The sequence below is a fragment of the Aotus nancymaae genome, unplaced genomic scaffold (assembly GCF_030222135.1).
Source record: "Aotus nancymaae isolate 86718 unplaced genomic scaffold, 86718_ANA_hifiasm-v0.15.2.pri h1tg000040l, whole genome shotgun sequence".
NCBI classification, from domain to species: domain Eukaryota; kingdom Metazoa; phylum Chordata; class Mammalia; order Primates; family Aotidae; genus Aotus; species Aotus nancymaae.
The window spans coordinates 118632027-119155858 of record NW_026988454.1 but is presented as its reverse complement, the minus strand read 5'-3'; the positions used below and the strand labels follow the sequence as shown (position 1 = coordinate 119155858).

At 48.7% G+C, this 523832-nt stretch overlaps 22 protein-coding genes and 3 pseudogenes across 49 annotated transcripts in view; 16 read left to right on the top strand and 9 right to left on the bottom strand.

The window, feature by feature from the left end:
• The first annotated feature begins 8589 nt into the window (after nucleotides 1–8589).
• On the top strand, nucleotides 8590–15629 carry RPL7L1 (ribosomal protein L7 like 1). Its single transcript, XM_021676088.2, has 7 exons — nucleotides 8590–8905; nucleotides 9807–9912; nucleotides 11758–11921; nucleotides 13213–13350; nucleotides 14021–14130; nucleotides 14287–14501; nucleotides 14876–15629. The coding sequence occupies exons 1-6, from the start codon at nucleotides 8865–8867 to the stop codon at nucleotides 14493–14495; spliced, it is 768 nt and encodes a 255-aa protein (XP_021531763.2). The 5' UTR covers nucleotides 8590–8864; the 3' UTR covers nucleotides 14496–14501; nucleotides 14876–15629.
• A 2259-nt stretch (nucleotides 15630–17888) lies between these two features.
• On the bottom strand, nucleotides 17889–18498 carry CUNH6orf226 (chromosome unknown C6orf226 homolog). Its single transcript, XM_012434969.2, has one exon. The coding sequence runs from the start codon at nucleotides 18469–18471 to the stop codon at nucleotides 18169–18171; it is 303 nt and encodes a 100-aa protein (XP_012290392.1). The 5' UTR covers nucleotides 18472–18498; the 3' UTR covers nucleotides 17889–18168.
• A 3254-nt stretch (nucleotides 18499–21752) lies between these two features.
• Nucleotides 21753–22385, top strand: LOC105705192 (ferritin heavy chain-like; annotated as a pseudogene).
• Nucleotides 22386–22444: 59 nt separating this feature from the next.
• Nucleotides 22445–23745, top strand: LOC105705195 (malate dehydrogenase, cytoplasmic-like; annotated as a pseudogene).
• Nucleotides 23746–38174: 14429 nt separating this feature from the next.
• PTCRA (pre T cell antigen receptor alpha) lies at nucleotides 38175–43585 on the top strand. Of its 5 annotated transcripts, XM_021676085.2 has the most exons (5): nucleotides 38175–38232; nucleotides 40072–40113; nucleotides 40675–40878; nucleotides 42062–42106; nucleotides 43248–43585. In XM_021676085.2, the coding sequence occupies exons 1-5, from the start codon at nucleotides 38175–38177 to the stop codon at nucleotides 43583–43585; spliced, it is 687 nt and encodes a 228-aa protein (XP_021531760.1). The 5 variants fall into 5 exon arrangements, with proteins under 5 accessions (XP_021531760.1, XP_012304097.2, XP_021531762.1 ...); XM_012448674.2 differs by lacking the exon at nucleotides 40072–40113 and having other exon boundaries at nucleotides 40558–40878; XM_021676087.2 differs by lacking the exons at nucleotides 40072–40113; nucleotides 40675–40878.
• A 2770-nt stretch (nucleotides 43586–46355) lies between these two features.
• CNPY3 (canopy FGF signaling regulator 3) lies at nucleotides 46356–64911 on the top strand. 2 transcript variants are annotated; one of them, XM_021676083.2, is made up of 6 exons: nucleotides 46704–46929; nucleotides 53347–53470; nucleotides 54654–54750; nucleotides 57421–57543; nucleotides 57788–57905; nucleotides 58266–64911. In XM_021676083.2, exons 1-6 carry the CDS (start codon nucleotides 46794–46796, stop codon nucleotides 58487–58489), a joined length of 822 nt encoding a protein of 273 aa, XP_021531758.1. In that variant the 5' UTR covers nucleotides 46704–46793; the 3' UTR covers nucleotides 58490–64911. The 2 variants fall into 2 exon arrangements, with proteins under 2 accessions (XP_021531759.1, XP_021531758.1); XM_021676084.2 differs by lacking the exon at nucleotides 53347–53470 and having other exon boundaries at nucleotides 46356–46929.
• Nucleotides 64912–69626: 4715 nt separating this feature from the next.
• Nucleotides 69627–72428, top strand: GNMT (glycine N-methyltransferase). Its single transcript, XM_012448677.3, has 6 exons — nucleotides 69627–69864; nucleotides 70768–70895; nucleotides 71318–71434; nucleotides 71641–71783; nucleotides 71880–72001; nucleotides 72086–72428. The coding sequence occupies exons 1-6, from the start codon at nucleotides 69659–69661 to the stop codon at nucleotides 72255–72257; spliced, it is 888 nt and encodes a 295-aa protein (XP_012304100.1). The 5' UTR covers nucleotides 69627–69658; the 3' UTR covers nucleotides 72258–72428.
• On the bottom strand, nucleotides 71080–88365 carry PEX6 (peroxisomal biogenesis factor 6). The gene is made up of 17 exons (XM_012448676.2): nucleotides 87484–88365; nucleotides 83860–84023; nucleotides 83372–83455; nucleotides 78059–78161; nucleotides 77837–77970; nucleotides 77048–77159; nucleotides 76471–76679; nucleotides 75552–75747; nucleotides 75284–75360; nucleotides 75000–75132; nucleotides 74717–74922; nucleotides 74519–74580; nucleotides 74164–74272; nucleotides 73789–73905; nucleotides 73619–73696; nucleotides 73340–73479; nucleotides 71080–72987 (listed from the first exon to the last, which is right to left on the bottom strand). The coding sequence occupies exons 1-17, from the start codon at nucleotides 88363–88365 to the stop codon at nucleotides 72851–72853; spliced, it is 2943 nt and encodes a 980-aa protein (XP_012304099.1). The 3' UTR covers nucleotides 71080–72850.
• Nucleotides 88366–98364: 9999 nt separating this feature from the next.
• On the top strand, nucleotides 98365–123135 carry PPP2R5D (protein phosphatase 2 regulatory subunit B'delta). The gene is made up of 16 exons (XM_012448678.2): nucleotides 98365–98499; nucleotides 103428–103505; nucleotides 117329–117539; nucleotides 117764–117963; nucleotides 118047–118157; nucleotides 118265–118357; nucleotides 118769–118899; nucleotides 119034–119093; nucleotides 119200–119308; nucleotides 119526–119579; nucleotides 119895–120065; nucleotides 120163–120290; nucleotides 121275–121376; nucleotides 121473–121545; nucleotides 121691–121807; nucleotides 121959–123135. Exons 1-16 carry the CDS (start codon nucleotides 98473–98475, stop codon nucleotides 122094–122096), a joined length of 1803 nt encoding a protein of 600 aa, XP_012304101.1. The 5' UTR covers nucleotides 98365–98472; the 3' UTR covers nucleotides 122097–123135.
• On the bottom strand, nucleotides 123020–124784 carry MEA1 (male-enhanced antigen 1). Of its 2 annotated transcripts, none has more exons than XM_012448679.3 (4): nucleotides 124689–124784; nucleotides 123904–124181; nucleotides 123715–123817; nucleotides 123020–123414 (listed from the first exon to the last, which is right to left on the bottom strand). In XM_012448679.3, exons 2-4 carry the CDS (start codon nucleotides 124168–124170, stop codon nucleotides 123263–123265), a joined length of 522 nt encoding a protein of 173 aa, XP_012304102.1. In that variant the 5' UTR covers nucleotides 124171–124181; nucleotides 124689–124784; the 3' UTR covers nucleotides 123020–123262. The 2 variants fall into 2 exon arrangements, with proteins under 2 accessions (XP_012304102.1, XP_012304103.1); XM_012448680.3 differs by lacking the exon at nucleotides 124689–124784 and adding an exon at nucleotides 124577–124656.
• Nucleotides 124785–125034: 250 nt separating this feature from the next.
• KLHDC3 (kelch domain containing 3) lies at nucleotides 125035–131394 on the top strand. Of its 2 annotated transcripts, none has more exons than XM_012448690.2 (11): nucleotides 125035–125135; nucleotides 127271–127483; nucleotides 127660–127836; nucleotides 127995–128110; nucleotides 128285–128356; nucleotides 128483–128696; nucleotides 128773–128859; nucleotides 129004–129112; nucleotides 129231–129304; nucleotides 129427–129505; nucleotides 130764–131394. In XM_012448690.2, the coding sequence occupies exons 2-11, from the start codon at nucleotides 127330–127332 to the stop codon at nucleotides 130828–130830; spliced, it is 1149 nt and encodes a 382-aa protein (XP_012304113.1). In that variant the 5' UTR covers nucleotides 125035–125135; nucleotides 127271–127329; the 3' UTR covers nucleotides 130831–131394. The 2 variants fall into 2 exon arrangements, with proteins under 2 accessions (XP_012304113.1, XP_064217106.1); XM_064361036.1 differs by lacking the exon at nucleotides 125035–125135 and adding an exon at nucleotides 125390–125477.
• A 335-nt stretch (nucleotides 131395–131729) lies between these two features.
• On the top strand, nucleotides 131730–140841 carry RRP36 (ribosomal RNA processing 36). 2 transcript variants are annotated; one of them, XM_012448695.2, is made up of 7 exons: nucleotides 131730–131879; nucleotides 134196–134343; nucleotides 134476–134542; nucleotides 134921–135025; nucleotides 135826–135900; nucleotides 135997–136114; nucleotides 137023–140841. In XM_012448695.2, the coding sequence occupies exons 1-7, from the start codon at nucleotides 131762–131764 to the stop codon at nucleotides 137160–137162; spliced, it is 771 nt and encodes a 256-aa protein (XP_012304118.1). In that variant the 5' UTR covers nucleotides 131730–131761; the 3' UTR covers nucleotides 137163–140841. The 2 variants fall into 2 exon arrangements, with proteins under 2 accessions (XP_012304118.1, XP_064217107.1); XM_064361037.1 differs by lacking the exon at nucleotides 131730–131879 and adding an exon at nucleotides 133445–133561.
• A 2013-nt stretch (nucleotides 140842–142854) lies between these two features.
• On the bottom strand, nucleotides 142855–157660 carry CUL7 (cullin 7). 2 transcript variants are annotated; one of them, XM_012448683.3, is made up of 26 exons: nucleotides 157431–157660; nucleotides 155965–156642; nucleotides 155491–155642; nucleotides 154848–155348; nucleotides 153898–154036; nucleotides 153601–153797; nucleotides 153042–153297; nucleotides 152273–152510; nucleotides 152089–152194; nucleotides 150834–151061; nucleotides 150465–150555; nucleotides 150186–150357; nucleotides 149935–150040; nucleotides 149521–149616; nucleotides 149158–149333; nucleotides 148684–148817; nucleotides 148166–148348; nucleotides 147792–147898; nucleotides 147520–147702; nucleotides 145659–145819; nucleotides 145274–145490; nucleotides 144900–145170; nucleotides 144069–144214; nucleotides 143805–143931; nucleotides 143505–143710; nucleotides 142855–143249 (listed from the first exon to the last, which is right to left on the bottom strand). In XM_012448683.3, the coding sequence occupies exons 2-26, from the start codon at nucleotides 156632–156634 to the stop codon at nucleotides 142926–142928; spliced, it is 5187 nt and encodes a 1728-aa protein (XP_012304106.2). In that variant the 5' UTR covers nucleotides 156635–156642; nucleotides 157431–157660; the 3' UTR covers nucleotides 142855–142925. The 2 variants fall into 2 exon arrangements, with proteins under 2 accessions (XP_012304106.2, XP_012304107.2); XM_012448684.2 differs by having other exon boundaries at nucleotides 156058–156642.
• A 346-nt stretch (nucleotides 157661–158006) lies between these two features.
• MRPL2 (mitochondrial ribosomal protein L2) lies at nucleotides 158007–163655 on the bottom strand. 3 transcript variants are annotated; one of them, XM_012448692.3, is made up of 7 exons: nucleotides 163464–163655; nucleotides 161855–162023; nucleotides 160398–160536; nucleotides 160173–160288; nucleotides 159989–160099; nucleotides 159638–159711; nucleotides 158007–158258 (listed from the first exon to the last, which is right to left on the bottom strand). In XM_012448692.3, the coding sequence occupies exons 2-7, from the start codon at nucleotides 162021–162023 to the stop codon at nucleotides 158046–158048; spliced, it is 822 nt and encodes a 273-aa protein (XP_012304115.1). In that variant the 5' UTR covers nucleotides 163464–163655; the 3' UTR covers nucleotides 158007–158045. The 3 variants fall into 3 exon arrangements, with proteins under 3 accessions (XP_012304115.1, XP_012304117.1, XP_012304114.1); XM_012448694.3 differs by having other exon boundaries at nucleotides 163521–163655; XM_012448691.2 differs by lacking the exon at nucleotides 163464–163655 and adding an exon at nucleotides 163084–163444.
• KLC4 (kinesin light chain 4) lies at nucleotides 163399–178459 on the top strand. 2 transcript variants are annotated; one of them, XM_012448686.3, is made up of 16 exons: nucleotides 163399–163497; nucleotides 165128–165406; nucleotides 166732–166962; nucleotides 169121–169202; nucleotides 169812–170031; nucleotides 170558–170645; nucleotides 173674–173775; nucleotides 174018–174191; nucleotides 174593–174692; nucleotides 174883–174935; nucleotides 175171–175241; nucleotides 175465–175573; nucleotides 176125–176265; nucleotides 176524–176639; nucleotides 177286–177349; nucleotides 177987–178459. In XM_012448686.3, the coding sequence occupies exons 2-16, from the start codon at nucleotides 165152–165154 to the stop codon at nucleotides 178035–178037; spliced, it is 1857 nt and encodes a 618-aa protein (XP_012304109.2). In that variant the 5' UTR covers nucleotides 163399–163497; nucleotides 165128–165151; the 3' UTR covers nucleotides 178038–178459. The 2 variants fall into 2 exon arrangements, with proteins under 2 accessions (XP_012304109.2, XP_012304110.2); XM_012448687.3 differs by lacking the exon at nucleotides 163399–163497 and adding an exon at nucleotides 163859–164416.
• A 173-nt stretch (nucleotides 178460–178632) lies between these two features.
• PTK7 (protein tyrosine kinase 7 (inactive)) lies at nucleotides 178633–258048 on the top strand. Its single transcript, XM_064360379.1, has 23 exons — nucleotides 178633–178667; nucleotides 179304–179376; nucleotides 179548–179761; nucleotides 179824–180474; nucleotides 231819–232106; nucleotides 232568–232670; nucleotides 233067–233257; nucleotides 233348–233498; nucleotides 234803–234951; nucleotides 235207–235473; nucleotides 237523–237656; nucleotides 237810–237945; nucleotides 238080–238199; nucleotides 240202–240351; nucleotides 240464–240614; nucleotides 240707–240834; nucleotides 242252–242455; nucleotides 243282–243437; nucleotides 244336–244568; nucleotides 245741–245821; nucleotides 254838–254989; nucleotides 256431–256609; nucleotides 257040–258048. Exons 1-23 carry the CDS (start codon nucleotides 178633–178635, stop codon nucleotides 257198–257200), a joined length of 4107 nt encoding a protein of 1368 aa, XP_064216449.1. The 3' UTR covers nucleotides 257201–258048.
• A 9697-nt stretch (nucleotides 258049–267745) lies between these two features.
• SRF (serum response factor) lies at nucleotides 267746–277350 on the top strand. 2 transcript variants are annotated; one of them, XM_012448696.2, is made up of 7 exons: nucleotides 267746–268649; nucleotides 270349–270615; nucleotides 272191–272452; nucleotides 273030–273149; nucleotides 274141–274332; nucleotides 274656–274732; nucleotides 274944–277350. In XM_012448696.2, the coding sequence occupies exons 1-7, from the start codon at nucleotides 268134–268136 to the stop codon at nucleotides 275037–275039; spliced, it is 1530 nt and encodes a 509-aa protein (XP_012304119.2). In that variant the 5' UTR covers nucleotides 267746–268133; the 3' UTR covers nucleotides 275040–277350. The 2 variants fall into 2 exon arrangements, with proteins under 2 accessions (XP_012304119.2, XP_064217105.1); XM_064361035.1 differs by lacking the exon at nucleotides 267746–268649 and adding an exon at nucleotides 268867–269065.
• Nucleotides 277351–278028: 678 nt separating this feature from the next.
• On the top strand, nucleotides 278029–320644 carry CUL9 (cullin 9). 11 transcript variants are annotated; one of them, XM_064361034.1, is made up of 41 exons: nucleotides 278029–278090; nucleotides 280040–280643; nucleotides 281188–281342; nucleotides 281657–282157; nucleotides 282672–282807; nucleotides 282958–283151; nucleotides 283423–283828; nucleotides 284230–284422; nucleotides 288819–289026; nucleotides 291705–291901; nucleotides 292265–292482; nucleotides 294534–294780; nucleotides 294865–294970; nucleotides 295523–295750; nucleotides 296068–296158; nucleotides 296298–296469; nucleotides 298228–298333; nucleotides 298622–298717; nucleotides 298986–299161; nucleotides 299431–299564; nucleotides 300020–300199; nucleotides 300406–300515; nucleotides 300591–300773; nucleotides 300921–301081; nucleotides 301662–301890; nucleotides 301973–302162; nucleotides 309548–309693; nucleotides 309833–309962; nucleotides 310118–310317; nucleotides 311527–311774; nucleotides 312665–313010; nucleotides 316562–316702; nucleotides 316832–316996; nucleotides 317243–317406; nucleotides 317755–317853; nucleotides 318376–318445; nucleotides 318607–318717; nucleotides 318850–318967; nucleotides 319333–319466; nucleotides 320160–320233; nucleotides 320315–320644. In XM_064361034.1, exons 2-41 carry the CDS (start codon nucleotides 280049–280051, stop codon nucleotides 320508–320510), a joined length of 7554 nt encoding a protein of 2517 aa, XP_064217104.1. In that variant the 5' UTR covers nucleotides 278029–278090; nucleotides 280040–280048; the 3' UTR covers nucleotides 320511–320644. The 11 variants fall into 11 exon arrangements, with proteins under 11 accessions (XP_064217104.1, XP_064217096.1, XP_064217100.1 ...); XM_064361026.1 differs by having other exon boundaries at nucleotides 300406–301081; XM_064361030.1 differs by having other exon boundaries at nucleotides 300406–301081; nucleotides 318876–318967; nucleotides 320315–320448.
• DNPH1 (2'-deoxynucleoside 5'-phosphate N-hydrolase 1) lies at nucleotides 316127–325511 on the bottom strand. 2 transcript variants are annotated; one of them, XR_010336724.1, is made up of 5 exons: nucleotides 325291–325511; nucleotides 322402–322470; nucleotides 322108–322218; nucleotides 321732–321952; nucleotides 316127–316453 (listed from the first exon to the last, which is right to left on the bottom strand). XR_010336724.1 is itself a non-coding variant. In XM_012448697.3 (4 exons), exons 1-4 carry the CDS (start codon nucleotides 325484–325486, stop codon nucleotides 321804–321806), a joined length of 525 nt encoding a protein of 174 aa, XP_012304120.1. In that variant the 5' UTR covers nucleotides 325487–325511; the 3' UTR covers nucleotides 321714–321803. The 2 variants fall into 2 exon arrangements, 1 of the variants encoding a protein (XP_012304120.1); XM_012448697.3 differs by lacking the exon at nucleotides 316127–316453 and having other exon boundaries at nucleotides 321714–321952.
• A 15819-nt stretch (nucleotides 325512–341330) lies between these two features.
• Nucleotides 341331–380491, top strand: TTBK1 (tau tubulin kinase 1). Its single transcript, XM_012448698.3, has 14 exons — nucleotides 341331–341480; nucleotides 347385–347532; nucleotides 347946–348019; nucleotides 348222–348362; nucleotides 349208–349312; nucleotides 349698–349763; nucleotides 350197–350289; nucleotides 350376–350501; nucleotides 352626–352780; nucleotides 354199–354430; nucleotides 354695–354870; nucleotides 357968–358529; nucleotides 377846–379437; nucleotides 380101–380491. The coding sequence occupies exons 1-14, from the start codon at nucleotides 341373–341375 to the stop codon at nucleotides 380489–380491; spliced, it is 3969 nt and encodes a 1322-aa protein (XP_012304121.2). The 5' UTR covers nucleotides 341331–341372.
• Nucleotides 380492–397810: 17319 nt separating this feature from the next.
• SLC22A7 (solute carrier family 22 member 7) lies at nucleotides 397811–405003 on the top strand. Of its 2 annotated transcripts, none has more exons than XM_012448700.2 (10): nucleotides 397811–398299; nucleotides 398931–399034; nucleotides 399167–399321; nucleotides 399434–399602; nucleotides 400648–400771; nucleotides 401088–401197; nucleotides 401718–401932; nucleotides 402159–402267; nucleotides 403499–403705; nucleotides 404139–405003. In XM_012448700.2, the coding sequence occupies exons 1-10, from the start codon at nucleotides 397910–397912 to the stop codon at nucleotides 404191–404193; spliced, it is 1638 nt and encodes a 545-aa protein (XP_012304123.2). In that variant the 5' UTR covers nucleotides 397811–397909; the 3' UTR covers nucleotides 404194–405003. The 2 variants fall into 2 exon arrangements, with proteins under 2 accessions (XP_012304123.2, XP_021531733.2); XM_021676058.2 differs by having other exon boundaries at nucleotides 397828–398299; nucleotides 399167–399330.
• On the bottom strand, nucleotides 404937–408547 carry CRIP3 (cysteine rich protein 3). Of its 2 annotated transcripts, XM_064361023.1 has the most exons (8): nucleotides 408194–408547; nucleotides 407757–407851; nucleotides 407265–407322; nucleotides 407026–407157; nucleotides 405891–405962; nucleotides 405664–405758; nucleotides 405512–405569; nucleotides 404937–405337 (listed from the first exon to the last, which is right to left on the bottom strand). In XM_064361023.1, exons 1-8 carry the CDS (start codon nucleotides 408234–408236, stop codon nucleotides 405276–405278), a joined length of 615 nt encoding a protein of 204 aa, XP_064217093.1. In that variant the 5' UTR covers nucleotides 408237–408547; the 3' UTR covers nucleotides 404937–405275. The 2 variants fall into 2 exon arrangements, with proteins under 2 accessions (XP_064217093.1, XP_064217092.1); XM_064361022.1 differs by having other exon boundaries at nucleotides 404943–405569.
• Nucleotides 408548–436545: 27998 nt separating this feature from the next.
• ZNF318 (zinc finger protein 318) lies at nucleotides 436546–469099 on the bottom strand. Its single transcript, XM_012448699.3, has 10 exons — nucleotides 468409–469099; nucleotides 464266–464414; nucleotides 457309–457948; nucleotides 454827–456308; nucleotides 452564–452663; nucleotides 448762–449063; nucleotides 443152–443355; nucleotides 442587–442686; nucleotides 441250–441368; nucleotides 436546–440962 (listed from the first exon to the last, which is right to left on the bottom strand). The coding sequence occupies exons 1-10, from the start codon at nucleotides 468808–468810 to the stop codon at nucleotides 437648–437650; spliced, it is 6813 nt and encodes a 2270-aa protein (XP_012304122.2). The 5' UTR covers nucleotides 468811–469099; the 3' UTR covers nucleotides 436546–437647.
• On the top strand, nucleotides 461640–462357 carry LOC105714658 (small ribosomal subunit protein uS5-like; annotated as a pseudogene).
• A 51360-nt stretch (nucleotides 469100–520459) lies between the features above and the next one.
• Nucleotides 520460–523832, bottom strand: part of LOC105714713 (nucleolar and coiled-body phosphoprotein 1-like) — a 3404-nt gene continuing 31 nt past the window's right edge. The window contains exons 1-2 of one of the 2 annotated variants that reach the window (XM_064360428.1): nucleotides 521669–523832; nucleotides 520460–520871 (exon numbers count right to left, since the gene is read on the bottom strand). The exon at nucleotides 521669–523832 is cut by the window's right edge and continues 31 nt beyond it. In XM_064360428.1, the coding sequence (XP_064216498.1) occupies nucleotides 521785–523832 (2048 nt within the window). In that variant the 3' untranslated portion in view covers nucleotides 520460–520871; nucleotides 521669–521784. The remainder of the gene's footprint in view (nucleotides 520872–521668) is intronic. The other variant, XM_064360429.1, reaches the window with a different exon arrangement.

The window sequence follows — 523832 nt, the reverse complement described above, 5'->3', positions numbered from 1 at the left end:
CTATAACCTTATGTATGTATAAAATCAGCCCCATGAGGCCCTTCTGAATTCCTGCCCTCACAATTTTCCACCCAAATTGTTAGGGAAGTTTCTGTATTTCTGGGGACAAATTGTTCTTTAGGGCTTAGAATTTACACTTGTACTCTCTTATGGTTTAATTAGATTCTCCCCTGTGTCCTAAGAGCAGTAGGGAATCAAGATTCAGCAATAATCAGTACATAAATAGAAAGTCATTCTCTAAAAAGAAAAAAAAAAAAAGAAAGCAATAAAGAAAGTCATTACTGGCCGGGCGTGGTGGCTCACGCCTGTAATCCCAGCACTTTGGGAGGCTGAGGCAGGCTGATCACTTGAGTTTGGGAGTTCATGACCAGCCTGGCCAACATGGAGAAACCCCGTCTCTACTAACAATACAAAATTAGCCAGGCATAGTGGCTCATGCCTGTAATCCCAGCTACTCAGGAAGCTGAGGCAGGAGAATTGCTTGAACCGGGAAGGCAGAGGTTGCAGTGAGCTGAGATCGCACCATTGCACTCCAGCCTGGGCAACAAGAGCAAAACTCCATCTTAAAAAAAAAAAAAAAAAAAAAGTCATTCTCAAATAACTAACAGAATGGCATTAAGGGATCTATCCACTGATGTCATATACAGTGTTGCCCTGATGTCAAGCTTCTCTTCTTGCTAAGGATAAATGTGTGTCCAGAATGACATTTTTGTCCCTCTTCAGGTCATTTACAATGGGAGTGACCCAGGAATGAACAATTAAAAGGAAGGATCATCTGGCTGCTAAGTTAGGATCTGCGTCTGTTCCCTGGGGTCATGCCTAGAGGAAAAACAGGCATCTTCTCTTAGGACGGTTAAGCCCTCAGCCCTGTGTATGGGAGAACATTCCAGGAAAGGGGCCCTAGCACTCCCTGACACAGAAAGTGGCAGGTGAATTACTGGGGGAAAGGTAAGGGAAAAGAAAGAAACCTTTACAATGTGGGGGCTCTGGAACAGCACTGCTCAGGCAGGGCTCTAGCTATGCTGTTCTCAAAGGGCTAGGCCCTGGCGTCCAGGGTCATGGATTATTAACCAACAATATTACTTGAGCAGTTGACTGTGTGGCAGGCACTATGCTAGACATTGGGATATACAGATAATTCAGACATGCTTTTTGCTTTCGAGGGGCTCAGAGTATACAGGCAGAACAAGCACACAAATATACATTACATTCAGGAACTGACTAGAGTTCAGGAGAGAAGAAAATGGGATGCTACAATTTTTCTGGGCTGGGCATGTGGCTCATGCCTGTAATCCCAATGCTTTGGGAGTCTGAGGCAGGAGGACTGCTTGAAGCCAGGAGTTCGAGACCAGCCTGGGCAACACAGTGAGACCTATCTCTACAAAAAAAATTTAAAATTAGCCAGGCAGGCCGGGCACGTTGGCTCACGCCCAGCACTTTGGGAGGTCAAGGCAAGCAGATCACCTGAGGTCAGGAGTTCGAGACCAGCCTGACCAAGATGGTGAAACCCTATCTCTACTAAAAATGCAAAATTAGCTGGGTGTGGTGGCGGGCACCTGTAATCCCAGCTACTTGGGAGACTGAGGCAGGAGAATTGCTTAAACCTGGGAGGTGGAGGTTTCAATGAGCCAAGATTGTGCCATTGCACTCCAGCCTGGGCAACAAGAGTGAAATTCTGCCGGTGCAGTGGCCCATGCCTATAATCCCAGCACTTTGGGAGGCCGAGGCTGGTGGATCACAAGGTCAGAAGTTCGAGGCCAGCCTGACCAACATGGTGAAACCCTGTCTACTAAAAATACAAAACTTTAGGCAGGTGTGGTGGTGGGCACCTATAATCTCAGATACTCAGGAGGCTGAGGCAGGAGAATTGCTTGAACCCAGGAGGCGGAGTTTGCAGTGAGCCAAGATTGAGCCACTGCACTCTAGCTTGGGTGATCGAGTGAGACTGTGTCTCAAAAAAAAAAAAAGAAAAGAAAAAAATGTGTAATTGCATCTCAAAAAAAATATTAGCCAGGCATGGTGGCACACACCTATAGGCCCACCTACTCAGGAGGCTGAGGCCAGAGGATTGCTTGAGCCCAGTTCAAGGCTGCAGTGAGCCATGATCATGCTACTGCACTCCAGCCTGGGTGACAGAACAAGACCCTGTCTCAAAAAATAAAATTCATCTGAACTGCCACTATAAATTGCACAGAGAGCTATAATTTACATTTCCATGCCCTGGTTCTTAGTAGTTTCCTGAGTTACACTTGAGAAAAAAAATATTATTCATGTCCTGGTTCTTAGCAGTTTCCTGAGTTATACTTGAGAAAAAAATATAGTTTCTTAAGTAACAAATATAAAAGACTTTTGTAATTAAATTGTTAATTATGTGGAGAAATCTGGTTCAGTATGCTCACAAATGGCAGGAGCACATATGTAGTATAAAGTGGATTCTGTAATATGACCTGCCTGCCTACACTGCCGCAGGTAAAAGACCTTTACAAGAAACTCAGGCCAGGCGCGGTGGCTCATGCCTATTATCCCAGAACTTTGGGATGCCGAGGCAGGAGGATTACTGAAGGTCAGGAGTCTGAGATCAGCCTGACCAATATGGTGAAACCTCATCTGTACTAAAAATACAAAAATTAGCTGAGCACGGTGCACCTGTAGTCCCAGCTACTCAGGATGCTAAGACAGGAGAATCGCTTGAACCCGGGAGGCAGAGGTTGCAATGAGCCGAGACCCGCACCACTGCACTCCAGCCTGGGTGATAAGAGTGAGACTCCATCTCAAAAAAAAAAAAAAAAAAGAAACCCTAATCTGTATTACTCTTGGGTATGTGCTGGAGTCTGTCCTTTGAAACCAATTGCAAAGGCAAGAAGTTCCTTGGGAAAAATTACTTCTATGAAGGTCAAGGAAAGCAGTTCAACTGGGTGGGCAAAAAATGCCTTTGGCAGCAGAATGTGGAAATGGGTTTTCATACTCCATCTATCATATAATCACGTATCTTTATACAACTTAACTCTCAGTCATGGTGTCTTTGCCCATAAACTAGGAAGACTGGTCTTGGCCCCTACTTCTTAGGGTATAAAGTGTGTTACTAAGGCCAGGCAAGGTGGCTCACGCCTGTAATCCTAGCACTTTGGGAGGCCAACGTGGGTGGATGACCTGAGGTCAGGAGTTCAAGACCAGCCTGGTCAACATGGTGAAACCCCATCTCTGCTAAAAAAAAATAATAATAATACAAAAATTATCGGGGCGTGGTGGCAGGTGCCTATAATCCCAGCTACTCAGGAGGCTGAGGCTGGAGAACTGCTAGAACCTGGGAGGTGGAGATTGCAGTGAGCCGAGATCGTCTACTACACTCCAGCCTGAGTGACAGAGCGAGACTCTGTCTTAATTAATTAATTAATTAATTAAAAGTGTGTTACTGAAGACCTATAGAAAGTAAAAAGAGCAGGTCAGACACAGTGGCTCATGCCTGTAATCCAAGCTGAGGCGGGCAGATCACCTGAGGTCAGGAGTTCAAGACCAGCCTGGCCAACATGGCAAAACCTCATCTCTACTAAAAATACAAAAAATTATCTGGGCGTGGTGGCACAAGCCTGTAGTCCCAGCTACTCAGGCTGAGGCAGAAGAATCACTTGAAACCGGGAGGTGGAGGTCACAGGGAGCCGAGATCATGCCACTGCACTCCAACCTGGCTGACAGAGTGAGACTCCATCTCAAAAAAAAAAAAAAAAAGTAAAAAGAACCATGTTCCATTATCCTTGAAATAATTCAGAAGTTTGGGTTGTTCTGGTTTGCTTTTAGTCTTACCTGCTACATACTTTCACCTTCCTACCCCAGCTTTCCTGTCTATCCTCAAGTCTCAAAAGCCCCTCACCTGTTTTCTCCCCTTCCTTCCCACTTTTGCTACCGTATGCTTGTTTTTCATCAGGATCAAAAGCTGTTGTCCACGTTGTCTTCCTCAACTCCAGGTTCATCCGCTGCTCTCATACTAATTTCTTTCCCACCTGCTTCCTGATAACCCCTTGTCACTCTCCAAGAACACAAGCAAAGCTTGAAGCAAAATGAAGCTAGCTGACTGCAAGAAGTGTCTTAATCCAAGAAAGAGGATGGAGAAGACGGGAAATTGCAGATAGAGTTCCCTTTAGGGTGTGTTGGGTTCGGCAGCTTTGCTTTAAGTAAAAGAGTAGGATTTCAAATAGTCCAGAAGTACAGAGAACACTGAAATTATTCAGGGACGTGTTAGGAAAGGGATTCTGGAGCCAATTCAGAGAACCACAAGAATCCAATTACTTACAGAGCTTTCTTTTTCTGTTTGAGACAAGGTGTGGCTCTGTCACCCAGGCTGGAGTGCAGTGGTACAATCTCTGTTCACTGTAACCTCCGCCTCCCAGGCTCAACCTGTCCTCCCATCTCAGCCTCCCAAGTAGCATGACTACAGGCACACACCACCATGCCCATCTTAATTTATATATATATATATATATATATATATATATATATATATTTTTTTTTTTTTTTTTTTTTTGAGATGGAGTCTCGCTGTCACCCAGGCTGGAGTGCAGTGGCATGATCTCAGCTCACTACAACCTCCACCTCCCAGGTTCAAGCAATTCTCCTGCCTCAGCCTCCAGAGTAGCTAGGATTATGGGCACCTGCCACCACACCCAGATAATTTTTGTATTTTTTTCTAGCAGAGATGGGGTTTCACCATGTTGACTAGGCTGGTCTTGAACGCCTGACCTCAAGTGATCCACCCACCTCAGCCTCCCAAAGTGTTGGCATTACAGGTGTGAGCCACCACACCCAGCCATCTGTCTGTCTATCTATCTATCTATCTGTTGAGACAGGGTCTCACTCCCGTTGCCCAGGCTGGAGTGCAGTGGCAGACCTCAGCTCACTACAGCCTTGACCCTCCAGGCTAAAGCGATCCTCTCACCTCAGCCGCTCAAGTAGCTGTAACTACAGGTGTGCACCATCACGCCTGGTTAATTTTTTATATTTTCAGTAGAAATGGGGTTTCACCACGTTGCCCAGGCTGGTCTCAAATTCCTGGTATCGAGTGATCCACCCGCCTCGGCCTCCAAAAGTACTGTGATTACAGGTGTGAGCCACGGCACCCAGCCTAATATTTATATTTTTTGTAGAGATGGGGTTTCACCATGTTGCCCAGGCTGGTCTCAAACTCATGAGCTCAAGCGATCCACCCACCTGGGCCTCTCCCAAAGTACTGGGATTACAGATGTGAGCCACCAACCTGACTCAGAGCTTTTTTTTAAACTAATACATATGTGGTAAACAAAGGGCATATCACAAAATGGAAGTTTCCTCCCATTCCAGACCCTACTACTATTTCCCAAAAGACCCCCATCAGCACTTTTTCATATATGCTTCCAAAATTGTTACATACAAATATACCCATAACCAGTCGGGCGTGCTGGCTCACACCTGTAATCCCAGCACTTTGGGAGGCCAAGGCAGGTGGATCACCTGAGGTCAGGAGTTCAAAGCAACCTGGCCAACATGGTGAAACTTCGTCTCTACTAAAAATACAAAAATTAGCCGGACATGGTGGTGGGCACCTGTAATCCTAGCTACTCTGGAGGTTGGAGCAGGAGAATTGCTTGAACCTAGAATGTAGCAGTTGCAATGAGCTGAGATCACAACACTGCACTCCAGCCTGGGCATCAGAGTAAGACTCTGTCTCAAAAAAAAAAAAAAAAGTCTTATCTCAAATCTTGTACTTCATTCCATCATCACTCTGCTCAAAATTCAAAATCACAGAGAAATTTAGCATCTCATACCCACTCCCAGTGGGGTATGAAAAAAGCTGAAAAGATCTTCCCAAGACTCCTACAATTTAAGTATTAGAGGGCAAGCATTGGGATTTGATATCCTCCCCCCAGCCGCCCAACTGTACATGATGAAGAGACAAGTTCACAAGAGGACTGGGAATTTTTTTTTTTTTTTTTTTTGAGACAGGGTCTCACTTTGTTCCCCAGGTTGGAGTGCAGTGACATGATCTCAGCTCACTGCAGCCTCTGCCTCCCAGACTCAAGCGATTCTCGTGCCTCAGACTTCCAAGTAGCTAGGGTTACAGGCATGCGCCAATTACCTGGCTAATTTTTGTATTTTAGTAGAGACAGGGTTTCACCATGTTGGCCGGGCTGGTCTTAAGCTTCTGACCTCAGGTGTTCCGCCTATCTCGGCCTCATAGTGCTGGGATTACGGGCATGAGCCACCATGCCCAGCCTCGATAACCTCACTTTGAAAAAAAGATCTAGGGCACATGCTGAATGCTCAGTAAACACATATTCAGTTAGTGAATAATTGTTTAATTGAAGAGGAGGGCTCCTTTCTTTTTCCCTGGCTCAGTCTGGTGGAGTAATGGCTTTGCCATTGAGAATAAGTACTCTCCTAGCACCATCTGCTGGCAGTGGAAAACCATTTCCTGAATCCTGGCCTCAATCCCATTCAGCCTTGAAATACTGGTGCTTTGTTTTGTTTTGTTTGTTTGTTTTAAAGAGACGGGGTCTCGCTATGTTGCCCAGGCAGGAGTGCAGTGGCTATTCACAGGTGCGATCCCACTACTGATCAGCACGGGAGTTTTGACCTGCTCTTGCTTTGTCACCCAGGCTGGAGTGCAGTGGTGCAATCTCAGCTCACTGCAACCTTCGCCTTCCAGGTTCAAGTGATTCTCCTGCCTCAGCCTCCCAAATAGCTGGGACTATAGGCATGTACCACCACACCTGGCTAATTTTTGTATTTTTAGTAGAAATGGGGTTTTGTTTTGCCATGTTGCCAAGGCTGGTCTTGAAATCCTGAGTTCAAGTGATCCACCCGCCTCAGCCTCCCAAAGTGCTGGAATTACAGGTGTGAGCCATCAGCACCCAGCTGGAGTATTGTTAACCCTAAAATTCCTCCTCCTCTTAATATTATTGGTACCACAGAATCTACCTTTTATCCCTAGACAGGAGAAATCACAGAACATTAACTTTCTGCTTTTTGGTTTACTATTTAGTGGATGTCTTACACTTTAGTGACCCTTGTGTTTTGCCTCTTCATGAAGACACATGGTGAGGTGCTCAAAGAGAATGAGCCTTCCTCTTTCAGTGCATGACCCTGAAGACTGTGTTGTCCTGACATTTATTCATCAGATAGTGACCTCTGCCCATGGCACTCTTTCTGGTTAGACTAGTTACATGGCAATACGATGCCTTCAGCTGCCACCAATATCAGTATTAATAGTGCCAAAATCGAGAAATTGGTGCTAGAGCCTTTGGATCAGTGATGAGTAAGCAGGCATGGTTCCTGCCCTCTGAGTATCACCTGGAAGAAATATTAAAAATATAATAATGTGCTGAGGGAATTCAGACTCTTTAGAGTCCTACTAGCCAGTCCATAGACCAGTAGCACCAGCATCACTCCGAAGCCTGTTAAAAATGCAGAATATCAACTCCCCACCCAGCCTCCTGAATAAAAATCTGTATCTTAGTACAATCTTCAGATGACTCTTATTCATGCTTGAGAAGCGCTGCTCTGGAGGTTTCCAGAGATGACAGGACTTGTGCTGTTTTTCAGAATTTTTAATTTATGAAGAAACTTTTAAATTTTTAATTTTTTTGAGACAATCTTTGTCGTCCAGGCTGGAGTGCACTGGAGCAAACTCGGCTCATGCAGCCTCCCCCTCCCGGCTCTCCCGGGTTCCTTCGACTCTCCTACCTCAGCCTCCCTAGTAGTTGGTACTTCAGGCGCGAGCCACCACGCCCAGCTAATTTTTAGTAGAGACGGGGTTTCACCATGTTGGTCAGACTGGTCTCCAACTCCTGACCTCAAGTGATCCACCGCCTTGGCCTCCCAGAGTGTTGGGATTACAGGTGTAAGCACCATACCCGACCTACTGTTTTTCAGGCTTTTATATAGACCGGGAGGGAAGAACGCATATTCTAGGCGATGAGAGCTGTATAAGGGATTTATTTATTTATTTATGAGACAGAGTCTTGCTCTGTCGCTCAGGCAGGTGTGCAGTGGCGCAATCTCGGCTCACTGCAACCTCCACCCGAGACAGGGTTTCTCCATGTTGGTCAGGCTGGTCTCGAACTCCTGACCTCAGGTGATCCGCCCGCCTCGGCCTCCCCAAGTGTTGAAATTACAGGCGTGAGCCACCGCGCCTGGCCTGTATAACGGTTTTAGATGGCAAGGAAGCATGTTGTAGTTCTCGGTCCAGCAGTAATAGTAACAGACACTGTGCTAAACGCTTTATATAGAGAATCTCCAGTAATCCTCGTAACGCCATTAGGTAGATCTATCATTACTGTATACCCACTTTATGGGTAATGAACCCGCAGTATAGAGGGGTTAAATAACGTGTTTAAGGACCCATCAACGGAACCAAGCATACGGAATCGCAGCTACCTTCTTTACCACTCTTAAGTCCTCAACAAACACTTCCACCTACATGTGAGAGCCAAAGCCATAGCCTCCAAGTCTTTCCACAGAGCGATAACGCTTCGCGGAGTTTGCCAGTCCTCCTCCCCAGAGACGCGCAGCAGAGTCACGCCGGAAGTGCGGCGCCGTCGCTAGAGCGGAAGCCGAAAGTACATTGCGGGAAGCACTTTATTGTCCACTGCCAAGCCGTCAGTATGATGAAATTAACTTACAAGAAAAGGGCTGAGTTTTGAAAATGACACAGGCTCTAAAAAGCTTGGAAGCCCTGCAAGTTTTGGCAGGAATTGTGGTCAGCAGGACTTCAGCGGTTCACTGCTCCTAAGTGGAAGCTGGCTGTTTGGGTCCTCCAGCCTGAGCTAGAACAGACGTCTCTATGGTCAAGTAAACAGCGTGAGTGCTGTTTTCCCCACGTGGTGGGGTTGCGCATGATCAGTAGCTGTTACGCTGGAAAGATGGCGGAGCAAGAGTGAGTGTTTGGGGCTTTGAATTCTTGCGAGTTGGGTCTTGAGTATCTGGTGCCATCCACGGTGTTTATGCTTCGGTGGCGGATTCTTGTGGGCTCTAGGAGTAGAAAAAGCCACAGTTTACAAAGGTTTGGGATGAGGAGCCGTAGCTTTGGGGTGGAGAAGAGAGGGGACCGCGGTCAATTTCGGGTTATCTAGAGAGGCGAGGATTGACTTCAGGCAGCGGGCTGGAGTGCCACAGTGGAATTCACCCAGTCTAACAGATATCTCACCTATCTGACCCTGCAGATAGATCTCCGCTCTCCCCAACCCCATGGGGTTACTAGACTCATCGCTGCTAGTGCCTATAAAGAGCTGTGGCAGTGAACACCCTGTTAACTTACAGGAACCCAGGGGCCAAAGTCTTCATTACTTTCTGAGGCTTTGGGGATGAGTGAATATTAGGAGTACATTTTGAGGGCTGGAGTCAGAAACCACAGGTTTCAGGGGAATCTTCAGACACTTGAAAAGAGTAATGTTCCATGAAGCCCAGTATATTGAATTGGTTTGGGAATCCATTGAATGTTCGTTTTCTTTTTTGTTGTTTTTGCTTTGAGATGGGGTCTTGCTCTGTCGCCTGGGGTGGAGTGCAGTGGCGCGATCTCGGCTCACTGGAACCTCCGCTTCCCGTGTTCAAGCGATTCTACTGTTCAGCCTCCAGAGTAGCTGGGATTACAGGGGTGCGCCACCACGCCCGGCTAATTTTTGTATTTTCAGTAGAGACAAGGTTTCACCATGTTGGTCAGGCTAGTTTTGAACTCCTGACCTCAGGTGATCAGTGCTGGGGTTACAGACTTGAGCCACCGCGCCCGGCCGAATGTTCCTTTTCTAAATGTTATCTCTGATCCCAATTTTCTGCATCAGGCAAAGAAAAATCCCTTTGGTTCCAGAAAATCTCCTGAAAAAGAGGAAGGCTTATCAAGCCCTCAAAGCCACTCAGGCAAAGCAGGCACTTTTGGCAAAGAAGGAGGTAATGGTGGGGAACCAAGAGGAAGTAATTAGAATTTGTATTTGGTGAGTTTTATCCTGCATGTGTTGGACTGTATTTGGTATTGACAAGTTCCCGGCAACAGTTTGACAAACTAGGTATAGTCATCCCACAGTATCCTTAAGGGGTTGGTTCCAGGACCCCCACAGATGCCTAAATCTGACACTGCTGAAGTCCCTTATATAAAATGGTTGTAGTATTTGCATACAATCTATACTCCTGCCCGTGTGGTTTAAATCATCTCTGGATTAATAGCTTGCTTTTTTGTTTTCTGAGGCAAAAGTCTCACTCTAGCCCAGGCTCAAGTGCAGTAGCAGAATCTCACTGCAACCTCTGCCTCCTGGGCTCAAGCAGTTCCCCTGCCTCAGCCAACTGAGTAGCTAGGATTATAGGCATGCGCCTCCACACCCAACTAATTTTTTTGTTTAATTTTATTTTATTTTTGAGATACAGTTTCACTCAGTCACCCAGGCTGGGGTGCGGTGATGCCATCTTGGCTCACCGAAACTTCCGCCTCCTGGGTTCCAGCGATTCTCCTGCCTCAGCTTCCCAAAAAGCTGGGATTACCAGGATGCACCACTGTGCTGGGCTAAGTTTTGTATTTTTAGTAGAGGCGGGGTTTCACCATGTTGGCCAGGCTGGTCTCCAACTACTGGACTCAAATGATCTGCCCACCTCAGCCTCTCAAAGTGCTTCAATTACAGGCATGAGCCACCCCTCCCGGCCACCAGCTAATTTTTGTATTTTCAGTAGTCATGTTTTAGCATGTTAGCCACACTGGTCTCAAACTCCTGGCCTCAAGTGATCCACCCACTGGCCTCCCAAAGTGCTGGGATTACAGGCCTCAGCCACCCCGCCTGGCCTCATTTTTTTCCCCCTGATTTTTTGTTTTTTTGTTTTGAGACGGATTTTCCTCTTTGGCCCAGGCTAGAGTTATGTGGCATCTCAGCTCACTGCACTTCCCAGGTTCAAGCAATTCCCCTGCCTCAGCATCTCCAGTGGCTGGGATTTTAGGTGTCCGCCACCACTTCAGGCTGGTCTCTTAATTCTGACCTCAGGTGATCTGCCCACCTCAGCCTCCCAAAGCTAGGATTACAGGCGTGAACCACCGCACCTGGCTTTTTTTTTTTTTTTTTTTTTTTTATCTTAGGAGTGAGGTCTTTGGCCGGGAGGCTGAGGCAGAAGAATTGCTTGAACCTAGGAAGCAGAGGTTGCAGTGAGCTGAGGAAGTACCACTGCACTCCAGCCTGGGCAGCAGAATGAGACTCTATCTTGAAAAAAAAGGAGTGAGGACATCTTCTGTTGCCCAGGCTAAAGTGCAGTGGCAGGATCATAGCTTATTGCAGCCCTGAATTCCTGAGTTCAAGAGATCCTCCCGCCTCAGCCTCCTGAGTAGCTGGGACTACAGGGTGAGCCACTGCATATGGGCTCCTCTGAAATATTTTACATCTGGGATTGGTAGAATTGCAGATGCAGGGCGCCAAGTGTATATGGTTCATGTCTTTATTTAGCAAATATTTAACACCTGCGGGCAAAATGCTGGAGTTGAGTTTGTTAAGGAAACTTGTTAGTAAACATTGATTAATAGCATGTAAATTAATTTTTTGTTAATTATTTTTCTCAATAATTCCGAAGTTTTCTCTACTCCACCTTTACTTTGGTTTCTAATTTTTCCTTTATATGAAAACAGAGGATGTTGCTTTGCTCCCCATTGTAGAACACGGGGGGAAAGCTCTATCAGTTGTCACTCATGAATTACTGTTCTAAAAGTAAAAATGTATGGAGGCACAAAATTATGATGGTGATGATGGTCTGTCTTTTCTGTAGCAGAGGAAAGGAAAAGGGCCCAGGTTTAAGCGATTGGAATCATTCCTACATGATTCCTGGCGGCAGATGCGTGACAAGGTGCGTGTCAGACGACTAGAAGTGAAGCCTCACGCCTTGGAATTGCCAGATAAACATTCTTTGGCCTTTGTCGTACGCATTGAAAGGTAAGGAACTGGTGTCTTCCTAATGGCATAAGTCTGGGGCAAACTGTTGGTTAAGCTTTAGACCCATTTCTAGGGAGATAAGATACTAGGCCCCAAGCCACTCAGGCAAGTTGTGCTAGGATGTCAGGGTTAAGCACAATTTAGTCTGCAGTATTTGGAAGACCTCCTTAGACAGATAGGCTTGGAAATAAGTGATGTGAGGGTCAAGTGCTCACTAGGGAGATGGGTTGAGGACACCCTCTCTAAAGCAGGAACTTCAGGCTGAGACCTGAAAGGTGTGAAAGGCGTTTACCAGTGTTGGGAGACTTTGTAGGCATACATGCTAAAGTCCTAAGGTGGGGAAATCATTCTAGAAACTTAAACAAGGCCAAGTGGATGAAGCATATTCTTTGAAGGGGAGATATTTTTCCTCATTTAGTGGAACTTTCCTGACCCCATCCCCACCCCTTTGTACAACTCTACTTCTTGCTATTTCCCCTACCCAATCACTCTGTGGCTTTTGCATATTTATGAGCTCTGTCCTTTGTGGCCCTCTGCCACTGCGCATATTTTTCCTAGACTATTGTATTAACCTTCCTCCTGGATTTCCTTGTCTCTAGTGTCACTCTCTGATCTGTCCCATACACCGCCCTTGGTGATTGTCAGAAGGAAATCTGGTGGTGGTGCTTCTGCTTAAAATCTTCAATAGTGGCTAGGCGCGGTGGCTTATGCCTGTAATCCCAGCACTTTGGGAGGCCAAGGCGGGCAGAGCACAAGGTCAAGAGATCAAGACCATTCTGGCCAACATGGCGAAACCCCGTCTCTACTAAAAATACAAAAATTAGCTGGGCACGGTGGTGCACGCCTGTAGTTTCAGCTGCTCAGGAGGCTAAGGCAGGAGAATTGCTTGAACCCAGGAGGCAGAGGTTGCAGTGAGCCAAGATGGCGCCATTGCACTCCAGCCTAGGTGGCAGAGTGAGACTCTGTCTCAAAGAAAAATCTTCAGTAGCTTTTACTGCCCATACAAGCACATCCAGCTTCCTTAGCTGGACATGCGTAGACCTACACACCACCACTCCCCCGACCCCTGAAACACACACAAATTCAGGGACTTTCTCTGTGTTTCCACAGCACTCCAGGCATTGCTCCACATCATGAAAGGATATGTTTTCATAACCACCTCCCACTAAACTGAGCTCTTTAAGGCATGGTCTTACTCCAGATACCCAGTGTAGTGACCTCGCATGTTGTGCTTGCCGGACTGACATAAACTGGAGGGAGTCTGTCTGACTTCTCTTGCTATTCATTTCAGGATTGATGGTGTGAGTTTACTGGTGCAGAGAACCATTGCAAGACTTCGCCTGAAGAAAATTTTTAGTGGTGTCTTTGTAAAAGTCACTCCCCAGAACCTAAAAATGCTGCGCATAGTGGAACCTTATGTGACCTGGGGGTGAGTAAGATTTCCCGTGTGAATTCACATTATATTTCTATTTGAGTGTGTTAGGGTGCACTGGGTCTTGCTTTCCAGGGTTCATGTTGCTGTAGAAGGAACGTTTTGCTGTGACCTCAGTCACCCTGAAATCAGCAGGTAGCTGTAAGAACCATAGCACACAGGGTAGGGAGGGGTCTTAACAGTGCCGTAGTAGGGCTGGTTCAGTTGTAGGCGGAGGCTGGATCAAGCAGAGATTGGTTCTTGGAAGTCTTAAAGCAGAGCTAAGGGCAGTGCTTGTGTAAGAGTAGTATTGCTCAAACATTGAAACTCAACAAAAGCTTGGATTTCATTTCTAGCTCTTGCGCCAGCTTGAGTAGAGGGTTGCTTACGGCCAGAGTCCTAGACCCTAAGCTAGGACATGGTTTCTGTTTTGTTTTTGTTGGCGATGTTTTCCCTGGTGAACATTTACATCCATAAATTTAAATTTCTAATTATGTAAGTGGGGTCACTTCACTTCTTAATCAGGAATATTTCCAAGCATCCCAGCTGGCATGTGCTTGCAGAACACTTGCGGGTAGGGAGATGGGGGTGGGTGGGAAAACCTCTCCAACCTTCTCAGCCAGACTGCAGGACTGGTATGTAGTGTGCCAGATGCTGGTGAAAACTGTGCTTTATTTTACCCACATAGATTTCCAAATCTGAAGTCTGTCCGGGAACTCATTTTGAAACGTGGACAAGCCAGGGTCAAGAATAAGACCATCCCTCTGACAGACAACACTGTGATTGAGGAGCACCTGGGTGAGTGCTGCAGCTTAGGGGTCAGTTGGAGAAAGATTTTTTCGATGTGAGATTCAGGTTGTATTCTTTTTGGGGTCCCAAGAGCCTGCCAGAGTGCCCAGCTTAGTATATGCTGGATACATGTTGAATAAAGGAATCTGTGCCTTTGTTTCTTAGGGAAGTTTGGTGTCATTTGCTTGGAAGACCTCATTCATGAAATTGCCTTCCCGGGGAAGCATTTCCAGGAGATCTCATGGTTCTTGCACCCTTTCCACCTCTCAGTGGCCCGTCATGCTACCAAAAATAGAGTGGGCTTCCTCAAGGAGATGGGCACACCTGGCTATCGGGGTGAACGCATCAATCAGCTCATCCGCCAGCTGAACTAGAACCAGGTGAGGCAGGGCTGAGAACTGCTCTTGGACTGACTGTGGGTGGGCCATGCCTTGCCACTTTAAAAGTTCTTTTTGCATTTACTAGTCATAAGAGTAACCTTGAGATTGGGAGGAAAGAGGAGGCAGGTACAAGTAGTTGGAGACCTGGGAGTAATGAATGCCTGATTAGGACATGGGCTATGCATAGCCTAGTAGTTACAGGCTTAAAAATGTCAAGTAACTAAAAAGTGTATTGCTGTAGTCATTTAGATGGAAATGAGGAAAGTATTAATAACTGATTGCAAAAAGGACTTGAAGTTGTGAATCATCTATTTTGCTGAAGAAATCTTAACTCTTTTTGAAATTACATTTTATTCCTGTTGTTATTACTCTAGGTGCCAAACTGCAATAAATTTTTATCAACAAAGTGGAAGCATGTGTTTTTGGGTTTGGAGAATTTGTATCAAGTATCTTCAGAGAAGATTATTTCCTGCTTTATCTTTCAAAACTGGAAAGGAGGGGTCAAAGAAAAGACAGTAGCTGGCCAGGCGCGGTGGCTCATGCCTGTAATCCCAGTACTTTGGGAGGCTGAAGAAGGCAGATCACCTAAGGTCGGGAGTTCAAGACCAGCCTGACCAACATGGCGAAACCCTGACTCTACTGAAAATACAAAAATTAGTGGGGCATGGTGGCCCATACCTGTAATCCCAGCTACTCGGGAGGCTGAGGCAGGAGAATCGCTTGAACCTGGGAGGCAGAGGTTGCGGTGAGCCGAGATCACACCATTGCACTCTAGCCTAGGCAACGAGTGAAATTGTCTCAAAAGAAAAAAACAGTAGCTTATGTTCATGGCAAGCACCTCTCATCACAATCCAGTTCCAAGGAAAAATTCCAGCGTTTTCTACATTGGCTGCTGCCTCGTCTGAAATCAGCACATTCCATGGAGGAAGGAGTCCTGCTTATCCTAGGGTTTAATGTTGGTAATTGAGTAACTCTAGCATTTGTACAAGGCTCCGTAAGACTCCTACAGCAGTGGACAAGCCCAGGGACATAATTGAATCTGGTGATTCCTGGGGCCTTGTGAGAAAGACTTGAAATACACATAGGAGGAAAGGTACAAAAATAAATGTTTACTTGTCTCTGCTCTGAGTCTATGTTCCAACTTTTCAGTGATGGCTTTGAGAGCTCTCAGAATTGACTGGCTCTAAGTGTGTCTGGTGGATTTTGTATCCTAATCTGACACTGGCTTAATACTTTTTCCTAAAAGCTCAGGGTTTGAGAATGAGGACCCGTTTGCCAGGAAAACATGTATACACTCAAAATTTTGCTTGCCATTCTAGGATGTTTAGAACCTTCTCAGATACCTGTCCACCTTATGGGTTTTTATTTGTTTTTTTGTTTTTGTCTTTGTTTTGAGATAGAATCTCTTGCCTACACTGGAGTGCAGTGGTGTGATCTCATTTCACTGCAGCCTCCACCTACTGGGTTCAATTGATTCTCCTGCCTCAGCTGCTCAAGCAGCTGGTAAGCATGCTCCACCATGCCCAGCTAATTTTTATATTTTTAGTAGAGACAGGGTTTCACCATGTTGGCCAGGCTAGTCTCAAACTCCTGACCTCAAGTGATCCACCCACCTGGGCCTCCCCAAATTGCTGGGATTACAGGCATAAGCACCCATGCCTGGCCCTTATGTACCCTATATGAGGAAGTCCTGCTTTTAATCAGGATTGGTTATGCAGGCCCTGATCTTGCTACTCTGGTTCCATGTCCTGTGGAAGACAAAAGCTTACCAAGATAGCTTTTTCCTTTCATGATGGCAGATAGTGTTGCCCCCTGTACCATCTACAACTTGGAAATGCCCACCATTTTTTCCCCTAGGCTTCAGGATAGAATTACCTGGTTCTCTAATGATCAGCACTCTTCCTTAAAACCCAGGTCAGGAAGGAGTGAACAATGTTGTTTGCCTTGGATGAAATTAGCACTGTTTGGCTCTGTAGGCCCCAGACAGGCAGGCAGCTTCATTTTTTCCTTGCATATTCTAGTCTCCAAAAACATTGCCCTTTGTCCTGTTGGTAATGACATAGCAGATAGTAGACCAGCAACTGGGCATCTGGGAGTTTTCATCCTGAAAACAGTAGGTCTGATACTGCTGTTTTTCATCAGTGTCCACCCCAAGTGGTTCTTCCTGCTGCTCACTTAGTTGCCCCCCACTTGCCATCTGAGCAATTGGTAAGGATGTTCCAGGCCTAGGTTAAACTTGGAAACACCTGACCATTCTATTCCCTGGTCCTATCAGATCAATTTGGCTGCAGTTTTGGCTCCTGGGACCCTCAAGCATAGCTGGGACTTCAAGTTAGAGGTGTAACTGCCTTAAAATGTGCCAGCTTATGAGGTAATTAGATTGGTTCTCTCCAGAGGTAACCTGCCAAGAAGAGATGCTATAGATGTTACTCTTAAACTGTAAAACATTGTGAAATCAGATTACTTTAAAATGATGTATTACAAAGTTATGGGAAAAAAAAATTGAGACTATGGAAGCCCAAGGCTTATATCTCAGCTCTTACAGTAAATATGGGTACAGTGTTTCCACTCTGAAAAATGGGAGCTAATGTCCTCCAATCTGTGTGCCTGATATGGTGGTTAAAAGGTTTAAGCAAAACAATAGTTTGTAATTTATTGTGTCAGAGCAAACTGCTGGTAAATAAATAAAAGGGAGGGCCGGGCGTGGTGGCTCACGCCTGTAACCCCAGCACTTTGGGAGGCCGAGGTGGGCGGATCACAGGTCAGGAGTTCGAGACCAGCCTGACCAACATGGTGAAACCCCATCTCTACTAAAAATACAAAACTTAGCTGGGCATGGTGGCATGTGCCTGTAATCCCAGCTGCTTGAGAGACTGAAGCAGGAGAATCGCTTGAACCCAGAAGGCAAGGTTGCAGTAAGCTGGGATTGCACCACTGCACTCCAGCCTGGCGACAGACTCCATCTCAAAAAAAATGGAGTTAGTTGACTAAAAATAAGTTGTTGTTTTTTTTAAATAAAAAGCACAATAAGTTTGTAACTTACAATTGTATACAAATAAGTTATAAAATTTGTGCACTTGTATATATGTACCATGACATAACTAATTGTTTGAACAAGTTTTGAGACAATCCTTATTTTTGAGAAAAGCTAGACCTGTTACATAATCTGTGGGTTAGGGTATGCTCATGTCAGCACGCAACAGGTACACTCTAGCTTTAGTAGAGAAAGTAAGCTCTAGTGTTGAGAAAGTAAGTGGACTGAGCCAGGCGGCGTAATTAACATAAAAGGACTAATTTCAGGGTAGCTGTGGTACCCTTTCCAAAGTTCTAGTTTTCTAGCCCCTTGCCTGATCCAGCTGATTCCAAGAGCCAAGATTTTAGTCTTGATTGGCTTATTTAAATGCTTTGGGCTTTATTTAATGTATCTTCAAAGTCATTCTGGGCCCAAGTTACATCATCAAACCTTTTATTACATATAAGGGCTGAAACAGAATTTTTCTTAACTGCGTATCATGTCCCAGAAATGCAAATACAAAACCCCGATGGTGGTTGCAGGAACAAGTCCAGCTGAGACAGGTCAGGGCGAAAACAAAAGATGAGTAACTGACTGGCATTCAGGGTACTGGAGCCGCGCCCTCCAGATCTCCACTGGAAAGGACCTCGAACCTCAGGACCCCACTGTATGCCATGAAGAAGGTGCAGTCGTTGCATCTGCCAAGCCAGGCTCCGCCCGGGCAGGGACCGTTCCTATCTTGAGGGTCGGAGGAGGGGACTCAGCCAAAGCCGCGGCCTCCCAGGGCTTGGGCCTCCGCGGGAGCCGGGACGCTGTGGGTTCGCCGTGTATCGCCGCGATGTGGCGTCTCTCTAGGCCCGGGATCTCCTGGCCCTTCTGAACCAGCTGCAGGAGCTGCACCAGGGTAACCGAGGCAGAGGCCGGGGCCGAGCGGCGGGGGCTGCGGGGACGCTCCATGTCGGGTCAGGAAGCCTGACGGACATGCAGCTAGCACTTCCGGACGGAACGGGTGCAACTACCACGGGGCGGAGCGGGGGGAGGAAGGGGAGGCCGTAGACCGTACCAAGCCGGCCCAGAACTGGGGGAGCACTTGAGAGCTCTGACCCAGCTTCCTTCAGAAACGCTTTAGACGCGTGCACGATTTAGCTAAATCCAGAGTGCCCAACGTAGAATGTGCTTTAGAAGAAAAAAGGAACAGACGCATCAAAACCTGAAGGCTAGCACAGGACGGAACGTGCCTGCAGACGCACCGCTGCAGGCAAAAAGACCCATACATGCATAGGCACCGCGCACATGCCCACTTTTGTGCACACCCACAGGCGCACCTACAGGGATTCAGGTACAACGCATAGCGGGGGATAATCCCCATTCTAGGCTCCGCAGCACCGGACAAAGCATAACTGTAGAGTTGTTCCGAGGGGCCTCAGGAGTGACACCGCCATCAAGCTACGCCATTATTTTTTTTAATTATCAAAAAAATAATAATTATTATTATTTTGAGACGAAGTCTCACTCTGTCGCCCAGGCCAGAGTGCAGTGGCACGATCTCAGCGCACTGCAGCCTCATCCCAGCTCACTGCAACCTCCGCCTCCTGGATTCAAGTGATCCTCCTGCCTCAGCTTCCCTAGTAGCTGGGATTACAGGTGTACGCCACCAAGCCCAGCTAATTTTTGTATTTTCAGTAGAGACGGAGTTTCACCATGTTGGCCAGGCTGGTATCGAACTCCTGACCTCAAGTGATCCCCCCCAGCCTCAACTTCCCAAAGTGCAAGGATTACAGGTGTGAGCCACCGCACCCAGTCAGAGCCACATCACTCTCTTCACAATTCCTGCCATTCTTCAATTCCTGGTGCTCCCAGAGAAGATATAAAGTGAAGGCAGGTCAGATGTGCTACAGCTGCTCTGACTGCTTGGGAAGTCAGGTTTTTTTTTTTTTTTTTTTTTTTGAGACGGAGTTTCGCTCTTGATACCCAGGCTGGAGTGCAATGGCGCGATCTCGGCTCACCGCAACCTCCGCCTCCTGGGTTCAGGCAATTCTCCTGCCTCAGCCTCCTGAGTAGCTGGGATTACAGGCACGCGCCACCGTGCCCAGCTAATTTTTTGTATTAGTAGAGACGGGGTTTCACCATGTTGACCAGGATGGTCTCGATCTCTTGACCTCGTGATCCACCCGCCTCGGCCTCCCAAAGTGCTGGGATTACAGGCTTGAGCCACCGCGCCCGGCCGTGGTTTTTAAATTATCAAAAGTGGCCAAGGAGCGCGGTGGCTCATGCCTGTAATCCCAGCACTTTGGGAGGCCAAGGTGGGTGGATCAAGAGCTCAGGAGTTCAAGACCAGCCTGACTAATGTGGTGAAACCCTGTCTCTACTAAAAATACAAAAATTAGCCAGTCGTGGTGGTGCGCACTTGTAATCCCAGCTACTCAGGAGGCTGAGGCAGGAGAATCTCTTGAACCCAGGAAGTAGAGGTTGCAGTGAGCCAAGATCACACCACTACACTCCAGCCTGGGCAAGACTCCGACTCAAAAAAAAAAATTATCAAAAGCTAGACTGGCCGGGCGCGGTGGCTCAAGCCTGTAATCCCAGCACTTTGGGAGGCCGAGGCGGGTGGATCACGAGGTCAAGAGATCGAGACCATCCTGGTCAACATGGTGAAACCCCGTCTCTACTAATACAAAAAATTAGCTGGGCATGGTGGTGCGTGCCTGTAATCCCAGCTACTCAGGAGGCTGAGGCAGGAGAATAGCCTGAACCCAGGAGGCAGAGGTTGCGGTGAGCCGAGATCGCGCCATTGCACTCCAGCCTGGGTAACGAGCGAAACTCCGTCTCAAAAATAAAAAAAGCTAGACTGATCTGGTGAACATCAACTTAATCAAAGAATCAAAGCTTAATGGCCAGGTGTGGTGGCTCACACTTAATATCCCAATACTTTGGGAAGCAGAGGTGGGCAGATCACCTGAGGCCTGGTGACAGAGCGAGACTCCGTTTTTAAAAAAAAAAAAGTACAAAAAATTAGCTGGGCATAGTGGTACCTGCCTGTAATCCCTACTACGTGGGAGGCTAAGATAGGAGAATCACTTGAATCCAGGAAGCAGGGAGGTTGCAGTGAACTGAGATCATACCACTGCACTCCAGCCTGGACAACAAAGTGAGACTCAGTCTTAAAAAAAAGTAATAGGACAAACTGGCCTTATGTGCCTCCTGATGTGACTGGCATTGAGAAGGACACAACATTATCTTCTGCAGTAGTCCTGCCCAAAGAATGTTCGCTCACACCTAATCTTGAGGAAATAGAGACCAAAGTGAGAGACATTCTGCAAAATGGTCTGGACACTTCACAGATGTCATTATCATAAAAGATAAAGAAAAAGCTAAGAATGATCTCAGATTAAAGGAGACATAAAAAATAAATACAGAGCCAGGCACAGTGGCTCACCCCTGTAATCCCAGCACTTTGGGAGGCCGGCAGGCGGATCACCTGAGGTTAGGAGTTCGAGACCAGCCTGACCAATATGATGAAACCCCTGTCTCTACTAAAAAATATAAAAATTAGCTGGGCGTGGTGGCACATGCCTGTAATCCCAGCTACTCGGGAGGGTGAGGCAGGAGAATCGCTTGAACCTGGGAGGCAGAGATTGCAGTGAGCCAAGATTGCGCCATTGCACTCCAGCCTGGGCAACATGAGCGAAACTCCGTCTCAAAACAAAAAAAAAAAAAAAAAAAAAAAAAAAGAAGGCCGGGCGCGGTGGCTCAAGCCTGTAATCCCAGCACTTTGGGAGGCCGAGGCGGGTGGATCACGAGGTCGAGAGATCGAGACCATCCTGGTCAACATTGTGAAACCCCGTCTCTATTAAAACAAAAAAATTGGCTGGGCACGGTGGCGCGTGCCTGTAATCCCAGCTACTCAGGAGGCTGAGGCAGGAGAATTGCCTGAACCCAGGAGGCGGAGGTAGCGGTGAGCCGAGATCGCGCCATTGCACTCCAGCCTGGGTAACAAGAGCGAGACTCCGTCTCAAAAAAAAAAAAAAAAAAAAAAAAAAAAAAAAAAAAGAGATGTTCTTCGCCGAGAGTCGCCGCGGTTTCCTGCTTCAATTGTGCTTGGACAGAACCCGGCGCTTGTCCCCCACCCTGGCCGGCCGCCCACAGCCAGCCCTCCATCACCTCCACACCGCGCCCTCGGACCGCCCCAAGGCCCCCGCCGCCCCCGCCGCCCCCGCCGCCTCTCCTTAGCCGCCGCCATGACTACCGTGTGCCCCTCGCAGGTGCGCCAGAACTACCACCAGGACTCAGAGGCTGCCATCAACCGCCAGATCAACCTGGAGCTCTACGCCTCCTGTTTACCTGTCCATGTCTTACTACTTTGACCGCGATGATGTGGCTTTGAAGAACTTTGCCAAGTACTTTCTTCACCAATCTCATGAGGAGAGGGAACATGCGGAGAAACTGATGAAGCTGCAGAACCAACGAGGTGGCCGCATCTTCCTTCAGGATATCAAGAAACCAGACCATGATGACTGGGAGAGCGGGCTGAATGCGATGGAGTGTGCGTCACATTTGGAAAAAATTGTGAATCAGTCACTACTGGAACTACACAAACTGGCCACTGACAGAAATGACCCCCAGTGTGTGACTTCATCGAGACACATTACCTGAATGAGCAGGTGAAATCCATCAAATAATTGGGTGACCACGTGACCAACTTGTGCAAGATGGGAGCACCCGTCTGGCTTGGCAGAATATCTCTTTGACAAGCACACCCTGGGAGACAGTGATAATGAAAGCTAAGCCTTAGGCTAATTTCTCCATAGCCACTGGGTCACCAAGGCAGTGCATGCATGTTGGGGTTTCCTTTACCTTTTCTATAAGTTGTACCAAAACATCCACTTAAGTTTTTTGTACCATTCCTTTAAATAAAGAAATTTGGGGAGTAAGTTCTGCAGTAGAGGTGATCTGACACTCTGAGGCTCATTTTGCAGGCGTTGAAATTGTCCTCGCAGTTTTCAGTCATGTCTGAACCAATCAGAGTCCTTGTAACTGGAGCAGCTGGTCAGATTGCATATTCACTGCTGTACAGTATTGGAAATGGATCTGTCTTTGGTAAAGACCAGCCTATAATTCTTGTGCTGTTGGATATCACCCCCATGATGGGTGTCCTGGACAGTGTCCTGATGGAACTTCAAGACTGTGCCCTTCCCCTCCTGAAAGATGTCATCACAACAGATAAAGAAGAGGTTGCCTTCAAAGACCTGGATGTGGCCATTCTCGTAGGCTCCATGCCAAGAAGGGAGGGCATGGAGAGAAAAGATTTACTGAAAGCAAACGTGAAAATCTTCAAATCCCAGGGTGCGGCCTTGGATAAATACGCAAAGAAGTCAGTTAAGGTTATTGTTGTGGGTAATCCAGCCAATACCAACTCCTGACTGCCTCCAAGTCAGCTCCATCCATCCCCAAGGAGAACTTCAGTTGCTTGACCCATTTGGATCACAACCGAGCTAAAGCTCAAATTGTTCTTAAACTTGGTGTGACTGCTAATGATGTAAAGAATGTCATTATCTGGGGAATCCATTCCTCAACTCAGTATCCAGATGTCAACCATGCCAAGGTGAAATTGCAAGGAAAGGAAGTTACTGTTTATGAAGCTCTGAAAGATGACAACTGGCTCAAGGGAGAATTTGTCACAACTGTGCAGCAGCGTGGCGCTGCTGTCATCAAGGCTGGAAAACTATCCAGTGCAATGTCTGCTGCAAAAACCATCTGTGACCACGTCAGGGACATCTGGTTTGGAACCCCAGAGGGAGAGTTTGTGTCCACGGGTGTTATCTCTGATGGCAGCTCCTATGGTGTTCCTGATGATCTGCTCTACTCATTCCCTGTTGTAATCAAGAATAAGACCTGGAAGTTCGTTGAAGTTCTCCCTATTAATGATTTCTTACATGGGAAGATGGATCTTACTGCAAAGGAACTGACAGAAGAAAAAGAAACTGCTTTTGAATTTCTTTCCTCTGCCTGACCAGACAATAATGTTACTAAATGCCTCAAAGCCGAAGAATCTAAATGTCGTCTTTGACTCAAGTACGAAATGATAATAATGCTATACTTAAATTACTTGTGAAAAACAACACATTTTAAAAATTATGTGCTTCTTGGTACAGGTTTTTGAATGACAATTTATCATCATGCTGTTAGTGTGTATTCTAAATAAATATATATTCGAATTAAAAAAAAAAAAAAGAAATTTGGTGCTCCCCAAAAAAAAATCTGTTTTCACGCTACTAAGAAAAAACAATCAATCAATCAATCAATCAATCAATACAGGCCAGACACAATGGTTCACATCCTTAATCCCAGCACTTTGGGAGGCTGAGGTGGGTGGATTGCTTGAACTCAGGATTTCAAGACCAGCCTGGGCAATATAGTGAAACCCTGTCTCTACGAAAAATACAAAAAAAAAAAAAAAATAGCTGAGCATGGTGGTGTACATCTGTAGTTCCAGTTATTCATCAGGAGGCAGTGGTTGAAGAACTGCATGAGCCAGGCCATGGTGGCTCATGCCTGTAATCCCAGCACTTTGGGAGTCTTAAGCAAGTGGGTCACCTGAGGTCAGGAGTTCAAGACCAACCTGACCAACATGGCGAAACCCTGTCTCTGCTAATATCACAAAACTTAGCCAGGCATGATGGTGAGTACCTGTAATCCTAGCTACTCAGGATGCTAAGACATGAGAATAGTTTGAACCTGGGAGGCAGAGGTTGCAGTGAGCTGAGATCGAATCACTGCACTCCAGCCTGGGCGACAGAGCAAGACTCCATCTCAAAAAAAGAATAGGCCAGGTGCGGTGGCTCACGCCTGTAATCCCAGCACTTTGGGAGGCTGAGGTGGGTGGATCACGAGGTCAGGAAATCAAGACCATCCTGGCCAACATGGTGAAAGCCCATCTCTAAAAAAAATGCACTTTCCTGAGTTCTGTGAGTTGTTGTAGTGACTTATTTAATCTGAGGTGGATCATGAAAAACCTCCATATTTGTAGCCAGTCAGAAGTGTGGGTGACCTGAGGATCCCCCTGACCTTGCATCTGACCTCTGAAATGAACGCAGTCTTGTTGGGGATTGTGCTTTTTGACTTGCGGGGTCTGCACTAACTCTGAATGGTGAGTGCCAGAATCGAACCGCAGTATGCCGATTGGTATTTAGCAGAATACTACATAAAGGAAGAAATCATTTTGTCTGTGGCCAAGGTCAGTTCCCTGGGCAGACTCATACAGTCCTTGCCCTAAGGATTTTCTCCTAACTCACCAGGTTCACCTTCTTTCTCAGCTGTCCTTGGCCTTGGTTGTACTCCCAGGATCCTTGCTTGGAGGCTCTGGTTTCCTGCTATACCATTGACTCCTTTCCTACTAGCCAAGTGCAAGACGAAAGCATATCTATGACGTCAAAACAACCTTGGGTGTTCTCCCAGCCACAGTGAAAGTCAAACGTGCTCAGAATTAGGAAGAATGATGTGCATGTGGTTGCGAAGTCGGGGATCATCTCAGTGTCATTTTTTTCTTTAGACAGAGTCTTGCTCTGTCACCCAGGCTGGAGTCCAGTGGTGTGATCTTGGCTCATTGCAACCTCCACCTCCCAGGTTCAAGCAGTTCTCCTACCTCAGCCTCCTGAGTAGCTGGGATTACAGGTGTCCGCCACCACGCCCCGCTAATTTTTATATTTTTAGTAGAGACAGGGTTTCACCATGTTGGCCAGGCTGGTCTCAAACTCCTGGCCTCAAGTGATCCGCCCACCTCAGCCTCCCATAGTTCTGGAATTACAGGCATGAGCTACTGCACCCAGCCCTCAGTGTCATTCTTATTCTTCACTCAATTCTCTCATTTTGTCCACAGCACAACCCTATAAAATGATCAAGACAAGTTAGGAATTAGGTATTGACAAGAAGTCCCTCAAACATCGAGTCCAAACCCCCTTAGATAGTTAACCAAGTCCATGAAAGGAAGTAACAGCTGGGTTTGGACCCTAGGCCTCCTGACTCCTAACCCAATGCTCTTTCACTAAACCAGGGTGCCTCCCCTTGATAGGGCCCAGAGTCCCCTGCCCTGTGGGCAGCCATCTAAGCCCGTGCACTGCCATAGAGGTGCATGCAGAAGGCAGGGAGAGAAAATAAGGAAAACTGAATAAACAGACAGAAGCAATGGTATTTCCCATCCAGGTACATCTAGAGCCTCTCCTTGAGTCAGCCAGGACCCCGGAGACCAAGAGGTTATTTCAACAGAGGGTAGCAAGGCCAGGTATCAACCTCTAAGTCTGGAGATCAGTTCCAAACATCCCTAAGCTCATTTATAATTCATCAGACATCTTTCCTTCATTATTTAGATTTAATACATACATATATATTTATATATAATATATAAATAAATATAGCATATATATACCTTGGCCATGCGAGATGGCTCATGCCTATAATCCCAGAACTTTGGGAGGTCAAGGCAGGCAGACCACTTGAGACCAGGAGTTTGAGACCAGCCTGGCCAACATGGCAAAAACCCCATCTCTACCAAAAATACAAAAAATTAGCTGGTGCACACCTGGGCAATGGGAGTGAGACCCTGTCTCAATAGATAGATAGATAGATAGATGGCAACAGGAGTGAGACCCTGTCTCTAATAGATATAGATATAGATATAGATATAGATATATAAATAGACTCTGTCTCAATAGATATAGATAGATAGATAGATAGATAGATAGATAGATAGATAGATGATAGATAGACAGACAGGCAGGCAGACAGACAGACAGCAGACATGGCCAGGTGTGGTGGCTCATGCCTGTAATCCCAGAACTTTGGGAGGCTGAGGTAGGCGGATCACCTGAGGTCAGGAGTTCCAGACCAGCCTGGCCAACATGGTGAAACCCTGTCTCTACTAAAAATACAAAATTAGCCAGGTGTGGTGGTGGGTTCCTGTAATCCCAGCTACTCAGGAGGCTGAGGCGGGAGAATCACTTAAACCCAGGAGGCAGAGGTTACAGTGAGCCAAGATCGAGCCATTGCACTCCAGCCTGGACAAAAAGAGTGAAACTCCACCTTAAAAAAAAAAATTAGTCAAGCATGGTGGCACACGACTGTATTCCCAGCTACTCAGGAGGCTGAGGCAGGAGAATCGCTTGAACCCAGAAGGTGGAGGTTGCAGAGATCACACCACTGCACTCCAGCCTGGGAGAGCGAGACTCCGTCTCAAAAAAAAAAAAAAGACATCCAGAGAGATAGATGATGATAGATGATTGATTAATAGATGATAGATGATAGATAGATAATATACATATATGTCAGCAGGAAATGCCCTTCCCTCTCTCTCAATTATTGAAACTCAATTCATCCTTCAAAGACCTCAATGAGCTCGCTGATTGCACAGTTACTATCAGAATTAATTGGTCCTTTTCGCATGTACCCATAATCGCTTACTGGTCTTAGTATGCACATGTAGTCTCTTAGATTAGATTGAGTCTTACTCGTCTAATACCTACATGTGCCTAGACCAACTCATGTAGAGACCTAGTGGTACTCAGAAATGTTAACTAAGTGACTGACTGACTGAATCCATTCTTACAAACTCAAGGAGTAAAGATTGAATTCAACTCAATGCAAGCGCTGATTGAAAGCATTTGGCCATACATAAGCCAGGCACAGTAGCACATGCCTATAGTCCCCACTATTTGGGAGACTGAGATGGGAAGATCCCTTGAGCCCAGAAGTTCAAGGCTGCAGTGAACTATGATTACACTGCTCCACTCTAGTCTGGGAGACAGAGAGAGACCCTGTCTCTAAAAAAAAAAAAAAGTTATCAAATGCTGGCACACTGATTCCTGTCTGCAAGGGGCTTATGACCTATCCAGGGAAGAAGTTGCTGCAGTAAGTTATTATAGTAGTTATTATATACATGGGTCATATAGTCTATTACATAAATAATCCAGTGCAGTACCTGCTGCAGTAATAGTATTAGGTGCCAAGAAAAATGAGAAGGCCGCACTTATCCCAGGTTTTTGTTTTTTTTTTTGAGACAGAGTTTCCCTCTTGTCACCCAGGCTGGAGTGCAGTGGCATGATCTCAGGTCACTGCAACCTCCACCTCCCGGGTTCAAGCAATTCTCCTACCTCAGCCTCACAAGTAGCTGGGATTACAGGCATGCACCACCATGCCTGGATAATTTTGTATTTCTAGTAGAGATGGAGTTTCGCCATGTTGGCCAGAGTGGTCCTGAACTCCTGACTTTGTGATCTGCCCGCCTCGGCTTCCCAAAGTGCTCGGATTACAGGTGTGAGCTACTGCGCCTGGCCCTATCCCGGTTTTAATGTATTTGATCTTCTCAGCTCATGTAAGAGCTGCTCTTATTGCCACCTTCTGAGCCTGCAGACTGGACCAAGCCAGGCTGAGTCCAGGTCCTAATCCACCTTGGCATTTACAAGCTGTGAGACTCTGCAAGTTATTTCACTTCTCTCTGTGTCAGATTTCCTGTCTATAAAATGAGAGTGATGATAGTGTCTACCTCACGGGATTGTCCTGAGGACACAACAGATTCAGTGGGATCATGGCAGCTATGAAGATTCTCATCAAGTGGGTGGCCATGCTGGGTCTCCTGAATTGCCCCTCCAGGTCCTCTGTCACCCTTCCCCATCCAGCTTCCTGGACAATGACATCTACAGACCCCTTCAATAGTCTTCCTGGCCCATTGGCTTTTAGATTTGGCCAACGGGGGTGGAGGGAGAACAGAGGGAAGAAAAAGAAGGATGTCAGAGTATTTCTTCCTCAGTTTCCCTCCTTGAGGTGCAGGGTCACCACTGGCAGCAGGGTCCCTCCACTCAACTCCCTGGCTTTGGGGCCTTGACACTACTCCATCCCCTCACTCCCTCAGGCTTGTTATTAATCCCAGTACTGCACTGTCTCTTGGGATTTCCCTTCAACTCTGTAAATGGACTCTTTATTAAATTCTCCTCAAATTACCCAGCATCAGTGTGTCATCTGTTTCCTACCCATGCTCACCAGTATAGCAGCTGGTGCCAGGAGCAGTCCCAAGCAGGATATTGGGATTGGATTGATCATGCATTCAAGAGTACATGGGGAAGCCTCTTTGCAAAAGGGGAAATGCACCCAGGTAATCTCCAACATGTGGAGGCATCACCATTGCCCAGATGAGCTCTGGGGGCAGTGAGGAATGAGGCGTGGGAAACAGTTCGGAGACGGGAGCTGAAGGGGCTGTGGTCTCTCATCGCTATGGCATGGACTCATTTGGGTTTTCCTGGTGGCCACAGGGAACATGGGCAGGGGGAAAGAGAACTGAAAGTTATCAATGCCTGGACGAAATCAGAATCCCTTGTTGCAAAAAAAACAAAACAAACAAGCAAAAAAAGCTAGGCGTGGTGGCTCATGCCTGTAATCCCAACACTTTAGGAGGCCAAGGCAGGCTGATCACCTGAGGTCAGGAGTTTGAGACCAGTCTGGCCAACATGGTGAAACCCCATTTCTACTACAAGTGCAAAAATTAGCCGGGTATGATGGTGGTTGCCTGTAATCCCAGCTACTCTGGAGGCTGAGGCGGGAGAATTGCTTGAACCCAGGGAAGTGGAGGTTGTAGTGAGCCAAGATCATGCCACTCTACTCCAGCCTGGGAAACAGAGCAAGACTCCATCTCAAAAAAAAGTTAGCCGGGCCTGGTGGTGCACGCCTGAAATCCCAGCTACTCGGAAGGCTGAGGCAGGAGAATTGCTTGAACGAGGGAGGTAGAGGTTGAAGTGAGCCCAGATCACGTCACTGCACTCCAGCCTGGGAGACAGAGTGAGACTGCTAAGGTAAGCATTGCTGGGGAAGGACTGGGAGCCTGAGATGGGATAGATGTGAACAAGACTGAGAACTTTGAACCCCCAAATTTCCTTGAAATTCTCATGTCTGTGGAGTTAAGGCACTCTAATACTCCCTCCTCCCAAGATATCAGCCTCAGAACCCTCCCTGCCCCCAACCCTCTTGGCCCCAGGCCCTTTCTGAGCTGGATCTCAGCACAGCCCATGGAGAAGCACAAGGCCATGCTGAGAGAACACAGGGCTGAGTTACAGGCCTGGCCAGCTTGTCTTGGCAGGAGCTGCAGTAGTGGGTGTGGGAGTGGGTGCTGAGGGGACTAGACCAAGGTGGGGGATGGAAGTCTTGGTTTAGCCAAGCTCACTGCAGTAGATGCTTATCCAGGATTTGGGATTTACTGTGTTGGCCTGGGCACCTGGCAGGAGCATTAATAGTCTGCTAGACTGGCTAATTAAAGTCTGGATTAAGTAGTAGCCTACAGTTAATAAGCATGAAATGCCAGAACTTCCCTGGCATAGTTTAGAGGAAGGAATCAGAAGTCTCAGGGAGATGGAAATGCTGGACTTTATGATATGCAACCTTTTTTTTTTTTTTTTTTGAGATGGAGTCTCGCTCTGTGGCCAGGCTGTAGTGCAGTGGCGCAATCTCGATGTGCAACCTTCTTAGCCACTGCTAGCCGCATATTTTAGGAAGGTCTGAAAAACACTCCCTTTACGAAAGCATTAAGACATGTGCTGGTAGGCTGGATGTGGTGGCTCACACCTGTAATCCCAGCACTTTGGGAGGCCAAGGTGGGTGGATCACGAGGTCAGGAGTTCAAGACCAGTCTTGCCAACATGGTGAAACCCCATATCTACTAAAAATACAAAAAATTAGCTGGGCACGGTGGTGCATGCCTGCAATCCCAGCTACTCAGGAGGCTGAGGCAGGAGAATTGCCTGAACCCAGGAGGTGGAGGTTGCGGTGAGCCGAGATCGCGCCATTGCACTCCAGCCTGGGTAACAAGAGCGAAACTCCATCTCAAATAAAAAAAAAAAAAATTTGCCAGTTATGGTGGCATGCACCTGTTATCCCAGCTCCTCAGGAGGCTGAGGCAGGAGAATTGCTTGAACCCAGGAGGCTGAGGTTGCAGTGAGCCGAGATCACACTACTACACTCCAGCCTGGGTGACAGAGAAAGCCTCCATCTCAAAAAAAAAAAAAAAAAAAAGCCTATATCAGTGTGAAGTAAAAAATTAGATAGATAAAATTTTATAAAAAAGAAATGTGGCCGGGCGTGGTGGCTCACGCCTGTAATCCCAGCACGTTGGGAGGCTGAGGCAGGCGGATCACCTGAGGTCAGGAGTTCGAGACCAGCCTGGCCAACATGGTGAAACCCTGTCTCTATTAAAAAAATAAAATAATAAAATAAAATAAATTCAAAAAAGAAATGCATTGGTGAGGGCCACCAGCATCCTTGACTTGCTTTGATGACTGTCCTCTCTTGACTAGAGAGCTAGTGGGGTGTGCTGGATGGATCAGTGGAAGTGGATTCCCTGATCTCAGTGAGAATAATGGTATCCTGATGGTACAAAGGCCAAACGGTGATGCTTAACAGTTAAAGGCATGGTGGGTATAATAGCCCACAATAAGGCAAAGGGACAAAATGATCACCAGGTGGACAAGATGACAGTCCTGTGGATGAAGGTCAGCTGCTTTCCCAGCTCCCCGCAGGGTTTGTGCAATGCTATAAAGTAGCCATGGTGGCAAGGATGGAAGCTACACTCGGGCTCAGTAACAGTCTTCTCTGCTCTGAGGCTGATCTGACTGTGGTCAGTGCTGAGTGTCCACCCTCCTCACGGTCCAGGGCTGAGTCCTTGCTTGGGCACCATTCTCACCTCATTGTAGATTGGCTTGATTGGGTCCTCCCATAACAGAGGGGCTGTATTTTACCTTCATGAGGATAGGCACATTTTCACATAGGAATTTGCTTTCTCTACTTAGTACTTCTCAGCACCACCACTCATGGGCTTACTGAATGCCATATCCATCAGCATGGCATTGAACATAATATAGCCTCCAACCAGGGCAATACATGTTATGGCCAAGGAAATGTACAAATGAGCTCACACTTGTTGGGAACCAGCCCAACCCTGTGCGTGGGTGCCCGTGTCCCGGCAGTAACCAGGGAGTGAGAAAAGAAAGACAAAGACACAAGAATAGAATTTTAAAGCATGGGTCCAGGGGTCCAATGCACTCTCTCGGGCTCCAAGTGCTTTTATTAGGTAAATTATCTTGTTAATCTTGCAGGCTGTGGGGAGGGGGGTTGAGGAGGAAGATAGCTGGAGGAAGATCTGCAGCATTCAATAGCATACATGGCTCTCCTAAGAAATGCTAAGGACACTGAGATTTTACCAACCATTGTCTATCCAGGTGTTTTGGTGAGAGAGGTGCAGCGGATAAGGCAACATAAGGTCTGACTACACACATGCATCAAGGGGCTTTTATCTCCCAAGCATTGTGGACACAGAGCAATCGGAATTGCTCCATATTCTGAGAACACAGGCAGAGCCTGTGGTGTTCTGGTGTCTCTGCTCTGCAATGCTTTCCGGCCTTACTAGCAACCACCTGCCAAGACCCTCCTGAGTCTTATGAGCAGATGTTGCATTTCCTTCCCAGAGTCTTTTGCATAATCTCCCTTTATGAGATCCTTACACAAACTCTATGTTGGAAAGAGTCCTGGGACCAAAGCAGTTTTTCTTTTCTGCTTTGCAGCCACACCGCAGTGTTCTGTGGTTGTAGGGCGCTCTCATTGGTCTTTCCCATAGGCCTCCTGTTACCGCTTGATCTCTGCTTTTATTTTACTGCACCATAGTTTGGATATGATCCGTGGCACAAATCTGTGTACAAAAGGCAAAGCAAGCTTGTAATCATTTAACTATAAGTAACACAGGTCTGCCCCTGGCCATCTCATCCCACAAACACTAAAGGAATTCACTGGGTTACCATGTGCCCCGTGGACCAGAAGCAGCTGGCTGCATAGAGTGGTGGATTGGCCTCTTTTAGAGCATAGCTGGGACACTATTTCTGGCAGGGTAGGGTGCTACCCTACAGGATGCAGCGTATTTTTTAAATCAAAACCAGAATCATATATACCACCAAGAGGGAGGGGTGGCAGAGGTCTCCTCACTATTACATCTAAAGTCTATAACCACTGGAAGTATTTTTTTGTAAAGAGAAGTCTTGCTATGTTGCCCAGGCTGGTCTCGAACACCTGAGCTCAACCAATCCTCCACTTCCCACCTTAATCTCCCAAAGTCCAAAGTGCTGGGATTAAAAGCCACTGCATCCAGCCTCAAGTATAAATTTTTTTTTTTTTGAGATGGAGTCTTGCACTGTCACCCAGGCTGGAGTGCAGTGGCACCATCTGGGCTCACTGCAACCTCCACCTCCCAGGCTAAAGCGATTCTCCTGCCTCAGCCTCCGGAGTAACTGGGATTACAGGCGCCCACCACCACGCCCGAGTAATTTTTGTATTTTTAGTAGAGTCCAGGTTTTACCATGTTGGCCAGGCTGGCCAGACTGGTCTCAAACTCCTGACTTCAGGTGATCTGCCCACCTGAGCCTCCCAAAGTGCTAGGATTACAGGCGTGAGTCACCATGCCCAGGCTACTTTTTCTTAATTTTATTTTTCACCTTCTTTGTGGCTCATCCCAGCTTACCAAGGGCCTCAGTTTTCCACCTGTATGTAAGAAAAAACGGAGGGTAGGTATCACTTAGAGTGAGCACGCAGATGGGCGCTATACACCAGGCACACAGATGGGCGCTGCTGTTTCATTTCTCTGTCCCAGCAGCCTTGTGAAGGAGCTTTGGAAGAGATGCCCTGGAAACACATCTCTGTGCTGATGGATGGTGGGCTCCAGCCCGCTCCACCATTGGCCTGCTAGGGTATCTTCTGCGTTGCAACTTAGTTTTTCTCAGCCGTAAATTGGGAGTGGTAACACCTGGTGGGGTGGTTGTGAAGATTAAATTAGATATCTAGGAACAAGTCATGTCCAGCAAATGGTAGGTTTGCCCAAGGCGAGGAGTTCAAAGGCCAACGCGTCAGCCCTGGGCAAGGCGTCTTCAGGGCCAGCAAACTATGGGGTCCGAGGGAGACTCCTGGGCATCCTAGAAAGAGAAGACCGATGTGAGGAGCAGGCAAGGAACGCTTTCAGGCTGCGATAGCCAGGGACGCCTGAGTCCCGCGGGAGCTGGAGCGGATAGGGGAACGGTCAGCTACCGCAGAGGGAGGCGGCTGGCGCGGGGGTGGGGAGCGTCTTTCTCTTTCCGGTTCCCGGGAATATCCTGAAATCTGAAAGAGGCGGCAGAGCTCTTTCCCCATCTGTAAAGTGGTAACGGAGCCCAACCCGGCTCCTCTCTGGGTTGGAGGGTGGGAGAGTCGTTAGGGACACCTGCCCCGCTCCCTCCCCCTCCCGAGGGAAACCCACCGCGTCGGCGCGCACCTGGGCGCGGGCTGTGCCTGGGAACGCGCGGGGCCCGCGGCCTCCAGGCAGCCCTGGGAAAGCAAGGGCGGGGAACGCAGCCCTGGCCGCAGAGCTTTCCCTCAGGACGGTCAGGAGAGCGCCATCCACATCATTATTAAAGGAGCCATCCAGACAGAAATCGGGTGAGGCTAGCACCAGAAGTTTCCAGGCCGGGCGCGGTGGCTCACGCTTGTAATCCCAGCACTTTGGGAGGCCGAGGCGGGCGAATCACCTGAGGTCGGGAGTTCGAGACCAGCCTGACCAACAATGGAGAAACCCCCGTCTCTACTAAAAATACGAAATTAGCCGGGCGTGGTGGCACATGCCTGTAATTCCAGCTACTCGGGAGGCTGAGGCAGGAGAATCGCTTGAACCCGGGAGGCGGAGCTTGTGGTAAGCTGAGATCACACCATTGCACTCCAGTCTGGGCAACAAGTGAAACTCCATCTAAAAAAAAAAAAGGAATTTTCAGGGAGCCAGGAAGAAGGAAAATTGCCTACATAAAAGACATTAACATGCAATAAGGAACATTTTGTAAATAATGGGATCAGGAGGGATTATTCAATAAATACTGTAATCTAGGGTAATTACAGTAAAAAAATATATAATTTAGATGCACATCTTCTACCATGCACCAAAATTAATTCCTGGTAGAGTTAAGGTGAAGGGTTGGAGTTAAACTACACATGCACAAAAAGATCCATGTTCATAATGGATATCATATGAACTTCTGGTCTCAAGCAATCCTTCCACCTCAGCCTCCCAAAGTTCTGGGATTACAGGTGTCATCAAGTAAGCTCTTTAAATCATATTTTGTGCTTCAGCCTCTTCCTTTGAGGTTGATAGCACTTCACTTTAGCTATCATGAAGTCATGTTCATCATAGCTAAAATGTGGAAGCGGCCCAACTGTCCATCCACAGATTAATGTGCTATATACATACATACAATGGGATATTACTCGGCTATAAAAAGGAAGAAAATTCTGACACATGGTTCAACATAAATGAAACTTGAGGACATGTGCTAAGTGAAATAAACCATTCACAAAAGACAAATACTGTATAATTCTACTTGAATGAGGTACTCAAATTCCTTTACAGAAAGTAGAACGGTGGTTGCCAGGGTACAGAGTTTCATTTTTGCAAGATGAATTCTAGAGATAGATGATCGTGATGGTTGCACAGCAATATGTATTTCCACTGAAATCTATACTTACCAATGGTAGTATACCAGGCATGGTGGCTCACACCTGTAATCCCAGCACTTTGGGAGGCCTTGGTGGGCGGATCACCTGAGGTCAGGAGTTCAAGACCAGCCTGGCCAACATGGTGAAACCCCGTCTCTACTAAAAATAAAAAATTAGCCAGGTGTGGTGGTGTGCACCTATAGTCCCAGCTACTGGGGAGGCTGAGGCAGGAGAACTGCTTGAACCCAGGAGGTGGAGGTTGCAGTGAGCCAAGATTGCACCACTGCACTCCAGCCTGGATGACAGAGCGAGACTCGGTGTCAAAAAAAAAAAAAGAAAAAGGTTAGGATGGCCAGGTGTGGGGGTATGCCCCTGTAGTGCCAACTACTCTATAGTCTGAGGCCATGAGTTTGAAGCTACAATGCACTATAATTACATCTGTGAATAGACATTGCACTCCAGTCTAGGCAAAATAGCAGGATCCTGTCTCTTGGTTTTTTTGTTTGTTTGTTTGTTTTGTTTTGTTTTGTTTTTTAGCAGAAGTCTTGCTCTGTCACCCTGGCTGGAGTGCAATGGCACCATCTCAGCTCACTGTAACCTCCGCCTCCCAGGTTCAAAGGATTCTCCTGCCTCAGCCTCCTAAATAGCTGGGACTACAGGTGCCCGCCACCATGGCTGGCTAACTTTTGTATTTGTATTGTACTTTTGTATTTTGTATGTGTATCACATTGGCCAGGCTGGTCTTGAAACCTGACTTCAGGTGATCCACCTGCCTTAGCCTCCCAAAGTGCTGGGATTACAGGCCTAAGATCCTGTCTCAAAATAAATAAATAAATAAATAATGGTTAAGATGGTAAATTTTATCTTAAGAGTATCATCACAATTAGAACTTCTTTAAAAGTTGAACAACATTGACATCTGCACCAGGATGAGAAAAAAATACTTATTTTGTGTTCATGTTTTTTTGTGTGTTCGTATTCTGATGTCAAAAAAAGAAATAAGAAAAAAATAATAATTTTTAAAAAGTTAAAAAACAAACCACAAACAAAATTACAGAGGCCTTTAGCCAATAATTTTAAGGAAATAAATGTAAATTTAGGGGGCTGGGTGAGGTGGTTCAAGCCTGTAATCCCAGCACTTTGAGGAGTCAAGGCAGGCAGATCATTTGAGCTTAGGAGTTCGAGAACAGCCTGGGCAATATAGTAAAATCCTGTCTCTACCAAAAATACAAAAAATAGCCAGGTGGTGGTGCACGCCTGTGGTCTTAGCTACTGAAGACGTTACTTTTGGGGGTGAGGCAGGAGGATCACTTGAGCCAGGGAGGTGGAGGTTGCAGTGAGCCATTATTGTACCACCACACTCTAGTCTGGGTGACAGAGCAAGACCCTGTCTCAAAAAAAAAAAAAAGTAAATTTGGAAAAGCCTTTATGAACAAAGATATTCATTGCCCCAAACTGGAAACCCAATGTCTAACAATAAAAGAACGGCTGCTGTAACAGAATGTCTTAGAAAAAACAAACAAGGAGGCCGGGCACGGTGCCGCACACCTGTAGTGCCAGAACTTTGGAGGGTGGATTGCTTGAGCTTGAGAGTCGGAGATCAACCTGGCAATATGGCCAAACCAGTCTCTGCAAAAAAATACAAAAATTTAGCTGGGTGTGGTGGCACACCTGCGGTCCCAGCTACTTGGGAAGGTGAGGCAGGAGGATCGATTGAGACCAGGAGGCAGAGGTTGCATTGAGTTGAGATCATGCCACTGCACTCCAGCCTGGGTGATAAAGCCAGACTGTCTCCAAAAAAATCCAAAAGGCTGAGGTGGGAGAATTGCTTGAGCCCAGGACTTCAAGACTGTTATGAGCTATGATTGCATCACAGCACTCCAGCCTGGTGACAGAGCAAGAGTCTGTCTCTTAAAAAAAAAAAAAAAAAAAAAGGCCGGGCGCGGTGGCTCAAGCCTGTAATCCCAGCACTTTGGGAGGCCGAGGCGGGTGGATCACGAGGTCAAGAGATCGAGACCATCCTGGTCAACATTGTGAAACCCCGTCTCTACTAATACAAAAAAAAAAAATTAGCTGGGCATGGTGGCGCGTGCCTGTAATCCCAGCTACTCAGGAAGCTGAGGCAGGAGAATTGCCTGAACCCAGGAGGCGGAGGTTGCGGTGAGCCGAGATCGCGCCATTGCACTCCAGCCTGGGTAACGAGAGCGAAACTCCGTCTCAAAAAAAAAAAAAAAAAAAAAAAAAAAGTTAAAATGGTATAATAAATGCCAGGCATGGTTACTCACACCAATAATCCCAGCATTTGGGGAGGCCAGAGCAGGAGGATCACTTGAGCCCAGGAGTACAAAACCAGCATAGGCAACAAAGCAAGACTCCAGCTCTACAAAAATAAAAATAAAGATAAATTAGCTGGGTGTGGTGGTGCATGCCTGTAGTCTTAGCTACTCAGGAGGCTGATGAAGGAGGATCACTTGAGTCCAGGAGCTCAAGACTACAGTGAACTATGATTGTACTGCTGCATTCTTGCATCCTGGACGACAAAGAACGAGCCCCATCTCTAAAAAAAAAACAAAATAAAAATTTAAGTAAAATTAAAAGGAGGGTTTAACAATATGGCAAGGAGTTTACTGTGCATCTTTTTGCCTATAATAGAGCCAGCCATCTAAAAACAGTTCAGGCCCAGGCTCTGCTACCTGTCAGCTGTGTGGCCCTGGGTGGGTCCCTCACGCTCTGTGAGCCTCATTTGCCTCACCTGTGAAGTGAACTCACAGTGGTTGAGTGGACCAAGCGAAGGGCTGCACATCAAGCCCCTGTCAAGCCACCTGATGCTGTGTGTGCTATGGATGGTAGCTGCCCTCAAGGAGGGCTTTGCAGACTGAGGTGCTCTTCAGGGGGAGTGCGGGTGTCTAGCTCCTGGTGTGGAGGAGGCACCCTGTGCTCCCTGGCCCATGAGACAGGATTGGGTTTGGGGGCCAGGGCAGGAGGAGGGGCCCGTCACCGGGGGAAACGGCTCGTGGTGGAGCAGCTGAGATGCAGCTGGGCCTGTGGCCTGGAAGGCAGTCTTGTGGGTGCCTCCTCCCCCAGCCCACAACTCAGGTCTGCAGCTGGGTCCTGCCTCCTTCTGAGTGGGCCATGGCTGGCACATGGCTGCTACTTCTCCTGGCCCTTCGGTGTCCAGCCCTACCCACAGGTGAGCCCCCTCTTTGTATTCCTCTCTGGTCCTCCTTAGTCTGCCCAAGCCCATCCCCTCACTCTGGACCTCTCTGGCTATTGATGGGTTGCAGGGAGGCAGGACAAGAGCCATTTAGGGATCCCTGGGGAGGGTCTCACCCACTATACTCTTCCCACTGTACTCTTCTTCCCAGCCACCTTGCTTTGGGGACCCCACATCCTCCTGCCCTGGAGCCCACAGTGTTGGTAGGGAGGCTGCCCCTCTTGGAGGTAGAGAGGAATGAGAACAAACTGGATGAGCATCCACAGCAGGTGGGGTTAGGGGAGCCAGGGTGTGTGATGTGATATGCAATGATGGGACATGGGTGACACTGGGAGGTCCTGTCCTGTCCTTCTTGCCCTCTGGGCACCTGCCCTAGTCCAATAGGACTCAGGGTGTCTCAAGTTCACTCCCAGCTCCCCCTTATCAAGGGGCTCAGGATAGGTCCCAAGGCCTCTTCCCAGGGTATTTACCCCCAGCCCTCCCATGATCAAGGCTGGAGTCAAAGGAATCATGCTTTGAGGGGAGAATTTCAGCTTCATCTAGAAGCACATGCATGTGTGCATGTGTGTGGTGGGTGAAGGTCCTTGACTTTTGAGTCAGGGTGGGGTCTCCTTGATCTAAAGCTGGCCTCCAAGTATCTCACAGGCACTCCATCATTAGAGAGAAAACACACTTATGTGGACCCAGATGAGGAAAAAAAAAAAAAAAAAAAACAACTTTCCCATGGCAGGAGGCCTGAGCTCCAGGAAGGAAGTAGCCAGGGTAAGCAGGAACAATCCTGGGAGGCTTCATGGAAGAAGTGGAAGCTGAACTCAACTTGGGTCATGGCTCTATCTATATAACTGAAAAGACTCTGGAGGTTGAGTCCTGGAGCTCACTCCCAGACTTCTCTACTACCTTTGCAATGCCTTATTAATATTAATATTGATAATTGCACTAATACTTATCTGCAAGGGCATTTTACACTTATGGCCTTTACTCTTCACAACAATTTTGCTAGGCTGGTGTTATTAACCCCATTATATTATTATTATTGTTGTTTATTAAGTTTTTTGGAGTCTCACTCTGTCTCCCAGGCTGGAGTGCAGTGGCGCCATCTGGTTTACTGCAGCCTCCACCTCCCAGGTTCAAGCGATTCTCCTGCCTCAGCCTCCCCAGTAGCTGGGACTACCTATGGGTGCGCACCATCACGCCTAACTGATTTTTGTATTTTTAGTAGAGATGGGGTTCCACCATGTTGGCCAGGCTGGCCTTGTACTCCTGACCTCGTGATCAGTCTACCTCGGCCTCCCAAAGTGCTAAGATTACAGGCGTGAGCCACCGTGCCCAGACAAAAAAGTGTTTAAAAAAAAAAAAAATAGCGAGCCAGGTATGGTGGCTCACTCCTGTAATCCCAGCACTTTGGGAGGCCACAGAGGGTGGATCACAAAGTTAGGAGTTCAAGACCAGCCTGGTCAACATGGTGAAACCCAGTCTCTACCAAAAATACAAAAATTAGCTGGGCATGGTGGCTCATGCCTATAAACCCAGCTACTCAGGAGGCTGAGACAGAAGAATTGCTTGAACCCAGGAGGTGGAGGTTGAGGTGAGCCAAGATCATGCCACTGCACTCCAGCCTGGGTGACAGAGCGAGACTCCGTCTCAACAAAAAAAAAGAAACCTACAGAAAAAAGTTGAGAATTAAAGGACAAATACCGATGCACACTCCACCTAGATTAACAAACATTTAACATTTTGCCATATTTAAATCAGACTTTTCAGAAAAGAAACAAAAAGTTGCAGATCTATTTGAAACCCCCTCTAATCTCATTCCACGTCCTGTTTCCTTCCCTTCCTCCCCAGAGGCTGCCACACAGGGTACAAGTATTTGTTTACACATCTACTGGCTTTCCCATGGAACTGAGTTCCTTGAGAGCAGGGACAATGACTTACCCAATGTTGTATCTCTAGTTCCTGGCACGGATATCATAGACAAGTGGATGGAAGGAGAGGTGGGTGGATGGATAGACAGATACATAGATGAAAGACAGAAAGAATAGATGGAGGATAGTTGGCTGACAGAAGAAGGGATGAATAAATAGGTGAGTGAATGAAAGGATAGGCAGATGGAGGGAAGAAGTGTGGCTAGATGGGAAAATGCAAAGAGGGAAGGATGGATGAGTGTCTAGAAGGACAGGTAGATGGATGGTGGAAGGATGGATGGATGGAAAGATAGAAATGTAGAACCCTAGCCTACAATGCAATGCTGGCCTGGGAGGCCACAAGCTGCTCTAGCACCCACAGGTGCATGCTCTCTTGCAGGTGTGGGCGGCACACCCTTTCCCTCTCTGGCCCCACCAATCACGCTACTGGTGGATGGGAAGCAGAAGATGGTGGTGGTCTGCCTGGTCCTTGATGTTGCACCCCCTGGCCTTGACAGCCCCATCTGGTTCTCAGCCGGCAATGGCAGTGCCCTGGATGCCTTCACCTATGGCCCTTCCCCAGCAATGGATGGCACCTGGACCAGCTTGGCCCACCTCTCCCTGCCCTCTGAGGAGCTGGCATCCTGGGAGCCTTTGGTCTGCCACACCGGGCCTGGGACTGAGGGCCACAGCAGGAGTACACAGCCCCTGCAGCTGTCAGGTAGGGATGGAGCCTGGGTCCTTGTGGATGCTCCCTGTCCCCTTCCACACACCAGGATATGGTTGGAGAGAGGGCAGGCTCCAGACCACAAAGGCATGAAAGGTGTGAAGTGTAGAGCCTCCAGGTCAGGTGAGGCCTGGGCTCAGGGGAGAGTGGTCTCAGAGCCATGAATTCTGGGATTTGCAACTGCAATACCTGTATGAAATCCAGGCTCTGCAGCATGGCTTCCAAAGATAAAAATGCCTCCTTCCACCTAAGATTCATTATACACACATAGATATATCACCCTGTGTACATGACACCTATAAAGACCAAACTAATTAAATAACAAATCACTACCACTTATTGAGTTTATTCTGTGCCAGGCAGTGCTCTACACACTTCACATTTATGAGACAGGTCATATCATTCCCTCAATTTTACAGGCACGGCGAGGTTAACTAACGTGTCCAAAGCCAGCTATTTTTTTTCCCCTCCATTGTATTTTGAAATAGTAAGCCTTTTTTTTTTTTCTTTTTGAGATGGAATCTCACTCTGTCACCCAGGCTGGAGTGCAACGGTGCGATCTTGGCTCATCACTGCAATCTCTGCCTCCCAAGCGATTCTCCTGCCTCAGCCTCCGGAGTAGCTGGGATTATAGGCACCCACCACGATGCCCGGCTTATTTTTTTGTGTTTTTTAGTAGAGACAGGATTTCACTATGTTTGGCCAGGATTATCTCAAACTCCTGACCTCATGATCCACCCGCTTGGCTTCCCAAAGTGCTGGGATTACAGGCATGAGCCACTGTGCCCGGCCGTAGTCAGCTATTATTATCACTGACCAGATGACTTACTTCCTCTCTGGGGATTATCTCAGTTTTGTTATCTTCCAAATGAGAATGTTTGTTGACTAAGTGCCCCAACTTCCAAAGAATGCCATGAAGATGGTCAGTTCCTTATCTTAGAGTGCCAGGCACCCCAGCCTCACCAGGGCCTAGAACAGGGGACAGTGCAGTGAGTGATGTTTGGGCCCTCAGAGGACTTGCAGCGAACGGGCTCAAGTTCGCTGCTGGCTCACTTGTCCATTCACCTCCAATGCCTTGACAGCCACCCTGTGCCAGGGCCTGGGCATACCACTGGGGATGCCCTCCAGAGTGCATGGCCCATCCCCAAAGACTCACTCCCTTGTCCTTGGCCAACAGGAGAGGCTTCCACAGCCAGGACCTGCCCCCGGGAGCCTCTCAGGGGTGAGTACTTGGGGCAAGGGGTGGGGAATAAGAGGCTGGGACCAGGACTTTGAGCCTGGGGGTTGGGGGGATTCAGCTCTGGCCTAACGGGTCCCACACTGGGAGTCAGTGGGTATCCCATGTAGAGGCTGTCATACTAAGTTGGGGCACTGGCTGGCTGGGCCTCAGTCTACGAGAGGATAAGATAGGGGTAAATTGGCCGGGCGTGGTGGCTCACGCCAGTAATCCCAGCACTTTGGGAGGCTGAGGTGGGTGGATCACTTGAGGTCAGGAGTTCTAGACCAGCCTGGTCAACATGGTGAAACCCCATCTTTAAAAAAACAAAAAAAGAAAAGAAAAAAAATAGATAGGGGTAAATCATCTGACCCCAGCCTAATTCCTGGACATTGGTTGAGAAGCACAGGTGACAGATAACAGAGGGGTCTTTGGAATTCTCCTTGGGCAGCCCCAGCAGGGGATCTCAGCTGTGTAAATGGGAGGCTGTCTCGGGTGATGGAAAGAGCACTGGACGGACAGTCATGAAGTTGGGCTGTGGTCCAACTCTGCTGCATGACCAAATAGAGAAATTTGAGGCAGGGCACGGTGGCTCACACCTGTAATCCCAGCACCCAAGGCAGGCGGACCACGAGGTCAAGAGATCGAGACCAGCTGGGCCAACATGGGGAAACCCCATCTCTACTAAAAATAGAAAAATTAGCTGGGCGTGGTGGCGCGCCTGTAGTCCCAGCTACTCGGGAGGCTGAGGTATAGGAAAATCACTTGAACCCGAAAGGCACAGGTTGTAGTGAGCTGAGATCGCGCCACTGCACTCCAGCTGGGTGACAGAGGAGTGAGACTCCATCTCAAAAAAAAAAAAAAAAGAAAGAATTTGAGCTAGTTACTCTCTGCATCAGATGCTAATTCCTGCCTGGCCCCCACTCCCACCTCTATGATTGTTGGGGAATAAAATAAAATGAAGGCTGGGAAGGTATTTATTATTACCAGTAAGAACGGAGGTTAGACATCGGGAAGGACTTGCCCTGGAGGAGGGCGTGAAGAGGACAGGCAAGGGCAGGGGACAAGGCCCTCTCCTCCGTGGACGTTCTCTCCTGGGGTGGGGGCGGCGGGATCCTCCAAACTCCTGAGCAGCTCTTCCTCGCAGGGATGCCTGGCCGAGCACTGCGGCTGGGGGCCCTGCGGCTGCTGCTCTTCAAGCTGCTGCTGTTTGACCTGCTCCTGACCTGTAGCCACCTACGCCACCCCATGGGCCCGCCACCTTCTCCCACAGCTGCCACCCGCCTGCGAGCCCCTGGCTTCCACCGACTCCACCTGGCCACGAAGACAGGGAGACGAGAAGCCACCAGCTCACCCAGGCCCTTACCTTGGGACCGCCGCTGGGGTGACACCCCTCCGGGCTGGGAACCCGGGAGCCCAGTCTGGGAGGAGGGGTCTTACCCCACCAGTTACCCCACCTGCCCAGCACGGGCCTGGTGCTCATGATCTGCCCTCAGGACTCCTTCCTCGGGTCTTGGAGCATTTTTTGCATGTGACCAGCCTCCTCCTCTGTAGGCTGGAGCTAGGGGCAGGGGTCTGCCACCCCTTCAAACTGTGTGAAGCTGTGTCGCTCCCATTGGACGGGGGGCCCCTCAAGAGTGGTGATCCACCCAGTTACAGGGGCTTTTGGGGTGTGGATGATTGAGAACATTAAAGAAGAACTTAAATGACACAGCAGATGAAAAATGTTTGAATTCATGTCTATCCTGGAGGAGGGAATTTGGCAGGGTTAGAGGTAGGAGAAATCCAGGAAAGCTCTCCAGGAAGAGGGCTTCCTGAGACAGAACTTGGGAACTGCAAAGTGGGGCTGGCAGTTGGGAAGGCAGCTGTCCCCTCAACTATCTCCACCCTCCACAGCCAGGCACTGGGCAAGGCCCCCTCTTCTCTTTACCCTGGCCCAACCTCTGTGAGAGGTCAGGGCAGAGAGCCCAGGAACCCAGGAAGGTGGGTGCTGGGCCCGATGTGAACTCTTGTACAGACTCGACAGAGGTGAATAGGGCCAGGGTTTCCGGGGAACAGGATCGTTTTTGATGCCAAGAGTATGAGATGGTAATTCCAAACTTACAGACTAATAAATTCAGAGTTATTATTCATTTGACAAATATTCTTTGAGCATCAACCCTGGGCCAGGTACTAAAGAGGTCTGGCTTTTTTGGTTTGGTTGTTTCCTAAAGAAGATTCTTGCATTGACAAGAGTGTGAGGCTTCCACAGTTGAGTATAACTTGTGTGTCCCCTGCTTGCCCAGCGCTGGCAGGAATTCCAGCCTTTCCCAACGGTTCTCTGATAGTAGTCACCCCAAGAGACTCTGGTGCTCTCATGCAAATCCACCTGTCCCTTGGGCCCCATAGGGTAGTCTGCAGGATCAACCTTAGTCTTCCTTCTCCCAGGGTGGGGATGGAGAACTATGTCACAGCACCCCCCAACACATGGTTTCAAGGACACCCTCAGTTTCCCTGAGCCTTTGTGCTCTCTCAGCTACTGTTCCATTAAAACCCTCACTGCCAGGCCTGGCGCAGTGGCTCATGCCTGTAATCTCAGCACTTTGGGAGGCTGAGGTGGGTAGATCATGAGGTCAGGAGATCGAGACCATCCTGGCTAACATGGTGAAACTTCATCTCTACTAAAAATAATACATAAAATTAGCCAGGTGTTGTGGCACGTGCCTGTAGTCCCAGCTACTCAGGAGGCTGACGCAGGAGAATCGCTTGAACTCAGCAGGCAGAGGTTGCAGTGAGCTGAGATCACACCACTGCACTCTAGCCTGGGTGACAGAGGAAGACTCCGTCTTAAAAAAGAAAAAAAAATACAAAAAATTAGCCGGGTGTGGTGGCAGGCACCTGCAGTCCCAGCTACTCCTTGAACTTGGGAGGCGGAGGTTGCAGTGAGCAGAGATTTCGCCACTGCATTCCAGCCTGGGCAACACATTGAGATTCCATCTCAAAAAAAAAACAAAACCACACACACACACACACACACACACACACACCCCAAAACAAAAAACCCCTCACTGCCTCCTCCACTACTCATCTCTCACCAGTCTGTAAGGAGATTCTCCCACTTGTTTTGGGAATTCTCGGGTGGTGGTGGCTGGGGGTTGGAGCGTCCCCACAGCTTCTAGGGATGAGTCTGTCTACCGCCCCTACAGGGCATGATCCTTCCCTGACACACAGACTGAGGGAGGGGCCAATGAGGGGCCCAACTATAGCCTCAGACTTTCTCTAGCCACTATCCCTACCCAGCTGTCAGCCCAGATGCTGAGCCCAGGCCTCTCAACCTCCACTATCAGGCTAGCTTAATCTTATTTCCCAGGAGGGCTTCTGAGCCAACGTGAATTAAGGGCCATGGCCAAGCTCTAAGCCTACCCAAGACTTTTTTTTTTTTTTTTTTTAAGACAGGGTCTCACTCTGTTGCCCAGGCTGCAGTGCAGTGGTGTGATCTTGACTCACTGCAATCTTTGCCTCCTGAGTTCCAGCAATTCTCCCACCTCAACCTCTGGAGTACCTGAGACTACAGGCAGGAGCCACCATGCCTGGCTCATTTTTGTACTTTTTGGTAGAGACACGGTTTTACCATGTTGGCCAGGCTGGTCTTGAACTTCCGACCTCAAGTGATCCTCCCGCCTCGACCTCCGAAAGTTCTGGGATTACAGGCGTGAGCCATTAAGTGTTCCTCTTAATGACACAGCAGATGGGAGTTTTACTGAGTACCTCCTTGTTCCAGGCACCTTGCTGTTGACGGGGAGGTGGAAGGGAGATATAATCCTTCATTGGCCAAATTCCTGCCTTCTGGGAGCTCAGAATCAAGAAATAAATAATAGGGCAGTAAAAGGGGTTGGGATTACACACAAAAAGAACATTAATGCCTGAACTTTTTACAATCTGCTCGATAAGCTTTAATTCCATTAACCTATTTGAGCTTCCCAACAAAAGGCCAAGCTCGCACAGCAGATAGGAGGATCACTTTGTCATACAAATAGAAACAGGCTCAGAGAGGAAGTCATTTGTTCTAGTTCTCACTAGGACAAATCTATTGGGTACTAAGAAAGTTTGAAGACTGGGGACAGTTTGAGTCGCCCTGCTCGCACCCTAAGTGCCTACAACACTGCCTGCCTATAGCAACCACAACAATAATAACAACATTTAAAAACAGGTGTTCAGTAAGGACTTGCGGCCTTAGAACCCCGGGAGGGAAGTGACGTTCGAGGGGGCGGAGAAAGCCGCGAAGGCGGCCTTCCCCACATCTTCCAGCACCTGAGCGCGCGAACGCATCTCACTCAGGCCCAGACGCGGGCTTCTTCTCCCCGGGTCTTGGTCCTGCATCCTCTCCCAGAGCCTCCGTTAGGGGGTGGGAAAGGACGTTGCCATAGGTCGCTGAGGCCACCATCTGCTCTCTTACTGGCCAAGGCCGAAAAAAGGTAGTCCTCCCATTCGCTAGAGGGCAAACCCCAGCAAGCCTATTGGCTGTGCCGTCCGCGGGCCTTGGTCCGCTTTGAGGCTGGCTGCGGCTGCGAGAGGAGGGAGGGCGGGAGGCTCGCTGTTGTCGTGGTTACGCGGAGGCACGTGTGCAGTCCCGGAAGCGGCGCGAGGAAGCAGCTCCGCGCGCGCCGCGGGAGGAGGCGCCGAGCGGTCCACCCCGGTTGGGTCCTGCTGGGCCATGGAGCCATTACCTGGGCCCGCGTCCCGTTGTCTTTTGCTTCTCTCCTTGCTGCTGCTGCTGGCCCTGGAGCTGGGCCCAAGACAGGCAGAAGCTGAGGAGAACGACTGGGTTCGCCTGCCCAGCAAATGCGAAGGTAAGGGGGCGGGGCCCGCGGGGCGTATCCTGCCGGAGGGGCGGGCTCCAGGGGCGGAGCTTGCGGAACAGCGTCGGGGGCTGCTAGGTTCTGAGCCCTGCCGGGTCTCTTCGTTCCTTGAACCTGCTGTCCGCTGGGCGCCGGGACGCCAGGATGCTGCAGCGGCCGAGAGATCCGGTCCTAGTACTCCGATCCTTGGAGTTCACACATTGGTAGAAACAAGCAATGATAATTCAGAGTAGTAGATGCCATGATAGGGGAGGTACAGGACTTCTTTTTGGGGGCCGGGCGAGGAGCATCTGGTCTAGCCCGCAGTGGGGGAGGGGGTGGGCGAAGGCTGTGTGCAGAGGGGAGTCGGAGAGGGCTTCATACAGGAAACACGAAGAGGAATTAGGAGTTAGCCGAGTGAAGAGAAGTGGAAAGAGAGGGGCCCATTCAGCGGAAACTACAGAGGCAGAGGCCTGCCGGCTGACTTTCCCCTTTGTGCCCTCACTGCAACCCAATCTGTGTAGTTGTCTGTTGCACTCACTAACAGCTCCTCGAAGGCAGGGACTTTGTCTTAGATACGTATTCACAAAGTATCCGGTAGGCACTCAAATGTTTTGGGAATACACATGATTAAGTGGGGGACTGTAAGTGTGTGTGAGGAGGAGGAGGATCTGGGCCTAAGGGGCCCTTTGGGGGAATAATAGAGCCTGTGGGGAACTTGGCTAATGAAGATTGTAGGACCATGGAGAGATAGGCATTGAGGAACTACATAGAGGGAGCTGCCAGGGAGCCAGGACTGTAAAGGACCTATTTCTTTTTCCTCCCCTCCGTTTCTCAGTTTTCTCCTCAGACCTTACAGTCATGCCTGCCTTCCCAGCCCTGTAACCCCAGGACCCCCAGAAAGTTGGCTGTGAATCTCTCATCTGAATTGAAAGCCTACATCAGGCCAGATGTTCCCTAAACACTGGGAAGTGGGGTTGGGGTAAGTTTGAGACACATAATCCTTCCATTAGAGAGATTAAAAGGAGATGCTTCAGAGATAAGCCTACTTCACTGGTAGAGCCCCCAGTATGAGTTCAAGCCTGTGCCTTCCCCTTACTTTTTTTTTTTTTTTTTTTTGAGACAGAGTTTCACTCTTGTTGTCCAGGCTGGAGTGCAGTGGCGGGATCTTGGCTCACCGCAACCTCCACCTCCCAGGCTCAAGCGATTCTCCCGCCTCAGCCTCCTCAGTAGCTGGGATTACAGACATGCGCCGCCATGCCCGACTAATTTTGTATTTTTGGTAGAGACGGGGTTTCTCCATGTTGGTCAGGCTGGTCTTGAACTCTCGATCTCAGGCAGTCCACCCGCCTTGGCCTCCTGAGGTGCTGGGATTACAAGCGTGAGCCGCCGCGCCTGGCCTTTTTTTTTTTTGAGCGGAGTCTCCCTCTGTAGCCCAGGCTGGAGTGCAGTGGCATGATCTCGGCTCACTACAACTTCCGCCTCCCAAGTTCAAATGATTCTCCTGTCTCAGCCTCCCGAGTAGCTGGGATTACAGGCGCCTGCCACCATGCCCAGCTAATTTTTGTATTTTTGTTAGAGATAGGGTTCCACCATATTGGCCAGACTGGTCTTGAACTCCTGACCTCAAGCAATCCACCCACCTTGGCCTCCCAAAGTGCTGCGCTTCTGCTCCTGGCTGCCCTTTCATTCTTCCTCTAGTCTTAACTGATAGCCCTTCTCTTTTCTTTTCTTTTCTTTTTTTTTGGAGATTTTGCTCTTGTCGCCCAGGCTGGAGTGCAGTGGTATGATCTCAGCTCACTGTAATTTAATTTCCGCCTCCTGGGTTCAAGCAGTTCTCCTGCCTCAGCCTCCTGAGTAGCTGGGATTACAAGCATGAGCCACCATGCCTGGCTAACTTTTGTATTTTTCATAGAAACCGCGTTTCTCCATGTTGGTCAGGCTGGTCTCAAACTCCCGACCTCAGGTGATCCACCTGCCTCGGCCTCTTAGGGTGCTGGGATTACAGGCATGAACCACCTCGCCCAGGCTTTTGTTTTGTTTTGTTTTGTTTTGAGATAGAGTCTTGCTCTGCCACCCAGTCTGGAGTGCAGTGGCGTGACCTTCGCTCACTGCAACCTCTGTCTCCTGGGTTCAAGGATTCTCCTGCCTCAGCCTCCTGAGTAGCTGGGACTACAGGTGTACGCCACCACACTCGGCTAATTTTTATATTTTTAGTAGAGACGGGGTATAGGGAACCAGCTCTACATCACCTGTGGGTACCCTGAGTTCGGTGGGACAAAAGAATGAGAAAAAGACAGATTAAGAGAAAGTGGGACCAGGGGGCCATCACTTTATTACTTTGGAGGAGACAATGAAGGTCCCAGCTCTGATCATCCACACTGTTTATTGGTTACAATCACTTTGATCTATAGGGTAAGGGTAGAGTGAATCAGTGAGCCAGAAGTCATAAGGATTGATAACAGTGGCAGTTTGGGAGTTTTACAAAATGAGAATATGTGGTTATCTTTAGTTTATTATCTATATACAGCTGGTGGAACACGGACCTTACAAGGAGCCTACAAGTCTGGCTACGTCATAGTGCTATGAAGGGGTTTTATGTCCTTGAGCACAATATTTATAGTAACAGAGCCTAAGTCACCCTGCACCAGAACATGAGGCATGGAGAGACCTTCCTCCTCAGAGCCCTCCTGCGGCCTTCCGCAGTTTTTTGTTCCTTGTTTATGTGTTACTCATAACCAATTTATGTAAGCACTCTGTAAGTCTTTTCTCCTTTGCTGCTTTTCCCAACAACCGGGTTTCACCATGTTGGCCAGGCTAGTGTCGAACTCTTGACCTTGGGTGATCTGCCCACTTTGGCCTCCCAGACTTCTGGGATTATAGGCATGAGCTACTGCGCCTGGCCCAGCTAACTGATAGCTTTTCAGGGTTTCACTTCCTCTCCTCTTTGATTTCTTTTCTTTTCTTTTCTTTTTTTTTTTTTTGAGACATAGTCTCACTCTGGCTCCCAGGCTGGAGCGCAATGGTGCAATCTTGACTCACTGCAACCTCTGCCTCTTGGGTTCAAGTGATTCTCCTGCCTCAGCCTCCCGAGTAGCTGGGATTACAGGCACCCGCCATCTTGCCTCACTAATTTTTACATTTTTGTAGAGATGGGATTTCACCATATTGTCCAGGCTGGTCTTGAACTCCTGACCTCAAGTGATCCTCCTGCCTCGGCCTCCCAAAGTGCTGGGATTACAGGTGTGAGCCACCACGCCTGACCTGTTTTCTGTCTTATTCCAATATCAAAGAGCCCATACTGTCTCTCATTATTCTCATAGCCTAAGAAGCTCACATTTATTCTCCTTAGGCAACATTCACAGACTGATGGAAACATGGAAATGGCCCAGAAATTAGAGCTCATTCTAGCCTAACCTCATTTGGTAACTGATGAAGATTAATTGAAAAGGGATTTGTAGTCACAGGATGGCTTGGCAAACTCCATCCATTAGGCTCATCTTAATATTGTATTTGTTTGTTTTTATTATTATTACACCTTTGTTACTAAATGCTGACTGTGTCTAGCCCACCAAGCCTGCCTCCTCGCTCAGTAGCCTGAGTGAAATAGGCCTCGGCACAGAGGAAGGAGGATCTGCCCAGAAAAAAAGAGTGGATGGATGTCGGTGAGGGTCTGGGGTCTGTGCCATGAGTCTCCTCCGAGTCTGGTTGTGGGTGGGATCCCCAGAGGAGGTGTTGAAGAGGTAATGTTTGGAAGAGCTGGAAAGCAAGGCTGTGGTTGATGGGCATAAGAGAGCAAGGATGTTCCAAACCTTACCTTTCCCCACTCCTGGGGAGGGTATGGGAGGAGGGGCCGTGGTGCCAGAAAAATGATATGCTCGCACAGAAGAGTACAGGACAGAAGAGGGGAGGGAGCCCAGAGGGTCCTGGATGGAGACCGGGAGCGGGGGTGGTGAGACATCCCCAATTTTTTGCAGACTTGAAGATCACCAGCTTATTACTTGGAATGTTTATGACTTCCAAATTCTCCAAGCCATTGATTAATTTCACCAAGCAGTCCTTCAGGGGATGTGTTTATTTTTGTGGTGAATTGGTGTTCTACCAGATTGTGCTGTCAGTGTTAAAGCCGCCGATGGGATTTAGCCTGCAGACTGTTACTCCATTCAGAGGCATCAGAAGACGGGCTCTATTAGCAAGAGTTATCAAGCATCCAACATATATCAAGTCCCAGGCTAAGAAAATACAGAAAAAAATCTATACATAATGCACATTTTGGGGACCCTTGTGGTCTATGTGGAGACACATGAAATGACTGAAAGTCCCTGGGAGAGCATGGATCCTGCAGAGGCCCAGAGTGAAATCTAGAGCAAGTGGGATTAGTACAGAATGGCTTCCTGGGGGAGAGGCTTATAATTCGAGGTGGGCAGAATGGGCAGAGAAGCCCTGAGAAGGCATTAAGTATTTTCCTAGGGCCTCAGGCACTTCACACCCTTGGTGGTAGCTCTGTAGCACTCCTTACACAGTGGTAGTTATTTCTCTACACCTTTATCTGCTCCATTAGACTGAGTATCTGGAAGGGAGGCGACCTTGTTTTCATCTCTGTATCCCGACACACACAGGAGTTGCCTAATACCTATTTGAGGAAGGGTAAGAGGAAATGAGGAAATAAATGTACAGAGACAGTAGGAATAAGGTCTCTCTGGAGGGCATGGAGCAAATTAACTTGGTAGAAATAGAGAGCTGGTGTTGGAATACACATGAAATCAAGTCATATAACAACCATAAAAGACGTTTTGGGGACAATTAAGGAAATTTGCATATGGGCTACTGGGTGACGTTGGAATTATTAATTTCCCAAGTATCAAATTGTTCTGTGGTTATGTAGGAGAAGGTCCTTGTTCTCAGGAGGTACATGATGACATATTCAGGGGCAAAAGGTCATATTTGCCACTTACTTTCAAGAGAGTTAGCAAAAATAATGTATATATTGTTGAGATATATTATTATATATTGGAGAGAGAATTTGGGAAATTATTAACTGTTGAATACAAGTGGAAGGTATTCATTATATTTCAGCTTTTCTGTATGTATGCAATTTTAGAAAGTAAAATGACAGGCCCTGGCATGGTGGCTCATGCCTGTAATCCCAGCACTTTGGGAGGCTGAGGTGGGTGGATCGCTTGGGGTCAGGAGTTCAAGACCAGCCTGCCCACAAGATGAAACCCTGTCTCTATTTTTTAAAAATACAGACACACACACACACACACACACACACAAAAAAAATTAGCTGGATGTGCTGGCGTGCACCTGTAATACTGGCTACTTGGGAGACTGAGGCAGGAGAATCGCTTGAACCTGAAAGGCAGAGATTGCCGTAAGCTGAGATTGTGCCACTGCACTCCAGCCTGGGTAACAGAGCGAGACCCAGTCTCAAAAATAAAGAAATAAGTAAATAAATAAAATGATGGGACTGAGGGTAACGGCAGGAGTGCACGGCATGAGAAATAAAGCCAGTAGGATTAGTGCCAGAAATAGACATGAGGCAGTGGATCTTGGAGTCTTGTTTTCACATAGTGAACTCCATTTGGTGGTCTGGTACTGTTCTGTATTGAAGAGGTCTATGGAAACTTACCCCCAAAGTCCAAGGAAGCTGAGAGGCTGAAGAAAGAAGTTGATAAATCCAGTTTCTTAGAAAGAGATATTTAATAGGGACTTTACAAAGAGAAGCGGTGTCTGTGTCTCAGGCAGCAGTGAGACAAGATGGTGGAGCTCTGCCCATTACCTCCCAGATCCAGGGCTTATATACCATAGCGAAACGGATACGGGCCAGACGCGGTGACTCACCCCTGTAATCCCAGCACTTTGGGAGGCTGAGGTGGGTGGATCACCTGAGGTCAGGAGTTTGAGACCAGCCTGACCAACATGGAGAAACGCCGTCTCTACTAAAAATACAAAATTATCTGGGCGTAGTGGCACATGCCTGTAATCCCAGCTACTTAGGAGGCTGAGGCAGGAGAATCGCTTGAACCCGGGAGGTGGAGGTTGCAGTGAGCCGAGATGGCAACATTGCACTCCAGCCTGGGCAACAAGAGCAAAACTCCGTCTCAAAAAGAAAAAAAGGGATACGAAGGGCAGTTGCTTAAGAGCAAGATTTACAGTCAGTGCATGCTCTTACACAAGGAACAATAGATGAAATAGAAATCCTAGAGGCATTCCTGGAACTAGAGTTAATTAGAAGTTAACATTGCACATTTGCATCCAAGACAGAGTTGCCTTAGCCTCCACAGGTCCTAACTCCCTTCCCCACCTTGAGTATTGATTTGATCCTCCAGTCTAGGTAAGGATGCCCACCTGGATCTCTTTTGCTGGGAGCTGGCCTCCTGTTAGACTCATGTGCACTCAGTGGGCTGTGCTACCTCCCTCCCCCAGTGTGTAAATATGTTGCTGTGGAGCTGAAGTCAGCCTTTGAGGAAACCGGCAAGACCAAGGAGGTGATTGGCACAGGCTATGGCATCCTGGATCGGAAGGCCTCTGGAGTCAAATACACCAAGTCGTAAGTGAATGGGGACTCACTGGCCTGGCCTGTGTTGCTCCTGGAGGCTTCAGGGGCTAGGTGTTTCCTTCTCCCAGCTAGGTAAACCCATGACAAGGGCATCAGTTGTAGCCAAGACCTGAGTTTGTCCACTGGTTCTGTCCCCAACTCATTGTGTGACTTGCATAAATCCCTTAACTTTATGCTTCAGCAGATTTCTTATCTCTAAAACCAAGACTGTTAGATTATATCATTGATTCTCAGATGCTTGGATTTTACAGACCAGTGTAATTTTTATTTTATTTTATTTTATTTTTGAGATAGAATTTTGCTCTTATTGCCCAGGCTGGAGTGCAATGGTGCAATCTCGGCTCACTGCAACCTCCGCCTCCCAGGCAGGTTCAAGCAATTCTCCTGCCTCAGCCTCCCAAGTAGCTGGGATTACAGGCATGTGCCCCCAAGCTCAGCTAATTTTTTGTATATTTTTAGTAGATATGGAGTTTCACCATGTTGGTCAGGCTGGTCTCAAACTCTTGACCTCAGGTGATCTATCTGCCTGGACCTCCCTAAGTGCTGGGATTACAGATGTGAGCCACTGTGCCCAGCCGAAATGTAATTTTTTAAAACATTGGTAACATAGGATTACCAACTTTGTATTTTGCCAGTTATAAATATATATATATACACACACACACACACACATATATATATATATATATATATATTTTTTTTTTTTTAAGACGGGGTTTCACCATGTTGGTCAGGCTGGTCTTGAACTCCCGACCTTAGATGATCCGCCCACCTTGGCCTCCAAAGTGCTTGAATTAAAGGCATGAGCCGCCACACCTGGCCTATAAATATATTTTTTAAAAACTCAACTCTGTCAGCTGTGATCATCCTTTCAAAGTGAATGATATTTTACCATCAAAATTTAATATATTTTGCTTTATCAAAAAATCTAAATACTGAATCATTTAGCTTTATAAAAAATTCCTTCCCTTAGAGCTGTTAAAACTTTGTCTCTCTGGTCTGTATTCCAGCATTTCAGATCCCCCAGACCAGATGACCTATCTTCCTTCCAGCTCTGACTCACTTCCTGTTGGTGAGCTGTGCAGGTGTTGGGGCACAGGGCTGGAGGGACAGACCACTAACCCACTGGGGCTAGGAGGGGGACTCAGTTCCTCTCATGCCGCTGTCTTGGCAGGGACTTGCGGTTAATCGAAGTCACTGAGACCATTTGCAAGAGGCTCCTGGATTATAGCCTGCACAAGGAGAGGACCGGCAGCAACCGATTTGCCAAGGTTGGATTTGTGATTGTTCTTCACCTGCTCTGGGGCCAGGCCTGCATGTATCTTAGTGTGTCTGCTGGTGTGAGTGTGATTTGAAGATCACCCCCTGGGAGCTTCCCTCCTTGCCTCTTCCCATTCTTTGATTGCCATTTACACTCCTTCCCTCCTGAGTGGCCTGACTTTTCAGTGGCAGTAGGCACATGCATGAGGGTCTGCGCCTGTCCACCAGGGTCCTGCTTTAATCTCAGACACAGGCAGAAATGCTCCACAGTTGCTGCCCCCATGGGGACCTACAGACACTAGAACAGGGAGAACTCAGTAAGATCCAGGATGTGCAGAAAGGTGGGGGCTTAGGGGAGACATCAGAGGACACCTGGGGTGAGTGACTGCTTAGTCCCTTCTCTGGGCCCACACAGCACCTCCCACAGGGTGCCCATGTGACATCTCATGTACTCAGTATGTGCGTGAGTGCTTCTCTCCCTGGAGAATGAGCTCTTACTTACAAGGCCCAGAGTTCTTCCTCTCTACATCTTCAGTGCCTGGCACACGGTAAAATAGTTGCCACCCACATTTTTCTACCTAAGTTTCCTTCTAGCAAAGGATACCAGTCATAAATCCCTGGGATACCTAAGGGCATGGTCTCAAGCAGCAGACATTTGTACGAATTTTGCACTTTACTCAGTAATAAATCTGCGTTTGCTTTAATAAATGTTTAAGGGCCGGGCGCGGTGGCTCAAGCCTGTAATCCCAGCACTTTGGGAGGCCGAGGCGGGTGGATCACGAGGTCAAGAGATCGAGACCATCCTGGTCAACATTGTGAAACCCCGTCTCTACTAATACAAAAAAAATTAGCTGGGCACGGTGGCGCGTGCCTGTAATCCCAGCTACTCAGGAGGCTGAGGCAGGAGAATTGCCTGAACCCAGGAGGCGGAGGTTGCGGTGAGCCGAGATCGCGCCATTGCACTCCAGCCTGGGTAACGAGAGCGAAACTCCGTCTCAAAAAAAAAAAAAAAGAATTATTTTTCATAGCAAAAAAACATTAGAAACAATCTAACTCCACCAGTAGGGGATTAAATACGTTGATCTAGTTGTTTGGTGGACTAGTATGCAGCTGGAAACAGAATGGGGAGGCTCTTTAGGAACTGAATTAAACTGATCTTCAAGGTTTTTGTTTGTTTGTTTGTTTTGGAGACAGACAGAGTCTCACTCTGTTGCCCAGGCTGGAGTGCAGTGGTGAGATCTCAGCTCACTGCAACCTCCATTTCCCACATTCAAGCGATTCTCCCACCTCAGCCTCCCGAGTAACTGGGATTACAGGTGCCCACCACCCGGCTAATTTTTGTATTTTTAGTAGAGACAGGATTTTGCCATGTTGGCCAGGCTGGTCTGTAACTCCTGACCTCAGGTGATCTGCCCACCTGGGCCTCTCGAAGTGCTGGGATTACAGGTGTGAGCCACCGCACCCAGCCCTTCAAGGTATAAGTAAAAAGGGCAAGTGCAGAAGAGTGTGTCTGCTACACCACTGCTTGTTTAAAAAGGGGCTGGGGGAGGATATATTTGGATGTTGGTATTTATGTGAGTTATCTCTGGGAAAATATAGGAGATGGATAGTGTGTTGTCTCTGGGGATAAGACCTAGGTAGCTAGTAGAGATTGCTTTTACAGAATAAAGGGCCTGCCTGCCTCGGCTTTCCACTGAGGAAAGACATAAGCTGGGAAGAATGTGGACCAGCAGGTCTGGATATATGGAAGTGAGCATGTCCAGCCATAGTGAGGGGAAAGAGCTAAGACAAACCTATTTCCTGGAAAAGAAGCATAAAGCCAAAGGGCCTGAGGGGAGCCGCAGGTCTTTTTGAAAGGATGAGGTGTGCAGAGGCAGGTCAGGTGGTATATGTGCGGGGGTTGTGGGAAGCAGGCCTCAAAGAGGGGAGAGGAGGCTGGGCGCGGTAGCTCACACCTGTAATCCCAGCACTTTGGGAGGCCAAGGTGGGTGAATCACCTGAGGTCAGGAGTTTGAGACCAGTCTGGCCAACACGGTGAACCCCCATCTCTACTAAAAATACAAAAATTAGCGGGGCATGGTTGTGCGTGCCTGTAATCCCAGCTACTAGGGGGGCTGAGGCAGGAGGATCGCTTGAACCTGGGAGGTGGAGGTTGCAATGAGCTGAAATCATGCCACTGCACTCCAGCCTGGGCAACAGAGCGAGATTCCATCTCGAAAAAAACAAAACAAAAGAGGGGAGAGGAAGGTCAGGTCAAGGATGAGGCTGGGCACAGTGGCTCACACCTGTAATCCCAGCACTTTGGGAGGCCAAGGCAAGTGGTACCCTTGAGGCCAGGAGTTCGAGACCATCCTGACCAACATGACAAACCCATTTCTATGAAAAATATAAAAATTAGCCAGGTGTGGTGGTGTGCGCTTGTAGTCCCAGGTACTCAGGAGGCTGAGGAAGCAGAATCGCTTGATCCAGGGAGGCAGAGGTTGCAGTGAGCTGAGACACTCCAGCCTGGGCAACAGAGCAAGACTCCCTCTCAAAAAAAAAAAAAGGACGAAAAGGATGAGGGTCCTTAGAGGGCACTGGGCATTGGCTTTTTAGAGCTGGGTCCTCAGACACTACTGGGAGAGGAGGGTAGGAGGGAGAAAAAGGTAGCTCCGCCTCCCATGTCTGGTCGCTTCTTCCAGGGCATGTCAGAGACCTTTGAGACATTACACAACCTGGTACACAAAGGGGTCAAGGTGGTGATGGACATCCCCTATGAGCTGTGGAACGAGACTTCTGCTGAGGTGGCTGACCTCAAGAAGCAGGTACAGGCCCTTCAGCCCTTGGAAGGGTTGTTGTGCCCAGTGAGGGGCCGGTGGGGATTGGGTCTGCTCTGAGGAAGCCCACCCAGGCCTGGGTGGCTGTGATCAGGTCGTTTCACCTCTCTGGCTTCAGTTTCCTTAGGTGAACCGCCACCACAGCCTACCTGGCCGTAGGTTGTGAGGCTTAGCTGAGCTGCTGTAGGAGCGAGGGTGGGGCTTTGCCAATATGAGGTATTGTGATTAACAGTGCGACGTGCTGGTGGAAGAATTTGAGGAGGTGATCGAGGACTGGTACAGGAACCACCAGGAGAAGGACCTGACTGAATTCCTCTGCGCCAACCACGTGCTGAAGGGAAAGGACACCAGTGAGTTTGGGGAAGGCAGGGCAGATTGGCCCTGGATGATTTATTGTTTGCTCTCCCTCGGGGGAGGTGGGTAAGAGGAGAAACAGAGGGCACCAGAGGGCATTGTAGGATCTCTGCCTTTGGAGGGCTTGCTTGGCAAGACATGGTGGAGTAAGAGTCACTGAAACCAGGTGCAGAATGACTAGCAGACAAGCCAGATGCCCCCAGAGGGGCCTGGTGGCCACAGTGAGGAGGAGGCAAGGAGGCTGACGTCAGGCACGGTGCCAGTTGCTACTTCCGTGGCTCCCTGTTCAGTGCTCCTTGCCCAGCACCCCAGTCCTGAGGCACTTGCTTTGAGGGTCTCTCTCCTCCACACCCTAGGTTGCCTGGCAGAGCAGTGGTCCGGCAAGAAGGGAGACACAGCTGCCCTGGGAGGGAAGAAGTCCAAGAAGAAGAGCAGCAGGGCCAAGGCAGCAGGTGGCAGGAGTAGCAGCAGCGAACAAAGGAAGGAGCTGGGTGGCCTTGAGGGAGACCCTAGCCCCGAGGAGGATGAGGGCATCCAGAAGGCAACTCCTCTCACACACAGCCCCCCTGATGAGCTCTGAGCCCACCCAGCGTCTTCTGTCCTGAGACCCCTGATTTTGAAGCTGAGGAGTTGGGGGCACGGCTTTGGCAGGCCAGGATGGCCCCTCAGGCTTCAGGCCCTCCTTGCCTTGGCTGTGCCCTTTTCTACCACAGAAAGACACAAGCCCCAGGAAGAACTCAGAGCTGCCATGGGCAGCCCACACCAGCCTTTCCCTCCCCAGGCATTTTTCTCCTGACATTGGCTTCAGGCAGGCCTTGTGGTTTCAGGACTGCGAGGACTCCAGTGTGAACTCAGGAGGGGCAGGTGTCTGAGCCGGGCACCAGGACTGGAGCCCCTCTGGAGTTCAAGAGGAGGGCACGCTCACTTCCTCTCAACCCTGCCCCACAGGGAACTGAGACTGCAGCCCCCCATAGCTCCTCTCTGCTCACCTCTCTGCTGAGGAGGGGGAGGCTAAACCCACCCACTGTCGGGAACGCAAGTGTGGGGAGGGCCCAGGGTTGTCTTGGGGTGAGGAGAGGCATGGGCCTAGGGTAAGGCCCAGTGCAGTGCACTGACCTTCCGCTGCTCACTTGTGTCCTGGGCACCTGGCTGCCTGCCTTCCCTCCCTCTCTCCCTCTCTCCTGCCACTCCCCTCCCCAACAAGGCCTCCCATTTGTTGTATAAAGTGTGTTTACCCAGCCAGCTCCTGCCCTTGCTCCTACTTCCACCTGGCCCTGCCCGTGGGTCTTGAACCTTGTTCTCTGATGACCACACTGATCACTCTGCTGTTCCTAGCTGTCCTGCCTGGAGTGCAGATGGGAGGACACCCAGCTCCCAACACTGCCTGGTCACACCATGTTCCTCAGGGCCAGGGGAGGAGCAGGGAGGCCGGCCTCTAGGGAGAAGGGATGGGAAGCTCAGGCACCTCCCAGTTTGTCCTGAAGGGAGGGATCAGGGCAGTTGGTACAGTAGTGATGACAGTTGTATGTATTCACAGTGCTTTAACTTTTACCATTACCACACACTTGTGAGGTGTGCTGTTAGCCTCACTGCATAGAGGAGAAAACAGGCTAGAGTCAAGTGACCTTGGAGTCAAGGTCCTGGTGAGGAGTGGTATTGCTGGGAGCACACCTGGTGTTCAGATCCAAGTCCATGGTACTTCCACTTTCCACAGCTGCCAGGCTCTTCCCCAAACTCCTGGCACTGACAGTGTGATTCGAATTGAACTGGTTTGGTTTCTTGGCCTTAACCCGTCACCACCACCAGGATTCTTAAAAGACAAATAGGAAGCAGATAGGTCTTCTTGGAAGGAAAGAATGGCAGGAAGTCCAACCAGAGCTGTGCTCAAACCAGATCCCCTGTGAGCACCCACAATGCAACTCCACCTCACACTTCCCGGCTGGTCCCAGTAGGTAGAAGGGATACATTGCTGAAGCCTCCCTGCATCAAGTGAGCTGCTCTGGGGGCTGAACTCCTGGGAGGGAGTGGCCCCCTCATAGCCTGGTCCCAGCCTCCCTCCCCCAGGTTAGGGCAGCCAAAGCCATAGAGAATGGAACATAGTGGGATCTGTCTCTCCTTTGGCTGTTGAGAATGCCCCCAGATCCTGAGAAGATGCTACTGTCTTGGTCCAGCCGCCATCTTGGCGTCTCCAGGACTGATGTTTCCTCTGTTAAAGGGGCTGGTGAGCAGTGAGATTCTACTCTAGATGCAGGTCTTCTCCTGGACTTTGTTCTGAGCATAGAAGATGACTGGGGGTGGGCGGGGGGGCGCTGGCATCCAGGGCACAGATCTGTTTGCAGCCCCCTGAACTGTCTAGGATTTGGTGGCCAGTCTCTGATTCCCTGACTCCATCACTAACAGCACTTCAGGGCCTGGCTCACCTCTGTCCCCAGAGCTTCGATGATTGTTTTTTGGTTTGGTTTGTTTTCTTTTTTGAGACAGTCTCTGTCGCCCAGGCTGGAGTGCAGTGGCATAATCTTGACTTACTGCAGCCTCTGCCTCCTGGGTTCAAGTGATTCTCTGCTTCAACCTCCCGAGTAACCAGGATTACAGTTGCCCACCACCACACCTAGCTAATTTTTGTATTTTCAGTAGAAATGAGGTTTCACCATGTTGGCCAGGCTGATCTCCAATTCCTGACCTCAAGTGATCCACCTGCCTTGGCCTCCAAAGTGCTGGGATTACAGGTGTGAGCCACCACTGGGCCCAACCTACCCCCCTACCCTTTATTATTATTATTATTTTTTGAGATGGAGTTGCTCTATCGCCCAGGCTGGAGTGCAATGGCACACTCTCAGCTCACTGCAACCTCTGCCTCCTAGGTTCAAGCAATTCTCCTGCCTCAGCCTCCCAAGTAGCTGGGATTACAGGTGTGCACCACCACACCCGGCTAATTTTTGTATTTTTAAGTAGAGACCAGATTTCACCCAGTCAGGCTAGTCTCAAACCCCTGACCTTGTGATCTGCCTGCCTCAGCCTCCCAAAGTGCTGGGATTACAGGCATAAGCCACCCGGTTTACCCTTTATTTTTTGGAAGAGGATCTCCCTTTGTCACCCAGGCTGGAGTGCAGTGATGTGATCGTGACTCACTATAGTGTCAACCTTATAGGCTCAGTTAGTCCTGAATAATTGGGACCAAGGCGTGCACCACTGTGCCTGGCTAATTTTTAAAATTTATTTTTTGTATACCAGGCGTGGTGGCTCACACCTGTAATCCCAGCACTTTAGGAGACCAAGGCTGGAGGATCGCTTGAACCCAGGTGTTCAAGACTAGCCTAGACAACATAGCGAGACCCTGTGTCTAAAAAAATGAAAAAATAAAAATAAACGCTTTACTTTTTTGTGACAGAGTCTCATTCCATCACCCAGGCTAAAGTGCAGTGGCACGATCTTGGCTCACTGTAATCTCTGCCTCCTGGGCTCAAGCAATTCTCCTGCCTCAGCTACCCAAGTAGCTGGGATTACAGGCACACACAACCATGCCTGGCTAATTTTTTTTTTGAGACAGAGTCTTGCTTTGCTGCCCAGGCTAAAGTGCAGTGGTACGATCTTGGCTCACTGCAACCTCTGCCTCCTGGGTTCCAGCTATTCTCCTGCCTCAGCCTCCTGAGTAACTGGGACTACAGGCACATGCCACCACACCGGCTTATTTTTTGTATTTTTAGTAGAGACAGGGTTTCATCGTGTTAGGCCTGGCTAATTTTTGTATTTTTAGTAAAGATGGGGTTTCACCATGATGGCCAGGCTGGTCTGAAACTCCTGATCTCAGGTGATCCACTTACCTTGTCCTCCCAAAGTGCCAGGATTACAGGTATGAGCTACCACACCCAGCCAGTTATTTTTTATTTTTATTTTTGGGGTCTGGGGTGGTTCCAGCCTCTTACTTGGGAGGCTGAGGCAGGAGAATCGTTTGAACCTGGGAGACGGAGTTTGCAGTGAGCCAAGATCACACCACTGGGCACTCCAGCCTGGGCGAAAGAGCGAGACTCCCTCTCAAAAAAAAAAAGACCTGACCCCTTACTGGGGTGTTGGCCCTTTAGCCCAATCCCAAGCCCAGACCTGAGGGTGTGCAGCACTGTCACTGCTTTGCTCTTTGACCTGTGGTTACAGTCTCAGTCCCCTCCCTCCCTCCCAAGGCCAGGCTTGTAGCCAACACACTAACTCTTCATCCAGCATACCCCAGCAGCGGCTTATTCTGCCTTTCTGGCTTTCTGGGTGTTTTCTTTCCCTTTTTTTGGTTTCTGTTTTTGAGACATGGTCTCCCTCTGTCACTCAGTGCTAGGCTGGAGTGCCATGGCACGATTATGACTCAGTGCAACTTCAACCTCCCAGATTCAAGTGATCCTCCCACCTCAGCCTCCTGACTAGCTGGGACTACAGGTGCAGAGGCACATGCTGCCATGCGCAGCTAATCTTTTCATTTTGTTTTGTTTTTGCTTTTTGGTTTTTTTTGAGATGGAGTCTCGCTCTGTCACTACAGTCTGGACAACAGAGTGAGACTCTGTCTTGGTCTCAAAAAAAATAAGATCTGTGTTATCCACTTTATGTTATAGGTAAGACTTCTGGTCAGTAGTAGGTTAGTAGTTGGTTTTTTGGGGAGTCAAAAGGTATACATGGGAGCTGGGCACAGTGGCCCAAGCCTGTAATCTCAGCATTTTGAAAGGCCGTGGTCATCCGATCACCTGTGAGACCAGCCTGGACAACATGGCAAAACCCCATCTCAATAAAAAATAGAAATATTAGGCACAGTGGTGCCTTCCTGTGTTTTCAGCTACTCAGGAGGCTGAGGTGGGAGGATCACTTGAGCACAGGACGCAAAGGTTGCAGTAAGCCGAGATCATGCCATTGTACCCTAGGTTGGGTGACAGCAAGACCCTGTCTCAAAAAAAAAAAAAGTTGCACATGGATTTTCAACTGTATGAGGAGTCAGAAACCCTAACCCTCAACCTGTTCAAGAGTTACCTGTACTCACCAACCCAGTCTTGGTGTTTCAGATGTGATAGCGTGTGCTACGTCACATGTTTCAATAAGCAATGCTTAGCCTGTTATCAGGGCCAGAAGTAGTGTATCATTTTTATGTTGAATAATAAAAGCTCAGTGAGGCCAGGCATGGTGGCTCATGCCTGTAATCCCAGCACTTTGGGAGGCCAAGGTGGGTGGATCATGAGGTCAGGAGATCAAGACCATCCTGGTCAACATGGTGAAACTCTGTCTCTACTAAAAATAAAAAAGTTAGCTGGGCATGGTGGCACGCACCTGTAGTCCTAGCTACTCAGGAGGCTGAGGCAGGAGAATTGCTTGAACCTGGGAGGCAGAGATTGCAGTGAGCTGAGATCATGCCACTGCACTCCAGCCTGGGTGACTAAGCAAGTCTCCGTCTCAAAAAAAAAATTAGCTGGGCATGGTGGCACTCACCTGTAGTCCCAGCTACTCAGGAGGCTGAGGTAGGAGAATTGCTTGAACCCAGGAGGCGGAGGTTGCAGTGAGCTGAGATTGTGCCACTGTACTCTAGTCTGGCGACAGAGCGAGACTCGTCTCTAAATAAATAAATAAGTGAACAGATCTGTGTGTGCTGAAGAGATCTTTACTGGAGGTTAGCACTCCTTAAAACCACTTTTTTTTTTTTTTTTGAGACAGAGTCTCTGTTGCCCAGGCTGGAGTGCAGTGGCATGATCTTGGCTCACTATAACCTCTGCCTCCCAGGTTCCAGCGATTCTCCTGCCTCAGCTTTCTGAGTAGCTGGGACTACAGGCACATGCCACCATGCCCTGCTAATTTTTGTATTTTTTAGTGGAGACAAGGTTTCACCATATTGGCCAGGTCTCGAACTCCTGACCTCATGATCCACCCACCTCCCAAAGTGCAGGGATTGCAGGTGTGAGCCACTGCGCCTGGCCAAAACCGCTTTTAACAGCCAGGTATAGTAGCTCATGCCTATAATCCCAGCAGTTTGGGAGACCAAGGCAGGATCGTTTGAGCCCAGGAGTTTGAGACCAGCCTAGGCAGCATAGTGAGACCTTGTCTCTACTAAAAACAAAAAAAATTAGCCAAGTGTGATCCCAGCCTCTCAGGTGGGAGGATCACTTGATCCCAGGAGGTGAAGGCTACAGTGAGCATCTGTGATCACACCACTGCACTTCAGCCTGGGGAACAGACTGAGACCTTGTCTCAAAAAGCAAAACAAACGAAACCCTGCTTTAAATAAAGTGTGAAATGGTAAAAAGAACCTCTCTCTTTTTTTTTTAAGTTTTCTAATTGTATAAATGTATAAGGCACAAGTATCATTTTATTACATGCATAGATTGTGTAGTGAATTCAGGGCTTTTTGGGAGAACCTCTTACACATCAGTGGAGTATTCACTGATACACTACACTTAATAGTAATGTAGGCTGGTCGTGGTGGCTCACACCTGTAATCCAAGCACTTTGGAGGCCAAGGTGGGCGGATCACCTGAGGTCGGGAGTTCAAGAACGGCCTGACCGACATGGTGAAACCCTGTCTTTAAAAAAATAAAATTAAATTAAATAGTAATGTAGCCACCATTATTAGTGTTAGAACCCGCTGATATAGAGACCTATTTTACACTTAACTAACAGGATTTTCTTAAAAATCCAAAAAAGGACCCACTGTGATAACTCTGCTAGCAGATCCAAATGGGTGGGTGGATCTACTAGCACCCCTAAAGTGTTTCAGTGTTCAGTCTGGGGTAGATCCAGTTGGCAGAGAAGAGTTTTATGCAGTGGCTTGGACTAGAGTTTGGGATTTGGCACTCATCATCGGAAAAATGGATTTCTACCTGTTCTGAATCAAAAACAAGCCATGTGCAGTACCCACCTGTAGTCCTAGCTACTTGGGAGGTGACTTGAGAGTATCACTTGAGCCCAGGAGTTCCAATCCAGCCTTGGCAACATTGTGAGACTCATCTCTAAAAAGCAAATAAAAATAAAAAGTACCAAAACAACCAGGATGTTTCCCATTTGCAGTTACTGTATCTACGTAATTTACAATTGCAGGATTTTAATGTGTCCTCAAATAGGAATTGCCTTGGAGTTTGTCCAGTTACAGCCACATTCCCAAGGTGAAGTCTTTTTGCAAACAGGTCACACATTTGGGAATGAAGAATTTAGTCTTTTCAGCTAATTCCAAATAATGTGTCTCACATTTAAAATATCACCTGTTCTAGCTGGGCATGGTGGCTCATGCCTGTAATCCCAGGTGGGCAGATCATGAAGTCAGGAGTTCAAAACCAGCCTGGTCAACATGGTAAAACCCCGTCTCTACTAAAAATACAAAAATTAGCCAGGTGGTGCAACCTGTAGTTCCAGCTACTTTGGAGGCTGAGGCAGGAAGAATCTCTTGAACCCGGGAGGCAGAGGTTGCAGTGAGCCGAGATCACGCCACTTCATTCCAGCCTGTGTGACAGAGTGAGACTCTGTCTCAAAAAAAAAAAAAAAAAAAAAAAAATCACCTGTTATTATTTTCTTTTTCTTTTTTTTTTTTGAGACAGAGTTTTGCTCTGTCGCCCAGACTGGAGTACAGTGATGTGATCACTGCTAACTGCAACCTCCACCTCCCAGGTTCAAGGAACTCTCCTGCCTCAGCCTCTGGAGCAGCTGGAGTTACAAGCGTGTGCCACCACACCTGGCTCATTTTTTCTTTACTTTCGTTCCTTTTTTGAGACGGAGTCTTGTTCTGTTGCCCAGGCTGGAGAACACTGGCGCGATCTCAGCTCATTGCAACCTCTGCCTCCTGGGTTCAAGTGATTATCCTGCCTCAGCCTCCTGAGTAGCTGGGATTACAGGCACCTGCCCCAGCTCCCGGCTAATTTTTGTATTTTTAGTAGAGATGGGGTTTCACCATATTGGCAATACTGGTCTTGAACTCCTAACTTTGTGATCCACCCGCCTCAGCCTCCCAAAGTGCTGGGATTACAGGCCTGAGTTGCCACACCCGCCTAATTTTTCTATTTTTAGTAGAGACAAGATTTCACCGTGTTGGCCAGGCTGGACCTATTCTTATTTTCAGTGAAGTCAAACAGTAATTGATTTATATTCTGTGATCTTTTCCATTGCCCAGGACCTCAGATTTGGGTCATCTAAAATTTATGGAGAGATGGCTGGGCAAGGTGGTCATGCCTGTAATCCCAGCACTTTGGGAAACCGAGGCAGGTGGATTGCTTGAGCCCAGGAGTTTGAGACTAGCCTGGGCAACAAAGCGAGACTCTGTCTCTACAAAAATAAAATAAAATTTACAGAGATGAATTAAGTAAAATGAAAGGCAGTTTTCATATATTGCAATGGGCAGGACAAGGACAATTTAGAGATGAAGGATTGAAATTATTTGGTACACTTTGGCAATAATTAAAAGAAGATAGAATAGCTCTAAGTATATATAATATTCTACCTAATGAAATATCTATGAATAATATGAAAAGAAGATTTGAAAGAGGCCAGGTGAAGTGGTTTGTGACTGTAATCCCAGCACTTTGTGAGGCCGAGGCAAGAGGATCACTTGAGCCCAGGGGACAAGCCTGGGCAACAGTGAGATCCCCGTCTCTAAAAAAAAAAAAATCGCTAGGAATGGTGGCACAGGCCTATAATAGCAGGTACTTGGGAGGCTGAGGTGGGAAGATTGCTTGAGCCTGCAAGTTTGTGGCTGCAGTGAGCTATGATCACACCACTGTGTTCCAGCCTAGGCAACAAAACAAGACCCTATTTCAAAAAAATAAAATGCAAAAAAAGAGTGACCCTGGGCTGGGTGTGGTGGCTCACGCCTGTAATCCTAGCACTTTGGGAGGCTGAGGTGGGCAGATCACAAGGTCAGGGGTTCTAGACCAGCCTGACCAATATGGTGAAACCCTGTCTCTACTAAAAATACAAAAAAAAAAAAAAAAAAAAATTAGCTGGGTGTAGTGACGGGCACTTGTAGTCCCAGTTACTCGAGAGGCTGAGGCAGAAGAATTGCTTGAACCTGAGAGGCAGAGGTTGCAGTGAGCCGAGATTGTGCCACTGCACTCCAGCCTGGGCAAAAGAGAAAGACTCCATCTCAAAAAAAAAAAAAAGAGAGAGAGACCCTGCTACCTCCTTCAGCATTCCTTTCCCAGACAAAGCAAGTGGAAAAGAAAGTAATAATAAGGGAAAAAATAATCAATTGTCGTAAGCCACTTAACATTTCAAATATTGTATATATACTGCCAACCTATTTGTAGATAGTGACAAAGAAATTATTCCCCTATCATTTTGGTTATTATTCCAATTTAATATCACTCTTCATTCTCCAGACTTTTTTTTTTTTTTTTTTTTGTGATAGAGTCTCCCTCAGTTGTCCAGGCTGGAGTGCAGTGGCACAATCTCGGCTCACTGCAACTTCCACCTTCCGGGTTTCAAGCTATTCTCCTGTCTCAGCCTTCAGAGTACCTGGGATTACAGATGTGCACCACCACACCCAGCTAGTTTTTGTATTTTTAGTAGAGGTAGGTTCCACCATGTTGGTCAGGCTGGTCTTAAACTCCTGACCTCAGGTGATCTGCCCGCCTCTGCCTCCCAAACTACTGGGATTACAGGCATAAGCCACCGTTCCTGGCCCATTCTCCAGGCATGTGCCACCACGCCCAGCTAATTTTTTTTTTTTTTTTTTTTTTTTTTTTAGATGGAGTCTCGCTTCGTTGCCCAGGCTGGAGTGCAGTGGTGTGATCTGGGCTCACTGCAACCTCCACCTTCCCAGTTCAAGCAATTCTCTTGTCTCAGCCTCCCAAGTAGCTGGAACTACAGGTGCCTGCCACCAAGTCTGGCTAATTTTTGTGTTTTTAGTAGAGACAGACTTTCACCTTGTTGGTCAGGCTGATCTCTAACTCCTGACCTCAAGTGATCCACCTGCCTCGGCCTCTCAAGTGCTGGGATTACAGGCATGAGCCACCGTGCCCAGCCTAACTTTTTGTATTTTTAGTAGAGACAGGGTTTCTCCATGTTTATCAGGCTGGTCTCGAACTCCTGACCTCAGGTGATCTGCCTGCTTCAGCTTCCCAAAGTGGTGGGATTATAGGCGTGAGCCACAGCTACCGGCCCCCATTCTCTAGATTTTTAAAATGGATTTTCAGAACTCTGGTATGACAAAGTTTCAGAACTCCAGCCTGGGCAACAGAGCAAGACTCTGTCCCAAAAACAAACAAAAAAAACCCTGCAGTTGCTTCCGTGTTTAGGTGCTGCCCACCAAGGGTCCAAAGTTGGAAAGGAAAAGAGAGAGACAGAGAGAGATAGAGAGAGAGAGAGGAGAGAGAGAGAGAGAGTGCCACTGTAATTGAGCAGAAAGGAAAGGGAGAAAAATAAATCCCAAACTTTGGGCTTATCTCTTTCTCCTGGCTGGCTCACAAAAAATGTTATTGGTGGAGGGTGTCCAGGTTCTTGGCATCTTGAACAATTGGACAAAACGCACAAACAAAGCAAGGAAGGAATGACGGGTTTTATTGAAAATGAAAGTACACTCCACAGTGTGGGAGTGAGCCTGAGCATAGGGGCTCAAGGGCCCTGTTACAGAGTTTTTGTGAGTTTAAATACCCTTTACTTGGGGTAAGCCCTATGTAAATGAAGAGGATGAAGTAAAGTTACAGTTACAAAGTTATTAATGGCATATGCTCTATGGAGAGGATATTTCCTATTATAGCTGAAGTGTGAATTGGCTTTGTGTTCCCTGCCATCAGACCCTATTTTCCTGCCTCAAATGGAAAGCAGAGGGTCTTTAAAAGGGTTCTCAGTGATCCAGAAATTGGAAGCAAGGCCCAGCTTACACCTTAGAGGCTCAGGGAAAAGCCTGATGCTTACCTACAGGACAGAGGCACATCGGCCTCCAGGTGGGCGGGGAGCCTTCTTCCAGCCCCAGCTCTGCCTCTGGGCTTGGATGGACAGACCAACATTACCTCCAGAGACTCCCCATGTCTTCGCTGCCCCAGCTGCCTAGACCCCCTTCAGCTGCACATTCTTTTCTTTCTTTTTTTTTTTGAGACAGTCTCTCTCCGTCGCTCAGGCTGGAGTGCAGTAGTATGATCTCGGCTCACTGTAACCTCCGCCTCCCGGGTTCAAGCAATTCTTTCCTTCAGCCTCCAGAGTAGCTGGGATTATAGGCGCCCGCCACCACGCCTGGCTAATTTTTTGTATTTTTAGTAGAGACGGGGTTTCACCATCTTGGCCAGGCTGGTCTTGAACTCCTGACCTCGTGATCCACGCCTGGACCTCCCAAAGTGCTGAGATTACAGGCATGAGCCCTGCCCGGCCTGCACGTTCTTTCTTTAGATGTGCTGGTATCTTCCTTCCTGGAAACGGCCCAGTCCTGCCCGCCTGGCGCTCTGCTCTGTGGATCTGAGGTTTTACTCCCTCTCTAACTGGGGTCGGGGTGGAGTGCAATCTCATTGCTCTGTCCTCTCCTGGCCCCTCTTGTCTTCTCCTGGAGGCCCAGGTTAAGTAGCCAGAGGGCTCCGAGGGTCCTCTCCCGCTGTGGGATTGCAGAATACTGGGTCCGCAGGCTGGGGAAAAGGACCCAGCCCGGGATTACGAGGCAGCTCACTCCTCGGAGCTGGACAGCTTCAGGCGCCCTGCCCAAAGCCCAGCAGGGGCGTGTCCGAGAGCTCACCTGCCATTGGTCAGGTGGGGCCGTCGGCCGCGGAACGCCCGCCCTATAAGTTTGGAGCGGGTGGCTGCAGAGCCAGGCGGGCGCAGGATGGTGGACAGCGTGTATCGGACCCGCTCCCTGGGGGTGGCAGCCGAAGGGCTCCCGGACCAGTACGCGGATGGGGAGGCGGCGCGCGTGTGGCAGATGTACATCGGAGACACCCGCAGCCGCACCGCCGAGTACAAGGCATGGCTGCTCGGGCTGCTGCGCCAGCACGGCTGCCAGCGGGTGCTCGACGTGGCCTGTGGCACCGGGTGAGCCGAGGTGGGGGCCGGGGGCGTTGTGTAAGATCGGGGTCCAGCTCAGCCTGTACACGGGGCCGCAGGGCCACAGGGCCGGGCACGTCCGGGCGGCCTTTGCCGGCCTGGAGCGGTGGGACGCCAGGGCCAGGAACTGGTGCCTGCCCGGCAGAACAAGCACAGCGAGTGCCTGGGGAGGCCCGGGGTCGGGGCAGGGGTGCGCAGGGAGAGGCCAAGGAGAAGGGAGACTGTGAGTGAGGGTGTGGGCAGAAAAGTGAGGGTCCCTGGGGCTTTGGAGCCAGAGCCACAGACATTCCAGATATTCTGCCCGTGATGGCCTTGAGCAGTGTTAGCAGTTAACATTGCTCAGCATTTGCACCTGCCTTGCCTGGGACCAGGAGCTTTTGATACATCAGTTTTTCAAACACTCACAAAGCCCCATGAGGTTAAACAGTCATATTCTCCCATTTACTACTGAGGAAATAAGGCCTCAGCAAAGCAAAAGTCCAGCATACATCATCCAGTGAAGAGGAGATAACAGGCCCAGGTTAATTAAGGTCTGTCCTGTGCTCTAACCCACCATGTTCAACTGCCTCCTGTGCACACATATTTAACTTCGAGGAGCCTCAATTTGTCCATTTCTCAAATGGGAATAACACCATTTACCTCTCAGGATTGCCATGAGAATTACTGCACATTTGCAGAGTGCCTGGCTCTCAAGAGGTGCTTTTTTTAAAAAAAGTTGCCCTGTGGTGACAGGAAACAGATTGTGAGGTCAGTGGAGAGCGCCTGGGGAGAGGAGGCAGAGGAATGGACTCTGAAATGTGGAGACAAAAGTGTCTGGCCCAGGGTCTCCTCCTGGCCCTTCCAGGCTCCCCTGACTGCCTCCCTCTGCTGCTCTTTGCTGGCCCTGCCCAGGGTGGACTCCATTATGCTGGTGGAAGAGGGCTTCAGCGTGACGAGTGTGGATGCCAGTGACAAGATGCTGAAGTATGCGCTTAAGGAGCGCTGGAACCGGCGGCATGAGTCTGCCTTCGACAAGTGGGGTATGCACGTCTAGCCAGGCCCTCTCAGCTCAGCCACCAGGAACACCGTTCATTCTGCCTGGGGCTCCTTTAGGTGGGGGTGGGGGTGGAGCGTTGTGTTTTCCTCTGGGAGACAGCAAAATTACTGTCATTTCTCTGAAAAGCAAGGCTTAAGCTCCAGAATAAGATACAGGGTATGAAGAGCTGGTTTTAACTGTGTTTATGGCGTCTTGTCTCTCCCTTCAAAGAAAAACCCATAAGCACGGAGCCCTCCTTCCCAACCAGGGTTCCTCCTCCCTTGACCCCTCCTCTCTCCTCCCCTTAACTGAACAGGGAGTTTGTGTGTCTTGAGAAGAAACCCAGGCAGGACTGCACTTGGTGGAGGTGGCTGCCACCAGTACCATTGTGCCTCCCTGATTCCTCTTTCCCTTCCTGGCCTCCAGTCATCGAAGAAGCCAACTGGATGACTCTGGATAAAGATGTGCCCCAGCCGGCAGGGGGTGGCTTTGATGCTGTCATCTGTCTTGGAAACAGTTTCGCTCATTTGCCAGACTGCAAAGGTGAGAGAGGGTGTGGCTTTGGGCATGGTCCTTGCCTTGAGCTGTATCCCCTTTCACAGACCTCTGGGCACCTGCTCTCCTGCCAAAGCAGACTCTGCCTCTCTCTGCCTTGGCTCTGGCACCCCTGGGGAGGGGAGAGATGGGAGGGAGACTGGTGCTGGGGGCCCTGAGCAGATGAAAGCTTTCTGCCCCTGCCTGGAGCTCAGGGGACCAGAGTGAGCACCGGCTGGCGCTGAAAAACATTGCAAGCATGGTGCGGGCAGGGGGCCTGCTGGTCATTGATCATCGCAACTATGACCACATCCTCAGCACAGGCTGTGCACCCCCAGGAAAGAACATCTACTATAAGGTGGGGCCCTCTGGGGGCGGGGGGCAGGGGGAGTGAGGGTCCAGTGGCCCCAAGGTGGGTTACAGAGGCTAATGCAGCCTGCCCTACCACCTATAGAGTGACTTGACCAAGGACATCACAACGTCAGTGCTGACAGTGAACAACAAGGCCCACATGGTGACCCTGGACTACACAGTGCAGGTGCCAGGGGCTGGCCAGGATGGCTCTCCTGGCTTGAGGTACCACTTGGCTCAATGCGGGTGAGGTGGTAGTCAGGGGAGCTGAGGCCACCAGTCCTCATGGTTGCTGGGGCTCTGTTACAGTAAGTTCCGGCTCTCCTACTACCCGCATTGTCTGGCATCCTTCACGGAGTTGGTCCAAGCAGCTTTCGGGGGCAAGTGCCAGCACAGCGTCCTGGGCGACTTCAAGCCTTACAAGCCAGGCCAAGCCTACGTTCCCTGCTACTTCATCCATGTGCTCAAGAGGACAGACTGAGTGTGGCCTCAGCTCCCACAAGCCTCCACCCAGGCACTGCTAGGCTCTGTCTGGAAGATGGGGAACAGCAGCCACACACCAGGCCCAGCCTCTAGAGCAGACTACAGATGGGGTGCAGGCATGTGGGTTCCGCAGACGGAAGGGTAAACAATATATTCTGTGCCTTTTTCAGTTCCGGCATGCCTTGTGTTTATGTCAGAAGGATGAGGCTCCCATGATGCCCACTCCTGCCCTCCCCCAGCGCTTACTCCTCTCTCAGCCCTGCTCTTCCCCACGACAACCTTTCATGCCACACCAGTAGGGGGCGGCACACACTTTATTTTCAGCCACAGCATGAGCCCTCTCAGGGCCTAATCCCCAGAACCCAAGGCCCTGGCCCTCCTCCTGGAAGGAGAGGCAAGTAGGCAGGACATGTCTCTTGAGCTCTTGCTGCTGTCCCAATGCCACTTTGCACCCTGCAATCTCCTGGAGGGAGGTGGCCTCCAGGTGGGTTGGCAGAAGCCTGAGAAGGAGTCCTTCCCTCCTAGATCTCTCTGTGGGCTATTGAGGTACCTGCAGCCATGCTGGGTGGGGTCCCAGACCCTGGGGGGCTCCTAGCAGGCAGCAAACTTGCGCTGGATGCGCTTGTAGCGGAGCAGCTCCTGCTCACTGACCGAGGGTTGCAGCCGGGCAGCAGCCTGCAGCAAGTCCTCCATGGTGAGCATCAGTGCTGAGTTCCCTGGCTCCAGCCCTAGAGGCGACAAGTGGGGAGGTGAGGCCAGAGTCCCCATCCAGGCTGGGGAACAGAGGCTATGGTCTATGCCTAGGCAGGGGAGAGCCCTGGGAAGGTGCCTTCCTACTCAGGGTCTCTTAGATGTCAGTGATCCTCCCTCTGAAATCCAGAAGTAGATTTGTCTCCCACTAGCTTTTTTTTCTTAAATTTTTTTTTTTAGAGATGGGGTCTCTTTGTGTTGCCCAGGCTGGCCTCAAACTCCTGGGCTCAAGCAATCCTCCCACTTCAACCTCTCAAGTAGCTGGGACTCAGGTGCACCCAGCTCCCCACTAGCTTTTTAGTTGACCTCTCAGGCCGGCAAGTGGCTTACCTTCCTCCAGGTCATGAACCCTGCGTTTGAGGGCAGCTGTCATGGCATCAGAGCAGAGAGAGTAGAGGTCTGCACCCGTCAGCTGGGGAGGGCAGCAATCCAGCACGTTCACCAGGCTTACAGATGGCTCTAGTTTGAATCTGTTATGGGATACAGGAAGAAACAGTTGGCATCACCTCCCTCGAAAGCTGGTGCTTACCAGGTCATCCTGCATGTTGCATACATCCCCTAAGCATCCCAAAAGGCACAAGCCCTTTGCAGTCCCCTATCAGGGCATACTTGCGTGTGATGGCGCTCAGAACGTGTAGCTGGGAGGCTCGGTCCTCATTTGCCCCCACAAACACCAGCTTGTCAAATCTTTAGGGAGATAGGCAGATATAAGCGTCAGGGACCCCAGCCACGAGGGGTGAAGGAGGCACAGAATGAGGTGAGCGGCACAAGGGGCCCACCTGCCAGGCCGCAGAAGGGCAGGGTCCAGGAGATCTGGTCTGTTGGTGGCTCCAATTACAAACACATCCTGAGTGCTGTGCAGCCCATCCAGCTCGGCAAGGAGCTGAGACACCACCCTGGAGAGAAGGGAGCAAGAGTCCTTGGTGTCCCCTCAGACTCTGCCCCTGCCTGTGGTACCTTTCCTTACAGGAAGTCTCAACAGGGCCGTCTGCTCAGCTGTGCCCAGTGTGCCCCTCCAGGTAGGCCTCCATTCTCCTCAGTGGCCCCTGCCCAATTTCATGGCCCCTTTCAGCTTCCATTATATTATCTCAGAACTGAAATGGCAGGAACTTCTATCTGGACCCCCCAGCCTCCATTCCCACTCAGACCCCCACCTGTCCATCACTCCTCCAGAATCTCCACTTCGCCCCCGGCTTGGGGCCAAAGAGTCCAGTTCATCAAAGAAGATAATGCATGGAGCTGCAGCCCTGGCCCTGGCAAACACTGGAAAGAGAGGGGCCCACAGGAGGAGGAAGCTGGTGGGGAGTTGAAGTTAGGCAAGAGCAGGGAGGGAGGCTGGGATCTGACAATACAGCACTGGCACTCCAGGTACTAGACCCAGGTGGGCAGGAACCTGACTTGTGGAAAGGAGGATTAGGAATGACCATGAGTAGCCTGGGAGTGGGGGTGGTTTGGAGGCCATCGGGGTTTGGGAAGGATGAGAAGCCCTGCCCCTCCCTGCTTACTCACCTTCCCGCACATTCTCCTCACTTTGGCCCACATACATGTTAATGAGCTCTGGCCCCTTCACGCTGAGTGAGAGGATGTGAGAAGGATGTCAGATGCACATACACACAATCGACCTCTTGGGCAGCCCCTCCTGCCCCTGCTCCCCAGCCTGTTGCTGCCCCTGATCCACCCGCCATCCCTTCCAGGCCCCCTGGCCACCTGAGAAAGGTAAGGCTGCACTCAGTGGCTACTGCCTTGGCCAGGAGGGTCTTGCCAGTGCCAGGGGGCCCGTGGAGCAGAAGGCCTGAGCGTCTCAGGCCCAGGCTCAGTAGCTCAGGGTGCTCCAGGGGGAGCTGAATGGTCTCCAGGATCTCCTTCTTCACATCCTGCAGCCCACCCACATCATGCCAGGACACTGAGGGGATCTAGGAGATGGAAAGTACGAGGTTGGGATATGCTGGTGGAGGGGCTCCTGTCCCACCTCCAAGAATTGAGTCTCTACCTTGGGGGCTCCGACAGCCTGGGAGTGCGCTGTCTGCAGTTGCTCCAGTGCCTGCCCAAAGTCCTCAGCCAGGAGGGGAAAGCCGGCAGCACACAGCTCCCCCTCATCCTCCTCAGTCAAGCCACCTGCCAAACTGCAAAGAGGAACACAGGGAGGCCTCTGGAGGATCTCGCATGAGGCCTCCTCCCCATCAGCATCCATTCCCTTCTCCCTTCCTCACCACCCACCCATCTACATCCATTTCCTCTTTCCTCCTTTCCTCTCCTGTACCCAACTCCTCTTACCCTGAATTCTTGATCCTGGTGCAGGCTGCCCGGCTGCTGTGGGTCAGAAGGGCAAAGAGATCCCCTACCACAAAGCCCTAGGGACCACAGGAGAGGACATATGAGCAGGGCACAGTAGGCAGGACCCTTCAGGGGACTGTCCCCTAGCCAGAGCAGAGGCCCCTGTTGATGCCTTAGGGTTTTCTACTCTCACAGGGCAACAGGACTTAGTTCTTGTGACAAAAGCCAGGGACCTCCTAGAGGGCCAGTACTCTGCCTTGATACTCACTGCACACCGCCGTGCCAGCTGTGCCAAGTTCACCTCCTGACCCAGGGGAAGGTGGGCAGTGAGGGCCCGCAGTATGTTGAGCCGCTGCCCCTCTGACAGCGCAGGTACCTCCAGCTCATAAGGAAATGCTGTCTGCACATCAGCAGGCAGGTCCTGGGCCCGGCTTGTGGTGGCCACGACCAACAGGGGAGGGCAGCTGCAGGCAGAGGAATGGGCGCTGAGGGTGAGAACATGGCTGGCAGCTCCTGTGTACTGCCTTGTCCCAAGGTAGGCCCAGAAGGGCAGGGAGGTGAGATGGATGCTGGGATGGGATAGGGAGACAAGCATCTATCCCAGTTCCTAGATGGGGGAACTGTGCTTCCCCCTCACATTGAGGGCAGAGGCTGTGCTTTATCTTTAACCGAGTGTTCCCCAAGAAATGCTAGACCACAGACTCCTCCCTCTAGATCCCCCTAAGATGCTGAGCTCAGGGCTGTTTAGAGGGCAGCCAAATGGGCAGGAGATGACTGAGAAGCCACTGAGGGGTGAGAGATGGGAGGACTGAAAGGCTGAAAAGTAGGAAGGCTGGGCCTCCCACCCACTTTTTTTTTTTTTTTTAAGACGGAGTCTTGCTCTTATTCCCCAGGCTGGAGTGCAGTGGCACAATCTTGCTCACTACAACCTCCGCCTCCTGGGTTCAAGTGATTCTCCTGCCTCAGCCCCCTGAGTACCTAGGATTACAGGCACCCGCCACCATGCCCAGCTAATTTTTGCATTTTTAGTAGAGACGGTGTTTCACCATGTTGGCCAGGCTGGTCTAGAACTCCTGACCTCAAGTGATCCACCCACCTTGGCCTCCCAATGTGCTGGGATCACAAGCAGGAGCCACTGCACCTGGCTGGCCTCCCCGCCTTTGATAGACCCAGCTCTGTATAAATACCTGTTGTGGGGGTCCTCATCGAGGAGGAGGTGACGCAGCACAGCCACCACACGGGCATCCTCACCCAGCCCATCGCGGTCCCGGCCCAGAAGGTCCAAGCCTGTGAGTAACAGGACCGCAGGCCGGCAGCGGCGGGCCCGGGAGAAGACAGCCTGCAGTTTCGTTTCCACAGCCCCACTACTGTCTGCGCAGAGGCTGGAGCAGGGCACCTGGGGAGGGGGTCCCAATGGGTCTGCGAGTAAGAGGCAAGCATGACAAGGGCAGGAGAATGGCGGGGTGGGGGAGGAGTCAGAGGGCCATCTTTTTCTCTGGAGGACAGGGATGGGGAAGGTACCCTGGCCAAGTCCTATCTCTTTTTTACCCTACCCCATTCCCTGGACTGTCCACCAATATCTTGAAACCCTCTCCTTAAAAGTACCTCTCCGTGGCTGAGCATCATGGGAATATGCCTGACCCACTGGGCTGAAGTGTTAGGGCCTGTGAGTAGACAGAGGAGGGAGGCAAGAGGAAGCAGCAGAGACAGAATGTGAGCTGAGGAGGGGAAATAGTTGGGGTTCTACTCTCCAGAGACCCTTACCTTCAGTAAGTGGAGCCCAAGGTGACTACAGGCAGCGGCAACTACTGTGGTCTTCCCACAGCCCGGGGGCCCCCGTAGAAGGACACTGCTAGTTCCTGTCAGCAGGGTACCCCTGCAACCAGAGAACAGACATTCGTCTCCTCCATCTTGCCCAAACTTTAGAGTCCCCAGTAACAGAGGCCCTTGAATCTAGAAAGCAGACACACTTTTTCTCTCCTTGAGCCTCCCCGACCCCAGGCCAGGGCTGTCCCCATGTAGTAGTGAAGCTGTGTCTTTCACACCATTATGGTGTTCTGGCCGGGGCATGCAGCATATCCAACAGCCAAAGACGAATTCCCTTTGGCATCACTGTGCCATCAATAAAACCTCAACTGTTATGTCTGGTCTGAATGGTACTGAGAGGCATTGCAATGGTAGGGGGTCGGGGGAATGTGTGTCCACACTTGGGCCATTGGTATGGGGAGTTGTGTCCTTCAGGGCCAGGGCAGTAAAGTCCTGGATGGCCAGTGAGCTCCCTAAGGGGAAGGGCAGTCTCAGAAACAGCTGCCCCTGCTGGAGATTCTTCCTCCAGAGCCAGCCCTGGAGGCGGAGGTTATCCCAGGAAAGGAGCCTGGGAATTGGCTTACAGAAAGGAGTGTGCTGGTGGCCTGGACTGGACATACTGGTTTGAGGAAGGTCCTCCCAATTCCTCTCTGGCCAGTTCATTAGAAACTACCCATCTGGCTGCTGCTCCTCCAGGGATGTTCTAAGCAGGCTTTTCTCATACCCTGGGGTGGTGACTTCACTCACCCTGGCTGGAGGTGAGGCTTCAGGACAGCACAGAGTTCAGACACCAAGGTTTCCAGGCCTGGAGGAGACAAACTGCTCCAGAGAGCAGATTCCTCTGAAGGGAGCCATGGAACAGGGCTCAGGGTAGAACCCACCTGTGAAATGGAGGAAAAAGCTTTTGTTTGTAAAAATCATGTCTACCCCCTGCACTGGTCTATATCCATCCATCCCGCGGGGCCTCACCATGTACAAGGAGGTATGGGTGGTGTCGGCCAAGTAGGCGCTGGCTGGTCCATCTGGAGCTTCCCCAACTGTTTTCTTCACTTTAAAAAACATTTCCCACCACCTGCAGGAAAAAGACCCAATGAACCCCAGATAGAGTCCAAACACCATCCCCCTCCTCAAGTAAAAGGTTTCTCAATCACAGAGGACAAACAAGAGCACCGTAAGTATGTGTCCCGAGTCATGGTGGGGAAAAGGAATGCAGATGGGCTTTCTCATCTCCCTAACAGACCGCGCACAACTTGAGGGCAAGAACTATGCCTATCCTGCATCCCCCATGACAGCCATGAGAGCTCTGAGGGGGTATGTTTCTCCAGGAATGTGGCCTATGCACCCACACCAACAGCGGAAGCCGCTGCTGCACTAATCAATGGATCATCTGATTATTTCCACTGGCTTCAGTCTTCCCTCAAATACACAGCCACCAAGACCCCAAAAACCTCAGGGGGAAGGATCCTTTGGCTTTTATTTAATAATCCACAAAATCTCATTGCAGGCAGATTCCTTACTACCACCATCTGATGAATAATGGTTGTGTATTCTGGCTGCACATAGAATTATCTGTGAAACTTTAAAAAATAAACATTTCTCGGCCAGGCACCGTGGCTCATGCCTGTAATCCCAGCACTTTGGGAGGCCGAGGTGGGCGGATCACGAGGTCAAGAGATCGAGACCATCCTGGCCAACACAGTGAAACCCCGTCTCTACTAAAAAGTACAAAAAATTAGCTGGGCATGGTGGTGCGTGCCTGTAGTCCCAGCTACTCAGGAGGCTGAGGCAGGAGAATTGCTTGAAACTGGAAAACGGAAGTTGCAGTGAGCCGGGATCGTGCCACTGCACTCCAGCCTAGCGACAGAGTGAGACTCCGTCTCAAAATAAGTAAGTAAATAAATAAATAAATAAAAAACATTTCTCACACATTATATGATTCCATTCAGTAGATCAGTAGTTGCCAGAGGCTGGGGGAGGGAAGCTATATGGAATGACCGTTAATAGGTACAGTTTCTTTTTGAGGTGTTGAAAATGTTCTGGAATTAAACAGTGATGTTGGTTGTACAACCTTATGAATAAAAAAAACGAATTGTACACTTTAACAGTATGATTTCAGGCCAGTCGCAGTGGCTCACACCTGTAATCCCAGTACTTTGGGAGGCCAAGGCAGGTGGGTCATGAGGTCTGGAGTTTGAGACCAGCCTGGCCAACATGGTAAAACCCTGTCTCTACTAAAAAAACAAAAATTATCTGGGCATGGTGGCGGGTGCCTGTAATCCAAGCTTCTTGGGAGACTGAGGCAGAATACTGCTTGAACCTGGGAGGCAAAGCTTGCAGTGAGCTGAGATCATGCCACTGCACTCCAGCCTGGGCGACAGAGCAAGATTCTGTCTCAAAAAAAAAACAACAAAGTATTATGGTATGTGAATTTTATCTGTTGTTAAAATTAACCTATCTCCTTCCTTTGTGAAGGAAAAAAAGCAGAGGCTCCAGCCTCATCCTGATTCTGCTCCAATAAATCTGGTGTGGGGCTTAGGCACCTGTATTTTTTGAAAGCTTCCCCAGCAATTCTGATGCATAACCAGGGCTGCACAGTCGTTGGCTAGTGTCATAGTGAGTTAGGGTTATTCCGCCTACTAACAGGGAAGAGAATGGGTAGCAGGAACAGCTACTAACCCAATTTTCCAGATAAAGAAATGATGAACTACTTCCCTCTTTAATCCTCAGGCAGCAAGGCAATGACAGAGTGAGACTGTAACCTAGGCCTCCTTAAAGTCCAATCAGCCTGCAATTTCCTCTGCTCACACTGCCCCACGGTCTCAAAGCTGCTCTCTCTGGCAGCAAAGGGGTGTGAGAGTGCAGCAACTTGGAGGGGAAGGCATGCCAGGTTAGTATTATGAAACTCTTCTAAGTACTACAGTAAACCTAGAACATCAGGAAGTCTGAATCTGACTATAATTAATTATAAATAGGTGACAGTGGGCCTCTAACCTAGGATCTCGATCAAGCTGAACAGCTGAGTCATGGTGTGTACTACTCACCATGGAAGTCCTGCATAGGAATGAGATAAGGGACAACACTGTGGGGTAGGGAGAGACCACCTTCTTCAGTGGAGGGTGGTTGGACCACCTCAGTGAATAGAAGGGCCAGAGCTCTGGAACCTATGTGGACACTGCTAAGAAACACTGGGCTGTGCTGCAGCCAGCTAGATAGGTGACAGTAGAGCTGGCTCCCATGCAGCCTGGTTTGGGGAAGTGGAGCACCAGGGACAGGATGAAGAGGCTACATCACCAACAGTGGAATTCCTTTCCAGGGCTCACAGGAACCTTGGCAGGGCTTCCCTTCTCAAGCCCAGTGCAGCTTAAAACGCTCACTTCTAGCTGTCCTTGGACCCATTGGCCCACTCACCAACCCTGCTTTCCTTGGGGGGATAAGAACTATGTGCTCAGCACCCAGGAGGAAAGCAGGTGTCTATACGGTTGGGGGACAACAGAAGTTCAGGAACAGAACTGGCTTGCCAGCCTGTCTCATGAGATTCTAGTACCTATTTTCCTTTCAAAGTACAAAGAGTGGGCATTCTGTAGTTTTCCTACAGAAAGCTAGCTCAAAGGCATTTGCTAAATTTAAGACAGGAGATGGAGGTGGGAAGTGACTGCTAAGTGCCAGCCTGGCATTTTCCACCACTCATTGTGGACTTAATCTGGAAAACCTCAAAGAGGTTTAGGCTCAAAGTGGAGCCTAAATGAGGTTACACAGGGCACCACCTTTCTCCTTCCTTTGTGAAGGAAAAATAGCACAGGCTCCAGCCTCACCCTGATTCTGCTCCAGTAGATCTGGGGTGGGGGTTAGGCACCCTGAGATTGGGGGCACTGAGCACTGGCCAGAACCAAGCACTGGATATTGACCAGGGATTAATCAGGCACTCCAGACAAGGACTCTTTCTCCTGGCAAAGGATCCAGGCTGGGTATGCCACAGACCTTGGAAATGAAGGCTCTCATGCAAGGGTTAGTGCATCTATCAGCTGTGCTCTCTTTCTAGTAAATTGCTACAGGAAATGAGTCCAGAATAGAGGGACTGCTGGGATATAGGGCTATACGTTTTCCTCCCTACACATAAGGCCAAAGCAGTGTCTCAATTCTTTGCCTTACCATTTTTTTTTTTTTTTTTTTGAGATGGAGTCTTGCTCTGTCACCCAGGCTGGAGTACAGAGGCACAATCTTGGCTCACCTCAACCTCCGCCTCCCAGGTTCAAGCAATTCTCATGCCTCAGCCTCCCGAGGAGCTGGGATTATAGGTGTGCACCACCATGCCCAGGTAATTTTTTGTATTTTTAGTAGAGATGGTTTTCAACATGTTGGTTAGGCTGGTCTTGAACTCCTGACCTGGTGACCTGCACACCTCGGCCTCCCAAAGTGCTGAGATTGTAGCCGTGAGCTGCTGCACTCAGCCTGCCTCACCATTTTACATGGAACCTCTGTGGTCAGAGTCAACAGGAGGAGAAAAGCTGGATTCCTTATTTTGGGTTCTTGGCTTAGTTATGCTCTATTTCTTATTCTCTGTTAATAAGAAAGAGTAGCCCTCTCAAAAACAACATAAATCCCTCTTTCCCGTTTTCAGAGATAGGTTTGAGAAGTAGCTTGTGCACACTCCACAGAGAAATCAGAGCCTGCATATCCTTACATTGAGATATGGTATGGCCCAAGTCTTGGTCCAAACAACTCTGAGGTTGAGAATGGAAAGGAAAGAATCTCGCCTTGGTCTAGGCCATTAAACTCTTCTTCTTCTTCTTCATTTAAATTGGTACCTATTTATTTATTTATTTTTTGAGACAGAATCTTGCTGTGTCACCCAGCACTGTAGTGCAGTGACGTGATCTGGGCTCATTGCAATCTCTGCCTTCCGGTTTAAGTGATTCTCCCACCTCAGCCTCCTGAGTTGCTGAGATTACAGGCACCCACCACCACACCCAGCTAATTTTTGTATTTTTAGTAGAGACAGCGTTTCACCATGTTGGGCAGGCTGGTCTCAATTTCCTGACCTCATGATCTGCCCACCTTAGCCTCTCAAAGTGCTGGGATTACAAGCGTAAGCCACCGTGCCTGGCCCTGTTTGCTTGTTTTTTTGAGACAGTGTCTAGCTACGTTGCCCAGCCTTCCAAGTAGCTGGGATTACAAGTATGCACCACCATGCCTGACTGGTTCTTAACCTTTCTTCAGTCATACACTTGTTTGGGAACTGAAGGAGAGATGAATTTTCTCTCCAAAAAAAACGTACACAGTTTTGGGGTGGTGGCGCACACCTGTAATCCCAGCTGGAGACCGAGGCAGGCAGATCACTTTGGCTCGAGTTTGAGACTAGCCTGGGCAACATGGTGAAACCTGTCTCTATTAAAAAATTTTTTAAAAAAAGCTGGGCATGGTGACGTGAACCTGTAGTCCCAGCTACTGGGGCAGGGGCAGTGCTGAGGTGGGAAGATCACTTAAGCCTGAGAGGTAGAGGCTGCAGTGAGGTGTGATTGCACCACTAAACTCCAGCCTGGGTGACAGAGCAAAATCCTGTCTCCCTGTCTGTATGTCTGTCTCTCTCTCTCTCTCTCTCTCTCTCTCTCTCTCTCTCTCTCTCTCTCTCTCACACACACACACACACACACACACACACACACACAGAAAAAAAAGACAGAGGCCGGGTGTGGTGGCTTACGCCTGTAATCCCAGCACTTTGGGAGGCCGAGGCAGGTGCATCACAAGATCAGGAGTTCAAGACCAGCCTGACCAACACGGTGAAACCCCATCTCTACTAAAAATACAAAACTTAGCCAGGCATGGTGGCGCATGCCTGTAATCCCAGCTACTCAGGAGGCTGAGGCAGGAGAATCGCCTGAACCTGGGAGCCAGAGGTTGCAGTGAGCCGAGATCACACCACTGCACTACAGCCTAGGTGACAAAGTGAGACTCCATCTCAAAAAAAAAAAAGAAAAGAAAAGAAGTAAAAAGAGAAAGAACAGAAGGAAGGAAGGAAGAAGGGAGGGAGAGAGGGAAGGAGGAAGAGAAGGAAGGAGAGAGAGAGAAAGAATAGGGAGGGGAAGAGAGAGAGAAAGGGAGGGGGAGAAAGAAAGAAAAGAAAGAGAAAGAAAGAAAAAAGAGAAAGAAAAAAAGAAAGAAAAGTACATGACAACAAAATCCTCTTAGGCACAAATTACACACAATTTGGAGGGAGGGGATTGCAGAACTCATGCACCCAGGTTACAAATCCCAGCTATAGGATAGAAGGCAGCTGCATACCTGGGCAGTTTCTCTGGACTTCCTTCCAGGATCTCTACTTGCCCAGTTGTTGGCACACACAGAACATCCCCTTCCTGGACTACCCTGCAACACAGCAGTGGCCCTGGTCAGCTCACAATGGGAGTAATGAGCATGTGTTCATTATCACATGCCCACCCCCAACATGTAGACTACTTTTTGAGTCTACTGCCCACCCAGAGATCCCACACAGTTTTCCAAGGAACAAGTCAGACTTAGGATGAGCTAAGGGAAATGGTAGACTAGAAAAGGGTATCAGAGACAGGTGAGTGGCAGAGCCCAAATTAACCTCATGGTTCAGACTTCTCTTCCGTGGTCTTCCCTGATATACCAAGAGGCACCTACCACAATCTGTCTAAAATGTGGCTTCTTTTAACCAGGGCCTCTGGGGTACCTGGTTCTAAGGCATGGGATAGGAGGAATGTGATGAGGGTGAGATGCTATCCTCCTTAAAAGATTAGGTCGCTAACCTGGGTATCTGAAAGTGCTGGTAAAGAACACCGTCATAATTTCCATTAGTGCCGTAGTGGGGAGAAGACACAATTTCGATGTGTAACTCTCTGGCAAACGGAGGCCCAGGCAGCAATGAGCAGCTTCTTTTGTCTTCAGGTGCGATGGAGCCTTCCAAGTACCTCTATTAGAGAAATAATCACCACTTTATAACCTTCTCCTAAGGGAGCAGGCTCTATCCTGCCTCTTAGCAGCTAACATACCTATTTCCATCCTCTGTCTTTCCAATAACCACAAGACTTGTGAAAGGCGGGGCCTGAGGTAGCAGACTTGAAAACCTCTCCCTCTAATGGCACCAGGAAGAGAATGTCACCTCCTATCCTGACTCTGGCTCCAAAAAATTTCCCAGTAAAGAAAACCTTTCTGTGACACCTTTAACTTGGCCCAGAGCCAGTGAAATGGTAAAGATACGTATTCCCACAAGTTCTATGAGTGACACCAGGCACCCACTGGGATTAATATTAAGTGGACATTTGGGGAAACCCTGAATTCGGGCTGCGGAAAAAGCTGAAAGGGTTGGTTCAGTGGTTGGATGGTTCAATGAGCTCCACTCTTGCGTACTCCAGTAGTTTTCCTCCATTCAAGAGGAAACCTATATCCACTCCCATTCACATATATCTTATATCTCTACCTGACATCCCATAGTATTAACTGGCTACTCTAGGATTATTATCTCTACAATGGTAGAAATAGTCTATATCTACATGTGCTATTGAGCACTCGAAACGTGGCTAAAAAGATACAAACAAAACGAAAGAAATGTGGCTAAAGCAACTGAAAAAGTGGATTTGTTTTAATTTTTGTTGTTTTTTTGAGACAGAATCTTCCTCCGTCACCAGGCTGGAGTGCAGTGGTGCAATCTTGGTCACTGCAACCTCCGCCTCCCAGGGTCAAGCGATTCTCCTGCCTCAGCATCCCAAGTAGCTGGGATTACAGGCGCTCACGAACACGCCCAGCTAATTTTTGTATTTTTAGTAGAGATGGGGTTTCACCATCTTGACCAGGATGGTCTCCATCTCTTGACCTTGTGATCTGCCTGCCTCGGCCTCCCAAAGTGCTGGGATTACAGGCGTAAGCCACCACGTCCAGCCTTTTTTTTTTTGAGACTGTCTTGCTCTGTTGTCCATGCTGGAGTAGAGTGCAACAGCACAGTCTTGGCTCACGGCAACTTCTGCTCCTGGGTTCAAATGAGTGTCCTCATGCCTCAGCCTCCTGAGTAGCTGGGGCTACAGGTGTGTGCAACACCATGCCGGGCCAATTTTTGTATTTTTTAAAAAAATAGAAATGGAGTTTCACCATGTTGGCCAGGCTTACTTTATTTAGTTTTAATTAATTTAAATTTAAAAAGCCACAAAGTGGCTGGTGGCTTCCATATCGGACAGTATCATCTAAACCATATATCTACTGTATTTGTACACCTAAACACAACTTTTTCTTTTTCTTTTGAGACAGAGTCTCACTCTGTCACCTAAGCTGGAGTGCAGTGGTGCGATCTGGGTTCACTGCAACCACTGCCTCCCAGGTTCAAGCAATTTTCCTCCTTCAGCCTCCCTAGTAGTTGGGATTACAGCGTTGCGTCACCATGCCAGGCTAATTTCTGGCCGCCTTCTTCTTTCTTTCTTTTTTTTTTTTTTTTGAGATGGAGTTTCCCTCTTGTTACCCAGGCTGGAATGCAATGGCACGATCTCGGCTCACCGCAACCTCTGCCTCCTGGGTTCAGGCAATTCTCCTGCCTCAGCCTCCTGAGTAGCTGGGATTACAGGCACGTGCCACCATGCTCAGCTAATTTTTTTGTATTTTTAATCAGGATGGTCTCGATCTCTTGACCTCGTGATCCACCAGCCTCGGCCTCCCAAAGTGCTGGGATTACAGGCGTGAGCAACCGCGCTCGGCCTTTCTTTTTTTTTTTTTTAACACATGAAAGTTTATTTTTTGTCACTTTTTTTTTTTTTTTCTTTAAAAAGACGGGGTTTCACCATGTTGGTCAGGCTGGTCTTGAACTCCCGACCTCAGGTGATCCACCCACCTTGGCCTCCAAAGTGCTTGGATTACAAGTGTGAGCCACCACGCCCAGCCTATTTTTTGTCACTCTTATGTCTGTTGTGGTGAACTGGTGCCTCTTTACTCAGTAACCCATGAAAATGGAAAAACTATTATCTGTTCTACAACTTTCTTCTTGAAGTAAAGGCAGAAACCAAAAACTTCCCTTGGATGTATTTAATAAAATATTAAAATTAAACACCAGGCACCAAAGATAATAGAGACTCCTTTCCTTCAAGGCATTTACAATATATAATTGGGGATTAGATAGATTATGTCATAACAAGACAGAATAGAATAAATGCTATAAAAAAGATAGAAAACGCTATAGGAGGAAGTGCTAAATTTGTGGCTACCAGATCATGAAAGGCTTTGTGACAAAGATGTCATCTTTAGATGGCTCTTGAGGGAAAGGAAGATAGGATTTTAACAGATGAGGCTAAAATAGGAAACAATTTGAAGTCAAAGATAAGCATAAGCAAAAGCACAGCAATATCATCCTCCATATTATAAAGCACAATATTGAATATATTGTAGCAATTCAGTAAACTAATTCGATTGAGTAGCTTAATGTACACATCTGGAACTTCACTTTTTTTTCTTTTTGAGACAGTCTCGCTCTGCCATCCAGGCTGGAGTGCAACGGTATGGTCTGGGCTCACTGCAACCTCTGCCTCCAGGGTTCAAGTGATTCTCCTGCCTCAGCCTCCCAAGTAGCTAGAATTATAGGCATGCACCACCACAACTGAACCTCACCTCAATGGATGAAAGTCTTTCCTATGCCTGACTACATTATGGAGGCTTATGTTTTGATCATAGGAAATGGATAAATAGGCTGAGCGCAGTGGCTCACGCCTGTAGTCCCAGCACTTTGAGAGGCCGAGGCAGGTGGATCACCTGAGGTCAGGAGTTCGAAACCAGCCTGACCGATATGGTGAAACCTCGTCTCTACTATAATTACAAAAATTAGGTGGGCATGGTGGTGTGGGCCTGCAGTCCTAGCTACTCAGGAGGCTGAGACAGGAGAATCACTTGAATCACTTAAACCCAAGAGGCGGAGGTTGCAGTGAGCCGAGATCCACTGCACTCCAGCCTGGGCGACAGAGCAAGACTCCATCTTAAAAAAAAAAAAAAAAAAAGAGGCTGGGTGTGGTGGCTCATGCCTGTAATCCCAGCACTTTGGGAGGCTGAGGCGGGTGGATCACTTGAGGTCAGGAGTTCGAGATCAGCCTGGCCAACATGGTGAAACCCTGTCTCAATACAAAATAAAAATAAAAAAATAAAAATAAAGAAAAGAAAATGAATACGGTTAAGAAACATTATGTTCAGGGGGTTTCCTTTTTTGGCTTTGGGGCCCCCCTCCCTCTGTCTCTGTATTGGGGAGCTTAAAAAATAAAAATAAATAAATAAACATTATGCTCAAAGTCCAAGACAATATGGAGCACGAGTCCTAAATGCTAAGGCTCTAGTCTTCCAATTTACCTAAGACAGAGAAGTAGGTATAAGGAAGAGGAAGCACTCCTGACCTCAGTCCTTTATCCTACCTGAATTCTGAGCTCTCCCACTTCCAGGGGGTCACAGCCAAGATTAAAAGCCAAAGTGGCAGGGACGAGCGCCAGTCCGTCAGCGAGGGGCTCTCCCAGCTGGCCAGAGCTGGGTCCCAGTCTATCAGAGAGGTCCCATCGAGGGTCTAGGACCTGCACCCTGGCCAAGTGCGGCTGTGAAGTGTTCGATGACTCTCCAGCCCGGGCCACCCACACCCATTCGCCCTGGAAGAGGCCAAGGCCACGGAGACACCTCCGGCTCACCCCCAGTGAATCTCCAGTCCCTCCCAGAACTCCCTGGAGTCGCCGGACTGTGCCAGAAACCGCAAAGGAGGACACTACGGGCGGGGGTAGGGGCTGATTGGTGTCCCCAGACTCTGGGCACAGTCTGGCCCGCCCGCGGAGCTCAGTCACAGCCAGCCGAGTTCCTGGGCCTAGCAGCCCTTGCAACGCGGGCCGCGTCTCCAGCACCCGAGGTCCGGGCACTGGCAGAGTCTCTCCGCGCCTCACCAGCAGCGGCCCGACTCGCGGTCCGAGCCCAGGCCCCAGCGAGGTGCCAAGCAGTGCCCAGCCTAGCGCCGGGGGCCGCCGCACAGGCCGCGCCCTAACCCAGGTCCCAGAGCCCAGTGCCAGGAGCCGCAACAGCGCACGGCTAACCAGTAGCTGCGGGGGCCCGGGCCCCTGCTCTTCGGTGCCGGCGCCCGGCCCCTCCAGGGCTGCCACCAGCAGCGCCGGCCCTACCGGGCTCTCCCCTGCAGGCCGCAGGGCCAACACCAGTCCCAGCCCCGCCGCCGGCCATGGGCCCCCGGGCGGCAGCAGCACCGCCAATGGAGGTATCTCGGTCGGAAAGGGCTCCAGGACCCGCAAGACAGCCAGCGCCATGGTGACAGGAGACCAACGAAGAGGGTGAAGGAGCACGGCTTCCGGAGCCAGCGAGCCAGATGACTCGGCTGCGCGAGCGCCGCTTCCGCTTCCGTCAGGGGAGGCCGGAGGAAAAGGGGAGGGGCGTCCGGTGCCGCGAGCTTGCTCTGGGAGTGTTCGCCGCGCCTTAGATTGATCTGCCCCGTGCCTCGATGGCAGTAACCCTCATCACTGCGGTTGCTTAGCGTTTACGCATGCGCCCTTTGAACCTGTGCTTACAGGGATTTATCTTTGCCTTCTAGGGGAGTAATGTCTTCTCAGCTGTCTTGCCCCGTAGCGTGTACGTAACAGTTTATTGACTGATGGATGGTCAGCATACCGGGGATGACTGGGCCCAGTGCTGGGAGCTCTAGGTGAAATGTTTAGGAAGGAGTCCGCTCCTCTGCGGAACTCCTACAGTTTCCCCTGTGGAACTGTGAGCTTTGAGGGTTGCAGGAAAAGTTGCAGGAGGGCGTAGCAGGATTAGAAAACTGTCTCACCCTTGCTTATAGGTATATAGTGGCTGCTGAGTGAATTACTAGATGTGATTCATACAGCCTTGAAGTGCTTGGTGCCGCCATACATGTTCCAGCATATCTTGCACAAAACCCATGTTCCAGCACTTTTTGCCCTGTTCATTGTTCGGTTTGTTTTACCAAACTTGAGCTGAAGACAAAGCAGCTTCCTTTTTTCACCCCCCAAATCCTTGCAGACTGGAAACTCATTCACTTTCTATCCTAGAGAGGGGCAGGTAGCAGGGCAGGCAGAAGGAAAGGAGTTCAAGGCTTCTGTCAACATGGCACCAACAGTCGACTTCCTGCCTGTGCTGTTACTTAGATTCCATCCTTGTCTTCATCTCCACTGTTCTGTACAAGCCACATTTCCTTTTTTTTTTTTTTTTTTTTTTTTGAGGACAGGGTCCTATTCTGTCACCCAGGTTGAAGTGTAGTGGCACAATCACAGTTCACTGCAGCCTCCACATTCCAGGCTCAAGTGATCTCCTACCTCAGCCTCCCGAGTAACTGTAGCTGGGACCACAGGCACATGCCACCATGCCCAACTAATTTTTAGTTTTTGAGACGGAGTTTCTGTTTTGTTGCCCAGGCCGGAGTGCAATGGTGCCATCTCAGCTCACGGCAATCTCCGCTTCCCAGATTCAAAGATTCTCCTGCCTCAGCCTCCCAAGTAGCTGAGATTACAGACGTGTGCCACCACACCCAGCTAACTTTGTATTTTTAGTAGAAACTGGGTTTCACCATGTTGTTCAGGCTGGTCTCCAACTCCTGGGCTCAAGTGATCCACCTGCCTAAACCTCCCAAAGTGCTGGGATTACAGGCATGAGCCACTGAGCCTCGCCTAATTTTTTATTTTTTATTTTTATTTATTTATTTTTTTTTTGAGATGGAGTTTCGCTCTTGTTATCCAGGCTGGAGTGCAATGGCGCAATCTCGGCTCACCACAACCTCCGCCTCCTGGGTTCAGGCAATTCTCCTGCCTCAGCCTCCTGAGTAGCTGGGATTACAGGCACGCGCCACCATGCCCGGCTAATTTTTTGTATTTTTAGTAGAGACGGGGTTTCACCATGTTGACCAGGATGGTCTCGATCTCTTGACCTCGTGATCCACCCGCCTCGGCCTCCCGAAGTGCTGGGATTACAGGCATGAGCTATCATGTCCTTTCTTTTTTTTAATTTTTAAATTTTTTTGAGATGGACTCTTACTCTGTCGCCTAGGCTAGAGTGCAGTGGCGCAGTATCAGCTCACTGCAACCCCCAACTCCCAGGTTCAAGCAGTTCTCCTGCCTCTGCCTCCCAAGTAGATAGGACTACAGGCACACACCACCATGCCTGGCTAATTTTTGTATTTTTTAGTAGAGATGGGGTTTCATGTTAGCCAGATGGTCTCGATCTCCTGACCTTGTGATCGCCTCAGCCTCCCAAAATGTAGGGATTACAGGCGTGAGCCACTGCGCCCAGCTTCTTCTTCTTTTTTTTTTTTTTTTTTTTTCTGAGATGAAGATTCACTCTTCTTGCCCAGGCTAGAGTGCAATGGCCCTGTTGCAGCTTACCTCAACTTCCGCCTCCTGGGTTCAAACAATTCTCCAGCCTCAGCCTCCTGAGTAGCTGGGATTACAGGTGCCTGCCACCACACCTAGCTAATTTTTTGTATTTTTAGTAGAGACAGGGTTTCACTATGTAGGTCAGGCTGGTCTCGAACTCCTGACCTCAGATGATCCACCTGTCTCAGCCTCCCCAAGCGCTGTGATTACAGGCATGAGCCACCGTACCTGGCTGAGGCAGTCTTCTTTTTGTATGTTAAACATTCTTGAAAATTTGAAAGACAAACATATGAAAATTATTAGATTTACACGTTATAAGGGGCTGGGTGCAGTGGCTCATGCCTGTAATCCCAGCACTTTGGGAGGCCGAGGTGGGTGGACTGCTTGAGGCCAGGAGTTCGAGACCAGCCTGGCCAACATGGAGAAACCCCCTCGCTACTAAAAATAATAAAAAAAAATAGCCAGGCGTGGTGGCAGGCACCTGTAATTCCAGCTACTCGGGAGGCTGAAGCAGGAGAATCGCTTAAGCCCAGGACACAGAGGTTGCAGTGAGCCGAGATAGCGCCACTGCATTCCAGCCTGGGCCTGGAACGAGACTCTGTCTCAAAAAAATATTTAAAAAGGCCCGGCGGGGCTGGAAGAGCGGGAAGCCAGGAGCTGGAGCACTGCTGTCGGAGACGCAGACAGGCCCTATCTCTGGCTGCTAGACCATGCTGAGCTGAGCACGCGGCAGGCTCGCCTCAGGACTGTGGAGAACACACGCACCGCTGTCCAAGGTCGCCCATAGGGCCTGCAAGCCTTTGGCCAACCTGAACAAGAGGACAGAGGAGACGCCCCGTACCTTGGATCCAGCGCTGCTGGAGTTCCTGGTGTTCCCGCTCTCCAGGAAGCCACTCATATGAAGCATCAACAAATGAATTAATTAATGAAGAATTCGCTGGGCACGGTGACTTACGCCTGTAATCCCCACACTTTGGGAGGCTGAAGCTGGCAGATCACCTGAGATCAGGAGTTCGAGACCAGCCTGCCCAACATGGCGAAACCCCGTCTCTACTAAAAATATATATACACAAAAATTTGCTGGGTGTGGTGGTGCGTGCCTGTAATCCCAGCTACTCAGGAGGCTGAGGCAGGAGGATCGCTTGAACTCTGGAGGCGGAGTTTGCTGTGAACCGACATCATGCCACTGCACTCCAGCCTGGGCGACAGAGCGAGACTCTACCCCCCCCAAAAAAAAAATTACCACAGGCAGCTAGGATGACCCATCAATGTAAGAAACAAGAAGAAGTGGAGCAGCATTAGTTCACAATTAAAAAAATAAAAAACACAACAGCCAACTTTTCTTAATACCACATACCTTTTAAAACACAGGCGGGTAATAAGTGGAAGAGACGAATGTTTCTTTCTCTTCTACATTGACTGTTCTTATTCCACTGGTTTCTTTAGCAGGACTGTTCTACTCAGCCTCGGTGGAAGAAAACTTCCCACAAGGCTGCACTAGCACAGCAAGCCTTTGCTTTTACAGTCTTCTCTTGCCTATCACCATACCAGTGTATGTATTCTCCATCTTTGGACTTGGATGGGTATTAAACTCTTCAGGCATAATTGACGCAGCTAGAGTCAATATGCTGTATTTATTCATGATAGCTCTTAGGCATCTATCTCTGAAAGCTCAACTGGATGGAATTTAGTTTGCAGGAAAGAGACTTTGCTTTGTGCATATCAGACTTAGGACTGTGGGAGGCTTAAGTTGCAGACACTTCTTTTATTTTACTCTTGCTCTGCCCTTGTGTTTTGAAGGTTCTGACTTATAACTGCTGTATCAGAGGAAACATTTTGACAGTGTCTTGTTGGAGATGAATATCCCCAATTGTCATGTCATGACTGTTTCTTATTCCATTCATCTAAAAGTCATTGAAATTTTGTTTTGCTTGTTTGTTTAGCTTTAAAGTCTTTGGTAAAGTCACATGTTAGGGATGACTGAAATAATTCTAAAGGAGTGATGCTGGAATCGTCTCTCTAAGGGAGAGAAATGCATTTGAACAAGTGTGGTATAAAACCATATAATCAAATAGAAATTTCAGGTACTTAAAAAAGTTGAGTTTATAAAATTACCTTCATTTCTTTTTTTTTTTTTTTTTTTTTTTTTTTTTTTTTGAGACGGAGTCTCGCTCTTGTTACCCAGGCTGGAGTGCAATGGCGCGATCTCGGCTCACCGCAACCTCCGCCTCCTGGGTTCAGGCAATTCTCCTGCCTCAGCCTCCTGAGTAGCTGGGATTACAGGCACGCGCCACCGTGCCCAGCTAATTTTTTTTGTATTAATAGAGACGGGGTTTCACAATGTTGACCAGGATGGTCTCGATCTCTCGACCTCGTGATCCACCCGCCTCGGCCTCCCAAAGTGCTGGGATTACAGGCTTGAGCCACCGCGCCCGGCCTTCCTTCATTTCTTTGACATTAGTTGTTTATATTAACAATAAAGATGTTGACACTTTACCATAAAAAATAAACCAGTTTGCAGTAATATAAATAAATATATATATATATATATTTACTGTAAACTGGTTTATTTTTTATGGTAAAGTGTCAACATCTTTATCGTTAATAAAGTGATGTATATATATATATATATATATATATATATATATGCACACATCAGCTGCAGTGGTTCACACCTGTAATCCCAGCACTTTGGGAGGCTGAGGTGGGCGGATCATGAGGTCAGCAGATAGAGACCATCCTGGTTAACACGTCATTACTAAAAGTATAAAATTTAGCTGGGCATGGTGGCGTATGCCTATAGTCCCAGCTACTCAGGAGGCTGAGGCAGGAGAATCGCTTGAAGCCAGGAGGCAGAGGTTGCAGTGAGCCGAGATCGTGCTACTGCACTCCAGCCTGGTGACAGAGTGAGACTCATCTCAAAAGAAGAAAAAAAAAAAGGCCAGGCATGGTGGCTCACTCCTGTAATCCCAGCAGTTTGAGAGGCCAAGGTGGGTGGATCACCTGAGGTCAGGAGTTAGAGAACAGCCTGGCCAATATGGCAAAACCCTGTCTCTACTAAAAATATAAATAAATTAACCAGGCTTGGTGGCAGGCACCTGTAATCCCAGCTACTCAGGAGACTGAGGCAGGAGAATTGCTTGAACCCAGGAGGCGGAGGTTGCAGTGAGCTGAGATCATGCCATTGCACTCCAGTCTGGGCAACAGAGTGAGACTCTGTTTGAAAAAAATATATAAAAATAAATAAAATGAAATAGCATGCAAGAATGTCCTAACCAGGAACCATGACTTGTGTCATGACTTGTGGGAGACTGAGGCAGAAGGATAACTTGAACCCAGGAATTTGAGGCTATGATTGTGCCACTGCACTCCAAGTGGGTGACAGAGCAAGACCTTGTCTCTTAAAAGACAGAAAATTTGGCCATGTTCGGTGGGTTATGCCTGTAATCCCAGCACTTTGGGAGGCCGAGGCGAGTGGATCATCTGAAGTCAGGAGTTCGAGACCAGCCTGGCCAAGATAGTGAAACCTCGTCTCTACTAAAAATACAAAAATTACTGGGCTCATTGGTGGGCACCTGTAATCTCTGCTACTCGGGAGACTGAGGTAGGAGAATTGCTTGAACCCTGGAGGCAGAGGTTGAGGTTGTGGTGAGCCGAGATCGCACCATTGCACTTTAGCCTGGGCAACAGAGCAAGACTCCATCTCAAAAAAAAAAAGAAAAAAGAAAAAAATACCAAAAACTAAATAATATTCTAGGTACCTAGATTCACATGGATGAAAGTTCCCATTTGGTAGTCCTACTATATGTGGCTTGGTCCCCTAGCTCCCAGAGGAACCAAGGACTGGTGGTTGGGCCTAAAGAGGATATGCCTGCTTTACACAGCAGCAGGCAAGCTCTAGGCCTCAGGACTTTGGTGCTCCTCGAGGTCTTGGAGATGGGTAAAAATGTCTGTTATCTTGCCTAGATCAGCACTCATACAGATACAAATACCCATTCACAAATAAATGTCCTTTCTTCCAAGGCTTTTCTTCCAGCAGATAATAGCTGGCACGTAGTCCACTTTGTGTTACCCTGAAATTGTCATTAGTCACTGAAGGCCAAATACTATTTCTCTAAGATAGCCAGGACCCTATGTTTGCGATCTTCACTTCCTCACCTGTTGATGCCCACTCTTCCACTCACTAAAAACGTTCTTCTACTCTGAAAAAATTACCCATAATCTCTAATTGCAGAATCAAGGTGATGCTGTTCCATCTTTCTCTGACACTACTGACCAATCCTCCTTTATTTCCTTTGCCATCATGACACCAGTTTTCCTCCCACAACTCTGACCACTTCCAGAAATCATCCTCAATTCCTCCCTTTCCATTACCATCCCCCAACAATCCAATGAATCACCATATCCTGTTGATTCTACACATTTCCATGCTCCATCCTCTCTTCTCCATCCCCATGGCCACTGTCTTGTAACATTGCTCTCCTGGGTAAGGGACACAGGTGTTTGTTTTCGTTTTGAGATGGAGCCTCACTCTGTTGCCCAGGCTAGAGTGCAATGGCACAATGATGAATCACTGCAACCTCTACCTCCCGGGTTCAAGCAATTTTCCTGCCTCAGCCTCCCGAGTAGTTGGGATTACAGGCACCCACCATCATGCCTGGCTAATTTTTGTATTTTTGTAGAGACAAGGTTTTGCCAGGCTGGTCCTGAACTCCTGACCTCAGGTGATCCGCCCTCCTCAGCCTCCCAAAGTGCTGGGATTATAGGCATAAACCACCATGCCCACCCTGTTTTCTTTTTAAGACTAAATACTATATTTTATTTTATATAGAATTTTTAAAAATTATTTATTTTTTGTACATGAATAAGTTCTTTAGTGGTGATTTCTGAGATTTTGATGCAGCCATCACCCAAGCACTGTACACTGTACCCAATGTGTAGTTTTGTTTTTTTTTTTTGAGATGCAGTCTTGCTCTGTTGCCCAGGCTGGAGTGCAGTGGCACGATCTCAGCTCATTGCAACCTCTGCCTCCTAGGTTCAAGTGATTCTTCTGCCTCAACCTCCCAAGTAGCTGAGACTACAAGTGAGCACCACCACGCCCTGCTAAGTTTTGTATTTTTAAGTAGAGACAGAGGTGTCACCATATTGCCAGGCTGGTCTAAAACTCCTGACCTCATGATCCTCCTGCCTCGGCCTCCCAAAGTGCTGTGATTACAGGTGTGCGCCACTGCGTCTGGCCTTTTTTTTTTTTTTTTTTGAGACGGAGTTTTACTCTTGTCATCCAGGCTGGAGTCCAGTGACACGATTTCAGCTTACTGCAACCTCCGCCTCCCAGGTTCAACTGATTTTCCTGCCTCAGCCTCCCAAGTAGCTGGGATTACAGGGCTGTGCTGACACACTCAACTAATTTTGTATATACATATTTTTGAGACAGAATTTCGTTCTTGTTGCCCAGGCTGGAGTGCAATGGCGCAATTAATTTTGTATTTTATTGGCGCGCCCCTCTAGTCATACTAGTCGGGAGGCAGAGGCAGGAGAATCACTTGAACTTGGGAGGCAGAGGTTGCAGTGAGCCAAGGTCACACCACTGCATTCCAGCCTGGCCACAGGGCGAGACTCCATCTAGAAAAAAAAAATGTATTTTTAGTAAAGACCAGGTTTCTCCATGTTGGTCAGGCTGGTCTCGAACTCCTGACCTCAGGTGATCAGCCTGCCTCGGCCTCCCAAAGTGCTGGGATTTCAGGTGTGAGCCATCGTGCCTGGCCCCAATATGTGGTCTTTTTTTTTTTTTTGAGACAGAGTCTCGCTGTGTCACCCAGGCTGGAGTGGAGTGGCTTGATCTTGGCTCACCACAACCTCCGATCCCAGGTTCAAGCAATTCTCTGCCTCAGTCTGCTGAGTAGCTGAGATTAACGTGCCCACCATTATGCCCGCTAACTTTTTGCATTTTAAGTAGAGACGGAGTTTCACCATCTTGGCCAGGCTGGTCTTGAACTCCTAATCTTGTGATCCACCTGCCTCGGCCTCCCAAAGTGCTGGGATTACAGCCGTGAGCCACTGTGCCAGGCCAAATGTGTAATCTTTTATCCCTCATTCCCCTCCCATTCTTTCCCTCTGAGTCTGCAAAGTCCATTGTATCATTCTTACGCCTTTGCATCACAGGTTTGTTTTTTTTGTTGTCATTGTTGTTTTGAGACAGGGTCTTGCTCTGTTGCCCAGGCTGGACTGCAGTGGTGTGATCTAGGCTCACCGGAATCTCCACCTCCCAGGTTCAAGTGATTGTCCTGTCTCAGCCTCCCAAGTAGCTGGGATTACAGGCATGCACCACCACACCTGACTAATTTTGTTGTTGTTGTTGTTGTTGTTGTTGAGACAAAGTTTCACTCTTGTTGTCCAGGCTGGAGTGCAATGGCATGATCTTGGTTCACTCTGCCTCCCGGGTTCAAGTGATTCTCCTGCCTCAGGCTGCCGAGTAGCTGGGATTACGGGCATGTGCCACCACACCAGGCTAATTTTGTATTTTTAGAGATGGGGTTTCTCCATGCTGGTCAGGATGGTCTCGAACCCCTGACCTCAGGTGATCCGCCTGCCTCAGCCTCCCAAAGTGCTGGGACTACAGGTGTGAGGCACCACGCCCGGCCTAATTTTTGTACGTACGTACGTACGTATTATGTATGTATGTATTTATTGAGCCGGAGTCTCACTCTATTGCCCAGGCTGGAGTTCAATGGCATGAACTCAGCCCACTGCAGCCTCTGCCTCCTGGGTTTAAGCAATTCTCTTGCCTCAGCCTCCCGAGTTCCTGGGACTACAGGTGGCTGCCACCATGCCCGGCTAATTTTTGTATTTTTAGTAAAGACGGGTTTCACTGCATTAGCCAGGGTGGTCTCAATTTCCTGACCTTGTGATCTGCCGGCCTTGGCCTCCCAAAGTGCTGGGATTCCAGGCATGAGCCACCGCGCCTGGCCAATTTTTTAATTTTAAATAGGAGATGGGGTTTCGCCATGTTGGCCAGGCTGGTCTCGAACTTCCAACCTCAGGTGACCCGCCTGCCTCAGCCTCTCAAAATGCTGGGATTACAGGCACCGTGCCTGCCTGGCTTACATTCTATCTTAATCCTGTTTATACACGTCTGTGATTCACCAGACTTCGAACTCCTTGTGGGCATGAACAGAGTCTTATCCATTAGAGCATTGGCTCGGGCAGGGTGGCAAGTAAGAGATGGATTTCCTGTGACACTCAACAATGAAGTTGCTTTTCCACTGCGTTCCCAACTGCTCAAACCTAGCTGGTTCTCCAATGCCAGTACACTTGCAGTAGGAACGGGGACCCTCTTCATAAAGTTGCACCAAACCAGGGATTTTCATCTTATTCCGCCTAGGTCCTAGCCCTGCCAGGCTTTCCCTTTGCTCCTCTGCAACTCCTGTCTAGGGAGGCGGGTGTCTTGGAAGGTCCTTGGGAGCTTCTGCCACCAATTTTGCATCTGCAATTAGGGCTACTTTACCCCAGTGAAGAAAGGTGCCCTCCGTATTAGGGCTTCCTTCCTCCAATTCGAACTGGGCAGGGTAGCAGAGTGAACAAAGTGTGAGAGCCACTTTAGAAGGAAAGAGCAGGGCTCCCAGCCCCGCGAAGAATGGCCGAGGACGACGCACAGCGGACGCTGAAGTGCAGCACTCCTAGCCAAGCTTGGGTTTCCCCTTAGCCCCGCCTCCTTCGCTAAGCTCGACCCACTTTAGGGCGGGACCACCCACTTCAGCCAATTCTGATAGCCGAACCCTGGCGGTTTGTACTATTTCTTTCCAATGAGAAAAAAAAGGAAGCAGCTTGGCTCCAATGACCAATCCGAGGAGGCGGCGCCTGGTTGTCAGGCAGTTTTGTAGGAGTTCGGGCCAATTGGAGGCGTAGGCACCGCTCGACCCGGGCGCAGCGCGCAGGCGGTGGCGAAGAGACGCCGAGCGGGCCGAGTGCGGCCGAGCAAAGCCGGAGCCGGAGCGGGGCCGCAGGAGACGGGCCGGGTCCGGACGGGCCGAGATGCCCTATAAACTGAAGAAGGAGAAGGTGAGCGTGGCCCTTTTTCCCGCATCGCCGTCTTGGAGCCTGCGCGGAGCTCTGGGAGGGGCCGGAGCCAGGCCTGGGACAGCCCCAGACTGACCCTCCCGTCCGGCCCCCGCAGGACTCCTGGGGCCAGCCCTCCGCCCCCGCGGCTGGCAGCACCCCCAGCTTGTGCCGCAGCTAGGACAGCTCCCCATCGTTGCCCCGGAGAGACTCCCCCGACATACACCTCCCTCCCTTCTTCCCTGCTCTTACCCCCGGCCCAGGGTAACCTCCTTCTTCCAGATCTGCCCCATTCTCAGGTCGCTGTCCTGCTTTTTCTCTCCCCCCATCACCCCTGGCCCCGATCTCCCATCGGTTTAGGCAGCCCCTCATCTGAAACTACACCTCCTTCCAGAATTGCCCCCTCCCCCCACCCTGAGCAGCCCCTTTCCTCCTCTTCCTACCCGCCTGGGACAGCCGCCCCACAGTCCCCTACGGCCCCTTCTCTTTCCATGCCAAGCCCCTGACCTAGAACAGCGCTGCTTTCTCTCTCCTCCACCCAAATCTGGCCTAGGCCCCTCCCTCTAGTTCTTCCTTCACACACAAACTTGTAAGCAGGACTGAGCCCTTGTGTTGATGGAACCTCAGAATGTCAGTGCTGGAAGGGACCTCTGAGCGAATGCAGTGCAATCCCTAATAGTACAGATGAGGAGACTGAGGCCCAGACAGGGCAAGGGACTTGTCCAAGGTCACACAGCCTGTTAGAGGCCCAGCTGCAATATCAGGTCTCTTGACTTAAAAGGCCTCTTTTGTATCAAAGCCCTACTAACTGGCTCCCAGGTGCATCCTAGACCAGTCACCTTTCCTAATCTGAGTAGACTCTTCCCCTTATTCCTAATCCTAGGATAACCTTTGCATTTTTCCTTTTATTTTATTTTTTTGCACCAGTGCTGGATTTCTGCCTTTCCTGAGCTACACCATCTTCAAATTGGGAATTTGTCCTCCCTGTCAGATTATTATTCCTTCTTAGCCTGCAGGCCAGCTACCCCTGGACACCCATGTCTTTGGTCTTTGTCATGATGTCCTGACACAGGCCATTTCTTTTTCTCTTTCTTTTTTCTTTTTTTTTTTTTTTTTGAGACAGTTTTGCTCTTGTTGCCCAGAGTGGAGTGCAACGGCATGATCTCGGCTCACTGCAACCTCCGCCTCCCTGGTTCAAGCGATTCTCCTGCCTCAGCCTCCTGAGTAGCTAGGACTACAAGCGCGTGCCACCATGCCTGGCTAATTTTGTATTTTTAGTAGAGATGGGGTTTCTCCATGTTGGTCAGGCTGGTCTTGAACTCTCGACCTCAGGTGATCTGCCTGCCTCGGCCTCCCAAAGTGCTGGGATTACAGACAGTAGCCCCCAGCCCTGGCCCACAGGCCATTTCTTAATGTTGCCTTCTTTCACCTTTCTCTTCTACCTCAGTGCCGCCTTCCCCTGTTCCTCATCTGTGCCTTTTTCTACTACCCTCTGTTTCCTGCTCTTGCTGAGGTCTGACTCAGAGGTGTGGTTCCTTTGAGGTACAGACTCACAGAGGATGCTAGGATACCAGGTCCAGCCTCCCCCAGCTTCTCCTCTCCTGGGGCTGGCCCTTTATGGTGGGGGCTGGCTCTAGTCTGGTGTTCTGGCCTCCTACTTGATGACCCCAGAGGTATATTTCATTTGCCCTCTGACTGACTGGGTTACTGGGCTGCCATCAATGACCTTTTCAAACTTTTTCTCCCAGGGCTGTTCTGTATTTGCCAGGCAGCTCTGATTCTGGGTTGTCCCCTTAACCTTTCAGGGCCTGAGGCACTGAGTACAGGGTTGGTGATGGTGTGCTAGATGGTGAACCTCCTAGAGGTAGTGAGCTGGACAGGGTTGTGTGCCCCACGCAGGCCCTGTCCTTGGGGAGTGGGCATGCAGAGGTGGTTTGGGTGCTTAATCGTAGACAATGCACACACAAATCAGCCACATCAGGGGCTAAGGGAAATGGAATCCGGGGAAAACTGGTGAAGTCCCCACCCATTTGTAGTTTTTAGTCTGATGGACTAGATACTGTCCCATCCACAGAAAGCTTTAGCCTACTAGATTGTGAAGAAGAAGACAAATTCCCAGTTAGATTTGCTAGGACCAGGGGTGTAAGCGTTTGGTTGGGAAAGGGTGTTGGAAGGATCAGGGTGCATGGAGCCAGGCATAACTCTCACCTCCCTATAAGGTTTTTCTGCCTTTGATTTTCAACTGCATTTGGACTTCTTCAGTGGTTGGCAAGCTCTGAGGGGCGGGGGTTTGACAGTGTGACTGAGGTTTGCCTGGATGGGGGTAGGTGGAGGATCTTTATTCCTCATCTATCACCTGTCCCCTCTCTCCTGGCCATCTTTTACAGCTTTTTCCCTAAAGCCTTTCTGAGCTCTCAGTCAGGAGTGAGCTCTCCCTTCTTTTCTGGATTTGCAGAACACTTGGTAGGCCACTTATGGTCCTTTTGTGTTTGGCCTTGGATGGGAATTAATTGTGGACAAGCCTTTTCTTCCCTTGAGATAATAACTAAGCTTCGTTTTGGTTTAGCAACTCCTTTTCACACAGTAGGTGCTTAGTGGATAGGTGCTGAGCTAATCTCTTGGGGGGATTCGCATCTCTCCCCTTCCTTCTTGTTCTCCTCTGGTACTTAGCTCTTTTATTTTCTTCAGTAGGGTGTCCCTGCCCCCTCTGACTTTCTTCTTGTTCATAATAATAGTAATAGCATTGATCGGCTTCAGGGTTTTCATGTGCCTTAACACTGTGCTGAGGGAAGAGGGTACTGTGATTATCATCATCTAATAGATGAGGAAACTGAGGCTCAGAGAGGCTAGTAAACTTGCCTATGATTATATAGCTAGTAAGAGCTGGGCCCAAAACACAGGGCTGGCTGCAAACATGTTCTTTTAACCTTTGTGCCACACAGCACTTGACTGCTGAGCTGGGCTGAAGTGTATGTGCTTCACCTGTTCTGCAGAAGCCAGGGAGCAAGGCTGGTGGGCCTGATTCCTCCACGCCCACTCACACCCACACACTAAGGCAGCTGGATCTCTCTTAGGCACATTCTTTAAAAGATATGTCTGAGGCATCATGCTGAGTGCTGTAGGGTGGGTGGAGGGGTACAAAAAAGAATAAGCAGCTTATGATCCAATAGAGAGATCAGACATGTATGAAGATGGGTCAGCTTTGTCCAAGGGTTCATGTCTGGGGTATGTGCAGACACCTCAGTGTTGTATCCTACCTGTCCCCTGCCCCCCAGCCTTTTTCCCTACACCCCATGCTCTCAGCCACTGACAAGTGTCAGTGTGGTCAGCTGGGTTAGCATGCAGAAGGAGACTGCTCAGCCCAAAGAAGGAACCCCTTCCCCCTACACTGCATCAAGCTGTTCTATACCACACCTTTCTTCCTCCCCACCTCCAAGAAGCCTTCCCCTTACTCCAGCCCACACAGAGCTCTCTTCTCCCTGAAATCCTTTTGCCCCCATAGTCACAATAACTTGATTTAACACTTCTCACTGAAGGGGGCTTGGCTGCTATTGAATTGCACAATCTCAGAGCTGGAAGTGATTTCCAAGATCCTCCAGTCCTCATTAAAGGCTTGAATTTCTTTTGCAACATGCCTTACAGGAGGTCACCCAGCCCCTGCTTGAATGCTCTCAAGGGTTGGGGAGCTTTTGGCTTTACTAGGTGGCCAGTTTTAGTGCAATTGTTCCATGATAAAATTTTTCCTTGTTTGGAGCTTCAGCCTGGCTTGCAGCTTTAGCCCATTGCTTTCGTGCCTCTGGTCCAAATGGACAAGTTGCATCCAAGGCACCCTTTCATTTGTTTAAGATTCATCTTGCTTCCCCATCCCTCATGACTCCTCCCTTCCATTGTTAACTATCCCAGTTCCTGCAGCTATTGGTCTTGGGACATGCTTTTGAATCCACTCCCAGTATGGGTTGCATTTCCCTCTAAGAAACTAGGATTTGTCATGGCCCCTCCCCAGCCTGATGCTCATGACTGAACCAGATCCTCCAGGATAGCCCTGTCAGTGCCAAGCAGTCTGCACAGGTCTGTTAACAGGATGGAAGGTCACGTGAGCTGCACATGGATGATTTCTGTTGAGCTTGCAGTGAGACCTAAATCCCCAAGTCTTTTTCACATTTTCCCTATCCTGTCCCTGTGCAGTTGCTTTTTTTGGCTCGAAGAATAGGAAGAGATGTTGGGCAGGCCAGGGCTCTGAGCCAGCTGCCAGGTTCCCAAAGGAGACTTCAGACTAGTGCTCACTCTTTGTAAGAATTCAGGGCTTTACCCCAATCCCTGTCTCAGTGCTTGTCAACTGAGGTGCTCTTGGCATTTTGGGTGGGACAGTTCCTGTACCTGTTAGCATTCCTGGGCCTTACTGATTAAATGCCAAGTAGAACCCTCTTATCTGTGTGCTATTTGTGACATCCAAAAATTGCCTCCCAGTCTTTCCAGGTGACTGTGAGGAAAGAGTGGTGACTCCCTGCCCTCCAGCATGAAAGCCTCTGGCACCCCTCTGACCACTTTAGCCAGAAGCCAGTGAGCAGCTGTTCCCTGATGCTTTTTCCTTAAGCCTCCTCAGCCTGGCTCTGACCTGAGCAAAGCCCTTCACAGGCCCAACCTCTGCACCAGCCTGATGAGGTGAAAGATGAAGGAGCATTTTCATGCCGAATTAGTGTGTGTTTGGGGTGACTTCCTAACCAGATTCTAAACTCTTTGGAGGGGCTGAATCTCCCTCCCTGAATCGCCCCACCCACCCCAGCTCGGCCCAAGATAAGTTCTAACTGATTGATTCATTTGGATAGAGGATATTTGCAACAAAGATCTAAGGATTCGTCGAAGGGATTCATGGATAAGACCTCTCCCTTCCCCTGGCATCTGCTAACTCCATCTCCATCTTCTCCTTTCAGGAGCCGCCCAAGGTTGCCAAATGCACAGCCAAGCCTAGCAGCTCGGGCAAGGATGGTGGAGGCGAGAACACTGAGGAGGTAACTAATGTAGGCGTAGCCTTAGATGTGGTTCAGGTGCCAGCCACCACTCCTTGTTGGCTAGTGGGTTAGGGGATCCCAAGGAGTGAGGCTTGAAGGGAAGGCTTCCATATCCTGGGAGGGACCTGGACAGCCCATCCAGACTGTCCTCAGGCAGGATTTCCCTTTGGTTGGTAGAGACCAAATACGTTCTCTAGTTCTTTAAACTTCCCAGATTCCTATGAAAGTTGTTTCTCTGTTTACCAACTTGGAATGTTGAGAATTCCTTTTTCTTAGGGTAAAAAGCTGGGGGTTCTGGGATCCTGAGCAGAAGGGGAAAAGTCCACAAACACTTGATGGGTTAACAAGTGACTTCAGCATGGCTCTGGGTGGGGCAGGGGATTGGGAGGGGCTGGTGTCCCTGAGTTGGGCCCAGCTGGGCTCACTGCCCTTGGTCCTGATCGAGTGGGAGCATGACTGAAAGACTGTCCTGAGCAGAGGTCAGTGCAGCTTAGCAATCTCAGACTATAAAACAATAAACAGCAAGCTGAGAGAGCACCAGAAGTGGGGAGTGACATAGGGAAGTATACAGTATGTCCATGAAAGTTTGCGAGTATGCACAGTGGGATGGTCTGGATGGTGAATGATCGTGTACAGCGAGCATCCACGCATCCTACCTGGAAGCTGGTGATTGGTGCTTTCTCTGCTTTCTCCCTCCTGCTCTAAATTGTTCAGAGGGATGGAGAAGGACTGGAAACAGAGCTCTCTAGTTATGGACAGGTCTTGTGTTTTTTTGGGAGAAGAGATTGATGAGCAAATGTTTGGGGTTAACTACACATTTAGGTGTTTCTGGATACTTCTGGTGATAGTTCACATCTAAAGAGGTCCAAGCACTTTTCACACCCATGACCACTGTTTTAGGCCTCATTTAAGTAATCAGAAGCAAGAGTAGGTTTTCCCCATTTTATAGACATGGAAGTTGAGGACCACAGAAGAGGAATTATTTTTTCTTCTGTACTTATGCAATATTCTACTTTTTTCTTTTTTTTTTTTAATTTTTTTTTTCTGAACATCTCTTTCTTGATAATTTTTTTTTTTTTTTTTTTTTTTGAGACAGAGTCTTGCTCTTGTTGCCCAGGCTGGAGTGCAGTGGTGCGATCTCAGCTCACAGCAACCTCTGCCTACTGGTTCAAGCGATTCTCCTTCCTCAGCCTTCTGAGTAGCTGGGACTACAGGTGTGCACCACCAAGACTGGTTAATTTTTTGTATTTTTAGTAGAGATGGGGTTTCACCATGTTGACCAGGCTGGTCTCAAACTCCTGACCTCAGATGATCCACCCGCCTCAGCCTCCCAAAGTGCTGAGATTACAGGCGTGAGCCACTGTGCTTGGCCTTTTTGCGGTATTCTAAACGTCTCTCAAATAATCCTTAACACTTAGCTCTGTGACCATTTGTCTCCTTCTGTGTCTCTCCCCTCAGACTATGAACTCCAAGGGAAGGAGCTGTGTTATTCTGCATTGCTTCTCTTCTACCCCTGTGTACTCATGCACTTGGTTCATAGTGAATGCTTCTGGGAAGACAATCTCTGGGCTCAGTCTCCCTTCCAGGAATGCTGATGTTTGTGGGACCCACAGGGAAGGTGGTTGGAAGCTGGTAACTTGACATTTAGAGCAGCAAGAAACAGGATTTTGTTTTCTTTTTTCTTTCTTTCTTTCTTTTTTTTTTTGAGATTGAGTCTCGCTCTTTTGCCCAGGCTGGAGTCTAGTGGCGTGATCTCGGCGCAATCTCAGGTTACTGCAACCTCTGCCTCCCAGGTTCAAGCAATTCTCCTGCCTCAGCCTCCTGAGTAGCTGGGACTACAGGCATGTGTCACCATGCCCAACTAATTTTTGTATTTTTAGTAGAGACGGGTTTTACCATGTTGGCCAGGATGGTCTCCACCTCTTGATCTCGTGATCTGCCCACCTCAGCCTCCCAAAGTGCTGGGATTACAGGCATGAGCCACCGTGCCAGGCCCCAGAAACAGGATTTTCTAAGTCCTGAAAATCCTGGGAGAGAAAGGAAAATTTAGGGGGGAATTCCCACCTTTTGCCTAATTAACTCCTAATTCTTTAGTTCTTAGATGGGATGTCGTTTCCTTAAAGCAACCTTTTTTTTTTTTTTGAGACGGAGTTTCGCTCTTGTTACCCAGGCTGGAGTGCAATGGCGCGATCTCGGCTCACTGCAACCTCCGCCTCCTGGGTTCAGGCAATTCTCCTGCCTCAGCCTCCTGAGTAGCTGGGATTACAGGCACGCGCCACCATGCCCAGCTAATTTTTTGTATTTTTAGTAGAGACGGGGTTTCACCATGTTGACCAAGATGGTCTCGATCTCTTGACCTCGTGATCCACCCGCCTCGGCCTCCCAAAGTGCTGGGATTACAGGCGTGAGCCACCACGCCTGGCCAAAGCAACCTTCTTTGACCACCCACCGCACCCCCAGGACCTGGCAAGGGCTCCTGTTAGTTGCTGTTTTGGCACTCAGCGCCTGGTAGCACCTAACCACAACTGTAGTGAAATAATTCCTTGTGAATTCATTGTTTATCGGCTGCCTCTTGTGTTAGCACAGGAACTCCATGAGGCTCTCGTTCACCCCTGAAGGGCCTGACACAGCAGAAGCACCCAGTATTTGAATGCATTAGTGAGTGAATGAGTAATGAACAAATGAACCAATTTCAAATTAGAGCCGGAAAGGACCTTAGGGTCTAACTTTATCAGTTCATAGATGGAAAAATGAAGCCTGAACAGGTTAAGGAGTATGCTGAGACCAACTGTTACAATTTATCCACTGCCTTTTGAACAAATATGCCCAAGGCAGTGGGTCTATTTCAAGCAATCCAGGAAAGCAGTGTCGAATTCACCTTGGGCTGTTTGGTAAAATGCTGCTCAGGGTTCACAGATATGAGATAGCAGCAGGAATTAACCATGATTTTCTAGAAATGTACCCATGTCTGGGATGGCAGGGGTACGATGGAAAAGTTCGGGCTAGGATGTGAGGCTGTGGTCTTCAAAAGCTGTTTGGCATAGTCCTTCCTTCACCCTTTTCTTGTCTGGAATTTGGGGCTCTTCTAGCCAGTTTTGCTCTGTAAAGCTTTTGTCAGCCTTTCTAATTGATCTAAGTTACAGCAGCTAACATTTATTTTATAGAGCAGTTACTCTGTGTTAATTTTCTAGGGCAGCCATAACAAACTACTACAAATAAGCCAGGCACGCTAGCTCACACCTGTAATCCTATGCTTTGGGAAGCTGAGGTGGGAGAATTGCTTAAGGTTAGGAGTTTGACACCAGCCTGGGAAACATACATAGACCCTGTCTCTACAAAAAAACAAAAAACTAAAAAATTAGTTGGGCATGGGGGCATGTGCACCTGTACTTCCAGCCACACAGGAGGCTGAGGCAGGAGGATAGCTTGAATTCAGGAGTTCAAGGCTGCAGTAGGCCTGAGTGACAGAACGAGACCCTGTTTCAAGAAAACAAAACAAATTACTACAAATTGAGTGGCTTTAAACAATAGAAATAGGCCAGGCATGGTGGCTTATACCTGTAATCCCAGCACTTTGGGAGGCTGAGGCAGGCAGATCACCTGAGGTCAGAAGTTCGAGATCAGCTTGACCAACATGGTGAAACCCCATCTCTACTAAAAACACAAAAATTAGCCAGGCGTGGTGGCGGCATACCTGTAATCCCAGCTACTCGGGAGACTGAGGCTGGAGAATGGCTTGAACTCAGGAGACGGAGGCTGCAGTGAGTGGAGATGGCACCATTGCACTCCAGCCTGGGTGACGAGCAAACTGTCTCAAAAAAAAAAAAGAAAGAAACAGAAATATATTCTGTCTCAGTTCTGGAGGCCAAAAGTTGTAAAATTAATGTTGGCAGGGCCATGTCCTTCTGAGGTTCTAAGGAAGAGTCTGTTCCACATCTCTCTCCTAGATTCTGGTGGCTTTTTGGCAATCTTTGGCATTCCTTGTAGATGTATCACTTTAATCTCTGCCTCTGTCTTCACACAGCATTCTCCTCCATGTGTCTCTGTCTGTGTCCACATTTTCCTCTTGTAAGGACAGTAGTCATATGGACTTTGGGCTCACAGTATGATCTCATTTTAACTCGATTACATCTGCAAAGACCCTGTTTCCAAGTAAGGCCACATTCACAGATTCTAGGTGGACATGAACTTGGTGGGGGAGGGGTAAGGGACAGGACACTGTGCAACACTATGTACCAGGCACTGTGCTAAGTACTTTGCATTCATTGCTTCGTTTAACTTTCAGAATACTTCTCTGAGATCCCTTAATTATTATTATTCCCATTTTACAGATGAAACTGAGGCTTGGAAATGTTAGCCTAGTGTGGTGGCTCATGCCTGTTAATTCCTGCACTTTGGGAGGCCGAGGTGGCTGGATCACCTGAGGTCAGGAGTTTGAGACTAGCCTGTCCAATGTGGTAAAACCTTGTCTCTACTAAAAATACAAAAATAGCCAGGTGTGGTGGTGCACGCCTGTCATCCCAGCTACTCGGGAAGCTGAGGCAGGAGAATCACTTGAACCCAGGAGGTGGAGGTTGCAGTGAGATGAGATCGTGCCACTGCACTCCAGCTTGGGGGAGAGAGCAAGACTCCATCTCAAAAAATTTAAAGAAAAAGGAAATGTTAAGTAGCTTTTATTCAGCCAGTAAGGCAGAACTGGAATTCAACCCAGGTCTGTGTGACTCTGGAGTCTCTTGTGGTCTTTAATGAAGTGATACTGCTGGCCCTTAGATTCTAGAAATAAATCCTAGAATGGAGAGGAGCCTTGGGAGATCAGGTGAGACTCCCTGTTGACCTGCCTCTGCAGGTAAGGGTCTTTCCTGATCTGTCCCTGGAGAAAAAAATTTAATGTCACAGACTCCTCTATGTGCTGTGCCCTGTCCAGAGTCTGGGAGTAGGGACAGAGGGAGGAATAAATTACCCCACTTCAGCCTGTCCTCTCTGAGGCCAGAGTTGTTACTCTAAAAACCTTCTTGATCTTATCAGTCCTCTACTTAAAAACCTCTTTTGGCATCTCACTGCTTACAAGTTAAAATCCAAACTTGCTAGCATGGCACCCTCAGTCCCTCTGAGCTGGCCCCACTCTTCTAGCACCAGTCCTGGCTTTGCGTCCCACCAACCTTCCCATATTTTTCTTTCCTTTTCTTTCTTTCTTTCTTTTTTTTTTTTTTTTTTGTTTGTTTTGGACATAGGGTCTCACTGTGTTGCCCAGTGTGGAGTACAGTGGTGCAATCAAGGCTTACTGCAGCCTCAAGCTCCTGGGCTCAAGGGATCTTCTCACTTCAGCCTCCTGAGTAGCTGAGACTGCAGGCCTGAGCCACTGTGCTCAGCTAAGTTTTGTATTTTTTGTAGACATAGGTTCTTACTATGTTGCCAAGGCTGGTCTCAAACTCCTGGACTCAAGCAATCCTCCTGCCTTGGCCTCTGAAAGTGCTGGGATTACAGGTGTGAGCCACTGTACCCTGCCCAACTTCCTGTCTTCTGATATGATAACCCCTTTATGACTCAGGGTGCTCACAGATGCAGTTCCACTGACTGAACTGCTTTATTTCTCCTGTGTCTTTTTTTGCCTATTAAACTTATGATTATTCTTTAAGAGCCAAAAAAAACCCCAAATCAAAAGCCACCTCTTTAGGGATATATTCCCTAATTCTTCCAGGCAGAGTTTGCAGCTCAGCCCTCTCTGTTCTTGCATTTTCCTTGTACAGTTAGCTTCATTTGTGTTCATCCTGCCTAATGGACTGTGAGCTCTTTGAAGGCAAGGGCCATGTCTTAGTCACCTTTTAATCTTTTTTTATGGTATAGAATTTGCAATAAATTTTCAATCTTTAATGCTTAGCATGATGTTTAGTGAATAATTGATGGAAGGAAAGAATTAAGCACAGCTAGATGGAGCTCTAGATGTCACCACTGGAGAGTTCTCTGTGATTTTGGGGATTTTTATTTTACTTTTTTTTAGTAGAGACGGAGTTTCACCATGTTAGTCAGGCTGGTCTTGAACTCCTGACCTCAGGTGATCCACCCACCTCGGCCTCCCAAGGTGCTGGGATTACACGCGTGAGCCACCTTGCCCGGCCCAGATTTTTGGGATTTTAAACTAATATGATCTTCATTTATTAGGCCAGTTAATTCATTATGCAAAAGACATATCACATTTGATCTTTGCATTTTTTCTATTAATTGTATGTTTCAGCTTTCTCTTACATTAAATACTTTCTGTAGTGTTTAAATTGTATTTCTATCTCTTTATTATTGATTTATTTATTTATTTTTGAGACAGAATCTTGCTCTGTTGCCCAGGGTGGAGTGTATTGGCTCACTGCAACCTCTGCCTCCCAGGTTCAAGCGATTCGCGTGTCTCAGCCTCCTGAGTAGCTGGGATTACAGGCATCTGCCACCACACATGGCTTATTTTTGTATTTTTATTTATTTTTATTTTTATTATTATTCTTTTTTGAGATGGAGTTTCACTCTTGTCGCCCAGACTGGAGTACAATGGCGCGATCTTGGCTCACTACAACCTCTGCCTCCTGGGTTCAAGTGATTCTCCTGCCTCAGCCTCCCAAGTAGCTGAGATTACAGGTGTCTGCCACCATGCCCAGCTAACTTTTGTATTTTTAGTAGAGACAGGGTTTTACCATATTGGCCAGGCTGGTCTTGAACTCCTGGCCTCAAGTGATCTGCCCACCTCGGCCTCCCAAAGTGCTGGGATTACAGGCGTGAGCTGCTGCACTCGGCCCCTATCTCTTTATTTATATTTGAATATTTGGATTCAAATTTTTTTTTTTGAGACGGAGTCTCACTCTGTCTCCCAGGCTGGAGTGCAGTGGTGCGATCTTGGCTCACCACAACCTCCATCTACCAAGTTCAAGCGATTTTTCTGCCTCAGCTTCCTGAGTAGCTGGGATGACAGGCATGTGCCACCACGCCCGGCTAATTTTTGTATTTTTAGTAGAGACGGGGTTTCACTATGTTGGCCATGCTGCTGTCAAACTCCTGACCTCAGGTGATCCACCCGCCTCAGCCTCCCAAAGTGCTGGGATTACAGACATTAGCCACTGCACCTGGCCCGGGTTTAAATTATTAATGGTTGCTGTGTTAGGAATAGGATGGACCAGGATAGGTTCAGAGCAAGCATATTTAGTTGAAATTTCCTGAGTATGAGCGTGGTGTGGAAATTCACAGCACCACTTGATTGCTGGAGGCCTGAATCTAGGAAGGCTTCTTGGAGTATGGATCCTGTTGAGAGTTTGGAAGAGAAAGTAGTAGTACTTCAGGCAGAAGAGGTGGCCTCTATAGAGTCCCAGAAGTCAGAGCCAGGCATGGTCGCTCACACCTGTAATCCCAGCACTTTGGGAGGCTGAGGCAGGTGGATGGATTGCTTGAGGTCCAGAGTTCAAGATCAGCCTGGGCAACATGGTAAAACCCTGTCTCTATAAAAACTACAAAAAATTGGGCCAGGCACAGTGGCTCACACCTGTAATCCCAGCACTTTGGGAGGCCGAGGCAGGTGGCTCACTTGAGGTCAGGAGTTCGAGACCAGCCTAGCCAACATGGTGAAACCTATCTCTACTGAAAATACAAAAATTAGCCAGGCATGGTGGTGCACACCTGTAATCCCAGCTACCCGGGAGGCTGAGGCAGGAGAATTGCTTAAGCCTGGGAGGCGGAGGTTGCAGTGAGTTGAGATCACACCCTTGCACTCCAGCCCGGGTGACAGAGTGAGACCCTGTCTCAAAATAAAATAAAATAAAATAAAGAGTCCCAGAAGTGAACTGGGCAGGACAAAGTAGCAAGTAGAGGGCAGATTGGCCAAGTTGCCTTTGATCAGTGTCCACCCCTGCTTTGATGGCTGCAGAAGCTTCTCAGGGGACTCACTTGACTTCTACCCCCAACCCAAGTGAATGGAGAAGTTAAAGGCTGGAGCTTTTAGGAGAAATGGTTGAATGCCCATCAGTGGGTGACATATCTGCCACCTCCTTCTGACATGCATGTTTCCTAGTTAAGGGTGAATAGACAGTGGATATCTCACTGGGGCTTGGCAGCCAGGGGCTTTGCTGGCAGGAGCAGCTGTCTCTCAGATGCTTTCTTGTGTCTAGATCCTGGGAGCCAGGGCAGCTCAGTGGGGTAGCGGGCAGGGCAGACTAAGCTCACTCAGCTGTTCTCTGGCCACTCCAGCCTTTGATAACATAATACTAGTGTAGAAAAGACCTTAGCCATCAGCTCTTTGGTTGTTGTTTTTTTTTTTGGGACAGTGTCTTATTCTGTCACCAGGCTAGACTGCAGTGGCTCGATCTCAGCTCATTGCAACCTCTGTCTCCCAGGTTCAAGTGATTCTCCTACCTCAGCCTCCCAAGTAGCTGAGATTATAGCACCCCCATCACCATGCCCGGCTAATTTTTTGTACTTTTAGTAGAGACAGGGTTTTGCCATGTTGGCCAGGCTGGTCTCGAACTCCTGATCTACCTGCCTTGGCCTCCCAAAGTGCTGGGATTGCAGGCATGAGCCACCACGCCCAGCCGTTGGTGGGTTTTTGAACATTATTTTTAGGCATAAAACCCTCTGTTCTCTCTAAACCTTATCAGAAGAATGGTTGGGAAACCACTGAGCTAGTCCTGCCACCTTTTTTTTTTTTTTTTAAGGTGGAGTCTCACTCTGAAGCCCAGGCTGCAGTACAGTGATGTGGTTTTGGCTCACTGCAACCTCCGCCTCCCAGGTTCAAACAATTCTCCCATCTTCAAACAATTCTCCCATCTCAGCCTCCCGCGTAGCTAGGACTACAGGTGCGCACCACCATACCCAGCTAATTTTTTTTTGCATTTTTAGTAGAGACAGACAGGGTTTCACTATGTTGATCAGGCTGGTCTTGAACTCCTGACCTCAGTGATCCACCCGCCTTGGCCTACCAAAGTGCGCGGAATACAGGCATGAGCCACCGCGCTTGGCTACCTTCTTGTTACCTTCCTTTACCCTTTCTGAGAAGAATGCCTCTCTCTGGCTCCCTCCTCAGTTTGAGGTTTGTGGAGGTGCAGGGTGTCTGCATCTTACCTGTAAGATGTCCTCAGGTTGGAACTGAGCCCCTCACCCTAGTATCACAATGTTTCTCCCTGCTGACTCTGCTCCTAATGCCGTATAGTGCCCTGTTCTGAGGATCCCAGAGTTGGGTTAGGAGAGGAAGGAGCCTGGGCAGGAACTGAGAGCTTTGGCTCCTGGGCAGCCAACCAACCAACCAAACCTTCACTGAATTCCCGTTAGGTGCCAGTGCTGGGGCACCCAGAGGGGTACAAACCAGGGTCCTGGCTTTCAAGGGACTTGCCATCTAGTTGGGGAAATGACACATGAAGAGACTAAGAGGTGTCACTAGGGGGTGAGTAGTAACAGAGCCAATGGAACAGAGAAGTGGTATCAAAAACAGAGTGACACCCAAGGGCTGGAAAGATCTGAGAAGACTTTCTGGAAGATGGTGGGCCTTAAGCTGAGTCTTGGAAGAGGCAGTGATTTCCTGAGTCCCCCATTTTCTTTTTTTTTTTTTTTTTGAGACAGAGTTTCACTCTTGTTGCCCAGGCTGGAGTGCAATGCTGCAATTTTGGATCACCGTAACCTCCACCTCCCAGGTTCAAGCGATTCTCCTGCCTCAGCCTCCTGAGTAGCTGGGATTACAGGCATGTGCCACCATGCCCGGCTAATTTTTAGTAGAGACAGGGTTTCTCCATGTTGGCCAGGCTGGTCTTGAACTCCCGACCTCAGGTGATCCACCCGCCTCGGCTTCCCAAAGTACTGAGATTACAGGCATGAGCCACTATGCCCGGCCAGGGTCCCCCATTTTCAAACAAGGAGGATAATGGACTCAAAGGAACATTTAAGTTGTGCTAGCATAGGAAGGAGATTCCAGGCTGCATTCCAAGAACGCAGGCATGGGAAATAATAACAGATGTGGTGGTAGTAAAAGATACCTCTTATAAAATGCTTCTTTAGTGCCATGAACTGTTCATTTCTATCCTTACTACAGTGCTATAAGGTAGGTACGGTTGTCATCCCATCTTATAGATGAGGAAACTGAGGTGCAGAGGGGCTGACTTTCTGGATATTACTTAGCTAATAAGTGGCAGAGCCAGGATCGAACCCAGGCAGGCAGTCTAGCCCAAATGTGTTCTTGAGCACCGACCTCCACAGGTTTGGTTGTTCTTAAGGCAGTGAAATGGAGGTCCGAGGCAGGGGAGAGTCTGGATACACAGCAAGCACTGACCCCCAACCTGCTCTTCTGCCACTACCACTCTCCCCCACCCCAAGGTGTGACTGATAGGCCATATGGAGACCTCAAATTCCAGATGCCTTGCTGTGTCTTAACACATGGGACCCACAGGCTGGACCCAGTGCTCCTCTCCTGTTCTCTCATCCCTAGATAGGTCCACATCATTGTTTTTATAAAACATTCAGAGGATGCAATGAATTACATTTCTGTCTTCCTCCCCTCCCTCACCCCAGAGGATTTCAAGTTCTTCTATTATGATGGTAAAGAGTAAGAGTTTGGGATGGGAGCTGGAGAGGAGGAGGGGATGGCAGGTATGAGGCCAGCAGGTCACCTTTCCCTATAGTGAGTGTACCCAGCTGGACATGGCCTCTGCCTGGTCCTGTTGTAGTCTCTGGTTGGGGGCAAGGACTGTCCTGTGGCTTAGCATCTCTCCTCTCCCAACAGGGGGCTGCCTGGACAGTCCTGGAGTACCTATGGGCAGACAGCCGTGCAAATACCTATTTTCAGACTTCTGAAAATAGACTTCATGGGGCTGTAATACCTGTGTCTGGGAGTTGGCTGTCCCTTTAAAAAGGGATAGCTTTTAGGCTGAGTGTGGTGGCTCACACCTGTAATCCTAGCACTTTGGGAGGCTGAGGCAGGTGGATCACTTGAGGTCAGGAGTTCAAGACCAGCCTGGCCAATATGGAAAAATCCTGTCTCTACAAAAAATACAAAAAGTAGCTGCTGTGGTGGCGGGTGCCTGTAATCCCAGCTACTCGGGAGGCTGAGGCAGGAGAATCTCTTGAACCTGGGAGGCAGAGTTTGCAGTGAGCCAAGATTGCATCACTGCACTCCAGCCTGGGTGACAGAGTGAGACTCCATCTCAAAAATAAAGTAATAAACTAAAAATACAAAGGCATAGCTTTTAAAAATTAGCCACATTTCTCCCATTATAAAAGCAGTATCATACTATACAGTGGAAGTAAGGGGGAGAAAAACAAGCAGTATCAACTTGAAGAAAATTTAGAAATGCAGAAGTAATCTAATTCTACAGGAGATAGTCATTAACACAGTGGGGACTTGGGCTTGTTCTTGCCTTTTTCGAACCTCGTTTTTCTGTGCATGTGTTTTATGTGGATGAGCTCATTTTGCGTATCCAGTTTTGTACTGTTCTTATTTTTTTGGAGACAGAGTCTTACTCTGTTGCCCAGGCTAGAGTGCAGTGGCGCAATCTTGGCTCACTACAACCTTCACCTCCCGAGTTCAAGCAATTCTCCTGCTTCAGCCTACCAAGTAGCTGGGACTACAGGCGCCCGCTGCCACAGCTAATTTTTTATATTTTAGTAGAGATGGGGTTTTACCATGTTGCACAGGCTGGTCTCGAACTCCTGAGCTCAGGTAATCCACCCGCCTTGGCCTCCTAAAATGCTGGAATTACAGGCGTGAGCCACCACACCTGTCCTTGTACCGTCCTTATTTAACTTAGCATAGGAAGCAATTTTCCATCATTATGTAGTTTTAGGCCTTTTGTTTTATTTCAAATTTTTATCAATATGATAACACATACATTGTTCAGAAAGTCTGATAGTACTATTGAGCTTGGAATGCAATTCTAAGCTGTTTCCTCAGAGACTGAGATTTCCACATTAGATTCTTTTCCTAAGTTTTTTTTTTTTTTTTAATTTTTGAGATTTAGATATTATCTATTGACTTCTACTATGGAAAATTAATTCCTTAGCATTCTTATGCCATTCTGCAGACATTTCCCCTCCTCCTAAAATACCACGATTTTGGATAAATTACCATGACTATGAAAATATTTTTCACAACTAAACTATTACATGGTTTTCTTTTCTTTTCTTTTCTTTTTTTTTTTTTTTTGTTTAAGACAGAGTCTTGCTCTGTCACCAGGCACCAGACTGGAGTGCAATGGCGCGATCTTGGCTCATCGCAATCTCCGCCTCCCAGGTTCAAGCAATTCTCCTGCCTCAGCCTCCAGAGTAGCCAGGACTACAGGCGCTTGCCACCACGCCCAGCTAATTTTGGTATTTTTTAGTAGAGACGGGGTTTCACCATGTGGGCCAGGATGATCTTGATCTCTTGACCTCACGATCTTCCCGCCTCGGCCTCCCAGAGTGCTGGGATTACAGGCATGAGCCCCCACGCCCGGCTGGTTATTTTTTTTGAAGGAAGGGAGGGAGGGAACCTGATTTTCTGTTTTTTTGAGACAGTGTTTCACCCACTCTATCACCCAGGCTGGAGTGCAGTGGTACAATCTTGGCTGACTGCAACCTCCACCTCCTGGGTTCAAGTGCTTCTCCTGCCTCAGCCTGCTGGGTAGCTGAGATTACAGGTGCCTGCCACCATGCCCGGCTAATTTTGTATTTTTAGTAGAGAATGGGGTTTTACCTTGTTGACCAGGTTGGTCTGGAACTCCTGACCTCAAGTGATACACTCACCTCAGCCTCCCACAGTGACTGGGATTACAGGCATGAGCCACTGCACCTGGCCCGTAATTTTCATAAACATAATATTAACTCCTGGTATTCCATTTATTTATTTTCTGTTATAAATGAGGTTAAAAGTATTTGTGCACAAAGTTTTTTGTTTGTTTTTTTTCTTTTTGTCTGGCTACCTCTGCCTCTTCCAAATTTTTTTTTTTTTTTTAATTTAGGGTTTTTATTAAGCTAAATTTCTAGTAGTTAAACTACTAAGACATAGGAATGAATTTCTTTCTTTTACCTTTTAACATTTTTATTTTTAGAGACAGGGTCTTATTTCGTTGATCAGGCTGGAGTGATCATAGCTCACAGCAGACTTGAACTCCTAGGCTCAAGGGATCCTCCAACCTTGAGTAGCTGGAACTGCAGGCATGTGCTACCACACCTGGCTAATTAAAAAAATTTTTTTTGTAGAGACAGGGTCTTGCTATGTTGCTCAGGCTGGTTTCAAACTCCTGGCTTCAAGTTATTCTCCTCCCTTGGCTTCCCAAAGCATTGGGATTACAGGCGTGAGCCACTGTGCCTGGTCTTTCTTTTACCTTTTGATTTAAGATTGTCACACATTCAGTAAAGGATCTTAAGTGTACTGCTCAATAAATTTTAGGTATGTATCTGCCATACACCACCTTGCAGGTTGTCAGGATGCAGGATTACATTACTCAGAAGGTTCCTTGTGTCTCTTCTTATTCCTCATGTGTCTTCTTAGTCAATACCCACCCCCTTTCCCTGGCAACATAATCACTTTTCTGACTTCTGTCACCATCAATCCATCAATTAGCTTTGCCTGTTCATGAACTGGAATGAACGTTTTGGAGGCTTTTGATGCACAGGCAGTGGGCATCTCTTTGGGAGACGTGACTTCTTGTCTGCTCCCTGCCAGGGCTACAGCACAGTTATTTCTGTGACGCTGGCCTTAGCTCCTTGGGGGCAGGAGACAGCTGCTCACTGCCCAGGCCTGTGCAGGCATGAAAAGACTGGGGGATGGCCCAGGCCCAGGGTGGGAGTCATATCTTGGGAAGTGGATTTCAACTAATGACTTATTTGACCAGGCCCAGCCGCAGCCCCAGCCCCAGCCCCAAGCCCAGTCTCAGCCACCGTCATCCAACAAGCGTCCCAGCAATAGCACACCGCCCCCCACGCAACTCAGCAAAATCAAGTACTCAGGGGGGCCCCAGATTGTCAAGAAGGAGCGACGGCAAAGCTCCTCCCGCTTCAACCTCAGCAAGAATCGGGAGCTGCAGAAGCTTCCTGCCCTGAAAGGTACTTGTTAACCAGTCACAGGAGCTATTGTACCAGGTCTAGGGGGAGATGGTGGAATGAAAGTTTTGGGGTATTTTGGGGGGAAAGGAGTTCCAGAGAATGTGGGAAGGGGGTGCCAGGGAACAGGATGGTGGCAGGGTGGGGAAAGGGAAAGCCCTTGAAGGCAAGCAGGACATGGCAGTGAAGGACTACAGAGGAGAACCTGACTGCTGGGGCCCCCACAGATTCGCCAACCCAGGAGCGGGAGGAGCTGTTTATCCAGAAGCTACGCCAGTGCTGTGTCCTCTTTGACTTCGTGTCAGACCCACTCAGTGACCTCAAATTCAAGGAGGTGAAGCGGGCAGGACTCAACGAGATGGTGGAGTACATCACCCATAGCCGTGATGTTGTCACTGAGGCCATTTACCCTGAGGCTGTCACCATGGTGGGCACACGGAAAGGATACGGGGGACTGGCGGGGGGCTGTGGAGAAGCCCAGGTAGAACTCTAACTGGCCCTTCCTCTCAGTTTTCAGTGAACCTCTTCCGGACGCTGCCACCTTCATCGAATCCCACAGGGGCTGAGTTTGACCCAGAGGAAGATGAGCCCACCCTGGAAGCTGCCTGGCCACATCTCCAGGTACCAGGGCAAGGGGGCAGGTTGGCCCTGGCTGCAGGGAGTGGGGCACTTGGAGGCCTGGAAGTCCTTGGGAACACCCCCTCAGTGGCACACCTTTTCCCCCACAGCTCGTGTATGAGTTCTTCTTACGTTTCCTTGAATCTCCTGATTTCCAGCCAAACATAGCCAAGAAGTACATCGACCAGAAGTTTGTCCTTGCTGTGAGTTCCCTAGTTCCTGTCTTGTCCTCTCTTTCCATTCCATGCCTGCCTCACCTGTGTCCAAGTGACTCTTTCCCCTTATGCAGAATATATTGGGCTTCAGCCATGTCTGGTATGAGAAGGCTATAAAGGGTTAAAAAAAGAAACCCTACTCTAGTCTTAAAAAACTAACTGCATAATGGCAGGAAACAAAAAAACAACAGAGTACCTCTTCCGGGAAGCATCACTTTGGAAGTCTCAGTACAAATACAATAGAATCAGCAATAGAGTAGAATCACTCTGGTTTCTAAGACTTGCTGGCTCCCCCTCCAGGGGACCTCTGCACTTCCCCTGGCAGGACCTGTGTTACCCTAGCCCCCACCTTCCCTGGATGCTGCCTCACCAGCTGCTTTCCCTCCCTCATGCTCCCAGCTCCTAGACCTATTTGACAGTGAGGATCCTCGAGAGCGGGACTTCCTCAAGACCATTTTGCATCGCATCTATGGCAAGTTTTTGGGGCTCCGGGCTTATATCCGTAGGCAGATCAACCACATCTTCTACAGGTGAGGCCAGGAGCCCAGGCTTAGGAGTAAGCAAACTGCTACCGAGGCGGGGTGGGAGCGGGAAGGTGGGGGGAACTGTACAGAATGCTGGAGGGACATCAGGGGTTGTCAAGAGAGGCCTTTTCTTCCCTCAGGTTCATCTATGAGACGGAGCATCACAACGGGATTGCTGAGCTCCTGGAGATCCTGGGCAGGTAAGAGGCGGGGTAGGGGCACAGATGCCTGAAAAAGGTTGGGAGGATTGGTGCACTGAACTTGGATCTGTCCCTTTGGTCCTGATAAATGTCCCTTAATTCCTAGCATCATCAATGGCTTTGCCCTGCCCCTTAAAGAAGAGCACAAGATGTTCCTCATCCGTGTCCTGCTTCCCCTTCACAAAGTCAAGTCCCTGAGTGTCTATCACCCTCAGGTGAGCTGCCTTCCTCGTGATAATGTCCAACTCAGGCAGCAGAGAAAAGATGGGGGCAGGAAGGTATTCCAGCTGGGATGGGGAAGCATAGGGAGCAGGTGGGAGAATTCCTTCCCTCCACCTCCCCTTCCCTTCTGGGATCTTGCTTCTATCACTGACTTCTCTGAGAACTTCTAGGACCTACACCTCATCTCCCTTCTACCTCACACTTTTGCAGTTGGCATACTGCGTGGTACAATTCCTGGAGAAGGAGAGCAGTCTGACTGAGCCGGTAATTTCCCTTCCGGGACCCAAGGCCCACCTCTTAAACTGTCATCAGCATCACTTGCCTGTCTGTACCTATTGAGCAGTGCCATAAGGGGGTGCTTAGGAGGGCTGTGACCTGACAGGTAACATGATTTCCTCTCTGAAGGAGAAACCTATATATACACCTAGGAAACAGATCCAAGGCAAAGAAACAGGGGCAGTTGGCTAAGATCACCCAAGCTGTGCCCACCAGGGTTGGGGAAAGCGCGGGTGGGAAAACTTCCTAGACATCCAGGCAGGTGTAGAGAATTTTCATCCCCATGCCCTCCTTGTTTCCCAGGTAATTGTGGGACTTCTTAAGTTTTGGCCCAAGACCCACAGCCCCAAGGAGGTGATGTTCTTGAATGAGCTGGAGGAGATTCTGGACGTCATTGAACCTTCTGAGTTCAGCAAAGTGATGGAACCCCTCTTTCGCCAGCTGGCCAAGTGTGTCTCTAGTCCCCATTTCCAGGTGAGACTCCGACCTAGCATATACTAACCCCTGCCAGAAACTGAGAAGGTCTTGAGTGAAATGAGAGGTACCCACCGAGTCCGCCTCTCCCCACCAGGTGGCAGAGCGTGCTCTCTATTACTGGAACAATGAGTACATCATGAGCCTGATAAGTGACAATGCAGCCCGAGTCCTCCCTATCATGTTCCCTGCACTTTACAGGAACTCCAAGAGCCACTGGAACAAGTAAGGCGCTGGCTGGAGGCTGGGTGGTGGAGATCCAGTTAGGAAAACTTTGAGGGTACTGAAGAACTGAAGAGCCAGGGGTCTCATCTGGTCACCCAGCAAGTGGGGCTGGTGTCCCCTGCATGTTGATAGGACCTTGAGGGGCTGACTAGAGCCAAAAGATGCCTCTGTGCAAGATCTCTGTGATATCAAACAGCAGGGCAGCAACCTGTGTTACACCACTCCTTGGGGTCAGCTATTCTGCAGGTCCTGTCACAGCTTTAGAGACATAATTCTATGCTGCAAGAAGCTGATATGACCCTCTTTGAGAGTATGTGTAAATAATCCCAGGGTTTTGGGCCAGGCACAGTGGCTCATGCCTGTAATCCCAGCAGTTTGGGAGGCCGAGGCAGGTGGATCACCTGAACTCAGTAGTTCGAGACCAGCCTGGCAACGTGGGGAAACACTCCCTACTAAAAATAAAAAAATTAGCTGGTGTGGTGGCATGCGCCTATAGTCCCAGCTACTCAGAAGGCTGAGGCAGGAAAATCGCTTGAAACCAGGAGGTGGAGCGTGCAGTGAGCCAATTTTGTGCCACTGCACTCCAGCCTGGGCAACTGAGTGAGATGCCATCTTAAAAAAAAAAAAAAAAAATCCCAGGGTTTTAAAAGGACTTTTTTGCTAAAAGCAAGCACAGTGTGGTATAGATGCAGTCTGTCATGCTGCTGGGAGGCCATTAGTGTGGGTTAGAGAGTGGGAAAGGGTGGGAGGTAGGCAGGCCTTGGAGAATGGGGTGAGGGAAGCATGGACAGGTGGACCATGAAATGCCAGTCTCAAACCAGATGATTTGGCCAGAGCTATCTTCTGATCCTGCATAGAGGTTTGTGAACTGGAAGTAGTAAATGAGAAAGCCCTTAGCAGAGATACTGCGAGAGAACAAACTGGGTTCCTCGTGCTAAGGGCAGGCTCTGGTCTCCTACACCTCATCTTTCTTCCTGGTGGCAGGACAATCCATGGGCTGATCTATAATGCCCTGAAGCTATTTATGGAAATGAATCAGAAGCTGTTTGATGACTGCACACAACAATACAAGGCAGAGAAGCAGAAGTGAGTACCTCTCTCCCTGGGAGACTTTCATCTTCTACCACCAGCTCACTTTGTTTCTCTCAAGCCCAACCCCAATCCTACTTTTTTGCTCCTCAGGGGCCGGTTCCGAATGAAGGAAAGGGAAGAGATGTGGCAAAAAATCGAGGAGCTGGCCCGGCTTAATCCCCAGGTGAGGATTTCCTGCCAGTGCTGTGAACTGAGGGGCCAGCCCATCTTGAGCTGGGGGAGAGTGTGTTGGGGGAGGAATATGAGGCACACAGGCCCCCAAGTCTCTGAAGTGGCTCTCACTGCTGTCCATGTCTCCTCTCACTCAGTATCCCATGTTCCGAGCTCCTCCACCACTGCCCCCTGTGTACTCCATGGAGACAGAGACCCCTACGGCTGAGGACATCCAGCTTCTGAAGAGGACTGTGGAGACTGAGGCTGTGCAGGTGGGAGGGCAGTGTAGAGGAGTGGAGCAGAAATAATAGCTCTGGAAGGGAGAGGAGACACAGACAGCAGAGCCAAAGAATAAGGGGAGGAAACAATAGAATTCACTGGGAATTGGTCACTGTTCCTCCCCTTGTCCCTATTCACACACAGATGCTAAAAGACATCAAGAAGGAGAAAGTGCTGCTGCGGAGGAAGTCGGAGCTGCCCCAGGACGTGTACACCATCAAGGCACTGGAGGCGCACAAGCGGGCGGAAGAGTTCCTAACTGCCAGCCAGGAGGCTCTCTGACCCCCTCACCTTCCTACCACAGGGCCACAGCCCACTCAGCCCTGGGACACTGCCCCGGCCCTCCACACTCTGCTCCCTACTGGCTGACTTGGGGGAAGGCAGTGTCTCTCTAGCTACTCTAGGGAGGGGGATGTGGGCACTTGAAGCAGGGACACCCACAGAGTGGTCCCTCTTCTCCCCAAAAGGTGTTCATGCCTCCTTGTGGCTAACACAGGCTGAGCACTAAGATGCTCAGTGCTCAGACAACCTGGGGATGCCTGTCCCTTACCTGCTCCTCACCCACAGCTACCTGAGGCTGCTCTGAGAAGTATACACAGGAATACATATGCTCCTCTATTCTTCCCTTCATCCTCATTTGAACGCCAGGTGTCTCCCCTCCTCTCTCTCCACTGCAGAGGCATGTAGGGAATAGCAGGAGATTACTCTCACCAAAGTTAGGCAAGCCCCATTCACCCCTGGAGTAGCTGGAGGGAAGCCAACCCCCTGCAGCACAAATAGGCACCCCCAGCCCTAGCCATGTGCTGGCAGATAGGGTTGTATTTCCTTTTACACCATGCCTGACCAAGGGAGGTCAAAAGGAGAAAAGTATAGGCTGTGGACAATAACTGATGAATATAGGGCCCAGATGGACTAGGTGGGGCCAGGGAGGGATGAACAAACACCTTACCCCATGCCCTGTCTTTGGTGAGCAGCAGCCCTGGGATCACAGACATGGAAGGGACCACCCTGGGGCTGACTGCTTTACCAAAACTAGAAAGAAGGAAGCAGGGAGCAATGCCCCAAGCATGGCTCCTGGCAACACCTATTTATTTCCTTGTTTGTGCTACGCTGGGCAGGCCCTCTCTTGTCCCTTGTAGGTACCCTGGAGGGGCAAGGGACTGAGGAGGGCTGGACCCAGGTTCCAGGGGCGCAGGCAGTGCGGCTTTTGGCTGTGTACATAGGGTGCTTTATTCTCCACAGAGTGATACATGCTAAGGTGGGTTGGGCTTGGGCTGATGTCCCCATATGTACAGAACCGAATAAAGTGGGTCTCTGAGAAGCCTGATGTGCCTTGATGTGGAAAGAGAGATGGGGAAGATGGAAATGGACATTACAACCAGGGATGTGTTCAGTCCTGTGCTGGTTCTGGCCTGGACTGTAGGAAGATAAGGCAGCTCTCACTGTGGTCACTTCCAGGCAGGGGATGCCTGCCGGGCTTGGAGGGCTTTCTGTACCACATCTTCCCACTGGGCATCCGATATCTCCCGAGCCCAGGCAGGAACCCCTGGCGCAGGCAGGCTTACTCCAGCCATCGTCCTTTTCACCAGCTCTACATGTTCTGAAATCAGAGCCAGAGGCCAGTCAGGGACAGAAATAATGGGACCAGCTCCCCTCCCCAATCCCTGAATCAACCCAGAGCCCTTGGGCAGGTCACCAAATGCATCTTGTTTTCTAGGCCAGCCTGCCCATCCCCAAAGCTAGCAGATGAGCATTTCACTTGGACTCTGAAGTCCACAAAATCTTAGTTTACAAACGATCTTTTTAGGACTAGGGTCTTCATCTGAAACTTCCTTCTACTGACTCAAGCCAGTTCATTTCCTTAGTAATGATTCCAGAATGAAAGAATTATCTCTTTTACCTGGGTCCATGGGAATAGAGCTGTGGTTGTTCAACGCTGTAGCTCCTTCCTCATCTTCATCTTCACTTTCTAATGGTGGGTCTGGCAAATGAAGCCCCAGGGCCTGCAGAGCCAGAGAAGACCCTTTGGGTCCAGGCTTCCAGGGAGCCCAGCTTCACCTGTTGAGGAACCATCCCCCCTCCACCCTACCTGGATTCGATCCTGGATGTCAGCAACTACATCTCCATCCCCGACTGGTGCCAGTTCCACCTCCTCTTGTTCAGGATCTTGGTTCAGGGGCTGGTAGGAGTAGCTAGCTGGGCCAGACCCAGTTTCCTCCTGTTCTTCCTCAGGCTCCTCACTGCTCCAATCCCCAGTGCCTTCTGAAGGGCCCTGATGTGGCCCCAGTTCCTCAGTCTGATTGGGGAAGATACGCTCAGGGCCCATGCTGTCTCCCCCTAGAACTACTGTTGCCATCCGGGCAGGGGCTGCAAGAACAGAGAGGCGGGAGGACAGGGATTGGATGAAACCAGGCCCATCTTCATCTTCATCCTCTCATCATCATCTCCTTGTGGTCTCCTGTGTGCAAAAGACTAGCTCCTTCTCGAGGCTCCTGCATCCTTCACCCCTCTGTCCCCCTCCAGCCTCTCGTTTCTACCCCTAAGTCCGGGCTCTTATCTCGAACCAGGCCCCACAGCCTTGCTCCGCCAGTTCCTAATTAAACGCCCAACCGGAGGCCCTGCCATCTCCTAAGACACCCCTTCCAGAACACCGGCTCCCCCGCCACGCCTCCCCCGCGACTTGGGAACTCTGGGTCACCAGATTCCCCTTAAAAGGGCGTACCCGCCCCCTTCTCCCCTCTCCTAGAGGTCCCCCTCTGTACCGCCTGACAAATGCTCTTCAGGCCCCCTGGGCTCCCCTCAAATGATCCCAGCTGCGGCGTCCCCCACCAGCCCCCACCCGAATCCCGGCGCCGCTGTATCCGCGCGCCTCACCCGCTCAAAGCCCGTGGCCTTCACTTCCGGCGGGGCAGGACGCGGAGGTGCCTAGTCCTCCAGCCCCGCCTCATGCTCATGATTGATGCTAGCGAAGACGAGGAGTCCGCCCCTTGCCCCGCCTCCGTCATGCCCAGCCCAGAAAACAAAGGACTGCATTACCCAGTGGCCCCTTCGGTCTTGACACACTTGCACATGCGCAGAATCTCTCCTACGCCCCTGCCCATTCCTCTGCCCTCTCGTCTCTCAAGAAACAGGTGGACTACAAGTACCGGAAGGCCTCGGGCACTTAACTGCGACTGCACGTGCGCGCACAGCTGCCCGCCGGAAGAACCGAGCTTGGCTGTGTTTATCTCGTTGGGGACTAAGGCGGCGGTTGGCGCGCAACGGGTTCTAGGCTGCAGGCAGCACGAAGACCCGCGGCCCCGCCCCGGCCCGGCCTGGCAGGTAGCCTGGGATGGGTGGAAGGGCAAGGAAGAACTGGGGGGCTGAGGACGCCCTGTCTATAGCTGGAGTCGCGGGGGAGGGGCTGAGAGTGATGAGGTGGTGGGGGTGGGGAGGGAGCTAGGGGGATGATGGGAAAGGAGAGTGTTAATGGGGAAAGCGAGGCTAGGGGAGGATGGCGAGGAGGTGGGTAGGAGAGACCTGGTGACTGGAGGAAGCACTGAAAGAAACTGGAAGGAAGACGGCTATGAAAACAGGGAAGCTGAGCATAATGGAAGGGGAGGGGAGTCTGGAATGTCTGGAAGAAGACAGTGATAGAGTCATATGCAGGGAGGGATATCCGTGGTCAGTGCATGTTAATTTTTCTTTCCTTGGTGGAGGTGGGAAAATGGAGGGCTGTTGGGTGGAGCTTGGAGTGGTAGAAGGAAAAACGAGAAAACTGCAAAGCTCTCACGATATCGAGAAGGGCGAGAAAGGGGGAATAAAAAAATGCGAGAGACCAGGGGGTTAGATAAATTAAGGGAATAGAAAAAGCTTGAAAATGCTTGGTGGTGACGGAGGATTGGGGAGACCCAGGGATAAGAAGAGCCCCTCAGACCCTGGGGGCTTGTTCTCTACTTGAATTTGAGTTATCTTATGGAAGAGAAACAAATTTGTTTTTTCTCCACCTTTGTGGAGTTGCTTATCTCTTCTGTGCATTTTTTACTTTACTTTGACATATCTGAAGGGAAGAATAGAGGATATAAGGGAGGATGGAAGACTTCCATTCTTAAGCTCGTCGACCTCCTAACAGTCTCCACAAGCCCAAACCCAAGATATTTTGGAGAGCGGGAGTAATGAAGTGAGAGTAGCTTCCTGCCGGGGCTATTTGAGGATGGGCCCTGTGGCTATTTAAAGCTTGGGGTGTGGAATTGGGGGAGGTTGGGTGGGTGGGACTAGCAAGCCAGCCGAAAGCCATGTCTCTTTCCTGCAAGGGGCCTCCCTTATTTGAGCTGCTTTTATGCCTGAGGTTTTGCCTGGCCCTTCCCTCTGCCAGGGCTATTTAAACAGGGAGCAGATGATCCACCCAAACTCAGGAGATGCCTGCCAGCAAAAGCGTTGTCAGTTGCAAGGATTTGCCTGAAAAAACCCTCAGATGTACCTTCCACTAGGTTGGCAGGTTGTCTTTGAGACCACGACCACTCATGCTGGATCTTTCTCTTGTCCTGCACAAGGACATTTTTGCCTTCCTTCCCCTTTCCATGGCACACTTCCACCCTTTTCCACCTTTCAGGAACCCAAGTTTTGGAAGAGCGTTCTCTCTCTTTTCTACTGGAAATGACTTGTTCTCTACCACAATAGCAGGGATGGGGAAATGGCAGAAGGAGAAAACCCCTTCCTCTATCCCCATCCCCCAAGCCTAACCATACACATACCTTCCTGGCTTAAGTCCTAGAAGCATACCAGGCACAGCTGTCAAAGGAACTCCTTGTGCCTGTGGAGGGCCCTGGGTGACCCCGGTGACAACTCAGCTTGACAAGAGCTCCCTGTGAGGGGCTAACCAACTATGGTAACATAGAGGTCCCTGTCCTGGATCAATCCCGCCCTATCATGGGTAGGGGGATTGTTTCACTCTAAAAGCCTGAAAGTTTTTCTGCTTTGAGGCACTCATGCCAGCTTTCAATGGACTGTCTGAGGCTGGCTGAGCTATTAATAGCTGTGAGTATTTTGAGATCCCTTTCCCCACCTTAAAGAACACAAGAGATTCTTAGAGAGGTGGCAGTAAGCAGAGCAGAGCCAGAGACAAGAGAATATACCCAGCTTGGGAAGGGGGCATGAAATTTGTGCCAAGCCAGGGATAGAGTGGAGCCGCCACGAGTAGGGAGTGACCATGATCAGCAGATTCTGAGCTGGCAATCAGGTTGGGGCAGCCCCACCCTTCACTGTTGGAGAACACTGGGCCAGGGCTAGCTCCCTGACCTCGGCAGCTCCCTTGGGGCAGGGCTAGCCACCTGAGCTGTGACTAGTGTCCCTGTGGAGGGGTAGTGTGGGAGGGCCACCAGGGTGACACTTGGAGGCAAAGGCTGGTTCTGGGCAGAGTCACAGTGAGCCGGGCAGAAGCCCTGCCTGAGGATCCTGTGGCCCCAATTTGTGTGCAGGTAGCAGAGGCAGCAGGCCGTGCCGGGGGGGCATGTTGCTGTAATCAGTGGCCCAGGGGATGTTACGGTGGACAGTGCACCTGGAGGGCGGGCCCCGCAGGGTGAACCATGCTGCAGTGGCTGTCGGGCATCGGGTATACTCCTTCGGGGGTTACTGCTCTGGTGAAGACTATGAGACACTGCGTCAGATAGATGTGCATATTTTCAATGCAGGTAAGCCAATGCTGGAGCTGTCTCCTGGGTCCCCACATCAGGGAGGGAAATGGGCTGCTGAATGAGGTTTGGCTGTGGTCTCCGGGGCCAAGGGGATTGGGGACGAATATCTGGTTTGGGGAAAGGTGGACAATCTGGAGGGAGGTTCCCAGGGCTGAGCAGAGCTATGCCCACAGTGTCCTTGCGTTGGACAAAGCTGCCCCCGGTGAAGCCTACCATCCGTGGGAAAGCTCCTGTGGTACCCTACATGCGGTATGGACACTCAACTGTCCTCATCGACGACACGGTCTTCCTTTGGGGCGGGCGGAATGACACCGAAGGGGCCTGCAATGTACTCTATGCCTTTGACGTCAGTGAGTATGGATCTCAGAGGGGCTGTGTCCTTCCGATGTTGCCTCGGGTGCCTGAGAAAAGCTTGGGTTGGGGGGGTCTTGGGGAGTAGAGTACCCCAGAGCTCAGGAGGGACTGTCATAGAGGGTGCTTACTTGAGTCGTTTTCTCATCTCCTTCAGATACTCACAAGTGGTTCACACCCCGAGTGTCAGGGACAGTTCCTGGGGCCAGGGATGGACATTCAGCCTGTGTCCTGGGCAAGATCATGTACATTTTTGGCGGCTACGAGCAGCTGGTAGGTCTGGGAAGAAACTAAGAGGTTTAGGGTGGGACTGAGAAAGAGGAAGAGCAATTTAGGGTGATGAAATGGGAGGCTTTGGCTTGTTTGCAGGTTTTGAGGGGAGGGATGGAAGGTCAGAGAGTGACCATTGCCTCCCTCTCTTCTTCCTCCTTTTCTCTTCCTACTCAGGCGGACTGCTTTTCCAATGACATTCATAAGCTAGATACCAGCACCATGACATGGACTCTTATCTGTACAAAGGTCTGCTCTTTCTTTTTTCTCCCAGCTCCCCACCCTCCGTTGAAGAAATCATAGGAATCTCAGTCAGAGCAGATCCTCTTCTAGCCTTTTTGCTGACCCCTCCACCATCTTTCTGCCTCTGCCCAGGGCAACCCTGCACGCTGGAGGGACTTCCACTCAGCCACGATGCTGGGAAGTCACATGTATGTCTTTGGGGGCCGTGCCGACCGCTTTGGGCCATTCCATTCCAACAATGAGATTTACTGCAATCGCATTCGCGTCTTTGACACCAGAACTGAGGCTTGGCTGGACTGTCCCCCGACTCCAGTGCTGCCTGAGGGGCGCCGGAGCCACTCGGCCTGTGAGTGTTTGTTACTTCCCTGTGGAGTTCCCTTCCTGCCCTCCTCACACTCTTGACCATTCCTCTCTCCTTCCAGTTGGCTACAATGGGGAGCTGTACATCTTTGGTGGCTATAATGCAAGGTTGAACCGGCATTTCCATGACCTCTGGAAGTTTAATCCTGGTAAAGAGCACTGCCTTTAGGGGAGGAACAAGGAGCAATTGAGGTGGGAGGAAAAGAAAAGAATCCTGAGGAGGTGAGGGGATGGGGGCAGGGAAGATACCTGGACTAGACAGGTGTTGAACTTCCATATAAATTTTTCTTCAGTGTCCTTTACCTGGAAAAGGATTGAACCGAAGGGGAAGGGGCCATGTCCCCGCCGGCGCCAGTGTTGCTGTATTGTTGGTGACAAGATTGTCCTCTTTGGGGGTACCAGGTTAGGAGGAGAGAGGGAAGGGGCTCAGGGAAGTGACTAATGAGAGAGTGGGAGGTATTTGAAAAGGGGGTCTCGTGAGTAGTTTTCATCCTACTTTCATCTCTTTTGATCGCGACAGTCCGTCTCCCGAGGAAGGCCTGGGAGATGAATTTGACCTCATAGATCATTCTGACTTACACATTTTGGACTTTAGTAAGTACAGTTATTCCTGAATTGCTACTGCCATCAAGGTCCCTGTCTTTGGGTGGTGATATCCAGGACTGAACCTTTTCCTCAGCTTTGACCATCTCCTTTCTACAACTTCACCCCTAAAGGCCCTAGTCTGAAGACTCTGTGCAAACTGGCCGTGATTCAGTATAACCTGGACCAGTCCTGTTTGCCCCATGACATCAGGTACAGTGAGTGGTTGGAAGTGGGGGATTGGGTGAGGGTGAGTGAGCAGCACAGGTGTGACCTGATTAGCTTGGTCTCAGTATGGAGGAGACAAATGTTTTTGTTCTGGAGATGTAGTATACTTGTGGGAAATGAGATGAAAGGAGGTGAATTGACAGCCATCATATAAAACTGTCAGCAGAATAAATTATATGAAAAAAATCCAGCTCAGCAGCATCACTTTCTGAGACCTAAGCTTATACAGTTGTTTTTGTGAACATGCTGAGAACAACTGATTAAATCTTAGAACCTAGCTGCAAAGTAAAGACAAGTTTAGGAGCCTCTGGATCACACTGGTTCTAGTTCTGGCTGCTTCCCTTTGAATTTCATTCTTAGGTTCCAGTTAACCACCAAATGTTACTTTGTATATAATTTTTCCTGTCTGGGTTATTCTAAGACACTTCCTCTCTTTGTATCTGTATAGTTTAACTCTTGCTGGTTGGGCACGGTGGCTCACGCTTGTAATCCCAGCACTTTGGAGGTTGAGGTGGGCAAATCACTTGAGGTCAGGAGTTCGAGACCAGCCTGGCCAACATGATGAAGCCCTGTCTCTATTAAAAATAACAAAAATTAGCCAGGTGTGGTGGCAGCCACCAGTAGTCTCAGCTACTCTCAAAGTTGAGGCCAGAGAATTGCTTCAACCCGGGAGGCAGGGGTTGCAGTGAGTCGAGATTCTGCCAGTACACCACTGCACTCTGGCTTGGGTGACAGAATGAGACTCTCAAAAAAATAATATGATGGGATTGGCAGGGAAGGCCCAGGAAGGATAGGAGAGCTGAGTCAGGACCTTAAAAGGATGAGAGTTGAGAGCCAAAATGGGTATTCTGGTGGGGGTGAGGCATTCCTGGTGAGGGTAAGGTGGAGGTGCTGCCTGGTTGGCTCTAAACAGCAGGAAAGGCAGGTTGGGATGTTGACTGACATGTATACACTGATCTCAAGTGCCTGGACACTAGAATATGCATATATATATATATATATATATATATGTACATAAACAGGAAATCCATATGAGCTTGGAGGTAGAGGAGTGGGTGGTGTTGGATTTGGTAGTGGGTGGTTCTGATTGTTAAACCTAGTAGGTCTCTAAGTAAGAGGTGGCTGTGGATGGTTGAGCTTTAGGAATTTAGAGGGACTGGTGTGTTTATGGCTTGGTTCAAGCATCTCTGGGCTTGGGCTGAGGGCTCTCTCTTCTGTCTGTCTGTTATTGTTGGCCTTCCAGGTGGGAGCTGAATGCCATGACCACCAACAGCAATATCAGTCGCCCCATCGTCTCCTCCCATGGGTAGGAGGAAGTTTCTGCCACCTCCCCTCCTGAGCCTGCTGTCATCTTCACTGCCCTTGCCCCTCTGTCACCCACCTGCTCCTTTGGACCCTGGACTTGGTATACCTCTATGTGGAGTTGTTGGGCGAGAGGTGTTCTTTGTACTGTGAATTCAGTGGGGAGCTGTAGGGGGGTGGGGGCCAGGTTCCTCCCCCCTTGGGCCGAGGGCCCCTTCCCCTTGGTGCTCTGTCCCCATCCACCTCCCTTCAGCTGCTCCTGGGTCTCGGCTCTGCCCCGGGCCAGCCAGGTTCTGCTGGGAAGGGAAGGGAATGGGGAGAAGGGAGAAGCAAGCAGTGTCTGAGCCTCAGGAGCTTCCCCCTCCCACTTCGCCTATCCCCTCCTCCTGCTTGAGCCTTGAGCCTTGACTGGGAGCTGAAAGGAGTTGCAGCTTTTGGCATGAGACCTCCTTCTCCCCGACTTGGGGAGGTGGGGACCAGCAGATAATCCCACCCTTCCTTGAGCTGTCGCTGTACCCTGAAGCTCAGCCAGCTCAGATTTTATAAAAATGAATTAAAACCTCTAAAACGTGTCCGTGTGTTTTTGTGGAATATGGTGGAGAGGGCTGGAGTTTGCAGTGGGGGCAGGGTGCTGAGGACTAGCACCCTAAGGTTCTGGCTTCTCAGCCAAGGGTATTAGGAAACCAAATGCCACCAAGGCTTGGGCCAAGCTTCTCGGGCGTGGAACCCAGCGCCCTGCGACTCGAGTAGACGGTTGCGACAATCTCTCCGGAGCGGGCTACCCTTTGGGCCCGGCTCCCAAGCCGCTGGCCGCGCAGTCTGTTTTCAGCCCATTCGTCACCACGTTGGGACGGCCTCCGGGGAACGCCGGAAGAGGCGGGGCAGAAGCTGGCGGAAGCGGAAGCGGTGCCATTAGTCTTCCGAGCGCTACCTCCGCAGATGCCGGGAGCCAATCGCCGTTTCGGGCCCGGGGTCCGACGTCCCCGTGGGGCCCGGGACCACGGGGAGGATGGCGGGGGCCTGGAGCCCGGGTTCGCGGCCCGCGACCTGCTGAGGGGTGAGGGCACGGGGCAGGGCGGGTTGGGGTGGGGAGAGGGACTCCCAGGCTGGGCCCTGGGCACCGGTAAGACTGCCAAGTTCTCTGAGAGGCAGACGCTGGGGGCGCCCCCAGTGCAGTGGAAAGTGGGAGTGAAAGATGTTTCCGGGATTAGGACATTCTAAGTTTCTTCATGGCAGGATGAGAGTTTTCGGCAATAGGGAAAGCATGTGCGATAGCACGGAGGCAGGAAAAGGCATGCATGTTTGCTGAAGACTTAGTAGGTCAGAATTAAGCAAATTCTGTAGTCTTTAAAATTTAAATTAATTTTTTAAAATTTGAAACAAAGTCTCTCTCTGTTGCCCGGGCTGGAGTGTAGTGGCGCGATCTCTGTTGCCCGGGCTGGAGTGTAGTGGCGCGATCACGGCTCACTGCGGTCGAACTCTCTCGGGCCCAAGAGTTCCTCCCACCTCAGCCTCCGGAATAGCTGGGACTACAGGCGTGCGTGAGGCACGCCTGGGTTGTTTTTGTTGTTGTTGCTGTTGTTGCTGTTGTTGTTGTTGTTTTCTTTGTAGAAACAAGGTCTCACGATATTACCAGGTGCCAGGGCTGGTCTCGAATTCCTGGTCTCAAGTGATCCACCCGCCTCAGCCTCCCAAAGATTACAGGCATGAGCTACTGCACCTGGCAAATTCTGCAGACTTTTTGTTAAGGCACAGTTCTGGCTGCTGGAGATAGAGCTGTGAATAAAGTAGTCAAACACTCCAGTCCTGGCCGAGTGTGGTGACTCACACCTGTAATCCCAGCACCAGGGGAGGCTGAAGTGGGAGAATCACTTGAGCCCCGGAGTTCAAGACCGGTCTGGGCAACATAGTGAAACCTCTTCTTTACTAAAAAATCAAAAAAATTAGCCAGGTGTGGTGGCCCACGTCTGTAGTCCCAGCTACTGAGGAGGCTGAGGCATGAGGATAGTTTGAGTCCAGGAGGTCGAGGCTGCTGTGAACAGTGATTAGGCCACTGCACTCCAGCCTGGGCAACAGAGTGAGTCCTTTTTAAAAAATAAAATTTAAGGCAGACAAGTAAATTATTACATTAAAAGGCAATAAAACACTTAATTGTAGACTTTAGAGGGGTGGATTTTGTGGAATATGAATTGTATCTCGATTTTTTTAAGGTGATAGAGGACATGGAGAAAAAATAAAACTGAGGAGGAGTTGCAGTTTTTATTTTGTTTTTGAGACTCCCTCAGTCGCCCAGGCTGGAGTGCAATGGCGTGATCTCTGCTCACTGCAACCTCTGCCTCCCAGGTTAAAGCGATTCTCCTGCCTCAGCCTCCCGAGTAGCTGGGATTACAGGCAAGCACCACCATGCCCGGCTAATTTTTGTATTTTTGTAGAGACAGGGTTTGACCATGATGGCCAGTCTGGTCTTGAACTCCTGACCTCAGGTGATCCTCCCGCCTCTGCCTCCCAAAGTGCTGGGATTACAGGTGTGAGCCACTGCACTTGGCCAAGGGGTTGCAATTTTAAATAACTTAGAAAAGGCCTCTTTGGGAAGGTGATTTCAACAAAGGCTTGAAGGAGCTGAGGAGGGAGCTGTACATAGGTCTGGGGGGAGTGTACCAAGCAGAGGCAGCATCATAGGCAGAGGAACTGAGGTGGGAACATACTGCTAGGAGACCTGTTGACTGGAGTGAGAAGGAGGTGAGTAGATGAGATTAGAGACATGACAGGCCATGTCACTTGGGGGCTTTCAGGCTGTTGTAAGGTACATGGCTTTTACTGTGGGCAAGATGGAATCTATTGGGGACTTTTGCTTATGGGAGTAACCTGTCCTGAAATATATGTGGGAGTGGCAAGATCTGATTTTATTTTCGATGCCTCTCTCAGGCTGAATTGGGGCGCATAGCTTTGAGAGGAGTGAGACTGCAGGTTGGGAGACTAGGAGGCTAGAGCAGTGATTGAAGTGAGAGATGCTGAGAGTATGGACTGGGACACTGGCAATGGTAACTGAGCAAGGGAGGCAGAGAGGCCCTTGTGAAGAAACCTGTGAATGAGTAAAAGAGAGAGTGGAAAAAGAAAGGGATATGGTTTGGTCCACCTTTGACCTTACATATACACCTTCCTTAGCAAGATGAGGCCTCAGGTCGCTGAAATAGTTGGAGAGTTAGGTGTCGGTATAACCCTCTTACAGCCTGTACTGCCTAGGACTTGTAATAATGATTGGTCTGATGGGGTATTAGAAAGGATTAGCTAGCTAAGGAATGGGTATGGGAAGATGTCTTTTCTGCAGTGGGACATGATGAACTGAGTTTTATGTCCCTCCCCATTTCCACAGGCACATCTAACATGTCATTTGAGGAGCTGTTGGAATTGCAGAGCCAAGTGGGGACTAAGGCATACAAACAATTGGTAGCCGGAAACAGCCCTAAGAAGCACAGTCCTAGACCACCTATTCAAAATGCACGTGTTGCAGATAAGCACAGGTAAGCAAGGCTTGCCCTAGTAGTTGGAAGATAACTGGGACCTTGAGTAGGTGTATGTTGTCGTGGGTGGCAGGTGGGAAGCCTTTGACCAACACTGGAGTCCTCTTGACTTGGCCTTTAATTTCTCCGCAGGCCTCTGGAAATGTCAGCCAAGATCCGAGTACCATTTTTACGTCAGGTTGTTCCCATCAGTAAAAAGGTGAGAAAGAAGGCCAGGCGAGGTGGCTCACACCTGTAATCCCAGCACTTTGGGAGGCCGAGGTGGTCAGGAGTTCCAAGACCAGCTTGGCCAACATGGCGAAACCCTGTCTCTACTAAAAATACAAAAATTAGCTCGGCATGGTGGTGTGTGCTGGTAGTCCCAGCTGCTTGGAAGGCTGAGGCATGAGAATCGCTTGAACCTGGGAAGTGGAGATTGCAGTGAGCCAAGATCATGCCACAGCCCTCCAGCCTGGAAGACAGAGTGAGACTCTGTCACAAAAAAAGAAAAAACAGTGAGGACGAGACAGGAAGCACTTTTTCTCAGTGAAAGGAGACCAAACAGTTCTGTTTTATATTCTTTGTATTCTCTCCAAAGGTAGCCCGGGACCCTCGCTTTGATGATCTGTCAGGTGAATATAATCCTGAGGTGTTTGACAAAACATATCAATTCTTGAATGACATCCGAGCGAAAGAGAAAGAGGTATACAGCTTGAGACTGGTTCAAGGGGACTTTTGTGGGGTGGAAATCAGGGCACAGTTTAGAGAGTTGGGCAGGGTGAGCGGGAAGTATAGTGGTGGGCAGATTTAACTCTCTCTAATTCAGTTCATATTCAAATCCTGGCTCATCAGTTTACTAGCTGTGTGACTATTGGCATTTTACTTACTCTTTCTATGCTTTAGTTTTCTAATCATAAGAAAGAAAATAATAATTACTGTCTTAGAGGCCGGGTGCAGTGGCTCATGCCTGTAATCCAGCACTTTGGGGGACTGAGGTGGGCAGATCACTTGAGGCCAGCAATTCAACACCAGCCTGGCCAACATGGTGAAACCCTGTCTCTATTAAAAATACAAAAATTAAGGCCAGGCATGGTGGCTCGCGCTTGTAATCCAAGCACTTTGGAGGCCAAGGCGGACAGATCACCTGAGGTCGGGAGTTCAAGACCAGCCTGACCAACATGGTGAAACCCTGTCTTTTAAAAAAAGAAAAAAATTAACCAAGTGTGGTGGTGCATGCCTGTAGTCCCAGCTACTCAGGAGACTGAGATATGAGAACCGCTTGTGCCCTGGAGACAGAGGTTGCAGTGAGGCAAGACTGCGCAACTGCACTCCAACCTGGGGGCAGAGTAAGACTCTGTCTCAGAACAAACAAACAAACGAACAGTTATACTGTCTTGGTGTTATCAAGTTAATATGTGTGAACTCCTTAGGATGATGCGTTACGTAAAATTTCAGCTAACATTTGCAGAATGCTAACCGCGATACTCATTTTCCAATGTGGAGCTTGTGAAAAAACAGTTGAAGAAGCACCGTTCAGGAGAGGAGCATGAGAAACTGCAGGAACTGCTTCACCGAATGGTGAGTGGGTAATAGCTGTCTGGCTAATGAAAGCAGTGAAAGGTGGGGAGATGCTCACAGCCCCTCCTATTCACCCATCTCGTCTTCGCTCCTCAGGACCAGCAAGAAATGGCACAGCAGGAACGAAAGCAACAGCAGGAGCTGCACCTGGCCCTGAAGCAGGAACGTCGGGCTCAGGCCCAACAGGGCCATCGGCCATACTTCCTGAAGAAATGTGAGTTGGGCACAACTATTGCTAACCAGGATGGGGGTGCGGGGGCCATAGTGGCAGAGTCCTGTGTTGAGGTGTCCCTGAGCCCCTGAAGGCTGGATTTCATGGTAACGGAGGAAAGTAGAAATAATAGGGAGGAATTATTTGTGACCAGTCTTGTATCCCTCATTAGATCATGGCAGCGATTGTCACTTTTATCTCTTGGTCTACACTACCTTCTTCGCAACACACACACACACACAACACACCCACCACCACCACACACACACACATATGGCAGCGATTGTCACTTTTATGTCTTGGTCTACACTCCCTACTTTGCACCACACACACGCACACACACACACACACTCACATGATGGGCCAGGCACATAGACACACACACACACACACACACACACACACACACACACACACAGAGGGACAGGCACATAGAAGGTGTTCATAGTTGGTCGAATTGAGTAGGACTGAGATCATATAAAAAGCCACCAGTTGGGCTGAGTGCTGTGGCTCATGCCTGTAATCCCAGCACTTTAGGCCAAGGAGGGTGGATCACTGGAGGTCGGGAGTTCAAGACCAGCCTGGCTAACATGGTGAAACCCCGTCTCTACTAAAAACACAAAAATTAGTTGGTCGCAGTGGGGCGCATCGGTAACCCCAGCTACTTGGGAAGCTGAGGCAGGAGAATTGCTTGAAACCAGAAGACAGAGGTTGCAGTGAGCCAAGATCACACCACTGCACTCCAGCCTGGGTGACAGAGTAAGACTCTGTTTCAAAGAAAAAAAAAAGGCACCAGTGAGCTTTAAACAACTTATGTATCCCAGCATGTGGCTTGGATTTACTGACCTGGTTTGGGAAAGGATAGGAACTTCCTTCTTTGCTCACCGTCTTTTATTCTCCCTGTCATTTAGCTGAGCAGCGCCAGTTAGCACTAGCTGAGAAGTTCAAGGAGCTGAAACGCAGCAAGAAACTGGAGAGCTTCTTGAGTCGAAAGAGGCGACGAAATGCAGGCAAGGACAGGCGACATCTCCCTTTGCACAAAGAACAATAAGGAGCTATCCGCTGCTCTGCCACTGCCCCAGGGAGACACGGATCTGTGAGGGCAGTTTTGGCCTCGGCTCCTTTCTGTTCAAGGGCAAGGATCACAGCTGCCCTTGAATTTCACTGCCTCAGAGAAGACTAAAGGCCTCTTGGACGGCTCCTGGGGCTAGACAAGAAGAATAGTTCAGCTTTCTGCCATGCCACGTGGCCTCAGCTTGGATCTGGTTCATTGTGTCCTTGTGTTCTTTCATCCTTGCCTTAAAACAGGGATTCTGATCCTGAAGAAGAGGGACCAGTGAAGACTATGGAGGTCTGTCCATGACTCTCAGGGCTGGGACATTATGTAGGAGCCACTTCATAAACATTCTCGTTACTCATCTTTTTATTATTCTGCTTTTTGTGGGTTTTTGTTTTGTTTTCTTTTTCCCCTGACACAGAGTCTTGCTCTGTCATCCAGGCTGGAGTGCAGTAGTGCGATCTCGGCTCACTGCAACCTCCACCTCCCAGGTTTAAGTGATACTTGTGCCCCAGCCTGCTGAGTAGCTGGGATGACAGCCATCCACCACCACGCCTGGCTAATAATTTCTTTTGTATTTTTAGTAGAGATGGAGTTTTGCCACTTTGGCTAGGCTGGTCTTAAACTCCGGGCCTCAAGTGATCTGCCTGCCTTGGACTCCCAAAATGCTGGGATTACAGGCGAGAGCCACTGCTGCTCCTGGCCTTATTCTGCTTTTGTGTGGGATTTGTAGGTAGCCTAGAACTACTTTTTTTAGTGTGCCACGTATTGGGATAGGCAACAAAGTCTTTTATAGGGTAGGAGGCAGGCCCTATCTTCTGTGTAGATTTGTGGTGGGGAGTTTCCCAAGCGTGGGAAATGGGTTCAGATAACATGGTTATAAAATGTAAATGTCCACTAAAAGGCAGTCAGTATTGGCTACTCTAAGCCTTCAAACTGTTGCTTTTCCCCTTCAGCAAGGACCCAGTAGAGACATTGGAAAGCTCTGAGCATCAGCTTTTGGTTTTTGTTTTTGGCAATAGGTTTATTGAGATACAGTTCCCTATTTAAAGTATACAGTGCTTTTTTAGTGTATTTATGGAATTGTGCAACTATTGCCACCATTTTGGAACATTTTTGATACCCCCCCAAAAAAAACCTTACACCCTTTAGCAGTCATCCTCAATCTCTTCAGCCCTAGGCAACCACTCATCTACTTTCTGTCTTTATAGACATCTGCCTATTGGGGACGTTTTATGTAAGTGGAATCAGTATGGCTGGGCATGGTGGCTCACGCCTGTAATCCCAGCACCTTGGGAGGCTGAGGTGGGTGGGTCATGAAGTCAGGAGATTGCGACTATCCTGGCTAACATGGTGAAACCCCATCTCTACTGAAAATACAAAAAATTTGGCCGGGCGCGGTGGCTCAAGCCTGTAATCCCAGCACTTTGGGAGGCCGAGGCGGGTGGATCACGAGGTCAAGAGATCGAGACCATCCTGGTCAACATGGTGAAACCCCGTCTCTACTAATACAAAAAATTAGCTGGGCATGGTGGCGCGTGCCTGTAATCCCAGCTACTCAGGAGGCTGAGGCAGGAGAATTGCCTGAACCCAGGAGGCGGAGATTGCGGTGAGCCGAGATCGCGCCATTGCGCTCCAGCCTGGGTATCAAGAGCGAAACTCCGTCTCAAAAAAAAAAAAAAAAAATTAGCCGGGTATGGTGGCGCATGCCTGTAGTCCCAGCCACTTGGGAGGCTGAGGCAGGAGAATCGCTTGAACCCAGAAGGCAGAGGTGGCAGTGAGCCAAGATTGTGCCACTCACTGCTCTCTGTCTCAGAAGAAAAAATGGAATCAGTATGTGGTCTTTGCTTGGTTTTGTTTTTGGGGAGGTGGGGGCTGACTATTTAATCTTGACAAGCCAAGGTCCCAAGCCAGCTGTAGGAATAGAAGGAGTCACGGCTGTGAGGATGGCCTCACAATGGGGTTAGGGTAGTGAACTTCTGTCCCCTGAGTTATCTTAGAAATGAGGCAAACTGTCTGCCCTCTAGGATGGATGGTCCTGAGGGAAAGGTTCACATCGTTCCTGGTGCTGGTGACAGAATACTGGACTGTGCTTGAAGTCAGAGCTTTTCACTTGGATTTGGGCAAATCAAGCAGGCCTGAGTCTCAGGGTAGGGTGAGATGTGTGCTGAGGAGGGCAACACAGGAGAGTTTCAAGGCCAAAGCTGGTATGTTCTTCCTTAAGAATTGCTGTAGGCTAGGCGTGGTGGCTCACGCCTGTAATCCCAGTGCTTTGGGAGGCTGAGGCTGAGGCAGGTGGATCACCTAAGGTCAGGAGTTCCAGACCAGCCTGGCCAACATGGTGAGACCCCATCTCTACTAAAAATATAAAAATTAGCCAGGCGTGGTGGTGGGCGCTTGTAGTCCCAACTACTTAGGGCTGAGGTAGGAGAATCACTTGAACCCGGGAGATGGAGATTGCAGTGAGGCAAAGATCACACCACTGCACTCCAGCCTGGGCGAGATGGCTCATGCCTGTAATAACACCACTTTTGGAGGCTGAGTCGGGTGCATCACCTGAGGTCAGGAGTTCGAGACCAGCCTGACCAACGTGGAGAAACCCCGTCTCTACTAAAAATTACAAAATTAGCCAGCTATGGTGGTACATGTGCCTGTAACCCCAGCTACTTGGGAGGCTGAGGCAGGAGAATTGCTTGAACCTGGGAGGTGGAGGTTGTGGTGAGCCAAGATCGTCCCATTGCACTCCATCTCTTAAAAAAAAAAAAAAGGGTGGATGTGGTGGCTCATGCTTGTAATCCCAGCACTTTGGGAAGCTAAGGCGGATGGATCACCTGAGGTCAGGAGTTTGAGACCAGCCTGACCAATATGGTGAAACCCTGTCTCTACTAAAAATACAAAAATTAGCTGGGCTTGGTGGCGGGTACCTGTAATCCCAACTATTTGGGAGGCTGAGACAGGAGAATCTCTTGGGAGGCAGAGGTTGCAGTGAGTTGAGGTTGTGCCACTGCACTCCAGCCTGGGAGACAGTGAGACTCTGTAAGAAAAAAAAAAGAATTGGAGACTTTTTCCATCGCAGATGAGCAGGAAGGTACCCCATGGGAGATTGGCAAGGTGACTGAGTAGGATGCCCAGGGGTTGATGAGGGTGAGAGGGGAGACCCCCCATCGTCTCCTTCAATTTCACCTCCTCCCTCCCCCCTTCCAGATGGAAAGGAGGGTGAAAAAGGAAAAAAAATAAAATACCAAAGAGCTGGGAAAATGACTCCCTTTTTAGTTCCCAGCGTCTCTGCTATCTGTTAACCTTGAAAGAGCTGCAAATGAATGCTATCTCTGCCAGCTGGAGCCTGGCACTGGTTCATGCCCCCATGTCTCCACGGACCAGGCTCCGTCCTGGAAACACCTCTGCCAACAAACAGCTTGTTGCTTTTGTCTTGTCTCTGTAAGCCCCTTCCCCTCCTGGTCCCCACTCATGCTGCATATGAATTAGCAAATCAATGAAGCCAAAAGATTGTAAGGTTGGATGTCCAGCAAATGGGCAATGACATAGTTCTGCCTCAGTTTCCCCTTCAGCATTGTAAGCCTATAAAAGGGGAGAGAAGCTGCAGCTTGGGGAGCTTGGTGAATGAGGCTGTAGCCCCCTGCAGCTCCCTGCTGAGTAAAAAGCCGCTTCCTCAGTTTGGTGTTCGAGAGGTTTGTTCCCCACCACTCCTGCTTCAAGGGCAGTAAGTTCAAGGCATAGCCTATGGCTTAGTCCAGGGAGGAGGCCTCGAGGCAGAAGCAGCGCAGTAAGTCAGTCCTATCGTCTGTCCCTACGTGCACTGCATGCTGGGCTGGCTACTGGACCCCACAGCAGGAAGTGGTTTGAGTTTCTGCTGAAGAAGGATAAAATAAAGAGCAGGAAAGTCTAGAGAAGGGCAAAAAACTCTGGCACTTGAGAGCGAGCTCAAGAATATTGGGCCTGGGCCAATAAAAGGCTATAATCTCTGGTTCAAAGGTGGAGAGGCACCCAAGTGACAAGCTGCAGCAACCCCAATGTGTCTGGGCCCTCGGTGGCCCCCGCCTGCTGCTGCCGCCTGTCTGGACTCTGCTCCAAAGGGCAGCCATGGCTTAGCAGGCAGGCCCCTGCTTTGAGAGCCACCAGCACCACCACGGGACCAATACTGCAAAGCAAGCACGAGCCGTCTGTCTGCTGAGGCCCCTCTGTATTACGGCCTCATTCTGAGCAGCCCGATTTTCCCGCAAGCCATGACCTTTTTCCCCCCTAGACTCCAAATCCCAGGCCTGGTGGCACTCAGTTCTCTCTGGCTTCTGTGGCCTCCTTTATCACCTGACTCTTCCTCATCGCTCTTCCCCCTCCTTCCAAGGCTTTTTCTGTCACCTCTGGGCTATGAGCTTTGAGATGCCTGGGTCATCCCTCCTTCCCTCCTCCCCAGTGGCCCTGCCAAGACACAGAGCTGTACCCCTGGCACAGGGTCCCCTGGTCTGACCTGAGCTGCCCCGCTTCAGTGTGGATGGTGCCAAGGGAGCCAATCATAGTAGCAAAAGCAAACCTCCCCAACAGCAGCAGAGTAGAGGCTTACCTGTGGGGCTAGTTAGGGGTAGGAGTTTCTGCTTTTTCTAAAATAGAGACAGGGTCTCTGTTGCCTAGGCAGGAGTGCAGTAGCTATTCACAGGCACAATCCCACTACTGATCAATCAGCATGGGAGTTTTCAGCTGCTCTCTTTCTGACCTGGGCCAGTTCACCCCTTCTTAGGCAACCTGGGGATCCCCTGCTCCTGGGAGGTCACCATATTGATGCTGAACTTGGTGCAGATATCTGAACAGCAGAGCACACTACAGCCCAGAACTCCTGGTCTCAAGGGATCCTCCTGCCTCAGCCTCTCGAGTAGCTGGGACTAAAGGTGCATATCGCTGTGCCTGCAGGGGTAGGAGTTTCTCTTTCGCCTCCCTCCCTTCCTTTCCTTCCTTCCTTCCCTCCCTCCCTCCCTTCCCTTTCTTTCTTTTTCTCTTTCTCTTTTTTCTTCCACTCTCTCATTTTGAGAATCAAGGGGTAGGAGTTTGCTGACAGCGTGTGCAGCTCTGCAGGGATAGAGAAAGGGTGGAGGCAGAGGAGTGGAAGAGAGGGGCAAAATGAAGGAGCTTTGTGGAAGTAAGAAATGTTGGTCACTGACCTCACCTTCATCGTTTCAGTCTTACTTAGGGAAGGCACCAAGGAAGCACATTCACTGCTGGGAGTGGTGGCCAGAATAGGGACTCACTGGCAAAGCCTTCATTCACCACGTCAAATGCTTCCATACCTGTTACTTGTCAGAGTCCCACAGTGACTGGGCCAATTCCATAAATGAGGAAAATGAAGCCCTGCTCGATAATCTGCCCAAGTTACAAACCATCTGGTGAGTGGCCAAGGTGGGCTTGGGTCTCCAGCCTGCCAGATGAAAGTACTTCTGACCACACACGCTCTGAGACAGGGCTGAGCGCCATCATCCTGCCTGGGTCCCCTCAATCCCTCTGCTAAGTCGCACCTGACTCCCTCTGCCTTTCTCCCAGTCTACCGTCCTCACCCTAATAAGACCCTTGGCATATCATGTGACAGCCTCAGTGCCAAGGGCTTTTTCCCCACCAGCCATGAAAGCTCCCCCACCTCCCCGCTCAAATCTCGTAGCAGTTGCCAGACACATACAGGTCATGTAATCAAACTCTCACATTTTATTTCTGTAAAAGCTCCAGCACTACCTTCCCCTGATCCCAAGTCCAGGGCTACCGGAAGGTAGAGAAGCTCTGGGTGCCAGTGCCAGAGGCATACGGCACGCCCCGAGAGCGAATCTGCAGGGTATGGAAGGTGAGGGGTGGGTTGGGGCCTGAGGAGCCTGGGTTCAGGGACTCAGTGTGAGGCTCCATGACAGTCACAGGAACTGCATAGGACAGCACCTGGGGCCGGTCATCATGGCGTCTCAGCGTGCCCTTGCTCAGGAGGTGCAGGATGCAGGAGAGGACATCGGTGCTGCTGCAGGCAGACCCTTTACCAAGGCTGCTGACCAAACCCCTGGGAGGACACGGGCCCTTCTGCCAAGCCTCCAGCACCTGGTGTGGGGAAGGAAGGGAGACGTGGTAGGTTAGAGGCAGCTGACCTCTCCTCGAGCTTCCATTCACTCCAATCACAAGCAGCTAGGACAGGATGCCCCAAGGGTATCAGGTGCACCCTGACCTCACTCCTCACACTCCTACAGGTTACTTAGTGAACCAGGTGCTTCACCACATGTGGACCCACCTCGTCCTGGAGACTGCTCCCCTAACCCCAGCAAAGATCTGTCACCCACTGTGCCCACCCCCACCTACCAGACAGACAAGCTGGTCAATGTGCAGCCCCTCGTCCCCATGGGCCTTGAGGATTCGGACGATCAGGCAGTTCAGAAGGTTCCGTCTCTTCTCCAAGTTCCGGCCCTCTTCATCCTCAGCTTGCAGGTATGTCTGAGGTGGGATGAGCCGCACAATGTCCCATCTTGACCTGGCTTCCTTGCTGCCATCTCGAATCTTGAGGACCCCTGAAATAAACGCTTATCACTCACTCAGTGGAGAGCCCATGAGGAGCCCGGCCCTGCCTCAGAGCAGAGGCCCCTCTGGCCCTAAGTTGCATACCTCCTGGTATATCCTTTTGCTCGTGAAGGTCCAAAGGGCCTCTTGAAGAGGTGAGAGGCCCAATCGCCTGATTGAGCATGTCTGCGGAGAGCCCTGAGAGTGCTAGCAGTCTCTCCACAGAGATCGCCTTCAGAGAACAACAGATGGGAGACATTCAGGGCCTCCCCAAGGAGTGGAGAGGAGAGGATGGAGGAAGTCAAGGTTTTGGGAAGAGAGGCGAGGGACTAAGTGGGAGATGGGAGAGATACAACGGGGCTGGGTCACCTTCAGATCATTGAGATACAGCAGTAGCCACATCTGCACAGTGGACACTTGCAGGGTCTGGTTCCCAAACTGCAGCTCAGCCCAGCCCAGCCACGTCCACTGCAGTTGCCTCTGTGAGCCTTGCTCTAGGGCAGGGTGGCTCTGACCTGGAGACGTACCAGGAACGGGGAAGGAGACAAAGAGCAGGGGAAAGGAGGGAGTTGGTATTGGAGGGAAGGTGCACACTGGTCATGCTCTGCTGATCTCTGCAGGGCATCTGACCCCAGCATTTATGGACACTGGGGCTCCCAGACTGAGCTTCCAGATCTCTGCCTTCTCTGGGCCTGCCTCCATGGTGAGCCTCAGGTATCTGGGAGCTATCCTATGCCTAGCCTGGTACCAGGCAGGCTCTCATCAGTGTCTTTGAGGGTTGCCCCATGGGTTTTTTTTTTTTTTTTTTTTGAGACAGTCTTGCTCTGTCGCCAGGCTGGAGTGCAGTGGTGCAATCTTGGCTCACTGCAACATCTATCTCCTGGGTTCAAGTGATTCTCCTGTCTCAGCCTCCCGAGTAGCTGGGATTACAGGCATGCATTACCAGGCCCAGCTAATTTTTGTATTTTTAGTAGAGGTGGGGTTTCATCATGTTGCCCAGGCTGGTCTTGAATTCCTGATCTCAAGTGATCTGCCTTCCTCGGCCTCCCAAAGTGCTAGGATTACAGGCATGAGCCACCATGCCCAGCCAAAGACCATTTCTTTTCACATCAAGCCTCCCAACATCAGGGTCTGCCCTCAAGCCCAGGTCCTTTCCTAGCAGCCCATCCTCTCCCTAGTCCCCTCTGCTTGGCTGCTCACTCTTGTTGTAGAAGTTGGAGTATCTGTTCAAAGTGCCCCTCAGGTAGGAGGGTAGGCAGGTTCTGGGGTTCAGTGTGTGGCAGATTGAGGCGACAGGCCAGCAGTGTTGGGACAGGACAAGCACAGAAACTTCTGGCATTGCCCCTTCGTAGTATAGGTCCTCATTCTCCTCCTCTTCCTCCTCTCCCTCCGCTGCATCCACCGTTGCTGCTGCCCCAGCTCCCTCTTCCTTCTCACTCTTGTGCTCCTTGCCACTGGCCTCATGGTCCACCTGAAGGAGCACAGGGTTCCCAGATGCCATGGCCTCCTCCAGTCTGTTCCACCCCTCTCTTCCCCCTACCCTCTCATTTGCTCATCCCTTCCAAGGCACTCACCTGTATTTTCTTCTCTGTATCCTCCAGCTTTAGGAGTTCCTGATCCAGCCTCTGGAGCTGGTAGACGTGGAACTGGCACTGCAGCTCCTTAGAGGTGCTCAGGCTCTGCAACATCTGCTGGGGGAGGCGGTTGGGGAAGCAGGGACCGATCTGCTCCAGCACGGCCCCCTCCAGCCAGCTTGAGACCACTCCCAGGAGACGGTCCGCCATGTAATGCCTGCAGCACACGCAGCCCAGGCCAAGCCTCAGTGTGGGCATCAGTGTGGCCCAGCCTCCTGCTCCGAGACTCCAGCCTGCCTCTATCCCAGACTCCCAGGTCTGTGAGCTGGCTCTGCCACCGTCATCCTGTCTCCCGCCAGCTCCCGCTCCCTAGGTCCACACTCACTGGTAATAATGCTCAAAGGTGGTGGCTATCTCCAGGCCAGAGAAAATCAGGACAGCTTCCAGGCATTGCTGCAGCTGCACCAGCCTCTCCATTTCCTGGGCTCCACCGATCCGGCTGCCCTGGATCTGCTGGTCAATATGCCGGGCAAACTGCTCACTCACCTGAGCAATGGCAGAGCACAGGAAAGCCATGAACCAGCCAGCAGAGCAGGTGAGTGGGAGGAGGGAGGAGGGTCTAGAAAGTAGATAGGAATGTGGGCTGCTTCCTAAGGTGATCTGTGCTTTTATACAACTATTTTATAAAATTATTAACCATTGTACAAATTAACAATATTAACAATTACAGAAAGTGTCTTTTCACATTGTGTCTAAAAATCAAACTAATAATAATCATTCAAAATGAGAAAATAAGGCCAGGTGTGGTTCATGCCTGTAATCCCAGCACTTTGGGAGGCCGAAACAGGCAGATGGCTTGAGCCCAGGAGTTGGAGACCAGCCTGGGCAACATGGCAAAACCCTGTCTCTACTAAAACTACAAAAAAAATTAGCTGGGCATGGTGGCACATGCCTGTGGTCCCAGCTACCCAGGAGGCTGAGAGGATCACCTGAGCCCAGGAAGTTGAGGCTGCAGTGAGCTGTGACTGGAATACTACAAGCCTGAAAGAGAGTAAGACCTTGTCAAGAAAGAAGGAAAGGGCCGGGCGCGGTGGCTCACGCCTATAATCCCAGCACTTTGGGAGGCCGAGGCGGGTGGATCACGAGGTCAAGAGATCGAGACCATCCTGGTCAACATGGTGAAACCCCGTCTCTACTAAAAATACAAATATTAGCTGGGCATGGTGGCGCATGCCTGTAGTCCCAGCTACTCAGGAGGCTAAGGCAGGAGAATTGCTTGAACCCAGGAGGCGGAGGTTGCGGTGAGCCGAGATTGCACCATTGCACTCCAGCCTGGGTAACAAGAGTGAAACTCCATCTCAAAAAAAGAAAAAAAAAAAAAAAGAAAGAAGGAAAGAAAGAGAAAAAAAGAAAAGAGAGAAAGAGAGAAACAGAAAAAAAGGAGAGAGAGAGAGGGAGGGGAAAGAATGAGAGAGAGAGAGGGAGGGAGGGGAAAGAGAGAGGGAGGGAGGGAGGGGAAGAGAGAGAGAGAGGGAGGGAGGAGAGTGAGAGAGGGAGGGAGGGAGGAAGACCAAGGAAGGAAGGGAGGGAGGGTGAGAAAAAAAGGAAGGAAGGAAGGGATGGAGGGAGGGAGGGAGGGAGGGAACGAGGAGGTAAGTTACATGCACAAAGGTGGTCCTGCTGCCGTGTTCCTGATAAACTAGGACTGGAGGCTACACAGGGAGCCAGGGCTTCATGCTCCTGCTGCTCTGTACCCTGCTTTCCAGGGTGCTTCTTGCATTTTAGCTCATCATTTGTTTGTTGCTTTTTTTTCCTTTTTGAGATGGAGTCTCCCTCTGTTACCCAGGCTGGAATGCAGTGGCGCAATCTCTTCTCACTGAAACCTCCACCTCCTGGGTTCAAGCAATTCTCCTGCCTCAACCTCCCAAATAGCTGGGACTACAGGTGTGTGCTACCACGCCCAGCTAATTTTTGTATTTTTAGTAGAGATGGGGTTTCACCATGTTGGCCAGGCTCACCTCAAATTCCTGACCTCATGATCTGCCCACCTCGGCCTCTCAAAGTGCTGGGATTACAGGTGTCAGCCACTGTGCCTGGCCACTATTTTTTTTTCCATTTTTTGAATTTCTGATGACGTGGCTATATACTAACATATGTTCATCATAGAATGGGAATGGAAGAGTGGGCCATTTGGAGGAGGTGAGGAAGGGAGAGTTTGTAGGGATGAGGCAAGGGTGGAGGCTTACGTGGGCAGCTTTGAGAAAAGGGAGCTTCAGCAAGGCCCCCGCACAGCCATTCTGCAGCGCCAGCAAGAAGGCTGCCCGTGGCCCAAACAGCTCAGAGCTCGAGTTCTGCAGAATATTAAAGTGCTCACAGTAGCGTGGCACAAAGTCATCGTCCCGCCAGGATGAGGTCAGAAAATTGTTCACCTGGAAGGAAGGGGCAGGAGCATGAAGACATAACCCAACACACCACCATTACGGTGTCCCCTCTCTCCTCCAGGCCTGCTTCTGCCCACCTGCTTCTCCACCACGGCCCGCCAACAGCGAGTCAGGTTTCTCATGATGCTGCTTGGAAGGCCCCGGGTAGCCAAGGAGCTCCAGTCATGGCTTCTGTTTCTATCCTCTGTGAAGACCATGAAAGTGGCAGAGGCAAGGAGGGGGCAGCCCCTCCACTCCCAAGTCCCCATCCAAGGGGGTGCCCTGAGGCCTTTCCTGACATACTGCCACCCAAAATGATGTTCTTGGATAGAGGTGACACAAACCTGGAAGCTGAACAGGCTGAGCCCACAGGGAGGGGAAGGATGAAGATGGACAGAAGCCTGCTGTATACATGTGGGGCCCAGGAAAACGCTCCTAACTAGAGCTCCCCACCTGAATCCCCACTACTCACTAGGCCGAGGAGTGGCCGCCACAGGAGGGGATGCCTCACAGGGCTCCACATGCACCAGCAGATGCGTGAGACGGCGCACCCGCGAGAAGAAAGCTGGGCCTCGGCTCTGGGGATTGAAGACAGCTTCCTGGCACTCCAGGTACTGGTCCAGCAGCCAACCCAGGGGGCTAATGCCATCTTCATCTAGAGGGTGAGATAAACAAACCAAGGCACAGCCATGTCTGCAGGGAAGTGGGAGAAGTTGGGCTGAACAGAAGTGTGGAGATAGAGCAACTGGACAGAATGATACAAGGGAGGGGGTAGCAAGGCCCCTCCTGCACTTATGGTATCAGCTGACACTTGGGAGTCATGGGAAAGGGGGCAGCCCCTGGGCTGTGAGAAGACGGCACTGGGGTTACAAACACAGGTGCCAAAAGGGCCAGGGCATAACCCAGGTGGTTCTAGGGTAGAGTAAGAAGGAGCTGCTTAGTAGAGCCAAGCCCTGAGATGGCAGTGGGACCAGGTGTCAGCATGGTTACCGGGGGAGGTGATGTTCTGCACCAGGGGGCTGACCAGGGCCTCCCAGCAGGTCTTGCCCAGTGCTTGGGCGGCCTCGTCGTCAGGGAGGAAGCGGTCAGCAAAATTCTGCTCCTGGCGCAGAGCCCCGTTGAGTCTGGGGTTGAGAATGGAGGAGGAAGGTGTCAGAGGCTTGAGGCATATGTTACCCTAGTGTCCACCCTGCCTAAGACTGCCAGCTAACCCCCAGCACCCAAACCGAAGGCCCACCTGGTACTTCAGAACTTCCCTGTGCTAACTGGTATATCCCATTCCCAACCCACTGGAGGAATCTCTTCTCTTTATCCTTTCTTCCCCTCCCACAGCTCAGAACACTTCAGCCCCCTCCCCAAGCATATTAAACCTCCACCTCACAGCTTCCATGGACCACTGCCTGCCAGCTATTTGCAACAGCCTTACCTTTCCCACAGACAGGCATACACGCAACTCTCACACACCTAGAACTCAGGTGCAGGAGGCTCCTGCGGTCCTCTGCCATGTCCTGGCTCCAGGCCTGCGCCCGAACCATGTAGAAGAGGCGTGTGTGACGACAGAGCTGCTCCCGGAACACTGGCCAGAACGTGGGCTTGGGGCCTAGGATCTCTAACCCCCGAATGCGCGTATCAATGCCACCCTGAAACACACACAAGACTAGCTTCATTTGCCCCACACTCTCCTTGGGATGGGCTGGGGTCAGCTATGCCCTCAAGCCTCACCCCTGGAGCTGCCCGAGACCCAGGCTGGCCCTCTGACTCAAGATCTGCCCATTTATGGGGCTCAGAACCTGGTACCCAGGGCCACACCCCACCCCCTGGCCCCACCTGCTGGCAGCGCTTTATGCGGATCTGGATGATGGGCCAGAAGCGGGTCAGGTTCTCCAGGAGGATCACCCGGCTAGCAGAGGGCATCACATTCACCTGGCAGGGGGCAGAGAAGGTTGTCACCTCCACGTGTGCAGATGGGAGTGCTGAGGGCAAGCAAGTTGGCTCTAGGCCCCAGTCCTCTCACTGTGTCCCTCCCTTCCCCAGCCCTGGGATGTGTAGGGTCCTGACAAAGCTACCCTCGTGCCACCCTCATTGTTCAGGGCCTGGTGGCACAAGCACAGGGATAAAGGACACTACTTTCTGTGGGGCTCAAGACAGGTAGGAGTAGATAAAAGTAGGATGGGACCAGATCGAAGCGGGAGGGTAGATCCTGTGAGGGGAGGGCTAATGGCTAATGGCCCTGGGCCCTACCGAGTTGAGTTCCGTGTGAAGAGAGCTGGTGCTGTCACCCCCGCACACCACCACTCGGGCCGGCATGTAGCTTGAGTCCTCGCTAGCCACAAGCAGAGTCAGTTGCCTGGGAGTGGGGAGGAAGAACAGTTTGGAACTTGCAGACAGGGCCCATGGCCAAGTCCAGGGGGTTGGTGCTTCCCCCAAAACAAACACAGGGGCATCACAAGAAAGCGTAGGTGTGTGGCAAAGCATATGCGTAGTAGCGTTACCTGACGAGGACGCCCTGGCGCATGTGCAGGGTGATGTAGTGGGAGCCGGCGCTGCCGTTGGACTCCCAGTAGGTTTTGGGGTTGTGGTCCGTCAGCTTGCTGGCCCGGTGCGGGTTGGAGGACACCTCCACCTTCTCCCAGCAGTTGTCCTCCTTCACTTCCACACTGGAGCCTGGGGGCAAGTGGGAAGGGGTGGCAGTCACAGCCCAGTAGGGTATAGAGCGGAAACAGACATAGGTGTGGGGAGTGGGGCAACAGGGCAAGGCAACAGGCACTAACCCTGGCACAGGTATCTGAGGAACACATCAAAGAAAGGGATGTTGATGGGCCGGTGGGTTCGTCTGTGGTCTTCGATCTGGCCCAGCACCATCTGCAGCCAGAACATCAGAAAGAAGGGGCACAGGGAGGAGGAGGAGGACGAGAAACACATGGAAACACGGATGAAGGCGAGATCAAGCAGCCGCGGGACTTCCTCCACAGCACCAGCAGAGCAGGCCCAGATGGGGAAGAGGGGCAGGGGAACAAATGCCCCAGGGTCACTGGAGTCATCTGCTGTTCCCAGCCGTGGGAACACAGCCCTTACCCGCCACTGCTCGGGTTTTATATTCTGATGCTGCTCTGAGCCCACAAGCTCCCCTTCCTCCTGACCTGGATGCAGCCTCCCAGGATGTTGGTGATGAGTTTGCGGTAGAGGTGGGCATGCTTCTCGCACTTGAACACCATGTCCCGCAGCTCCTGAGCCAGCTCCAGCTTTCCCAGGTGCTTTTCCAGGGTCTTGGAGATGGCGTCTCTTGCTCCCAGCTGATTCAGCACCACAGCATAGTCCCTGCTCACTGAGGTCAGGTGGTGCAGGAAGAAAATCAGTTCCTGGAGCACCTATGTGGGGACATAAAGGGGGAGATGAATGAAGACAGGGCAAGGGCCGCGAGGGCATCTGCAGTAGCAGGTACCCACTGTGTACTGGGTGCTAGGGGTACCAGTGAGGAAGTAAAAAGACAGGGATGAGGAGACACAAGAGCCAGGTGGAGTTAGAGAACCAAAGACAAACCAAAATGGAAAAGGGCACAAGATGCCCTGCTACTCTAGGGTTCTAGGCCGCTGATTATGCTGGCAAAAACTGCAGAGGGCATCCCTGTGTTCTTTCATCAAGGCCCCAGTGTCCCAAAAACCAGTTGTAGGGCTGTGTTTTGAGATGTTCAGGCACAGACACCTGAATGGCTGGGAAGGGACTGATGGGGACTGGGTTTGTGTGTATACCCAATGAGTCTGCCTTAGAAACTAAATTCTAAATAACAGCCAAAAATACAGCCACACTGCAAATACCTACTGTCACCATGACCCTAGTTCTCTGAGCCCTTTTGAAGCCTTCCGTGCCCAGGACTCCTCTGTAACTCTTGCAGGGGTCTCTGGTATGTGATGGCCCCTTTCCCTCCTTCATCCCCCTTTCTCCCACAGGCCTGGCCAAAAAAAGGAGCTATCGAAGCTCTTAATGTTTTATGTATATATGTGTGTATATATATATATATTTCCATGTCCTTTTGTGTAAAAAAGAGGGTGGTAAGATCACACATTTGGGTTTGCTTATACTTGTCTAAGGGAACATGAGAAAGATACATAAATTAATACAAGTAGTTACCAGTGAGGGGTGTGTGGGGGACACTGGGAGAAAAGGGATTCAGGTGAGAGCAACAATTCTCAGTGTATACGTTAGAGCCTTTTGATTTGTGAACCATGTGAATGTATTAACTATTTTAAAAGAATAAAATTCAATTTTAAAAGCAAAACTCAAACCAAGAGCCCAAAGACTCCGTCACGCCCTCCAGAGCCCCGCCCAGCGGGTGTGCCTCGCCAGTGGCTGCTTTGTCCTCTCCCTCAGCCTCTCTCCAGAGCAGGGCGGGGGTACCTCTCGATCAGTGTTTGGGGACCGCAGGCAGGCCATGCAGGCATCCATGGCCTCGTGCCAGGGGAGCAGCAGTGCCTCGGGGAAGTCCACCAGCTGCGTCAGGATTCTGGGGGCAGAGAGATGTGCAGCCAGCCTCATAGACCCCCTTTGCCCTCAGAGACCCCACCTGTCACCACCCTCTCACCTCAGCACGGTCAGGTGCAGGGCCCTGTTAGTCTCCGGAGTGTCCAGGCTCCGCATCAGTGCCAGGAAGGGCTGGGGCTGCCGCTGCAGCTGCAGCAGGAGTGGCTTCACCTTATTCTCCTGGGTCCCCTCTGAGCTGAGGGCTTGTTCTAGATCCAGGAGGATTTTCCCAGCTGGACCATAACTCTCCACTAGATGCTCCAGGGGAGTGTTGGGACTCTGAGATGGGGGTTCTTTTGCTACAGGAAGGGGATAGTCACAGGAATTGGCCATTGTTAGTAATGTAAAGGTTCAGAAATAGATTAATAACTCTCAAACTTTTTCTCTATCCTAAAAATGTTTTAAATTTTTAATTTAAATCCCCCTAAAAGTCAGGTTTGGGGATATGATTTCTTCATGTCCTTGTAAGACAACTTCATGACAAATTTTATATTTTATATTCTTAAAATAGCAAAGTAGCTTCACCTGCAAACAGGAGAGCACTTCCCTTTATTTCAAAGCATGCAATATGTTTCTCTACAATAGAAAAAGCTAAATGTGGGGGCTTTTTTAAGGCTTCAAAATTCTCTTACAAAATTTTCTAACTTTATATCCTCCTTCATTCTTTGAGGGAACACAATGTCCACTTCTCCATTTGTTGCTTCTCTCTAAGTTGCAGATTCTAAGGTGGCATCACTTCCAGAAAGGATTGCATAAAAATCAGCACAGACATCTCTCCTCTGCTAATGCCCTGAAGGTGTGTCTGCTCAGCGGCCGTGTCCAGCACCCACCTTCTACTTTGGCTGCATCTTCTGAGTCCTTAGCCTGGGCCTGAGCTTCCAGCAGGAGGACATCTTGCTGGGCTTTTAGAAGAGATGGGTAGGCTGGCTGCCCTGCTAGGGCTTGAGGCCCATATTGCTTGTAGACATGGCAGTTGATCAGGTCCCTGAGGGCACTGTCATTGAGTCGCTGTGGCAGAGTCAGCAGCAAGTCCTGGGCCAACTCTATGGGCACAGCCAGTTCAGCTAGGATCTCGTCATCTAGAATCTGCCATTGAGGAGAAGTTCTGACTGCAGGCAGCCCTGCTGGCACAGAGGCCCCAGGGAGCTCTTGGTAGGGGTGGGGCTCCCTCTGCACACATACCCTCCATCCTGATATTCTCACAGCTGGCAGCTGGCTCCTCCCAAACAGCTCACCAGCCCTTCCCACCTCCAAAAATTCCAGACCCCTCCTCTGCAGCCCCTTCTACTCTCTGACCTCCACTTTTCATCCTGAGCCTTCCAAATGCTCTACACAGTCCAGCCCTTGCAATACAGTCATCCAAACTCAGTGTCTCCAGTCTGGCTCTACCTCCCCATCGAGGTTCTCCTGGAGGATCTGGAGAACCTCCTGATGGTCAGGTCCATCCAGCTTCTTGATGAAGAAGAGGAGTTCCCACCACTCAGCCAGCGTCAGGTATTCACGCTCCTCAGTGTCCTCATCCTCAGGCAGCACGTAAGGCACAGCATAGAGTTCTGTTATGGGCCTCCAGCGCCAGGCGGGTACGGCTGTGGAAATATGCCAAGGGGCACAGGGATGTCACTAGCAACTCAGCCGGACCACCGCTACTCTGCTCAGAGCTGACCCTTGCTTCCTCCCTGAGCTCACCTCTACCTAGGACTCCACTGGCCACCACCCCTTGGTACTCATCAGACTCAACCACGTTCTCAATGTCTTCCTCAAAGCCCAAGATCTCCAGCATATGCCAGTGCACCCAATAGGTACGGCCTGTTGACTCCCACAACACCTAGAGGATAGGGAAAAAAAGAGACAGAAGGGGAAGGGAGGACTCATTAATGACTGGCTGTAGCCCAATACTGAGGACTTACAGCCCTCAGGGTGACCACCTGGCCAGGTTTTAGAAAAACCTCCATGTAACAAAACAGTGGCATATGGAGAATATACATAAACACACACACACACACACACACACACACACACGCAAAGGATGGCTTCTCCTTTGAGGGATGGGCCTGCCTCTCCTCTCACCCTATGTTTCATGGCTTATGCCACCACACTTCCTTCTGGCCTCCACCACTCCATCTCCCTGACCCTGACGTTTGGAGGAGTCTGGCTATACTTGTTTCTTCCTGGGTGTGAGTCTTCTTGCCTTCACAACCTCCTAAACTCAGATTTTTTTTTTTTTTTTTGAGATGAAGTCTCGCACTGTTGCCTGGGCTGGAGTGCAATGGTGTGATCTCAGCTCACTGCAACCTCCACCTCCCGGGTTCAAGCGATTCTCCTGCCTCAGCCTCCTGAGTAGCTGAGATCATAGGCACCCGCCACCATGCCCAGATAATTTTTTGTATTTTTAGTAGAGACAGGGTTTCACTATGTTGGCCAGTGTGGTCTCGAACTCCTGACCTCGTGATCCACCCGTCTTGGCCTCCCAAAGTGCTGGGATTACAGGCATGAACCACTGTGCCTGGTCCACCAACCCAATCTTACTGAAAGCCTTCTCTTTGGGTGGCCTGCTGGAGCCCCCTATGGGGAAGTCCCCAGCTCTCCCCCACCCCAAATAGACTCCCAGCAGTGTCCTACCACCGTGTGCCACTCACCTGCACAGGAGGCATGCCGCTGTTGCTCTGCCGGAACTCGCCTTCGTCCCCAGCACTGATCTCCTCATAATCATCCAGCATCCGCACTCGCATCCCTGGCTGCAGTGTGTCCCGCACATACAAGGCATAGGTATTGCCACTTGCAAACTCAGAACGAGGGCGAAACCGTCTTGACCTCCTGAAGGAGGGCTGAGCCTGGGCGGCGGGGAGCCCTGGGCTCACAGCTGCCAGCTGAAGCTTGAAGATGGAACCGGGGGACCGTGCGGAGCTCCTTGGTTTGTCTGAGGCCTGGTTCCAGCGCATGGCTTGCACCAGCTCCGAGATCAGGGTGCCCATGGCCATACTGAACTGCAGCTCCAGTTGACCCCTCTCCCTGCTCAACTCCTCAGGAGCAGAGGTGTTCTGGGTTCCTGCCTCTGCAGCACTGTCGTTCAGCTGATCCAGAAGTGAGGTGACATGCAAATACCGCTTCACCAGGGAGAAGAGCACCCTTCCTGGGACCTGTGGGATACAATCTTTGGTCTACATCCACCTTGTCCCAGTTTAAGCCCCTCTCTCCATACCATCCTCTGTAGACAGGTGCAAAGACCCAGTCCCTAGATCTGGTTCACAAGCTCCCCCTACCTTACACCCCAAAGGTTACCTGTGGTAGCTGAATGCCCTCAAAAGACATGGGATGTTCAGAGAGCGTGGCCTGTGCAAACAGTGCTAGCAGAGCACAGCGGCTATCAAAATCCAGGTGTTTCTCAATGGCTTCTTGTTGGCTCAGTGACAGAAGGATCTGAGTCCGGGTCCCTGTAACCCACACCCCAATTGTTAACTTCTCCCCAACCTCACCCTTCCTAAAATCTTAGACCCTCTACTCTTTCAATCCAATCCTTTTGTCACCACACAGTGGGAAATAATTGATTTCCTTCAAAAGTTAAAATTTGCTAACTTATATACACACACACAATCTGCAATAGTCTAAATTCTTCCTTTGTATAAAAAGTAACTAATTAATATGAGGTTTGAAGATAGTGTTTCCTCTTTTGGCAGATACCCCCCCGCCCTCACCCCCATTCCCACCTCCTTTTCTTCCAACTCTAAGAGAAGGGCAACAGAATCATTTACGTACTGATCAGATCAGAGGCTCCTGCCACAGTGTCCTGTGAGTCCCTGAGCCGACCCAGCCCTTCTGCTTTCCCTTCCTCCCCACACTGCCCCTCACCAGCATCATGGGAGGACAGGGCTTGTATCATCCGGCCTGCGCTCCAGCGAATCTGATAATCGGGACTACTCAACATGTGCATAAGCAAGTCCAGGACCCTTGGGTCCTTGAACACCCCAGTGAGGGGCTCGATGCTGGCATAGGCGCTGAGCACATGGACAGTGTGAAGTAGAGGAGCAGGAGGGATGGTGCCCACACACTCCTCCAGCTGCCGAAGGGCTCTCTGAATGAGGGACTTCACATCGGTTTCCATCTCCTCCAGTACAGATTTGTCCAAGGCCCCAACCTCCCCTGCAGACTGGGAGGGCCCGATGACCTGGCCATCCTCGCCCAGCATCTTGTGGCAGTTGGCATAGATCTCATCCTTAGACATCCACAGCAGGATATGTTCAGCCTTGCAGTCCACTTGGCCAGAGCCCCCGTCCCCATCATCGCCACGCCGCAGGATGAGCCAGCGGATCTGGTACTCAGGATGCCCATCATGGCCCACTCGCTGGCGGATCAGCTCATCAGGATAGGCATGTAAGCCAGGCCCTAGGGGCACCCTGAATTCCCTGTAGCGGAGTTCCCCCACCATCCTGGCACCTGGAGCACACAAGGAAGAGAGAACAGACAAGTTAGAGTAAGGAGAGGTCAGAAAATCAGACATCCAGGAGGTAGGGAAGCAAATGGCAACAGCTGTCGGGCAGGGTGGGGTAAAGCCAGGCCCAGGAGTGGCATGCTGCATGCTGGATGGGGGCAGGCCTAAGCAGAGAACACTGGGGTTATGTTGTGAAAGAACACAAAATTTGGGGGCTAAAAGGAAGGTCCCTAAAACCCTGCGGCCTGGAGTGGGTGGGTTTGGAATAGTGGGCAGACAGTGGGGGCAGGGCAGCCTTGCAGTTACAAGTGAATCCCAAGACCTTGGGACAGACAGCAACCCCAGGGGCATGTGAAGCCCAGAGGGGTAGATTTGGCGGGGGCTGGGAAGGAGATTGCGAGTGTGTGTGGAAAAGGGTGCTGTCTCTAGGATTGGAGCACGGGAGTGTGAGTCGCAGTTAAGAGACCCGAGAAATGGTGGTGGAATGTGAGGGCAAGGCGCGATGGGCTGGAGGCACCTCTGACTGGAGCAAAGCAAGCGGGCTGGTGGGGGCGCTGTGAGACCCAGAGCAGGGTGCACAGGAGACCAGGTAGGGGAGGGGTGCGAGGCTTGGGGGACCGAGGTTGGAGACCCGAGAAGCCTGGGGCGCGCGATAAGGTGGGGAGAGGGGCTAACTCCCATAAACTAGAACCCAGAAACACGGTGGGATGCGGGGCCGAGGTCAGGCGAGCGCGAGCCTCCACGGGCAAGTGGGCAGGGGAGGAGCAAGGGGCCGCGGCGGGGCTCTGGCCACCTCAGAAGTCCACCGGGGTCCTGGCGCGAGGCCTGTCCTTCACAGAGCAAGGGACGCGGCACAGACGCTGGCGACGAATTGGGCCCCACCTGGGCCCCGCGAGGGGATCCAGACGGAGAGACGGGAGGGGGTGTGCCTCTGCGGAACAGAACGGCGCCCGCGTGGGTCGGCAGCCACTGGGGCAGGGTGGGGCCTGGTCCCTGCCAGTGACTCCGCCCGCCAAAAGCCACGGCTCATTTCCGTCAGACCCAGCGGAAAGCTAGGGGCCCCGGGAGAGCGCTGGGGCGGAGCTGCGGGTGCCACCTTGGCGACGCAGCACCTCCTTCCCTGCGCCGCCCTTTCCTCTTCCTTTTTGTCCTCCCTCCTGCCGGAAGCGCCCTCCCCGTTTCCCAAAGTCAGAACTGGGAAAGGCCTTGGACGTCATTAATTTCCATCCCCGGGCTCCATTACCTGTCAGGGAGATGGGGTGGGGGCAGACCCACAGTGTCCTGTCTTTCTCTTCCTCCCACACTTTTTGCTCCTTCTCCCCACATTCAGTCTGTACATCCCCTCCCCCGCAAAAAACAGTAACAGATAAAAACAGGAGGTGGGGCATTTTATTAGAGTACAGGAATATCAGCTTTGGGCAGCAGCAGAAGGCAGCTTCACATAACTCTTCATGGGGGGTAGTGGCCGAATCTTTCGGCCAGCCCAGCCCCCCTTGCGGTGCCATCGCCCACTGTTAGGCCTCTTGCCCAGCCAACGGTTGCGACCTGCCTTGCCAATAACCCGTTTGTTATGATCAACGTTGGATACTCGACCTACTGTTGCTATGCACGTTTCCAGCACCTGACAGAGAAAACAGATGGAGAAGAATGTACGATGTGGGGGAAAGATTTGACAATGTTTAGAGCACAACCCTTGGGGGGCATCTTAGACTCAATGAGAGAAGGGAGAGGAGAAAGAAAAAGCACAAGATGGGTGAAGCTAAGTGAAGGTCCTACAGGAGGAACAAGGTAGTTGAAAACAAAGAGCCGGGTGCACTGACTCACGCCAGTAATCCCAGCACTTTGGGAGGCCGAGGCTGGAGGATAACTTGAGCCCAGTTTGAGACCAGCCCAGGCAATATAGTGAGACCCCATCTCTACAAAAATAAAAACTATTAGCCGGGGCTAGGTGCAGTGGCTCACATCTGTAATCCCAGCACTTTGGGAGGCCTAGGCGGGCAGATCGCTTGAGCCAGGAGTTCAAGACCAGCCTGGCCAACATGGTAAAACCCTATCTCTATAAAAAATATGAAAATTAGCTGGGTGTAGTGGCATGTGCCTGCAGTCCCAGCTACTTGGGGGGCTGAGGCAGAAGGACTGCTTGAACCCAGGAGTTTGAGGCTGCAGTGAGCTATGATTGTGGCACCGCACTCAAGCAATAGAAACCCTGTCTCAAAAAAATTAATTAAGGCCGGGCATGGTGGCTCAGCCCTGTAATCCTAGCACTTTGGGAGGCTGAGGTGGGCAGATTAAGAGGTCAGGAGTTTGAGACCAGCCTGGCCAACATGACAAAACCCCGTCTCTACTGAAAATACAAAAATTGGCCAGGCGCGGTGGCTCACGCCTGTAATCCCAGCACTTTGAGAGGCCGAGGCGGGTGGATCACCTGAGGTTGGCAATTTGAGACCAGCCTGACCAACATGGAGAAACCCTGTCTCTACTAAAAATACAAAATTAGCCAGGCGTGGTGGCCCACGCCTATAATCCCAGCTACTCAGGAGGCTGAGGCAGGAGAATCACTTGAACCTGGGCGGTGGAGGTTTCGGTGAGCCGAGAACATGCCATTGCACTCCAGCCTGGGCAACAAGGGTGAAACTCCATCTCAAAATAAAATTAAATTTAAAAAATTAGCCAAATGTGGTGGTTCGTGCCTATAGTTCCAGCTACTTGGGAGGTTGAGGCAGGAGAATAGACTGAACCTGGGGGGTGGAGGTTGCAGTGAGCCGAGATTGCCCCACTGCACTCCAGCCTGGGCGACAGGGCAGGACTCTGTCTTGAAAAAAAAGAAAATTAACTATGATGCCAATCTGATAAAGCACACCTGTCATGTGGCAGAAAAGGATGGACTCAGCTCAAGGCAGTTCCTTGCATCATAAAACACCTGGGACCTAACCCAGACAGGAAAGTTACACTCTAAAAATTCCTCCTTTGCTGACCCCTCCCACCTATACCCATACACACCTGCATCTGCCTCTTAGAGGGCAGCTGGATAATGGCTGTGCCATTCACCTTCCGCAGCAGCACACCACACGTCCCTGGGGAAAGAAGCCAATTTGACATCCTCCACAAAACAAGGTGTTGAGGGTCACAGGGGACATACCCCACATGCTGCCCTTGCTTTGTTCTTCAGGATACATACTATGTACACAAAGGATACATACTATGTTTTAAGTCAAAACACATGCACATCTTCATCCTCATGTTTCTTGTTTTTTCCTTGATTTTCTCTACCAGTACCAGATGTAGAACCAGAGGTTCAGACTCTCCTTGCCTTTCCAAACTCTAGGACCCAGGTAACTCCTTTCCCCATACCTGCAGCCCGGATATACTGGGCACCCCGGCCTGGCTCACTTTCCACGTTGTTGATGAGGGTCCCCACAGGCAAAGCCCCAAGAGGATGCGCATCCCCTTCCCGAGCAGCAACTAAAAGATAGGATTTCATTAGCACTAGAACCTTTGCTGCCTCCAGCCCACACATCTGGTAGCCATCTCTCACCTGCCATTCGGCCTATGTGGTTAGAGTTCAAGATTCTATCTCCAGCCTGCATGTTTTCTGTTGCAATGATCCAGCGTTTCCGGCTGCCCCCAGCAACCAGAGCTATATCTGCTGACCTGATTAGAGTGAGGGACAGGTAAACAGACCATCTTGGAAGCCCACATCATCTGAGAAGCTATGCAGTTATTCAGACCATCCCATCATCATCCCATATCCCAAACTTGCCTACAGGGATCATAGCGGACTTGGATAACCTTCTCCTCAAAAGGTCCTGAGTTAGTCTCCTCAGGCCGGAAACGCAGAAAGTCAATCATTCGATAACGTTGCCTGTGGCCCCCGCCAATACCATGCACCCGGATTCGGCCTGTGGTTCAGAACAGACAGGGATATGATTCAGGTCAGGGTAGCTCAGTTTTCAGTACTGGGAACTGGCCCATTCTCTGCCAGAGAACAATGCTTAACACTGTGGCACAAGCAGAAAATGACAAAAATTTGCACAGCACACTAGAGTAAGGAGGGGCAATACCAACATGAAGCTTCATGAAAAAAACATTATATCTTTAGTGAAATTGTATAAAACTTCCAGATAAAAATATTTTCAAATTACCGAATTCAGTAAGTTTACCGAGAGCCATGTAAATCATACTCAGATAATTTCAACTGTTAAATTTTTTTTTGTGTACATGTGATGGGATATCACTCTTGCCCAGGCTGGATCCTGACCTCAAGTGATCTTCCTGCCTTGGCCTTCCAAAGTGCTGGGATTTTAGGCAGGAGCCACTGCACCTGGCCTGTTATAATTTTTTTTTTTTTTTTTTTTTGAGACAAGTCTTGCTCTGTTGCCTAGGCTGGAATACAATGGCACAATCTTGGCTCACTGCAACCTCTGCCTCCTGGGTTCAAGCAATTCTCCTGCCTCAGCCTCCTGAGTTGCTGGGACTACAGGTGCCCACCACCACACCTGGTTATTTTTTTTTTTAGACAGAGTCTCGCTCTGTTGCCCCGGCTGGAGTGCAGTGGCATGATCTCGGCTCACTGCAGCCTCCCCCTCCTGGGTTCAAGTGATTCTCATACCTCAGCCTCCCAAGTAGCTGGGATTACAGGCCTGCACCACCACACCTGGCTAATTTTTATATTTTTAGTAGAGACAGGTTTGGCCATTTTGGCCAGGCTGGTCCTGAATTCCTGGCCTCAAGTGATCTGCCCACTTTGGCCTCCCAGAGCGCTGGGATTACAGGTGTGACCCACTGCACCCAGCCAATTTTTGTATTTTTAGTAGAGATAGAGTTTCACTTTGTTGTCCAGCCTGGTCTTAAACTTGTGACCTCAGGTGATCTGCCCGCTTCGGCCTCCCAAAGTGCTGGGATTATTGGCATGAGCCAGCTTACCTGGCCTGTTATAAATTTTTGAAGGGTGTGAAGAAAAATGTCATGATACTTCCTGTGTATGGCCCATTTTTTCTCAATTACCCAAATTGTCTTTAGAAGCACAGACCAGTTTATTTATTGCTTTGTATTCTACTTTCTGGTTCCTGTGCACATACTACATGCAAAAGGAGCCAAATAAGTGCTTTTTAATTACGTTCCTCAGCCTTACGAGGTACAAGTGTATCAATATACAGGTCTAGGGTCTTAACATGTTTTTCCCTTTGACTGCTTAAATCCTGTTGTCCTTGTTCCCACCTGTGTGGTCTCGGCCCCCAGACTTCCTCATCTTCACTGGTGTAATGGTGTACTTGGTACGACTCTTCCAGGACACAAAGTTGGCATTAAGGGCCACAGAAGTAAGGATTGGGCGGCAGGGGAGCAACATCAAGACAGAGGGCTGTTGGAGGAGGGCACTATCCGTCATCTGGGGATAAAGAGACATCTTTCATTTGAAAGCTAGTTGAAGGCAAAGCATCAGAGAACCAAGGCAGAGTACACAGATCAATTTTAGCTTGTAGCCCATTTCCTCCAGGATGTGTCCCAAACCAGCCATCCAAAAACTTCACCCATCACAGCTCACACAGTAATGTTTTCCCCTTGGTCATCCCCTTCCAAATTTGGCTCAGAACTCTCTATCTCCAGGAATCTGTTCTTCTCTAAACAATCCCGTTCTTCAGAGCTGGTAACATCCACACATCCATGTACCACCATCAGTGCCAATTCCTTTTGCCCTCTGCATTATGTTTCTGGGACTTTTTCACATATGAAGTGGGGGGGGGGATCATTTTGCTCTTGTTCCTTGTTGTATTCCCAGTATTTCAGAGTAGGTTGGTTTGGATTTGAATTTTAAATATGCATCTGCCAAACTCTACCATAATCAGCCTGAGAGCTCCAGAGGAGCAAGACTTACAACTTCTCTTTTGTGTGACTCACCAGTCACCTACTAGGACCTCAAGATACCTTCCCCTAAGACCACTGTTCTTGGTATCTTGCTCTGCATTCTCTAACCTCAGCAGTAACTCATCCTTGCAGGTATCATATCATAATGGTTAAGAGCACAGGTTCTGAAAGCCAGACAGCTTAATTCTGATAGTTGGTGTGTGACCTTGGACTCCTTATCAATTTTCTCATCTATAAAATGGGAATAATAACTGCCTTATAGGGTGCTTGAAAGGAGCTCATTTATTTGAAACGTCTATTACCTATACCTGGCTTATCATAAGCACTCGGTTAGTTATTACTGAAACCTGTGCAACCGGTGATCTCCAAAGCACTTTCACCTTCAGTATCTCGTCTGAAGAATTTAGCCCTATAAGATAGCAACATTTGTAGAGGAGAAGGATGAGGCTGAGAGTGTGCCTTATCCAAGGTTACGGACCTGCGTGACTCCTGACCAGCCTCGCACCCCGCGTCTCGCATCCCCGCAAACCCCATCTCCGGCAGCCCGAATGGAACCAGCCTTCTTCCCGGGTAAGGTGGATTACCTGGGCGGCGGGGAACAGACTTGGGACAGGAGCGGCGACGGTCAGGGGCGCCAGGCTCAGAGAGCGCAGAGCGCGGGTCAGTGCCCACAGGGCCATCGGGTTAGCTAGGGCTCAACACGACACCCTTACTTTCAGCGAAGCTGCTCGGCGCTCCTAGATGACGTTAACTGTCCGGAGCCGTCGCTCCGCAATAACGTAAAAGGAGGCGGACAGAAAACTGGAGCCCGAGCTGGATACACACCTCCTTTCTATCTGAACGCGATAACAGCCAATCTGCGGGCAGCTCTAATGTCGCGTGACTAGGAAACGGGTCCCGCCCCTTAGACCCGTCAAAACAATTGCCTCGAGCGGCAGCCATCATGGATTTAAAGGGGCAGTACCGGCAAGAGCTGCAGCCAGACTGGTAGATTGCAGGTGAGTCTTTGAGTCTTCAGTACCTCTGGGGCTGAAGGTTAAGGTCTCTGCCATCTTTTATTCTCTCACTCCCAGAAAGATGAACAAACCCCCTTCAGCCAACCTTACAAAACTCCGGACTCAAAAACTCCGCCCTTCGCGATTCTTCCCCGCCCCTCGGCGTCCAGACAGACAGACAGACGGCCTGCTCCGCCCCCTGAGCCAGCGGCTGACTCAGTGACCTCGGGGTCGTTAGGCCTCCTGGTCCTCGCTGGAGCCGCGGACCTCAGTCGTCCCTCCGCACCTCCCCCCTCCTGCCCCCGCCCATCTCACGCTCCCAACACTGGGCCCCAGGGCAGGTCGACAGCCCTAGGCACTCCTCTTCTGCGTTCCAAAGTCCGGGAGACCCACTCTAGCGCCGCGGTTCCTTGCGACCCCGCAGCCGCTCAGCAGACCTCCCATTCTTCCCTGCATCATCGGGCATTAGGGAGGCAGCCTACGGTGATTCCTCTCAGAGCCTGTTTGTAGGTGACCGTGACAGAGAGAAAACCATGGATGTGACTGGGTTTGGAGTGACCAGGTGTTCCTCCCTCCCCTTTCCCAGACACGCCTCTTGCTGTAGGTGTCTGATTAAGTCTCTCTCACTCTCTTCGTGGGAGACTGTAGCTCCCCAGGCCTGCGGTTAGGGAGGCTGGCATGGGGAAGGAAAAGGGAATTGGGCATCTTTGAAGACCTGTAGGTAGAGGAAGGGAGGGTGTTTGTCTTGGGTGGGGCTCTGTGCCGGGTCCTCTGGGTAGCTGTGAAGTGGTGAGAGAAGGGGTGGGAACGCTGGACTTCTGGACTTTGGGCAGGGCAGATCCTTCTGACTCTGGCTGCTGAACAGAGTTTCTTCCGGGCTCCGGCCTGAGTCCCACAGCCAGGGGCTCTGGTCTGTACACAGGTAAGAAGACTTCAAAGATTATCAACAAGACCCTTCTGAGGAAGTGGGAACACAGTCTGAGTCCTGGGGGGTGGGAAGTATGGGTTGAAGGTTAGTGGGAAAAGATGCAGGGTTGACCAGGTTTGGAGATGCTGGACTTAGTTCTGCAGGTGACGTTGCCTGAAGGCCTTGAGTTTTCTGGGACCCTCTAATGTTGATCCTGCAAGGAAGGCTCCTGTTTTCTTCTTTTCCCTTTCTTCCCTGATTTAACTTTGCAGAGATTCCTTCCCTTTTTTCTAAACTCCTGCATTGTTTTCCACATGTCTCCCACTTCAACCCTGTTCCTTTTGCAGCTCTCCCACATTCCCTCTGTGATCCCCTGGGTGCTGTCTCTCATCCCCTGATTCCTTTTCCTAAGCCAGGCTCTCTCTCTAACTGCTTTTCTGTTGTCTTCCTAAGTCCTAAATTCTTCTGCTAGTTCTAAGCACCTTTGTTCCTGCTATAGTCTTCCTTTATGTAAATCAATTCATCTCCCTCCCTCTTTGCCCACAACCTTAGCTTTGAGTTTAGTGATCTAGGCTCCCTGCCTGCTGGTCACTCTCTCTCTCCAACTAAGCCACAGGGTCACTCTTACTTTTGTCCCTTTACTTGGATTCTCACCACCTTCTAAGAAAGTTGCTCAGCTTCTCTGTCTCATCTTTACTCCAGCTGAACTCTGTTGTTTCTTCCTAGACCAGGCAAGGACCCCTGGCCAGGATGTCAGGCCTGGTGTTGGGGCAGCGAGATGAGCCTACGGGGCACCGGCTCAGCCAAGAGGAGATCCTGGGCAGCACACGGCTGGTGAGCCAAGGGCTAGAGGCCCTACACAGTGAACACCAGGCTGTGCTGCAAAGCCTGTCCCAGACCATTGAGTGTCTGCAGGGAGACCATGAGGAAGGGCTGGTGCATGAGAAGGCCCGGCAGCTTCGCCGTTCTATGGAAAACATTGAGCTCGGGCTGAGTGAGGCCCAGGTGAGAGGGCAAGGGTGGCCCCAAGTGGTCCAGGGTGGATGGAGGAGCAGTTATCTGATTGGAGGTTTGGGGTTGCTTGGGATCACCTCGCCCTAGATGTTGCATTCATTCATTAAATATGTATTGAGTCCCTACTGTGTGCCAGACTGCTTTTGGGTACTGAAGAGATACATCATTGAACAAAACTGTAAAAATCTTTGCCATCTTGGAGCTTACCTTCTAGCTGGGGAAGAAAAACAGTACCTAAATACATTTGGTATGCCAGAGTGATAATTGCTAAGGATAAAAGGATAAAAATAAAGCGGGGAAGGAAACTAGGGACTATAGAGACAGGGTATAATTTTAGATAGGGTGGTCAAAAAAGGCCTTACTGAAAAGGTGACATTTTGACAAAGATTTGAAGGTGAGGGAATGAGTCATGCCATAAACAGGGGAAGGGTGTCCTAAGCAGAGAGCAGCAAGTACAGAGGCCCTGAACGGAAGTCTGCCTGGTCAGGTCAGTGAATAGCAAGGGGCCAGTATGCCTGCAGTAGAGTGAATGAGGAGAAGCAAAGTAGAAAATTAAGTCTGAGGGGTAATAGGGTTGGAGAGGAGGGAGATAGATCATGTGGAACTTGTAGACCATCCTGAGGACTTTGATTTTTTGAAATGGAGTCTCCCACTGTCGCCCACGCTGGAGTGGCATGATCTCAGCTCACTGCAACCTCTGCCTGCTGAGTTCAAGCAATTCTCCTGCCAGGTTCGAGTGATTCTCCTGCCCCAGCTTCCTGAGTAGACTGGAACTACAGGCATGCACCACCATGCCCGGCTAATTTTTTGTATTTTTACGAATACAAAGATGCAGGGGTTTCACCAAGTTGGCCAGGCTGGTCTCGAACTCCTGACCTCGTGATCCACCTGCCTCTGCCTCCCAAAGTGCTGGGATTACAGGTGTGAGCTACCGCACCCAGCCCTGATTTTACTTTGAGTGAGATGGAAACTATTGGAATGTTTTTAGAAGAGAAGTGATGTAGTCTAACTTGGCATCATCTGGCTGCTGAGTTACGAATAGACAACAGGGGAAAAAGGGCAGAAACCAGGAGGCCAATGAGGAAGCTACTGTAAATTTGGGTGGGAATTGATAGTGGCTTGGCCTAGGGTAATGGCAGTAGAGGTGGTGGGAAATTGGATTCAGGGTATGTTTTGAAGGTAGAGCCATTGCTACATGCCCACCTTCTGGCTCCTCTGTGCCCCTGCCAGTCTTGCCACCTCCAGTAGGCTCCCCTTCCACCTGTACCTGAATACTCCCACCCAGAATCTGGAGCTCTGGGTATGTGCCCATCTAGGTGATGCTGGCTCTAGCTAGCCATCTGACCACAGTGGAGTCGGAGAAACAGAAGCTGCGGGCTCAGGTGCGGCGGCTATGCCAGGAGAACCAGTGGCTGCGGGATGAGCTGGCTGGCACCCAGCAGCGGCTACAGCGCAGTGAACAGGCTGTGGCTCAGCTGGAGGAGGAAAAGAAGCACCTGGAGTTTCTGGGGCAGCTGCGGCAGTATGATGAGGATGGACACACTACGGTGAGTGTGCACAGGGGAGACTGGCTGAGGGGTGGACAGCTGGGAGTTACCACAGACATGGGGTAATTGCCCCGTCATCCTCAGAGTAGATCAGCTCTACCCAACCTGCTCTCACTTGAAAGAATTCCTTTTTAAGCCCTGACGCCAACGTCAAGAGACAGCAAGAGGAAAAACAATATTCAGCTCTTTCAGTCAACATTTAATGAAATGCCTACTATATACCAGGCATTGTGCACTGCACTGGTGAATGGGACAGACAGAGTGCCCGCTCTCACAGTTACAAGCTTGTGAGGGAGATAGACAAGCACCTGGACAATTCCAATCTAGAATCCTATATGCTACAATTAGAGAAAGCATAGCCCAGTTGAGCATGACCTTCCTAAAATTTGCTTTCAAATGTGTGAATTTTTTTTTTTTTGAGATGGAGTTTCACTCATGTTGCCCAGGCAGGAGTGCAATGGTGCAATCTCGACTCATGGCACCCTCTGCCTCACAGGTTCAAGTGATTCCCCCGCCTCAGCCTCCCATATAGCTGGGATTGCAGGCGCCTGCCATCATGCCTGGCTAATTTTTGTATTTTTATTAGAGACTGGGTTTCACCATATTGACCAGGCTGGTCTTGAACTCCTCACCTCAGGTAATCTGCCCACCTTGGCCTCCCAAAGTGCTGGGACTACAGGTGTGAGCTATCATGCCTGGCCCAAAATGTGTGAAATTTAACCCTCACTCAACAGAGTCCAGTGAGGCCATCTCAGCTCGCTGCAATCTCTGCCTCGGGTTCAAGCAATTTTCATGCCTCAGCCACCCAAGTAGCTGGGATTACAGGCACTTGCCACCTCACCTGGCTAATTTTTGTATTTTTAGTAGAGACGGAGTTTTACCATGTTGGCCAGGCTGGTCTCAAACTCCTGGCCTCAAGTGATCTGCCTGCCTCGGCCTACCAAAATGCTGGGATTATAGACATCAGCCGCCGCGCCTGGCTGAGAGTATGTGTTTTCTTGAGCTATATCTGTAGGGAACAAGTCTTACCCATAAGAACACATATGTGACAAGAACACATACTTAAACACATACAAAGCAGCAAATGCTCAGTGCTGGATGAGTGGTTCAGTCAGTGTGGGAAGAATTTCACAGAGATACGTCTCTAAGGGCTGAAATGGTCTAAGAAGAGTTCATAGAGGAAGCAGGGAGCCTGGGCAACATAGTGAGACCCCATCTCTACAAAAATATTTAAAAATTAGCCTAATGTAGTCGTGCACACCTGAAGCTTCAGCTACTCTGGAGGCTGAGGTGGGAGGATCGCTTGAGCCCAGGAGGTGGAAGCTGCAATGAGCTGTGATTGTGCCACTGCACTCTAGCTTGGGCTGTTGCCAGACTAGAGACTGTCTTAAAAGACAAACAAAAAAATAGAGGAAGCAGGGTACAGGAGTGGGTAGGATACAGGTTGGATTTTCCATTTGAGTGATTTAGGAGTTAGAATGGATTTTGAAAGTTCATGGTGAGGAAGAGGGAGGAGCTTTTTAGACTATAGTGCAGGGTGTCATTGATAAGGCTTACAGCCTGGAAAAGCTGGTCTGTCTCAGGGAAAGTGAGTAGATGAATTGCATAGGACACATTGCTGAAGCTGGGTAGAAGGGCTGGTGTTTGTTTGAGGCTGCAGTTCCTGATGGGGAAAAGCAGATTTTCCTAATGCAGAATAGGTTAGACGGTGAGGGAGGGTTTTGCGGTAAGTCCAGAATGTGCTGTGCAGATGATCGGCACCGGGCTGAGCTAGACACTTTTTGGGTACATGTCAATAAGATCAGACATACTCCTTTCCCTCAGGAGAGACAGGGCAGATATATAATCAACGTAAACACACAGAGATCAGCATAGGGCCATAATTTACAAGAGTTGAGGAGAGATTGAGGGTGGTTAGGAAGGAAACTTTCTGTATGAGAAGGAGGGGGACATCTTGAAATTTTGTCCAAAGCTTCTCTGGCTGTTACAAACAAGAGGCCTGAACTTGGCTGGGCCAGATGCTAGCTTTTCCAGCAGCAGAGACAAGAACAACAGTCTTCTCCTAGGCCCCATCTTCTGGGATTTCATGGCTTAGAGGAGTCACTAAGGAGGCTACTAGGGATATCTTGGTCCTCAAATGTTGCTTCTTCTCTTCCAGGAGGAGAAAGAAGGTGATGCCACCAAGGATTCCCTGGATGACCTCTTCCCTAATGAGGAGGAAGAGGACCCCAGCAATGGCTGTGAGTCTGCCTCTGGAATGGGAGGATGAAAGGGATAGCAGGAGGCTGGCCCTAGCTGTCCTAGCACACAGGACACTCACCATTTAGAAACAGGTTTTCCACTTCCTCTGGAGTTAGGGCAGGGGCTGGGCTAGTACTTAGATTTCCTTAGCCTCCCAATTGAATGAACATTTATTAAACACTGAATATGTGGCAGGTACTGTGCTAGGCACTAGGAGTACTGAGATGGAAATGAAATAGGTCTCGCCAGTAAGGAGTTCACTATTCAGTGGGAGAATGAACCTGAGATGGGGAGACCATGAGCCCCTCAAGGGAAAGAACCAGGTCTTTCTTACCTTTGTACTCCTGGGATGTCCCCTGGTTCATACTTATTAAATAAATGTTTGTTGAATGAATGAATTACTGGGTGAACAACTGGGGTTGTGATGGGCATAGGCCAAGGGAGTGGATAAAAGAATAGCACTTGAAACAGGTCTTGATTGAGAGCCCATGTAGGGGTGGGCACAGGTATGGAACAAGACATGCGATGGGGAGTGGGTGGGCAGACAGCAAAGAGGGGAGGAAGAGTCCTTTGAGGAAGTCTCTTGTTTATGTTCTGTGATGGTTTAGTGTCCCGTAGTCAAGGTGCTGTGGCAGCCCAGCAGGGTGGATATGAGATCCCAGCAAGATTGCGGACGTTGCACAACCTGGTGATCCAGTATGCAGCCCAGGGTCGCTATGAGGTGGCTGTGCCACTCTGTAAGCAGGCACTAGAGGACCTGGAGCGCACATCAGGCCGGGGCCACCCTGATGTCGCCACTATGCTCAACATCCTTGCTTTGGTGTATCGGTGAGGACTTCCCTTCTCCAGTGCCCAGAATCTTCCCCGACATTCCCACCTTGGTCCTCCTTTGGCTTCCGTTCTTCCTCTTCACAGGATACCTCTCCTCCCTGTTGGGCTTCCCAGATACACCCCACTAGGGTGCTTCCTAATGTGCCAGAACTCTTACTTTTCCCATTCCTAAGCATTTGCTCATCTCTTGGGCTCCTTGTCCCTCTAATTTCTCTTTTGGGGAGTTCTCTCTCTGTCTCTCTCTCTCTCTCTCTCTTCCCCTCTCTCTCCTGCTCTCTCTCCCTCTCTCTTCCCCCCGCCCCCTCACTTTCTATAACTTGTGGCCTTCTCTTGGGATGGCAGTGCCCTGCATTCTGGTATGAGTGTGTCAGTGAAGCCCCCTCACTGTCCACACCAGGCTTCCTGTCTCCTCATGGAGGTCCTCCATCCTTAAATGTACTCAGTCCTCCCAAAGGGAGGGAGGGAAGGAGAAGGCTTGTGGGCAGAGTTCAGGATAATTCCTGTCACTTTTGTCTTCTTCCAGGGACCAGAATAAGTATAAGGAAGCTGCCCACCTGCTGAATGATGCCCTCAGCATCCGGGAGAGCACCCTGGGCCCAGACCATCCTGCTGTCAGTATACCTTGCCCTTCCCGCCCCATGCCCTGCACCCCCACCATTGCTATTTTGGCCTCTCTTAGCTCATCCATCTGCTGCCCTCAGTCTACTCACTAAGGGTGCTGAAGAAGGAGGCATGAGAAGTCCTTTCTTCCAGGCACTGTCCAGTGATCCTAGTGCTTCTCACTTCTCTGGGACTCTGACTTCTTTTTATAACAAATATTTTTTGCTTGAACTTAATTCATAGATAAGTCATAGATAAATCCACATATGATTTCCAAAAAAGTTAGTATGATACCCTAATAAAAACAAGGAAAGCAATTTATAAGAACAATATATACAATGTAATATAAGATAAAATATGATACAACAGTAGCTGTATTGAATACAACTTTGTTAAAGGAAATAGCAAAGTGGGCTGGGCGGGGTGGCTCACGCCTGTAATTCCAGCACTTTGGGAGGCTGAGGCAGGCGGGATCATAAGGTCAGGAGTTTGAGACCAGCCTTACCAACATGGTGAAACCCCATCTCTACTAAAAGTACAAAAATTAGCCGGGTGTGGTGGTGTGCACCTGTAATCCCAGCTACTCAGGAGGCTGAGGCAGGAGAATCACCCGGGAGATGGAAGTTGCAGTGAGCCGAGATTGTGCCATTGCACTCCAGCCTGGGCAACAGGGTGAGACCCTGTCCCAAAAAAAGAAAAGAAACAGCACAGTGGTCTGATATATAATGAATAACTCTGGATTTAGAGCACCAATAAGCCGTTCCATATGAGAAGTACTAGAAAAATGAGATAGAGTCTGGGTTCAGTGTCATGTCATGCCTGTGCTCATAGGACTTTGGGAGGCCAAGGCAAGAGGATCACTTGAGGCCAGGAGTGGGAGACTAACCTGGGCAACATAGCAAGACCCTGTCTCTATAATAAATTTTAAAAATTAACTGAGCACAGTGGTGTACACCTGTAGTCCCAACTACTTGGGAGTCTAGGGTGGGAGGATCACTTGAGCTCAGGAGTTTGAGGTTACAGTGAGCTATGATCATGCCATTGCACTCCAGTCTGTGTAACAGAGCGAGCTCTTGTCTCTTAAAAAAAAAAAGTTGAAATATAGGTGGACACTTGATTATCAAGTACAGTATTGTAAGAAATCACAGACCAGATTTATTTGTATATAAGAGAAAGAGGCTGGGTGTGGTGGCTCACACCTGTAATCCCAGCACTTTGGGAGTCTGAGGCAGGTGGATCACCCGAGGTCAGGAGTTCAAGACCAGCCTAGCCAACATGGTGAAACCCCATCTCTACTAAAAAAAATATATATATAACAAAATTAGCTGGATGTGGTGGCATATACCTGTAATCCCAACTAATCCCAACTATTTGGAGGCTGAAGCAGGAGAATCACTTGACTCCAGTGAGTGGAGGTTGCAGGGAGCCGAGATCACACCATTGCACTCCAGCCTAGGCAACAGAGCAAGACACCATTTCAAAAAAATAAAAAGCTGTTGGGCACAGTGGCTCATGCCTGTAATCCCAGCACTTTTTTTTTTTTTCTTTTTGAGACCAAGTCTTGCTCTGTTGCCAGGCTAGAGTGCAGTGGCGCGATCTCAGCTCACAGCAACCTCTGCCTCCCTGGTTTAAGCGATTCTCCTGCCTCAGCCTCCTGAGTAGTTGGGACTACAGGCGCACACCACCATGACTAGCTAATTTTTGTATTTTTTAGTGGAGACTGGGTTTCACCATGTTGGCCAGGATGGTCTCGATCTCTTGACCTCATGAGCCACCTGCCTCAACCTCCCAAAGTGCTGGGATTACAGGTGTGAGCCACTGCACCCAGCCTAATTCCAGCACTTTGGGAGGCCAAGGTGGGTGGATCACCTGAGGTCAGGAGTTCGAGACCAGCCTGACCAACAAGGTGAAACCCAATCTCTACTAAAAATACAAAAATTAGCTGGGCGTGGTGGCAGGCACCTGTAGTCTCAGCTACTCGGGAGGCTGAAACAGGAGAATTGCTTAAACCCGGGAGGCTGAGGTTGCAGTGAGCTGAGATTATGCCACTGCACTCCAGCCTGGGCAACAGAGTGAGACTCTGTCTCAAAATAAAATAAAATGAGAAAGAAAAAAAAAGAAACCACACGTGGTGGCTCATGCTGTAATCCCAACGTGAGATTAAAAAAAAAAAAAAAGAGAGAAACAGCCTTAAGTAGGGATATCACACCAAGGCCAAGGCAAATGACAGAATCATCAATGTACAGAAAATGAAAAGGTTGTTTTTTTTTTTTTGAGAAGGAGTCTTGCAGTGTCGCCCAGCCTGGAGTGCAGTGGTGTGATCTTGGCTCACTGCAATTTCTACCTCCTGGACTCAAGTGATCCTCCTGCTTCAGCCTCCCAAGTAGCTGGGATTACAGGTGTGTGCCACCATGCCTGGCTAATTTTTACAGTTTTAGTAGAGACAGGTTTTCACCATTTTGGCCAGGCTGGTCTTGAACTCCTGACCTCAAGTGATCCACCCACCTCAGCTTTCTAAAGTGCTGGGATTACAGGCATGAGCCACCATGCCCAGCTGAAAAGTTATGTTTGAGCGTGAGTCTGTGTAAAAATAATTCCCTATGGTACGATATATGATAGGCGGGGATGACATATCTCAGAAATCATACTCCTATCTTGATATCCCATCAAATGTCAATGTTTACATTTAGCGTTTGGATGTCCAGTGGGACATTCAAAAGTTGGCAGAGCTGTCCCTCACATGCAGAACATCTATAGCATTTTTGCCTCCTCAAAAGTAATCTTTATGCAACCAAAAGAAAAAAAAAACAACTCCAGAAATTTCTAAAAATCCCCCTAGAGGGCGATACCATCCCTTAGCCACAGAGCCATCCTATTCAGCGATTTCCCCTCCCTTCAGCCCCTGGCTAGGGTAGTAGAGTCTTTGTCTCTTGGAGTTGTGCAGTGAGTGTGGGGGCCCTGCTGTGAAGTGGGGAACCTCAGATTTCTGTAGGTCTTTTGCAACCCCAGTGTCTGATGGGGACATGCCTGTTTTCATAGGTGGCTGCCACGCTCAACAATTTGGCTGTGCTCTATGGCAAAAGGGGCAAATACAAGGAGGCGGAGCCTCTGTGCCAGCGGGCACTGGAGATTCGAGAAAAGGTACCCATGCCCTCTCTCCCTTCTTCCCTTGTCACTGTGACCCTTCCCTACATGGCTTCTCTGGTCTAACCCTTCTCCTTCACTTCTTTTTTCCTCACCCCATCTGTGCCTTGTTCTCTCTTCCTTCATTCCCATTTCTCTGCTTTGCACGTGTGTGTGCCTACATGTGAACACACGTGAACACACGTCCTTGTGCATGCACAAGTAATCAGCCATTTATCCAATCCTTTGTTCCCTTTCAGGTCCTGGGCACTAACCACCCAGATGTGGCAAAGCAGCTGAACAACCTGGCCCTCTTATGCCAAAACCAGGGCAAGTATGAGGCCGTGGAACGCCACTACCAGCGAGCACTGGCCATCTATGAGGGGCAGCTCGGGCCAGACAACCCTAATGTAGCCCGGACCAAGAACAACCTGGTATGGGAGGAGGAGACAAAGTAGGTGGAAGGAACAGGAGGGAGAGGCCACCTGAGTCGTAGAGTCAGGATGCATCACAATCTGGCACATTGCTCTCATCAACTTTGTGCCCATTTCTGGGGCTGCCTTTGGGGATGAAGGATCTGCTTCATTTCAGTTATAGAAGTTCCACAGCTTCTTGGGAGTGGGCTGGGAATACCCTTGACCCTGCACCTGAAGAAGGAGGTGTGAGAAAGATCTCTGGGGAAAGTCATAGAGACATTGAGGAGTGGAACTCCTTGAGCCTGGTGAAGACCTTGTCTGCAAAAAAGAAAAGAAAAGAAAAAAAAATTTAAAGAAAAAAAAAAGACCTTGCCTCCCTCCATGCTTTGTTCCTATATTTTTGCCTTTCTATGTCCCAGGCTTCCTGTTACCTGAAACAGGGCAAATATGCTGAGGCTGAGACATTATACAAAGAGATCCTGACCCGTGCCCATGTGCAGGAGTTTGGGTCTGTGGATGGTGAGTGGTGAGGGCCTGGGGAAGGGGCTGCAGGGAGGAAAAGAAATGCAGACCAAGGGTTGGGGGTTAGGCCACAGTGGTTCCCAGGGGGAGCCAGACCCCTTCAGTCCAGCCTTGTCAGCCTCTGGGTCCTGGCTCCCTGACACTATCTAGCTCTGATCTCTAACCCCACCCTATGTATCACCCCCAGATGACCACAAGCCCATCTGGATGCATGCAGAGGAGCGGGAGGAAATGAGCAAAGTGAGTGGGGGGAAGGGGGCCCAGCCTGGGGAGCTCAAGGCTCCCAGGGTCTCTGTCTTACTCCTTGCATTAGACCTGCTGCTCACTTGCCACCCCAGCACCAGCCCCAGGTGCATCATGGTGCCCTCCCCAGCCCAGCCTGCACCCTAGCCCCATGCCATCTTGCATCCCAGCATCTCTGTATTCTTATCTCGGCTCCCCCTGCCCTTCTCTCTGGCCTCTCTCTATCCTGCAGAGCCGGCACCATGAGGGTGGCACACCCTATGCTGAGTATGGAGGCTGGTACAAGGCCTGCAAAGTGAGCAGGTGAGCTGCCAGTGAAAAGTCAGCTTGGCCTCTGATGCCCTCTGTCCAGTCCCTGCTCCCGGCCTCCCAGACCTTTTCCCTTCCTCCCTTAGACTTTCCCTCAGCTTTAGCTCTGTTCCCTCTGCTGTTTTCTTATTTTTTTCCCTCTTGTCTTGCTTGGAAGACAAATTTTTCTTTTCTGAGCCCATTCTCTCTTCCTTCTCTGGTCTCTTTCTCGCCACAGCCCCACAGTGAACACTACTCTGAGAAACCTGGGAGCTCTGTATAGGCGCCAGGGAAAGCTGGAGGCCGCTGAGACCCTGGAGGAATGTGCTCTGCGGTCCCGGAAACAGGTCAGAAGCCCAAAGGGGAAGGAGGTCCTAGAAGGAAGGGCCCTGGGGATGAGAGACTGCGGAGGTTTCTTGGGAGTCTCCTAAGAATAAGTGGAAAGACTGATGAGGCCAGGAGGGAGAGGAAAGTGAGGCAGTATTGTCATTGTGGGTGTTTTTAAGCATGTTCTTACCTCCACACCTGTACTTTTGGTCAGGACTCTAGTTTCAAGATTCACTAAATGGAGATATAAAGGAGAAACCCTGCCCTTTCATAAGGAGGGGACTGGTGGTGAAGTGGGGGCGAGCCTAAGTCAGAGTTTCTCAGATTGTGAGTCTCAGTAGTAGGTTGTGAAATCAATTCAGTGTGGACCATGGGGCTAAATATATATACAGATCTATATATAGCAATGCATTGCAAATAGAAAAGATGAGTATTGTTCCAGTAGGTATATACTGGGACATCACAAGGAAAAATGTTTTCCTTGCAGTGGCTGATGGTGAAAAAAATTTGAAAGCCCCCATCCTGAGGAGTTAAGGAGTAGGGAGTCCCAGGTCCTTCCTTTTCCTTCCAGGGCACTGACCCTATCAGCCAGACCAAGGTGGCAGAGCTGCTTGGAGAGAGTGATGGTAGAAGGACCTCCCAGGAGGGCCCTGGGGACAGTGTGAAATTCGAGGGAGGTGAAGATGCTTCTGTGGCTGTGGAGTGGTCGGGGGTAAGTCTCATCATTGCCTTTTCATCTCTCCTGCCCACTCCTGCTGGTGGTGGTGGGAAGCTCTTGGCCATGCTGTCCCTGTCTAGTTAGTGTATCCCTTTAGGGGTGTCTCTGGGAGCCAGCTTTTAACAGGGCTTTTATTTCTAGTAACTGGGCCTTGGGGGTGGGGGATGTGTGCAGAATAAATGGCAGGAGTAGACTCAGAAACCTGTCTGTGTGGGATCCCCTTAGCTTTCCTTGCCTACCCCTCTCTGCCAGGATGGCAGTGGGACCCTGCAGAGGAGTGGCTCTCTGGGCAAGATCCGGGATGTGCTCCGCAGAAGCAGTGAACTCCTAGTGAGGAAGCTCCAGGGGACTGAGCCTCGGCCCTCCAGGTACACATCGAAGTCAAGATATGGTAAAGTGGCCAGGAGCAATGGCTCATGCCTGTAATCCCAGCACTTTGTGAGGCTGAGGCAGGTGGATCACCTGAGGTCAGGAGTTTGAGACCAGCCTGGCCAACATGGTGAAACCCTGTCTCTACTGAAAATACAAAAATTAGCCAGGCATGGTGGTAGGCGCCTATAATCTCAGCTACTCGGGAGGCTGAGGCAGCAGAATTGCTGGAACCTGGGAGGCAGAGGTTGCAGTGAGCCAAGATTGCGCCACTGTATTCCAGGCTGGGCAACAGAGCAAGACTCTGTCTAAAAAAAAAAAAAGATATGGTAAAGCAGGGAAGTAAGCCCTTGCCTCCAACTCCTCTTGGCCCCTTATCTCTGGAGAATTATTGTGGAGAGAAATGGGGAGGAGGTAAATGGGACAGCCATGGAGAGAAAGTTTGTGCAGAATGGGTGCCCCAATGGAGGGGATGAAGGTACCTGAGGAGATACTGGTTCCTGATGCAGGTAAGAGAAATGGGTGGGCGGGAGACAGAAGGGAGGCAGTGATTTGATTTTGTGTGGCAGTGCTCAAAAGACCCACAGCTTTAAGGCCACTCAGGAGGAAGAGAGGAGGCCTCAATTCTTCCATTTTCCATTGTAGCAGCAACATGAAGCGAGCAGCCTCCCTGAACTATCTGAACCAACCTAGAGCAGCACCCCTCCAGGTGAGAGCAGTGCTTGTGAGCACATTGGTAGGTGAGAAAGAAAGGACAGCCAGAGAGCAAGCCCAGTGGATTAAGGGAAGGGGGAAGGGAGAGTCATCTGGGATGAAGATGAGCCAGGGAATTGCAGTCGTTAGGGAATCAGGCAGACGGCTTGTGGTGAGTGATGACCACTAAAGGGTAGTTTCAGGCCAGACATAGTAGCAAGTAAGTTAATAAGGAGGGAAATAGGAATATTCTCTAAACTGGTACTTTGGAATTATTAATAATTTAAGAATTATTTGGAGATACTAATTATTTTTCCTCCTGCAGCCACCTTAGGGACCTAGTAGTAGTAGATGAGAATGGAAAAAGAAAAGTATTAAATAATCCCCATCTGAGAAAACAGTAATGATATTTTAATGGCAAATGATCTCTTGTATCAACACAAAGTATATGCCAGTATTCACCTGGGTCTTCCAGGTAGTTTCTCCACCAGATTGTGGCCTTCTGAAAAACCCTAGCAGAAGCTAAACAGAGTCCCAGGTCCAGCGATAGAACTGATCCTAGGTCCATAGATACACTGTGGTCATGAGATGAATGAACTCCAGGATGGGAGGCTGAGGTCCCGGGGCTGATGGGATAGTGTTGTCTGTTTCAGGTCTCCCGGGGCCTCAGTGCCAGCACCATGGACCTCTCCTCAAGCAGTTGACATTCAACCCGGCCCCCAGGTCTGCTGGGTCCCCGCCCACAGCCCTCACAGCATTCCCCATTGCTCCTGGCTCTTTTCCACCCCTAGGTGGGACAGTGAAGGGGAGCAGTTTAACCAGAAGATTGCTGCTGCCCTTAGGGTCTCAGCTCCCTCCTCAGGAATCCCTCTTAGGAAGGACCCTCAGGACACCCTCTCCCCACTCTGTGGTCCTCTAGAGTAGCTAGCTCTGAGGCCCCCAAGGTGGGTACAAAGGTATGGCCCTCAGAGATGCAGCCTGCTGCTGGCTTTTCAGTCAGAGAGTTGGGGGCTGGCCAGCCAAGCCGCCTTGCCCTGGCCACTCTTATCCCCTCCCTCTGCTGTCTCATTTCAGGTCCATGTATTTCACTTTTCTTAAATAAAAGAATCAGGTAACCTTTCTGCAACTTGAGTCCTGATTGGAGATGGTATGAGCAGGGCTTGTGTTGGGGCCCTTCACAGAGGGTGAGGGGCAGTGATGGATGGGGCGGCAGGAGGAGTGTTGATTCTTGGATCTCTCCTCTCTTCCCCCTCTTGTTTGTATCATCTCCAGCAGGGTCTGTAGGAAGGCATCTGGGGGATGGGGAAGAAGGAGGCCCACAACCCATGGAGAAGGTGCTGTGAACTGGGTTGTCGGGGACATGTGGTGGCCATGTGGCAGGACCCTGAAGTCCTGGCGCCACTTCTCCTGGCTGTGAGGCCCTCTGTGGCTGCTGTTACGCCTCCCAGCTGCTTGGGGGAAGGGATGTCTAAGCAGGCCTGGGGGGCTTTCTGGAGCCAGAGGGGAGACAAGGCACTATCCATCCCCTCTCAGCATATCTTGGAGGCCTGAGCAGCAGCTGGGGCCCATCTTCTAAAGCTTGACTCCTACTGACCCGCCTCCTACACCCCTTGCTGCTTTCACAACAAAGAAAGAATGTGGGGGTGGTGGCACTGGGGGTGGGGGGTGCCTGGAACAAGGGTTGTGCTGGGCCTCCCCACAGCTGGAGACTTGGCCATACCCTGACACAGCCCAGACTGCCTGGAGATGGACTTGGGATGAATTTGTCAGTTTAGCAGACTTCAGCCTGGCTTTCAGAGCCCAGCATGTTTCTACCTTTGGGTTCAGATTGGTCTAGAGCTAAAGCAGACCCCAGTCATGCACCCTTCAGCCCCTCTTCGGGCTGCAAAGCATCTTCAGGTTACCCTGCTTGGGGACATTAAGGACACCCTGCTGTTTTGGGTCTCCCATAAAAGTTTGGGTTGCTGAAGAGTGGGCGGGGCCCACCTCTTCGCCTGCCCCAGCCTGGAGAATTCTGGGGGAACTGTTGGCCAGAGCCTCCAGGTAAGCCCAGAATGGACCATTCTCCCCAGGATCTACGGAATCGCACAAGTCACTTGGGTTCTCCTGGGTCCCTGGAGAGTTGGTGGTGGGCACAGCATACACTCCCCTGCCTCGCTCAGGTCCCCTGTGCTCTCCTGAGCCTTGGTCTTTCTGTTCTCCATCCCTCTCCAGACTCCTCCCCCGACTGAGCTCCTCCCCGCCTCGGAGAGGAGGGGGCGTCGAGGGGGAGTGCCATGCGGGGGCCGGAGGGGAGGGGGCGTCGTGGGGCGGGGTTTGGCTGCGGCGGCGCGCAAGGACTCGGAGGTACCGGGCGCGCGCGGCTCCGACTCGGGACGCCTCAGGGTCGGGCTCCGGCTGCGGCTGCTGCTGCGGCGCCCGCGCTCGGGTGCGCTCCGCCTCCTGTGCCCGCCGCGGAGCGCAGTCTGGGCGCCTGCCGTGCGCCCTCAGCTCCTTTTCCCGAGCCCGCCGCGATGGGAACTGCGCGGGGATCCCCGGCCGGACCCCGGCGGTTGCCTCTGCTCAGCGTCCTGCTGCTGCAGCTGCTGGGCGGTGAGTCCCCTAGAGCTGGGGGCACGGAGCTTGGGAAGCGCGGGAGTCCGTGGGCAAAAGGCGGCACCCGGGGAGATGGGTTTGGGCGACTGGAGCGGCCCTGGAGTGGTGGAGAGGCTCGCTGGGGGTGCAGGCTCGCGTCGGAAGGGCTCAAAGAGCCCGGGGGCCGGGAGGTTGGCGAAGCCTCCGCGGACTCGGTCAGGGTCCCTCCCACCCGCGCCGTGGGGACGCGTTTCCAGCTTCACGGAGTTTTCCTGTCGGAGCCGAGAGTTTGCTCGAGAACTACCGGGAGTTGCTGGCTCTCGGGCCCAAATGGAGATTTTCTTGTCGGGGAAGAAAAGACCACCCGCAACCACCATGGGGGGTGTGATGGGGAAAAGGGAGCCCCCCCAGCAGGCTCAGCCCAGGTGAGTGGCCGGTTTGGGGCCCGATGCCGGACAGACCTGCGGCGCGCAAAGCCCGGAGCTTTGTTACCTACGCCTACCCGACGCTCCTGGCTTCCCCCCTCCAAGTTCCTGGGCAAAACTGGGACCCCAGATGGCCCTGCGGGTGAGGGCGGAAGAAGGGAAGAATTAGGGGCTGCCCCATGGCCTCTAGCTACTGGGCTGGAACCCTGAGCCCACTCCGTGTCAGGGTCGAATCCGGGGAGCAGAGGGTCCCAGGCTGTCGCGGTGACTAATGTGCGAAGGCCGCTGCCAAAATCGGGCATGGCCTGCCTGCAAAGGTGCGGACGGGGTTTGTTCTGCTCCTTCCTGGATTTCCATCCTGGCTGTCCTCACAGAGAGAAGGAAATCTTTCTAAGAGCAGAAAGGCCAAAAGAGCTCATTCTGGCTTTTCTTGCGGGGCGGGGGGCGGGGGGGGGTGCTTAGCATTTTAATGAGGGTGTGGCCCTCATCACTAGGGCAGACAGCACGGCTACCCCAACCCCCGCAGCTTTTATTTCCTGGCTTGGTCACACCTAAGAGTCATCACTGAGGTGTTGAAGTGCCTTACAGGAAAGCACTAAGCCACCCTCACATCCCAAACAGCCCGGACTGGAAATAAAGCCCCCCACCCTCCAAAACACAAACTCTTCTGTGGTCCTCGAAGCAGCTGCTTCTTGGGGAGCTCTGTCCGGGAGACCTGTCCTAAGTGATCACCTTCCCCCTCCTTTGAAGGCGGCATGAATAGATAATTGCCTTTCTGACATCCTTCTGGCCTGCCAGCTGTGGAGGGGTTTTGGTGCTGGTGGAATCAACATCTCCCCTGCCCCCAGTTGTAAAAGGAGAGGTAAATGTAACCCAGGAAAGAGAGCAAGCTCCAGGGATTTGGAGGTGGTGTTTCTGGAGTTGCCCGTGTTTCTTGTGATGTGTGTGGTGGTTATTGCTCATGGCAGAATCCACATCTGCTCCCAGAGGAAGTATGGAAGTTTTCTGTACAGCCAGGATGGGGGCCCAGCCATCTGGGCCAGCAGCCGAAGCTCACAGGCCTCCTGGGTCTCCTGGTTGGGTTTTGGTGTGTGGGTCTGCCCAATGAGGCTGCATTCATTGCTGCTGTTCAGAGTTCTGGAGTCAGGGGGAGATTCTGGTGAAGATGGGGCTCTTGCTCAACAAATGCTACATTCCTAAATTCTTTCCATGAGAAGATGACTCTGATGTTAATTGACTTAATCTGGTGACTGCTGTTAGTGTGTGTGTGTTGAGGGGGGATCCTGTTGGGGGAAGTTAGGGCAGGCTGAAGACTTGGGACAGGAGGTCTGTAGTCTCCTCAGGGGTGGGGGTATGTCTTGTGCTCAACAAAGGAACATTTTAATGAGAGCCTTAAATCAGTTCCACCAAATGTGCCTTGTGGTGGAACCTGTCCATGTGCTGTAAACAATTTCAGCGGAGGCCGAGGCGCCTGCTGTCTTCTAGTGAAATCCTGGGACTCAACCCACCCCCAGACACATGACTTCAGGGGGCAACGATTTTTTAATAGATCACAGTAGATTTTTCCATCTCATTGTTTGACTGTGTAATTAACTGGAGTTGTAGTGAGATCCCACTGTTAATAAGGCTGGAGTAAGGAACCTAGGCTGACTAGGCTTGTGGATTAGACCATTTTAAAGTCTGGGTAATTATGCCATAAATGGCTGAGTTACTTTCCACACTGAGATGGTGTTGTAATAAATATGGTGGAGGAGGAGGGGGAAGAGGCTTGACGTTTGAAACTTGGGATTCTTAACCCCAACCTCTTGTACAGCCAGTTGTGGTCACTTCCTCATCCCCATTTCCATCCCCTCCCTGGTATATTTCCTCCAGGCTCTTGTTTCTTTAGGGACATTGAGTCTCATGTTCTGGGATAGGCTGTCTGCAGATTCCTAAGGCTCTGCAGCCTGTAATTCAGGCCTAGGAGTTGCTTTTATTAGTGATGGCTTTTCTCAGCTGTTGGGAAGTATGGTGGCAGGGCGAGGGTGCTCTTCACGTCACTTGTCAAATGATATACTCAAACTCCTGGTGTTCAGAGCAGCATTGAGTGGTGGACAGAGTGCAAGCAATGGAGATGAAGTACGGTCCTTCCTCAGCATCTGCAGGGAATTGGAATAGGACTCCCTGAGAATAACTAAATCAGAGGGTGCTCAAGTCTCTTATATACAATAGTGTTGTATTTACATATAACGTACATGCAACTTCCCCACATACTTTTACCCAGGCTAGAATGCAGTGACACAGTCCTGGCTCACTGCAGCCTCAAATTCCTGGGCTCAAGCAATCTTCCTGCCTCAGTGTCCTAAAGTGCTGAGATTACAGGCATGAACCACTATTCCCAGCTTCTCCCATATACTTTAAATCATCTCTAAGGGCCAGGCTTACGCCTGTAATCCCAGCACTTTGGGAGGCAGAGGGAGGAGGATCGCTTGAGCCCAGGAGCTCGAGACCAGTTCTGGCAACATAATGAGACCTCCACCTCTACAAAGAAAAAATATTAGCCAGGCATGGTGGCATGCTCCTGTGGTCCCAACTGCTGGGGAGACTGAGGTGGGAGTATCGCTTGAGCAGATTGAGGCTACAGTGAGCCATGATTGTGCCACTGCACTTCAATCTGCATGACAGAGTAAGACTCTGTCTCAAAAAAAAAAATCTATAAATCACTTGTAATACCGATTACAGTGGAAATACTGTATAAATAACTGTTGCATTGTTCTTTAATTTGTGTTCTTTTTTATTGTTGTACTGTTTTTTATTTTTATATTCCCCAAATATTTTTGATCCTCTATTGAGGGATGTGAGGCTCAGGGATAAGGAGTGTATCTGGCACAGCAGCAACTCAGACTCATTGGCAGGCCCTGTGGCCCTGGACAAACCTCTTAGCCTCTCAGCCTCTTCTGTAAAGGGGAGCTCCCTGGAGTTGTGCTGAGGATTAAATATATTGAAGTAGGCCGGGTGCAGTGGCTCATGCCTGTAATCCCAACACTTTGGGAGACCGAGGCAGGTGGATCACCTGAGGTCAGGAGCAGAAACCCTGTCTCTACTAAAAAGACAAAAGTTAGCTGGGCATGGGGGCGCGAGCCTGTAGTCCCAGCTACTCAGGAGGCTGAGGCAGGAGAATTGCTTGAACCCGGAAGGCGGAGGTTGCAGTGAGCTGAGATCATGCCACTGCACTCCAGCCTGGGCAACAGAGCTAGACTCCATCTCAAAAAAAAAAAAAAAATATATATATATATATATATATATATATATATATTTGTGTATATAAAAAACTGCTTTCTTTCTTGGTCTTCCCTCTGTGGTGTGCTTCAAAGATACCTTCAGCATTACAGTCATTCCCAACAATGGACATTTTTCACCTACGGGAACCCTCCATTCCAGTCCAACTGGACTAATTGCCATCTCCTAACACATACCTGTCTTTCTCCGTTCTTCCTTTCCTTTGGGTCAGTCCCTGGGTGTACATTGCCTTCTCCTGTCTCTCTGTTGCCCACCCCCACCGCCTGTTCTTCCCTGAAGCTGTCCTATCTCTCCTGTCAAAGGGTTGACACCTGTAGAACGTCTGGACTGTCATTCTTGCAACGCCTTCCACGTTTTTGCCCCTGTTGGGTTTTAATTTACTGAATGGCTCCCCCATAAAGTTTAGAATAGTACTTATTTATGATGGGTTCTTATATAGGTGTTTTGTTTGTTTGTTTGTTTTGAGATGGAGTCTTGCTGTGTCTCCCAGGCTGGAGTGCATTGGTGTGATCTTGCCTCACTGCAACCTCTACCTCCCGGGTTCAAGTGATTCTCCTACCTCAGCCTCCCGAGTAGCTGGGATTATAGATGTGCACCACCGCACCCAGCTAATTTTTGTATTTTTAGTGGAGAGAGGATCTTACCATGTTGGTCAGGCTAGTCTTGAACTCCTACCCTCAGGTGATCTGCCCACCTCAGCTTCCCAAAGTCCTGAGATTACAGGCGTGAGCCACCACACCCAGCCCATATAACAAATCCTTATGTAGGTTTCTTTAAAAAGTGAATGAACCATTTGAGTGCAGGGCAGAATGATCAAGGGTGGAGTTAAATATCCCCTGTGCATCCTAGGCATTGGGAGTCTTTTGCACCTTCTCCAGCTTCTTTGGGTTGGGGTTGCCTGTTCCTCCTTGTGCCTGCTCTACCATGACCAAATCCAGGGATCAGAGCTTCCTTCCCTGATCCTGGGCTGGCTGGCTGGCTTTGGTGGTGGCTTTCCTGAGTTTTGATGTGGTGGGGCTTCTGGTTTTCTCCAACTTCTGTGCATGGGCAAGTACTGCTACATATGAAGCTGACTGCAGCTTAAAAACTGGTGCTCAAGTTCCTTTCTCAGAGAACTGTGTAGGGGCCTAGAGTCTCTATAACTGCGCTACTTGAAGTAAGACCCGGGACCACATGGCATCAGTGTTCCTGAGAGCATGAATCAGAATCACAGTCTGCATTTTAACAAGATCCCAGGTGACTATGTACCCCAGAGTTCTAGAAGTCCTGGCCTAGGCATCCTTCTTTACACAGAAACTCAAGGCACAGAGCTTTCCTGTTGCAACAGTACACATTGGGAGCTGAGATCTTGCACAGTATTTGAAGATTTGCTTTAAATAACTTAGTTCATGTCAACACTCCTTGGGATGATGTGTACACTTAAAAATTACCTCCTTTGGGTTTAATTTGAATTAGATTTTTGTCAAGAAATGTCCCCATTAAATGTGTGACTCTAGAAAGTCTGCAACATTCAGCGTGATGTTTAGCTCCTCTCGGAACCTCAGCTTTTCCTAGAGGAGAATACGTCTGATTTTATAACCAAAGCCAGTTGAGAAACTGGATTTGTTAGGCAGAAATTTGGTCGGCAGGTAACTTTTCAGGAATACATTTGCTTCATAAAGGGAGGCATGTCTCCGCTGGGCTTTGACAGTTGTAGTGTTGTTAGTGTTTGGAGCATTTCACATTCGGAGCGACGGGATTTGTGTGAGTTTGTGTTTAAGCCAATGCAGCTTCTATGAGACTCGTCTGGGACAGGGGTTGACTCGTTCAGCCTCTAATGTTGGAGCCAAGAGCAGTTTGGGGCCAGGGATTCGGTCTTTGGTGTTTTCCTGATGGCAGAAAGGGTCATTAAACAGGGTTGAATGTCCTTGGCCTGCATCCCTCAACCTCCTTCTGCTCTCCCTAACCTCAGTGGCATGCCTGTCTGCTGCTGTACCCGGGCAGTACCCCTGGCCAGAGCCACGTGGTGGGGTTACAGGCTTGGGGCCACAGTGGCTGGCGCTGGCCCTCGCCTTGCCCTGGAGTTGCCGCCTGCCCCTCTCCTTGATTCCTGCTCTGGTCCTCATCTGCCTGACCCTTTTCCTGGGGGTGTGAAAGTTCTGCCATTGTAGCTGGTTAGAGTCTTATGCTGGAACTCTCTGAGTTCACTGCTGAGCCCCCTGGCGCTTTGGTGGAGCTGGCGCTAGAGCCACAGCTAATCAGTGGTTTGAGGAAGCCCTCTGTAGTATGTCACTTTTTCCATCCTCTTTTCTTCTCTGCATTTAGGCCATTTCCCGCCCAGTAATGTTACCCAAACAGCAGCGGGGTAGGGAGGAAGCTTGGTTCGAAGGACTGACACACACAGGCGCCTTTCCCCTCTGGCTGCTTGGTTTTACATTGCTGAACTCTCATCTGCTGTGTGCATTAGCTGGGGTATGTATTGAGTGAATGCTCAGGTGACTAGAGCGTCATCCACCAGGTGTCCTGCAGATCCCAAGCCCCTGTTAGAAGTGTAAGGCTTGATAAGCAGGATATGCACTCACAGGTTTAGGTGTGTAGGTAACTTCTGAAAACAAGGTCCCGAGTCGTGGGGTAGGGATTGTAAGTCACATATTAGGAAGGTGTAGACAATGTGTTTCTCAAAAATGTAGAGTGGAGAGTATAGTGAGAGGGCAGGTCACCATTTAGTAGTTTCCTGGGCCTTACTGCAGACCTGACCATCAGAATTATTTTTTATTTTATTTTATTTTATTTTTAAGATGAAGTCTAGTTCTGTCACCAGGCTGGAGTGCAGTGGCACGATTTCGGCTCACTACAACCTCTGCCTCCCGGGTTCAAGCAGTTCTCTTGCCTCAGCCTCCTGAGTAGCTGGGACTATAGGTGTGTGCCACCACACCTGGCTAATTTTTGTATTTTTAGTAGAGACAGGGTTTCACCATGTTGCTAGGATGGTTTCTATCTCCTGACCTCATGATCTGACTACCTTGGCCTCCCAAAGTGCTGGGATTATAGGCATCAGCCACTACACCCAGCCTGGAAACTGCATGTATGAAGAGCTTCGTGGAGATTCTTACCTACACTTAAGTTTGAGAACCACTGGGTAGCCATAGGAGAATTTGTCAGTCTGAAATGGAGGTGTGATATTGAGAAAGAGGGTAGTATTAATAGTGGGGGCTTAGGAGGGAGTTCATTCAAAGTGCTTGAGTGTCTTCTTGGGTGAAGCTGTCTGAGGAGGAGCGGAAGGCAGGAAGAAGACAAGATGGAGAAACGTGAATCAGATGAAGTATGAAAGACACCCTTTGGTAAAGTGCTAAGTAGAGTAGAACATTCCAGAATGTGTGGGACGGTAAGTCTGAGATGTAGGAGCAAATGAGGGGTGGGAGGGCTTCAGAGAGGAGAGAGGACCTGAGGTTGCTGAATAGATATAGTCAGTGGTGACTGCCTCAGAGTGAGGTGAAGTCATTAGACCAGGATTCTGAAAACCTGGGTGGTTCTGTTCCAATATCACACAGCAGCCATGAGTCACGAAGTAAGAAAAGAGACATCTATAGACCCATGACACCAGTTTTTCTGTATTCTGGTCCTGGCTCAATTGCTGCATACCCACATGACCCTGAGCTTGTTAGTTAACCTTTCCAAGCCTCAGTTTCCTAATCAGCACAATGCAAGTGATGCTGTTCCCTGCCTTGCTGGCCCTGTGATGTTGTGATATAATGAATGCTCTTCAGCTCTGGATATGGGTGAACCCTGGGAAGCAGCCTCTCTGGCTAGCCCTGATGGCTCTTCCTAGAGACCATCCTGGCCAGCTGTTTCCCTTTGAGGGGTCAGCCAGCCTTTCTTTCTTTCTTATTTCTTCTCTCTCTCTTTTTTTCTCTCTCTCTTTTCTTTCTTATATATATATGTGTGTGTATATATATAGTGTGTGTATATATATATATATATATATATATATATATTTTTTTTTTTTTAAAAGAGGCCGGGCACGGTGGCTCACACCTGTAATCCCAGCACTTTGGGAGACCGAGGCGGGTGGATCATGAGGTCAAGAGATTGAGACCATCCTGGTTAACATGGTGAAACCCCGTCTCTACTAAAAATACAAAAAATTAGCTGGGCTTGGTGGTGCGTGCCTGTAATCCCAGCTATTCAGGGGGCTGAGGCAGGAGAATTGCCTGAACCCAGGAGGCAGAGGTTGCGGTGAGCCGAGATTGCGCCATTGCACTCCAGCCTAGGTAACAAGAGCGAAACTCCATCTCAAAAAAAAAAAAAAAAAAAAGACAGGATTTCACCATGTTGGTCAGGCTGGTCTCGACCTCCTGGCCTCAGGTGATCCACCCGCCTCAGCCTCCCAAAGTGCTGGGATTACAGGTGTGAGCCACTGAGCCCGGCCTCTCTCTCTCTCTCTCTCAGATTTCTCTCTCTCTTTCTTTCTTCCTTCCTTCCTTTCTCCCTTTCCTTCCCTTTCCTTCCTTCCCTTCCCTTTTCTTTCTTTCTTTCCTTCCTTCTTTCCTTCCTTTCATTCTTTTTCTGTATTTCCTTTTCTTTACTTCTTGATGGAGTCTCGCTCCAGTCACCCAGGCAGTGATCTTGGCTTACTGCAATCTCTGCCTCCCAGGTTCAAGGAATTCTCCTGCCTCAGCCTCCCGAGTAGCTGGGACTACAGGCGCACACCACCATGCCCAGCTAATTTGTATTTTTAGTAGAGACAGGATTTCACCATATTGGTCAGGCTGGTCTATCCTGACCTTGTGATCTGCCTGCCTTGGGCTCCCAAAGTGCTGGGATTACAGCCTGACCAACATGGAGAAACCCCATCTCTATTAGAAATATAAAATTAGCTGGGTATTTTGGTGCATCCCTGTAATCCAGCTACTTGGGAGGCAGGAGAATCACTTGAACCCGGGAGGCGAAGGTTGCAGTGAGGTGAGATTGCACTGTTGCACTCCAGCCTGGGCAACAAAAGCGAAACTCTGTCTCAAAAAAAAGATATGTTTTCCTCCTTCAAAAGCACGGGTTTTCTAAATAGGTCTCAGTATTCCAACAGCAGCCCAGAAATGTGGGAGCCACACACAGCCACATTTTCCTGGTGGGAATTCTCCCTCTCTCTGTTTCAATAGCAGACTCTCCCAAGGGATGGGTCGGTGCTGGTTCAGGGCCACCGCCTCTCCTGGCATGCTGAGGTTCTCAGGGAGTGGGTAGTGAACTGTGCTTCTTGCAGCCTAGGCAGACTTTTATGATACCCAAGGGAGGGGTTTCTGTCTTCACTGGATGTCTGTGGGGTTTCTCCAGTCAGCGACTCTGTGTAATTTGTGGGAACTTCTGTCTATGCTGTGGGGAGGTTCCTGAGTTTCTGTGTGGCCAGGGACAGTGGGCTTTCCCTGGGGGTGATTATGGGGGCTGGCGTGGGCACTAGCATGCCCGACCTCCCCTCCAGGAGACACTTTGGCTTTTTTTTTGTCTCTTCCTTGGGGGGATGGTGGGGCAATGAAGAGAATGCTTGTCTGCTTTTGGAACTGCTGAGGTGTCCCAGCAGCTAGCTCGTACAGTACCTTTGTGCACATTACAAATAAGTACTCCCAGTGGTGGTGGGTGCAGTGGCTCACACCTGAAATCCCAGCCCTTTGGGAGGCAGAGGCAAGTGGATCACTTGGGTTCAGGAGTTCGAGACCAGCCTAGGCAACAAGACGAAACCCTGTCTCTACAAAAAATACAAAAAAAACTAGCTGGGTATGGTGGTACATGCCTGTAGTCTCAGCTACTCAGAGGCTGAGGCGGGAGGATTGCTTGAGCCTGGGAGGTCAGAGCTACAGTAGGTGAACTGTGATGTGATTGTACCACTGCACTCCAGCCTGGGCAACTGAGCAAGACTGTATCTCAAAAAAAGAAAGAAAGAAAGAAAGAAAGAAAAGTACCCCTTCCTCCAGGTAGATGCAACCCTGCTCTAGGCCTCAGGAAGTATTTCAGTGTTGACGCTTTGGTCAGACATCTTGAGCAGTGCATGACCTGTGCAGTCATATGTGGCTGTTCCATTGGCGTGAAGGCCTTGCAAGTAGTGGCTCTTTGTTTCCCAGCCAGTGGGCCAAGATGATTTTGATGCCTGTGTTCTAATGTTATGTTTCACATGAGCCCTTTTCACTACTGTTCTGCCTCCTATGGCGGTGAGATGGGGCAGTCCTGCCTGTAACATACAATAGGAGAAGCCTGTGAGGCTGGGGCCCCGTTGCTATACCCACTCCACATTGATTTTCTGCGGCTGCCGAGGTCTTGGCCTGTTTCTGGGCTCCTTTCCCTGTGAGAGGATTTTCCTGTCTTGCAGATACAGGCTCCTAGCCTTACATGATAATTGGTGTGGAAGGCTGGCTGAGTCCTTGAGAAGAGTAGGCCGCAGAGTTTATTTCACATTTTATTAAGGAGCTTTCAGTTTTCCTGTCTCCCGTGTTCTCTCTCCCTGGGGACAGTAGGGTCTCCAGGTAAAGTGTGTGGGCATTCCTGATTTAGAGGAATTCCTTCCTTCAAGAGAAGTGGTAAGACCTCGATCCCAAAGGCGGGTCTTGGGTCTTGCTGAGCTTCAGTGCTGGGTGTCCTGGTGATGTCCATATCTCTTGAGCATGAGGAGGCGCCAGGAGGAACTGTTAGAAGACAGGGACTCTCCTTCCACATTTGCCTGAAACTGTTCGTGTGACCATGGGTGAGTCTCGTCCTCCTCGCTGGGCTTCAACTTCAGAACAGAAGACCGTGGAGGGCCCTGGCTGAGGCTCACCCAGTGTGGCACCTCCAGCCCTGTTTCTGCCACACCTTACAGGCTCTCCTTACCCCGGGTTTATGGAGAGCCCTTTAATCTAAGGGCTGCATTTTCTTCTGGAGTCTCTAGTGTGTGGGCACAGATGTGTTTAGACTTGATCAACTGGTGATATGGGTATTAGGGCATAATTCTCTTTGTGCAAAGGGTGCTGTGTTTTAGGAGGGAGAGTTTTTGACAGGGAAAGAAACTGAGGCACAAAAGTATGATCCACCCAGTACTACAGAGCTGATGAGGAGTAGAGCTGAAGCCAGTGTGGTGGTTCACGCCTGTAATCCTAGCACTTTGGCCAAGGCATGAGGATTGCTTGAGCCCAGGAGTTTGAGACCAGCCTGGGCAGCATAGCGAGACCCCATCTCTACGGAAAAGAAAATAGAAGAAAAATCAGCCAGCAGTGGTGGCACATGCCTGTGATCCCAGCTACTTGGAAGGCTGAGGTGGGAGGATCACTTGAACCTGGGAGGTCGAGGCTACAGTGAGCCAAAATTGCACCACTGTACTCTAGCCTGGGTGACAGAGACCCTGTCTCAAAAAACAAAGGTAGAGAGCTGAGACCAGAGTGCCAGTCCCTCTTGTGCCTTCCAGTTAAGAGTTCTTGTATGTCCAGGTGTTCCTGTGCTATGAAATGTTGCATACAACGTACCTCAGAGGAGTGTAAGTGTTGGGGAGTGGATTTTGCAGACGAGACAACTCTGGGTAGGTTTAGGAGTCAGAGTGGGGAGTAGTAACCTTTGCTCTTTCTATGTAAAGAGCAGATAACTTATACTTGGAGAGATCTTTTGGGCTTCTGCATCCGAGATTGCCAGTTCCCCTCCCCTCACCCCCACTTCTGTTACAATACAGCAAGGTTAACATTTTCAATGGCCCATTCAGAGGTTTGTACACATCTTAAAAGTTTTTAAGAGTTATGGTGGGCCAGGCACAGTAGCTCACGCCTGTAATCCCAGCGCTTTGGGAGGCCGAGGTAGGCGAATCACGTGAGGTCAGGAGTTTGAGACCAGCTTGGCCAACATGGTGAAACCCCATCTCCACTAAAAATGCAAAATTAGCCAGTTGTGGTGGTGCACGCCTGTAATCCCAGCTACTCAGGAGGCTGAGGCAAGAGAATCACTTGAACCTGGGAGGTGGAGGTTGCAGTGAGCCAAGATCAAGCTACTGCATTCCAGCCTGGGTGACAGAGTGAGACTCCATCTCAAAAAAATAAATAAAAAGAGTTATGGTGAAACTGTGTATAGTCTAAAAGGCTAGAACATTGTGGCTGAATCCCAATGGCTTTAGCTTTTCTTTTTTTCTTTTTTATTTTATTATTATTATTTTTTTCTTTTCTTTTTTTTTTAAAGATGGGGTTTCACCATGTTGGTCAGGCTGGTCTTGAACTCCTGACCTCAGGTGATCCGCCTGCCTTGGCCTCCAAAGTGCTTGGATTACGGGCGTGAGCCACCACGCCCGGCCTGGCTTGAGCTTTTCTCGTGAACCCAAGTCCGTCCTTAGCCTCCTCCTCCTAGTGCTGCTGGAAGGTCACAGGCAGTTGCAGGCCCAGGCATGTAGGTACATTCCAGACCATTGCTGCCTGCTGGGAGTTGTACGCTGGGCTGTGCTGTGGTGGAGACCACGTAGGTGGTAGTAGAGTCATCCTCACAGTGGTTAATAGAGTTTGCCACCTCAAACTACTTTTGTGTAGACAGATGTGCCCACGCTCAGTGTTCCAGGCTCTGACCCATAGTAGGGGCCTAATGATGTAGGTTTCCCTTTAATTTCTGACTTTGGAGTCAAGTCTTTTAACCCTCAGAAGTGTTCAGGAAAGGTTGGATCATGACCCTGAAATTCGAGGAGATGCCACTTTTCTTGTGCCAGGTGCGTCTCTCTTTGGCTGAACTGTTAATTGCTCTTGGTGATTCTGCTGAGTTTGTTTTCAGCTTCTGAGGTTTTCAGACTCCAGTGTGGGAACCTATGTTCTATCACGGAAGGATGCAAAGAGACAACTCTGGTGATCTGATTCCATTGTAGCTCATCTGTTCACAAAGCTGGGCTGCTTCCCACCTAGAAGAAGAAGGAGAAGGCTCTGTCAGGCCAACAGATCCTTAGAGAGTTCTAGGGATGGCATTTGAGATCCAAACTTCATTTCCAGCCACCTGAAAAACAAAACAAATCACCAACAAAGAAGACATTGTCTTACAGCCTTGGAGGGGAGAAAAAAGGAAATGCTGTTGATGTCTTATAGTTCCAACACAAAGAACAAATCATTCTATCAGTTTAGTTCCTTTAGCAGATTAAACCAGTTGTTAAGCTGATGAATTAAAAAAATGCCCAGCTGCACAGCAGCTTTTATGCCCATGATCTGGGCTCCTCCTTACCCCAGGGATCCAGGACTCTTACAGGAAGAGCACTGAGGGGAGGGGGCTAGGCTGGGTCCTGGCACAGCCCTGGAGACCTGCAGGGAGGTCTCTCTCTCTCTCTCTCTCTTTCTCTCCTTCTTATCCTCCCTCCCCTTTAGGAAAACTTCTTAGAACAAAAGGCTGTTATTTAGTAAACACCTGCACGCTGTTTTGGTGGAGTGTCCTGAGCTGCCCGGTGCACTGGGGAGAACAGGGTGGGGACCTTGCCTTTTATTTCTGCCTATGTATGTAAGAGGCTGGGGTGCTCTCAGTGGCTGTGTGGCCTCCTGTGCCTTTCCTTACCCTCTTTACCTTTGTCTGAAGGGCTTTTGAACACGGCTTGAGAGCTCCTTTGGAAGCCACCAAGCCGGCCTGCTCTGTCTCCAGACAGCAATTTTAGGTGAGTCTCTACTTGGGCCTTTCCGAGAGACTCCCTTTTCCAGGCACTCCACAGCTGCCGCTGGTGACCCTTTCGCATGGGCCCAGCCTAGCCTTGGTGCGGGTGGCACCCCTCTCTGCCCCTTCCCACTCGGCCTGGATCAAAGGAGCCTCCTCAGGGAGCAGAGAAATACCTCTCCCAATAGCCCCACCAGTGAGTAAACAGCCAGGGCCTCTTGCAGCTTTTGAAGCTTGGTGCTTCAGGCCTGCAGGAATGCAGAAGATTTCATTTTAGGGGTGGACTTAGGTTTCCACTGCTGTCGGTATTTGCAAATTTGAAACAAATGCCCTCATTTAGCAGCAGGCAGGCTGGGTAGTAAACTGGGGCTGTTTAAGGGCGTTTATGATGGTCACAGGTATTTGTGGAGAGAGGGACTCCAGCAGGTTTGGGGAAAGATAGAGGGTTTATGGTTAGGTGGGTTGTACAAAAATTCTAGCCAGGTCTCCGGTGGAGGGTTGTTGTTAGGTGGGCTTTGTCATAAAAAGCATTGCCGCCTCCTGCCCCCCAGGAAGTATCTCCTTCTGGCAGACAAAGGGGTTTGGGATGGTGTTTATCCTCAGGGTCTGATGCTCAGGGCTTGGCTGCCAAAGGATCAGGTTTCCACTGAACCCTTCCTTCTACTCCCAGGACTTGAAAGGCTCGTTAAATGTGCTTTATATATAACAAGTTGGCTGAGAGGTTCGCCCCTCACTTCCAGCCAGTTTTGCAAGGAAGGAGCTAGGGAAACCTGTTTTCTTTTTGTTGTTGTTTCTGGAAGTAGGATCTGTGAAGGTACACTTGAAGAAAGACCCTGATTTTAGGGATCAGCCAAGTCAGGGTTATTTGCCTCTGATGGGTCAGCGTAACCAAGAAGGATCTGTCTGAAGCCTGGCTGCCCCCTCCTTGCTCCCTGCTTCCCAGGGAAATTCAGAAATCTGTTCAGGAACTAACTTCTGGCTCCACAGCTTAGTGGCTGAATGACCTTAGTTTACTTCATTTCTCTGAGCCTCAGTTTCCTCTTTTTTTTCTTTTTTGGAGATACTGTCGCCCAAGCTGGAGTGCAGGGGCTCCATCTCGGCTCACTGCAACCTCTGTCTCCCGGGTTCAAGAGACCCTTCTGGCTCAGCCTCCTAACTAGCTGGGACTACAGGCCTATACTGCCATGCCCGGTTAATTTGTGTGTGGGGGGGGGTTTCACCATGTTGGCCAGGCTGGTCTTGAACCCCTGACCTCAGGTGATCAGACTGCCTCGGCTTCTCAAAGTGCTGGGATTACAGGCGTGAGCGACTGCATCCGGCAGATCTTCTCTTTTGTAAGATAGGGATTATAATACCATTCTCATTAGAGTTCTTGCAAGAGTTGAGTGAGATGGTACTGCATTTCATTAACTGTTAGATGTTTTTTCTTTTCACATTTGCACATCTTTGAAATTGGGATGTAACTTATAATTAATTACAGTAGTCACCCCTTAACCATGGTTTTACTTTCTGTGGTTTCAGCTACCCATGGCCCAAAAATATTAAATGGAAAATTCCAGAAATAAACAACTTAAAAGTTTTATGTTTTATGCCATTCAGAGTAGCATGATAAGATTTCTCAGTACCCCACTCGGTCCTGCCCAGGACATGAATCATCCCTTTGTCCAGTGTATCGGATGTCAGGGTATCAGAGTGCTTGTGTTCAATTAACTCTTTTTTAAATTAAAAAAAATTTTTTTTGAGATGGAGTCCTACTTTGTTGCCCAGACTGGAGTGCAGTGGCGCGACCTTGCCTCACTGCAAGTTCCACCTCCCGGGTTCAAGTGATTCTCCTGCCTAAGCCTCCCAAAGTAGCTGGGATTACAGGCGTACAACACCACGCCCGCCTGATTTTTGTATTTTTAGTAGAGATGGGGTTTCGCCATCTTGTCCAGGCTGGTTTCGAACTCCTGACCTCAAGTGATTCATCTGCCTGCCTCGACCTCCCAGAGTGCTGGGATTATAGGCATGAGCCACCGTGCCTGACCTCAAGTAACTCTTTTTTTTTTTTTTTTTTTTAATGGAGTCTCGCTTTGTCACCCAGGTTGGAGTGCAGTGGCATGATCTCAGCTCATTGCAACCTCTGCCTTATGGGTTCAAACGATTCTCCTGCGTCAGCCTCCTGAGTAGCTGGGATTACAGGCGCGCGCCACCAGGTCCGGCTAATTTTTATGTTTTTAGTAGAAACAGGGTTTCACCATGTTGGTCAGACTGGACTGGAACTCCTGACGTCGTGATCCGCCTGTCTCAGCCTCCCAAAGTGCTAGAATTACAGATGTGAGCCACAGCGCCTGGTCTCAAGTAACTCTTACGATAATAATAGTTTAATAATGGCTCCAAAGCATAAGAGTAGTGATGCTGGCATATTATTATAATTGTCCTATTTTTATTATTGCTATTGCTCTCTTACTGTGCCTAATTTATTAATTTTTTAGAGATATGGTCTTGCTCTGTTGCCCAGGCTAGAGCACAGTGGTGGGATCATCGCTTACTGCAGCCTTGACCTCCTGGGCTCAAGTGATTCTCCCATCTCAGCCTCCTAAGTAGCTGGGACTACAGGTGTGTGCCATCATGCCCAGCTAAATTTTTTGTAGAGATAAGGTCTTGCTATGTTGCCCAGGCTGTTCTTGAACTCCTGGACTCAAGCAGTCTTCCTACTACCTCAGCTTCCCAAAGTACTGGGATTACAGATGTCAAGTGCCTAATGTATGAATTAAACTTTATTATTGGTATGTATATATAGGCAAAAAACATAACATTTGAGGGTTGTTACTACCTGAGGTTTCAGGCATCCACTGGGGGTTATAAAACATATCCCCCAAGGATGAAGGGCAACTACCGTATATAACATAATGTCTTAGTTGAACTATTACCACATTTTCCTCTTGGTGTACATAAAGAGTGGAGCATCTTCTAAATTCAGTATATGTGAAGGACTTAGTGTGTGATCTTGTGAACACTCAGTAAAAGATGGTTACAACTATGATGGTTTTCTGTGGTGGTTATAACTGTGATGATTATCTGTGATGGTTATAACTGTAATTTACAGGCCTGGTTTTGCTTCCCATCTACCAGTAACTTTCAATAAAACCTGTTTTCCTTTTAGTCTGGCATGTAAATAGTAAATTGATGCTTAAGGCATAAAGCATCATGCTAAGAATTGCATGCATGTGTGCATGTTGGTGGTGAGGGGAGGTGACTTGAAGTCTTCATAAGGCAAGAGATGTTTACAAGAGGAGAGAGGTATCCCTAAGAAGGCAAACAATCTATCTAATTATTTTTTTGAGACAGAGTCTCGCTCTGTTGCCCAGGCTGGAGTACAGTGACACGATCTTGGCTCACTGCAAACTCCACCTCCTGGGTTTAAGCAATTCTCTGCCTCAGCCTCCCAAGTAGCTGGGATTACAGGTGTGTGCCACCACACCCGGCTAATTTTTATATTTTTAGTAGAGATGGGGTTTCACCATCTTGGCCAGGCTGGTCTTGAACTCCTGACCTCGTGATCCACCCAACTTGGCCTCCCAAAGTGCTGGGATTACAGGTGTGAGCCACCGCACCAGACCCAGTCTGTCTATTATGGAAAGAACACAATGACTCTCTGATGACAGAGTCTCCATTTTTTTTTCCTTTTGAGACGAGTTTCGCTGTTGTTGCCTGGGCTGGAGTACAGTGGTGCGATCTTGGCTCACTGCAACCTCCACGTCCTGGGTTGAAGAAATTCTCCTGCCTCAGTCTCCAGAGTAGCTGGGATTACAGGTACCTACTACCACGCCTGGCTAATTCAGTCTCCATTTTGAAAGGCTGAGCTGGGAGGCACTGAGGTTCACTCCAGGAATGGATTGCTGGTAGGTGAATCAAGACAGAATCTAAAGAGAGTGACGAACAAGACAAGGGTACAGAGAAGACCAAAGAGAGGCACACACTAAATGTCAGGAGCTCAGAGGATGGAGACCCGGGTCAGGCAGGCAAGAGATGGACAGGAGATTGTAGCGTTTTCTTCCCCACCAGCACACTCGTGTGGGGTTGATTCTAACTTTGTGAAGACAACTGGTGCCGTTCATTCTATTTTGTGCTACTCAAGCATTGCTGAATGCCATTGTCACTGGTAGAGGGTCGTGACTGCAAGCTGTCTAGGTTCTTAGTGTTTTGAACAAAGAATTGGACAAAATGCCCAGTAAAGCAAAGAAAGAATGACACGGCCGGGTGCAGTGGCTCATGCCTGTAAACCCACCACTGTGGGAGGCCAGGGAGGGCGGATCACCTGAGGTTGGGAGTTTGAGGCCAGCCTAGCCAACATGGAGAAACCCCATCTCTACTAAAAATACAAAAAAATTATCTGGGTGTGGTGGCACATGCCTGTAGTCCCAGCTACTGAGGAGGTTGAGGCAGGAGAATTGCTTGAACCCAGGAGGTAGAAGTTGCAGTGAGCTAAGATCGCACCACTTCACTCCAGCCTGGAGACAGAGTGAGACTCCATCTCAAAAAAAAAAAAAAAAAAGAATGAAGTAACAAAAGAATGAAAGCAGGAATTTATTGAAAATGAAAGTACACTCCACAGTGTGGGAGCAGACCCAAGCTGCGGCTCAAGGACTGGAATATAGAATCTTCTTGGTCCCAAATACCCCCTAGAAGTTTCCCATTGGCCACTTCTTGCTGCAAAGGTCATGTACCTGTGCAAACATCTGATTCGTTGCAAAAAGCAACCAAAAAGCTTTTTGCAACCAATCAGAGGCTAAGGTGAATTTACAAAGTTATACTTCTATGCAAAGGAAGACTGGGCCGGCAATCAGTTGCTGACAGCAACCATTCAGAGGCTGGAGCAAGGTTACAAAGCTGCAAAGGAAGACTGGACCCTCATGCCGTATGATTGGACTCAGTATGATTGGTTGCGGACATCCAATTTCTCATCTGCCTGGCAGAAAAATTCAATGGGAGTCGCCTCTGCTCCTTTTGTCACTTAGGCCTGGAAAGTTAGGGCTTTTATTTCAATTTAGTTCTAGGAAGTTGATGTGAAACAGCCATAGGTTCCCTGTTTGCAGATCCTATTCTGCTGCCTCACCACCTTTCCCCCTTCAGTCACGTTATAACTTCCCAAAGGCCAAGGAATTCTTTTTTTGGTTGCGTTCTGGTTCGTTTGATGGTAGGGTGGATTGCTCATGGGGTTTATATGGTAGATGAAAAGAGGAAGATGTGTCCCTTTTGTATGAATATCAAAAGCAAAATTGTTTTTAAAAATAAGTTGCTGGCCAGGCCACGGTGGCTGATGCCTGTAATCCCAGCATTTTGGGAGGTTGAAGCGGGTGGATCACCTGAGGTCAGGAGTTCAAGACCAGCCTGACCAATATGGTGAAACCCCGTCTCTACTGAAAATACAAAATTAGCCGAGCGTGGTTGTGGGTGCCTGTAGTCCCAGCTACTTGGGAGGCTGAGACAGGAGAATTGCTTGAACCCAGGAGGCGGAGGTTGCAGTGAGCCGAAATCACACCACTGCACCCCAGCCTGGATGACAGAGCAAGACTCCGTCTCTAAATAAATAAATAAATAAAATAATTTTTAAAAATAGATTGCTGTGTAGATGTGTGTTTCAAGTCTTCTGCTCTTTCACTTCAGTAGGCTTAAGCACTCCACCACATATGGGTTCTGGAAAGCATTCTTTCTGCGTTGTCGCTGAGGCCCAGGAAGGAAAGGGGCCAATTAATGGAAGGCAAGAACTTAAGGGTCCCAGGGGCTGGGAGACCCAGCCTCTCAATTAAGGAATGCTCTTCTCTGCTTCTGTTGACTTCCTGTGAGAGTGTTTTGAAGAATAAAGTATTGTATAATAGATGGTGTACCTTAAATGATTAGGAAGAACAGCATTGAAATGTTCTTTCTGATTGTTTTATGAAAATCTCAGTGCTCTTTTTTTCTGAAAGACTGATACACACCTAAGGGCATTTTTGATGCAAGACAACTTATTTTCGGAGGCCCTCTAAAATACGAGAAACTTTTTTCTGTTGAGGAGACTGATCTTGTCTTCTCTGTCCTGTGAGGGTTGAAAGCGGCCATGGTTTCTTTTAAACCAAGTCAGCAAATGCTTTGGAGCCCTTTTTTGTGTCTGAAGCAGCTGGGCAGATAATGTGTGGGCCCTCAGTAGTCCTGAGTTTAGCCAGTTGCCTAGTTTGGGTCTAATGCCCGCTGATTCCATATTTGTATGCCCAACAAAGAAAGCCTAGAGAGAGCCCACATGGACCTCCGTGGGCTCCCATCAGCGGCTGGCCTCTCAGAAAGTGGCAGCTGAATTAACAGCTGCCCATTCTGGGCCATTCTTACTATGTCAGCCCCGGGGAGAGGTGTTGATCAGGCTGACAGGGCAAGAAATCCCCCTGAGCCTCAGGTTGGAAAGAAATTAGTTAAAAGTTGCTCTCAGACTCCTGAAAAATTGCTTTCAGTTTTTGCTGCCAAAGAGAACTTTGAAAACAGGGTGTAAATTGGGTTTTTTACACTGTCTCTGTTTTTGTCACTTCCTTGCAGTTGGTGAAGGGGGGCCTGGATCCAAGGGAGCTTTGTGGGTTCTCCTGCTGAGTTCCTCGGGAACCTGGCCTCAGGTGAAGGGGAGGTGGGCGTGGGTGGTGACCCAACAGGCCTTTGAGGTGCCTGGGACCAAGCCCCATTCCTTAGATCAAATAAATACCTTTTGTTTTTCCTGCTCACACTTTCCTCTGCCCTGGAGCCACAGTCATAAAGAGGTGGAGATGTGAAGGTCTGCACCTGGTCGCTGCGGTGGTGGGTGGGATGGGGATCTTCCCTTGTGCTGTGCACTTCCTGCCTTCTGCTGCTGCTGCCCTGGGTGTGCAGGGGTCTGCCTGGGCTAGCCTGGGCACCTGTGGCTCTGCTGGGCCAGCCTGCCTGCCTGTCCAGTAGGGCCCTGCCCGAGCTGGGCTGTCAGCAAGCTGGTGAAACCGGCTGCGCCAAGACGGATTTCACTTCAGGCTAAGTGTTTTGTTGCTGAATCATTTGCATTCATTAAAAGTAGTGAAGGGTGAGTGATATTTAAGGCAACACGACCAGTTTGCTGGAGGCCTGGAGGCTGCTGCCTTAGAACCTCGTTAAGAATTCTTGGGGGGCTGTGGAGAGCCAGGGAGCAGCTCTCATTCAAAGCTTGCTTAACTTTTGACTGCCTTGGGCATAGGCCAGCTACTAAAATATGAAAAATGTTTGCCCAGCAGCCCCCAGAGGTTGGCCAGAGTGCCCTGGCCAAAGAAAACACACACTTACAATTCATTATTTAGCCTCCTCCTGTGTGCTTGCTTGCATTTCTTCCTCTCTGGGGACCTTGCTGAGTTGGGGGCACCAGGTTGGGTGGGGGGCAGGAAGTCCCCTGCATCTTTTAAGGGGAAGCTAAGCCCAAAGCCAGTGCTGTCTATGCACCCCTCACCCCATCCTGCCCCCCTTCCCTGGTTTATTTCACCAGTGCCCTACTGGTGGACTTCGGGTTTGTTTTGGAGGGTTTCCTATTTTAAACAATACCACCACAAATATCTTTGTACCTGTCTTTGCCCTTGTGCTTGTATATCTGTAGGATGAATTCCTGGAAGTGGAGTTGCTCTGTCAAAGGATATGAACGTGTCAAAATTACATACACAATTTTGTACTTGTTATTTTTGTGGAGAGGGAGATTATAGCTTTCATCAGATTCTTAACAGGTCTATGACCAAAATAGTTTTTGAATCACTGCTGTACAGTGGGCCTGTGAAATTCGCACAGGATAATCTATAAAAATTGGTAAACATGGTTCAAATGCGGGTCATTTCTAGGGTGACCAGATAATTTGTCATCCAAACATCTCCACCTCCATGATTACTAATTATGCTGACACAGCCAGATAACCCACGGTTTTTCAGGTAACTGGCAGTGTGGGAGCCCAATGCCCACTGGAGATTTTATCCCTGATCTCTGAGACTGTGTCTGTTCTCTGGTCACTACCAGTTAATGCTGAATTACTTGCTACTTTCTATTTTCCATTCTATCAGGAGTGTTCTTTTTTTTTTTCTTTTGAGACGGAGTCTTGCTCTGTCGCCAGGCTGGAGTGCAGTGGCACTGTCTTGGCTCACTGCAACCTCTGCCTCCCGGGTTCAAGTGATTCTCCTGCCTCAGCCTCCCAAGTAGCTGGGACTACAGGCGTGCACCACCACACCCAGCTAAGTTTTTGTATTTTTAGTAGAGATGGGATTTCACCGTGTTAGCCAGGATGGTCTAGATCTGTGGACCTTGTGATCCTGCCACCTTGGCCTCCCAAAGTGCTGGGATTACAGGCGTGAGCCCCCGCTCCTGGTCTCAGGTATGTTCTTTTCGTTGCCTGCAACTTGATGATAAGCTTGATCCAGTGGGTCAGTCATGTCCTCGGTTTCCCCACACAGCCTAACCCTGCCTCAGCTGCCCAGTCGTAGCTCAAGAAGTTCTTAGATTCCAAAGACCAGAATTCAGTTGAACTTTTCAGAACTCTGTTTCTTCATCTGTAGAATGGAAATGATAATATCCCCCTCACAGGGTTATGGTGAGCATCTAGTGAGGTAAAGTGTGTGTTTCGAGGGTTGCTGCTGTGGGAGGTGAGCTTGAGAGAGACTCAGCATGAGCCTCCAACTCCTCCTCAACATGGACTTGGGGGCCCTTAAGGCACTGCTGGCTGCCTAGATTTGTTTATTTCTCTTCTCCATTGGTTAGTATGCCCTTCACTGCTCTCAAATCCGTTCCCTCTCCTCCAGTCTTCTAGTCCTGGGCTTAGTTCACGTCCTGCCATTTCCAAGAGAGAAATGACAGGAAAAAAGAAGCAAACTTTTTTTTTTTGACACAGAGTCTCGTTCTGTTGCCTAGATTGGAGTGCAGTGGCGCAGTCTCAGCTCACTGCAACCTCCACCTCTGGTTCAAGCAGTTCTCTCGCCTCAGCCTTCCAAATAGCTGGGATTACAGGCGCCTGCCACCACGCCTGGCTAATTTTTGTATTTTTAGTAGAGACAGGGTTTCACTTTGTTGGCCAGGCTGGTCAAGAACTCCCGACCTCAGGTGATCCTCCTGCCTCGGCCTCCCAAAGTGCTGGAATTACAGGCATGAGCAGTTGCGCCTGCCCAATAAGCAAATTTTTGAAGGCAGCATCCTTTTGTTCCCTAAAAAAATCTCAAGAAGATGTGCACTTTATGAAACCCAAGATAAAAAATCAAGTGAGAAATCTTAAAAGGAAGCTGACCAAAAAGAGTGAAGAAATAAAATGGGGACTGGGTGAGATAATGAACAAGTATAAGGAAACTAAAAATTTCAATAACAGAATTAAGTTTCCAGTATAATCTTTAAGGGAGAGAATCAGCACTATAGTTAATCAATGTCATACAGTGGAGAAGCTCCCAGAATCCGGAGAAATGGGTGCAGTGAGATAAAAATGATGGAAAAGTCTGAGTGTGATGGCTCACACCTCTAATGCCAGCATTTTGGGAGGCTGAGGTGGGTAGATCACCTGAGGTCAAGAGTTCGAGACCAGTCTGGCCAACATGATGAAACCTCATCTCTACTACAAAAATACAAAAATTAGCCAGGCATGGTGACACGTTGTAATCCCAGCTGCATGAGAAGCTGAGGCAGGAGAATTGCTTATACCTGGAAGGCAGAAGTTGCAGTGAGCCGAGATCATGCCACTGTACTCCAGCCTGGGCAACAGAGTGAGACTCAGTCTCAAAAAAAAAAGAAAGAAAGAAAGAAAAAATACCATAAATAGATAAATCGAGTCAAGATTTTTAAAAAGTAATAAACGTTATGCTACTAGAATTAAAAAGCAAGAAATATGCTTTACAGATCATAGGAGGTGAAGAAACTAAATAAAATCATATTTAGAACAAAGGAGGCAGCGTTGTAGTATTAAAATGTGAAACAGATAAAAGCAAAGACAGATATATCAGTTCTGATGATAAATTTCAGTGGAATAAGCCTCCGGCTGAAAAGAGGAGTTACATTGATAAGAAAGTTCATCTTCTTTACATGAGACAAACCTAAAATAATGGCAAAATTTGTTTTATTCTTTTTTCTAACTTTAGGTGAATAGATTAATTTATTTTCATTTATTTCACTCTCATTTTGTAGGAAATAATTTAAGATTATTAATTTTGAATACAACTTTGAAATTAATAAATTTGAAATAAATAGATAAGTCATTTAGAATTCAGTGCTTAAAAGAAAAAAAAAGACTTCACTTCGGCAATTCTAATGTAGAAAAAGAAAAGGACAATAGGCAAAACAAAGAAAAGAGGCTTTAGGCGGGCACAGTGGCTCACGCCTGTAATCCCAGCACTTTGGGAGGCCGAGATGGGTGGGTCACAAGGTCAAGAGATCGAGACCATCTTGGCCAACATGGTAAAACTCCATCTCTACTAAAAATACAAAAGCTAGCCGGGTGTGGTGGCATTTGCCTGTAGTCCCAGCCACTCAGGAGGCTGAGGCAGGAGAATCACTTGAAGCTGGGAGGCAGAGGTTGCAGTGAGCCAAGATTGCACCACTGCACTCCAGCCTGGTGACAGAGCAAGACTCCATCTCAAAAAAAAAAAAAAAAAAAGAGGCTTTAATTTCATTCATAGCTTCACAACTATTTTTTCTTTCTTTCTCTTTTTTTTTTTTTTGAGATAGGGTCTCACTCTGTCACCCAGGCTGGAGTACAGTGGTGCAATCATGGCCCATTGCAGCCTCAACTTCCCAGACTCAAGCAATTCTCCCACCTCAGCCTCCTGAGTAGCTGGGACTACAAGCACGCACCACCATGCCTGGCTAATTTAAAATAATTTTTTAGAGTCAGGGTATCACCATGTTGCCCAGGCTGGCCTCGAACTCCTGAACTCAAGTGATCTTCCCAAAGTGATGTGATTATAGCCATGAGCCACTGGTCCTGGCCCACAACTATTTAGTACATTCTAGGTACTCAGTAGGTACTAGGGATATAGATAGAGCAGGGAATGGGACGGACAAGTTCGCTGTCCCCAGGGAGCTTACCATTTAACAGGGAGGGCTAGCATTTGGGAAAACGTATACTAATAATTAGAATTGTGACCATTGTGATAGGAAAATATTTTAATATTTGTCAAGGGTTACCATGTTTGGTGCTGTGCTAATACATCTGTGCTAGGGAAATATAATGACTGAAATTTATTACAGAATCTGCCTGGGTGCAGTGGCTTACACCTGTAATCCCAGTACTTTGGGAGGCTAAGGCAGGCAGATCACTTGAGTCCAGGAGTTCAAGAGCAGCTTTTGAGACTCCATTTCTCTCTCTCTCTCTCTTTCTCTTTCTCTCTCTCTCTGAAACAGAGTTTCACTCTTGTTGCCCAGGCTAGAGTGCAATGGCATAATTCTCCTGCCTCAGCCTCCCAAGTATCTGGGATTACAGGTGTGCGCCACCATGCCTGGCTAGTTTTTTGTATTTCTAGTAGAGATTTAGGGATTATAGGCATGAGCCACCGTACCTGGCCTGAGACCCTGTCTCTTAAAAAAAAAAAAAAAGAATCATTAGAGGTTTTTTTAAAAAAGATAGCTATTACTACTTGTAACTTCTTTTCTTAGTCGTATTTGAAAAAGTAGGAAATTGAATTATAATTTGATTTTGTTCAAAGATGTTTGTTAAATCTGTTTTGATTTTATATGAATTTTTGTTCTTTGTAGTTTAAAACTGATTTTTTTGGGAATACAGCTGAAGTTCCCGAATACTTTATAAGAGTTTATGAGATAGCTTTAATTTGGCCATGTCCAATTAATATAGTTTCCAAAATACTGCAGATTGTGAACAGTGCATTATACAGGATCACAGGGGAAATCCTATATTCAGAGTGCTCTACAAGTTTGTGTGTACGTGTTTGTGTGGTTAGCAGAGAACTACCAAAAACCAACTGCTTTTTAAAGCCTGCTGTGTAGTTCGGGTGTCTTGCCTTGACCAATCTAATGAGCTGATTAACTGGGTCTTCCTTAAGACTTAATAAAAAATTAAGCAGATATGAAAAAAAAGTTAGAATGATGGATAGCCCAGTAACTCTTAAAAATGATTGAAAGACAGTTGTATCAAGCAGTTTTGAGGGGAAATTTGGAAAAATGTTGAAGTACTAGAGCCTGTAAATGCCTTGTAGAGACTGTCACAGAGCCAAGGAACAGATGGACAACAGCCTGTGTGTGTCACAAAGTTGATACAGCCTTGTTCTCAAATGCTGACCGTGCAGAAAAGAAAACCACACTACTTAGAATGTTGGTGTAAAAGTCTAATATAGAATACTCGAAAATGAAATCTAACACTATGATAAAGGATAATGTACCACAAACAAGTAAAGGATGTATTCCAAAAAATGCATGGATGGCTTATTCTCTATAACTCATCAACATAAGACGTCAGAGGTGGCCGGGCGTGGTGGCTCACACCTGTAATCCTAGCACTTTGGGAGGCCGAGGTGGGTGGATCACCTGAGGTCAGGAGTTTGAGACAGCCTGGCCAACATAGTGAAACCCTGTATCTACTAAAAATAAAAATAAAAAATTGGCGGGGTATGGTGGTGGGTGCCTGTAATTTCAGCTACTTGAAAGGCTGAGGCAGCAGAATTGCTTGAACCCAGGAAGTGGAGGTTGCAGTGAGTTGAGATCCAGCCTGGGCGACAGAGTAAGACCCTGTTCCCCCCATACCCCCCAACAACAAAAAAAAAACTCAGAGGTGTCACACAATTCTCTCAATTGAGGCAAAAATGACACTAGATATAAATTAGCATCCATTTCTGACTTTTTTTTTTTTGAGATGGAGTCTTGCTCTGTCACCCAGACTGGAGTGTAGTGGTGTGATCTCAGCTCACTGCAACCTCCCGCCTCCTAGGTTCAAGCAGTTCTCCTACCTCAGCCTCCCAAGTAGCTGGGTTTACAGGCACACACCACTATGTCCGGTTAAGTTTTGTATTTTTTTAGTAGAGATAGAGTTTCACCATATTGGCCAGGCTGGTCTTGAACTTCTGACCTTGTGATCCACCTGCCTCAGCCTCCCAAAGTGCTGGGATTACAGGCATGAGCTACAATGCCAGACCTCTGGTTTTTTTTTTTTTTTAGAAAACCATAGGAATCATTATACTTAAATATGAAATACAATGCTATTCTCATTAAAATAAAGAAGTCACTAAATTAAAATAATGAAGTCATTACTATTTATTATTATTTTAGCTGAAATAATACTATAAGAAAGAATATAGCCAGGTGGCATGCACCCACAGTCCCAGCTAGTTGGGAGGCTGAGGTGGGAGGATTGTAGCCTGGACAACTGAGCAAGACCCGGTCACTTAAAGGAAAAACAAAAGACTAAAAGTCTAAATAAAGTTAATGGTTTTTTTCAGAGGTGCCTTTTTTTACATGGGAAACCCAATTAGAAACTGAAAAACTACTACAGTCACTGAGAGAATTGAGTCATTTGGGCAAATACAAAACCTACACAAAACCCAGAAGGTTTGCTACGTATCAGCAAGCAACCATTTAGAAAAGACAACAGGAACATTTATCCATTCACAAAATCAATAAAAATAAAAACCAAATGCTCAGGCACAAACCAATGTCACGGAAACTGTATTGACAGCATCAGTAAATACCTTTCTCCCTTCTGAGTTTAAAACCAATTGAAGGGGGTGAAAGAGGAGAAAAGCACACAGACAGACGAGGGATTGGATGATGGAGACTGGAGTATCACTCGTTTTAAAGGCTCGGTTGAGCAAGCAACAAGGCTTTAATCTGAAGTGGATAAATGTCTTATTCATCCTTAAATTAGGCAGACTTACCCCCTTGTCATAGCAGTGCTGAAGTATTAAGTGTGTGTTTGTGTGTGTGTGTGTGTATGTGGTTACCTATTTAAAAAAAGTGTGCTCAAGCCAGGTATGGTGGCTCATGCCTGTAATCCCAGCACTTTGGCAGGCAGATCACAAGGTCAGGAGATTGAGACCATCCTAGCTAACATGGAGAAACACCGTCTCTACTACAAATACAAAAAATTAGCCAGGCGTGGTGGCGTAGCCCCAGTTACTCGGAGGCTGAGGCAGGAGAATTGCTTGAATCTGGGAGACAGAGGTTGCAGTGAACCAAAATTATGCTGCTGCTCTCTAGCCTGGGCGACAAAGTGACTCCATGTCAAAAAAAAAAAAAAAAAAAAGTGTGCTCCTTCCTTGCAGGTGTAGCAGACACCCCACTCCCAAGTGGAAGGAGGAAGGGTCAGAATCAAATATGCCCAATCAGACATCCCCCTCCTTGGGGCTGATGGAAGGAGGTGGAGTGAGGCTGGGAGTGGGGCTTCAGTTACACCCACTTTACCTGGACTGGGAGTTGTTCTTCCTTCAAACTTCCTTTGTTCTCTGAACTCACAGCCTTAACCTTGAAGACCCTAGGCGCCTGGGGGCATCTCCAGGGAAGGGGCACAGCTGTCTGGCAGCTACTTCTGCTCCCACCTTCACTAAGCACACTGTTCTTTTGGTGGATCCTTCTAGGACACCTGGAGAACAGAGTAGATTTTCCCTAGAAGGTTCTCAAATGGATCAAAATAGGACAGTATTTAAAGGAATTTTGAGGCAAGTCTGCACCCAGGAGTGAAAATTCTCACTCCCATCTGTTTTCTCAAATCATTTGCAAACACTTTTTCTTCTTTGGTGAAGTAGCGATTAGGAACAGGAGCCTTCACTGTCTTGTTCATGCTGTGTTGTCAGTACTTAGAGCAGTGCCTGGCACGTATACGGCATTCAGTAATTTAATGACCATTCTGGAGGAGGGAGGGTGAGTGCCACGTGTAATGCAGAAAATCAGATCTTATTAATTACAAAATAATAAGATAACAGTAAATTAGGAAAATAAGGCAAGAAAGTTGAACATGAAATGGACAATAAGAAATTTAGGACAGTTTGAGAAAAAAAAAAAAAAATTTAGGACAATAAAAGATCTGATATTCTGTGTTCCCCAAGTACCATTTAAATTGAAATCTTGGTTGGGAGTGGGGAAGAAATTTAGCTACCCAGTAAAAAATGAAAAATTGCTTTATCTTGTTAAGGAGAAAATGCAAATTAAAACAAAGTATTATTATTTTTTATTTAATTTTTTTTTTATTGCTCTGTCGCCCAGGCTGGAGTGCAGTGGCGTGATCTGGGCTCATTGCAACCTCTGCCTCCCAGGAGGGAGCAATTCTCCTGGCTTAGCCTCCCAAGTTGCTGGGATTATAGGCACACACCACCCTGTCCAGCTAATTTTTGTATTTTTAGTAGAGATGGAGTTTCACCATGTTGGCCATGGTCTTGAACTCCTGACCTGAAGTGATCTGCTCACCTCAGCCTCCCAAAGTGCTGGGATTACAGGCGTGAGCCACTGTGCCTGGCCACAAAGTATTATTTTATGTCTCTCTGGTTGACAAAGATATTAAGCATCAGTGTTAGTTAAGAAAGCATAAATTAGTACAACTTTTTTTTTTTTTTACATGAAGTCTTACTCTTGTCACCCAGGCTGGAGTGCAGGGGGGCAGTCTCGGCTCACTGCAGCCTCCACCTCTCACGTAATTTTCCTGCCTCAGCCTCCTAAGTAGCTGAGATTAGAGGCACCCACCACCACACCTGGCTAATTTTTGTATTTTTAGTAGAGACAGGGTTTCTCGAACTCCAGACCTCAGGTGATCTGCCCACCATGGCCTCCCAAAATGCTGGGATTACAGGCATGAGCTACCACACCTGGCCTTCACAACCTTTTTGAAGAGGAATTTGTTGTTCATCTTTTTTTTTAAACCTCTCTGGAGTTAATGCTTGTTATCATTTATCAAAAACTTGAAATTATATTCTCTTTGTTCCCATTCTCTTTGGAAGTCATCCTACAGAAACCCTCTCATTTTCAATGTGCATACATGCCTATGCAGGGAATAAAAATATTCTTTGTAATGGCAAAAAAGCTTGAAAACCATCTGAATGCCCACTACTAGGGTATTGGATAAATAGGTTATGGGTAATTGATGCAGTGAAATAATGCACAGTGACTGAAATGAATGAGCTAGAATTATATGAACAGACATGGAAAGACATCTGTGGTTAACTGTATAGCAAAAAAAAAAAAAAAAAAAACAACTTGCAGAATAGCAGATATTATAGTATGAATTGTATCCTCTCTGAAGTCCTAAGCCCCAGTTCCTGTGAATATGACTTTATTTGGAATTAGGGTCTTTGTAGATGTAATCAAGGTAAGATCAATTCATTAAGGTGAGTGGCGAATCCCATATGACTGGTGGTGCCCAGTGAAAAGGGGAGAAGACGCCTAGAGACAGAGGTGCGTCACAGGAAGACAGCTTGTGATGGCGGAGGTTGAGGTTGGAGTGATGCCGCTACAAGCCGAGGAGCACCAGGGATTGCTAGGATAGCTGGCAGCCACCAGGAGCAAGGACAGAGGCATGGAACAAACTCTCTCCACGGCCTCCAGAAGGAACCAACCTCACCAGCACTTTGATGTTGCACTCTGGCCTCCAGAGCTGCAAGAGAATAAATTTCTGTTGTTTTAAGCAACCCGGTTGTGGTAATTTGTTATGGCAGCCCTGGGAAACTAATAGAGCAGGTATGGCATTATCCCATAGCCATGCCTTCTGTGACTGTGCCTGCCATTCTCTCCATGACAAAGAGCTTCTTCAGTCCATTTTCTGCCCTAGCAACCACGTCCTTGGAAACAGGGACTCATTGTGGTTGTGATTTTTTTGTTGGGGGACAGCCTGAGCAGGGTGGGTTTGTATTTCACCTCCTTTGCCTCCTTGCCCCAAAGTGGTATTCTAATGGCCTCTTACTGTACTTCCTTCTCCTTCTCCTTTTAACTCTGAGCATCCTGCATTACTCAGAGTTTTCTGATCATGTCTGGTCTTTGTGCTTCTGACTTGGTCTGTTTGCCAAGTCCCATTTCTTTGTGTGTTTTTTGTTTTTGTTTTTGTTTTTTTTGAGACAGGATCTCGCTTGATTACCTAGGATGGAGTGCCCTGGCACAATCACAGCTCACTTCAGCCTTGACCTCCTGGGCTCAAGGGATCCTCCTGCTTCAGCCTCCCAGGTAGCTGGGACTACAGGCTTGCACCATTATGCCCAGATAATGGGGTCTTACTGTGTTGCCCAGACTGGTCTCAAACTCCTGGCCTCAAGTGATCTCCCTGCTTTGGCCCCCTCCAAAGTGCTGAGATTACAGCAGGCATGAACCACTGCACCCACCCCTTTCCTTCATAAAACCTTACGTTGAAGACCCTTCCAAGATTCTTCCCGACTTTGGTTTTTTTTTTTTCTCCTTGAGATAGAGTCTTGCTCTGTCACCCAGACTGGAGTGCAGTGGTATGATCTCGACTCAACAGCAACCTTGGCCTCCAGAGTAAAGGACTACAGGCCTGTGCAACCACCCCTGGCTAATTTTTTGTATTTTTAGTACAAATGGGGTTTCATGTTGGCCAGGCTGGTCTCGAACTCCTGACCTCAAGTGATCTGCCCACCTTGGACTCCCAAAGTGCTGGGATTACAGATGTGGGCCACCACACCCAGCCTCTTCCCTGAAGTTTTTTTTTTTTCTGAGATTTTCTTGCTCTGTTGCCCAGGCTGGAGTGCAGTGGCATGATCTCAGCTCATTGTAATCTCCACCTCCTGGATTAAAGTGATTCTCCTGCCTCAGCCTCCCGAGTAGCTGGGACTATAGGTGTGCACCACCATGCCTGTCTAATTTTTCGTTTTTTTTAATTTTTAAGTTTTTTATTTTTTGAGATGGAATTTCACTCCCAGGCTAGAGGGCAATTTCGGATCATCGCAACCTCTGCTTCCCGTGTACCAGCGATTCTCCTGCTTCAGCCTCCCAAATAGCTGGGATTACGGGCATGTGCCACCATGCCTGGCTAATTTTGTATTTTTAGTAGAGATGGGGCTTCTCCATATTGGTCAGGCTGGTCTCGAACTCACGACCTCAGGTGATCCGCCCACCTCCGTCTCCCAAAGTGCTGAGATTACAGGTACGAACCACCGCCCCTGGCCTTCCTGACTTTTTAATCCCCTGACGCTGATTTAGAAGCTTCTCTTGTGTGCCTTTTACACCTACCCATTATCCTGTGTGATAATACAGTAAAGCCTAGGGGTTATGATAGACTTTTCTGAGGCCAGAGGACCTAAGATTTGAATCCTGCATTTTTTATTCATCAGCTGTGTGATGTTTAGCAAATTGCTTTACCTTTCTGTGCCTCTGTTTTCTCATCTGCACAGTGAGGATCGTAGTACCTACCCCACTGGGTGGCTATAAGCATTCTAACAAGTAATGTGATTAAAGTATTTGGAACAGTGATAATAAGCGGTCAGTAAGTGGTGGCTATTACTTTAATTATATGTTTACTTGCCTGATTCTCCTACTAAACTGAGACACTTAAAGGCAGTAATTGTGTGTTTCTCTCTCTGTCCCCAGTGTCTTATGGAGTACTTGGCACATAGTGGGCTCTAAGTAAATGATTGTTGAATTAATAATGATAATTAATGTAATTGCCTACCAGGATCCCATATTGGGCTTTGACCCTCTGTTGGTTCTACATCATTTTGGGATAATGCGGCCAAATTATCTAGCTCAGTATAACCACCACAAATCAGCTGTTTTCTGAGCACCTCTCACGGGCGAGGCACCTGCCAGTGGAGGAGACTAAGTGTGAGATCTGCTCCTGTCCTCAGGGAGCTTAGAATCTAATGGGGAAGACACAGTTGTAAGCATCTGAAACGTTAAATGGGAATATTAGGGTTTTAATAGTTATTTATAGTGTAATAGAAGATACAGAGAATGTGTGTTCACAATTATTATTTCATTTGGTGGCAATTTTGTTATCTAACTGCTGTCTTGTTTTCCACATTTGTTCTAGAAAGCTGCTTAAACTTTTTTTTTTTTTTGGAGACGGAGTCTTGCTCTTGTCACCCAGGCTGGAGTGCAATGGTGCAATCTCAGCTCATGCAACCTCCACCTCCCAGGTTCAGGTGAGGCGTGAGGCTGCCTCAGCCTCCTGAGTAGCTGGGACTACAGGCATCTGCCACCATGCTCAGCTAATTTTTTTTTAGTAGAGACGGGGTTTCCCCATGTTGGTCAGAGACTGGTCACGTACTCCTGACCTCGGGTGATCTGCCCACCTTGGCCTCTCAAAGTGCTGGTGTGAGCCACCATGCCAACCATTTTTTTTTTTTTTAAGACAGGATCTCACTTTGTTGCCCAGGCTGGAGTGCAGTGGTATGATCATGGCTCACTGCAACCTCAACCTCCTGGGCTTAAATTATCCTTCCACCTCAGCCTCCCAAGTAGATGGGACTGCAGGTGCACGCCACCACCCCTGGCTAATTTCTGTAATTTTTTTTTGTAGAGACGGTGTTTAACCATGTTGTCCAGGCTGATCTCGAACTCCTGGCCTCAAGCAATCCATCCACCTCGGCCTCCCAAAGTGCTGGGATTCCAGGCATGAGCCACTGCGCCCAGACTCGTTAAGCTTTTCAGTAATAAGTTAGATGTAGAGGCTTCATCAAGTTCAGATTTGATTTTTTTTTCTTCATGTGTACTTCCCTCAGTAGACACAATATCTGGTTGTCTGTCTGGAATGAGAAGCCATCACTAATCATTGCTAGATCCATTATTTTGTTAGGGGGTTGTAAAACAATGGTATTCTGTTTATTAGCTGGAAACTTTACAAATGTCTCCTCATTAACTGTTTGGTTACCCTGAGACATAGCTATTCAAGAAAGGGAAAATAAATGCTTGATTCTTTACCTGTTTTCAAAGTAATGAGGTGTTTTTCTTTTTTAAATTTTTTTTCTTTTTTTTAGCTGTTTTTCTAACATCCTTCAAAGGTGGCCAATGAGAGCCTTGGGGTGTTTGCGTTAAGCATCATTGTGCACTTACGGAGTATTTGATGTGTTTTAGTCCATGTGACTCTTACCCTTACGGATGCTTAAGTGGTCCTGTCATTGGCTGATGGAGCCTCTTCAAGCTGACCCTGAACCTTTTAATTTTTTTTAAAGAGACAGGGTCTTGCTATGTTGCCTAAGTTGAACTTGAACTCCTGGGCTCATGCAATCCTCCCACCTGAGCCACTGGAGTAGCTGAGACTACAGGAGCATGGTACCATACTCAGCAGGCCTTGAACCTTTTTTTTCCCCACTTTTGTTTCCTTGGACCTTTTGATGAGACCCTGCTAGTCTTTGCTTTTTTCCTTGTTTGATAAGATGGAGTTCTAGGCTTCTCTTGTACATTTCCTATCCCAAAACTGAAATCTCAGCCAGCTCTGCAAGGAGAAAGGACATAATTTTTTTTACAACATTAGTACAATATTACCAAAGCATTTTCCAGAAGGGAATTATTATAATTTATACTCCCTCCAGCAAAGTAGAAGGACTATTTTCTCCATATGCTCACCAGCGTTGAGTGTTATTTTTAAAATCTTGGCCTCAATTTGATGGGTAGAAAAACTTGTTCTAATTTACATTTCTTAGATTACTAGTGCATTGGAGTATTTTCTTATATTTATGAATCATTTGTTTGTTTTGAGAACTCTTCATATTGTCTTGACCATGTTTCTATTCAAAATTTAGCAGTTTTTTTTTTTTTTGAGATGGAGTTTTGCTCTTATTGCCCAGGCTGGAGTGCAATGGCATGATCTAGGCTCACTGAAACCTCCACCTCCTGGGTTCAAGTGATTCTCCTGCATCAGCCTCCCAAGTAGCTAGGATGACAGGCATGTGCCACCACGCCTGGCTAATTTTTTGTATCTTTAGTAGAGACAGTTTCACCATGTGGTTGGGTTGGTTTCTAACTCCTGTCCTGAGGTGATCCACCCACCTTGACCTCCCAAAGTGCTGAGATTATAGGTATGAGCCACCATGCCCGTCCAAATTTTAGCAGTTTTTATGATTGACCTGTTACTCTTCATATGTCAAGGCCAGCAACCCCTCTTCTATCATTTACTTAATTTGTCTAACTTGTCATTTGCTACTGACAGTTGTTTCTACCTTGTATCTTATGTAGTCAGGTGTTCTCCTTTAGCAGCATAGAATTTTCTAGGCCTCTGTTGGCGGGGACTCCCAGGATCAGAAAGCTGAAGTCTAAGAGTTATCTCTAGGCATTCATTGGTGCATGAATGTTACTGTGTTCTCTTTACCTAATAACTGTTTGTGTTCCTTGAGGCCAGAGACCTGCTTCATACCAAGATGACTGAGTCCATTTTCACCCAGATAGGCTAACTCTGATTTTGGTTAATACTGAAGTTACTTCTGTTTTGAACAGCTTCTGGGGGAGTAAATGAAACTATAAGCAACTGCTAAGCTGCACCCCTATTAGGAACGCAAGCAGGGTATTGCCTGGAGGTGCCCAAGGCAGACAGAGTGCAAAGCTCCCAGGAATCAGCAGCTACCCCATTGAACTTCACCAGCATAGCATAGGGTGGCAGCTCTTGAACTGTGGAGCCCCATGTACCTGTATTTAGTGACCAGGTAGAGCATCAGGCAGCTGAAGGACAGAGCTTCAGACCTCAGGGTATCTGTTCAGAGAGAACCACTACACCAGAGATTGGGTGAGGAAAATGAAACAGGTACTTAGCAGCTCCAAAGAGTCTGCACAGAGGAATGCCGACAAAGGCCTGTTGCTGGCTTAGGGATGATTGTGAAGGAATAGAGTTCCTAAAACTTGAAAAAATCCTGAATATAATGATCACAGTAAATAATGGCTAAGAGTCCAAACTCACGTAATACTTCTATGTGCCAGGCACTGTTTCAGACCTGTTATCTGTAAACATGTGAATTTTCTTTTTGCAACAAGTCTATGAGGCCAGTACTGTTATGAGCACCTTTTATTTTATTTCTTTTGACATGGGTCTTGCTCTGTCACACAGGGTAGATGCAGTGGCATGATCATTGCTCACTGCATCATTATCTCCTGGTCTTAAGCAATCCTCTCACCTCAGCCTCCTGAGTAGCTGGGACCACAGGTGCATACCACCATGCCTGGCTAATTCTTTTATTATTATTATTGTTAAAATTTTTAGTAGAGATGAGTTCTTACTGTGTTATCCAAGTTGATCTGATCTTGAACTCCTGGGTTCAAGCAGTCCTCCTACCTCGGCCTCCCAAAGTGCTGGGATTGCTCTCAAAGGCATGAGCCACTGCACCTGGCCTATTAGCACCATTTTATAGATATGAAAATGAAGGCATGGAAAGGATAAACAGCTTGTCCAAGGTCATACTCTTAGTAAGTGAGGGAGTGGAATTTGAATACAGGTAGTCTGACTCCAGTCTCTGAACTTCTAACCTCATCTCCACCCTGTATCTACACTATATGCCAGGGCCTTACAGTTAGGTATTTTGTAAACTTTCCAGAGGCAGTTCATCCTTGTAGAGGCCCTGCAGGGTAGATACCAGGTGTTGCTGCTGGCCAGTTTTTAAAATTTATTTATTTATTTTGAGATGGAGTCTCCCTCTGTTGCCCAGGCTGGAGTGCAGTGGCACAATCTCGGCTGACTACAACCTCCGCCTCCTGGGTTCAAGTGATTCTCCTGCCTCAGCCTCCTGAGTAGATGGGATTAAAGGCACCCCCTACCACATCTGCCTAATTTTTGTATTTTTAGTAAAGACGGGGTTTCACCATGTTGGCCAGGCTGGTCTCGAACTCCTGACCTCAGGTGATCTGCCCACCTTGGCCTCCCAAAGTGCTGGGATTATAGGTGTGAGCCACTGCGCCTGGCCCCATTTTACATTTGGGAAAACCAAGGCGTAGACAACAAGATGACTTGCTCAGAGCCAAGTCGAGGAGGCAGGTCTTTCCACCTTTGGTGGCTGGCGTCAAAGTCAAATTCTTTGAGCCTTTTTTCTTTTCTTTTTTTTTTTTAAAGATGGTATCTCACTCTGTCACCCAGGCTGGAGTGTGATGGTGCGACATAGTTCACTGTAATCTCAAATTCCTGGGCCTACATGATCCTCTTGCCTCAGCCTCCCAGATAGTTGGGACTACAGGCATGTGCCACTGCACGCAGCTAATTGTTTTCCTTTATTTTTATTTTCTTGTGGAGGCAGGGCTTCACCATGCTGCTCAGGCTGGTCTTGAATTCCTGAGCTCCTCCCATCTTGGCCTCCCAAAGTGATCTTCTTTGATACTCTTCAGAAAATATTGCCCTTAGACAGATATAAACAAGGTGTTTTCCTAGGTTGGGCATGGTGGCTCACACCTGTAATCCCAGCACTTTGGGAGACTGAGGCGAGTCGATCGCTTGAGGCCAGGAGTTTAAGTTTGAGCCTGGCCAACATGCTGAAACCCTGTCTCTACCAAAAATACAAAAATTAGCCAGGAGTGGTGACGCATGCCTATAGTCCCAGCTGCTGGGGAGCCTGAGGCAGGAGAATCGCTTGAATCCAGGAGGCCGAGGTTGCACTGAGCCGAGATCGTGCCACTGTACTCCAGCTTGGACAATAGAATGAGACTCTGGCTCAAAAAAAAAGGAGAGGGGTGTCGGGGTGCAGCAGGCGGATCACGAGGTCAGGAGCTTGAGACCAGCCTGACCAACATGGTGAAACCCCATCTGTACTAAAAATACAAAAATTAGCTAGATGTGGTAGTGGGTGTCTATAATCCCAGCTACTCAGGACCTGAGGCTGAGGCAGAAGAATGGCTTGAACCCAGAAGGCGGAGGTTGTGGTGAGGAGATCTTACCACTGCACTCCAGCCTGGACGACAGAGCGAGATTCTGTCTCAAAAAAAAAAAAGTTTTCTTTTTCCCTTTTCCCTCTGGGGACTGGTGAACCCAGGGGTTTTACCTAAGACTTTTCTGGGCACAGTTGTTTCCTTCTGGCCCTAGGCTCTTGGGAGCTGGGTGTGTGGCTGCCTTTTGGATCTCACAGTCAGAGCCTGGGCCTGGCCATTTCTGGAAGCTAAGTGCTTTGCCCTTGCTTAAGGAGGAGCAACTTAAGCTCCGAAAGTAGCAGGACTGCTGGGTCAGGGGTTCTGGAAAAGTTGGGTAGAAATTGCCCTGCTGTTGTCTCACTCCTGGCCTAATGGCTCAGACCATTTTAGATGTCAGGAAGTGTAACAGTACGGTGCATTTATCTTGGTGAATAATGAATGAGCCCAGGGAAGGTACTGTACTCTTCCTGGTGAATTATTTACCAGGAGCCTCTAATTTGAGAGTTCTCCATTATAAATGGTCTGAATCTGGTATATATAGAGCTTCCGCCCCTCTCCTTTCTCTCCCTCTGGCCTTACCAACAGACAAACTGTAACCTTCAGTATCTAGTGTTACCTGGGCGGTCCCCAAAGGGGACTGAATCTGGAGTCCCTGTGGCTTCTGGGGCTGGGCAGGGCTCCCCTGCTAAAAATACAGGACAGACCTGCCAGGGGCAGCTGGGGTAAATGTGGGGCTGGGGCCTGCCCTGCAGGTATGGGGGATCCTGTGTGTGCACGCATGTGTGTGTGTCACTTGTGCATGCTCTGTTTCTTGTCCGTTTGTCTCTGTCTCTCTATGATTCTATGTTTCTTGATCTCTATCTCTCAGTTTCTCTCTGTCTGTATCTCTGCATGTTGATCTCTCACCTCCTCCATCTGTCTGCCGGGGCCTGGGTCTCACATTATCTGTCTGTCTGTCTGTCTCTCTCTCTCTCTCTCTGTGTCAGTCTCCCTCTCTTTCTCTCCCTTCCCCCTCTTCTTCTCCCTTCCTCCCTGCCTCTTCCCTTCTCTGTCTCTCTCAATCTCTTCTGTTCCCTTATCTCACCTCCCTGACTCCCTCTGTCTCTCCCTGTCTCTCTCCCATCTCTGTCTGTGTGACTTTGGAGGTCCATAAGAGGCAGCCCCTGGAATGGGGGCACAGCCAGTTCCAGGCTTGAGTGAAGCCAGATCTCGGTGCCTTCCAGACCCTGATTGAAAGATCGAGGGAGTAAGCATGAAATAAACTTTAGGTTTTTGTCATTTTTTTGGCTATTCAGTTCAGCAATTGCATCAGCCCCCCTAGGAACCCTTTCCCGGCCATCCTTGTGTGCTTTATGCTTTATGTTTCTACCCGAAGTAGGTCATCCTTAGGCTTTTGGCATCTGGTGATGAGTTGCAAGATTTTGGTGTTTTTAAAAATAACTTCTTTGGGAGGCCAAGGCGGGTGGATCACCTGAGGTCAGGAGATCAAGAGTGGCCTGGCTAACATGGTGAAACCCTGTCTCTACTAAAAATACAAAAATTAGCCGGGTATGGTGATGGGTGCCTGTAATCCCGGCTACTCCGGAGACTGAGGCAGGAGAATCGCTTGAACCTGGGAGGCAGAGGTTGCAGTGAACTGAGGTCACCATTGCACTCCAGCCTGGGCGACAAGGGTGAGACTTCGTCTCAAAAAAAAAAAACAAAACTTTATAAAGAGTTGTTTCTGTCCTTTACTCATCAGTTTGTATTTTTTCATCTGTTGTTATTGATTAGAAGATTGAAATACTTATTTTGCTATATTTAGCCAGAATGCTTTTTCTAAACAGCTGATTTTTTTTTTTTTAAGTATGACTGCTTTTGGTTATTTTCCTTAAAAATAAAGGAACAATCATCAGTAATGCAGTTAAGAGATTAAATAAAATTAATGCATTAAAATATGCATTAATACTTAAAATATAAACTTACTAGAAAGTTTATATTTTAAGCAGTAAAATGGAGTTCATAAGGAGTCTAGGAAGTATCTGGGATGATCTGATGGTTTGACTCTAACCAAACAGGTGGCCTGTCCCCATCCCCCCACACCCCAGGGCTCACCTAATAACACTGGGCTGGCTCCTCTACCTGTGAGTAATATTTGAGCAACAACCATGGCTGTGGTTGATGCCTCCTGCAAAATCTCTTCCCCTCCTTGCCGATGCATTGTTATCCCAATGTTTTCCCAGCCGCAGAGATGGCTGTGAGGGGAGCTTTTGATGGCAGAAGCAGATCTGCTTTCAGAAGAGGGCGGTGGGGGCAGGCGCAGTGGCTCACGCCTATAATCCCAGCACTTTGGGAAGCTGAGACAAGCGAATCACTTGAGGTCAGGAGTTCGAGACCAGCCATAGCCAACATGGTAAAACCCTGTTTGTACTAAAAATACAAAAATTAGCTGGGTACCGTGATGGATGTCTGTAATCTCAGCTACTCGGGAGGCTGAGATGGGAGAATCGCTTGAGCCCAGGAGGCGGAGATTGCAGTGATCATTCCCATTGCACTCCAACCTGGGTGACAGAGCGAGACTCCGTCTCAAAAAGTAAAATAAAATTTAAAGGGAGCAGTGGGTGCTGTGCAAAATCCTGCCTCATGCCCCTCCTCTGTGGGTCTGGGTCCAGGAGTATACCCTTGCCCTTCCAAGCACCTGCCTCTTCTAAGCCCCCTCCAGCCCCCTCCCTCAATCTGGAGTCTTCTCTTTGTGTCCCAGGTTAGGCCTAAAGTCTGGCCTTATAGGCCTGAGTGGAGCAAACTCCCTTCTAAGACCCCTACCCAGAAAGAAGGATTGGTTTCCAGAACAGCTGCTGTCCAGACAGGTGGAGACACTGTGCTCACCAAAGGAAGGGTAGCAGGAGGGGCCTTTGGGAGAGGGTCTGTGGCTGTGCTCCTGGCCAGCTGGCCAGCCATGACAAGGGATGGCCAGGCTGCCCAGGAGTGTGTTCGCCTCCTGTACATGTGCTGACATTGCCTCGTGTGCCCGCAGCCCACTGCCACAGGCCCTGGGCGGCTTGTGCTTTCCACATCACAACATAGCAAAGTGATTTCCTCACATTCCTCACTCTTGTCTGCTCCGGGAAGTGGTTTGCAGAATGCTTCTAAATATAAAAGTATGAGGCTGACTCTTATCCCTTTGAAACCAGCTGAGGTCCAGCCTCTAGTGACTTTTTGGGCTTGAGAGGAGGAGGAAGAAGGCCAGAAAAAACTGGTTTTGTGTGTGTGTGTGTGTATGTGTGTGTGTGTGTGTGTGTGTGTGTGTGTACATGCATACGTGTGCATATAACCAGTATCGGAGTGTACCCAGAGGAGTGGTGGAAACAGAGTAGGTGATAGAGGCCAGGGCTAGGTGCTGGGGCATGCAGAAGAGGGTGTAGACTTCAACTATGCTTGTTCGTTTGTTTGTTTGTTTATTGAGACTCAGTCTCACTGTATTGCCCAGGCTGGAGTCCAGTGGTGCCATCTTGGCTCACTGCAACCTCCAACTTCCAGATTCGAGTGATTCTCCGGCCTCAGTCTCCTAAGTAGCTGGGATTGTAGGCGCCCAGCACCACGCCTGGCTAATTGTTATATTTTTAGTAGAGATGGGTTTTCACCATGTTGGCTAGGCTGTTCTCAAACTCCTGACCTGAGGTGATCTGCCCGCTTTGGCCTCCCAAAGTACTGGGATTATTTACAGGCATGAGCCACCGCGTCTGGCCTAGACTTCAGCTATGGACAGCTGTGTTCAGCCATTTGTTTAAAAGAGCATTCATTTGCTTCTCCCCCAGAAAAGCCCAATACATGGATCTATTGGGGAGAAGAGCAGGATGTAGGAGAAGACCACAGAGAAGGATCCTCAGAACATAGTGCTGAGTATGAACAGTGAGTAGGAAGCAGGTGAGATATCTTGCAGGACAGTACACATGAGTAAGAAGTACCTGCCTGTGGAACACCAACCACTTTTTACAAGAGCACATGCAAACGAAAGGACTCACATGAAGCACAATAGATTGGTTGCGGAGGGAATGTGAGTGAAAGGGAATTAATGAGTGAAGTGCAAAGCAGCCAGCGCAGCATCACAGAAAGAAGCCAGCCTTGGGAGCCAGACAGATCCCTGGTGGCTTCTGAGCCTGCCATTTACTGGGGCATCCTTGACTCCGGTTTCCTTGTCTGTAAAATGAGGCTGATGGTGGTGAGGGTTCTCTGGATCAGAAATGCGTCCTTTAGGCTGGGTGGCTCATGCCAGTCCCAGTCTCTCTGCCAGGTGGGAGGCAGAGCACTTTGGGAGACCAAGGCAGGCAGATCACTTGAGGTCAGGAGTTCAAGACCAGCCTGGCCAACATGGTGAAACCCCGTCTCTACTAAAAATACAAAAATTAGCCAGGTGTGGTGGCTGTAATCCCAGCTACTCAGGAGACTGAGGCAGGAGAATCACTTGAACCCGGGAAGCAGAGGTTGCAGTGAGCCAAGATCATGCCATTGCAGTCCAGCCTGTGCAACAACAGCAAAACTTTATCTCAAAAAAAAAAAAGAAAAGAAATGTGTCCTTTATCAGACAGAATCCTATGGATTAAAAAAAGAAGGAAAAGGCAGTGTGTCTGCGCACAGGATCTGGCAAGAAGTGGGCAGTGAGAGGAACTAGGGCAGCCAGAAGCAGGTGGTCCGATGGGCCTTTTTTTTTGAGGATGGAACTGCTTCTGCGATTCAATATAGCGGTCACCAGCCACCTATGGCCCTTGAGCACTGGAAGTGTGGCTAGTGTGACCAAGGAGATGAATTTTCAATTTTATTTCATTTAAATTAAATTTAGGCCAGGCACGGTGGCTCACGCCTGTAATCCCAGCACTTTGGGAGGCCGAGGCAGGCGAATCACGAGGTCAGGAGTTCAAGACCAGCCTGGCCAACATGGTGAAACTCCATCTCTACTAAAAATACAAAAATTAGCTGGGCATGATGGTGGGCACCTGTAATCCCAGCTACTCAGGAGGCTGAGGCAGGAGAATCACTTGAATCTGGGAGGTGGAGTTTGCAGTGAGCTGAGGTCGCACCACTGCACTCCAGCCTGGGCAACAGAGTGAGACTCTGTCCTGAAAAAAAAAATTAATTAATTAAATTTAAATAGCTTCATGTTGCTAGGGGCTATTGGACAGAGCAGGTTTAGGAATATTTTAACTTTTTTCTCTCTCTCTCTCTCTCTCTCTCTCTCTATATATATATATATATATATGTATAAATTTTTTTTTTTTGAGACAAGGTCTTACTCTGTCACCCAGGCTGCAGTGATGTGATCTTGGCTCACTGCAACCTCCACCTCCTGAGTTGCAGTGAGTTCCATCTTCTCACTCCAGCCTCCCAAGTAGCTGGGACTACAGGCAGGTACCACCACACTTGGTTTATTTTTTGTAGAGATGGGGTTTCATCATGTTCCCCAGGCTGGTCTCCAATTCCTGGGCTCAAACGATCCTCCTACCTCAGCTTCCCAAAGTGTTGGGATTATAGGTGTGAGCCACCACAACCAGCCTATTTTAACCTCTTAGAAGCCAGAGAGAATTTTCCTTATTGTATGGCATTGAGGCCACCTATCCCCAAGGGTAAGGTGGGTGAGGCAGGCTTGGTTGCAGGCAGGGTGTAAAAGGCATCCTCCCCACCACCAGGAATTTGGGGTGAACTGCCGTGGTCACTCTGGCCAGGTGTCTGGGCTGTGCTTCTCAGCCTGGATTATTAGTCTCCCAGGTGGGAGGCAGAGATGGGTGAAAAGGGCTCATAAATTGGAATTTATCAGAGTTTTCTGAGCCCGTTTTAAAAATTAATCATTAAACTAAGGTTCAGTACAACCAGTCCAAGGTAGTGGTCCCCGGCCTGTCCAGTTTACCCCCTGCCTCTGCTGGAAGGACCACAGGAAGCTGGCTCTCAGGCTCCACCCTGGCATGGTTCTCCATGGTGGACTCTGAAGGATCCTGCACATCGGAACCCCTGGGAGTTTGAGACCTGGGAGTGCCCTGGGTCTGAACTCCTCCAACGAATGGCTGTGGAGTCCACAGAAGGTCTCTTCCCATCTTCCCTGGGTGATCAGGGGCTGGACTCCTTGTCCTCTTGGATTGGTGGGAGCACTGGCTGAGCACCACGGAGGTCTTCCTAAGCTTGTGGCTTATTTCCCGGTCTCCCATTCCTGCAGCCCTGTCGCCTTCCCTGGGATGTATATTATGTCTGCAGGCTCTTCACTGGCGTCTTCAGGAGACAGCTGTCTGCTGTCTGTCTCTCTCCTCTTGGGGCCAAGAACAGATCTGTTCGCAGGCATGGAAGGTGCTGAGAACTAGTGGTTCCCCTTGGCAATTCTGTTCCAGATCTTCCTCCCCGCATTCACCTCTGGAAGGGGTCTCCTTAGGAGATCCGAGGGCTTTTGAATCCTGGGTTCCACGGTTCCTTAGAATTTCTGAGGTTTTTAACTTTCCTGAAAAATAGGCAGACTTTTGTGTGTCTATACTTAATGTGAATTTCATTTAAATATCATAGGGTGGGACTGTAGGCTGATAAAGTATTACTAAAATTGGTTTCAAGGCTACCGTTTTCCAAATGAGAAAACTGAGACCCAGAGAGGAAAATTAAGTTGGCCAAGATGGATAAATGTAGATGTAGGACAAGATTTCAGTTCAGATGGACACTTGAGTGACTTCATTTCCCCATGTGTGCTCTCAGGGTATTTGCTGCATGTCCCAGGCACCAGGGGGCCACAGATGTCTGCCCTTCCCTCCGGCTTACTAGCTGGGGGGATAAAGCTCTCAGTCACAGCAGAGGCAAGAGTGTCAGGGTATTCCAGGTAGTGAGGTTTCCGTGCAAGCGTGTGGCCAAGGCAGGTCTCCTGGGGAGGCTGCGTGGGGCTGAGCTGAGGAGCAGAGCAGCTCATCAGAATGATGCTGGATCCCTGTTTGCAACCCCCAGCTGCCTCAGACCCCGCACACCTGCTGTTTGTTAGGTCTCTCTTAATCCCTCTTGGGCCTGGTGCTGCGTTTACCAAGTGGGCTCTGGGGACTGGCTGTGCGGATGGTGGGTGGGGGAGATTCTAGGGAATGGGCCCCCCTTTCTTTCTTTTTTTTTTTTAAATAGAGATAAGGTTTCGCCATGTTGGTCAGGCTGGTCTCAAACTCCTGACCTCAGGTGATCTGCCCACCTTGGCCTTCCAAAGTGCTGGGATTATAGGCGTGAGCCACCGCGCCCAGCCGGGCCCCTCTTTCTGTAACTACCTCTTCGATTCATTGCAGCCAGTCTAGTGTTAGGTCTTGGTGACTGTCCGGTTGCATGCTCTCATTTCTGTAATTTTACAGATAGGACTGCCTGGGAGGAGGTGGCGATTGGCCAGGGTCACCCTGGTGAGTGGCTGTATCAAACTAGAACCCAGGTTTCCCTAACTTGTGTTCCTTCCATCTCCTCACACCACCTAACTCCAGCTGCGTTTTTCATTCATTGCTACTTCCTTGGAGACTCCTCCACACCCATTTAAGGGTCACTTAAATGGGTATAATGCTTCCAGCCTCAGTAGAGGACAGGTGGGGTCTAAGGGCTGATGGTGACCCCTGGCTGGGGAGCACCTTATGCCATGTTGCACATTTCCGGCTGCCTTTTTTTTTTGACTATGTTGCTCAGGCTGAACTCCTGGCCTCAAGGGATCCTTTTGCTTCATCCTCCCGAGTTGCCGGGATTACAGGCACTCTGTCTGACTCAGCTGGCTGGCATTTTTGTCTCTCTGTGCTTGGGTACCACGTGATACTGGACCCAAGGCCTTACTCCTGCCGTTAGAGGTTAATCTGCCCCTCCAGGGCCTCCCGGGAGTGGGACAGGCAAGTCTGAGTTGTGGTTTTTACCCGGGATGTAAGAACCGGCCTCTGCTAAATTGTTTCTGTCCCAGTCCCTGGTGATTCTGTTCTGTTTCCAATAATCTGGATGTGGGAACCTCTCCAGATACTGATACTGGGTCCCAGGACAGAAAAACTCAGCAGGGTCCCTGGCTCTGCTCCCTCTTGCCGTGATTAGGGCAGGGGCTGGGATGGATTTTGGAGGGCTCCTGTTGGTGAACCTGGGGCCTTTTGTAGACCCTGGGAAGACAGAAGGGGAACAGAATTTTGTGATCTGCAGCTCACTGGGTCTTGGAGTCAGCTTGTCTATCTTCAGTGACCTCTGAACCCTTATGCTCTGGGCTCACCATCAGTCTGGGTTGCTTACACTGAAACTGCATACAGTGTACTGGTGGTAGTCAGGGGAGACATTCTAAATCCTCGGAGTCACAAATACCCCTGCAGCATTTTGTGTTTCTGCCAGCCTGGGTGAAAGGGAGATGACCGGACTTACTGTTCACTCAAGTGACTTATTCCTTCAGCAATTGAGATTGTTCTTCAGAACAGTACAAATGTGGCCAGGTGTGGTGGCTCATGCCTGTAATCCCAGCACTTTGAGAGGCTGAGGCAGGAGGATCACTTCAGCCCAGGAGTTCAGTACGAGGCTGGGCAACCACTTCTACAAACAAAATTTAAAATTAGCTGGGCATGGTGGCACATGCCCGTGGTCCCAGCTACTCAGGAGGGTGAGGGTGGGAAAATCGCTTGGGCCTGGGAGGTAAGGCTGCAGTGAGCTGTAATTGCACCACTGCACTTCAGCGTGGGCGACAGAGTGAGACCCTGTTTCAAAAAGAAAAAAAAAAAGTCTCTGGGCCTCACACCTTTGGAGTGGCACAAGAGCAATTAAGAGTATGTCAGTCAAATCTTCAAGGTATGTGGTCTGCAGTACAGTGTACTGGCCCCTGGGGGAGGCTTTTCAGGGGCTGGGGAGGCTCCCTGGGCCCTCTGACTTGGCCCCCTCAGAGTTTCCAAGTGGTGGGGACTTGAGAGGAGATTTGTCTTCTGTGGGTCAGGGAGCCCCTGGGCTGCTTCTCCTGCCCTCTGGCCTCGTGTTATCTCCCACTTTGGGAAGCTGGCAGACCTCTCCCTTGGGAGTCTGTGTGTGCCCTACAGGAGCCACCCACCTTGGCCTGGTCTCTAGGGGCCATCTGGCATTCAGGATATGCCCTATAGGGACCTGGGCTGTGAGGCCAGAGACTGAGTCTTTTTCTTTTTTTTGAAATGGATCTCGCTCTGGCTGGCGTGCAGTGGTTCAAGCAATTCTCCTGCCTCGACCTCCAGAGTAGCTGGGATTACAGGCATGCACCACCACGCCCAGCTAATTTTTTTGTATTTTTAGTACAGATAGGGTTTCACCATGTTGGCCAGGCTCGTCTCGAACTCCCGACCTCAGGTAAAGCTCCTTCTCATCCTCCCAAAGTGTTGGGATTATAGGCGTGAGCCACCTCGCCCAGCCAAAGGACTGAGTCTTTAGTGTGGTGCTGGTGTGGAAGAGTCAAACACATATGTGTGGCTGGTTGACTTTGGGTGTGGGAGAGGTCCTGCGGTCACTCACACAGTCACCTTCCACCATGCAAAACCCCCACGCCTCTGTGGAGCACACTCCTGGAGGACTTCTGGGTTGGTAGTGTCAAGTCCCTCAACCAGGGTCTTCCAGGGTCTTTCTATCTCAGCCTGGGCCTGAGACATCTGAAGGATGGCATTTTCTTTTTTATTTGAGATGGAGTCTTGCTCTGTTGCCCAGGCTGGAGTACAGTGGCACGATCTTGGTTCACTGCAACCTCCGCCTCCTGGGTTCAAGCAATTCTCCTGCCTCAGCCTCCTGAGTAGCTGGGATTACAGGCATGGGCCACCACATCCAGCTAATTTTTGTATTTTTAGTAGAGATGGGATTTCACCATGTTGGCCAGGCTGGTCTCAAACGCCTGACCTGGTGATCTGCCCGCCTCGGCCTCCCAAAGTGCTGGGATTACAGGCCTATATAGGTCCTGGGGGTGTTTCCTAGACCAGGAATTCTAGCCCCTGAGAGATGAGTAGTTGACTGGCCCAGATGGGTCCTTGGATCGAAGCAGACAAAATTAGAGTGGGAGTACTTAGGAAAAACTTCCTGCTGCTCTCTGCTCTCTATAACAATTGTGTTTACACTTATGTGTGTGTATACACACACACATATACACACATGGACCGGCTGGGCCCGAGCCCAGAGAGGAACACGGAGAGTGGGCATCAGACCAGATGCCGGCGGGGGTGGGGGTGGAAGGCGGGTGCGGGAGACGCAGGCAGAGTGAGTGTCTGCATATAGATGGCTGTTAGGGAGCCAAGGAAATGGCTTGGAAAATGTCCTTATTGGGTGTTTGCAGCTCCGGCTTTGTTGGGGTCGGCGCCTGGTGTGGGCAGATGGCCCTGCCCTCCTGTCGTTGCCGAGGGGCTTCTTGCCCGCTGAGCCCGGGGCGGCAGGCTCCTATCGGGGACGCAGCACCCTCTGTGCTTTGTGCTGTGCATGGGCTTTGCGAATGTGAACCCATTAGCCCCCACCCAGCCTTGGTGGTGGAGCCGCTGTCCCCATTTCACAGCCAGGAAGAAGGGTGCAGAGGACACACTGAGGTAGCGTCATTAGGAAGCAGCGGGGGCAGGGCTGTTTGGCAGCCCCAAAGCTACACATGGAGCTGGCTGCCTCTGGGGTCACATGGCCTGCATCTCCATGGGGGCTTGTGTGCAGTGGAGGGGGTTGCTTGGTGTGGCCTGGCAGCGAAAGAGGGGGCAGCCTTGGGAAGCCCAGGACCTTTCCCAGACCACAGTCCTGGGGGCATCCTCATGGCAGGGCGAGGGGACGGGAATGTGCTGGTGACTACATCACCTTGAGGCAGGTGCCACCTCAGTCCCGAAACGCCTGCCGTCTTCTCCATCATTGCTGTCCTCCGTTTCTTGTTGTTATCAGCAAAGCTTCTGACAAAGCAAGAGCAGAGGCCCTCACTTCCCAGCTCCTTTCTTGGAGTCTGACCTTTCTGCCTGGGCTCCTTTGTCTGCTTCTGCATCTGCTGCCCCTTTGCCCAAAACAAAACAGCAGACCAAAGCCGGGTGCGGCGGCTCACGCCTGTAATCAACACTTTGGAGGCCGAGGTGGGAGGATTGCTTAAGCTCAGGAGTTCAAGACGAGCCTGGGCAACATGGCAAAACCCTGTCTCTACAAAAAACTAGCCGGGCCTGAGGTCCCAGCTACCTGGCAGGCTGAGGTGGGAGGATCACTTGAGCCCTGGAGGTCAAGTCTGCAGTGAGCCATGATTGCACCGCTGTACTCCAGCCTGGGCAACAGAGTGAGACCCTGTCTCAAAAATAGCCCAATACCAAACGCAGACCAACGTCCCCTTCTGCAGGCCGGGCAGAAGGCCAGGCTGGGCACACCACAGACTGTCTTCTGAGCAAACACGGGTGCCGTAGTCCTGGGTCAACCTGTATGAGGAGCCTCATGGTCGAAGTGCTTATAGCAGGGGCTGGATCCTTGGAGCAGCCTGGGAGCTGCATTCTCTGCCTTTTGAAACATCTAAAGTCTGTCCCAGCCAAGCACTAACCAGGACATGCTGTGAGCTGACGTCAGGACAGAGGGCCCCTCGGGGCCGGCTTTGATGTTTCCCAGGCCCAGTCGTTGGGGCACAGGGGCTCTGAGTGGCAGTCTGGGAATGCAGCATCTCTTACCACAGCTATGGAGCAGCCTGCTCCCAGCCCCGGGAGTGGGTCCTGGAGGTTGAGCTGGGGGTGGCCGAGGCTGAGCTGGGGTCTCTCTGAGTCACACTGTCTCTTCTCCCAGCTTGGGTTTCTGTGGCAGGTGGTCTGTGGTTCCTGTAAGCCCAGTGCCCCTTCCCCTCCATCCCACTCGCCTCCTGATTATTCCCTTCAAACTTCTCTGCTGTGGTGGCTCCTCCCCTGTTCAGGGTCTGGGAGTGGCCCTGGGGCTTGGCAAGTGGGGAGCTTTCTAATCTTCTTAGAATTTGAGTCCTTGAGCAGGAAGGGTGATCATGAGAATATTAACAGTAGCTGCCATTTACTGAAGGTGAACCCTTTGCAAGGCACTTCGTGTGTGTTTCCAGGTTTACAACTCCTGACAGCCTTGTGAAAGAGGCAGAGGAAACTGAGACACAGTCTGCGTTACTTGCCCAAGGTCAGACACTGAGTGCAACAGTCAGGATCTGAGCCCAGCCTGTCTGATTCCAGCCCCTTAACAGCTTCTCTGTGTGGGCAAGACTCCTGGCTCCCCACCATGTCTGCAGAAGCTGAGTGGGGGCTTGCCTGCACCTCGAGGGCAGGTGATCTCTCTTTGGTCTTTGACGAACCTCCTAGAGTTCTGGGTCAAAGACCGTAGGATTTTGGGTAGATCGCCGTAGCTCATGCCTGTAATTCCAGCATTTTGGGAGGCTGGGGCAGGTGGATCACTTGAGATCAGGAGTTTGAGACCAACCTGGCCAACATGGTGAAACCCTGTCTCCACAAATAGTACAAAAATTAGCTGGCCGTGGTGGCATGTACTTGTAATCCCAGTTACTCCGGAGGCTAAGGCATGAGAATCACTTAAACCCAGGAGGCGGAGGTTGCCGTGAGCTGAGATTGCACCACTGCAGTCCAGCCTGGGTGGCAGAGTAACACTCCGGCTCAAAAAAAAGAGAAAGGTCCTAGGATTTTGGCTAGTCACATTTGCAGAGGCCCACTGGGGATCAGTCTGATTCTGCCCATCTGTGTCATGAGAGGTGCTCCAGAAGTACTCCGTGCACCAGTTCTTGTCCCACACTTCCTTTGAGGTCACTTCAATTCAGGCAGTGCTTGCTGGGTGCCTTTGTCTGCAAGAGGCGTGTCCACCCCACTACCTGGCAGTGGGGAATGTGACTCCTCATTGTAGGATCAGATACTTCTAGGGTTGTTTCTGAGTCCCTGAGCAGGGCTGGGAAGAGCATAGGGTTGGTTACTTTGGGTCGTGGTCCTGGCTCTGCCGCATGTGAGCTATTTGATCTTGGGCAGATTCTTTCATGTGCCTGGACCTGAGTTTACGCATCTGTACCACAGTGATGAGCAAGGGCAGAGCCCTATTCTTGTGCATCATTTGGAAATGTGGAGGGGTGTGTTTGGATTGTCACAGTGATGGGTGTTCAGCAGTGCCAGGAGGGCAGGTTTGTCGACCTGAGCAGCGGGTGGGATAGCCCACGCAGAGAACAAACAGTGCCATCCAGAGAACCAGCAGTGCTGCACTGAGAAGTAATGGGCTGCTCTGAGCAGCTTCCAGCTCCATGGCTGTGTTTTGTGTCAGGAGATGAGGGCTGGCACCGCTGAGCGTGTTGGGAGATGGGCCAACCCCAGGCGCAGCCTCTCATCTGGACCCAGCCTAGGGGGTCCTGGAATTGTCTTGACACTGACTTTATGAGGAGACTGATTCTCGTACCCTCAAGAACAGAACCCCACCTCCAGGGACTTGGAAGGGTCTCTCTGGGCCAAGATTAGTTTCCAGTGGTTTGGGAAGGGATGGAAAAAACCCTGTTAGTCCCTTCCCGCCCTTGCCCAGCCAGTTTGGCCCAAGGCAGAGCCTGCTGCTGCGTGTAGTAGTCCCAAGTGGCTCGTTTCTTCTTCCGGGGGTGGGGGATGGGGGATGGGGGGTGGGAGTCCTCTTCTGTGTGCAAGGCCCAGTGGCTCCAGGCCTCTGTAAGGCACCCACGTGGGCCAGGAACGAAGTCCAGTGTGTTGCTCCTGCCGCCGTCGTAACCATGCCATCCACCTGCCCGGCTCTGCCCTCCGCCTCCCTAACCCATCTGCCGTGCAGTGCAGGCTTCTTCCTCTTTGTTCCCACTGACTGCGGTTCCACCTTTGGTTGCGAGGCCCCCCTTGTCCAGGGCGTGCCCCTGGCCGGAGCTGAACTATAACGGTGCAGGAGGGGGAAAGGCTTCAAGTGGAAATCTGAAACAGCTTGGCTCACCTCTTAACACAGAGAAGCTGGCCTTGGCCACAGATGGATTCTCAGGGCTACAGAGCAGGACGTGGGCATGGCCTTGGCTTGTCTTTGGCAATAGCCCAGGTTTCTAGAGAATATTGGCTTATCCGGTAATGGGGTGGGTTTTCCCAAAGAAGCGTCTGGGAAATGTTGGGCTGCAGAGCATTTGTGGGTGAGATTCAAAGCATCCCCAGTCTGTGGCCACCTCTGATGCTGGCACCGTCGAGGGGTGTGAGTGAAGCCATTTTTCCAAGGTACTGTTTGGGTCATAATTTAACTTTGCTGAACCTCCTGAGTCTGGATGGTGGGGAAGGTAGCCTGCTCCTCAGCCAGGCATCAAAACCTCCTGTGATCTGATCCTGCAGGCCCAGGCTCTCTTCCTCTAGGAAGCCTCTCTGTTCAGCCAGCCCTCAGCGATCCCCTCTTCCTTTGTGCTCCAGAGCCACTACTGCCTGCTCACCCCATTCATTTGGCATTTACATGACTGTCACTGTGTCTTATGTGCCCCTCTAGTCTTGAGGACTCTTGAGGAGAGGCTACGGTGTCTTTGTATCCTACAGAGTACTCAGCACAGTTGAAAAATTCTTCCGGGGGCTGGGCGTGGTGGCTCACACCTGTAATCCTAGCACTTTGGGAGGCGGAGGCAGGCAGATCACCTGAGGTCAGGGGTTTGAGACCAGCCTGGCCAACATGGTGAAACTCTATCTCTACTAAAAATACAAAAATTAGCTAGGTGTGGTGGCTTATGCCTATAATCCCAGCTACTTGGGAGGCTGAGGCAGGAGAATCACTTGAACCTCGGAGGTGGAGGTTGCAGTGAGCTGAGATTGCGCCACTGTGCTCCAGCCTGGGCGATAAGAGCGAGACTTCATCTCAAAAAAAAAAATTATTCGGGGGATTCTTGGAATCGTGGCATCATGATTCTTCACAGCTGCGGTTATTGGACGCCTCTTGTGTACGCAGCCCCTTTCCTCCTGTGTACCTGTGTTAGGACAGAGGCTGCAGCTCCCCCTGACCCTGCCTCTCCCCTGTCCCCATCTACAGGTACCCAGGCGGCCATCGTCTTCATCAAGCAGCCGTCCTCCCAGGATGCACTGCAGGGCCGCCGGGCGCTGCTTCGCTGTGAGGTTGAGGCTCTGGGCCCAGTGCATGTGTACTGGCTGCTTGATGGGGCCCCTGTCCAGGACACGGAGCGGCGTTTCGCCCAGGGCAGCAGCCTGAGCTTTGCAGCTGTGGACCGGCTGCAGGACTCTGGCACCTTCCAGTGTGTGGCTCGGGATGATGTCACTGGAGAAGAAGCCCGCAGCGCCAATGCCACCTTCAACATCAAATGTGAGAGCCAGGAGGCTGTGCCCAGTCCCCCTGTCAGACCCTCAACTATGAGCCCTGGGGGACCCCTCCCTTGCCTCAGCTTCTCCCATTTCCAGTTAAATGGGGCAGGCAGAAGGCATTTATTATCAGCTCTTTCTGCTCACGTGGATAAGAGGAAATTAAAAGTTCTATTTTTTCCAAAAATTTTTTCCTTCAAGTCTGGGTCCCATTTATCTGCTGGATGCTTGTGCAAATGGAAAGGGCAGCTGAGCGCCTGGCCAAGTGTCAGGCTTGACCTGCCAGGGACCAGGCAGGCACATAGTATCTGGTACCTGCAGCCCCGGCCTCAGCCTCCAGGACTTCCCTGTGTCTGTCGGCACAGAGCCTCGAGGTTCCATGGCTTCCTGCCTGTCCTCCTTGCCCTCTGCCTTCCCACCCTTGCCCTGCTCTGCCCCTCACTGCAACCGTGGCCTCTGCTACAGGGATCGAGGCGGGTCCTGTGGTCCTGAAGCATCCAGCCTCAGAAGCTGAGATCCAGCCACAGACCCAGGTCACACTTCGTTGTCACATTGATGGGCACCCTCGGTAAGGCGTCAAGGAGGTGGGGATGGAGAGGGTTATTCCAGACAGGGATGTCTACCCAAATCCTGGACTCTATGCAGATGTCACCTTGCTCCATTCTGTGACCACTCCTTCCACCACCACAGTGCTCTTTACCCTCACCCAGATGTTGCCCTATGCTGGCCCCTGGTGACCTGAAGAGGGGGCCACATTGTGTATAGAACTGAGAGATCTAATCTCAACTAGTTTCTGCCCCTGAATCAGAATTACTGTGTGCCCTTATGCAAGTCCCTTCCTCTCCCCAGGCCTCATTTCTCCATGTATAAATGGAACGGTCTAGCCCTGACCCTCTGATTCTGTATCCTCTCCACTGGCCACTGAGTACCCCCTCCCCCACTGCTGACTGTGTCTGCCCTGCAGGCCCACCTACCAGTGGTTCCGAGATGGGAGCCCCCTTTCTGATGGTCAGAGCAACCACACAGTCAGCAGCAAGGAGCGGAACCTGACGCTCCAGCCAGCTGGTCCTGAGCACAGTGGCCTCTATTCCTGCTGTGCTCACAATGCTTTTGGCCAAGCCTGCAGCAGCCAGAACTTCACCTTGAGCATTGCTGGTGAGCCTGGGGTCAGGGCGGAAGGGATGAGGTGAGTTCAGGAGGGCCTTACCACCCAGCCTGCTCACTCCCCTATCTTTCCCTCTCCAGATGAAAGCTTTGCCAGGGTGGTACTGGCACCCCAGGACGTGGTAGTAGCGAGGAACGAGGAGGCCATGTTCCATTGCCAATTCTCAGCCCAGCCACTCCCAAGCCTGCAGTGGGTCTTTGAGGACGAGACTCCCATCACTAACCGTAGTCGGTAAGGCATCTGGCCAGGAGCCTTCCAGTACCGTGCACCACACACGTGCGTTCTCTAGAAGCGGGTGCGGTTCATATCACAGACATCACAGATTTGTATGTGTATTCTTTCAGATTTCCAACAGACACACTCACATGTTTCGCTGTTACAAAATGAGTCTAACAAAGGGAAGAGTCTCTAGGAAGAGCCCTTTTCCAGTTTGCACAGAGGCACTCTGAGCTAGTGGTGGTTCCACTTCTATCTCTCCACTGCCCACGTGGGTCTTCTAGGATGGAAGGGTAGAGACCCCAGGGATGAGAGAGGCACAAGAGACCTAGGTGTTCATGCAGTCACAGTCTAGATAGCACGATCCAGTGTGGCAAAGACATTTCTCTCTCTCATACACACATACACACACACTTTCTGGAGGAAGCAAACACCCCTAGAAGGTTCTGGCCCTGCTACAGGGACTTCTGTTCTTGCCTGGACCCTAGGAAAGCATAGAACACCTTTGCAGTGTTGGGCATGACCTTGGTCCTTGGGCGTGTGGCTTTCTAGGGTAGGGGCTTGGAAGCCACTTGGCTTCAGCCCTGAGGACATCATCCGTAGCCCATCTGGTGTGGCTGTGGGGTTTCTGACCCTAGGGCTTGGTGCCCTATCAGCATGGCCCTGCGGGAAGGTGGCTCCCCTGTCTTGACAGTTCCACATGGGGGTTACTCTGTGTATTAGTCCGTTTTCACACTGCTGATAAAGACATACCTGAGACTGGGCAACTTACAAAAGAAAGAAGTTTAATCGGACTTATAGTTCCACATGGCTGGGCCAGCCTCACAATCATGGCAGAAGGCAAGGAGGAGCAAGTCACATCTAACGTGGATGGCAGCAGACAAAAGGAGAGAGAGTTTGTGCAGGGGAATGCCTCTTTTTAAAACCATCCAATCTTGTCAGACTTAGTCACTATCATGAGAACAGAATGGGAAAGACTTGCCCCCATGATTCAATTACCTCCCATTGGGTCCCTCCCACAACACGTGGGAATTATGGGAGCTACAATTTAAGATGAGATTTGAGTAGGGGCACAGCCAAACCATATCACCATGTCTCTCACCTGCACTGCCATTTGCCTCATCACTTCCAGAGCTGATCTCTGTTGAACACACAACTGCACGTGCACCTGAGCAAGCCTATACAGGCACACACACCAGCGTGGAGAGTTAGCTTCCTTTTCTCTGCCCTGTTCCTGGTCAATTCCTTCCTCCATTTCCGACTTTTGCAGAAGTAGGCCTATTGGCCACTTTTTCCAAATGGCATTCTCCCCTCTGCAGCCCCCCACACCTCCGCAGAGCCACAGTGTTTGCCAACGGCTCCCTGCTGCTGAGCCAGGTCCGGCCACGCAATGCAGGGGTCTACCGCTGCATCGGCCGGGGGCAGAGGGGCCCACCCGTTGTCCTGGAGGCCACACTTCATCTAGCAGGTGAGTCTTTGGCTCTGGGGTTCTGACATAGGGGCTGCCTTTAATATTATTGACACATAGAGATTTAGGGTTCTGTTTTTACTCAGCAGCTTAGAGTGCAGGGGAAGAAAAGGATGCTGGGGGTAGGAAGATGAGGTGCAGAGGGCTGCAGGGGAAGGTTTGTGCTGGGAAAGGGCCTCGGCTTGCTGTGGGAGAACATCATGTACCCTGAGACCCACAATAATCAGGCTGTTCCTCCCACTTATATCCTTGCAGAGATTGAAGACATGCCACTATTTGAGCCACGGGTGTTCACAGCTGGCAGCGAGGAGCATGTGACCTGCCTTCCCCCCAGGGGTCTGCCAGAGCCCAGTGTGTGGTGGGAGCACGCGGGAGTCCGGCTGCCCACCCATGGCAGGGTCTACCAGAAGGGTCACGAGCTGGTGTTGACCAGTATCGCCGAAAGCGATGCTGGTGTCTACACCTGCCACGCGGCCAACCTGGCTGGTCAGCGGAGACAGGATATCAACATCACTGTGGCCAGTGAGCACCTTTGCCCTGAAGGCCAAGGAGAGGTGGAGGGGAACCCAGGTCTGGGTGTGATGGACAGAGGCTTCCCTGGTGCTCACCGGAGGCCCTCTCAGTTCTGGGCCCTGTGGGTTTCAGAATCAATTCACTACCAGGAGTTGGAGTAGACAGTGGAGAGCCAAGCACAGGGGCTCAGGTCTGTGCACCAGAGGAAAGAGCGATGGACTGGGAGTCTAGAGACCTGGGTCCCACTGTGCTTCCAATGTACAGAGTGACCGGTAGCAAATCACCCACCCTACTAGGGTTCAGTCTCCTCATCCGTAAAATGGGGCCAGTAATCTACTACCTACCCCAACAAGGTGGTTGGAAAGGTGAAATGAAGTAGATGAAAATGATTTTTCTTTTTCTTTTTGGGGAGGTAGTGGTGGAAAAAATTATAGGTGATTTTTAATTAGTTTTAGTTTGTTATACTTTTCAAATTTCTTTACTAAACATTACTTATGAGAAAAGAGGGAGAGAAAAGCAAGAAATATGACTGCAGGTACACATGGTAAACCTTTTATCGCCTTACCACAGGCATAGGGATTCATTTGTTTACCTGTTTCTTTATACCATGCCTTGTTCTAAACCTTTTGTGGTAGTTTAAAAGGATACACAGTAAAAACTATAATATGCACACAGAAACACACACGCATATGCAAACTGTTTTGCAGTCTGCTTCTTCCACTTACCTTTATATTGCTAACATCTTTCCGAGTGGGTAAATTTGCAAAAAGATTTGAATATGAAAGTGGCTTTGTAAATGTGAAGTTGTGATGCTAGTATCCCCAGTAGGATACTGAAATCTCAGAAGACAGGTGCCCATGCTCAGGCACATGATTCGGGTGGGAATCACAGCACACCTGTAACGGGTGCTCAGGACACTCACAGTGCAGGCACAAAGGCAAGACGCACAGTCAAGCCTTCCTCCAGTCCAGGGCTGAGAATCACCTGCTTTCATTGGGCATACCTTTTCTTTGTTTGTTTGTTTTAATTTGAGATGGAGTCTTGCTCTGTCGCCCAGGCTGGAGTGCAGTGGTGTCATCTTCACTCACTGCAACCTCCACTTCCCAGGTTCAAGTGATTCTCGTGCCTAAGCCTCCCGAATAGCTAGTATTAGAGGTGTGTGCCACCACACCCGGCTAATTTTTGTATTTTTCGTAGAGGCAGTGTTTTACCATGTTGGCCAGGCTAGTCTCAAACTCCTGATCTCAAGTGATCCTCCCGCCTTGGCCTCTCAAAGTGCTGGGATTACAAGCATGAGCCACCACGTCCAGCCACCATTACTTCTTTGAACATCTGTTTCCTTAGCTGTAAAATGGGTGTTGGAATACATACCTTCGGGGTTTGTTTTTTGTTTTTTTAGAGATGGGGGTCTCACTCTGTTGCCCAGGCTAGAGTTCAGTGGCTCACAGCAATCCTCTCCGCTCAGCCTTCCAAAGTGCTGGGATTACAGGCAGGAGCCACCACTCCCTGTCTACCATGGGGGCTTATAACTAAGATAATGTTAACTAAGTTAATTAATGTGACAATTAACTAAGATAACGTTCAAAAGATGCTGGTGGCTGGGTGTGGTGGCTCACACCTATAATCTCAGCACTTTGGGAGGCCAAGGAGGGAGGACAGCTTGAGGCCATGAGTTTGAGACCATCTTGGGCAACATAGCAAGACCCCATTTCTACGGAAAATAAAAAAAAATAGTTAAGTGTTGTGGTGCATGCCTGTGGTCCCAGCTGTTTGGGAGGCTGAGGTGGGAGAATCACTTGAGCCTAGGAGTTTGAGGCTGTAGTGAGCCGTAATTGTGTCACTGTACCTCAGCCTGGGTGGCAGAGTGAGAACATGTCTCAAAGGGAAAAAACAATGTGCTGGCACCTGGGTCTTCCTTAAAGGAAAACTTCTGCCTTCTAAGCAGCATGGGGCTTCTGAACTCAGGGCTCAGAATGGTATTAGAATTTCTTGGAGTTGGGTCTTTTGGCTTTGGAGACCTGTGAAGCAGCCTTCACTGTTTCCTTCCTGTCTGTCTAGCTGTGCCCACATGGCTAAAGAAGCCCCAAGACAGCCAGCTGGAAGAGGGCAAACCCGGCTACTTGCATTGCCTGACCCAGGCCATACCCAAACCCATAGTTGTCTGGTACAGAAACCAGATGCTCATCTCAGAGGTGAGAAAGAAGACTGTTGCTATCAGGTGGGCGGTGGCCTCCCTCCACCTGCTCTCTTCTGTGCTCACCTCCACAGCGCTCTTTGCCTGGAGGTGGCCTCCAGGGAGAGGTGGGTATGGGTTCAGGCTTTGAGGCCTCTCACCTGTGCTGCAGGACTCACGGTTCGAGGTCTCCAAGAATGGAACCTTGCGCATCAACAACGTGGAGGTGTACGATGGGACATGGTACCGTTGTGTGAGCAGCACCCCCGCCGGCAGCATCGAGGCCCAAGCCCGTGTGCAAGTACTGGGTGAGCCAGCATGTCTTGGGGGAGCACCCTTCCTGGTTAGGCAGGAGAGGAAAGGGGAAAGAGTGGCAAGCCTGGCCCTGGCCTCTCCAGCGGCCTCAATTCCTCCTCTTTCCACTCACCTTCTGCTGAGACAGAGAAGCTCAAGTTCACACCACCACCCCAGCCGCAGCAGTGCATGGAGTTCGACAAGGAGGCCACAGTGCCCTGTTCAGCCACAGGCCGAGAGAAGCCCACTATTAAGTGGGTTCGGGCAGGTGGGTACAGTGCTGGCATAGGGTGGGGGCAGGAAGGGCAGTCCACTGATGAGATGCATACCTGAGGGCCAGCTGGGTTCCCCGCATTGTGCCAGGAAATGTGGAGATGAGACAAGAAATGCAGGGCTGATTTATAGTTTAGGAAGGAAAAAGCCAGACACAGAAGAGGTCAGATTGCAGCGTTGGACAACGTGGAAGACGGCTCAAGGCAACAAGTGACTGGATTGGTCCAGACAGTGCTGTAAAGCCCTTCCTTCCCACCTGCCAAAATAGTTTATTTTTCCAACATAAAAATTACATGGAGGCTGGGCATAGTGGCTGACACCTGTAATCCCAGCATTTTGGGAGGCTGAGGTGAGTGGATCACTTGAGACCAGGAGTTGAGACCAGCTTGGCCAACATGGCGAAACACCATCTCTACTAAAAATGCAAAAGTTAGCCAGGTGTGGTGGCACATGTTTGCAATCTCAGCTACTTGGGAGGCTGAAGCAGGAGAATTGTTTGAACCCAAGAGGTAGAGCCTGCAGTGAGCCAAGATCATACCACTGCACTGTAGCCTAGGTGACAGAGTGAGACTCTGACTCAAAAAAGAAAGAAAGAAAGAAAGAAAGAAAGAATAAACGTGGACTCCTTTAGAAAATATTGGGAGAAAAAATGCACAGTCCTCCACTTTGGGAGACGGAGGCAGGAGGATCACTTGAGCCCAGGAGTTCGAGACCAGCCTTGGCAACATAGGGAGACCTGGTCTCTACAAAAAAATTAAAAAATTTAGCCAGGCATGGTGGTGCACACCTGAAGACATGCTTATTATAAAAGTAGACAATACTTAACAATGTAGCTTTTATAATATTTTTAAAAATTATTTATGTTTATGTTTTAATAACTGTGTAATCTTATCCCCTTTTACTTAATTAACATTGTCAAGCATGTCCTCACATATTTTTTTTTTTTTTGAGACGAAGTCTCACTCTGTTGCCCAGGCTGGAGCGTAGTGGCACGATCTTGGCTCACTGCAATCTCCGCCTCCTGGGTTCAAGCGATTCTCATGCCTCAGCCTCCTGAATAGCTGGGACTACAGGCGCATGCCACTACACCCAGCTAATTTTTTTTTTTTTTAGTAGAGATGGGGTTTCACCATGTTGGCCAGGCTGGTCTCTAACTCCTGATCTCAGGTGATCCCCCTGCCTTGGCCTCCCAAAGTGCTGGGATTACAGGCATGAGCCACCAGGCCTGGCCATTTCCCCACTTCTTTATACATTCTGCATGAATATTCATTTTGATGATCCTAACAATATTTCAGCGATTGAATTCACTGTAATTTACTTAACTATTCCTTAAATGTTAGAGATTTGGGTTGTTAGCCACCTACCCACCCCCTTTTTTTTTAATTGCTACAATAAACAACTTTAAGCCAAAGTTTTTTTTTTCTGGCTTTAGGTTCATTTCCTTTGGGAAAGATTCCCAGAAATGGAATAACTGTGCATGAAAGGGTATGAACATTTTTATAGCCCTTAATGCGAGTTGCCAAATTGTTTTTTAAAAGGTTGGACCAATTTTGACATTTCCACCTAGAGTGAGAGAGTAGAGTTGTGGATTCTGAGGAGGAAGTAGTCTCCCTCTACTCAGGTCTGGGGGAACTTTCCCAGAGAGCTGAGGCTCAAAATGGATCCACAGCCTGGGATGGCAAAGAGCGGGAATGGGCTCGAGGAGGGAGGAGTGACGGGGGTGGGGGCAGGGACAGGGCGGATTCTGGGCCCAAGCAGAGTCCGGTTTGGCGGAAGTGGGATGTGAGGGCAGTAGGAGGAGGAGGAGGTGAGACTGAAGAATTGGAAGAGGGGTAAATAATGGGGGGATTTCAACACTTGGCTCAGGAGTTTGGACTTTGCCTCTGGGTGGTCAGGAGCAATGGCGTGTTTTTGAGTAGAGGTGAGGGGCTAACGGCATTGCCAGCCATCCGTATAACTCTGATCCTTCCCATAATTTCCCTTTGTTACCCCTGCAGATGGGAGCAGCCTCCCAGAGTGGGTGACAGACAACGCTGGGACCCTGCACTTTGCCCGGGTGACTCGAGATGACGCTGGCAACTATACTTGCATTGCCTCCAACGGGCCACAGGGCCAGATTCGTGCCCACGTCCAGCTCACCGTGGCAGGTGCGACTGTGGCAGGGCACTGGGGCTGGGCAGCCCTTTAGGGCAGCACCCTGTACCCAGCCATCCCCTTGGCTCACCCCTCTCTTCCCCTTGCTGGTCTCTTTCCATCCAGTTTTTATCACCTTCAAAGTGGAGCCAGAGCGCACGACTGTGTACCAGGGCCACACAGCCCTGCTGCAGTGCGAGGCCCAGGGGGACCCTAAGCCACTGATCCAGTGGAAGGGCAAGGACCGCATCCTGGACCCCACCAAGCTGGGACCCAGGTAAGGCCTCCCCGCTCCATACCCCTCGCCCCTCCTCTCCTGCAGCCCCCTCTGCCTGCGAGCCAGCTAGCGCTGTGGCTTCTCCCCCGAAGGATGCACATCTTCCAGAATGGCTCCCTGGTGATCCATGACGTGGCCCCCGAGGACTCAGGCCGCTACACCTGCATCGCGGGGAACAGCTGCAACATCAAGCACACGGAGGCCCCCCTCTATGTCGTGGGTATGGGCTGGGGAGGGGTGTCCTGCACAGGTAGTGGCAGACCCGGACGTTTGTCACCTGGTACTCAATCAGCCCGTGTATAGAACGTGGCACAGAAGCCATTTTTGTGGCCGGGGGCGGGATTCGGCTGTGTCTTTTTCACCTTGCCAAGGCACAGTCTTAGAGTCCTTGCTCAGAGCCAGGCTGTTGTTTATGTAGCATCCCACGGCCAGTCAGGGTGTGTGTGTGCTGCTAGGGGTGGTGGTGTGCTGCCTTCCGGGTCTCCTGCAGCAGCCACACATATCTCAGGGTGGGTGGGGAGGAGGACCAGGTCAGAATGCAGAGGACAAGGTTCTTTTCTCCAGGAGGCCCAGAGAGGATGATGGGTCAAGTAAAAGGCCCTGCACTAGCTCTGTGCCCCTGGGGGACTTACTTCTCCTCTGAGGTCTTGTTTCTGCATTCACAGGTGGAGGTGGTTTAAATGAGAAGCTCTCAAACTTTCTTGGTTTAGCAGCAGAGTTCTTTTTCTAGACAAAGTATGATGTGAAAGTTTAAGCAGATAAAAGCGAAGTGAGGAGGCCCCTTGGTGGGAGTCACTGGGGTGTGTGTGGCAAGTGGGGGATCCTGCATGGTCTCTCTCCCTTCATTCCCCTAATAATCCCTGAGACCCCTCCATGTGGGCCATTGAAAGGCCCCTAGACCAGCAGATCCCTTCTACAGATCTGTTTATTGAAAAACCTGCTCTGTGCCAGGCAGTACCTGGAATTCTAAACCTGAAGCTCCCCAGTGCTGCTCTCCCGGGCCTCCTGGCTCACATTATCAAGTCATTTAGGAAGCTTCTTTTTTTTTTTTTTTTTGAGACAGAGTCTCACTCTGTTGCCCAGGCTGGAGTGCAACAGCATGATCTTGGCTCACTGCAACCTCCGCCTCCTGGGTTCAAGTGATTCTCCTCCCTCAGCCTCCCGAGTAGCTGGGATTACAGGTGAGCGGTACCACGCCCAGCTAATTTTTGTGTTTTTTAGTAGAGACTGGGTTTCATCATGTTGGTCAGGCTGGTCTCGAACTCCTGACCTCGTGATCCGTCCACCTTGGCCTCTTAAAGTGTGAAGATTACAGGTGTACCTGGCCAGGAAGCTTCTTAACAAATAGTCTGGGTTTATGGCAGCTCCCTGACAGGTATGCTTCCCATCTGTATCACCTGTCTTGGCTTCTGATGCACAGCCAGCTTGGGAATCCCTGGCCTCATCTCCTTCAGAGTCTTCCTGTGACCTTGGTGGGGCATGAGGACCTGCTGGCCCTCATTAAAGCCAGTAAAGGTGGCGACCCTCCCGGGCCATCTGTAAAGTTGTCCCGTGGATGGGGTTGGGAGGAGTTAATGGAGAAGCAGGGCTTGGTTTGCTTAGCAGCCCCTGCCCAGACCCATCTGTGTGTGTCTCAGACAAGCCGGTGCCGGAGGAGTCGGAGGGCCCTGGCAGCCCTCCCCCCTACAAGATGATCCAGACCATTGGGCTGTCGGTGGGTGCTGCTGTGGCCTACATCATTGCCGTACTGGGCCTCATGTTCTACTGCAAGAAGCGCTGCAAAGCCAAGCGACTGCAGAAGCAGCCTGAGGGCGAGGAGCCAGAGATGGAGTGCCTCAACGGTGAGGGGCCCTGGATGGGGAAGTGGTGCCCGTGGGCGGCAGCTGAGCGCCCTCCCGCGGCCACGGAGGGGAGAGCGCCAGGACTCTGGAAACGGGTGGTTGGTGCTGGGCCTTGGACCTGGGGCTACCCCACCCCTAGTGGGAAGCCTGGAGTTGACAGATTCCCAGGGACTGGGCTTCTGAGCAACCTGGCTTGAGACCTCTTCATTGGAGCTCCTTGGACCAGCTTCCTATGATTCCCTGCTGTTTCCTCCTCCCAGCACGAAGCCACAGATACCATTATGTATACACGTTGCTGTTCGCTTTGTGTCCCCCATGAGCTTAGAGTTCCCCCAAGGGCAGTCTTTTTGTTTGCTTCCCTTCTCCTGTCCCCACTTCACTGGACTGGTAGCTCCCTGAGGTCATTGCTGGGTCTCTCCTGTCTGCTCAGGTGTTCAGGAGCAGGGGTCGGGTCTCCATTATTGTGATTTTTCCCTTTGTGCCTGTTTAGGGCTTTGGCCAATAGGAGGCCCCATGAAAGCAAAAAATCCTTATTGTATCTATGGTGTTCAAGGACCAGCGGTTCAGATTAGACATCTGCAGTTGATTCCATCTCAGAGGTCATAATCAGCTGCATCACTAAGTGGTCATACCCTGGCGGATGCCCATCCCTCCCCCACCCAGCCCCAGCCCCATCATTTCATCATTTGGGCTCACCCTTTCATGTGGAGCATGTGATTGGACCCAATTTGGCAAGAGTGGAAGACCAGGGGACAGAACAGAAATCCCTCTGGTGACCAGTGTGTCTGGTCTCCTCATGACACTCTTCTGTGCTCCTTCTTCCCAGGCGGGCCTTTGCAGAACGGGCAGCCCTCAGCAGAGATCCAAGAGGAAGTGGCCTTGACCAGCTTGGGCTCTGGCCCTGCGGCCACCAATAAACGCCACAGCACAAGTGATAAGTTGCACTTCCCGAGGGCCAGCCTGCAGCCCATCACCACGCTGGGTATGTTGCCTTGACGACAGCTGCCCCTGCCCAACTGCAGGTCACTGGCTGTGTCTTGAGGCTGGGGATGGGCTAGTGGTTCTGAAGTCCCTGAAACCTAGAATGTTAGGGGTGGAGGGAAGCACAGGTAGAGATCTAGTCCAGTGTGGCCCTGGGGCCTGTTACTGCCCTTCAAACAGATTTTGTCATTCCTGTGTGCCACCTGTAGTATTATTTACTTGATGTTTTATTTAAATTGACTCCTTTTAAAAAAAAACACTAAGTTATCTTTGTTCTAGGAAAAAACATGAGAAATGGGTTTGTCGTAGTTAAATTTTTTCCTAGCATACGTTAAGACATGTTTACCAGGCGTGGTGGCTCACGCCTGTAATCCCAGCACTTTGGGAGGTTGAGACGGGCGGATCACAAGGTCAGCAGATTGACACCATCCTGGCTAACACGGTGAAACCCCGCCTCTACTAAAAATGCAAAAAAATTAGCTATGTGTGGTGGCATGGGCCTGTAGTCCCAGCTACTCGGGAGGCTGAGGCAGGAGAATTGCTTGAACCCGGAGGTGGAGGTCCAGTGAGCTGAGATCTCGACACTGCACTCCAGCCTGGGCAACAGAGTGAGACTCTGTCTCAAAAAAAAAAAAAAAGAGAGAGATGTGTTTACCATGAGCCACCAAAAATTCTCATGCAAGTCACCCTTTGGAAAATTCTGGATATTAGTTCAACTCTTTATTTTGCTGTTGGAGACACTGAAGCCTAAGGAGGGAGGGGGGTCACAGCAGAACTGGGTCTCGTGCCCAGCCCAGGTGGGTGGGTCCCCACTGTCGGAGACGCTAGGTCCCTCCCCCAGGTCAGGAGCTGCCTCTGCCTGGGTGAGGGTGGCTGGCTGACTCAGACTGTACCCACAGGGAAGAGTGAGTTTGGGGAGGTGTTCCTGGCAAAGGCTCAGGGCTTGGAGGAGGGAGTGGCGGAGACCCTGGTACTTGTGAAGAGCCTGCAGAGCAAGGATGAGCAGCAGCAGCTGGACTTCCGGAGAGAGCTGGAGATGTTTGGGAAGCTGAACCATGCCAACGTGGTGCGGCTCCTTGGGCTGTGCCGGGAGGCTGAGCCCCACTACATGGTGCTGGAGTATGTGGACCTGGTATGCTGCTGGCAGAGGATGCGGGGGTCTCGGGTAGAACAGTGTCCTATAAAGGTGGGAGTCGGGCTGGAGCACTGTGAAAACCTTGTCTCATGCAGTCTCAGCTGAGCCCTCACCTGCCTGCTCTTACACCTTGCCCACCTTGTGATGCTCAGCTTCTGCTCTCCCTGCTCTTGGATGTCTCCTTTTCCTTTATCAGCACCCCCCATCTTTACATCTGTATCTCAGGGGGTTGGTCCTAAGTTCTTCTGGGACTTCTCACTCTCACACTGCAGGGATGCCTTCCAGGTCGTCTTCTTTGACTCTTGTTTCTTTGGTTTGTTATTTTTTCCTCCCCAAAAGCTCGTCCCCACTTGAGAATAAATATGTCAGAACCCACTTTCCTTCCCTCCTTCCTAGCACCACTTGTGGCATGAGTGTTACCCCAGCCACCAGCCTTCTCCTCTCCACTCAGGGTGTCTTTCCCAGAGCTGCCCCTTCCTCTTCATTCCCCAGCTGGTCCTGGCCCTCAGCCCATGGTCCTGAAACTTCTGCTTCTCAAATCCCTAGCTCTGGAGCAAGAGTGGTCAGGAGTCCTGTCAGTCTTTCCATTAACAAGTACTTATGAGGCTGGAGACGGTGGCTCACACCTGTAATCCCAGTGCTTTGGGAGGCTGAGGCAGGAGGACCACTTGAGATCAGGAGTCTGAGACCAGCCTGGGCAACATAGTGAGACTCTGTCTCTACAAAAAATTTAAAAACAAGTGCTTATGAATGCTTTATGTATTTTTCTGCTGCTGGCGTTCTCCTCTGTTCGTTTCTATTAAATTGTAAAGCTCTGGAGGACAGGAGTTCCCTCTCAGGAATCTTTGAGGAAAGAGGGTAGGGGACTGTTTTCCTCCTGGCTCACTGAGGATAGGGGCTGTGTTGCCCCACCTGTCTGGGGGTTCCCTTTGGTGTAGAAATGCCAATTCTCTTCTCTTTCTGACTGGGAGAGCCTCTAGAAGGCGTCTCCTGTATATTTTTAAATTTCTGCACTCCCAGTGAACTTTCCCTGCTGGAAAGGGGCCCAGGCTAGCTTAGCCTTCTCACTGCCTCCCCAGGCAGGAATTCTGCGAGCACCTGCTTGGTTTGAGGCTTACAGCCAAATGGCTGTGCACTGACCTGAGCGAGATGCCTGGCTTTTCCCTTAGGGAGACCTCAAGCAGTTCCTGAGGATTTCCAAGAGCAAGGATGAAAAATTGAAGTCACAGCCCCTCAGCACCAAGCAGAAGGTGAGGATGGGGGTGAGGATGGGGAGGGAGGGAGAAGGTATCCAGGGCTGGGCCAGGAGCAACAGAGGCACGTTTATTGAGGGCTCCCTATAGGCCAGGCCCTCAGTTAAGAACTTCACATGTGTTACTGTAATTATCATAGTGGTCCTCTGAAATATATACTACTATCCCCATTTTGTGGATGAAGACATTGAGGCTTAGGAGGTTGTATGTCTCAGGTCATATAGCCTGTCTCAGGTCATGTAGCCTCGAAATGGCTTTGCATTGATATGCTGGCTTCACAGAGAAGAGCTACCCTTGGCCCTTGCCTCTGGGCAGGAGCTTGCATTGGAACAGAACACCTCCCCACCTGCTGTGAGCTCTGCACTGGAGAAGCAGCAAGCAGCCTGAGTGCAGGGGCCTGCTGGGCTGGGTGCAGGCCTTCAGCTCTGAGTGGAGAAGACTCTTGTGTGAATGGGCTGCCTGGGTTTTACCCTCTGTGGTTTTCACCTTGCCCTCTCCTTTGGGCTGTAGCTTCCCAGCATTTCCTTCCAGTTTTCTTCATGCCTTCTGCGCAGAGGTTGCTCTGGGCACAGAGCCCTGGCTGGGGTCCCCGTGGTGGAGCAGATCTTGGTTGAAACAGTGAAGAAGGGAAAGCCTGCCTGCTACCCCCTGCCACCTCGGTCCATACCTTTCCAGTGCATGGCGCTTGCTGTGGCCTCACCCCTTCTTTCCTCCCTCAGGTTCTTCTTGCCCATAGCCTCCTCCTCTCCCCTCTGAAATGGATCTACTTCCTTCCATGTGACTGAGGAGTCTGCTTCCAAGCTGGCAGTGAAGTGACCTCATAAACCAAATCAAAGCTCAGGGCAGGGTAGGCAGAAGGCTCTGCCCTTTCTCCCAGGGGACCATTCCTTGCCTGGTAGGCTGTCCCAGGTCACAGACTCTAGAGGCAGAGCAGAAAAGCATGGCTGGCAGATCAGGATCAGTCAGGTGAATGGGACCCTGGCTGCCCCCAGTCTCTCTGGGGAAGCAGCTCTGTGCCCTTCATGCTGGCCCCCTCTTATTACATGTGAATTTACTAAGATCCAGACAGGACAAGTGACCTGGCCTCCTGACATCACACCCCTATCTCCATCCCCGTGAAGCTGCAGGAACTGTGTATAGTGGCTTTAGAGGAGAATCCACAGGATAGGACTTGCTACTCCAGGTCAGTGAGATTTCAGGACTAAAGAGCTTACAAATTAGGATACTCACAGAGCCAGTGAATCCTCACTGAACCAGGTGTGGCCCCAAGGGCCCTTGGGAATGCTTAATTAAAATGGGCATCTGCTAGGTGCGGTGGGAGGCTAAGGCAGGAGGATTGATTCAGCTCAGGAGTTTGAGACCAGCCTGGGCAACATAGTAAGACTCTGTCTCTACAAAAATATAAAAAGTTAACTGGGCGTGCTGGTGTGCCTGTAGTCCCAGCTACTTGTGAGGCTAAGGAGGAAGAATCACTGGAGCCCAGGAAGTCGAGGCTGCAGTGAGCCGTGATTGCACCACTGCACTCCAGCCTGGGCAACAGATCGAGATCTGTCTCAAAGAGAAAAAAAAAAAATTGCCAGGCATCTTGCAGGATGCCTGCAAGATCTTAAGATCTAGTCAGGAGATTAGTTACAAGAGTCCTGTGCCTTACAGACTTGAGGTAAAACGGAAAGCAAGTGGGAGGCATTAGGAGATGTCAAAGACACCCATGTCCTTTAGGTGGACAGATGGCTGTGGTTAACAAAGAAGTTTTCCTGGTAGAGAAAACCATTTGAGTTCAGTTCTCAAGGACAGGAAGTACTTGAATGGCAGGAAGGCATGGCTTCAGGAGTCAGGGGAGTCAAAGTGGGATTCTCTGGCTGGGATGGACATAGGCTGCCAGGAAGTCAGTTACCTCTCTCATGTGACCTAAGGGACTGTTTGACTGCAAATCATCACCAACTTTGCTAAACATCTTTTTCTCACTTTTTTGCTGTAGCATCTTAAATATGATGAGACAGCTTTAATAGGTTGGGTTCTACACTCTCCAAGGACAGTACTCTGTGGCAGATAAGGAGGATGCTTTTTTAAAAAATGGAGGCCAGGCACAGCGGCTCACACCTGTAATCTCAGCACTTTGGGAGGCCTAGGCTGACAGATCACTAAAGGCCAGGAGTTCGAGACCAGCCTGGCCAACATGGGGAAACCCCATCTCTACTAAAAATACAAAAAGTAGCCGAGCCTGATGTTGCATGCATGTAACTCCAGCTACTTGGGAGGCTGAGGCAGGAGAATTGCTTGAGCCGGGGAGGCAGAGGTTGTAGTGAGCTGAGATCGTGCCACTGCATCCCAGCCTGGGCAACAGGAGTCAAACCCTGTCTAAAAAAAAAAAGCAGATTTCTGGACCATGACTCAGAATGAGGGAATCAGAGTATTTGAGAGTGAGGTCTCAGGACCTGAATTTTTCAAGCAAGCTCTCCAGCTGATTCCTAAGCTCATTAAAGTTCAAGGAGCCCTGGTGGAGACTAGTAGCTTTGAAATGCTTTTTGATTATAATCCCTTTTAGGAAATGCATTTTAAGCCAGATGGAGTAGTATGTGCCTGTAATCCCAGCTACTTGGAAGGCTGAGGCCAGAAGATCCTTTGGACCCAGGAGTTTGAGGCCAGCCTTAGTGACATAGCAAGACCTGCATCACTTAACAAGAAAAAATGAATGCGTTTTACTCATGATCCAGTGTGCAGGTTTATGTAACTAAAATTAAACTTTCACAGTTTTGTGTTTGATGCACTTGATGTTTCCTGTCCTATCCTCCTTTTATCTATTTTTATTTTTTAAAATTAATTAATTTATTTTTTTGAGACGGAGTTTTGCTCTTGTTACCCAGGCTGGAGCGCAATGGCGCGATCTCAGCTCACCACAACCTCCTCCTCCTGAGTAGTTGGGAGGCAATTCTCCTGCCTCAGCCTCCTGAGTAGTTGGGATTACAGGCACACGCCACCATGCCCAGCTAATTTTTTGTATTTTTAGTAGAGACGGGGTTTCACCATGTTGACCAGGATGGTCTCGATCTCTTGACCTCGTGATCCACCCGCCTCGGCCTCCCAAAGTGCTGGGATTACAGGCATGAGCCACCGTGCCCGGCTATTTTTACTTTTTGTAGAGATGGGGTCTCGCCACGTTGCCCAGGCTGGTCTCGAACTCCTGGGCTCAAGCAATCCTCCTGCCTCATTCACCTAAAGTGCTGGGATTACAGGCATGAGGCACCGTACCTGGCCTCCTTTCTATCCTTTTTTTTTTAATCCACTGAATTTGTTTCAAGACCCGTTTAAGTCTCGATCAGCAGTTTGAAAAGGACTGCTTTTGGGGATTCCATGATAATGAAAATTCTTGGGAATTTTGTAGGTACTTTATTGTTCTAGTTATGTAGTGAGCTGATCTGTCACTTTATATTCCTAGACCTAGGAGAACGAAAGGGGAAAAACTTAAGTTTGTTTGATTGTTTTGAGTCGGAGTTTTGCTCTTGTTGTGCAGGCTGGAGTGCAATGGCGCGATCTCGGCTCACCACAACCTCCGCCTCCCAGGTTCAAGCGATTCTCCTGCCTCATTCTCCCAAGCAGCTGGGATTACAGGCATGCGCTACCACACCCGGCTAATTTTGTATTTTTAGTAGAGACAGGGTTTCTCCTTGTTGGTCAGGCTGGTCTCGAACTCCTGACCTCAGGTGAGCCACCCGCCTCGGCCTCCCAAAGTTCTGGGATTACAGGCATGAGCCACTGCGCCCCGCCAAACTTAAGTATTTAAAGGGAGGTGGAGTGGTAGGTAGGGTGTTCCTTGGCCAGCTAGAGTTGGAGCCAAAGTGTCATATTGGGTGTGGGTGGGCTGAGGGGAGCCTCAGGAGGATTTTAAGATAGCAGTGAGTAGCGATAGAAATCAGAGACACAGTCCTGGGTGTTGGCATAATGGTAGGTAATGCCTTTTAGTAGCTGATAAGATGGTGTCAGAGAACTGTAATCTGTGATTGCTCCATGGATCACCTGTGAGCTAATGACGCAATGAGAAGCAGGATCAGCTTAGCACACCTGGTGGACCATGCTTTATGCAGTCAGATGCCGTGCAGGAAACAGAAGGCCCCTTGTGAGAAGATCTCAGTAGTGTCACAGTGGGTTAGCCAGAACATGGGCAAACCCCTGGGGTGTTAAAATTGGAAACGAAGGAGTGGGTCTGATCTTTACCAAAGAACAGATCTTTTATAACAGTATTCGAGAATTAATCCAGTGGCTATCCGATGGCGTCTTGCCCGGCATCAAGGAAACACCTAATTGGCTTGAGTCTAACAGAATTCTCTTTCTCTTTTACTGCCCTTGCTTAGCCAGTATTTCCGGAAGCGCCACCTCTCTGGAAAGATAGTAAGTCAGTTACCATGCCAAGTCCACCTTCTTCTGTTTCCCTTGACTAGGAGCAAATTGTTTAGCTTGTGAGCCAGATGAGAGCAAGTAGGCCCAGGAGACTCACAAGTCTGATGAGGCCACGTTACCAAAGCCTCTGGCTGCCGCTTACAAAGAATCGAACAAGGTTGTTTGATGCCCTGGGATTTGGAAGCCTGAAGTGGAGTTGGCTCTGTTTATGAGGCCACTGGAGCGGCCTGGCCCCTTTACCACCAGTGCACTTGGGGCATTCTGAGGATGGTGCTCTCGGGATTATTTTAGGGATGTAGACTCTGCTTTTTCATGGAGACCCCAGTGCAGTTCCCTGTACCCAGAGAGGCCCAGTAATCCTGGCAGGCCCATCCACCCACCCTGTTCTTAACTCTCCTCACTACATGTTTAATTGAAAGCTATGCTGAGATTTTATGTCTCCACTGTTGATAAAGAAATGAACCAAAAACGGTTGGGCTTGGTGGCTCACGCCTATAATCCTAGCACTTTGGGAGACCGAGGCAGGCAGATCACTTAAGGTCAGTTTGGGACCAGCCTGGCCAACATGGTGAAACCCTGTCTCTACTAAAAAATACAAAAATTTGCTAGGCATGGTGGCACGTGCCTGTAGTCCTGTTACTCAGGAGACTCAAGCACAAGAATAGCCTGAACTTGGGAAGTGGAGGTTGCAGTAAGCCGAGACTGTGCCACTGCACTCCAGCCTGGGTAACAGAGTGAGACTCTGTCTGGATGAGGCTTTCCCCAACTCTAATTACGTCATTCATTTAGCACCTCTGCATTAATGCACTGCCTGTTACAGCCTCAGGCAGCACTGATGAGGATGATGATGGGAATGTTTCATTTCTCTGCTGGCCAGTACAGCCGTCACTAGCTTCATATAGCGACTGTACACTTGGAATTTGGCTAGAGTGACAGAGGAACTGAATTTTTATTTTTATTTTATTTTATTTATTTTTTAGAGACAGAGTCTTGCTCTGTCGCCCAGGCTAGAGTGCAGTGGCAGGACCTTGGCTCACTGCAGCCTCCACCTCCTGGGTTCAAACGATTCTCCTGCCTCGGCCCTCCGAGTAGCTGGGATTACAGGCATGTGCCACCACACCTGGCTGATTTTTGTATTTTTAGTAGAGATGGGGTTTCACCATGTTATCCAGGCTGGTCTTGAACTCCTGACCTCAAGTGATCCTCCTGCCTTGGCCACCCAAAGTGCTGGGATTACAGACGTGAGCCACCACACCTGGCCTGAATTTTATTTATTTTATTTTATTATTTCATTTTATGAGACAGGGTCTCATTCCACCACCCAGGCTGCAATGCCGTGGTGCAATCATTGCTCACTGCAGCCTCGGCCTCTGGGGCTCAAGTGATCCTCTCGCTTCAGCCTCCTAAGTAGCTGAGACTACAGGCACCCACCACCACACCTGACTAATTTTTAAATTTTTTCTAGAGATGGGGTCTCACTACGTTGCCAATGCTGGTCTCGAACTCCAAGGCTCAAGCAATCCTCCCATGTCTGCTCCTCAAACTGCTGGAATTACAGGCTGGCATGAGCTACTGTGCCAACCCAGAACTGAATTTTAAATGTTACTGAGTTTTAATTAACTTAAAGCCAGGTGCAGTGGCTCATACCTGTAATCCCAGCACTTTGGGAGGCCAAGGTGGAAGGATTGCTTGGGCCAGGAGTTTGAGACCAGCCTGGGCAATGAAGTGAGACTCTATCTCTAAAAAATAAAAATAGGCCTGGCGTGATGACTCACACCTATATTCCAGCACTTTGGGAGGCCAAGGCAGGCGGATCACTTAAGGTCAGTTCAGGACCAGCCTGGCCAACATAGTGAAACCCCATCTCTAATAAAAATACAAAAATTAGCTGTGCGTGGTGGTGGGCACCTGTAATTCCAGCTACTCAGGAGGCTGATGCAGGAGAATCACTGGAATCCGGGAGGTGGAGGTTGCAGTGAGCCAAGATAGCGCCACTGCACTCCAGCCTGGGCAACAGAGCGAGACTCAGTCTCAAAATAAATAAAGTAATTAATTAAATAAATAAAAATAATTAGCCAGGCATGGTGTTGCATGCCAATAGTCCCAGTTACTAGGGAGGCTGAGGTGAGAAGATCACTTGAGGCTGGGAGGTTCAAGATGCAGTTTAACTGTGATCGCGCCACTTTACTCCAGCCTGGGCAACAGATACCCTGTCTCAAAAAAAAAAAAAAGCTTTAATTAAATTTAAATAGCCACATGGGGATAGTGGGTACCATATAGGACAGCACAGATTTAGACCGTTGTTTTAAAATATTTTTGACTGAGACCTACATTAGCAAAAAGTACATTTTGCATCACAACCCAATACACACATATGTATATATTTTTAAAATGAAAACGTTTCATGAATGCTGCTCTAAGTGTGATGTGCTCTATTTTCTGTTCCCTTTCTTTTTTTCTTTAATGCTGGCTAATATTCCCTAAATTGGTTTAATGACCTACAGGTTGTGACCATAGTTAGCAAACCACCAGCGGAGGCGTGGGGCCCACAGGGATGTCACTGGCCAGTGCCCAAGAAAACCGAGAAGAGATGTCTGTGGAGCGTCCCCTCTCCTAGCACTTGGGCTTGGCGCCTCTGCTGACCTTCCTGTGACCTCAGGGAGCCAAGCAGGGGAAGCTGCTCTGAGCCAGCCAGGGATGCTGAAGGGCCAGCTTAGGAGCCAGCAGCCCCACCTCTAGCCCACTGGTTGGGAGACGGTCCATCAACAGTGATATGACCCAGATAGGCAGCTGCAGTGGTAGGGAAGAGTCAGGCTTTAGCACTGGGTTGGCTCTAAAGCCTCGACAATGGGCCCTTGGATGAAGCCGAGGCTGAGCCCTGCCTCACAGAGCATGTGTGGGGAGAGGCAGCCAGCCTTGTGTGAGGTGTGCCACACAGCAGGTGCCGCAGCAGGTGCTCAGCAAATGGCCCTTCCCCTTCTCTGTGAATGGGTGGTTTCTTACTTGCACTAAGTGACCTTTATAGGGGGCTGCTGCCCCCTATAAAGAGCCTTGCTTTGGCCAGCCCCGTTATATTCCACTATCACCCACTGTGTATGGCACATGGTACTCGGTTTTTTTGTTTTTTTTTTAAAGAGAGACAGGATCTCACAATGTTGCCCAAGCTGGCTTTGAACTCTTGGGCTCAAGCAGTTCTCCCACCTCACCCTCTTGAGTAGCTGGGACTATAGGTGCCTAGCTTAAATTTATATTTGTTCAGTGCATTAATATACATTTTCAAAATGTCAATGTAATTTAGTTACATTTTATATATAGTGTATAATATATTCATATGGCTCAAAATTCAAAAAAGAGTATTAATGAAAAATCTCCCTAACTCTCTTATACTTTGGAAAATAGTTGAGCATTATTTGTATAGCTAGAGATATTCATATTCTAGACTTGCTCTTGGCTATCTTAGAGAAACTCATGCATGTGTACATCTATAAAAATGTTTCTAGTAACACTGTTTTTAATAGCCCCAAACTGGAAACAACCCATTGGCATTAGAATTTAAGTATGAGGCTAGGTGCGGTGGCTCATGCCTATAATCCCAGCACTTTGGGAGGCCAAGGCAGGCAGGTCACTTGAGGTCAGGAGTACCAGATCAGCCTAACATGGGGAGACCCCATCTCTACTAAAAATACAAAAATTAACCAGGTGTTGTGGTGGGTACCTGTAATCCCAGCTGCTTGAGAGGCTGAGGCAGGAGGATTGCTTGAAGTTAGATGTTTGAGACCAGCCTGGGCAACATAGAAAAGCACCATCTCTATTAAAAATTTTTTTTTTTAGTTAGAAAGTAAGCTGGGGCTGGGCGTGGTGGCTCATGACTGTAATCCCAGAGCTTTGGGAGGCCGAGGCGGTCAGGAGTTCAAGACCAGCCTGGCCAACAGAGTGAAACCCTCTCTCTACCAAAAACACAGAAAATTAGCTAGGCATGGTAGTGGGCATCTGTAATTCCAGCTACTTGGGAGGCTGAGACAGGAGAATCACTTGAACCCAGGAGGCAGAGATTGCAGTGAGCCGCGATTACGCCACTGTACTCCAGCCTGGGTAACAGTGCAAGACTGTCTCAAAAAAAAAAAAAAAAAAAAAACTAGGCATAGTGGTGCACACTGATAGTCCTAGCTACTTGGAAGGCTGAGGTAGGAGGATTGCTTGAGCCCAGGAGTTTAGAGGCTGCAGTAAGCTGTGATCACGTCACTGCACTCTAGCCTGGGTGACAGAGCGAGACCTTGTTGCTTGAAAATAAAAAATATCAGCTATGATTTTGCCCACTTATTTTTCACTGGGCAAGTGGTTACTGTGTGTGTGCCCCTAGACCCATGTACCACTCAATCTGACACTTGGCTGTGTATCAGCATGGTGTCAAGCACTTTATTTTGCTTAATTCAGTCTTCCAGCAACCCAGGAAGGCAGGTTCTGTTGTTATCCTCTTTTTACAGAGAAGGAAGCTGAGGCTGTTGTGCTTCCTACACAGCACACCAATAACATTGAAACCCTGCCAAGGGTTGTGTTGAGGGTGGTCACCTTTACGCCAAGTCCTGGGCTGCTCTAACAGGCCCCTTTATCTCCCCAGGTGGCCCTGTGCACCCAGGTGGCCCTGGGCATGGAGCATCTGTCCAACAACCGCTTTGTGCATAAGGACTTGGCTGCTCGAAACTGCCTGGTCAGCGCCCAGAGACAAGTGAAGGTGTCTGCCCTGGGCCTCAGCAAGGATGTGTACAACAGGTAGAAGGGCACGTGTCGGGTGGGGGCTCCTTCTTTTTTCCCAGAGGGTGAGGGGCAGAGGACAGACAGTTTGGAGGTATGGGAAAGGGTTTAGTACCTGCTTAGTCCAAAGCTAGAGGGCCTGGAACAGGGAAGAGCTTTCTCATCCTTTTTCTAAGAGTATAGCAGGTGGCCAGGTGTGGTGGCTCATGCCTGTAATCCCAGCACTTTGGGAGGCTGAGGTGGGTGGATCCCGAGGTCAGGAGTTCAAGACCAGCCTGGCCAAGATGGTGAAATCACTTCTCTAATAAAAATACAAAAATTAGCTGGGTGTGGTGGCAGGCGCCTGTGATCTCAGCTACTTGGGAGGCTGAGGCAGAGAATTGCTTGAACCCAGGAGGTGGAAGTTGCAGTGAGCCGAGATCGAGCCACTACATTCCAGCCTGGGTGATAGAGCAAGACTGCATCTCAAAAAAAAAAAAAAGAGAGAATGCAGCAGGCTTCCCAGCCAGTGGGCCACAAGTCCTTGATGGTTGTAAAATGTCTCTAGTGATTAAATAAATATATAAATAAATAAACCTTTTTCTAAAAAAATAGGCAAACTTGATAAGGATTTTTAAATAGTCTAATTTTATGGCTCCCTCTGTAACTTCCTGAACTCAGTCATTATTATTTTGAAGTCTGAGACTTACAGCTCAGCACCCATGCCAGAGCTTGCTCTAGAGAGCCTATGTGGGCTCCACAGCACTGCTGGGAATGTCCCCTCGAGTCCCCCAGTTCCATGTCACCCCCGTTTGTCTATCACTGTAGTGAGGATTGGTTTATCACTAATAAAGCTCTTTCCATTTAATGGTTCTTATTTTTTACATTTTTATAACCAATATAGAAAGTATGTATGACTGTTAGCTTTTCTGTTAACATTTAGGCAAAGTTTGATCTTTAGTGGAATTTTTTTTTTTTTTTTTGAGATGGGGTTTCGCTCTCCTTGCCCAGGCTGGAGTGCAATGGGACAATCTTGGCTCACTGCAACCTCTGCCTCCTGGGTTCAAGCAATTCTCCTGTCTCAGCGTCCCAAGTAGCTGGGATTACAGGAGTGTGCCACCACACCTGGCTACTTTTTTGTATTTTGTAGAAACAGGGTTTCACCGTGTTGGTCAGGCTGATCTGAAACTCCCGACCTCAGGTGATCCACCCACCTCAGCCTCCAAAGTGCTGGGATTACAAGCATGAACCACCACGCCCAGCCAGTAATGGAATTTAACCATCAAATCCTGTGTGGTTGCCTCCAGATTTTGTCTAGTGTACTCCCATGCTCAGCATACCTGTGACCAATTTCTTGGTGTCTGTATGTAGAAAGGCTGGGCTCCAGCTTGGGAATGAGTTCCAGACGCGGGGGATGAGGCTGCAGCGCCAGGCCACGCTTCTCATCCCACCTCACCCCTGGGTTGCTTCTCTCCTGCAGTGAGTACTACCACTTCCGCCAGGCCTGGGTGCCACTGCGCTGGATGTCCCCTGAGGCCATCCTGGAGGGTGACTTCTCTACCAAGTCCGATGTCTGGGCCTTCGGTGTGCTGATGTGGGAAGTGTTTACACACGGAGAGATGCCCCATGACGGGCAGGCAGATGATGAAGTGCTGGCAGGTAGGCAGCCGCATGGCTAGGGGAGGATTCCAGATGGGCCCCAGATGCAGGCCCTGCTCAGGGCCCCAGGGCCGGTTCAGCCTGCCTCCCATCTCAGGGCTGCTACTGAGCAGGCACACAGATACGGCCACTCTGATTGTTAAAATACTGCAATACTTTTATATTGGTTGGTAAATAGCCTTTGCCCCTAGTACCCACTCCAGCCACTCTGCCACCCACTTCAGCTCCTATGCATGGACCCCATCCTACCAGCCAGAGTGAGCAGGGCCAGGAGAGTCATCTTTTATCATTGCGAGTGCCCACCTACCGTGCCCAGCACTGCCCCAGAGGCATCCTTGGGTGGCTGCTTGTAGGAACTGCGAGCTCCACAAAGTGTTGAACAAGCTGTTGAATGTTTTGGCCAACATTGCACCTACTGTCTTCCCTACAGATTTGCAGGCTGGGAAGGCTAGACTTCCTCAGCCTGAGGGCTGCCCTTCCAAGCTCTATCGGCTGATGCAGCGCTGCTGGGCCCTCAGCCCCAAGGACCGGCCCTCCTTCAGCGAGATTGCCAGCGCCCTGGGAGACAGCCCTGTGGACAGCAACCCGTGAGGAGGGAGCCCAGTGGGCTGTGCCTCAGGATGGCATGGGCAGGGGAGGACATCTCCAGAGGGGAGCTCACAGCATGATGGGCAAGATACCTGTCCTCCTGGGCCCTGAGGCCCCTGCCCTAGCGCAACAGGCATTGCTGAGGTCTGAGCAGGGCCTGGCCTTTCCTCCTCTTCCTCACCCTCGTCCTTTGGGAGGCTGACTCGGACCCAAACTGGGTGACTAGTTGGGTCTTGGGCTGGGCAGTTTTCTCTGCCACCTCTTCCCCTATCAGGGACAGTGTGGGTACCTCAGGTAACCCCAATTTCTGGCCTGCAACTTCTCCCCTTGACCGGGTCCAACTCTGCCACTCACCTGCCAACTTTGCCTGCGGAAGGCGAAGCTTGGGATGAGCTGGGTCTGGGGGGAGTTCCTTACTATTCTCAAGTTCTGGGCACACAGGGTTAAGGAGTCTCTTGGCCCACGGGTCCCACTTGGGGGTCTAGACCAGGACGGTAGAGGACACAGCAAGTGAGTCCTCCGCACTGTGGGCTGTGCAGGCTGACCCAGACCCATGCCTTCCCCCACCCTTCTCTCCTTTCCTCATCCTAAGTGCCTGGCAGATGAAGGAGTTTTCAGGAGCTTTTGACACTATATAACCCGCCCTTTTTGTATGCACCATGGGCGGCTTTTATATGTAATTGCAGCGTGGGATGGGTGGGCATGGGAGGTAGGGGTGGGCCCTGGAGGAGATGAGGAGGGTGGGCCACCCCTACCCCACACTTTTATTGTTGTTTTTGTTTTTGTTTTGTTTTGTTTTTTGTTTTTGTTTTTTACACTCGCTGCTCTCAATAAAGAAGCCTTTTTTACAACCTGTTTCTGAGACTCATTCCCTGCTCTTGCTCATGAAAGATGTTCCTTCTTCCCCCACTGATCAGAAAGGGCCATGTGCGGGCTGGCTGCGGTGGCTCATGCCTGTAATCCCAGCACTTTGGGAGGTTGAGGCCAGTGGATCACCTGAGGTCAGGATTTCGAGACCAGCCTGGCCAACAAGGTGAAACCCCGGTCTCTACTGAAAATACAAAAATTAGCTGGGCCTGGTGGCAGGTGCCTGTAATCCCAGCTACTCGGGAGGCTGAGACAGGAGAATCGCTTGAACCCAGGAGGCGGAGGTTGCAGTGAGCCAAGATCTCGCCACTGCACTCCAGCCTGCCTTACAGAGCAAGACTCCATCTCAAAAGAAAAGAAAAAAGAGAAAGGGCCATGTACCTTCATGGATTCTGGTGGGGCTTAGACAGGATGAACCGGTGGACACTGGTTCTTCTCTACAGTTTGCAGGGCAGGTGAGCATGCAGGCATGAAGGAGGCAAGATCACCTGTTGTCTGTGCAACCCTAGGCTGCCCTCTTGACTGTCACCTAGACAGGACTAATCCTTGTGCTCAGATGGGGACAGTAGAAGTGTGAAGGGGAGCCAGTTAGAGTAGGATTGGAGAAGGAGTTAGTGACAGACTCAGGTCTCTGAGTCCTTTGAAGACTCGAGGAGGGAGGCAAAGTAGGTAGAACCAAGCAGGGAGACAGTGCTTAATGCCTGGATATTGTGTCATGAGTTATCCTTTGCCTCATTCCAGTAACTTCAGCCTGGTTCACCATCTAAAAGAAACAAGTCCTGAGCTCTGAAACTGCCCTAGTTCCTTTACTCCTCACCAAACGTTTGAATAATAAAAATAACAGCAGGCCGGACCTGGTGGCTCACACCTGTAATCCTAACACTTTGGGAGACTGAGGCAGGAGGATCACTTGAGTCCAGGAGTTTGAGACCATCCTGGCCAACATAGTGAGACCCTGTCTCTACAAAAAATTTAAAAATTAGCCAGGTGTGGTGGCATGTACTTGTAGTCCTAACTACTGGGGAGGATCACTTGAGCCCAGGAGTTTGAGATGGCAGTGAGTTATGATCACAACACTGGACTCCAGCCTGGGTGATCAAGTGAGACCCTGTCTCCAAATAAATAAATAAATAAATAAATAAATAACAGGCCTGCTGGGCACAGTGGCTCACACCTGTAATGCCAGCACTTTGGGAGGCTGGGGCATGTAGATCACAGGGTCAGGAGTTATGAGACCAGCCTGGCTACCCCATCTCTACTAAAAATACAAAAATTAGCTGGGTGTGATGGTACATGCCCGTAATCCCAGATGCTCTGGGGGCTGAGGCAGGAGAATCGCTTGAACCCAGGAGGCAGATGTTGCAGTGAGCCGAGATTGCACTCCAGCCTGGGTGACAGAGCAAGACTCTGTCTCAAATAAATGAACAGGCCAGGTGCGGTGACTCATGCCTGTAATCCCAGCACTTTGTGAGGCTGAGGTAGGCAGATCACAAGGCCAGGAGTTTGAGATCAGCTTGGCCAACATGATGAAACCCCATCTCTACTAAAAATACAAAAAATTAGCCAGGCGTGGTGGTGCACATTTGTAATCACAGCTACTCAGGAGGCTGAGGCAGGAGAATTGCTTGAACTTGGGAGGTGGAGGTTGCAGTGAGCCGAGATCACGCCACTGCCCTCCAGCCTGGGTGACAGAGCAAGACTCCGTCTCAATCAATCAATCAGTCAAACAGGCCACAGGTACAGTGGGTCACGCCTGTAATCTCAGCACTTTTGGAGGCTGAAGTGAGAGAAATGCCTGGGCAACATGACTAGACTCCATCTCTACAAAAATTTTAAAAAATTAGCTGGGTGTGGTGCCTGATGCCTGTAATCCCAGCACTTCAGGAGGCTGAGGCGGGTGGATCACCTGATGTTAGCAGTTCAAAACCAGCCTGGCCAACATGGTGAAACCCCATCTCTACTAACAATACAAAAGATAAGCGGGATGTGGTGGTGTGTGCCTGTAATCCCAGCTACTTGGGAGACTAAGGCAGGATAATCATTTGAACCTGGGAGGTGGAGGTTGCAGTGAGCCAAGGTTGTGCCTTTGCACTCCAACCTGGGCAAGAGAGACCCCATCTCAAAAAAAAAAATTTTTTTTTAATTAGCTGGGTGTGGTGGGGTATGCCCATGGTCTCAGCTATTCTGGAGGCTGAGGAGGGAGGATCTCTTGAACCCAGGAGGTTCACACCACTGCACTCCCAGCTGGGTGACAGAGCGAGACCCTGTCTCAAAAAAAAAAAAAAGAAAGAAAGAAAGAAAAGCTAATTTTTTGAAGACTTGCTCTGTACTAGTCACTTAATATGCATTATCTCATTTCATGTCTGCAACTCCTCTGTTAGCCAGTTGAGATTATTTCCATTTCACAGATTAGGAAACTGAGTCTCAGGGAAGTCAAGTAGTTCGACCATGGTTACACAGCTAGTAAGTGAGCCATAGTCGCTGATATACACCATGTATTGCATCCTTCAGATGTGTTGAAGTGGGGAAAAATTTTTCTAGAACAGTGTTTTTCTAACTCTGGGTTGCGACCAGGATTAGAAAAAAGGGGAAAAAAGAAATGTAATAGGCGCTATCAGAGTACACTGTATCCTGTAAGGGTAAGTGTTGTTTTACAAAATTTTGTTATATTTGCTTCATATTTGTATATATTGGATAGTGTGTTAGTCAGCTGTTGGGTGGTGATACTTCATGGTAATCCCCACATTTTAGTAGCTGACGAGGTTTTTTTTTCTGACTCATGGATCTGCAGGTTGGTGAGGGTTGGTTGATTTTAGCTGTGCTTGTTGCCAGGCAGAGGTCTGGTTTAGGTCTAGTTTGCTGGTACCCAGAGCATGCTCTTGCGCAGTGGCAGCGTGTAAGAGGTCAAGCCAAACCATGCAAGCACATTTCAAACCACAAGTCTGAGCTGGCACCATGCCGTGTGCCTGTAGTCCCAGCTACTTGGGAGGCTGAGGCAGCAGGAGGAGGTTTGCTTGAGCCCAGGAGTTTGAGGCTGTAGTCTGTAGTGTGCAATGATTGTGCCTGTGAATAGCCACTACACTGCAACCTGGGCAAAATAGCTAGACCTCATCTCTTACACACACACACACACACACACACACGTCTGTTAGCATTTTATTGGCCAAAGCAAGTCACATGGTAAAACCCAACAACACCAGTAGGACACACTGCAAAGTCACACAGCAAGGATGTGGATTTATAATTCCAACAGAGGGTGTGAAGAGTTGGGAGCAATCATCTAATTGACCACAGGTTGCAATGTAAAAATGATTTCTGAGGAGGCTGAGGCAGGAGAATTGCTTGAATGTGGGAGGCAGAGGTTGCAGTGAGCCAAGATTGTGCCATTGCACTCCAGCCTGGGCAACAAGAACAAAACTCTGTCTCAAAAAAAAAAAAAATGATTTCAGACTGTGGGTTGCACTCGGAAATATTTGAAAGGCACTGCTCTGTAAATTCATTAGTCACTAAATCCTCGTCTAACTCTTGTTCTTCCTTGAGCACTCTATAGTGGCTAACATTGTTGGCCAGGCCTTCCTCTTCAGAGACTCTCCTCCTTCACCTTTTTACAGCATCTCCAGTTTCTCTGGCCAGTCCTCTGGCCCTGGCTGAAGCTTTTCTCCTGCCTGCTCCAGCTCCAAGAGATAGCTAATCTCCTGAGACTGTCATTGCCCTTCCTTTTCCTTCCTTCCTTTGTTTTTTTTCTTTCTTCCTTCCTTCCATCTTTCCTTCCTCTCTCTCCGGAGCTCTTTCTTTCTTTCTTTCTCCCTCTGTTCCTTCCTTTTTCTCTCCTTCCCTCCTTCTTTCCTTCCTTCCTTCCTTCCTTCCTTCTTTCTTTCCTCCTTCCTACCTAAGGTATCACTCTGTTACTCAGGCTGGAGTATGGTGGAGTAATCATGGCTCACTGCAACCTCCATCTCTTGAATTCAAGAGATTCTCCTGCCTCAGCCTCCTGAGTAGCTGGGATTACAGGTGCCTGCCACCATACCTGGCTAATTTTATTTTATTTTATTTTTTTTAGTAGAGAGAGGGTTTCACCATATTGGCCAGGGTGGTCTCAAACTACTGACCTCAAGCGATCCACCTGCCTTGGCCTCCCAAAGTGCTGGAATTACAGGCATGAGCCACCGCACCTATTTTTGCTTAATTTTAAAAGAAAAATATAAAAGTAATATTGATTGTCAGCTGGGCGTGGTGGCTCACGCTTGTAATCCCAGCACTTTGGGAGGCCGACGCGGGCAGATCATGAGGTCAAGAGATTGTGACCATCCTGGCCAACATGGTGAAACCCTGTCTCTACTAAAAATACAAAAATGAGCTGGGCATGGTGGCTCGCGCCTGTAGGCCCAGCTACTTGGGAAGCTGAGGCAGGAGAATCGCTGGAACCTGTGAGGTGGAGGTTGCAGTTAGCCAAGATTGCACCACTGCACTTCAGCCTGGCTACAGAGTGAGACTCTGTCTCAAAAAAAAAAAAAAAAGTAATATTGATTGTCAAAGAAGTCACATGGTACAGACTTATATAAAGCCGAAAAGCACAGCCCTTTTGTCTCTTGTCCCAAACCTCACTCTCCGTAGGTAAGCACTATTAGAGTTTGGAATGTGGCTTTCCAGACTTTTCTTGGGCACAATGACTCATAAATTCTCTTCCATTACTTCTAATGCTGCCATCACAATTGATACCCTCTTTGCCTCTGTGTGAAATTATGAATCCCTGGGTAAAGTTTAATTCCAAGTGAAAAAAAGATTTAAGGTATTTTGACAGTAATTTTTTTTTTTTTTTGAGACAGAGTCTCATTTCGTCACCAGGCGCCAGGCTGGAGTGCATTGACGCGACCTCAGCTCACTGCAACCTCTGCCTCCCGTGTTCAAGCAATTCTGCTGCCTCAGCCTCCCAAGTAGCTGGGACTACAGGCACGTACCACCATGCCCAGCCAATTTTTTTGTATTTTTAGTAGAGATGGGGTTTCACCATGTTGGCCAGGATGGTCTTGATCTCTTGACCTCGTGATCCGCCCGCCTCGGCCTCCCAAAGTGCTGAGATTACAGGCGTGAGCCACCGCGCCCGGCGAGGAATTTTTTTTCTTTAATTGAGAGGGTCTTACTCTGTCATCCAGATTGAGTGAAGCGGCACCATCATGGCTCACTGCGGCCTGGGCTCAAGTGATCTTCCTGCCTCAGTTTCCCTAGTAGCTGAGACTACAAATGCGTGCCACCATGCCCAAACATTTTTTTTTTTCAGACAGAGTTTCATTCTTTCACCCAGGCTAGAGTGTGAAGTGGCATGATCTCGGCTCACTGCAATTTCCACCCCGCGCCCCCGGCCCCACCACTGGGTTCAAGCAATTCTCCTGCCTCGGCCTCCTGAGTAGCTAGGATTATTGGCACATACCACCACGCTCAACTAATTTTTATATTTTTAGTAGAGATAGGGTTTTGCCATGTTGGCCAGGCTGGTCTTGAACTCCTGACCTCAGGTGATCCACCTGCCTCGGCCTCCTGAAGTGCTAGGATTACAGACGTGAGCCACCTCACCTGGCCCAATTTTTTCTTTTTTAAGAGAAGGGGTCTCATTATGTTGCCCAGGCTGATCTCATATTCCTGGACGCAAGTGATCGTCCCACCTTGACCTCGAAAAGTGCTGGGATTATAGATGTGAGCCACTGCACCCAGCCATGACAGTAATTTTTTTTTTTCCTGAGATGGAGTCTTGCTCTGTTGCCTAGGCTGGAATGCAGTGGCGCGATCTCGGCTCACTGCAACCTTTGCCTCCCGGGTTCAAGCGATTCTCCTGCCTCAGCCTCCTGAGTAGCTAGGACTACAGGCACACGCCACCACGCCCAGCTAATTTTTGTATTTTTAGTAGAGACGAGGTTTCATCATGTTGGCCAAGATGGTCTTGATCTCTTGACCTCATGATCCGCCTGCCTCGGCCTCCCAAAGTGCTGGGATTACAAGTGTGAGCCACCGTGCCCGGCCAACAGTAATTTTTAAAAGCAATCCTTAATATTTGTTTTGTTTTACTTGGGTGATAAAAGTTAGAAGAAACAAAGAAAGGTCTGGGTGGAATCTGTGTGATGTGAGGGATCTGGCTGAAATTCTCATGCACTTCCAGAGGTCTTTCAGGGTCTGGGGTGGACATGAGCTCCCCTCTGTTGCAAAGGCCTACTCTGATGAGGTCTCTTTGGAGGAACATTTCAACTTCCCATTTCAGAGCAGCCAGGCAGGGAGCTTCCCTGAGCTCAGTAGGCTGTGTCGGGTCTATGGCCACCATCGGCTCCAGATGACAGTGCTCCTGTGGGTACCTAGGTCCATTATTATCAAAAATTCCGATTTTTTTTGATAGAGGTTGGATATTCAGATTTTTTTTTTTTTTTTTTTTTTGAGACAGAGTCTCGCTCTGTAGCCCAGACTGGAGTGCAATGGCCCCATCTCAGCTCACTGCAAACTTTGCCTCCCAGGTTCAAGTGATTCTCCTGCCTCAGCCTCCCGTGTAGCTGAGATTATAGGCGTGCGCCACTATGGCCGGCTAATTTTTTGCTTTTTTTTAGTAGAGATGGTGTTTTGCCATGTTGGCCAGGCTGGTCTTGAATTCCTGACCTCAAGTGATCCACCCGCCGCAGCCTCCCAAAATACTAGGATTACAGGCGTGACCCACCGCGCCTGGCCAGGTATTCAGATTTTTAAATGTTATAAGGTCCAAGTAAAACACATCTATGAGATAGTTTTTGATTTTGACTTTATCCCTAGCAATACTTTTGGCTCTGGAACCTGCAGTAATCCAATAGTGTGGGTATAGATCTCCTCCTGACTCCCTGTGGTGACAAAGGACATGAAGCTGGGCCATCCCAAGCAGACAAAGAAGCTGTGACACCAACACTGGTGTGCAATGACCCAGGAGTTGGGAGAAATTGGAGAGAGAACGGCCTATTTGGAGGGTAGCTAAGGACTGTGTTCTTCCCAGACAACTGCTCTCTGCCACATCTATAGGAGCTCCCCTATAGATGTGAAGGGGAACTCCTATAGATGTGGCAGACAGCAGTTGTCTGTCCCTGCTGAGGGATGTCACCCTTGCATATGTCTAAACTAGGAGGCTCAAATGAAAAAGTCTTTAGAGGGCAGGTGGGAATGAAATCCCAGGGCTTTGGCTGTAATATTTTGGTGCTCAGACAAAACATGACCCCAAGCATCATTTGTGGCCCCTAAAACTCTTCTGGAACCTATTTATCTATTTGACCTGTTCTTCCTCTTGGGCTAACATGTGCCATATGTTGAAGTACCTGTGGTAAAGAGTAAATTGGTGGGGGGAGGGGCAACCTCTTTAAAACTATTGGGGGCTGGGCGCCATGGCTCAGGCCTTTAATCTCAGCACTTTGGGAAGCTGAGGTGAGAGAACAGCTTGAGCCCAGAAGTTTGAGACCAGCCTGGGCAACATAGGGAGACCTCATCTCTATCTTACAAAAATACACGCTATGTTTTATTCATTATATACACTATATTTTACTGATCACTTGCACATATTTTATTTCAGTATTTCTCAAAGCTTTTGGATCGTGACTCACAGTAAGAAATGCAGTTGATATTGTCACATACACTGAATAAGAAATGGACAATATCCCACCTTCTTGACCTATAAAATGGTAATTTTATAGGGTTCAACTTATATATAATGCAAATGTTTTATGCAGCAATATTTGACTTTGCTTTTTGTGATACCCATTAATTAATTCTTTTAAATGTCAATTGTAGCATACTGAATTGATATTACTACCACTACCAGTAATGAATAGGTTACAGTCAACTGCTTTATTAAATCTTCACAATTTTTCAGGTAGGAATAATCAGTCTCCCAACTCCTTAAACATTCGAAGATGCTAGGATGAGATGACTTACTCCAGGTAACTCCTATTGCCTAAGCACTGACCAATTACTCTGTCCTTTAGTCTTTATCTCATTAAATCTGCATTAAGAATTTCATGGAGTAGGCTGGACATGGTGGCTCACACCTGTAATGCCAGCACTTTGGGAGGCTGAGGCTGGCGGATTACTTGAGGTGACCAGGAGGTCAGTGGTTCGAGACCAGCCTGGACAACATGGCAAAACCCCATCTCTACTGAAAATACAAAATAATTAGCTGGGTGTGGTGGCGGACACCTGTAATCCCAGCTATTTGGGAGGCTGAGTCAGCAGGAGAATCGATTGAACCTGGGAGGCGGAGGTTGCAGTGAGCCGAGATTGTGCCAGCACTCCAGCCTAGGCGACAGAGCAAGACTCTGTCTCAAAAAAAAAAAAAAAAAATCTCATGGAATGGATAGCAACATTGATGAATATGGAGTTTGGAAATATCAGATCACTTGTTTCCAGGCACAGGGCTACCAAGAGGCAGATTCCAGATTTAAATAATTCTCTAACAGCAAAGCCCAAGCTATTTTCACTGCTTTGGCAAAAACATCCAGACACAGACTTGGATCGCTTGAGGCCAGGGGTTCGAGATCAGTCTGGGCAACACGGCAAAAAACCATCTCTACAAAAAATACAAAAATTAGGCCACTGTGGTGGCATGCGCCTGTAGTCCCAGCTACATGAGAGGCTGAGGTGGGAGAGTCGCTTGAACCCAGGAGGCTGAGGTTGCAATGAGCCAAGATCGCGCCACTGCACTCCAGGTTGGGCGACAGAGCGATACCCTGTCTGAAAAAGAAAATTTATTTTTCCTCCAATGGGCTTTCCAGAGAAGGGTGTGTATGTGCGTATGTGTGCGCGACCGTGCTTACTTGCTTAAACTTTCTGTCAGGCTACACTTTCCCAGATCTTTGCACTGGCGGTAGGGTGGGCTTTATCCTCGGGACGCCCCCCTCCCCCCAGCCCAGCCTGCAGCTGGAAGTCTTCACTGATCTCCGTCTCTCCTCCCTGCCCGCCTCGGGGACTGGGAGACTGATCTGTCTCTCGACCTTCCCTCCACCCGCCTTTTCCAGATGTATGTCTGCCAAAGACCCCACCGTGCAGAGGATGATGAATGAGGACCCGCGAGCCAGCCTGGTGGGAAAGTGTCGTCGCCTACAAAAGCGAGGGAAAGGGAAGGGAAGTCGGGGGGAGGGGAAAAGTTAGAGCGGAGCGGCCGGAGCGCGACAAGTCTGGACACCGGGGACCCAAGCCCCCTCCGCTCCGCCAATAACTGTGCCTCCCTCAGGAAGGCGTGAGCAAGTGCTCCAATCGATCCCTACACTCCTCCCTTGGAATTTGAGCTGCATTTTAAATTTTACTGCAAACCCCACAATCCACCCAGGGGTTTCCCCAGTGTTTGCCTCCAGCGTCCCGGTGCCCATTTCCTAGTGCTGCTCCCTCTCCTCCGCAAGACTGCGCTCCAGTCCTCTCCCAGGCTGCTTCTCCGCCGGTGCCTCCCAAACCGTGCTACCATTCTCGGGTTCAGGGAGGCGGAGTCGTGCCTGCTCTCCGGTTCCTTTAAGAGGCGTCGGCTCCTCCCCTCTTGGAGTCGCGGTCTGACGCGAGATGACAGCAACGAGTTCGGTATGTCTATGCAAATAAGCGCCCCCATGGGCCAATGGGGAGCGGAGGTGCCGGAACCGCGGACCAATGGGGCGGGGGCGCTGGGGCTCACCATATAAGGAGCGGCCTCGCCATAAAAGGAAACATTGTATCTCTTTATATGGGGGGAAGGGTTGGGGGATCCCTCCGCCGCCAGCGCGTGGTCCCGGCCCCCTCCACCCGCCGTCTCGGCCGCGGCCAGCAGCCCCTGCCCCCCGGGGGACGCTGACGGCCGCCGGGCGCGCCGCCCTAGCAGACGGACAGGGGGCGCTGCGCGCGGCCTGGGGCAGCCCGGGCCACAGGGGCAGGAAAGTGAGGGCCCAGGTCGGCCCGGGCGTGCAGGGGCCCCGGGTTCGCAGCGGCGACCGCGGCAGCGATAGCGGCACCAGCAGCAGCGGGAGTGCCGGGTTGAGCCGGGAAGCCGATGGCGGCGGCGGCGGCGTCTCCGATTCCTCGCTGACTGCCCGTCCGCCCTCCTGCATCGAGCGCCATGTTACCGAGCCAAGCTGGGGCCGCGGCGGCTCTGGGCCGGGGCTCGGCCCTGGGGGGCAGCCTGAATCGGACCCCGACGGGGCGGCCGGGCGGCGGCGGCGGCGGGACTCGCGGTGCTAACGGGGGCCGAGTCCCCGGGAACGGCGCGGGGCTTGGGCCCGGCCGCCTGGAGCGGGAGGCTGCGGCAGCGGCGGCAACCACCCCGGCGCCCACCGCGGGGGCCCTCTACAGCGGCAGCGAGGGCGATTCGGAGTCGGGCGAGGAGGAGGAGCTGGGCGCCGAGCGGCGCGGCCTGAAGCGGAGCCTGAGCGAGATGGAGATCGGCATGGTGGTCGGTGGGCCCGAGGCGTCGGCGGCGGCCACCGGAGGCTACGGGCCGGTGAGTGGCGCGGTGAGCGGGGCCAAGCCGGGTAAGAAGACCCGGGGCCGCGTGAAGATCAAGATGGAGTTCATCGACAACAAGCTGCGGCGCTACACGACCTTCAGCAAGAGGAAGACGGGCATCATGAAGAAGGTACCAAGCCGGCGGGCTCGCGGGCCCCGGGGGCCGGGAGGGGTGGGGATGCACGGGGGGAGCCCGGGAGGAAGGCAGAGCCGAGGCGGAGGTGAGAGGCGGCGAGTCCGCTGGAGGTCTGTGGGAGGGGATGTCTCCTGCCCGGGGAGGGCCGAAGGGGAGGGGCCGCCTGGGAAATGTGGGGAGAGGGGAGATCCCGCGAACGCCCGGAGCCGTGGGGAAAGGCGCCGAGGTGGGAGTGACCAGCGCGCGAGGGGAAGAGGGCTCTTGCTGAGTGAAGGGGTGAGGAGCGGTCATGGGAGCCTGCGAGGCTGCCAGGCTGCCAAGGAGGTGGATAAAGAGAAGCGGGATCAGTAGATCCTGTGCACTCTGGTGTTCGGAGGAGGGCGCCGGAAAAGCAGGGAGCAGACTAGAAGGTATGGAGGTGAGGAGGCTGGAGCTGCATGACAACAATGAGCGAGCATGTGTGGGAGGAAGCGGGCACCACAAGAGTAGTGCTTGTTCGAAGGACAGGCAGGGTTAGGAACCAGGTAAGGGAGCCGGGCAGGAGAACTGGTGCTGCCCTGAGCAGCAGGGACCTAGTCCCGCGCCGGCCGTGAGCCTTCCATGGCATCCACTGGGAACCGCATGCTCCTGGCAGGACCAGCTGCAGAATCTCCTGCAGTTAGGACAAGTGGGGTTTCCAGCCCTACGGAGAATCTATGCATGGATGGGGTTTGGGGGAAGTCAGGGAGGCTTGCAGAGGTACCTAGGAATTCCTCATCTGCCAACCAGTGAAAGTGGTGAGGAAAGGAGTAATTTTGGGGTGTAGAAGGGAAGGGAAGGGATGAAAGCAGAGGAATTGGGAAACAAGGAGCTGGATCCTTGGGAACACTGGCTGGTGTTTATTTATGTCCCGTGTAGAAACCAGAGCTGCTTCCAAGGCGGTTCGTAGAACTTCGTTGGGAGGGTATGGCATCCATGGGGCCATCCTTTAAGGTCCCCTTCCGGGGCTCATGGCAGGATGTTCAGTACTAATCTAGGTCTCATCTCCCATCACTCCAGACACTGTTGTATCAGTATCCCTTATCACTTGATCATAGTGGAGAAGGTTGTGGGGGGAGGTAATTAATGAAGGAAAACTTTCTTCTCTCCTTTCATATAACCTTCTTCCCAAGACAAAGAAAAAAGGGCAGTAAAGTATTACAGGACAAAAGGAGAAATTAGGCTGTGTCAACAAGTTGGAGCCTGTGCAGTTTCTGGAAAGAAATATGGAACAGTTGGAGCTTAAGTGGTCCCTTATCACTAAGGTCTTGTGCAAATTCCACTGTGGTAGGTAGGGATCCATCCTGATCCCTGTGACAATGAGGAGGGGTGAGGCTCTGGGACATTCCAGGCTCTAAGCTGTGTTGGAGAGCAGCTAATTGGGTCCTTGGTTCGTATCCCCTGAGGTTGTATGTTCCACCACCGGCCAGCTATTACTGTTTGCTTGGGGATATCTGCAGGTCAGTGGGGCTGCTCCTCAAAGGAGGAGCATGGGTAGTTTTGCTGCTTCCAGAGATCCTGATAGGACACTCTGCTCCCAGAGTCACTAGAGATGAAGGTCATTATGGGAATAGGGGAACGAGATCACTGTATATAATTCTTCTTTTTCCAACTTCCCAAGGAAGGTAGAGATAAAAAATTTGCTGACCTGCCCGTCTCCCTCCTCACCCCTCAGGCCTATGAGCTGTCCACGCTGACAGGGACACAGGTGCTGTTGCTAGTGGCCAGTGAGACAGGCCATGTGTATACCTTTGCCACCCGCAAACTGCAGCCCATGATCACCAGTGAGACCGGCAAGGCACTGATTCAGACCTGCCTCAACTCGCCAGACTCTCCACCCCGCTCAGACCCCACAACAGACCAGAGAATGAGTGCCACTGGCTTTGAAGAGACAGATCTCACCTACCAGGTGTCGGAGTCTGACAGCAGTGGGGAGACCAAGGTGTGTTTGGGTTGCCTATGTGAGAGGAGGGAAGGGAAGGGGGTCCCTCTTCCTCTCTGGCCCAGGACAGGTGGATAGGTGCCTACGGATGTAGAGTGGAGCTGGATTAGCGACCCTCGTCCTAGGGGACAGGTGTCCATCCTCGCTTTCCTGACAGAGCCCGGCCCCCTAGATAAGCGGGCGGCCTCCGTGCCCATATAAGGCCCGCTCGGGCTCCACGCCGGCCTCCCGCCCGCAGCCCGCCTGCCTGGCAGGGCCATTGCATTCCTCCCGCCAGCTGTCTCCCCACTAGGGGCGGGGGTGTAGTTTAGCCCGGCCCTCCAGGCTGGGTCGCCAGGGAGTAGAAAGCGAGCACTCTGGTCCCGGGGTCCTGGGAACCCAGCAGTCTCGGCAGGCAGGCTGGTTGACTGGGCCGGAGACTACCTTACAAGCCTGCCGCCTGCCTCTTTAGGATGTTGGGGACCTGGGCAGTTAGGGAGCGCTTTCGCCTGCTGCTAGGGATGCCGGGGCTGTAACGCCTCCCCCTTCCCTTTCCCGGTAAGGAGAGGGGGTGGGGTTTCCTCCCTTGCTGTCTGGGGAGCTCCACCTTCCGGGTAGCGCTTAACTAACTGGCCAATGGGAAGAAGCGGCACTGTTTGCCTTAGCAACGCCTCTGCCAATCAAGAGTCCTGGGCCCAGCTGCTTAGCAAAAGTCTCGTGCTGAACCACCCCCGAGCCTTTGAGCCTCTGGTTGACTCAGTTCGAGTCTGGGCTTGGTGGCTTGGTTCTCAGTTTCCTCTTTCCCCTTCTAAGAACAAAGGCTCCCTGAAGGGAGAGTCAGTGCTGTAGGCTTCTCCCTCTCTCAGTAGCATATCATCTGTAATAATTTTTAAACTTTTGTAACAGTAGGTCTCGTTTATTCCCAGGAAATTTGATGGATGAGTACATTCTTTTGGTAGTTTATATCTTGGATGTGCGTCATTGCCAGACCCTCAAGATCTCTCTCAAACTCTAAGTTCTCTGAGAAACTCAGAGTTCCTATTGGAAGCCTAACAAATCAGAGCTGGAAAAACTCTTTTAAAGAAAACATAGCAGCCCAGCCCCCTCATGCTTATAGAGGAAAACCAAGGTTCAGAAAAGGGGAGTGGTTATTTCAGGGTCACATAAATGGTCATTACCAGAGCTAGGAACAGGCCTTGGTGTCCTGACACCCCAGCCAGTGAGATTACCATAGTCCGTTGGAGCAGAGAACTCAGGGGATTATAATGATGACAATGATCATCATCATCATAAGAACAGCAAATATTTATTTTGGGCTTTTTATGTGCCAGTTACTGTTTTCCAAGTGATTTACGTATGCTAACCTACTTAATCCTTACAGCAACCTAGGGGGTAGGTATTACTCTTCGTTTATGGATAGGAAACTGTAACTCGGTAGATCAATAGCTTACCCAAGAGTCAGGCAGCAAGTAAATGGTGGTGTGGGGATTTGAACCCAAGCTCACTGGTTTCAGTCTGGGTTCTCAGTCCACACAAAGCTTCTGCAGAGGCAGGATCTGGGAGAGGCTCATTGCTTCATCTTTACTCTGGGTGTAGGACACACTGAAGCCGGCGTTCACAGTCACCAACCTGCCGGGTACCACCTCTACCATCCAAACAGCACCTAGCACCTCTACCACCATGCAAGTCAGCAGTGGCCCCTCCTTTCCCATCACCAACTACCTGGCACCAGTGTCTGCTAGTGTCAGCCCCAGTGCTGTCAGCAGTGCCAACGGGACTGTGCTGAAGAGTACAGGCAGCGGCCCTGTCTCCTCTGGGGGCCTTATGCAGCTGCCTACCAGCTTCACCCTTATGCCTGGTGAGTCACGAGGGGCAGGGAGAGATTCGTCCTCGGGGCAAATCAAGCATGCTAAGAGTGTGTTTAGGGCTGGCACCAAGAGAACCTCTTTCCCTGCTCAGAAGGAAGGTGACTAGGGGCCAGAGCCTGAGAGAAGCCTCTTATATCCCGTTGGCAGGCATACCTCTGCCCACTGAGACCCCTGCTGTCCTTGTCAGTAAGTTTCAACCATATACTCTGGCCCTGTCTAGGTGCCCCAGCCCCGTGCCCCCACTGCCACAGGGCAGTAGACATTTCACCACTTCCTGCCTTGACTGGAAGGCAGATCATGTCCTTGATGGGTTATTGCCAGCTCTTGGGTTAACTGAAGAAAAGAGAGGCAAGGCCCAGGGCGGGAGGAGGAGGGATGAGCAAGAGCAGAGCGTGGAAGCCTCCATAGGGGAGATTCGGGCATGAAGGGCCTCTTTAACTCCCAGGAAAGATAGTGATGGGAGTTGGGGACCAGTGTGCCAGACCCTAGGACTGGGGTGTCCATGGGTACTTGGTGGAGGTGGCAAGTGGGCAGGACAGAGCACAAATAAGACTCTATGTCTTACAGGTGGGGCAGTGGCCCAGCAGGTCCCAGTGCAGGCCATTCAAGTGCACCAGGCCCCACAGCAAGCGTCTCCCTCCCGTGACAGCAGCACAGACCTCACGCAGACCTCCTCCAGCGGGACAGGTATAGCTCGCAGCCCTGTCACCCTCCCTGCCTGCCTCCCCGACGATGCCTAGCAGTAGGTGCCAGAAGTAACCCTTCTGTAGCTAAAGTCAAGGGATTTCTTAAAGTGGAGATTGAGGCTTTTGGCTTAATAATTATGGGAAAGTCAGGTGAGGATGACTGCGTTTTGAATCCTGCCCTGCAGTGGGGCCGTGGATTCCAGGAGAAATTTAGGAGCCACCTTCTCATTCAGATGAGGAACCAGAGGCCTAGAAATAAGAAGTTACTTGCTCAAAGACACATTTGCTTAATTATCAGGAAGGACTTAGCAATTTTCTCTTTGTGCTAGGTTCTTACAGGTTTTGAATAGCTACAATTACCCTCATGTATCTCTAGACATTTCAGAATGATGAGATACTCTCAAAATAAGGTTAATTTTAAATTCTCGTTTTTTATAACCTTATTACTTAAAGTGTGACCTATGGACTGGGAACACCAGAATTACCTGGGAGCTTGTTGGAAATACAGAATCTTTAGTCTCACCCCAAACCTACTGAATCAGAATCTGTGTTTTAACAAGATTCCCATGTAATGCACATTAACATTTGAGACGTGCTGGTTTGAAAGATGAATTTGTTAGCTGTGCATTATGAAGGAGGGAGAATGAGAACAAATAAAAATAAGATGTTAGAACTCCCTAAAAAGGGAGTATCTGAGTTTCCTGAGAGTAGGTCAGTCATAATCTTTGTTTTTCCCAAGATTTGGGACTTAGAGACTTCAGCAGATAGACAATTGAATAGTACAATGTGATAGGATACAATTAAAGATTGGTGGTGTTGTGTTCAAGAAAAAATAGACTTTTTAAAGTTGATGATGGAGCAGAGGAATAGTTGTATCTAGCTTCTGACCTGGGAAATGGCAAGAGGGCTCTGGGGGCCTGGAATTCCTAGGGGTAGAATGGGAGGTATCAGTAGGGACCAGTGTCGAGCTGACACGTGTTTGTGTTTACCAGTGACGCTGCCCGCCACCATCATGACGTCATCTGTGCCCACAACTGTGGGTGGCCACATGATGTACCCTAGCCCGCATGCGGTGATGTATGCTCCCACCTCGGGCCTGGCTGATGGCAGCCTCACCGTGCTGAATGCCTTCTCCCAGGCACCATCCACCATGCAGGTGTCCCACAGCCAGGTCCAGGAACCAGGTGAGTAGAGGAGCAGGGATCAGGAAAAGAGGACCGTTTCCTTCCTTATACACACACGCATACTTACACATACACACATGCACTGATGCCTACAGATATTTCTACCGAAATACAACACAGACTTAGATGCTCACACACACATTTGGACACCCATGCACACTTAGATGCTCACACCCACATGCACCCTCAGACACACTGGTACCCTCTCCCTTTGGCACTTCCATCTGACACTCCCCCCATCACTTGTGCATTTGTCACCACTCCTCCAATATCAGGAAGTTTCAACAAACAATTTGAGTATCTCCTGTGGTTTTCCAATGTAGGTGGTGTCCCCCAGGTGTTCCTGACAGCGTCGTCTGGGACAGTGCAGATCCCTGTTTCAGCAGTTCAGCTCCACCAGGTAGGTGGGGATACCTGTCACCTCATCCCAGATAGCCAATTCTTTGTCTTGACTTTGGGGGACCCTGTTACCAGTTTATCAAAGCTGAAATCCCTAGCCCAGAAGCCCATCTGCTTTTCTGCGCAGGCCTTGGTTGGCTGGCAGGGCAGTCGGGGGAGCCTGAGCTGGCTGGCCAGTCCCTGCCTCTCCTCATACACCCCCTTCCCTCCAGATGGCTGTGATAGGGCAGCAGGCCGGGAGCAGCAGCAACCTCACCGAGCTACAGGTGGTGAACCTGGACACCGCCCACAGCACCAAGAGTGAATGATCCGCCCGCCGCCCTGGACAGATGGCCCAAGGGATGGCACCACTTATTTATTGTTGCCTTTTCACGTTTTCTTTACACACACGTTGACGGGCCGCGGGAGGAAGGCGGGGAGGAGGAGCGGGCAGGCAGCCACAGGACTGAGCCCTCTCACTCCAGCCAAAGAAATGGGCCTGTCTGCCTCCACCCGTCCTCCCTCAGCCTCCCCTTCTTCCCGCCCCACCTCCCATTTCTGTTGCTGGAGGGGCCGTCCTCCTTCCTGGGACCCCCCTCGCCAGCTTGGCTCGATGTTTGCCATGAGTATTAGCTTACCCAATGGGACCGTGCCCCACCTCCCCACACACAGGCCTTCTGTGGGGCTGGGCACTGTGTCCTCCCCTGAGGAAGCAGTTGGGGCCCTCTTGCCAGCCTCCTTGCTGACCCCAGGTGAGCCCTGTGTCTGCCACAGGCTGGATCAAAAGAGCCCTGCCCCTGCCCCTCGGGGCCAGCTGGGGAGACAGGGGCTTCTTCCCTCACACCGCTGCCCTCTGCCCCTTCAGCTCCTGAGTAGCTGGGCCTGTGCACTGGGCAGGTTCCTGGGGCCACCTGCCCTGCCTTGCCGCTCCCCTTGGACTTCCAGGGGCTCCTGGGTTGGAGGGAACCGCCAGCGTTCCCTTCTTCCCCTCGTCTTCCCCCCTCTCCTCCCAGCTGCTTTACTTAAAGTTGATTTTGAACTTTTTATTTGAGGAGACGAAGTGAAAACAAATCTATAAATATATATTTTTAAAATATTTAACTTTTTTTTATGGCGTTTTTCTCGTCCCCCTCCCTGCCCAAACTCCCCTTCCCTGGGGAGACTTTGGGCTCCCCAGAACTGGCTGGGCCCCTGGGGACAGAGCCACCCCACAAGCTTGGGGTCCGCCAGTGTGTAGGGGAGATTCTGGGTTTGCCCAGTCCTGGGTTGTTTCCAGGAGAAAGCGGGGGGAGGGGCCCTCAGGCCATGCCCCAACGGGGTGGGGAGGGTGACCTACAGCTCTGGGCCTCTTTTTGCCCTTTAGGGCTGTTGCTAGGGAGAGGGAAGAGGGAGACCAAATGTCGGGGTGGGGTGGGAGGGTGTCAGGCAGAGGCAACTGACTTCATTTGTGCCACACGCATGGGCATTGCAGCCTTGTGCTTCCCCAGGCCTGTACCTGGGGCCCAAGTTGCAGTGAGCAGGGTGGGGTCTGGGAGGGGGTGAGAGGCAGGAATGGGGGTCAGAAGAAGTGGGAGCAGCTCTTGGGCTGAGTGCAGCCAAAGGGGAGCCAGAAATGGGCAGCTCTCCCAGGGAGTGAGCAGCTACTGTAACTTTTTTAAATTAAGACAAAAAGCCTTGAAGAAAATGACTTTATTTTTCTAAGTGTAACCTCAGTATTTATGTAATTTGTACAGGGGCCATGCCCCACCTCCCTCTTCCCCCTTTGGGGTAGATCTTGAGGGTGGGCAGCATAGGGGGGAGGGTCTTTTACCCTGTGTCAGAGCCTACCTTCACCACCTATATCCAGAAAGGGAGCTTTTTCAGAAACAGGGCAGCAGTGGGGTGAAATTTTCTTAACCCCTATGACTGCCTTCAGTAGGAACAAGCTGGCTTCTGTGATTAGGTGAAGGGGTGGGGGAAGATTTTACGCACAGCCTAGTTATCAAGGGGATGATTTGCCTACATGTTTGAGAACCCCCTAATGTCTAACCCTCATTGCTGTCTTGCTCCAATTTGGGGTGCCAAGATGGAAGTCACCTTTCTGGGCTTTCTCCTGGAGATAGCTGGGGCTTATGGGTGGCTTTCAAGGCTGGGGCATGGCAAATCAGGGGCCAGAGAGCAGGGGAGCTTGGGACTCAGGTCTGTAACTGCCCAGCCCCTTTGCTCTGCTCTTGTTTCACTCCATCACCACTCACTCACTCCCTACTCCCCCACCCATGGGAGGAGACCTTTGATGAATTCTTCCTCTCCTTCCCACAAAAGACAGACCCAGTGAGTGAATCAGGCAAAGTGCTTATAATGGGTGTTGTGTGAGCGTGGCCTTGGGAGAACATGCGTGTGTCAGGGATGAGTTGAGGTGGCATTTTTATGTGCAGCGATCCTTGGTGTTTCCCTTCCTCGGTGGCTCTGGGGTATGTGTGTGTGTGTGTGCGTGCCAGAGTGTGTGTGTGTGTGAATGTGAGTGTGTGTGTCAGTGGTTTCTACTTCCCCTGGGATGCTGACCCAGGAATAGTGGACATGGTCACAGTCCTATGTACAGAGCTTTCTTTTGTATTAAAAAAAAATACTCTTTCAATAAATGTATCATTTTTGTGCACAGACTCCGTGGGGTCTTTGGCTCTATTTTTCTACTTAGGGAGGGAGGGGGGTATGACTGCAAGGCAAACTCCTAAAATTGCTGCTCTGAGTAGCAATCCGGGCTGCTTGGTGAGAACGGTAATGCTAATGTGTGCTTTGGGCTGTTGAATTCTATACGATTTAATTTAAGGAACATTTTGCGGGGTCGAGGATCTTCTTCCCATGCGTGGCTTTGCTAGGTGTTAAGGCCAACGCATAGGAGTAATTTTAACTAATAGGAAAAGTGGCACAATTAATCCAAAGCCTTGCTCAAGGGTTTGGGAAACTCATGGGCACGTTACCTACTGAAAAGTCATAGGACAGCCTTAAGATGGGAGTGTGGGATACTGTGTTTCGTCAGAATGATCTCTCTGTTGGGAGAGGGAGGATTAGGAGGGCAACCCAGTGAAGAGAAGTGGGGGTTCACAGTTGACTAGACGGAAAGAGCTTCTTCCTGCTGCAGAGAGAGGAGGAACGTGACCTCGATCCTGAGCTCCGCCGGTAGCACGCCCCCACGCCCCTCTCCCCGTGCAGCCGCCTGCGGTAGCACGCATGCTCCACTCACGAGCTGTTCCGCCACGCTCGGCGTGGGCCACGGTGGGACCCGTAGGTACCGGCCGTGCGTGCACTCGCCGTGTGACCCGGAAGGGAGCTCTGAGGAGGCGGGGCCAGGACAGCGGGACCAGCTGCTGGGTCCCAGCGAGGGCTGAGCCGGGCGGTGGGAGGTGAGAGGAGAGTTCTGCGCGGACCCGGTCCCTCCCCTTCTCCTGTCCCCTCCCCGGTTCTTTAGCCACTGTCAGTAGGGCTGACGAAGGGAACCAGATCTAGCTCTCTCAGATTTACTGGGTCTTTTCAGCTTCCTTGGACGGCTCCCCCAACCATCCTCATCCCGCTCCCCAAACCCTTTCCCTCTGCAGTGCTGGCCTCCTCCACCTCCCCACGGCTCTGCAAGCTTGGGCTTGACCTTGCCATCTGCTGGTCTCATCCCTGCGTCCAGACCTCACCCCCACACCTTAGTTTATTGTTGCTCTTCTAGGCCTATGTTACACCCCCCACCTCCTCCTATCCGATTCTTTTACTTCCCCCTGCTGGTAATCAGTTGCCCGCTGGCACGTCGCTGGTTACCATCCGGGCCTGCCCTACATCCTAAGTGGGCCCCTACCTCTATTGAGGTCCACATCCTTCTTTCTCCCTCCTCTTCTACTCTCATCTTCTGTCCCTGTACGCCAACATGACCCCTGCCCTGACCACCATGTCTTCATCTGGGTTTACCTTTTCATTCTTATTCTATTTCCTGTTGCCCCTACATTGCTTCATATCACGCGTATCTTTCCTGATCATCCCACTCCCATTTACAATCAGTCTTAATAACTTTGCATTTATTTGATGACTCTCCTATCTCCTCCTTCTAAGAAGTATGTGCTACATGCTGTTCCGAGTGCTTTATATACATGATCTTATTAAATTCATGAAATAGCTATGAATATTACTACCATCTTGCAGAAGAGAAAACAAGCTCAGAGGTTAAGTAACTTGTTCCAAACTATACAGACAGTGAAACAAAGAGCCAGAATTCAGAGTCACATTTATCTGACTCTGAAATCTCTGAATATTGCTTCTCTCCTGACCTCATTCCCTACCTTTAACCTCATGATTACCACCTCTATCTTATCTACCTGACTTACTTAGAACCTTACCATACAGCATAAGTGCAGGGTGGGACCTGGTTGTCTTTCCCATAATTTTGTCTGGTCCCTAGGCCCCTCCCCCTTTCACAAGACCCAAATACACTTTTCCTATCCAGTCATTTGCCCCAAAATTCCAGCTTTTTGTCATCTCCATTCTCTACATCTGCCATGACCCACCCTTTACATCCACCTTCCAGCTTTACTCTGTTGTTTATACTCCCTGTCCGGCCCCTCTGCTATCCTGCTATCCTACTTTTCCTCACGTGTTCTGACTCCATGCCTCGTGTGCTGCTGCCCTTCCAGTCCACCCATGTTATCCTTCTAAGTCCTAACCTGTAACTCTCAGCCATGCTGCTATCCTGCCTAAACTGTCTTGCTTAACTGTCAGTTTATTGTTACTTTGCCTATTATTCTTTTCATTCTCTTTTTGTAAACTCTACTTTTTTTTTTTTTTGAGACAGAATCTCACTCTGTCACCCAGGCTGGAGTGCAGTGGTATGGTCTTGGCTCACTGCAATCTCTGCCTCCCCAGTTCAAGCGATTCTCCTGCCTCAGCCTCCTGAGTAGTTGGGACTACAGGAGTGTACCACTACACTGGGCTAATTTTTGTATTTTTAGTAGAGACGGGGTTTCGTTATGTTGGCCAGGCTGGTCTTGAACTCCTGACCTCATGATCTACCTGCCTTGGCTTCCCAAAGTGCTAGGATTACAGGTGTGAGCCACCATGCCCAGCCAACTCTTCCATTTCTTAAACCCCTTCCTTTCATCCCTTTACTGTGTTCACTCTATTCTCCTTCTGTTATAAATCCCAAAGTATGTTCAGCTATTTATGCCATCCTATTTTTTGCCTTTCTGTTTGGCCTCCTAAATTCTACCATGCAGCCTACCGATCACCACCCACCTTCTCTGTGTCTCAAGATTCCACCCCCTCTGTGTATTTTTTTTCTTTTCTCATACTGCCTTATCTTTCTCCTTGTGTATCCCAGGAGGTCAAAATGGTGGGGGAACGGCATGCTGGGGACCTCATGGTGCCCTTAGGGCCCCGGCTGCAGGCATACCCTGAAGAACTCATTCGGCAGAGGCCTGGGCATGATGGACATCCTGAATACCTGATCCGATGGAGTGTCCTGAAGTGTGGGGAAGCGGGCAAAGTGGGTGTGGAAGAAGGCAAAGCAGAGCACATCCTCATGTGGCTGTCAGCTCCTGAGGTCTACGCCAACTGCCCTGGGCTGTTAGGTGAGCGAGCACTATCTAAGGGACCTCAGCATGAACCAGCTGGGGTTTCGGGAAGCTTTCCTCGAGATCCAGGAGGCCTGGATGAAGTGGCAATGGGAGAGATGGAGGCTGATGTGCAGGCGCTGGTACGCAGGGCTGCCAGGCAACTGGCAGAAAGTGGGACCCCAAGCCTCACAGCTGCTGTGCTCCACACCATCCATGTGCTCAGTGCCTATGCCAGCATCGGGCCCCTTACTGGTGTCTTCAGGGAGACAGGAGCCCTGGACCTGCTCATGCATATGTTGTGCAATCCTGAGCCTCAGATCCGCCGGAGTGCAGGCAAAATGCTGCAGGCTTTGGCAGCCCACGATGCTGGTAAGAGACAGCCAGGGAAGAAGGAAAGCAATGGAGAAAATGGGGCCACAAGGAGGAGTAAGAGCAGAAAGAGATTTCCCAGCTCTGTAAGAACAGCTAGTATTTGGTGAATATCAATTTGATGCAAAGGAAAAATATAGATTAATAGGCTATTTCAGGTATATGAAGAGGCTAAAATGATAGCCTCTGGCTTATCTGTTCATTCTCAGTGCATTGACAGAGAAGAGAATAAGACTTATCTGTATTTTTGAAACTGGATTGAGATTTGTTAGTTGGTTTTGAAATCAATTTGGTGGGTTATAACCAACATTAAAAAAAACCTAAAGTTATCAGTGTGTAGCACTTAGTAGGTAAATTTTGTAGCATAAAATATATGTTTCAGTTATATGTATGTTTGTAACAGGTTACCATGTAAAATGTGTTTCTTGCTGTGAGTCTTAGTAACGAAGTTTGAAAGCCTCTGGGGTAAGAGATAGAATCTAGGAAAGGCAGGGAGAAGGTACTGGGGATTGAGGAGAAGATATGGATTGGGTGTGGATTACAGGGAGTCGGGCTCACGTCCTTCTGTCACTGAGCCAGCAAGATGGCATCGAGCAGCACATGGATTTTGACAGTCGCTATACATTGCTGGAGCTGTTTGCAGAAACCACATCCTCTGAAGAACACTGCATGGCCTTTGAGGGCATTCATCTGCCTCAGGTACGCTGCCAGCTGTAGGGAAATGCTATGTACAAGGCCTAAGGCATTATTTCTGAAAACGTGGTTCAGGACTATATGTTAGCACCAGAGCCACCTGGGAACTTGTTAACATGAAGGTTCATGTCCTCCCTCCCAGCCCCTCTCCATTCAGAATTTCTGAGATTAGAACCCAGGAATCTGTGTTTTAAAACACTCCCTATGCCTTTCTTACACAAATTGAAGTTTGAGAACTACAGAGTAGAGGAGGATATTGAGGGGAAGGGAAGAGGGAAGCCAGGAAGAGATGAACCTGTGCCAAGGATCATGTCTTACAGATCCCAGGAAAGCTGCTCTTTTCCTTGGTGAAGCGCTACCTTTGTGTCACCTCCCTCCTGGATCAGCTGAATAACAGTCCAGAGCTGGGAGCTGGAGACCAAAGCTCCCCATGTGCTACAAGAGAGAAAAGCCGGGGACAGCGGGAGCTGGAGTTCAGCATGGCTGTGGGCAACCTCATCTCTGAGCTGGTGCGGAGCATGGGCTGGGCCCAGAACCTCAGCGAACAGGGCACGTCACCTCCTCGGCCATCCAGGTCCATCTTTCAGCCCTACATTTCAGGCCCCAGCCTTTTACTCCCCACCATTGTCACCACCCCCAGAAGACAAGGGTGCGTTTTCCGCCAACGCTCTGAATTCTCCAGCCGTAGTGGCTATGGAGAATATGTGCAACAGACGCTGCAGCCGGGGATGCGAGTGCGGATGCTGGATGATTACGAGGAGATCAGTGCTGGGGACGAGGGCGAGTTCCGGCAGAGCAACAATGGCATTCCACCTGTGCAGGTGGGCAGCGCACGGTGGTGAGACACTGTTGGGAGTTTATTTGGGGTGGGTATAGTTGGGACTTCCATGCAGGGGACTCCTGCAGGCCACCCAAGAAGAACTCCCCCGCCGGGGAATTGGAATGATACAAGGGTATTGGCGTTTGCGGGGGGTGCATTTGGAGGGCTGAGAAAATCTGGCAGGGGTGTGGGTGGGCTGTGAGTTCATGGGAGACTCACCCAGGAAGCAGAACTGATAAATGGAGGTGCCTCCCCACCGCCACCACTGGTGGAAGAGGCTGGGAAGGAATGTGGGAGCAGAGACCATCATGGTTAAGGAAAGAGGCAGGGCCCACTCCTGATAAGGGAAAGAAGCCTTTTGCCATGTGGGGGTTTTTTCCAGGCTTAGCCAGGTGTGTGTCTTGAGGGTGTGACCCAAATCTATACTTGGGCATGTTCTTTCAAGCCTTCACAGCCCAAGGCTCAGAGGGCTGAGCTTTCTCTATTCTGCCCTCTTTCTTCCTCCCTCATACCAGGTTTTCTGGCAGTCAACAGGCCGCACTTACTGGGTGCACTGGCACATGCTGGAGATCCTGGGCCCTGAGGAAGCCACTGAGGATAAGGCTTCAGCAGCTGTGGTGAAGGGGGCAGGGGCTACTGTGTTGGGCACAGGTGAGCCTAAGAGGGGACATGGATAGCATGTCTCTGAACAGAGGAGTAGTGACTGGGGTAAAGCCACTTCTGACCAGGAGCAGCCCCAGGGGTCCAGAAATGAACCCCATTCCTGAGGGGTGCTGATCCCCGCCATGCCTGTGTCCTCAGCATTTCCCTCCTGGGACTGGAATCCTATGGATGGGCTCTACGCTTTGCCGTACCTCCAGCCCGAACCTCAGAAGAATGAGAGAGTGGGATATCTGACCCAGGCTGAGTGGTGGGAGCTGCTTTTCTTTATCAAAAAGTTGGACTTGTGTGAGCAGCAGCCAATTTTCCAGAATCTTCGGGAGAACCTGGATGAGGTATTACAGGCCTGAGATACCTGGGGGTTTTGTAGTAGGGTTAGAGGTGGGATTCTCTAGAGGGAGTTTTAGATAGGGGATACTGCTTGTGAGGAGGCTGGAGCTAGAGGTTAGAGTTAGGAGGAGGCCTGCTGGAGGAGGAGACAAGTGCTGTGAGGGTCTAGTATGTAGAAGATGTGAGGGCGTGGTGGGGAGTGATCACCCTTCCCATTACTGTCCCCAAGACCTTTGTGTCTGCTTGTCTCTAAACGTATACCCCTTCTGTTGACAGACCCTGGGTGAAAAGGCCCTGGGTGAGATCTCTGTGTCCGTGGAGACGGCCGAGGGTTTGCTGCAGATTCTCAGTAGTCGGTTTGAGGGCAGCACCCTCAATGACCTGCTTAACTCCCAGATCTACACCAAGTATGGGCTGCTGCCTAATGAATCAAGCAGCTTGTCTACTTCACGAAGCCACTCCTGTACCCCAGATCCAGAAGAGGAGTCCAAGTCAGAGGCCAACTTCTCAGAGGAAGAGACCGAGTCCCCCAAAGCAAAGGCCGAGGTCCCTAAGACAGAGGCCGAGCCCACCAAGACAAGGACTGAGCCCCCCATGGCACAGAGTGATTCGCAGCTGTTTAACCAGCTTCTGGTGGCTGAAGGAATGACCCTGCCCACTGAGATGAAGGAGGCAGCCACTGGTGAGTCAGGTTCTGGGAGGAAGCAACTGGAACAAGTCCTGGGTGGTCTCAATAGAAGAAGTGGATAGTCAGAGTAGAAGGAAAGCCATGGAGTAAAGTCATTTTTATGGGGGGAAATGTCTTGGAACCATGCGTCCATCTTCCTTTTGACTTTGATTGTATTTAATTAACCAGCGCTCCCTTCCTTCAGTATCTCTGGAAAAGGAGCATCCTTTTTCTGGGGTATCTTCATCTCCTTTGTTTGATCATTAGATCCCTGACACGGAATTAGAAAACTGTGCAAGCTGCAGTAGCCAATAATGTATTTAAATGTTGGTAGGATAACTGGGCTTGACTTTAAAGACTTCTAACTTCAAGGTGCCACAGTTCTTTTAGCCATTGCCTTTTCCCACTCGTTTCAGAAATGGCCAGAGCCTTGCGGGGTCCCGGTCCTCGCAGCTCCCTGGACCAGCATGTGGCAGCGGTTGTGGCCACTGTGCAGATATCCAGCTTGGATACAAACCTGCAACTTTCTGGGCTCTCTGCCCTCTCTCAGGCTGTGGAGGAGGTCACTGAGCGGGACCACCCTCTGATCCGTCCTGACAGATTGCTGAGGTTAGCATGTTGGGGAGGGAAGAGGTTTTGGTTGAAGCTGTAGGCAAAGGATGGTGGTAGCGGGGAAGGAGCTATGACATCACGAATTAGAAAAGCTGGGGGTGAGGGAAGGCTCAGCCTGAGGAGCAGCCGAGCAGGAAGGTTGGATGTTTTAATGGCTCGTATTCTTGGTGCACTCCTGTTATGCCAGGCACGATGCTAGTATTTTACACGCATTCTCTCATTAAATCCACCTAACACCTGAGGAAGCATTGGTAATATTATTATCCCACTGTATGGGTAAGGAAACTGAAGCTTAGAGAATTTAAGTCACTTCCTTAGAGTTTTAGAGATAGCAGAGCCGGGATTCAAGCCTAGGTCTTTCTGGCTCTAGAGATGGTGCTTTTTCTCTTTCTCTCTCTTTTTTTTTTTTCCTGTCCCTACTTACTTTTTATTGTTTTTTTTTTTTTTACACATTGTACCTTAAAACCTACTTTCTTTTTATTTTTAAAGTTTTTTTTTTTTACTTTTAAATCATACAAATAATACACAGTGTATTCTCATTTTGTTTACTTATTTATTTTTATGTATTTATTTACTTAATTTTGAGACAGTCTCACTCTGTCACCCAGGCTGGAGTGCAGTAGCATGATCTTGGCCCACTGCAACCTCCGCCTCCTGGGTTCAAGCAATTCTTATATCTCAGCCTCCTAATTAGGTGGGATTACAGGTGTCCACCACCATGCCTGGTAATCCCACCTACTTAGGATTTTTGTATTTTAGTAGAGATGGGGTTTCACTATGTTGGCCAGGATGGTCTCAAACTCAAGAGCTCAGATAATCCACCCACCTCAGCCTCCCAAAGTGCTGGGATTACAGGCATGAGCCACCATGCCCATTCTCATTTTAAAAGATCTGAAGAATATAAAAGAATATAAAAGAACATAGGAAGGCCAAAGTCCTTTCTCACCACTATTATTAGTCTACTATATCCTATAGATTTGCATTTGTAATTGTGTGTTTGGAAATAGAGCATTTTCTGAGTTTGTGTTTTAGTATATGTAATCACATTCTACATGTTTCTACAACTGTTTTTTGCCCCCGCTCAATGTCTTAGAGGGCTTCCCATATCAGTCTGCTTGGAGCTGCCTCATTACTTTTACTGCTGCATAGGACCCTGCAGTGTGGTTATATCTGAGTTCAAGTGCAGTGTTCTAATGGGTCTGTTTTCCCTTATGTCTGCCAACATTGAATATTGTCATCTTTTTAATCTATCTAATTGGCAGCATTTTAAATGATTGGTATCTCCTTGTTTTAGTTTCCTAGTTCCGCTGAGGTTGGGAATATTTGCATACATTTGTTCTGTTTTTTTTCTGTAAATATTCTGTTCTGATCTTTTTCCCACTTTTTAATTGGGTCTTTGCCTTTTTCTTATGGATTTATAGCCATTCTGGTTATTCCTTTGTCATTTATGTTCTAAATATTTTGCTTGTCTTTTTTAAAAATCATATTAGCTTTATTTTGTAGTTATAGAATAATACAGTAAGAAAGTTAGACAATTATGAAAATAAAAATTATCTGATCATATTCCAGTGAGATTGATAGAAAAAAAATCTGAAAGCCATTAAGGCAGAGACAATCAATATTAATATTTTGGTGAACACCCTTACTTATTTCTATATCTATTCATTTGTATTACCCATGTATGTTATCTAGTATAAAATAAATTATGGCCACAGAAAGGCATATATATTTAAGCATATTTTATTCACACTGTTGTCATTATAAAGCTTCTTAGAAAAGACAGATTAAAAACAGAACTTTCGGCTGGGCGTGGTGGCTCACCCCTGTAATCTCAGCACTTTGGGAGGCCGAGGTGGGCAGATCACAAGGTCAGGAGATTGAGACCATCCTGGATAACATGGTAAAACCCCATCTGTACTGAAAATACAAAAATTAGCAGGATGTGGTGGAGCATACCTGTAGTCCCAGCTACTCGGGAGGCTGAGGCAAGAGAATCGCTTGAACCTGGGAGGCAGAGGTTGCACTGAGCCGAGATCACACCACTGCACTACAGTGTGGGTGACAGAGCAAGACTCCATCTCAAAACAAAAACAAAAACAAAAACAAAACTTTCTCAGTACCTTTATTTTTCTTCTTTCTCATAAGTTCTCCTTCTGTGTTCTTTCCCCTCGTAGTTCCTGAGCCACCTCCTCAGTTGGCCTGGCTGTCACTGTTAAGCAAGAGTCAGTACCTGCTGTTTTCTCTCCTGACCCTCACTGTGATCTAGGGGCTCTGCAGGCACTTCTTCCTTTTCTTTCAGATCAGCATTTCCACTGGCCCCTTTCTCTAGCTCCTGCGCTTGTCTCGTAATTTTGTTTATAGTGTCTTTTTCATCGTGCTAGAGTTTCAGACTTTGTTGCTACATTTTTGAGTTTTTTTATGGCTTCTAGATTTTGTGTCCTACTTAAAAAGATCTATTCTGTTCCAGGATTATAAAAATATTTCCCTATATTTTCCAAAAATGCCCATGATTTTGTTTTTTTAAACTCATTTAAAAATTCATTTGCAGTTTATTTTTGCAAATGTTGGGAAGTAGAGCTCCAGCTTCAGTGTTTTCAAATGGATAGCCAGGTGTCTCTAAATTACCGTGTGTGTGTGTGTGTGTGTGTGTGTGTGTGTGTGTGTGTGTGTTGTGTGTGTGTGTTTTGTTTTGTTTTGTTTTTAGAGACAGGGTCTTACTCTGTTGACCAGGCTAGAATACGGTAGCAAGATCACATAGCTCCCTACAGCCTCAAACTCTTAACTTCTAACAACGCTCCTTCCTTATCCTCCCAAGTAGCTGGGACTATAGGAATGAGCCACCACACCCAGCTAATTTTTTTTTTAATCTTTTGTAGAGATGAGGGTCTCACTACGTTGCCCAGACTGGTTTCAAATTCTTAGCCTCAAGCAATCCTCCCACCTCTGTCAACATCACATTTTATTTATTTATTTATTTATTTATTTATTAGACAGCGTCTTGCTCTGTCGCTTAGGCTGGAGTGCAGAGGTACGATCTTGGCTCACTGCAACCTCTGCCTCCTCGGTTCAAACGGTTTTCCTGCCTCAGCCTCCCAAGTAGCTGGGACTACAGGCCCCCGCCACCACCACACCTGGATAATATTTGTATTTTTAGTAGAAATAGGGTTTTACCATGTTGACCAGGCTGGTCTCGACCTCCTGGCCTCATGTGATCCACCCATCTCAGCCTCCCAAAGTGCTGGGATTACAGGCGTGAGCCACTGCACCCAGAAAACATTATATTTCAAATGCTTCTTCCTTTTTTTTTACTGGCTTATACATCACCCTTATTTCTCTTCTCACCTATTGATCTGTTTGACTACCCTAGATCAGTTCCAGGGTTGTAATCATTACAAGTTTATATTTTGATGATAATAGGCAAGTCTACCACTATTTTTATTTTTATTTTTATTTTTTAAGACAGAGTCTCACTCTGTCAACCAGGCCGGAGTGCAGCGGCATGATCACAGCTCCCTGCAGCCTCAACCTCCCAGGCTTAGGTGATCCTTTCACTTCAGCCTCCCAAGTAGCTGGGACTATAGGCACAGGTCACTATGCGAGCTAATTTTTTGTATTTTTTGTAGAGGTAGGGTTTTGCCATGTTGCCCATGGCAAAAGCCATGGGCTCAAGCAGTTCACCCACCTCAGCCTCCCAAAGTGCTGGGATTACAGGCATAGGCTGCTGTGCCTGGCTACCATGGTTTTTTTCTGAACATTTCCAAGGCCTAGATCTGCCTGTCATAGTGTTTTTAAAAACCTTTTAGGCCAGCATTTTGGGAGGTCAAGGTGAGTACACTGCTTGAGGCCAGGAGTTCGAAACTAGTCTGGCCAACATAGTGAAACCCCCTCTCTACTAAAAAACGATACAAAAAAATTAGATGAGTGTGGTGACATGCACCTGTAGTCCCAGCTGCTTGAAGAGGCTGAGGCACAAAAGTCACTTGAACCTGCGAGGTGGAGGTTGCAGATTTCACACCACTGCACTCCAGCCTGGGCAACAGAGTGAGACTCTGTCTAAAACATACAAACACACACACACACACACACACACGCGTGCGTGCCTTTTAGGCATTTTGATTAGTGTCACTTTGAATTTATAGATGTTTTTGAAAAGATGAGCCAGAGTTTGTAAACATTTTTTCTACTGCCTCCTTCATTAGTTGAGGAGCCAAAGGCATTTAGGTGCAGAGGGGAGGGGCTTGGGGTGAGACTGAGGCAGGGAGAGCAGGTGGGGCAGAGAGGATGGATTAGATCTTGGTGGATGGGACTGCTCAGGGAGTCCGATGGTGTCATGGCTGGGAGGTCAGGCAAGACTCCTCGGGATGGGGATCCCCAATGTCTCTTCCCTCATCAGAGAGAAGCTGGTGAAGATGCTGGTGGAGCTGCTGACCAACCAGGTGGGAGAGAAGATGGTGGTGGTGCAGGCCCTGCGCCTCCTTTACCTCCTCATGACCAAGCACGAGTGGCGGCCACTCTTCGCCAGGGAGGGTGGCATCTATGCTGTGCTGGTCTGCATGCAAGAATATAAGACTTCTGTCTTGGTACAGCAGGCTGGGCTGGCGGTGAGTACATTGGGCCTGGCGGGAGAGAACAAGGGGTAAGACAGGCTGACTGGGGACTACTGATCTTGAGGAGATACTTTGGTGCTTCAGACCAGTGAGTAGACTTTGGATTGGAAAGATGCAGATGGATTTAAGAGTTTGATCTGGACATTCTTGGGGATTGAGTGTTTGGAGAAAGGGAAAAGGAAATTTTGGGGTTATTTTTGGTGGAGACAGGATCTTGTTATGTTGCCCAGACTGATCTTGAACTCCTGAGCTCAAGTGATCCTACACCTTTAGCTCTCAAAGTGCTGAGATTACAGGCATAAGCTACTGTGCCAGGCCAGGAGGTTTTGTTTGTTTGTTTGTTTGTTTTGAGATGGAGTCTCACTCTGTCACCTAGGCTGGAGTGCAGTGGTGCTGTCTCGGCTCACTATAACCTCCACCTTGTAGGTTCAAGGGATTCTCCTGCCTCAACCTCCTGGGATTACAGGCATGAGCCACCGTGCCTGGCCCAGGCCAGAAGTTTTTAGAAATGACTCCCAGGTGTAAAATTAAGCAGCAGGGTGCATGAAGTGGCCATTTATTGAGAGAATGTTGCAGGAGGAGGAGATATGGGGAGAAGGTCAGGAGTTGAGTTTTCAGGTATGTTGAGTGTTCCTGCCTTTTTAGTTATGATTAGGTGTCTGGTTGAAAACTAATTTTCTAGATGTGACCATTAAACTAGAAGTATTTTTTTCCCTCTCTTCTCTTAGTGATACCCTTACATAGAAAATTCTCTGTTACTAGATTTGGGTAAAGCAACACCAGCATTGCCATTGCTCAATGAATTGGGAAGAAAGACCCTTATCCAGAGTAGCTTACAGAGGAATTGGCTTCCTGGTTACTCCAGACAGAAGTGCTGGCTGATAGGGTGGTATGGGCAGAGGAGCTCTTCATAGCCTGAGGGTTCCTGAGGGAGACAGGTAGGCTTCGGCCAGAGCAGTTCTGAGAATAGATTCCAGTAGTATAATGGCAGCAGCGTGAACAGGAGCACAGGTCCTCTTAGAGCAGGCTGTCCCAGGAGAGGCCCAGAGGTGCATTTTCTTTATGGGACCAAGAGTAGCCAGGCATTTATAGTCTAGATCATTATGCTCAAAGAATTCTCTGATCCTCTCAAATTACATGACCAAAGTATAGCAATTGCCATCCACTTTAGATCATGGCAAAAAAATAAAATAAATAAAAATGGCTGGGTGTGGTGGCTCACGCCTGTAATCCCAGCACTTTGAGAGGCCAAGGTGGCTGGATCACCTGAGGTCAGGAGTTTGAGACCAGCCTTGCCAACATGGTGAAACCCCATCTCTACTAAAAGTAGAAAATTAGCCAGGCGTGGTGGTACATGCCTGTAATCACAGCACTTTGGGAGGCCAAGACGGGTGGATCACCTGAGGTCAGGAGTTCTACAACAGCCTTGCTAACGTGGTAAAACTCCATCTCTACTAAAAATACAAAAGTAGCTGGGCATGGTTGTGCATGCCTGTAATCCCAGCTACTCAGGAGGCTGAGGCAGGAGAATCGCTTGAACCGAGGAGGCAGAGGTTGCAGTGAGCTGAGATCGTGCCATTGCACTCCATCCTGGGCAACAGAGCGAGATTTCATCTCAAAAAAAAAAAAAAAAAAAAAAAAATCAGTATTGCCCTTAAATTTGAAGTCTTGCCCTGAAATAAAATTGCATCATCTTGTTAATTACTTAAAGTCTACAGAACTCAGCTAACTGGGGGAGGATGGTGTAACTACAAGGAGAAAGCTTCATGGAGAAGTAGAAGTTACTTGGGTCCAGGCCTTACAAGAAGGATTGTCCTGAGAGTTATTTCTAGCCCAGTCCATCTCTAGTGTGTTTCTTGTAGAGAATCAACCCTTCACCAGGAGAGACATTCTCCCCTCTGATTGTATAGTGTCTATTTTAATTTAATTTTTCTCTATAGTACCAGCAAACAGGTTTGCACATTACGATTATTTTTCCCATAATGCCAACCACTGCCTGTGAGACAACCAAGAAGTCTTACATAGAAGGGCTGGATACTGGCTAAGGCCAGGAGACCCAGGTTTTGGAGACTTGACATATAGGTGGGAATTGAAGCAATGGGAATGGACCTGGTTGCCTCGGTGTGGGGGAGCGTAGAGTCCAGAGAAAGGGGACAAGGATCCTCAGTGTTTGAGTACCAGGCAAGGGAACACCAGAGAGGTAGGAGAAAAGCCAGGAGGATGTGAAGCCATGGAACTCAGGGGAAAGATTTTGCAAAGGAAGGAGTGCAAGTGAGGTGCAAGACAACTGTAAGAAGCCCCTAAAGACAACTAGATGCTGCGAGGGGCACCATCCTGAGGGGAAGATGCAGGAGAGGCGGGTGTTCCACTCCAGTAGTCTTGGTGCTGCGAGCCCAGGGGCAGAGAGGAGTGGAAGGCTGATCTTACATCCAGTCTCAGGGTTTGTTGTCGTTGTTTAGTTTCTTTTCTTTTTCCTTTTCCATCCTCCCTCTTTCCCTCTCTTTGTAGCATTTGATGTCCCATCACTACCTCTTCCATTTCTGTCTCCTACTCTACCTATTTGCAAACAGCCAGCTGCTCCCAAGTTTGAAGTGTAGAATGAGGCCCTGGCTTCCCCTTTCCTCATGGTGGCTCTGCCCGCTCCTCACTCTCCTTTCACATCCTCCTCACAGGCACTGAAGATGCTCGCCGTCGCCAGCTCCTCAGAGATCCCCACTTTTGTTACTGGCCGAGATTCTATCCACTCTTTGTTTGATGTTCAGATGACCAGAGAGATCTTCGCCAGCATCGACTCAGCCACACGCCCGGGCTCTGAGAGCCTGCTTCTCACTGTCCCTGCAGCTGTGATCCTGATGCTGAACACCGAGGGGTCAGGGCATTACCCTCCCAACTCTGGGATCCTGCTTAGTCCCAAACCCTGCTATTCCTGTGCTTCACAGAAATTCCCCTCATGTTATCACCTCTGGATTAAGCATTGGTGGCCCTGCAACTGTTGTTGGAAGAGAAACCAAGTGGGTTGGGGATAGGGAGATTCCCAGAGAGGGCAGAGAGACACTGAGCTTCCTTTATGGGTTTGGGAGGAGTGGCCTGAGGTCAGGGGATCAGATGTCCTGACTCAGAGGGCCCACTGGAGCCCTTTGCTCCCCAGCTTCCTGGCCCTCTGTGCTTGCTTTGCTGCTTCCATTGCATTCATGGTCTCTCGATTTCTTTCTGGTCACCCCCCTCCTCCCAGGTGCTCTTCTGCAGTGAGAAATGGCTTGCTCCTGCTCAACCTGCTTTTGTGCAACCACCACACTCTGGGAGACCAGATTATAACCCGAGAGCTGAGAGACACCTTGTTTAGGCACTCAGGGATAGCACCTGGGACAGAGCCTATGCCTACCACACGCACCATCCTCATGATGCTTCTCAATCGCTACTCAGAGCCGCCGGGCAGTCCTGAGCATACAGGTACCATTGTGGAGGGGTGGTTTTGCAGAGGAATCACACAGGGCCAGCCAGTGACCGGGAAGGCTAAGGTTTACAGCAGCTCCTTACTGGAAAGATACAAGGAAACTTCAGGAAATGAGTGAGCATTGTGGCGCTCAAGTTAGGTCTTGAGTAGAACTTCCCGACCAAGAAGAGGGAGACTGTGGAATATGTGCAAGGAAATTGCCTTCCTTTTTCTTTTTTAAGTTGGAATTTTGCTCTTGTCACCCAGGCTGGAGTGCAATGGTATGATCTCAGCTCACTGCAACCTCTGCCTCCCGGGTTCAAGCGATTCTCATGCCTCAGCCTCCCGAGTAGCTGGGATTACAGGTGCCTGCCACCATGCTCAGCAAATTTTTGTATTTTAGTAGAGACAGAGTTTCACCGTGTTAGCCAGGCTGGTCTCAAACTCCTGACCTCAGGACATCCACCTGCCTCAGCCTCCCAAAGTGCTGGGATTACAGGTGTGAGCCACAGCGCCTGGCTGGAAATTGCCTTATTGAATGGCTTTAAACGTGTGGATTCCCATCTGTCTGGTCTAGGTTTAGCCCAGTATTATTGGACAGTAGAAGATTCATTGAAATGATATCTAGGAAGGCCTTTCTTCTTTTTTCTTTTTTTTTTTTGAGACGGAGTTTTGCTCATTACCCAGGCTGGAGTGCAATGGCACGATCTCAGCTCACTGCAACCTCCACCTCCTGGGTTCAGGCAATTCTCCTGCCTCAGCCTCCTGAGTAGCTGGGATTACAGGCACGCGCCACCATGCCCAGCTAATTTTTTGTATTAGTAGAGACGGGGTTTCACCATGTTGACCGGATGGTCTCGATCTCTTGACCTCGTGATCCACCCGCCTCGGCCTCCTAAAGTGCTGGGATTACAGGCTTGAGCCACCGCGCCCGGCCTTCTTTTTTCTTTTAAGCTTAACTTTCTCTTCACAGAATAGAGAGGCCTTCTTAAAAGGAATTATAATTTACGGTACAGAACGTTTGTGCCTAGAAACACGAAATATTGATACTGGGGAAGAAACCCTTTGTGGTTGAGAAACAAGTGTAAACCTAGAAGTATGGAGGGATATTGAAATAGGAAATATGTGGCTGGGTGCAATAGCTCATGCCTTTAATCCCAGAACTTTGGGAGGCTGAGGCAGGCAGATCACTTGAGGTCAGCAGTTTGAAACCAGCCTGGCCAACATGGAACCAAGTCTCTATTAAAAATACAAAAATTAGCTAGGTGTGGTGGCGGGTGCCTGTAATCTAAGCTACTTGGGAGGCTGAGGCAGGAGAATTGCGTGAGCTCAGGATTGAGCCGAGAGATCATGCCACTGCACTTCAGCCTGGGTGACAGAGCAAGACTCTGTTTCAAAAAAAAGAAATAGGAAATATATATGTATCTTTTAGTCCGTGAACCTAAAGCCACCATGCAGGTAGTACAGGGGTGTAATCATCGAATCTAATATTTACTATTGCTAACAGTAATACGACTATACGATTTAAAATGTTGGCTGGGCATGGTGGCTCACGCCTGTAATCCCAGTACTTTGGGAGGCTGAGGTGGGTGAATCGCCTGAGATCAGGAGTTTGAGACCAGCCTGGCCAACATGGCGAAACCCCTTTTCTACTAAAAATACAAAAAAAATTAACTGGACGTGGTGGTGCGTGCCTGCAATCCTAGCTACCCAGGAGGCTGAGGCAGGAGAATCGCTGGAACCCAGGAGGCAGAGGCTGCAGTGAGCCGAGATTGCGCCACTACACTCCAGCCTGGAACAAGATTCCTTCTCAAAAAAAAAAAAAAAAGATTTAAAATGTCTTGTGTTTAACTTGACAATGTTTGCTCTACTAGGTTTTCTTTCAAATGCGGTTAGGTTTGTATTTGGGGCCAGGAAAGAAAATTCCTCATAGTTTGGTTAACAACTGAAGATATCCTCAGTATGGAAGGAAAATTTGGGGTGATTTTCTGGATCTTCCCAGTTCTCAGTTTGACAAACTAGTAAGACTCTTCATACACATTTTTCCCTCCTATGTGTCTGGCTGCAGCACTGGAGACCCCCATCATCCAGGGTCAGGATGGGTCCCCTGAGCTACTGATTCGATCCCTGGTGGGGGGCCCATCTGCAGAACTACTCCTGGACTTGGAGCGCGTGCTATGCCGTGAGGGCAGCCCCGGGGGTGCCGTGAGGCCCCTCCTCAAGCGCCTCCAGCAGGAAACCCAGCCTTTCCTCCTGTTGCTGCGGACTCTGGATGCTCCGGGGCCCAACAAGACTCTGCTGCTGTCTGTGCTGAGGTGAGGGGCCTATTGAGGCGCATGCATTGGGATGAGGGGAACTGGCAGACTTCAGGGACTTCACTTATTCTATCCCCTCACCAGGGTCATGACCCGACTGCTGGATTTCCCTGAGGCAGTGGTCCTCCCTTGGCATGAGGTCTTGGAGCCCTGCCTCAACTGCCTGAGTGGCCCTAGCAGTGACTCTGAGGTACCAGAGCCCTGGCAAGGGGCAGGGAGGGGAAGGCAGCATCTGGGGCACCAACTTCCTTGTGAGGCTCTGGAGGGCACAGCAAAGCCTTTCTGAATGAATCTTCAGGCACTGGGATGGGCGTAGGAAGAGGAAGGGTAATGTCATCTAAGAATCTCCAGAACTGGGATCTTTGAGGTATAAACCTCTTAGATGAACCTGGATTTTAGATTCTGGATAAAGGAGAAGCCCACATTCACCAATCCAAACAGCTCTCCTCCCTTCAGGGTTTGTGCATTGGAGAGCAAGGTTCAGGCACCAGGGTTAACATAGCTTGGCCTGGCAGGAAGCAGCCTGGAAAACTGTGCCTGAGCTCTCTTCCTGCCAACTCACTCTGGAGTCCTAGTACCCCCCTATCTTACTCCACCCAGATTTTGGTGCTCTTCTTTCCCTGGACTTCTGCATGTCTCCAAAATCTCAGCCACCATGCTTTCTTTACTGAGCCCTCTCCTCAATCCTTACATGTCTTGCCCCTTGTTTCCTGTAAATTCATCTATGTGGCTCTGGGCTCAGATTGTTCAGGAGTTGACCTGCTTCCTACATCGCCTGGCCTCGATGCATAAGGACTATGCTGTGGTGCTCTGCTGCCTGGGAGCAAAAGAGGTCCTCTCCAAAGTCCTGGACAAGCACTCAGCTCAGCTGCTGCTGGGCTGTGAGCTTCAGGACCTGGTGACAGAGTGTGAGAAGTATGCACAACTCTATAGCAACCTCACCTCCAGCATTCTGGCCGGCTGCATTCAGGTGAGGAGCGGCTGCGGGTGTGCAGCTGAGAGAATGTAAGTCAGAATTAGGGGAAGGGAGTCAATGGGTTCCTCTTTGGTATCCCTGTTTGGTATCCCTGTTTGGTATCCCTGTTTGGTATCCCTGTTTGGCACAGGTAGTAGCAAATCGGGGGCACTTGTTTCCTAACCTTGACTCCACATGGTTCTGTCAAAATTTGGGGAGAGAGAAGTTGAGTGTTCTGTTGACCCTTGACTTTTTCTCTCTACCTGTTTCTGGGTGTTTCTCTGTGTTCCTCCTTCTCCTTCTCCTCCTCCTCCCTGATGTTCCTGCTGCAGATGGTGCTGGGCCAGATTGAAGACCACAGACGAACCCACCAACCGATCAATATCCCCTTCTTTGACGTGTTCCTCAGGCATCTCTGCCAGGGTTAGTGCCCTTATCTGCTTTCTTCTGGCTTCCGCCCAGTGTCTGTTTGCCCCTTCCCTTCCTGCTCCCTAGACCTTTTTCCTCTTTTCTCTCTCAATTAACGTGGCTGTGACCACCACACCTTCCCACTTGCCCCCAGGCTCCAGTGTGGAAGTGAAGGAGGATAAGTGCTGGGAGAAGGTGGAGGTGTCCTCCAACCCTCACCGGGCCAGCAAGCTGACGGACCACAACCCCAAAACCTACTGGGAGTCCAACGGCAGCACCGGCTCCCACTACATCACCCTGCACATGCACCGTGGTGTTCTTGTTAGGTGTGAACACACAGATGGGAATGTTCTTCTGTGCCCCAGGATACTTCCCTAAAGCACCCAGATACACACAACCCCAGCTATCACCCCCATGCTGGAGGGACACACGCAAACCTATTTTGTGCAGTGAACACATAGACACATTGACCTGCCTTTGCTGTGCTGGGTATAGACATCCCCTCAGCCTGGAATCTGGTGACTGTACCCCAGCAGGTTCAGATGTTACCGCCCTTGCTTAGTGTTGAGGGAAGATCCACAGCTCACTTACCCATTTCTCCAGTGGGCATCTGTGCCAGGCACTGTGCCGGGGTCTGGAAATAGAAGGACAATAAGATATGGTCCCTGCATTCCAGCTGGGGAGCTACACTAGAAAATCAATTAAGAGCACAGAGTAAGAAAAAGCATTGTGGTCCGCATGTGGACCTGAGGCTGAGGCGTCAGAGCAGGCTTCCTTCTGGAAGGAGGGGGTGACTGAGCTGGGTTTTGATATTGAAATTAGGTAGATAAAGAGGGGCCAATATTCTAGGCACAAGGACAGCATATGTGCAAAATGGAAGTAAGAAACAATATTTGGAGGGACTTGAAGTCATCATGTTTGGCTGCAGTGAAAGCTGTATATCAAAGCGGCAGAAGATACAAGCCAGAAAAGTTAGCAAAGGTGGATCACAAAGTGTTTGGTGAGCTAAGAAGTGTGAACTTTATTCCAAAACTTGGAGAGCCATTGGAACATTTTAAGAAGGGAAGAGAGAAAACTAGATTTTTTTTTTTTTTTTTTTTTGAGACAGAGTCTCACTCTGTTGCCCAGGCTGGAGTGCTACAGACATACGTCACCACACCTGGCTAATTTTTGTATTTTTAGTAGAGATGGGATTTCACCATTTTGGCCAGACTGGTCTCGAACTCCTGACCTTGTGATCCACCTGCCTTGGCCTCCCAAAGTGCTGGGATTACAGGCGTGAGCCACCATGCCCAGCCAAAAACTAGATTTTTTTTAAATCAAAAACTAGATTTTTTTATTGAGAAAGCTCACTCTGGCAATTATGGGAGTTTAGTTGGGAGTCCGAAGAAAGAGGTGGAGGGTTTGTGCAGTGGTCTAGTAGAGAAAGGATCCATGTGTTCAGCTAGTCAGCGGGAGTGGGAATGGACTGGGAAGTCCTTAGGAGCCCGCAGGACTTACCTTTGGGTGAGGGAAGCCGCGAGAAGGCGAAGACCACAGTGACCATATTCTAGTTGAGTACTGGGTGCACGAAAGTTTTATTTTCCAGGAGAGAAATAGGTTTACGTGGACAGATGATCATTTCATTTGAGCATATTGACTTTGAGGTGACCATGGGACATCATATGGGGACATAGCATGAAAGCTCAGAAGAGTGGCCTGGGCTAGAGATGTGGATTTGGAGTCCTCTGTGGATTAATTTTCAGTTGAAACTGTGGGTTTAAATTTAGCCAATTTGGGGGAATATAAAGGGAAGAGCAGAGGGTGTAGTGGGGACAGATGCATCAGAGCCAGCAGAGGAACAGGAGCCTGAGAAAGAAGTGGTGGGTTGAAATAGTTTTCAACTAAAACCAGAGCTCTGGCCTTTTTATTTCTTTCTTTTCATTTTTATATTGTAGAGATGGGATCTTGCTATGTTGCCCAGATTGATCTTAAACTAGCTTCAAGCAATCCTCCCACCTCAGCCTCCCGAAGTGTGGGGATTACAGGTGTGAGCTGCCACGTGCAGAGGCCCAGCTTTGACTGCTTCCTTTCTCCCTTCCCAGGCAGCTCACTTTGCTGGTGGCCAGTGAGGACTCGAGCTACATGCCAGCCAGAGTGGTGGTGTTTGGGGGTGACAGCACCAGCTGCATCAGCACTGAGCTCAACACGGTGGGGACCCTTGTGCCCCCCTTCACCTTGCTCCACATCCTTTTTGTCCCAGTGCCCATAGGGAGGACCTAGTCCCTGGAGGATGGTGACATCCCTTCCTCCTGGGAAGGCATTGCCTTGTAAGCAGTGAGAGTGGGATTAGGGATATGGAGCCATGTAGATCCTGGGCTCTGCAGGAGAAGTGAAGGGCACACACCATGACCAACTTGGTTACCATCAACAATTTTTCCAACCCTGTTTCTGGAGGTGATGGCTGTTTCCTCTCCCTCTTCTCCCCTGCCCTGCCAGGTGAATGTGATGCCCTCTGCCAGCCGGGTGATCCTTCTGGAGAACCTGAACCGTTTCTGGCCCATCATCCAGATCCGCATAAAGCGCTGCCAGCAGGTGGGGCCAGGGTGTCAGCCGGGGCTGAGGAGGAGGAGGTGGCCCAGGGTCTCCAGAGTGTCTGGGTTCTCTAACATCTAGAGGCCAGGGCTTTAGCCAGTGTTTCTCCTCGGTCCACTTGGTAGATGGCCCAGGGACCTGTTGAGTCCCAGAGATGTGGGGATGTCCTGAGCAGTTCTAGGGAGTTCAGGGCAGGAGGTCTGGCTTTGGTAGTACCTAGTGGCTCAGCGGCTTAGGTGACAAGACAGCTGAGTCTCTGCTGTTGCAGGGCGGCATTGACACCCGGGTTCGGGGTGTGGAGGTCTTGGGTCCTAAGCCCACATTCTGGCCACTGTTCCGGGAGCAGCTGTGTCGCCGAACATGTCTCTTTTACACAATTCGGGCACAAGCCTGGAGCCAGGACATAGCAGAGGACCGCCGCCGCCTCCTCCAGCTCTGTCCCAGGTGGGTGGGGCCTGAGGAGGGAATATGGGTAAGGGAACAGGACACTGTAAGAAGTAGGTGGTGGGAGGGATGCTTCTGTGGGAGTCCAGAAGGGAAAGCTGCAGCCAGGACAGGAGGGGGAAGGTGAACATAGGTGAGAAGTGTGTGTTGATTGGAAAGAGTTGGATTAGGGACCAAACCAGGGTGACTGGGAGCTGATTTGCACTTGAATGGAGGCCTTAGGGAAATCCAGTGCCTTTAATCCTCCACCATGCACTGTTTGTTCCTAGACTGAACAGGGTTTTGCGCCACGAGCAGAATTTTGCTGACCGCTTCCTCCCTGACGACGAGGCCGCCCAAGCACTGGGCAAGACCTGCTGGGAGGCCCTGGTCAGCCCCCTGGTGCAGAACATCACCTCTCCTGGTAACCATGCTGACACCTGCCTCCACTAACCAGCTCCTTGTCCTTATTCCCAGGGATCACCTGAGTTAATGCTCTTGGTTCTTTTGGTTCCTGTCTTTATCCCTGAAGGCCTGTCACCTCAATGTTCCTCTCTCCTTCCTGCCCCAGGCACTGCTCCCTGAGACTCTGGTATTTGAATCTTCCCCACAACCCTATCCCCGCCCTGTTACCATCTCCCCAGACTCCAGCTGAAGCACACCTTGGTGAGGGGAGGACTAGGGCACTGCTGCCCCTCAAGCCTTTTTGTACAATTGATCCTTCTCCCTCCTCTGCCCTGCTCCCCTCTCCTGCTCTTCCTCCTCTGCTGCTCTCCCCTCTCCCCTTTAGGGGAGTTGAGGGAAGAGGCTGTGCAGAGGAGAGATTAAGATGGTCTCCCATCTCCCATGGAGACCTGTTCCTGACCTGTCTTCTTTCAGATGCAGAAGGTGTGAGTGCCCTGGGGTGGCTGCTGGATCAGTACTTAGAACAGAGAGAGAGCTCGCGGAACCCCCTAAGTCGAGCAGCGTCCTTTGCTTCTCGCGTCCGTCGGCTTTGCCACTTGCTGGTGCATGTGGAGCCTCCTCCTGGGCCTCCTCCTGAGCCATCCGCTCGGCCCTGTAAGTCCCAGCTGTGGCCAGTGGAGCTGAGGCTGCGGGGAGTGGTGCATCTGGCTCCTTCCTCCCTGCTTTTTACTCTTGCTGCTTTGCTGCTGACCTTTCCAGGCCCCTGAGACCTCTTGGCCTTTCCAGGAGATCTACCCAAGGCTGGTGGACTCACCCAGAGGCTGAGATGTAGCCCCTTCTTTCTTCCTCTGTCTCCACAGTCAGCAAGAACAGTAAGGGTCGGGAGCGGAGCCCAGCGCCTTCACCAGTGCTTCCCAGCAGCAGCCTGAGGAACATAACCCAGTGCTGGCTGAGCGTGGTGCAGGAGCAGGTAGGCAGAAGCAAGCTGAAGTCTGTGGAGGGGAGGGGCTGCTCCCTTTATGGCATTTCTTGCCTCTCTCCTCAGGTCAGCAGATTTCTGGCTGCAGTCTGGAGGGCCCCAGACTTTGTGCCTCGTTACTGTAAACTCTATGAGCACTTACAGAGAGCAGGCTCCGAGCTGTTTGGGCCTCGGGCAGCCTTCACGCTGGCTCTGCGCAGCGGCTTCTCTGGCGCCTTGCTGCAGCAGTCCTTCCTCACTGCTGCTCACGTGAGTCCCGCCAGCTCCCCACAGGGCTGTAAGCTCATGTTCCAGGTTCATCTCTTTCTGCCCTGCCCTTTCACCTCCTTTCCCTCCCCAGTCTCCTACTCCATACCCTCATTCATGGTTTGCCCATGCCCTTTCCCTTGCTCCCAGATGAGTGAACAGTTTGCCAGGTACATTGACCAACAGATCCAGGGTAGCCTGATTGGTGGAGCCCCTGGAGTGGAAATGCTGGGGCAGCTTCAGCGGCACCTAGAACCCATCATGGTCCTTTCTGGTCTGGAACTGGCCACAACTTTTGAGCACTTCTATCAGTGAGTGCAGGTCTGGAGGAGTGGGGGATGGAGGCCTAGTTGAGAGAGTGGGAAGAGTTGAATCTTTAGGGGAGATGAGGGAAGAGGCTGTGCAGAGGAGAGATTAAGATGTGGAGATGGCTAGCCAGGTGTGGTGGCTCACGCCTGTAATCTCAGCACTTTGGGAGGCTGAGGCGGGCGGATCACCTGAGGTCGAGTTCAAGACCAGCCTGGCCAACATGGTAAAACCCCATCTCTACTAAAAATACAAAAATCAGCCAGGCATGGTGGTGGGCGCCTGTAATCCCAGCTTCTTGGGAGGCTGAAGCAGGAGAATTGTTTGAACCTGGGAGGTGGAGGTTGCAGTGAGCTGAGACCACATCATTGCACTCCAGCCTGGAGTGACAAGAGCAAGACTCGGTCTCAAAAAAAAAAAAATGTGGAGATGATCATACATTGGTGGAAAGCGAGTGGGAAAGAAGAGGTGAGGAAGGGCCTGTGACTCAGGCAGGTTGTAACAAAGGGACCTATATTCTCAAGGGGGAGTCTGGGCCACGCTGGCACTCACACTGAGGCTTGGCCCGGGCTGTGTGTGCTGCAGGCATTACATGGCGGACCGTCTCCTGAGCTTTGGCTCAAGCTGGCTGGAGGGGGCAGTGCTAGAGCAGATTGGCCTCTGTTTTCCCAACCGCCTCCCCCAGCTGATGCTGCGGAGCCTGAGCACCTCTGAGGAGCTGCAGCGCCAGTTCCACCTCTTCCAGCTCCAGCGGCTCGACAAGTTGTTCTTGGAGCAGGAAGACAAGGAGGAAAAGGCACTAGAGGAAGAGGAGGTAAGAGCAGGGAGAAAGGAGAGTAAGGAGACTAGACCAAAGAAGGGAGCCCAAGGGCCCTTGAAATCCTTCTGTCCCTCAGGAGGAAGAGGAGGAAGAGGAAGCTGAAAAAGAACTGTTTATCGAAGATCCAAGTCCAGCCATTTCTGTACTGGTCCTGTCACCACGCTGCTGGCCGGTCTCCCCACTCTGCTACCTGTACCATCCCAGAAAGTGCCTTCCCACAGAATTCTGTGATGCCCTTGACCGTTTCTCCAGTTTCTACAGCCAGAGTGAGGAACTAGGGAGAGGAAATCGGAGATCGGGGTGAGATTTGGGGTGGCAAGAGAGGGAAAGGAGAGGACCTTTGGGCAGGATATAGATATGAAGAAAAATATCAGCTCCTAGGGAAGGGTGAGAAAGCATGGGTGTAGTTTCATTAATTTCTGCTCTCATCAGTTCTTTCAACTTTCTATGAATTTGTTCTATTTTCTAACTTGAAGGAGGGTGCTTGATTTTTAGTCTTTTCAGACATTTTTCCAAGTAAAAGTATTTAAGACTATTCATTTCCCTCTAAATATTGCTTTAGCAGCATCCTATAAAGTTTTATATATATACATAATTTATTTATTTATTTATTTTGAGATGGAGTCTCGCTCTGTTGCCCAGGCCGGTGTGCAGTGGCACTATCTCGGTCCACTGCAGCCTTTGCTTACCAGGTTCAAACGATTCTCCGTCCCAGCCTCCTGAGTAGTTGGGACTACAAGTGTGTGCCATCACACCTGGCTAATTTTGTATTTTTAGTAGAGATGGGGTTTCACCATGTTGGCCAGGCTGGTCTCAAACTCCTGACCTCAAGTGATCCACCCGCCTCGGCCTCCCAAAGTGCTGGGATTACAGGTGTGTGCCACCATGTCCGCCCTTAAAGATTCTTTAGATTGGGATATAACTAGTATTCAGTAAAGTGCACAAATCTTAATTATAAGCCTTCACAAATAATTGTATTCATATACACCCTTGTATCTACCTCCCTCATACCCCCATCAAAATACAGAACATTTCCAGGATCATGGAAGGCTCTCTCCTTCATGCCCCCTTTCCAGTCAATGTCTTCTTCCAGGAGAAGCCATTATTCATAACCTTTATCACCATAGATACTTGTCTGTATTTGAACATCACATAAATGGAATCATACAGTATTCTGCTATGTCTGATGTCTTTCACAAAGCATCCTGTCTGTGGGAGTTAATCCAGGTTGTCAGGGGTATTATTAGTTTATTCATTTCTTTTGCTGAGCCATATTCCATTGTATGGATGTGTTTACTTTCTGCTGTTTATGGACATTTGGGATGTTCCATAAGTTTTTATTATGTATTATTTTTATTATTGTGTAGTTCTGAGAATTTTTAAATTTCTATGATTATTTCTTTATTTTGTTTTTCAGAAGAATATATTTTTAATTTCCAAACAATGTTTCTTTGTTTAGTTTTTTTGTTTGTTTGTTTTATGTTTCTGCCTTCATTCCCCTGTGGCCAAAGAGCATGGTTTCTGTGATTCTGAATCTTTGCAGTTTATTGAAACTTACTTATGGCTTGGTAGATGGTCATATTTTATGTGTTTCGTGTGTGATTAAGAAGAATGTGTATTCTTAACTGGATTCTACATATTTCACCAAATTGACCTTGCTAATTGTATTGTTCACATCTGTAAACTCACTAGTTTTTGTCTACTTGATCTACTACTGAGAGAGGTGTGCTAAAATCTACCACTACGATGGTGAATTTTTTAAAACTGTTAATCATATTGGTTTTACTGTATATATATTTTTTGGCCATTTTGTTAGAAGGTTAAAATAGTTTAACAGCACCATCCAGTAGAACTTTCTGCAATGATGGAAAAATTCTTTTCTGCACCTTTCTGTATGATTGTCATTCGTAGCAACTAAGTAATTGGAATCTGGCTAATATAACTGAGGATCTAAATATTTAATTTAATTGTAATCAGTTTATTTTATTTTAGTTTTTTTGAGATGGAATCTCGCTCTGTCACCCAGGCTGGAGTATAGTGGCTTGATCTTGGCTCACTGTAATCTCTGCCTCCTGGGTTCAAGGGATTCTCCTGCCTCAGCCTACTGGTTAGCTGGGATTACAGGTGCATGCCACTATGCCCCGCTAAGTTTTGTATTTTTAGTAGAGATGAGGTTTCGCCATGTTGGCCAGGCTGGTCTCGAACTCCAGGCCTCAGGTGATCTGGCTGCCATGGCCTCCCAAAGTGTGGGATTACAGGTGTGAGCCACCGCACCCGGCCGTAATCAGTTTAAATTTAAATAGTTATACGTGGCTAATGGCTACTACGATGGACCATGCAGGTTTAGAAACTTCAGAGTCAATGAAACATTATGAAGTGACTTTCTTTCTTTCTAATAAAGCTTTTCTCTAGAAGTCTATTTTTCTCTGGTATTAGTAGTATACCTGCTTTCTTGGGTTAATATCTTTCCAGTATATCTTTATCTGTCTGTGGCTTTTTGTTTTTGCATGGAGAGAAGTTCTTAAATCTTTTTTTTTTTTTTTTGATACGGAGTCTCACTTGGTCACCCAGGTGCGGTGGCGCAATCTTGGCTCACTGCAACCTCTACCTCCTGGGTTCAGGTGATTCTTCTGCCTTAGCCTCCCAAGTAGCTGGGACTACAGGCGTGTGCCACCACAGCCAGCTAATTTTTTTTTTATTTTTAGTAGAGACGGGGTTTCACCATCTTGGCCAGCCTGGTCTCAAACTCCTGATCTCGTGATGCACCCGCCTCAGCCTCCCAAAGGGCTGGGATTACAGGTGTGAGCCACCGCGCCCAGCCAGTCTTTTAGATACCTTTTTTAAAAATTATGATAAAATACGTCTAGTGTAACATTTGCCATTTTAAACATTCAAAGTATATAATTTATCCTTTTACTTTTTTTTTTTTTTTGAGAGGGGGTGTCACTCTGTCATCTAGGCTGGAGTGCAGTGTCATGATCTCGGCTAGCTCACTGCAGCCTTTGCCTTCGAGGCTCAAGTGATCTTCCCATCTCAGTCTCCCAAGTAGCTGGGACTATAGGTGTGTACCACCACTCACAGCTAATTTTTGTATTTTTTGTAGAGACAGTTTTGCCATGTTGCCTAGGCTGGTCTCGAACTCCTGGACTCGAGCGATTCTTCCTGCCTCAGCCTCCCAAAGTGCTGGGATTACAGGCGTGAGCCACCGTACCCGGCCTCCTTAAACTTTTTAATAATGAAAGTTAGATTTAGAGGTTTCAACAGGTTCAGATTTTTTTTTCTTCATATGTATTTCTGTATATACCACACCTGGCTTATCCTTTTACTTAAAATAAAATTTCTTTGTAAATAATTTCAGATTTACAGAAAATTACAATAATGATATAAAGAATACCTACCTACTCTTTATCCAAGTTTACCTTTTGTTAACATTTTGTTAATGTTTGCTTTTATCATTTGCTATTTGTGTATGTATATGTGTGTATATGTATGTATAGAGAGACTTTTGTTTTTTCAAAACTTTGAGAATAAATTGCATTTATTCTGGCCCTTTACCCCTAAATACTTTAGTACATATTTCCTAAGAATAAAGGTCTTCTCTTATATAACCACAATTCATTTATCAATTGCAAAAATTTAACTTTGGTATAAGTACCATGATCTAGTTTTCCATATTCTATTTTTCTTTTTTTTTGAGATAGAGTCTCAGTCCCTCAGGCTGGAGTGCAGTGGTGTGATCTCGGCTCACTGCAGCCTTTGCCTCCTGAGTTCAAGTGATTCTGCTGCCTCAGGCTCCTAAGTAGCTGGGATTATAGCCACCCACCACCACACCTGGCTAATTTTTGTACTTTTAGTAGAAACTGGGTTTTGCCATGTTGACCAGGCTGGTCTCAAACTCCTGACCTCAGGTGATCCGCCTGCCTTGGCCTCCCAAAGTGCTGGGATTGCAGACATGAGCCACCGCACCCAACTTCCATATTCTAGTTTTGTCAACTGACCCATAATGTCTTCTATGACTTCATTTTTTTGTCCAGGACAGGATCCAGTCTAGGATCACCTGTTACGTTTAGTTGGCATGTCTCTTTAGTGTCTAATATAGAACAGTTCCCCAGCCTTTCTTTGTCTTTTATGACATTGACATTTTTGGAGAATACAGTCCTTTAACATTTTTTTTTGAGATGGAGTCTTGCTCTGTCACCCAGGCAGGAGTGCCGTGACGCGATCCTGGCTCACTGCAACCTCTGCCTCCTGGGTTCAAGCAATTCTCCTGCCTCAGCTTCCCGAGTAGCTGGGATTACAGGCACGTGCCACCATGTCCAGCTAATTTTTGTATTTTTTTTTTAGTACAGATGGGGTTTCGCCATTTTGGCCAGGCTGATCTTGAACTCCTGACCTCAAGTGATCTGCCCACTTCAGCCTCCCAAAGTGCTAGGATTACAGGCATGAGCCACCGCACCGGCCCCTTTTACATTTTTTAAATGGCTCCTGTTTTAAGTTTGTATGGTATTTCCTTATGATTCAGGTTATACATTCCCAGGCAAAATACTAAGTATGTGGCAGGCATGTGCTTCTCAAGGCTTTACACGCTGAAGCACAGAATTTTAATCCGTCCTTTCTTTATAATGTCAAGTTTGTCAACCTGGCCAAGAAGTTGTTTGATTTCTTCACTCATATAGTTAATATTTTTTCCCTTGCTACAATTAGTAAGCATTCTGTATGGGGAGTTATTTTAAAATCACATCAGTATTCTACTCTTGTTAGAATTTCCCCGGGGATTTTTTTTTTTTTTTTTTTTTTTGAGACGGAGTTTCGCTCTTGTTACCCAGGCTGGAGTGCAATAGCGCAATCTCGGCTCACCGCAACCTCCGCCTCCTGGGTTCAGGCAATTCTCCTGCCTCCGCCTCCCGAGTAACTGGGATTACAGGCACGCACCACCATGCCCAGCTAATTTTTTGTAATTTTAGTAGAGACGGGGTTTCACCGTGTTGACCAGGATGGTCTCGATCTATTGACCTCGTGATCCACCCGCCTCGGCCTCCCAAAGTGCTGGGATTACAGGCGTGAGCCACCGCACCCAGCCATGTTTTACTTGTAACTTTGCCATACCCTTAATGTTTTAGACACATGTCTTATAAAAACCTAGAATTTTTTGTTCAGCCTGACAATCTCTTTTTGAGATGTCAATTTAGCTTATTTATTATGAAGAATAAATTCATAATAAATTCATAAATAAGTTCATAATGAATTCATTTATTTATTAATTGGCTGTTTCTAACTTATTATTTTATGTTTTTGTTTACCCTTCTTATATTTAAAGAAGAATAAGTTGAACACCTATATACATATGATTCTACCCGGGTTTTTGTGCTTTTTTCTTCTTTTGGATTGATCGATTTTTTTTTTAATTTCTTTTTTGTTGGTATCAGTTTTAGAACTTAGGCATTCTGTTTCTATAATTGAATACCCTTGTATTTTTAACCAGTATCCTTGATTTGCTAATGCCACTTCCAACCTTTTTGAACAATAAAAAGACCTTAGGAAATCTTAACTACAGCTCTAACTCCCATATTACTTATTACTGTTGTTCCATATTTTAGAATTATCTTTTTTTAACTTCCAACATTGTCATTATTATGATTTATTCAGGGATATTTACATTTGCCACCATGCCAGTTGCTTTAGTCACCATTTATTTTGCCTCTTGGTCCTTCCTCTTTTTAAAATACATCTGTTAGAAGTGTCTTCAGGCTGGGCATGGTGGCTCATACCTGTAATCTCAGCACTTTGGGAGGCTGACGTGGGTGGATCACCTGAGGTCAGGAGTTCGAGACCAGCCTGGCCAACGTGGCAAAACCTTGTATCTACTAAAAATACAAAAATTATCCAAGCTTAGTGGCACACACCTATAATCTCAGCCACTCAGGAGGCTGAGGCAGAAGAATTGCTTGAGCCAGGGAGGCAGAGGTTGCAGTGAGCCAAGATCATACCACTGTACTCCAGCCTGGGGGACAGTGAGACTCCGTCTCAAAAAAAAAAAAAAAAAAAAAAAAAAGAAGTGATGAATGTCTTCATTGAGAAGTATTGATGGGAAACCCTACCAGTTTTTTTATTTGTCTGAGACGGGTTATTTTCACCCTCATTTAAAAAGTGTTTTTATTTCAAACATATATAAATGTAGACAGACTAAACTCCAACACATATCAACTCATGGCCAATCTTGCTTCAGTCTACCTCCATCAATTTTTCCCAACCCCCAAATTTAAAAGATAAGTACTGTCTCTTTTTTTAAAAAAAAAATAAGGATACTACAATTATTAAATATTTAGAAATTTGCAATTCCTTGTATGAAGTATACAGTCATTGCTCATATTTCCCTGATTGCCTTAGGGTTTTTTGGTTAGTTATTTTGTTTAGTGAGGAGCCAAATGAGGTCCATGCATCGCATTTGGTTGCGTTATCTGACATCTCCCTTTATCTATAGGTTTTCACCTCCCGTTTTTCCCTTCTTGCAGTTATTTCGGGAGGAAAGTGGGTTATTCATTCACGAGCTGGATTTTGCTGATTGCATTCATGTGGTGTCCTCAAGCATATTACTCTGTCTCCTTTATTTCCTGAAAACTGATTTGTAGGTGTAGAGGCTTATTCAGATTTGGGTTTGATTTCTCTGGCAAGGATGCTTCATTGGTGGTATGTGTCTTTCCACCAGGAGGCAGGTTCAGCCTAGCTGTCTCCCTTTGTGATGCTGAGGTGGATCAGTGGATTTCAGTGTTGTCAGTCTTGTCTATACATTACATGTAATTTTCCGTCAGTTTTTTACCAGGCAGGTGTTTCTAACATTGGTTAGTTAGGTCTATCATCTCATTAGGGGTTATGAAATAGTTATATCTAGTTCGGTCATTCCTTCTTCATGTATTACCTGGAATGTTTTCAAGAGAAACTTCCTTTCATCAACTATATATTTACCCTGAAGTCCAGTTTATACAGGAAAGGCTTAATTGTTTCCTGTTCCCATGATTTTTAACTAGTTTTAAAAATAATGTGTTGGTTCTCTAGTATCTTTTAAATATAACCAATGAGATCTTTTAAAAATATATCATTTTGAACTCATGGATTTTAAAATACTTTGTGTGTTTCCATCACACATTGCAGGTATAGTTTTGTTTTGTTTTTTTGATGCTCAAATTGTCCCATCTTTGGTTAGAGGGCATCTCTCAGATGCGCTCCTGGTCCCTTTACTACTCTCCCTTTGACAGTTTCCTTGCTTTCTAGTATGAACACATGTCTCAGGCTCACCTTGCCTGGGCTGTGAAACAGGAGGAGGAAGAGATCTAGCTCAGTGGGTTTTTCAAGCTGTGAGCTCCTTGAGGGCAAAATGCAAGTTTTTTCTTTCTGGTGTTTTTTGCATGGAACCTGCCTGGCTCAGGGCTAGGCTCTGGGTCTAGGGATGGGCTCCTAGATACTTGTGGCTCACCAGGGAGGCAGGCGCAGAGAAGGCCGAGATGTGGAGGCTTGACAAGGTGTCTCTGTGTCTGAAAACGCTAGGGCCCTCCTCCCCGCAGGGATTAGTAGGAGCAAAGCTTGACACCTCAACCCTTAAACCCCTCGTTTCCTCCATTCTGTGTCTCCATCCTTCTCCCTGACACTTTCCTAGGTCAGAACCATCCAGTCCTGGACATGGGACCGCATCGGCGGCTGCAGTGGACGTGGCTGGGCCGGGCTGAGCTGCAGTTTGGGAACCAGACTCTGTATGTGTCCACCGTGCAGATGTGGCTGCTGCTGAATTTCAATGAGAAAGAGGTGCTTCAGCCCTTAGCTTCTCTCTATCTTCTCTACCACCTTGTCTGTCTGTTCTCCTGAACACTGTTCCTCTTTTCAACCTGCCTCCCCTCTTCCTTTTCTCTCATTTGACTCCTGACTGGGCATTTCTCCTCATCAGGAGGTGTCAGTAGAGACCTTGCTGAAGGATTCTGACCTCTCACCAGAGCTGCTGCTCCAGGCACTTGGGCCCCTCACCTCGGGGAATGGCCCTTTGACCCTGCATGAGGGCCAGGACTTTCCACACAGGGGTAGGTCAATGGGGGCTGGGATGGGCCTCTGCTGCTGGTTGGGGGGTCACTCTCAGGATGGGGGGACTGTAGTAGGGAGTCAGAATGGGGTCATCTTAGTCCCCATTCATCTGTCCCTCTGCCTCCTCCGGTATCTGACTGGGAGCGGGTTCCAGGTGTGCTTCGGCTTCGTGAGCCTGGTTCCCAGCGCAGTGGAGAGGCCCTGTGGCTGATACCTCCCCAGGCGTACCTGAACGTAGCGAAGGATGAGGGCCGAACCCTGGAACAAAAGAGGAATCTTTTGAGCTGTCTTCTTGTTCGTATTCTCAAAGCCCACGGGGAAAAGGGCCTCCACATTGATCAGCTGGTTTGTCTGGTAGGCAGAGAGGGGACCGTGAAGTTGGGGGAGGGAGGGAGGGAGTCATGCTTGGGGTTGGGCACAGTGTATTCTTTCAATATGAGACCTCTGTGGAGTGACATTTCCATCTGGGTTTTCTTTCCTGACAGAGCAGATAGACAGAAGGTAAAGATAAGACGGGAGTATTGACCATGTGCCCTATTCTAAGAGTTTGCATGATTAAATAATTTAATCCAGCCGGGCACAGTGGCTCTTATCTGTAATCCCAGCACTCTGGAAGGCTGAGGCAGGCGGATCACTTGAGGCCAGGAGTTTGAGACCAGCCTGGCCAACATGGCAAAACCCTGTGTCTACTAAAAATATAAAAATTAGTTGGGCCTGGTGGCACATGCCTGTAATCCCAGCTACTTAGGAGGCTGAGGCATAAGAATCACTTGAACCCAGGAGGTAGAGATTACAGTGAGCCAAGATTGTGCCACTGTACTCCAGCCCTGGCAATGGAGCAGGACTCTGTCTCAAAAAGGAAAAAAAGTCATTTAATCCTCACAACAATCCTATAAATATTATTTTATCTCATTTGACAGATAAGAACAGTGAAGTATGAGAAGCTTAATAGTGGCCAGGCAGGCATAGTGGCTCATGCCTACAATCCCAGCACTTTGGGAGGCTGAGGTGGGCGGATCACTTGAGGTCAGGAGTTCGTGACCAGCCTGGCCAACATGGTGAATCCCCGTCTCGACTAAAATACAAAATTAGCCAGGCATGGTGGTGCACACTTGTAGTCCCAGCTACTTGGGAGGCTGAAGCAGGAGAATCACTTGAACCCAGGAGGTGGAGATTGCAGTAAGAGATGGTGCCACTGCACTCCAGCCTGAGCAAGAGTGAGACTCTGTCAAAAAAAAAAAAAAAAAAGAGAGAGAGAAACTTAGTAACAAATTCATAATCACACAGCTAGTAGGTGGCAGCAGAGTGGCCAGATACTATGGCTCATGTGGGAGGATCGCTTGAGCCCAGGAGTTTGAGGCTGCAGTGGGCTATGATCATGCCACTGCACTCTAGCCTGGGTAACAGAGCAAGATTGTCTCTTTAAAAAAAAAAAAAATTACTTTTTAGAGCTAAAAAAAGAAGGAAAAAAAAGGGAAAAATAATTGGCAGAGCCGAGCGTTGAGCCCAGGCAGACTGCTCCCTGGGTAAAATCGGCCTTCTTGTTTCTTTCCTCCTATCCAGGTGCTGGAGGCCTGGCAGAAGGGTCCAAATCCTCCTGGAAGCCTGGGCCACGCTGTTGCTGGAGGTGTGGCCTGTGCCAGTACAGATGTCCTCTCTTGCATCCTGCACCTCTTGGGCCAGGGCTATGTGAAACGGCGTGATGACCGGCCCCAGATCCTGATGTATGCTGCTCCAGAACCCATGGGGCCCTGCTGGGGTCAGGCAGATGTCCCTTTCTGTGGCAGCCAGAGCAAGACCTCCAAGCCTAGGTAGCCACCCCACCCGACCCCTTGCCGTGAGGTGGGAGATGTTGTCATGCCAAAGCTGAGATCCCTTGTGGAGAAGCACTTCCCTTCTTTCTTTGTCTAATCCCCCTTTCCCTATCCCTGTTATTTCCCTGACTTTGGTAGTCCTCATTGAGCTTCCCAGCGCCACCATCCCTTTCCAGTCAGGGACCTTGCTCTCCCCATCCTCCTAGGGCCAGCGCTGTATAGATGTCTGCAATTTGTAGGAGATACCTTGCAAATATGTATTGAGTGCTATGTACTCTACTCTGAAATATACAAACTTCCAGGAAGTTTGTTCTACAGAGGAGTTTGCCATAGGATTTCTCTAATCAGCCAGCACCGCTGAAGCTTTTTAATGTTCACTAGAAGCTGTTATAGCCCTGCTTTTCATGCCTGGTATTTGCATCATGTGTAAAGTGAATTGTCTCTAGCCATCTTTCTCAAACCTCAACATGGTGCTAGTGCTAAAACGCAGATGTTAACAGCAGAGCTCTCTGTGATGCCTGTGCTGCTGGTCCACAGGCCACACTTAACCAGTAAGGATGGAGATGACTGCTCTCACCACAGGTGCTGCCACCATTTGTGGTGGGATCTACAGTGGGACTGTCCCATCCGCTATTGGTCTCTTAGCACCCTGACCCCTAGATAACTATTGTGTCCCCAATCATTGTGACAGCCAGCCCCACCCTGAGATTTACAAGTGCTTCTGTGGAGGACCTGCTCTGATGGTTGGTTTGGGTGGTTATCCTGAGGCTGGTTAGGCAAGCAAGCAAGCATGCGCAAGCAGGGAGCTGGGGGCCAGGTGGGGTTCAGGTAGTAGGTTGGATAAGCAGGGAAGGAATACTGACTCCCGTCTCTTCCTTCTCCACAAGCCCAGAAGCTGTGGCTACCCTGGCATCTCTACAGTTGCCTGCAGGCCGCACCATGAGCCCCCAGGAAGTAGAAGGCTTGATGGAGCAGACGGTTCGTCAGGTGCAGGAGACGCTGAACTTAGAGCCAGATGTCGCTCAGCACCTTCTGGCTCATTCCCACTGGGGCACCGAACAGCTGCTGCAGAGCTACAGTGAGGACCCTGAGCCACTGCTGCTGGCTGCTGGGCTGTGTGTACCCCAGGCCCAGGCTGCACCTGTACGGCCAGACCACTGCCCCGTCTGTGTGAGCCCCCTGGGGCGTGATGACGACTTGCCCTCTCTCTGCTGCATGCACTACTGCTGTAAGGTGAGGCCCCACCAGCGTTGCTCCTGCCCCTGGTTCCCTGGGAATTCTTGGGTTCTAGCCCAGCTCTGCCATTTCATAACCTGGGCAATATTGGATTTGTCTCTTGGTCCTTATTAAACTAGTTTTGTCATCTGTAAGTGGTACCACCTGCCTTTGACACTCTAAAGGGTGGTGGTTAGGATCCAGCTATGTGTATCAGTGGTTCTCCAGCTTCATAGTATAATCACTGGAAGCTTTTATAAGTCCTAATGCCCAGATGATACCTCAGACCAATTAAACCAGAACCTCTGGGAGTGAGAAATCTGGAGGAAGTTTTAAAGCCTCCCCATGAGATTCCCATTATCAGCCAAGTTAGAACTAAGAGATATACGTGCAAAATAGATGTCAAGGCACTTTGTGCAGTGTTTGCAGTGTTATTAGATTGGCGATAACTCTAGCTTGTGGTTGCCTTATCGCCATTTAAGTCCCCTCATCTCAGCACACTATCACTGCTTTTATCATATATGATCATTTAATACAAAAAAATTTTTAAATGAGCCTGGTGAGGTGGTGTGCACGCCTATAATTACAGCACTTTGGGAGGCCAAGGTGGTCAGATCACTTGACCCCAGAAGTTCCAGACCAGCCTGGGCAACATGGCAAGACCCCGTCTCTACAAAAAAAAATACAAAAATAAGCTGGGCATGGTGGTGCACACCTATAGTCCCAGCTACTCAGGAGCAGCCTCAGGGAGGATCACCTGAGCCTGGGAGGCGGGAGGCAGCAGTGAGCCAATATCTCACCATTGTACTTCAGCCAAGAGGACAGAATGAGATCCTGCCTCAGGGTCTTCTTGCTCTGTAGGCTTCCTTCTATATAGGGGGACACAGAGAAGCTTGCAGATTGGGATTGAGTCATCTTCAAAGGCAGAGAGAGTGGGGCTGAGGTGCAGAGAACCTGGAGCACTGAGTTCAATATTCCCTGCCTCGCAGCTCTTTAGAACTGGTGCCAAGCACAAACACATCAGCTTAGCCGGAGAGGCACTCCTGGTTGCCGTCAATCCCAGCTGCCTCTCCCTACAGCGTTTCCCCAGTGGTGGGTGATAGACATGTGTGTGCTCATGTGTATGTGTGTACTCTTTTTCTCTTTCTCTTTGGCTCTGCTTCTGGCCTCTCTTCTCACATAGTTGCTTATGCTCCCTTTTCCCAAGATCTTAATTATTTCCTTTACACTTTCATTTTTTCATTCAACTAATATTTTTCATGGATTTATGTATGTAGCACTGGGTGCTATATGAGGTATTGAAAAAAATCTCAGCAAGAAATGACCAGAGAACTAATAATATTGATGGGAGCTCACTCTGAGCCAGGCATTGTGCTGTTTACATGCATTATTTTACTTTTCATACTAGTTCTATGAGGTGGGTATTTTTGTTATTCCCAATTTGCATGACAGAGGGAGACACTCTGAGGTGAAGTAATTTGCCCAAGGTCAGGATTTGCATTTTGGCAGTCTCAAGCAGTCCTCCCACCTTGACCCCCACAAAGTGCTGGTATTACAGGCAGGAGCCACCACACCCAGCCTCATAGCGGATTTTCTTTTATGAGAAGCCATGGTGGGCTTAAGCAAAATAGTGATATGATCTGGTTTACATTTTTAAAAAGATCACTTTGGCCATTGTATGGAGGAAAGGGTTGGATGGAGCAAGAGTGGAAGCAGGAAGGCCCATTTGGTGACTGTTGTACAAGAGGCAAGAGATGGTGGTAGTTTGGACGAGGGGCAGAAGCGATAAGAGAGGGTGGATAGGGACACGTTTGGAAGTGGAGCTGACGGGATTAGGTGGGTTAGATGTAGGGGCTTCAGACAAGGGAATCGAGGATGGTTCCTGTGCTTTTGACCTGAGCATCTGGGTGGATGGCATGTGTCCTCTTTACTCTGTTGTGGCCCTATGAAGTTTGAGCTGCTTGTTGGACACCTGTGTGGAACTGGCAGGTAGATAGTGGATTTCTGAATTTGGAATGAAGTGGAGAGGCCTTGCTGGCCTCACCCAAGGAGAAGGAAACAGACCCAGGGTAAGCCTGTAGAGATATAGAGATGGGCGGGTCTCAGGAGTCTGAGACCAGACAGACAACATAGTAAGACCCTGTCTCTACAAAGAATAGAAAAAACATTTACCCAGGGATGGGAGTGCACACCTGTAGTCCTAGCTACTCAGGAGGCTGAGGTAGGAGGATCACTTGAGTCTGGGAGATCGAGGCTGTGGTGAGCCATGGCCGTGGTGAGCCATGATTGTGCCACTGCACTCCAGCGTGGGTGACGGAGAGAGACCCTGTCTAAAAAGAGAGAGAGAGGCAAGGGGCCTGAAAACAAGGCAGATGAAGAGGCTGATTGAGAAGCCCCCGCCGAGGAGGAGTCTGTGCAGCAGTGCAAGAGAAGCCGCTGGATGGTGTCCAGGGTGAGCCCAACCAGTTGGGTTGGACAACAGTCATGAGAGCAGCTGGGGGTCCCCAGACTGAGATGCCAGGGCAGAAGGGAACACTGAGGCGCTGGTGTGCCTATAAGAGTAGGGTCTGAATTCAGAGAACATTTTCCCTGTTTTATCTCAAAAATGCAAGAATTTGCATTCGATTTCCCAACTTTGTCTGGGTTAGTTTCAATGCAAAAAGGGTTTTGCTTACTTTGGGCTGGTACTTTGAGTAAAAATGATCCAGTCAGGTGCTTCACATTGATGCTGCAGCTTTGATACCACAGACACACAGTCTCCTGTGGGTTTAGACCCGTCATTTTGGAAAGCATGGCCATAGGCAGTGTGAGAGGCAGGGGTGGTTCACTGAGTATTGTAGGAGGCTCAGATGGCCACGGCAGCCGCTCGTGCATAGAATAGACCAAATGGATGGTGTGGAGAGAGACCGGGAGAGGATACCATGGATCAGAACAGGCTCTCACAGTGGTTTAGGGATGAGGGGATAATGGCCTGATTTAGGATGGAGGAGTGACACAGGAGCAAGAGAATGACATGAAGGTTTCAACACTGGTGATGAGGGGACAGTGGTGCAGGATGACCAGGGTTTGGGGGACAGAATGGGCAAGTCAGTTTTATAGAGAAGATGCTGGGTCTGTTGGAGGCGTGAGTCAGATATGGGAGCATCCTGACAGTCATTGGAGATCAGCCACTGGAGCTGGGAGGAGAGACCAGAGCCGTGTTGTCAGCCACCCAGGCGACCCATTTCCCAGGCTTCCTTTCTCTCGGATCTTCCTGCTCTCTGCATATCTTAGAATTTGAATCTTTCTCCTTTTTCATGATTATTTTTATTTTATTTTACTGTCCATCCCAACAGTAATTATGATTAGGCAAACACACATCCTCAAAGACAACTGTAATTTTGGGCCGGTATCAGCGAGGCTGGAGAGAGGAGAGTCAGCATTGGTTGATGTAGAGGCAGGCTTGTCTCTGGCCTTCCACGCTGTAATGGAGGGGAGAGGGAGGAGGGATGATAGCTTAGTTACCAGGACACTCCCCCTGTGCTGCTCCCACACTGTCTCGGAGCAGCCCCTCCTTTTGTCCATCCCAGTCTTGCTGGAACGAGTACCTGACAACTCGGATCGAGCAGAACCTTGTGTTGAATTGCACCTGCCCCATTGCCGACTGCCCCGCCCAGCCCACCGGAGCCTTCATTCGTGCCATCGTCTCTTCGCCAGAGGTCATCTCCAAGGTATCCCCTCTCGGCTGAGAGGCTCCAGTGTAGAGCCAAAGGGGCGTGCCCCAGGGAGTGGGCTGGGGCCTGGAGGTGTGGCATCCTGGAGAGCCATACCCTCACCTCATGGAACCTGCATCTCCACAGTATGAGAAGGCACTCCTGCGTGGCTATGTGGAGAGCTGCTCCAACCTGACATGGTGCACCAACCCCCAGGGCTGTGACCGCATCCTGTGCCGCCAGGGCCTGGGCTCTGGGACCACCTGCTCCAAGTGTGGCTGGGCCTCTTGCTTCAACTGTAGCTTCCCTGAGGTGGGTGACCCACACCGGCCCTGACCCTGAGCAATGGCTCACACTCCTTCCCTGCCTAACACCCCCACCCCCGCCACACACACAGACTGTGACTTGGCCCTCCTCAGCCTCTGCCACCCAGCTGAGCTCTGTCCCTCTTCCTGGAGCCCTCCAAATGTGACCTGTGCCTGCTCCCTCACTCCTGTGTACACCAGCCGTGCTGCCCTCAGGGCTCAGCTGTGTCCCCACTGTGCCCTCTTGGCCTAGGCACACTACCCTGCCAGCTGTGGCCACATGTCTCAGTGGGTCGATGATGGCGGCTACTATGATGGCATGAGCGTGGAGGCGCAGAGCAAGCACCTGGCCAAGCTCATCTCCAAGCGCTGTCCCAGCTGCCAGGCTCCCATCGAGAAGAATGAGGGGTGCCTGCAGTAAGAAGGGGGGTGCTGTGGGGAACCAGAGGGCAAGGGGGAGGGAGGAGGCCTGGCAGAAGAAGGGAGGATTGGGCTTAGCATAAAGCTCAGCAAAAGAGGGCGGTTCCTCAGCTGCCCCTCCTCCATGGTGACTTCCTTGATCACGTTCCTTTCCCACTTGTAAGTCCACACTGACTGGGGGAATTCAAAAGCAGGAGTGCATTCAGCAGGGCTGGGTATGACCAAGGAGACCATTAGAGCAGGAGCAGAGGCCACAGCAGCAGCAGCAGTGCCTCTGGGCCTTAGCATTCCTGGCACGGCCCTGCCCAGAGGCAGGAGTCCCTGACCAGCTAGCTTCCTCCGTAGCATGACCTGCGCCAAATGTAACCATGGATTCTGCTGGCGCTGCCTCAAGTCCTGGAAGCCAAATCACAAAGACTATTACAACTGCTCTGCCATGGTAAGGTGCTGGGCACCAGGGGAGGGCAGTGGCCCAGAGCAGTCAGGGAGGGGTGCTGCTGCCAGGTCCCGGGCAGGCAGGGCTCCCTGTGTAGTGCAGCGTTCTAGCTGTTGGGACAGAGGCTCAGTGCAGGGAAGACAGAGCCACCTGGGCCTGCAGATGCTGGAAAGTCTGTTCACAGGGACCTTCAGCTGTAGAACAGGACTTTTGCACGCCGAGGTGGCTATGGAAAGGCTGGGGAGGGCTGGGCACTCTCAGGAGGCAGCAGGGCAGAGCAGGAAAGAGCAGGGACCCTGCAGGTAGACCCTGGCTCTGCCGCTTAGCGTGTGGCTTTGAGCAAGTCCGTTTACTTCTCAACAGCCTCTGCAAAAGGGGATGAATATGAGCTACCCCACACAGTTATGAGGACTGAAGAAGATAATTGGGGGAGGTATAGAAAGGCCTCCATGAATGCTGGCTTTTCCTCTTATTAACTCCCTCCTGTCCAAACACCCACTAGCCCTCTCAACTTGTCCTCGCTAGGTAAGCAAGGCAGCTCGCCAAGAGAAGCGGTTTCAGGACTATAACGAGAGGTGCACTTTCCATCACCAGGCACGGGTGAGCCGGGAGGAAACAGTGGGTAGATGCCTGCAGAAGCAGGGTGGGGTGGAGGGGGGCTGAAGGGGTAGGGTGCTGACCGGGATGGGGTGCTATTTTGCATCTGACCGGGCGGTGGTGCTGCGCTGCCTGTGCTGGTGCTGATATACCTTCCTGCACAGGAGTTTGCTGTGAACTTGCGGAACCGGGTGTCTGCCATCCATGAAGTGCCCCCGCCCAGATCCTTCACCTTCCTCAATGATGCCTGCCAGGGACTGGAGCAGGCTCGGAAGGTGGTAGCGGGTGGGGGAAGAGGGCAGGGGAGGGGTGTGCCAAGGGGGTCTGGGGGATTGGCTGCTTTAATCAGACTTGCCTGGAGGGAATGAGGAAAGGGCAGGTGGGAGAGCTGATGGGAGCCCCTGCAGGTGCTGGCCTATGCCTGCGTGTACAGCTTCTACAGCCAGGACACGGAGTACATGGACGTGGTGGAGCAGCAGACGGAGAACCTGGAGCTGCACACCAATGCCCTGCAGATCCTCCTGGGTGAGCCGCCCCTGCCGGCCAGGCCCTCCTCCTGCCTCCTCCTCTCTGCTGCACATCCAGTCCCCTCCCAGTCAGGTCAACCCGCACCCCACTTTTCCTCTGTCCTCTTCCTCTTCATTCTTTGTGGCCTTCTCACCGCCTGGCTTTTTTAAAGTTCAAGTCGAAAGCCTACGTCGTAAGGTGCTCAAGGGCATAGATGTTCGTGGCTGTCCGTGCTTTCTGGTCTCTACCCTGCTCCCCTAGGGAGCTTCATGAGTGTCTAGAGCTGCACCTGGCGCTTGGTAGATGTTCCATAGGTGTTTGTTGGAGGAAGGAGTGGATGAGAATGAGAAGGGAGGGAGCCTCTGTGCCTGCCCTCTCTGCAGAGGAGACCCTGCTGCGGTGCAGAGACCTGGCCTCCTCCCTGCGCCTCCTTCGGGCCGACTGCCTCAGCACGGGCATGGAGCTGCTCCGGCGGATCCAGGAGAGGCTGCTTGCCATCCTGCAGCATTCCGCCCAGGTACCCCCCAGACCCCTTCTGCGCCTGCATTCCTCGGAAGTTGTGGTCCTCCTGGCCCAGCACAGCCCCTGCCCTGGGGCAAGTTCAGAAGGAAAGGCAGCAGAGTGGGTGAACGGCTGTCAGGAGACCTGGGCACATGTCCCGGCTCCTGGGCCAACCTGTCTGATGCTGCTGGACCCTATCACTTCACTTTCTGGGAATTCCTACAAATAAAGAGCTTGGCTAGCCCACGTCAAGGGTATTTGGTCAGGTGCCTATCAGAATCACCTGGGGAACATTTCCAGACCCTACTTTCCAGATATGGATTTGAAATCCTAGGAGTGGGCATCAGGGAATTGGGCTTACTGGAGCAAGGGCTCTCCCAGGCTCTCTCCCAGGCTCTAATGCACTGATGCTGAGTCTAAACTGAATCCTGTCCTCAGGTTGCTTACTGACTGGTAAGTCATAAAAAGACATAAATAGATCCTGTAAGCTCCTAAGCACAGGGTGGTGTGCCTCACCCTGGTACCCTGTATCCCTGGAGACCGTCTGAGTTACCTGACATAGGCAGTGGTGTGTGAAGTGCTGCGCTGAGAGGGGAGCAGTCCTAGCAGGAGCCTGGCCCTCACAGAGCATCAGTGGATGGAATGCTGGCTCCAAAGGCCCCATGCCCTCTACTCTCCTACTCCCCAAATTCTTCTGTCTGCTCGCCAGGATTTCCGGGTTGGTCTCCAGAGTCCATCAGTAGAGGCCTGGGAGGCAAAAGGACCCAACGTGCCCGGCAGTCAGTAAGTTGGGTGAGCAAAGCCACGGAGGGGGCAGTGGGACATGGCAGCCTCCTCTGGGCTGAGTGTGGTGGCTCTCCCTAGGCCCCAGGCCTCCTCAGGGCCAGAGGCAGAGGAGGAGGAGGAGGACGATGAGGATGATGTGCCCGAGTGGCAACAGGATGAGTTTGATGAGGAGCTGGACAATGACAGCTTCTCCTACGATGAGTCCGAGAACCTGGACCAAGAGACTTTCTTCTTTGGTGATGAGGAGGAGGATGAAGATGAGGCCTATGACTGAGGGGGCAGATGCAGGAAACACTAGAGCCGCCCCGAGCTGAGGGGGCAGGAGCTGCCCCTGTCGTAGGGAGGAGGATTCCCAGCGTCTGCAGTGCCTCCTCCTGTTGACTGAATAAAGTTAAGTTCTCTTTCTCACACACGTCTCTGGGAGAAGGCTGACAGCTTCACCAGGGGCCAGCCAGTTTCCAGTGCCCTGGCCCACATCCACCCACACCCCTCATCTTTACTGTTACCCTTACTAAGGGTACTGTTTCCTTTAGACCTTAGGACTCTTCTCCTCTAAGAAGGCTCAGAGCAGACTCACTTGACCTAAGCTGATAAAGGGAAGGTTGGCATGGAAAGGGCCAGGTGCAGCCCCAGCCCAGTTCAGAGGAGACAGAGAGAGGGATGGTCACCCCCAGGAGCAGTCTTCCTCCCAACTCTTTTTTTTTTTTTTTTCCTGAGACAGAGTTTTACTTTTGTTACCCAGGCTGGAGTGCAATGGTGTGATCTCAGCTCACTGCATCCTCTGCCTCCCGGGTTCAAGCTATTCTCCTGCCTCAGCCTACTTAGTAGCTGGGATTACTGGCATGCACCACCACGCCCAGCTAATTTTTGTGTTTTTAGTAGAGATGAGGTTTCCCCATGTTGCCAGGCTGGTCTCGACTTCCTGACTTCAGGTGATCCACCTGCCTCGGGCTTCTAAAGTGTTGGGATTACAGGCGTGAGCCACCGCGCCAGGCCTTTTCTCCCAATTCTTAAGTGTTCCTGGGGAGGAGGGGACTTGAGGGCATTAGGAGGTATCCTCCTCTTGGCCTAGAGGTTTCTAAAGCATCTCTCTGTATCTTTTAAGTGAAGTGTGGCGGGAAAGCGTACTGAGGGCCTGCCCCACCCCCATAACTCCCACAGACAGAAAGTTGGGAATTTTTTTTTTTTGAGATGAAGTGTTGCTCTGTCACTCAGGCTGGAGTGCAGTAGCATGATCTCGGCTCACTGCAGCCTCCACCTCCTGGGTTCAAGCAATTCTCAGGCCTCTCAGTCTCCTGAGTAGCTGGGATTACAGGCACGTGTCACCATGCCCAGCTAATTTTTGTATTTTTTGTGGAGATAGGGTTTTGCCATGTTGGCCAGGCTAGTCTTAAACACTTGACCTCAAGTGATCCACCCACCTCAGCCTCCCAAAGTGCTCAGGTTACAGGTGTGAGCTACCACTCCTGGCAGAAAGTTGGGATTTTAACTGTACCTTTTAATTTGCTCCTGGGGCTGAGAGGAAGGAATGGTATTAGAGCAGTGTCTGAGACCGGGTGAGATTCAGTCAAGTGGTTGGGTCAGGGGAGGCAGCCACCTGCCCTGGAGGATCAGCCTCGAAGTATCGATCCAGCAGGACCTCCACCTCTCCCTCCTCATAGTCCCACACCTGGATCCGAGAGCCGTCTGCTGCTCCCCGGATCATGGCCGAAAGCACTGGAAAGGGGAGGGAAAGGTGAAGCTGCCTCCCATCCACACCCTCATAGCTCCCCTCCCCATGCCCTGTTGGGGGAGGTGCAGTGCTCAGAGCCCACCGGGGAAGGAGTTCGGCTGGGTCCACAGAAAGCCAAGAGGGAGGCAGGGGTGCTCACCTCTACCAGACTGCGGGCGGAACAGGCACAGGATCCGCTTGTTGAGGGCCACAGCCTGGCCCAGCTCATAGCCCACACCCAAGGATGGCTGTGTCACTTCTGCCACGACCACTGGGAAGAAAGATGAGAGGGAGGCTCAGCATTGAGGGTGCTTGGGGTTCATAAGGGAGATGACGGTGTAGGTATGGTGAGGAGGGAAATCTGGGAGTCCCTTCTAGGTGTGGAGGCCGGGATGTCCAGGGGAATCCAGCACTTCAGAGGAGTTAGGTGCTGGAAGGAGGGAGTGCCACTCACCGTCCGCCTGCTGCAGCCACGCCAAGTCCCGCTCATGGATAAGCCTGTCACCCCCAGCAGCCTCTTCCCCTGTAGTTGAGGGAAAGCTGGTTGAGGACGTGCCTCATGCTGGCTCCCAGTAACGCCTATGCCCTTGCATGTCCATACCCACCCTGCTTAGGCAGGGCGGGAGCCTTGTGCTGGATAACCTGGCTCAACATGATGATCTCATCAAAGCAGCAAGGAAATGGAATAGCCACAAAAAGAAAAATTCAACCCTGTGTGTGGTGGGATGTGTGATTCAGGCCGAATGAGAACACAGGCAGCACTAACTTTCGATGGGAGTGATTGGGGAAAGGTGCATGGGCACTTGGCCAAAGGTAGGAGAGGCATCCTGGAGCCAGAGGGTAAGGATATTGGGTCCCAGCCTCATTAAATGTTATCTTCCATGGTGAGGCTCAGCCCACCGCATCAGGGCAGGACCACCGGGGAGCTGGTTAGAAGTACAGATTCCAGGGCTGGGCACGGTGGCTCATGCCTGTCATTCTAACAGTTTGGGAGGCTGAGGTGTGTGGATCACTTGATTTCAGGAGTTCAAGACCAGCCTGGCCAACATGGTGAAACCCCATCTCTACTACAAATACAAAAATTAGCCAGGTGTGGTGGTGGGCACCTGTAATCCCAGCTACTTGGGAGTCTGAGACAGGAGAATTGCTTGAACTCAGGAGGCAGAGGTTGCAGTGAGCTAAGATCATGCTACTATACTCCAACCTGGGCAACAGAACAAGACTCCATCTAAAAAAAAAAAAGAAAGTACAGATTTAAGCTAGGTGCGGTGGTTCACGCCTGTAATCCCAGCACTTTGAGGACAAGGCGGGAGGATCACGAGGTCAGGAGTTTAAGACCAGTCTGAGCAACATGGTGAAACTCCATCTCTACTAAAAATAAAAAAAATTAGCTGGGCATGGTGGCAGGTGCCTGTAATCCCAGCTACTCCGGAGGTTGAGGCAGGAGAATTGCTTGAACCCGGGAGGCGGAGGTTGCAGTGAATGGAGATCATGCCACTGCACTCCAGCCTGGGCGACAGAGCAAGACTCCGTCTCGGGGCCAGGGTGTGGGGGGCGCAAGAAGTACAAATTAGAAGGCTTCATCCCAGATGATCGGAACCTGCATTTTTAACAATCTCCCTCAGATGACACTAAAGCCCTGGAGAGCCACCAGGCAGTGTGGCTATACCATGAACTAATGAGCCGTCAGCTTCTGGGTCCTCCACTTCCACGGGCCCTTTCCAAACCATCGGCAATTTTGTATTGTGATTTTTGTCTTTTTAAAGAGGTCTCCCAGAATTGCATGAGGCCCCACAAATTGTGGGTCTGCTCTTGGGTAAGAGGAAGCCACTTAAGGTTTTTTCTGAGCAGAAGCACAAGCATTCAAGGCACAATTTTCAAAGTGGAAGGATCAGCAAGATTCCAGACCAGCACATCAAAGTAGGCTTTGTAGAAATCCAGTCAGACTCAGTGGCTCACGCCTGTAATCCCAGCACTTTGGGAGGCCGAGGCAAGCTGATCACTTGGGCTCAGGAGTTCAAGACCAGCCTGGCCAACATGGCAAAATCCCATCCCTGTAAAAAATACAAAAATTAACCAGGTGTGGTGGCGCACACCTGTAATCCCAGCTACTTGGGAGGCTGAGGTGGGAGGATTGCTCAAGCCCAGGAGGTGGAGGTTGGCAGTGAGCTGAGATTTCACCACTGCACTCTAGCCTGGGTACAGAACAAGACTGTCTCAATAATAATAATAATAATAATAACCCAGCAGCCAGGAGCAGAACACAATAACGGCTTGAAAGAGAACATGAGGCCAGCATGGGGGCTCACACCTATAATCCCAGCACTTTGGGAGGCCTGAGGGGGGAGGATCATTTGAGGCCGGGAGGTTGGGACCAGACTGGGCAACATAGTGATCTCTACAGAAAAATTTTGAAAATTAGCCAGGCATGGTGGTGTGCCCCTGCAGTCCTTGCTAATGGGACGCTGAGGCTGGAGGATAATGAGTCCAGGAGGTCAAGGCTGCAGTGAGCTATGATTGCACCACTGCACTCCACCCTGGGCAACAGAGAGGCCTGGCGTCAACAAAACAAAACAAAAACATGAGAGAGGGTAATAGTGAGAACTGGGGTCAGCAAGATCTAAGAGAGTGCTAATGTCTTCACAGAAAACGGGGAGGCAGGCCCAGGGTGGTGGCTCATGCCTGTAACCCCAGCACTTTGCGAGGCTGAAGTGAGCAGATTACCTGAGGTCAGGAGTTCGAGACAAGCCTGGCCAACATGTTTTCTACTAAAAATAGAAAAAGTAGCTAGGCGTAGTGGCGCGTGCCAGTAGCCCAGCTACTCCGGAGGCTGAGGCAAGAGAACCCGGGAGTGAGCCGAGATCGCGCCACTGCACTCCAGCCTCAGCGACAGAATGAGACACCGTCTCACCAAAAAAAAAAAAAAAAAAAAAAAAAGGTGGCAGTGGGAGGCAGGAGGATACCTTTCGTGTTGGGTGGGGGAAAATATTCATTCCAGCGGGTGAGGTGGGAACTGAGACCAGGCAAAGCAGCCCAATCCACCTTCTTTCTGTTGCACCCTACAAACGCCCTGAAAGCAGCTGAAGACAGAGTTCTCCAAGAAGGAACCAAAGGTCAAAACGATGCCGAGACTGCCTCACACCCGCAGGCTTGCTGGGACCCAGGCAGTCCGAGCCCCGGCCCGTTTCCTTCTCGGGCGGGGGCGCTGGGTGGAACACGGAGGTAGGAGGGCGGGCTCCGGGCGCCGGGAGCTCAGGTGCGGTGGGGACAGGCCGGCCTCCGCCCGCCCAGCCCAGCCTGCTCCCCGTCCGCGTCCCCGCAGCCCGCGTCCCCAGGGCCTCACCACGCTGGCCCAGCTCGGCGGCCGCCACGTGCTCGGTGAGCACGGTCCCGAATCGCTGCAGCCGAGTCACGATCCGCTCATATAGCGCCCGGTCCTCGCGTCCGCCGCGGATGCTCCCGCAGAAGTACAGGGCCGGGCGGGCAGGCTCCCCCGGCTCCCCGCGTTCGCCGCTCCCCCGCGCCCCGGCAGCAGCCATTCCCCAGCCGTCCGCGCTCTCCCGCGCCAGGGGGCTCCAGCCAGCGGCCACGTGACCCCGCCCCGCCCAGCGCAGAGCGGAGCTGCTGAGTCCACACCTGTGGAATGGGGACGGCGAACTGGGAAGATCCAGCCGGGACCCACGTGGGAACGCACCCCTCCCGGATTTGACGTTCAGGTGCCTAACACGCACCTTAAATTGACCTTGTCCAGGCAGAACTCTAGGGCTTCCCCTCTTCACCCGCTTCTAACACCTCCTCCCCGCCCGCCGTCTTTCCCAGCTGCATCCTCCCAGCTGCTCAGGCTCACGTGGATCGTTCCCCTTCTCTCAAACTCTGCGTCTCATTCATTGGCAACTCGTGTGGATTCCTCTTTCCAAATCTGACAACCACCTACAGGGCCACTACCCTGGTCTAAGCCTCCTCCCGGCCCTCCACAGCTTCCTAACAAGTCTCTCTCGTGGTGATGTTGTACCCCAGCGAGCTAAGGAATGCGCCACTCTCCGAGATTAAATTATGAGTCCTTTATTGAGCCGGCGACCGAGAGGTGGCTAATGCCCAAAATTCTCTCGGCACCTAAGAAAAAGTTAGGTGGTCTTTTATACCCTAGTTTTAAAAGAGAGGGGGAACCTAACTGAAGCGATTTTTTCACAAAAGCAGAGTAAGCAAAAAGTTAAAAGATAAACTGACACATGAGAAATAAAATAGTGCCAGGTGCGCGGGGTAAAGTTGTCACGGACATACAACTTGTAGATAATGGGCGCTCACTGCACCTGCATTCCCAGGCTCTGCTGGTACCACTTAACTCGGCCTCTTATTAACAAATGCATTCCTGGGTGCCCAGTGTCAGCCTTCCCCAGCTTCATACTATAGTTACCTACTTAACGGTGAGAGAATAACTAAAATGAAGAAGCTAAGATGGAGTCTGTCCTGCTTAAGAAGCTAACAGAAGGCCTGAACAGCTTTTAGTCTGAGAAAGAGAGTTTTAGCTGGCAAAAAGCAGGTTATCACAGTGAGCTGCCCAAAGTCAGACAGAACCAGGTCCACGCACTTTGCATCTGCCCACAAGGTCGGATTTTTACTGATGCTATTTGAATCAGGAAAGCTAGGCGCTACGTGGAGTTCCCAAGAAGCCAGTTCTCCTTAGGAGCCCCCCACTCGTTCACTCAAGGTAGTCAGAGCCGTGAGCACGCAGGCTAGAGCCACTCGCAGGTCAGACTGTATTGCAAACCATACGTAGTAGTGTATGTAAGGATATACATGTTACGGCTTAAAATTTCACATCAAACCCAGGAACATTTAATATCAAGAGAAAAAGGGTTAACTAACCAGTCCAAGAAGAGTGCTGTGGACAGAGTCCTGGCCTGACTGGGATGGTCGTCAAGGGCTTGCAAGGAAGAGTCCTTGATCTGGGCAGAGCCTTCGGAGGCAGATGCCAGGTGCTGGTCACCAGTGACAGCAAGACTCGGTCTGTTAAGGTGGCCGTGTCTAGCTGCTGTCCCACTCATTTGATGGCCCTCGAGTCCTCTAATGAGGACTTGTAGTAAAGGGTGATGCCCTCATCTGGTTGGGTTTTGTCTCTATTGGTTAGGTGAATGTCTGGACCCTGTTGGCTTGATGCCTTTTGAAAGGTAAGATGGAGTCTTTTTAAAATTAATAAATTAACTTATGTATTTATCATTTTTTGACAAGGTCTCCGTTGCCCATACTGGAATGCAGAGAGAGGCATGATCATCACTCACTGCAGCCTCAAACTCAAGGCTCAAGGAATCCTCCCACCTCAGCTTCCCGAGTAGCTAGCACTACAGGCACTCACCATTATGCCAAGCTAATTTAAAAAAAAAAAAAAAAAAGACATGCTGTAGAGACAAGGTCTCCCTGTGTTTCCAGGGCTGGTCTCAAAAATCCTAGGCCCAAGCAATTCCCCTTCCTCAGCCTACCAAAGTAAAGGGATTACGGGCATGAGCGAATGTACCCAGGAATGGAGTCTTTTTCTAAGATGGAATTACTTATGTCAAAGGTTCTGTATGCATCCCCCTCCTTCCCTACTACAGTCTGCTCTCCACTCAGCAGCTAGGGTGATCTAGGTCATGACGCTCCTCTGCTCAAAACCCTCCGATGGTTCCCATCTCACTTGCAGTAAAAAACGGTAAACCCCACAGTAGCTCACAAGGCTCCAGATGATCCTGTCATTCTCTTACCTCCCTAACTCCGGCTCCTATGACTTTCACTTCTCTGCCACCTCACTGGCTTCCTGGCTGTTACTTAAGCACATCAGCCATGCCCTTCCCTCAGAGTCTTTGCATTTGCTGTTCCCTGTTTTGGGAACCCTGTTCTCCCAGGTAGCTTCCTGGCTCACTCCTCGTTTCCTTCAAGTCTTCGTTCACACTTCACCTTCTCTGACTACCCTATACAATGTGGCAGCCCTTCATCCCCCAGTACTCTCTATCAGCCTTCCCTACCTTGCATTTTCTCCTTCTCATGCACCATATAACTTATTAATTTTGTTGCATGTTTTTCTATACCCAGTAGAATATTGTTTACTGCTGTATTCCTGGTGTCTTTCTCTCTCTCTCTTTCCCCTCCCTCCCTTCCTTCCTTCTGTCCTTCCTTCCTTCCTTCCTTTCTTTCTTCTTTTTTTTTTTTGACAGAGTCTTTCTCTGACACCCAGGCTGGAGTGCAGTGGGCAATCTCGTCTCACTGCAACCTCCGCCTCCCAGGTTCAAGCGATTCCCCTGCCTCAACCTCCCTAGCAGCTGGGGCTACAGGCATGTGCCACCATACCCAGCTAATTTTTTGTGTTTTAGTAGAGATAGGGTTTCACCATGTTGGCCAGGATGTTCTTGATCTCCTGACCTCGTGATCCGCCTGCCTCGGCCTCCTAAAGTGCTGGGATTACAGGCGTGAGCCACTGTGCCCAGCCTCCTCTCTTTCTTTCTTTCTCTCTCTCTCTATTTCTTTCCCTCCCTCCATCCCTCCCTCCATCCCTCCATCCCTCCCTCCATCCCTCCCTCCCTCCTTCCCTTCTGTGGGAAGTAGAAATGTTCCTTTTTAAAGTTTCCTTTCTTGTGAAAGAATAAGTGTACTAGTAGCTCTTTGTTAAACCCTATCCTATGTAGCTGTTAGATATGCGATGCTTACAGGCACGTAGTACATTCTATGTCTTTGTACTTTAACCAAGATATCTGTGCTGGACATGCTCACAGGCATGTCCCAGCTCTCCACTGCTTTTACCTGTTTAGAAAAGTTTTAAGTTGTTTTTAACCAATTGGGTTTTAGTTTAGATTGTGAGTTCTGGCTCCAGCCAACGGAGATCAGACACAGCAGAAAGGACAACCCCAAATTCGTAAAGAATAAATTTGTGCATTTTCCTTTGTTCATTGTACTCTCGTGGCACAATGGCTAGTGAGGGTACCCTTCCTGCAGTCCAGGAAGTAAAAATTGCATTGCTGAAAGATCCTTTGTCTCAGTGCTAATTTTTCTATACAGCATTAAGCATCTATTTCCAACATCTATTTCCAGCACTTCCTTCTTCCTTCTTTCCTTTCTTCCTTTTTCTTTCATTTTCTTTCTTGAAAGACAGTGTCTTGCTCTGTCACCCAGGCTGGAGTGCAATGTCACGGTCACAGCTCACTGCAGCCTCAAACTGTTGGACTCAAGCAATCCTCCCTCCTCATCCTCCCAAATAGCTGGGACTACAGGCGAGTGCCACCATGCCTGGCAAAGTTTTTGTAGAGATGGGGTCTCACTAAGTTGCCCAGGCTTATCTTAAACTCCTGGGCTCAAGTGATCCTCCCACTTCAGCCTCCCCAAGTACCGGGATGACAGTTGTGAGCCACTGTGCCCAGCCTAGTTTCTAGAACTACGCCTGGCACATAAGAAACATTTATTAAATATTCGTTGAATGAATGAGTGGTTTAAATGAGAGGATGAATTTGACAGCACTTCGTAGTCTGCTCAGCCCTGTAGTGAGTAGGCCGACAGAGGTGGTATCTTCAGGGAGACAGGCAGGCACTCATTGCTCACCCGTACTGATTTCACCCTCATTCTATTATGACAATCACAAATATATGAGAAAACATTCAAATGGAACAAGAGACTGTGTAGTGGAAAGCAAGTCCTGAGACCCCAGCTCCATTCCCCAGAGGAAAGCACCATCAGTGTTTTCTTCCGTATTCTTCCTGAAAGATAACTATTAAAATACTGAAGTATACAGGCCGGGCGTGGTGGCTCACACCTGTAACCCCAGCACTTTGGGAGGCTGAGGTGGGTGGATCACAAGGTAAGGAGTTGAAGACCAGCCTGGCCAACATAGTGAAAGCCTGTCTCTACTAAAAATACAAAAATTAGCTGGGCATGGTGGTACGTGCCTGTAGTCCCAGCTACTTGGGAGGCTGAGGCAAGAGACTCGGTTGAACCCAGGAGGTGGAGGTTGCAGTGAGCCGAGATTGCGTCACTGCACTCCAGCTTGGGCAACAGAGTGAGACTGACTCAAAAAAAGAAAAAACAAAAATACTGAAGTATGTGATTGCAGAGAAAATGCAACAATATATATATTTTTAATGCTAAGATACAAAAGGGAGACACAGATTTCAGAGTATTTCTGCCTACTTCTGGGCCCAGCTATGTATACACGGACCATAGGGCAAACATGAAGACACAGCTGCGCACCTGTGACCCCCCAAGGGGTGCCCCCCTCCCACACACACACGCTCACACACGCGCACACACACGCACGAACATGCACACACAGATTAGGAAGGAGGCCTTATGTGCCAGTGGGCTTGACAGGCAACCTCCCCAGCACTCATTATCCCCACTCACACCTTCCCTCCTGTTCCCCCCAGAGACAGGGAACACACGTGCACAGACACACACACACCATTTTGTTTCTGCCTCTGTATCTTATAAGTAAATAAATAAACACATAAACCAGCCAGCCCCCATCTCTTCAGCGGCCACACCTCTGCTCTGGCTGGCGTCTCTTTTCTACTTCAGGCTGAAAGGATGTTTTGAGTAGAAGAGCAAACGTGTAGAAGGGACATTTTGTGTTTCTCCAGATGGGAGACAAGCCATTGAGACTGGTTCTAATCCACTGTCAGTTGGGTGAGGATTCAGAGCTGCATGGCTTGCAGCCCAGACCTTCTGGCTCAATGCAGAGAGGCCCAAGTTGGAGGGACGGGGCACTAAGTGATGGGATGGGGGAATGAGGGCAGTGGGGAGCCTAGCGAGGCAAATTGATGGGGAAATATCTCACCACGTGACAGGAGGCCAGTTTTTTTTTTTTTTTTTTTTTTTGAGATTGAGTCTCACTCTGTCACCCAGGCTGGAGTGCAGTGGTGTGATCTTAGCTCATGGCAACCTCTGCCTCCTGGATTCAAGCTATTCTCCTGCGTCAGCCTCCCAAGTAGCTGGGACTATAAGTGCATATCACCATGCCTGGCTAATTTTTGTATTTTTAGTAGATTCAGGGTTTCACCATATTGGCCAGGCTGGTCTCGAACTCCTGACCTCAGGCCACCTTGGCCTCCCGAAGTGCTGGGATGACAGGCATGAGCCACCACGCCTGGCCCCAGAAAGCCATTCTGGGTTCTGTTACTATATCTGTGATCTTGGTCGGGTCACTTAACCCCTCTGAGCCTGTTTCCTCATCTGTAAAATTGGTAAGAAATGTTATCCTGCCCTACTCACCTGGTTTGAGTATGGTGCAATGAAGTATGTGAAGGCACATTGGAAATATAGGCCGGGTGTGGTGGCTCACACCTGTAATCCCAGCACTTTGGGAGGTTGAGGCAGGTGGATCACTTGAGGTCAGGAGTTTGAGACCAGCCTAACCAATATGGTGAAACTCCATCTCTACTAAAAATACAAAAAATTAGCTAGGTGTGGTGGCGGGCACCTGCAATCCCATCTACTTGGAGGCTGAGGCAGGAAAATCACTTGAAGCTGGCAGGCGGAGGTTGCAGTGAACCAAGATTGTGTCACTGCACTCCAGCCTGGGCGACAAGAGCGAAACTCCGTCTTAAAAAAAAAAAAAAGAAAAGAAAAGAAAACACAAAGTGCTCAGGAGTTTTTAGGGCAGTGAAATTACCCTGTATGATTCTATAATGGTGAGTACATGTCATTATATATTTATCCAAACCCATAGACAAATATACATGTTGTGGGAACTCTCTGTATCTTCTTTTTTTTTTCCAAGACAGAGTCTTGCTCTGTCACTCAGGCTGGGGTGCAGTGGCTGATCTCAGCTCACTGCAACCTCCTGGGTTCAAGCGATTCTCCTGCCTCAGCCTCCCTAGTAGCTGGGATTACAGGCATGTGCCACCACACCTGGTGAGCCACTGTGCCCGGCCCTCTCTGTACCTTCTGCTCAGTATTGCTGTGAACCTAAAACTGGTCTAAAAACTAAAGTCTATTTAAAAATAAAGTGCTTGGCTGGGCACGGTAGCTCATGCCTATAATCCCAACACTTTGGGAGGCCAAGGCAGGTGGATCACCTGAGGTCAGGAGTTCGAGACCAGCATGGCCAACATGGTGAAACCCCGTCTCTACCAAAAATACGAAAATGAGCTGGGTGTGGTGGTGGGTGCCTGTAATTCCAGCTACTCGGGAGACTGAGGCATGAGAATTGCCTGAACCCAGGAGGTGGAGGTTACAGTGAGCCGAGATCATGCCACTGTACTCCAGCCTGGGTGACAGAGTGAGACTCCATTTATATTTAAAAACAAAAATAAAAAATAAAGTTCTATACAAATGTAAGTCATTGTTCAATTAAACAAAAATTGTTTTTATTATGAAAAATGTCAAGTTTATATACTGGCATAGAGAATAGTGAAAGACTACATATCATATGATTCTATTTGACATGTCCAAGAAAGGTATACGTGGGGAAACAGAAAGCTGACCCGTTGTTGCCTAGGGCTGGGGGTGGGAGTGGGAGTTGCCTGCAGAGGGCCCAGGAAACATTTTGGGAGTGACAGAAAGGTGTTTTTTTTTAGACAGGGTTTCACTCTGTCACTGGAGGCTAGAGTGCAGTGGCACCGTCACAGCTTACTACAGCCTCAACCCCCCGGGCTCAAGTGATCCTCCCACCTCAGCCTCCAAAGTAGCTGGGACTACAGGCAGGTGCCACCACACCTGGCCAATTTTTCTCAGCAGGCTTGAACTGCTTCTTTGAGTTTGCCCATTATATATCCTTCACATGAGTTGAATTCAGGCAATATTTGTCCTTCTGTGACAGGCTTATTTCCCTATAATGTCCTCCAGGGTTAATTCATGTCTGATTTCAAAATATATTATAAAGCTACAGTAAGTCGGGCACCATGGCTCATGCCTGTAATCACAGCACTTTGGGAGGCTGAGGTGAGAGGATTGATTGAGCCCAGGAGTTTGAGGTGAGCCTGGGTAAAAAGCAAGACCCTGCTTCTACAAAAAATGTAAAAAATTAGCTGGATGTGGTGGCACTACGTGTGTGCATGTGTGTGTGTGTGTGTCTCTGTGTGTGTATAATGGAATTTTTTTTCTGCTCTTTTGAAGATGTTTTATTTTACATGAAGTTACTGTGAAAGGGGAAAAAAACAAATAGAAAAGTTTAATATATTTTATGTTTTCACATTATACTTTTTAAATAAAGTTAAACGTTTGATATGCTTCCTACTTCTCTTGATTAGTTAGCACTGACAACTGAACTTCAAATGGTTAGCGATTCTACCAGGTCGTCATCAGTCCATTCTTCCTCCTCACGTTTGTATAGTGTCATTTCTTCATGAGGCTCAAGAAAGACTGGGTCATTCGGAAGAAACTTCCCGTTGGCCACCGCTTTGCATCTGAACTTCTGGTTGACATCGGCCCGCAGTCTTGCCAGCTGCTCTTCTCCGGAGAAAGTCCAGTGCCGCTTCTGGCTACTACTGTGGTACATTGTGGAATCGTGACCGGGTGCAGACGGCCTGCAGCAATGCGTGGCATAAAGCAGCCGTCTTTCTAGACAGTTTTTAAACAGAAAGAAATCCTGCCATTTGCAACAGTAAAGCTGTTTTTAATAAAGCAAACTATAAAGTAGAGAAAATAGCATGAAATTTAATTACTATCAATTTATGGCCTGTCTTGTTTCATCTATATTCATAATAAATTCCCTACTGTACTATTTTGATGCAAATTTCAGACTACATTATTTCATTTATAAATATTTTTATATATGTCTCTAAAAGATAACTCTTTTTCACTAAAAATGTAACCAATAGTGTGGTGGCTCATGCCTGTAATCCTAGCACTTTGAGAGGCCAAAGTGGGAGGACTGCTTGAGGCCAAGAGTTGAAGATCAACCCGGCCAACATATAGAGATCCCGTCTTATTAGGAACTAAAATATTATTATCATATCATAGCTAAAAAATTTAACAAAATTTTCTTAATATCAAATATTCAACTAGTATTCAAATTTCTTGTCTTACAAATGTTATAAATGTTTGTAATTTATTTGTATAAAATCAAGATCCACATAAAGTCCACATATTATGATTGGTTGACATGCCTTTTAAGTCTATTTTAGTATATATACATTTCCCCCATATATTCTCTCTTTCTCGCTCTCATTCTGAAGCTTCTTTCAGTCTGAAGTTTGCTGATTATATCCCTGTAATATACAAGACTTTGCAAGGTAAAATTCACAATGTTTGGCATCCAGTAAAAAATTACTAGATATAGGCCGGGTGTGGTGGCTCACACCTGTAATCCCTGCACTTTGGGAGGCTGAGGTGGGTGGATCACAAGGTCAGGAGTTCAAGACCAGCCTGGTCAACATAGTGAAACCCCATCTCTACTAAAAATACAAAAAATCAGTGGGGCTTGGTGGCAGTTGCCTGTAATCCCAGCTACTTGGGAGGCTGAGGCAAGGAGAATCACTTGAACCCGGGAGGCGGAGGTTGCAGTGAGCTGAGATCACACCACTGCACTCCAGCCAGGGTGACAGTGTGAGACTTTGTCTCAAAAAAAAAAAAAAAATTACTAGATATGGAAAGAAGCAGAAAATAAGACCCATAGTAAGAACAAAAATCTGTTGAAATTAATCTAGAAATTATTTAGATAAAATTAGTAGAGGCCAGCTGAGGTGGCTCATGCCTGTAATCCCAGCACTCTGGGAGACCGAGGCGGGTGGATCATGAGGTCAGGAGTTCAAGACCAGCCTGACCAACATGGTGAAACCCCGTCTCTACTAAAAATACAACAATTAGCTAGGTGAGGTGGTGGGTGCCTGTAATCCCAGCTATTGGGGAGGCTGAGGCAGGAGAATCAGTGAGCTGAGATGGCTCCACTGCACTCCAGCCTGGGCTACAGAGTGAGACTTTATTTCAAAACAAACAAAAAGTTTATTAAAGCAGCCATTACAATTATTTCCTATGTCTAAGAAGTTAGAAGAAAAAACTAAGAGGCTCATGCCTGTAATCGCAGAACTTTGGGAAGCTGAGGTGGGCAGATCATGAGGTCAGGAGATCCAGACCATCCTGGCCAACATGGTGAAACCCTGTCTCTACTAAAAACACAAAAATTAGCTGGGTGTGGTGGTGCACACCTGTAATCCCAGCTACTCAGGAGGCTGAGGGAGGAGAATCGCTTGAACTTGGGAGGCAGAGATTGCAGTGAGCCGAGACTGCACCACTGCACACCAGCCTGGAGACAGAGCGAGACTCTGTCTCAAAAAAAAAAAAAAAAGAAAAGAAAAGAAAAGAAATACGTTGGATGGGATTAATACTAGATTAGATGCTGTAAAAGAAAAGATTAATGAACTTGAATACATAGCAATAGAAACTATGCAAAATGAAACACAGTGAGAAAAAAAGCTGGTCAAAAGTAAAGCATCAGTGAGCTGTGGGACAACTTCAAGTGACCTAATATACAGAGTAATTGGAGTTCCTGAAGGAAAGGGGAAGGCAGAAAAAATATTTATGAAAATAATGGCTGAGGACAGGCGCGGTGGCTCACGCCTGTAATCCCAGCACTTTGGGAAGCCAAGTCAGGTGGATCAGGAGATCAAGACCATCCTGGCCAACATGGTGAAACTCCGTTTCTACTAAAAATAAAAAAATTACCCAGGTGTGGTGGCAGGCGCCAGTAGTCCCAGCTACTCGGAGGGCCGAGGCAGGAGAATCGTTTGAACCCAGGAGGTGGAGGCTGCAGTGAGCCAAGGTCCTGCCACTGCACTCTAGCCTGGGCGACAGAGCAAGACTCTGTCTCTAAAAAATAAATAAAATAAAATAAAAATAAAAATTCAGTTCCTCTGAAGTGCTGAAAACAAAAACAAAAAAGAAACTAGAATTCTAACCCAACACTCAGATCAGACCATGTCTCATCTTTGCTCAAAATTCCTCAGTGGGGTTTCCTACTGAAAATCAGTCTCCCCAGGACACTGCCTCTGAGACAGAGATGATCGTGCAGTAAGTTTATTGGGAAGTGCTCTGGTAATCAACCTCTGTGGAGGACTGAAGAAGACAAGGTTGCGTGGAAGGGGAAGTTGAGCTCTGATGTAGTCCCAACGGAAGCCTCAGCTATCCCTGTTAGTTTTGAAAATGGGATGTCCCTTCAGAGGCGTCCCCAGTTGAGATAAAGGGGCCAGGCCTTTATACTCATCTATTGGATGTGAGATGTCCCAGGAAGGGGGTATGATCTTGGATGAGGCAGCTCTGTTGGCCAAGGGCAATTGCCAGAGAACAGGCCAGCTGAAAACAGTCAGCCTTCAACATCTCATATCTGAGAGAATGAGTACCTAGATTCTGAAGAGAGCTCTTAATGGCTCTCCACAGTATCCACTACACTTCCAAAAACCAAATGGATAAAATCTAATCTTCTTAGCACCCCACACAAGATCCTTCATGATCTTGCACATGGCTACCCCAGCCTCATCTCATACTGTCTTCTCAGCCTGGAAGTCTCTTTCACCCTCTGCCCTGGCCCCACTTGTCTGTTGGCAAACTTCTACTAATTCTTCAAATTACAGTTGAGTGTCCCTCCTCCAAGAAGCCTCCCCTGACTACCCTTGCAGACTCAATGATCCTTCCTCCCAACATGGTGATTAGGACCATGGATTCCAGAGCCAGGGTTTGAATTCCAGCTCAGCCACTTTCTGGCTGTGTAACCGAATGGATATTACTTAACCTCTCTGTATCTTAGTTTCCTCATCTGTAAAACAAAGGATAACAATAGTACTCTTACCTCATAGGGTTGTCATCAGGATTAAATGAATTAACATATGTAAAGTAGTTAGAGTAGTATCTGGCAGAAGTAAATAACTGCTGCAATTGTTGTTGTTATTGAGACAGAGTCTCTCTGTCATCCAGGCTGGCACACAGTAGCATAATCATGACTCATTGCAGTGTCGACCTCCTGGACTCAAGAGATCCTCCGATCTCAGCCTCCCGAGTAGCTGGGACTGCAGATGCACACCACCACGCCCACCTAATTTTTAAATTTTTTGTAGAGATGAGGTCTCACTATGTTGTCCAGACTGCTCTTGAACTCCTGGGCTCAAGTGATCCTGCTGCCTTGGCCTCCCAAAGTGTTGGGATTATTGGCGTGAGCCATTGTGCCTGGCCTGTTGTTGTTGTTATTATTACTGAAGTTGCTCTGTATGCATTTCTTGAAGGCATTAAGGAAGGAAGGAACTGGCTGGGCACAATGGCTCATGCATGTAATCCCGGTACTTTGAGGGGCTGGGGTGAGTGGATGGCTTTGAGCTCAGGAATTCAAGACCAGCCTGGGCAACATGGTGAAACCCTGTCTCTACAAAAAATACAAAACTTAGCCGGGCATAGTGGCTCATGCCTATAGTCCCAAATACTTGGGAGGATGAGACTGGAGAATCACTTGAGTCCAGGAAGTAGAGGTTGCAGTGAACTGAGACTGTGCCACTGGACTCCAGCTTGGGCAACCCTGTCTTAAAAAAAAAAAAAAAAAAAAAAAAAAGAAAGAAGGAAGAAACTGAGAGACAGACTTCATGCAGAGTTTGTTGTCTGAGGAATGTTGGAATGTTGAGTTGTTGAGTAATCCAACCTGTCAGAAGAAGAGTAATGACTTTATGGGTCCATGTTGGCAAGATGTTTTGATGTTACAGTAAAGAGTGTGCATCTTATTTGGTAAGCAGTAAAAACCAATGGCAGAGTTTGTCCGCAAATGAAAGAAAGGGCCAAAGAAAGAAAGATACAGGTTGAGCCAAAAGATAAAGCATATATGTGGTGAGGTGAGAATTACCTGTGACAGGTGGTGGATGCGAGTGTGGGATGGCCCCAGAAAAGGTAGGTGATGGGGACGTATGGGAGGATGGGTACAGGTGAGGAGATGAGTTTAGAAGAAGGCGATATAAACATGTAGAGGATGGAGTGGGGAATCAGGCGAGACTGATGGGTCAGGTGCGGAATTGTAGGGACACGATGGGAATGGGGAAGATAAAAAGTGATGGAGACAGGTGAATTTTATGGGATCAGGTAAGGGGTGATGGGACTGTGCTGGGAGATGGAGTCAAGTGAGTGGCAGAGAGTGGTAAGGAGAACCTGAGAGCTGGAGCGGGACAGCTGAGAGTCCAGGGGCTGGAGGAGAGCGGAGCTGGGCCGGCGGAACGTGATGTCAGAGGAGGAGCGCTGATGTCAGAGCGGGCGGCGGGAGGTGATGTCAGGGCTGGTGCTGATGCTGGCGGCGCGGTGCATTGTGGGCAGCTCCCCGCTCCACCGCCGCCGCCGCCGTCGCCCTAGGAGGATCGGGGCCGGGCCGGGCCGGGCCGGGATGGTCCCGGTCCGGAGGCCGCCGCAGCCGCCGCCGGAGGGAGCGGGTCGCCCTGCGCCGCACTGAGCCGCCCCCGCCCAGCCCCGGCCCCGGGGGATGCGCCGCCCCGAGCCGCTGCCTCCGCCGCCGCCGCAGCCGCAGCCGCAGCGGGCACAGAGCAGGTGAGGCGGGGCGGGGCGGGCCGGGGTCGGGGCGGGGGCTCCTTCGCGGGCTCAGGGGGCCCCGCCTGGCTCGCCTCCCAGGGCAGCCTTCTCGGGCTCCCCTCCGCGCTGCCGTCGCCGCCCGCTGGGCTGGGACGCTGGCCTACACCGCCTGGGCCGCGCGGAGGCCTGGAGCCGCTCCCTGCCCCCAGCACACAGACCTCTCTCCCCAGCCCGTCCTCCAGGGACTTTGCTCGTCCCCACTCACCTCTGTCCCCTGTCCCCATGGCTTCAACCCTGGCTCTCCTGTCACCCCTGACGAGTCATTTGACTGTCTCCGTAACCTCGGCCCCTGTCCTCAGTCCCTCCATGCCTCCCTCCCGCCTCCTTACCTACCTCCTCACCCCCTGAACTATGTCCAGAGATCCCTCCCGTGTCCTGTCACTTCCTTGCCTGTCATCATTATCTCTCACCGGTCTCTATTCTACCCAACCCCCTCCTCTGATCCTGTCGCTCCTCATGCCTGTCATTCCCCTCTGCCTCCCTCCACACCTCTTTTACCTGTTCCCATCACCCCTCTTACCTGGGCTCCCAGCTTCCCACACACACCCGCTAACACCTTGCGGAGTTACACATCAACACTTGTATTCACAGGCCGTCATGAGCTCCCATCACTTCCATGTACCTCTGTGTACCATCACTGGCCCCATGTGCTCCTACCTGCACTCTCCGACAGATATTCATACAAACTCCTGCACAAGCCCTCGCCCTCACCATGTGCCCATGCCTCCATGCGCACACAGGGGCCTGAGGTGGCAGTAATAGGGCAGCCAAGTGTCCCATGTTTGTATCATCCAACCCAGTCTGAGCTGAGTGTAGTCCTTGGATGCAGACAGAAGGGTGGTGGAGTGGGAGAGGCAGGTAACTGTCATTTATCTTCCTGGCTCCACTCTCCCTTGTTCTGCCTCACCTGTTTCCTTTTGGTTTGCTCATCTATAAAATGGGAGCAGGACACAAATTTTCCTAATCAGCCTAACAGATTCACTGTCCAGAGTTCATCCAGTTCAACTTCTGAAGGCCCTCTCCTGCCAGTTCGACTGCTTCTTTAGTCTTGTCCTCAACCTGTCTCCTCTACCTTTATTCCAGAACCCCCATCCCTACCTCTCCCTTCATCCTGCCATTGCCTTCACTGCCATCCAAATTCCTGATGCCCCATATCCCACTTTAGCAGAAGGAGGGAAGTCTTGATGCTCTGAAGGTGTAAGGGTTGGAGGAAACAGCTCAGCTTAGTCATTTGAAGGAGAAAGAGTGGCAGCACCCCTCTCCATGAAGACTCCTTCTCCGTATGTCCACCATGGCAGATCATGACATTGGAAGGTGGTTTTCACACCTTCATGTCCCACCCTGTCCCCTGTGGCAGATGTTTAGACGCAGGAGCCCTGGGACGTTATCTCATCCCAAGGAAAGGCAGGTTTATGTGGTAGATCTCCCATTTGTAGATCTCTTTAGCTACCTTCCTACCCCAGCCCGCAACCCTCAAACCATAGCCTAAGTAACTTCCCTCTTTCTCTGTTTGCAACTCTCCAGGGTCATTGTGAGGGCACAGTAGTGTGCTTGTAAAAAGTGTGAGGGAAAGACAACAGGACAATATCCTGGTTCCAAATCCTGTTCTGGGTTGGCAGAGATCTCAGAAAGTGATCTCTTCTGGCCCCTTGCCTACACACGTGCACGTCAGACACAGACAGACACAAAACACACACAAGCACATACAGATACACAGATACATGTAGAAAAGCACACAGACACATGGAAAAGATAGACACAGAAGACATACATACACAGAAGGATACATGCACAGATACACACACAGACATATGTGCACGTGTGTGCGCATGCACGCACGTGCGCACGCACACACACACACACACACACACACACACACACACACACTGGTATTTCTCTGGTAACATGTGCCTGGCTTTCCCAACCCTCACCACTGCGAAGCTCTCCCTGATATTCAGCTTCTACTTATCCTAATTTGAGGAGAGCTGTGCTCTTTCTTGTTGATTCCTAAGCAGACCCAGAAAGGTGTGGTTGGAGGCTCTCTCACCCCATGCCCACCCAGACCTGCTGTTCCCTGTTGCTCCTCCTGCCTTCTGCTAGGCCCCTCTCATTTTTCTGCCCTCCCCCAATTCAGCCCACCTCTGTCCCTCTGGAGTGGCCACAAGGCTGCTGTCCATTTGAAATCCATGTCTTGAGTCCATCACCTGTGTTCACCCCATCTCTCATATCCTGACCTCCCAACCCCATGGCTGTGTCAGTGGGTTCAGCTCTCCCTGAGAGGTGTGTGCCTCTCAGCACCTGCATCCCCCTCAGTTAGCACGGCCCTCAAGGGGCTTTAGTACCTCCCCTCATTTTCTTGATTACCACATCTCCCAGGGTTGATTAGCAGGTCACTTTGGTGTGGGTCTCCCACAGGTCACCCTTTGGGTGGTAGGTCTTCCTTTTTCACTAAGCCTCCGTTGCACAGCTCCATGGACATTTTGTGGCACAGGGACTCCCCTGCAGGGAGAGGGTTACCCAAGGCCCAGTTCTCCCCTACAAGGGAGAGGGTCCCAGTCTCTCAGTCAGCAAGTCTTCCCAGCATCAGTTAGCATATGTCTCTTTCCCCTCTGCCTGTTTGCTGTCATTTTCCTCTTCTTTATTGGTCAACATGTGTGTCCTATTGCTGATTTTAAACATCTCCAGTTTGTAATCTGTATTTCCCTTGCACTGGCCTTTACACAGTGTTTCCCTTGGTAACTCCTGGAGCATCTGTCTAGTGGGCCCAGGGAGAATGCGGGGCAGGAGTGGAGCTCCTCTCCTCCATGTCTGCCAGGTGGTCCTGGGTCCGCAGCCTGCTCTCACAGTCCCTCCGCACTCCCCTAGGTAGATGGCCCCCTCAGGGCAGGCCCTGCGGACACCCCTCCCTCTGGCTGGCGGATGCAGTGCCTAGCGGCCGCCCTTAAGGACGAAACCAACATGAGTGGGGGAGGGGAGCAGGCCGACATCCTGCCGGCCAACTACGTGGTCAAGGATCGCTGGAAGGTGGTGAGTGAGTGACCCGGCGCGGCAGAAGGAGGGTAGCGGGGAGGGAGGCGAGGACCTGGAGACTTGTTAAAACCGGTGCCCTCCGCGTCCCTACCCTAAGAGGGAGGTGCCTCTAAGCTCATTTGCATACTGCTTGCAGGTCATTATTTTTGCCAACACATGTGGACAATAGCTTTCTCCCAGTGCCCTCTCTCCAGCCCCGCCCTCTCTCACCCCTCTCCCCGCTAGGTCACGTTGGTCAGGCCAAGCCTGGAACAACTCCTGGTTGGATGTCTGGGCAGGAGCTGCAGAGCCCGGTGTGGGGAGGAGGCAGAGGGGTTGGGGAGGGAGCTCTTTCTCTGACGGACCTTGGAGAAGGGCAGTGGACGAGTATGTGTCCCTCCGCTTCCACAGAGGACGGAAAGGCTTGGGTTTGGGGAAAGAGGCCCTGCAGGCTGCTCCCGCCGCATCCGCACTCCATCTTCTCTATCTATCCTCCTCCCCTCGCCGGGTCCTGCGGCAGGTGCAGCACGGCGAGACTCCAACTCCCGGCGTGCCCTGCTCCTCCAGCCCGGGACTTCGGGCTGCTTGGCCTGCTGGGAGTTGTAGTCTCAGCCTCTCTGGAGACGGGCCTGCCTGGGAGGGGGCGCGGGAGGGGGCGCGTGAGGGCTGCGGGAATGGTAATGCTTGGGGAACGAGACCTACAGTAAATCACCTCCCTTTTTCCGTCACTTAAGAGCGCTCTGGTGTCCTCTTATCATTGTGGGGGTTAGGATGATGTGGGGCTGACTGTGGGCGGAGTGTGGGGGGAACCCGTGTGTGAGCCTGTGGGTCTGCACCGGAGTGGGGAGCCAGGAGGAGGGGAGGGAGAAAGACAGAGATCAGGTATATTCCGAATCCGTGTGTGTGCGCGTGTGCGCGCCCGCGTGCTTTAGTGGGGGGAGGCTCAGCTCACGGGGGTGCGGGGTTGGAGAAAAGGGTGAGGCCCGGGTGCAGGCGGGTCTCCACGGCAACAGCCGCTGGCCGTGCAGGTCCCCTAGAAACCTAGAGAGAGGCAATGGTGGCGGCGTTTTCAGAGATGTCTCTGGGACTGGGGTTGGGAGTGGAAGGGATGAAGAGGGAGAGAATCCTAGGGGCCCCAAGAGAGGAGGAAAGGGGCTGGTTATGTCCCAGAGAGGAGACTTCCTGAGAGGGAGAGTACGGGGACAGAAATTGAGGGGAGGAAGAGCCAGGGCGGTAATAAAATGAACGAGGGTCTGGGAGCTTAGTTTCTGGCAGATTGGAGACAGAATGGCATTTGCACTGAAGTGGTGAGAAAAAGACAGTGTTTACACATGTTGAGTTTGGGCTGGAAGTTTTTGGGCTTTCTGAGAGAATGAGTGGAAGATGAGTGGGGAGAGAAACGGAGGAGGGAGCTGGGGGGAGAGCAAGTATGCTGACCTCTCCTCACTTCCACCTCCCATCCCCACCCCTGGAGAGCTAGAGAGGCTGAGGGGCCACATGCCTCCCTTCAGCCTATTCCTGGTGAGGATGGCACTGAGGTGGGATGCAGAGCTCAGGAACCAAGACAAACTGCCCAGAGATCTCAGTGGCCAGGAGAAAATGGGGGTCAGTGTCACTAGATGTGACATTTAAAAATAAATACGGGGACCGGGCATGGTGGCTCACGCCTGTAATCCCAGCACTTTGGGAGGGTGAAGTAGGAGGATCACTTGAGGTCAGGAGTTTGAGACCAGCATGGCCAACATGGCAAAACCCCATCTCTACTAAAGATATAAAAATTAGCTGGGCATGGTGGTGGGTGCCTGTAATTGCAGCTACTTGGGAGGCTGGGGCAGGAAAATCGCTTGAACCCAGGAGGCAGAGGTTGCAGTGAGCTGAGATCATGCCATTGCACTCCAGTCTGGTTGACAGTGAGACTCTGCCTCAAAATCAGTCAATCAATCAATCAATCCCCAATACTTGGGAGGCTGAGGCAGGAGGATCGCTTGCGCCCAGGAGTTCAAATCCAGCTTGGGCAACATAACAAGACCCTGTCTCTAAAAAAAAAAAATGAAATAAAATAATAACATTTTATTCATCCTGAGGGGTGCTTCTCAGAATCAGAATAGCAAACAATAATAGTAATAAAGACTTAGCATTTGTTTTGAGCCTTCACTGTGGCCAGGCACTGTGCAAAATGCCTTATGTGCATTATCTCAAGAACTTACCAAGTAGATTTGTATCCCCGTGTATTACTCCCATTTCACAGGTGTGGAAACTGAGGAAATTGCTTAGCTAATTTGCCAAGTTTCCATGACTAGTAGGTGGGACCAGGTCTGTCTGCCAAGAATCAGCCTATCCAAGCAAGAATCAGGACCACTGAGCCGAAGGAGCCTTTGTGACCAATTCTAGTCCAATTCCCTTCATTTTATAGAGGAGGAAGAGTGGAGGCTCAGAGAGTTTAAGAAACTCACCCCAGGTCACCTGGAGCTGATCAAGAAACCAGGTCTCCTTCCTCCCAAGGACCAATGTTGATCCTGTTGTGTCATATTTCTCCTCTAGTTTAGGGAGGTTCTTCAGCAGGGGCTGGGATCATGTCAAATTTAGCAGGAGTGGAGAAAGGGGAGATTGAGAGAATATTCCTATTATTGGACTGTGGGCTGGGCCATATTATGACTCTTATGGGCCCCTTCCTCCATAAGAAAGTACTTAAAATAGTATTTTATGACTGCAATGGTATAAAGAAGAATATGTTAATATTATATACTAGATTGTTCTCTTTAACCTAAAGGTTCATTTTTTTCCCTGTTGTTTTTTATTTTTATTTTATTTTTTTTTGAGACAGGGTCTCACTCTGTCACCCAGGCTCGAGTGCAGTGGCGAGATCTTGGCTCACTGCAACCTCTACCTTTCGGTTTCAAGCAATTCTCATACCTCAGCTTCCTGAGTAGCTAGGATTACAAGTACCTGCCACCACGCCCGGCTAATTTTTGTATTTTTAGTAGAGATGGGGTTTTGCTATGTTGGCCAGGCTGGTCTTGAACTCCTGACCTCAAGTGATCCACCTGCCTCAGCCTCCCAAAGTACTGGGATTACAGGCGTGAGCCACCGTGCCTGGCCTCCCTTATGATTTTAAAATAAATTAAACCATTTTCATGGACATCCTCAAAGGTATAAGGGGCCTAGTCACTTTGTCTCACAGATAAGTCAGACCTAGCAGTGGTGCAAAGGAGGAGGGATGTTGGTGGAGTAGGTGGTGAAGACACCCAGTTCCCTGTCTTATGGAGGTTCTGTAATGGGTGGGGGGGTGGATGAGGAAGGAGGGGACTAAAGCAGGAGAAATAGGCTCTGCTGGGAAATGAAGGTGGTAGAGAAATACCCCGGGGCACCCTGGGAAATTGGGGAGTAGATGTCATAAATGTCTTGGCTGTCCTGAGCCTTCCTTACTTATCTCTAGCAATGATTTCGGAGCCTGGCAGATCTGGGCTTGAATCTCAGCACTCACACGTTTAATGCTGATGGGTCCACAGTTTCTGTAACATTATGGATTCTGCATTTGATTGCCTGGGTTTAAATGAAAACTGGCTTTTTTTTTTTTTTTGAGATGGAATTTATTTCTTGTTGCCCAGGCTGGAGTGCAATGGCATGACCTCAGCTCATTGCAGCCTCCGCCTCCCGGGTTCAAGTGATTCTTCTGCCTCAGCCTCCCGAGTAGCTGGGATTACAGGCGCCCACCAACACACCCGGCTAATGTTTTCTATTTTTAGTAGAGACAGGGTTTTGCCATGTTAGCCAGGATCATCTCAAATTCCTGGCCTCTGGTGATCTGCCCACTTCAGCCTCCCAAAGTGCTGGGATTACAGCTGTGAGCCACAGAGCCCAGATCTGGCTTTGCTATTAACTGGAAGTGTGACATGGGGCAAAATACTGCACGTAACGTGCCTCAGTTTTCCTTCCATGCAAACTGGGGACTCACATGACCTTCCTCACCTGTGTTGCCAGGAGCCTTTGGGGATTAACTGAGATGACATCTGTGAGACCAAGATTCCATTGTTGTTCCCTCCCCTTTGCCCCTTTCTCTGCACTCGCACGAGCAAACCATAAAGGAATCTAGAAGACATTCGCATCTCCCCAGAGTTTAAAGTACCCCAGAGGCAGACATGCCATTGTTTCCCTTGAGTCTGAATCTGTCCCCTCCTGTCTCTGAAATCCTGCCTTTAGGTTTTGTCTCCAGAAGAAAGGAACTCTGGCTTCTCACTCTTCCTCATTCCTCTTTCCCCATCTCCTTCCTGGACACCAGCACCTTGAAGTTCCCACCCAGCATTCTGCTTCTTTTCTAAATCTTCCCTTCCTGCCCCTCTCTCTTTCTCGAGTGATTTCATTGGTAACCTGGGAACTCCCAGCCCTCCAGCTCTGCCCAGTCTTCCTACCTCCATTCCACAGTGTCAACCACCCCTAAACAATCACAGGGCATCTCTGTGCCAAACAGACTTGCCAGGCGGGTTCAGAGATGCAGGAGCCTGAGCGGCCAGAGTCTGCAGGTTGACCAGAGCCACAAGCCAGCAGGACAGAGTGAGGGCTCCGATGGTGTGCAGAGCAGATAGGCCCTTGCTGAGGCAGCTCCCCAAAGGGGTGAGCATCGAGCTCTACATCCTTCTCTTTTTTTCAGTGGACCTCCTCTGGGGTCATGTACATTTTTCTTAAACCACACCGGTCCCAGCTTGGAACTTGGCACCTTCTCCCTGCTCCCCCATGCCTGCCAGCTGAGCCCTCACCCTCCAGGACTCCTGGGCCTCTGAGCTGAAATGATTTTGAGCCCCTCCCCAGAACTCAGCTTTGCTTGGCTCCCTGCCAGCTCTTCCTTCACTTCATTGCGGTTCTCCTCCTTGCCTTTCTCACGCCTGCTTTGGGAGGCTGAATGGGGAGGCTGAGGAGTCAGGCTGCTGCTCCACTGTCTACAAGCTCCAGTCCCACCATGCTCCCACAGTGCCCCCTTCCCCATAGAGGAGGCTTACCCTGCTTTGGGGCATCTGACTGGGAGCCTAGGGAGTGAGTGATGTGATGTGGTGTGATGTGAGTTTTGGCAGTGAGCATGGGCCACGAACACCCTTTGTGGAATCTCCTGGCCCAAATACTCTCTCCTTCTTGTGAATCTAGGTGGCTGCCAACCCTAGGGAGTGCCGGCTGCCCCAGGGGGCCGATCTGCCCTGAGGCTGGGAGGTCCTGGAACTGGGTTGCTCAGTCTACACAGGGGATGGGGAAACATGATATTTGTTGTCCCTCTAGAGAAGAAAAGGTCAAGGGCAGCCCAGTATCTCCTCAGAATCCTACATTAGGTTTTCTCCAGTCTATACAGGGTCACAGGTCTTTTACCCTTTCCTACTACCCACACTGACATCTGGCCTTGTGTGTGATGTGGTGTGTGTGTGTGTGTTCAGGAGCTGAGCTGTCTGTCTCAGGGCACTAGGAGAGGAGGTAGGGGTACTGATGGGGTGGGGCAAGGAAGAGAGACAGGAGAGCCTCCGTTTCAAAGACACTCCCTTCCGGCTGGGTGTGTTGGATCACGCCTGTAATCCCGGCACTCTGGGAGGCCAAGGTGGGCAGATCACCTGAGATCAGGAGTTGGAGACCAGCCTGGCCAACATGGCGAAACCCCATGTCTACTAAAAATTAAAAAATTAGTCAGGTGTGTTGGTGCATGCCTGTGGTCCCAGCTACTAGGGAGACTGAGGCACGATAATTGCTTAAACACGAGAGGCAGAGGTTGCAGTGAGCCGAGATCGAGCCACTGCACTCCAGCCTGGGTGACAGAGTGAGACTCTATCTAAAAAAAAAAAAAGTTATCCCTCTTCTCCACCCATGAAGGATGCAACCCAGCAGCCGGTGGGATGAGGAGCTGTTCAGACTGATCCCTGAGCATCCTTTATCCCCTCATCTTCATAGCTGAAAAAGATCGGGGGCGGGGGCTTTGGTGAGATCTACGAGGCCATGGACCTGCTGACCAGGGAGAATGTGGCCCTCAAGGTGGAGTCAGCCCAGCAACCCAAGCAGGTCCTCAAAATGGAGGTGGCCGTGCTCAAGAAGCTGCAAGGTTTGGGCTTCGGGGAAGGGGATGGGAGGGAAGAGATGATGGAGCCAGGGGCTAAGAGAAGTGATGAGATCAGAAGCTGGGGTGAGGGAGGAGATTTTGTATGGTGGAGGGAAGAGGGGATGGAGCCAGGAGCTAAGGGGGAGGTGACGAAGCCAGAGTCTAAGAGAGATGGCACTGGAGTCTAAGAGAGTGATGGAGCAGGAGGCTGGGTTGGTGATTAAGGAAGTGATAGAGCTGGAGTTTAGGAGACATGATGAGGCTAAGGCCAGGGGGGTGGTGAGAGAGGCGCTCACAGGGCCAGTGCTGGAGGGACTAGGAATCAAGAGTGCACTAGGAGGAGCCCATCTCAGGGTTGGAAATGAGGAAGAATGAGGAAGAAAAAGAGCTGGAAGACCTCTGTCTGTGCCCCTCAGGGAAGGACCACGTGTGCAGGTTCATTGGCTGTGGCAGGAACGAGAAGTTTAACTATGTAGTGATGCAGCTCCAGGTGAGTCCCCGTGGCCCATCCTCCCTCCCCTCTCCAAGAGCTTGGGCGTGACTCCAGGGCAAGGGAAGGGAAGGGAGACTGTGGCCCCGGGAGAGGGGAGTGGGCACAACCCTTTGGGGTGAGGCTGGGAAGAGTATCACAGTGATGGTGTCTGGAATGGCGGCGGAGGGTGAGTCTACCCCCCACCTCCACCCCCACGCAGGGCCGGAACCTGGCCGACCTGCGCCGCAGCCAGCCGCGAGGCACCTTCACGCTGAGCACCACGCTGCGGCTGGGCAAGCAGATCTTGGAGTCCATTGAGGCCATCCATTCTGTGGGCTTCCTGCACCGCGACATCAAGCCTGTGAGCACTGCCCCTGAATGCCTCTCTGTTCCCTCCTCCAAAACACACTCCCTAACTCTCTCCCTGGGTCTCCTGGTTTCTCCTCCACAACCATGGTTGGGACTTGGGATGAGACAGCCTCTTCTCCCTGAACCCCTTCTCCTCTCCCCTGCTCCCCAGGAATGTGCACCCCTGCCTGCCCCTCGGCCATGCCCAGTCCTCTCCTCTGTTCTTCCCTTCTGTTCCTTATTCCCCTCTGTTCTTTATCCCTTCTGTTCCTTATTCCTCGCCCCTGACCTGAGAGTCCTGGAACCTAGGAAGGTGAAGGGGCTGGGAAAGGATGGAGGGATGGAGGGAAGGGGATTGAGGGCTGGGGCTTGGCAAGGAGTTCCAAGTAGCTGATTTTGTGGCATCTTGAATCTTTGTGCTAGGAAAAAAACTCCTACTTAAAGAGATGAAAACTGAGGCCCAGAAAGGTTAGTTGAATGGTGCAAGGTCACCCAGCAGGCCTGCTGCCTTAGGCAGCCACACCAGTTACACCAAACCACAACTGCCCTGCTGGGGAGTCCCCAAAATTTGGAGCCGGACAGACCTGGCTGAGTCACCCCTTGCTGTGTGATCTCAGAGATACTCCCTAAACTCTTTGATCTTCAGTTTCCTCTTCTCTAAAATGGGAATGATCACACCCACCCCTCAGATATGAGGCCGTGACTTGGTGCAAACATGTGAATACTGATGTTTCCTTGCGGGCGAGTGAATGTGGGGCTGAGGGTCCTTCACCAGCTGCAGAGCTGTTTCTTGGTGCCCCTTGAGGTGGCCCAGCTGGGGTTGGATCCCCCAGGGCTCACAGCTGCTGTCTCCCCCAGTCAAACTTTGCCATGGGCAGGCTGCCCTCCACCTACAGGAAATGCTACATGCTGGACTTCGGGCTGGCCCGGCAGTACACCAACACCACGGGGGATGTGCGGCCCGTGAGTACCGTCGGGGCAGGGAGGACAGTGGAGGATTCCCCACCTACTCCCAGATCTGGGACCCTTCACCCACTTTTCTTGCAGCTGTCTAAGCTGGCCTGGCCTGGTGTCATCAGCACCACCCAGCTCTGGGGTCCACACTCGGCCTGTCCGCTCTGTTAGCCCGCACTCTTGGGGGATGCCACATCCATACCTTGTGATCTTCCTGCCCACTCTGGGCAGGGAGTAGGGTCAGCAGGCAGTTTAGGACTGGAAGGTCAGAGAGCAGGCCCACCCCCAGCTAGGGGAGGTGGTCAGGGTGAAGAGTTAGGCTTGGTAGCAGGGCTGAGAGGTGGCCGAGATGAGGGGCTACCGGGTGACGTTCTTGGTGGTCTCTCTTCCGCAGCCTCGTAATGTGGCCGGGTTTCGAGGAACTGTCCGCTATGCCTCGGTCAATGCCCACAAGAACCGGGTGAGTGGCAGAGCCCAGGCAGAGGGATGTGAAGGCAGGAGGGGCAAAGTCAGGGTGCAGTGTGCTGCTGGGGAGGAGTGGGGAGAGGAGTGAGGTAGGGGCTGCAATCTGCCACCCCAGAGACCCTGAACTGGAGGAAGGCTCCTCTACAGCAGGCTCAGCGTGGCCTTCTTCATTTGTTTTGGGAACCCCATTTTCTCTGTTCTCACTACAGACCCCTGTTGGGTGAGGAATCACACATGGTAGTTCTGACTGTGGGACTCTGTGTATTGGAGGGTTGGGGGTGGAGCTGTGGCCTCAGGGAGATGCCAACTCTGTCCTTAGGGGCCTGGGTGGCAGGCCTCCCTGACCGATGCCCCTCAGAGAAGGGTCAGCCGCCCATTCCCAGGGAAGGACCTGAGAGCTGCAGGTGACTCCCTTCCTCCACCCCCAGGAGATGGGCCGCCACGATGACCTGTGGTCCCTCTTCTACATGCTGGTGGAGTTTGCAGTGGGCCAGCTGCCCTGGAGAAAGATCAAGGACAAGGTGAGCCCCAGGCAGCTGGGTCTGAGGCAGCAGAGGGGGTGTGGGGGCAGCTGGGGCTCCATCTCCCCGTGGCCTCTTGCCTCCAGGAGCAGGTAGGGATGATCAAGGAGAAGTATGAGCACCGGATGCTGCTGAAGCACATGCCCTCAGAGTTCCACCTCTTCCTGGACCACATTGCCAGCCTCGACTACTTCACCAAGCCTGATTACCAGGTAGGCGCCTGCTACCCTGCCCCTGCTCCCTGGAGTTGATCATGTGGGGCGCCTGCCCCACCCCTGCAGTTGATCATGTCGGTGTTTGAGAACAGCATGAAGGAGCGGGGCATTGCCGAGAATGAGGCCTTTGACTGGGAGAAGGCAGGCACTGATGCCCTCCTGTCCACAAGCACCTCCACCCCGCCCCAGCAGAACACCCGGCAGACTATGTGGGTGACTGTGCCCCAGAAGACCCTGCTCCTGCTGAGGCTCCATGGCCCTGCCTTGCCCCCGAGCCTCTCCCCGTCATCTTCTAACTGCACTAAAGGCACTTGTGCTCTTATAAACTAGTCACAGCCAAGATTTATCAAGAGCACCTGTTCTCAGTGCTTTTCACCTGTTCACTCATTTACGCTTCCAAGCAAGCCTTTGATGATAACAAATGCTCCTTATATTATTATTCCAGCTCTTTTTTTTGAAACGTAGTCTTGCTTTGTTGTCCAGGCTGGAGTGCAGTGGCTCGATCTTGGCTCACTGCAACCTCTGCCTCCCAGGTTCAAGCAATTCTCCTGCCTCAGCCTCCTGAGTAGCTGGGACTACAGGTGCACGCCACCATGCCCGGATAATTTTTGTATTTTTAGTTGAGACGAGGTTTCACCAATGTGACCAGGTGAACTCGAGCTCCTGATCTTGTGATCCACCCTTCTCAGCCTCCCAAAGTGCTGGGATTACAGGTGCGAGCCACCACGCCTGGCCCCAGCTCTTAACAATTAATGAAGCTGGCCAGGTATAATGGCTCACACCTGTAATCCTAGCACTTTGGGAGGCCGAGGGGGGCGGATCACTTGAGGTTAGAAGTTCAAGACCAGCCTGGCCAACATGGTAAAACCCTGTCTCTACTAAAAATATAAAAATTAGCTGGGTGTGGTGGCAAGTGCCTGTAGTCCCAGCTACTTGATAGGCTGAGACATGAGAATTGCTTGAACTTAGGAGGTGGAGGTTGTAGTGAGCTAAGATTAAACCACTGCACTCATGCCTGGGTGACAGAGCAAGACTCCATCTCAAACAAATAAATGAACAAAAATAATTAATGAACATTAATGGACCAAATGCTTTTAAGTACTTTACATGAAAACTCTGTGGGAGGCAAGTGGGATGATCATTCCCATTTCATAGATGAGGGAACTGAGGCCCAATATTGTGGTTAGGAGCAGAGCTGGGCTCAGACACATCTTCTGATTCCGAGTCCAGTGCTCTTTCCAAGCCTCCATCACCACAGCCCATGGGACCCATTGTCCCTGATCAGAGGATGGGGGAAACAGCAGCAGCAGCGTTCTGCCTGGGATCCACTATGTGCCAGGCGCAATGCTGTGCACTTTGGGAGCAGAGACAGTCTCAGGCACACAGGAGGCACTCAATCAAGTGGCTCCTGTCAGCAGAGAGAATCTGCCCTGTGCTCTGGAGACAGCCAAGCCAGAGTGGAGTGTTCTGAGGACCCCAGAGGGTCTATAACTGTCTGCCACCTCCTGAACCCAGAGCCTGAAAGAGATGCCCCCCTGATCTTGGCTTAGCCTCTTCGGATCCCCAAGGCCACACAGCTGCAAGCACCCTCCAGGCTGGGGCCCTGTGCTGGCTGCTAGGGATGCAGAGTTGGCAGATAGGCATGTGGACAATTCAAACTGATGCACTGTGCCCCGTAGGGCAGCTCTATGGTGGGGAGAATGCATGGGGAAGCAACGGGAAGCTGCAGAGAGGGGAGGATGAGTGGAAGAGGTTCCCCAGCAGAGGGCAGCCTGTGCAGAGGCAGCACCCCTCGAGTGGGTTTGGAAACTCCTGGTGGTTTAGGTTGCCAACATGGTGGAAATGGCAGAGGAGGTTGGGGATGGTAACCAGGGGACAGATCTCAGGGTTCATGTCCAGCCAGTGGCACTTAATCCAAGATGATAATTTACATGTTGATTTGCATATCATGTGCATGTTTTCATTTACAATCAATGTGCCCTTCTCCTTCCAATGCCCCCTCCAGGCCCATTCCTGTCCTGGAAGGTCCCTCTCTTCCCCCTGCAATCCCAGCAACTGCCCCTTCCTCCTGGCTAGCCCCCGGGTCACCTCTCTGTCCTCCCACCACCCCTACCCCTGTAGTTGATCATGTCGGTGTTTGAGAACAGCATGAAGGAGCGGGGCATTGCTGAGAATGAGGCCTTTGACTGGGAGAAGGCAGGCACTGATGCCCTCCTGTCCACAAGCACCTCCACCCCGCCCCAGCAGAACACCCGGCAGACGGCAGCCATGTTTGGGTGAGTCTCAGGAAGGGGACCTGCCAGCCCCTGCCTGGAGCTGTTATCCAGGAGGGCAGGCTGTCCTCTCTTTTCTTCCTACCTGGCCCCAGAGGGCAGGTGGTTCCTTCTTCTCTTCCTATCTGGACACACTTGGCTGTTTTTCCTATTCTTGGTGCCCAATGGTGGAGTTCTGGAACTTGGGGAAATTCTTCCGCATCACCACCCTCAATCTGAGCATAGAGTTGGCATCTTCCTCATTTGGAGTTTTTGACCTTAGTGGGTTCCCTGGGGGAGCAGGGAACTCTAAGTGAAATTACCTGAGCCTCACAGTTTGTCTCTTTCTCATCGTTCATATGCGTGAATTTAATGGCCATGTCTTGAGGCCATACACCTAAAAGTTACAGCTCCTGCCCTCCAAGCGCTTTCAGCTGAGTCTGGATGTTTGAAATCAATTGATGGGTCAGCATTTCGGAACCATGTGACAGGCACAAAGACAGAGGTGGTCCAGGGAGGAGCTGGAGTTGGAAGGGGCTCTCCACCCAGCCCCAGGAGCAAGCCAAGGAGAGAAGTGGGCAGGGGCTTCAGGGTCATCTTCAGGAAGGAGACTTAACGGGACTTGGTAGCACATTGCAATGCCCAGTTCCATACAGGCAGAGCTTAAAGAACTCCAAAAAGTAATAATAAAAGAAGATTAAATAATAAAGATTTTAAGTATATATTCAGGGCAACTTCAATCTATGCTCCCAGACTGCAAAATAATAACAAAAGAAAAGTAAATTTAAAAGGAACTCCAAAGTGATTCTCCCTTTTTTTTTTTGAAATGGAGTCTTGCTCTGTCACCCAGGCTGGAGTGCAGTGGCGTGATCTCAGCTTACTGCAGACTCCACCTCCTGGGTTCAAACAATTCTCCTGCCTCAGCCTCCCGAGTAGCTGGGATTACAGGTGTGCGCCACCACACCCGGCTAATTTTTGTATTTTTAGTAGGGATGAAGTTTCACCATGTTGGCCAGGAAGGTCTCTATCTCTTGACCTCATGATCCGCCTGCCTCGGCCTCCCAAAGTGCTGGGATTACAGGTGTAAGCCACCACACCCGGCCAGTGATTCTCCTTTTTAGACCCACTCCTGGGTCTAAAGGAAGCCAGACAGTGAACATCAGTGGAAATCTGGCAGGGCCTTGAACGACAGCAGGATCCCCTAAGTCAACAGAGCTAGATGGTGACATTTCCTTTGTGACCCCTGCCAGCTTGAGGGTGGTGTGGTCTCAGAGACTTTGTGCACCAGGAATGGTGATGGGCCTGGACACTCTCACCCCTGCTGGAACCCTCTTTGTGCCCACTCCTGGGGGTGGTCTCCGGGGCTGTGCTGATAGGAGGGGGCCATGGGAGGAGAGGGCACCTGGCCAGCCTTGCCCATGACTTCCTCCGGTCCTCTCCAGGGTGGTCAATGTGACACCGGTGCCTGGGGACCTGCTCCGAGAGAACACCGAGGATGTGCTACAGGGAGAGCACCTCAGTGACCAGGAGAATGCACCCCCAATTCTGCCTGGGAGGCCCTCTGAAGGGCTGGGCCCCAGTCCCCACCTTGTCCCCCACCCTGGGGGTCCTGAGGCTGAAGTCTGGGAGGAGACAGATGTCAACCGGAACAAACTCCGGATCAACATCGGCAAAGTAACTGCAGCCAGGGCGAAGGGCGCGGGTGGCCTTTCCCCTCACCCCCGACTCCCAGCCTTGGGCCCCCGCCCTGTTCCTCCTGAGTGCCTGGTCCCCAGCCGTCTGCCTGCCAGCCTTGCCTCTGTTTCCTGGTCCCTCCCTGCCCTAGCCTCGCCACGTCTCCCATCATCATCCTCTGTTTCTGTCTCCTTCACCCTGAGGAGACCATCGGCCCACAGCCGCCACATCAGCCCCAGCTCATGGCACTCCCCTCTCCTGCAGAGCCCCTGTGTGGAGGAGGAACAGAGCCGAGGCGTGGGGGTCCCCAGTTCCCCAGTGCGTGCCCCCCCAGACTCCCCCACAACCCCAGTCCGTTCTCTGCGCTACCGGAGGGTGAACAGCCCCGAGTCAGAGAGGCTGTCCACGGCAGACGGGCGAGTGGAGCTACCTGAGAGGAGGTGGGTCTGGGGGCTGGGGGCATGGTTGGGGCCTGAGGTCCCTCCGCCTTCGCATGGCTGGTCTGGAGGAAAAATCAGATGTGTGGCGGAAGTGGGCAGACCCTGGGAAGTGGACAGACCCTGGTTATACTCGGGCCTGGATCAGACTCAGTTGGGGCCAGAGACAGGGTCTGGGAGAGCCAGTGGGGGAGCCAGAGAGGTCCTGGCTCATGCCAGGAAAGGGCATGGGGGGAGTGCGGGCTGCAGGAGGGACAGGCTGGGTGCCCCGGGCCCAGGAGGGGTGAGGGGTGAGTTGGTAGGTGGGTGTGTGTGCTTCCAGAAACTCTTCTCCTGGAGACTAATTATAGATGCTTCAAGTGCAGCTGAGGTAGGCTCACCTCAGCTTTGGGGGAGGGGCCTGGGAACTGCTGGAAGAGAGGACAGGCCAAGTTTTGGGGTTCAGGACTGAGGGATCTGAAGTCACAGAGTGGAGGGGACCAGCGGAAACCTGGTTGGTGAAAAGGAGCATTGTAGAGTTGAGAACCTAGGTGAGCCTTTGAGAGGGGAAGGGAGGAGGGTGGGAGGGTGGTCTGTTGACCTCAGATGGTGGGTAGACAACAGGGGCCAGGACCTAGTCCCCACCTGTGCTGGTGGTGAGTGAGACAGCATCAGGTGGGGAGGCCCCTGAGAAATTTCCACCTTCCCTTGGCCTCTGAGTGGGACTTCACTCCACAGTAGGACTGGGGCCTTCTCTGAACCAGAAAAGGGGTCTCTTCCAAAGACCCAGTCCTGGGCATAAGAGGGGTATCCTTTCTGGCACCCACTCAGTGTGTCTCCTCGTGAGCAGCCTCAGTCCTCACTCACAGACTCACACAGATTGGCCTACCTGGGACTGAAGAGCACCATTTTCATCCATGGTAGCCTGGAGTCCCTCAGCATGGAGAGTTCCGGAAATGGAGAAATGAGGAAAGGCAGTTTGGAAGGGATACGAGTGGAGGAGGAGGGAAATGCCTTGAACGAGACAGTATTGAGGAGCTGCCTGCTTTTAGGGAACAGGAAGCAAACTGATTTGGCTCACAGAGACCCCCAGTTGCAGGGGTGGTAGGGAAAGCTGAGGGCTGAACAGGATGTCATGGACAGCAGAGGGTCTGGACGGGCTCTGGGGCTCTTGGGAGCAGGAGACAGTATGAAACAGGTGGGATTCAGATTTCCCACCCAGCTGTCTCCTGTCTCCAACCCTCCGTCCGAGCCCCCACCACGCACACACTTGCGCACACATGCACGCACACACACATGAACACATATGCACACACATGCACACACTCAAGCACCACTAGCCCTGGGACTTTGGCACCCTTTCTCCCCTTTACGTCCATCAAAACAAACTGTGCCTCAGAAAGGAAATGATATCAGCCTTTTACATGGGAGCATAAATATAAGACCCTAGGTGGCCTCTCTCAGGGGTGTTTTATTTAAATCTTATTAACAAGTCAATAAAAATATTGTGCACAGTCAGATTGGGCAGGTCCCATGTAGGCTGGGGCGAGAGTATTTTGAGAAAGCCCCACAGGTGGTTCTCATCTGCACCCCTGCCTCTGCAGCTGAAGAGCCATTGAACTACAGGCTCCAAGCTGGGGAGAGTTAAAGTCAGGCCCCAGCCTGAACGTGAGGGAGTGGCACACACTCCAGATAGGTTAGGCCTCCGCGGCAGCTCTCAGTGGGGTACCCTGGCATTTGAGAGAGAGCAATTCTTCCTTGTGTAGCATCCCCCACACTATTGTAGAACCAGAAATACCATCCTCTTGGGGCTGCTATGGCCCCAAGTTGAGAGGCTCTGAAAGTAATGTGAGATTCACAGTACAGTTCAAGATAACGAGGCCGGGGCGGTGGCTCATGCCTCAAATCCCAGCACTTTGGGAGGCTGAGACAGGTGGATCAGCTTAAGTCAGGAGTTCGAGACCAGCCTGGCCAACATGATGAAACCCTGTCTCTATTAAAAATACAAAAATTAGCTGAGCATGGTGACAAATGCCTGTAATCCCAGCTACTTGGGAGACTGAGGCAGGAGAATTAGCTTCGACCTGGGAGGCGGAGGTTGCAGTGAGCCAAGATCGAGCCATGGCACTCCAGCCTGGGGGACAGAGCGAGACTTCATCTCAAAAAAAAAAGAAAAAGATAATGACAGAAGAGATGTCCCAAGGCAGGATCAATGCCCCTGGGGTAAAAAGTCAGATGGGACCTGGTCCATGCTCGGCAGAGCTCACAGTCTCCTGGGGAGACAGATTATGTGAACAGACGTGAGGTTCCCCTGTGATGATAGAGACACACAAATCACTAATCCTTGCAGGATGGGAAAGGCAGGCACCTGCCCAAGGCCACAGCCAACCTGTATCAGACAGCAAAGGATAGCAGGATGGGCTGTGTGTGGGGAGCAGTCCTGTGGGGAGAGGCCACGTCGGGGGTGGGCCGTAAGAGGGGAATCCGAGATGGGCTGGCAAGGGAAATGGGGAAACTGAGCTATAGCCAGACTGCGAGAGGCCTTGAGTATAAACCAAGGAATGTGGACTTTGTTGTTGGGGCCCCGGAGTCACTGGAGTTTGTTGAGCTGGGGCTAAGAAGGCCATCTTGGGGGTGATGAAACCAGCCAGGCAGGCCTGGAGGGTGGTGGCAGAAGAGGCTGGAAAGCCCTCTGTACACTCAAGGGCCAGTTAGGTGTGTTTGCCTGGAAGCAGCAGGAAGCAGCCACTGGTGGGTGTGAGCACTGGATGGGCAAGAACAAAGCTTGCCTGAGGAAGATTAGCTTCCCTAGGGTGGCCCAGGAGACTGTGCCTTGCACAGAGTTTATTTTCTGCTTGTTTGTATTCCTGGAGCATGATAAGCATTCAGAAACATTAGTTGAATGAATGAATGAATGAATGAATGAACTAATGAACTAATGAAGCCTTGATAGGAAATGAGGTTGGAGGGTGACAACCTACAGGTAACTGGCCTGGCCCAGGGTGGGAGGGCTACTGCGGTCAGGAGGTTTCGGGAGTCACGCCCCACCCTGCCACCTGCATGGGGTTCTTGGGGTTCCAGTGGGCCCAGGCATTGAGCCCCATGAGGGGTGGCTTTGCAGGTCACGGATGGATCTGCCTGGCTCGCCCTCGCGCCAGGCCTGCTCCTCGCAGCCAGCCCAGATGCTGTCAGTGGACACAGGCCATGCTGACCGGCAGGCCAGCGGCCGCATGGATGTGTCAGCCTCTGTGGAGCAGGAGGCCCTGAGCAATGCCTTCCGCTCGGTGCCTCTGGCTGAGGAGGAGGACTTCGACAGCAAAGAGTGGGTCATCATCGACAAGGAGACGGAGCTCAAGGACTTCCCTCCGGGGGCTGAGCCCAGCACGTCGGGCACCACGGACGAGGAGCCCGAGGAGCTGCGGCCACTGCCCGAGGAGGGCGAGGAGCGGCGGCGGCTGGGGGCAGAGCCCACCGTCCGGCCCCGGGGACGCAGCATGCAGACGCTGGCCGAGGAGGACCTGCAGCATTTGCTGCCCCAGCCCCTGCCACCCCAGCTGAGCCAGGCCGATGGCCGTTCTGAGACATCACAGCCCCCCACGCCCGGCAGCCCTTCCCACTCACCCCTGCACTCGGGACCGCGCCCTCGACGGAGAGAGTCAGACCCCACAGGCCCGCAGAGACAGGTAAGATTGGACTTGCACCCCACTCCCCATCTTCAGATGCCCAGAGTCCTGGTGTGTAGGCCTGGGGAGCTCCACATGTGTGGGTACCACTGACCAGTAACCCAGCAGTCACAGGGCAGTAATGGAGGGAGACAGGCTTAAGAGTCTGAAACCATGTTTAGGGGGCAGGCAAGGCTCCCCAGAGGAAGTGTCCTCTCCATTCTGGGTTGAGTCTGGCACTGTGAGAAATGAAGCCAGGTGACAAGGCAGGAGAAAGGCCTCGTAGGCCACAGGCACAGTGTTTTGCACAGGCCTGGAGCAGTGTGCTGATGGCACGGTACAGCAAACGAGGCTGCCAGGTCGGCCCTGAGCCCTGCCACGGAGGACCTCGGGGCTACGCTAAGGGGTTGGGGCTTGATGCTGCAGGTTTGGCGAGCCACTAAAGGTTTTTAAACAGGGGTGCAACATGATTACATTGGCGCTGTTGAATGATCCTTGGGCTGCTGTGTGGAAAATGGATTGAAGTGGCATGAAACTAGATGCAGGCAGACCACCTGGCAGGCAGTGGCAGGAGAGTGCCCCAGTGGCTTGGGCTGGGGTGAGGCTGTGGATGTTGGGCAGGGTGGATCGTACCAAGGGTGTTGGGGAGAGGCTAAGAGGGCTGTGACGGAGCAGGGGCTGGGGCGTCTGGTGTTTTGGCTGATGCCCTGAATGGTTTTGAAGGGAGTAAGAATTCAGATTTAAATACAATGACCTGGCTAGTGCAGTGGCTCAGGCCTGTAACCCCAGCACTTTGGGAGACCAAGGTGGGCAGATCACGGGTTATCTGAGATCAGGAGTTCGAGACCAGCCCAGTCAATATGGTGAAACCCTATCTCTACTCAAAATACAAAAAATTAGCCGGGCATGGTGGTGCCTGCCTGTAATCCCAGCTACTTGGGAGGTTGAGGCATGAGAATTGCTTCAACCTGGGAGGCAGAAGTTGCAGTGAGCCAAGATCGCGCTATTGCACTCCAGCCTAGGTGACAGAGCAAGACTCTGACTCAAAATAAAAATAAAATAATAAAATAAAATAAAATAACCTCACGGTATCTGAGAGATGTTTATGTGTAAGCACCTGAGGCTCAGGAGAGGGATCTCAGCTGGAAATACAAATTTGGGGGTTTGGGAACCGTGGGAGTGGGTGATGTTACCCAAGGGGACTGTGGAACCCAAAAGTGAAGGTGGAAGCTGAGAGGTGCTCACATCTGGGGGGAATGAGAGGAGAAGGAGCTCTGCATGATGAGTGAGAGGGAGAGCTCAGAGCATGGGAGGAGCACAGGGGAGAAGGTCCCCAAATCAGGGCAGGAGAGGCCTGGAGAACAGCAGGGAGGAGTGGGAGGTGGTTCCCATGGTCAGGGCAGGCTTCATGGAGAAGGTGAGCTCAGAGAGCCAGGTGGATGGCCATGGGGAGAAGTGGAGGCAGGGCGACAGAGACTCTAGATTGGGCACAGGGACCGGTGTGTTGGGTGCCCTTGGAGGGGCCAGTCTGGCTGCAATGGCACCTCCTTGTGTGGGAGGACTGAGTAACAAGGCTGGAAGGGCAGGGAGGGGCCAGATGGTGGCCAAACTGCAAAATGTCTCATGGTATTTAGGTTATTTTCTTCTGACAAGGACAGGGTGTCAGAATAGGCAGAGAGCCACTGGCCTGGCCAGGCTTCGCTATGTGGGACAAGGCTGATCTCTGACATGGGAAATGGATGAAAAGTACGGCACTGTGGGCCAAATGGGGTCCGTGAACCCGCAGAGGGGCTGGGGAGAGCCATGGAGGTGATGCTGGAAGGGGCTCAGGGGCTGCGCCGCGTTCCACACAGTGGTCCCACGTTGGGGATGTGAACTCTAGGTGGCTCTGGGAGATGCCCAGGTGTTGGGTCAGGGGCCAGTTCTACCACTTGCTCAGATTGGGGGGTCTTGCCTGGGATCATGTGGGTGCCCTGGGAAAAGCAGCTGTGGGCAGGACTGTGTTCGGACCCCATCCCTATTTAGAGGTCCCTTCTAGAAGAGAGGACCTCCGAGCTGTGATCCTGGGGAGTGTGCATCCCAGCCTTACCTGGACACTGGAAACTGGGGGCTTAAAAAGTGGGGCCCGTGAGTTCTCACCCAGAGAGGCCCTTGCTGGCCTGAGTTGTAGGCGCAGCCCTGGCAGCCCTGGCAGTCACATGGACTGGCACAACTGTGTTGTGAACTAGCCACTGCTCCCACCACACTCAGCACCAGTAAGCAGGAGAGGGAGCAAAATGTGTTTGGGGCTCCTTGCTCCGCTCTCATTCATTCATCCATACTCACTGAGCATTTACTGTGTGCCACATACCATGGGCATCAGAGGTGACTTGCATCATAGGTTGTACCCGCAGGAAGTACAGGGTCTAGGGAGGGTGACAGACAGTGTCAAGAGAGAGCCCAGAATTAAAGTCGGGAGATGCAGGTCTGGACCTGACTCAGCTGGTCCCTTCCCAGCAACTGAGGGCCAGTCTGTCCCTTTCTGGGTCTCCAGGTGAGGGAGCTGAGGTTCAATTTCTGAGGTTCATCTCTAAAGTTTTTCTTACCTGCAGATTCCTACCTGTGTCCCGGGACTCATCCTCACTTTGGGGAATTCTGGCCGAGGGGGTGGGATGGGGAAGCACAGGCCGATTCTGTAATCAGTCAGTCTCGGGCTTGGGTCCTCCTTGTGTCAGGGATGGGCACTACCTGTTTCAGCGATAGATAAGTTGTGTGTGTCTTTGGGGGTGAGGTATTTGTGGGCCTCGGGTTCCCCACAGTGTACAGAACCGCGGCTGGTTAGCATTCTGCCACTGCGCACGTGCGTTTGTGTCAGCAGAGCTTGAGCCGTGCACCAGTGGATGGATGTGTCCACATGTATGTGCCTGCATGTGGGTGCACAAGTTATTGCATTTGTGTAGAATATGCAGCATGTCTGCAAGTGTGTACAGAACCACAGACGCCTAGAATGTCAAAGCATTGCTATTGACGATAACAATGGCAGTAGTAATTCTAATGACGACAACAATAGTTAGCACTTTAGGGTCTACTGCATGCCAGACACTGTCCTAAGAGCGCTCATGTTTACATGTATATTCCTCACAACAACACTATGGACAGGGAATCCCGATTTTACAGTAAGGAAACTAAGATTCAGAGAAGCAAAGTTTCTAGCCCAGCTGGTGACCACCAGTTGGTAAGTCTTAGCCCTGGGACTTGAACCCAGGCAGCTCATTCCGAGATCTGAGCTCTGAGTCATTCAGTCTGAGGTCTGTGAGCTTAACAGAGAACATACAGGCCAGAGAGAGCAGGTGGTTTGTGCAGGATCAGAGAGAGCCTGGAGCATGTGTGTGTGTGCGCGCGCACCGCGCGCGCACGCGCGCGCACGTGTTGTGTGCACACCCACTGGGCCACGTCAGCAGGTGTGCCTGTGAGCTTATCAGTGTGCAGGGCAGCCTCTGTGTGTGCCTTTGGATGAATATACGGGATACAACGTGTTTTGCCAAACACTTTAGGACAGCAGGGTGAAGCAGAGATCTTCCTTCATCAAGGGTAGAGGAGCAGGGAGAAATGGACAGACCTATTTTTTATTTCTGTCTTTCGGCTGGCCTGAACGAAGTGCTGAGCCCAGCTGGGGCCTATGTGGGGCCTCCCAAATCTGGCCGCATCCTAGAATCACAGTTTTGGGGACTCTCCACCCACAGGTGGAGATTCTGCGGCTCAGGGCAGGCAGGAAGTCTCTGCAGGAATACCCTCTTCCCCGCCACCTTTTTGGAGGCACCCTCTCTAGAGCTACCTCAGTTTTCTCAGTGCCTGATGTGTGAACTTCCTCATAACACCAATCATTTAAACTATGAGCACCTGCAACTCTGTCACCTGGACATGTGGGAAGCCGGGAGGAAAACAGTGTGAAAGCAGGCACAATTACAAAGTATCTATTGTTCTTTGGTGACAGTTTTTTGTTTGTTTGTTTTTTTACGCACCTGGCTTTCTTCTCAAAGACATTTAAAGTGCAAATTAGGAGTGGTGGGAAAAGCTAGAGCAAGGGTGAAGGAGGCTAGCAGGTGTGTGATTTGGGGGAGGGCTGTTTGCCTGCCTTTTCGGGTTGTCTCTGGCCGATAGCACTACAGGTCAGCATTCCTGAGTACACAGACACTGCCTGGCAGCCACCAAAGCATTTACCTGCCACGTGCTGGGCAGTGTGCTGGGGGCTGGGGACAAAGATGAATAAAGCTGCCCAGTCCTGCCCTTTTGGAGCTCAGGGTCACGAGGGGTGGGGTGGAGATGCAAAGGTCGAGAAAGATGTTTACAGTTGAGGTCCATCAGGGAAATAACAGAACACTCTTATCTGCTAGAAGCGGGGACCCTGCAGGGGAGGAAGCTGGAGCAGTCTCAGAGGTGATATTTCACCACCTGGTGTTGAGGACAAGCAGGTGGCCACAAGTGGTGCCCAGTCTGAAGGGCAAGAGCACTCTGGGATTCAGTGCCATCCTATGAAAATCTGCTTGGCAGCTGAGCAAACTCTGGCTGGAATGCTAAACTCAAGCACCCACATGTGCTGTGAGAGGAGGCTTTGGGCAACGATGATGGCCCTGTCCCTTGGTCTCTCTGGGTGGGCCTTAGACCCCTAACCCTTAGTACAGATGGGACTAGCTCAGAAGGAGCCTAGACTTGGCCAAAAAGAAGCTGAAAGGGAAATCAAGGTGGGAGCAAAGCCAGTCCTATTAGAATGTTCTCTCTCTGGCCTACTCTGCTGGAGGCTCCACGCCAAGTCCCTTGTGCCTTCATTTGACATCAGCAAGGGACGCTGGAGCTCAGTGTCCCAGGCCCCCTCCTTTCTGGAGGAGCTAGCCCAGCCAGTCCTCGCTGCCCACTATAAAAGCTATTTCAACTGGCCTCAGTCTCAGGAAGAGAGCGGGGTCAGGCTGGGAGAGGTTTGGTAACACCCTGGGCACCGTTTCTACCCCCACATGCCTGGAACACCTCCACTTCACCTGGAGGGCATGGAGGCACAGGGCAGAATTCTTCCCGAAGGCATGAGGCAGCAGCTCCGCCCAGCCCCGAACACAGGCTGCCTGGTGGCTCAGCCTTTGAGGGGGCAGGGAAAAAGCCACTTTCAAGAAATGACTTCAATTTGCCCCTCCTCCTACGAGTCCATCCGTTTCCTCATTTGGAAGAGTGATTTAAAATTAGTTACTAAAATGGCTCAGAGAGCACAGCATTTACTCCACGGCGGGCACTGTTCCAAGTGCTGCACATCTTATGACATCCAGTCCTCATGACCACACTTTGAGGTGGGCACCGTTATGACCCCCATTGTACAGAGCAGGAACTGAATCTCAGAGAGGTGCAGTAACTTGCTCAAGGTCACCCGATTTTAAGTGGTGGAGTTGGGATTCAAACACCAGCAATTGGGCTCTGGAGTCCCACCTTATGCCACATTGTCACCCAGATCCCAACACTTCCTGTGATGTGGCAGGAGTGCCAAGGCGGAGGGGTGCAGGGAACGTTTCTGAGAGCTGATGAGTAGCATGGAATGTAGCTGGAGAGACAGGCAGCACACAGCTGCCATCATATGGCAAGGAACTCTCTCAGAGCACAGAGCCACCTTCCCGAGAGAAATGGTTCCCCAGTCCAGAACAACCTGAGCCAGGTAGGGCTAAGCCAGGAAGGCTTCCCAGAGGAGGTGAGTGGCCAAGGTCTCAGCAAGGAGACCATGGTGTGAGAAGTGCCAGAGAGGAGGAGGAGGGAGAAGGGCGTTGGAGGCCAGAGCCTAGATTCTGAGGCAGGACCTTGGGGCGGGTGGTCTGCACCCTCCTGCACCCTGCCCGACCCCGCCCACTTGCCCGGGACGCCGGCGCCGCAGGGGCTGTGAGCGGTGGGTGGCCCCGGAGACGGAGCTGTCGAGTCTGTGCCTGACACCTCTTTTCCCTCCACTCTCTTGGTCTCTTTCAGTTGGAGGAGGACAGACTCTCGGGGCACTCCCTCCCGCGGTACAGCCCCCTGCGACGACTGGCGTCCTCCGTGTTCTCCTCCTCCACGCTGGAGACGGAGCATTACCCTCACCCCGGCGGCGGCGGCTCCTCGGGCTCCTCCGGTTCCCTCATTCAGCGCAGCCGCTCGGCGGAGAGCAGCCCCGTGCGGGCGCCCCACCGGCGCCACGCGCCCCTCGCTGCTGGCAACCACAGACTCGTGCCCTCGGTGCTCCGCATCTCGCGGTCCCAGCTGCAGCAGGTGTGGGCCCGGTTCACCCACAAGACCTAGGCTGGGCCCCCCCCCTCCTGGAGGGGGCAGGTGGGGGGGGTGGGGAGCAGGCAGAGACCATGGTTCCTTCCCAGGACGCAATAATCACACACTCACACACCCTATCCCACCCCATCATGCAATACAGCCCCCGAGAACGTTGGCCCAAGGTACTGTAATACTCCCACCCCAAGCAGAGTCTCCATCCCACCCCCCATCAGCTCCCTTTGTAGGTGCCAGCCAAATGGTGCAGGGAGGGGTGGGGCTGGTGGTGCCGTTTCCTGGACAGGGCAGGGGCGCTCAGCTGGAGCCACTGGTGGGCGGGAGTCCAGTGGAAAGTGAGGTGTCGGGGAGATGAGGCCTGCAGGGCCAGAGGCACTCTGGCATGGCCTTTGTTATGTTTAATCTCTGATCTCTTGGCATGGCTGGGTCTGATCCACCCCAAGGGGCTGGCGGGAGACCAAGACCCTCCTTGTGTGGGTGTGTGTGTGTGTGTGTTTGTGTGTGTCCCTGTGTCCCTGTGTCCCTGTGTATGGGATGGAGGCCAGGCCAGCCAGGTTTGGAATGTGGTGGGGAGTGTCTCAATGCTCAGTGATGGGGAGAGGCAGCCCTGTGACCTAGTGAGCCCTTCCCAGGCCATTGTTATTGAGGACAGAGTTCCTCCCTCACACATCTTACCCCAGGAAGGCTCCGTCCATGGTAGGCTGCACCTCCCCCAAGATGCCGGTGCCATCACTCCCTGGTAGGATTGGTTGTCTGTCCTCGGCACCTCAGGAGCTGAGGATGGATGAGAGGGGCCTGGGATCCACCTCTCAAAGCAGGCTGGAACCTAGCAGCGAGGAGACCCAGCTTAGCAGCAGTGGCAGCAAAGGTGGTTGTTAAGGATGAGGTGAGAAACTATGCTTGGCAGCAAAACCAGTGTCTCAGGACAAATCCCAGGTGGGAGCCCCACCCTCTGCCCTTCTCAGAGGGTGACTCCCTCCTGTAGGTGCTTGGTCAGCCCCCAGGGGTGGTGGTGAAGACACAGCAGAAGAGAGGCAGGTGGGATAGGGATCTGGACACATGGTGGGGGGAAGGGTCAGGATGCCAGCTTGCTCATGCCTCTTCTGCCCATTTCTCAGCCCCCAACCTTCATTGCAGGGAGCCCAAGGTTCCCTTTCTTCATCCTGCCCATGTCAGCCAGCACCTCTGTTCCCCTGGGGAAGGGGGTAGTAGCAAAGTGGGTACCAGAAAGGGCAGTGCCTGTATGGGGAGGGAAGGAGGCCCGAGGATTTGCAAAATGTTTATTTCAGTAAGCTGCGTCTGTATGTTTGCTTGTGTGCATGCGCATACACTTGTGTATAACAGTGTGCTTACGAATGAGCGTTTGTGCATGTGGCAGGGCTGCCATGGATAAATGCTCAGGTTGTGCACTTTGCAATTCCAGGAAGTGTCATTTGCACAGACCTCAATGTGACTGGCACGTGCCGAAGCTGCATAGTGCTCTATGAGTGTGTGTATGCACGTGTGTGTTAGGGAGCCAGAAAGATGTCTATGCAGTCCTCGGTGGTTTCCTATGTACCTACTCTCATCCCAGCTTCACTCTTCTACCCCTCTCTCCTGTGACCTCTTCTTGGCCCATCAATTCCCCAGATGTCTCTGGTTAGAGTAGAGGCCTCAGGCCCCCGGGCCCTGCCTGGGGATGCCATAAGTGTGGTGGGCAGTGCCCTGGAGCCAAACCGTCCACACAGATGGCCAGCATCGTGGTATGGCTCATCCACACCATCCACAGGAGCCACTCCATAGCCACACACTTCTTTCCCCAAAATCTTGCATTGTAAATAATTTTATTTATTTATTTATTTATTTATTTATTTATTTATTTATTTATTTGGATGTCTGGGCCAAGAGCACCTTCTCCATCTGGCAAAAGCCAGATTTGGGTTCTAATACTTGTGCCCCGCCCCCCACCCCCACTTCAGCTGCTCACTTTGGAATCTCCCCAAACCCAAGCCTCTGTTGCCCTCCGGGCTGTTTTGGATGGCTTTTTGCACCCTGCTCGGGCAGTAGGTAGGAGAGGGTCAAGGTAGACCCTTTGGGAAGGGACAGAAAACAAAAAGCACAAAGGTGAGGGGGTGAGGCTGAACAGCGGACCCCACTCCCCTCCTGCTGGCACTGCCTCCCCCAGCCCCCTCCTCTTGCCCTCCTCCCATCCACCCCAGGTAGTGGCATGAGGTGGAGTGAAGGGAATCTGCCCGCCATCTGCTCTTAAGTCAGGAGCAATGTGGGCAGGGACCCTCCTAATCTGGGGTTGGATGAAACCAAGCACTCTGTTATCCAGCATTCCCTTCTAGAGGGTTCCACTACCCAACCCTGAGCACAGCTCCATCTCAGTGACCATAACCCTGAGGTACTCTAAGATCCCAAAGTGCCTTGTGATATATCAAAGATGACGGCACTGGCTTCAGCCTCATTTTAGCATCACATCCATGTTACTGTTTCCAACGCCTTTGGAGGTGGGAGATCCTGCAGCATTGAGAAGGTGGCTGAGTTTTCAAACACACCTCCTTCAGAACTGGCACCTGTGGGAGAGGGTGTGTCCTTTAAAGCAAGGCCACGATTCAAAGCATGTTGTCCTTTAGGGGGACATCTTTTTGTATATCCTCCATGGTGGAGGGGAGAGTGTTTTGTAAGCCATAAAGCTCTGAGCTAACAGGAGGTGATCTTAAAAATATTATTATTCTTTTCGGGGTGGCTTTGACTCTTGGAAATTGCTAAGGTCATCTAAGCCACTTGTGTTGGATCAAGTTCACATGACGCGCGGCAGAGCCTCACGTGGTTTGGGTGGAGTCACCTGTCTCTGGTTCCCAGGCTACGTGGGGGCTGGGAGCCTGCAGTATTGTCACTCTTGTTTTCTGAAGCATTTCCCAAGAGAAGGCCAGAATGCTGCAAGATTGATATCCTGCTTGGGGAAAGCGCATAGCCTTCTCAAGGTCAGCTGTCTGTTGCATTTCAAAAATGGTGTTTTTGCACTTGATAGTGGTGCATTTAGTGGTGGCTTACAATTACTTGTGATTTTATTTAACAGTCACTGGCACACAGTACTTATTATGTGCCAGGCAGTGATCTAAGCACTTTACAACATTAACTCATTTAAACCTCATAATAGCTTATGAGGTAGATCCCAGTATTATCTGCATTTAACAAATTAATCAGAACATTTTATTTACAAGAACATATAAAAAACCCGCCCATTCCGAATAATCTGAGATCTGTTTGGTAGGAGTTTGTGAAACGTCTTGGTCTGTGTATTGGTTGATTGATTGTCCTTTGCGATGGGCTCCCCTCCTCAGTCTATAAAGAAGAGGGGAGTTGTCGGCAAGCCATATTTTCCTTCCTTTCCCATTCCCACCTTGCCATGGATTGGCGTCCAGAGTACTGGGGTTGGTTGAAATGACTGGACCTTGTCTCTCCAGAGACCCCCAACCCCTCAATCCCACATGGCCCCAAGCATCCCACAGCAGTTCTGGAGATCAGGTGGGCAGAGCAGTTGTTAGCATGAGAAAGCAGGGACTCCAAAGCCTGACCTCAGGGGGACTGGTGAGTTCCTAGGGGTCAGGTTCACAGACGGGGAAGACACTGGCATCTGTGAGCACCGAATGGGTGTCACCAACTCATACATCAACAAGAGCCCAACAGTGTCAGGGAAGTGGCAGGTTCGGGGACTGTGGTGAACAGGGGAACTCCCATGCCCCTGCCATCCTCAGCTCAACCAATTGTTGCCACTATCTTCTAATTTTTATTTGAAATCTCCCAATTTTTAATTGTTGGCATCTAATTTTAAAAAGAAAAATCACTCTGAACCAAACCAAAATGGTTTCCAGGCAGAAGCGACCTAAACTCATTCTGCAACCACTGTGAGCCCGAGGACTTCCCACACCACCCTCTCTCCAGACCTGCAGCTCTTGAAGGGTGACAGTGTTCCTCCCCAGGAACTGGAACCCGGCCAGCAGGGATATGTGGTGTGTGCTATGTGTATACATGTGGTGTGCATAAGTGCCTGAATGAGTGTGGGGGCCAGTGGACCTTTTTGTGTGAGTGGGGGCCTCCTGGTAGGACTGGTATTTTCTCCACGGGAGAGGGCATGTTCCGAGGGCCCTGGGTCGGTGACAAATGCTCTAGTAAATTCTCGATAACTTAATATACATCCCCCACACACTCAAGGCAGCTTGGGTCACAGCAATAACCACTGAACACTCTCATCCCAACCGCTAACATCCTGAACCCAATCATCTCCCTTTGCATTTCCAGTTTTGGGGAAAACAGACACAGCCTTGCCCAGTGGGTAGGGGATGGTGGCACCTCTGAGCCAGGCTGGTCCCAGGACCCTGGACTGGCTCTCTCTTCTGCCCTGCCTAGTTCCCTTTTTCTGGGGAGGAGTGGTGCTGTCTTGCTCAGGCAGTGGTGGGGGGAGCCTTGGCCCCTGGGATAGGCAGAAGGAGCTGTGTAAATGTATCTATATGCAGTGGGCGGTGGAGGGGACCACACTTCAGAAGGGTGTGGCTCTGATGGGGGTGGGGGTAACTCCAGCTGTGTGTCGGGGGGCGGGGGGGCGCCCTGGAAAATGCTGTTTCCTCTGCTGTCCTTGGGTTGATGTGGTACTTGGGGATGGAAGTATAGATCTCTCAGGAGGGCCTGAACCCCAGCCCACCCTACCCCAAACTCCACTTAGACCTGGGACACACTTAAGGGACAGGAACCAGCCCACCCCGTATAGTCAGCCCCTGAAAATGTCAAGCACCCTTCTCCCTAAGGGAGAGGCTCCAGGTCTGAGGGCCACGCCCCTCCGATGTCCCTCTGGTTCCCCACACACCATCCAGTGAGCGTCCCAGCCCTAGAGGCCCAGAGAGTGCCCGCTTCCTCCAAATGAGGGGTGGGGAAGGAGTGGAGAGGAGGGGAAATGGAGCCCGCAGGACTCCGAACCTTCCTAGACTCTCCTCCACTCCGCTCCGCCCTCGTTCCCACCACGCACCCTCCCTCCCTGCACAGGCTGTGGGGGTGCGGGCAGTGGGGTCCGCCTGTCCACGCACTAACCGGCCCTCACACACACTCACACCCACACTCACACACTCTCCGTCCGTAGCTACGCGCACTTTGCCCACTCTCCGGACTAGCAGCCCCGGTCGGGAGCACACGAGGACGGTGCAGCTGGGGCGCCCCCGAAGGTCCCCCAGTCAGGACCTCCTCTACCCGCTCGCCCCCGCGGCCAGCGCCACGAATGTACGGCCCGCCCCCCACAACCCCACAGCGCCACAGCGCCCCGCGGCGCCCCGCACTCCCCGCCGGACTTCGGCCCCGCCGCTCCCTCCCCACCCCGCCGCCGAGGCTTTCCCTGGGTTCGCGTCCCCGCCGCCCCCACCGCCCCCACCGCCCCCGTCTTCGCGCCCGTCTTCGTTTGCTTTTCCCTGCTGCCGCCTGGCAGCCGCGGGTTCCCTGGCCCCGGGGCGGGGGCGGGCTGGAGTGGGGCTCCCCTCAGTGCTGCCAGGCCGGGGTGCGAGGGGGGTAGGGGAAGGTTTGTATCCGGCTAAGTCTCCAGGTTCGGAGGGCCCCGTCGCCCCACCCCTGACTCCTGTTACCTCACCGCCCACCGGGCTGTCCCCCACCCCCGCCCCAATAATTGGCCTTGCAATTGGATGCCAAAGAGCCCAGAGTTGAGGGGGGCAGAGCTTTGAGCCCAGGTGTCTCAAAGCCACCCAACAGCCCCCTTTTTGCCCACGCCCCGGTCCGCATCCCCTGCCCCATCCCACTCCGCCACTGCGGGCCCTGGGGGTCCCCAAACATGCCCCCCACTTCTAGCTCTTCCCACACCTCCACCCCCGAAAATAAAACTCAGGGACCAACATCTGCTTCCTTTGCACTTGCTCCGTCGACCCCGCTCCTCGCTTGGAGGGGCTTCCGTGGGGGAGGGGGCGGGGCTCCGGGCCTCGGAGTTCTCAGTGTTGAGCGAGGAGAGGAACTGGCCCCTGCCCCCGGAGGAGCATGACTAGTGGGAGAGAGAAACTCAGCACCGGGGCCCAGCTGAGCCCCTGCCTCCAGGGACCCGGGGTTCCCTCAGGAGACGCTTTCTAATTGCGGGGTGGGGGAGGGATAGGAAGGGGATTAGAGAGAGGACCCTCTCTGGGGTCCTGAGTCCCAGTCGGTTTATTCCTGAGCCTTCCCCTCCCATGATAAGTCCCTTCCTCGACCCCCCTTTTGTACCGCAATAATACTGTATTATACGCTTGCACTATTCCCCGACCCTGGCCAGCGGAAGCATGCACGAAAAACTCAAAACCACACACACACACACGCACACGAAGATGGGACGCTTTTTTTCTTCCTCTCTCTCTCCGGGGTGCGTCCTCCTTAGTGTACATAGCGGCGTCGGGGGGCGGGGGGTGGCCCCAGGCCCGGATAGAAAAGCATGCACTGAGCCCCCCGCCCCTAGACTGCGAGTACTGTACAAATCCAACACTTGAAACCGACACGCACACGCGCGGCGCCGCCACGGGGGTGGGACACGGACACGCACCCACACGCACACGGCCGCGCACGGGCGGGGAGGGGGCGCCCCGCCGTCACGCGTCGCTGTGCGAGGGATTTTGTGCCTTTTTAAGTCCCTGTATGTTAATGCAGACAATCCGGAGAGCTTGTGTACTACCAAATCCTGATTAAAGACGCCTTCCAGGAACCTGCGCCTCCGCCTGCTTTCTTTCACCCTCCCCCTTCCTTTCCCAGCCCTCAGTGTAGATCCTGTCTCTGAGGCCGCCCGGCTGGGCAGAGGGCAGGGGCTAGACTGTTGCTGACTCTGGGACTGAAGGGTGAGCAAGTTGGGGTCAGTGGATGAGTTTGTCCACACCTTAGCGGGGCAGCTGGATGAGGAGGGCATCCCAGAGGTTTGGGCCTAGTTGGACTTGAGTAACCCTCGCCCTACTGGCAGTCTTCTTTCACGGAGCGGGTGGGAAGGGAAGGGGTGAGTGGACTCTGGGCTCTGGGGCTCAACTCCAAATTGCTAACTTCCGGGTGGGGATGGAGGAGGTGTGGAAGTAGGGGGCTGGGCCCACCAGGCCCGGTTATCAGTTCTCTATGGGATCAGGCTTTTTTTTTCTTCTTTTTTTTGAGATGGACTCTCTCTGTGTGGCCAGTCTGGAGTGCAGTGGTGCAGTCTCGGCTCACTGCAACCTCCACCTCCTGGGTTCAAGGGATTCTCCTGCCTCAGTAGCTAGGACTATAGGCGCTCGCCACCACATCCAGCAAATTTTTGTATTTTTAGTAGAGACAGGGTTTCACCATGTTGGCTAGAATCGTCTTACTCTCCTGACCTCTTGATCCACCGCCTTGACCTCCCAAAGTGCTGGGATTACAAGTGTGAGCCACCGTGCCCAGCTGGATCAGGCTTTTGAGATCAAGTGTGTGGTGGGTCTGGGAAGCTAGGATACCAGAGGCCTGTGAGAGGACGCTGCACTGAGGAGGCTCCCCCTGCCCCTCTGCTATGATGGGTGATCTGAGAGATACGGGAGAGGCAGCCCTGGCCTTGGGGGTGCCAGGGTGGGGGAGGCCTGCCAAGGAGGGATGCTGAGACTGCCAAGCATGGACTGTGAGAACCTGGGATGGGGGGTGCAGGGATGGAATGTGGGTTGAAGGAGAACTTGGTCAGCGAGAGCGGTGGGCCACTAAGAAGGAAATAATGGCAGACTTCTAAGACTGCAGAGACAGGGTTAAGGTGAGGACAAAGTAAAAGAGGAAGGTCCCCCATCCCCCACCCCATCCATCCTGGCATGCTGCCAAACAGGAAGGCAGAAGGGCAAGCTACAGCTGCATTCCTGAAGCCCTGGGGCATTTAGAAGATGCCCCCCACAGATTGTCAGCTCCTTGGCCTGAGGCAGGCAGGGGTGGTTTGGGGACACTGAGATGCGGGGTCAAGTGTGTGCAGTTCTGCATAGACCCAGGGTAGGTGGCCACGTTCCCGCGTCATCTTACCCCTTCTGCCACCTTCCCCTTCCCTGGTACTCCTGGGTGTGGGGTGGGGTGGAGGGAGGGCTCTTGGCCTGGCAGAGATGCTTGGAGAGTGGTGATGCAGACAGACAAATGGAGGTAGAGGATCTGGGAAAGGTGGTGCCGAGCTGCGGAGCTGACAGAGGTGATGCCGGGCACATCTCATCTCCTGGCAGGTGGACAAGGGCGTGGGGAGTGGTTCCTTCCTAGTGGAGGAGAGGATGTGGGAGGTGTGCACCAGGCAGTTTCTGAGAGAGAAGGAGGAACTGCTGTGAGAGGCACAAGCCCCCCACCTCAGCATGGGACGAGTGGGGTGCCAGGGCTCACCCTCCCGCTTTCTCCACTCATCCCTGCCCAGCCCCGCTTCTTCACCTCCGGACCGTGGGCTGGGGTGCAGTGCCTGAAGTCTGGGCTTGGCTGTGGTCCAGGCAGGAGTGGCTCCGTGCACCCTGTGTGGGGATTAAGGATGGGGCCATGTGGAGCCCTGTCCCCAGTGTCATGTCAGAGAACTTTCCCCAAGGCCATGAGAGCCCTGTTTTGCTGGCGGCAATTGAAGATCAGAGTCAGGCCCATCCTCTCCCTTCACTTTTCCTCCTGACTGGAGTAAACATGGACTTGGGCTGGGCTCTGGAGCTGGTGGGGCTTAGCCCTCTAGATGGGGCTCAGTGGATCGGGGGAAAGAGCTGGGACTTCCATTCTCTCTGAGGATCTCAGTTTGATTGGCCTGTCCTCTTCCTGTCTGCACGACCCAACCCTTACCATATATGCCTTCGGCTGAACTCTGAATCACTATGGAGCTTTAAAATAGCCAGATTTCTGGGCCTCATCTCTGACCTACAGAATCTGGGGGTAAGACCCAGGGCTGTGCAATTTTTAAAAAGCAACTCTGGACAATGCTGTGTCAAGCCAGGCCTGGGAACCACAATAAGCAGATTAGAATCATAAAGGTTGCTGCCCTGAGAAGGGAGAAAGAAGGTGTGAACTTTTCAGACAGTTAAAGGGCCAGGCACACTGAAGGTGTCTGTGGATCACTGGCTGAGTGAATGAACTCAAGATCAAACAGGCAAATGAATGAATAACTCACTGGGCATCCAGGAGAGGCAGGGAGAAGGTCAGGCTACTCTCTGAGGAATGAGGAATTTGAGCCCAGGCTCTGCCCCTCCCCAGCCCAGAGTCAGATGAGGGAAGGGCAGAGGGACTTTGAAACAAAAAACCCAGCATGCCTAGGTTGGTGTAGGGGCAGTGATCCTTAGGGCAAAGTTGTCCTCACTCCGAGATCCAGGGCTCTTCCTCCCAAAAGGCAGAGGGTTCCAGGTCTCCCCACATGGGACTGAGTGGGAGACACTGGAAAGAGTTTTGGGTCCTGGGCCACCCTGGTGGATGTGCTTCACAACCTGGGCCAATATGCAAGTCCATGCCTCTCTGTGTGCCTCAGTTTCCCAGTCTGATTTTATGACTGATCATTGATTTCCAGTTCTCATTCCTCCTCTCTCCCAGGTAATAGGAGGGGAGGGCTTTGAGGCAGAAGGAGAAAGGGTTCCACCTACAACCATCCAATGTGAACACTCCGTGTGTGTGTGTGTGTGTGTGTGTGTGTGTGTGTGTGTGTGTGTGTTGGAAGGGATCCCAGCCTCTATATGGGGACTTTTCAGAGAGATTCAGGGCCTGGTCAGAGAGCAAAGGAAAGAGTGTCTCTAACCACGGTGTCAGGGATTAGACAGGGACAATGGGCAGAGGTTCTGTGGAGAATGGGTGGCCCGGTGGAGTTAAAGGCCATCCCTACTGGACAGGATGTGTCTGCTGCCAGTTGGGTGAATTCAGAGGTGGTTGGGAGAGAGACATGCTCAGAGCTCTCTGTCTGCCCGCCTGTCCCTGACTCTTAGTGCCAGCACCCACCCACCCCATGGTCCCCACTCACCCGGGAGTTTACAGCAGCCCCTCCACCTCTGCCCAGCCATTTTCTCTAGCCGCAAAGTTGATGATGAGCAAAGTGTCCAGGAACAAGGCCTGGCAGAGTTAGTGCTTAGTGTTTGCTAAATGAATGAATGGATTAATAAGAACGAATATTGTGTAGAAAAAGAAAATTCTCTGGACACTTCCAGCCTAGATGTGGAGAGGACAAAAGTGAGTTTGCTTTGTTGTTGTTGTTGTTGTTATTTTTGTGTTTTTTGAGACAACGTCACTCTGTCGCCCAGGCTGGGGTGCAGTGGTGCCATCTCAACTCACTGCAGCCTTGATGTCTTGGGCTCGAGCGATCCTACCACCTCATCCTCCCGAGTAGCTGGGACCACAGGTGCACACAACCACACCCAACTAATTTTTGTATTTTTAGTGGAGACAGGGTTTTGCTGTGTTGCCCAGGCTGAGAGGACCCTAGAAACCCTATTTGAGCCAGGTAGGGAGCTAGCTTAGAAAACTTTCCCTGGCTCAAATGGGGTTGCTGGGGTCCTGTTGGAATCTGAAGCTATCTTCTTTCATCTCCCCCACCATATCCTCACTGATGGTCTGATTGCAGGGAAGATCATCGCAGTTGGGAAGGGGAGCAGCCACAGCCCTGGACAGATTCTCAGCCTTGGGGGTCTCTGCCTTCCCCTCCACCAGGCTTTGTGCTATTTGCATGGAGGCCTCAGCTGGCAGAGCTCCCTCCTTTTCCCACACCCAATTCCCCATAGGTGTGGCATCCAGGCTTTTCTGGGGTTGGGGAGGGGGCCAGTGACCTCCAAACCAAGGTGACCAGAGCAGGAAGTGGGAGGTAGGGGGGAGAGAGAGCTAACATTTATTGAGCAACTGCTATATGCCTTTGCTTACATGACCTCATTTATGATCACAACCTTTGTGGAATGTGATATCCCCACTTCGTTTCCTGATATAGAGAAAATAAAAAACCATGTCTATTTTATTCAATACTTGATTCACAGATTCTTAGACTATAACATGGTGACCGGGACAAGAGACATTCAAAGACCACTTCTTGAAGGAGTGAATGAAGAAACCCTCAGGGATCTCTGTGTATCAGGAGAGAGGACCCTATAAATATATGCATGTAGAATAATAGGTGGGAGACTCTCTCACGAAAGGATGTGGAAAACAAGTAGAAAAGGGAGAGTAAGTAAAGCTACACGGCGGGTGGACAGGAAAGTTGACAGGAAGGCTTTTCTCTTCTTCTAAGATGAGGAGCTGTTTGAGCTGGTCTTGGAGGAAGAGTAGGAAGTTATCATGTAAAGAGACGGGTTAAGAGGGACTCCCAGGTGGAGGAAACTGCCTGGGCAGTGTGAGATGGAAGATGCACTTAGGGAATGTCTAATGAGCTTAGGAAACTTCTGGAAGCATCAGAATGGGTGGAGCATAGGCGGGGGCAGGGGACCAAGGGTGTTGTGGTAAGTAAGGCCAGAGCAGCTGTTAGGAGCCAGATCACAGAGTTGGGTGGGGGATTCATGGGCCAAGTCAAAGATCTGAACTGTCTCAGGCCAGGTGTGGTGTCTCACACCTGTCATCCCAGTGCTCTGGGAGGCTGAGGTGGGCAGATCACTGGGTGTCAGGAGTTTGAGACTAGCCTGTTCAACATGGCAAAACCCCATGTCCACTAAAAATACAAAACAATTAGCCGAGCGTGGTGATGTGTGTCTGTAGTCCCAGCTACTAGGAAGGCTGAGCAGGAGAATCACTTGAACCTGGGAGGCAGAGGCGGCAGTGAGCCAAGATCATGCCACTGCACTCCAGCCTGGGCAACAGAGCAGGACTCTCTCAAAAAAAAAAAAAAAAAGATCTGAATTCTCTCCTAAGGACTGTGGCGGCCACAGCAGATTTGAAGCAGAGAGAGATGGAATTAGATTAAGGTTCAGGAAGATCACTCAGGCGGTGCAGTATGGAGAGAGCAGGTCAGTAGCTGGGGAACCACTAGGCAGGACAAGACTCTGCTCATGGGCCTGGGGTAGCAGACACAGAAATGTTTAAGAATGATGCTTGGCAGGACTCCTTGGCAGCGTGGGTGGGCAGGAAGGTGTGGAGGCAGGATATCCCCGGAGCTTCTGGTCTGGATGGGCTGCATTCTGCTAGCTCAGGAAGATAGAAGCCCAGTGTGCTTGAAAATGCTAGCAAAGTGCTGGACATCGTCAGCACCGTCCCACCATGGAACAAAGCTGTGTCAGCCCTGATGAGCCCCGGACATTGTGGGTGCCTGGGGATGTCTGTGTATTCAACAGGGTGGAGCTAGAGAAGGAGCCAAGTTCCTGACAAGGTGGTCAGGCCTTTCTAGTCTGGAAGGAAGGAGGCTAAGAGGGACATGGCAAGAGTCTAGAAAACCAAGAACAGGTTTGCCATCGCATTGCCAAGGGCGCTACACAAAGCTTTGAAGAGGAAAATGGAATGGAGCTTAAGCATACCTGTCGAGGGTTGGACAAATTCCTGGCTGAGAGGATGGACTGGAGCTCCAGGGGCCCAGGCTGCACTTTTAAGGGTAGAGGACAGCCCCACCTTTGTCCTTGTCCAGCACAGGATCTGGTGGCCCTGGACAGCCAGCTCTCTGGCCACAGAGAAACTGCACACCCTGAGGTGGTACTGAGGGACCTAGGAGCCAGCCCCGGCACAGGCCATCGAGAAGTGGAGCAGACACTTGCCACCCGTCTCTGGGCCTGGCTTCCTCATCTGTGAAAGGAAGGGCCGATCTGCATGGTGGTCCTGGTGCCTCCCAGTTTTCATTTTCTGTTACTGTTGCTGGCTCAGGTGCAGGATACACATGGTGAGGAGAGGGGCTGGGGACATGGAGAGGCCGGGAGGCAGAAAGGCCACCAGGATCAGGGCCTGGGACTTCAGGGGACCTAGAGTGTGGACACGGTCATTCATCGGAGGTTTGCTGAGCACTCACTAGGTGCCAGAGACCATTCTAGACTCTAAGGACAGAGCAGTGAACAAAACAGACCCAGTGCCTGCAGCTACCTATCTGGAGCTCACACTCTGGTAGATGAGCCGGGCCTATGGGTCTCCTAGCTCGTGGGTACAGCTGAAGTCTTCCTGGGCCCAGGAGGGTGGGTGACCTCAGAGGGTCCCTGTGTGTGCCCTTGCAGGTGTTCTCCGTGGCGACCCCGTTTGAGGTAAACGGCCTCCCACGAGCTGTGCCTCTGAGTCTGCCCTACCAGGACTTCAAGAGAGACCTTTCCGATTACCGAGAACGGGCGCGGCTGCTCAACAGGGTCCGGAGGGTGGGCTTCTCACACATGCTGCTCAGCACCCCCCAGGTCCCACTGGCTCCCGTTCAGCCTCAGGCTAATGGGAAGGAGGAAGAGGAGGAGGAGGAGGAAGAGGAGGAAGAAGAAGAAGACGACGAGGAAGAAGAAGAGGAAGAAGAAGAGGAGGAGGAAGAAGAGGAGGAGGACGAGGAAGAAGAGGAGGAAGAGGCCGCTGAGGCGGCGGTGGCCTTAGGGGAGGTGCTGGGGCCTCGAAGTGGCTCCAGCAGTGAGGGGAGCGAGAGGAGCACCGACCGGAGCCAGGAGGGCGCCCCGTCCACGCTGTTGGCTGATGATCAGAAGGAGTCCAGGGGCCGGGCCTCTGTGGCCGATGGGGACCTGGAGCCTGAGGAGGGCTCTAAAACGCTGGTGCTTGTCTCTCCTGGCGACATGAAGAAGTCGCCTGTCACTGCCGAACTGGCTCCTGACCCCGACCTGGGCACCCTGGCTGCCCTCACTCCTCAGCACGAGCGGCCCCAGCCCACAGGCAGCCAGCTGGACGTTTCTGAGCCAGGCACCCTGTCCTCCGTCCTCAAGTCTGAGCCCAAGCCCCCAGGGCCTGGGGCAGGACTGGGGGCGGGGACAGTGACCACAGGGGCCGGGGGTGTGGCAGTCACCTCCTCACCCTTCACCAAAGTTGAGAGGACCTTTGTGCACATTGCGGAGAAAACCCACCTCAATGTCATGTCTTCCGGTGGACAAGCCTCTCGGCCTGAGGAGTTCAGCGCTGGGGGCGAGCTGGGTCTGGAGCTGGCCTCTGATGGAGGCGCTGCTGAGGAGGGGGCCCCAGCACCCCTGGAGAACGGCCTCGCCCTGTCAGGGCTGGATGGGGCTGAGATAGAGGGCTGTGCCCTGTCTGGGCCCCCTGAGGAAACGCCCTCAGAGGTGGCCACAAACTCACTGCCCAATGGCCTGGCCCTTGCAGACAGGCCAGCCCCGGTGTCCCCGCTGGAACCAAGCCCTGAGAAAGTGGCCACCATCTCCCCCAGACGCCATGCTATAGCAGGCTCTCGCCCCAGGAGCCGTATCCCCGTCCTGCTGTCTGAGGAGGACACGGGCTCGGAGCCCTCAGGCTCACTGTCGGCCAAAGAGCGGTGGAGCAAGCGAGCCCGGCCGCAGCAGGACCTGGCGCGGCTGGTGATGGAGAAGAGGCAGGGCCGCCTGCTGTTGCGGCTGGCCTCGGGGGCCTCCTCCTCTTCCAGTGAGGAGCAGCGCCGTGCCTCTGAGACGCTTTCAGGCACAGGCTCCGAGGAGGACATGCCCGCCTCTGAGCCAGCAGCGGCCTTGCCCAGGAAGGCCGGGAGGGCAGCCGCCACCCGGAGCCGGATTCCCCGCCCCATCAGCCTCCGCATGCCCATGCCTGCTGCAGCCCAGCAGTCCCCCAGCAGATCCCAAGGCGCGACCCCAGCGTCGGACACAGCCAACACCAGCAGGTGAGAAACCACTGTCAGCCCCAGGGTGGGCAGAGGGTGACTGACCACAGGCCTCCACCAGCAGGGGCTTCTCCAGAACCAAGGTCAGGGGCTGTGGAAGATCAGGAGGGACCCTCAGCGACACCTCCTGTCCAGCACCTTCCAACTGTGCTCTGCCTCACTCTGATTTGGGTTCCAGCCCTGTCACTGGGCTCAGGGGAGTGGCTTCAGTGAGTACGTGTGGAGGGGCTGCTGGAGAGGCCAGACTTGGGAAAAGCTGATGGGGGCCAATGGGTCCACACACAGCCAGCCTCTGGCGTGCCATGGGGCATTGGAAGCCAAAAGATAAAGCCCAGAGCTTTGACTCCTTGGGAGAAAACATTATTTCGTATTAATATAAACATAGGTCTATTCTAGATTACAATGCAAAATCCATGAGAATTTTAAAGATGAAATGAGGACCGCAGAGAAAGCCAGCAGCAGGCTCTTCCAGCAGCAGCCTGGGAGCATGTGGCTCCTTGTGGTCCTGTCTGGAGGGCAGAGAGCCAGGCCTCAGTTTACCCAACTGTGCCATGGTCTCAGTCTCAGCTCTTGAGGAGGCAGGACTCTAGTGCTCAGTGCTCAGGAGGATTCTGAACTATTTCTCCTTGTTTTGTTTCTTTACCCTCTTCTGCTCTCAAGCAGGCTCCAGTTGCAGAAGCCCCCAGGGTCGGCCACTGCTGCTGACCTCCGCCCCAAACAACCTCCTGGCCGTGGCCTGGGCCCAGGGCGAGCCCAAGCCGGAGCCAGGCCCCCTGCGCCGCGCAGCCCGGGCCTCCCCACATCCGCGTCTGCGCGCAATCCCAGCGCGTCACCCCGGAGCCAGTCCCTGTCTCGCAGAGAGAGCCCCTCCCCCTCGCACCAGGTCCGGCCTGGGGTCCCCCCGCCCCGGGGCATCCCGCTGGCCCGGGCCCAGCCTGATGGCACCCCCTCCCCCGGGGGCTCCAAGAAAGGACCCAGAGGGAAACTCCAGGCTCAGCGCGCAGCAACCAAAGGCCGGGCAGCAGGCGCAGAGGGCCGGGCTGGGGCCAGATAATGATGCCCGCGGCTCCCCGCGGCCCCCCACCCTCACCCTGGCCCCCCACCCGCAGCCGGCCACACTGGAGCAGCTCCCAGCACAGCCTTACGCGCCCAACGCGCACCACCCGCGGCCCCAGCTTTCCGCCTGCACCCGCGAGGACGTGCGCGAGCACACGCGGCGCCCTGCCAGCCCTCAGGGCTGGTGGGGGACGCGGCACCGCGAGGGGAGAGTCTGCCTCCCCTTCCTCGCCCCGTGTCCTCTCATCCTCCTGCCGCCCGTCAGGCCGGCCAGCCTCACATCAGTCTCTCCGCCCCGGGAAGGCTCAGCCACTTTTCATCGAGGACTCCACTTCTGGGGACACCCGGTTCGTTTGCCCACCAGGCCTAGGCTGCTCTCTATGCTCCCCCAGCAACCTCTGCCTACACCTCCTGCGGCGCCTTGCCCTCCTCCGACCCCTTTCCAGCCAAAGTCCCCCCACCCCTTCAGAGAAGCAGCATCAAATTCCAGAAGTGGAGGCTTCAGCCTCCCCTCGAGGGTCCAGCCCCACAGTCTCCTGAGAGCCATTGCGGCCAGGGACGGCCTCTGGACTGCCAGGCTGGGGTTGGGGACCCAGGGGACATCAGTCTACTCAGGTGTGAGGGGGCAGGTCTGACCTGTCCCAAAGTTGGCTCCATCCTGGACACCTCGGTGGGAGGCAGTGGGCAAGTGATTTTGGAGATGGGTGGGCAGGTGATTCCGCTGCGGGGACAATGCGCTCCCCCGCACCTCTGGAGTGCAGAAACCTCTTGCTTCCTAAATTTGGGTGGAGCCTCTGTGGGAACAACAGGAAGTGTGTGGGCTGCCTTTCTGGGCAAGTATTTCCCAGTGGGAAGTTGGAGGGGGCTTTAACAAAGTTTTACTCCCTCCCCTGTTCCCCTGATCTAGTGCTCAGGACCCCCGCCATCAGGAATTCCTTCCTGTCATCTAACCTCACTCCTGCCTACTGCAGTTCCAGCCAAGCTGCTCTTTCATGAGTTCAGTGCAGGTGGAGAGTGGTTGGTTACCATCTTTGCACTGGCCCTTTGGAGATTTGGGGACTCAGTTCTAGTGGTGTCACCCTCCCTGTCCTCCCGCCTGTGGGAGGGCGGGAGGGAGGGCTGGCTCAGGCATTGTCTCCCACAGTGGGCAGAGAGAACAGAGGCAGGCTGACCAACAGACAACTGGCACCTGGAGGCAGAAAGGCCCTTCTAACTTCCGGATTGTATGCTTGAGTGATGGGTCCCCAGCCCAAGCCCACTCTTCCCTCAGCTCACCCTTCAGCCTGTTCCCTCTTGCCCCGATTCCAGCCCGTGCAGCTGCTCTACTCCAGGAATGGATATGGGGACTCTTCCTGGGTTCTGGCTCCTGCATAGCTCACCCCACTTCATCATGAGCCTCAACTGCCTACATCTGGGGCAAGCAGCACACTGGCTGCAGATGGGACAGCCAGCCCTGCCTATCTGGACAGGCCCCTGTAGCCTCTGTCCCCTGGCCTAGGCTCTCTGTCCTTCCCTGAGTCACAGAGAGCAAGCCAAGACATCCAGGGAAAGAGGAAGAAAGGCCTTAGTGTGCCCCAGCGGTCTGGCTGCATCCAGCCACCATCACCCGGAAGGATGCCCATGAGGCAGCTGACCCCAAAAGCAGCCTCCCCCTCATGAAGAGTCAGCAGCTTGGGCAGCCACTTCCAGGCCAGGGTGGTGGCTTCTCTGCAGACCAGCTGAGGGGAGGACTCCTGGGTGGACAGCCTTTGACATCCACCCCACGCTGATGCAGAAGCTCCCAGAACACTCAGGAAACTTCTCCGGACAGAACCCTCCTTGTCAACTTGAGGCCCTCCCAAGACCCTCTATTGCCCTCCGAGTGCAGCAGAGGGGATGGAGGAGGGGCCACTGCCTCCCACCTAGAGCTTCTCCGAATGACAATCAGCTCGTGCCAGGTGGAGACCAGGGCATGAATCCTGGTGCCCAGGCCCTGGGCCTGCTCCTTGCCACCAACCGAACCGTGAATGTAGGGACCCCAGCCTCACCTCTGCCCCAGGACCAACAACACCCTGGTTTGTAGCTGGGAGGAAGAGGGGGGCCTGAGAAAGCCCCAGGTCCATTCTACCCCCAGCTTCACTCAGCACTGGAGCTGGCAGAGACGCAAAACCCAGTCTGCCCTTGGGATTCCAGACCTCCCTAGGGCTCCCAACTGACCTCAAGCCTCTGAGTCACTGAATGTCACCAGGCGAGGTAGGGGAGGGAAAGTGGGCCAATGGGGAGAGAGTCACCTAGGGGACTGCCTCTGTGCCTCTCCCCGGAAGGATCCAGGGCAGAGGAAGCCACATCTCCCAGTGCCCCCAACCCCAGCTGCAGCCTCCTCCCCCTGAGCATTCATTCTCTCCACCAGGCCTCCAGGTCCTGCCCTTTCTCTGTAAAAGCATCATACCACCTCCCTCAGCACTTCCCCATCACAACAACCTATGTCACTGAGTCAAATGCAGGGTCTGCTCACCCAGACACATGCCTTCCCTCCCCAGCCGCACCATGCACGAAAGGGGCACAGTAGGGGCGGGGGGCTGTGCCCCAGGCTCCCCATTCCCCAGCTCCTCACAGGGGCCTAGCTTGCCCAGTCTTCTCAACTCCAGGGACCAGCCCTGGTGAGCATAGGGTGGGGAGCAGGGAGTTGCCCTTCCCCTCCCTCGGGAAGCCACCTAAGAATGTTTACATGCCAAACAGAATGTAACACCCCTCCCCAACCCCTTCCTAGTCACTGCATGGCCTCTGCCCATCCTGCACCTGTCCACCCCGCCCCAACACCCTGGAAGCCGCTGTCAATGATTAGATCGGGTCTCGGAAGGGAAGTAGCCATCACACCATTAAAAAGCCTGTGGACCTTTTTCTGTTGGCCTGGACTCTTCTTCCCTGCGGGAGGGCAGGCAAAACCCAGCTCCTGGGGCTGGGGGCTGGGCAGAAGAGTAGAGCACAGCGTGGTGGGCAAGTGTGAGGGACTGTCCTGGAGGCGGGGGAGGAAATGAAAGCTCAGGACAGACACAGGTAACTTGCTCAGGGTCACAGGAGGATGAGGACTGTCCTGCTGTCCCTCTGACTGCAAAGCATGTACTCTCACAGCCCTCTGGACACTTGGGCCAGAAACTCTAAGTCTGGTTTTCTGCAGAGATCAGGAGGAAGAATTTTTTTAATTGTTTGTACAAATTGCTGAAGTACATGAGAAATTTTGTTACATGTATATAATGTGTAGTGACCAAGCCAGGGTGTTTACAGCATCCATTACCCAAGTACAATACATTTTGGTTAAATATAATCACCTTACTCTGCTTTTGAACATTGAATTTATTCCTTCTATCTCACTGTATGTGTATACCCTTTATTATATATATATATATATATATATATATATATATATATTTATCTTTTTGACACAGAGTCTTACTCTGTTGCCCAGGCCAGAGTACAGTGGTGTAATCTTGGCTCACTATAATTTCTGTCCCCCAGGTTCAAGAGATTCTTGTGCTTCAGCCTCCTGAGTAGCTGGGATTACAGATGTGTGCCACCACGCCTGGCTAATTTTTGAATTTTCACTAGAAACAGGGTTTCCCTATGTTGGCCAGGCTAGTTTCGAACTCCTGACCTCATGTGATCGGCCTGCCTTGACCTCCCAATGTGCTGGGAGTACAGGGGTGAGCCACCATGCCCTGCCTGCACCCTTTAATCAGCTTCTCTTCCTCCTTCCCACTCTCGAGAAAGAATTTTCATTACCCCAAAGTTAACAGACAAAAGTGAGTGTTTGGAAAACCATGCAGTATAGCAGTTCATAGGCAAGGTAATTATTATGAAAAAAATCTATCAAAATCACAAATAAGCATAGCTTGTGACCCAGCTTCTCCACTTTAGAACTATATCCTATGCATATACTCGTATACTTGCAAAATTACATGTGTCCAAAGTTATTCACTGCAGTATTCTTTGTATAGCTCTAGAAAGCCTCATCTGCACTTGTGAAACCCAGAAAGTTCTCAAAACTGGGATTTCTCCCATTAGATTGGCACACGCTCATTTGTTATTTTTTTAAAAAAACTGATGAGACCATTTGTAATTTTTATTAATTCCATTTATCATCCATGTTTGCAGTAGAAATATTAATGTGTTTGATAATGGGGTAAGTCCCATTAGGCTATTTTATTTTATATTTTTTTGAGATAGAATTTCATTCTTGTGGCCCAGACTGGGGTGCAGTGGTACGGTCTCAGCTCACTACAACCTCTGCCTCCCAAGTTCAAGAGATTCTTCTGCCTCAGCCTCCCCAGTAGCTGAGGTTACAGGCGCCTGCCAACTACATCCAGCTAATTTTTGTATTTTTAGTAGAGATGGGGTTTTACCATTTTGGCCAGGCTGGTCTTGAACTCCTAACCTCAGGAGATCTGCCCGCCTCAGCCTCCCAAAGTGCTGGGATTATAGGTATGAGCCACTGCACCTGGCCCACCATTAGGGTATTTTATAATATGTGGAACATGTGCTGAATTACCTTTCTGAATACATATATAGTTGACCCTTGAACAACACAGGGGTTGGGGCACCGACCCTCTTGCTGTTGAAAATCTACATATAGCTTTTGATTCCCCCAAAACTTCATTAATAGCCTACTCTAGACCGGAAGCCTTACCAGTAATAAACAGTCGATTAACACATATTTTATATGTTTTTTATATATTATATACTGTATTCTTACAATAAGGTAAACTAGAGAAAAAAGTTATTAAGAAAACCATGAAGAAGAGAAAATATATTATGAAGTGGAAGGGATCATCATAAAGGTCTTCATCCTCACTGTCTTCATATTGAGCAGGCTGAGGAGGAGGAAGAGGAGGGGTTGGTCTTGCTGTCTCAGAGGTGGCAGAGGCGGAAGGGGTGAAGGAGATGGAAGGGGAGTAGGAGAGGCAGGTACAAAACATGTAACTTTTATTGAGAAAAATCAGTTTATCAGCAGACCAGTGCAGTTCAAACCTGTGTTGTCCAAAGGTCAACCATACATGTATGTACTTCTGACCCCAACCGTTTGGATAAGAGACTGTGGACCTATAAAAGTTCAGAAGAAATGTAAGTGCCCACTTGGGGCTGCTCAGTAGAGCATGGCCCACCCATAAGATGGTGCCCCCACCACGGAGTACTGTGAGACTCTAAAATGAAAGACACTAGCTGAGTGCTGCGGTGTGTCTGTAGTCTAGCCACTTGGGAGGCTGAGGTAGGAGGATTACTTAAGCCCAGGAGTTTGAGTCCAGCCTGGGCAACATAGAGAGACCTCTTTCTCTAAAAAAGCTAAATAATGAAGAAGGTGTCTCTTTGTGTAGTATACACTATGGACCAGTCTCCAAGACAAAGAATAAGAAAAAGAATCATGCGTATAATGTACAATTTTGTGTGTGGAAAAGGGGTGAGATGAGTGAGAGGTGTCTGGCTGCCGCAGGGCAGGAGAGCTGGATGGAAAGGGGGCTTTGTTCTGGTGCACATACTACAGGAGCTTGTGAATTTTGAACCCTAGGTTCACTCGGTGTAAATCTTTCACCTCGTCAATGTACAAACAACTTTGGTTCCAGGCCAGAGTGCTGGCCTTGCCTGAGATCCAAGGTAAAAAGGCTCAAGCTTGCAAAGTCCTGCTCTCCCTCCGAAAAGGCCACTCCCCGACATTCCAGAAACATCATGGCTCCCTGGGACACTCTTTCCATCAGCGTGGATGCCAGCATGCTCTAGGCCCTGATTCATCAGCCTTCAGTGTAATCTCCATGTGATTTCAACCTTCCTTCTCATTTAAACTGTCAAAAGCAGGACCCACTTATAGTAAAAAGGCAAATACAAAGGCATATAAAATAAAAGCTCCCTCCCTATCCACAAAGCTGACCACATAGAGGTAACTCTTGCAAATGGCTTGGTGTGCTCCATGTCAGACCTTTTTCCTGTCTGTAATTAACAGTTTTCTCTTTTTCTGTCTATATATACATATTTATTATAAATAAAAAGAAGAACATATTATACCTATTATTCTGAAACATGGCTTTTTTTTTTTTTTTTTTTTTTTGAGACAGCGTCTCACTCTGTCACCAGGCTGGAGCACAGCAGCGCAATCACGGCTTACCGCAGCCTCGACATCATCTTCCCAGTCCTGGGCTCAGGTGGTCCTCCTACCTCAGCCTCCCAAGTAGCTAGAACCACAGGTGAATCCCACCAGGCACAGTTAATTTTCTTTATCATTATTATTATTTTTTTAAACAGAGATTGGGTTTCGCCATGTTTCCCGGGCTGGTCTTGAATTCCTGGGCTAAAGTGATCCACTGGCTGCAACTTCCCAAAGTATTAGGATTACAGGCGTGAAGGCTGGGCACAATGGCTCACGCTTGTAATCCCAGGACTTTGGGAGGCCGAGGTGGATGGATCATGAGGTCAGGAGTTCAAGACCAACCTGGCCAACATAGTGTAACCCCGTCTCTACTAAAAAAAAAAAACAAATAGCCAGGCATGGTGGTGGGTAACTGTAATCCCAGCTATTTGGGAGGCTGAGGTAGGAGAATCATTTGAACCCAAGAGGCAGAGGTTGCAGTGAGCTGAGATCACACATGCCAGCCTGGGCTACTAGAGTGAAACTCTGTCTCAAAAAAAAAAAAAAAAAAAGGATTACAGGTGTGAACCACCATGCCTGGCTGAAACATGCTTTTTATGACCAAATATGTCTTAAAATACAGATCTTCATCCTTTTAAAAAATGACTTTATTGAAATATAATTTACACGCCATACAATTCACCAATTTAAATTGTACAACTCAATGGTTTTCAGTGTATTCAGAGTTGTAGAACCATCACAGCAATCAATTTTAGAACATTCCCATCACCCCAAAAAGACACTCCCTACAGTCACTCTCTTTTTTTTTTGAGACGGAGTCTTGTTTCCTTGCTCAGGCTGGAGTGCACTGGCGCGATCCTGGCTCACTGCAACCTCCGCCTCCCGGGTTCAAGTGATTTTCCTGCTTCAGCCTCCTGAGTAGCTGAGACTACAGGCACCTACCACCACGCCCAGCTAATTTTTTGTATTTTTAGTAGAGACAGGGTTTCACCATGTAAGCCAGGATGGTCTCAATCTCCTGACCTTGTGATCCACCCACATCGGCCTCCCAAAGTGCTGGGATTACAGATGTGAGCCACTGCGCCTGGCCACAGTTACTCTGTTTTACCACAACCCATGGCGCTAGGCAATCACTAATGTACCTTCTGTCTAAAGATTTGACTATTTTGGACATTTCATATAAATGAAGTCATATAACATATGATGTTGGCCAGGTGCAGTGGCTCATTCCCATAATCCCAGCATTTTGGGAGGCCAAGGCAGGTGGATCACTTGAGGTTAGGAGTTCAAGACCAGCCTGGCCAACATGGTAAAATCTCATCCTACTAAAAATACAATTGGCCAGGTGTAGTGGTGCGTGCCTGTAATCCCAGTTACTTGGGAGGCTTAGGCAGGAGAATTGCTTGAATCTGGGAGGCAGCGGTTGCAGTGAGCTGAGATTGCACCACTGCACTCCAGCCTGGGAGACAGAGCGAGACTCCATCTAAAATACATTATATATATATGATGTTTTGGTGACTATCTTCTTTCACCTAGCATGTCTTCAAGGTACTGCCACATTGTAGCGTTTATGAGTACTTCACTCCTTTTTATTGCCAAATGATATTCTGTTGTATGGAAATACCACATTCTGTTTATCCGTTTGTCAGTTAATGGGCTTTGGGTTGTTTCTGCTTTAGGCTATGATGAGTAACGCTGCTATGAACATTTGTGTACAAGTTTTTGTGTGGATACATGCGTTCACTTCTCTTGGGTATATACCTAGGAGTGGAATTGCTAGATCATGTGGTAATGCTATGTTTCACATTTTGAATAATTACCAAACTTTTCCAAAATGGCTAAATCATTTTACATTTTCACCAGCAATGATGAGAATTCTTGTGTTCTTTTTAATGGCTATATCATATTCCATGGTATAAATGGTCCATAATCTACTTAACCAGTTCCATATTGATTTTTCATCACTCTTTCCAACTTTTCACTATTTCAAATCATGCCAAACTTGGCATTAGAACTTCTTGGTTCCAACCTATATTATTTCTTCAAGTCTAATTCTAGGAGAAATCCCCCAGATAATTAAATCAATAAAAAAATAGTACCTTATTGCATTTTAAAATTTTCTCGATTATTATTGAGATTGAATGAAAGAATGCCGTGGATTATTCGTTCATTATTTATTTAATCTATCTTTCATTCATACAACCCATTAACCTAACTAATTGGGCAGACTATTACTGAGCCCCACATGTGCTACAGGTTATGCCAGATGTCAGGCACTGAGCAGGCACTGAGATGAAGCCCTCAAGGTGGTGGCTGGGGCCAGGCGTGGAGCCAGGAGAGGCTGTGTTGAGGAATAGTGCTTTAAGGCTTGCAGGTGTGATGGTGTACACTTGTAGTCCTAGCTACTCAGGAGGCTGAGGCAGGAGGATCACTTGAGCCCAGGAATTTGATGCTGTATTGAACTATGATCACTGTACTCCAGCCTGAGCAATAGAACAAGACATGTTTAAAAAAAAAAAAAAAAAAAGGTGATTGGAAATTCACTTTCATTTCACATGTGGCATGTGCCCTGATATTCAAAGCATAGGGAGGAACTCCCAGCCCAGACTGACAGCCTCAAGGAAGACCCCCAGAGAGAGATGTGCCTCCTTGATTGAATTCTGAAGGACAAACAGGAGCTAGCCAGATAGAGGAGAGGATATTCTCAGGAGGAGGACAGCACGGGCATAGTGGGGGCGGGGGGGGCGGGGGTGCAGTGAGATTGCATGTAGTTCAGTGTGGCGAGTCACAGTCATGAATCTGGGAGTGGAAGAGAGGAATGAGGAGGGAGCAGGGCTGGGCTTGGAGCCAGGAGAGGCTGTGTCGCAGAACAGGGCTTTAAGGCATTGCAGAGACTCTCTGCCCATCTCCCACCCTCAGGAGCCTGAGACTTCAGGCACATTCGCTTCCTGAGGCCCAGCATGGCTGTTAGGGACTACTTGATGGTCTGCGTGTGAGGGCCTCCCTGGTCCCTGGCAGACCTTCTCTCTGTTCTCCCCCAGAAAGGGGCACAGAGAAATACATGGATTGAGCAAGTTTGCTCTGTCAGGGGCTAGATGGGAACCACAGACCAGGGACATTTGGAGGAACCTTTGTTGCTAGAGAGGGGCCCTTCAGAAAAGAGACAGGGGTAGGAATGTAGAGGGTCCTGTGACTCTAATCATCAGACGCTGGGGCCTGCTGAGATTTTCCCATGGGCTACTGATGAGTCAAGGCCAGGACAAGAGTTGAGGCCAACTCGAGGCTAAAGGATTTAGAGTGACCTTTCTAAGTCCTCAGGGGATTCAAAAGCCTGCTCATTGCTCAGGGTAATGAGGTGATAGGGAAGGAGAGGCTGCATGGCCATGGCTCAGAGAGAATATGACATAAGCACATTTTCAGCAGCTCTAAGTGGCGTCTTCTGCATTGCTCCTCACCTTTAAACCTCAAGTGGTGTAACACCACCCATTACTGCCACCACCAATTTTACCACATTCCCACCTCTGCCTTCATCATCCACTATTAGTAGCTTCATCCTCACTCGGATCACAGACATTCTTCTCCCAAACTACCACCATCATGACCACATCACCAACATCATCATTACCACCATCACCACATCCCCACCAACATCATTACCACCATCACCACATCACCACCACCATTACCACCATCACCGCATCCCCACCAACATCATTACCACCATCACCACATCACCACCAACATCATTACCACCATCACCGCATCCCCACCAACATCATTACCACCATCACCACATCACCACCAACATCATTACCACCATCACCGCATCCCCACCAACATCATTACCACCATCACCACATCCCCACCAACATCATTACCACCATCACCACATCACCTCCATCATTACCATCACTACATCATCACCACCATCATCACATCCCCACCACCATTACCATCACCACATCCCCACCAACATCATTAACACCATCACCACATCACCTACATCATTACCACAATCACTACATCATTACCACCATCACCACACCACCATCACCACCATTACCACCATTGCCACACCACCACCACCACCACATCTCCACCAACATTACCACCGTCACCACATCACCTCCATCATTACCACCATCACTACCACCATTGCCACCATCACCACACCACCACCACCATCATTACCACCATCACCATATCCCCACCAACATCATTACCACCATCAGAACATCACCTACATCATTACCATCACTACATCACCACCACCACCATTACCACCGTCACTACATCACCACCACCATTACCACCATCACCACATCACCACAATCATTATGATCATCACCACATCATCACGACCACCATTACCATCACATCACCATCACCACCATCACCACATCACCACCATTATCACCATCACCACATCACCACCACCATTACCACTATTACCACATCACCACCACCATCACCATCACTACATCACCACCACAATCACCACTATCACATCACTACCACCACCATTACCACGATCACCACATCACCATCACCATCATTACCACCATCACCACATCACCACCACCATCATTACCACCATCACATCACCACTACCATCATTACCACCATCACCACATCACCACCACCATCATTACCACCATCTCGTCACCACCATCATTACCACCATCACATCACCACCATCACATCACCATCACCATCATTACCACCATCACCACATCACCACCACCACCATCACCACATCACCACCACCACCATTACCACCATCACCACATCACCACCATCACCACATCACCACCACCACCATTACCACCATCACGATTACCACTATCACCACATCACCACCACCATTACCACCATCACATCACCACCATCATTACCACCATCACCACATCACCACCACCATTACCACCATCACCACATCACCACCACCATCATTACCACCATCACATCACCACCATCATTACCACCATCACCACATCACCACCACCATTACCACCATCACCACATCACCATCACCATTATTACCACCATCACATCACCACCATCATCACCACCATCACATCACCCCCATTATCATTACCACCATCACCACATCACCCCCATTATCATTACCACCATCACCACATCACCCCCATTATCATTACCACCATCACCACATCACCCCCACTATCATCACCACCATCACCACCACTACCCTTATGACCACATCACTGCTATCAGTGGCCCTAGCCCCACCTCGTCATCTCTGCTCCAATCATCCCAGTCACCATCACTTCCATCACCAGGATCCCCACCTCTCTTACTATTATACCATTCATTACCATACTTACCACTGCAATTGATTTGTCATTGTCACTATCATCAGTGTAGGAAGTAATTACATGGGTTCCAGCAATGGTTAATGGTCACTGAAGCCCCAATTAAGATGGGTAGGTCATCTGAGGTCACTCAATGAGGGGGCAAAAGAGTAAAAGGTCTAAAGTGTAAGAAGTCTGTATTGCAAGCAATCTCAAATCATTTACTCCAGGAATGCATTTTTTCTGAAACTTTCAATAATCCTAGTAATAATTCCAATTAAGGAGTTTTCTTTTTCTTTCTTTTTTTCTTTTCTTTTTTTTTTTTTTTGAGACGGAGTCTTACTCTGTAGCCCAGGCTGGATGGAGTGCAGTGGTGCCATCTTGGCTCACTGCAACCTCCACCTCCCAGGTCCCTGTTCAAGCAATTCTCTTGCCTCAGCCTCCTGAGTAGCTGGGATTACAGGCATGCACCACCATTCCCAGCTAATTTTTGTATTTTTAGTAGAGACGGGGATTTCACCAGGTTGGCCAGGCTGGTTTTGAACTCCTGACCTCCAGTGATCCTCCTGCCTTGGCCTCCCAAAGTGCTGGGATTACAAGCATGAGGCACTGTGCCTGGCCAGGAATTGTTATTTTTCCATTGCACAAGGTTCCTCACCATCCAGTTTGGTATAAGTAAAGGTCTCTACCTTGGCCTCTGAGCTCAGGTTAGAATTCCCAGGTTGGAGGGGTGGGAGGATGGTTACAATCCAATCAAAACCAGCTTTTACCTGGTGACTCAGAGTTGATCTATCTATCCACTGGTAAGACTCAGCATTTCATACCTGCCTGTCCAGCTCCATCATCAGCCATCATGGTCACTGTCACCATCATTCCTCAATGACATCAGAGAAGAGAGCTTCCACATGGGATAGGGCCAGGGAATAAGATGGAGCCGGGGTAAAATTAATGCCAAATTATTCTCTGTAGAAAGGTACTGCATATTTATTTATTTATTTATGTATTTATTTGAGACGGAGTTTCGCTCTTGTTACCCAGGGTGGAGGGCAATGGTGTGATCTTGGTTCACTGCAACTTCCACCTCCTGGGTTCAAGCGATTCTCCTGCCTCAGCCTCCTGAGTAGCTGGGATTACAGGTGCTCACCGCCATGCCTGGCTAATTTTTTGTATTTTTGGTGGAGATGGGGTTTCGCCATGTTGGCCAGGCTGGTCTCAAACTCCTGACCTCAGGTGATCCACCCGCCTCGGCCTCCCAAAGTGCCGGGATTACAGGTGTGAGCCACCATGGCCAGCCAGAACTGCAGATTTAGATTTGAGTTTCCTAGGAGCCAATGTCAAGAGGGAGAGGTAAGCACTGTATGATTATCAGCTATTTCTGATATTTAAGCAGGAGAGATTTCCATTGTGAAATCTAAGGCGTCACAGACAATGGCTGAGGTTGGCCTCCTTGGCTGTCTTCTCTGACTGTGGAAAAACTTCAGTGTATTACCCTGTGGAGCCACTGGATGGGACATGGAGATCAGGTGACCAAAAAACTTACCTCTCTGGGGCTGCAAAGTGTTATGGTATTTTATGCGTGTTATAGAAATAATATGGTTCCATAGTATTAAACGAGGGAGGAATCAACAGTGTGAGGTCACACGAGTGAGGGTGAGAGGGGTGGAAGTGTCTCCTCTTGAGCTGGTCTTCAGGGAGCCCTGGGAATCCATTTGGTGAATGAGGAGGAGGCCATGTTGTCCAAGGGACCACACTAGGGTGTGACATGCTGATGAGCTGATGTGTGCAGAGACCTGGAGGCAAGGGGGCATGTTGGGAAGAGGTCAGGGGTGGGCTTGGGGAGAGGAACTGGTCCTAGGGAAGTCACAGGGGCCAAGCGAAGGAGCTGGACTTTCCCCCTCAGGCAGTAGAAGCTAGTGAAGGGTTTTAAATAGGGATGTGACCCTCTTAGATCTGTGTTTAAATGTTCACTGTGGCCAGTGTGTCGAGAATGGGTTGAAAGGGTAACTGAAGGCAGGGAGGGGTGGCTTATTTTAACCCTCCTGTAAGCTCCCTAAGGGTAAGGACTGTGTCCAAGGCATCTGTGTACCCTCCAGAATGCTGAGGATGCACTAGAGACTCAACAAACATCTCTTCTTGTTGTCAGCCCTTGTCACTGCCACCACCATAGCTACCTCTTGCTTCCCATCACAGCCCTCACTCCATGGCTGTCAGCACCCCCATTAACACACAACACGCCCGCTGGGCATGGTGACTCACACCAGTAATCCCAGCACTTTGGGAGGCCGAGGTGAGCAGATCACCAGGTCAGGAGATCAAGACCATCCTGGCCAACATGGTGAAACCCTATCTCTACTAAAAATACAAAAAAATTAGCTGGGCATGGTGGTGCATGCCTGTAGTCTGAGCTACTTGGGAGGCTTAGGCAGGAGAATTGCTTGAACCCAGGAGGTGGAGATTTCAGTGAGCCAAGATCACGCCACTGCCCTACAGCCTGGGCGACAGACAGTTCAAGACTTCATCTCAAAAACAAAAACAGAGAGATCCAAGATAGCTGATCACTATCGGGATCGTAGCTCCCAGTGAAAGCGCAGAGAATGAGAGGACGCCACACTTTCAGACAAATTTTTGTTGCTCACGGACCAAGAGATTCCCAGCGGAGGAGCCCCACGGGTTGCCAGAGCAACTCTTGTGGCCAGCGCGGCGGTTTTGCTGGCGCCTCAGCGTGGCAGTTTTTGGTGCAGAGTCCAGAGATTCCCGGGCAGAAAAGCACCATCAATCTTAACACCGCTGTTTTGGCCGGCGCAGTGGATTGCTCAGATTTCGGCGCTGGGAATCAACAAGTTGGACATCTGCTCAGAGACCTAGTTAGAAAGTTGGTAATTACAAAGACGACAGAGGGATAAATATATAATGAAGGGAAGAAACCAGCCTAAAAAGGCAGAGAATACTCAAAATCAGAATGCCTCTCCCTCTACAGGGGATCGCAGTTCCTCATCAGCAACAGAACAAGGCTTAATGGAGAACGAGTGTGTTCCATTATCAGAAGCAGCTTTCAAAAGGTGGGTGATAAGAAACTTCTGGGAATTGAAAGAACTTGTTCTAACCCAATGCAAAGAAACTAAGAACCTTGAAAAAAGGTTTGACAAAATGCTAACGAGAATGGACAATTTAGAGAGGAATATAAGTGAATTGGTGGAGCTGAAAAACACAACACGAGAACTTCGTGAAGTATGCACAAGTTTAAACAGTCGAATTGATCAAGCAGAAGAAAGGATATCAGAAGTTGAGGACCAGCTCACTGAAATGAAACGAGAAGACAAGATTGGAGAAAAAAGGATGAAAAGGAATGAGCAAAGTCTCCAGGAAATATGGGACTATGTGAAAAGACCTAATTTACGTTTGATAGGTGTACCTGAATGTGACGAAGAGAATGAATCCAAGTTGGAAAATACTCTTCAGGATATCATTCAGGAAAACTTTCCCAACCTAGCAAGGCAGGGTAATATTCAACTCCAGGTAATACAGCGAACACCACAAAGATATTCTTCAAGAAGACCAACCCCAAGGCACATGATCGCCAGATTTATTAGGGTTGAAATGAAGGAGAAAATACTAAGGGCAGCCAGAGAGAAAGGTCAGGTTACCCACAAAGGGAAACCTATCAGACTTACAGCAGATCTCTCAGCAGAAACCCTACAAGTCAGAAAAGAGTGGGGACCAATATTTAACATCCTTAAAGAAAAGAACTTTCAACCCAGAATTTCATATCCAGCCAAACTAAGCTTTACAAGTGAAGGAAAAATTAAATCTTTTGCAAACAAGCAAGTACTTAGAGAGTTCACCACCACCAGGCCTGCTTTACAAGAGCTTCTGAAAGAAGCACTATACATATAAAGGAACAACCAATATCAGCCTTTCCAAAAATATATCAAAAAGCAAACAGCATCAACACAATGAAAAATTTACACCAACTAATGGGCAAAACTGCCAGTTAGCATCAAATGGCATTATTAAACTCATATATATTCAAATTGGACAAAAAGCCAAAACCCATCGGTATGCTGCATCCAGACCCATCTCATATGCAGTGATACACAAAGACTCAAAACAAGGGATGGAGGAAGATTTACCAACCAGACAGAGAGTAAAAATAAACAAATAAATAAAAAGTAGGAGATGCAATTCTTGCCTCTGATAAAATAGACTTTAAAGCAACAAAGATCAAAAGAGTCAAAGAAGGACATTACATAATGGCAAAAGGATCAATGTAACAAGAAGAGCTAACGATTCTATAGATCAACGAGACAGAAAATTAACAAGGACATCCAGGACTTGAACTCAGACCCGGAACAAGTAAACTTAATAAACATTTATAGAACTCTCCACTTTAAATACACAAAACACACATTACCACCTCACACCTATTCCAAAAGTGACTATATAATTGGAAGTAAATTACTCCTCAGTAATAGCACAGCATTTCATAGGTTTAAATGAAATATTGGTTGGCTGCTTGTTTGTTATTTTCTTCCCTTATTCCTTCCTGTCTACATCATTAAGTATAATTATTGGTATAAAAGAGGTTTTCAATACCCATTTCTAAACTGTATTCTAGCCTGGGCAAGAAAGCAACATTCCCATTCTCTCTCTCTCTTTCTCTTCCTTTTTCTTCCTCTTCTTTATTCTTTTTTTTTCTTAAAAAAGAAAAACAAAACAAAACAAAACAAAAAAAACAAAAACATGACACGCCATTGATTTCACTCCTTTCCCAGAGCTTTCTCAGGGAGCCCAGCCTGGAACAGACTGAGACACCACCACCTCAGCAGCTTGAGTCAAAGGTGAGATTCCTGGTCTGGAGTCAGGGTATCTGATCCTTTCTTCAGCTCTGCTGCTGAGTCATCGCGTGACCCCAGCAGGTCCCCACCCTACCTTTAGTTTTCTGACCTGTTCAAAGTAGCAGCTAGATTAAACTAGTGGTTCTGCCAGCCTGGTGTTTAGAGAATCAGATGAGAATAAACTGGACATTGACGGTTTCTGCTGTGCTTTTGCTTCAGGGACCACGAGTGAGAATTGAGCGGGAGGGTCAGATTAAGCATTGAGTCTTAGGCATTGCAGGTATCTATGACAAGACCTTGGCAACGCCCCCCATCCCCTACCTCTCCAAAGGTAATCTTAGGCATTGCAGATACCTATGGCAAGACCTTGGCAACGTGTCCCCCACCATTCCCTACCCCTCCAAAAGGTAATTTAGGAAGCTCCTGGCAGTAGGAGAATGGGGCAGGCAGTTGGAACCATATGTATGGGGAGAGCCCCTGAGTGAAGTGAGAATGGGATGAGTCTGGGACCCTTGGAGAGGTCAAGCTGCCCAGTGTGATCACAGCGTGTCTTAGGCTAGGGGATCAGCTCCCAGAGGGGGAGAGGGATGCAAGGAGGCCTCCTGGCTCAGCAGAAATAAACCTGGTTGGGATCCAGGTTTCAGCCCTGAATCCCGGGCTGCCGGCCAGGCCATGGCTGTAGCTGCAAATAGGCAAGGCTGACCTAAGGTCTCATAGGACAAAGGGCACCCCGGGAGAGCTAGCCCCATGCCCCAGGGGCCTCCTCTTCTTAGGGATCTTCGGAGCTTTGCTGACCAAGGGGCTAGGGGCTCCCCTCCTATGCCATCACCCAGTTACCTCATCATGGTAGCCTGAAGCTCCCCGACTTGGTCCCTGAGCACTAATCGGTAAGCCCCAGAGCCATGAATAGTGACCTCTGGATGGCTTCCCCTTTCCCTAGGCACCAGGCCAGACAGGTAGGGGTCCCTGGAGACCTGGTCGGCTGGGGAGGGCCCAGTCCTGGGCCAGCCCCTGAGGGCTGGATTCTGGCTGCAGGCTCTCCACTCAGCCCATCCACTCCCGCCTCCAGAGTCCAAGGGTCTATGTGGTGGGCAGTTTGAGCTGGCTGGATACTAGACGGAAGCTGCACCTGAAACAGTTGATGGGTGAGCAGCATGGGCTTTGAGGAGCTGCTGGAACAGGTGGGCGGCTTTGGGCCCTTCCAACTGCGGAATGTGGCACTGTTGGCCCTGCCCCGAGTGCTGCTACCACTGCACTTCCTCCTGCCCATCTTCCTGGCTGCTGTGCCTGCCCACCGATGTGCCCTGCCAGGTGCTCCTGCCAACTTCAGCCATCAGGATGCGTGGTTGGAGGCCCACCTTCCCAGGGAGCCTGATGGCACGCTTAGCTCCTGCCTCCGCTTTGCCTACCCCCAGGCTCTCCTCAACACCACGTTGGGTGAAGGGCAGAGCCGTGGGAAGCTGGAGGATGAACCTGCCACGGTGCCCTGCTCTCAGGGCTGGGAGTACGACCGCTCAGAGTTCTCCTCCACCATTGCAACTGAGGTACTTACGCCCAGAAGTTGAGAGACATGTGAGAGGGATAGGCCTGCCATTGCCTTGGGTGGTTACTGTGTAGGCATTAGATATATTACTTTACCTCTTAGAGTCTCAGTTTACCAATCTGTAGATGGGGGCTATGAATACAAAGCACTTTTAGTTGATGGCTTGTAGTAACAGGTTCATACACAAGAACTGTTATTATCATCACTAATTGGGAGGTGATTAAGGCAGGGAAGGGCTAAAGTGGCTTCAGGGAGTTGGGACAAAGAGCTGAGAAGGCAATTTCTGCAGCAAGGAGAAACAGTAGAAGCCTTCTTTTCTCCCTCCCTCTTTTCCAGTCCCAGGTCGGTATTTACATAATCCATCTGGAGGTGGAATGTGAGTGGAGGTAGAGTCTTCCTGGGAGGCAGCAGGTTGAGAACTGTCTTGGGAAGAAGCTGAGGCTGCAGGATGGGGAGGGACAAAGTTTCCCACTCACTAAGCTGGCGTGAATTGTTGGGAGGTTTATCTGGCACGGAAGTACCAGAATGGCATAGTTGGCCTCAGAAGGCTCCAGGGTCTGGAGAGGAGGAGCTGGTACCTGCTGGAGAGGGGCTGATGTTCATAGGAGGTCCCTTTCTGCCTGTCCTTGCAGTGGGATCTGGTGTGTGAGCAGAAAGGCCTGAACAAAGCTGTGTCCACTTTCTTCTTCACCGGTGTGCTGGTGGGGGCTGTAGCCTTTGGATATCTGTCCGACAGGTGAGGTGAGGCTTTGGGCCAATAAGAAACAGGCTGGGGGAACTTTCTCCCACTAGCTGGGGTTGAGCCTAGTCTACCTGTGTCTTAGATCCTCCCTCCACAGGAAACTGACCCCGCATGACCCCTTTGCAGGTTTGGGCGGCGGCGTCTGTTGCTGGTGGCCTATGTGAGTACCCTGGTGCTGAGCCTGGCATCTGCAGCCTCCGTCAGCTATGTGATGTTCGCCATCACCCGCACCCTCACTGGCTCAGCCCTGGCTGGCTTCACCATCATCGTGATGCCACTGGGTGAGGCAGGCAAGAAACAGGCAGGACCTAGAGGGCTGAAAGAAGGCAGCTGTCACAGTGAGACTGAGCCCATCTCATCCTCACTAACCATCTGTCTCCTGCCCTGGTCCAGAGCTGGAGTGGCTGGATGTGGAGCACCGCACCGTGGCCGGAGTCCTGAGCAGCACCTTCTGGACAGGAGGCGTGATGCTGCTGGCACTGGTTGGGTACCTGATACGGGACTGGCGATGGCTTCTGCTAGCTGTCACCCTGCCTTGTGCCCCAGGCATCCTCAGCCTCTGGTGAGGACTGCAGGCAGCTAGGGAGCATGAGATACAGGAAGTCAAAGATGGGATTGATCAGAGTCTGAGATTTGAAGACAGAGAGATTGAGAGATGAAGGGAAAGAAACAGAGTGACCAAGAGACAGAAAGAAACACAGAGAAAAAGCAACAGAGAGACAGAGATCAGTAGAAAGAAGATGGCAAGGAACAGTGAGAAACAGAGAGACAGAGACAAAGACAGAGCCAAGCACAAACTGAGGCTGGCCCCTTGGAGAGGGGGAAGGAGGCAGGGCCAGCATGGGGGTGGGGAGCTCAGGCAGGAGAGTGGGAGGACAAGCAGGGTGGGCACTACATTGCCTCCCAAAGATGACTTGGCCTTGGGTGGCCTTTCTGAATGTATCTGCATGTCTGTCCCTCCTTCCTCCCATTCCCTCCAGCCACCCATGGGAGAAGTGGGTGGCTGGTGCTAGGAGCTGGTCTTGAGGGTAAGGACAATTCAGTTGAGTAAGGGACTCCCAGGCTATGGAGGACCTAGGTCTGGGCAAGGAAGTGTGGAAAGAGGTGGCTTTTATTATTTTTATTATTTCTTTGAGATAAGGTCTCGCTCTGTCACTGGAGTACAGTGGCACAATCACAGCTCACTGAAGCCTCAACCTCCCAGGCTCAAGTGATCCTCCTGCCTTAGCCTCCTGAGTAGCTGGGACTACAGGTGTGTGCCACCACACCCAGCTAATATTTATTTTTTAATTTTTTGCAGAGACAGGGTCTCACCATGTTGCCCAGGTTGATCTTGAACTCCTGGGCTCAAACCCCCACTCCTGCCTTGACCTCCAAAAGTGTTGGGATTTACAGGCATGAGTCACCGTGCCCAGCCCAGAGGTGGCTTTTACATTGGGCATTAAAAGATGAATAAGAATCCATCAAGTGTGGAGGACTTGGGGAGGAGATGATGTTCCAGGCTCTGCATAGGCAAAAGCCTGGAAGTTGAGAGCCTGCAGTATGTCCAGGAAGATGTGGCTTAGGGTCATGACTTTCTGGCTGAAGGGCCTCCTGCCTATCCCTAGGTGGGTGCCTGAGTCTGCACGCTGGCTTCTGACCCAGGGCCGTGTGGAAGAGGCCCACAGGTACCTGCTCCACTGTGCCAGGCTCAATGGGCGGCCAGTGGGTGAGGACAGCCTCAGCCAGGAGGTAAGGGTGAATGTGTGTGTGAACATGCATATATGTGTGTGGTGGGGGTGGGCTGTGTCAAGTGCCTCCCTCCCAGAGCCACCAGATATGGCAGGAAAAGCCCCTGCCCCCCCGTGGAGAGTTCGGAACTGTTTAGGTTGTCCTACCTGGCTCCAGTGGGCCACATGCATCATTCGAGACCCACTCTTCTCAGCTGCTGTGTGCATCTCCATTCCTACCACTGTGGATGGAATAGAAGGGGCAGGGGAGAGCATTGTGTCCCATTGAGACCACATAGCCAACTCCGATGTTACAGCCTCATCTCCTTCCCTATCAGGCTGTGAGCAAAGTGGCCGCCGGGGAACGGGTGGTCCGAAGACCTTCATACCTAGACCTGTTCCGAACGCGACAGCTCCGACACATCTCACTGTGCTGCATGGTGGTGTGGTGAGGAGGCTGGCTTGGGTCTGGTGTGGGTGTGGTGGGAGAGAGGAGCGGACTCCAGGCTAGTGCTGAGTATGGGAAGGGCTCTGAGGGACAAGTTGAGTGTAACTGTGGAGGGCAGGAGAATAAGCCTCTGTGGGCGATCTGCCCAGCGAAGTCAGAAAATGAAGCAGGCAGCAGAGATGCATGGGTTCAAGTTCAGACTCCCACCTCCTTACTTAAGACAGAGACAGATCACTTAGTCACTCAGAGCCCCAATGTTCCTTCAGTATAACGGGCTGTTGTCAGTTCCATATCAGAGTTGCTGTGAAAATTAGGGTAAAGGCACTTTGACCACCGGCGGGCGCATGCTGCACACTCAGAGGGCATCATGGATGTCAGGGAAGGTCCTTGTGGGGAGGAGGTGGGAAGTGAAGATGGACGGAGATTGCCCCTGTAAAAGGCCAAGTCTTCCTGAGAAGAGAGGAGAAACAAAGAGGGATGGGAAGGAGGTTCCCCCGAGTGGCACTGTGACTCCTTTCAGGTTCGGAGTGAACTTCTCCTATTACGGCCTGAGTCTGGATGTGTCAGGGCTGGGGCTGAACACATACCAGACGCAGCTGTTGTTCGGGGTGGTGGAACTGCCCTCCAAGTTGCTGGTCTACCTGTCGGTGCGCCACGCAGGACGCCGCCTCACGCAAGCCGGGACACTGCTGGGCGCCGGACTGGCGTTGGGCACTAGACTGCTAATGTCCTCCGGTGAGCCCAGGCCGTAGGTTCTGCCCACTCAAGAAGCCAGGCCAGTAACCCCGCCCACTCCCCCGGAGACCCCACCTTCTGGCCAAGAACCCACTCCTCCCCCAGCTCCCCGCCCTTACCCAGTGAGCTCAGACTTAAGTTCGGCCCACTCTGGAGACTCTGCCCTCTATCTAGGAAACCCTCCCTCTCCACAGCCCTCTCACTACCTGAACCCCCTTCCCTCCAGACATGAAGTCCTGGAGCACCGCCCTGGCGGTGATGGGAAAAGGTTTTTCTGAAGCTGCCTTCACTACTGCCTACCTGTTCACTTCGGAGTTGTACCCTACTGTGCTCAGGTGAGGGAGCCTGCAACTGAACTGGGTGTGGGGCTTGTTAGTCACGTGTCTTAACCAACACTTCTACATACACACACCACAACCTGGTCTCTCTCACTCATTCTTTTTTTTTTTTTTTTAATTTTAATTTTTGGTAGAGATGGGGTATTGCTGTATTACCCAGACTGGTCTCAAACTCCTGGCCTCAAGTGATCCTCCCGCCTCAGCCTCCAAAATTGCTTGTATTACAGGCATGAGCCACTGCACCCAGCCTCTCACTCATTCTCTATACTACACCCAGAATACAGAGCTAATCAGGGCACTCTGTGTTTACCCCAGTCTTGGAGAAGGGAGGGCATCTTATTTTCTGTACTATGTGACCCTGAGCCAAGTCAGACATCCTCTCTGGGCCTCCTTAAGAAAACAGTCCCAAGGCTGGGCACTGTGGTTCATGCCCGTAATTCCAGCACTTTGGGAGGCCAAGGTGGGCAGATCACTTGACGTTAGGAGTTTGAGACCAGCCTGACCAATATGGTGAAACCCCATCTCTAGTAAAAATACAAAATTAGCCGGGCGTGGTGGCGCATGCCTGTAATCCTAGCTACTGAGGAGGCTGAGGCAGGAGAATCGCTTGAACCTGGGAGGTGGAGGTTGCAGTGAGCTGAGATTGTGCCATTGCACTCCAGCCTGGGCGAGAAACTCCTTCTCAAATAAATTTAAAAAAAAATAAAATAAAGAAGAAGAATAATAAAGAAAACAGCCCATGAAGCCCCATTCTGCCCACCCCCATCACATTCACCCCTGGAAGGCAGAGATGCCCTTGAGGACTGTCCCAAGGGGAACCCCTTGAAAGGACCAGGGCTCTTTCAGCTAGCTCTTGGCAGGTGGGAAGAGGAAACTTCTAGGCTTCTGGTCATGTTTAGAAAAAGCTTTGTCTCCTCAAACAAACTACTGACCTTCTTCCTTCCACATCACCCTTTCCTTATCCCAGTCTGGTGACTTTTCTTCTCTTTCAGTGGTACCTGATTAGTACTCTGTCAGAATGGGGGCCCCATCCTCTGGTGGGTGCTGGCTTGGGGCCTCCTGGCCCGAAGGCGGGTGGGAAAACCAACTGAAAGAAGTCCTAGTTTCCTTAGCTATATGGAGAGAAGGGGGCATCAGGGTATGCCTGCCCTGGAGGGGAGCCCTGTGGGGCATGACCCCAGGTAGGTGTGAACACCATCTGCCTCCCTCATTCTCTTTCTCTGAACAGACAGACAGGGATGGGCCTGACTGCACTGGTGGGCCGGCTGGGGGGCTCTTTGGCCCCATTGGCGGCCTTGCTGGATGGAGTGTGGCTGTCGCTGCCCAAGCTTGCTTATGGGGGGATTGCCCTGCTGGCTGCCTGCACCGCCCTCCTGCTGCCAGAGACAAGGCAGGCACAGCTGCCAGAGACCATCCAAGACGTGGAGAGAAAGAGGTGTGTGCACAGGACTGTGTCTGTATATGGGTGAGCACATGCAGATGGATGCAGGTGCTCAGATACCTGACATCTTAGGATTCAGACAGGAAAATATATCTGTGCATGTGTACTTGGTGCATGTATGTGAGTGTGCACAGGTGAGTGTTTCAAGGTGCATGACCCGTGATATGTAAACTGCAAGCATAAACGTATGAGTCCATACGTGTGTATGAACACAAATGCATAAGGTTGTTCAGAAAGATGTGTATGTATGCACACTCAAGTATGCCTACAAATCAGGAGTGTGTACAAGCATATGTGTGAATCACTTATAGGAGTACAGGCGTTTGTATACCAGGAGCTGGGGAGAGCCCTGGGACAGCCTGATGGGGCAGGCTGGGGAGGCAGGCTCAGGGATTAAACCCCATCATTGCCCGTGACTCCTTCCTAGAGCCCCAACCAGTCTTCAGGAGGAAGAGATGCCTATGAAGCAGGTCCAGAACTAAGTGGGAGCAGAGGCAGGCCCTCCACAGAAGCTCTGCAGCAGGAGCTGGGAGAGCAGAAGGGCAGGCCCTACAACTCAGGCTGGGAGTATCAAACCCTCTGCCAAGGGCTGGAGTTGTCACCGGTACCTACTCCCTGTGCTCATCCAACCTTGATTATTTGGCTTCCAGGAACAGTCGACTTCCCAGAATACAGTGGGCTGCTGGGCACCCCTCTCATGGCTGGGGAGGATTCTGTAAATAAAGGTGCCCCTTGGGTTGGGGCAGTGGTGAGGAGCTGTCGGAAGAGCCCTGGATAGGAAGGCACTGAGTCCGCCCTGGGCTCTGATGACAGCTTCACCATTAACTTGCTGTGTGACCTTGGGCATGTGGCTTTCCCTCTCTGGGCCTCAGTGTGTTCATCTCCCAAATGGATAATGAAGCCTCTTGGCAGGCCCTACCATGTCAAATGAGTTGCTATGCTCAAATAACTTGCTGAATAATGTGCTTCTTCTAGAGATGGTGCTAAAGAAAGGACTATCATATGAGACTTCTGGTACCAGTGGGGCTGGTGGGCATGCTGTCTACTGTGTGACGCTAGGACTGCCCATGCCAGCCCAAGGGGACAAAAAGAACAGAGCTCTTTGTTCTCATGGCTGGCCCTGCTACCACCGAGGCAACCTGCAGGGAAATGCATGCCCCGCCCAACCCCCACACTCCCCATCCTCCAACCCACTGGTCTCATGCCCAAAGAAGAGTTGAAGGCATGGGAGCCAATATTTTATTGGAGAAGCCAGAGAGGCTGAAATTCAATAAACACAAGTTTTATGAATACCTTGAAGCTCCAGAATTTGCTGGGAAAAGGGGTTGGGATGGCCAGGAGGAGGATACCCTTCAAAACGAGTTATTCCCTAACCAGATAGAAATGGGAAAGGGAAAAATTAGCAGAGAAAGTCTAGACTCTGGCCTACCATGGAGCCTCCGACCAGGCCCCCAGGATCCCACCTTCCCCAACCTGCATGGGACTGGAGGTTTCTGTAGCTCCCATTGGACCATGAGGGGAATGATGAGAGGCCTGAGTTAGGGTGACCTTTTCTGTGAGCGTCTCAATTGAATTTTATCTCCACTGGGTCATAGATGTAGCAGCCCACATCGCCAATGTTCACACCTGAGAGAGAGAGCCCTATCACCATAGGCCTTGGGTCTGTGGGTGCAGGGTTCAGGGCTGGAGGGAACTGGGAGGGGCCGGGGTATGCTTAACCACAACCAAGTTGTCCACACATCCCCATAGCCCATGTACATGCCATACTTAAGGCCTGGCGTCTGGGGTGGGGCTGCCCACCTTTGGGGCCAAACAGGTAGCCGTAGCAGGGGATGTGGCAGTAGGGGACTCCGTCATGCTGAGACACAAAGAGAAAGAGAACTGTCTCAGCCTGGTTTTCTTCCCATCTCCAGACTCCTCCCAACATAACCACCCATCTCTGCTCTGCTCACCTCAGCATGACTCCCAGCAGTCAGGGTCTTGCGGCAACGCTGACACCTCAGACAGGGTCGGTGCCAATTTCTCCCTAATGACATCACCTTCTCAGCTGGTGGTGGAGAGAACTGATAGTTCTTCCATTTTAGGGGCAGAGTAGGGAGACCCACCTGCCTTGGATCACCTCCCTGCTCCTTGCTACCCACCCTGTATCCCCCTCCCCAAGCTTTCCATTGTCGCTTACCAAAATAGACAGGTTCCCCACAGCCAGGGCACAGCGAGGTCTCCCCAGTGAATGTCTTCATATAGGGAGGGCCTTTAACGGGAAGAGGCCCTGGCTAGGTCTGAGGTGGAGGTGAGGGCCTAAGCAGGGCTCACCAGCACCTGCCTGCATATGGCTCTGTCCTCTTCCAAAAGCCATGCTCATTCCAGAATGCCCCACCCAGGCACCCAAGAATCTGCATTTCACAGGCCCAGAGATGAGCCGCCTTTGACCCCACCTCCTGCCCATCCCTATGTGTATCAGGGACTACCTGCTTCCTTCCCACCATCCCAACCCTGTCAGCAACTCAATCCTCAGGAAACTTGAGCTGATACAGGAGCTGGCCAGGGCAGGAGTGTCAGGTGTTGGGGAGCATAGTGTCATTGCCTACTCCAGGGTATGGGGGGAAGGAACATGGACCAGAGGAGAAAAGTTGGAGAATGTAAGGGGCTGGCCTTATCCCAATGACTCCTCTCCTGTAGGTCATTCCTTCCATGGCCCGGGCCTGGGGGAGGCCTAAGTTCCTGGTCAGCCTTGCCTCTGACTAGCTTTGTGAATGGACAAGGTCATTTACCCTGTCTGAACCTCACTTTCCTCACCTGTAAAATGGGAGGAGAGGGGATAATACCATCAGCCCAATTTACCCCCCTTTTTTTTTTGAGACAGAGTCTCACTCTGTTGCCCAGACTGGAGTGCAATGGTGAGATCTCAGCTCACTGCAACCTCTGCCTCCTGGGTTCAAATGATTCCTCCTGCCTCAGCCTCCTGAGTAGCTAGGATTACAGGCGCCAGCCACCACATCCAGCTAATTTTTGTATTTTTAGTAGAGACGGGGGTTTCACCACGATGGCCAAGCTGGTCTCGAACTCCTGACCTTGTGCTCCGCCTGCCTTGGCCTCCTAACAATTTACCTCTTAACTCAGCAGCTGACATGAGGAAATAGAAAAAAAAAAAAAGGAGCAGGAGAGTAGACAGAGAAGACTTTGCCAAGAACAAAGGTAGTGAGAATATGAAGCAGAGGGTTGGGTAGGAGACTGCCACTTGGCCCCACCCCCTGCTCCTGCTTGGGGAAGGGTCAGGAGGAGGACTGGGAGGAGCTGAGCCCAGCCTCACTTACTTTTCTTGCCTTGAGGGAGGCCAGTCCTTGGCCTGGGAGGGCTGAAGCTGCTGGGGCTGAGAGGAGTGGTGCCGCCAGGGCTGGGAGTCGGGGGGTTGTACAAGTAGGAGCCCACACCACCAATGTTCACCCCTGAGGAGAGAATAGGGGAGGTCAGGCTTGAGCCTGACCCAGCCTTGTGGCTCCCAGCCACAAGGAGGCTTCTGCTGACCCCTGGCCCCTTTCAGGCTAGTACTTACCCCTGGGTCCAAAGAGAGCCCCATAGCATGGCTTGTGGCAGTATGGCCTCCCATTGTGCTGGGCACAAGCAGAGGAAAGTGGGTTACTCAGGGCCAGCGGGAGCCATGCCTGCCCCACAGGCCTTCCCTCCAGACAGGCTGCCAGGTGTGTCTGTCCACTGGCTGAGTCTGGTGGGCCTGGGAGTGGTAGGGGTTGGGCTGGCATACCAGAATTTCCACTGTGGTCAAGGGAAGAAGAGCAAGGGCAGCTTAGAAGGTGATGCTGCTTCCCACCCTTCCTGACCCCCAAAGCCATGGGATCCACAGTCACAGGGTCCCAAAATCCTGGCTGGTGTGCGGTCCACCAGGTGGGCGGTCCACCAGGTGGGCACCCTAGGGGTTGGCTACTGAGGTTCCTTTTGGCAGGCCTCCAGGGCTGAAGTTGGGGGCTGGTCCCTGGGGGGTGGGGAGGCAGTGATGTAAACAGATGAGTGCTCTCTGGCCAGGCCTTACCTCTGCATGCCCGCCAGGGGACAGGACGCTGTGGCAGTGCTCACATTTCAGGCAGAAGCGGTGCCAGTTCTTGCCGAGGGAGCTCACCTTCTCAGCTGTGGAAGACAAAGTGAACGAAGCTGGGAGGAGCCTGTCCAAGCATGGGGCCCCTCCTTTCCCCCTTCAGTCCTCTAGGGAATTAGCTTGGCCTGCCCTGCTCCCTGGAGATGAGTGTCTCCAGGAGGCCAGCTCCATCCTGCTCCGATGTCATACTCCCCACAGAACTCTCAGAGGAGGGGAGAAGACCTGAGTGAAAGCGGGTGGTGGTGCAGAGACTACCAGCCGCTGCAGGTGGAAAAAGGTGTCTGGGACCACACCGTGGCCAGCTCTCCCGTCCTCAGGGAATCCAGCGGCTCTCATTTGCCCCATCTTCGCCCCTTCCTCAGCCCGGGCCTCACCGAAGAAAACAGGTTGCTGGCAACGCGGACAGGTCCAGCTCATAGCTCCGCTCCAGGCAGCGGCGCGCGGCACACAGTAGGTACCGCGGCTGTGGCTCAATTCTGACCCCTCCGCTGGCTCCACCCACCGCTCAGCTTTGAGCCTCACTGGGCTGAATCCACGGTTCCTGGGCGCTCATTGGCTACCGGAAATTTAGAACCACTCCACTTGAGAAACAGGCTAATTTGCTGTTACTTCAAAGAGCATTAACGGCTCGGTCAGGCCCAGCTGCGGCGGATCACGCCTATAATCCCAGGACTTTGGGAGGCTGAGGCAAGGGATCACCTGAGGTCGGGAGTTCAAGATTAGCCTGACCAACATGGAGAAACCCCGTCTCTACTAAAAATGAAAAATTAGCCGGGCTTGGTGGCACATGCCTGTAATCCCAGCTACTCAGGAGGCTGAGGCAGGAGAATCGCTTGAACCCGGGAGGCAGAGGTTGTGATGAGTCAAAATCGCGCCATTGCACTCCAGCCTGGGCAACAAGAGTAAAACTCCGTCTCAACAAAAAAAAAAGCCTCAGTCAGACCCATGGGGAGGAGAGAGGATCCTGAAGCCGAGTGGACTCCAGACTGGGAAGGCAAATGTGCAACGAAGACACCTGGATGGGGAGCACTACTAGTTTCTGGACAGGTAAGCACAGGAAAAATGTCCACAGTGCAGACACCAGGAAAACACTACTCTCTCCAAAGCGAGGGAGTAGGCATTCTTTGAAATGCTTTAATTCCACTTTGGCAATATAGGAAGTGGTTGAAAGCAACAAAATCTGGAGCCCATCTCTGGTATCCTACTCTTGGTTTCAGGCAAATTACTTAACCTCCCTCTCTGCCTCCATTTTCTCATCTGTGCAATGAGTATGATAACAGTCTCTACCTAATTAATAGGATTGTTATGAGAATTAAATAGGTTAATACACATAGAGTGCCCAAACAGCGCCTGGCATATAAATGCTATAAAAACTATAGCTATCACTATGATGGGTCCCTTAATGAACTCAAGACTTGGTTTGGAAGCCTCAGAACATGGTCTGTATGCAATCATTTGCTTGCAAAGCTTAAGGCAGCTGGGCACAGTGGCTGACATCTGTAATCCCAGCACTTTGGGAGGCTGAAGTGGATGGATCACCTGAGGTCAAGACCAGCCTGGCCCATATGGTGAAACCCCATCTCTACTAAAAATACAAAAATTAGCTGGGTGTGGTGGCGGGTGCCTGTAATCCCAGCCACTTGGGAGGCTGAGGCAGGAGACTCTCTTGAACCAGGGAGGTGGAGGTTGCAGTGAACTGAGATTGTACCACTGCACTCCAGGCTGGGTGACAGAGCAAGACTCCATCTCAAAATAAATAAATAAAAATGAACACCAACTACATATTTCTAATCTCGTTTAAGATTTTTAAATATTTGTGCTTTTTAATTAATTAATTTGAGGCAGGGTATCATTCTGTTGCCAAGTGGGAATGTAGTGGTGCATTATAGCCCACTGCAGCCTCCACCTCCCAGGCTCAAGCGATCCTCCCACTGTAGCTGGGTCTACAGACGCATTCTACCACACCTAGCTAATTTTGGTGGTTGAAGCGATCCACCTGCCTAGGCCTTCCTAAGTGCTGGAATTATAGGTATGAGCCACCAGGCACAGAAAAATATTGGTTAAAAGTAGCTCAATACTTTTAACAGGGTGCGGTGGCTCACGCCTGTAATCCCAGCACTTTGGGAGGCCGAGGCGGGTGGATCACGAGGTCAGGAGATCGAGACCATCCTGGTCAACATGATGAAACCCTGTCTCTACTAAAAATACAAAAAATTAGCTGGGCACGGTGGTGCGTGCCTGTAATCCCAGTTACTCAGGAGGCTGAGGCAGGAGAATTGCCTGAACCCAGGAGGTGGAGGTTGCGGTGAGCCGAGATCGCACCATTGCACTCCAGCCTGGGTAACAAGAGTGAAACTCCGTCCCAAAAAAAAAAAAAAAAAGTAGCTCAATAGTGCTTCAAAGGACATTTCAAGAAATTTAAATCCACAGAATGGAAGAAAATATTTTCGTATCTGGTAAGGATCTAGTAACCAGATTATATAAATATCTCTTATAATGCAATAACAAAAAGACAACCCAATTAAAATTGAGCAAAGAATTTGAATAGATGTTTTTCTAGAGATATACAAATGGCCAATAAGTACATGAAGACATGCTGAACATCATTAGTCATTAGGGAAATGAAAATCAGGACCACAATGAGATACCATTTTACATCCACTAGATGGCTATAATTACGAAGACAAACATTGGCAAGAATGTGGCAAAATCGGATGTCTCATACATTGTGATGGTAACATATAATAGTGCAGCCAAATTGGAAAATAGTCTGGCAGTTCCTCCAAAAGTTAAACATAGTGTTACCATATGACCCAGCAATTCCACTTCTAGGTATATACCCAAGAGAAATGAAAACATATGTCTACATGAAAACTTAGATATGAATGTTCATAGCAGTACTATTTACAATAGTCAAAAAGTAGAAACAGCCGAAAAGTTCATCAACTGATAAATGGATAAACAAAATGTAGTATATCCATATGATAGAATATTGCTTAGCCATAAAAAAGAATGTAATACTGATGCATGTTACAACACAGGTAAACCATAAAAACATTAAGCAAGAAAAGCAAGACACAACAGGCCACATATTATATGATTCAATTCATATGAAATATTTAGAATAGGTAAATATATAGAGACAGAGAGTAGATTAGTGGTTGGCAGGGGCTGTTGAGAGGAGGTGGAATTGGAAATGTCTACTAATGGGTTCAAAGCTTCTCTATGGGAAGATTAAAATGTTCTGGAATTAGATAGCAGTAATGTTTGTACAACCTTGGGAATATAGTAAAGATCATGAACTATAGACTTTAAAAAGGTGAATTTTATGGTATATGAGTAATGTCTTAACAACAACAATAATAGAACCTGAAGAGAACTACTTTAAAGAAAAAAGGCAGCCAGACGCTGTGGTTCACATCTGTAATCCCAGCACTTTGGGAAGCTGAGGCAGGTGGGCCATTTGAGCCTAGGAGTTATAGAGACCAGCCTGGGTAACATGGTGAACCCAGTCTCTACAAAAAATCAGCTGGGCATGGTGGCATATGCCTGCGATCCCAACTACCTGGGAGGCTGAGGTGGGAGAATCGCCTGAGCCCAGGAAGTTGAGGCTGTAGTGAGCTGAGATCACGCCACTGCACCCAAGCCTGGGCGACAGAGTGTGAGACTCTGTCTCAAAAAGGGGTGAGGGGGTTGGAGGGAAAGGTAGCCAGTGAAGAGTTGGAGGAAGAGTTGATAAACTTGTGCCAGTATCCCAGCAGAGGAGACAATAATAAATCCCTCCATGAAGGATGGAGGTAAACAGTTTTCTTAAGTTTCTTTGTTACATCAAATCTGTTGAGAAAGGGCTTGCACCAAATTCATCGTCGGACTGCAGTGCTGTGCTCTGCTGGGTGAAAGGAGCACTGTTTTAAGTGTCTCCTCTTGGCCTTCATCTGGGTAATGGGGCAGGGACTGGGGTCTATGAACTTCCACTCTATAGTCCTGTTTTCTGAATTGTCTCCAGCAGTACTTTTTACTTATAACACTTGTTTTATCATCCTTGTTGTGTTCTAAGGGTGGAAGCCTTGCATACTGTAACAAGCTTTTCTATACTTTCTCATTATTTGTTTCTTGTTTTAGGGAATATTTCATGATCTTTAGTTTTATAACTGTTTCTTGAAGGGCTTCTTCTTTAACAAATTTGAAAAATATTAGTTTCAGCTTCCACTGAATTTTACTGTCCTGTTTCTGCCTTTTTTTTTTTTTTTGAGACAGAGTCTCACTCTGTTGCCCAGGCTGGAGTGCAGTGGCATGACCTTGGCTCACTGCAACCTCTGCCTCCCGGGTTCAAGCAATTCCCCTGCCTCAGCCTCCCAAGTAGCTAGAACTATAGGTGCACGCCACCATGCCTGGCTAATTTTTGTATTTTTAGTAGAGACGGGTTTCACCATGTTGGCCAGGCTGGTCTTGAACTCCTGACCTCATGATCCACCTGCCTCCCAAAGTGCTAGGATTACAGGCGTGAGCCAGGGTACCCAACCTATATGGGATATTTTGATACAGGCATACAATGTGTAATAATTACAGCAGGGTAAATGAGATATCCATCACCTCAAAAATTTATCCTTTGTGTTATTATAAACAATCCAATCATACTCTCTTAAGTGTGCTATTAAATTATGGAGTAGTCACCCTGTTGTGCTATCAAATACAAGATCTTATTCATTCTCTGTATTTTATTGTACCCATCAACCAACCTAACCCCTACCAACTATCTTCCTCAACTTCTGGGAACTGTCTTCTACTTTCTATCTCCAGGAATTCAACTGTTTTTTCAGTTCCACAAATTAGTGAGAACATGCAGTTTGTTTCTGTGCCTGGGTTATTTAACTTAACATAATGACCTCCAATTCCATCCACATTGTTGCAAATGACAGGATCTCATTCTTTTTTATGGCTGAATAGTACTCCATGGTGTATATGTACCAGTGTACATATACAGTGTACAGTGTATGAGGGTTTCCTTTTCTCCACATTTTCTTTATACATTCATCTGTTGATGAACATTTGGGTTCTTCCAAATGTTGTCTATTATGAATAGTGCTGCAATAAACATGAGAGTGCAGATGCCTTTTTTTTTTTTTTTTTTTTTTTGAGACAGGGTCTCACTCTGTCACCCAGGCTAAGTGCAGTGGTGCAATCACAGCTCACTACAGCTTCAACCTCCTGGGCTCAAGCGATCCTCTCACCTCAGCCTCCCAAGTAGCTGGGACTACAGTCACATGTCACCACGTCTGGCCAATTTTGTGTGTGTGTGTGTGTGTGCGTGTGTGTGTAGAGATGGGGTCTCACCATGTTGCCCAGGCTCAGATACACTGTTTTTTTGTTTTGTTTTGTTGTTTTTAAGATGGACTCTCATTCTGTTACCAAGGCTGGAGTGCAGTGGTGCAATCTTGACTCACTGCAACCTCTACCTCCCAAGTTCAAGCAATCTTCCTGCCTCAGCCTCCCGAGTAGCTGGAATTACAGGTGCATGCCACCGTGCCATTAATTTTTTTGTATTTTTAGTAGAGATGGGGTTTTGCCATGTTGGCCAGGTTGGTTTCACACTCCTGACCTCAGGGGATCTGCCCGCTTAGCCTCCCAAACTGCTTGGATTACAGACCTGAGCCACAGTGCCCAGCCCACTAATTTCTTTTGAGTACATGTCTAGTAGTCAGATTGCTACATCATATATTGCTACGCTCTATTTTCAGATTTTGAGGAACCTCTAAACTCTTCTTTATAGTGGCTGTACTAATTTACATTCCCATCAACAGTGTATGAGGGTTCCCTTTTCTCCACATCCTTGCCAACATTTGTTATTGCCCGTCTTTTGGATAAAAGCCATTTTAACTTGGGTGAGATGATATCTGTTTTGATTTGCATTTCTGTGATGATCAGTTATGTTGATGATCTTTTCATATACTTGTCATTTGTATATCTTTGAGTCATTAGTTTCTTCTTGGAGGAAGAAGCTGCAGTTTTACTGCCTTTTGATCCCTATCGCTCTCAGAGAGAAGGACCCCCTTCAGGAGGTTGGGAGGACTGCTTTGGTATGTTTATTCTTAGATATGGTGCCTTCTCTAAGAAGGCTAATTTCATTTTCACAGGTCCTCAGAACTTCCAGGACACATCAAATAATCATATTCCAAGGTTCTCTAGCACTTTCTGTCTTGAATTACCTTGTGCACTTGCCTCATCTGCCTAGGCAGGTCATCTTTATCCCAGCATCTAGCACAGGGCCCAACACAAAGAAACCAACCTTGGGGTGTGAGTCCTGTGTTGCTTTCACACTGCTTGCGATGAGTCACTGGGGCAAATGCTTTACGGCTCCCCACATCTTGTAGGGCCTTTATTGTATAGCCTCATCTCACAGTATGCTTCATCTCTTCTATTTCAGTGCTTAGGAAAGACTAGTTGAGGCTCCACCCTTCCAAACATTTGCACTATACATTTGCAGGTACAGCAAATTATAGTATTGCACTTTTCTTCCTTGCCTGGTTTCCATTATTGAGTCAAACAGAGGCTATGTAAAGAATGATAACAGGAAAAATTAACATTTCTTGTAGGAATACATTTGAGTTACTAACAGTGGATGTTTTGAAGAATAATTGGTGTGACTAAAGTCTCTAAAATGATACTTTAACAAATACTACCAATGGGTAAGTCCACCTCAGAGAAGGCATTACTTAATTGTTGAGGTGCAGTTTGTGTCATCTCCCATTAGAGGCAGGCTTCTTTCTCATAAAGATCACTGTTCCCTTAGTGCCCGCCCTTTTTCCTGCACAGACCTCTCTGTCACAGAATCTCTAACATTGTATGCCACTTGTTTACTTGTTTGACTTTAATTGACAGGACTGATGGAGAATTATCTGTGTATCTTTAACACTGAGTACAGTGTAGGTAATCAGTAAATGATAGTTATTTTTATTAAAATCTCCCACTAACACTTTTTACGTTATGTTTTTAAGCTCTATTATTAGGTATATAAATGTTTCAGGATTGTGTTTGCTTGATGAATTGACCCTTTGATTAGTGTTGTTAGAAAAGCTGAAAAAAACAAGCTTTTCCATTCTAGGTGAATGAGTGAATGGTGGTAGAGATAATGACTTCTAGCCCCTGGAGGGCTGTCACCTGGAAAAGGTATTAGAGATACTACCAAGAACCCTCAAGAGAGGACACAGGGAAGCCAATTTGGATTAGGTCCCCTCCAAAAACCTTTTAATAGACAGAGCCCAAACATAGAGTGGCTACTTCACACAGTGGTGAGCTTCCTGTTTCTGGACACAAGTAATGCTGGACAATAAACCAACTGATCCTCAGTGTTGCAGAAGGGATGCAAATATCTTATGCAGATAGAACTTTAAAGTCTCTTCATAATTTAACAATTTTGATTCTGTGATTCCTTTCCCAAAGAGGAGCTTGAAACTTGTGTTACAAAGAGGGCATTATTAGAACTGATGAAGATTAGAAATGTTACATTCTCAATTACATAAAAAAGAAAGTGGCTTGGTAAGGTTAAGAAATTAGTAAAATATTTGGCCGGGCATGGTGGCTCATACCTGTAATCCCAGAACTTTGGGAGGCTGAGGTGGGTGGATCATCTGAAGTCAGGAGTTTGAGACCAGACTGGCCAACATGGTGAAACCCTGTCTCTACTAAAAATACAAATAATTTAGCTGGGCATGGTGGCACATGCCTGTAATCCCAGCTACTCAAGAGGCTGAGGCACAAGAATCACTTGAACCTGGGAGGCGGAAGTTGCAGTGAGCCAAGATCGTGCCACTGCAGTCCAGCCTGGGCAACAGAGCAAGACTGTGTCAAAAAAAAAAAAAGAAAGAAAGAAAGAAAGAAAGAAATTTGTGAAACATCATATAGACCCAAGCATTCTGATTCTTGAGCCCATACTCTTTCTACTCTATGCCCCACTAAGCACAGATTTTGCTAAGTTGCCCATGTGTTTCAGCCTGAAAGGATACTACATTTGTCAGGTATAGCACCTCTATACCTGAAGATAAGAGGGCCTATCCAGGAAAATAATGGGTTGAAATGCAAGGGGCAGGGAAATGTCATTAAAACATTTCCATGATTCTCAGTATCCTCAAGACAGGACCCTCCACTTTTCTAGTCTTCTAGCCATTTCTCCTGTTGCGTCAATCCCTCTAACTACATTAAATGAGCTTCTTAAACCTGTTAAGCTCTATTCTGCCTCAGGACCTTTGCAAAGGCCATCTTTTCTGAGAATTCACTTCCCCATTATCTTTGCCTCATCAATTCCTGCCTAACCTCAGTTCCCCCTCAACTACTCCATACCAGGTTATTGACCACAAGCACTGTTTCTATAGCACCATCCTCTGCTGGAGGGTAGAGGGGACCCAAACTATGACAGCTGTGTTTTCCCTGAGTGCTGAGCCAAATGAGGAATAAAAGACAAACAGAGACCCTTTGTTATTATTATTATTGTTATTATTACTACTACTACTATTTTGAGACAGAGTCTCACTCTGTTGTCCAGGCTGCAGTAAAGTGGCATGATCTCAGCTCACTGCATCCTCTGCCTCCCAGGTTCAAGTAATTCTCCTGCCTCAGCCTCCTGAGTAACTGGGATTACAGGAGTGTGCCACCATGCCTGGCTGATTTTTGTATTTTTAGTAGAGACAAGGTTTCACCATGTTGGCCAGGCTGGTCTTAAACTCCTGACCTCAGGCAATCCACTCATCTCAGCCTCCCAAAATGCTGGGATTACAGATGTGAGCCACCGCCCAGCCCACTATCTTTATTATTGATAAAGGACAGGTTGTAGTTTAGAGTGTGAAATAAACATGGTAACTTCTTGCCTACCTCCTCTACTCCAATTGGGCTTTGACTGCCCCCTTAGTGTGTGAGCTCCATGAGAGCAGGGACCAGGCTGCTTTGCCAACCATTGAGTATTATTTCCAATGCCTTGCTCAAATCTCTGACATATAGTGCTCAACAAATATTTGCTGGTGAATGAATGTTACATGTTATATACAAGCCCCATGAGTGTGATAGATGAGTGCTAGGGAGAGATATGGGAATAATAGGGGACTGGTAGAGGTTGAGAGTTGGTAACAAGAAAGTCCTGGAGTGAAGGAAGTTCACCTGCCTAGGAATAAGGTCTCAGGAATTTGTTTCTTTTCTTTAAGAGAGCGTCTTGCTTGGTCACCCAGGTTGGAGTGCAGTGGTGTGGTCACAGCTCACTGTAACCTGGAACTCCTGGGCTCAAGCAATCCTCCCATCAGCCTCATAAGTAGCTAGGACTACAGCCATGTGCCATCATACCTGGCTAATTTTTTATTTTTAGAGATGGGGTTCCACTACATTGCCCAGGCTAGTCTTGAACTCCTGGCATGAAAAGAGAAAAGATCCTCCTGCTTTGGCCTCCCAAAGCACTGGGATTACAAGTGTGAACCACTGTGCCCAGCCAGGAGTTTTGTTTCTTAATATACACTAGGAAAAACATGATACAAAACAGAAAATATAATCTAAACTGATCCAGATTATAAATAGTAGGTAACTAATGAATAGAGAACTGAAAATTTGTTTTGGAACCAAACAAGTCCCACTAATTACAGTCATTCATAAGAACTTACTAATTAAGCTTAATTAACATGTGGCACAATTATGTCTATCATTAAATACGTGGCAAATAAGAGAATGTGGGGAAGTGTTATGTAAACTGTAAAGCAACCTTATAAGTAAGGCTGCTATTATGTCAGGTTAGCTTTGCAGTGAATTTGATTACAACTACAAACTCCATCCATTTATGTCTTTGTAGGCTTGTTCAAGTACATGGTCATATGCCTGTGACTTTTAAGGCATTACCTAGAACTTTGTTCTTAGATAACTCTTTTGAAAGGGAAATCACTCAGTTCTGGTAAGTTAATGAAAAATCAGTCTTATTTCTTTAGAGTTATGTTTCTTAATCCTTATTACCCATAAACCTTTTGCTTTCTCATTGCATCTTCTGCATATCTGCTGCAACTAGAAAGATTTACTTTCTGTAGTTTATATTACCTTTTTTTTTTTTGAGACAGAGTCTTGCTCTGTCACCAGGCTGGAGTGCAGTGGCGCTATCTCGGCTCACTGCAACCTCTGCCTCCTCCTGGGTTCAAGCGATTCTCATGCCTTGGCCTCCCAAGTAGCTGGGATTACAGGCATGCACTGCCATGTCCAGCTAATTTTTGTATTTTTAGTAGAGATGGGGTTTCACCGTGTTGGCCAGGATGGTCTTGATCTCTTGACCTCATGATCTGCTCACCTCAGCCTCCCAAAGTGCTGGGATTACAGGCATGAGCCGCCACGCCTGGCCTAGTTTATATTACTTTTTTAAAAAAGAAACACACAAAACAAAGACTGAATTTGCTTTCTTAAAACATACTAATCCCCCCACCTGCAGAGAATTGCTGCAGAGTCTGTTTGATTTTTTTCCCCTCGTTTTCCAACATCACCTTGCCATTACATGAACCTGTTGTGAATACTCTATATAGAGCTAATAGTGGTTAGCTGCTTAGGGATATTGAGTGGGCTACATTTTGTGATTCAGTGGCATCAACTAGACTAATTCAGAATCAAGACTGCAGAAAAGGACCCCCTAACCCTTTGCCATGGCTGCCTTCAACCTGTTTGTGAAGAAATCCGTAACAGCTTTAAACAATGGTTTTCCATGATGGATTTGGCTTTCCAAGTATCACTTAGAAATGTGTATTTAATCTGAAAGTATATAAAAAGAACTACCTACAAATAATTTTCAGCATGAAAAATGTATCCATATGCTGGAAACTGAGGAGAAAAAGAAAGAAGTGAAACTTGGTAGTCAGTTTGCTTATACATCTGATAGATGGTGGTCATGGAGTTGGAATAAAGTCCTAATAACAACCTCCTCATCTTCATACTAAGATCTGGAGGGTAATTTTTAAATAATATACAAAAATAGTCCTTACAGGTCATGGGACTATGTTAATGAGGCTAAATTGTGAATTCAGACAAATGCAAATGCTTACCTTTCTACAGAAGTGTCTTTCATTTCCTCTATGAAGCTCAAGGTCACAGAATCATCAGTCAAATTCCAGTCTCTTCCCAAATCCAAAATGATCGGGCTTTTCATCTTCTTCTCCCGGGCATTTGGAACAGGCATAGCTATAAAGCCCTTATTTGTAATTTCTACCCTCCTATTACCCATCCCCACCAAAAAAAAAAAAAAAAAAAAAAAAAAAAGGCAGCATCTTAGTCGAGACAAGAACGTAAATACTCATCTTTTGATAAAAAGCTACAAAGAGAAAGTCTACCAGGAAGGCACTGAACCTTTGTAGCTTCATATTTTTATTTTCTACTTTGAAGCATTTCCTTTGAAGAACCTCATCTCTCCCTATTCCATGTTAATTCAAATTTGTCTTGTGGTTTAATAGACAAGATAATTGGACCTGGTCTGACTACTTCACCCATCTGACCATTGGATAGAAATGTGGCTCAAATCAGACTAATCAACATCCTCCCTGAAACTCTGGCATTATAAGATATACTCTCATTTTCATGATAGAAGCCTATAAGGACCAGGAAGCTTGAAACTGAAGGGGTTATCTTGCCTCTTGAGTAAAGAGACTACTGAAAATAAGGCCAAGCAGAGCAGAGGGACTGAGGAAGAGAGTTCAGATGACATCTCTGACCTTCTGGATATAGCTCTGCCTCAGTTCCCTGGTTACCAACCCATAAATCACCACTCTCATCGTTTTTCTTAAGTTTATTTGCATTAAGTTCCTTTTTTTCTTCTTCCTAGCCACATGACAATACGGAAAGGATTAGGTTTCTGACACAACCAAAAGGGTCCTAATTTACAAACATGTACCTTTATACAATAGAAATGCTTCTTGCATATAAGAATTGTATTGAGGCTGGGCACGGTGGCTCATACCTGTAATCCTAGCACTTTGGGAGGCCAAGGCAGGTGGATCACCTGAGGTCAGGAGTTCAAGACCAGCCTGGCCAACACAGTGAAAAACCTGTCTCTACTATAAATTTAAAAATATATATCTGGGTGTGGTGGCAGGCGCCTGTAATCCCAGCTACTTGGGAGGTTGAGGCAGGAGAATCGCTTGAACCTGGGAGGTGGAAGTTGCAGTGAGCCAAGATCATGCCATTGCACTTCATCCTGGGCAACAGAGCAAGACTCCATCTCAAAAAAAAAAAAAAAAAAATCATATCTGGCTGGGCACTGTGGCTCATGCCTATAATCCCAGCATTTGGGGAAGCCAAGGCAGGTGGATTGCTTGAGCCCAGGAGTTCAAGACCAGCCTGAGCAACATGGTGAAACTGTCTCCACAAAAAACAAACGTTAGCCAGGTGTGGTGGCACAGGCCTGTAGTTCCAGCTACTTAGGAGGCTGAGGTAGGAGCATTGCTTGAGCCCAAAAAGATTGAGGCTGCAGTGAGCTGTGATTGTGCCAATGCACTCCAGCCTGGGCAACAGAGCAAGAAGACCCTGTCTCAAAACAAAACAATAATTACATCATCTTATATAAAGTCAGGATATCGTAGGTAGTTTTACATACATATTTTCTTAGTGCGTGATTTAAAAGACAACATTGTGGAGGAAAAAAAAACAAAAAAAAGGGCTGGAAAATAAAGGCTGGAAAAAAGTACTGGAAAATTCAGGAAAGAGTAAGTTATGATATATAGAAAACAAATAAAATTGTAGAAGTCCTTTCTCATCAGTAATTACTTCAAATGTAAATAAACTCACCAAATGCTATGATCTCAATGTTTTTGTGTGCCCCAATTCATAATTAACAAAATTCACAATTATGTTAAAACTTAATCCCCAATACAATAACATTTAGAGATGTGGCCTTTAGGAGGCAGACTATCAGGGCAGAGGCTTCATGAATTGGATTAGTGCCTTTATAGAAGAGGCCACTGAACCTGTTTGCCCTTCCTGCCACGTGAGGTTACTGTGGAAAGACTTTCATCTATGAGAAAGACGGTTCTCACCAGACACCAAATCTGTAAGCACTTTGATCTTGGACTTCCCAGCCTTTGGAATTGTGAACAGTGAATTTTTTTTTTTAAATTACCCAATTTAAGCTATTTTGTTGGAGTAACCTGAATGGATTAAAACATCAATTGAAAGACAGAAAAACATGATCCAACTATATGCTGTATATGAGACTCTTTTATTTTATTCTTCTCAAAATTTTGTTTACAGCCCCTTTCTTACCTGAAGGAGACTCATTTTAGATCCAAAGATATACATAGGTTGAAAGTAAAAGAATGAAAAAAGATATTCCATGGGAATAGTAATCAAGATAGTTGAGACAGCTACAGTAACATCAGATAAAACAGACTTTAAGTCAAAAAAAAATTGTTACAAGAGGCTGAGTGCAGTGGCTCATGCCTGTAATCCCAGCTTTCTGGGAAGCTGAGGAAAAAGAATCACTTGAGGTCAGGAGTTCAAGAGCAGCCTGAGCAACACAGTGAGACCCCCATTTCTACAAAATGATTTTAAAATTAGCTGGACACCATGACATGCACCTGTAGTCCCAGCTACTTGGAGGCTGAGGTTGGAGAACTGCTTGAGCCCAGGAGCTCAAGGCTGCAGTGAACTATGATCCTGCCCTTGCACTCATGTCTACCCAAGCAACAGAGCAAGACCCTGTTTCTTAAAAAAAAAAAAAAGTTGTTACAAGAGACAAAGAAAGTCATCGTATATTGATAAAAGGGTCAATTTAGCAAGAAGATATAACAACTATAAACATACATGGATCAGACAACAGAAGCCCAATATATATGTAGCAAGCATTGACAGAACTGAAGGGAGAGAAATATGGTTGTCCTTCTGAATATGCAGGGGATTGGTTCCAGGAACCCTGTTGGATTACAAACTCTGCAAGTACTCAGATCCCTTACATGAAGTGGTGTACTATTTGCATATAACCTACACACATCCTCCTATACACTTTAAATAATCTCTAGATTACTTATAATGCCTAATAAAATGTAAATGCTATGTAAATAGTTGGTATACTACAATTGGTTTTATTTGTATTTTTTAATTGTTGTATTCTTTTTTTTAATTTTAATTTTTTCACAAATAATTTTGATCCATGGTTGGTTGAATCTGTGGATGTGGAATCCATGGTTATGGAGAGCTGACCATAGACAGTTCTACAATAATAGTTGAAGACTCTAGTACTGTACTTCAATAGTAAATAGAACATCTACACAGAAGTTTGATAAGACGACAGAAGACTTTAACAACACTAAACCAAGTAGACCTAACAGACATATAAAACATTTTACCCAACAATAGCAGAATGTGGACTCTTTTCAAGTGTATGAACATTCTCCGGGACAGATCATGTGTTAGGCCATAAAGTAAGTGTGGCTACAAAACAATACCTTAGAAAATACCTAAATCATACAAGTATCTTCACCAATCACAATGCAATGAAGCTAAAAATCAATAATGAGGAAAACTGAGAAGTTCACAAGCATATAGAAATTAAACAACACATTTTTTTTTTTTTTGAGACAGGGTCTTGCTCTGTCACTCAGGCTGGAGTGTGGCAGCATAATCATAGCTCACTGAACCCTAAACTCCTGGGATCAAGCGATCCTCCCACCTCAGCCTCCTGAGTAGCTAGAACTACAGGCTCAAGTCACCACAGCCAGCTTTTTTATTTTTACTTATTTATTTTTGAGATGGAGTCTTGCTCTGTCATCCAGGCTGGAGTGCAGTGGCGTGATCTGGGCTCACTGACCTCCACCTCCCAGGTTCCAGCGATTCTCCTGCCTCAGTCTCCTGAGCAGCTGGGACTACAGGTGCATGCCCTCATGCCTGGCTAATTTTTGTATTTTTTTTTTAAGTAGAGATGGGGTTTTACTATGTTGGCCAGGCTGGTCTCGAATTCCTGACCTCGTGATCCACCAACCTTGGCCTTCCAAAGCACTGGGATTACAGGGTTGAGCCATAGCAGCCAGCCTATTTTTACTTTTTGGTAGAGGTAGAGTTTTGCTTTGTTGCCTGAGCTGATCTCAAACTCCTGGCCTCAAGCAACCCTCCCACCACAGCCTCCCAAAATGCTGAGATTACAGTCTATAAACTTGAGCCACTGCAGCCGGATAGACAATACATTCTTAAACAACCAATGAGTCAAAGAACAACTCACAAAGGAAAGTATAAAACATTTTGAGATGAATAAAAACAAAACAACACTTCAAAACTTATGGGATGCTGCTAAAACTGTGCCAAGACAGAAATTATAGCTGTAAACACTTATTTACTAAAAGATTTCCAATCTGGCTAGGTGTGGTGGCTCACGCCTGTAATCCCAGCACTTTGGGAGGCCAAGGCGAGCAGATCACCTGAGGTCAGGAGTTTGAGACAAGCCTGGCCAACATGGTAAAACCTCATCTCTACCAAAAATACAAAAATTAGCTGGGTGCGATGGCGCATGCCTGTAGTCACAGCTACTCAGGAGGCTGAGGCATGACAATCACTTGAACCCAGGAGGTGCGGTTGCAGCAAGCTGAGATTGTGCCTCTGCACTCCAGCCAGGGTGAAACTCTGTCTCAAAAAATAAAAAAAAAAAAAGATCGCCAATCAACAACCAAACATTATACCTTGAGGAACTGAAAAATGAAATGTAAATTAAATGAGAAGCTAGCAGGAGGAAGGAAACAGAAACAATTAGAGCATAGATAGAGGAAATAAATAATAGAAAAATACAGAGGCAAGGCACAGTGGCTCATGCCTGTAAAGCCAGCACTTTAGGAGGCCAAGATGGGCAGATCACCTGAGGTCAGAAGTTTGAGACTAGCCTGGCCAACATGGCCCATCTCTACTAAAAATACAAAAAATAAGCCAGGCGTGGTGGCCAGCACCTGTAATCCCAGCTACTCAGGAGGCTGAGGCAGGAGAATCGCTTGAACCCGGAGGGCAGAGGTTGCAGTGAGCCGAGATTGTACCACTGCACTCCAGCCTGGGTGACAGAGCAAGACTCCATCTCTTTAAGAAAAAAAAAAAGAGAAAAGAAAATCAATGTAATATATCACATTAATAAAAGGAAAAAAACTCCACGATTATCTCAATTGACGCAGAAAAAGTATTTGATAAAATCCAACACCCTTTCATAATAAAAATTCTCAAAACACTAGGAATAGAAGGGAACTCCTAAAATTTAACAAAGGGCATCTATGAAAAACCTACAGCTAACTTCATACTCAATGGTGGAAGACTAAAGTTTTTCCCTTAAGATCAGCAATAAGACAAGGATGCTACTTTCACCACTGCTATTGAACATTGTACTGGCAGTTCTAGCTGGTGCAATTAGGCAAGAAAAAGGAAAAGTCAAACTATCTCTATTGTAAGATGACATGATTCTATGCATATAAATATTTCCACAGTGGGTGTGGTGGCTCATTCCTGTAATCCCAGTACTTGGGGAGGCTGAGGCAGGAGAACTGCTCAAGCCCAGGAGTTTGCTCAAGACCAATCTGGGCAATATAGTGAAACACTGTCTCTAAAAATTTTAAAAATTAGCCAGGTATGGTGGTGTGCATCTGTGGTCCCAGCTACCTGGGGGACTGAGGTGGGAAAATTGCTTGAGCCTGGAGGTTGAAGGTGTAGTGAGCCATGAATGCACCACTGTACTCCATTCTGGGTAACAGAGCAAGACTCTGTCTCAAATAAGTAAATAAATAAATAAAATATAATAAAAATTCCCAAGGAATCTATACACACACAAAATCTACTAGAACAAATAAACGAAATCAGCAAAGTTTCAGGGTACAAGATCAATGCATGAAAATCAGTTGTGTTTCTATACATCTGCAATGAATACTTTGAGAGGAAATTAAGAAACCAATTACATTTACAATAGCATATAAAATAATAAAATACTTAGTATTAATTTTAGCTGAGGTGAAAGACAAAAACAAAAACTACAAAATACTGCTGAAAGTGATTAAAGACGATCTAAATAAATGGAAAAGTATCCCATGTGTGGGGATCAGAATACTTGATATCAAGATGATAATATTCAAAGCAATCTACAGATTCAACACATTCCCTATCACAATTCCAAGACTTTTTCACTGTTTTGTAATCAAAACAGTGTGGGACTGGCATAAGGAAACACATATAAACCAATGGAGTAGAATAATGTGTTCAGAAATAAATCCAGGTATCTATGGCCAACTGATTCTCACTAAGGATGTCATGATTATTAATGGGAGAATAAACAGTCTTTTCAATAAACGGTGCTGGGACAACCAGATATTCATGTGCAACAAATGGAGTCGGATCCTTCACACCATATATAAAAACTAACTCAAAATGGATCAACAACCTAAATATAAGAGCTAAAACCGTAAAACTCTTAGAAGAAAATAAAGGGATAAATCTTTAAGACCTTGGATATGTCAATTAAAGGACATCACGAAACTGAAAAGACAACCTAGAGAACAGTTGTAAGTCATATATCTGATAAAGACCTAGTATGCAGAATATATAAAGAATCCTTACAATTGTACAACAGAAAGACAAACATTCCAATTTTAAAATATGTAAAGGACTTGAATAAACATTTCTGTAAACATGATGTAAAATCGGCCAATAAGGCCAGGCGCAGTGGCTCACATCTGTAATCCCAGCACTTTGGGAGGCCCAGTTGGGTGGATCACTTGAAGTCAGGAGTTCAAGACCAGTCTGGCCAACATGGCAAAACCCTATCTCTACTAAAAACACAAAAATTAGCTGGGCATGGGGTGACCTCCACCTATAATCCCAGCTTCATTTGAACCCAGAAGGCAGAGGCTGCAGTGAACTAAGACTGTGCCACTGCACTCCAGTCTGGGTGAGGGAGTGAGACTCTGTCTCAAAAAAAAAAAAATTGGCCAATAAGCACATAAAAAGATGCTCACTGCTAGACGTGGTGGCTCACACCTGTAATCACAGCACTTTGGGAGGCCAAGCAGAAGGACTGCTTGAGTTCAGGAGTTCAGGTCCAGCCTAGGCAACATAGCAATACTCCTTTACAAAAAATAAAAAATTAGCTGAGAGTGGTGATATGTGCCTTTGGTCCCAGCTACTCAGGAGGCTAAGGTAGGAGGATCACTGGAACCCAGGAGGTTGAGCTGCAGTGAACTGTGTTCCCACCACTGCATGCCAGCCAGAGCAACAGAGCAAGATTCTGTCTCAAAAACAACAACAACAAAAAAGATGCTCAGTATTGCTGTCATAAGGAAAATGCAAACTGAAACCACAATGAGATACTAGGATGGTTATTTTATATATATATATATGTATGTATGTATATAAAGGAGTCTAACAAGTGTTATGGAGAAATTGTACAAAGCTGTAGGGACATAAAATGATTCAGGTACTATGGAAAACAATTTGGCAGTTTCTCAAAAAATTAAACATAGAATAACCATATGACTGAGCAATTTTACCTCTAGTAAATATCTGAAAGAATAAAAAACAGGTTCTCAAATACTTATGCATGAAATGTTCACAGCAGCATTATTCAAAATAACCAAAAAGTGGAAACAACTCAACAAGCCGAAATGTCCATCAGCAAATGACTGGATAAACAAATTGTGATATATGCATATAATGGAGTATTATTCAGCTATAAAGAGGAATAAAACACTGATACATACAACATGGATGAACCTCAAGAACATTATGCTAAGTGAAAAAATAGTAACACAAAAATACAGACAAAAGGTCCCATATTGTATGATTTTATTTATATGAAATGTCCAAAATAGGTAAACCTGTAGAGATAGAGAACAGATTGGTGATTGCAGGGGCTGCAGTTAGGTGGGAATGGGGACTAACTGCTTAAGGGAAATAAGGTTTTATTTTGTGTGATGAAAATTTCACATATTTTATGATGTAAATTTCACCTCGATTTTTTTTTTAATCACCAGAGATAAGAGTCAGAATAGTGGTTACATTTTGGGGAAGTGGTAACTAACTGGAAGATAACATAAGAGGAGCTTCCAGGGTGTTGGTCGTATTTTATTTTTTTGATTTGGGTGTTGGTTACCTAGGTCTTTTCACTTTGTGAAACTGTTAAGCTTAACCCTTGTGTTTTTTGTTTTTGAGATAGGGTTTTACTGTTACCCAGGCCAGAGTACAGTGGTGCGATCATGGCTCACTGTAGCCGCTACCTCCTGACCTCAAGTGATCCTTCCACTTCAACCTCCCGAGTAGCTCTGATTAAAGGCACATGCTCCCATGCCCAGCTAATTTTTATTTATTTATTTGTAGAGACAAGGTCTCATTATTTTGCCCAGGCTGGTCTTGAACTCCTGGACACAAGTAATACTCCTGCTTTGGCCTCCCAAAGTGCTGGGATTACAGGCATGAGCCACTGTATCCAGCCAGTTTTTAGAATATTAATACTGTACTTTAACATAAAAGTTTACTTAGAAAAAAGTTAAACAGGGCCGGGCATGGTGGCTCATGCTTGTAATCCCAGCACTCTGGGAAGCCGAGGCAGGTGGATCACCTGAAGTCAGGAGTTTGAGACCAGCCTGGACAACATGGTGAAACCTGTCACTACTAAAAATATAAAAATTAGCCAGGTGTGGTAGCAGGCACTAATCTCAGCTACTCAGGAGGCTGAGGCAGGACAATTACTAGAACCGTGAAGTGGAGGTTGCAGCGAGCTGAGATCATGCCATTGCACTCCAGCCCAGGCAACAACAGCAAGACTGTCTCAAAAAAAAAAAAAAAGAAAAAGAAAAAAGTTAAATAGTTGCCATATGACCATATACTCCTAGTTGTGTACCCTAGGGAACTGAAAACATATATTCACACCAAAAAAACGTGTACATGAATGTTCATAGATTTGTAATAGGCAAAATATGAAAATAACCCAAATGTCCAACAACTAGTAAACAAAACATGGCATATCTATACAGTGGAATATTAATTAGCCATAAAACGCAATGAAATGGTGATACGTGATATAACATGGATGAACTTTGACAATATTGTGCTAAGTGAAAGAAGCCAGACACAAAAGAATTATTTATTGTATGACTCCACTTATATTAAATGCTCAAAATAGGCAAATCCATAGAGATAGAAAGGAGATTGGTGATTGCCAGTGGCTTGGGAGTGGAGGTAACTGGAAGTATCTGCCAATGGGTATATGTTTTTTTAGAGGATGATAGAAATGTTCTGGAATTAAGATAGTAGTGATAGTTGTACAACACTGAAGACATTTAAAACCACAGGACTATACACTTAAAAATGGTGAATTTGGCCAGGCACAGTGGCTCACGCCTCTAATCACAGCACTTTGGGAGGCTAAGGTGGAAGAATCACTTGAGCCCAGGAGGTGGAGACTGCAGTGTGCCATGATTACACCACTGTACTCCAGCCTGGATGAAAGAGCAAGACCCTGTCTCAGAAAAATAAAGGTGAATTTTGTTATGTGAAATTCAACATATTAACTGTAATTCAATAAACAGATCTTAAATATTTCATCATTCATAATACATGTGAACTCATATAAAATAAAAGAAGTCCAAAGGGGTGTAGAGGTATGGCAGCTGTTCTCTTTTCTCTGTCCATAGTTCATTTACAATCGGACACCATGGAGAAGTTGAGGAAGCCTAGAGCTCTCAGGACCAGTCCAATGCGCTTGCGTAGAGGCACTCAGAATGGTCCAGCACATACCACCATAGGCTTTCCTATGATATAGCCTCTAATAAAAAAACTATGCTGTCCCAAATCCCTGGTAATATAATTGCTTACCTTTATACCAAGAATGTTGGGAAAGCACCAAAATCTGCATGTGGTGTGTGCCCAGGCAGACCTTAAGGGGTTTGTGCTTTGAGACCTAAAGTTCTTATGAGATTGTGCAAAACGAAAAGACATGTCAGCAGGTCCTATGGTGGTTCCATGTGTGTTTAATGTATTCATGACAAGATCAAGTGTGCTTTCCTTATCGAAGAGCAGAAAATCGTTGTGAAAATGCTGAGAGTCAGAAAGCTAAATAAAAAATGAAGCTGTTTTGAATAATAGAAAAAAGAAGTCCAAAGTAAAAAAAAAAAACAGTATTCTAAAAAATGTTCCCTTTCCCTCACCCATCCCCCAGTTCAGTACACCTCAGACACCATTGGAGAACAGAGGTCTAAGCAGCAAAGCAGAGGATGGAGGTAGGATTGTGAGTCATAGTGTGTATGAAAGCTTGTGACCAACATCTTTGACTGTCCCTGAACAGAGGAATGTGACAGTTAATGAGAAACAGATCTTGGGCTAGAGCAAAGGAAAGAAAGTGGTAGTGACGAAGTGTTGGCAGCCCTGGCACCAAGTTGTTTTCCATTGCTTCACCCACCAGGTCATGCCTCAGGAATAAGTAGTCCTTAACTAATATATCAGGAACATGAGGCCCTGAAGTACTTTTTGCCCTTTACTGACTTCTTATTCCACTGATGGCTTTGCTTCTATCATGAATATTCCCTAAAATTACTAAAAGCATAGATTTATTTGGGCAGTGAATTAGACCTCCAGGACTCTAAAAGTGCCTGGACTTACAAATAAAAAACAAAACCAGCCAGGTGCGGTGGCTCATGCCTGTAATCCCACCACTTTGGGAGGCTGAGGCGGGTGGATCACTTGAGGTCAGGAGTTCATGACCAGCTTGGCCAACATGGTGAAACCCCATCTCTACTAAAAATACAAAAATTAGCCGGGCATGGTAGTGCGAGCCTGTAATCCCAGCTACTCAGGAGGCTGAGGCAGGAGAATCGTTTGTACCCGGGAGGTGGAGGTTGCAGTGAGCAGAGATCGCACCACTACACTCCAGCCTGGGCGACAGAGCTAGACTCAGTCTGAAAACAAAACAAAACAAAACAAAAAACAAAAACCAGACTAATAGTTTTCAGGATATATCTGGAATTGGCACAGCTTAGATTTAAATAAATCTCAGAGTTTACAGGATTTAAAGGTCAGCTAAATTTTACTAGGTTCTGGTTCCCATTCCCACTATGTTTTTGGGTCCATAGTCCCAAAGTACAAAGAGGAATAAAAGTACCTATTAGCATTTTTTAGCCGGGCACAGTGGCTCGGGCCTGTAATTCCAGCACTTTGGGAGGCCAAGGCAAGCAGATCACTTGCTATCGTAAGTTTGAGACTAGCCTGGCTAACATGGTGAAACCCTGTCTCTACTAATACAAAAATTAGCCTATGCCACCATGTAATGGTGTAATTCCAACTACTCGGGAGGCTGAGGCACAAAAATTGTTTCTACCCAAAAGGCAGAGGTTGCAGTGAGCCAAGATACAAATTACTAATTTACAATTACTAATTTACTATTACAAATTACTAATACAAAAATTAGCCACCTAATACAGACACGTGCCACCATGCCTGTGCTACTATGTAATAGAGTAATTCCAGTTACTCAGAAGGCTGAGGCACAAGAATTGTTTCTACACAGAAGGCAAACGTTGCAGTGAGCCAAGATCATGCCACTGCAATCCAGTCTGGCTGAAAGAGTGAGACTGTCTCCAAACAACAACAAAAAAATGCTGTCTCCTACTAGCATTTTTTTTTTTTGAGACACAAAAAAAAAAAAAAAAAAAAAAAGAGAAAGAGACAGAGTTTTGCTCTTGTTGCCCAGGCTGGAGTGCAATGGCACGAGATCTCAGCTTGCTACAACCTCTGCCTCCCAGATTCAAGTGATTCTCCTGCCTTAGCCTCCCAAGCAGCTGGGATTAGACAACTGCCACCATGCCTGGCTAATTTTTTTGTATTTTCAGTAGAGACAGGGTTTCACCATATTGGGCAGGCTGGTGTCGAACTCCTGACCTCAGGTGATCTGCCTACCTCGGCCCCAAAAAGTGTTGGGATTACAGGCGTGAGCCACCGCACCCAGTCCATTTTTTTTTTTTTTTTTTTGAGATGGGAGTCTCTCTGTGTCACCCAGGCTGAGGTACAGTGGCCCAATGAAGGCTCATTGCAATATCCACCTCCCGGGTTCAAGCGATTCTCCTACCTCAGCTTCCCAAGTAGCTGGGATTACAGGTGTGTGCCATCATGCCCAGCTAATTTTTGTATTTTTAGTAGAGATGGGGTTTCGCCATGTTGGCCAGGCTGGTCTTGAACTCCTGATCTCAGATGATCTGCCTGCTTCGGCCTCCCAAAGTGCTGGGATTACAGGCTAAGCCACCATGCCCGGGCCATTTTTTATTTTTAATTTATTTTTGAGACAGGGTCTTGTTCTGTTGCTCAGGCTAGAGTGCAATCACAGTTCACTGCAGCTTCAACCTCCATGGTTCAAAGTGATCCTCCCACCTCAGCCTCCCAAGTAGCTGGGACTACAGGCATGGACTATCATGCCGGGCTAATTTATTTTTTTGTAGAGACAGGGTCTCACTATGTTGCCTGGGCTGGTCTTGAACTCCTGGGCTCAAGTGATTTGCCGACCTTGGCCTCTCAAAGTGCTGGGATTATAGGTGTGAGCTACCATACCCACACCCTACTAGCATTTTATTTTTTATTTTTTCCAGATGGCGTCTTGCTCTGCCACCCTGGCTGGAGTGCAGTAGCATAATCTCAGCTCATTGCAACCTCTACCTCCCAGGTTCAAGCAATTCTGTCTCAGTCTCCTAAGTAGCTGGGATTATAGGCACATGCCACCATACTTGGCTAATTTTTGTATTTTTAGTAGAGACAGGGTTTCACCATGTTGGCCAGGCTGGTCTTGAACTCCTGGCCTCAAGCAATCTACCCGGCTTAGCCTCCCAAAGTGCTGGGATTACAGGCATGAGCCACCATGCCCAGCCCCCTACTGGCATTTTAAATAATGCAGAGAGTAAGAGGTTTCCTTGGCGGTTTGAAATGATGGTTGCCTGCTACGGCATACCAGGTTTCAATGTGTGTGGGACAAGTACAAGACTGAGTGAAAACTGGTGGACAGCTGCCCTGAAGTCTGATATTGAAGGATTTTTCAAACATCTCCTTTGTGATTGTCCCCGCTTCATTGAGTCTCCTTTGCTTACTCATACCCCAATCCACCAAGGACATACCCAATTTTACTTTGTCCTTGTATGGACCAATGAAAGAGGCTGGAACTAAGATAAGAGATGTTCTACTTAGGGGGACATTGGAGCCCAGGGCCCAGGAAGAACATGAAGACTTGAACTCTATAGCTTTAATGTAAGTATCATGGTACAAAATGAGAGATGGGACTTTAGGAGATAATTTATTCAATGCTAAATCAGGTGAGGAGTGGCAAGTCTAAAATACAACCTTCTATGTACATTCTAATATTATTCATCATCTACTGGTACAACAATATACATAATCACTCACCTAACTCACCATTTCCTGGCAGTTAAAATGACAAGATCTTTTCTACAACTTATCCCCACCCCCAGCAGCCATACCCACCTTCTGGAAGTCAGAGCCTTCAGGTGATTGCCTACTGGCCACAAGGGCACCCCATCATTTCCATGGCCTCTGTGGCTTCTATCCCTGCCTTCCTGGGGGCAGAAATGTCTGCTGCAGTCCTTCCTTTTGGAAATGTGAAGACTTTTGGAATTGCCCCTGAAAAGAAAGGAAGATAAGTGGGTGAGAATCAGCAACAATGAGATAATAGTCATCCTTAGGAAGGTGGTTACAGGAAGGCTAGGTGGAAACTTAGCAGGGGCAGAGTATCAGAGAGATGAAAGAAAAGAATAATATCGTTGATTTTTATCTCTGCCATCTTTCTCCATGTCTTCTACCTTTTGCTCTCCCATTATGTAACACTGCCTGTTTTCACCCTGTTCATTCACTTCCCTTAAACATACTCATTTATTTTCTACAAAAGTCCTTTCTTGCCTGATCCTCAACAAATGGAACCAAAGCCTGTAAATGTTTAAATCATTACATCTAGATGTTATCTTCTATCCTTTTGCATGTGACAAAGACTATATCTTTTGTGTACCTGTATTACTTTGTGAAACAGGTATCTTGATTGATATCATTTAATGTCCAAGTACTTGTACATCATTAATGAAAATGCACAACCAGCTCAACAGAGGTTAGGGAAACAGAATGGGAAGAGGAAAAGAGGAAGAAGGAAAGAGTGGTAAGAGATTCTTGAAGAAGGCATGTTGCCCAGCAATGGGAATAGAATTTAGGAAGTCTTGAGGGAAAAGCAGCAGGACCTATTTGTAATGATGGAAAACAGAAAAGAGGTGTGAAGGAAAACAGGGATGCACTGAGTAGGAGAGACACAACTTAAAAAAACTTTTAATACAGAAATGGGTAACCCTTACTACATGTTATCATTTTATACATGTGTGCATGTGTACATATTTTGTTTATAAAACATTTATATTTTATATAAAATGCATTTTCATGGTCACAATGTTGAAACAAAACAAGATACAAAATAAAAAGTGATAGCCTTCCTCTTCCCTCTCCCAAAGGCAACCTTATGATTTAGTTTTGACGAGATGACAAGAAGATGTTGAACCACAAAGTATTGAATTACTTCTTCAGCCAAATCAGAGGGGTTTGGGGTTTGACTGACTTCAACCTGCTTATGAAGTCTGGCTGAAAGGAAAAAGGGGGCCATCTGAAAACTGGATCCCCAAAACTTTTTTGCTAACTCTAAGGCCAGTTTAACTTCTTCTCGTCCTCAGTTTTTCTTCTAGAGCTGCAGAAGCAGTGTTCCCATCATGGCCTGGTACTATTATTCCAGAATGCTGTTGAAGTGAGGAAACCACTGGCAACCTTGACATGCTTCACTGATATAGTGCTTTGTATACAAAGACCCAGGACAGAAGCAAGAGGACAGCTGGTTTCTACAGTGCTAAGCACCCCAAAAATAAAAGAGGCAATTTACAATTTTTACCAACTAATAATTTGCTAAGTATTAACAATTTGATAATAAAAACAGCTACTATTACACATTGTTTCAATGAATTTTTATTGAGCACCTGCTATATGCCAGACAACTGTGCACTGTGAATACAATGATTAAAAAAACAGTAAGCAAAGACAGACTTCTTGCTTTAGGGAGTTTTTGATGTACTTAAGGGGAACAAGGGGAGTATATAATTAATCAAAGAAACATAAATGTAAAATTACAACCATGTTAACTGCTACAACATAAACATACATGTTTATATATGTATTCCTGCGAAAGTGTATACAGGTTGAGGGCAAATCAGGAGAGTTGTGATTTTAAGAGATTTTCATTATAAATTCAACTTCGTGACTTATCAATGAATATTGTATACACAGCCTTTTTAGTTAAAAATTACATAAACGTTACTGCAATTTTAAACTCTAAATGAGATGAGATGTGCTCACAATACAAAATACTATTTCCATTTGTCCATGTTCTCACATAAATTTTTAACAAATGTAGACTTCGTTTTAGGTCCTTATCCTAGATTTGGTATGTAAGCTTTGTTAAGGTGAGAACTAAGGTTTAGGAATATATATTAATGTATTAACAAAGCTTACCTACCTATATATATAATATATATTATATATATTACATACATATATTATACATATATATATTTTAAAGAAACCACTCATTTATTTATTTGTTACAGGCTATATCCTCTCTGAACCCTCCTCCAATTTTTAAAATTACACTTCATGTTCCTATTGGATGCATGTGTCCTGTATGTCCACCTCCCCACCCCATTATTCCTCAGTCCCTGAACCTGGCAGTCTGATAAATGAACTTATGTGCTGGCATACTCTGCTACCAAAATATTAACTTTTTGACTTTTTAGAAAGATGAAGTGTCATGAGTGAAGTAAGAATACTTAACTATATTATTCAGCAATATTAGCAGAAAGAGAATATTACGTACCCTGTGAATAGAGTATGGCTTGTAAAGCAGGAAGCCCTCTACTGGCAAGGACAAGGGGGATTTATAGGGAGTTACTTATATACCTTAGATAAAATTAGGTGTTTGTCCAAATTTAAACATAATTGCTGATCATTTGCTCTCACAATTGAAGATGCCCGATAAAAGTTGTTCCTCATGTTTGTAAAATTTAAAACATAGTTATATTACACCACAAGCTTCACTTAGAATTCAGGGCCCGTTTCTTCCATGTGCCTAAGTCTCCCAAGTTGAATGTTTATTCAGTACCACGATGGTAGTGAATAAAAAAAAAATATGCTCTATTTCTAGCTACTGGGTTAGAATTTTGTCCTTCCTTTCACCTGTCTCCTCTGGATAGGTTCCAAAGCTAGATCCCACTAATCAAAAGGAGGCAGCAACACTTCCTGCCCAGAATACAGAATCCTAAAAAGTTCTCCCTCTGCTGGTTCAAGCAAGATATAAAGAATGCCATTCCTACATCCTTAGAAGTCAGCATTATTTTTGAAAAAACCAGATTGGTGGATGCCTTTGGTGTAAATCCTGAAGTTACCCAGAGTACAAGAGGAGTTACTACCAAAGCTTAGGCTCAAAGTACTCCAGCCCCAGCTACTTGAGTTAGTTCTGCCGTCCTTATAATAAATTTTGCTTTTCCCTTCTCACACTTTTCAAGCGGCCCCCTCCTAACCTAGAGAGTAAGAGTCCAACACCCTCTGAGAGGGAAAAAGGTTAGGACTGAGATCTCGATATGGTTACCTCTTCCTGACTCTTTATCTAAAACCATCGGTCTCTCCCTAAAGAGAAGTGGAACTAAGTGAACAGGACTGAAAATCAGTACAAACTGGCATTAAAAATTATGCTCCCTGAATTCCTATAGATAACCTGCTAGAATGGGGAGGGAGTAGTTCTCTGGGAAAACAAATCTTCCTGAAGCTCATCTGGGCTTAAACTCTTCTCAATGGCACCTTTTGAGTTAGTCTATGGTTTCCAAGCAAGAAAACTGCATTGAGCTCAGGCTTTCTCCTACAAAATCAGGGATAGAAAGGTGACACAGGCAAGATATCCCTACCCTGTACATATTTGGTGCTAGGATAAAAATAACAATCCTATCTCAAAGGAAACAACACAAAACAATTCTATAACACAGTGAGGTAAACTAATTTGTCTAAAATCACAGCAAGGTATAGTTGAGGATCTAGCTCTCCCAAATGTGTGCCCTTTCCATAACATGATCAAGAGTGGCCAGAATGACTTCTAAATTGACATTAGTAAAAAAATTAAAAATCCTTTCCAAAGTTGACCTAGGGATTTTATAGCTCTGTATATAAGGAAACAGGAAAAAATAATTTTGGGGGAAAAATACAGATCAGGAATTTTCTATTATCTTTGAGGAACAGGTGGGTAAATGACTCTGAAGTCCCTGTTGAGTCAGGTTATAAAATGCTGACAACAGGGATATCACGAGGAAACAGGGACAGAGTTAGAACATCTGAGGACTGAGCTCCCTAATTCCCAAGAGCAAGAACCTGATTGTCCTAGGGGAGCTCAGTTCCCAGAAGACCCTATGGAGAGTCAACACAAAGGTATACAAAAAGCTTCACAACAGGAAGATGCCAATACCAGACCACTGTTGCCTACTTACTACCCATCCAGGCTGTGCTGGGGCAGACTATATATCCTAACATTCTGGCATGAAGTAATTCTGATAAGTGAGGAAAGAATGGTTGGGGGTGCAGATAGACAATAGGGCAGCAGGGATTCATTGTTCTAGTTTTCCTTTGGAGTTCAAATGTGTGTGATTTCAAAACAAAAATCCAGAAGGAAACATGAGATTAATGCATTTATTCCAAGTAATTAACACATTAAAAATAAAGTTAAACTTGTCCAAGCCAACTCATAAATTCTTTAATCATTTTAACAAAATGTACAACCCAAAACATCATACTATGGTGGAAATAAATTGGGAGAGGAGGAGGTAGAGGAAAGGATACATATGGGTTTGTGGAATAGGGAATGAGTTCAATCTCAAGAAAAGTTTCACAGATCTTCTACCCCTTCACAACAGAAACGGCTGCTAAATAATTTAGTACAAAGTGTTATTGGATCACAATACAATGAACAAAGGCCATTTCAAAAATAAAAGTGATCCCAAAAGCCTATCAGTTTCTGACAATGAACCATGAAAAAGTCTTACCGATTTGTCGATTTGTCGTCTTCTTAAAAGTGAGCCTGCCAGATGTTCTTCCTTGTTTATTTCCAAACAGGTTTGTGGGTTAGCAGGACAGTGCATCTCAAGAAAGGCAACAGAGTAAGGGAAGTACAGGAGTTGACATGCCAATAAAGGATGTAAACAGTAAACAAAAGAGTTACTCACGTTGCATTTCAAACAATGTTAAGGCAGGCCCATCCAAATGGAAACCTAAGAGATGAACAATTCTTCCAAGTTTTCCATTTCAGCAAGCTTTCTGGTGTTTCTCCCAGAGATGCATCAACTGCCCGTGAAATTGGGCAGGAATACAACACCGCCATTGGAGAGGTCAGCTGTCTCCATCCTCCCCCACATTTCAGAAATGGCAGAGTCAAAGCCAAAATACAATCAAAGCACACTATGTGGTGAACCAGTTAAGACATCTGATTTTAATGACAAAGTGGGAGAAAATAAATTGGCCAAAAAAACTCAGAAAAAACATTTTTACAGATATATATATATAGAAGTTGTTATTGATTTGTCTGGTATTTTAAGGGGAAAGGAAAAAGGAAAGGAGGTAAATTTTTCAGCTTCCATGAACATTTACTGTAAGATGCTGACTGCATCTCTTGGTGTAGGTTCCAGATGATATAGCAAACTAGTCCTGGATCATCTGGGCATCTGATTTCTAGAAGCCAATTTGATTCATTTGCAAGCAGCTCTAGGTATTTATTCTTAGTTGTGAACACTGGACTCTGTGTGGTCCTGGATGGCACCAACTGTAGCTTCCTGTTCAGGCATTTCCTGAGGGACCATATTGTCTTCAACTACCTGCTCCCTTGGAGGTGACCTTGACATTGGAGTTTTAACCAAATTCAGAGGGTTGCCACTGTCATCATCTACTTGCAGAATTGCCACCTCTGTGATGGATGCATTCGGTATTTCTAGCTGTAATGACCCCATCTCCAGGGAGCTACACTTAGAAGGGTCACCTGGCTCAGAGAGTGGAGAACATAGTTTATCTTTTTGAACTCCAGAGGTCCGTGTCACAAAGTCAACAAGGTCTGGAAGGCAAGGAGATGGCCCAAGGCCTACAGAATTAATTGCTTTTAATTCCAATCTGAGTGACTCTTGTTTGTCTAATTGGGAGGATTCTTCTACTTCCTCAGGCATCATTCCTCCTGATAACAGGTCAAGGGCCTGGTGTGTTCCCTCTAGGCCCCCCAAGCCTCGGTCAACATTTTCTGTAAGTCCAGTTTTCAAAATGTTAGAAGGGATCCTAACACTCCTGGGATTAGATGAATTTCGTTCACCTTCTGTCTCAAAGTCAAGCACCAAGGTTTTGGGAGAATCTAATGGAAACCCAGAAAAAGATGGTATTGGTTCAAAGTCAGTGGGAGTAGAGGAATTACACCCTATAGGTAATACAGAATTTTCTTCACAAACTTTCTGAGACAAGGCAGTTGGGGATCTATGTGCTGGGCTTACCCGACTACTGCGGAAATCAACAGGCACATCTCCCAGGGCAGTAAGGTCCTCTACCTTTAAGTCTGTAGCTTCAAAGTCTTTTAGGGCCTTGTTTTCTACTGTCACTGGTAACTCTGGATGGACATCTTGTGGCTCCAGTGCTTCTACTTTTGGTTTCTCTGGGCTCTCCCAGGTCTCTGGCCTCTTGTTTTCATCCCAAACAGCCAACTCATACATCTTTTTAACTAGAAAGTCTTCTGCTCTTTTTCTCTTGAGTTTGAGGCGTCTGTACCTAGAAGTTCTAGAAGCTGATTCTGGAGCTGAATTTTTTAGCCCCTCCTCACTAACTGAAACTCCTTGCTCTTGTGGACTACCTGTTAAACACACTGCTGATCTGGCTGGGGACTGAAGAAACAACTCTGGGGCAGAAATTTTCACAGGTATATCTTGTGGGTTCTTGGGTAAAGACCTAGCTTCTGATGAAAATGAGTCTAATTTTGCCTTTGTGGAAGAGCAAGCCTGTGGACTCAATTCAATCATGACTTTACTTGGAGTTTCACTTCCTGTCATCAATTTATTGGACTGTTCAGCCTCTTTGTCAATCATTAGCAAGTTGGGTTGTTTTACTTCTCCTTCCCACATGTATCTGTTCCCATGGTTCAAATTAGAATCTTCTATGTTGTGGGGTCCAATGCTGGTACCCACTCCCTCATCAACTATCCCCTCAGAGAGCTCTTTTACCCTTCCTTGTAGTTCAGTGTTTGTCTCTATCTCACTTTCTCTATAATCTTCAGATTTATGGAGCTCTTGGCTTTTCTTATCCTGGTGAACAGATTCTCTGAGGTGGATTTCTACCAACTTCTGAGATTCTTTGTACTGTATATCTAACAGTTGAGGAGGTGGTTCTACACCAGGTGGCCCTGGCTCTTCCAGGTCAAGCTCACTCTTCCTCTCTGGAGATAAATCCCTACTAGTGTCACTCTGGAAGGAACTAGAGGTCCATACGGCCAAAGTGTCTGTCTTTGGGGTAATCGTTTCGTAAGTCCTGCTTTGGCACAACCTTGTCAGAGGCTGTAGGAAGCCATAGGTGCTGCCTGTGCTTTTTGGGTCTACATGTTCTACAACTGACCATTTCCCTAGGGCTACCAGAGTTTTTACAACGGGCTTTTCAGAGTTGCTGACTATAGGAGCAGTGACCAAACCATCATCTTGATGCAATTCTTCTTGGGATGCACTGCTGTTCAAAGGAGAAGTAGAAGAGGTGTCTGAATTTTTGGTTCTAGAGAGGTTGCTATTTTCCCCATTGGCCAATGGACCACCACTCAGCTTAGTCTCAGGGGCCCCCTTTCCACCACTACTATAGAATATGTCATACAGGTCCTTAGCATTGGCTGTGGCTAAGCATGAATTTCGCTTCTCTAATTTTTTGGCTTGTTCACTGAACACACTTGAAAGGGGTGGTGGAGGACGTACTAACACAGAGAACAGGGTCTGGTCTCGGTCACTCTCACTCACCCCAGGAGCTGTCTCATCAGAAGGAATGGCAGCTGGCTGTGCTGAGGCCATGATAGCTACAGGCAACACTGGGTTCAAAATGTTAGGACCCATAAAGCCAGGGCTGAGAGTCTGAGATACAGTTGGGTTTGATTTTACTGGATCCAAGATAGCATTTCCTGGAGCAGGAGATGGGGCAGCTGGATGAGGTATAACTGGGGGTGGTGGAGGTGGTGGAGGTGGAGGTGGTGGAGGAGGTGGTAGTATTTGTTCAGGTAAATGGGATGGCTCATTCTTTTCAGCCAACACCACTTTTTCCTCTGGAGACCCTTTTAGAATCACCTCTTCCCCTCCAAATGCTTTGGAGATGATGTCTGGAGGTAAGAGGAGATCAGCTGAAGACTCTTTAACCACTGGCAGAGGTTTAGCAGTGGTTCCAGAGGACTTAATAGACAGAAAGGTGTTAAGAGGAGCTGGCTTGCTCATTGTAGCTGAACATGACTTGCGGAGTACTGTGGATGGGATAGGCAGGTTGGGTCGGATCTTAGTCTGTGTTGAAGTTGTCACGACAGGCATCCAAGGGCTGGTATGTGCAACAACAGTTTTTCCAGAGAGCTTAATTTTGATAGGCTTTGCTTTCCCAGCTTCAGCTTTGCCATCCTCTTTGTCCTTACTACTTTCTATAACCTCTTCTTTAGAGATACTTGGGGTCACCACTGAACTTTTCTCCTCTTCTTTTTCTGGCTTCTTCCAGCTGAATTTTCCAAAAGAAGATGATATTGGTGATTCCTTCTTTACCTCTTCTTTTAACTGGAGTTTGATGCCAGTGTTCCTTTTATTTTCAGCTTTTTCAGGAGAGTTCCTACCCTCAGAGAGTTGGTCTTCTAATTTCTCAGAGACTTTGTCATCCTCCTTTACTTCTTTCACAGCCTTTGCCTTTTTTTCTTTCTTATCCTCCTTTGGTTTCTCACTCAGTTTGCGCTTTAGCTCACTCTGCCGTCGTCGTTCTGTCTCTAGGACCACAGCCAAGCCAGCTTGGCGGTCCAGATTCCGCCGCTCCTCATATAGTGGGTTTTCATCCACATATTTCTGAGAAGAAAAAAGATAAAGGCTCAAAAACTGGTAAAAACACAAGAGAAAAAAATCTTGGCCCTGCCACTGTTAGAATTTACTTAGTAGAAATCCCCAGAATAATCTTCCTCAAGGACATACAGGATGCTATCAGCTCAGCATCTCCCACTAGGATTGAGGAGAACTTAGAGGTTATATGGAATTTGAAGTGTCAATGACTTTTTCTGGCTCAGAATTCATTTGACAAAGTCAAAAGAACTACTTCAGAAAAGTTGGAAACTTGACAGCCTACTACAAAGACCAACCTTGTATTTCTCATTGTGCTGGTGACCCTTCGCATGTTGCTCCCCAGAAATTGGATCCCCCAAAAATTCTTCACAGAGCTGGCAGTAAAATCCACTGATGGGAACCAGAAACTCAGAGCCTGGAAGAAGTAGAAAAAAGTCAAGGAAATAAGTCGATTCCAATCCAGAATAACAGCAACCAATGGAAATCCCATCACCCCTTTACAGTAAAATAGTTACAGTATAAACGTCCTTACCCACTTTGAAGTCAGAAGTAGCATTTAGATGAATCCCAATAGCAAGTCTTTCCAACCTAAGGCTTGAACTATAGTCTTCTATTTCTTCTACCTCTTGGGAACACTAACTGGTTAATTTAAGAGTTTCCTGTGCCAGATTCACTCCTGTTTCTGAGTCTCCTCAAATCCTAACTAGCACTAAGCATCTCAGGAGATATAAAAACTATACTCCCGAATAGTTCATTATCATTTTATGAGGATCTCTCATGTTGGTATTAATCACTGAGGAATCTATCTTCCGTAGATCTAAAGGATACAGAAGCAGTACTGGCTACTTGTGAAGGTAAGAAATTGAAAAGTTTAAAGACGAAGAAAGTTTCTGCTTCTCCATTTACCCCTTATTAATGATGACTCAAAATATTGTATAGCTCTTAGTTGAAAAGGCAATTAAATTACTGCATCTCCTAGCCAGACACAGTGGCTCACACTTGTAATCCCAACACTTTGGGAGGCTGAGGCTGGTGGATCACCTGAGGTCAGGAGTTAAGAGACCAGCCTGGCCAGCACAGTGAAACCCTGTCTCTATTAAAAATATAAAAAATTAGCTGGGTGTGGTGGTGGGTGCCTGTAATCCCAGCTACTAGGGAGGCTGAGGCAGGAGAATCGCTGGAACCTGGGAGGCAGAGGTTGTGGTAAGCCAAGATCGCACCATTGCACTCCAGCCTGGGCAACAATAGTGAAACTCCATCTTTAAATAAATAAATAAATAATTTTAAAATTACTGCATTTCCTCTCCTTTTTAACCTGGATTCCAAATAAGTAAGATTTTTGGCCCATAAGCCAATGACAAAGACAGTTCTATTATATTTTAAGTGACATGTCTATGTTTAACATCTGTTAATAGTAGATATTTGGCCATATGGGTAGAGATCATGGTCTTATAGATCTCTTTATAGCTTCAGGACCTAGTACACCATTTTGTAGACAGAAGGCATTCTTACAGCTTTGTTAAAAGGAATGGCTATGTCTCATGCTATGCTGCTTCCTAGCAACTTAGCTCAGGGACACCTCTTCCTCAACTGAATATAAGGAAACCACAAAGGAGGCAAAGAGAAAACATACCTTTTGCAGGAACAGTTATCTTGTCAGTGCGCTTTACAGCATCTTGCTTGGCCTCACTCTGGGTCTTTGAAGCCCAAGGTCTGTTGTAGGGATCCAGTGTCTATTTGTAAGAGGCAGAGGTGCTCACACAACAGCACTAAAAACTCAATGACCCACTTTTCTCTCTTTTTTTCCCCCATACATAAGACCAGGGGACCAGAAGCTCCCAGCTACCCACCCCCAACCCCTCTGCCAACTGTTTAAATGGAAATCACCTGTGGAAAAGGTAAACACATGTTAGAGCAAGTACCAGAAAAAGATAAAATGAAACAAAAAAATCAGGTACTCAAGGAATCAAAAGAGGCAGAAACCTCACTTACACTTGTCATGGTGTTTAGTTATAGCCAAGTCCCCTGGACTGAGTCCTGGGAATGGTGTCTCCTTTGTTGGTATCTCTTGGCTCTTCAGATTGGGGCTCCTGCCCATATGAGAATGTTTCCTTTTCCAGCTTTGCAATGCAGATAGGGGTATAGAAATTTGAAGAGAGTGAGGGTGGGAGTGAAAATACAGAGAGCAGGATACCTACCTGTGTGTGCTTCTTATTGTGCATATGGGTAAAGAAGTCAAACATGGTTCCACAGATGGTGTTGCAGTCTTTACACCAGTGATTGCCAGCATCATAATACTCATAAGCAGCAGTAGGCTGATCCAACTGCTTAGTGGCTGACTGGGGGCTTTCGGCAGGCTTGGGGCTCTTAGTACGAAACTTCTCATTGTTTACTTTTGATTCCTAGAGGGGAAAAATCTGTACTTAGAAGAAATTCAAGGCAATCTAGACTTGTCTTCTCTTAGAAATAGTAAGTGGCCATAATAATACAAATACAGCCATATGACCATATTTTCAATATTTAAAGCTGCACAAGGTGGGGGGAACCCTAACAGAAACATGTCTCTAAGACTCACACAGAACAATTTGACTTCATAGTGCTATCACAGCATGAAAAGTAAATCATAACAGCAATATATTTACTTACATATCCTAAAATATCTCTAGAAGAAGAGCCAAGGTTGTGGAATCACTGGCTGGGGAAGGGAAGTGGAAAGCAAGGGTGGGTAGGAGTCTCTTCACCGTATACCCTTGAGTAGATGTTGAATGTGTTACCTATGCAACTAAATAGTTAAATTTGAAAATCATGATGATGACTAGGGAGGGAAAAAATACCAAAATGGAAAAGGTAATTGACAGGCTAAGCAAAGAAGATGCAGAAAATAGATGATAGCGAACTTATCACATATATCCTGGTATGAAACACTGCAGAGATGGGTTGGTATACATAGATAAAGCAGACAGTCATCTATGTAGAATGATTTAAAGGAATCTGAAAAAAAATTCCTAAGTGCCTAAAATATCACTTTTAGAATTTAACACCTTTAGCAGCTAGGCGTGGTGGCTCACGCCTATAATCCCATCACTTTGAGAGGTTGAGGTAGGCAGATCACTTGAGGCCAGGAGTTCAACACAAGCCCGGCTAACATGGTGAAACCCCATCTCTATTAAAAATACAAAAATTATCCGGGTGTGGTGTTATGCACCTGTAGTCCCAGCTACTCGGGAGGCTGAGGGCATAAGAATCACTTGAACTTGGGAGGCAAAGGTTGCAGTGAGATAATATTGTATCACTGCACTCCAGTCTCAGCAAAGAGTGAGACCCTGTCTTTAAAAAAAAAAATAAAAAAAGAATTTAACACCTTTGAGTTATCCTTTTAAAATATATTAACTCCTTAATATTAAAGTTATCAATGGTAAATACTTTAATATGAATTAATTTATTACCAAGCTGAAACAAGGCACTCAGGAAATGAGAATTTTGGTTAATGTTCAGGAGTAAGGCATAGAAAAAGATAATTTTTGCAACTCAGAGTCTAACTATGAATGGGGTTCTATAGTACACAAGATGAAGGAACTAGGCACCTGGAATATTGAGTCATGTGGGGAAAAAGATAGGATAAAGGGAAATAACTGGGGCTTCCAAGATACTCTTTCCCTACCTGAGTCCTATTCAAGAATCACTAAAGAGATCACACCAAACAGGGAGAGTTCAGACTTTCCTGGGGGGAGTATTAACTGGCATCATCTTCTAGAAGATAATCTAGGAATACATATTACCTACCTCAAAATTCTGTATACCCTTTAACCCAGCAATTCACTCCCTGACATTTACCCTACAGAAATTATCATGTCAAACAACAGGTGATTTGATTGGTTAAATAAATTTTGCTTAACCATGCAACAAAAACAACAAAAAATAAGGGTGTTAAAAATGATATTATAGAAGTGTATTTACTGACATGGAAAGATGTTCATGATATACTGAGAAAACAAAATACACTTGAATAATCAATACAGACATGTAAATAGACATAGAATGTTGAATATAACTTTATCCAAAAGACTTTCTCTCACCACTCTATTCCCCTTATCCTGCTTTCTATTTTTAGGCACTTGTCATTACCTAACATGGACTCATTTATTGTCTGTCTTCTGCTATTTAATGAGAATAGGAAACTTGTTTATACTGTTCAGTGTGATACTTTCCATATCTAGACCAGTTCCTGACAATTTCTTGATGATCAAAAAATATTTGTTAAGTGGATTAATGGACAGAATTAATACCTTGGTGTATGTATTTGGAATAACATACACCAAGGACCAAGGTATTAATAATATCATACACCAAAGTGTTAGTAACAGTGGTCTCAGCTGGGTCCAGTGGCTCATGCCTGTAACGCCAGCACTTTGGGAGGCTGAGGTGGACAGATTACTTGAGCTTAGAAGTTCAAGACCAGACTGGGAAACATGGCAAGACCTCAACTCTACAAAAAATACAAAAATTAGTTGGGCGTGGTGGTGGTGAGCACCTGTAGTCCCAGCTACTGGTGAGCCTGAGATGGGAGGATTGCTTGGACCCAAGGGTTGGAGGCTGTAGTGAGCCATGATCGTGTCACTGCACTCAACCTGGGTGACAGAGTGAGAACCTGTCTCAAAAAAAAAAAAAAAAAGTAATAATAATAGTTGTCTCTAGGTAGATGAAATTACAAGTTTGTGTGTACTTTTCTGAAATGAACAGAAAGGGAAAGAAAACCTTAAACCAATTATACATTTTAAAGAGAGGTAAAGAAAGAAGACATACCAAGGACAGGTAAGAAAATAAGGCTGTAGACATAATATTCCTTATTGCTGAGATAAAAACTGAATTGTAACATATCCCTGTTAGTTTCAAGACCATGAAGACTCATAGAAATCAAGATGATATAGATTATCATGGGGTTGGTATATGAATAGAATTCCAATGTACAAGTTAATTACAAAGGACTAGAGCTTTTAAATTCTTCTCCCATCAAAGGCCCTACCTAGACTCAATACCCACGTATAAAAGACTAGTGCTGGTCGGGCACGGTGGCTCACGCCTGTAATACCAACACTTTGAGAGGCCAAGGTGGGCTGGCCAAGGAGACCATCCTGGCCAACATGGTAAAACCCCATCTCTACTAAAAATACAAAAATATTAGCTGAGCATGGTGACACGCACCAGTAGTCTCAGCTACTCAGGAGGCTGAGGCAGTAGAATCACTTGAACCTGGAAGGCGGAGGTTGTAGTCAGTCTGGCGACAGGGCAAGACTGCCTTAAAAAAAAAAAAGACTAGTCCTACCTGGTTGAGAAAGAAGTCTCCCAGGAAGACAGGGAAAAATAGAGCTTGGGTGATAATACAGAATATATTCTCTTTCCTACCTCTCAATTCAACATTAACTGAGGATGTATCATGTGCCAGACATATTGTATGCCATGGGAAACACAAAGATAAAAAACTTTCCTCTTTTATCCTCAAGAAGCTCTCAGGCCAGGTGGAGTGGCTCACATCTGTGATACTAGTACTTTGGGAGGCTGAGGTAGGAGGATCATCACTTGAGCCCAGGAGTTCAAGACCAGCCTGGGGCCAGGTGCGGTGGCTTACGCCTGTAATCCCAGCACTTTGGGAGGCTGAGGCGGGTGGATCACCTAAGGTCAGGAGTTTGAGACCAGCCTGGCCAGCATGGGGAAATCCTATAACTACTAAAAATACAAAAATTGGCCAGGTGTGGTGGCACACACCTGTAATCCCAGCTACTCCGAAGGCTGAGGCAAAAGAACTGCTGGAGCCCAGGAGATCAAAGTTACAGTGAGCCAAGACTGAATCACTGCACTCCAGCCTGGCCAACAGAGTGAGACTCTGTCTCAAAAAAAAAAAAAAAACCAGCCTGGGCAATATAGCGAGATCCCATCTTTATCAAAAAAAAAAAAAAAAAGAGCTCTCATTAAGTGAAGACAGAAATTAGAAGAGTCTTTATATAAGACAACAAAATAAATTTTACAAAGAAACAAATTACAGAGTGCTAAAGAAGGGCTGACTAGATCGGGTGGAAATCTGGAAATTCTTCATGGAGAAGGTGGTATCCAAATTGGGACTTAATGGATGAGTGGGGTTGGGAGAAAGATTATTACAGACTAATAGGATTATTAACGCAAAATTAGAGTGGTATAACACCAGATATTGCACATCTGAAAAACTGCATTTTGAGGTGACAGCAGTGTAAGATGTTATAATGTTTCTTGAGCAGTATTCATTACTATGTGCCACACCCTGGGCTATGTATTGGGAATCATATTGAATAATGACATAGATAAAATCCAAAATCCCTGGAACTGAGTAGTGCAGCCGAGGAGAAAAAAAAAAAAAACCCTGGAACTTTTGTACCTTAAAGTCAAATTGGGGGGAATACATATAATTATATAATTAGATCTGTCATAAATGCTAAGAGGGAGTATTACAAGGTATTATGGGAGTGCATATCAGGCAAATTTAACAGTGTAGGGAATCAGAGAAGGAAGTTAGAGAAGCAATTTAAGATGCAATCTAAAGGATGAATTGGAGTTAGTTAAAAAAAGCAGATAAGGAAAGAGTTTGGTTTGCATGGTAAAGAAAGGGAACAGAAAATGTGAGGTCATGAGAGGAGATGATGTATTTGAAAAATGAAAAGGTTAGTAACAAAACTACAGTAAGCAAGAGGAAAAAGAGGCATGAAATGAGGTTGAAGAGGTAGGCAAGGGATTAAGTATCATGATCACTGGCTGTATGTGGAGAAATAATTAACGTAGAAATATAAGCTAAAACTGATGTGGCTTGGAGTTGAACGTCAATAGAGATGGTAAGCTGAACGGAATCAAGATTTACTTTGGAGAGGGACCTGACAGAATTTGTAATTGATTGCGTACAGAGCAGTTAGGGAGAGGAGAGCACTAAGAGTGACTTTTAAGTTATTGGCACGAAAACTGTTGGACAGTGTGCCATTCATTGAAAATGGATAACAATGGAGGAAGAAAAAGTTGGAAGGAGGTTGAGCACAACCATTAATTTAGTCTAGGACATGCTCAATTTGAAGTGCCTATGAGATAATGAAGTGGAAATGGTAAGTAGGTTGTTAGACAATCAGAAGACTCATTTGAACTGGAACATAAACTGGCATTTGTCAAATGGCATTTTAGCATAGGACTGGATGAAATGGCCTAGAAAGAAAGAGCAAATTCTGGAGAACTGGGCAAGGACCTAGCCCTGAGAAACTCAAACATTTAAAGATTATATACGAGAAGATAGACAGCAAAGGATACTAAGCAGGAGCATCCAATAATGTACTAGGAGGAAAAGAAGTGTGTCAGAAGCCAAGGGAAAAGAGTATTTGTAGAAGAAAGTGATTCTCAGCCTCAAATGCTACTCATTTGAGAAGTAAAATGTATCTACTGACTTTAGCAAAGTAATAGTGACCTAGACATGAACACAGATGCTAAATATGAACCACCCCCAAAAGGGTATATACAAGTTGTGAGAAGATTAGAAGCTAGATAGGAGTGGGTTAAGAAGTAAATGCTGGAACAAGAACATGGAAGGTCCTGAATACCAAGGATTTTGGATTCTTTGTGGGCAACAAGGAACAGCTGAAATTCTGAAGAGGAGTACCATGCTCCAATCTATACTTTAAGAAAATAATTAACAAGAGTAAGAACAGTTTGAAAACCTCAGCTAAGAAAATGGTTAGAAACCTTCTGTAGGAGTCTATGGGGGAAAAAAAGGTATAATAGAAATGGAAAAGTTGAGTTGTTACCTTGCTAGAGGAGGAGTTTGAGAATGATGACCCTTTTTCTGGGCTCTTAGATTTTTCTGCTTTCCCGGGCTTCTCTGTAGGCTCTTTACTGTCACTTAAAGACTTCTGGGATTTATCAAATATGTTAATTCCCAAGATCTGAGCCACTTTGTCCAGTTCAGATTGCTTCTTTTCTGCCTCTTCTGCCTCTTGCCGTAGCTCTGCAATGTCCTTCATAATGTTATCCTGAAGCCGACTCACCTCCACCAGGAGTGGGTCTTTATGACCATCCTTCTCCCTTCTTTTCTTGCGCAGCATTTCTCCTGAGCAGTCAAATGTCAACAAAAAGAAGCACAGGGAAAATAAGATGAGTCATTTCTCATTTACAAGTAGTAATTTGTCAGGGCCTTATGGTTACAAGATCTTTGCCCACAAAAGTTTCTAAGAGCAGCCAGGCACAATGGCTCACGCCTGTAATCCCAGCACTTTGGGAGGCCAAGGCGGGCAGATTGCTTGAGTTCAGGAGCTTGAGACTAGCCTCGCTAACATGGTGAAACCCTATCTATACTAAAAATACAAAAAATTCACCAGGCATGGTGGCAGGTGCCTGTAATCCCAGCTACTCTGGAGGCTGAGGCAGGAGAATCGCTTGAACCCAGGAGGCGGAGGTTGCAGTGAGCCAAGATCGTGCCATTGCATTCCTCCAGCCTGGGTGATAGTGAGAGACACTGTCTCAAAAAACAACTTTTTTTCTAAGAGCAAGTGAGACTGTCCTTCCACATGGGTTGGTGTAAGTGAAGCTTCTATGAAGGTAAAGGATGGGTTATGACATTATCTTTAGTGAAAAGGTTATTAGCTAAGGATCTATGGACAGGCTTCAGAAACTCCATGAACTCCCATAACAGTATATACAATTTTGTGTGTGTCTCCCCAAAATATTAATAAATGTTATAACTATGAATCTAGCAGTTGTCCTCTCTTCAGAGAGCTGAAGAATTATTTTAGGGTAATACAGTTGACTTTATCTGATCTAAGGACACATTAACAACTTCTTCAATGAGTTTTAGGTTTTGCCTCTGATTGATTGATTGATTGATTGATTGATTTTTTGGTAGAGATGGGAGTTTTGCCACCCAGGCTGGTCTCAAATTCCTGAGCTCAAAATGATCTGCCCGCTTCAGCCTCTCAAAGTGCTGGGATTACAGGTTGCCACTGCACCCAGATGGCTTATTTAATATTATCTCCTAGTCCAAACTCCAGAGCCTATGGGGTTAATCCTCACCAGATAAATAACTAAATTTCTCATCCCTAAACAGTCCAAACCCAGACAGAAGCAATTACATCTTCTCCCACAATGTTCATTCATACTATCAGTATTTAGAAGCCTTGTTATGTTCTTTTCCTCACTGTGTATATGAATTCCTAAAAGCATAAAGAAATGGAATAAAAAGGAAGGCATCAGGGAACACTTTTTTTGCACTAAGTTTAAGGAAAGACCAGGCATGGTGGCTCATGCCTGTAATCCCAGTGCTTTGACAGGGAGGATCACTTGAGTCCAGAAATTTGAGGCTACAGTGTGAGCTAAGACAGCAGCACTGCACTCCAGCCTGAGCAACAGAATGAGACCCTGTCTCTTAAAAAAAAGAAAAATAGAAAGTACACAAATAGGATGAAGACATATTGAAAAGACACAGGTCTGACTCCAGTTGGCCAAGAAAGAAAAAGAAAAAAAAAAAAAGAAAGGACACAGGAGCCAACTCACAGGGGGTCCCATTGGCCACAACAATTTGCACATTAAAATAAATAATGATAATAAAAGATTATAACCTATCAAATGAAGAATCCATGAATTCATACTCATATAAATGAATAAACAAATGGGAGTGAAGGTTAAGAAGTTCCCTCTTATGGTAGAAAGCCAACTAATAAAGGCTTCTACCAAAGTGAATGAGGAAACTTGAAAAATCCCTATTTGATAACCATCATAGGCCAGACACAGTGAGTGGCTCATGCCTATAATCCTAGCACTTTGGGAGGCCAAGGAGCTCAGGAGTTTGAGACCAGCCTTGGCAACATGGCAAAACTTTGTCTCTACAAAAAAAAAAAAAAAAAATTAGCCAGGCATGGTAGCTCGTGCCTATGGTCTCAGCTACTCAGGAGGATCACTTGAGCCAGTAAGCGGAGGATGCAGTGAGCTGAGATAGTGCCACTGCCACTGCACTTCAGCCTGGGTTACATAGCGAGACACCGTCTCAAAAAATAAAATATATATTTTTAAAATTTTTAAAAATAATTATCACCATAACTGGCTCAGGCAAGACTCATCAACGGATGCTAAAACTAGTGGGTGGAAGTTTGAGAAGTAACTGAATATTTACATAGTCTCAAAGTATCTCTTCTATAAGATACACATTAATTAAAAAGGATAAAATAGTAACTTTATAGTGGAGAAATCTGGCAGATGCTACCTTAACCAATAATTAAAATTAACATCACCAGTAATGGGACAAATCAACACCCAATACAAACTCAGCAACACTTCTGTGATATTTTTGCAAAAAATGAATAACCTGAATTTAATCATAAGGAAACAGACCAATCAAAATTAAGGAATATTCTACAAAATATGTGACCTCTTCTTTTCCAGAATGCCAATGTTATGAAATACAAAGACTCAGATTAAAGAAGATTACAAGAACATGACAACTGAATGTAATAAATAATCTTGCACTTTGTTTTGCTATAAAGGGCATTAATGGGACAATGTCAAATATGAGTAAGATTGGTAGACTGGGTAATATTATTGTATCACTGCTAATATCCTAATTTTGATAAGTGTATTAAGGTTATGTACCTTCTTTGTTGTTAGGAAATACTTACGTATTTAGAAGTAAAGGAACATCACATCTACAGTTACTTTTTAAAACTCAGAAAAGGCCATTTCTGTGACTAACACCTATAATCCCAGCACTTTGGGAAACCAAGGCAGGCAGATTGCTTGAGGCCAGGAGTTTGAGACCAGCCTGGACAAAATGGTGAAACTCCACCTCTACTAAAATTCTAAAAATTAGCCAGGCGTGGTGGTGCACACCTGTAATCCCAGCTACTTTGGAGGCTGAGGCTTGAGAATCACTTGAACCCAGGAGGCAGAGGTTGCAGTGAGGTGAGACTGCATTCCAGCCTGGGTGACAGAGTGAGACTGTCTCAAAAAAAAAAAAAAAAGTTCAGGAAAAATTACACACACACACACACACACACACACACACACACACACACACAGAGAGAAGGATAGAGCAAGTATAGTAAAATGTTAATAATCTGTCCGGGCATGGTGGCTCACGCCCGTAATCCTAGCACTTTGGGAGACCAAGGTGGGTGGATCACCTGAGATTAGGAGTTCAAGATCAGCCTGGCCAACATGGCAAAACCCCGTCTCTACCAATAAGACAAAAAAAATTAGCAGGTGTGGTGGCGGGTGCCTGTAATCCCAACTATTTGGAAGGCTGAGGCAGGAGAATCACTCGAACCCAGGGGACAGAAAATGCAGCAAGCCGAAATCATGCCACTTCACTCCAGCCTGGGCAAAAGAGTGAAACTTCATCTCAAATCATCATCATCATCATCATCATCATCATCATCTGGGAGAAGAGTACCTGAAAATTCTTTGCATTATTATTGCAACTTTTAACAAGTTTAATCATGTAAAAAAAATTTTTTTAATGAAGCTTCAGGTTACTGAACCTATCTGAGAGTACCAAACTTCCCCATTTGGGTCTCCTAAACAAGTTATTACAAACAGGCAGTCATGCAAAGCAGTTAATACCTTGTTGTTTATGAAGCCGCTCTAACTCAGTCCTGAGATAGTACATCTTCTTCTGGCGGGCTTCCCTGTCATTCTTTAGTTTTTCCCTCTCTTCAATAACCTGCAAAATACAAAATGGTAAGAGAGTCTAGCATCCTCCAACATTCTCTTTCCTATTTCTCTTTTCCAGAAGTCTTCATGCTAGACATTATCTGAATGTAAGGATCCAAATGCCTGCACACAGAGGCTCTGATCTTACGGTCAAAGTGATATTTCATTCTGATCTAAGTTCCAGAATAGAACTGTCCATCTTTTAAAAACTATGCTTTATAAACCTAGCCCTGACTTAAAGGCTACCAAATTTCTACCAAACTGAGTAAAGGGCTAGGTTTATAAAGGGAAAGTAAAGAGAAAGTGTATGATCTCCAAACACTGTCTCTGATAGAATTATTGTATCTTTACCTCAGTCACTGCTTTCTTCCCACAGCCTGGGAACCCAATGACCCTTAATAATACAAAAACTAATTTTGGAGGCCAGGCACAGTGGCTCGTGCCTATGATTCCAGCACTCTGGGAGAGGCTGGCAGGGGAGGTTTTTTTGTTGTTATTTTCATTTTTTGCAGGAAGCATCAAGGGCACTGACAACAAGTATTAGACAGTGGTTCTGAGTTCCAAAGGGAACCATGGAGAAAGGAACTATATGCGTTATGGGTAAGGGACTGTATTAGTTACATATTTCCTGTTATTTATTTTTACTACTCCTTGGAATGCAGGGATAACCAATAGGCAGTGTGCCCAAAGTAGCATGTTATTTAAGCCTCATAACATTTTCTCTGTTTTACAGTCAGAAAACTGAGGTTGTACAAGATTAAGTAACATACTCAAAGTCACACAGTAAGAGTAGATTTAAAATCCAGGTATATCTGCCCTAAAGCTGACGATCTTTCGACTATACTACTACCTAATGGAAAAAGGCAAATATGGCTTGTCCATAATATGTGAGCATATAATAATAGGCCTATATGTATCCATAAAGACCTGTGTATTATCAGCGCCCTGATTTAAGGGCTAGATTTATAAAGGGAAAGTAAAGAGAAAGTGAATGATCTCCAAACACTGTCTCTGAAGTTTTAAGTTTGTCTATATTGAACCTATTCCCCTTTACCAAAAGGCTTCAGTAAAACTAAAGACTGAAGTTTAAGGTATTTAAGTCCAATAGAAACTTCAGTGTTTTTTGTCTTCCCAATAATTGGCTAAAATTTTTTTTTAACTGGAAAAAAATAAGACTGGCCCTCTTTTTTTTTTCTTCAGGTCTTAACTTTTATGAAGAAACCAAATTATACAATTACATTTTTATATTTCTAAACAAAGTAAGCTGCTAGGTATTAAGTACTTTTACAATTAATAGTATGTATTAACTCTTCCACTCAAAATTCTTCTATTATGTATTCTTTATCTTGATGTAGTTTTCACTTACTGCTCTAAATTATCAGAATTATTAGTATTATTGCATCTTTACCCCAGTCACTGCTTTCTTCCCACAGCCTGGGAACCCAATGAACCTTGAAATATAAAAACTAATTTTGGAGGACAGGCACAGTGGTTCATGCCTGTTATCTCAGCACTCTGGGAGAGGCTGGCAGGGGAGAATCACTTGAGCTCAGGAGTTCAAGATCAGCCTGGGCAACATAGTGAGAAGACCCCACTTCTATAGAAAATATATCTATACATACACACATAAACATACACACTTTTTAAATTAAATAACATGTCAAAAATATGTTAATGTTACTTCTGGGCTCTAAGATAAACCAGAACAAGCAAAGTTTATTTCTTGGTTTGCTTCAATTATCAAGTGACAACTAGTTATTAGCTTTAACTCACATAATCACTACAGGGTAAGAATCCAGAATTCACTGCTTTACTGATTCTCCTTCACCAAAACCCAATTTTGGTTCCCCACTCCACCATGAAATCATATTGAAGACTTCAAGGCTCCCTGCTCCTATCTACAGTGTTTGAAGACCATTAATATGGATGGAATTAAACTTTTAAAAGTCTGGCAAATCACAATAGGACCTAAGGCCAGACTTTTGTTTAGTCCTAATGACAAAACGTGCAAAAAAACAGAGGAACGATATACATTTCTTAGGGTGATGACAGCAGCCTCCAAAGGACTTGAAGTGAAAGAGCTCTACAATTTTTCAGACCCCTCAGAAAGACACATACAAATTTATGGTAAAAAAGAAAACTCATGCAAAGGATGCAAAAAGCTAATATTCACCTTCTGCTTCTGGGAAGCACGGTTCTTCTCATCAGAGATCTTTTCTGGATTATATCTTATAAGTGATGGGATGGACACCTGGACAGGAACCTGGGCCGTAGGAACTGAGCCTAGCACAGACTCTCCCTGCTTAGGCTTATTAGGAGTCACAGTGGGGATCACACGAAGATTGGGACGGCTACGAGTAGCCTGTTTGGTTATTGGCATTATCCTGTGTGGTTCAAGTACAGGGTGGTTTGATGGTTGAGAGGTGGGATACATGGGCCATCTTGAGGCTGCATATGCCATATAGTGCCTATAGGCATCAAAGGAGGCAGGGGGAATGGCAGGTCCCTGGTAGCTTGGAGGTATCCGAGCTGCAGCAAACTGAGAGGCCCTTGGCATGTGAAACTGAGATAAAGCAGCAGAGTGTGGAAGTCTAATTGGAGCAGATGGGGCTGATGGCAACATGCACCTGACTGCAACAGATGACTGAAATCCACTACCAACCACCTCTGGTCCTGAAATATGACCCATTGGATGGTCAGACTTTAGAAATGGGGGGCTGTTTTTTGTGAGCAGGTAAGGATCCACAGGAGAAGGTGGGTGCGGATGGGACGCCTCTGGAGAGTGGGTATTGCTATGATGTGCCTCCCTGCTCTCTAGCCTGTGGGGATCTGAAGAACGTCGATCAGCTGAGAAGCAGTGGTCAACAGAGGAACAGCGATCAGTTGAGAAGCGGTGGTCAACTGAGGAAGAGCGGTCAGCTGAAAAGTATCGGTCAACTGAGGAACGGCGGTCAGCTGAGGAGCGTAATGATGGCTTCTTGCCATGCAGTCGTTCCTGGGTGCGTGCAGCCAATTGACTAATCTCCGCTACTCCAATATCCAGCCCTATTGTCTTGAGCAAGTCATGGATCTTCGCATATTCTGGATTGGTCTCTTCTAGTGATTCTAGCTTTACAGCTGGAGCTGAAGAGGGCAGGGAGCTTGCCTTCTGCCTTATAACTTCACTCTCAGAGCTCCCAAGGGGCTTTGGTAGGGATTCTGCCTTTAAATCCTCTTCTTCATCCCCATAGAGAAATTTCTCCTCATCTTCAATGTCAGGAAAGCTACGTCGCCTTTTTTCCTGGGTACTAGTAGAATCAGCCAACATGCTCAGAATGCGGGAAAAACCACTGCCATCCTGGCTAGCTCTCTCATGGGGCAGCAGGAAGTCTGTGTGTCGCTCAGGTCCCTCAGCCTTTAAATCCAAATTATCCTTGTGGCATAGAAAACTTCCAAATTTTTCTCTGAGGGGACTGTTGTCTTTGGGAATCCCAGGGAGGGGACCCCATTGGTAGAGGTTGCCCTGAGGTTCCTTCAAGGCAGTCTCTACCATAGTCCCCTTGTTTTCAATCTCTGAGGCAAAAGCAGCAATAGCACCACTTAGTGGAAGAGATGGGTGCCCAGAGTAGAGAGGGTGATCCTGGCTGGAGCTGGTACTGCTGGAAAAACTCTCAAGCTGCAAAGACAAACACAACTGATTTAGTCTTATGCAGAATCTGAGAACAGTAGTAACTGACATAAATACATTGGTCTTCCTGAATTAACAGGTGAGATATAAGTACGGATAAAAGGGAGGAAAGTATCCTTAGCCAGGTTCAAAATGTGAGTCCCCTTATCTCCAGATGTTTCTGCTGTTAATAAGAAGAAACAGGAAGTGAGGTTGACTGGATGGAATCCTCACCTTTATGTATTTGTTAAAAGGAATTTGAATTCAAAAGAATTTTAGAGATCCCCTAGCTTGTTTCCTTTTCTATGGATCCCCAAAAGAAAAGAAAAGGAAAAAAAAAGGAGAGCCACTTTGGCTGAAGTGGGGATAGGAAATGCTGAATGTTAACTCATCAGCATTCCCTTGCTTGGGAACTTCTTCAGAAGCCTTTATCTCCTAAGAGGACAGCTAAAAACCAGTGGTCTTGCCACTAGTGATCTCACCATCCTTTCACAGGTGAGGGGAAAATATCAAGGTCCAGAATGGTGAGGTGACTTGTCTAAAAATCACAGTAAGTTCGTGGCAGAGGTGGATCCAAAATCAGAATCATCTGATTTCTAGTTCAGTGTCCTACAACTCATACATCTTGTCTTCTCTCTAAAGAGAGATGAGGAAATTGAGATCATACCTCCTCCCCTTGCCCTTAAAGCTTCATTTCCAAGAGACCCATATTCAAAGATTGCCACAGGATAATCCAATGTAAGGAAAAAAACTTATAGTAGGTACTGTCTCCAAAATATCTATTTATTAATATAAAGTCTAATGTACAGCAATAGAACCCTCTACTGATGCATTAAAAGGCCTACTGTTTCATAGGGAGAGTCCTAGAAGGTGTAACTCATAGGCATGACAATGTTGGTCCAGCGTATTTTATCAAGATACCATTTGGAACATAGCCTCCAGGAAAGTAACCAGGCTTTAAGATATTAGAGGGACTAGCAAGAGATCCTATAAGAAATGCAGCAGAGACCTGCATGGAAGGCTCCATCATGTCCACCTCAATTCGCTTCTTCAAAATGGACTTCTTGGGCATCACAGATACTTCCTCAGGCCGATGCAAAGAATATCCTGGCTCTGATGCTGTTAGGACACCTGACAATCCAGGGATGGAACAGCCAGTACCACCATCATCAACTCCAACCAGCTCCTGACTCAAGCTCCTACTTCGCTCCTCTTCTTCCTCTCGCTTTCGTCTGGCAAGATCCAGTTCTCGAAACTCAGGGTCAAGAAACCTAGGACTTGGGCTTCGTCTACGCTGTCGATAATTCCGAGTTCCTGATGTAAAACTTGGGTGATCTCCTCCCATACTGTGTATCTTCTCTGTGTCATCATAACGGGGTCTTTTGGCCTCCCGGCTCCTTTCTTCAGATCGTATAGAGTAGCCTTTGAGTTTTTCTCGATTCCGTTCTGTTCCCCGCAACAGCTCATCATGACAACTGATATGGGGACTATAATCAGATCGATGCAGGAAAGTTTCTTTTGTTCGGTAGTCCTCATCAAGTTGTCCCAAGAAGGGACTGAGAGGCCCTTCTTCCTGGGAAATATATCGCTCAAGACCCCGAGAGCACTGGGAGCTTCGAGTGAAGACAGAATCATCAGTCAGGTCATCCCTGAGGAAAGAGAGAACCATCAGTGCACATAGTAGACTTGGAAAGAGCAAGAGCAGACAAGGCTAAGAGACTGATACTTGTCAAGGGGGCTATAAAATACTTAGGGCAAAAGACTATAATCATGAAGTCCAAGAACATTTCCTCTCCCTTTCCCCAGGGGCACAAGCAGCTTTAGCCTCTAATCAAGAAGTAATATTACCAATGTGTCTAGACAGAGCTCTTGGATAATTTCTTTGACTAGACTTAGGACATGTAGAGTATCATGCAAGTTGCATAACTCCACACAAGCTAAATTCTAGCTCTTTGTTACTGAAAGTGTGGTGTGGACAAAAGAGCATTAGCATTACCTAGGAACTTTTGAGAAATATAGCTTCTCAATCTCCACCCCAAGCAGATCTGAACTAGAATCTGCATTTAACAAGATCTCCAGGTGATTTGTTTGTAAAGTTTGGGAAACACCAGTCCAGATCAATGGGGTGTTTTTGTTTTTGTTTTTCTTTAAGACAGTCTTGTTCTGTCACCCAGGCTGGAGTGTAGTGGGATGATCTCAGCTCACTGCAACCTTGCAACCTCCGCCTCCCAGGTTCAAGCGGTTCCTGTGCCTCAGCCTCCTGAGTAGCTGGGATCACAGGCATGCAACACCACACCTGGCTAATTTTTTTTGTACTTTTTTAGTAGAGATGGAGTTTCACATGTTGGCCAGGCTGGTCTTGAACTCCTGACCTCATGTGATCCGCCCTCCTCCGCCTCCCAAAGTGCTAGGATTACAGGCATGAGCCACCGCATTATCAATGGCTTTAAAGCTGTGTTCCAGAGATTCTAAAGAGTGCTCAGCCGGGCGTGGTGGCTCACGCCTGTAATCTAAGCACTTTGGAGGCCAAGGTAGGTGGATCACCTGAGGTTGGGAGTTCAAGACCAGCCAGACCAACATAGTGAAACCCTGTCTTAAAAAAAAAAAGAAAAAAAGAGTGCTCAGTAGCTACCAAAAGAAAGGAAGTACTAGAAAAGCAGAACCAGCGGGGCTCTGGGCCTTCTATCCCAGTTAAATCATACTAATTCCAACTTTATGTCTGTATATTAAGGTTCTAATATTTCAATTGGAAAAAAAGTTTCACTATAGGGTAACTTTTTAAAAAACAACTGATTTATCTAATTAGCATAATTTTCTCCACAAGTTTGAGAAGGTTCTCCAATGCTTTGCCTTGAACTGTACACTTTAAATGGGTAAATTACATGGTATACAAATTATATCTCAATAAAGCTGTTAAAAAATATGTGTGTATATATATATATATATTTTGAGACAGAGTCTTGCTCTGTTGACAGGCTGGAATGCAACGGCGCAATCTCGGCTCACTGCAACCTCCAACTCCCGGGTTCAAGTGATTCTCCTGCCTCAGCCTCCCAAGTAACTGGGATTACAGGTACACACCACCATGCCCAGCTTATTTTTGTATTTTTAGTAGAGACAGGGTTTCACAATGTTGGCCAGGATGGTCTCAGTCTCTTCACCTCATGATACATCTGCCTCGGCTTCCCAAAGTGCTGGGATTACACGTGTGAGCCACTGCACCCAGCCAAAAATGTATATATATTTTAAAAGGTCCTTCAGAGCCTAAATTCTCCATTCTTTTCTGTTGATGAGTCCCCAAAATGCTCCAAGAAAGCTGTTTGCTTCTATTCCCTAAAGTAAATTAGAGGGAAAAAAAATCCTACTCCTTCAATCTGTCAGAATAAGGAGAAGGAATTAAGAGATAAGAATTTCATGAGGCTGGGCACAGTGGCTCACACCTGTAATCTCAGCACTTTGGGAGGTCAAGGCAGGAGGACTGCTTGAGCCCAGGAGTCTAAGACTAGCCTGGACAACACAGATAGACTCCCACTCTCTAAAAATTTCTTTTTCAATTCACCAGGTGTGGTGATGTAGCCCATACAGTCCTAGCTACTCTGAAGCTTCAGCTGGGAGGACCACTTGAGCCCAGGAGTTTGAGGTTACAATGAATTATGATCAATCACGCCACTGCACTCCAGGCTGGGCAACAGAGTCAGACATTGTCTCTTAAAAAGATAATACATTTTTAAAAGTAAATAGTTCCATGAATGGAACATTAAATGTGCAAATTACTTTGATGAACAGGAGACATAAGCCTCACATCAACAAGTCTTTAGAAGCCAAGTGTTTTAGAATTTTTCACATTACCTGTTCATGTTCCCTTTTAAGAACAATTACAGTCCCACATACAGGGTTGCTAAGGTGAGGACAATAAAACCCACCTTGGCTATCATCCAAACCAGACATAAAACTTAAAAGATTCAATAAAGGAAGAGAAAGAATACTAGAGTATCAGAAAAAAAATAAACATCTGGCCAGGCATGGTAGCTCATCACTTTGGGAGGCTGAGGCAGGAGGATCACTTGAGCTCAGGAGTTTGAGACCAGCCTGGGTAACATAGTGAGACTCTTACCTCTGCAAAAATAAAAAAAAAAAAATTAGTTGGGCATCAGGTGGTGTGTGCCTGTATTCCTAGCTACCTGGGATGCTGAGGCAGGAGAATCTCTTGAATCCAGGAGTTAGAGGCTATACTAGGCTATGATTGTGCCACTGCACTCCAGCCTGGGTGACAGAGTGACAACCCGTCTCTTAAAAATAAATTACAAAAAAATAAAAATAAAACTACATACACTTTCTTTCTTTCTTTCTTTTTCTAGAGACAGAGGCTTGTTCTGTGCAGTGGCACAAGCTGGGTTCACTGCAAACTCTGCCTCCCAGGTTCAAGCTTCTCCTGCCTCAGCCTCTGGAGTAGCTGGGGCTATAGGCAGGAGCCACTACTGGGTAATTTTTGTATTTTTGGTAGAGACAGGGCTCACCACGTTGGCCAGGCTGGTGTCGAACTCCTAACCTCAAGTAACTGGCACACCTCATTCTCCCAAAGTGCTGAGATTACAAATGTGAGCCAGGGCACCAGGCCCAAAATCTACATACAAAGGATATAAATGGCCTGTGTCACTAGCTGAAGACTAGACTCACTGTCAGGAGACATCCTGAGTATCCAATGGTCCTGTGACTTGGTTTTAGTGGACAGTAATTATCCACACAAACCATACTGAACAAGAGGGAAAGAAAAGAAATGTGCAGGGGCAATGGTTTCTTAAATGGCCTTGTATCTCCATTCAGAACCTTAATCTCACTTTCTCTAAAGTAGGCCTATGTCTCTGAAACACGTGATTCTAGAAAGAAGACTGCTGCCCAAAACTCTCTAAGAGGAAAAATTTTAATTTTTGTAATTTAAAAATAAAATTAGTTATCTGAAGCACATGTGCACAACAAAGTTTACGCAAAGGGGAAGTGACATTCTACGCCTAAGAAGAGGAACTGCTGAAGTTAACTCAAAACTTCAGCAAAGGAGAAAGACAATTATACTATGTACCACCTACCCAGACTACCTACTCAATCATTTTCCAAAACAGAAGCAGCCAGAAGGGCAAGGGCTATTGCCTCAATTAAGGGATACAGTCACATACCTTGAAGCCCTTTAGAAGCTTCAATGTTATATGACCTAAGACTGTTCTGCCTTGCTCCTTCTCCGAGAAACACCAAATGGTGGACCAATGGGGGTGGATGCGGAGGCCTCAGGGGCCCTGGGATGGGGAACCGCAGCGGCTTTGGCAGTGGCATCTGGGGCTGAGGTCGTGGCCCTGGATGGGGGTGAGGCCAAGGATAAGGAGTGGATGCCCATCACCAAGATGGGCCACTTGGTCAAGGACATGAAGGTCAAGTCCCTGGAGAAGATCTATCTCTTCTCCCTAACCATCAAGGAATCTGAGATCACTGACTTTTTCCTGGGGGCCTTTCTTAAGGACGACGTTTTGAAGATTATGCTGGTTCAAAACCAGACCCATACTGGCCAGCGCACCAGGTTCAAGGCATTTGTTGCCATTGGAGACTACAGCAGCCACATCAGTCTAGGTGTTAAGTGCTCCAAGGAGGTGGCCACTGCCATCCATGGGGCCATGATCCTGGCCAAGCTCTCCACTGGAGGAACAAGATCTGTAAGCCCCACACCATCCCTTGCAAGGTGAAAGGCCGCTGTGGCTTGGGCCTGGTGCACCTCATCCCTGCACCCAGGGGCACTGGCTTCATCTCGGCCTCTGTGCCCAAGAAGCTGCTCATAATGGCTTGTATCAATGACTGTTACACTTCAGCCACGGGCTGCACTGCCACCCTGGGCAACTTTGCCAAGGCCACTTTTGATGCCATCTCTAAGACCTACAGCTACTTGACCCCTGAACTCTGGAAGGAGACTGGATTCACCAAGTCTCCCTATCAGGAATTCACTGACCACCTCGTCAAAACCCACACCAAAGTCTCTGTGCAGAGGACCCAGATTCCAACTGTGGCTACAACATAGGGTTTTTATACAAGAAAAATAAAGTGAATTAAGCCTGAAAAAAAAAAAAAAAGACTGTTCTGCCTTGCTTCACTGCATCCACAGCTAATGGAACTTTGAAGTATTATCAATGGTAAAACTGGTCCTCAGACTTCCTGCCCAGCTATCCTCCACGTACCTGGCTATGCTCTGTACAACAATGCAAGGGACAGTCTCAGTTTAAAACATTACATTGATTTATTGCTACCACTAATCATTTGTCAAAACTCCCAATGTGCTGGGCAAAGACCGTAACAGTCATGGTCTCAGCTCTGAGAAAGAGTCCTTCCCTGAAATCCCATCCATACTTTGACTTTTGTGAGGTGAAAAACACCTAATGTGATTATTTACATCCTATATACAGTTAAGTTCCTAGTAGCTAAGGTCTATATCCAACTCTCTGGAGTGTATCTACCCTTCCTCAGCACTCAATAGTTGTAAATTAATAACTAAACTTAAACTTTTTTTTGAGATGGAGTTTCACTCTTGTTGCCCAGGGTGGAGTGCAATGGCATGATCTTGGCTCACTACAACCTCTGCCTCCCAGGTTCAAGCGATTCTCCTGCCTCAGCCTCCCGAGTAGCTGGATTACAGGCACTCACCACCACGCCTGGCTAATTTTGTTTGTGTATTTAGTAGAGATGGGGTTTCACCATGTTGGCCAGGCTGGTCTTGAATTCCTGACCTCAGGTGATCCGCCCAAAGTGCTGGGATTATAGGCACGAGCCACCGTGCCTGGCCTTAAACATTTTTGAAGGTTTCGAACGTTCTATTAATGCTTTACCTACTTCATATATACACATATATTAGACATGAACTTATCTAAACCATTTCTGAATCTATGTTTCAGCCTGGATAAGCTAAAATATAACACCATTTAAAAAAGACTTCCCATTTTGTCCAGAACTTTCCTTTGCAGAAGGGACCCCTCATAGCTCCAGTGTTTTAGAATTTATACCATCTCAACTGTTCTTGACTTGTAGAACTCTGATTACGTCCCCTCAGCCTTTTCTTTCTAGTCAGACTAGCATGATCTTTTTAAAGTCTTTTTTTCTTTTCCTTTTTTTTTTTTTTTTTTTTGAGACGGAGTTTTGCTCTCGTTTCCCAGGCTGGAGTGCAATGGCGCGATCTCAGCTCACCGCAACCTCCGCCTCCTGGGTTCAGGCAATTCTCCTGCCTCAGCCTCCTGAGTAGCTGGGATTACAGGCACGCGCCACCATGCCCAGCTAATTTTTTGTATCTTTAGTAGAGACGGGGTTTCACCATGTTGACCAAGATGGTCTCGATCTCTTGACCTCATGATCCACCCGCCTCGGCCTCCCAAAGTGCTGGGATTACAGGCGTGAGCCACTGCGCCCGGCCAAGTCTTTTTTTCTATACAATTCATTCAACAACAGAGTCTACACATCATTATACTCTTCTCACTTAGAAAGTCTGTTCCAATGGACTGGGTGCTGTGGCTCATGCCTGTAATCCCAGCCCTTTGGGAGGCCAAGACAGGTGGATCATGAGGTCAGAAGATTGAGACCATCCTGGCCAACATGGTGAAACCCTGTCTCTACTAAATAAAAAATAAATTAGCCGGGCGTGGTGACACACACCTGTAGTCCCAGCTACTCAGGAGGCTGAGGCAGGAGAATCACTTGAACCCGGGCAGCAGAGGTGGCAGTGAGACAAGATCATGCCACTGCACTCCAGATGGGTGACAGAGCAAGACTCCATCTCAAAAAAAAAGGAAAGTCTGTTCCAATGTTATATTTTATATTGGACACATGGCATATAAAGTAACTTCAGAGCTGGTACCATCCTTTCAAATATATCATTCAGAAAAAAGCAACATGTCTGCCTTCAAGTACTAGTATAGTATGCCTTGCCTTACGTGATGCCTACCTGTCCATGTCTTCCAGAGTATCCACTGGTGACCCTAGCCGATCACTAAGCCGTCGTCGTTCTGGTGTGCTAACACAGAAGTGGTCATTGCCAACAGTGATCCTTAAGCTCTGTTCCAAAGAGTCAGAACGCAGACCAGGAGAGCGTCTCTACAAAAGCAAAAGATAATATAGTTAGTCAATAGGGTCAAGACATTCCTACATCCAAAAATATTCTCCTCCCTACTCACAAAGTTAGCCAGGCATGGTGGCTCATGCCTGTAAATCCAACACTTCAGGAGGCTGAGGTGTAGAGGCCCAGGCAAGAATGTGAGACCAGTCTGGGCAACACAGACTCCATCTCTATAAAAAGTTTAAAATTAGCTCGGTGTGGGGTGCACGCTGCACTGTGGTCCCAACTACTCGGGTGGCTGAGGTGGGAGGATAGCTTAAGCTTCGAAGGTCAGGGCTGCAGTGAGCCATGATTGCACCCCTGCACTCCAGCCTGGGCGATGAGCAACTTTGTCTCAAAAACAAAAACAAAAAGCAACCTCGCAAAGCTGGGGTTCAACAAGGTAAGAAATGGTTATGGTAAGACACTATTCCAAAATGTTGGGTATAGCCCCAACCCTGTTCGTGGGTGCCCTTAGTCCTGGCGGTGATGAGGGATTAAGAAAAGGAAATAAAGACAAAGACACATGAGTAGAATTTTACAGCACGGGTCCAGGGTACCAACACAAGCAGCACCGAGTTCTGGTTTCCACAGGCTTTTATTTGGTGCATATATTTGTTAACTGATAGGTGGGGGAACAGGGAGGGGTGATCAGGGGAGGCCTTGAAACTACTGGGTGAGGCCTCTAGACTAACGTGGGCAAGACAGCCAGGGGGAGAGCTGTGGTCTGCAGTATTCAGTAGCAGCTATGATTCTTATGCAAACCTAGAACACTGAATTCTACCACCAGTTGCTACCAAGGTGCATTTTATCTTCTGAGCCTTGAGGACACAGAGCAATCAAAATTACTCCCTATTCTGAGAACCTAGGCAGAGCCTGTGGCGTTCTTCTCTGCCCTGCAAGGCTTTTCTTCCTTGCAACCCTCCAGATCTTGTGAGCAGAGGTCACCTCCCTTCTCAGAGATCTTGCACAAGTCCTCTTTAAAAGACCCTCATGCCACTTCATGTTGAGAAGGCATTAATGGGACCAAAGCAGTATTTCCTGCTCTGTAACCACCCCACAGTGCTCCAAGGTTTTACAGCTTCCAAGGTTTTACAGCGCTCTCAGATGGTCTTTACCTTAGGCCTTCTGTTGCCACCTGATTTCTATTTTACTGCACCAATATTTGAAATAGCTTAGTTCGGGGTATGAACTTCAGTGTACAATAAGCAAAGCAAGCTTATAATTAACTAGAAATAACATAGGTCTGCCCCTGGCCATCTTGACCCACACAAAAATAAAGCATTTTTAAAAAATTATCATTTTCTCTAACTCTCCTAAACAGTGACCTCTCATTCTTACTGGGCATGGGAAAAGAGAGGTCAAAGTCCCTGCTCTCAGAACCTACACATTTCTAGTGAAGGAGGTAAGCCAAAAACAAATTAAAAAAAAAAAAAGTACTTCTAATAAGTGCTGTAAAGTCATTAAACATGATATCATAAAAGGAGTTACTTCAGATAGAATGGTTAGAAAAGGCTTTTTTCAGGTGATAACCTGAGGCCTGAATGATGTTAGCCTTGCAAAGAACAGGTAGAAGGATGTTTCAGGCAAAGGAAAGAATCACCTCAGTATTGAGCTTGGTATGTTTTAAATAACAGAAAAGCAGCCAGTGTGGCTGCAAGCAAAGTGACAGAAGAGGAAAAGATAAGGGAGAAACCACAGTTGGGAAAACAGCTACAGGAGGGTTTTACACAGGATAGAAATCATCCAACTACATTCTTCCTCCAGATGCTTGCACAGCACACCCTCACCTCCTTAAGATCTTTATTCAAAAATCACCTTTCCAGGAGGCTGACTACTCTATCAAAAATTTTAACTCCCTGGGCTGGGCACAGTAGCTCATCATGCCTGTAATCCTAGCATTTTGGGAAGCTGATGAGGGAGAATCACTTGAAGTCAGCAGTTTGAGACCAGCTTGGGCAACATAGTGAAATCCCTCCCCACACTAAAAATTAAAAAAAAAATAAAATCAGCTTGGATGCTGGTACACGCCTGTTGTCCCAACTACTCCTGAGGCTGAGGTGGGAGGATAGCTTGAGCTTGGGAGTTTGAGGCTGCAGTAACCTATGTTCACACCACTACACTCCAGTCTCAGTGACAGAGCAAGACTCTATGAAACACACACACACACACATTGTAACTCCCTTCTCTACTTTATTTTAGTTCTTCTTAGTCCTTGTTAGTACTTAATTACATTTAACATACCATGGCATTCATTTCTAACTTTATATTATCCAACTCTCCCTGCTAGAATATTAACTCTCTATAAGGATAGGAGTTTTTGTCTGGTTTGTACTTTGTTGTATCCCCAGGGTAGTCCAGAAGAGTGCCTAATACAAAGTAGATGCTTAATAAACAGATGTCAAATGTATAAAGTGAGGGCTTAAAAATCATGTTGATTTCTGTGTACAGAATAAACTGGAAGGTAGCAAGAGTGGAGTGCAAAGGAGCCAAATGCAACAATCCAGGAAAGAGACAACAGGGCTTAGACCAGAGTGATGGCAGGAAGGCAGTTTTGGGGACATATTCCAGAGGTAAAGCTAACAGGTTAGACAGATGAGGTTATCTAACAAATTAGATATGGGGAGATGGGAAATAATGACTGTTTCTGTTGTAAGCATGGATGATGCTATTTACTAAAACAGAAAAGACCGGAGCAAATAAATTGTGCATTGGAGAAGAAAAGAAGGTTGTGCAAACAAGCATTTTTCGTTTCCTCTGTAGTGACTGTCACCCACCCTGGCACTGCTCAACTGAAAATCGTAACATAGAGACAAACAATTCACCCATGACCAAAGTACTCACAGTACTTAGATACATGTTAGAGAGACACTCAAAAAAGTAGAACTTTGTTACTAAATTTTAAAAAAGAGACCAGGCATGGTGGTGCGCGCCTGTAGTCCCAGCTACTTGGGAGGCTGAGGCAGAAGTGCTTGAACCCAGGAGGCGGAGGTTACAGTGAGCCGAGATCACGCCACTGCACTCCAGCCTTGGCGACAGAGCGAGACCCTGTCTCAAACAATTAAAAAAAAAAAAAAAAGATGAACTAAAAATAAAACAAATCCCTAAACACCAGCCTCTATCTAGAGGATTTCTTCGAGTGGTGGTTATGGTTAAAGGTCAGTATTATTTCTAAAACTAAACTTAATCTCATGCTCTGTTCCTCTAGCAGTGAAATATAGCAGTTAAAATCATGGGTTTGGAGAACCAGGCAGCTCTGAGTTGAATCACAGCTCTACCACTTAGCCGTGTCACCTTGGTCGAGTTACCTGAACCTCTCTGGGTTGGCTCCTCGGCCGTACAACAAGGGGTATTAACTGCCTCACTTCCAAGAGTTTTGAGGGTTTAAAGAATGTGTTAAGTGAAAGGCTAGGCATAATTTCTGCCACAGAACTCGGTAAAAGTAGTGGCTATGAAAATGACCGTGGTTCTGCACATTTATTCCGGAAAAGCAGCTCCAATTCATTTAAGCTAGCAGTTTACACTCTAGACGTCTAGCCTGGTAGGGTTCAAGCGTCCCTAACTCGCCACAAAAAAACTAACATTTCAGCTTTTTTTCCTAAGATCCAGGTGGGGCAGCTCAGGTGTAAGGGGATGAAAACTACGGAACCCCGAGAACACGTCAACGCTCCAAAAAGTACCAAGGCATACGGTTTGGGCGAAATGCCCCTAGCCTTGGCAAACTTTCCACACCTCACCCGGCGTGAGAGAAACAGCTATTCCTAAAGAATGGGGCGCGCACTCCCGACCAGGCGCCCGTGAGCTCCCGAGTCCGTTATTGTGTCAACGCTCCCGGGTCTGACAGAAGCCTGCAGGCTCGTCATCCCCGAGGGAGTTGGCCGGAGGCTCCGCGCTTAGGACCCTGGCCTGGAGGCCCTGGGCGGTCCTGGAAACGGGAATTCCGGGCGAGGGAGCTAGGGGACGGAAGGAGTCCTGGACGAGGGGTGGGATTACCCGGCTGCCGCTGTCGCCTGGATGGTCTCCGCGGCCGTCCCGGGCATAGTCGGCGCGGGACTCCCCTCGGCTGCTGCCTCTGAAGCCTGCCGGGCCCGGCGGGAAGAGTCGTCGGCCCCGTGGTGGCGACGGGGAGCCGCGACGGGCTCGAGGAGGAGACGGGGAGACGCGACGACCCCGCGGCGGGGACGGCGAGGCCCGGCGGCCGCGGTGCCCTGAGGGCGAGCGGGGTCGGCGAGCCGGGGTCCGCGACGAGGAGGAGCCAGAGGGCGGAGGCGGCGGTGAGCTGCGGCGAGCCGGGCCTGAGGAGGAGCCGGAGCTGCGGCCGCTGCGCGGGCCGCCCACGCCGTCGTCTTTAGGCCGGTGGGAAGAGACGGAGGAGCGGGCGCTGCTGCGGTACATGGTTCTCGCAGCGGCGGCCACGGCGACAGCTCGGACCCAGGGGCGCCCTAGATGCAGGCCCCGAGCGCGCCGCCGCAGCTGCCGCCGCCGCCGCCGCCACCTCGACCGCTGCGCGCCGCCCCAGCAGCTGGAGCAGCCCCCTCCCCTCGACCCCGCGTCGCCCCGGGGTCCCGGCCGAGCGCGCCCGCGCGGCCGGCGGTTGGAGAGCGCGAGCACGCGTCCGACACACCCCCCCCACGCCTCCGGGGTTCCCCGTTCCTCCACTCAGGGAGCGGCCGCAGGAACCAAGAAAAGTGGGGAGGAGCACAGACAACGGTACGAGGCTGGGCGAGAGGAGGGGAAGCGAAGCGCGCGCCCTGAGCTCAGCACGCCCCGCCCCCGACCCCGCAAGATGGCGGCCGCTGAGCCACCCACTTCCCCTCCCCCGGCAGCCACGTGACCCCCGGGGCCTCCGCGCGGGGTGGGCGGGGCGGAAGGGAGGAATTCTCAGCCTGGTTTTCCCGGGATGCTCCGGGCCTCGGGACTTGGCGGTTTGGAAACTCGGGGGACATCTTCGCTCTTTCCTGTCGCCCCTTAAGCCTCTTAATTTAGGAAGGGACACGAAATGGTTGTAAACCATTCGTGAGAATATAAACAGGCCTGAAAACGTTAGCTTGTCCGAGGTTATGGACCTCGGCAAGAGCTCCCACCGAAGTCCTGTCCCCTGGGGAAGCAGCACGACTCACATCAGTTTACTTTCCGGTTTGCCTAATTTCTGGAGGTTGAAACTGAGGATGGGAGAGTGCGAGATGGAGGTGGTGGACGAGAATCAAACCCCAAATAGACATCAGTAAAGTTTTTGAGCTGTTTTCTGACTAGTACTTGTGGTCATGGTGGAGGTCCCTCACTACCAGGGCCCCACATCATGACAGACTGGAGGCCTGGCGAGTTTTTTGTAGAAGATTCAGGCATGCCCCCTCCACCTGCCTAAGTCCAGAATTTTCCTATATGTGAGTCTCAGGGCTCTGCATCCTAAATACAAAAGTGGGCCAAGTGCGAAGGGTCACGCCTATAATCCCAGCATTTTGGGAGGCCGAGGCAGGAGGATTGTTTGAGCCCGGGAGTTCAAGACCAGCCTGGGCAACATCGAAGGACCCCCATTTCTGAAAAAAAAAAAAAAAAAAAAAAATTGCCAGGTGTGGTGGCATGCGCCTGTACCCCAGCTACTCTGTAGATTGAGGCTGCAGTGAGCTATGATCATGCCACTGCACTCCAGCCTGGGTGACAGTGACACCCCGTCTCAAAAAATACATCTATTTATATACCCATTTCCATACGTTTTTAAATGGCATATACTCAGTAAAAATGTTTGAAATTTTTACTAGTTGACCTTTCTTTCACCCAGCTTCATGTTTTATATAATTTATATAAAATAAGACACCAATAACTTAATGAAAAAAAATAATAAAAATCTGCCTAAGGTGTATGCCCTGTCTTTCTTAGCATATATATGGATTTTGGTTACCCATACTTTTGGTGGAACCTAATAAATGTAAAGAAAATGTAAATCAGTGTGTATAGATACTTGGAGTCAATAAATTTTAAATCATGTTTGTTATATTCTGTATCAACTTTTCTTCCCCAATCTGTTTCTAATACTGAGTGTTTTTATCAAAGGAGCGGGGGGGGGGGTTCAAGACAGGGAGAGGAGACATGGTGTATAATCAGAAAACTCTTCTGCTTCCCCTTCACACTTGCTCTATGCATAGTTTTGTGTCCTGCATGAAATCTCTTGCAGATCCTTTCACATTTCAAGGGTTTTTCAGTCACGAGAGTAGTCATATTGCAGAAGTGAAAACATCTAGTACAGAATAACAAAACTGTAAACTTTATTCAGGCTAAAGGTTCTCCCCTACCCCTGCTCTTACCTGTTTCAGACTTGAAGTTTGCTGTATTAAAGGTGGTATGGTAGGCTTCTCCATATCCCTACCTTTGCTCTTCAAAGTTTGCTCCTCCTCTCCCACTGGCTAGCTGCTATTTCTGACCCCCCTCCTCCCAGGAGAAGGGATTGGAGGGAAAGAACACAGACTTTCCTGGTTAGTGCAGGATGCTGTTATCTTCCAAAATTGGTTCCCTATAGACATGAAGGAAGCACACATGTTGGCCTTTCTCTCTTTTACATCTTTGTGGGCTTTTTTAGAACTCTCTTGCTGGGAGCTAGGCAGTGGTCCTCCTCTGGTTCACTATCTATGACTCCCCTCCCCCAAGTATTTGGCCTTCTGGAGGATGCTTGCCTCATGTAAAACTCACTCCCCTGTGGCGGAGGGTCCTTTTCTTCTCTGGTTATCTCTCATGGGAAGGATCCCTTTTAAATGACTCCACACTGGTTAGCTTGTAGGTCCGCTTGGCTCACAGGATAACTCATGCCTTTGCCCCAATGTCAAGGGCAGTGCAGCTCACTCCCATGGCACCCACCTTATTCACCATCCCAGCAGTTAGCCAGCATCTTGCTTTCGGACTTCCCCCAGGTAGGGGTTAAGACACCATCCGTATGGATCTCCAAACCCCAGGAAACACAAGCCAAACATCCTAAGAGGTTCTAGTGGAAGCCTTTATCTCACTTGGCTTCAAGCAAGGGGAGAAACCCCTCTCCCTCCCTAGAGTGGCAAGAGAGGAAATACAGAGCCCACAGGTAAGTCTCCATCACAATCCTCTTTCTCTTATATAGACTGAATGTGGATGATTAGTAATGCTGGCAGACTAGTTCATATTCTATCATCACCCTTTAAGATGGGAGAATGGGAATACCTGGCACCTGTTGTATTGCCTTCTGCTTTTGAGGCCTTTGCTGAAACTCCAGAGACAATAGGAAGAACCCAGTTAACATACTGTCACTATTGTCTGTCATCAAGAAATTTTTATGAGACTCTCATGAAAATGGTGAGATGTGTAAAGGCTTTCACATACACACACACACCCCCCACCCCAAAGTAGACATATGGCAATGACATGTAAAACCTTAAAAGAGAAAAGGAGACCTGGGTTGTATGCTATGGACTGAATTGTGTCTCCCAACCCCCTGCCCCCGCCTACTACTCCAAATTATTTGTGAAAGTCCTAACCCCCGATGTGATGCTATATTTGCAGAAGAGTCCTTTGAAAGGTAATTCGGGTTAGATGAGGTCATGAGGGTAGGGCCCCCATGATAGGATTAGTATCCTTATAAAGAGAGGAGGAGACACCCATGCCCCCTCTCTGCTATGCAAGCACACAGTGAGAAGGCAGTGTCTATAAACCAGGAAGAGAGCACTCACCAGGAACTAAATTGGCTGGCACCTTGATCTTGGACATTCCAGCCTTTAGAACTGTGAGAAATAAACACCTGTTGTTGAAGCCACCCAGCTTACGGTATTTTGTTACAGCAGCTCAAGACAACTAATACACTCTGAAATGAGATAAACACCTCCCCATGGACCTCATGGGCTTTTAAATGAGTCTAGAAGCAAGGGTAGCAGTTAGAGATTTGGCTCCTGTGAGATAATGAAGATGTAAGTGCCTCTCAGGAGGTAGAGGACCTGAGCCAGATTTTCAACTTAAAGCCAAGTCCCTACATGCAAGCTGAACAAAATGACTGCCAACCTTCTGCTTGGGGGTACAGTTTCATGGGAATGTGCCATGTGGGTGGGAAGATAAAAACGTTGACCATCTTTAAACAAGAACTGAGCCTAGGCACTCCCTGCTCAGTGACTGGAATGGTAATATCCTAATATTAGTAATATTACCTTTACACCAATAATAACCAATTAGAAATTATGATTCTGGGACTGGGCGTAGTAGCTTATACCTGTTAATACCAGCACTCTGGGAGGCTGAGGTAGGCAGATCACTTGAGGTTGGGAGTTCGAAACCAGCCTGCCCAACATGGCAAAACCCTATCCCTACTAAAAATACAAAAATTAGCCAGGCATGGAGGCAGGCGCCTGTAATCCCAGCTACTTGGGAGGCTAAGGCGGGAGAATTGCTTGAAACTGGGAGGCAGAGTTTACAGTGAGCCGAGATCGTGCTACTACACTCCAGCCTGGGTGACAGAGGGACACTTTGTCTCAAAAAAAAAAAAAAAGAAAGAAAGAAAGAAAGAAAATATGATTCTGGCCAGGTGTGGTGGCTCACGCCTATAATCCCAACACTGTGGGAGGCTGAGGCAGGTGGATCACCTGAGGTAAAGAGTTTGAGACCAGCCTGGCCAACATAATGAAACTCTGTCTCTACTAAAAATACAAAAATTAGCTGGGCATAGTGGTGCATGCCTGTAATCCCAGCTACTCAGGAGGCTGAGGCAGGAGAATCGCTTGAACCCAGGAGGTAGAGGTTGCAGTGAGTTGAGATCATGCCACTCCAGCCTGGGTGACAGAGTGAGACTCCATTTCAGAAAAAGAAAATATGATTTTCCTGCTGGACACCGTGGCATATGCCTGTAATCCCAGCTACTCAGGAGACTAAAAAGGCACAAGTTTTCACCTGAGCCCAGGATCCCAAGGTTAGCATGGACAACAAAGCAAGACCCTGTCTCTGGAAAAGAAAAAAGAGAGACAATATGATTTTCTGTTAAACATGGTGTATTCAATCATGCATGTATCAGTCTTCCATCTATAACCTCCACTAATATGACAGTAAGGAGTTTTGTCTTTTTTAAGGTATAATCTCATGTGCAATCAGGAAGTGTAAGGGTGATAATTCCCCATGGGATGGAATTTTGATCAATGAGAGGCAGGAGCCAATGAATAATTTTTCCCTACTTCTTCCCCTATCTCACTTATCCCGGGATAGTTTTGAGATAAAGTTTGTTTATTGCAAACACAGTTCCCAGATTGAACAATCAGTTTAATTTAGTGATGTCCAGGTTGATGAAAGATGCCTGTGTTGGCTGTAGTTCCTTCCCTGCTTCATTCGCCTTGTCCCTCACACCTGCTCCAAGGACCCCCTAGTAGTAAAATCAGGCTCTAGTTTCTGGGGAACGCAGGCTTAACACAACTAATAAAAAGATAAATATATTGGACTTCATTAAAATTAAGAATGGCCAGGCATGGTGGCTCATGCCTGGTAATTCTAGCACTTTGGGAGGCTGAAGGAGGTCAGGAGTTTGCAACCAGCCTGGCCAACGTGGCAAAACCTCATCTCTACTAAAAATACAAAAATTAGGCCGGGCATGGTGGCTCACGCCTGTAATCCAAGCACTTTGGAGACCAAGGAGGGTGGATCACCTGAGGTCGGGAGTTCAAGACCAGCCTGACCAACATGGTAAAACCCCGTTTTAAAAATATATATATATATAAATACAAAAATTACCCCAGCATGGTGGCACTTGCCTGTAATCCCAGCTACTCGGGAGGTTGAGGCAGGAGAATTATTGGAACTTGAAGGCTGAGATTGCACCACTGCACTCCAGCCTGGGCCACAGAGCAAGACTCCATAAAAAAAAAAAATTAAGAACATCTATTTATCAAAAGACACCATTAAGAGAATGGAGTGGGAAAAGAAAAACCCTGTATCAAAGTTATATGCCACGCATAAGAAGGACTCATAAAACAATATAAACAACAGCTGTAAAGTAAGAAAAGGCAGATACCCCAAAAGTACAAAATACTTGAGAATTTACACTGTTGCCGGATGCAGTGGCTCATGTCTGTAATCCCAGCACTTTGGGAGGCCTAGGCAGGAGGATCACTTGAGGTCAGGAGTTTGAGACCACCCTGTGTTCCTATGGTCCCAGCTATTCAGGAGGCTGAGGCAAGAGAATCACTTGAACCCGGGCGGCGGAGGTTGCAGTGAGCCAAGATCATGCCACTGCACTCCAGCCTCGGCAACAAAGCAAGACTCTATCTCAAAAAAGAAAAAAAGCTTTGACTGGGCGCGGTGGATTACATCTGTAATCCCAGCACTTTGAGAGGCTGAGGCGGGCGCAGATCACCTGAGGTCAGTTATTCAAGATCAGCCTGGCCAACATAGTGAAAACCTATCTTTACTAAAAAAAAAAAAATACCGAAAAATCAGCCAGGTGTGGTGGTGGATTCCTGGAATCTCAGCTACTCGGGAGGCTGAGCCAGGAGAATCACTTGAACTCGGGAGGTGGAGGTTGCAGTGACCCGAGATTGTGCCACCGCACTCCAGTCTCAATGACAGAGCGAGACTCCATCTCAAGAAAAAAAAGAGGAAGTGCTCAAAAAAGGATATTCAGATGACTAATAAATATATGAAACCTCACAAGTAATCATGAAAATGAAAATTAAAACCATAACTAAATACCACTTCACTCCAACATAGTTATGGAAATGTTGGTGAGGATGTAGAACAAGGGACATTCTTCCATGTTGTGTAAATCAGTGCCACCATTCTGGAAGACGGGTTGGCATTTCTACTAAAATTGAAAACGACTTCACAATTCTTTTCCTAAGTGTATATCCTACAGAAATACATAAAGGTATACTAGCAGATGTTCAAGAACATTCACAGCAGCTTTCTGTGTAACTGCCAAATACTGAAAACAGTCCACATATTCTTCAACAATAAAATGAATGAATTTGGGGATGTTTACACAATGGCATACTATTTAGCATTGAAAATTAACAAGCTGCTTCAGTCAACATAAATAATCTGAAAAACATAATGTTGAGTTAAAGAAAATAGATGCAAAACAATACATATTGCATGATTCCATTTATGTAGCTTTTTATTATTATTATTATTATTTTGTTTTGAGACAAGGTCTCTCTCTGTCACCTAGGCTGGAGGAAAGTGGCCCAATCATGGCTTATTGCAGTCTCAAACTCTTAGATTCAAGGCATCCTCCTGCCTCAACCTCCAAGTAGCTAGGACTACAGGCATGTGCTATCATGCTCGGATTTTTTTTTTTTCTTTTTTAGAGACAAGGTTAACTGTGTTGCCTAGATTGGTGTTGAACTCAAGCAATCCACCTGCCTCAGCCTCCCAAAGTGCTGGGATTACCACAATACACAGCTAAATTGTCAAAACTAAACTACAATGAATAGGAGTGCTTTCTTATGGTAAACCACTGTAAAGAAAATGAAACTAAAAACTGTAAAAATCAGCATGGCGATCACCCTGAGACTGGAAGGGAGGGCATTGTAATTAGACAGGACAATGGGAGGGGCTTCTGGGGTATTGAGATTGTTCCATATATTAATCTGGGTGGTTGTTTTTCCACAGATACTAGCTTTTTAATAATTCAGTTAGCTGTACATTTATTTATTTATTTAGAGACATGGTCTCGTTCTGTAGCCCAGGCTGAATTGCAATGGAGTGAGTCTCCTGCCTCAGCCCCCCGAGTAGCTGGGATTACAGGCATGCACCACACACCTGACTAATTTTTGTAGTTTTAGTAAAGGCAGGGTTTCACTATGTTGGCCAGGCTGGTGTCGGACTCCTGACCTCAGGTTATCCACCCACTTTGGCTTCCCAAAGTGCTAGGATTACAAGTGTGAGCCTACACACCCTTTCTGTACATTTGCCCAGGCTGGAGTGCAGTGGCATGATCTTGGCTCACTGCAACCTCCGCCTCCCGGGTTCAAGTGATTCTCTTGCCTCAGCCTCCTGAATAGGTGGGACTATAGGAATGCAGGGTGGTCTCAAACTCCTGACCTCAAGAGATCCTCCTGCCTAGGCCTCCCAAAGTGCTGGGATTACAAGCATGAGCCTCTGCGTCCGGCAACAGTGTAACTTCTCAAGTATTTTGTACTTTTGGGGTATCTGTCTTTTCTTACTTTAAAAGTATACATTGTATACTTTTATGTATAAATGTATAATTACATGTATACATAAAAGTATACAATGTATAATAAATACAATGTATACTTTCATGTATACATGTAATTTTTCACAATTAAAAGAGTTAGAGATAGAAGACAAATCTCTATCCTAAGAAACGTGGAGCTTGAATAGCACTATCTGTATGCTGATAAGCAGTTGTTTCTAAGATATGATAGTCAGCTTCCAAGATGGCCCCCAAAGATCTCTGTCTCCTGGTATTCACTCCCTGGTATAGGCCCCTCCCATACTGTACAAGGGTTAATCTGTGTGACCAATAGAATTGGACAGATGTAATTATGTATCATATCCAAGATTAGGTTCTAAAAGCCATTGTGGCTTCCATTTTGAGCACACTTTCTCTCTCCCCCTCAAAAGCATAGGATCATATGCTTTTGGGGGAAAACACCTGCCATGTTGAGCAACCCTATGGAAAACCCCATGTAGTGAGAAACTGAGGTCTCCTGACAACAGAAGCAAGGAATTGAGGCCTCCAGCCAACATCCATGTGAGTGAGTCATCTCACAAGCAGATCCCCAAGTATATCAAGCCTTCAGATGACTGCAGCCCCAGCCAACATCTGGAGTGCATCTTCATGAGAGACCGTGAACCAGGACCACCTAGCAAGTCCTTCCATAGTCCTCATCCTCAGAAATTGTGAGATAAAAATGCTTGTTTTAGGCTGCCAACCTGGGAGTAATTTGCTATGCAGATAGCTAATACACAAGCCTAGAGAATAAAAATTGCTTTTGTTATGGCCCCTGCCTTTATTCTAGAAGGCACTAATAACTCTTTTTAACCTTGAATTTGGAGAAACTCTGAATGCAGGCAATTAATTCATATGTGGATGTTTCACATCCAAATGTCCAAATGTTTTCTGTCTGGTCCCCCAGATCACTATGGTTTCTATTTTGTAACTAGTATATACTATATGCTAATATACAATATTATATTACTATAGTAATATGGCATTATAGTCACAATACCATAATCATACAAAACACAAATGTACATCTTACCAGCTTATTACAAAACAAATAAATACTGACCAGGCACAATGGCTCATGCCTGTAATCCCAACACTTTAGGAGGCTGAGGCAGGAGGGTTGCTTGAGCTCAGGAGTTCAAGGCCAGCCTGGGAAACATAACAAAACTCCATCTCTACGAAACAACAGTCACAACAAAATAGCCAGGTGTGGTGGGGCATGCCTGTAGTCATAGCTACTTGGGAGGCTGAGGCAGGAGGATCACTTGAGCCCAGGAGTTCAAGGTTGCAGTGAGCTATGATAGCACCACTGCACTACAGCCTGGGCAACAGTGAGACCCTGTCTCAAAAATAATAATAAAATAAAAATAAAAAAGATGAAATAAAAATAAATCTAACAACAATACTATTAATTATGATAATATTTTTATGTTTACGCATTTTGATGGAAATGTTCAAGTGTTTTGAAGGAAAGGTCCCGGTTGGTCTGAGACATGTACTAAGATCTGCCAAGGTCAGAGAGATTCAGCAGGACTTCTTTGAGAAGTGATATTTGAGCTGAGATCTGAAAATAAGTAGGAAGTGGAAGTAGAGTGTAAAGCCTGGTAGGCAGAGGGGCACCTAATCGAGTGCTTCCTAACACTTGCGTTTTTCACTGTCCTTGCCTCTGTTTACACCAGCCACTTAGCCAGTCCCCACCTGTTCTCACCCCACGGTAGAGAGGAATCATTTCTTGACATACAGGTTTGGGAAGCTCAGCTGTACATAAAGCCCTGTGACAGGAGAAAGCATGGCAATCTGGGTGACCAGACAGAAGGCCAGTGTGAGCAGAGGGCAGAAAGAAAGGAGAATAGTGAGAAATGGAGCTGAAGAGGTTTGCAGAGGTTGACCACGTCTAGCATATTAAATATTGTAAACATTAATCTGCATTCATGCCTGTGTACATACAATACTTGAGCAAACTGTTTAGCCTGTTGGAATTTTTTTTTTTTCTGAAGCAGGTCGTAGCTCACTGCAGCCTTGAACTCCTGGGCTCAAGCAATCCTCCTACCTCAGCTTCCTGAGAAGCTGGGACTACAAGCATACATCACCACACCCAGCTAATTTTTATATTTTTTGTAGAGACAGTTTTGCCATGTTGCTAGGCCTTGTTATTTTTTATTTATTTATTTTTGAGACAGTATCTCACTCTGTTGCCCAGGCTGGAGTGCAGTAGTACGATCTTGGCTCACTGTAGCCTCCGCCTCCTGAGTTCAAGCAATCCTTCCACTTTAGCCTCTCAAGTAGCTGGGACTACACCACCATGCCTGGCTAATTTTAAAATTTTTCTGTATTACAAAAGAAGACATACATGAGGCCAACAAGTATATGAAAAAATGCTCATCATCACTGGTCATTAGGGAAATGCAAATCAAAACTACATTGAGATACCATCTCACGCCAGTTAGAATGGCGATCATTAAAAAATCTGGAGACAACAGATGCTGGAGAGGATGTGGAGAAATAGGAACACTTTTACACTGTTGGTGGGAGTGTAAATTAGTTCAACCATTGTGGAAAACAGTGTGGCAATTCCTCAAGGACCTAGAAATAGACATTCCATTTGACCCAGCAATCTCATTACTGGGCATATATCCAAAGGATTATAAATCGTTCTACTATAAGGACACATGCACACGAATGTTCATTGCAGCACAGTTTACAATAGCAAAGACCTGGAACCAACCCAAATGCCCATCAATGATAGACTGGACAGGAAAAATGTGGCACATATACACCATGGAATATTATGCAGCCATCAAAAACTATGAGTTCGCGTCCTTTGTAGGGACGTGGATGAACCTGGAAACCATCATTCTCAGCAAACTGACACAAGAACACAAAATCAAACACCACATGTTCTCACTCATAGGTGGGTGTTGAACAATGAGAACACATGGACACAGGGAGGGGAGCACTATACACTGGGGTCTGTTGGGGGGGAGTGGGGGGGACGGGGGGGTGGGGAGTTGGGGAGGGATAGCATGGGGAGAAATGCCAGATATAGGTGAAGGGGAGGAAGGCAGCAAATCACACTGCCACGTGTGCACCTATGCAACAACCTTGCATGATTTTCACATGTACCCCAAAACCTAAAATAAAAAAAAAAATTTAAAAAAAATTTAAAAAAAATTTTTTCTGTAGAGACAGAGTCTCCCTGTATTGCCCAGGCTGGTGTCAAACTCCTGTGCTCAAGCCATCCACCTGCTTCAGCCTCACAAAGTGCTGGGATTACAGGTGTCAGCCACCGAGCCTGGCCCAGGCTGGTTATCTTTTAAGTTCAAGATTGATGAGGTGCAACTGGCTCAGATGATGTGATTGCTGGTACATATCCAAATAAACTCCAGCTTTGTGTAGGAAACATTTGGCCAGAAGAGGGACAGTGAGTCCTCCAAAAAGAATAATGTGATGCTCAACTCACTCAAGAGTTCTCATCTAGAATTGTGGTCTATTGTTTATAGATTGCCAGATAAAGTATTGTACTTTTATTCACTACATCTGGCAACCCTACCCATTAGGATTTTGAAAGCCCACTTTTCTGTCCAGGAAAATATTACTGACCTACGTGCTGTGCTTCCTACTTGTACTGAATCTGTATCCCTTAAATAAATAAACTCAGTTGGATTGACTTAGCAGTAATTGTAGCTTCTTTTTTCAACAATACAAGCCTACTATTGCAGAGGTTGTATAAAAATTATTAATAAAATAGGGCTGGGTGCAGTGACTCTCATCTGTAATCCTAGCACTTTGGGAGACTGAGGTGGGTGGATCACAAGGTCAGGAGTTCGAGACCAGCCTGGCCAATATTGTGAAACCTGTCTCTGCTAAAAATACAAAAATTAGCCAGACTTGGTGGTGTGCATCTGTAGTTCTAGCTACTTGGGAGGCTGAGGCAGAAGAATTGCTTGAACTCAGGAGGCGGAGGTTGTAGTGAGCCAAGATCATTCCACTGCACTCTAGCCTGGGCAACAGAGCAAGACTCTATTTCAAAAAAAAAGTATTAATAAAATGAAAACTCAATAGATCGAAAAAGGAATCAGCTGGGCCAAGTGGGTCATACCTGTAATCCCAGCACTTTGGGAAGCCAAGATATGAGGATTACTTGAGCCCGGGAGTTTGAGACCAGTTTGGGCAACATAGCAAGACTCCATCTCTAAAAAAAAAATACAAAAATTAGCCAGGTGTGGTGGCTTATATGTGTGTAAATGAAATTAGTTACTTTGGGGAGGCTCTAAAATTATGAGTGATTAGTTTCTCTTGTTTTGAAATAAACTTAGGCCTAGAGTATAACTTTACTTAGAATTAAGGTGTTTGGGCCAGGTATGGTAACTCACACCTGTAGTTCTAGGGCTATGAGAGGCCAAGGCAGAAGGATTGCTTGAGGCCAGGTGTTTGAGATCAGTCTGGGCAACATAATAAAACCCTGTCTCTACAAAAATAAAAATTAAAAAATAAATGAGCCAGTCGTAGTTGCTCAGTCCTGCAGTCCCAGCTACTTGGGAGGATTGCTTGAGCCCAGGAATTTAAGGCTGCAGTGAGTTATGATTGTGCACTTCAGCCAGGCCAACAGAGAGAAACTCTGTCTCTAAAAAATAAAAATAAGTAAATAAAGCAATGGGAGAAGAGATGAGAATGTACAGGGGATAATGACAACATTTTGGAAGCCAGAAAACAAATGGTGTTAGGTAATTAACACCAAAGCAAAAAAAGCGGAAACTTAGGCATGCGAGTGGGTAGCCCAGAAGAAACCAAAACGGTTCATATGCAGAACTCTGACCCTCTTCGTCACCCCAGAGACCTTTGAAGGTGGGTTTGGGTGTGGTGCTGAAACGTAGAATTGGGTTCAAAGTTGGTACGAGGAACAGTTGGATTCTTCAGTCTCTTCATCCAGCCCATGAAGCAGATGACTCCTTCCCTCCCTTGGTGGAAGAACAGATTTCATGTTTAGTACTGCATCAGTAGTACTATTACTTGCCAAAAGAGAAAAAAAAGCACTGAAATATATTTGAATTGTTTAAAACGGTAGTAATTATAGCTGTCAGTTACTCTATTAGGTTCTAGTCTATAAAGATGAAATAAACATGGTCCTTATCTTTGAGAAGCTTCTCCACCCCGCCGCCCCGCCCCCAAGACTGAGTCTTGCTCTGTCGACCAGGTTGGAGTACAATGACACAATCTCGGCTCACTGCAACTTCCGCCTCCCAGATTCAAGCGATTCTCCTGCCTCAGCCTCCAGAGTTGCTGGGGTTACAGGCATGCACCACCACACCCAGCTAATTTTTGTATTTTTAGTACAGACGGGGTTTCACCATGTTGGTCAGACTGGTCTCGAATTCCTGGCCTCGTGATCCACCCGACTTGGCCTCCCAAAAGTGCTGGGATTACAGGCGTGAGCCACTGCGCCCAGCCTAGGTGTTTTTTTAATGAAGCTTTCAAGATACCAATAAAAACAAAACAAAAGAATATCATGATGCGTTGCATCCTTCTGTACAACTGTCATGGACAGGAGTTCTGTATATGGAGACTTCTTTGAGGACTGGGTGGCCAAAGAAGGCTACACTCCTTTGTCCTGAGAAAAAGTTACATTTGATGTTCTTGGTGATTCCCAAGGTGGTCAGGAGCCAATCTGGCTTGAATGCTGGTTTTTAGATGGAAATTGTGAGGTTTGTTCTTGGGTTCTTGCTGAGTTTAAAAGGAAGAAACTGAGGCCAACACAAGAAGATCCAATATGAAGGAATTTATTCAGCCTCCCGGGCGAGGTTCTGCAGCCCGACAGGAGGGGCCGGAGAAGTCGCACAGAGTCCTCTCAGACGTGGGGTTTTATAGGGAGTGAAGGAGCTCGATTGGTTGTGGGAGAGCAGGACTACTATTGGGTAAGGTTAGAAGCCTTTGTTTGCATACAGGACTTGGCTGCTATTGGCTAGAATTACTCGGCTGCTATTGGCTAGAAAGACTTGGCTGCTTATTGGCCAGAATCACAAGACCCTGCTTGCATACTGGGTTAAGGGAAAGCCAGGCTGTGCGAGAAAGGGAGAAGGGAACATACCCGAGTATGTCCAAGCTTTCAGAAGAAAGGGGGGCGGGTGTGCGTCCGAGCTCCCGGCGAGGCAATCGGCCTTACAGAAATAGGCAAAGATAAATTTGGAAAGGTAACTTGGCATTAACCTGGTGAGAAAAATGGATTTCAGAGTAAGGTGTATGGATTTTACTCTGTCATTTGGAGGTTTTTGCATAGGATGACAGAATAAAGTGGTCTACATTTTCTGTGTTTTAGGAAGAAGAAACTGACAGGTGCAAGAGAGAGACGAAAGGGTAAGACAGGCTGGAGTCAGGGTTTTCAGCTACAAGTAAGAAAAATGAACCCTGGCTAATGTAATCAGAAAATAAAGTGGTTGGAATTAAATTGTGCAGTTCACAGTACTGATGGGAAATCTATAAAGAACAAGGCTCAGAAAAATCCCTCCTGCTGCCTGTTATCCACATATATCCTTCTTCCCATACTTACTCTTCCAAAAAAGTTTTTCCTATCCAACACACTTTAAACATCCCTTATACAAATGAAAATCACTTACTGCCTCCCTCAAAATAACCTCAGATTTCAGCAGTCACTACATCCAGCTCCAAGCCCAGGGAGTCTTGTTGATACCTATTCCTAGTTCCGCCCAGTGTTGTCTTGATATCTTTGTAGACTAGCTTGTAATGTTGTCAATCACCAACACACCATTGTTTTTTTTTTTTTTGAGATGGAGTTTTGCTCTGTCACCCAGGCTGGAGTGCAGTGGCACAATCTTGACTCACTGCAACCTCTACTTCCCAGGTTCAAGCGATTCTTATCCCTCAGCCTTGTGAGTAGCTGGGACTATAGGCACGTGCTGCTACACCCGGCTAATTTTTGTATTTTTTTTTTTTTTTTTAGTAGAGATGGGGTTTTACCATGTTGGCTATGCTGGTCTCAAGCTCCCGACCTCAAGTAATCTGCCTGCCTCAGTCTCCCAGAGTTCTGGGATTATGGGCGTGAGCCACTGTGTCTGGCCAACATATCATTTATTATTTAAAAAAAAAAAAAAAAAAAAAAAGGCCGGGCACATTGCCTCATGCCTGTAATCCCAGCACTTTGGGAGGCTGAGGTGGGTGGATCACGAGGTCAGGAGATTGAGACCATCCTCGCCAACATGGTGAAACCCCATCTCTACTGAAAAAAAAAAAAAACGAAAATTAGCTGGGTGTGGTGGCACACGCCCGTACGCCAGCTACTCCGGAGACTGAGGCAGGAGAATAGGTTGAACCAGGGAGTCAGAGGTTGCAGCGAGCTGAGATCGTGCCACTGCACTCCAGTCTAAGCGACAGAGTGAGACTTGGTCTCGAAAAAAAAAAAAAAGAAGAAGAAAGAAAAATAAAAAAAGAGAAAAAAGGGAAATCAGTTAAGATATATGAACATATTTAGGAAAAATCAAGGAAAGAAACATGGAAAGAGGCTACAATTCTCATTTCCACAACTAGTGATAAGACTATGGGTATTTATGACTTCTGCCCTCTCTAATAGTTCCATGGTCTCTTTGCTTTTATGCAGAACCTCATCTGGTCATTATGTGACCCAAATCTCATTTCTAAGAGATCCAAGCCTTTGGAGGACCTGCCTATTCAAGGGGTTAAATAAGTCTTTCTCTAACTTTTAGTTCTGAACATGATTTCATTAGGATGCACCCGGGGGGGTGGTCCCCTCTGTCCCATCAATATGCCTCTTGATCCCAGTGTGTAACTACAATCTTATTTCTTTGCAAAAATCAGGATTAATGACTCAATATCATAGTTTCTTTTTTTCCCCATTATCTTCTGCAGTGTGAGAAACCCAAAATGGCTGGTGGTCATCTCACCCTAAACTGTTGTTCCTACTGGTGGAATATTTCTCAGCAGCAGAGCTCATAGTTGACGTAATAGGGAGAATAATGGTTCCCAAAGATGTCCACATCTTAATCCTCAAAACCTATGAATATGTTACATGACAAGAGGGAATTAAGATTGCAGATCGGCCAGGCAAGGTGGCTCATGCCTGTAATCCCAGCACTTTGGGAGGCCGAAGTGGGCAGATCACGAGACCAGGAGTTCAAGACCAGACTGGCCAACATGATGAAATCCCATCTCTACTAAAAATACAAAAATTAGCTGGCATGGTGGCTTATGCCTGTAATCCCAGCTAGTTGGGAAGCTGAGGTAGGAGAATTGCTTGAACCAGGACCCAGGAGGTGGAGGTTGCAGTGAGCTGAGATCATACTACTGCACTCCAGCCTCGGCTACAGAACAAGACTTCATCTCAAAAAAAAAAAAAAAGATTGCAGATGGAATTAAGGTTGGTAATTAGCTGACCTGAAGATGGGAAAATAATCCTCTATTATCTAATTGGGCCCAATGTAATCATCAGTGGTTACCTTCTAAAAGAAAGAGGGAGGCAGGAGAGTCAGTATTGGAGTGCTGCACCATGGGAAATAATTGACCAACCATTGCTGGCTTTGAAAAGGGGGCCATGAACCACCACGCCCAGCCACACGTGTAATTGTAACAGGTATCACCTCACCTATATATCATCCCCACCCTTGTATATTTTTGGGTACAAGAGAAATGCTCCATATAGTTGGTCACTATTTCAGAGCTTATGTCACATTCTGTAGGATACCACTCTCATCTTTTTTGTTTGTTTTTTTGAGACAGAATTTTGCTCTTGTCACTCAGGCTGGAGTGCAATGGCATGATCTCGATTCACTGAAACCTCTGCCTCCCAGGTTTAAGTAATTCTTCTGCCTCAGCCTCCCAAGTAGCTGGGATTACAGGCTTGCACCACTATGCTCAGCTAATTTTTGTTTTTTGTTTTTTTTGAGACAGAGGCTGTTGCCCAGACTAAAGTGCAGTAGCACAATCTTGGCTTACTGTAACCTCTGGCTAATTTTTTTTTTTTTTTTTTTTTTTAGTAGAGACAGGGTTTCATCATGTTAGCTAGGATGGTCTGGATCTCCTGACCTCATGATCCACCCACCTTGGCCTCCCAAAGTGCTGGGATTACAGGCGTGGGCCACTGCACCCAGCCTAATTTTGTATTTTTAGTAGGGATGGGGTTTCACCAAGTTGGTCAGGTTGGTCTCGAACTCCTGATCTCAAATGAGCCACCTGCCTTGGCCTCCCAAAGTGCTGGGATTACAGGCCTGAGCTACCATGCCTGGCTGATACCACTCTAATTTTATGAGATGTTTTCTCCAGTTGGCAAAATAACTAAGACCTCAATAAGCCGATTCTATAAGACCAGCTGGAATATACAATAAAACTAAATAAGGAATCCCAGAAGAGTTGAACTGTATATTCCAACTGCCTTACTTCTTCCACTGTAAAAGTACTCCCTTGGCCAAAAGCATCATTTTGCGGGATGTCATGTTGAATGCCTTATAAGTCATTCAGTAAGTTTCTGGATGGTGCTGACAAAAATATGGTGAGTAGGAAAAATATATAGAAATTTAAAATAAGTTTCTTCTACAATGAAGATAAATTACTGCCCTGTTCATGAAGGAAGAGGTCCAAATTGGTAGTAGCCAGGTCAGTCTTAGTGTGAGAAAGTCCACATGATTGAGCCTTTACACTCAACATGCATTGCCTCCATCAGTGGTCCCATAGTCACTTTGTCCACAAGCTTATAGAGCAAGCTCTGGTGTAACTAGGGGAAAGGCCAGACACCATACACAGAACAGGTCATCTTATCTACCTAATTGTTGATAGTGTCTTCTACCCACGAGGCACACATGTTCTCATTATGGTAGATTGGTTTTCTCAACATATATTCTAAACTCCTTCATACCTTTCTATACTGAGAGTCTAGAAAGATAAAAGCTGTATGTCTCAGATCCTATTACAGTTATGGTTCCAGATGTAATTGAGATTTTGCCAATCAGGTACATTTCCATGAGACTTGAATGTGAAACCCAATAAACTGAGTGATGTGGAGAGAGAGGCAGGATATGATGAATTCACTTTGCTTCTGTGAATCACGACAGAGGAAGTGTGGTTCTGTGGTTACCAACGTGCTGATTTGCTGGTTTCCTGCAGTGGACGTCATAGCTTACCCAAACATAGCAGAATCAGTGCGATTCTGCTGGGCCATGGACACAGCATGATTGTGGTGCTCCTACAAGCTCTTACAAGCTCCACCTAAAGCTTCTTCTCCCAGCCCTTACGAATATTGTATAAGCCACCTAATCCCTGGTAATAACTCCCTTTTCCCTTAAATTAAGTAGAGTGGTATCTATGGTCTGCAACTGAATCATGACAGATACTGTCACATTTGGGAACCGTTTTAAAAAGTTCATCCACATTATACTTCTCCAAACTTCCTTTTAATATTACTCTAATTCCCTAATCATCTAGCCAAACCATTAACCTCAGACTAAGAATCAATGTAGACTCTTAGCCTCTTTCTCCTTCTGGGAAGACTAGTCAGGTAGGTGTATTTCTTGAAGTCCTGCCTATCCCCAGTGTCCTTCAGGGTCATCCTTGACCGGAGGCCACAGTATCACAGCAGCCCATTTCTTTTTCATGCCAACACACCAGGTGAAGACAGTGACAAACTAATATGACTTTATTCCACTGCAGTCTGATAACAAGGCTCATGTAATTGGTTATAGTGGTAGGTGAAATAGCAACGCAGCAGAAGTAGGGGTGTGGGTACTAGGAGCCATTTGTGTTTTCAGGATCTGCTTTAGCCTCATTTTGTATATGTCTTTTCTACTTGATAATAGATCCATGTCCTAGGTATGAACAAGCTTTTCATCTAGGAAGACCAGATAATAGCCAGCTCATGATCATGCTGTGATCGTGCTGAGTTCCATGATCATGCTGAATTCCATGATCATACTGTGTCCATGGCCCAGCAGCAAACTGAGAGCTTGAATCTCAAAGAGAAAATATTTACCTGCCAAAAGGCATGCTCAGAGGGCCTCTGCTGTGATTCTCCTATCAGGACTTGCCACAGATGATAAAGTGCCTCAGTCTGCCATAAACACTTTGAACATCATAAGGACGGCAAGGACTAACTTGCCCTGCAGACGAGACCAGCTGGAGAAACTTTTCTTCCTCTGAATCTCACTCAAATATGCCTTCATTTCAAGTGACCAGGTAATGAGGTCAAAGCAGTAGCCCAAATATGATCAACATTGTCTCTAAATTCACCTAAGTGATGTGGCTCTTTCGGTTTAGGGGTAGGTAGCACAAATAAAGCAACTTGTCCTTCATTTTGAAGGGAGCACCTATATGCAAGATCACTAAACATGAAGAAGTATCAGTGAAGTGAAAAGCCTTTGTACTGGAGCCTCCCTGCCTTCTGGTTTACATATATTTCCTAAACATGTAAGATACTTGCTATTTTTTACTCCATGTGCCCTATCAGCTTGATGTCATGAGTTCAGTGTTCATCCCACAAGATACTTTGTGGGATGGTAAGGTGATCAAGATCCCTATGTGCTAACTTGTGGCAGAGTCAGAAAGTTCATGTAACCATGAGACAGTGTAAGTTGATGTGTGTTGTGTCTGTTGTTTTCTGTTTTTAAGCCAAAGAAAAAGACTTCACTGGATTAATGTCTTCTATTTTAATTGCATTTATTTATTTATTTAACCTTCTTGCCGTGATCAATGTCTTCTCTGTATTTCTTCCTTTTTTTTTTTTTTTTTTTTTGAGATGGAGTCTCGTTCTCTTGCCTAGGCTGGAGTACAGTGGCGCAATCTCAACTCACCACAACCTCTGCCTCCCAGGTTCAAATGATTCTCCTGCCTCAGCCTCCCGAGTAGATGGGACTACAGGCCCGTGCCACCATGCCCAGCTAATTTTTGTCTTTTTAGTAGAGATGGGGTTTCACCATGTTGGTCAGGCTGCTCTTGAACTCCTGACCTCACGATTCACCTACCTTGGCCTCCCATAGTACTGGGATTACAGACGTGAGCCACCACGTCCAGTCTCTTCCTTTTCTTTTCTCTCTCTCTTTCTCTTTCTTTCTCTTCTTTTTTTAAGAGATGGGGGCTCACGCCTGTAATCCCAGCACTTTGGGAGGCCAAGACGGTGGATCACCTGAGGTCAGGAGTTCAAGACCAGCCTGACCAACATGGTGAAAGCCAATCTCTACCAAAAATACAAAAACTAGCTGGGCAGGGTGGTGGGCACCTGTAATCCTAGCTACTTGGGAGGCTGAGGCAGGAGAATTGCTTGAACCTGGGAGGTGGAGGCTGCAGTGATCCGAGATTACACCACTGCACTCCAGACTGGGTGACAGAGCAATACTTCATCTCAAAAAAAAAAAAGAGAGAGAGATGGGATATCCTATGTTGCCCAGGCTGGTTTCAAACTCCTGGCTCCAGTAATCATCTCAACCTCAGCCTCCCAAAATGCTGGGATTACAAGTGTAAGCTACTGTATATGGCATCCCTTTCTTTTCACTTACACTTTCTCAAAATGGATAATACCATTCTTCTGGCTTCTAATATCCTTGATCGGTTTTTCTTATTCTTGAACTTCATATACCAGCAGTGTACGAGCACTATACCTGCTCCAGATTCTTGCCAAATATTGGTATTGTCAGATTTTCTTTTTAATGTAAGCCTTTCTAGTAGATGTAGTACTGTTCCGTGTTTTCTTAGATTCAATTCTGTATTTGTCTATTTGGCATCCATTAATCATAGGGCCAAATGGCCAGCCAAAGTTGTTTACGTGTCCCCTGGATCCAGCTTTTGCAAGCACACAAAAATCCTCCAACCAATCCTGACATAGAAAACTGTGTTTTCTTAGCAGATGTGATTGTATAGTTTTGTAACCTCACTACTATGATAAATGTAAATAATTCTTATGCTTTCTCACCTCTGGAGGGAGCTTCTTTCACAATTATTCTCATTCTTTGGTAGCAATTTAAATGAGACCAGACACGATCTCTTTCTGAAAATAAAAAAACTAGCAGAGTTAGGGCCCTTTGTTTTCCATCATGCCAATCATTCTCTTCTCATCTGAGGAGACAATATGAATACTATAAGTATTCCGAAACATAGGAATACTGATTTAGAAACATACAAATACTGGGCTGGGTGTGGTGGCTTACGCCTATAATACCAGCACTTTGGGAGGCCAAGGTGGGTGGATCACCTCAGGTCAGGAGTTCGAGACAAGCCTGACCAATATGGTGACACCCTATCTCTACTAAAAATGTAAAAAATCAGCTGGGCATGGTGGCACATGCCTATAGTCCCAGTTACTCAGGAGGCTGAGACAGGAGAATTGCTTAAACCTCAGAGGTGGAGGTTGTAGTGAGCTGAGATTGCATCACTACACTCCAGCCTGGAAAAGAGAGTGAGACTCCATCTCAAAAAAAAATTAACATAGAAATACTGAGTAGCACACTATTATTAGGGCAATAAAAATAAATCAAATAATTAATCAGTAAGAAAAGTAATAAGAACAATAGGTTTATTTGCTGGGCACAGTGGCTCACACACCTGTAATCCCAGAAGTTTGGGAAGCCAAGGTAAGTGGATCATTTGAAACTAATAGTTTGAGAGCAGCCTGACCAACACAGTGAAACCCCATCTCTACTAAAAATACAAAAATTAGCCAGGCGTGGTAGTGTGCCTGTAATCCCAGCTACTTGGGTGGCTGAGGCCCGAGAATCACTTGAACACGAGAGGCAGAGGTTGCAGTGAGCTGAGATTGTGCCACTGCATTCCAGCCTGGGTGACAGAGTGAGACCCTGTCTCACAAAAAACAAACAAACAAACAAAAAACACAGTAGGTTTATTTTGAAAGTAATTTTCCCTCGACAAGAGTTTTACGTGGTTGCTTTATTCAAATTATAATTCCAATGACATTCACATTAATAGAAAATAGGGTACAGAGCAAGTTGATAATTATGAATAGTCAGCAAGTCTCCATTTTGCAGAAATGGAAATGGAGAAAACAAGATAGATATTTTCCTAAATGTTTTCAATTTAACACTGTATCAAATCAGAGTCTTGGAATTAGTTTTATAATGCGGAAGGACATTTCTCTCTCTGTTGCTTCAAGGAAGAGGGAACATCTTCATTTCCTTTGTAGACATGTTTTTGTTGATTTTTGACACTTGCTTTTTTATGGCCAGTCTCTGAAATGTCATTAGGTACCATTAAATAGTAAATTCAGGCCTTTAGATCTCAATTTAACTGGCTGAAATGAAGAAAGAGATGGAAGGATTTTATTTAATAGAGAACATGGCCAAGCATGGTGGCTCATGCCTGTAATTCTAGCACTTTGGGAGGCCAAGGTGGGAGGATTGCTTGAGCCCAAAAGTTCAAGACCAGCCTGGGCAACACGGCAAGACTCTGTCTTTACAAAAAAATTAAAAATTAAGCCGGGCGCGGTGGCTCACGCCTGTTATCTCAGCACTTTGGGAGGCCGAGGCGGGTGGATCACGAGGTCAAGAGATCGAGACCATCCTGGTCAACATGGTGAAACCCCGTCTCTACTAAAAATACAAAAAATTAGCTGGGCATGGTGGCACGTGCCTGTAATCCCAGCTACTCAGGAGGCTGAGGCAGGAGAATTGCCTGAACCCAGGAGGCGGAGGTTGTGGTGAGCCGAGATCGCGCCATTGCACTCCAGGCTGGGTAACAAGAGCGAAACTCCGTCTCAAAAAAAAAAAAAAAATTTAAAAATTAGCCTGGCATGGTGGCACATATCTATGGTCCCAGCTACTTGAGAGGCTAAGGCAGTTAATGGGGATCACTTGAGCCCAGGAGGTAGAGGCTGCAGTGAGCCAGTGAGCTATGATTGCACCCAGGCACTCCAGCCTAGATGACGGAGAGAGAGATCCTGTCTCAGAAAAAAAAAAAAAAAGAACATGTATGAATCTTCCATATTAACTTTCCACATTAGTAAATCTCTTCATCTTTTTATTGACTTCTTTGAGATATGCAGAAATCTTATCTCAAAAATCACATGAGTATGATATATCTATGCCATGAACTACTGCTCAGCAACAAGAAGGAATGAGCCACTGAAACATGCAATAATATGGATGAATTTCTAAAACACTGTGCTGAGGGAAAGAAGTTAGGCACAAGGATCTCTCCTGTATGATTCCATTTATATGAAATTCCAGGCTGGTACAGTGGCTCATGCCTGTAATCCCAGTAATGGCGAGGCCAAATTGGAGGATTGCTTGAGGCCAGGAGTTTGAGATCAGCTTGGGCAACATAGTGAGATACCATCTCTACAACAAAATAAAATAGGCCAGGCGCAGTGGCTCATGCCTGTAATCCCAGCACTTTGGGAGGCCAAGGCGAGTGGATCACCTAAGGTCAGGAGTTTGAGACCAGTCTTACCCATGGAGAAACCCCATCTCTACTAAAAACACAAAATTAGCCAGGCATGGTGGCGCATGCCTGTAATCCCAGCTACTCGAGAGACTGAGGCAGGAGAATCACTTGAACCCGGGAGGTGGAGGTTGCAGTGAGCCAAGATCACACCATTGCCCTCCAGCCTGGGCAACAAGAGTGAAACTCCATCTCAAAAAAATAAAAACATAAGAAATAAAAATAAATTAATTAATTAAAAATTTCAGGCCTGGCACAGTGGCTCACACCTGTGATCTCAGCACTTTGGGAGGCCAAGGTGGACAGATCACTTGAGTCCAGGAGTTTAAGACCAGCCTGGGCAACGTGGTGAAACTCCATCTCTACTAAAAAGACAAAAAATTAGCTGAGTGTGGTGGTGCATGCCTGTGGTTCCATCTATTTGGGAGGCTGAGGTGGGAGGATTACTTTAGCCTGGGAGGCAGAGGTTGCAGTGAGCCAAGATCATGCCACTGCACTCCAACCTGGGCAACAGAGTGAGACCAAAAGAAAGAAAGACATTTCAGAAAAGGCAGAAGTCATATATAATAATAGCAGATCAATAGTTGCCTGGAACTGGAGGTAAAGTAAGGGACTGACTACAAAGGGACATAAGGAGACCTTTTGGGATGATTAGAAATGTTTTATGCATTGCTTGTGGTGGTAGTTACATGGGTCTATACACTGAACTATACATTTAATCGGTAAATTTTTATGTATAAACTATACCTCAATAAATGTATTTAAAACTAAAAGAACTAGAAGAAATTTTTTGAATTCTAAGAAATTCAACTTCTATTTCTGGTAACATGGTAAAGTAGGTCTCAGGTTTGAAACTTCCCACTCAAAACAACTAAAATTCTGGATCTAATAGAGGAAAATGTCTCCTTGAATGCGTGTATGAGTTGGGAAGAAAGTGATGAATGATCATATAAGAAGCTGCATAAAGGCAGAAAACCAGAGAGACAGACCACTGAAGCAGCGTTCATTTCTAGAGGGTTCCCGGACCAGGTGAACTGGACCACTGGATTTTGAGACCCGTGGATCAAAGCCAGGGTCTAAAGTAGGGATTCTAAAATAAGACACCCCTAATAAAGCTAAGACCTTAAAAGACTACACCCATTGTATACATGTTAATTAGAAACAAACCTGCTGTTTTATCTGGCCTAAAGAGCCCATTCGTCAGCCTTTGGTCTTTTGGCCTAAGTTTGGCTCAGATGAGAATTGGGTGTGCCAAGCTTTAATTCTCTATGTAAATGATATAACCCCATCCTCACAAGAGGAGATGGGTTATGCTCTTTGTTGGATTAGTGAATTATCCCCATGTTTCTCCTTAAAGAGAGAGAGAAGAAAAGAGCATAGTTAAGAGCCCTCACCCAGTGAAAAGCCTTGGGATCCCCTAACATGATCCTCCCACCCCCATACATCTCATAAAGTCAAGGACAGGGAGATTAGGGGCAACAGGAAGGCTGGAGGAAAAGGAATCTGGGGATCATGAAGGAGCTAAACCCAGTGCTCCCTTAAATCTTTATCCAAACTTAAGGAAAGGATTAGAACAATGTAAGAAGGACATTGGAAATTTCCCCATTTCTTCTAAACAGTAGATGTCTAATAGGTACCCTCTTAGAGAATTCCCCATGGGACAGGGAGAAGCTGAATTTGTGAGTGTGCCTCTAACAAGTACTGAGGTTAGGAATTTTAAAAAGGAAATGAGGCCACTCTTGGAAGATCTCCTCAGTTTGGCAGAGCAGCTAGATCAACTTTTAGGATCCAATTTTTGTACTTGGGCTGAGATGATGTCAATCATAAATATGTTCTGTTTACTGGGGAAGAGAGGGGAATGATTAGAAGGGCAGCCATGACCATTTGGGAGAGACAGCATCCTCCTGGGCAAGGAGTCCTGCTAGCTGAGCAGAAATTCCCAAATGCAAATCCCAGATGGGATAACAATAACCCCAGAGATCAGGCCCAAATGCAGGACCTAAGGGAACGAATAATTGGAGGATTAAAAAGTCCACTCCTAGAACACAAAATGTCTCAAAAGCATTTGAGATCCAACAAGAAAAAGCGGAGACTCCCTCTGCTTTTCTGCAGAGGCTCAGATATCAAATGAGAAAGAATTCAGGATTAGATCCAGAGGATCCAGTAGGACAAGGCCTTTTAAAGGTTAATTTTGTGACTGAAAGCTGGCCTGATATTACTAAGAAACTGCAAAAGATTGATGGATGGAATGAAAACCAATTAAGGAATGACTGAGGAAAGGTCAGAAGGTTTTTGTAAGAAGAAAGGAAGAAAGAGAAAAAGTAAGAAAGAAAATCGGAAGGGGAAAGGGGAGGAAACGGCAAATGTAGAGGGCCAGAGAGAGAGAAAGAGTTAAGCTGCTGACCTTGAAGGCAAGGGAGAGCCAGTGCGCAGCTGTGTGTGTGGGAGCCACCGGACTAAGCAGCTGTGACAGGGTGGACAGTGTAAGACACTGTGCAGGTGCGCTGGTGCTCAGAGAGAGAGACAGAGCTGTCCATCTTTGCAGACAGACAGTGGAGAGCTAGGGCACAGCATGGCTCAGCTTGTGCCCAGAGAGAGAAAGAGGAAGAAACTGAATGTGACGGAGGAAGGAAACAGGGGATGACAGAGAGAGAGAAACAGAAGAAGAAAAATGAGTGAGAGAGAGAGACTGGAAAAGACAGAGATCAAAGATAGACACAGAAGGTGAGACTGGGGAGAAAAATAATGTAAAAGAAAGAGTACAAGAGGAAGTGAGAGGCTGTGGAAAGATTGGCAGGGCTGGAGGAAGGTTCTAGAGGCTCAAGCAGCAAGGAGGTGCAGGGAAAGGGTGCAGTGCGGCCACTGAGGAGGAACAGAGCCCAGGAACTGGGCTTTGCAAGTGAGAAAGGGATGTAGAAGAAAGTTAGGATCAGGCTGCTTGAGGAATAATGGGTTGTCTACAACAAAGACCAGATGGCAGGCCAGGCACAGTGGCTCACACCTGTAATCCCAACACTTTGGGAGGCCGAGGCAGGCAGATCACGAGGTCAAGAGATAGAGACCTCATAGGTGGGTGTTGAACAACAAGAACACATGGACACAGGGAGGGGAGCACTACACAGTGGGTTCTGTTGGGGGGAAATAGGGGAAGGACAGCGGGGGGTGGGGAGTTGGGGAGAGATAGCATGGGGAGAAATGCCAGATATAGGTGAAGGGGAGGAAGGCAGCAAATCACACTGCCACGTATACACCTATGCAACAATCTTGCATGTTCTTCACATGTACCCCAAAACCTAAAATGCAATAAAAAAAAAAAAAGAGATAGAGACCATCCTGGCCAGTGTGGTGAAAGCTCATCTCTACTAAAACTACAAAAATTCTCTGACGATGGTGGTGCATGCCTGTAGTCCCAGCTATTCAGGAAGCTGAGGCAGGAGAATCGCTTGAACCCAGGAGGTGGAGGTTGCAGTGAGCCGAGATCTCACCACTGCACTCTAACCTGGGCAACAGAACAAAACTCCATTTGAAAAAAAAAACAAAAACAAAAACAAAACAAAAAAAACAGATGGCTGTTTGTTGGGAAGTGGTAGAGAGGATTCAGGTTATGGAAGGGTAAATGGATGAGATGATCATTGAGGTTTTGTTGTTTTACTGAGAGGCTGTAAGCCCACCAGGGGCAGCTGTCAGTAAGTCTGCAGAAGGACTGGGGAGGCTACATAAGGAAGATCAGAACTAGGGTTGCAAACTCAAAGGACTACCTGCCCACAAATGATAGAGAAGGAGGGCTGCAGGGCTGGGTGGGGGCTGTGACTAACTGAAGAGGGCACACCTGTTAAAGGGGCCGCAGCTGCTCGGCTGTTCTTACAGTGCTGACCCTGGGTTGCCAAATTGTCTGCTTTGTCAGAGGCCAGAATTCTGACTTTTTATGTGAAGTAGGATTTTTAAATGCTGGTGATCAGTAAAGAAAAAAACTTTAAAACCCAGTACAGGCGAAAGAGGATGCCAGTTTGCAATCCCTGAAGCAGAGAGGGCTTGTGCTGGGGAGAAGTCCACCAAGATGCTTTGAGGTAGGATATATGAAAGTTCCGTTTCCCAGAGCAGGGCTGGGCCAAGGGAGGACCCTTGCAGCTGAGGAGGAGAAAAAACACTGTGTCCCCTTCCAGAGTGGGACAAACCAGAGACCCTTTGCAGTTGCTGGGTCACCAGTGGGGGTGGCATGAAATATAACAGTGCAGCTCTTGGCCTGGCAGGGAGATGGATGATGACTTCAAAGCAAAGAAAGAAGGGAGCCTGGAGCCAGGGATGCCTTTGCCAATGAGAGTGCCCATCAGGGAAGGCGCCACAGGCTGGCACCTCTTCAAACCAGCAGCTCTTGGCCCAGAGCCAGACCCAGCAGGGCTTGGCCAAAGACACCCTGGGAGGCCAACTGGTCAGTCCTTTGCCTCCCCAAGTTCCTCCTGGGGTCAGTGGGCCCTGGGGAGGTGCCTAACCTAACCCCAGCCAGTTTCTTACTGAAAGGAGAAGAGAATAAGAAGGCATCAGATCATAACTGTTTCGATTGTTTAGATATCCTAGAATATCAAACTAAAGTTAAATCAAACCTTAAAGAAACTCCACTACATGATGAAATAAAGCTGTTTGTGGATGGGTCATCCTGAGTAATAGATGATAAAAGATACAATGGCTATGCTGTCATTGATGGAAACAAACAGTCCTATGTGAAAAAGGTAGACTACCCAATCAATGGTCAGCCCAAACTTGAGAATTATATGCTTTTTTTTTTTTTTCTTTTTTTTTGAGACAGAGTCTCACTCTGTCACCAGGCTGGAGTGCAGTGGTGCAATCTCAGCTCACTGCAACCTCCGCCTCCTGGGTTCAAGCAATTCTTCTGCCTCAGCCTCCCGAATAGCTGGGACTACAGGCGCACACCACCAAGCCCAGATAATTTTTGTCTTTTTAGTAGAGATGTGGTTTCACCATGTTGGCCAGGATGGTCTCGGTCTCTTGATCTCGTGATCTGCCCCCTTGGCTTCCCACAGTGCTGGGAATTATATGCTCTTAACCAGGCCCTAAAGCTCCTAGAAGGCCAGGAAGGCACTGTATACTAATTCCAAATATGCCTATGGAGTAATACACATCTTTGGAAAGATCTGGACACAGCAGAATCTAATAAATAGCAGGGAGAAAGAACTGGTACTTGAGGAACTGGTCAAACAAGTTTTAAAAAGCCTCCTGCTTCCAGCAGAGATAGCCATAGTTCATGTAAATGGCCATCAGAAAGTAAACACTATAGAAGTTGTAAGGAACAGGCTTGTGAATGAAGCTGCTAAGCAAGACTCCCTGAGGAAGAAGTTAGAAAAACTGTTTAGCCCAATCCCAGATATCCCTAAAGTAACATTAAGACCTCAATTTTCTTAAGAGGAGGAGGAAGAACTGGGCAAGATAGACGCCACTCAAACTGAGGATTGTAGGTGCTCCCTAATGGGAGGGAAATGATAAACAAACTCCTTATGAGAGAACTTATGCCCATAATGCATAAGGGAAGTCATAGGGGTCCCCAGGCCACGTGTGATGCAATACTCAAAAATTATAGTGTATGGGGATTTATACCCTTGCTAAACAAGTGTGCTGGGGTTGTGCAACATGCCAAAAAATAAATAAAAAGGTAGTTAGAAAACAGACTACTGGAGGAAGACCTCCTGGGTAAAGGCCATTTCAAAGCATTCCTGTATTTAAGCAAAACTACTGACCTTCCTACTATGGAAACCAAAGACCAATTTTTAAGAAATTATATACTGGCCATATACTCTACCTTGTCTATTGGAAGACCAGCTCCCAAAATATCAGCACGGATTCAATGTCTCTCAGAGTGATTGAGTGGTCGGTAAAAGAAAGACAAGGAAACGGTTTTCCTTAAAGCTGGGCCCAGGGGAGACACTACATAATGCTGCTCCATGAATGTCTAAAATCCCCTGAAAACCTGTTTTTTATTATGCTCTTTCCAAAGGGGAGGGTGAGTGAGATCACACAACACTGTGGTAATGATCATACAAAAAGAATACATTTGCAAAACTGGAGCACAATGATCACAATGTCAGCATAGAAACCATACACCTTAGCAAGAATAGAGGTTAAACATAAACTTACAACTATCAGCAAGAATACACTGGGCTCACAGCTGCAGGGGGAACAGGATCTGACACAGGACAACCAGCCTGACCACAAAACTGCAAGAGAGGGGAGACCCCCAAGCAGGCCTGGAGGAGCAGCGGGAGAAGAAAGACTTTCACATCCTTATCTCCACCACAGAGGTTTTTCCTCAAGACAGACACCCCTCATGCATCCATTTATAGGCTCACAATTTCTTCTTGTTATTTCAGATAGCTTGGGTTTTGCCAATTCTTTCACAAGCTTGGGGTTGCTCAGGCACCACCGAGAGGTCCACAGTGTTCCCAGCACTTCTCGTCCCTTAAGTTAAAAAGACTTCTAACTCAAACCCTACCTCTTGAATTCACAGGTCACCACTTCCAGGCTGGCGACTCGGTGCTAATTAAGAGTTGGAAGAAGACAAGCTCCACCCAGGCTGGGAAGGTTCCTATCAAGTGCTCCTGATCACTGAGATGCCGTAGGAACAACTGAACGGGGATGAATACATACTCGGGTCAAGAGACTGGTAAACAAACCCCCCAGAGGGAAGGGAAAAGGGTGAATGGAAAGTGTATAGATCACCTAAGAAACTCTTAAAGCTGACTTTAAGAAAAACCTAAAAGGAAGCTATAAGCAGGCTCCGTCATCGGGTGTGGATATGTTTAGGATTAATCCTAACACAAGGGGTGAAAGGAGAACTAAGTATTGAATAGGGCCCAGTACTAGGGGTGGAAAGTAGGGAATATCCAAACTAATAATCAACTAAGACCTCCACCCTGCACCCCAGCTATAAAATTTAATGCCTGACAAGTCTTACCTTGTGGGAATTTAGGGAACCAAAGATAATTGTAAATATCTATGTCCTAAAACAGACCGTTATTGGGCCCTCTCAGAAAAGCCCTGTGCTAGCTGGAATCAGGTTTGGTGGCCCACTCAATATTAAAGCTAGGTGAGTCATTCTTCCAAGAACAAACCCTTAAAGAATAAAATACATTTGTATAAGGGCCCTATGCCACCTAACTGTAGAAATTTAAAATGCAATCCTATATTAATTACCATCAACAACCCAGGAACCTTGGAGGTATGGGTTAGGAATAGATATCTCAGGAAAGGATGCCGTGGAATGGTTCGCTCTTTGGCTGGTCACTAACTCCACCCTGAGCTCACCCAGGATTACTATAACTCCTGGTCCCACCACTTCCTTTAACCCACCAGACAGTAACTGTAAGAGAACAAAAATAATTAAGGTAACTGACTTGAGGCAGACTTTAGAAATTAAAACTAGATATGGGGATGTAAATGCCTGGATTAAATGGGTCAAATTTTCAGTACTAGCTCTTAATAAGAGCTGTTACTGCATGCTCTGCTGGGCAGCCTCGAGCACAGGTGGTTCCATTTCCCTAGGATGGACTATCAATCCCTATGGAATGCGTTGCATGTTGGCTCTATACCAGGACAGGAATGCATGGGGAAATAAAACTTACAAAAATCTATCATTGCTGTTTCCTGCCTTGCAGGGATCAGACCCTAGAGCAATTCCCTCGTTCTCCATAGGGAGTTTGAACCACCGCTCTTGCCTCTCTAGGCAGGGGGCAGAGTTTAGTAAGCCTGTGGGAAAACTCTCAGCTTGTACCCACATCCTAAATGTTTGACTGGTGAGTCAAAGGCAACTACTCAGCGCTTCATATACTCCAGGCTGATGTCTGGTGGTATGGGAAGAGAAACCTCCCTAACCTGTTACCGTCCAATTGCACCGGAATTTGTGCCTTAGTTCAATTGGCCATTCCCTTAACCCCGGCATTCCATAAGATCCCCAAGAATCCACATGGCCCCTGAAGTTGGAGAGATACAACACATTATTTTAATCCCAGCACTTACATTAACTCATTAGGAGTCCCTCATAAATTTAAGAACCAAAGGACACAAAAATAAATGTGAAAATGGGACCAATAGGAGTAAAAAGAAAAGCGGAGGGAATCGAAGGAAATAATGTATACGCTGGTCCATTTCCAAGACAGAGTGCCTTAAATCAGCTTAGGCCAGCAAACTACAAAAGAAACAGATACACTAGGCCCCTGCTCGGATAGCCAATGACTGCTTGTCAGCCTCCCCGCTCCCCACCTCCCTTAGTTGCCTTCACCTGAACCAAAGTTTAGTCTAAGATAAAAATTTACTAGTCTGCAAAATAGCTAACTCAGCCTGTCCAGCCACTTAGGTCATAAGTTAAATATTTAAAGAGCCCCTGAGCTAACTAGGATTGCAATGCATTATGGGCTGCCATAAAATGCAGCAAGACAACCCAAACAAACAAACACACACCTAAAGCCCCTACCCAACAATCAATAGGCAATGTCCAGGAAGATTATGACCCCAGAGTACTCAGCCTATGAGGAACCCCGGGAGGGACCTGTGCATGAGGGGATAAATTGCTTGTTGAAACTGTGCTGGGTGTGCCTACCTATCAGACACCCAGTCTTCAGGACTGTCATTAAAAGTCTCACTTTCACTTTTCTCTGAGTCTCTGAGTCCATTCTTTGGGTTTAGATGGGTGAGTTTGTTTCTCACATTTCCTCTTTTCTTCTTTCTTTCTATTGCCCAGGCCAGAGTGCAGTGGCATGATCATGACTCACTGCAGCCTCAACTTCCTGGACTCAAGCAGTCCTCCCACCTCAGTCTTCTAGGGTGCTGGGATTACAGCCATGCACCACCACATCTGGCCTATCCTGGCAACTTTCTACTCCCCTTCTCCACATAGGTGGAAGCACAGCCAAATCATGTCATGGAATGAGTGATGAATTATGATATTAGATGATTAATAGAGACAAATGTTCCCAATATTTTTGAGACACATTCCTCCATGTCTTTACATTGGTTTTCTCCATAATTTCCTATGATTGGCCTCTACCTCCACACTTGACTAAAATTGCTCTTGGTGAGGTCACAGAACACCCCTTTCTATCCAAATACAAAGACCACTTCTACTCTCCCTAGAACTCTCCAAAGCACTCAGCACCTTACCTTTCCCTCCTTAAACTCTCCTCCCAGCCTTCCTCAAGGCTCTTTCCACTGCCCTGGGCCACTTCTCAATCTCTTGTCTAACCATCCCTCTTCCTTTTCTTGCCCTCTAGCTTTGGGCAACTGCAGTAGACATTTCTTTTTTGGGAGATGGGGGTGGAGGCTGCTCAATACCTGAGAATTTCCCACCTTAAGAATCCAGCACTTTGGGAGGCTGAGGCGGGCAGATCACTTGAGGTCAGGAGTTCAAGACCAGTCTGGCCAACATAATGAAACCCATCTATACTAAAAATACAAAAAATTAGTCAGGCAGGGTAGCACACACCTGTAATCCCAACTACTTGGGAGGCTGAGGCATGAGAGTCGTTTGAACCCAGGAGGCAGTGACTGCAGTGAGCCAAGATCATACCACTGCACTCCAGCCTGGGTGACAGAGTGAGACTCTGTTTCAAAAATACAAATAGCCGGGCACGGTGGCTCACGCCTGTAATCCCAGCACTTTGGGAGGCCGAGGCGGGTGGATCACAAGGTCAAGAGATCGAGACCATCCTGGTCAACATGGTGAAACCCCATCTCTACTAAAAATACAAAAAATTAGCTGGGCATGGTGGTGCGTGCCTGTAATCCCAGCTACTCAGGAGGCTGAGGCAGGAGAATTGCCTGAACCCAGGAGGCCGAGGTTGTGGTGAGCCGAGATCGAGCCATTGCACTCCAGCCTGGGTAACAAGAGCGAAACTCCGTCTCAAATAAATAAATAAATAAATAAAAATACAAATACAAATAAACAAAAAAGACCCCAAGAATATTATATGAAGCAGATCCTACTTCTCACTAGAGATGCTGAAAACACCAGATTGGAACTTTCCCAGCCTCTTTTGCAGCCAGAGCTGAGTGTCCTAGGCTGAGCCAATCAGATGCAGCTATCCTAGCCTTTGACTCAGGAGTTACTGATGAAAATAAGCGGAGTCAGGGGAAGAGTGTTCCTGGTGACAGCAACTTCTAGTTTTCATGCAGCCCTAGCAGCAGTGCCAAGCTCAGGTCCCTGGCCTGATGGTGTCAGTGATATAAGATGTGGCATATAGTGGACAGCAGAATCTTCACCAAACACTGTTTATGGAGTGGTTTTGGCTATGGTTGTATCTGTTTAGGCTCTGAGCCTGGATCTCCAGGTGTCCCAGTAATTCTGTGAACTGCTCAGTAGCTTAACTTATTCAGAATCTATTTCTGTTGCTTGCAACTGAGAACTGACAAATATAGCATTTCAGAGAGCTGTCCTCAGTTCTCTTTCCTTATACCGCCTAAAATCACACTAATCTCTATTCTAAACTTCTATTGCATTATTAAAGAATCCATGCAATTTAACACATTATCATTTACTATCTTATACTTTATCATTTTCATATGTTTATTTATAGTCCCTGTTATATCTGTAAATGATGTGTCTTCAACAATACCAGGAATCATGAAAGAAATTAAAATGTCTTATCTGGCTGGGTATGGTGGCTCATGCTTGTAATCTCAGCACTTTGGGAGGCCAAGGTGAGTGGATCACTTTAGGTCAGGAGCTCAAGACCAGCCTGGCCAACATGATAAAACCCTGTCTCTACTAAAAATACCAAAAAATGAGCTTGGTGTGGTGGCAGGCACCTGTAATCCCAGCTTCTTGGGAGGCTGAGGCAGGAGAATCGCTTGAACGCAGGAGGCAGAGGTTGCAGTGAGCCAAGATAGTGTCACTGCACTCCAGCGTGGGTGACAGAGGGCGACTCTATCTCAAAAAAAAAAAAAAAAGTCATATCAAATATATGTTTAAAATCATGAGAAACTCAAAGCACACTTTTAAAAAACCCCAAATAGATGCTTTTTGGTATCATGGTATTTAATATTTATTTTTTCCTTCATCAATTTTTTCAATATGTTGATGCCTACTGAGTGCCAAGTACTGCAAAATTGATAAAGATAGAGATAAATAAGACATGTCTCTGATTTTCAGAAACTTTGCTCCAGTGGAAGAGACAAACATGGACATACTGTGATAGTTCCAGGAAGTGGCCACTTGGAGGTGGGATCAAAGTGCTATGGGAATCCACTGGGGATTGCTGGGTATGTCACTATCAAGGGGAGCTGAGTTTCAGCTTGGTCCTTCAGGACAGGCACTCAAGTGTGGAAGGGGCATGGGCCTTGGGCATGTTTCCATAGGACCAGAGATAGACCTGGGTTCAAATCCTGACCCAAACTACTTATTAGCTTTATGATAATGAGAAAGTTACTTAAACTCTCTGAGCTTCAGTTTCCTTATCTGTGAAATGGAGATGATAACATCTACATACATTGCTAATTTATTGTGAATATTTAAAAAGACAATCATTGTATTAGTCTTTTTTTTTTTTTTTTTTTTTGAGACAGAGTCTTGCTCTTCCACCCAGGCTAGAGTGCACTGGCGCAATCTCGGCTCACTGCAACCACCGCCTCCTGGGTTCGAGCCACTGTGCCCAGCTAATTTTTGAATTTTGAGTAGAGACAGGGTTTCACCATCTTGGCCAGGCTGGTCTCAAATTCCTGACCTTGTGATCTACCCGCCTCGGCCTCCCAAAGTGCTGGTATTACAGATGTGAGCCACCGTGCCAGCCATTAGTTCATTTTTATGCCCTTATGAGAACATACACTGTCTTCATGGACTGGGTAATTAAGAGGTTTAATTGACTCACAGTTCAGCATGGCTAGGGAGGTCTCAGGCAGAAGGGGAAGCAAACACATCCTTCTTCACATGGCAGAAGGGGAAGCAAACACATCCTTCTTCACATGGCAGAAAGGAGAAGAAGAATGAGTAAAAGGAGAAAAGCCCCTTATAAAACCATCAGATCTCATGAGAACTCACTCACTATCATGAGAACAGCATGGAGGTAACTGCCCCCATGATTCAATTACCTCCCACTGGGTCCCTCCCACAACACATGGGGATTATGAAAACTGCAAGATAAGATTCGGGTGGAGATACAACCAAACCATATTAATAATACATAAAGAATCAAGCCCTTCATAAATAGTTACTATTAGTAGTGTACTGTTATTGTTCCAGGTCCCATCCTCTAGGAAAAACCTGTCTTGATTGTTCTCAATGATCTCTCTCTCCTCTGAATTCCAGTAAAAGCCATTGTGCAGATCACCTGGCTTTATTATACACTGCTTTGTACTATTTATATTGTAAGTTTGAATCTCAGTGCATAAACTTATACATGCCCAAAATATCTAATTTCTTCATATTCGAGAAATCAAATTAACTTCAACCTTTAGTCTCTATCCCACTGAAATGACTGTCAATTCAACGTAGGGGGACTTCCCTGAATTATGACAATGTTCTGCAACTCCTGTAGTGATATGGCATTAGAGGAGCCTCTTAGTCAACTGTCCATCCAGGTTACCACTTAATGCCCCAGCTCTCATCTCCTTGATTCATGGCTCTGCTTCATAGCCTGCCATGCCTAGGGAATCTTTGAGGCTAGGAGAATAAGGCTAAGGATGCAGAATCTCTGGGGCCTGACATGGCCATTTACCCTGGAGTCCAGCCACATCACTGGTGTTTTTTCATCTGAAAAATGGATACAATAATAATAGTAAGAGTTATTAAGCAACTATTATATCCCAGGCAGTTTGCTAGATCTTTTGCATACATTGTCTCATTTAATCCTCCCACCAACTCTGTGAAAGAGACTCTATTATTACTTTAAAGAACTTTGCTCTGGTGGAGAAGACAAACATGAACACATTTGTGATAGTACAAGGAGCTGGCCACTTGGAGGTGCGATCTATTATTAACCACATTTAGGACTCTTCAAGCTCAAAGAACTTGCCCAAGATCACATAGTTACAGAGTTGCTGAGGCAAGATTTCAATCTTTGTCTCCAAAGTTTGATTGGTTAACCTTCATGCTCTATATCCAGTTTGCAGGGTAGTTCTAAAGATTAGAGCTAGTGCATGAAAGTGGCAAGAACAGTATTGGACACATAATGGGCACTCAATTATTGTGTTATTTTTCAAGAGTGATATTTTTAGCTGCTGCTATGAGCTTGCCCAGTTTCCCACTGCAGGAGTGTTGGGAGAATAGGTGGAAACAAGGAAGCTTCTTATAGGTTGGCTCAGTTTTCCCTATTAATGAGTCCATTTATTCATTCATTCAACAAATAATTTATTGAGTATTTACCATGTGTCAGGCACTGTTCTGTGCCCTGGGAATATGACAATGAGCAAAAATAATAAAATCCCTGCTCTCATGAAACGCATAGCCTAGTAGAGGAAGGGACAGACAATAAACAAATAGAAAGTAGATAGATAATATCTCAAATGATAATATGCATTTTGAAAAAATTAATTTAGTAGGGGGTTAGAAAGTGATAGATGCAGATATACATCTATTTATATAAGGCAGACAGTGAAGACCTCTCTGATAAAACGAGGTTTGGGCAGAGACCTGAAGGAAGCAAGGAATTGAACCATGTAGATATCTGGGGATGTGGGTGACAGGCAGAGAGAAAGATTCTGAGGTGGGGCAGATCCTTGGTATGTCTGAAGAGCAGTGGAAGCCTAGGGAATGAGTACAAACAGAAAAAAGTGTATTGGCATCTTAGATCAGAATCCCTGTAAGCAGAGCCAAGATAGGGATTTGAGTGTATGTGATCTTTGAGGGAGTGCTGTCAGGAGAAAATGAGCAAGGGAAATGGAATAGGAGAGGAGAAAGAGCTAGGCAAAGTTATGGTGTTCAGTTTGATCCTGTGAGAACTTTGGAGCATGAATTATTCCACAAAGCTCGTTCTACCAAGGCTAGGAATTGTCCTTTTTAACTTGACCTCGTTTAGTCATTAGTCATTAGTCAATGACAGGTCTGCTAGCCTGTGGAGAGCAGTAGTTAATCTCTCTAATCTCTCAGGTAAGGCAGATCCGGTTTGTGGAGAGCAATTCTCCAGAGGAGGAGTAAATGATGAGCCATTAGTAGCCAACACTCACAGGAGCTGAGGAATGGGTACAACTAGTCCTGTAAAGGAGATCTAAGTAGGACAACAGCACCCATTGCAGATGTGAAATGAACCCTAAGAGGCTCTAACATTTGAAGCTGAAAGGATAAACTGAAAGAAAACTGAGAAGCAACCAATGAGATAGGAAGAGAACCGAGAATATGTGATATCCAGAAAGTCAAGAATTAAAATTATATCAAGAATGAGAGAGCATTAAAGAAGGAGAGGGAGAAGGGAGCAATCAACTGAGACATGCATCACTCTGCTAGCTAGCCTCCAAGATGGCTCCCCAATGACTCTTGCTTCATGGTACACATGTTCCTGTATAATCTCTTTCTACACTGAATCGGAATAACTTGTATAACTATTAAGATGCTCCAGAAATAATGGAGTACAACTTATGAGGCCAGATCATAAAAGATATTTCAACTTCTGCTTTGTTCTCTTTGAAATCCCTTCTCCCAGAGGAGAAGGCAGTTGCCATATTGTGAGGATGCTCAAGCAGCCTTATGGAGAGGTCTACATGGTGAAGAACTAAGGCCTACTACCAAAAACAAACATTAATTGCCAGACATGTGAGTGAGTACATTGGAAGTATATCTTCCAACCTTCCAAGAATTTACATGACTACAACCCCTGCCACCACCTTGAAGGCAACTTCATAAGAGAACCTAATCTAGAATCACATAGCTAAGCTATTCCTGGATTCCTGACCCATAGAAACTCTGAGAAAATTGCTTCTTGTTTTAAGTCACTAAATTTGAGGGTGATTGTTACATAGCAACAGATAACCAATACAATGATAGGTGAAGAGTAAGTCCTGAGAAATAACCATTCAATTTAATATGAAAGTCATTGACTACTTTGCAAAGAACAGTTTCAGTAGAGTGATGTGGGCAAAAGCCTAATTAAAATGTGTTCACAGAGAATGAGAGAAGAGAAAGTGGAGACAGATAACTGACCATTCTTTCAATAAGTTTTGCTGTAGGCTGGATGCCGTGGCTCATGCCTGTAATTCCAACACTTTGGGAGGCTGAGATGGGTGGATCACCTGAGATCAGGAGTTCGAGACCAGCCTGGTCAACATGGTGAAACCCCATCTCTACTAAAAATGCAAAAATTAGCCAGGTGTGGTGGTGCATGCCTGTAATCCCAGCTACTCAGGAGACTGAGGCAGGAGAATCACTTGAACCCAGGAGGCAGAGGTTGCAGTGAGCCAAGATTGCACCACTGCACTCCAGCCTGGACAACAGAGCAACTCCATCTCAAAAAACAAAACAAACAAACAAAAACATTGCTGTAAAGAGAAGCAGAGACCTGGGACAGTAGCTAAAGGGGGAAAGGTGTTGAGAAAGTTTTTCTGCTTTTGTTTTAGTTTTAAAATGGAAGATAGGGTTGGGTGCAGTGGCTCACACCTGTAATCCTAGCACTTTGGGAGGCCAAGGCAGGCGGATCCCTTGAGCCCAGGAGTTCGAGACCAGCCTGGGCATCATGGCGAAACCCAATCTCTATGAAAAAATACAAAACTTAGCCAGGCTTGGTGGTGTGCACCTGTAGTCCCAGCTACTCAGGAGGTTGAGATGGAAGGATCACTTGAACTTGGGAGGTCAAGGCTGCAGTGAGCCAAGATTACACCACTGTACTCCAGGCTGAGTAACAAGTAAGATCCTGTCTCAAAAAAAAAAAAAAAGATGGAAGATGGTACAGCCTGACATACATGCTGATGAGAATGATCCAAGAGAGACAAATTTCAGATAAAGGGATGAATGGCTGCCAAGCCTAATATCCTTGAGTAGTTGAGAGGAGAAGAGATCTAGTAGCTAAGTCGAAGAGTTGACCTTGGGAGCAGAGACTGTTCAAGGAGGGAAGGGAGAGTGTGTTAGCATAGATGCTATCAGTGGGTAGATGTGCCTGAACCTTCTCTGAGGGTTAGGAAGCAATGTCATTGGTAGAGAAGGAGAAGGGCAGGAGGTGTAGGAGGTTAGAGAAGATGCGGAACAGTCATTCAGGACAGCAGGCTGAGGCATAAGGCAACTTTCCAAAAAGTTTATGGCATGGATATTTTTAAGAAAATAAGTAACCAAATACTCAGTTTCCATATGATCCTTTCACAAAATTGTTCTATTTTCCTATAACAGAAATGCCACCTACCCTTCCTCAGTTGTTCTTCTTCTACTTTACAGAAGTCATATTTCCCAGCCAGCCCAAATCTTACCATACTAAGTCAGTATAAGAGGGTGTTTATGCTTCCTAACTATGGAGCCAGACTGTCTCGAATTGCATCTATTTAGTTCTATTGACCAGCTATACCCAGTCTCCAGGATGGCTTCCAATGCCCTTGACTCTGGATATTCACACCTTTGAGTTGTCCCCTACCTCACTGAATCACAGCTAGTTTGTGTCATCGATATGTGACTTCTCAGGCTAGAACATAAAGGGCATTTCAGCCCTCACCCTATGGTCTTAGATTGCTTACCATTGGGAAACCTAACCACCATGTCATAAAGACACTCAAGCAGCCCTTATGGAGAGGTTCACATGGAGGAGAACTAAGACCTTCCACTAACAACCAACACTTACTTACCCACCATGTGACTGAGCCACCTTAGAAATAGATCCTTCTGTGCAGGGCGTGGTGGCTCACGCCTGTAAACTCAGCACTTTGGGAAGTCGAGGTGGGCAGATCACTTGAGTCCAGGAGTCGGAGACAAACCTGGGCAACATGGTGAAACCCTGTCTCTACAAAACGTACAAAAATTAACCAGATGTGGTGGCTCATCCCTGTGATCCCAACACTTTGGGAGTCTGGGAGGATCACCTGAGCACAGGGGTTTGAGACCATCCTGGGAAACACAGGGAGATGCCATGTCTAGAAAAAAAAAATAGCCAGGCGTGGTGGCACACACCTGTGGTCCTAGCTACTTGGGAGGCTGAGGTAGGATGATCACTTTGAGCCCAGGAGGTCAAGGCTGCAAGTGAGCCATGATTGCACCACTGCACTCCAGTTTGGGTGACAGAGCAAGACCCTGTCTCAAATAATAATAAAATAAAGAAAAAGAAAAATACAAGCTACAAACTGGAAGAAAATATTTGCAAGAAAATATCTGATATCAGTTGGGCTCAGTCGTTCACGCCTGTAATCCCAGCACTTTGGGAGGCTGAGGCAAGTGGATCATAAGGTCAGGAGTTCAAGACCAGCCTGACCAACATGACGAAACCCCATCTCTACTAAAAATACAAAAATTAGCCAGTCTTGGTGGCACATGCCTGTAATCCCAGCTACTTAGGAGGCTGAGGCAGGAGAATCACTTGAACCTGGGAAGTGAATGTTGCAGTGAGCAGAGATCTCACCACTACACTCCAACCTGGGCAACAGAGCGAGACTCCATCTCAAAAAACAAAACAAAACAAAAAACAAAGAAAATATCTGACGTCCATATAGCAGACCAAAGACTGTTATATAGAATATATAAAGAACTCTTGGCCATGCGTGGTAGCTTACGCCTATAATCCCAGTACTTTGGGAGGCTGAGGCAGGTGGATCACCCTGAGGTCGGGAGTTCAAGACCAGCCTGGCCAACATGGAGAAACCCTGTCTCTACTAAAAATATAAAATTAGCTGGGCAAAGTGGCGCATGCCTGTAATCCCAGCTACTCAGGAGGCTGAGGCAGGCGAATCGCTTGAACCTGGGAGGTGGAGGTTGCAGTGAGCCAAGACCGCGCCATTGTGCTCCAGCCTGGGCAACAAGAGCGAAACTCAGTCTCAAGAAAAAAAAAAAAAGAACTCTTGGTCAGGCATGGTGGCTTATGCTTGTAATCCTAGCCCTTTAGGAGGCCGAAGTGGATGGATCACCTGAGGCCAGGAGTTTGAGACCAGCCTGGCCAACATGGTGAAACCCCATCTCTAATAAAAATATAAAAATTAGCTGGGCATGGTGGCACATGCCTGTGGTCCCAGTCATTTGGGAGGCTGAATCAGGAGGATCACTTGAACTTGGGAGATGGAAGTTGCAGTGAGCTGAGATCACACCACTGAACTCCAACCTGGGGGACAGAGCAAGACTCCATCTCAAAAACGAAAACAAAACTCTCAAAACTCAACAGTAAAAAAACCCAAACATCTCCATTAGAAAATGGGCAAAAACCATGAAGAGACATTTCATCAAAGAAGGTATGTAGATGGCACATAAGCACATGAAAAGATGTTCAATATCACTAGTCACAGGGAAATGCAAATGAAGATTACCATGAGACAGCACTCCACACCTAGTAGAACAGCTATAATAAAAAAGCTGTGATACTACCAAATGCCAATGATGATGCAGAGAAACAGTATCTTGCATACACTGCTGGTGGGAAAGTAAAATAGTACAGCCACTTTGGAAAACAATTTGGCAGTTTCCTAAAAAAAAAAAAAAAAAAAAAAAAAAAAGTAGGCCAGGCACAGTGGCTCATGCCTGTAATCCCAGCACTTTGGGAGACCGAGGTGGGCAAATCATGAGGTAAGGAGTTCGAGACCAGCCTGGCCAACATGGTGAAACCCCGTCTCTACTAAAAATTCAAAAATTAGCCAGGTGTGGTGGTGTGCACCTATAGTCCCAGCTATGGGGAAGGCTGAGGCAAGAGAATTGCTGGAACCCAGGAGGCAGAGGTTGCAGTGAGCTGAGATGGTGCCACTGCCCTCCAGCCTGGGTGACAGAGCAAGACTCTGTCTCAAAAAAAAAAAGTAGACATTTACCATACAACACAGCAGTTACACTCCTGGATATTTATCCCCAAAAAATGAAAATTTGCATCCACTCAAAAACAAACACATGAATGTCATGGATGTTCATAGCAGCTTAATTTGCACTAGCCAAAAACTGAAAATCATCAACAAGTCTCTCAATAGGTGGGTTGTAAAACAAACTGATACATCCATATCATGTATTACTCAGCAAAGGAAAAAACTATTGGCATATGCAACAAACTTAGATGGATCTCAAAGTCTTATTCTGAGATTAAAAAAAAAAAAAAGCCAACTTCAGGCTGGGTGCAGTGGCTCATGCCTGTAATCCCAACACTTTGAGAGGACAAAGTGGGAGGATGACTTGAGGTCAGGAGTTCAAGACCAGCCTAGGCAACATGGTGAAACCCTGTCTCTACTAAAAATACAAAAATTAGCCAGGCATGGTGGCACATGCCTGTAATCCCAGCTACTCAGGAGGCTGAGGCAGGAGAATCGCTTAAACCTGGGGGGTGGAGGTTGCAGTGAGCAGAGATTGAGCTACTGCATTCCAGCTTGGGCAACAGAGCAAGACTCTGTCTCAAAAAAAAAAGGCACATGTTTCTATTTACAAAACATTTTCAAAATAACCAAATTACAGAGATGGAAACAGGAGTTGCCAGGGGTTACTTTTTGAAAGTGAGTAAACCATTAAATTCACAATAACATTGACTAGAATAAAATACTTGGGAATAAATTTAACAAAAGAAATGTCAAACTCTGAAAACTACAAAAGCCTTGTCAAAATAAAGTAAAGATCTAAATAAATGTGACCAGGTGTGGTGGCTCACGTCTGTAATCCCATCACTTTGGGAGGCTGAGGCGGGTGGATCACCTGAGGTTGGGAGTTCAAGACCAGCTTGACCAACATGGTAAAACCCCGTCTTCACTAAAAATACAAAAAAAATTAGCCAGTCGTGGTGGTGTGCACCTGTAGTCCCAACTACTTGGGAGGCTGAGACAGAATTGCTTGAACCTGGGAGGCAGATATTGCAGTGAGCCGAGATCATGAGACTGCACTCCAGCCTGGTTAACAGAGCAAGATTCCATCTCGGGAAAAAAAAAAAAAAAGAAAACTAAAAATGGAGAGCATCCCATGTCCATGGATTAGAAGACGTAACACTGTTGCGATGGTAATACTCCCCATACTGATCAAGGTTTAAAGCAATCCTTATCAGGATCCCAACTGACTTCACTGTAAATTGACAAGCTGATTCTAAAATCCATATTGAATTGCAAGGGACTCCAAATAGTCAAAATAATCCTACAAAAGAAGAACAAAGTGTACTCACAATTACCAAATTTCAAAACTTGCTACAAAAGGAATGGTAGTCTAGACAGAATAGCACTGGCAGAAGGAGAGACATGTAGATCAATGGGAGAGAACAGAGAGCCCAGAACCTGGCCATATTCTTAGATATGACACCGAAAGTACTAGAAAAATTAGATAAATTGGACAAATGAGGTCTAATTAAACTAAAGAGCTTCGGCACAGCAAAACAAACTATCATCAGAGTGAACAGGCAATCTACCGAATGGGAGAAAATTTTTGCAATCTATCCATCTATCTGACAAAGGGCTAATATCCAGAATCTACAAGGACTTAAACAAAATTACAAGAAAAAAGTGGGTGAAGGATATGAACAGATACTTTTCAAAAGAAGACATTTATGTGGCCAAGAAACATGAAAAAAAGCTCATCATCACTGGTCATTAGAGAAATGCAAATCAAAACTGCAATGAGATACCATCTCATGCCAGTTAGAATGCTGATTATTAAAAAGTCAAGAAACAACAGGCTGTGTGCCATGGCTTACACCTGTAATCTCAGTACTCTGGGAGGCCAAGGCAGGTGGGTCACGAGATCAGGAGTTCAAGACCAGCCTGCAAACATAGTGAAACTCCATGTCTACTAAAAATACAAAAAATTAGCCGGGCATGGTGGTGAGTGCCTGTAATCCCAGCTACTCAGGAGGCTGAGGCAGGAGAATCACTTGAACCTGGGAGGCAGAGGTTGCAGTGAGCTGAGATCATGCCATTGCACTCCAGCCTGGGCAACAGCGTGAGACTCCAACTCAAAAAAAAAAAAAAAAAGGAAACAACAGATGCTGGAATGAATGTGGAGAAATAGGAATGCTTTTACATTGTTGGTGAGAGTATAAATTAGTTGAACCATTGTGGAAGACAGTGTGGCGATTCCTCAAGGATCTGGAACTAGAAATATCATTTGACCCAGAAATTCCATTACTGGGTATATATCCAAAGGATTATAAATCATTCTACTATAAAGACACATGTACATGTATGTTTATTGCAGCACTATTCAAAATAACAAAGACTTGAAACCAACCCAAATGCCCATCAATGACAGAATGGGTAAAGAAGATGTGGTACACATACACCGTGGAATACTATGCAGCCATAAAAAAGAATGAATTCCCTTTGCAGGGACATGGATGAAGCTGAAAAACATCATTCTCAGCAAACTAACACAGGAACAGAAAATCAAACACCACATGTTCTCACTCATAAGTGGGAGTTGAACAATGAGAACATATGGACACACAGAGGGGAACATCACACACTGGGGCCTGTCAGGGTGTTGGGGGGGTAGGGGAGGGATAGCAATAGGAGAAATGTCTAATGTAGATGATGAGTTGATGGGTGCAGCAAACCACCATGGCATGTGTATATCTATGTAACAAACCTGCACATTCTGCACATGTATCTCAGAACTTAAAGTATAATTTAAAAAATTTAAGAAAAATTAGATAAATTGGACTTTATCAAAAGTAACAGCTTTTGTGTCTCGAAGGACATTATGAAGAATGTGAAAGAAGAGTGTGAAGGACCAGATGTAGTGGCTCACACCTGTAATCCCAGCACTTTGGGAGGCCAAGGTGGGCAGATCGCTTGAGGTCAGGAGTTCGAGACCAGCCTGGCCAACATGGCAAAACTCCATCTCTACTAAAACTACAAAAATTCGCCAGGTGTGGTGGTGCATGCCTGTAATCCCAGCTACTTGGAGGCTGAGGCAGGAGAATCACTTGAACCAGGGAGGCAGAGGTTGCAGTAAACCAAGATCATGCCACTGCATTCCAGCCTGGGTTAGAGAGTGAAACTTGGTCTCAAAAAAAAAAAAAAAACCACTCACAGAATATGAAAAAGCCAGATGTAGTGCTCATGCCTATAATCTCAGCATTTAGGAAGGCTGAGGCAAGAGGATCACTTGAGCCCAGGCGAGAGGATTGCTTGAGCCCAGGAGTTCAAGACCCACCTGGGTAATATGGTAAAAGCCTGTCTCTACAAAGATAAAATAAAATAGCCAGGCGTGGCATGGTGGTGCATGGTGGTCCCAGCTACTTCGGAGGCTGAGACAGGAGGATTGCTTGAGCCCAGGAGGTCAAGGCTGCAATGAGTCATGTTCATGCTACTGCATTCCAGCCTGAGTGACAGAGAGAGATTCATGTGAAAAAGCAAATCACGGAATGGGAGAAAATATCTGTAAAGCATATATGTGATAAGAGACTTGCATTTGGAATATAAAAAGAACTCTCACGACTCAATAATAAAGAGACAACCTAATTTAAAAATGGGCAAAGGATCTGAATGAGCACTTCAGAAGATACACAAATGGCCAATAAGTGCATGAAAAGATGCTAGACATAATTACCCATCAGGGAAATACAAATACAAATCACAATGAGATTACACACCTTGGAATGGCCAGAATTTTTTAAAAAGTCAGAAAATAACAAGTGCTGGTGAAGATGTGGAGAAATTGGAACTCTCATACACTGCTGGTAGAAACGTAAAATGGTGTGGCTGCTTTGGGAAACAGTCTGGCAGTTCCTCAGATGATTAAACGTGGAATTAACATATGGTCTAAAACTTCAACTCATAGGTATATACCCAAGAAAACTGAAAACATATGCCCACACAAGACTTGTGCATGAATATTTATAATAGTGATGGCACCAGCAGCTCCAGATGGCCAGCCACTGTCAAGACACCAGCTGCAGCAGGGACGCCTGGGCCCCTCACTCCATGGAGCAGGCAGGAGCCCTGCCCTCCCAGAGTACCCCTGCAGCAGCCCAAGCCCAGCCATGGACCCAGGCATCTCTGTACTCTTGGGGCCCAGAAGGCCCCCTCTTCCTCCTGCAGGCTCAGAAGTGACTGCTGCTGCTGCCTGGCCTCTCCCAGCTTCCAGCACAAGCTCTGATCATGGGGCAAGGTTGGGGCCGAGACTGGGTGCTGTTGCAGCCCTGCTGGGTGGGTGCACACTCAGGGCAGCACTGACATGCCAGCCCCCTGCTGCCTTGGCCCCCTCCAGACTGTGCCACCAATAAGCATGGGAGGGAAGCTGAGGGGGTGCTGAGGGCAGCTCAGTGCTGGCCTGCAGGTGTCCCTTGGAACAAGCAACCTGAGTGCCATGGATGGTGGTGGCAGGAGGCAATGGTTCCTGGGCAGAAGAGAGTGGTCCCAGTGAAGCCCCACCTTCAAGCTAGGGAAGGCCTGCAGCTGGGGGCCAGGCTACCAGTCCTGCTGATGGGAGAGGGAACTCATAGTGCTTTTTCCTGGGCCCACCCATGGCTGCCCATGGACTAATCAGCATGCACTTCTCCATTCAAGCACATAAACACCCTGGACTCAGCCAGAGCAGAGCAGACACCTGGCTGACCAGCAGCAGAAAGGAGCTTCCCACTCCAGGGATGATCTGCCTGCAAAGAGGAGCAACCCACTCCAGGGCCTCTCTGCTAAGAATTGCAGAGACAAGAGGACGACCAGCACCAGAGAGAGCCACCCACCCCCGTGCCTCCTCCTCTCCATGAGGGCTGAATGCTCATTGGGACACCCTGGCTGCAGAAAAGAGCTACCCACAGCAGGTCTCTGAGCTGTTCTACTGCTCAATAAAGCCCCTCTTCATCTTGCTCACCCTCCACTTGTCTGCATACCTCCACCCTCCATTTGTCTGCACGTTTCATTTTTTCTGGTGGCAGGACAAGAACTTGGGACCCACCAAATGACAAGGCTAGAAGAGCTGTAACACAAACAGGGCTGAAACATGTCCCTTGCTCGCCACATTGCAGGCAAAGAAGAGAAGAGCTGCAGCCCTTCAGGGAGCCCAGACCTGGGAGTTTCCCAAGCTTTGACTCCCTCTTTGAGGCCTTGTGGTTCCTGGTGTATCCAAGCTGCCAGATGCCACTGCATTCCCTGGTGCTAGCCAGGGAAGCTGCTTGCAGTCCACTCAGTCCCGCTGCAGCCTCACAAAGAGCCACCGCTTGTGCCAGCACCTGGAGCTGCCTGCCCCCTGCAGCAGCCAGCATGCCTGACTGCATAGTGGCCGGACCCCATGCTCTCTTGCTCACACACCCCTTGCTGTTCCATGCCTGGTTCTATGCTTGATGGGTCCAGACTAGTAGTGAAAGCCAAGCATAGCCTACCACCCTGAGTGGGTGGCAGGAGCTGAATGGGCTTGAGTCAGGCAAAGGTGCCACTGGCCACAGAGGTTTCTGGCCAGAAAAGTGACACCTCAAAGATCCCATAACAATAGCATTATTTATTTGGACTAAAAGATGGAAACAACCCAAATGTCAACTAATAGAGGAATGGTTAAGCAAAATGAATATTCATCCATAACCATCTGTAAACAAATGTTTATCCAGAAAATGGAATATTATTCAGCTATGAAAATGAAGTTGGCCAAGTGTGGTGGCTCACACCTGTAATCCCAGCACTTTGGGAGGCTGAGGCAGGCAGATCATGAGGTCAGGAGATCGAGACCATCCTGGCTAACATAGTGAAACCCTGTCTCTACTAAAAACACAAAAATTAGCTCAGCGTGGTGGTGGGCACCTGTAGTCCCAGCTACTCAGGAGGCTGAGGCAGGAGAATCACTTGAACCCAGGAGGTGGAGGTGGCAGTTAGCCAAGATCACACCACTGCACTCCAGCCTGGCAACAAAGCAAGACTCTGTCTCAAAAAAAAAAAAAAAGCAAGTCTGACATGTGCCACAACATGGATGAACCCTGAAATAGGCCAGTTATAAGAGGACAAATGTTGTATGATTCCACTTATGAGGTACCTAGAGTAGTCGAAGTTGTGGAGGCAGAAAGTAGAGTGGTGGTTGCCAGGAGCTAGAGAGAGAGAGGGAATGGGGAGTTGTTGTGTAATGTGTACAGAGTTTCAGTTTGGGAAGATGAAAAAAGTACCAGATCTAGTTTGTCCCTGGATCTAAGAAAAAAGAGGAAAAAGTATTGAAGATGAATGGCGATAATGGTTGTGGAACATTCCAAATATACTTAATGCCACAGAACTGTACGCTGAAATGGTTACAATGTTTATGTTACGTATAATTGACCACGTACACAAAAAGGAATGAGGTACTGATACATGCTACTACATTGGTGAACTCCAAAATCATTATGCTAAGTGAAAGAAGCCAGAGCAAAAGACTACATATTGTATGATTCTATACATATGAAATGTCATTTTTAGAAAAGAGAAGCAGATGACAAGTTGGGCAGGCCTAATTCCAGTCTTAAGACTAGCATAGGCCAGGTGCAGTGGCTCCTACCTGTAATCCCAGCACGCTGGGAGGCTGAAGCCAGCAGACCACCTGAGGTCAGGAGCTCTAGACCAACCTGGTCAATATGACAAAACTCTGTCTCTACTAAAAATACAAAAATTGGCCAGGTGTGGTGGTGGGTGCCTGTAATCCTCGTTACTCGGGAGGCCGAGGCAGGAGAATCACTTGAACCCAGGGGATGGAGGTTGCAGTGAGCCGAGATTTCATCACTGCACTCCAAGCCTGAGTGACAGACAAAAACTCTGTCTCCGAACAAACAAACAAACAAAACGACTAGCATCTTTGCAGGTGATGTCACAAATGGTGACCCAGCTGCCACTACCCACCCACTATAATGGCTATAATAAAAACTCAAACTAGCCAGGTGTGGTGGCGCATGCCTGTAATCCCAGCTACTTGGGAGGCTGAGGTAGGAGAATTGCTTGAACCTGGGAGGTGGAGGTTGCGGTGAGCCAAGATCATGCCATTGCACACCAGCCTGGGCAACAAGAGCGAAACTCCATCTGAAAAAAAAAGAAAGAAAGAAAAAATTAAAAAAAAACCTCAAACAATAGGTGTCGGTGAGGATATAAAGAAATTGGAACCCTTATACATTGCTGGTGGGATTTTATTTTATTTTATTTGTGAGACAGGGTCTCACTCTGTCACCCAGGTTGGAGTACAACGGTGCTGTCGTTGCTCACTTTAGTTACAAACTCCTGGGCTGAAGCAATTCTCTTGCCTCAGACTCTCGAGTAGCTGGGACTACAAGTGTGCACCACCATGCCTGGCTAAATGTATATATATTTGCATACATATTTATTTAGTAGAGACCAGGTCTTGCTTTGTTACCCAGGCTGGTCTTGAACCTCAGGGCTCAAGCAATCCTCCTGCCTCAGCTTCCCAAAGTTCTGGGATTAAAGGTGTAAGCCATCATGCTCGGCTGCTGGTAGGATTTTAAAATGCTGCTCTCATTTTGGAAAACAGTTTGGTAGCTATTCAAAATGTTAAAATTGCAGTTACCATGTGACCCAGCAATTGTACTCCTAGCTGAAAAAGAAAGAAAAGCAAGCCTATAGCCATAAAAACCTTCTACCTGAATAACTCATAGCAACATTTATTCCTAACTAAAAAGTAGAAACGTGAATGTTCATCAACTGAGAAATGGAAAATCAAATGCAACTACTATTCAGTGTCAAAAAGCAATGAAGTACTGACACATGCCACAACGTGGATGAACCTTGAAAACATGCTAAGTGCAGAAAGCCAGATGCAAAAGGACGCACATGTATGATTCTATTTACAATAAATATTCAGTATAGGCAAGAAAATCTATAGATACAGAAAAGTGGATTCATGGTTGCCAAGCGCTGCAGCAGGTGGGTTGAAATGAGGACTAATTGCTAATGGGCATGGAGATTTTTTAGGGGGTGATGAAAATCTTCTAAAATTAATTATGGGCAGGGCTTGGTGGCTCAGGCCTGTAATCCCAGCACTTTCAGAGGCCAAGGCAGGCAGATCACCTGAGGTCAAGAGTTCGAGACCAGCCTGGCCAACATGGTGAAACACCATCTCTACGGAAAAAAAAAAAAAATTAGCTGGGCATGGTGGCATGCACCTGTATTCCCAGCTACTCAGGAGGCTGAGTCAGGAGAATCACTTGAACCTGGGAGGTGGAGGTTGCAGTGAGCTGAGATCACACCACTGCACTCCAGCCTGGGCAACAGTAAGACTCTGTCTCAAAAAAAAAAAAAAAATATGATGATGGTTGCATAACTCTGAATGTAGTAAAAATCATTGAATTGTACATTTTAAAGGGGTAAATTTTGTGGTTTGTGAATTAGATCTTAATAACGATGTTCAAAAAATGGTGACCTGGCAGAGTGGCAGTGGACTTGCCCAGCCCCAGCCCTGGCTATGCTTGTCCCCTTGCCTTCCAGATAATCAGCTTGCTGATAACTATGGAGCAAAGTACAGGCAGAAAGGAGAAAGTAAGGCAAGAGGGGAGCTGGAAGACAGGACCTACTGCCTTGGAAAGCCATCGTGAGGGCTCTTCGTCGTCCCTCAGAGGTACCTCTACCTTCTTCCCTTATCTCCCACCCCCTCCTAGGCACTCCGCTGAACCTGCCCACCTCCACTCCTGCCATCTCTGCCCACCTCCACTCCAAGCATCTGGGCATCCATGCTCAGTTCACATCAAATCTGGGTGTAATGAGTTCGAAGTCAGTTTTAAAGTTGTATTAATAGAATCTTTCTTTGACCACCCAAGTTTTGGAGAATTTGGCCATCCTTCCACTTTATGGATTGTGAATTATCTTGTGACCAATGATTTCCTCTTTTCCCACCTAGCTATTACTTCACTTACCAACAATTCCCCAAAATGGAAGGAAGGAGACAAACTTGTACCTTTGGCTTATTTTTCAGAAACTGTGGCAAAAATGTCTCTGGGAAACTGGGTGAAACTAGGGGGCTATACAATATTGTTTTCATTTATTTTTATTTTATTTATTTATTTATAAACCAGCCAGTTTATTATTTTATAGTAAGATGTAGCACTTTTACCATACCATACAACACAAACCAGTGACCAGAGATACAGCTCTTAGGCCAAGTTGGCCTGTGGGTATGGCTGCAGGAAATGACTGATCAGTGGTGGTACTCAGCTAGAACAAGATGGAGAAGGAAGAGCCCACAGCTTTCTGGAGGCTAAGGTGTTTGGGTGGTAGGAAAGTGTGCCCCAAGCTGACACCGAAATATCGGTGTCAGCATGAACAGTACATTTTCTTCCTAGAGGCAGTTACATGGAAAACCAGGTTATTATCAGGTTATTTAGCAAGTGTGGAATCCAAACAAGAGGAGACTAATCTTAAGACCTACAAATCATCCATGAAGGCTTGGGGCACACTTTCCTACCACCCAAACACCTTAGCCTCCAGAAAGCTGTGGACTCTTCCTTCTCCGTCTTGTTCTAGCTGAGTACCACCACTGATCAGTCATTTCCTGCAGCCATACCCACAGGCCAACTTGGCCTAAGAGCTGTATCTCTGGTCACTGGTTTGTGTTGTTATAGCCACTGTTACTAACAGTTAAGGTTCTGAAGGGTGTACGTCAATTGCTCCCATGTACCAACTACAAGACCCATGTACCAACTATGAGATACAATAATCCTGTTAGTTTGTTCTCCCAAACCCACTCCACTCAAGTTTATAGGTAATATGCTCTGTAAGATTCTTTCAACCCCATTAGCACATACAGAGATTACCAATAAATTCATCTAATATAACCTACCTTCCTACTGATGATTGAGTTTTTCTTTTCCCGACTTTCTTGATTCTCAACCATGTAGGAATTAATGAAACCAATTCTATGTCACCACTGCAACCAAGACAGCAATACCAAGTGATATGTATTTTTCAAATTAATGTCATTTTGTTCTCTATACTGTGATATACGATGCAGTCCTCAACTTAGTACTCAATACTAGGAAGGGTCAAGTTGTCAAAAAATGTCTATCAACAGTAGAAAAGTTTGCTTTCAAATTTAAAAACAAAGCATGTATTGCAAACATCATGTAATGATAAAATTACAGAAAAAAATATATTCAGAATGACCCACGGCATTCATACCATACCAGAATTTTGCCTGTAACAAAACAGTAAATTTTATCCCAAAAAGTAGGTTAGGTCCGTGCTGGCTAAAAACCTCAGTCCCAGACCCAATAAATGAAGATGAAATGCACAGTGCATGCTTAACATGACATTGCATATACATCAGCCATTCTTTAATGTCCCTCACTAGGGTTTTGAGGGAAAGATGGATGAAATGTGAACATGTGCACTCACAAAGGCAGAATTTTCTTCCAATTATAAAAAGTCATACATGTGACCCTTTACTATGTCTTGGGCAATAGCTAAGTTTTTGTCTGTGGGAATCCACCTTTGAAAATCACAACAAAAATCAATAGGAAATGATTTAATATAAAATATACAAATCTCTAGAATGAAGACTTTCACAGAAAAGGAAGGAGACAACAATGAAAATGAATTTTCTTAAAAAATAACATTTCCTTATTTTGTCTCTGCTACTCAACACTCAAAACCAAGTCTGTACAAAACTAGGTAACACAGAAAAGTACCAGAAAGGATGTTACACTGTAAAGTCTTAGGACCTACCCTAAACTTCTGTCCTCATCAAGACCCTCACCTAGAGAGCTGAGGGTTCCCAGGTCCACTGGAGAAAGTGAGTGGTCTGTGACCATCACCTCTGCTTTGCCAAAGATGGCCCCAGGTTACTCACTGTCAAACTTCACAGAATTGACCTGAACAGAGATGGAGCCTCCCCGGTAGGTGCCCCGCTTCTTCTTGGTTTTCTCATGCCGGAAGGACTTGCCTTTGGTGAACTTCAAAACCTGACTGGCTCGCTCTCCCCAGTCTCCGGCTGCACCTCGCTTGGCATCAAAGGAGTTGTCTGCCACTCGTGAATCCACCTCAATTTCCTCCTCCCTGACCCTTCGGAATGGGGATGATGCCCTTTTTTCTCCTTTCTTCCTTTTTGGAAATGTGTTAGGGGTCTGAAGCTTTATCTTCTTAGCCTGAGGAGTCTCTGCCTCCTTGGCAGCCTCATTCTGCTTCCGCTTCTTTAATGAACCTGGTTTGGAAACTGCCACTGCTGCATTTTTCTTTTCTTCCTCCTCCTCGCTCTTCTTAGCTGCTTTTCCATTCTGGGCAGTCAGTGCAGAGGTGCCGTTGGCCTTGAGGGCTTGTGGTCTTGGAGTGCCCTTGCCCTTGCCCTTGGGCTTCTCTTCTTCCTCCTCACTGGAGTTATCAGAGGAAGAACTGCTGCTGCTCTCAGCCTTTCCTTTCTTTGCAGAGGCTGGCTTGGAAGGGGCTGCACCTCCTGCTACCTCCTGTGGCTTCTTCTTAACTGTGGTCTTGGACGTCTTCTCTTCCTCCTCCTCCTCACTGCTGGAGCTATCTGAATCAGAGCTACTGTCCCTACTACCCTGAGGAGCCTGCTTGGCAGGCAGAGGTGGAGCTGCTTTGGCAGTCGCCTTGGGCTTAGTGGTGGCCACTGTTTTCTTTGTCTTCTCCTCCTCACTGGAGCTGCTGTCAGCCTTTCGCGTGAGAGGCTTCTGGCCACCACCCAAAGATTGCTTAGGGGCTGCAGCTGGCTTCGCTGCAGGTGACTTGGTGGTGCCAGCTGGCTTATTTGAGGAATTCTTGGTGGTACCAGCTGGCTTGGAAGGATCTTCATCATCCTCAGAGCTGTCAGAGTCTGAGCTGTCTGAAGAGCTCTCTGCTGCTTTCTTTGCTGGAGGTGGTTTAGTGGTTGCTTTAGAGACGACTGCCTTAGCTGGGGGTTTCTTCTCTTCTTCGGAACTTGAATCAGACTCATCACTGCTGTCTTCACTGCTTTCCACAGGCTGTTGCTTCTCCACAGCCTTCTTGGAAGGCTGGGTTCCCAGGGTCTTTTTTGGTGGGGGAGCAGAAGGTGGGGGTACTGAACTGTAAGGACCTGGTTTATTTTTCATGGTTTTTTTCTGCTCTTCTTCCTCCTCACTGGAAGAATCCTCACTGCTGGAACTCTTCTGGGTAGGGGTGGCAGCTGCTTTCACTGGGACCTTGGCCACAACTTGCTTTTTAGGTACAGTCTTCTTGGGGGTGGCTGCTGCCTTCTCCTCCTCTGAGTCATCACTGCTGCTGCTGCTACTACTGGCTGCTTTACCATTGACTACTTTAGGTGCTGCTTGAGCTAGTTTAGGTGGGGCTTTAGCCTGAGGTTTAGCTGCCACAGGTGTTATCTTTAGCTTCTGGTTCTTTGGTGGCTCATCCTCGGAGCTTGAGTCAGAATCAGAATCAGAATCAGAGCTCTTGGCCTTCTTAGGAGGAGCTTTGGCTGCCTTGGCTTGGGGCTTAACTCCCCTCTGGATAGGCTGTTTCTTTTGGTCCTCCTTCTCCTCATCATCACTGGATTCTTCACTGCTGCTGCTCTCTGATGCTTTGTCTGCAGCCTTCCCAGGAGGCAGACCAACTCGCTTGGCAGATACAGCAGCCTTCTTTGCTGGAGGCCCTTGAACTTCCTCCTCCTCACTGCTGTCCTCACTGCTGTCGCTGGATGAGGCCTTCTTCTTAGCTTTCTTAGTCACTGGTCCATTTGCCTGTAACTTTCGCTCTGGGGCCTTGGCAGACCTGTTGAGCCAGAAGCTATAGATGTCTAAGAAGGAAGAGGCATTGGCATCCTGCTGTGTAGCTCCTGTCGCTTTGGCGAACTTATTGGCCACCTCCGAGAGTTGGTTATCACGCAGGAAGCCGAGGACGAGGGGATATAGGTCGCTGG

Coding starts and splice junctions, on each gene's coding strand:
- RPL7L1 (XM_021676088.2), top strand. CDS start 8,865: ATGATCAGTAGCTGTTACGCTGGAAAGATGGCGGAGCAAGA. Junction 11,922..13,212: donor TTTGTCGTACGCATTGAAAG/GTAAGGAACTGG, acceptor TATTCATTTCAG/GATTGATGGTGTGAGTTTAC. Junction 14,131..14,286: donor TGTGATTGAGGAGCACCTGG/GTGAGTGCTGCA, acceptor TTTGTTTCTTAG/GGAAGTTTGGTGTCATTTGC.
- CUNH6orf226 (XM_012434969.2), bottom strand. CDS start 18,471: ATGGAGCGTCCCCGCAGCCCCCGCCGCTCGGCCCCGGCCTCTGCCTCG.
- PTCRA (XM_064360430.1), top strand. CDS start 40,494: ATGCAATGCTGGCCTGGGAGGCCACAAGCTGCTCTAGCACCCACAGGT. Junction 40,879..42,061: donor ACAGCCCCTGCAGCTGTCAG/GTAGGGATGGAG, acceptor CTTGGCCAACAG/GAGAGGCTTCCACAGCCAGG. Junction 42,107..43,247: donor CCCCCGGGAGCCTCTCAGGG/GTGAGTACTTGG, acceptor TCTTCCTCGCAG/GGATGCCTGGCCGAGCACTG.
- CNPY3 (XM_021676083.2), top strand. CDS start 46,794: ATGGAGCCATTACCTGGGCCCGCGTCCCGTTGTCTTTTGCTTCTCTCC. Junction 46,930..53,346: donor CCTGCCCAGCAAATGCGAAG/GTAAGGGGGCGG, acceptor TCCCTCCCCCAG/TGTGTAAATATGTTGCTGTG. Junction 54,751..57,420: donor GCAGCAACCGATTTGCCAAG/GTTGGATTTGTG, acceptor CGCTTCTTCCAG/GGCATGTCAGAGACCTTTGA.
- GNMT (XM_012448677.3), top strand. CDS start 69,659: ATGGTGGACAGCGTGTATCGGACCCGCTCCCTGGGGGTGGCAGCCGAA. Junction 70,896..71,317: donor GTCTGCCTTCGACAAGTGGG/GTATGCACGTCT, acceptor CCTGGCCTCCAG/TCATCGAAGAAGCCAACTGG. Junction 72,002..72,085: donor GATGGCTCTCCTGGCTTGAG/GTACCACTTGGC, acceptor GCTCTGTTACAG/TAAGTTCCGGCTCTCCTACT.
- PEX6 (XM_012448676.2), bottom strand. CDS start 88,365: ATGGCGCTGGCTGTCTTGCGGGTCCTGGAGCCCTTTCCGACCGAGATA. Junction 84,024..87,483: donor TGGGAGAGCTCAGAATTCAG/GTAGGATAAAGG, acceptor TTTCTCTAATAG/AGGTACTTGGAAGGCTCCAT. Junction 73,480..73,618: donor CTGAGCGCCATCACACGCAA/GTATGCCCTGAT, acceptor ATCCCATAACAG/ATTCAAACTAGAGCCATCTG.
- PPP2R5D (XM_012448678.2), top strand. CDS start 98,473: ATGCCCTATAAACTGAAGAAGGAGAAG. Junction 103,506..117,328: donor GAGGCGAGAACACTGAGGAG/GTAACTAATGTA, acceptor TTATTTGACCAG/GCCCAGCCGCAGCCCCAGCC. Junction 120,066..120,162: donor TCTCTAGTCCCCATTTCCAG/GTGAGACTCCGA, acceptor TCTCCCCACCAG/GTGGCAGAGCGTGCTCTCTA.
- MEA1 (XM_012448679.3), bottom strand. CDS start 124,170: ATGGCAACAGTAGTTCTAGGGGGAGACAGCATGGGCCCTGAGCGTATC. Junction 123,818..123,903: donor ACATCCAGGATCGAATCCAG/GTAGGGTGGAGG, acceptor CTGGCTCTGCAG/GCCCTGGGGCTTCATTTGCC. Junction 123,415..123,714: donor CTCTATTCCCATGGACCCAG/GTAAAAGAGATA, acceptor CTCTGATTTCAG/AACATGTAGAGCTGGTGAAA.
- KLHDC3 (XM_012448690.2), top strand. CDS start 127,330: ATGTTACGGTGGACAGTGCACCTGGAGGGCGGGCCCCGCAGGGTGAAC. Junction 127,484..127,659: donor TGTGCATATTTTCAATGCAG/GTAAGCCAATGC, acceptor CTATGCCCACAG/TGTCCTTGCGTTGGACAAAG. Junction 129,506..130,763: donor TGTTTGCCCCATGACATCAG/GTACAGTGAGTG, acceptor TTGGCCTTCCAG/GTGGGAGCTGAATGCCATGA.
- RRP36 (XM_012448695.2), top strand. CDS start 131,762: ATGCCGGGAGCCAATCGCCGTTTCGGGCCCGGGGTCCGACGTCCCCGT. Junction 135,026..135,825: donor TCCGAGCGAAAGAGAAAGAG/GTATACAGCTTG, acceptor TCCAATGTGGAG/CTTGTGAAAAAACAGTTGAA. Junction 135,901..135,996: donor AGGAACTGCTTCACCGAATG/GTGAGTGGGTAA, acceptor TTCGCTCCTCAG/GACCAGCAAGAAATGGCACA.
- CUL7 (XM_012448683.3), bottom strand. CDS start 156,634: ATGGTGGGGGAACTCCGCTACAGGGAATTCAGGGTGCCCCTAGGGCCT. Junction 148,818..149,157: donor CTCCTGCACCTGAGTTCTAG/GTGTGTGAGAGT, acceptor TCTCAACCCCAG/ACTCAACGGGGCTCTGCGCC. Junction 145,820..147,519: donor CTTTTCTCAAAGCTGCCCAC/GTAAGCCTCCAC, acceptor GCCATTGCTCAG/GTGAGTGAGCAGTTTGCCCG.
- MRPL2 (XM_012448691.2), bottom strand. CDS start 163,179: ATGGCCCTGTGGGCACTGACCCGCGCTCTGCGCTCTCTGAGCCTGGCG. Junction 162,024..163,083: donor GTCTGTTCCCCGCCGCCCAG/GTAATCCACCTT, acceptor CTTTATCCCCAG/ATGACGGATAGTGCCCTCCT. Junction 160,537..161,854: donor TGGGGGCCGAGACCACACAG/GTGGGAACAAGG, acceptor TCTGAACCACAG/GCCGAATCCGGGTGCATGGT.
- KLC4 (XM_012448686.3), top strand. CDS start 165,152: ATGTCAGGCCTGGTGTTGGGGCAGCGAGATGAGCCTACGGGGCACCGG. Junction 169,203..169,811: donor AGAGGACCCCAGCAATGGCT/GTGAGTCTGCCT, acceptor GTGATGGTTTAG/TGTCCCGTAGTCAAGGTGCT. Junction 174,936..175,170: donor AGCGGGAGGAAATGAGCAAA/GTGAGTGGGGGG, acceptor TCTATCCTGCAG/AGCCGGCACCATGAGGGTGG.
- PTK7 (XM_064360379.1), top strand. CDS start 178,633: ATGGGGAAGAAGGAGGCCCACAACCCATGGAGAAG. Junction 238,200..240,201: donor TATTAAGTGGGTTCGGGCAG/GTGGGTACAGTG, acceptor TTACCCCTGCAG/ATGGGAGCAGCCTCCCAGAG. Junction 243,438..244,335: donor GCAGCCCATCACCACGCTGG/GTATGTTGCCTT, acceptor CTGTACCCACAG/GGAAGAGTGAGTTTGGGGAG.
- SRF (XM_012448696.2), top strand. CDS start 268,134: ATGTTACCGAGCCAAGCTGGGGCCGCGGCGGCTCTGGGCCGGGGCTCG. Junction 268,650..270,348: donor AGACGGGCATCATGAAGAAG/GTACCAAGCCGG, acceptor CTCACCCCTCAG/GCCTATGAGCTGTCCACGCT. Junction 272,453..273,029: donor CAGCTTCACCCTTATGCCTG/GTGAGTCACGAG, acceptor TATGTCTTACAG/GTGGGGCAGTGGCCCAGCAG.
- CUL9 (XM_064361024.1), top strand. CDS start 280,049: ATGGTGGGGGAACGGCATGCTGGGGACCTCATGGTGCCCTTAGGGCCC. Junction 291,902..292,264: donor CTGATGCTGAACACCGAGGG/GTCAGGGCATTA, acceptor CCCTCCTCCCAG/GTGCTCTTCTGCAGTGAGAA. Junction 309,694..309,832: donor TGAATTTCAATGAGAAAGAG/GTGCTTCAGCCC, acceptor TCTCCTCATCAG/GAGGTGTCAGTAGAGACCTT.
- DNPH1 (XM_012448697.3), bottom strand. CDS start 325,486: ATGGCTGCTGCCGGGGCGCGGGGGAGCGGCGAACGCGGGGAGCCGGGG. Junction 322,219..322,401: donor GTGGCTGCAGCAGGCGGACG/GTGAGTGGCACT, acceptor CTTTCTTCCCAG/TGGTCGTGGCAGAAGTGACA. Junction 321,953..322,107: donor CCGCCCGCAGTCTGGTAGAG/GTGAGCACCCCT, acceptor TCCCCTTTCCAG/TGCTTTCGGCCATGATCCGG.
- TTBK1 (XM_012448698.3), top strand. CDS start 341,373: ATGCAGTGCCTAGCGGCCGCCCTTAAGGACGAAACCAACATGAGTGGG. Junction 348,020..348,221: donor ATGTAGTGATGCAGCTCCAG/GTGAGTCCCCGT, acceptor ACCCCCACGCAG/GGCCGGAACCTGGCCGACCT. Junction 348,363..349,207: donor TGCACCGCGACATCAAGCCT/GTGAGCACTGCC, acceptor TGTCTCCCCCAG/TCAAACTTTGCCATGGGCAG.
- SLC22A7 (XM_021676058.2), top strand. CDS start 397,910: ATGGGCTTTGAGGAGCTGCTGGAACAGGTGGGCGGCTTTGGGCCCTTC. Junction 399,035..399,166: donor TTTGGATATCTGTCCGACAG/GTGAGGTGAGGC, acceptor ACCCCTTTGCAG/GTTTGGGCGGCGGCGTCTGT. Junction 403,706..404,138: donor CAAGACGTGGAGAGAAAGAG/GTGTGTGCACAG, acceptor ACTCCTTCCTAG/AGCCCCAACCAGTCTTCAGG.
- CRIP3 (XM_064361022.1), bottom strand. CDS start 408,236: ATGAGCTGGACCTGTCCGCGTTGCCAGCAACCTGTTTTCTTCG. Junction 407,158..407,264: donor GGCTCTCTTTGGACCCAGGG/GTAAGTACTAGC, acceptor TTCTCTCCTCAG/GGGTGAACATTGGTGGTGTG. Junction 405,570..405,663: donor CTGCTGGGAGTCATGCTGAG/GTGAGCAGAGCA, acceptor TTTGTGTCTCAG/CATGACGGAGTCCCCTACTG.
- ZNF318 (XM_012448699.3), bottom strand. CDS start 468,810: ATGTACCGCAGCAGCGCCCGCTCCTCCGTCTCTTCCCACCGGCCTAAA. Junction 464,415..468,408: donor CAGGCGACAGCGGCAGCCGG/GTAATCCCACCC, acceptor TTGCTTTTGTAG/AGACGCTCTCCTGGTCTGCG. Junction 441,369..442,586: donor GATAACTGTTCCTGCAAAAG/GTATGTTTTCTC, acceptor TACTTCTTCCAG/GCTCTGAGTTTCTGGTTCCC.